The sequence below is a fragment of the Schistocerca nitens genome, chromosome 3 (genome assembly GCF_023898315.1).
Source record: "Schistocerca nitens isolate TAMUIC-IGC-003100 chromosome 3, iqSchNite1.1, whole genome shotgun sequence".
NCBI classification, from domain to species: Eukaryota; Metazoa; Arthropoda; class Insecta; order Orthoptera; family Acrididae; genus Schistocerca; species Schistocerca nitens.
The window spans coordinates 87936127-88512842 of NC_064616.1; the positions used below are offsets into that span (position 1 = coordinate 87936127).

Genomic DNA, 576716 nt, shown 5'->3' on the forward strand with positions numbered 1-576716 from the left:
ATTGGAAGATAGTTAAGTGCAAGAACTCTCATACTGTCAACTTAATAGCTCATGCATCCATGTTCCTAACATGATACCCAGAAAGATGGAAAAGAAACTGATGATCTGTTAGGCGACGTTCAGTTTGGCTTTAAAGACTTCTGAAAAATCAGGGCACACTCATAGGATTTATCGATCTAGAAAAAGCGATAGTCAATGTAAAATGGTGCAAGATGTTCGAAATTCTGGGACAAATAGGAGTAAGCTATAGGAAAAGTCACGTAATACACAATATGTACAAGGATGAAGCAGCACTAATATGAATGGAAAACGAAGAATAACTTGCTCGGATTAAAAAGAATGTACGACATGGATGCAGTCTTTCGCCCTACTGTTAAATCTATACATCGAAGACGCCATGAGAGAGTTAAAAGGAAGATTTAAGAGTGGGATTATATTTCAGGGTGAAAGAATATCGCCGGCCGGGATGGCCGAGCGGTTCTAGGCGCTGCAGTCTGGAACCGCGCGACCGCTACGGTCGCAGGTTCGAATCCTGCCTCGGGCATGGATATGTGTGATGTCCTTAGGTTAGTTAGGTTTAAGTAGTTCTAAGTTCTAGGGGACTGATGACCTCAGAAGTTAAGTCCCATAGTGTTCAGAACCATTTGAACCATTTTTTGAAAGAATATCACTGACAAGATTCGCAGACGACATTGCTACCCTCAGTGAAAGAGATGAAGAGTTACAAGATCTGCTGAATGAAATGAGCAGTCTAACGACCACATTCTGTGAACTGAGAGGAAACTGGATAAATACGAAAATTTAAGGAGCAGCAGTAATGAGATTAGCAATAAACTCAACATCGAAATTGGCGACCACGAAGTAGATGAAGTTAAGAAGTTCTGGTATCTTGGAAACAAAATAACGCACGATTGATCATGCAAGGAGGACGTAAAAAGAAGACTAGCACGGGCAAAGAGGGAATTCCTAGATAAAAAAAGTCTGTTAGTATCAAACATGGGCCTTAATTTGAGCAAGACATTTCTCAGAACGTACATTTGGTGTACAGCACTACAGGGAATATCAATAGTGGGAAAACTGGAAAAGAAGAGAATCAAAGCATTTCAGATATGGTGCTACAGAGGGGTGTTCAAAATCAGGCGGACTAATAAAATGAAGATTGAGAAGGTTCTCTGCAGAACTGACGAAGAAAAGAACATGTAAAAAAACACTGACAAGAAGAAGGAACAGGATGATAGGACATGTGTTATGACATCAGTTAATAACTTCCATGGTACTAGATGGAGCTGTAGAGCGTAATAAAACTGTTGGGGAAGAGAGAGATTGGAATACATCCAACAAATAATTGAGGACATAGGGTACAAGTTCTACTCTAGAATGAAAAGGTGAGCAGAAGGGAGAATTCGTCGCAGGCCACATCCAATCAATTTGAACACTGATGATTAAAACATGAGGATATCATACACTACACAATGAAAATCTTAACTAAATCACAAAATGTTCCAAATGCTAATAATTTATTATATGCTGAGTCACAAGTATAGTATGTCAAGATAAACATAATCTGTTCAGTGGACAGAACTTTTTGAAATAATAACTATCTACCACCAAGAACTTTTTCTGAATTAAATATTTGTAACTCTATTATGCAAATACGTATGACAATATTTAAAAAGTATGACAATAATGAAATGAACCAGTAATTCTTTACCAATAGTTATCTCCTTTTTTCACATGTGGCCTGACAACAATATATTTTAAGTTTGCCTGAAAAAATACTACTGGAAAGAGAGGCATTTCTTAAGTAACTTCATATATCACAAAGTTCAGATAGAGAAAATTTTCATTTGTTAATTTTGATTTCAGTGTGACTACTATAACATTTAGAACAAAGCTGAAAACATTTAAAAATCCTTTTTTGAGTGGGGATATAGATGAATTTTATTAAACTTGTTTTGGAAGCTTTATTAGAAGCTATTCACTGTACCCTAGGAAACTTTTCAAACACAAGGTACCTGCTAATGACAGAAAGAAGTCTTTAAAATAAGGCCATCCTTGATCAGTTGCTTATTTACTCTTAAAAATGTTCCTCATTTACGCAATTAAAAAAATTGCCTCTCTCATGTTGTACTATTGTTCCAATATTATCTTGTTAATAAAGGATAATATTATTCATTCTGAATGCTTTTATTTTCATAGTCTGATAACTATATAGATTTTTGTGAGATTCTTTGTAATGTGATTTATCTTATTATTATCCTTATTCCTTGATGTTAAGTGAGATTTTCTCTTTATTTTGCATAACTTTCTGATTCTGACCAATTTGTTGAGAAACACAGGTTAATTTCTTAGCAGAATATTATTTAAAATACTTCATGAATACATTGAATACATTACAGAAGATGGTTTATTTTAATTTATGGTGACATGCATGATTTTCCTATTTGAATTACAAAATACACTTTATATTCTTGTGTGTACAACTAGGACTGACTGCTTGTCAATCTTATCTGCATATAATACCATACAGATGTGTTTGAAAATTATGTTGCAGCCTAGAAGTCATCAACCAATGAAAAATTACTTTTACATAATTCCTATTACATTAGTGTTAACAGGAGTGAACTTAAAATTTTTCTGTTAATCCTTACCATTGGGTTGTTTAAGTTTAATCTGTCACTCTTCTGTTACAATTAATCTGTTACCTGTCTGCAGCAAATTATAGTGTATCAATTTTCTTTGGTTGTTTGAAACTAACTTGTGATTCCCAGGTCACCTATGACCCAAGGTAGTGTGATAATGAAGCCATTACTTATAAAACTAAACCATTTATTTCATTTGGTCACCTAGAAATATATTTTATTTTGCACAGTTCTGTTAAATAAATCAATGTAATTTCCTTTATTAATTTTATTTTTTTACACTTCGTTTCTGGCAGTGTATTTCAAATGTGTACATTAATATTGTTTGAACAGTTATTCGAAAGTACAAATAAATATATTCGATTGACAATGACAGGGATTTTCACTCTTTTCGTTATTTTGTATTGAGTTGTCATCTTTTGGACTCATTTTGAAAGCTTTCCACAGTACAGTAAATGTAAAAATGAAAATCTAATACAAACTGCTGATTTATGGCTAATTACGCTTCTTCATAATTTCTTTTGTTTTACCACTTGGCCACAAACCCTCTTAACTATATCAGTCTGTGACAAAATAGATATTCCTCTGTATTAATATATTTGATTCACCTCAAATTTAAGCAAAATATTTAAATGTTTTATGCACTGCAAAATTTTGTACATGTGTTGTGTGTTGGCTTAATTTGGAGAAATTTACTTTCTTCCACGATTGAAATTGAACTGCTTTCGACGAGATTTTGCATCCACAATTATTTGGGCCTGGCGTTTCAGATAACTTCTTGTTGGCACATCATCCTCTTCGTCAGTCTCTGAGGTTGGCAAAATAGAGGTCCGAGACTCTTGGTTGGATTTTTGTTGGTTCTGTTGAAACTTCCAGCTTTCTTCAGCAATCAGTCTGCCACTACTATATGCCTGTGAAGACTAAATAAACATTGTTCATTAGGTTTATACAGCTCAATGGCGCTGAAAGTGCTATAAGATAGGCCATAAATAATAATGTGTGTTCACTCCTTTTGGAAAATCTGTAATGCATTAGAAAACTTTGGAAAAACTTCCTCAGATACTGAAAATAGAAAATACAGTTAGTTTTATCTGATTTGTTTTGTTATTAATGGAGGAAATATAAAATATACAACTGATGCATATTACCTTAGAAAATTTTATGATGTTTGCTTGATACCACATATGTTTTTGACACAGTATTTTATGACTCCAATTACTCAGAATATTATAGAAACTGAAGCTAGATGAAGTTCTGTTGATTGCAGGAAGGAAGTTATTTAATGAGTAATGTTACTCCTATTTAAAGAGTTCAATGTAGTGAATGACAACTTCAGACAATTCCGAAATAAAGCTGGACTTAGACCCTCAAGAAGAGTAAGAATGAAGAGAAAAATTTGAAATTTCATAGCTGAAATGATATGAAGCTGGATAGTGAAGAACCCTCACATGCACTCATCGACTTCAGTTTTTGAGTTTAAGCATTTACAATGCTTTCAGCATTAAAGTCATATGCATTTGTGTCGCCAGAATATTTTAGATATGAACATCTTACTGATACAGTTTGTTGTGATCATAGGAGTTGGTTAAAAAACAAGTGACGAAGATAACGAAATCTGACGGAAAATGTCCAATTGTACGATCTTCTGCGCGAAATTGACGAATGAATGGCATGACTTAAGTGAGTGTCTTGTGATAGTATGTACCCATTTCTGTTGGCTCTTAATGACTAGAAACTGACATCACATAAACACCCAATCTGTTTTCTAGCCATCACAATCAATGCTTTAGTTACTTCACCACCAATTCTACTCCTAGCTTGTAGACTGTGTGCTTCGGTTACTTGTAAAACTAGTTGTTGATTCCATTTTTGCCTTCAGTTATTGCTGTTGTTATGCAGTCATTCTTAATCAGCTTTGTTATTACACTGTTGACGTTTAATTTATTTTTCTTAAATTTGAGTTCAGCATTCACAAGGGATGTATATGGAACGTCCTAAAGTGTAAGAAATTTAGTTCCCAAATTTTCATTGCCGAATGAGGAAGGTTCATGCAACTGATGTTAATCAGGTATTGAATACACAAAAATAATGACAGAAACTGGAAATCAATGTTATGAATGGTTCTAAATAGCTAATGTCTATATTTAATAGAAATGTTTTCTCCTCCCAGAAACACAAGGTACACTATCTGATGAAAAGTATGCAGACACCTATTAGTGGATATTAATATAGCTTATGACCACCCTTTGCCTTTACGGTGACTTTAAATCTTCTGGGGACACTTACAGTAATATGTCTCAATGTCTGTGGGGGAATGGCATTCCTCAATTGCAAAACCAGAGAAGATGGTTTTGTTGGAGGCTGGGGTCAAGAGAGAAATCTGTGTTTTAACTCATCTGAAAGGTGTTCCATCCAGTTAGATCACGATTCTAGGTAGTCCAGTCCTTTCCACGAACATTATTGCTGACAAACCATTGCTTCACAGGTGCTGCTTTATATGAGGGTGCACTGTCATGCTGATACAATGAGATGATCTCCAAACTGTTTCTCAAATTTACACACTACAGAATGCTGTAAAATGTGTTTATATCCTTCCACATTTAGCGAGTTCTTAAGTGCAATAAGGAGATGATAGTATGCAATGCTACCATGAAACACTCATTGTACTTAAATGATCAAGAAAAGTGCAAGAGTTAGTGTGGGTTGTCTACATGCAGCGGTAGGGAAAATGACTTTGAAAGTACAACATCAACAAGATGGCGCTGGTGGACAATTTAAAAATGTAAAAGGGTAGGTTGTGGGAAAATAAAATTTTCAAAATTGCATGCAATTAAAAAATAATTTCCAAAATGGAATATAAGATTTCAAAAAATCCTAGATAATGGATCTAGCTTAGTCGTGGTTTTATTAATTCGTCCTTCTCCCCTGTTCCCATCTCCTCTCCTCTGGATACAAGCAAGTATTAAAACGAAACACTCAGTTTCATCCACAATAATTGCAGAAACCTGTAAGTGCGTTATTTATGATTTAAAATAATGTGCTTGATAATTGAATAATTTAAATAATTATAACAATTTAATTAGTAATTAAATAATTATACACGTGCAAAATTTAAGTAAATCACAGCTTAGTATTTTAGTGGAAATTAGATGAAATCATATTATATGCCCCAAGAGGGCTTAAAGTGAAGTTTGTATCTTGCAGTATTTCCATATGTATGCAACACACACATATGCACACATCTGTCAAATGTATACGGAAAATAGTACTGTAAAGTCTAAAGTAAGAACCACAATGCTATTTTCATGGCTAAATATGTCCAAAGAACATGCTAAGCAGACAGTTAACTTTTCATGTTTGCCTTAAAAGAGTAACGTAGTAAAACTAACCTTACCAGGCATACATTACATGTTAGTTAAAATACTATACTAAAGAGGCAAACATACAAACAAATAGACAGTCTGAATTACAGAAAGAATCTGATTATATAGACCTACACTTGCTGTAAGGCACGATGCATTCACTAATTAATTATTTCCACATCTACGTTGTTCTGTAAGTGTTACAATGGTATAGCATGAAAGGATGATAACATTTCAGTCTGAATGCTGTGTTATAGTAGTGCTATCACCTAATGTTTTTACAAGTTGTACAGAGAAGTTTCACCGCCAATTTAGGAGGAAGATGAAAATCTATCACTAGAAAATGTAATCGATATTTTTAATAGCCTAATATTGTTTTTTATTTGTATTTAAATTGATCATAGAAGACGTTAAGCAAAAAGCATACAAATAGTCGATGATAGTTGCAAATTACCAGTACGAGTTGTGATGATATGCAACTACTAAATAACAGCCAATATCTAAGCAAATTCCATAATGTGAAAATATCACTCTCACATGAACACCATTTTAGAACGGAAGGAAGAAGGTGTTCTGACGATTTCACTGTGGTGTATAGCTCAAACTGCATATTTTTGCAGCACTCAGGCAGAATGTCTGCCTTGTTGGCACACAACACAAGATAATATGGTGACAGAGATGAAACATCACCAAAGACGATGGTGCAACAAGATGGAGTCGATAACTCGAAAGTAAAATTATTTATCAAAACACATGCATGTTCCACACAAGTGCAATTACAGGTCTCGAATATTTCAACTGTGCACCAAAATAGAATCATATTACATGCAAAATTTCGAGCACAAAACACACTTTACATGCACAATGGACCTTCAGATGAAATATTTCCACATTTTAATTGCCTGCATAACTAATTAATATACACACAGCTCACTTATTGACACTACTGAAATAAACTGTAGGTTAGTTCATGACCATAGATCGATATCTATTCCACACAGTAAACTTATCAGTACTCGGTGGCAAAACACACACCTGAGCACTACTGCTGATCTGACTTAAAGCCTAAACTGTACTTTTCAACAACAATTTTTAAGATAAGCAATGCTCGTAAAAGCAGTTTACCATTCACTGACATGTCTTGGAATAAATTTTGCGTTGCTATATGATCATAAAGTAATTTTTTTTGCTGACGACAGAAACCTCCAGGAAGGAGCAGCTGTTTTCTTAACCACCTTACCTAGTCTTGATTCAGCTGGCAAGGATATGGCACAGTGGAGTAAGTTCAGCATCATTTATCTAAGCACTTCATTTCTATAGGTAAAACATAATGTTCTTACCACTGAGTTAGTGTTGATATTTGGTTTGTAGGCATAATACCACGGTCTTAGGCCATATGCCCAGAAACAAATATCAACAATAACGCTAATACCAGCTGCAAAAGCCTTCGTAACTTGATTATCACTGAATGTTTCTTTTTATTTTCCGTAACTATGTATGGAATATTACCGAGCGTTACTACCGTTGCTCCTACCGAGTTTCTACTACTTTTCAAGGTCACCCCGGTACTTACTTTCCCCATCGAAAAACACATGTAGCTTATCGTTAATAGGAGATTCTTTTACTGGGATTTTGTGCAGGGTTGATAATATCAAAACAAATATTGTTCTACCAAATCTTTATTAATTTTTGGATGTGCATTTACTCACAGAAAACTACTCATTCATTATGTTTGTTTGGAGTAATTTTAATAACATCCAGCTTAATTTTTGAATGAACATTTAAATCAACATCTGAATTATCTAATTCTTTTTCCAACGAGTAATTTGACAAAAAGAAAGAAGGTCTGTTGCTGTATAGTAATGTATGTCAATAAACTATCTTTTGTAGCCCCTTAATGATTAGCGCTGATCATTTCTTTAACATTCTAGCTGACAGTGTTTGTGAATTCTAATTTTGCTTTTCGTTTCCTCTACTACACTACTGGTAAAGCATTCCACGACTTCTTGGGTGTATGGTGTCAAGTCTTTTCCTCCATATTCTTGCGGAATTTCAATAGATAAATTGAGGTTTACAACTTTTGCAAATGAATCACCATTAAATTCAGTTATTGTGTTGGTTTTAAACTCTGCAAATGGCCAAATTGTAATGGAGTTTTCATATATTCTTTAATATAGTAAACGTCCTTGGATGCATTGATGTAGACATGTACTCCATGATGTGTCCCCTTTCCATTGCTTTTTACAATAAAAGATTATATCTTGCATTCCCCACTCATATCCAGATTTTCACATGCACTGTTCTTAAAGTGATATGTTAGCCTTGCTTGCAATGGCTTCATCTTTTTCCAGTGACAGTTTGCACTAACACAAGCTATGGTGCATGCAGTCTTGTATATTTGCTAGCTTCGCTTGCTGATGTGATGTGGGTTGCCAAACCAAACTGCTGGCAACTATTTTTTATTTAGTACTTATCATTTCTTGAAGGTTCTAGAAATATCTTGTATTTGTAATATTTGTATATTCTGAAATATGTTTGTGTAAATAACAGCATTCTGGAATATTCAACGTTCGTATAAATAACTGTACTCTTTGTCCAGGAGTTGAGCTCTGCTCTGGATATATGTTGGTGTCACCAATATATGTGCTTTCAGTACTAAGTGTTGAGCTTCATTAATGACCCTGCTTTCAGATTTGGATTTGAGCGTGGCTTAGATGTGACAGTTTTCTTATGTTATGGCAACTGTTTTTCGCATATACTTAAGTTTTCGTTTTTCGACTTCAATCGCTTCCATTTTCGTTTTTTTTATATACATAATTTATTAATTGTCCTTAAAGGAGTAATTTCTTTAACATGGAAAGGTTGAAGTGTGTGTGAGGCACACAACCTTTTCAAAGCAGTGTATGGTAAACAGTTAAATGGTTAAACAGTTAAATGGTAAAAACTGTAAATAGCAACTTGTTAAATGGTTAAAAGTTAATTGGTAATGGTTAAATCATAAATGCTTAAATGGTGAATAGTTGGATGGTTAAATGGTTAAACAGAACTTTAAGATGAGATTCAATGATACCAGCAAGTCACATGATGATGATGATGATGATGACAATGATGAGGCAGATGTGGAAATACTGCATACAGCAGTATTTGGAACCAGGTGAGTCAGAATGTGGCAGGAATCTTATGTGAAATCCTGAGTTCCCAACAGTTTCAAGAGTGTTCCAGTGGGTGAAAAGACTATTGCTAGATGTGAGCATAGGTATAAACACAGATATTGGTTTGAAACTGGTTCAGATGTTGACTGAACATTGCAGTTCTCAATATCCCTCTCAATTTCATTGCACAAAATATTAGTTTCAAAAGTCAGGTGCTGAAATCTTGCAGAAATATATGAAGGAAACTGGCGTTGTTGCAAAAAGGCACACTGAATGTGTCGGAATGTACTGAAACCGATTTCTCAATTGCAACAGAGATTGGGAACAGCTATTCCTAAAGAATACTGACCAAGACAGAGAATATGAAGCCAAAGAATGCACTGTTTTTATGAAAAGGGTAGGATAGTATATGTAACATGAAAGCAGGAGCTGGAGGAGAAAAGTGATGAGTATGAATACGATGTCGAAGATGGTGACAGAGATGAAGAAGACTCACAAAACAAAATTATAGCACGGATAGGTGGTGAACCGAAGGTAAATTTCGCAACCTTATTGAACGAGGTGGCGCAGTGGATAGTACACTGGACTTGCATTCGGGAGGACGACGGTTCAAACCCGCGTCCGGCCACCCTGATTTAGGTTTTCCGTAATCTCCCTAAATCGTTTCAGGCAAATGCCAGGATGGTTCCTTTGAAAGGGCATGGCCGACTTCCTGCAACATTCTTCTCTAATCCAATGGAACCGGTGACCTCGCTGTTTGGTCCCCTCCCCCCAATCAACCAAACAATCAATTGCGTATTTTTTTTTAAGCCGACTGGTTTTATTCAGGATTTCAAAACGCCATGTTATTCTACACACTTTTGGCTACAAAAACCTATTTTGCGATATAATCTCCGTTCGCCAGTTTACTGGGAGGACCTATTACGCCCACATGGCACCACTCTGCTGGCGACGATACCATGTTTCATTGCCGCGACGATGTTAGACAAAACATTGTCACGATCAGCCTCACAACGAGCAAGCAATTCCGCACAGCTGGTCCTTCGTTGCTCTTTATGGTCTTCTGTTAGGCGGCGAGGAAACCAACACGAACAAGTCTTTGAGTGCCCCAACCGGCGGATGAGTGTTTCAGCACTACCAACAGAGACGTCCAGTTGATCAGCGCAGTGTTTGATTGCGATCCGTCGATCCTTTTGAATGAGACTGTCTGCACGTTCCAATATGCGGGAGGTCGGACAGGTTTGCGCGACATTGTTGCGATAGTGACAGACACCTAGCCCAACGACTCACTGTGCTTTTGTTAACTGCTATGTCACTGTAGACATTTAGCCAGCGCCTATGAATATCGCCGATGCTCTGGTTTTTTGCCGAAAGAAACTCAATGACAGCTGTCTGCTTGGAATGCACGTCCTGCAGAGACGCCATTTTAAAGGCTATGTACAGTGGCGCCACTGGAACTTCATGAAATTACAGGGACTGAAGCGCGTATATTCCACGATGTCCTGCAACAATTTCGGTATTTTTTTAATCGAAATTGGCGGAAAAAAAGCTGAGTTACTTACTGAATGCCTCTCGTACATTACTTTCTACACCTTATAAATTGGTGCTGAAACATTACTGAATAACATTAGGGGACACTAGTACATTCTATAACACAGCATTCGGACTGTGTTGTAGACTGTTTATTTGTATACCAGTGTAACACTTAGAGAACAATTTAAATGTGTAAATAATTAATTTGAGGGTGCACTGTGCTTTATACCAATAGCATACCTACGTAATTACGTTCTTTGAGCAATTCAGACTGCCTATTTGTTTGCTTGTTTGACTCTTTACTGTAGTATACTAGCTGACATGTAATATATGCTTGGTCAGGTTAGTTTTAATATGTTGCTCTTTTATGACAAACTTGAAATGTTAGCTTTCTGTTTAGAATATTATTTATTGCTATTTTCGATGGAATGTAGCATTGAGGTACTGACTTAACAGTTTCCACTTACATATATACAAATAACGTTATGATAATTGACATAAAGAATGTCATTTTTGTGTTGCCAACGTATTTTTGTTAAGAGAATAATGTGACACTTGACAAGCACCATAGTACAATTTGGATGTGAAAAATAATTTATTTGACGCTCCATTCTGTCTTAAATTATGTAAGGTACTCATATCGAAATTTGCACTGTCACTAGTACTGCTTAACCTGAAAGTTCATGGTATAAACAGTGTGTGTGTGTGTGTGTGTGTGTGTATGTGTGTGTGTGTTTTGCTGATGTATTATATATGTAGAAATCCTGCGAGATACAACCTCTACACAATGTTTGAATAAATCGTTTGGATACTATGGAGTGCTTCCAAGTGGTGATTATACTTTAATATTCACAAAAATTGAGTCATTTAAATTTTGCACATTTAAAATCATTTAATTATTAATTAAATTATTTAAATCATAAATGACAGTTGTAGGCTTCATCGATTATGATGAATGAAACTGATAGTTTGTTTTAATACTACACTGATATTCGCTAGAGAGGAAAGGGCGAGGGAAGTTACAGACAACAACTGGGATGGTTGCGCCATCTTGGAGTTTTTGGATTTTTAATAATTATTTTTGGGAAATTATTAATGTTTCATATCTCGCCATCTTCCATTTTTTAATTTCACTTAATCCGCCACCTTACATTTTTTAATTTCCCACCAGTGCCATCTAGATGACATCATGTGTTAAAGGTCATTGCCCCTGCTACTGCATGTGGACGACCCACAGTAGCATTTGACATTTTCAAGGTACCGAGCGAGGTGGCGCAGTGGCTAGCACACTGGACTCGCATTCGAGATGACGACGATTCAAACCCGCGTCCGCCCATCCTGATTTACGTTTTTTGTGCTTTCCCTAAATCGTTTCCAGCAAATGCAGGAATGATTCCTTTGTAAGGGAATGGCCGACTTCCTACCCTATCATTCCCTAGTCCGACGGTACCGATGACCTCACTGTTTGGTCCCCTCCCCCAAATCAACCAACCGAGCTTTCCAAGGTCGTTTAAATGCAAATGGTGCTGGGGACTGCACCTTAATCATAAAAAACACACCCGTACCGTGACAGTACCTACTCCGTACTTCATAGTTGGCAATACACATGATGGCAAGTGACGTGCCCCGGACATTCGTCAAACCCAAATCCTTCTGTTGAACTGCCACAGAATTTAGCACGATTAATCACACCAAAACACAAGTTTCCAGTCCTCCTCCATCCAGCACGTCGCTGTTTACGCCACTTCAATCATCACTTAGCACTGATCACAGAAATGTGTGGCCTGTGAGGAGTTACTCGAGCATTGTACTCCGTTCTTCTTAACTCCCTAAGCACAGTCATTGTGCTATCTGGATTCCTGGTAGCCCTTTGGAACTCACCACTGATTCCTTCCGCTGGTTTCATGAGATTTTCTACAGACACCCTCGATGGTCATACATGAGGTCTGTATTAGTTTAGCTGTGGTTGTTCCTTCGCGTTCCCACTTCACAGTCAAACACCAACAGATTTAGCAGGCTTAAATATCACTTTTGGATTGGTTACATCGAATAACTAGCCTGTGTGCTCTCCTGGCCGAAACAATCTGCTGTTACTGTTTTTGTTTCTCTAATCACCACGCAGTACTCTATATACTGGCGGGTCCACCTCTCATACACAGTCCGGACACTTTTGATCAGATAAGCTGATCCTTGTGTGAGTTCTTATCTCTACGAAGAGATGACGACTTGTTAATGAACAACCACACCAAACAGGACACCTCTTAACTTTTATTTACTCCCTCAACCTCTCCCTCCTTCTGTCTCTGTCTCTCTCTCTCTCTCTCTCTCTCTCTCTCTCTCTCTCTCTCTCTCTCCCCTCTTCCTGCTCTATTTTTTCATGTCGTATAACTGTCTGCATACGTTATTCTTCAGTTCAAGGGTGCGATGGGAGAAAGCGCTAACCCACGAGAGAGTTGTTATATACTACATGTTTGATTACACTCAAAGACGAGAACATTAATACAATAAGACAAAACATGTTACATAGCAGGCACCTCTTTCTAGCGGTAATATGGAAAAAGTTGTTACGAACATGGTGCGTCTGAAAACACTAGAGATACAGTAATGTGATAAGACCAGTCCTTACATACTTAAGGGTTAGCACTATCTTCCGCCGACTGCTTCAGTTATTAACTTGACTGACAAATTTGGATATCAGCTATAACACATTTTCTGCGTTAGTGGTTAACAATTAATATTTGGAAGTTCCACGTTAACCTCTTACACCAATGAAAAATTAATACCTAGGAAGAAACGTTTTGTTAATTACTTCACAAGGATAATATTTTGCTCTTACATATAAGCCTATATAGTCCATTGTTCATCGTACTGTGCAATGAAAAGAGCACCCGCTAACGTACGAAACGTAATCTAAATCAAGGAAGTGTTGTATGATGTAGGCGCTGTGAGACTTTATTGCATTTATGTAGGATCATTCCTAAAACAGCGATACAAATAAAATAAATGAATGACGTGTATTAATAACTAAATTAAATTAGTAAAATTATGACCAGTATTCTTGCTAATACTGTGGAATGGAAAATATGCGGAACATATAAAGCACAAGGAAGCCATAGTAAATATTTTTCTTGTCTCTTAGTTCCACAAAATTATTGCTTTGATTATGACTAAAGTAAACATACAGACGCAACTTTTACTACAAAATTCAACCTGACTACATTACTACATCGTCAGGTTCCTCTTTCTAAGGCACTTCATTTTCTAGGAGACGGAGATGTGTGCTAAGGATACTTACACCTTCCTCCATGGCCTCTTTTCTTGCTTCTTCCCTTTGGCACAAAATCTGCACAGCGCTCTGTATTTTGTGCTCTAAGATGTGAAGCACTTCTTTGACAGTACCGAAGTCGGACGTCTGTGCAGGCAAAGGTACATCGTCCACATCCTAGAACGATAATATCTTGATTATTCGCAAAACTTGTAGCCTGTAAGTTATCTGTCTAAAGGCAAAATAGCTGTCACTTGCTTTTACAGGTCTGCTTTTAATTCAGCCAAACACTAGCACTAATTGAACAGTGCGGAAAATATAACTTAAAAACAAATTTTATTATAGTGTGTCTGTATAGTTGTAACTATTTTCTTATGAGTGGGTGTGCGGTAAAAGGATGGTTTTGAAAATGGTCGCACTCAAAAACGGTCTAAAGTCTGAAAAGGGGAAAAAAAGTTATCATTGCACTTTCTCTGTTTCTTCTAACACAGACTTTCAATGTAACATTTGCTGTATCGGTGAGGATGCTTCGTTTATTTTTCAATTTAAATATTGTATTGTTTTCTGTTTTCTTCGTTAGCGTGATGTACTGCACTATTTCGTAATATAGATCATCAATTAACAAATTAATTAAATGATTTACTCTATGTTATATCCACTCATTATGTTTTGAAAACATTCCCTCCACATCTTCGAATGAATTTCGCTAATTATTGAGTATGAATTCTTGACTTTACCAACAAAGATAAATATTTACAGGCCCAACATCTGCAGACAATTACGCACTTCAATAATTCCAGATCAGTTTATATCTACTGTGCAAATCACTGTTAAGTGTGTGGTGGAGGGTAACTATCATTCTATCACACAGAGTGGTTTTTCCTGCAGACAGCTTGTGTGGAGACTGCTTTTACTTTCTAAACCTATGGGCACGTCGAAACTATGTACTGGACCGGGACTCGAACCTGGTACCTTTGCCTTTCATTGGCAAGTGCTCTATCAAGGCCTACGTGAGAGGAGGCCTGTGACTTCCTCCAATGACGTCACAGCCTGAGTACTACGCACAGGTAAAGGCGTGATGGCGCTAACAGTTCTTGGTGTGATTTACAGTAAGCTAGTTTGAAACGAAAGTATAATCCGACGTATAAGGGGTTTCACACAGATTACATTACGATATAGAGAAAGCGAAGATTTTTCAAAGGAATTTTACTAAATCGAATAAATGAAAAGATAGAAAAGGAGCTGAGTGAAGAACAGCGTGGGTCTAGGAAAGGAAGAAGCACGATCGATCTGATATTTTCTATCCATCAACTGATGGAAAAAAGTTGGGAGTATAACAAAATGGTGATAATGGTTTTTGTAGACATAGAAAAGGCATATGACTCAGTTAACAGGGAAAGACTCTGGGAAGAAATGAAGAAGATCGATATAGAAGATGGATACATTAATGTCATAAAGACAAAGTACAGAGGACACAATTGTAGAATTAGAACACCACTGGGGAACTCTGAATACTTCGAAATAAGACAAGGACTTAAGCTGGGAAGTGTTCTATCTCCTGCACTTTTTAATGTTGTGATGGAGGGAATGAATAGGGCAGTTAAAGATATAGTAAAAGAAAAAGACAGAAAGATGATTTTTGGAGATGATACAGGTGATAAAGAGGTAGATGTACAGTTACAACTTGATGCGTGGAAGGAAATAATGAAAAGGTATGGATTAAAAATAAATAAAGATAAGAGTGAAGTAATGGTATTTGGAAGAGAGAAAGGGATCAACGGAAATATTATCTTGAATTGAGAACCCCTCAAAGTGGTAGAAAGCTTCACTTATTTAGGGAGTGAAATATCTAGCGATGGAAGAATAACTAACGAAATTAATAGGAGGTTACAGAAGGGAGGCAATTTCTACCAGACAATAAAACACCTGATTTCGAATAAGGAAGTTTCAGAAAAAGCAAAACTCCTTATGTATAAGAATTATTACTTCCCTATTGTCACCTATGGTGGAGAAACATGGACAATGACAGAAAGGGACTGGAGCAGACTGCAAGCAGGGGAAATGAAATTTCTCAGAGCAGTTAAGGGAAAAACAAGAATGGACAGAGTAAGGAATGTAGACATTAGAAAGGACCTTAAATAAGAAAGTATGAGAGAAGAAATTGAAAAAAAAGAGATTAAGATAGTATGGGCATGTTAAGAGGATGCAAGGGCAGAGACTCCCCAAAATTATGGAAGAACTAAAGTTGGATGGGAAAAGACCTAGAGGGCGCCCAAGAACACGGTGGAAAATGGGAGTGAGAATATCTGTGGAAAGGAGAGGTGTGACCTGGCAGCAAGTGGAGGAAGAAAAGTGTTGAGAGGACCGAGCCAAATGGAGAGGACTCGTCAGCACCCAGACCCGGCAGTAGCTGGAGTGGGATCCGGATATAGATAGATAGAGAAACTGAGGACAACAGGTAAAAACGATAAACACTTTTCAGCAATATTACTTTAAAAACAACTAGCCCTCGATGTGATTATTTACTTAATTTTCGAACGTTTTTGAAATGTCAAAAATGCAGTTTATATCCCATGTTACAGATAAATAAATATTCAGGAGGGCGAGCTAGTAGGTCAAAGACACGCCTTACACAGAAATATGTATTTGTTTCGAAAATTTGAGTACAAGGCAGTTGTTCTGTACTTAAGAATAATTGTTTGTAAATTTATTTGTAAAAATAATTACGAGAATCACATGTCCCTAAAAAGTGAGCACAGTCAACTCTCCTTTCCAGAAACTGTTTAAACACTTGACTACGATTTGTATTGCTTAGGACTGAAGTGTTTGAAACAATTGGTACCTTTCAACGAATATTTGAAGTATTAAATGAGATGGTTATTCTACGAGGGTCACTCCAAAAGGACTGCACACTATTTTTGTAAAAACACAGTTTTCATTCTGCATGTGTGAAAGTTTTACAGTGTGTAGATACATCCTTCCTGCTTGTTTTCAAACTTAGTTCAACCTGTTCCCGTGAGTGGCGCCGTCACAGCATGTCTTCAAGATGGCTGCTACACTTGACGTTCGTCAGAAGGAACGTGCTGTCATAGAATTCCTGTGCTGTGAAAACGAGACAGTGGGAAACATCCACAAGAGGTTGAAAAAGGTGTATGGAGATGCTGCGGTCGATCGCAGTACAGTTAGTCGGTGGGCAAGCAGGTTACGTGATGAAAGCGGGCACGGCAATATTGAGGACTGTCCTCGCAGTGGCAGGCCTTGTACTGCACACGCTCCAGACAATGTGCAGATAGTTAACGAATTGGTGACTGCTGACAGACACCATAGTGAATGAATTATCACGCTACGTCAGGATAAAGGAAGGAAGTGTTTGCAGAACACTGATATGTTGGCATTAAAAAAGGTTTGTGCCAGTTGGGTTCCCAGGATGTTGACTGGCTCACAAAGAAACAAGAAAAATGGTATGCAGCGAACTTTTGGAACAGTACGAGAATGGTGGATATGAATTTCTTCGAAGAATTGTGACAGGTGATGAAACATGGCTCCATCATTTTTCACCAGAGATGAAAAGGCAATCAATGGAGTGGCATCATGCAAATTCACCCAAGAAAAAAAAATTCCAAACCACACCTTCTGCTGGAAAGGTTATGGCTGTGGTGTTTTTCGATTCCGAAGGACTCTTGCTTGTGTACATCATGTCAAACGGAACCACCATAAATTATGATGCATATGTGATGACACTGAAGAAACTTCAAGCTCGACTGAGTCGTGTTCAAGCACATCGGCAAAAGCAGGATGTTTTGCTGTTGTACAACAATGCATGGTCACATGTCAGTCAAAAAACCATGGAAGTGATCACAAATCTCGGATGGACAACAATGAAACACCCGCCTTATAGTCCTGACCTGGATCCATGTGACTATCAGCTCTTTGGGAAACTGAAAGACTCGCTTCGTGGAACAAGGTTTGAAGATGATAACTCCCTTGTGCACGCTGCCAAACAGTGGCTCCAACAAGTTGGTCCAGAATTTTACCGTGATGGTATACAGGCGCTGGTTGCAATATGGCGTAAGGCAGTTGAGAGGGATGGAAATTATGTGGAGAAATGAAAGTATTGTTCCTAAAGACTGTATCTACACACTGTAAAACTTTCAAATATGTAGAATAAAAGATGGATTTAAAAAAAAATAGTGTGCATTTCTTTTGGAGTGACCCTCATAATACGCCTCTCAGTAGATATAAGTTACTGTCACTGGCTATCCCACATGCAGAAAACTCATCACTACATTTTGTCTTTGAATATCTGAAGTATGTAATGCTGTCTTACATAATGATGAAGAGTTTTGAAATATTCTAAACTAGCTGTTAAGAGCCAACGGCCTTACCGCAGTGGTAACACCAGCTCCCATCAGATCCCCGAAGTTAAGCGTTGTCGGGCTGGGTTAGCACTCGGATGGGTGATCATTCGGTATGCCGAGCGCTGTTGGCAAGAGGGCTGCACTTAGCCCTTGTGAGGCAAACTGAGGATCTACTTGATTGAGAAGGAGGGGCTCTGGTCTTCGAAACTGACATACGGCCAGGAGAGCAGTGTGCTGACCACATGCCCCTCCATATCCACATCCAGCGATGCCTATTGTCTGAGGGTGACACAGCGGCCGGTCGGTACCGTTGAGCATTCGTGGCCTGTTCAGGAGCAGAGCTGTTAAGACTTTATATAATTCTTTAAAACAAAGAAATATAAAAATGCGTCTGTCATTACTTTGATTTAATCAGTTATTACACATAGCGCTGAACTAATGGCTAGTTTCAAAGAGCAAAACTATTTTTGCTGTTGGATTAAACTGATTAGGTATGAAATACTTTGCAGTATCTGTTGTGTCCTTGTGTGAGTTCACAACTCTAGATAAAATTCCCAGATAGTGACAAAACAAAAGATACTTTATTCCAACATATGTGAAATGAAATGTTTCACAGTCAATGTCCTGTAGCATCTCAGGGCAGGATGCTATAGTGGATGAGTTATAGAGGTCAAGTCGAGATCTGGATGAGGCTGACAACTGACCGTCCAAGAGACACATCTATGCTGACTCCGAGGGTAGATGCCCGTCTCATGCCCGAAGGCATCACTAAAACAATATTACAATATTAAACATTTATTGTATACAAAATAGAATAGCTGACGCTTCGATGTTCGTGTAGCTACAGCAGGCAATGCTGGTGGTAGCATACCATCTTGGAATGCATTGATCAGCACCTGGCACACGGTTGGCGGAGTGTTGGCTCAGAAGGAGCGACATCAAGAGGCTGGTCGCCTTGTCTACATTAACACTCAGCTGTGTCCACAGCAAGTGGCACATAGATTCTGGGAAATTATGGTCAGAGCAGCCACGACCCCACTGTAGACTGCAAACAGGGAAGGCAAATATCAGTTCCGTTATAAGTGCTTGAAGTTGTGCAGAGAAGTGCCATGGCCTCGAGTCAAGAGAGAGGACTGGCACTATCTAAGTCTGCACAGGGACAGAGGTGACTGGCAGCAGTGTGATGCTCACACGATGGTGGATGATGATTTGCTCCTAGGCACTGCTGGTTATATCTTCAGAAGGTCTGCTGGATGACGATGGCCACTGCTTCCATCAGTCTTGACCCAGCAGTTGTCTTCGCAGCTAACAGTGACTAAGTACCTCCATGCAGGACTTCCTGGCCCCTAGAAGATCAAAGGCGGCAACTAGACGTGCAAAGGTCGACTGACATAGGCCTTCCTTCTCGACAGGATGGCTGCAAACTTACTTGAACCTCACCAGAACAGAAACTGTATTTATACAGAATGACCTGATGTGCTCTGCTGTAGTGGAGTGGTAATGACATTATTCGTCCTGGTTTTTCCATTTAGTCAGCTCTCTTGCTAACTTTAGGATTTCACAACTTTATCTTTCAGACACACTTTCCGATAATGTCATTTTGCTACGTTGCTGTGTTGTGTCCTCATTTTGTTCAGGATGTTGCAATAGCTTTAGTGTTCACTGCTGCTCCATCAGCAGTCTTTTCTCTCTGCATTGCCAGGGCTGAACTTCAAGATTTTTCTGGCCACAGAAGTTATACTACTCTAATGTGCAACAGTCGACTAGGATATACACTCCTGGAAATGGAAAAAAGAACACATTGACACCGGTGTGTCAGACCCACCATACTTGCTCCGGACACTGCGAGAGGGCTGTACAAGCAATGATCACACACACGGCACAGCGGACACACCAGGAACCGCGGTGTTGGCCGTCGAATGGCGCTAGCTGCGCAGCATTTGTGCACCGCCGCCGTCAGTGTCAGCCAGTTTGCCGTGGCATACGGAGCTCCATCGCAGTCTTTAACACTGGTAGCATGCCGCGACAGCGTGGACGTGAACCGTATGTGCAGTTGACGGACTTTGAGCGAGGGCGTATAGTGGGCATGCGGGAGGCCGGGTGGACGTACCGCCGAATTGCTCAACACGTGGGGCGTGAGGTCTCCACAGTACATCGATGTTGTCGCCAGTGGTCGGCGGAAGGTGCACGTGCCCGTCGACCTGGGACCGGACCGCAGCGACGCACGGATGCACGCCAAGACCGTAGGATCCTACGCAGTGCCGTAGGGGACCGCACCGCCACTTCCCAGCAAATTAGGGACACTGTTGCTCCTGGAGTATCGGCGAGGACCATTCGCAACCGTCTCCATGAAGCTGGGCTACGGTCCCGCACACCGTTAGGCCGTCTTCCGCTCACGCCCCAACATCGTGCAGCCCGCCTCCAGTGGTGTCGCGACAGGCGTGAATGGAGGGACGAATGGAGACGTGTCGTCTTCAGCGATGAGAGTCGCTTCTGCCTTGGTGCCAATGATGGTCGTATGCGTGTTTGGCGCCGTGCAGGTGAGCGCCACAATCAGGACTGCATACGACCGAGGCACACAGGGCCAACACCCGGCATCATGGTGTGGGGAGCGATCTCCTACACTGGCCGTACACCACTGGTGATCGTCGAGGGGACACTGAATAGTGCACGGTACATCCAAACCGTCATCGAACCCATCGTTCTACCATTCCTAGACCGGCAAGGGAACTTGCTGTTCCAACAGGACAATGCACGTCCGCATGTATCCCGTGCCACCCAACGTGCTCTAGAAGGTGTAAGTCAACTACCCTGGCCAGCAAGATCTCCGGATCTGTCCCCCATTGAGCATGTTTGGGACTGGATGAAGCGTCGTCTCACGCGGTCTGCACGTCCAGCACGAACGCTGGTCCAACTGAGGCGCCAGGTGGAAATGGCATGGCAAGCCGTTCCACAGGACTACATCCAGCATCTCTACGATCGTCTCCATGGGAGAATAGCAGCCTGCATTGCTGCGAAAGGTGGATATACACTGTACTAGTGCCGACATTGTGCATGCTCTGTTGCCTGTGTCTATGTGCCTGTGGTTCTGTCAGTGTGATCATGTGATGTATCTGACCCCAGGAATGTGTCAATAAAGTTTCCCCTTCCTGGGACAATGAATTCACGGTGTTCTTATTTCAATTTCCAGGAGTGTAGAAACTGACAACACAGAAATTACTATCTTCTTGACCTGATACAGATGGTTTGTTGACAGAACAATAACACTTGAAATTACTATGTCCTTGTCAGATGTCAGACACTGCTGAGATTTTCTCGGTACAAGTCTAAGACCAGTCAGTCACCTATTCCTAGTGATAGATCATGGGAAAAATCATAATAGCCAAGTCACCTGCCATATACCAATACTGAAACATAGAGTCCACAGGACAGCAATGTCGAAGGAGGTGAAGGCTCTGGCAGCAGTGGCTGGCTGCTTGTTGAGGCTGCTGTGATGTGTCTCCAAGATTGGTGCTGTGGATGGAACAGGTATCGCTGTGAAATGGAGATCCACATTTGGCTCTTTGATGGAGCTGCTTGGTTCAGCGAACTGAACTGCATGCTAGTGGCTGGGTGCTGTCTTAAGAACAGGCCCGAATCTTTTCACTCCTTGGTGGACACATGATACCTAGATGTGAAGTAGAGCCCAAAAATGTAGCACGGAATGGACACAGCCTGTTTATGTAGAGTCTGTCAGTATTCCTCTTGGCAACAAACCAGCGTTTTTATGGTCAGCAGTAGATACTTTAATGCCTCAAGAGTAAGATTCATAAGCTTACCTGTATGAAATATCTTCATAGGTAAAAGTCCACCCATGTTTACCTGAATTTTAGTAGCAACTTTATTGCTTTCGAAGGTTCCATATAGACACTCACATCTGTACGTAACTTTTGGCAAAATATCTAAGACGATATTCAAAATTTTTCATGTCGTGTCATCTGATTAGCTTTTTCTGTTAATTATGCAACCTGACGAGCTTACACTTCAGCTTCACACTTCACTTGAAAGCTTTTTCTAATTCAACAGGTGCAGCAATGGGAGTACAAACAAATTCCTAATGTTATTGCAACCATCTGGGAACGGAAAAAAACATTGAAGAAGCTTTCTGATTTTCCAAGATGACAGGGCGATTTCATGCAGGACTCACCCTGGCCGAGCACCGGATTCATGACGTCGGAGGAACTAGTTGTCGCTTTTCGAAGACTTTATGTCCCACACGGTATGGTTCTACCGACTGAGCTATCCAAACCCCAAAGTATGCACGAGAACTTGTATTACGTTTTGAAGGTAAGTTATGAGGTACTGCAGGAAGAATAGCTGAGAAGGCGGGTCGTGTGCTATGCTTGTATAGCTTAGTCAGTAGAGCACCTGCCCATGGAAGGCAAAGGATCCAGGTTCGAGTCTTTGTCGAGCACACATGTTTTTATCTGCCAGGAAGTTTCATAGAGCTTTAGAGGTTTACAATTGTTCTCGATAATAGCCAGTGTAAAGGTTGATACTTTAGAGGACGGCAGAAGTTTCATGTCAGACTGTGGGACCTTCATTGTGATGGTGGTATATAACGGCATCGTGGTTGTATGCAGTATTTGTACATGCCCTCAGCTGTTACTAGTGTGTTGAACTTCATTTGTAGAGTTCTGGATGTCTGGAATGATAGTTACACTGACAGAAATAGAAATTATTACATCATGAAGTATCAGTCCAATATTTATCAAACTTTCTGGAGATGTTCATCACATAACGAGTGTTAAATGATTAAACTTCCATTCCATTTGGAACATATGTCCATCTTCAACATAAGTGTGAGGTGTGGTCTCTCACGACCATGATTACAGTCATAGATTCATTGTGGCATGGAAACTACCTCCATATGTTATCTTGACGAGTTTCCTACAATGCCTGAACACATGCTGCGTCAGTTCAAGAAATTGCTGGCTTGAGGCTTGTATGAAAGTATACGTCTTTCCACTGCTTTCCACACTTGCTCTATAGATGGGGAGTGAGCAAGCCAGTCAGTGATGCGCAAATTTATCAAGACATTTGTGGTGTCAGCTGCAGTGTGGGAATTGCATTATACTGCTGAAATATGCTATTTAGTGCCCTCGTTATGAAATGTGTATCTACAGGTTTTACCATTCTTGAAAAAAAGTGGTGAGAATTTCATCTCCCTTCAACAGCTACCAAATCAGTTTCGTTGCCTGCTGTATGGTGTCAGCGGTAAACGATGCATAACAGCATGAGATCTCAACCCAGATTCCAGCAATATGTTCTCCACGGTTCGTGAAGACACTCCGCCTGTTGCCTCTTGCCCGGATTTCTACTGTTTTTATGTGTCTATTCGTCAGAGTTAGTGGAAAGGTTGTAGGATCTTTTCGTGGTGTAGTCCTTCTGGGAGGACTACTCTTCTTGCAATATACCATCTCCTCATTGATTCTGCAGTCATTGTCCATGTGATATGTCGGTACGATGCTCCCATTTACCACATGCCAATGATTCGACCTTTCTCCAGTTCCCAAATACGGCGATAAGCTTGTTTCTGTAATGAAAATACAATGAGGTGACAAAAGTCGTGGGATACCTCGTAATATCGTGTCGAACCTCCTTTTGTCCAGCGTAGTTCAGAGACAATACGTGGCACGGACTCAACGGGTCGTCGAAAGACCCCTGCAGAAATACTCAGCCATGTTGCCATTACAGCCGTCCATAACTGCGAAAGTGCTGGTGCAGTAATTTGTGCACCAACTGACCTCTCGATTGTATCCCGTAAATGTTCGACGAGATTCATGTCGGGCAATCTGGATGGCCAAATCATTCACTCGAATTGTCCAGAATGTTCTTAAAATCAATCGCGAACAATTGTGGCCCGGAAACATGACGCATTGTCAACCACAAAAATTCCATCGCTGTTTGGGAACAGGAAATCCACGAATGGCTGCAAATAGTCTCCAAGTAGCGGAACACAACAGTTACAAACTGATCTGACAAGGCGACCGTTCTTACGTCGTCTACGGTCACGAGCCCAGGAGAGGCGCCGCTGGCGATGTCGTGCTGTTAGTAAAAGCACAAGGCACTCGCATCGGTCGCCTGCTGCCGTACCTCATCAACGTTCGTCGTACGTCCCACATTGATTTCCGCGGTTATTTCACGCAGTGCTGCTTGCCCCTTAGCACTGACAACAGTATGAAAACGCTGCTGCTCTCGGTGAACCGTTTGCAGAATATTTTAATTCCCGAAGTGCGACTGCAGTCACGTAGGAAATTTCTTCATAAGAATCACCTGAGTACATTTGACATGTCGGTCAATGCACTACTGCGCTTTTATAACTCGTGTACGCAATTCTACCGTCATCTGCACATGTGAACATCGCTATTCCATTACTTTTGTCACCTCAGTGTAAGTTCGCATAGTGAAGAAATTTTAATCAGCATAGCCCGCAAGCACATGAATATTGAAGTATCAGTTTAGTACTGTTCAGTCGAGGTGTCCGTGTATCAGACTTTCCATTTGCGTCAGTGTATGTTCTTGAATTCATATTCCTGGAGTGGACAGAGTTGAGGTTCGTGTGTTTTTATAATTATTTTTCACTTACTTCTGGACTAATGGGTATGAGCTGACAGCAACCACGTTACCACTTTCAGCTTTTCATAAAATGATTAAGGAAGAGTTAAAACTGTATCATTAAGGTAAAATAATGAAACTTCCTGGCAGATTAAAACTGTGTGCTTGACCGAGACTAGCACTCGGGACCTTTCGCAGGCAAGTGCTCTACCAACTGAGCTACCCAAGCACGACTCACGCTAAAGGCAAAGGTCCCGAGTTCGAGTCTCTGTCCGGCACACAGTTTTAATCTGCCAAGAAGTTTCATATCAGCGCACACTCGGCTGCAGAGTGAAAATCTCATTCCCCTAGGCTGTGGCTAAGCCATGTCTCCGCAATATCCTTTGTTTCAGGAGTGCTAGTTCTGCTTGGTTCGCAGGAGAGCTTCTGTAAAGTTTGGAAGGTAGGAGACGAGATACTGGCAGAAGTAAAGCTGTGAGGACGGGGCGTGAGTCGTTCTTGGGTAGCTCAGTTGGTAGAGCACTTGCCCGCGAAAGGCAAATGTCCCGATTTCGAGTCTCGGTCCGGCACACAGTTTTAATCTGCCAGGAAGTTTCATATCAGCACACACTCCGCTGCAGAGTGAAAATCTCATTCTGGAAGGTAAAATAATGATGATATGATGCTCGTACTGTGAATTACTTCCTATGCTCTGAAGATGGTAATGTTGTGAGCTCCTCGAAATACTGCATGGGAGAGAGGGGTTGGTGTGTAGTAAGTGGTTCCACGCAGTGCAGCCCAATCTGCAAGTGCTAGCAAGGATTTATGCAGTCTATCAAAATACAGTTACTGGTGAGAAAAGTGCATTAATTTTTTTGGCCATTCATTAATCCAGAACCAAGTGACTACAACACTATTACACAGCTTTACAAAACGCTGTCAACGACACACAGTATCTCTGAATCTGGCACGTGCCTTCTTCACGGTTAAATTTATGCGGCCTTTCTACTTTAAATCACACAGGACAACAATTCCTGGATGCTTGAAAGTTGTGACCAATTCTATTAACTGATCGTGCTCAAGCGGAATCTAATCATTTCGGCTGATTACGTGCATTACTTTACATTTACTAATACTACGGATCAGCTGCCACTCCTGCCTTGCGATATGTGCTGTCCATCCGCAAGTCTCTGTGCATTTCTCAACAAGTTGCTAATGATCTAACCACAACTGCACTGTGGTTTCTGATGTGAAGCAGTTCGGAAGTACTACGGCCTTCATTTTAGCATCTTCTATTTTGGTGCAGTCGTGGTCAAGGTGCATCTGGACAAACAAAGTTTTCCCATTGACGTATTCCTGTGCAGAACCAAAACGTTTTAGCATTTTTGACAACACAGCTTAAAAGATCTTGTTTTTGAGTTAACTGGACACTTCTGGTTTTTGTCTTGTACAGCTTCTGTTTGTCAGGAAAGGCTCTGCACCGTTTCATACTGCTATGTAGCTCTCTATGCTTTGGAAGTACTTCCCCAATATTGTTACTGGACCATGGTGGGTCTTTCAGATCCTCGCTATCTTCCATGCCACTGACTTATCCAACACATGGCCTGCAACACACCTCAATTTCTGTCGCAGAGTATTCGCTTTCTCTTCCCCAGAACTGAATGTTTTCTGCAGATTTCTCGGAGAGTTTCTAATGGTCTTACCATCGCACCTGTCAAGGAGAAATATCATCCTTCCATAAACTTTTCGTTAGACCCTTGTGATAATCACGTTCGCTGCATAGAAAAGTTTCGGAATGTTCGTTGCCTGCAGATCCAGTAAGTTTTGCTCGAAGGTGGGCTTGCTCACCTACTACTCTAAATAAGTTTCAGAAAATACCGTGGCTCTCGTTCTATACGTGTGAGCCTCTCTCAGTGGAAGATTGAAGTCTGCCGCTATTGCTACGAAATCAACAGGGCCCGCATCTCGTGGTCGTGTGGTAGCGTTCTCGCTTCCCACGCCCGGGTTCCCGGGTTCGATTCCCGGCGGGGTCAGGGATTTTCTCTGCCTCGTGATGGCTGGGTGTTGTGTGATGTCTTTAGGTTAGTTAGGTTTAAGCAGTTCTAAGTTCTAGGGGACTGATGACCATAGATGTTAAGTCCCATAGTGCTCAGAGCCATTTGAACCATTTTTTTTTTTTTTTGGATCAACGGGATTTTACTCGCAGTATTTTCTAAGCGTTGTCTGTGGAGTGTTGCTTCTCATAGAGGCGCAACAACAGACCAAGTTTCTCAATGGTTCGAGAGTTGGTGGATATATGACTGGCAGACGTTATTGCGTTATTGACATACGTATACAGAGAGACAGCGGGTGTGAGCGTCACTTCAGCCTCTGGAGGGAGCGGTCAAACTGTGGAAGAACCGACGACCACGCCAAAGTTTCCAGAAGTGAGGATGAGTCGGGTGTCAGTCTTCTATACAGGGTGTTACAAAAAGGTACGGCCAAACTTTCAGGAAACATTCCTCACACACAAATAAAGAAAAGATGTTACGTGGACATGTGTCCGGAAACGCTTAATTTCCATGTTAGAGCTCATTTTAGTTTCGTCAGTATGTACTGCACTTCCTCGATTCACCGCCAGTTGGCCCAATTGTAGGAAGGTAATGTTGACTTCGGTGCTTGTGTTGACATGCGACTCATTGCTCTACAGTACTAGCATCAAGCAAATCAGTACGTTCATCACGAACGTGGTTTTGCAGTCAGTGCAATGTTTACAAATGCGGAGTTGGCAGATGCCCATTTGATGTATGGATTAGCACGGGGCAATAGCCGTGGCGCGGTACTTTTGTATCGAGACACATTTCCAGAACGAAGGTGTCCCGACAGGAAGACGTTCGAAGCAATTGATCGGCGTCTTAGGGAGCACGGAACATTCCAGCCTATGACTCGCGACTGGGAAGACCTAGAACGACGAGGACATCTGCAATGGGCAATTCTCGTGCAGTTGACGATAACCCTAATGTCAGTGTCAGAGAAGTTGCTGCTGTACAAGGTAACGTTGACCACGTCACTGTATGAAGAGTGCTACGGGAGAACCAGTTGTTTCCGCACCATGTACAGTGTGTGCAGGCACTATTAGCAGCTGATTGGCGAATGGTTCATCCGACAATGTGTCAATCCTCATTTCAGTGCAAATGTTCTGTTTACGGATGAGGCTTCATTCCAACGTAATCAAATTGTAAATTTTCACAATCAACATGTGTGGGCTGACGAGAATCCGCACGCAATTGTGCAATCACGTCATCAACACAGATTTTCTGTGAACGTTTGGGCAGGCATTGTTGGTGATGTCTCGATTGGGCCCCATGTTCTTCCACCTACGCTCAATGAAGCACGTTATCACGGTTTCATAAGGGGTACTCTACCTGTGCTGCTAGAACATGAGCCTTTACAAGTACGACACAACATGTGGTTCATGCACGATGAAGCTCCTGCACATTTCAGTCGAAATGTTCGTACGCTTCTCAACAACAGATTCGGTGACCGATGGATTGGTAGAGGCGGACCAATTCCGTGGCCTCCACGCTCTCCTGACCTCAACCCTCTTGACTTTCATTTATGGGGGCATTTGAAAGCTCTTGTCTACGCAACCCCGGTACCAAATGTAGAGACTCTTCGTGCTCGTATCGTGGACGGCTGTGATACAATACGCCGTTCTCCAGGGCTGCATCAGCGCATCAGGGATTCCGTGCGACGGAGGGTGGATGCATGTATCCTCGCTAACGGAGGACATTTTGAACATTTCCTGTAAAAAAGTGTTTGAAGTCACGCTGGTACGTTCCGTTGCTGTGTGTTTCCATTCCATGATTAACGTGATTTGAAGAGAAGTAATAAAATGAGGTCTAACATGGAAAGTAAGCGTTTCCGGACACATGTCCACATAACATATTTTCTTTCTTTGTGTGTGAGGAATGTTTCCTGAAAGTTTGGCCGTACCTTTTTGTAACACCCTGTATACGGAACATGACTGTGCGATTTAGCCCGCATGTTCTGCGGTTTAGCAATTTTAGTAGATTTGTTCTACTATGGGCTCTTTTTTCGATGGTTTGTAGGAGAAAATTGCAGATTACTTTTAGATCAGGTATTTGTCATTGGTATTTCAGTCTTTTAGTATCAGAGATTCGAGTTTATATGCAAGCTTTCAAGCATTATGCACTGAGATGACAAAAATCATGGGATAGCTACATGAAAATATAGATATGGCTTTAGTATGACGTACACAAGGTATACAAGGGCAGTGCATTGGCGGAGCTACCTTTTGTACTCACGTGGAAAGGCTTCCGACGTGGTTATGGCAGCACGACGGGAGTGAACGGACTCTGGAAGCGGGATGGTAAATCGATCGGCCATTCAGTATTCCAAGATCCGCAGTGTCAAGAGTGTGCCGACAATACTATATTTCAGGCATTACCTCTCACCGCGGACAACGTGGTGGCCGACAGCCTTCTCTTAACGACGGAGGCGTATGCGTAGAGTTGTCACTGCTAACAGACAAGCAACACTGCGTGAAATAGCCTCAGAAATCAATGTGGGGCGTTCTACGAACAATCCGGCAGCATAGTGCGGTGAAATTAGGCGTTAATGAGCTATCAGTAGGAAACCGACGCGTCTTTGCTAACAGCGGGACACGGGCTGCAGAGAGGGCTCGTGACCATATCGGTTGCACCCTAGATGACTGGAAAAGCGTGGCTTAGTCAGATTCATTCGACGTTGTCCCTCTTAGTGTTTCACACACGAGACATCATTGGCAGCGCAGATCACGCCGTCAGGGCACGAAGTTACATTTGTCGGATAAGGCAGTAGATTTAGAATTCTCTCTGAAAGAAGTACATAACAAAGTCAACCAATCCAAAGACAAAAATATGTATTTCTACAAATGTCACACTGATTGATTAAATGTTGTAACAATGCAAGTCAGTAATACGAGGGGCGTCCAATAAGTAATGCGACACTTTTTTTTTTACTCGGCCACGAAGTCCACAAACGGCTGCAAATGGTCTCAAAGTAGCCGCACATAACCATTTGTAGTCAATGTATGGTTCGGCCGGCCGAAGTGGCCGTGCGGTTAAAGGCGCTGCAGTCTGGAACCGCGAGACCGCTACGGTCGCAGGTTCGAATCCTGCCTCGGGCATGGATGTTTGTGATGTCCTTAGGTTAGTTAGGTTTAACTAGTTCTAAGTTCTAGGGGACTAATGACCTCAGCAGTTGAGTCCCATAGTGCTCAGAGCCATTTGAACCATTTTTTTTCAATGTCTGGTTCGGTTGGACCATTGGACCCAGTCAATTCCGTGTAAACACAGGCCACACCACTATGGAACAGAATTTACTGTGAGACGTAGTGGAATATTTCCGCTTTAGCCCGTATGGTTTCTCGAAGTTCCGATAGTACATGGCGCTCTCATACCTTCAAAATGGCGTCTGTAACGGAGGTGCGTTCCAAGCAGAGAGCTGTCATTGGCGAAAAACCAGAGCGTCGCAGATATTCGTAAGCGACTGCATAATGTCTGCAGACACTTGGCAGTGTACAAAAGCACGGTGAGTCGTTAGGCGAGGCGTGTCATCATTGCAAAAAGGTCGCGCAAACCTGTCCAATCTCCCGCGCGCCGGCCGGCTGCTCACAGCTGTGACTGCTTGAATGTTGGTATGACTTCCACGCGTTAGTCGCCTCAAAAGTGCAAACGAACTTCTCAATGGCAAAGTCCGCGGACCCGAAAGCAGCTCACAAAACTTCTGTGGTCCGTTCTTCCACATCCACTCTACAGCCCAGATCACATATCCATCTGTTGCACTGCACGGGAAGCAGTAAATGAAAGATGACGAGGTTATTGATGCAGCAAGACGTTGGCTCCGACGTCGACCAGTTGAGTGGTACCGTGTGGGCATACAGGCCCTCCCACTAAGGTGGTGTAAGGCTGTCGTAATGAACGGAGATTACGTTGAAAAGTAGGATTTTGTAGCCCAAAGAGTGGGCAATAATGTGGTGTATTGGAGTCCTGAATAAAACCAAACTGCTTTCAGAAAAAAAAATGTGTTGCGTTACTTAATGAACGCCTGTCGTACAAACAAGTTTAATGCTTTGTCATAATAAAATGTACAGTATTTTAAAATGTCAAATTCTGTATCTCGCTCATCTCCCATCACATCAACTTATACAAGAAAATCCACAGTTCTTTTTTTTGTCCTTGACCTGGAGGAAGCCTAAAAACTTGCAAGGGCATTCTGGTTTCCTCTTCAGGCTCCACTTAACTGCATCCACTTTGTTGTATCTTTTTTGTTTGAACTCTTACCCTTTGTCACCATTATTGTTGGCAATCGCCATACCTTACAGCCTGCTACATTTGTACCTCAAGGCTCTGTTCTCTCACCTCTCCTGTATATCCTCTACAAGTACGCTTAAGCCATTTGTACTATTCCCTCTTACAGCCCATTGGTGGCATTAGTTTTCTAGCTCTCTACCCTATGCTACAAAGGTCCCAACAATCCCTCCTATCTCATATTAACCAACTAATCTACTTGTGCAATCTATGAATCCTCAAGATAAACTCTTCCAACATCCAGTCAATAATTATAGGACGAACCACCTGCAGGTTCTGTCTCCATGATTTCCGTAACTAACAATTCGTTATCGTCCTATCTAATTAACTAATACACTAAAATACCTCGAACTGATACTTGGCCATAAGCTAACGTGGAAACCCACTTCCTAACCATCCAATAGAAAGTCCAAAATAAACCATAGCTACAAACTGGCCACAAATGGGGATTGCATCCTTCCGCCATTTTGCACATCTACAAAACCTTGATCTGAGCTATTCTTTCTTATGTCAATGTCGTCTGGATAGCTACTTTACCCTGTTTGTATCAGACCCTCCATATCCTCGAATGGCTGGCTTAATGAATCCTCTTACCCTCCCTTACTCGAATCCTTCACAGACCCATCAAATTTCCTCTCACAGTTCATCCACACTGAAAATCTCTGTACATCCTGTTATCTTGACTCCAACAACCCTTTTCGTTCCAATCGTGGTATGCTACCAAGCCAGTCCCACTGATCCTACATTCGCACACTCTCCATATACTCTCCCAACGCAGAATCAAGAATCTCTCCTTCCAAGACAAAGGATCCACTCTGATATTTATCCTTAATTCATCACTATTTCTTCTTACATCGGGTTCCCTCCTCCTTTCCCACCTTATCCTGTTTTTTTTTCGCCTCATAATCATGGCCTGAAACCAGTCACAGTCACCCCTACCTTAAATTCACTGTCTTCTACCATTTAATCTCCTGATCTACACACGGCCACATACCAGTCCATCAACTCCATTACCACTACACTTAACCCTCCAACTCCCAATTTTCCTTCTCCTAGAGCAGGTCTCCAACTAAGTGCAGTGAAGTAAGATGATTCGTTTTCATTATAATGACACCATAATACTGATGCGTCATCTAAATCATTTGCTGTATCTGGAACCCATTTTTGGGACAATCTTCCTCAAAATATCCGAGAAATTAAATTCCTTCCAAACTTCAAAAGACAGCTAATGGTTCACCTTCTATCATAATAGCTATCTCTCCCACGTTCTGTGCAGCTCACTCTCGTCAGACCCCCTCCCCCACAACTTTCCCCTACCCCTAGTGGGCAGAGCTCTCTGTTTATATTCTGTTGTTTCCTAAAAGCCACTGTGATTGTCATTTCAATCTTCTCCTCTTCCCCTTACCCATCCTGCTTCTGGTAATACAAAACGTGGCTTCAAATATGCTAAGCTAATCTGTATCATTCTAAAAGACATTTACTACTACTATTATTATTATTGTTATTGGAAATGTTTTTTAATATCTTTGGTGTGTGTTGTTCCTAGTCAGATATAAGAGAGGCCTCAAGGCCCTAATTGCTTGGGCTAAATAAGCAACAAATAAATAATAATTGCTATATTAAAAGACAAAAATCATTTTTGAGAAGTTCAATGAACGGCCACCTTTTTAATAATTACAGAACGTGTATGTGTTTTATCATTATTTAAAGGTATTCTTGTATCTTTTTCTAAATGCTCTTAGCTGAAAAGTGGCAATATACTGTTTCCAGCGAAAATATAAAAAAGTTTGTAATTAAATTTAGTTGGTTGGTTACATGTCCCATAGATAACCTGAAACATATTTTTATTAAAATGATGTGGAACGAGTCAGTTTATAAGCTATGTATTCACAATTAGTTTTAACATTAATGAACATGTACGAGTAGTGTTCAACAAATAATGAAAAACTTTTTTTCTGAACGCAGGTTGGTTTTATTCAGGATTCCAATACACTACATTATTCCCCAGTCTTTTGGCTAGAAAACCCTATTTTTCATATAATCTGAGTGCAACGTGACCGCCTAAGGCCATTTTACTGGGAGGGCAGCTATGCCCGCATCGCACCATTGTACTGGTCGGCGGCGGGGCGAAACGTCTCGCTGTATCAGTTACGTCCACATCGTTCACGTACTGCTTCCCGTGGGTGAGCTCCTTTCGGGTGCGCATACTAATGTTGTTGTCATGAAGAAGGAGAAGTTCGTTTGAATTTTTGTTGCGACGAACACGCTGAAGTCGTTTCTTCAATTTCCTGAGCGTAACACAGTGCACTTTAGAGTTGATCGTTGCACCACGAGGGAGTATATCAAAGAAAGTAGCCTCTTCAGAGTCCCAGAAAACCACCGCCACGATTTTACTGGCTGAGGTTGTGATTTTCGACTTTTTCTTTGGAGGATAGATGGTGTGGCTCCACTTCACGGATTGCCGCTTTTTTCGGGTTCGAAGTGATGAACCCATATTTTATTGCCTGTGACGATTTTCGACAAAAAATTGTCACGATCATCCTCGTAGCGCACAAGCAATTCCGCACAGATGGTCCTCCGTTGCTATTTACGGTCTTACATTAGGCAGAGGGAAACAAACCTTCCACTACCCCAACTGATAGACGAGTGTATCAGCACTACCGACAGAGACGTCCAGCTGAGCAGCGAGGTGTTTGACTGTGATCCGTCGAGCACCTGGAATGAGAGTATCCGTACGTTCCAACATTGCAGGAGTCACAGCTATGTGCCGTCGGCCGGCACGCGGGAGATCGGACACGTTTGCGCCACGTAGCTGCGATGATGACAGACGAATCTCCCGACGACTCGCCGCGCTTTTGATCACGCCAGGTCTCCGTAGACATTCTGCGAACGCCTACGAATATGTGTAATGCTCTGGTTTTCCGCCACAAGAAACTCAATGACAGTTCTCTTCTTGGAACGCATCTCCGTTACAGACGCCGTTTTGAAGGCTGCGTATAGCGTCGCCACTTATGAAAACTTCATGAAATTATAGGGGCTGAAGCAAGAATATTCCACGATATTCCACAACAAATTTTACAATTTTTTCAGCCTAAATTGGCCGAGAAAAAAGAGTGTTGCATTATCCCTCGTAAATCTTTCAATCCTACTCGTGCAAACACACTTCAGAACTAGGTATTTTTTTTTACATGCTATCCGCTTTTAAATAAAAATTCGTCTATTGAATAGTAGGAGCTGTGCTTTTGTCCAATCAAGAATTTCATACTAATTGTATAGTTACCCCAGAAAATTATTCAATAATTATTGAGTGGAACAAGCATAAAGGACTGGCTCCACAACATCATTGTAATACTAGTACTTCCATACGTTAAACAATAAGCAAATTTTGTATTTGAATTCAGTTAATTAAAATAAGCTGTTTTGACATACCTGAAGCTTCAGACAAAACCCGAACAGTATTTCATTTATTTCAAGTAGTTGCTGAGTTATCCTTTTTATTTGCTCATCTAATTTTTCTTTTCTTTTGTTCTGCTTCTCTATTAACTGTTTGAGATTCTCAACTTCTTCCATATTCCTGTAACATTTGTTTCAGTTCGTCAGTTACAAAACGTTTACATATCGAAGACTCAACTTAAGCTTCAGTCTCAGTCTTCTGTACACTATAGCGTTTAATAAAAAAAAAAATAATGTTGAGAAGAAATGAAAAAGGTATTAATTCCCATAAACTCTCCTTATGTAATACATATGCTTGCTTTTTTGTGGCCAATAACTAGCACAAGTCTGTGGTCATAACAGCACTAATTAACTCTGCTCCTTTTTGAAAAAAAAAAACAATATACGTATGCTCTTTAAGGTTATAGTGACTCAACCGCTATTTAAGGACATAATAGTAATAAATTACTGAAAGTTATTATAATTTCAAATTTAAGTTCAGTGTGCAACAGAATTAATCCATTTTCAGGATTACAAGCAAACAATAAAGTACATCATGTATAAAAAGAGGCAAATACTTTTGTTACACACTTCATTGGAAGCCCCTGGCTGTAAATAGAATGTAACACTAATTAGTTTTCACCTAGTCTGAAGATGAACAAAATAGAAAATTGTCAACTGACTTACATTTAAAATTACAATAACAATAATTAGTAAATTCTCTGTTTTTGTGCTAAAATGAATAGGGTGTTTTTTGCCATAAAATAAATATTACAGTACTAAATGCTATAAATTATATTAATAAGGTGAAAAACTATTTTTATGCTCTTATTTTGAAACTGAACAAAACAGAAATTGTTAATAACAAGGAAAATGGTAATAGCCATAGTTTCTCAAGTGTTTGTTGCCTCAGCTAAATATCAATATAGACAATTTATTACACACCACAATTTCAGCAGTAGCATGTAACATGAGCTATGCAGACATGCTTGTTACAATTTGAGCACGTTATAGAGGTTTCTCTGTTACAACTTCGTGGACAGAATTTGCATCTGGCATGTTTGGAGTTTTCATTTTTGTACTGGAGCTCTATGTTGAAGAAATCCTTGTTTGTATTCTTTGAACAATGGTCGCTGGTTGTTCATTTTGTAGCAGCTTCTTCTTATGTTCAGTGTAAGGAAACATTAGGAGTCTTCCTATTTCGTAAAAATATATTCTTCTTTGTAAAGAATATTTGTTTGACACCCTGGATTACGTTCCTTCCATAGCATAAAAGCACTAAGAATATTGTAAAAGATGCTCACTGGCCAGCGGTTCATTTCCTTTTGAATGTGTAGATATCAGTAAGTTGTTTCAATGTGTATACTGTACCCTTAGTTGCATTTGTAATGCACCAACCATATTTGTTCATAAATGTGCTAAGTTGCAAGTGAATTGCAACAGCACCAGCAACAGGCAAGAACACATGTTTGCTTTATACAGTCTTCACAATGTTGCGAGGCCAGTTGGCATGGCGGGGTGTGGAAACAGTTGACACAGCGGTACCTAAACGATAGATGCCCTAAGCCTTTCCCCACCGGCGGCCGCTGAAGTGTTCAGCGTATGTGCAACAAGGCATAGCAAAGACCAAATAAGCGCAGCTCGGAAGAGTATAAATACCTTAGCCATTAAGGAGAGATCGGTATGGTACGGGCCACTTCAAGTTTAACAGTGTTTATAAAAGAAATAGCACAATAAAACACTTCTTAAAGTTATAAAAAATCACCTTGTTGTATAACCTAACATATCTCCGCTGAAAATCACTTAAAACTATGTGTGATCTGAGGTTTTCCCGGCGTACAGAAATCTTGAAATTTTCTCGGGTATTCAACCAGGTAGCGTCGTCCAAAAGGCGCGATATTTGGGCAAGCCGACTTCTTGCCATCTTCAGGCGTTCTTGGTGTCTTAAAACTACATGTTATGTATTTTGGCACTTTTCAAAGAAATGCTTGGAGATTTCCCATTCTTCCCCACCCACTGGGCAGAGTGGAATAAAGAGATTTTTTTCGAAATTATTGCATAAACAATGAAATTATTAGGAATATCATCTTAAAACTAAGACAATGACGAAGGAATCATTTAGACTCAGGAATACGTCATCTTTAAAAAAAGTGAACAATAAGAAAGTACTTTAATGTCATTTTCACAAATGTGCAATTGTTTTTAATGCTTACTACCAAGTTACTTTATTGAGTCGTATCGCTCTTGCACCAGATGTATTTTCTGGCTTGTGAACACACAACATAGGATGCCTAGTAATAAATCCTATAACGTAGCTGTGCCCAGCTAGATACGTTTCTTTGTCAAATCTGTGTGGTAAACCATATTTTCTTTTAGCTAGCTCATAGGTTAATGACCTGACAATGAGATGTTTCAAAGTTGGAGTAAATAGTTTGCTGTCCATTGCCTTCAGGTAAGTCATCAGCTTCACTTTTTGTTCTACAGTGAACACATTTTTAATTATTTGTCAATTCAGTAGTTTTTATTATTCTTAGCTTTACGAACGGATGTTTTTACCGTAGATTTCGGTACGTGAAACTCCTTAGATGCTATTAAATCTCCCATTTCAGAAGATAAAACGCCTGAAACTGCCATCTCCATTGACTTAATATCCAATTGCTGTCTGTCAGTCTTTCTAATATAAGTTCACACCATCTGGAAAAGCAAGGGAAGAAATAAATATATGCTCTGAAATCTACTGGCATAAATACGTGAAGGGGCTGAGCGGGACAGTATCCTATTCTGCCCTGTCCTGTTCCACCCAAAGAGCACATTTCAGGTTGACAACTCTCTTATGGAGGATAATAACTGATGGATTTAAACGTATCATTTAACTAACGTACTGCGAATGGCATGCCCTTTAAGATTACACGTTATTCAAGGGCGTACAATTAAGAATTAACCACTTATCTTGCGTTTAGATTCACTAAAAGATACGAAAACACAACTGTAAACGTCAATGGCAATCGTTGACTTACAAGCCGCACCCCAAACTAAGAAAAAGGGGCTGTCGCACCTTCCCTTCCATTTAGAGACATAGTTGCAAGTCACTAGAATAGGATGCAGATTTCTCCAGTCGAGAAAACAGTACAGTCCCGTTTGTGCCTCGCTATCCCATTCTGCCCCGCATTCTCCAATACTAAAGTCACTGTTAGTATAGCAACTCTATCACCATGAGGCTGTTCGCTTGGTCGCCATATGGAATGCTGTAATAAAGTATTTGGAATTAGAGACTGTTTAACTGGTGCGACATGGCGTCCCTCCCCCAACCCACCTCCACCAGCCGCTTACAGCTAGTGTCAGAGTACTGACCTCGCATTTTTAGCACAATGTCTGAATCTACAGCCTATGGTACAGTGAGTCAAGAAACTTAATTGTTGTCGTCAAAGTGTCTTTGTCACATCAAATAAGTTTGGTTACAGTGCTTTTTGTTAAAAGTAAGGAGCTGGTGTATTTGTCACCCTTCAGATGCAATGGGGGACATGCTTGGCTAGTACCTGTCAGATATACGCAGTGTGCCGTAGAAAGTCATTCAGCACCTTGTACAGAATCACTAGCCCGTAGTATATTTCACCTGTAAGCATTGCGGGCTCATGGCTAGACAGTGCCAGGAATCAAAATGGCTGATGATTAGACGCAAGAATTAAGTTGACATATTTTATTTTGTGTTTTGTAATTGCTGGTGATCTAAAATGAGTACCGAGACGCGCAGGACTTCGGCATTGTGAGAGATGCAAGGAGTATCAGAACCAGAGGCAGTACTATCCAGCAGAATTAAGAGCGGTTAATAGGGAGTTGAATGGTGTACTAGAAGCGTAGTCACCACAACAAAATACAAATTTATCACCCGCTCCTTTCTCTTGTAAGTCAACTGAGGAAATGCAAACATTTGTAGAGGATCTTAGGGATTTGGTAGAGATGAAAGGATGGGCTGATGAGGAAGTTTTGAGGGTAGAAAAATAAAAAAATTAACTGGGGAAGCAGAAGCTTATGGGGTTTATATGGAGGCCTCGAGGGAAATGAAACATTTGAAGAAATTGAAAGGGAGTTAGTTAAAAGGTGTCGCAAGCGGGAAAGTACCAAACATTTTCGAGAACAGCTGGACTTGGTAACAAAGACGAAAAGAGAATCGATGCAAGAATTTTGGGATGCGCTAAGGATAAGGGTTGAACGTACGAGGTGGGACAGAATGCTGTGGTCAATGAAGTAACTTTACAAAAGGCAGATTAACGCATTTTTAAGAGGGTCGCCTTCGTAAATGTCAAGGGAATACAGGCAGTGTTCCCAACTGATTTACGCAAAGTTGTCAGATTTTAATGTGAGGAAACTGACATGTCGACTGGACAACAAATTAGACAGACAGTGTTTTCAGTCAATATAAGGCGTTACAGGTGGCGACAGATGGGGCATGTGTGGAAGAAATGTCACCAGCCACGGGACAGTGGAATGGAGGCAGCTGTCAGCATAATGGTAGCGGTAGTTTCAGAAATAGGGAACCAGGAAAGAGGCAGGCGTTAAGTGCCAAAGGGAACCCAAGTTCCGCCTATAGGCATTCCCATTAAAATTAGTTGCTACGACGTCGTAAAGAGAGGTGAAGTGTGTGGTGGAAGGAAAGTGGGAAAGAAGAATTGCAGGATATTGTTGGACACAGAGGCTCATGTGTCGGTTGCCAGCAGGGATATGGTGGAACATAATCCATGGAACCCACCACAGTATAAATCGTGTGGAGAGGGGGATAAATATCAGTTCAGACAACGTGTAGAAATTGTGTCACGTGTAAGTAAGGGCTATGGCATGATTCTGGAGTTATATTTCTTACTAACTTAACAGTAGGAATCTTGTGTGTGGTGCAACTGTTGAAAGTAAATGAAGCATTGGTTCAGACACATCATTTAGTAGAAAGAAGTGCACACGTACAAGAGGTAAGTGGGGAAAAATGGTTCCTGTGCTTGTGGTTAATTTCAGAACCAAGGATTTAAGGTTAACAAAGGGGTTCTTAATCACCAATGTGGATATCCTGGAGGAGGAAGAGTGGGACACGAGAGGATTGGCCACGAACAATCCCAAACTTAATTGAAACTGCATTGCGAGGGAGAGTGAAGCACCTACAGGGGAGTGATAAGGAACAAGTGGAAGAATTACTGTTGGAATTCAAGAATTGGTTATTTCCAAAAGGGCTGTGGCGAGCAACACTTATTATGCTGCACTGAATACTGATTAAGAATAAATCACCGATTTACTGAAAACCATATAGAATACCGAAGTACTTCCAGCCGATTGTCGAGGAATTCGTCGATCACCAGCAGACGGATGGGATTACTGAGGAAAGTAATAGTCCCTGCAGGGCCAGGATTGTTGTTGTGCCCAAAAAGTCAGCAGATGAATCATGAAAATACAGGTTTTGTTGTGATTATTGACACCCGAATGCCAAAACTGCAACAAATGTCTAACCATTGGTGAACAGAATAGAAACCATTGATATTTTCCAACAGTGGACTTCAAGAGTGGCTACCCTCAGCTAAAAGTGGCACTTTCATCACCATGGGAGCACTATCAATTCAGGAGGATATCTTTTGGATTGAAAAATGCAGTTGTGACATTTCAGAGTGTTGGACAAGGTTCTCAGAGGTTTAAAACCACATCACTATATGGTGTATCTTGATGGTATAATCATCTTTGCGAGTGACAGGGAGCAGCATATACAACGCCTAAGGGAAATATTCCTGAAATTAAGGGCCACAAGTTTAACATTGAGTATAGAAAAGTGTAATTTTGTGTTAGGATATGTCACATAATTAGTAAGGATGGGGTTAAGATTGGCCCAATGTCGGTTACAGCTGTACATGAATTACCTGTACACGAATCGTCGAAGAAAATACAATCCTTCCTTAGAATTGGGGGTTATTGTAGAAGGTTTGAAAAAAGTTTGTGGATATTGCCAGACCATTAACGCGATTGCTGAAGAAAGGTTCAAAGTTTCAAAGATTGTCAGCTTATTTTTGAGAAACTGAAAGAAGCTTTGGTGGCGAGTCCAGTCTTTGTGTTTCAAATTCCAATAAGGAATTCATAATCACATTACAAATTCAAAACTCAAAAACCAATGAAATCCTCAATCTTTACATGAGAGACATGATTTTAAGATTTGGTTCAAATGGACTAAGTAGAAGAAAAGATAAATTTTCGGCTGAGCGTCCCATTAAGGCCTAGGAGACAGAAGATTCATGTTTTTGTGTTTCTCAGGTATATACACTCCTGGAAATTGAAATAAGAACACCGTGAATTCATTGTCCCAGGAAGGGGAAAATTTATTGACACATTCCTGGGGTCAGATACATCACATGATCACACTGACAGAACCACAGGCACATAGACACAGGCAACAGAGCATGCACAATGTCGGCACTAGTACAGTGTATATCCACCTTTCGCAGCAATGCAGGCTGCTATTCTCCCATGGAGACGATCGTAGAGATGCTGGATGTAGTCCTGTGGAACGGCTTGCCAGCCATTTCCACCTGGCGCCTCAGTTGGACCAGCGTTCGTGCCGGACGTGCAGACCGCGTGAGACGACGCTTCATCCAGTCCCAAACATGCTCAATGGGGGACAGATCCGGAGATCTTGCTGGCCAGGGTAGTTGACTTACACCTTCTAGAGCACGTTGGGTGGCACGGGATACATGCGGACGTGCATTGTCCTGTTGGAACAGCAAGTTCCCTTGCCGGTCTAGGAATGGTAGAACGATGGGTTCGATGACGGTTTGGATGTACCGTGCACTATTCAGTGTCCCCTCGACGATCACCAGTGGTGTACGGCCAGTGTAGGAGATCGCTCCCCACACCATGATGCCGGGTGTTGGCCCTGTGTGCCTCGGTCGTATGCAGTCCTGATTGTGGCGCTCACCTGCACGGCTCCAAACACGCATACGACCATCTTTGGCACCAAGGCAGAAGCGACTGTCATCGCTGAAGACGACACGTCTCCATTCGTCCCTCCATTCACGCCTGTCGCGACACCACTGGAGGCGGGCTGCACGATGTTGGGGCGTGAGCGGAAGACGGCCTAACGGTGTGCGGGACCGTAGCCCAGCTTCATGGAGACGGTTGCGAATGGTCCTCGCCGATACCCCAGGAGCAACAGTGTCCCTAATTTGCTGGGAAGTGGCGGTGCGGTCCCCTACGGCACTGCGTAGGATCCTACGGTCTTGGCGTGCATCCGTGCGTCGCTGCGGTCCGGTCCCAGGTCGACGGGCACGTGCACCTTCCGCCGACCACTGGCGACAACATCGATGTACTGTGGAGACCTCACGCCCCACGTGTTGAGCAATTCGGCGGTACGTCCACCCGGCCTCCCGCATGCCCACTATACGCCCTCGCTCAAAGTCCGTCAACTGCACATACGGTTCACGTCCACGCTGTCGCGGCATGCTACCAGTGTTAAAGACTGCGATGGAGCTCCGTATGCCACGGCAAACTGGCTGACACTGACGGCGGCGGTGCACAAATGCTGCGCAGCTAGCGCCATTCGACGGCCAACACCGCGGTTCCTGGTGTGTCCGCTGTGCCGTGCGTGTGATCATTGCTTGTACAGCCCTCTCGCAGTGTCCGGAGCAAGTATGGTGGGTCTGACACACCGGTGTCAATGTGTTCTTATTTCAATTTCCAGGAGTGTACATAGCACAGTGTGCGTATAATGTAGGCGAGATAAACTGCTGTGCGGCAACAGGGGACTTTTAGAGAGAGGAAAGGGTAATAGGAATACCAGACAAGATGGAGAAGGTGCACACCATAGGCAGTGTTGGAGTGGGGGGACGGGGAGTGCTGGTCGTGAAGCAACAAGCTGCTGGCTGGTACAGGTGGTATTTAACGGACGGAAAGAGCCACAAAGTACTCAGAGGAGTTACAGGGGAATGCATGAGGATAAATGGGACTTATGAGAAACTGAGAGGCGAGATGATGCAGGTTCAGGAGATTATGCCGTATACAAAGAGGCGGAAAGGTTGGACTAACGCGAGGGGTCGACTTCTGAAAATTGTGTTCGGGACAGCTAACGAGAAGGACATCAGGAGGATGAACGACACAGTGGGAGTGATGAAACAGTGGGTGAAAGGAAACAAGGCAGCAAGTGTGTGGCACGGAACACAGATCGCAAATTTAGATAAAGATGTTTTAAACGGTGCTCGGTTATTACACTAGCTGACTGGGGAAGTCACGAGCTATGCGAGAACTGTGGAAGAATCAGTGGACTGGCACGTAAAGATGTGGAGATATTGGATAGGAAAGTAGCAATAGGTAAGTGGCTGCAGCCCTTGGAAAACAGCATATGGGAAGCATGCAGAGAAGTAGCGGAATTGCGAGAAGCCATTCAGGAAGCTTTGCGAGGACAACGGGGGTGAACTTATTGACATTGGATCAGTACCTGTAGGGGCTATGGGAAGTGCAAAAACAAAATCTACACCCAAAGTAAGTAACCTAACCAAGCAAACTTACCTTTCTATTTCAACCTAGCCACAGTGGAAGCGAGGACTGATGGAGCAAAGGTAGCAGGAAAACAGTCACAGTACCGATGTTATGTAGTCCATGCATACCCCATCAAGTGGGGATGATGAAGAAGTTTGTCCGGATAGGACTGTAGTGGCTACTCCTAACTTCAGGGAACAAGAGTGGGCATGTGGAAATAGAGGAAGTGGAGTTACAAAAATGGTTCAAATGGCTCTGAGCACTATGGGACTCAACTGCTGTGGTCGTCAGTCCCCTAGAACTTAGAACTACTTAAACCTAACTAACCTAAGGACATCACACACACCCATGCCCGAGGTAGGATTCGAAACTGCGACCGTAGCAGCAGCGCGGCTCCGGACTGGAGCGCCTAGAACCGCACGGCCACCGCGGCCGGCGGTTCAAATGGCTCTGAGCACTGTGGGACTTAACGTCTCAGGTCATCAGTTCCCTCGAACTTAGAACTATTTAAACCTAACTAACCTAACGACTTCACACACATCCACGCCCAAGGCAGGATTCGAACCTGCGACCGTAGCAGGCGTGCGGTTCCAGACTGAAGTGCCTAGAACCGCTCGGCCCCCGATGCCGGCAAGCGGAGTTACAGAAGGGCTACAGGGGTGAAAATACGGTTTGTTCAAATAGGGTAATGAGAGAGGGTGAGAGCCCCTGTGTAATGAAGATACCTTCGATGAAGTGACTGTAGTAACCAGTTGCTACGAAGAGGGCAAGATCACACCATCAAAAAGGATGGAACTAGAGGGATCGGACTGCTAACAAATGGGACATCATGTGCAATATTGTGACCTACTTTCTATTTGCCGCTATTTCAGAAATAACACATCTGAGAATTACACGGCCTCGTTTGTATTGGCCAGAGAGCCTACAGAAGCGTTACGACCTCTGCCTTGAATAAAAGCGCTAAGTCCATAGACAAAATCGTTAACGAGCAGGAGGGGAGAATTTCCGTGGACACGCGAATGCAGCATGTGGATCGATACGAGGAGAACCAGTACTAGAAAGAAACAACATTGACGTTTGTCATACCAAGTACCAAGGCGACACTTTCTCTGCTAAGCACAGTCCTTTTTCACATGTACTAGAAGCAGAAGACGAGACGATGTTCGAACCCAGCCACTGTTGAAATCCTGGAGGACTGGATTCCCAGAACATATGAGGCAGCAGAGGGGACTATATATGTAAGTTAAGTTAAGCTAAAAAGTAACTTTCAGAGCTTAGGATAAGTAGATCATAAGAAAACGTAGTGGTGAGAACAATTTTCAGTAAAGAGCAGACTAGAGCCAGCTGTGCCAGCCGCCAGGAAACTTGTCATTCTAGTTTGTATAAGAATAATTTAGTTTAAGACACCCCAAGGGACTGGGTATTGTTAAAGGAGAGGGCAATGTACTGCACTGACCATATTTGGTCATAAATGCACACATATGGAAATGATTTGTAGCAGCACCGACTGGAAGCAAGTACGGGTATTAACCTTTACAAAATATAACACAGCCTTTGCAATGTTGCGACGCGAGTCAGCCTGAAACGGTATGAAAACATTTGAAACAGTAGTGCCAAGCAGTAGATACCCTAAGCCGATAGCCACTGATATGTTTAGTGTACATGCTGCAAGGTATAGCAAAGCCCAAACATGCACAGATCAGAAACAAACAACTATCTAATCATTTATACTAAAGTCAGATCTGCATTATCGCAGCTCCCATTACCACAGGGCTGTGTTGCTTGGCCACCCTCTGGAATGTTGCTCGTTGGCAACAGTTCGATTGTGCATCAGGGCAGTCCACATTGAGACTGTGGAACCTGGAGCCACTGCCACAACACGCCAACACCAACCCTGGGAAGTAGTTCGCCAGCCATCGACTTGGGGGCACTGGGTCACTGCCATTACGTCACTGGCCTGCCACCCTCTGGACAGCATGTGACGTGTGAGGTGCACCACAACATGCGCAGTTGCAGCTATCTGATGTCACGCAGAGCTGGAGTCGCTGCTGATGGAAGCAGTTGCGTCACGGGCCACTGCCCAGCTGGCACCGTGCTCTGTCAGCACTACTGGTCAACAACACGCAGAGGCCGCCGAATGCCACTGCCGAGCTACTGCTTCCTGTAGTGAACTAGGGCAGGGTGCCATAATAAAGGATTTGGAATTGCAGGCTGTTTAACTGGCACTGCATGGCATCCCTTCCCCAACTCCACACAATGTTTAGTACCTGAGAGAATTTTTAGAGTTTATTGAGCACCTCTGTAGAAGATGACTCTTGCTTTCTCCAGCAGTTGGCAGAACTGTATACTGCTGGCCTGCCATCCAGTCCTATTTTATTTCAAAGGGCGAGGAAGACTGGTCAAGATTGATTTGGCAGTTTCTGGCATCAAATGAGAAACATGATGTTGAAGAAACTGAACACTCAGTTCCAGAATGCTATCTATGTTTTCTGAGGCATGCTTTGCGCCTGTTTGAAACTGCTGTTAGAAAATTGGAAAACAGCTCTATTACTTCTGTTGAGTTGGACAGAATGATAAGGAACCTTAAAAGCAAGCTAGAGAGCACGGAAAAAGATAAGTTCTTAGAACAGAAAGTTCATGAAATCCTGGAAGAAATACCAAAATCACAGAGGCTGAATTTTGGAAATGATTCACCATCTTTCTTCTCATGTTGGATTGATTATTTTTCTAAAAAATATGATTTTTCTCAGAACAATGTGTTCAGTCTGCCTACAAGTTTTTCACTTAAGGGATAAGAATATTTTCGTTTGCAATGGCAGTTTTAAAGGTGACCAGCAAATTGAATCTCAATCTGGATGTAGATCAGTTATACAATGAATTTTTAGATTTCCAGAGTGCTTATGCTGGACTTGATAAAAATGAACTAAAAGATCAGATTTGGGTAGATTTATTTAAGCAGTAGATCACAAATGATGCCTTTCGTTCCCAGTTGCTTAGGCTTAGCCTATTTCGTACATATTTTCAATTTCTGTCAGTAACTAACTTCCTGAGAGAATCTTCAGTATGATGAAGAACCACTGGTCAGAAGAAAGAAAGCATCAAATAAAAGAGAACTTCTCTGGAAGTTGTGGTTAGTTGTTGAATTTTCTGAAAGAGGAAGGGGACAATGAATGACTACTGAAAGCAGCAAAGAGCAACACAAAATATGTATTCAAAAATACATAGCAGATAGCAGTGATCATGTTACTGATGGACATTTTCTTCAAGATTCCATATCTCCCTCTTTTACCTGAACTTTGAGTTGAGGTTACTACATTGCCTGTAAATGTTAATTTAAATTTTCATTTCATGTTTAAATAACAAATACACACATTAAAAATAAGAATGAAAGGGAGACAACTTCCTCTTTTATTTTTGTGTTAACACAATATTAAAACTAAATTTAGATAAGTTTAGAAATTATGAAGAGTAAATTGGTTATATTACTTACGATATTTATAGTAAACTATTAGCATTTTCTTCATTCCATATGATCGAGAAGTTATCCGTCCCAGGGTTTCTTGAAAGGTAATATCCCTAATATATATGCATATACAGATTCTGTATTTGTATATGTTATTATGTATGTATGTATATGTATAAAAAGTTTTGAAGGCTGTTGTACATTTATTTTGTATTTAATCTCTGTCCAGACAGTGTCTAAGAATTGAGTTGACATGCATACACTTTCGATATGTTACCGAAGTTACAGAATGGATGATAAGCTGCAAAATTCACTATTAGCCCATAAACGTAAGTTGCGACGACCAAAAGAATAACAAATAGTGCGCTTTATGGTTGCAGGGAAATAACAGTGACGTTATTCTGTGCCCAGATTTTGTTTGATCAGCACATTTCTTTTTTTCATTATAGAGGTGGGATAAATAAGAATAGAACTGTACTGTTTGCTTTCGACGAACTTTGGATGTCTTTCCTCTGAAGCATGAGTGATGCATCGAACTTTTTCCAGATACCACTGTTCCTCTAATGGAGCACATTTGCAGTTGTATACACTGCGTCACTTACTTTTCGCCTTACACGCTCCACAGTCTCACAAAGCCAGCTCGTCCCACGCATCCCCCGTTCGGACTACGGCTGTGGCTGCCCGGGATACTGCCCACATTGAGGCTGACCCCTCACCCGTGGTAGAGTGGGAGGTCATCTCGAGGTGTGGCAGGGGGCGAAAGACATTCCGGAGGGCTGAACGGAAGGCCTCTCCAGTTTGTCTGACGAAGCGGTTTCAGGCTCTGTCTCCGGCTGATACTGATCTTCGGCTGGACACGGCTGCTTGTCCTGTTCCAGAGGTTGCCCCTCAGTCTGCAAGATCCGGGCGGCCGCAGAGGGTGGGCTTACTGGTAGTTGGGAGCTCCAACGTCAGACGCGTAATGGGGCCCCTTACGGATATGGCAGCAAGAGAGGGGAAGAAAACTAATGTGCACTCCGTGTGCATACCAGGGGGAGACATTCCAGATGTGGAAAGGGTCCTTCCGGATGCCATGAAGGGTACAGGGTGCACCCATCTGCAGGTGGTCGCTCATGTCGGCACCAATGATGTGTGTCGCTATGGATCGGAGGAAATCCTCTCTGGCTTCCGGCGGCTATCTTATTTGGTGAAGAGTGCCAGTCTCGCTAGTGGGATGAAAGCAGAGCTCACCATCTGCAGCATCGTCGACAGGACTGACTGCGGACCTTCGGTACAGAGCCGAGTGGAGGGTCTGAATCAGAGGCTGAGACGGTTCTGCGACCGTGTGGGCTGCAGATTCCTCGACTTGCGCCATAGAGTGGTGGGGTTTCGGGTTCTGCTGGCTACGTCAGGAGTCCACTACACGCAGCAGGCGGCTACACCGGTAGCAGGGGTTGTGTGGCGTGGACTAGGCGGTTTTTTAGGTTAGATGGCCTCGGGCAAGTACAGAAAGGGCAACAGCCTCAAAGGTTGCGGGGTAAAGTCAGGACATGCGGGAACCAAGCAGCAATCGGTATTGTAATTGTAAACTGTCGAAGCTGCATTGGTAAAGTACCGGAACTTCAAGCGCTGATAGAAAGCACCGAAGCTGAAATCGTTACAGGTACGGAAAGCTGGCTGAAGCCAGAGATAAATTCTGCCGAAATTTTTACAAAGGCACAGACGGTGTTCAGAAAGGATAGATTGCATGCAACCGGTGGTGGCGTGTTTGTCGCTGTTAGTAGTAATTTATCCTGTAGTGAAGTAGAAGCGGATAGTTCCTGTGAATTATTATGGGTGGAGGTTACACTCAACAACCGAGCTAGGTTAATAATTGGCTCCTTTTGCCGACCTCCCGACTCAGCAGCATTAGTGGCAGAACAACTGAGAGAAAATCTGGAGTACATTTCACATAAATTTTCTCAGCATGTTATAGTCTTAGGTGGAGATTTCAATTTACCAGATATAGACTGGGACACTCAGATGTTTAGGACGGGTGGTAGGGACAGAGCATCGAGTGACATTATACTGAGTGCACTATCCGAAAATTACCTCGAGCAATTAAACAGAGAACCGACTCGTGGAGATAACATCTTGGACCTACTGATAACAAACAGACCCGAACTTTTCGACTCTGTAAGCGCAGAACAGGGAATCAGTGATCATAAGGTCGTTACAGCATCCCTGAATATGGAAGTAAATAGGAATATAAAAAAATGGAGAAAGGTTTATCTGTTTAGCAAGAGAAATAGAAGGCAGATTTCAGACTACCTAACAGATCAAAACGAAAATTTCTGTTCCGACACTGACAATATTGAGTGTTTATGGAAAAAGTTCAAGGCAATCGTAAAATGTGTTTTAGACAGGTACGTGCCGAGTAAAACTGTGAGGGACGGGAAAAACCCACCGTGGTTCAACAACAAAGTTAGGAAACTACTGCGAAAGCAAAGAGAGCTTCACCGCAAGTTTAAACGCAGCCAAAACCTCTCAGACAAACAGAAGCTAAACGATGTCAAAGTTAGCGTAAGGAGGGCTATGCGTGAAGCGTGCAGTGAATTCGAAAGTAAAATTCTATGTACCGACTTGACAGAAAATCCTAGGAAGTTCTGGACTTACATCATATCAGTAAGTGGCTCGAAACAGCATATCCAGACACTCCGGGATGATGATGGCATTGAAACAGAGGATGACACTCGTAAAGCTGAAATACTAAACGCCTTTTTCCAAAGCTGTTTCACAGAGGAAGACCGCACTGCAGTTCCTTCTCTAAATCCTCGCACATACGAAAAAAATGGCTGACTTCGAAATAAGTGTCCAAGGAATAGAAAAGCAACTGGAATCACTCAACAGAGGAAAGTCCACTGGACCTGACGGGATACCAATTCGATTCTACACAGAGTACGCGAAAGAACTTGCCCCCCTTCTAACAGCCGTGTACCGCAAGTCTCTAGAGGAACGGAAGGTTCCAAATGATTGGAAAAGAGCACAGGTAGTCCCAGTCTTCAAGAAGGGTCGTCCAGCAGATGCGCAAAACTATAGACCTATATCTCTGACGTCGATCTGTTGTAGAATTTTAGAACATGTTTTTTGCTCGCGTATCATGTCGTTTCTGGAAACCCAGAATCTACTGTGTAGCAATCAACATGGATTCCGGAAACCGCGATCGAGTGAGACCCAACTCGCTTTATTTGTTCATGAGACCCAGAAAATATTAGATACAGGCTCCCACGTAGATGCTATTTTCCTTGACTTCCGGAAGGCGCTAGATACAGTTCCGCACTGTCGCCTGATAAAGTAAGAGCCTACGGAATATCAGACCAGCTGTGTGGCTGGATTGAAGAGTTTTTAGCAAACAGAACACAGCATGTTGTTCTCAATGGAGAGACGTCTACAGACGTTAAAGTAACCTCTGGCGTGCCACAGGGGAGTGTTATGGGACCATTGCTTTTCACAATATATATAAATGACCTAGTAGATAGTGTCGGAAGTTCCATGCGGCTTTTCGCGGATGATGCTGTAGTATACAGAGAAGTTGCAGCATTAGAAAATTGTTGCGAAATGCAGGAAGATCTGCAGCGGATAGGCACTTGGTGCAGGAATTGGCAACTGACCCTTAACATAGACAAATGTAATGTATTGCGAATACATAGAAAGAAGGACCCTTTATTGTATGATTATATGATAGCGGAACAAACACTAGTAGCAGTTACTTCTGTAAAATATATGGGAGTATGTTTGCGGAACGATTTGAAGTGGAATGATCATATAAAATTAATTGTTGGTAAGGCGGGTACCAGATTGAGATTCATTGGGAGAGTCCTTAGAAAATGTAGTCCATCAACGAAGGAGGTGGCTTACAAAACACTCGTTCGACCTATACTTGAGTATTGCTCATCAGTGTGGGATCCGTGACAGATCGGGTTGACGGAGGAGATAGAGAAGATCCAAAGAAGAGCGGCACGTTTCGTCACAGGGTTATTTGGTAACCGTGATAGCGTTACGGAGATGTTTAGCAAACTTAAGTGGCAGACTCTGCAAGAGAGGCGCTGTGCATCGCGTTGTAGCTTGCTGTCCAGGTTTCGAGAGGGTGCGTTTCTGGATGAGGTATCGAATATATTGCTTCCCCCTACTTATACCTCCCGAGGAGATCACGAATGTAAAATTAGAGAGATTCGAGCGCGCACGGAGGCTTTCGGGCAGTCGTTCTTCCCGCGAACCATACGCGACTGGAACAGGAAAGGGAGGTAATGACAGTGGCACGTAAAGTGCCCTCCGCCACACACCGTTGGGTGGCTTGGGGAGTATAAATGTAGATGTAGATGTAAAAAGCACAGCTTCCTTAGAGTCCATCTGAAGCCAACAGTCGGTCATTTCGTCCTGTCAATGCTACTTTACAACAGCACGATTGTGTAGTGTCCGTGGCCAACGCGCAGTGACCAGGTTTCGTCCAAAGCGCTGGCCGAGTTCATTCGTTTGTTCGGAAGGGGAGGTCGACATCGGTTGTGTGCTTTCGGCCCGTCGGCGTCACACTACGAAGACAGAAATAAAGGCGCACCACGCCCTGCCACCTTTCTCAAACGATTGTACAGTACCAACACGGTAAAAAGAAAATCACTTTTGCGTTACTTACAGCTTTATGTGTTAGCGTCATGATGATGTGCTTTTTTATGGTCATATATATTTATTGTTTACAGTTACGTAAGACATTGCACGAAATAAGAAAAAGTTTGCAATTAAAAATGGGGGTCGCTATGATTTTGCGTTTGCATATTATGTAATATGTTGCAGTATATGAAATTTAGCTAACACATTAAATTTTTCCTTAGACTTGGGTGGGGGTCTCTAACTCTTACCAATCTCGAGAAATCTGATCTGTTGTAGCACACTCATTTTCGGTCGCCCATACCAGCGATAAAGTCAGAATGGAATGTCCACAACATTCCTCATACTTCATAAACGAGTTCAGAAATCGAAATTAGGTTTTGGTAAATGACAACTCAAAGAGGAGAGTATTTTGTCATGTGATTATTATGCAGTAGCAATCGCCGACTTAGTGTAACTGAGGCCGAATAAGGGGAACCAGCCCGCATTCGGCGAGGCAGATGGGAAACCGCCTTAAAAACCATTCACAGGCTGTCCGGCACGCCGGACCTCCACACTAATCCACCGGCGGATTCGTGCCGGGGACCGCTCGGGAAGCAGTGCGGCTAGCCGGGCGGGCCACAGCAACTTCATAGTTTGGTCCTCCACCATTCGCAAGTACGAAGACGAGTAAAACTAGAAAATTTCAGTCACAGTTAATGGGAGTTCACATAATAACTTAGCTGCTACAAATGATGAGATACTCAACTTTTGCCGGCCGCGGTGGCCGAGCGGTTCTAGGCGGTACAGTCTGGAGCCGCGCGACCGCTACGGTCGCAGGTTCGAATCCTGCCTCGGGCATGGATGTGTGTGATGTTCTTAGGTTAGTTAGGTTTAAGTGGTTATAAGTTCTAGGGGACTGGACCTCAGCAGTCATGTCCCATAGTGCTAAGAGCCATTTGAACCATTTTGAATACTCAGCTTTGATATCCTCGGGGGTTGTTGCTACAGGAAGTCCTCGAATTCTACGTTGCTACTGTACTAATTTTTAAATATAATACAGAGTATAACACTTTCCTTGTCTTATATTGTGACTGATTATCAAGTACATAGGTGGAATATATTGACAATCTGACATCCTGCGAAAGACTCACACAACGAGCTTCCAAAAGACAATAATGCAGGCTGACGTCGTGGCTCATGCGCCACTTTCTTGTATATAAAACTAAACAATAGAATACATTATTGAATGCAAGATTTACAAAATAACAGTTAAAAGTCATGAGACGATTTTAGTTACTTACATCGAAAAATGGCCACATATTGTCCTACATGTTCTGATATTCAGTTTGGAAAAGTTTACTTAATTTCATATACAATTTCAACGAAGTTTAGAGTACAACAATTTAAATTACATTTTAGTTAATTATGAACATATCACTTTCAATAAAATATTACCAGCAGTATTTCGGTTTGCTTTTCAGTAGAGCTATCATTTTAAATGATCATAATGAATAAACACGGTAGCTTTTCAGAAATAGGAGAAAGGTAAATTTTTAAGAATATGTGGTGCAACATGACTGCACAGTTCATAACGCGAACTTTCGAAGTTGGATTATTAGTAAACGACTTATTGCCCGTAGTTGCTAATATAAATCTGGTAGTATATTAACGTGAAATTTAATCTGAGATGTTAAACTCATTTGTACTAATTTTTAAAGGGCAGTTTACTACATGAATTGTGTATAGACATAACAGCGTAAAGTCCAGAAATTTAAAAAACTTGAGCTAAAATTACCTGTTCAGACAATTTTGACATGAGGAAGGAATTTCAAATAGGGATGGGAAGGTAGTTCCATTTCATACCCCATAATCGTCCCTTTAGTTTCTTAACTCATGTGTTATGTGATTTATTTATAACTTTCACTAATCTGTTACTGAATTCGTTTACTGTAATGGCTGCATCTTTACCAATACTCGTTCCTCTGCTTCCCAGAAACGAAGGTGATGAGTTACATAGACCTTTTTAATCCTGTGCAACAAAATTCATGGTCTGTAGAGACATTATCCTGTGAATTACTCCACAAACATTCCCATAGATTCTTACAACAAGGTTCATCTGATCCAAAAATAGCTCTTGGTAATCTGTTACAAAATCATGTGATCACTTCTTCACTATCTTCCTGTTCTATTACGTCTTCTCACTGATTTACTGTTCCCTTTATTGATTCCTGAAACTTGGTACCCATCTTTTCACACTTTCCTCCTATCACTTTATACTTAGCTTTGTTTTCTCATTATGAGCCTCTGAATTTTCTTCCCTACCTATCATAAAGAGCGTTCATATTCTCTCCTATCCTCTTATACGTGTCATCATACATCTTTCCTGCGCTATCACAGTCGCAGACCTGATCCCACAGGAAAGTATTTTCTTTAGAATATGTCTAAGTGGTAATGAACCACTGGCTTTGCAAAAGTAAAGAAACACTGATCCATCTTTGTTTTTTCTATCTGTGGTGCTGAAAATATTGGGGGGGGGGGAGGGGAGAGGGGATATGGAGGAGGGAGGTTCTTAACTGGTACTGTCACATAACTGAATCTTGTAGAGTTAACGCCAGAGTAGGTCAACTGAGCTTCATGTTCCCATTCGACTGCAAACCAAACAGGGCATTGACTTACTACTTAAGCACCAAGAACTATACTCCACAGTGTCTCTTTCCTTTGCAGAACAAATACTAGTAGGGAATATACGCCGAAGAGCCAAACTTGAACAATACCCAATGTGAGAGTGAATGCCACTTTGTGGTCTCACAGGCACACGATGCGGAGAGGAAAGGATATACCCCGTCACCCCAAAAAGTTCGAGACTGGATTAATAGAAGGTAGAGAAAAATTTAGATGCTGGTTTTAATACTTTCGCCTCACCACCCTCCCACCCCACTTGATCAAAACATACAGAACGTCGATTCAACCATATGGCACTCTGAGAAAATCCCTTCTTTGAGATGTTGTTAAGCTTGTGCATTACTACAGCATATTCTTCGAACTTGACGAACCACCAGAGGCGCATTCTCCACATTGTCATTTTGTGGTAGGTTTGTATTGATAACACGAAGTCTCATCGCCTGTGATGTTGTTTTCATTTCAATCAAGCCGTGTTGGTATCCACTAAAGATCAGGAACGGAGGAGTAAGAGTCTAATTTTGACTAGAAAGCAAGGCACCACTGGTATACCCTCTTCCTTCCATCCTGCCGTAGTTCCGCGAGTATGGCGAGTTTGAGAACGGTGGTGCTTATGTTGCCGAGTCGTTCTCTCTTGTTGGAGTGTGCTTCGATGAAGCTAGCAGTCACTTAGTATGGGAGTTGAGAAGAGTGCATGCTGCAGGGCACATGTGGAAAGAGCGGTTCAAAATGGTTCAAATGGCTCTGAGGTCATCAGTCCCCTAGACTTAGAACTACTTAAAGCTAACTAACCTAAGGACATCACACACATCCGTGCCCGAGGCAGGATTCGAACCTGCGAACGTAGCAGTCACGCGGTTCCAGACTGTAGCGCCTAGAACCGCTCGGCCACTCCGGCCGGCAAAGAGCGGTAGTGGTGGGGGTTACGGGGAGGCAATCTAACGAAAATACGGAGCGCTGGAGGGGAAGAGCCATTTTAAACTGTAGCCCACGCTCACAGTTTCTGTAAGTATTTAGTAGAGCCCCTCCACGCCCGCACTCGCATGGTGGCCATTCAAAAAGATCTGTTGTCACCAATGTTTTGGTCACTACCTAAAGGAATTCCACTGAAAATGCAGCTAAAGCAGCAATATATTTTTTCCTGTCTTGTTAACTATTTTTAACTTACAGAGAAGCGTCATGAGTGGCGAATTTTGAGTAAAACCTACATTTCTCTTGCTGCCATATTAAAATTTGCACATTCCTGGCCCTTCTACTATTTAACTTCATATGATGTTTCTGTACCAGCGAGGTCCACTTCGCTGTACGATTTTCAGAGATGGTACACACAAGTCCTCACCGACCTGGAGAGTGTCATCAGCAAATGAGTCTGACTCAAAAAGATCCATCAACTGCTATCGTCAGTCAGTCTTGGTACATATCTTGTTCTACAACCTCTCGGGAAGGTCCTTCTTGAAACACTCTGGCTACATTTGATGAATGTCTTATATATGTTGGGCTGCATTGGAATCTTGGCAGTTTCTGTATCGAGTTTGTTAGAAACATTTCCCAATCAGCCTTCTGAAAACTGAAGCTTCCCATGAAAGGTATCTCTTTTGGCACTAACATGGCATTCGCTCTGCAGATCACAGGCCTATGTTGGGTAAGGTGGATTAGGCTTACACATCATCTTCAAGTAACTCCCAGAAACTTTGGATGACACGAAAATGTGCTTTGGGTTGTAGCCTCTCTTCCACCAACCGCTGTCAAAGGATGCTGGCGACATGGGATCATGAATTACTTGCATATTACGAGTCTCTGCGCAGGTTTCCCTTTTTCACCATTGGTGTCAGAATCCAGGTATCCTCAAGATGTAGTTTGGCAGCTGTAATCATCAAGGATGAAGTCTACATCCTGGCAGTTGAAGTTTCCTGGTTTTTCAAACGTTAAGTCGACACTGGGAGGCTTGTAAAAGTTGGGCAAAAATTTCGATGTTATCCCTTCAGTCAGTGAGATTGATGTGGTAGGTTTGTTTAGGAAAAAATGGCGCTGCCATAGTTATCATTGATCGTCTCTAGAAGAAGCTCCAAGCCTGCGATATTAGGCTGATGGCTGTTGTAGCCCCAATGAGACTCTTGAACTAGAAGGGTGTCACATATACAGTCCTTACACGAATCAGCCAATAAGGTCCTGTTGGCATACAAAAGCCCCTCAATGTTTATCGAGACCATAATAAGTGGTCTTGAAAAAGACCCTATAGGGAGATTACTATTTCTGTGTTGACCTGTGGTTGAAGAATCAGCTGCTGGTAATAAGCAATGTTGCTCAGTGTGCACCCGATTGTACTTGGAGGAGGCTTCTTCCGCGCACCCATTCTCATTACCAATATCAGTTGCCTTTAATGCTATCAGCATCAACAAAAATATACTCAGAACATCAAAGTTGGGTACAGTCATACTTCTTTCAGCCACTGACAAATAACTAAAACATCAGTCAATACATACAGACACAGCCTTATTCTTTTAAGTCTACTGACCAACTCTAATATAAGCCTACAAGGACAAACATCTCTTTGTGACAATCTCCATTTGCATGGAACCAATGATCCCCATTACACCTCCTCTTACTCCTCGAGATAACGTAAAACCAATTTAGTTACACTATGCATCTTCTACATTTGGAGGGAATCTATCAATCCACAAAATCGGCTCAAATAATCTCTTCAGTGTCACTCAATATAGCCACAAAATCGTATCATCACGTCCTAAACTGGAGGGAGTCAATATACCGGGTGACCAAAATGTCAGTATAAATTTGAAAACTTAATAAATAACGGAATAATGTAGATAGCGAGGTACAAATTGACACACATGCTTGGAATGACATGGGGTTTTATTAGAACCAAAAAAATACGTACGTTCAAAAAATGTCGGACAGATGGTTTACTAAGTTTTCAAATTTATACTGACTTTTTGATCACCCGGTATATACACACATTCACTTTTAGAACCACCGTGTAAACAAATATTTACTACTACCAAAGCCTGGATAAGCCATTTACCAACTTTAAATATCCTTTGAACAACACCCACATCTAACAATTACTCTTTTCCGTCACACAACTCATCATAGCTCACATTTTGTTCCTACACTACATGTGCATACATACTCTCTCTCACACGATAACTTACTTATAACAAATGTCACAACAAGAATACTGATAATAAAGGAATTACATTCATACAGACACCGGACAGAACAATAGTAAGGAAACTGCATGGAAAATGAAGATGAAATATTCACTGTTTCACCTAGGGTGCCTTGGGCTTACCAAGCACATGACCTCTCTCGGTCACGGGCGACGTGCGTGCTTTTCCTGACACGACCGGACACTGTCGAGTCGTATTAATGTGACCACCTGTCGGAAGCCTGAATAACCACCTTTTGCAGTGTGGACCGCTGCAAGATTTGCAGGAAGACAGTCAGTGAGGTTCTGGAGGGCTGTGGAGGCAGTGCCGCGGACAGCTGCCAAGGATCCACGGAGTGAACAACCCGATGCCCGATCCAGATGGTCCCACAGAGTCTCGATTGCGTTTAAATTCGGGGAGTCTGGTGGCCAGAGGAGTGCGGTAAACCAATTCTAGTGCTATTCGAACCACGCACGCACATTGCGTGCTGTGTGACACGTTTCATTGTCCTGCTGGTAGATGCCATCGTGTTGAGGAAAAACAAAGTGAATGTAGGGGTGGACACGGTCTCCAGGGAGAACCGCATACCTGTGCTGATCCATTGTGCCTTTCAGAATGACGAAACCACCCAGGTAATACCCTCCGTCCTGGACTCTTCCGATGACTGTTGCAGGATATTCAATTTCAGATGCTTCACGCAATATACGCCAACGGCCATCTGTCCGCTGGAGCATAAGACATGATTCATCCACTCAGTTACGGTACTGAAGTGCAAATTCCAGCCTTCATCGCCAATGAACAGCAGGCAGCTGCGGAGGCCTTACGCAGCAACTTTCACTGGACCGTTGTTGAGGAGACACTGTTGGTAGCCCCCTGGTTGGTCTCAACAGCTGCACGTCTACTCGCCCGTACACATCTATGTAGCCGTCGTTCACCTATGTCATCTATTGCCTGTGACGCACAACAGTTACCTCAGCGGCATCGACGGTATACTTCAACCACAGCGGCACATTAAGTGTTGACCGACATAGCCGTTTCGGAAATGCTTCCACCTTTGGTCTAAAATCCAATGGTCATCCACTTTCGGACGTAAGATCAACCACTTTGTTTCCGCATTAATGTAACTGGAACGTGTAACACAGAGACGGAGTAACAGAGTATATCAATAGTAGTGTGGTACTGTTTTACTCAGTTTTCGAGTCTGCCGAATGTGTATGGACGTATGTTAAGGTGCCACATAATATCTGGTAATATAACATAAAATTATGGGCACATGTGTTATAAAATAGCTTTTGTCCAAACTGTTTTCTGCACATTCTTTCGAGAAAACTTGCACGGAGTGACATTTGCTCGAAGTGACACTTTCACGGAGCTCTTGCCGGGCTAACTGGCTTCTCACAGGTACAGGCACGCTAAGAAGTCTAGCAGTTGAGCACAGGTGCTTGTACGAACTGGCTTGCACCCACATGACAGCAAAGTGCAACTGTGTATCTCTTCAGGGTGACCCCTTTAACGTGTTTCGTGGAAAATTTATTTTTAAGACTGTTGTATTAACAAGAAGTGACAATGAAATTCAACATAATGATATCTGGCAACGAAATTCAGTATCTCTTTTAACATTTTGATGTTACAGGGAATGGAAAGGGGGGAGGGGTGCAGCAACGAAAGAAACATGGTATTTCTTACAACTGTTGCAGTCTTATGATGACTGCCGTTTTAGGACGAAATCTAAACTGACAAATTTGTATTTCGCTACCATTTTATTTAAACGGTAATCATAAAAATACAGTATGTCAATTGCTTTTCAGTAAAGGACCAATGTCTCGTAGCACTTTTCGACTAATGCTACTTGAAGGACAACCTGTTAAGTTGATGTCTACCAGTGACCTTCTGTGGGTGGATTTGGTTCTCCTCATTGCGAAAAAAGGCAGCATGTACATGTAAGTCTAACCATCGACATAATAGTAACTGCAGACTTGTAAAGTCGTGAAAATTTACACTGAGGAAACACAAGTCTACGAGACTAATTTTTCTATGAAAATAATCACGCAATCGTCACACAACAGATGTATAAGTTCTAACTGTAGCCGAGTTTCCACACTGTGAACATACTCTGGAAATCACTGAAACTACGCAACCCTTTGCAAGCTGAAAAGCAGTATGGTAACTCCAGCTAACTGCAGATTCATTCGCGTAGTGTTCCTCTTGAAAACAAATGTGTTTTCATAGTGAAAACGCTGGGAAAATTATTAAGACATTTATTTCTCTGCTCCCTTATGATGAATACTTTCTTCGGTCATATCGCTTAAAAGTTTTTTTTTTCCATATACGTTTCTCGATGTTCATCTTCCAAGTGACCATAATCTTTTGCATGAAATCTGTTGTAATATTGTTATAAACTGAGTGTTTTCGTTGTGTTCAAAATTTTGAAGCACCTTAATGGAACACTATGTGTATCAAGACACCATCACATATAATAAACATATCGATTAAGTATCCTGCACTGATACATTGATGTTGATGTGTCCGGCCACTTTGAAGTCCCTAAACCGACGTCATGCTACTTTTCATCCCTTTCAAGTCAGCTACATTTTAAAAGGAGACTCCACCCTAAAACTTCAATTTCAAAAAAAATTAATGGCTAGTTTGCATTTTAGCGTGTTTACTCTTAGATCCCAAAACGATTTGGCTGTATTCGAATTACAAATACATCTAAGAAATGTTTGAAATACGGACTGCGTAAGGGGCTGTGACACACCGAAAGACGCCATAGATAATTTTTAATTTCTGTCACCTTCAAACAGAACCATCTTTACTCCGAACTTGGCATAAACTCAAACTGGGAAAAACAAGTTGCAAGATCTGCAGGAAAACTGAAGCGAAACTATTGGCAGCTGGTCGTTGGAAATCAATTACTTTGCTTGTTGACTGTGTAAATATAAATTCAGGGAATACACTGAAGTCCTGTTCAGTAGCATCAATAACCTCCAAGGAAACAGCCATTGGCTTACAATCAGATATCACTACCACTGCACATTCTCAAGAATACTGAGAGTATATTTTTATTTAGAAAATTGGAGGAAAAGGCTAACCTGATCTTGAAATTACAAGAAGAAGCCTCATACAAGCAGGAAGGGAAAACGTTATGGTGCCAGTAAATTTTAATGGGTATGGGTTTTGTAGTAACTTTTTGTTAAATGTTAAAATCCATTTTACTGTAAGTTTTTTTTTCTAAGCCCAGTGTCAACTTTTTTACTGTGAATATTAACCAGTCTGAATGAAATTTTTGTAGGAAGTAGCCTTCATGTGTTTGCATGCTTCTATGCATTAATATTATCGAAAATGTTATTTGTTTATTTTATCTTCTTCAACGTAAACTGATGACACTAGCGTTTGTTCCTTTTGCCCGCTTCTATGCCTGACAAAATGTTTTTGCACTTCATTTGCTGCTTCATCTGGAATACAAACGTGGCTACGTTCCCCAAAAACTGTTATTTTTTATGGATGTCTTCCTTTGCATTTAAGCTTTTTAAAGTATACACAACGCCATTAAGTCACTTCTTGTTTGTTTGTATAATCTTCTATATACTGATGTCCGTTGTAAATCAGTAAAGCCTTCTCTTTTGTGGTCTTGGTGAACTCAGTTATCTCAGTACTAAAACACGGAACACTACTTGCCAGTCAGAGGTCAACTGGGAGAAAGCCACTGAAACTACGAACTGGTGTGGGTATAGGGAACTTATGCAGGAAATGGGCTGCGGTCTCCTCCAGAACAGGTCCCAGACAGCAGCAGACAGGCTGGTGTATCCTACTTCTGGGACACCCTGTCCACTACCTACAGTGTTCTGGGCTCCGTGCAGATGTCAACACATTCCGTCTCCGTGCAAGTGTCACTCCGTGCAAGTGTCACAAGCTCCATTCTTTCTCAGAAAAGAATGAGATAGTTGAAAATGGACGGCCAATACCAGAACTACCGAAATGGTTTCAAAAGACCAAAAAAATCCACTAGACATTTTTCAGTGTAATATGTATACCAAATGTTACAGGTTAACCGATAGCGGTGATGTAAATGCGGTTTCTTGTTGGTATTTTCTGTTGTTTGGGAAGGACAAAAATACTAGTTGGACCAAAACTGGGTACCCACATTTGGGAAATTTAGTGAAGTCAATAATCATCTACAATCGTCAGTAGCTATAGCTGCTTTTGGGGAAAAAAGGCCGCACTTGATGATCACTTCAAAATGAAATATCTCCACATAATCAAAAGGCTTATTAAAGCGGTGTATTTTCTGGGAAAACAAGGATTGGCATGTCGAAGACACGATGAAACAACAAATTCTTCATCAGGGAATTTATGTGCAACTGTTGAAGTACACTGCAAAGTATGATGCTCCTTTAGGGGAGCACGTAGAAATCTCTACAGTGTTTAGAGGCACATATAATCTAATTCAAAATAATCTAATACACGCCGGATGTTCCACCGTTTTATGGATCTCCTTTGGTAGCCCTCACGGTTGATGGAAACTTCAGATATGGAAAATGAAGCACAGTTTTCTATTTCCCTGCGTTATGTGTCGAAACAAGGCCCCAAGAGTAGACAACATTCCATTAGAACTACTGATGGCCTTGGGAGAGCCAGTCCTGACAAAACTCTACCATCTGGTGAGCAAGATGTATGAGACAGGCGGAATACCCTCAGACTTCAAGAAGAATATAATAATTCCAATCCCAAAGAAAGCAGGTGTTGACAAATGTGAAAATTACCGAACTATCAGTTTAATAAGACACAGCTGCAAAACACTAACGCGTATTCTTTACAGACGAATGGAAAAACTGGTAGAAGCCGACCTCGTGGAAGATCAGTTTGGATTCCGTAGAAATGTTGGAACACGTGGGGCAATACTGACCTTACGACTTATCTTAGAAAATAGATTAAGGAAAGGTAAACCTACGTTTCTAGCATTTGTAGACTTAGAGAAAGCTTTCGACAATGTTGATTGGAATACTCTCTTTCAAATTCTAAAGGTGGCAGGGCTAAAATACAGGGAGCGAAAGGCTATTTACAATTTGTACAGAAACCAGATGGCAGTTATAAGAGTCGAGGGACACGAAAGGGAAGCAGTGGTTGGGAAGGGAGTGAGACAGGGTTGTAGCCTTTCCCCGATGTTATTCAATCTGTATATTGAGCAAGCAGTGAAGGAAACAAAAGAAAATTCGGAGTAGGTATTAAAATCCATGGAGAAGAAATAAAAACTTCGAGGTTCGCCGTTGACATTGTAGTTCTGTCAGAGACAGCAAAGGACGTGGAAGAGCAGTTGAACGGAATGGACAGTGTCTTGAAAGGAGGATATAAGATGAACATCAACAAAAGCAAAACGAGGATGGTGGAATGTAGTCGAATGAAGTCGGGTGATGCTGAGGGAATTAGATTAGGAAATGAGACACTTAAAGTAGTAAAGGAGTTTTGCTATTTGGGGAGCAGAATAACTGATGATGGTCGAAGTAAAGAGGATATCAAATGTAGACCGGCAATGGCAAGAAAAGAGTTTCTGAAGAAGAGAAATTTGTTAACATCGAGGATAGATTTAAGTGTCAGGAAGTCGTTTCTGAAAGTATTTGTATGGAGTGTAGCCATGTATGGAAGTGAAACATGGACGATAAATGGTTTGGACAAGAAGAGAATAGAAGCTTTCGAAATGTGGTGCTACAGAAGAATGCTGAAGATTAGATGGGTAGATCACATAACTAATGAGGAGGTATTGAATAGAATTGGGGAGACGTTTGTGGTACAACTTAACTAGAAGAAGGGATCGATTGGTAGGACATGTTCTGAGACATCGAGGGATCACAAATTTAGCATTGGAGGGCAGCGTGGAGGGTAAAAATCGTAGAGGGAGACCAAGAGATGAATACACTAAACAGATTCAGAAGGATGTAGGTTGCACTAGGTACGGGGAGATGAAGAAGCTTGCACAGGATAGAATAGCATGGAGAGCTGCATCAAACCAGTCTCAGGACTGAAGACCGCAACAACATGTGTATGAAGGAGAGATATAGGAAAGATTGTTAGGGTTCTGTGATATAGGTAGTGACAAAGATGCCCAGGCTACTGCGGAACTTACATGGCACTTCTTATCAGAATTCCGATGAGATGAAAAATTGTTTGCAGAAACGTTTGATGGCGCGGTGACCGTGGTGGGAAATCTGGATGGGGTTCAAGCATTAACCAGAATCACACATCCAGAAGCCATATTTATTTACTGTTATGCCCATAAACTAAACCTCGTTTTGTCTCAAAGTACTAGTCAATTACCGGAGAGAAAAATATGTTTTAGTTCGCTTAATGGAATTGCAGCTTTCTTTTTAAAGATTTCCTAAATGTATGATAAATTTTCGCAACATCGTCTTCGACATGCCTGTCCAACGTGATGGAACTAATCAAGAATGGTAAGCATTACATGCAGGAACAGAATTAAACTTTGTGTTGTGTTTAGTGCTATGCCAGAAAATCCTGAAGAAATTGGTTCAGATATTTTAGCGGAAAGAGCCTTTTGGCACTTTTAGGAAATTTAAAGTTTGTTTTCTCTTGAGGACATTCGACGAAATATTTACCTTCACCAACGTGTTATACTACATCGTTCAGAACCAGGCAAGTGATATTTTGTAGTGTGAACAGAAAATCCAAGAAATTCGCCGCTCCGTAGACTGTCAACGAGTTGTCCAAGAAATCGTGTCTCGAGTGGGAGAACCATCGGAAACGAAAAAATATCAATTAGAAATGCATCTATTGCGAATTGTTTGATAACACCGATAGCCATTTGGATTTGAGGTTTCAAGGCTATTGTAAGGTGAAATATTTAAATTTATTCTCCCATGAAATCTGTGGGCAATATTCCAAACAGTTACCCGAAACCAACTTACAAAGTCTCTAATGCGCAGTTGGAACATTATTCGACGCCATTCCATTAATAAATGAACAGACTGCAATGTACAGTACTGAAGAGTTTAGAAATAAAAGCACCAGTGAACTTGCAAAACTAGTGCGTACTAATTCAATACTAAATACGACTTTTTAACAGTTTAATGTATTAGTGTCGTTACTGTACACAATTCCTGTTAGTATGTCTTCAGTAGAAACGTCGCATTCAGTGCTGATGAGAATCAAGAGCTATTCTCGAAATTCTACTGGAGAAGAAAGACTGTCTCATCTTTGAATTATTTCAATTGAAGCTCGGGTACTACAAGAATTCAGCAAGAAGGAACATTTTCTTGGGGGAGGGCGGGGGGGGGGGGGTTGGTTACCAAATTCTCTTCCCAGGAGAGAAAAATGGAATTTCAATTTTGTTGATCCTCCAGAGCGATGAGTTTACAGCAGGAAACTACTTATTTTCTATAAAGGTTAACATACAGTAATACAAATTGACATTATGTATAATCATTTCAACATCTGTTCTTTCAGTTTTTCTTTCAATTTAAACTGTTACCAGTTGTGATTTCAGTCTTCAGTATGTATTCTTTTAATTTAAAATATTATCAGTTGTGAGTGTTACCAAGATAAGCCTGTCACCTGATTTACTATTGTTTCCTTATAATTACAAAGTTAATATTCTTATTAATTAACTAACAATATAACAATAATTATGATAATACAAACATGTTGTATACACACATCAAAAAAGTTTTGAATCAGTTTGGTTCCCAGAACTCCTTAAGATAGACGTCGACTGTGGATATTCTACCACAGACACAGTCCCTCTGACTGTTCAGAGACGACACTAAACCCGCCCAAAGATGTAAACAACCATGCATGAGCAGCGCCTATTAGACGGAGAATGTCCGACAGCCGATCAGTTCCAGTCATTCCACCAGGAAGGAGGTACATGGCTCGTGTTGTCTGTCGTTAAACCATGTCTAGAGCGTCAATACCGCAGTTCGATAGCGTCTACATTGTCACTCTGTGCCAGGAAGGGTTCTCAACAAGGGAAGTGTCCAGGCGTCTCGGAGTGAACCAAAGCGATGTTGTTCGGACATGGAGGAGATACAGAGAGATAGGAACTGTCAATGACATGCCTTGCTCAGGCTGCCCAAGGGCTACTACTGCAGTGGATGACAGCTACCTACAGATTATGGCTCGGAGGAACTCTGACAGCAACGCCACCATGTTGAATAATGCTTTTCGTGCAGCCACAGGACGTCGTGTTAGACTCAAACTGTGCGCAGTGATGCGTAACTTCACTCCCGACGTCCATGGCGAGGTCCATCTTTGCAACCATGACACCACGAAGCGTGGTACAGATGGGCCCAACAACATGCAGAATGGACCGCTCAGGATTGGCATCACGTTCTCTTCACCGATGAGTGTCGGATATGCATTCAACCAGACAATCGTCGGAGACGTGTTTGGAGGCAACCCGGTTAGGCTGAACGCCTTAGACACACTGTCCAGCGAGTGCAGCAACCTGGAGGTACCCTGCTGTTTTGGTGTGGCGTTATGAGTGGCCGACGTACGCCGCTGGTGGTCATGGAAGATGCCGTAACGGCTGTACAACACGTGAATGCCATCCTGCGACCGATAGTGCAACCATATCGGCAGCATATTGTCGAGGCATTCGTCTTCATGGACTTCAATTCGTGCCCCCATCGTGCACATCTTGTGAATGACTTCCTTTGGGATAACGACGTCGCTCGACTAGAGTAGCCAGCATGTTCTCCAGACATGAACCCTATCGAACATGCCTGGGACAGTCTGAAAACGGCTGTTTATGGACGACGTGACCCACCAACCACTCTGAGGGATCTACGCCGAATCGCTGTTGAAGAGTGGGACAATCTGCAATGAACATGTGGATAGCATACCACGACGAATACAGGCATGCATCAATGCAAGAGGACATGCTACTGGGTATTAGAGGTATCGGTGTGTAGAGAAATCTGGACCACCACCTATGAAGGTCTCGCTGTATGGTGGTACAACATGCAATGTGTGGTTTTCATGAGCAGTAAAAAGGGCGGAAATGATGTTTATGTTGATCTCTATTCCAATTTTCTGTAGAGGTTCCGGAACTCTCGGAAACGAGGTGATGCAAAACTTTTTTGATGTGTGTATATAAGTATAATATCCATTGCTTCAGCTATATGAACGGTCACTGCATTCCACTGGGTGAACTTAATCGTTTGAGTAGCTCAGTAATATGCTTCTCTCAGTTCAACATTTTATCAGTATGTACACACAATAATTTGGAGCATTCTACCCTTTTTACTGAGTCGTATTCATGTGCATATCAATTACTAATATGAGTACCTCGTGTACAGAGCTGAATGTAGTGTGTTTTCTGTAAATTAAGAAGGATTCCACTTAATAATTCTTTGAAAAAACAACGTTAACACGCTCTTCTGTTGCTTTCTCTCTGATCGGATTTATTATAGCACTAATATCATCTGCAAAAAAGTGCAAATTCTGTTAGATGAATATATCAGGTGGAAGGTCACTGACATATTAAGAATACGAGCGGACCCAAAATCGAATGTTGTTGGAATCATTTCGCGATTTCCTCAAGTTATAAAAATTTTCCATCCATTCAACATTATCTGAATTATTCACCACAGACTTTAGCATTTCGATTGTTAATTATGATTTAAACTAGTTGTGCATAACGCCATCCGTTCCCTGGGACTAAAGTTTTTCTGAGAGAGTAACAGGATCTACACAATCAAACACTTTGGAAAGATCACAGAAAATACCAACTGGAAGTATTTTATTATTTAAAGCTTCTAATATTTGGTAATTGAGTATATAAATAGCATTTGCAGTGGAGAAACGTTTCTGGATTCCAAAATGTGATGTGGTTAGTAAATTGTTTCTTCTTAAATGTGAGGCTACTCTTGAGTACCTTACATTTTCGAATATTTTGGAAAACGATGCTAGTAAGGAATTTGGTTGATGATTATTCAAATCTTTCTTGTCAACTTTCTTATAGGGAAGTTCAACAATTCCATATCTTCATCTGACTATTTATTAAGTTAGAACGTTTTTCTGAATTCCATTCGAAATTCCACCAACAACAGAAGAGCTTTTGTTTTTTCACAATTTTTATAATTCTATTAATTTCAGTCGGGTAGTTTGTTTTACTTCTAACTTCTTGAAATTTTGTGGAATGAAATTTTTAATATAATTTCTTGCTTCTTTTACTGAACAATTAATCCTATTTTGCTGCAACATGTGGAAAGTGATGGTTAAAAATACACTCCTGGAAATGGAAAAAAGAACACATTGACACCGGTGTGTCAGACCCACCATACTTGCTCCGGACACTGCGAGAGGGCTGTACAAGCAATGATCACACGCACGGCACAGCGGACACACCAGGAACCGCGGTGTTGGCCGTCGAATGGCGCTAGCTGCGCAGCATTTGTGCACCGCCGCCGTCAGTGTCAGCCAGTTTGCCGTGGCATACGGAGCTCCATCGCAGTCTTTAACACTGGTAGCATGCCGCGACAGCGTGGACGTGAACCGTATGTGCAGTTGACGGACTTTGAGCGAGGGCGTATAGTGGGCATGTGGGAGGCCGGGTGGACGTACCGCCGAATTGCTCAACACGTGGGGCGTGAGGTCTCCACAGTACATCGATGTTGTCGCCAGTGGTCGGCGGAAGGTGCACGTGCCCGCCGACCTGGGACCGGACCGCAGCGACGCACGGATGCACGCCAAAACCGTAGGATCCTACGCAGTGCCGTAGGGGACCGCACCGCCACTTCCCAGCAAATTAGGGGCACTGTTGCTCCTGGGGTATCGGCGAGGACCATTCGCAACCGTCTCCATGAAGCTGGGCTACGGTCCCGCACACCGTTAGGCCGTCTTCCGCTCACGCCCCAACATCGTGCAGCCCGCCTCCAGTGGTGTCGCGACAGGCGTGAATGGAGGGACGAATGGAGACGTGTCGTCTTCAGCGATGAGAGTCGCTTCTGCCTTGGTGCCAATGATGGTCGTATGCGTGTTTGGCGCCGTGCAGGTGAGCGCCACAATCAGGACTGCATACGACCGAGGCACACAGGGCCAACACCCGGCATCATGGTGTGGGGAGCGATCTCCTACACTGGCCGTACACCACTGGTGATCGTCGAGGGGACACTGAATAGTGCACGGTACATCCAAAACGTCATCGAACCCATCGTTCTACCATTCCTAGACCGGCAAGGGAACTTGCTGTTCCAACAGGACAATGCACGTCCGCATGTATCCCGTGCCACCCAACGTGCTCTAGAAGGTGTAAGTCAACTACCCTGGCCAGCAAGATCTCCGGATCTGTCCCCCATTGAGCATGTTTGGGACTGGATGAAGCGTCGTCTCACGCGGTCTGCACGTCCAGCACGAACGCTGGTCCAATTGAGGCGACAGGTGGAAATGGCATGGCAAGCCGTTCCACAGGACTACATCCAGCATCTCTACGATCGTCTCCATGGGAGAATAGCAGCCTGCATTGCTGCGAAAGGTGGATATACACTGTACTAGTGCCGACATTGTGCATGCTCTGTTGCCTGTGTCTATGTGCCTGTGGTTCTGTCAGTGTGATCATGTGATGTATCTGACCCCAGGAATGTGTCAATAAAGTTTCCCCTTCCTGGGACAATGAATTCATGGTGTTCTTATTTCAATTTCCAGGAGTGTATGTTCGGCTCATGACTTATCAGTCACAACATTCTCAGCTCGGTTTGATGTACACTGAGCCTTTCACAGTAGCCTATATAGTTTTAATCTCATTACTGACATTATTAATGTCTGTCAGAAAGAGCATATTTCTGAACGATGTAAAGTCTTTCCTTAAAATGTGACAGTATTTTTTGTGGTATGCAAGTGATGTTGGGTCTTGACTTATTCTGGCCTCTATATAAATTTCCCTTTTATATGAAATTTTAATTCTTGTATTTGAAATTTTAATCCCTTTTGTTATCCATGGCTTACTTTTTTCAGTTGGCCATCTGGATAACTTTTTATGAAACCTGGTTTCGAAAATTGACAAAAATTTACAATTAAACGTATTGAATTTCACATCAGCACCTCCGTCTCACTGCTTTGATGAATACGCCTCAGGGCTGTAAGGTGCTACACTGTTTATTTCCATTAACTGTGCGTCATGACCAGATAGTCCATTAACAATTTGGTACACATTAATTGTTTCATTCTAAGCACTCTCTACAAAAATGTTATCATCCAAGATCTGCTTTCTTGTTTCACGTGAGTTGGAAAATTTACAATTGAAATCTCACTGAAACAGCTAGATAATGACTCTAGTACCTTTTTCCGCTGCCAGAATTTTTTGATAACTCCACACTGAAATCTGTACCAACTACTAGCTGTTTCTTCTTGTCTGACAGATAGCTCAATAACGCATCTAGATTTCTCGCAAATTGCTGAAAGTTTCCTAAAATGGATCTGTAGGCTGTTACGAGACAAGTTTTCAGCAGTAACAACTCACAAGCACATGCTTCTAGTTTTGATCTACGCAAAAACTGCTTATTCCAAGATTTTTGACTCAGTGTTGTAGAACTAACTTCCAGACATTGGTCAGACGTAAACATGAGAGTGTAAACATCACACAGACATTCATTGATCGTAAGTATTAGAACGCAGAAAAGACGAGACGAAAGAAACTAAAATAGCGTGAGATTTTTAACAACAGTATTGGACGGATGCTACTGGAAATAATGAGAAAGCCTTGTAATTACTCCAGAACGACACCAACACTCCGCACGGATGGTGCTGATGTCAGCGCACTTAGAGGATGCGACCGGCCAACACGGCTGCCAGCTGCTAAAATGATTAGAGCTGCAATTTTTTGTGACAGTTGGAATGGCTACGAGTTCATTATTGCTGTTAGTGTTGTAACCAAAAGGGCGAAGACAGCATCAGATATTGACTGATCACAGATGCTGCATACTCGTGTCAGTCAACATTACTACTACCTGACAGAGCTTGAAAAGCGCTTCATTGTAGGTCTCCATTTAGACAGCTGGTCGAATCGTGCACTATCCAAAATTATGGGGCATCCAGATGCGACATTGGCCCAGTGGTGGACTGCATGGGAACATGCAGGCAATCATACTGGACATCAATGTTCCGGTCTACTACGTCTGACCACCACAAAGGAGAATCGCCGTATGTGCATCGAGCACATTGTACCCCCTCCACATCTGTGCCTACCATTCTAGAATAAGCAATGAACTCCCTGCTGTATTCTGTGTCATGCCGGACCACTGGTCGGTGACAAAGAACCGCCAGAATAGGAAATTGCACTCCCATGTGTAGGCTGCTGTTAACACCACAGGACAAACGGCTATGTTTGGGTTGGTGCCGTAACCTGAAAGCATTTACTGCCGACCATTGGCGTCACACTGTGTTAAACGATGAAGCACAGTTCTGCATTAACCCTGGGACCATCGTCGATGACTATGGCCGCAACCAGGGGAGAGGTACCATTCTTCCATTGTTTTGGAGAGGCACAGAAGTGTTACTCCTGGCGACATGGTATGAGGATCCGAGGGTATGGCTTCAGGTCATGGCTGGTAACGATTGATGGAACTTTGACAGCACAATACTACGTCGTGCACATCCTGCGTCCTCACGTCTTACCTCTTATGCGGCAGTATCGTAGTGCTATTTTTCAACAAGACGATGCTCGTTGTCAACACATGGACGTGTTTCTGCCTGATATTAAGGTAGTGCCATAGCCAGCAAGATCCACAGGTCTATCCCAAATAGTACCTTTGTGGGACGAGCTAGGATGTCAACTTCGTCTCAGTGTCCAGCATATCAATGACCAGTTACAACAGTCTCTGTTGGTCCGTCATCGCCAGAGGACATCGGCTGGTTAAGTAATTGTCAATGTCAATAAAATTCTCCAACAGTCATTTACTTTAAGATATTATTTTATTATATCCTGAATGCTACCAGTTTCGGCATTTCATTATGCCATCTTCAGGCGCCATAAGCCTATATCCAAATAAACGACCTTGTCGTATAGGGCCATAAATCACTGGATATCGTGAATTCAATCGTTATACAATTGCTTCATTCGAAGCTGTCACGTCTTGGAATGAAGCAATTGTATGACGATTGAATTCACGATATCCAGTGACTTATGACGCTATATGGCAAGGTCGTTTATTTGGATACATGCGTATGGGACCTGAAAATGGCATAATGAAATGCCAAAACTGGCAGCATTCATAATATAATAAAATAATATCTTAAAGTACGTGGTTGTTGGTGAAGTTTATTGACATTGCGTTACAACAGTTGTGGGCCAGCTTGGCTCAGGATAGAATACAACGGGTTTATGACACGCATTCCAACCGATTCGGTGCATCCATCCATACCACAGTGGGTACAACAGAATCTTAATAAGTGGTTTCACACTGGCCTTCTTTTTCAGGCAGTGTATTACCGCTTCCCCACTTTGTTCTGCTAGTATTTCAGCCTCTCAAAACGTCGTAGCTATTACATGCGTGGAAGAAGCCACAATATTTGTACAGCATTAATTATTAACTACATAGGGAACCGACTTACTGTTCCTTGTCCTTGACTTCTGCGAACTTAAATGCTTCCAGTTCAGCCATCATAAAATCCTTTTTTATTTCCAAGTCTCTTTTCTCTTCTTCGGTGATGTTTTTCAGGTACGTGAGGCGAGACATTGTTTCTCTCTGCGACAGAAACCGGTGTAGAACTTCCTCAGTCTCCGATTCTCCTGTAACAAAGTATACTGAGCTTATTAACAAGTGTGAAGATCCGTATATAGTACAATTAAAGAGAGAGATCGTACCCGCCTGTCGACATCTGCCCATACTGACATGAATAACAGCACGAAACGTCATACCATTTCACAGAAATATTTCGCAAGTAGAATATCTTTTTAGCTGAGTGTGTATTTGCCTTTCTCTACATAACAACCCTTGCATCCTGCCTACGTCTCCCGAGAAGAAATCCAGAATTCATAGGTCCTTCCTCTTACTGCATGTTAGACCTTAGGATAACAGTTTCCTTGCCATTCTGACAAAGTAGTGGTATCTCTCTCGGTTTCCGCAGATAGAGTCTCTGATCCGGAACCAGTCTCTCTCCCGATTTGAAAAGATTCATAGTTTCACGTTCCATTACCATCTAGATCACTGAAGGCAGTATGGACTGGAAGTCACGCCTTATGTTAGCCTGGTGTCCATCTCAAGCGCGACTAAACTAGCGCTCAGAGCAAGTGCTTCGACATTTGTAGCTGAAAAAATGTTAAAGCCTGGCGAAGACAGACTTGAGCTCGACACACCATTAAAGAGTGGCAATTGTATAATTTTACCAGTCATTGTTTAATACTAATATCATATCGGGCCCGTCCAGTTCATGAAAAAATATCTTTAACCTTCCAGTTTCGCCGGCCGGAGTGGCCTAGCGGTTCTAGGCGCTTCAGTCTGGAACCGAGCGACCGCTACGGTCGCAGGTTTGAATCCTGTCTCGGGCATGGATGTGTGTAATGTCCTTAGGTTAGTTAGGTTTAAGTAGTTCTGAGTTATAGGGGACTGATGACCTCAGATGCTAAGTCCCATAGTGCTCAGAGCCGTTTTGAACCTTCCAATCTCTAATTTTTGTCACTTCGTTTACACTTCTGATAATGTTTTCACTGGAAACGAGATCAAAATAAGGAAACTAATATCTCAACAGCATGCAATAACAGGATAGATACTACTGTTACTACCACCTAAACAACGAATTTTGTTATTACGTGTGGAGAAATTGATTTTGTAAAATTTACGGTTTGGAAGGACTAGACCAATATCGAAATAAACAAGCAAAAGACAAGACCAATATCACAATGAATAAGCACTACATATTTATTTTTCATGCTCCGTAACATATTTTATTTACAACGAAATTTAAAATAATGAATGCACACAGTCGGTTTCGGGTATTAATCTTAAGATCCACAGTGTGCAATGAAATACAGAGTGCACAAAATAAAATTGACCTGGAAAGTACTTGCAATACGACTGACTCAGGTTTTCTGATGTTCGAACCCATCTCGGAGAGATGCGGTTTTCATTCTTTACCGAAACCGCTTCCCACATTTTTGTCACTAAATTTTTCACTGTAAACTTTTTTAGAGGCCTTCTGCGGACTGTTCTGCACACATTCACCACCAAATTGTGTTTCACATAAGACTCTACAATGAACAAGCTTCGTTTTATTGTAAGCACCACCTTGCGTTTCATCCAACTGGTCACTAGACACATCTGCTCCTCTCACTCTCTGACACGTAATGAAACAGGGAGCTGACTACCATGTTGTTTAGCGCCCTAACCTATAAACCGTCATCGTCATCATCATCATCATTATTATTATCATCATCATCATCATCGTAATGACACAACAAAGTGCTCGAGACAGAGCATGCAAGAGATGCGTATGCACAGATATGTGATAACAACAGTTTGATGCATCGAAATCACGATTTCCAGCATTTTCTATGTCAGCAGTTCTTCTAATCATAAACAAAGGTCACTATTGTTATAAATATTTTACAGGACAGTTTTATTTTGCCCACTCTTTATTAGGCTAAGAATTTTACACTGCCAGGTGCGCAGGTACAAGGTATGGCGGTTATCGCTGAAACAACCGACTTTCGGTCATACCGAATTTTTCCCACGCCAGTTTAACTTGACTCTTAAAACCGCTCATAATAACCGGTTTCTGAAACAACCAATTTTCGGTTTTTTATTCCAATCAATTCCTGCTATAAACATATAAATCGAACAAAGACTGAAAAATGTTGACGCTCTTAGTTTCAAAATACATAGAATCAAAATATTAAATTAAACAGGCAAATAAAAGAAAACTTAGCCAGTCCACCATTCGTTGTTTCTCTCAAAAAGTTATAAGTGGTTGCATACTACAAAAAATCACCAGCATTCTCCTACTGATTTTAATTTTTTTAAACTCTGGTTAGAAATCACGTTGTAATCAGAGATCATATCCCTATTTGGGCAAAACGAATAGTCGTTGCTAGAGGGTGAAAACTAACACTGAAGAGCTCTGTTTTTGGTGTCAATTTGTCCGTTTTAAAGGGCAACAAGCAGGTAAAGACATATTATGAAGACACAGGCAGCAGACCAGCTATTTTCTGTTATTGTTGTACTGTCGCAGGAGAAGCTGAGCAGCATAGTGTAGTGCAGTGGTTCCCAACAGGAGCTATGGCAGAGGGGTCCGCAAGATGCTATTACAACAAAAAGTATATTAAATATATTTCGTATGATAACAGATTTTTTGTTTTGGCCGCTTCCTGCATGAGCAGAGCTTCAGCGGACGATAACTTCTGCGTGTAGCGTCTTATTAGAGTGTGAAGAGATCGGCAGTGAGAATGAGCAACTTCTTATTCATACGGAAGTAAGATGGCTTTGTCGAGGTAGGACCTTGTCAAAATTTTTTGAACTTAGAGACGAGGTTTGTGTCTTCCTTCTTGATACAAAGTACACAGATTTTCTCACTAACTTCTCTTGGCTTTGCTCAGTTGCGTACTCAGCTGATGTGTTTGAACACTTGAGTGTGTTAAACTTGAGTTTACAAGGAAAAATGTAGACATGTTCAAAGTTGAGGATAAGATTATTGCTACGGTCAAAAAGTGTCAGATCTGGGCGTCAAGGATAGAAAACGAGTCATTAACTAACTTTTCTACTTTAAAACAATTCTTGGAGTCATCAGAGGAGAGTTTGCCTGACCAGATCGAGATCAATGTAGCCGAGTATCTACGCAGCCTAGCCACCACTTTTAGAAAGTATTTCCCTGAACTTGACCCTGACGAAAGATGGATTCGAAATCGCTTCAGCTGTGAAGAAATAGACAAACTCCGAGGCCTCACTGAAGAAGAGCAAGATCAGCTTGTGGATCTATCCAGCTGTGGTACGATGATAAACATTTTCATCGGTGACAAAATTACAGACTTCTGGGCATCAGCATGCAAAGACTACAAGAAACTTGGAGATATAGCAATGAAAAAGATCCTCCGATTTGCAACCACATATCGGCGTGAGCAAGCATTTTCGTGCATGTATTTCATGAAAAACAAATATAGGAATCGGCTCGACATGCGGTCGGGTTTCAGAGTGAAAGTTTCAAGTTTGGAACATAATATTTCAGAAATAATGGACTCAAAGGTCAGATTGTACTCATGTCATTAAGAACTGAAAATTAAAACTAACTGTATACTGATGGAGTACTCTGTTGTAACTATTTTTTCAAATAAATAATACCTTGTATGAAACTAGTGTTTTCTTATTTTTCATACATGCCTACTCAATGCAATTTCAAGTGTGGTACACTTGGCAGACCAATACACTCAGTTTTAATTTTTTCCTGTCATTTTCAGTTCATACTCAATTTTTATTTTTTTAAAGGAGTTTGTTATACTAAACACCCAGATTTGAAGACAAAGATTTTGAGCAATAATCAAAAATTTAACAATAACCATGGTGGCTAAATTGAAAAAGTTTTAACCTCAATATTTTGTCAATAATGAATATGTCACTGTTTTTTCTAAGTACCAAAAATAGAAAACGTAGGTACTTGATGCTGTGATATGACAAGGTACCAATCATGCTCGATAAGGGGGTCCTCGAGAAAATTTTGTTAGGAGCCCCTGGTGTAGTGGTTATGACACTAGACTATTGCAGCGAGGGTTGTGAATTCAAAACTCGCCTGAACTGTAAAATTTTAATTTCTATATTCGGTTCGAGTACATTCTAGAAGTATCGACAAATGTCAAGAATCATTGTACTGGAATGTTCTGTAACTGTATACAGGGTGTTACAAAAAGGTACGGCCAAACTTTCAGGAAACATTCCTCACACACAAAGAAAGAAAATATGTTATGTGGACATGTGTCCGGAAACGCTTACTTTCCATGTTAGACCTCATTTTATTACTTCTCTTCAAATCACATTAACCATGGAATGGAAAAACACAGCAACAGAACGTACCAGCGTGACTTCAAACACTTTGTTACAGGAAATGTTCAAAATGTCCTCCGTTAGCGAGGATACATGCATCCACCCTCCGTCGCATGGAACCCCTGATGCGCTGATGCAGCCCTGGAGAATGGCGTATTGTATCACAGCCGTCCACAATACGAGCACGAAGAGTCTCTACAATTGGTACCGGGATTGGGTAGACAAGAGCTTTCAAATGCCCCCATAAATGAAAGTCAAGAGGGTTGAGGTCAGGAGAGCGTGGAGGCCATGGAATTAGTCCGCCACTACCAATCCATCGGTCACCGAATCTGTTGTTGAGAAGCGTACGAACACTTCGACTGAAATGTGCAGGAGCTCCATTGTGCATGAACCACATGTTGTGTCGTACTTGTAAAGGCACATGTTCTAGCAGCACAGGTAGAGTATCTCGTATGAAATCATGATAACGTGCTCCACTGAGCGTAGGTGGAAGAACATGGGGCCCAATCAAGACATCACCAACAATGCCTGCCCAAACGTTCACAGAAAATCTGTGTTGATGACGTGATTGCACAATTGCGTGCGGATTCTCGTCAGCCCACACATGTTGATTGTGAAAATTTACAATTTGATAACGTTCGAATGAAGCCTCATCCGTAAAGAGAACATTTGCACTGAAATGAGGATTGACACATTGTTGGATGAACCATTCGCAGAAGTGTACCCGTGGAGGCCAATCAGCTGCTAATAGTGCCTGCACACACTGTACATGGTACGGAAACAACTGGTTCTCCCGTAGCACTCTCCATACAGTGTGTAACACCACAGCTCTTATGCTGTATGGATTTATTATTTTTTTATTTGCTTTATTTAATGTTACATTGTTGATCGTCTGTAAATGTGTTTGAATCGATAACATAAAATTGTGTACTCTTTTCTTTGTTAAAACTTTGATGTCGTAGTTTGTTTCAATGCAAAGTAGTGTATCTGTACTGTAAATACTTTGTCCCATTTGGAGGGAACAAAACTTACTGCATATAATTGTAATTTTGTATGAATAATTTTTTGTAGAGATGTCAATATGTGAAAATGTTCTGTCTTGTTTAATGTATTTGATTGCTGTTATGTAAACTGCTGATCCTCACTTAGGGCTCTTAGTTATTCTGTATGTAAACGGTGTAGTGGTTCCCCTCGGGAACGGAACTGTGTAGCGCGCGCAAATTGTGGTTGGCCTAGGTGGGAAAGGTGGAACTGAGAGTCAGTCGGGGACGAGCAGTCAGTCGAGGACGAGCCAGCAGTCAGAGATGAGCTACAAGTCCGTGCACTGCTGTATAAAAGTTGCATAGTGCTGGTTTCGAGAGAGGCTTTTCTGTTATTTTCCAATGCCTCGGATGGATGGATAAATAGCTGGGCTATTCTGGAGTTTGTATCTATCATCGCCACCAAGAAATGACAGATTCCAGCAATTCTGCCTGCAATTCCACCTACCATCATGCAGTTGCCACCACATTGCGCAATCATTGCAGCGTAACACTATAAAGATGTACAGTGAAGGATCAGCTTAATGGATGTGTTATTGTGCTGAAATATAAGGTACTTTATATCTGAATTTATGTACCTACCTTGATTTTTCTCCTCATCATAACACCTCTCAGGTTCCTCTCCGTTTGAACTAAAGTGATTACCGAGTGTCCTTATTGAAAGTACGTTAAAACTCAGTTTGCTAATTAATGCCTCTTGAACTTAGTAAAAAGAAAGTTAAAGTTAATGTGGCAAGAGAGTGAGTTAAAGTAAATGTTGTTTGCTGAAAATAATTTTTCTATTAAAACTGCTTATTAAAGTGCTGTTGCCAATTGCAAAATTAAAAGTTCTTAAGACTGAGGCTTCTAAAGTTTTGCTTAGCTAATGATCACCTTGATATCTGTAGTAAATTCAAAAAGGTGAGTCAGTTCCTTGCAAATTTTGTTAACATTGTGTTTCGATGTAGTAAAAGGGAGAAAGCTGCTGTTGTGAAACGTTATACACTCTTGTTTACTAATTGTTTGTCTCTCTTGTGTGCATATTAACAGTATAAAGACCACTCAGTTTGTGTAAGCCCTGAAAGTGATAGTGTTTTTCTGTATGTCTTATAATTTAGCAAATAGTTTGTGCTGATCCAGTTGTTAGCTTCAATCTTAAAACATATGTGTGTCAGAGTTCATTGCACTCGCGTGTGGCCAAGTCTAGGTTGTGTTTGTCCGTTATAGTTACTTATACCTACTTTCTTAAACGAGAATGTTAATCATTCTCTTGCCTAGGTAGGCTGGCGACCGGTTTCGTTATCCGTTAAACAGTGCAGATAGGCAATATTTTGTTTGTCACTGTTTAACTATTTAAGTAATTCTGACTTTCATTTCCGATAAGCCACCCCCGTTAGGGACAACACGGTCAACATAACAAAATTCCTCTCAGAGGGTAACACTGCTCTGTTGCTTTATACCATAATCGTTATAACAAAATAATTCTGTTTTGTAAACTGCCCCCAGTTTTGAGGTTAAGGTATAGCAGTAGCAGACAGGAGTGTTATAAGTGACGTGGTCAACGTTACCTTGTACAGTAGCAACTTCTCTGACGCTGACATTAAGGTTATCGTCAACTGCACGAAGAATTGCCTCGTCCATTGCAGGTGCCCTCGTCGGTCTAGGTCTTCCCCAGTCGCGAGTTATAGGCTGGAATGTTCCGTGCTCCCTAAGACGCCGATCAATTGCTTCGAACGTCTTCCTGTCGGGACACCTTCGTTCTAGAAATGTGTCTCGATACAAACGTACCGCGCCACGGCTATTGCCCCGTGCTAATCCATACATCAAATGGGCATCTGCCAACTCCGCATTTGTAAACATTGCACTGACTGCAAAACCACGTTCGTGATGAACACTAACCTGTTGATGCTACGTTCTGATGTGCTTGATGCTAGTACTGTAGAGCAATGAGTCGCATGTCAACACAAGCACCGAAGTCAACATTAGCTTCCTTCAACTTGGCCAACTGGCGGTGAATCGAGGAAGTACAGTACATACTGACGAAACTAAAATGAGCTATAACATGGAAATTAAGCGTTTCCGGACGCATGTCCACATAACATCTTTTCTTTATTTGTGTGTGAGGAATGTTTCCTGAAAGTTTGGCCGTACCTTTTTGTAACACCCTGTATATACCGTCTGTGTTCTGGCCGGGGGCAGTTCGCTCCGCACTCTTGTATGTGCAAGTGCTGAATAAACCTTCGTTAAGTGGAGTTAGTGTTCGTCATTCATCTAATTACACCTTCTTCTACGTGACATTATTCTGGTGGAGACGCTGTGTACTGGAACTTGTGATAGCGCACATTATCGACGACACAGTGGCTCCCATCAGTCCACGACAGAGCCGCCGTTTACTTGGCGAGAAACCCGAGTTCAAGCCATATTCATCAGATCGCAATCTATCGGAGACAGAAGAAGAAGAGGACGATACAATGACAGCAACTGTGTGCCACCACATGAGACATCCTTCCGGGTTCTCTGGTGACAATGGCCAAGATCCAAACAAGTGGCTGAAGGTATATGAGTATATAGCCAAATTTAACAAATAGGATGACACTGTGTGTTTGGCTAACGTATTTTTCTACTTGGAGGTCACTGCCAAACAATGGCATGCGAACAACGAGGAGAAGTTCACAAGCTGGGAAGTAGTCCAGGTGGAACTGCGCAAGTATTTCGGCAACACACAACAAAAGAAGTGCAAGGCTGAAGATAAATTAAAGTGCAGGGCTCAGCGTTCAGGAGAAACCTCAGCATCCTACATTTAAGACGTCTTGGAGCTGTGTAAAGTAGTGGATCCTAGAATGAAGGAGGAAGATAAGGTTGCACATCTCATGAAGGGTGTTGCTGAGGACATGTATCAAGCCCTACTCCTGAAGGACGTTTCGACAGCAGACGACTTCATAAAATGGTGCCAGTATATCGAGACAATGCATCAAAAAAGAATTACACGAAAGAAGTATGAACGGCTTTCAAACGTCGTATCGATGTCTGTGATGGAGGAAGGAACTGATTTCATAAGTGTTCTTTGTCAGATAGGAAGAGAAGAAGTTCAGAAGGCACTTGGATTGCACGGTGAGCAAAAAACCGAGACGCTTCAAGAGGTCATAAGGGAAGAAGTGGAATAGACACTGAACCCAATCTCTCGCCCTTCATTTCCCTTTAAATCGGTGAAAAAGTCGAGAGCCAGGCGAATTTACGTTCCTGCAATGCCGCATGAGGAACCTGTTTGGGCACCAAGGAAGACTGACGTCTGGAGGACCCACGATAACCAACCTGCGGACGAACGGGACATGTGGTCCGCTTTGTCGAGAAAGGCGGCGGATATTTGATGACGCCCGCGTCAGAAGACAGCAGACCTATCTTAGCCGACGCCAAGTCCGGGACGACGAAGATGAACAAGAAGATGTGGGTGCAGGATGACATAGGCCACCATCGCAGCAAGCTAGCCGCTGGAGAGGACGCTCCCCGACACGTCGATCAAGGTCTCCATCGCCGTTTAGAAGCTCCAGCCGATCACCTAGTAGTCGCGATCTTGAAAACTAAAGGGTACGGCTTTCCATGGAGGTGACGCTGCCGAAGAGAAAATCCTCCGCCGTCGATCACTACAAAAATGATAGGAAACTACGTCGATATCCTCATGGATGGCCGACCAGTCCAAGCTCTTGTGGACTCTGGAGCATCACATTCAGTCATTTCGGAGAAGTACCGCCGCCAGTTACAGAAAACCGTATTCGTCTCTGCTGAAGGTGGCTAATGGAAAATATGTAAAACATACAGGGAGGTGTGTCATTCGTGTCGGTATAAGAGGCCATACACAGCGTCTTAGAAGGGTGTAGTCATGACGTCATTCCCGGATGGGACTTTTTGAAAGCTTCTCAGGCAATTATAGACTGTGGTCGCTCGAAGATTATGCTAGACGAGATGAGACACTGCGGACAGGAAGATGCACATCCAAGTGTATGGAGACTATGTGTGCTGGATGAAGTGATCATTCCCGCAGTCAGCGCTAGAAAGGTAACTGTCGTGTGTCATGCCATGCATCAACCCATGGATCTTGTAGTGGAATGTAAGAGAAGCATACTTGGTCATCCAAGCCTCTGTCGTCTCGTTTAAGAACGAATTTGGTGAATTGTGGATAGTTAACTGTCGCCGAGAACCGCAGGTCGTTCCAAGACGCATGTGTGTAGCAAACTCTGAGCCGTTAATTGAAGAACAGCTGAGTGTCATAGAAACCTCCCAAGCCGAGTCTGTGGGCGAAATTAGCGCTACCACTACGAGACAAGATCTTCTAGCTCGACTGTCACCAGATCTCACTAAGGAACAACAGAAGAAGCTACTTGCCATTCTTCAAGAGTTCTCTGAATGCTTCAATCCACAGGTGAAGAGCAAATTAGACAAATCGACGGTGAAGCACCGGATTAGCACTGGAGACCATCGACCAATAAGCCAGAGAGCATACCGTGTGTCAGCAGCGGAACGTTGAATAATTCGCGACGAGGTAGAGAAAATGATGAAGAATGACATCATTCAGCCTTCGCAGAGCCCATGGTCGTCACCAGTGGTCCTCGTCAGGAAGAAGGATGGCAGTTGGCGCTTTTGTGTTGATTACAGGAAGCTTAAAAAGATAACTAAAAAGGACGTTTACCCTCTTCCACGAATTGACGATACACTAGATTGTCTGAAGGGCGGTAAGTTTTTCTCGACCGTGGACATGTACTCGGGATACTGGCAAATCGAAGTAGATGAGGCTGATCGTGAGAAAACTGCATTCATCACCCCTGAGGGCCCGTATGAGTTTAAGGTAATGCCGTTCGGTTTGTGTAATGCACCAGCAACACTGATGATGGGTAATCTTCTAAGTAACCTGAAGTGGACGATGTGTCTTTGTTATTTAGATGACATTATAGTGTTCTCAGAGACATTTGATGAACACGTAAAAAGACTGAGGGCCGTTCTTAAGTGTCTCCAACAAGGTGGACTAAAACTTAATCCAAGTAAGTGTCTCTTTGGAGCAAAAGAAATCAAAATACTTGGACACCTTGTGTCAAACGAAGGTGTGCGGACAGACCCAGAAAAGGTGAGATCTATAACGGAATTTCCTATTCCTAAAAGCATTAGAGATGTGAGAAGCTTCCTCGGATTATGGTCTTATTACCGTCGTTTTATCAAAGACTTTTGTATCAAAGCCAGGCCACTCCAAGAGCTGTTAAACGCTGATGCTAAATTTATCTGCGGTGGTGCTCAACAAGATTCTTTCGATATGTTGCGAAAAGTTCTGACGACTGACACTGTACTTGGTCTGTATGATGAGAGAGCACCTACAGAACTACACACAGATGCCAGTGGGTATGGGATCGGTGCTGTTCTGGTGCAGGTTTAGGATGGAAAAGTGCCTGTTTCTAGGACACTTACAAAAGCCGAGAAAAACTACTTAACTACAGAAAGAGAATGTCTTGCTGTGATCTGGGCCATGTGCAGATTTCGACAGTATCTCTATGGAAGGCCATTCACAGTTGTTACAGACCATCATTCACTTTGTTGGTTGACAGGTCTTAAGGATCATACAGGACGAATCGCCAGATGGGCACTACGTCTTCAAGTGTATGACATTACCATAGTGTACAAAAGTGGAAGAAAACACCAAGATGGCGACTGTCCCTCAAGAAACCCTGTGCAAGATCATCAAGACTTTGATGAAGATAGTGACTGTCTCGCTGCACTCCAGGATCTCTCTGCTGAGCAGAAGATGGACGCCAAGATATCTCAAATTATGCTTGCCTTAAATCGGCCAGAGGATGTGAAAGGACAAGTTAAGGTAGTTAATAGATTACTTTGCAAGAAAAACTTTGATCCGTTTGGAAAGAGGTGGCTACCAGTGGTTCCTGAACACATGCGCTTAGATGTTCTACAGAAATTCCATGACACAACTGAGGCTGGACATTTAGGATTTATTAAGACATACGATAGGATCCGCAAGAGATTTTTCTGGCCAAGTTTATTTAGGAGTGTCAATCACTATGTGTCGCACTGTCGAGAGTGCCAGAGGAGAAAGGCAGTTCCTCAGAACCACCTGGCCGACTCATTCCAATCCCACCAGCCGAAACGCCTTTCCAGCGTGTTGGGATTGACCTCCTCGGACGATTTCCAACATCTGCTAGTGGCAATAGATGGATTATTGTTTGCACTGATTATCTGAAACGCTATGCCATTACAAAAGCCGTGAAAACAGCCGAAGCATTCGAGGTAGCAAAATTCATCGTGAAAGACATTGTATTAAAACACCGTACCCCAAGGTAGAAGAGAATAGAAGCTTTCGAAATGTGGTGCTACAGAAGAATGCTGAAGATAAGGTGGGTAGATCACGTAACTAATGAGGAGGTATTGAATAGGATTGGGGAGAAAAGAAGTTTGTGGCACAACTTGACTAAAAGAAGGGATCGGTTGATAGGACATGTTTTGAGGCATCAAGGGATCACAACTTTAGCATTGGAGGGCAGCGTGGAGGGTAAAAATCGTAGAGGGAGACCAAGAGATCAATACACTAAGCAGATTCAGAAGGATGTAGGTTGCAGTAGGTACTGGGAGATGAAGAAGCTTGCACAGGATAGAGTAGCATGGAGAGCTGCATCAAACCAGTCTCAGGACTGAAGACCACAACAACAACCCCAAGGTTGTTAATTACGGATCGAGGGAAAGTTTTTCAATCGAATCTTGTGACAGAGATAAACCGCCGGTGCAACATTACCCATCACATGACGACTGCCTACCATCAGCAAACTAACGGGCTTACTGAACACCTTAATAAGACGTTGGCCGACTTGCTACCAATGTTCGTCAGTGTTGAGCAGAGCAACTGGGATGAGGTGCTACCTTTCGTGACGTTTGCCTACAACACCGCCAAACAAGACACCACAGGATTTACGCCATTTTTCCTGGTGCATGGGCGTGAGGCGACTACGACGATGGACACTTTGTTTCCGTTACAACCTGATGACGTGGACGACGACTACATCGGCCAGGTGTTAACCAGAGCTGAGGAAGCTCGGCAGTTAGCTCGACTCCGCACGCTGCAGGCTCAAGAAAGCGATCGCCGAAGGTATGACGCGAGCCCTGTTGTCTACCAGCCTGGTGACCTCGTCTGGATCTTCACTCCTGTTCGGAAGGTTGGTCTCTCTGAGAAGCTCCTCAGCCGCTACTTTGGACCTTATAAATTGTAAAACAGTTGTCGGATGTTACTTATGAAGTTGAAGATTTCGACCCCGACACAAGACTACGAAAGGGCAGAGATACGGTCCACGTCCTTCGAATGAAGCCCTATAAGGATCCTGCAACCCAGGGTAAATTCGAAGCTCCAGCGACAGGCAACAAGCGGAAAGGTGACGAAGAGTGTAGCGGCAAAAGAAGTTCTAAGAAGATCACCGCCAGGGCGGGCATCAGTCGTTGGGAGTCCGAGTATGCAGGACCGATTACTCGATCCCGGACTAGGACGACACACCGAGACGCGGTTCTCATAAGGAGGGAGCAATGTCGCAGAGGAGGCTGAGTAGCACAGTGGTTATGACACTAGACTGTTGCGTGGAGGTTCGTGAATTCAAAACTCATCTCAACTGTAGAATTTTAATTTCTATATAAGGTTCGAGTATATTCTAAAAGTATGCACAAGTGTCAAGAATCATTGTACTGGAATGTTCTGTAACTGTATATATACCGTATGTGTCCTGGTCGGAGGCAGTTCGCTACGCGGTCTCGTATGTGCAAGTGGTGAATAAACCTTCGTTACGTGAAGTTAGTGTTCGTCATTCACCTAATTACACCTTCTTCTACGTGACAGTATACTATGGAGAACTGTTGTTAAGTTTTGAATTTATTAATTCATAGGAATGGTAGACAAATCTCTAATTTTTTAAAGCAGAAGAAGCATTGTACTTCATTGCTACGTCACTTCACGGAAGTGTTTCCTGAGTAGGGTCGATGCAATTCTGCAATACAACGGATGTCCGGAGACGACAGCGAGAAACTACCGTAGACAAGAGGTGGGGCCAAGTCTTACCAGCTGCACGTGCACGTGTGCCATAACGGAAACAGAACATTATTGTCTCAGCAATGCTGTAACGATTCTAATGCATATGTTCGTCGCTCTTTTCTGTTGGCGTTGTTATTAAAATAGCACTAATCACTTTTCTCCATTTTATGTAATAACGCAACATTTCAAACCATTGCAAATTTTACGACTAAAAATTACTCCTTTTTTTTTAAAAAAAAAGCTCAATTTAAAAATGCTGCTGGTATGGTTAATTGATATTTCAGTTTTTCTTAGGTATTAGTAAAAAATAAAAAACACCTGTTATAACTGTGACCAAACAAATACCGAAAAATACCGGTTATTCTGAACGAAAATACTGGTATCGGTTTTAACCAGTCGATTTTTCTCGTCCCTAGCACGTACTTTCCTGGGTGCAAGTGCCTCTCCATTGACCATCATTCCCCACTGAGCACTCTCCACAGTGCATCATTCTTCCTATTAATCATACTTCTCTATTGACCATAATTCTCTCCACCTAATAGTACGAAGAGTGGTGAGATATTTTTTAGATCTTTCTCGTCTACTTTACCTTTTTGTCATTAATTTCATTACATACGTGTCCACACAATATCAAAAATAAGTACATACAATATTTCCACTTCTCCCTCATGATCATCTCTCTGATTTTAGCAACACAGTAAATTTCTTCTTTCCCTCTCTCCCTCCTTTAATGAGGCAACAATAGTGTAATAGACTGGGTGTATCTGAAATGAATGTAGAAACTGAGACGGCTAGTAGGGTGTGTCATTACAAGCATATTTCACATAGCGACCTATGTCCGCATAGACCCACAACATGCCATCCGAACGGTCATGGGAGCAGGTCTTTAGGCAAACGACTTCAATGTGTTCGTGACATCAAGGTAAAAGAGACGCTGGGTTGAAGTTTTATGACCTCGGCAACGCCTACATTAGACAACAAGTGTCTGGCGCAGTTGTTAGATCGGTTAAGGCCGCTGTTATGGGAGGTTATCAAGATTTAAGTGAGTTTGAACGTGGTGTTATAGTCGGCGCACGAGCGATGGCACACAGCGTCTCCGTGGTACCGATGAAGTGGGGATTTTCCCGTACGACTATTTCACGAAAGTACAGTGAATATCAGGAATCCGGTAAAATACCAAACCTCCGACATCGCCGAGGCCGGAAAAAGATCCTGCAAGAACGGGAGCAACGACGACTGAAGAGAATCGTTCAACGTGACGGAAGTGCACCCCTTCCTCAAATTGCTGTAGATTTCAATGCTGAGCCATCAACAAGTGTCAGCGTGCGAACCATTCAACGAAACACCATCGATATGGGCTTCCGAAGCCGAAGTCCCACTCGTGTACCCTTGATGACTGCACGACACACAACTTTACGCCTCGCCTGGGCTCGTCAACACCGACATTAGACTGTTGATGACTGGAAACATGTTGACTGGTCGGAGGAGTCTCGTTTCAAATTGTATCAAGCGGATGGACGTGTACGGGTCTGGAGACAATCTCATGAATCCATGGACCCTGCATGTCAGCAGGGGACTGTTCAAACTGACGGTGGTTCTGTAATGGTGTGGGGCGTGTGCAGTTGGAGTGATATGGGACCCTCGATACGTTTAGATACGACTCTAACAGGTGACACATACGTCGTGAGCATTCTGTCGGATCACTTGCATCTTTTCATGCCCAATGTGCGTTCCGATGGACTTGGGCAATTCCAGGAGGGCAATGTGACAGCCCACTCGTCCAGAATTGCTACAGAGTGGCTCGAGGACCACTCTTCTGAGTTTAAAAACTTCCTCTGGCCACCAAACTCCCCATACATGAACATTATTGAGCGTATCTGGGATGCCTTGCAACGTGCTGTTCAGAAGAGATCCGACCCCTCGTAGCCCTACGGATTTATGGACAGCCCTGGAGGATTCGTGGTGTCAGTTCCCTCCAGCACTACTTCAGACATTAGTCGAATCCATGCCACGTCATGTTGCGATACTTGTGCGTGCTTCCGGAAGCCCTACACAATATTAGGCAAGTGTACCAGTATTTTTTGCTCTTCAGTGTAGTTGCGGATATTCCGGGCTGGACAACACTACGGGTTTTCCGCCTCTTACTGGGACGTGAAAACGTTGCTTTTGGTTGTGCGAATGTTTATTTGATAGGTGTTGCATAGAGGGCAGCACCAGTGCCACAGCGGAGTCCGGTTCCACCTATGTCAATTTGTCACGAAACAGGGACACGTTCGGCGGCTTCCAAATCGTCAAGTGCCAGACCCACGGGCATTTACTGCCATTCAAAGGTCCGTACGCGAGAGACGTTCACTTGAGGTACGTTTTCCACGGGCACGTTCTCGCAATGGCACATGTGCATTTAAGGTGTACTTCGAAACTGGGTGTATTCATTTTGTGTTAGGTGCGAATGCCTGACGGACACGATCGTCAACGCACAGTGGTAGACCAGGGTGTGAAGAGAAGCGTTAGTACTGCTGGAAAACGCAGCTTCGACAAACGGGAAATGGGTGTAAGCCATTCCACAATTTGGCGTATGTAGCACGAAGATAATTTGCACCCTATGAGCCTTCAGAAGGTTCACGGCCTTAACCCAGACGATTTTTCACGTCGAACTGAATTCTGTCAGTGGTTTTTGGAAAGGTGGATAGCATCCTTTACACGAGGGGGTATGTTCAACAGTCACAATCGACACGCGTGGGCACGGGAAAATCCACACGACGCGTTTGTTCGTGGTCACCGAGATCGCTTCACTGTGAAGATTTGGATCAGTTTGGTAGACGATAAATGGTCGGTCCATACACGTTTCTCCGGTGTCTGAACGCAAACAGATACTTAATCTTTTTACGAGAATCTCTGCCAGAGTTGTTGGAACATATTCCGACGACGTGCGACACGGAACCGACACGACGGTGCACCTGCAATGCGAACGCACTTGGATGAAACGTTTGATAAGGACCGGATAGGGCGCGCTGGTACGGCCTGCACGTTCCCCCGACTTGACGCCTATTGATTTTTTTTTCTGGAGCCACCTGAAATCTGTTGCCTACGAAACACCCATTGACACTGATGAAAAGCTGACAGTACGCTTTATGGCAGCCTCCGACGCAACTTCAACTTTGCCGGGAATGTTTGAAAGAGTGCGACAGTGACTCCAGCGCCGTCGTACGGCGTGCATTCGAGCAGGAGGGCGTAATGTGGAGCACTTTTTGTAACTGTTTTCAAATAAGGATTGTAAAACTTCAGCCCAACTTCTCATCTACCTCGATGAGATCTGGTACCGTGACGGCTCGGATGGCATGTGGCGTGGCTGCCCTGGTGCGGCGCATGACGCTCTTCAACGACGCCTGCTGACGTACGCGCACAGGGCTTGCTGTGTGGAATATGCTTATACGACTCATTCTACCACATCTCTCATTTTCAACATTCATTTCAGATAGACCCTGTAGATTACACAGGGAATGAAAGGCTTCAATGCTTACTTTAATGAGGAAACCCGTTACAAAATACAGGGTGTTCCGGGAGGAACTGTCAGTATTCACGGATATGACGGGAACGAGCATTTGAAATAAAAAAGCTTCATATGGACATATGCCCTATTCTAAATGGTTTCCGAGACAGAATGCATTTAATGTTCATTATTATTTATTTTCTGTATTATTGAATATAGAGTCTGGTTTATACATGTACAACAATTATTAAACATTACAACAGGCGTGTTACAAAGTATAAATTGAAAAATGCACACCGTACAGCATAGAGGTTACATGAAGATCGAGGCCTCGCTGGAAACGCACCGCCAATGCCCCCTCGACCACCAGTATTTAGATAGCCGCCGCAGAGCGGACGGCCACTTAGTTCAGTTATTTCGAGTTTGTCACATCTAGTGAATTCCGGAATGTCATCGAGAGGGAGTCACAGTCTTAGCCTCTAGCGCAGAGACAAGCAGCACATAACAACCTTGTACTGAACACAGCGGTCTTCTCCTTCGACAGCAGTGAGGCTAACGTGGAATATACAGAGAGCTCGTACCACACAACTAGCTAAAGTTAAGTAGATTTCAAGTCTTATAAATAAAGAGACCAGTTAATAATTGCGTGCAGTTTTGTATTATAGAAAGAGGATACAGGCTACCAAACAACATCCTCTCCTTGTTCTGAGGGTACAGCTCTACAGAGAAAACGAGATGACAGAACTAACACATTCACCTCTGAGCATTATCGTACATGTCAGAATACGGCTGTTGTACGGTTCACAATAAATGTACGAATATCCGCCATTCAACTTCAGTGCATTTGTGCTCTCTCGGCAGAACATATTGCGTTGCTTCTCTGAGCGCCTCTGCTCGTTCCCTAATGACGGCAGCAGCGTCCACGGTGCGACCGACCAACTCCTCTCTTGTCTTCACCTTTCGTTTGTACGCCTCAACTTCATCCGACCCAATTATCAGGAGTCTAATGGCGCAACGTGTGGCGATCTCGGTGGCCAATTAATTGTACTACCACGATCAATCCAGCGATTAGGGTAAGTGCAGCTGAGATGTTACTCACACGTGTGGTCAAATATGTAGGGGCTATGTCATACTGAAAATACCTTGCAGTACGCATGCCCATACGAACGTTCTCGACGTCTTCGACAAACGAATTTTCCAAAAAATGCCAGTAATTCAGTCCCGCCATTCGCTATTCAAATGGTTCTGAGAACTATGCGACTTAACTTCTGAGGTCATCAGTCGCCTAGAACTTAGAACTACTTAAACCTAACTAACCTAAGGACATCACACACATCCATGCCCGAGGCAGGATTCGAACCTGCGACCGTAGCGGTCGCTCGGTTCCAGACTGTAGCGCCTAGAACCGCACGTCCAGTCCGGCCGGCCCATTCGCTATTCTAAAATGACTAGACCTATCGACATGTTACCGATCATGCAGCACCAATCACTGATCGAAAAACCAATTTGGAAATTGGTTTCCGCCGCAGCGCGTGGATTTTCCTACGATCATCGACGATTATTATGTCTACAGCTACATCTACATCGTTACTCTGCAATTCACACACTGGCAGAGGGTTCATCGAACCATTTTCATACTACTTCTCTACCATTCCACTCTCGAATGGCCCGTGGGAAAAAGGAACACCAAAATCTTTCCGTACGAGCTCTGATTTCTCTTATTTTATTATGATGATCATTCCTCCCTACGTAGGTAGGCGTCAACAAAATATTTTCGCATTCGGAAGAGAAAGTTAGTGATTGAAATTTCGTAAATAGATCTTTGTTTCGGAGACTGCCACCCCAACTCGCGTATCATATCAGTGACACTCTCACCCCTATTGCGCGATAACACGAAACGAGCTGCCCTTCTTTGCACTTTTTCGATGTCATCCGTCAGTCCTACCTGGTAAGGATCCCACACTGCGCAGCAATATTCCAGCAGAGGAGGGCAAGTGTAATGTAGGCTGTCTCTTTAGTGGGTTAGTCGTATCTTCTAAGTGTTCTGCCAACAAAGCGCAGTCTTTGTTTCGCCTTCCCCACAATATTATCTATGTGGTCTTACCAATTTAAGTTGCTCGTAATTGTAATTCCTATGTATTCAGCCAAACTGACAGCCCTTAGATTTGTGCGATTTACCATATACCCAAAATTTATGATATCTTTTAGTACCCATGTGGATGACCTCGCACTTTTCTTTGTTTAGTGCCAGTTGCTATTTTTCGTACCACACAGAAATTCTCTCTAGATCATTTAGTAATTGGAATTGATCATCTGATGTTTTTACTAGACGGTATATTACAGTGTCATCTGCAACTAGTCTAAGGGGGCTGCTTAGATTATCACCTAGATCATTTACGTAAATCAGGAACAGAGCGCCTATGACATTACCTTGCGGATCGCCAGACATCACTTTTGTTCTACTCGATGATTTGCCGTCTATCACTACGAACTGTGACCTCTCTGACAGGAAATCACGAATCCAGTCACACAACTGAGACGATACTCCATATGCACGCAATATGATTAATAGTCGCTTGTGAAGAACGGTATCAAAAGCCTTCTGGAAATCTAGGAATATGGAATCGATCTGAGATCCCTTGTCGACAGCACTCATTACTTCATGGGAATAAAGAGCTAGCTGTATTGCACAAGAACGATATTTTCTGAATCCGTGTTGCTTATGTATTAACAAGTCATTTTCTTCAGTGTGATTCATAATGTTCGAGTACAGTATATATTCCAAAATCCTACTGCAAATTGAGGGCAGTGATAAGGGTCAGTCTGGAACTGCGCGACCGCTACGGTCGTAGGTTCGAATCCTGCCTCGGGAATGGATGTGTGTGATGTCCTTAGGTTAGTTCGGTTTAAGTAGTTCTAAGTTCTAGGGGACTGATGACCTCAGAAGTTAAGTCCCATAGTGCTCAGAGCCATTTGAACCATTTGATATGGGTCTGTAATTCAATGGGTTACTCCTATTTCCTTTCTTGAATATTGGTGTGACCTGTGGTACTTTCCAGTCTTTAGGAACAGACCTTTCGTCAAGTGAGCGGTTGTATATGATTGCTAAGAAAGGCGCTATCTACTATTATGTCACTTATGCTAACAGCTGTTCTGGTTTCGAATTCTGGAATATTCACTTCGTCTTCTTTCGTGAAGGAATAACGGAAAACTGTATTTAGTAACTCCACTTTAGTGGCACCATCTCGGTAACATTTCCATCGCTGTCTCGCAGTGACGGTATTGGCTGCTGTTGGTACCATTCCGTGCAAACGTGACTTTATCAGCACACGGTGATTGTCATTCAACCAGTGACAAAATTAAAGTCGTGTGGCATTGTCCCCAGTGTAAAGATTGTAGGCACGCCGTATGTGAAGTGGGTACATGCTTTAGACATGTAATGTTTGCCATACACATGTCCGTGGGACACAGATACATACAGTCCGCAGCTCGTGGTCTCGCGGTAGCGTTCTCGCTTTTCGAGCACGGGGTCCCGGGTTCGATTCCCGGCGGGGTCAGGGATTTTCACCTTCCTCGAGGTGACTAGGTGTTTGTGTTGTCCTCATCATTTCGTCATCATTCATGAATGTGGCGAGTTTGGACTGAGTAAAGGTAGGGAATTTGTACGGGCGCTGATAAACGCGCAGTTGAGCGCCCCACAAACCAAACAACAACAACAACAACTGATACATACAGAAAGTTTCCGTGTGCTGGTACTCGGACTACGCTGTACCATTTAAACAACTTGTTGCTGTCCCTGCACGGGTTGTGGAACTACGTGTTTAGAAGAAAAATTGGATTTTGGAAGAATGCCCGTTTCACGCAATGTGCTGAAAACTCTGCTAAACAATCTGCGATCAGGAATTCGACTTGCCGGAAGGTGCCGACAGCAGCAGGAGCAAGACCGCTACAGAAGCCTTAAACATACATCACATCTGCATATTCCTCATTACCGCAGATGTATGGCAGCTTAGACAGTGCGTGTACAAACACAATTAAGCGATGCTTCTCTCTGATACATTCTCAGTCCCTCGCAATACTTCACTCACGACGCACCACGGACAACAGCACGTTTAATGGGCTAGTGTAATGGCAGAAAGACATCCCAAGCAAAGAAGTTGAAAGCAAAGAGGTAAGTTGGGCTCGAATAAATCGTCAAAGAGGTTGTCTGTGTTAAACAGTGCGCGCCTCTAGCCCAAAAGCAAATGTACATTAAACGTGGTCTACCCTGGAAACCATTCGAAGTTTTTTGCTTCAGATGAACGTTCCTGTCATATCCCTGAATACTGGCCATTCCTCCTGGGACACCTTGTATATAAGTCAAGGAATATAGTTTTCCACTGCGTAACAGCAGTAGATGATAACTTTTTGAACTGTGCTGGTGGTAGGCATTCTGATCATGTAGTTATGTATTCTTCGATATATGATGAACAGCTTTTTATGTTGTTGTCATTGTTTACTGTGTTAACTCTCAGCGTACTTAGGCTGTAAGTTAGATCTTTAGTAGTGGTTAGATGAATTTAATGTTGTCAGTAAGCGAGCTTTATTTTAATAAGTCGTACAGACAACTTAGTTGTTAAAATATTTAAACTGAAGTCCATTGTGCTTGCAAAGTATGGTACAGCAACCGAACTCTCATTGTTAAAAAGTGCTTCTTAACCTAAAAGTTTTGGTCAGTTGTGCATTTTAATAAGTAATGCAGGCAGTTAAGATGTCGAAATATTTAATTTGAAGGTTGATATTTTTCGCAAAGTGTTATAAATCTTACATACTTCGAGAAATAATACAAATTTATTTTGCTCGAATTTTCGTAGAGATCTGTGGTCTGGAATATGATTCACTCAGCCTCACAACAAAATCAATCGACGTCATTTTGCAGAAGTATAAACACAGTGGCTTGGGGCCATTACCATGAGGAAGTATCGAACGTTTATCGTCTTTTGCAGATAAAGCAAGTTTTTGGAGTCTAATAATAAAAACAGGATGTTGCTTGAATTGACTCATGTACTATACAGTCTTTCATACTTCTGAATCCAGAATGACCATATTAATCGCTGGTTAAGCTATTAACAGAAGACTGTTATATACCTTTTGCTTTGTGCATTATACGAGTGGTCCTATACTAAGATATTAACTTCATCTTCAGGTGTCATACAATAGAAACTACATGGCAATTCGATGGAATAGCATATTTCCCAATTTAAACATCAACTGCCGACTTTTTCCTACAAATAAAAGTACTTAGTCAGTGAGTCAATACTTTTAAAATCTCCAAACATGTTATGTATCACTGACTCTACAAACTGCATGTGCGATTTTCTCAAGACATGTTGAGGCTTGCGAAATCCATCATCGGCAAGTTGAGACTTGCTAATGCCTAACTGGCATGCGCGTCATACTGTGCCAAGCCGAGAGTCAAATGCAGTATTCCCCATCACCTGTGTGCGATCGATGTTGTGAAGCAGTTACATATTTTATACTACATTTTAATAACAACATTCACTTCATTTAAACAGGCATTATAAACTTCGGTGTGAAGTTGAAGTGGATGCTTCTTGTATCACATCTTCTCATGATACTCTTTGTAAGCTCTTGATGTCATGGATCGAGAAATATGTTATGAATTGTCGAATAACTGCATATGGTGAAATATAATAACCGTTACTAGTCGCTACAAATAATAGTAAAGTATGGTCCCGGCGGAGGTTCGAGTTCTCCCTCGAGCATGGGTGTGTGTGTTTCTCCTTAGGATAATTTAGGTTAAGTAGTGTGTAAGCTTAGGGACTGATGACCTTAGCAGTTAAGTCCCGTAACATTTCACACACACACACACACACACAAGTTGTAAAGTATTATAGTATTTAGAATAAGTTTCATCATGACACTCATAAACTGCAGTGAAACTTTCGATAGTATATGTACATTCTGTTTTTGCAACATCTACATCGATACCCCGCAACCCAGCTTACAGCGCGTGGCGAAGAGTACCGGGTGCCACTACCAGTCATTTCCTTTCCTGTTCCATTCACAAATAGGAGGGAAAAACGACTGTATGTGCCTCCGTATGAGACCTAATTTCTCGTATTTTATCTAAAGTATGTTGAAGGCAAGAGAATCGTTCTGCAGTCAGCATCAAATGCCGGTTCTCTACATTTTCTCAGTAGTGTTCCTCGAAAAGAACGTCGCCTTCCCTCCAGGGATTCCCATTCGAGTTCCCGAAGCATCTCCATAACACTTGCGTGTTATTCGAACCTACCAGTAACAAATCTCGCAGGCCACCTCTGAATTGCTTCGATGTCTTCCTTTAATCCGACCTAGTACGGATGCCCCTAGTAACTTATATCGTTTTCTAGAGAAAGTGCGAAAACCTGTGTTTTTAAGTATTTGAGGAGATCTAGTACCTCTTTGTAACACTGTCGGTTCTCGTGTACAATGTATTTTAGTCATCTTTATTGTTGTCAATTCTAGCTCTTGTAAGTGCTAAAGATGAAAATTTGCTGCGAAAATTCTGAATTAATAGCGAAAAAACTGCCCCATGAGGAGAGTTAGAGTGTTTAAGTCGTATATGAAGAAGTAACGAAATGATACAGACGGAGCAGTAGGAATATCTCTCAAGTGAGCTTAGGGCAGTGCACACGTTGCCAGCAGTGAACTACGAGTGTTACGTGTTGTCTGTTGTACTAATGGCTAAACTATGAAATTACATTGGTAAGAGACATGATGACAATAGGAGTACGTCGAAGTTACTTTCCATACATAACTGCCACAAATATCTAAATATTGTTGTCAAAGTAAAAAGATGCTTTATGTGTTTGTGAATATTGGTTGGTTTGTGGGATTGAAGGGACCAGACTGCTAGGGCCATCGGTCCCTTTTGTGAATATTGAGACAAGGGAATCTCATATTGTGACGCCTCACGAAACTGCACTATACATCTACATTAACGGATCGGAAGACGTCTTGAGAAACTCTCTGCCAAGCAAATAAATCGAGAAATAATCATCTAGATTCTAGGGGCTGAAGCTCTTTTCTTCCGTGTTTGCTTTGACAATACGTATGTTTTGGATAGGGTCCGCCTTTAGTAAAACACAATTTTGTTTTTTAACCCAAACATGTACCACTGCAGTTGCAGCATCTTCAGTGGGCTTTTATTTTTCATCTGTTAAAGATAAAGAGTGTTCTTTGCAGTTTGTATGCATGCAGCTATTAGTTTTTAAATCGTAATTACAGGTATTTGAAAAAACACATAAATTATGAATTCATACCTTTTTTACGACATGGTGTGGTTTTTCTGATGTTTTGTCTTTATGCAGTGACCGTTTTGTTCCACAGTTTGTCATCTGCAACCACTTATACCTTAAAGTAGATAAATTGTTTAAGCCAAAATTACGATTTGAAAACTTGTTATTTCTGTGCCAGAAATTATTTAATTCTATGTGTGTGTGTGTGTGTATTTACATAATGTTTCACTTACATTTTCCTTTTAATCATCTTCATCACTGTCAAACACCAGATATTGAGTTGCCACTGTCACTGTCACTGTAACTGTTTCACTGCTTTACCAGCTGTAAAAACAAACATGGCGGCCAGTGGAACAATTGAATATGTAAAAACAAGATGGCTGAAAAAAATTCTAAAACCTACTGTCGCACTCACTCTCTCTCTCTTCATCGCTCTCTCTCTCTCTCTCTCCCTTTTCACACACACACATAGAATTAAATAATTTCAGGCATAGAAATAACAAGTGTTCAAATCGTAATTTTGGTTTAAACAATTTATCTACTTTAAGGTATAAGTGGTTGCAGATGACAAACTGTGGAACAAAACGGTAACTGTAGAAACACAACACATCAGAAAAACCACACCATATGGTAAAAAGGTTTGAATTCGTAATTTATGTGTTTTTTCAAATATCTGTAATTACGATTTAGAAACTAATAGCTCCATGTATACAAACAGAAAAGAACACTCTTTATCTTTAACAGATATAAAATAAAAGCCTGCTGAAGATGCTGCAGCTGCAGTGAAACATGTTTGGGTTAAAAAACAAAATTGTGTTTTACTAAAGGCGGACCCTATCCAAAAACATACGAAATCGAGAAATATATTGCGAGTTACTGAATAACTACCTACTTGTAGTCTGTCATCATGACACTCATACACTGCATTCTATAATCTAGTACATTCTCTTTACGCACTAAGCTGGCAGATTCTGTCACTGATAATCTGTATCTGCTCCGCCATTTAAAATTTTGGCTCAGTTAAATATCGGCTACGTTCGCTGCTTTCCATCGTCAACGAGCAAGTTTTGTTACTTCAAATTAGTATAGCTGTGAACACTATAAATCTGATGGAGCAGTAATTATGTGCTGACATTTATTCACATATGCAACAAATAGTATTACATACGTTAACAGCTTCTTACTTCAAAATTGCCGTCCATAACTGCGAAAGCCTTGCCGGTGCAGGACGTTGTGCAGGAATTGACCTGACTATGTCCTATATATGTTCAACAGGATTCATGTCGGGCGATCTGGGTGGCCTAACCATTCTCTCCAACTGTCCACAATAGTCATCAAACCTATAGCGAACAGCTGTGGCTCGTTGGCATGACACCGTTGCTTAGGAACACGAAGTACACGAATGGCTGTAAATGGTCTCCAGGTAGACGAAGATGAACATTTTCAGCCAATAATCGGTTGCGCTGGAGCAGAGGATCCAGTATATTCGTTGTAAACGCAGCTCACACCGTTATGGTGGCACCACCTGCCTCGTGGGTCCACGGCTTCGTGGGGTCTGCGCCACACTCGGACCCTACCATCAGCTCTGGACACATTTGACCAGGTCACGGTTTTTCAGTCGTCTAGGGCCCAACCGATACGGACACTAGGTCCAAGAGAGGCGCTGCTGGCGATGTTGTGCTCTTAGTAAAGGCACCCTCATTGTTCGCCTGCTGCCGTACCTCATTAACGCCAAATTTGGCCGTACTGTCCTAACGGATACGTTCGTCGTACGTCGCACACTAATTTCTGCGGTTATTTCACGCAGTGTGCTTATCTGTTAGCTCTGGCAACTCGCCGCTGTCCTCGGTCTTAAAGTGAAGGCCGTCGGCCACTGTGTTGTACGTGGTGACAGGTATGCCTGAAATTTGGTATTCTCGGTACACTCTTGACGCTATAGATCTCGTAATACTGAATTCCCTAACGATTTCCGAAATGGAATATCCCCTCCAACTATCATTCCGCATTCAAAGTCTGTTAATTCCGGCGTGTAGCCTTAATGACATCGGAAAGCTGTTGACATGAATCACCTGACGGTTCCGCCAATGCACTGTCCTTTTTATACCGCGATCCTTCCGCTGTGCAAATCGCTATTCCAATACTTTTCTCACCTCAGTGTTAAAGCCCAGCCCCAGTGTGCGGTGTCTCCTGAGGCGTGACATTTTAAAAATACGGCTATCTGGAGAGTAACCTTCAAGGTAGCTTTCTACATATCAGTAACTCATACTACCTACATTGCACAAATAACCACTTAATTTTCGCTCTATAGAAGCCCAACATCACACTCTGAATGCATGATGGATTCTATTACAGAGAACGGAAATGACAAACAAATTATTTATCAAAACCGGTTAAAACTAGTTTACGGGATGAGAGACAATGATGATTTATTCACAAGGTGATACAAGAACTATACTTCTTACTAGACTTCATCGCTGAAATAAAATTCATCACATTCACAAACTAGAAAGTCATTTCGCAATATTGCTACTGCAAAATATATTGTCAAGAAAAGTCGAGACTACAATAAACTCTAGTACAACCCACAAGAAGATTTTTTCTTATACTGTAAGATAAAAATATTCGAACATCCTTGCGTAAATCAGTAAGTGATCGATCTGTTGAATGTGCTAATAACACTGCATTAACTTCATGTTTCTATAAACCTCTTCATGTTTTTGTAATACAGGTCACTCCTTTTCTTTTTTTGGACGCTGCATTTGAGTATCGGTTTGGCGTAATACGACTGACTGACTGACTGACTCACACACACACACACACACGTCGATGAAGCAGCAGCAAGACTGAAGTCACTGACAAAACGTTTTGCAAGCTCCAACTTGTCTGGAACTTCTCGAGTCAGTGAAATATAAAACTTATGCATTGACAATTCAGAACTCGCAGACTATGCATTTTGCAAGTCCCATCTTGCACTGACTTATAGAGCTTGTGAAATATGAAACTGCATCAATGCGCATGCCCAGACACTTTCCCTGTTGATTCAGCGAGAAGCTTCAGAACTATACGCCAGTATTCGGAACTGTTCAAGCTGGAAGGAGGGTTAGAAAATTAGGAAGGAGACACTTGTGGTAAATTATGTGATGTTGATTCATCATAGTCGTCATTTCAGTGCGTTCTTCTTCCTAGACACGCGAGAAACTCTCCAATAAATGTAAGTCTAACATATATATCACTATTAACAGTTTTATATATATTTCCATCTGTTGATTACTTGCTGTTACTAAGACTTTTTTATTCACTGTTGCAGAATCTGCACTTGATGGCGGCTATAGACTACTAGATTGGAACATTGATCGAGGAACTGCATCGGCTGTCATCAAAATTCTACAAGTGTAGGAATTCTTTACAAAGAAATGTAAGTCTGGCATCTTCCACCTACTGATTCTTCCTGAAATATTTCTGCTTATGCAGACCATTCGCAAAGTCTCTTCTAATCTCCTCTTTTTCCTGTTATGCATGTTTCTTGCCATATCTATGAATGCAATTAAGTTAGTTTTCCTAAGGCACGCTTTTCTTCTCATTCAGTGTGGTAGAATCTGCAAGCAGTTGTCTGTATTAAAATTACAGCTGATCAGTTGTTGACCAGCGGAGGGAGAATCTGCAGCAGCTGAAGGACTGTTGTGGCTAGAACTTGATCGACGAAAAAGAAGAAGATCGCTAACGGAGAAGTCGCTCAGTAGGCTGAACATCATCATAGTCGACTTTGAAACTTTATTGTGTTAGCAGTAATTGGTGAACCAGCACCAAAATACATTACATGATATGATATTTAGTGGGTTGTTGTTGGGTCTGCATTTCTAAGCTGAACATATACGGATGTGATAGAAAATAGACTTGGGGTTAAGGAGTCTAGGTATTTCTTAGATTCATATTCATATTTTGGAGAACATAGATCGTCAAATTAGCCAGTCACTTACAATATATTGTTCGCTGGACGGGAGCTTTCTCTTGCCCAAGTTAGGCCGGGAGAAACAGATGTACCGCAACACAAAAGATACGAGTTTAATACCATCTGAAATTAGTGATGATTGGTACTCGGCTAATATTATTGATAAACTTTTAAAGAAACATGAGATTTTTCAAATGAAAGATTCTAGTTGGGTGTTGAAGCAAACAGTTCAACTATGTGTTAATTATAATGAAAATAAAGGATTTTATGTAGGACTGTACGTGAAACATCCCAGAGTGGTAGCAAATAAACATACGGTAATAAACGTTAAGTCAAAGGACAATACCTGCTTCAAGTGGTCAATTTTAGCAGGATTGTATCTTGTAAGGGGGAAGTTGGGATGCAGACGGAGGGTCTAAATACTGGCCTCACGTAAACATAAAATAATTTGCCAATATACCATTTCCTGCAGAGCTGAATTATGTTCACATATTCGAAAAACAAAACAAAGCTGTCTTTGTTAACATCTATGACATCCAACATTCAGGTTATAATCTATGGTCGTAGAAAAATAAGAGAAATGAGAAAGAATTTAGAGTTGTAGCACTGAGAACACTGTCGAGAGAGACATGTGAATCTATTAATGTTGCAGATCAGTAATACAGATGCAAAACATTTCTGTTACACAAAAAACTTGTCGAGGTTAGCACGAAGTAGCATTACTACTCATCATGAATACATCATGATTTGTGAACAATGCCTGCGCTACTTTCGTTCTCAGGAAATAATAGATGGACATTTATTTATCTGCGCACAGTTTAAACCAGTCAGTCACCAGTGTCATGTCGAGTGAAAAAAAAGTTTATAAAATTTACGAAGTTCTGCAACAAATGAAACTGCCATTTGTGATTCATTCTAATACACAATACATATTACAACTAGTTGCAAGCTGCAGTCGTACTAGTGACTATGGTTTGCATTCCGATCACGTACATTTGCATAAACTATTCAGTATTGCTTACAACATAAACTGCCGCTATGACCAAAATATTCCGAGTTTAAATTGTATAGAAGCCGTGATTGCACGGATTGGCTCACTGAACAGCTTTATGCAACAACTGAAAATGTGAATGCCTTCTTATTTCAAAATAAAAAGATGATATTAAGCCCTGAGGAAGAATTAGCATTTCGCTCAGCAGAAGTATGTCATATTGAGTAAGTCAGAGTCAAACGCAGATATTATTGCCATTTGACTGGTGTGCAACGCATCCCACGTCTAATGTGAACTATACTCCTCACTATACAGCGTCCATCATATTCCACAATCCGAGCAGTTATGACGGGCATTTCTTGGTCACCAACATTTGTGCACTAAAGACGACAGATGGTGGTGAAGAAATTAAATTAAATCCAGTTTTCTATTCTGCCACCGAATATGGAAAAATATAAATCATTTGCCAAGAGTATTTCAGTGATGCATCAAGAGAAAAGATGCAATATAAAGTTCCGATTTATTAATTCGCTGAAGTTTTGGGCGCCATTACTCAGAAAGTATGAATCATACTAAAATCCCATGAACTCAAGATAACGAGAACATATTTTCCTGATGATCGAGAGCCTAATCTTGTTAATCGAAACGGAGTTTTTCTATAGAGTATGAGGACAAAAAATAGTTTCTGCTCTCAGTCGAAAAGTATAAAAAGTTCATTAACTGGGAAAATGATAAAGGCTGAATATCAGAGAGCTTGCATTGTGTGGAAATCATTTAAGTGCGAGACCCTAGAAGAATATGCATATTTATAATTGAAAATTAACGTGCTGTTCCTTGCTGATGTGTTCGAAAACTTTCACGCTCTTTGTATTAAGGTGCATGAATTTGATCCATTATATTACGTCATCTGGCTTGAAATGGGATGCTCTGCTGACAATTATTAAAGAGAAAATGCAGCTTGTTACCTGTATTGAATAGCTGCAAACATGCAGCTGCCAACAACAAACTCATGGTCAATAATGATGACAAAATTGAGGAATCTTACGCCATCTGACTTGAAGGGAATAATCTGTACAGGTGGGTTATGTTGCAGCATCATCCAGTGGGCAGTTCTGAATGGCTTCCTTCAGAGAGTGTCAAAACTTTTGATGCGAAAAACGTACCAGACGGTTCGAACATACAGTACACAACAGAAGGAATCCTGAATACGCTGAGAGTAACTGGGATTTGCCTTTACGTCCAGAAAAAATGTCACCACTATCTGACAGTAAAAAACCGAAGAAATTATTTTCGATAGTATATGATATAATTTCTTCGGTTTCGATAGTATATGATACTTCCCCCATGAACCATGGACCTCGCCGTTGGTGGGGAGGCTTGCGTGCCTCAGCGATACAGATGGCCGTACCGTAGGTGCAACCACAACGGAGGGGTATCTGTTGAGAGGCCAGACAAACATGTGGTTCCTGAAGAGGGGCAGCAGCCTTTTCAGTAGTTGCAGGGGCAACAGTCTGGATGATTGACTGATCTGGCCTTGTAACATTAACCAAAACGGCCTTGCTGTGCTGGTACTGCGAACGGCTGAAAGCAAGGGGAAACTACAGCCGTAATTTTTCCCGAGGACATGCAGCTTTACTGTATGATTAAATGATGATGGCGTCCTCTTGGGTAAAATATTCCGGAGGTAAAATAGTCCCCCATTCGGATCTCCGGGCGGGGACTACTCAAGAGGACGTCGTTATCAGGAGAAAGAAAACTGGCATTCTACGGATCGGAGCGTGGAATGTCAGATCCCTTAATCGGGCAGGTAGGTTAGAAAATTTAAAAAGGGAAATGGATAGGTTAAAGTTAGATATAGTGGGAATTAGTGAAGTTCGGTGGCAGGAGGAACAAGACTTTTGGTCAGGTGATTACAGGGTTATAAATACAAAATCAAATAGGGGTAATGCAGGAGTAGGTTTAATAATGAATAAAAAAATAGGAGTGCGGGTTAGCTACTACAAACAGCATAGTGAACGCATTATTGTGGCCAAGATAGACACAAAGCCCATGCCTACTACAGTAGTACAAGTTTATATGCCAACTAGCTCTGCAGATGATGAAGAAATTGGTGAAATGTATGACGAGATAAAAGAAATTATTCAGGTAGTGAAGGGAGACGAAAATTTAATAGTCATGGGTGACTGGAATTCGTCAGTAGGAAAAGGGAGAGAAGGAAACATAGTAGGTGAATATGGAGTGGGGGTAAGAAATGAAAGAGGAAGCCGCCTTGTAGAATTTTGCACAGAGCATAACTTAATCATAGCTGACACTTGGTTCAAGAAACATAAAAGAAGGTTGTATACCTGGAAGAATCCTGGAGATACTAATAGGTATCAGATAGATTATATAATGGTAAGACAGAGATTTAGGAACCAGGTTTTAAATTGTAAGACATTTCCAGGGGCAGATGTGGATTCTGACCACAATCTATTGGTTATGAACTGCAGATTGAAACTGAAGAAACTGCAAAAAGGTGGGAATTTAAGGAGATGGGACCTGGATAAACTGAAAGAACCAGAGGTTGTAGAGAGTTTCAGGGAGAGCATAAGGGAACGATTGACAGGAATGGGGGAAAGAAATACAGTAGAAGAAGACTGGGTAGCTCTGAGGGATGAAGTAGTGAAGGCAGCAGAGGATCAAGTAGGTAAAAAGACGAGGGCTAATAGAAATCCTTGGGTAACAGAAGAAATATTGAATTTAATTGATGTAAGGAGAAAATATAAAAATGCAGTAAATGAAGCAGGCAAAAGGGAATACAAACGTCTCAAAAATGAGATCGACAGGAAGCGCAAAATGGCTAAGCAGGGATGGCTAGAGGACAAATGTAAGGATGTAGAGGCTTGTCTCACTAGGGGTAAGATAGATACTGCCTACAGGAAAATTAAAGAGAACTTTGGAGAGAAGAGAACCATTTGTATGAATATCAAGAGCTCAGATGGAAACCCAGTTCTAAGCAAAGAAGGGAAGGCAGAAAGGTGGAAGGAGTATATAGAGGGTTTATACAAGGGCGATGTACTTGAGGACAGTATTATGGAAATGGAAGAGGATGTAGATGAAGATGAAATGGGAGATAAGATACTGCGTGAAGAGTTTGACAGCGCACTGAAAGACCTGAGTCGAAACAAGGCCCCGGGAGTAGACAACATTCCATTAGAACTACTGATGGCCTTGGGAGAGCCAGTCATGACAAAACTCTACCATCTGGTGAGCAAGATGTATGAGACAGGCGAAATACCCACAGACTTCAAGAAGAATATAATAATTCCAATACCAAAGAAAGCAGGTGTTGACAGATGTGAAAATTACCGAACTATCAGTTTAATAAGTCACAGCAGCAAAATACTAACGCGAATTCTTTACAGACGAATGGAAAAACTGGTAGAAGCGGACCTCGGGGAAGATCAGTTTGGATTCCGTAGAAATGTTGGAACACGTGAGGCAATACTAACCTTACGACTTATCTTAGAAGAACGATTAAGAAAAGGCAAACCTACGTTTCTAGCATTTGTAGACTTAGAGAAAGCTTTTGACAACGTTAACTGGAATACTCTCTTTCAAATTCTGAAGGTGGCAGGGGTAAAATACAGGGAGCGAAAGGCTATTTACAATTTGTACAGAAACCAGATGGCAGTTATAAGAGTCGAGGGGCATGAAAGGGAAACAGTAGTTGGGAAAGGAGTGAGACAGGGTTGTAGCCTCTCCCCGATATTATTCAATCTGTATATTGAGCAAGCAGTAAAGGAAACAAAAGAAAAATTCGGAGTAGGTATTAAAATTCATGGAAAAGAAGTAAAAACTTTGAGGTTCGCCGATGACATTGTAATTCTGTCAGAGACAGCAAAGGACTTGGAAGAGCAGTTGAACGGAATGGACAGTGTCTTGAAAGGAGGATATAAGATGAACATCAACAAAAGCAAAACGAGGATAATGGAATGTAGTCAGATTAAATCGGGTGATGCTGAGGGGATTAGATTAGGAAATGAGACACTTAAAGTAGTAAAGGAGTTTTGCTATTTAGGGAGTAAAATAACTGATGATGGTCGAAGTAGAGAGGATATAAAATGTAGACTGGTAAGGTGGGTAGATCACGTAACTAATGAGGAGGTATTGAATAGGATTGGGAAGAAGAGAAGTTTGTGGCACAACTTGACTAGAAGAAGGGATCGGTTGGTAGGACATGTTTTGAGGGATCAAGGGATCACAAATTTAGCATTGGAGGGCAGCGTGGAGGGTAAAAATCGTAGAGGGAGACCAAGAGATCAATACACTAAGCAGATTCAGAAGGATGTAGGTTGCAGTAGGTACTGGGAGATGAAGAAGCTTGCACAGGATAGAGTAGCATGGAGAGCTGCATCAAACCAGTCTCAGGACTGAAGACCACAACAACAACAACAGTATATGATAAGAAAAACTGTTATTTATTACTGGAATTTGAAACAATGTTTGCAACATAAACTAGTTTTTAAAAAGATTCATGTAACTTTATCATCTGGACAAGCTCCCTGGATGAAGACATACGTTAAGATCAACGGAAAAACCGCGTGACTGCAAACAGTCTGTTTGAGAACTTTTTCAAAGTCACGAATAATAATGCGTTTATAAAAGTCAGGTAAAATGAACTAAAGATGAAGGACATAAGTTTGGAAACATCTTGGAAAAGCAGATTTGGGGCAACTGCGTTAATTGCGAAACCGAATTTTCACAGCAGCGTTATTTTCCACAATTTAGTTGCTACTGAACTGATCAGGCTTAATGCAGTCTTTCACAAATCCACTGCAGTAGGAATGGCCATTTTGAATGCGTCGAAAACACTTGTGTTGGACTTCCTCTAAGGATATATATTAAACAAGTATCTAGTACATGATATAAAACAGTCCTCCAAAGATACAGATAGTTTAATCTGCCACGTTTAGGCTCCGGATATCTAACAGGATATCCTGTTATCTGCTATCTAGCAGGAATGATGCGCATACAGGGTTCCATACATCGAGTTTCCCAGATACAATATTCCACTGGTAAGCAAATAAGACATTGGCTTGATGAAAGACGAATTTAATGCTTACGGAATTCGTCAGCCTATGAGCAAAAATGTATGCTCTGTAGACCGAATCTGGGCACATAATGAGTAGAGCAAAAATTAAAGAACAATCTGCTGATAAAGGGTTAACCATGGGCAACTACAGGTAATGTGTGCTGGATTCGTAAGTGCCAACAACTTTGCTGAACACGATTCAGCTACGCAACATGTAGTTTCTACTATTAGACAACAAAAACTTGCTTTATCTGCAGAGAATGACAAACATTAGATACTTCCTGATAAGGCAGATGTGGTGACTTGGGATCTCTATTGCATGAAAAACGATAATTCATTTTCTTGTAAATTGTAGCTTGTGATTGTAATTTAGATTGTAGATTGAAATTTTTTGTCACTACTAACTTTGTAAGTAATGTGAATTCAATGTATATACACGTCTAGAGATTTTTTGTGTTCTCATTATCTTGATGTCTAATTTTGCGATGGAAACAGTGTGACGCATTGTATGTAAGATCACTGTATGAGAAAAATTTATTATAAATTTTATATCTAAAATATTTTTGTTTGAGTTTTTGTTCCCTTTGCCATTCCCTTTGTAATTTACTGACTGTGAAGTAGTACAGTATTTGGTGTAAACATTCCTGGAACATGACAATTACTGAGTCAAATATGAGATGAAATTTACTGCCAAGTCAGAATATTATTTAACATACATATTAATGCAGGTATGTGTTGTGAATGGATGAAAAAATTGCAACTCTTTTAAGCCAATTTTTCAAATGTGTGTATGTGTGTGTGCGTGTGCGTGTACGTGTACGTGTACGTGCACGCGCGGGCGCACGACACAGTCTCTTAAATTTACAGCCCACCACGAATTTCAGTTTGTTAAATTTCCTGCCAATTTTCAAATTTCCCGCCTCCATCTCTTGACGCCATCTTTGAAAAGAAGCGCTGTGATTTCTGAGGTCACAATTATGACACCACTGAATAAGAAATGCGGTTTATGACACCATCGGAATGTCACTGATTTAGATCAAGGTCTATAATGTAGGTCATCTGATTTCACAAACATGTAAAAAAAAAAAGTAAGCCAGAATGTACAGTCTTAGACATAAAAACTGACCGCCGACTGGCCGCCACAGAGACTGGTAATCGTCGTGCATTCTAAACTTACAGTCGCATGTTCGCGTCCAACTAATTTTTTTATTTTTTTAACCACATTTCGGTCTAAACGTATGAGTCTGATTGAACATCGAAGACAATTCGCTTAACATTCTACCCACCCGCAGTAACAAGTATTCCAGAAACAATTCCGCAGGACAGCTCGTGGCTGCGTCGCGATCAGAACAGCTTACGCTCGGGAGTTTCCTCGCGCTGCAGCGGCTACCGGCCACCGGCCAGACGCCACCCGCCGCCTGAAATCCGGCGCCGCCCATGTGAAAGCGGCGCCACGCTGTCAGTGTATGTATCAATGCCATTTTCGAATTTGAAGTTCTAGTTAGTATCTTGCAGTTAAGCATTGGATTTTGCATACCTGAAAATCATGAACTACGGTTAAGCATTGCAAAATTGAGTCGCAAGTGGAAAAAGGTGTAATATCTGCAACACAATATTTACTTTGGTATAACAGAGGGGTGAATATAGAAGAGGCGGCTAGAAAGCTTTGAACTGTGTTTGGAGTGAGTGCTTTTGGGAAAAATACGCCGGAAAAAGATACTCTTGTTTCAACGAAGATCGTTCTGGCATGAATGATTTTCCACATTAAGGAAGTCTCGACTACTGATATATGTGACAGATTACCATTTTACCATCATGCGACATTTGCATTCAACAGGCGAAGTTTCTGAAGTCTGGTGTAGGAGTTACTGCATGCTCAAATTCGAAACAACAAAAATCACCGGAGTGACTATTATTGAACGTCATCAAGTCGCTCATTGAGCATTCCTTTGCAGTACTGTTACTTGTGACGTGTTATGATGCCTTTATCGTTAACTTTCTAAGAAGAAATGAAAGTCTGAGCCCCACCAAAAGACGTAGACTAGAGCAAAGAGTAGTGTCAACATAATATTTTACATTTGATAGCTCCAAAAGTGTGTTTTGGACCACAAATTCTGTCCCAAGGGGTGTGTGCAACACAGCTGGAATTTGTTGTCAACAACTGAGACACCTTTCGTTCGCAGTGTACGAAAGTCGAGCAACAAAACTACATCACCTTTGCTACTGCATGATAACTCACTCTGTTGATTTGAAAAACAAAACTATCCAGGAGATTGATAGGAAAGTCGTCTCGCAGGCACTTGTATTGATAGGGAAGTCCTCTCTCAAGCACTTGTATCTCTCGTCATATATTCGTAAAATATTACCTTTCCCGTTCTTGATCGATCAATCGTCAAGGCAATTCATTTCTAGACGAAAATACTCTTAAAGCTACTTTGGTTTAATGACCTCGTTAAAACAAGTAGGTTTCTACGGGCGTAGAATTTGTAAACAACTGTAGCATTGTCAGATTTTTTTAGATATCGTGAATGAAAATTCAGCTGCTGATTAATTTCTCTTTGATGATTACTGTTGCGTTTAGTAAACTAATGGAAAATGCAAATAAAATATTCACTTTACTAATACAAATTAAATTCAGCTTACTGCAGAAACATCACGATGGCAGTCTATCTTAATGAAGCATTAAGTTCAAAAATGGTTCAAAGGGCTCTGAGCACTATGGGACTTAACTTCTGAGGTCATCAGTCCCCTAGAACTTAGAACTAGTTAAACCTAACTAACCTAAAGACATCACACACATCCATGCCCGAGGCATGATTCGAACCTGCAACTGTAGCGGTCGCGCTGTTCCAGACTGTAGCGATGCATTAAGTGTCAGTAAGACGATTGAACCTATTTTAACACGAATTAGTAGGATATTACCAACTTTTGACTTCGAAAAGATCTGTATTTACCTTATTTCCTGTATCATTCGCAAGTATTATGAAAATGTGGCATTTCATAGATAAAATTACGTATCAACAACAACAAAAAATATGTCGGCAGAAAACGAAAGTGGCATTATGAAGTTGGCAGTAACGTAGGTTTTCGCTCTGACACTAAGGGTTACCGTAAGTAGCAAGACGAATTTTGCTCGGGCGTTATCTTACGATCCCCTTATTGAGTTTGTATCTGCCAGCTTGTAAGTCTACTACAAAAGAATTGAAAATCTGGCTTTCAGCGAGTTTAGAAAGGCGAACGACAGCACCTTACACCTGGTAGCCAAGCATGTTACCTGAAAAATGGTATTTTCCTAAAGTGGGAAGACATCCTTTTGTGGTTGAATTGTTGGCAAATATCAGTCAGACGTGTGCCGTTGGTCTAAGCGTTTCGGTGTGTTGAATTTGTACCAATGATTTTTCTACAGGGTTTTTCTGTCCCAAATAGAGAGTTGGAGTCTCCCATTAGTATTTTCACGTCATCTTGGTGAATTTTGCTCATAGTATTTTCGAGTGTGTTCCAGAATTTTTCGACATTTTTGGTGTTTTTCTTATTTCCGATGTTGGTGGGGACATGTGCATTGATGAGTGTATATTTTTTACTGGGGCTCTGAATGAGCACAGTCATCAGTCGATTGTTGATGGCTGTGATTTCTTTGACAGAGTTGATGATAGACCTGTGTTCGAGAAAAGCAATGCCGAAGATTGGTTCCCCTTTCGCCACCTTTCGTTGAATTTTGCTCTTGAAGATGCAATGGTTTCCGTAATGCAAGTTTTCATTGTCAGTTAGTTGTGGTTCTTGAAGAGCAATGGTGAGAATTTTTTGTCGGTCGATTTATTATGTGAGATTATTAGTTTTCGTATTTGGATCAATGTATCGATGTTTAGTTATAAAAAAAGTTCTTATATGTGTGAAATCTTATGGGACTTAACTGCTAAGGTCATCAGTCTCTAAGGTTACACACTACTTAACCTAAATTATCCTAAGGACAAACACACACACACACACACACACCCATGCCCGAGGGAGGACTCGAACCTCCGCTGGGATCAGCCGAACAGTCCATGACTGCTGCGCCCGAGACCGCTCGGCTAATCCCGCGCGGCGGGTAGTTTTCAAATGCATGTTTTCTGCTTGTAGGGAAATTTACAGGAGATCTTCAATATTCTCTGCCGTGCTAACCTGGACTCCCCAGAATCCGAAATTCCAACTGCCGCCTGTCGACAGCCGGGTTGTGTACCACCTGGGGTAAAGTTGACTTTGCTTGCACAGTTCATGTTTGCTTGTGTTTCATTGGTTTGGCCTGGGTGATTCCAGGACCGGATAGGACCACAGGGTGTTGAAGCCTTTGGAAGCAAATATTTTCAGCCGAGCTCATTGAGCTAACAGACGGTGACCAGAGTAGCGGTGGTTTTCACTCAGACGTGTCTGGATTTTGAGTTCAACGGATTGAGTAGCCGTTGAATCTAGATCACTTATTTATGACAGTGCCTGAATTCTTAAACACTGTGGAAAATAATAATAAAATGTGGTTATTACTAATATGTTATTTAAATACAAATATATGAACGAACGAGATAACAGTTTATTTAGAGGAGCAGAGCCCCATCCATCATAGCAGAGTAGTGCGAGATTGGTTTCAGGGCCAAGAGAGGATAAAGCTGTTGCCGTTTGTTCCACGATCACCGAACATCAACCAGATAGAGAATATGTGGGCAGAGGTAACAAGGTCATTGCCATGTGGAACTACAAATGCAGGCGACCTTTGGACGAATATAGAAAACGTATGGTGGGAAGTAAACCATCACGCTACATTGTCGACGACTTGATGAAATCAGTGCCCTACGCCTTCGAGAAATCTTACGTAATGATCGTGGGTGGGTTGGTTACTAAAAGTATACTCGTCCACAAAACCCATGTGGACAATTATCTGATAGTCGGTCAAGCTTTACTTTGTCGCAGTTCTTTTGCTTTCAGTCTCCTCCTTACAATTCTTGCAATTCAAGGTAATTGACTGTAAAGCATTTTAATGCGATGGGAAGTGACAAACTGAATTTTTACCCAACCCACGACCTGCATATTACGTTAAGTAAGATGTATTAACTCCATAGTATCGTTAGCAGAGACAGTGCGCTCGTGTTTGGAGGCTCGCGACAAGTGCAGCGATCAGCAGTGCCCAATGCTGCCGCGATTTGTTTATGTTGGCTGAGCGTGGACACTGCAGCAGACGCTTCGCCGTAAACAGAAAGAAATCACCTTGGCTCTGACTGCAGTGAGCGGATATCACTGCCTGCGTGTTCTTATAGTAACCAACGTAAGACTCTACTCACAGGTGCCATGGAACAATTGCAACGGGTATCATGTCATTAGTCATCAGAATATTAGCCAGTGGTGATATGTCCACTCTGTTTGAATCCCAAGAAAATAGGAACCTTCTCACAAAGGAACGTGAGGTGTTATCAAAATTTATCCAACATACAAAAATTAACTGCAGGGCTTTCATGTATGCAGTAGTAGCACACAAGGAAATATTATGTCTTGGAAGGGTATATTTCATTTCCTCTTCTCATATAAACGCCCTTGTTTTAGTATGAAGTGAGAAAAACTAAAGTTCCTGAGAAGCATATCAGTCATTTACTCTTCTCTTATCATAACTTTTATTTTAATATGAAGTAAAAAAATAAACAGTTTGAGGTTGTGAAGCATAATATGACACCAGATTCTTATCGTAGGCGCTATCGGAAACGCAAAAAGCAGGGAGCTGTCCATTCTTTTGTCCAACAGTCTGCCTCCTTTCATGCATTACTCCCGCTAGGAGATTCTTATTTAAGGACTTGTGGACATCAAGTTCTTCAGCAGAACAAGCCTTATGTTATTGTGCTAATTACGGCATGGAAAAAATGCAACAAAGACGATTTCCCCTAAAGCAGTGGGGATATTTGCAAATGTCTGTACTCAGCAATGACTGCCAGCTGCCACAACACTTCACAGAATCCATGCGGCAGGCAACACAACTGTGCGTGCACTTCAGACTTCATTCAGTAAGACGTCAGGAGATGCATGGAAACGTCAAATTAACGTCGCTTTCCGAGTCGTATTCAATCCAGAATGAGGTGTTATTAAGGTAGTTGAGCGTTCTAACAATTACACTTTTTTAATTCACATATGAGTATTCCGATAGCCAAGGTGTAAGGCGGGCATGTCTAGCATAATATCCATTCCAAGAGTGGATGTCCTGCTAATTCCATCTGTTTGTGAAAGCAGGCCAGTCTCTGCACTTTGCCAGACTCCCTAGCAGCCACCTTCTGTTCGACTTTGTTCATATAATAGGCCAATAAATTGTCATTGGTCTTTTTGCAGGGATGTATATCCAGTACGTACTGGGTTTAGACCCCAGTTTACCCTACAGCAGCTTCTAGTGCTTATAAGATTATCTTTTGCAGTGGAAAATACTCTTTATGTGAGGTGTTCATAATTGTTTTCCATCCAGGGGTACCTCTAGATACACTACAACCCTCTCTAAAGTTTCATCGAGAAACATAATTTTTCAGTATGTGTGCTGGGCATGCTTCCCCATAAATAATACTACACCAATTTTCGTGGGGCTCGTCTTTAAATACTTTTTCACAATGTTCAGTGCACATAGGTTTAACAGTACTAGCAAATTTTCTAAGTTTTACTGTGAATAGATCGTCTACTTATTCTTTTCAAGAGTAGTCTCCCGCATTCAGCTCATCTATGAGTTCATTCACCACTAGGTTCTTCATCTCTAACCATTTACTCGAAGGTCGTATTACTCGACATCCAGGAAGATGCAGAGTGCATCCAGAAAGGGTAGTGCTTTTTCCACCTTCCCAACAAGTTGGTGAAGTGTTACTTCACATGATTTGCTTCGCAAGTAGTATGAAAATGTTGCAGTTCACCGATAAAATTATGTATTCACAACAACAAAAAATATGTCGTCAGAAAACAAAAACGTGGCATTATGAATTTGACAGTACCTCAAGGTTTTCGCTTTGACACTAAGGGTTACTAAAAGAAGCAAGACGAAATTTGCTAGAGCGTTGTCTTACGATTCCCTCGTTGAATTTGTATCTGCCTGCTTGTAGCTCTGCTACAAAACAATTAAAAATCTGGGACTGATGACCATAGCTGCTAAGTCCCATAGTGCTCAGAGCCAATTAAAAATCTGGCTTTCGGACAGGCTCGAAAGGCGAACAGAGGCAGCATGCACCTGACAGGCAAGCACGTTACCTTTTTTTTATTTTTATGTTTTTTAACGGTAAGGAACTGAAAAGTAGTAAGTGCACTCGTTGCGTCTAGTTGAGGACGCACATAACTAAAAGCATGCTAATGGTTGTAGAAAAAGGTTAAAGAAAGAGAGCAAATTGCGGGGCTAAGGAAACCATGAAACAAAACTGAAGGGTGGAATCCATACGACCATTAACCAGTGCTACATCTTGCACCAGATGGGAAACAAAAATTGCGAAGACCTTTTCGCAACGGGGACAAAAAGAGGAAATGGGGCAAATACTGCTACAGGGTGTGAGGGTTCACGACGAAACTCTGCATCTGCTGTATCATCCAGGTATGACTTCTCTTAATGACCAAGGTAGATCCCACGTTGTACCGTGTAGTGTTCTATGATCGTCTTGTAATTTTAGCTTCTCCTACCCGTGATGTTCCAGCTACGTCGAGGGTCGTGGAACGCACTCCACAAATAATTGGAAATATATTGTCGATACTTTGGGTTACGGAGGATCTTGCAATGTCGTTCCTGCAAATAGTTCCAAAAGTCTAAAGCGTCCTTACCTAGTAGCTAGCGAATAGGCGCGGTGTCTTCCACTTACTTATTGACCCAGTAAGCGCTATGGCAGATAAACCGCAACATAAGAGGCGACACTAGTTGTATTTCGCATGTGGAACGACTTTCGTGGACTCAAAAGGATTAACTGATATCTTTATGTCACATCTCAAGCGAAAATCACTCAGTATTAAATGGAAATGACACGATAATATCAAGTGAATTTAGTAGGATAGTTCTGTGCCATCAAGGAAGTAACTCGTCGGTCACAGAGTTGCCAAACATATTCTACGCTGTTGCCAAGTTTCAGTTATACCGCCAGGAAGGATACCAGCTGATGTGTTCTGTGAGTGACCTCGGAAGTGACTATAGCTTCGTTTCAAAGTTGCGGGTGGCGAGGGCCGCCAAGATCCTCATTATATGTCAATGAGTCTAATTCGCATTTCTGTAACTAGGTTTAGGGGCTAGAATGCAATTACTTGTAATACATCGATGCACTGAATGCAAACTAAATGTCATAAATTAATAACCGCGACAATGATTGGTGTTTTACTGACTTAATCCCATTCCCGGCGGGGTCAGGGATTTTCTCTGCCTCGTGATGACTGGGTGTTGTGTGATGTCCTTAGGTTAGTTAGGTTTAAGTAGTTCTAAGTCCTAGGGGACTGATGACCATAGATGTTAAGTCCCATAGTGCTCAGAGCCATTTGAACCACTTTGAACTTAATCGCACCGAAACCTTGAAAGCGTATTCACCAGACGCGATTCACTGTTTTGGAGCTTCTCCAGTGGTTGAGTTGGCAATGTATATTTGCTGTACAATATTGTTATTGAGATCACTGTCATTGGCACATCCACCAGAAGACAGGCATGGCCTGTCTTATTGTTGTCAGCTTTCCTGACGGATATTCTGCCTTTGTTCGAAACGTGAAGACTTAGAGTGAATTCGAATATTCCATATGGCGAAAATGTGATGTTTCTATTCTTCCAGCTCTAACATTCAAATAACAGTTACAATAAGCGGCAGGAAAGCGCCTGTGAATCAACAGTTAATAATGCAATCATAAGTAGTGGAATCTGACAAATTCCATCTGTCATCTGATAATTGTGAAAAACTACTTTTTTCATCTTCACGGCACCACAGTATGAACTCAAGGGTTTCATAGGATACCTATACTTAATTTCGTTGTGATCGTTTTCAATGACAGTACGGGAGGAACAAAACCATCTGACTTGAAACATGCTTTTCCAGCGGGATTTGAATCTATGGCTACAGTTGCACTAGCACGTCCAGTGAGGTATCAAGAATGTGAGAAATCACTCATTGCTATAGTATTGGCTAGGGCAGAGAGAAGCAGGTTTCCGACAAAGTAAACGATGAGACACACTGTCGCTATCACTTAAACAGGAATTGTTCAGAAAATTACAACTATATCTTGTGAAGTGAGTAGGTTGATGTAGCTCCAGACCGGCACTATCACTAAGTTGCCAAACATTTTCCGAATAGCACTTAAGATAAAAATGTGTATGTGTGTGTGTGTGTGTGTGTGTTCTTTCGGACATTTCCGAAAGAACAGACACTATGAATCGAAATAGACAGCCTTGTTAATTAATTAAAGATTGGACAGGTGTCCAGGCTGTCATGCGCATTAAAATAGAACAACGGCGTCAGATGAAAATTTGTGCCTGACCAGGTTCGAACCCGGATTCGTAGTGTCTTTTCTTTCGGACATTCCCGAAAGAACAGACACCACACATATAACTATATACATGGGGTTATATGGCATTTTTTCTGCAATTTGTCTATACCACCACCTCCTACAATATTTACTATTCCTCGTCAAACATCCTGTATAATTATTTGGGTCTCGACGGGTCATCGAAAGTTTTCAGTGCTAGACGCACAACATCGTCCGAACCCTAGCGGGAATACAGTGTGGCCGCAAGGGAGTGGAAGTGGAATAATGGTCGCGGGGGAGGGGGGGGGGTGGCGCTGGGGGTACCGCGCACGTGGTATGTGCGGCAAAGATTGGAATTTGCGTCTGACGAGGAGCGTGTGTAGACAGGTGCTGAAGAGAGGTTGGCTGCTGTATCCCGACAGTGCCCACCGTCGGAGGTTCGAGTCCTCCCTCCGGCATGGACGTATGTGTTGTCCATAGTGTAAGTTAGTTTATCCTGCTAAATTCACTAAAATGGAGGCAGCGGCAGGGACATAAAGGCTAAAAATTGGAAATAACTGGATATAATTAGAATATGCGGAATCCCAAATCAGTAAGGCGATGGCTGGGGAAATGCCAACTAACTACATAATAACTTCTAGCTGTTTCAATAAACTTTGCCACGTAGCATTTGGAAGCTGGGAGCAGTGGAAAAACGAACCACAACACCGTGCAGGAGACATAATATAGTGGTTTACTGACAGGTCGAAAACAAATGAAAGTACCAGGTCTGGTGTACAGCCTAGAATCTCTTTAGGGATGATGGCCACAGTATTACACGTTTTTTTTCTGTCAGCATGTGCACGGAGGAAAATTAGAGTAGACCCTACAAAAATCGTAGATTCTACTTTTATTCAGACAGCCAAGCAGCTCTGAAATCTCTGTCAGCCCCTGTAACTAGATCGAAGGTCGTTGCAGAATGCCATGAAGCATTTTCTTTCGGACATGTCCGAAAGAACAGACACCACACATATATCCATATACAGGGTGTTTCAGGAGGAATAGTACATATTTTAGCAAGTGGTAGTACAGACGTAAAAAATTCCATATAAATGCGTCCACTTTTTATTGAGTAAAGAGATACAGCTGTTAGTACGTAACGCTAACAAAGTCAAAGCAAAGGCAAATGAGGACATTCAAAGTTGATTTTCCAAAATTCACCAACCAACTTCAATGCACATTTGACTTCTCTTGATAACTCCACGTGTAGCTCTACTGAGGTCGTTTTTGCGTTCTTTAATGAGGGCTGCACTACTCATAACCCGAACGATCAAATCGGCTCTTGGGTTTACTTTCTATTTGTAGACTTCGCCTGTAACCATCCCCGCAGGCAAAAATCCAAAGAGATAAGGTCCGAGGACCTTGAAGGCCAAGAAAAGTGCCCATATCTAATGATCCACCTTCCGGGAAATGTTAGGTTTGGATAATGTGTGACCTGACGACTAGAATGTGCAGGAGACCCGTCATGCTGGAGGAACATACGCATTCTTGTAGCCAAATGAACCTGCAACTCGGTTCTTACAATAGTGCAACAGGTGCGCACTAGTTAGATGTAACTGAAAAGAGACTCCAACTCGGCTTGAGGTTAAGGGCGAATCCCAAGCGCATGGCCACGAACAATTGGGAGCGGAAACTTAATGTCATCGGAGCCATGTTGAAGGACCATGACATGCGATTGTTAGACCGACTGCAGAAAGTTCACTTTATAAATACATACATACTTAGCAAAATATATCATGTCGCAGCAGTCTTACGGATACTGTAGGTCACTGCACTTGAAATATTAGCTGTAGCCTCTTGGTATGAGTGGAAACAAAATATCTTTGCAGAGGCAAAACGGAGAACTTGGAATTAAAGACGTGCTTTTAAACTCTTACATGCCACTAAGACAGGCATCACGAAACTTCTGTTCCTCTCGTTAGATCCTGGGGATAGGAACGCTCCTGTTAATGTAGCATGCCAGACTAGATGACGTCCGAAAGTATTATGGCGATTGGAGCTGTATAAGACTTCCACCAGCACAAACCAACACTAGAACCGTCTATGATTATATTACCAGACATCGTCTTCACAAACCAATTCCGGTAAATTAACATACAAAAAACTGGAAGAACGTCTGGAAAAATATCAACAATAAAATTCTACCAACTATAGAGTCAGTGCCGTATGGTGCGACGTTGTAAACGAATCCACACCCTCAGCGGAACGATTATGGAAAATCAAATTGAGACCATCTCCATACTGCGACAAATGTCGGCTTGTAGAAACTGTAGCGCACATCTTCTTATGTGAAAATAGAATCAGAATTTGGAACTGGACTAGGAAGAAATTAGCACTATCAACAGAACCGCAGAAAGTCATATACCGATAACTGAAGCTTTCCAACCCTACTGGAAATGTTACCCGTTCGCAAAGAATAACAGTTATTCGTAGCTTCTGGGACAGTTTATGTTTTACGTCGTAACAAACAGAACTTAGAAGAGTACATGTTTTATATTGCAGAAGAACATTTTACGCTGAAGAAGAATAACAAATATAAGGAATGGTTTCAAATTTTTTTATCTATTGCTTTATGTGGGCTACGAAGAGGTGGACAGATTTTTTTATTAGAAGCAGAATACTATTCTTTCACTTTTTTTTATTCCTGGAATATTCTTTTACGTTGGTTCTAAAATCAGAACTGTTCTAATTTGGCAAAACTCCTCCGGCTCCGAATTTTTTTCATTTGTTGAAAAATATATGGCTTCCTTACAGACCTCATATGCATCCAGTGCAAAATTGTGAATATGTTTCTGAATGAATGTTTGTTATGTATTTTTCCGTCACCCTTTTCACTGTTATAAGTTATGTTCTACAAGGAACGCACGCCATTGCAGGCGGCAATCTGTAATTTATTTTACCTTAATTACTACTTCAATTTTGTTCCACAATTTAAAGGTGTATATGGGTGCAAACATGGAATACATGGGAATAATGCAGCTGCTCAGTGACAGGTATGGGGGAGGCATTGAGGCCAGGCCTCGGACCTTCGACCCCTGCCCTCTTTGCCTCCGCCTACCTGGTGCTGAAAGTCTTCTCAAACTTTTTTAAAAAAATAATAGTGCAGTGATCAGCATGTCTGTCTAGTAAGCAGGAGGTCCAGGTTCGAAGCCCAGTCGGTCACAAATATTCATCTGCCGTCTTCGCTGTATTTCAACGCGCTGTGACAGTGTGGACGTCGGTCCTTCGATATTTAAGATGCAATTGTTTTTTGAGGCAATAGAGATGATTTGCGAAAATTTGTCTTGACATCAGCGTAACGGGACTTCAACGGCATCCAACCCTTAGTCATTGCTTTGTGCCGGCGCTAACCCATGTCATATATATGCGAATCAGATTGTAGTTCATATTTAGTCAAACAACGAATGGTCAGTATACAAGTATGCCGGCCGGGGTGGCCGAGGGGTTCTAGGCACTACAGTCTGGAACCACGCGACCGCTAAGGTCGCAGGTTCGAATCCTGTCTCGGGCATGTATGTGTCTGATGTCATTAGGTTAGCTAGGTTTAAGTAGTACTATGTTCTAGGGCACTGAAGACCTCAGAAGTTAAGTCCCATAGTGCTAAGAGCCATTTGAACCATTTATGAAATATACAAGTATTTACAAACAGTAGAAGCTGTATTGCAGCGAACTGATCCCTTAACCAAGTGCAACATAGAGTACTTGTGTAATGAGTCATTCCAGCTGCATAGCTGAGGGCAATATTTGTTAAGCAATTCATTGCAGAATTAATGTAATATCCGCACGATGATCTCTGTAGTCATACTGTATCATTAGCAGCCCGCGAATGGAGTACTATGTTCGTTAAATCGGATTACTCAAGCTGAGGCCAAATAAAGAGAAGCGACGACGCCACAACACTATCTTTACTTAAGTAGGTAGTCAGCGCTAAATTATGTGGGCCACCATTAACGTTACTGTAAGCAGTTTGACAGCATAACACCACCACAACTACTGACAACCTGAGCCATAACATCACGCAGTTGTAACTCGCAGTGATTACAAGTTGCTGGTGTTTGTCAAGAATAGCGGAAAGCGCCTCTGAAGTTCCATTTGTATTACGTCTAGGACGGAGAGAATCCTAAATAACAGTAATAGGTCACCCAGCGAAGAGAAGAGTCCACGTATTGTCTCACGTTCTTGCAGTTTGATATTAATGCAGTTCCCGATAGTTTCACACTAACGGGTTCTTTTGGCTATCGGAATACTCATATGTGAATTAAAAAAGTGTAATTGCTAGAACGCTCAACTACCTTAATAACACCTCATTCTGGATTGAATACGACTCGGAAAGCGACGTTAATTTGACGTTTCCATCCATCTCCTGACGTCTTACTGAATGAAGTCTGCAGTGCACGCACAGTTTTGTTGCCTGCCGCATGGATTCTGTGAAGTGTTGTGGCAGCTGGCAGTCATTGCTGAATACAGACATGTGCAAATATCCCCACTGCTTTAGGGGAAATCGTCTTTGTTGCATTTTTTCAAAAAATGGTTCAAATGGCTCTGAGCACTACGGGACTTAACATCGATGGTCATCAGTCCCCTAGAACTTAGAACTACTTAAACCTAACTAACCTAAGGACAGCACACAACACCCAGTCATCACGAGGCAGAGAAAATCCCTGACCCCGCCGGGAATCGAACCCGGGCGTGGGAAGCGAGAACGCTACCGCTCGACCACGAGTGCATTTTTTCCATGCCGTAATTAGCACAATAACATAAGGCTTGTTCTGCTGAAGAACTTGATGTCCACAAGTCCTTAAATAAGAATCTCCTAGCGGGAGTAATGCATGAAAGGAGGCAGACTGTTGGACAAAAGAATGGACAGCTCCCTGCTTTTTGCGTTTCCGATAGCGCCTACGATAAGAATGTGGTGTCATATTATGCTTCACAACCTCAAACTGTTTATTTTTTTACTTCATATTAAAATAAAAGTTATGATAAGAGAAGAGTAAATGACTGATATGCTTCTCAGGAACTTTAGTTTTTCTCACTTCATACTAAAATAAGAGCGTTTATATGAGAAGAGGAAATGAAATATACCCTTCCAAGACATAATACACTCCTGGAAATTGAAATAAGAACACCGTGAATTCATTGTCCCCGGAAGGGGAAACTTTATTGACACATTCCTGGGGTCAGATACATCACATGATCACAATGACAGAACCACAGGCACATAGACACAGGCAACAGAGCATGCACAATGTCGCCACTAGTACAGTGTATATCTACCTTTCGCAGCAATGCAGGCTGCTATTCTCCCATGGAGACGATCGTAGAGATGCTGGATGTAGTCCTGTGGAACGGCTTGCCATGCCATTTCCACCTGGCGCCTCAGTTGGACCAGCGTTCGTGCTGGACGTGCAGACCGCGTGAGACGACGCTTCATCGCCGGCCGAAGTGGCCGTGCGGTTAAAGGCGCTGCAGTCTGGAACCGCAAGACCGCTACGGTCGCAGGTTCGAATCCTGCCTCGGGCATGGATGTTTGTGATGTCCTTAGGTTAGTTAGGTTTAACTAGTTCTAAGTTCTAGGGGACTAATAACCTCAGCAGTTGAGTCCCATAGTGCTCAGAGCCATTTGAACCATTTGAACGACGCTTCATCCAGTCCCAAACATGCTCAATGGGGGACAGATCCGGAGATCTTGCTGGCCAGGGTAGTTGACTTACACCTTCTAGAGCACGTTGGGTGGCACGGGATACATGCGGACGTGCATTGTCCTGTTGGAACAGCAAGTTCCCTTGCCGGTCTAGGAATGGTAGAACGATGGGTTCGATGACGTTTTGGATGTACCGTGCACTATTCAGTGTCCCCTCGACGATCACCAGTGGTGTACGGCCAGTGTAGGAGATCGCTCCCCACACCATGATGCCGGGTGTTGGCCCTGTGTGCCTCGGTCGTATGCAGTCCTGATTGTGGCGCTCACCTGCACGGCGCCAAACACGCATACGACCATCATTGGCACCAAGGCAGAAGCGACTCTCATCGCTGAAGACGACACGTCTCCATTCGTCCCTCCATTCACGCCTGTCGCGACACCACTGGAGGCGGGCTGCACGATGTTGGGGCGTGAGCGGAAGACGGCCTAACGGTGTGCGGGACCGTAGCCCAGCTTCATGGAGACGGTTGTGAATGGTCCTCGCCGATACCCCAGGAGCAACAGTGCCCCTAATTTGCTGGGAAGTGGCGGTGCGGTCCCCTACGGCACTGCGTAGGATCCTACGGTCTTGGCGTGCATCCGTGCGTCGCTGCGGTCCGGTCCCAGGTCGACGGGCACGTGCACCTTCCGCCGACCACTGGCGACAACGTCGATGTACTGTGGAGACCTCACGCCCCACGTGTCGAGCAATTCGGCGGTACGTCCACCCGGCCTCCCGCATGCCCACTATACGCCCTCGTTCAAAGTCCGTCAACTGCACATACGGTTCACGTCCACGCTGTCGCGGCATGCTACCAGTGTTAAAGACTGCGATGGAGCTCCGTATGCCACGGCAAACTGGCTGACACTGACGGCGGCGGTGCACAAATGCTGCGCAGCTAGCGCTATTCGACGGCCAACACCGCGGTTCCTGGTGTGTCCGCTGTGCCGTGCGTGTGGTCATTGCTTGTACAGCCCTCTCGCAGTGTCCGGAGCAAGTATTGTGGGTCTGACACACCGGTGTCAATGTGTTCTTTTTTCCATTTCCAGGAGTGTATTTCCTTGTGTGCTACTACTGCATACATGAAAGCCCTGCAGTTAATTTTTGTATGTTGGATAAATTTTGATAACACCTCACGTTCCTTTGTGAGAAGGTTCCTATTTTCTTGGGATTCAAATAGAGTGGACATATCACCACTGGTTAATATTCTGATGACTAATGACATGATACCCGTTGCAATTGTTCCATGGCACCTGTGAGTAGAGTCTTACGTTGGTTACTATAAGAACACGCAGGCAGTGATATCCGCTCACTGCAGTCAGAGCCAAGGTGATTTCTTTCTGTTTATGGCGAAGCGTCTGCTGCAGTGTCCAAGCTCAGCCAACATAAACAAATCGCGGCAGCATTGGGCACTGCTAATCGCTGCACTTGTCGCGAGCCTCCAAACACGAGCGCACTGTCTCTGCTAACGATACTATGGAGTTAATACATCTTACTTAACGTAATATGCAGGTCGTGGGTTGGGTAAAAAATCTGTTTGTCACTTCCCATCGCATTAAAATGCTTTACAGTCAATTACCTTGAATTGCAAGAATTGTAAGGAGGAGACTGAAAGCAAAATAACTGCGACAAAGCAAAGCTTGACCGACTATCAGATAATTGTCCACATGGGTTTTGTGGACGAGTATACTTTTAGTAACCAACCCACCCACGATCATTACGTAAGATTTCTCGAAGGCGTAGGGCATTGATTTCATCAAGTCGTCGACAGTGTAGCGTGATGGTTTACTTCCCACCATACGTTTTCTATATTCGTCCAAAGGTCGCCTGCATTTGTAGTTCCACATGGCAATGACCTTGTTACCTCTGCCCACATATTCTCTATCTGGTTGATGTTCGGTGATCGTGGAACAAACGGCAACAGCTTTATCCTCTCTTGGCCCTGAAACCAATCTCGCACTACTCTGCTATGATGGATGGGGCTCTGCTCCTGTAAATAAACTGTTATCTCGTTCGTTCAAATATTTATATTTAAATAACGTATTAGTAATAAGCACATTGTATTATTATTTTCCACAGTGTTTAAGAATTCAGGCACTGTCATAAATAAGTGATCTAGATTCAACCGTCCGATTAAGAATGTGGTTTACCAAGTCTATCAAAAGATGAGAGTCGTATTCGGATATCCACATTAAGCCTGACTGGCTGCATCCGATTACAACGATCTGGTATCGAAATGAAATTACAGAAATCGGATAATTTGAACGTCTGTATTGCAACAATGCTGCGCACATAAACTCCTATGATGGAGTAACAGGTAGCAACTGCCTAAGAAAAAGTGAGAAATATGTCTACTAGCAGCAATGTAACGTAATTATAACCCATATTTATGTGACGGAAATACAGAATCGAACAATGCACATCTATTTCAGTGGTGGGAAGATGCACCATATCAGATTTGCTGATGACATAATGACAATAATAACAATAAAAATCCCGTGGGGCCGATAGGGGAAACCCTCCCCCATAAGGGTGGTACCGAGGAAATCAAATACTTGGGGTGAACCAAATACTAACACAATCCTGAACGGCTACTCAATCCGTTGAACTCAAAATCCAGACACGTCTGAGTGAAAACCACCGCTACTCTGGTCACCGTCTGTTAGCTCAATGCCGGCCGAAGTGGCCGTGCGGTTCTAGGCGCTGCAGTCTGGAACCGCGAGACCGCTACGGTCGCAGGTTCGAATCCTGACTCGGGCATGGATGTGTGTGATGTCCTTAGGTTAGTTAGGTTTAACTAGTTCTAAGTTCTAGGGGACTAATGACCTCAGAAGTTGAGTCCCATAGTGCTCAGAGCCATTTGAACCATTTTTGTTAGCTCAATGAGCTCGGCTGAAAATATTTGCTTCCAAAGGCTTCAACACCCTGTGGTCCTATCCGGTCCTGGAATCACCCAGGCCAAACCAATGAAACACAAGCAAACATGAACTGTGCAAGCAAAGTCAACTTTACCCCAGGTGGTACACAACCCGGCTGTCGACAGGCGGCAGTTGGAATTTCGGATTCTGGGGAGTCCAGGTTAGCACGGCAGAGAATATTGAAGATCTCCTGTAAATTTCCCTACAAGCAGAAAACATACATTTGAAAACTACCCGCCGCGCGGGATTAGGCGAGCGGTCTCGGGCGCAGCAGTCATGGACTGTTCGGCTGATCCCAGCGGAGGTTCGAGTCCTCCCTCGGGCATGGGTGTGTGTGTGTGTTTGTCCTTAGGATAATTTAGGTTAAGTAGTGTGTAACCTTAGAGACTGATGACCTTAGCAGTTAAGTCCCATAAGATTTCACACATATAAGAACTTTTTTTTATAACTAAACATCGATACATTGATCCAAATACGAAAACTAATAATCTCACATAATAAATCGACCGACAAAAAATTCTCACCATTGCTCTTCAAGAACCACAACTAACTGACAATGAAAACTTGCATTACGGAAACCATTGCATCTTCAAGAGCAAAATTCAACGAAAGGTGGCGAAAGGGGAACCAATCTTCAGCATTGCTTTTCTCGAACACAGGTCTATCATCAACTCTGTCAAAGAAATCACAGCCATCAACAATCGACTGATGACTGTGCTCATTCATAGCCCCATTAAAAAATATACACTCATCAATGCACATGTCCCCACCAACATCGAAAATAAGAAAAACACCAAAAATGTCGAAAAATTCTGGAACACACTCGAAAATACTATGAGCAAAATTCACCAAGATGACGTGAAAATACTAATGGGAGACTCCAACTCTCTATTTGGGACAGAAAAACCCTGTAGAAAAATCATTGGTACAAATTCAACACACCGAAACGCTTAGACCAACGGCACACGTCTGACTGATATTTGCCAACAATTCAACCACAAAAGGATGGCCCGCATCTCGTGGTCGTGCGGTAGCGTTCTCGCTTCCCACGCCCGGGTTCCCGGGTTCGATTCCCCGGCGGGGTCAGGGATTTTCTCTGCCTCGTGATGGCTGGGTGTTGTGTGCTGTCCTTAGGTTAGTTAGGTTTAAGTAGTTCTAAGTTCTAGGGGACTTATGACCACAGCAGTTGAGTCCCATAGTGCTCAGAGCCATTTGAACCATTTTGAACAAAAGGATGTCTTCCCACTTTAGGAAAATACCATTTTTCAGGTAACATGCTTGGCTACCAGGTGTAAGGTGCTGTCGTTCGCCTTTCTAAACTCGCTGAAAGCCAGATTTTCAATTCTTTTGTAGTAGACTTACAAGCTGGCAGATACAAACTCAATAAGGGGATCGTAAGATAACGCCCGAGCAAAATTCGTCTTGCTACTTACGGTAACCCTTAGTGTCAGAGCGAAAACCTACGTTACTGCCAACTTCATAATGCCACTTTCGTTTTCTGCCGACATATTTTTTGTTGTTGTTGATACGTAATTTTATCTATGAAATGCCACATTTTCATAATACTTGCGAATGATACAGGAAATAAGGTAAATACAGATCTTTTCGAAGTCAAAAGTTGGTAATATCCTACTAATTCGTGTTAAAATAGGTTCAATCGTCTTACTGACACTTAATGCATCGCTACAGTCTGGAACAGCGCGACCGCTACAGTTGCAGGTTCGAATCATGCCTCGGGCATGGATGTGTGTGATGTCTTTAGGTTAGTTAGGTTTAACTAGTTCTAAGTTCTAGGGGACTGATGACCTCAGAAGTTAAGTCCCATAGTGCTCAGAGCCCTTTGAACCATTTTTGAACTTAATGCTTCATTAAGATAGACTGCCATCGTGATGTTTCTGCAGTAAGCTGAATTTAATTTGTATTAGTAAAGTGAATATTTTATTTGCATTTTCCATTAGTTTACTAAACGCAACAGTAATCATCAAAGAGAAATTAATCAGCAGCTGAATTTTCATTCACGATATCTAAAAAAATCTGACAATGCTACAGTTGTTTACAAATTCTACGCCCGTAGAAACCTACTTGTTTTAACGAGGTCATTAAACCAAAGTAGCTTTAAGAGTATTTTCGTCTAGAAATGAATTGCCTTGACGATTGATCGATCAAGAACGGGAAAGGTAATATTTTACGAATATATGACGAGAGATACAAGTGCTTGAGAGAGGACTTCCCTATCAATACAAGTGCCTGCGAGACGACTTTCCTATCAATCTCCTGGATAGTTTTGTTTTTCAAATCAACAGAGTGAGTTATCATGCAGTAGCAAAGGTGATGTAGTTTTGTTGCTCGACTTTCGTACACTGCGAACGAAAGGTGTCTCAGTTGTTGACAACAAATTCCAGCTGTGTTGCACACACCCCTTGAGACAGAATTTGTGGTCCAAAACACACTTTTGGAGCTATCAAATGTAAAATATTATGTTGACACTACTCTTTGCTCTAGTCTACGTCTTTTGGTGGGGCTCAGACTTTCATTTCTTCTTAGGAAGTTAACGATAAAGGCATCATAACACGTCACCAGTAACAGTACTGCAAAGGAATGCTCAATGAGCGACCTGATGACGTTCAATAATAGTCACTCCGGTGATTTTTGTTGTTTCGAATTTGAGCATGCAGTAACTCCTACACCAGACTTCAGAAACTTCGCCTGTTGAATGCAAATGTCGCATGATGGTAAAATGGTAATCTGTCACTTATATCAATAGTCGAGACTTCCTTAATGTGGAAAATCATTCATGCCAGAACGATCTTTGTTGAAACAAGAATATCTTTTTCTGGCGTATTTTTCCCAAAAGCACTCACTCCAAACACAGTTCAAAGCTTTCTAGCCGCCTCTTCTATATTCACCCCTCTGTTATACCAAAGTAAATATTGTGTTGCAGATATTACACCTTTTTCCACTTGCGACTCAATTTTGCAATGCTTAACCGTAGTTCATGATTTTCAGGTATGCAAAATCCAATGCTTAACTGCAAGATACTAACTAGAACTTCAAATTCGAAAATGGCATTGATACATACACTGACAGCGTGGCGCCGCTTTTACATGGGCGGCGCCGGATTTCAGGCGGCGGGTGGCGTCCGGCCGGTGGCCGGTAGCCGCTGCAGCGCGAGGAAACTCCCGAGCGTAAGCTGTTCTGATCGCGACGCAGCCACGAGCTGTCCTGCGGAATTGTTTCTGGAATACTTGTTACTGCGGGTGGGAAGAATGTTAAGCGAATTGTCTTCGATGTTCAATCAGACTCATAAGTTTAGACCGAAATGTGGTTAAAAAAATAAAAAAATAGTTGGACGCGAACATGCGACTGTAAGTTTAGAATGCACGACGATTACCGCAAGACCACGCGCTCACTCCAACCATTTCATCTCGGAAGTAGACAATACTTCCAACACTTCCTCGTAACACTTCCGCATCTTACAGTGTAGCCAGATTGTGCAGATGGCCGAGTTGTAAGGGGCGGTCAGTTTTATTGGCCACCTTAAGTGAACGACTCGGACTTTGTCTCTGTGGCGGCCGGCCGGCGGTCAGTTTTTTTGTCTAAGACTGTACATTCGATGGACTTTTCGTCACCATCTATGACCGATCTTTTCTTTAGGACTTCACACCATCTATTTTTTTTTTAATCTACATAAGGAGGAAAGAGAGAAGACCGGACAACTTTTCCTCATAGTAAGCACTGTTCTACACACATCAAAAAATGTTTTGTATCACCCTAGTTCTCGGAACTCCTGAAGATAGACGTTGACTGTGGACTTTGTATCACAGACGCAGTCCCTTTAACTGTTTAGAGATATCACTAAACTGGCCCAGAGATGTAAATAACCATGCATGAGCAGCACCTATTAGACAGAGGGGGTCCCACAGCCGATCAATTCCAGTCATTCTACCAGGAAGGGAGTACACGGCTCGTGTTGTCTGTAGGTCAACCATGCCTAGACGGTCAATACCGCAGTTCGATGGAATCTGCATTGTTACTTTGTGCCAGGAAGGGCTCTCAACAAGGGGAGTGTCCAGGCGTCTCGGAGTAAACCAAAGCGATGTTGTTCGGACATGGAGGAGATACAGAGAGATAGGAACTATCAATGACATGCCTCGCTCAGGCTACCCAAGGACTACTAATGCAGTGGATGACCGCTACCTACGGATTATGGCTCGGAGGAACCCTGACAGCAACGCCACCATGTTGAATAACGCTTTTCGTGCAGCCACAGGACGTTGTGTTACGTCTCAAACTGTGCGCAGTGGGCTGCATGACGCGCAACTTCACTCCCGACGTCCATGGTGAGGGCCATCATTGCAGCCACGACACCATGTAGCGCGGTGCAGATGGGCCCAACAACATGCCAAATGGACAGCTCAAGATTGGCATCACATTCTCTTCACCGATGAGTGTCGCATATGCCTTCAACCAGACAATCGTCAGAGAAGTGTTTGGAGGCAACCTGGTCAGGCTGAACGCATTAGACACACTGTCCAGTGAGTGCAGCAACGTGGAGATTCTCTGATATTTTGGGTGGCATTACGTGGGGCCGACGTAAGTCGCTGGTGGTCGTGGAAGGCGCCGTAACGGCTGTACGATACGTGAATACCATCCTTCGACCGATAGTGCAACCATATCGGCAGCATATTGGCGAGGCGTTCGTCTTCGTGGACGACCATTCGCGCCCCCATCGTGCACATCTTGTGAATGACTTCCTTTGGGATAACGACATCGCTCGACTAGGGTGGCCAGCATGTTCTCCAGACATGAACGCTATCGAAAATGCGTGGGATAGATTGAAAACGGCTGTTTATGGACGACGTGACCCACCAACCACTGTGAGGGATCTACGCCGAATCGCCGTTGAGGAGTGGGACAGTCTGGACCAACAGTGCCTTGATGAACTTGTGGATAGTTTGCCACGACGAATAAAGGCATGCATCAATGCAAGAGGACGTGCTACTGGGTATTAGAGGTACCGGTGTGTACAGAAATCTGGACCACCACCTCTGAAGGTCTCGCTGTATGATGGTACAACGTGCAATGTATGGTTTTCATGAGCAGTAAAAAGGGCGGAAATGATGGTTATGTTGATCTCTATTCCAATTTTCTGTACAGGTTCCTGAACTCTCGGAACCGAGGTGATGTAAAACTTTTTTTGATGTGTGTGTATAAAAGTTTATAAAAGTTTTGCGGGCCTCCTTATTCACCTTCTAACTCTTCCTTCGCTTACCAAATTTTCTTCGGCGATTTTACTGTTTTCTTACAAGCCTTTGTCATATCCTCATATTGCTTCTGTCTTCTCTTCCAGGAGTCTTAAAAAAGGAAAAATTAAAATCTGTAAACAGGTAAGGACAAGGAAATAAATTGTATTCTTTGTTGTAGTATCCATTCCTCGACAGTGGTATGCAGGGCTAAACATTCTAACTATCTCCAGCATGCAATTCTCGTCAGCTTGAGCTAGGCTACTAATATAAGTATGTAACATTTACACAAGTGAGTGTATTCATCTCTGCTGAATTTTCTGGGAAGTTGTCGTCTTTGCACGTTGTCCTCTGGATTTAATGAAAAAATTATGATTATAAGTAATAAAGAAATAAAGATTCGAATAAAACTTTTCAAGTTTGTCTATCTTACACCCGTCTAATGTTTGTGCTTGTCTTCATCTTAAAGGGCACTATGACGCACAAGCATGTCATGTGTTTGATTGTAATGTGTTTAGGAAATTTTGGAATCGTTTGGTCTACCTTACTTTGTACTTCCACTTGAGCTTGTGATGTTTTCTTCGAGGTAGCGTGAACTACTGCGTGATGAGGTTATTATTGATGACAAGCTTGTAGTAGGTGAAATGTGACATCAGGGAAGTGCATTACAATTTCCACATGTGCGTGATTTCCCCTTGTAAATCACGAGGGCTTTAAAGCGTTCACGTAGGTCGGCATGTGCTTCTTCACATATCTTTTTGCGGATCGCACTCTGATATATACTTTAAAGTGCTTTTACCGTTCCCATTTTTCGCCTTGCACATGTAAGATGGTACCATACGGCTCCAGGACCCGTTGGGTTTTGTGGAAGTAGAGGGACACATCGTAATTACGAACCGTCGCGAGCCCAACCAGGCTCAAGTAATTCTTAGTTTGTTGATTTCTCCATTCGGATACATTAAGCTGGCCATGCCCTTTGTGATTCTCATTGCTCGTAAGCATTCGTCGTCATTCATTAATTTGACATAAATCGCTTTGGCGAGGTAATCATAGTACATTCCCAGTACTTGGGAATCTCTTAAACCGATTACTTCAAATAACCAGCTAACGCTGTCACTTACTGTGGGTTGCTCTAGTTCATATGCAAAGCCAGAGCAGCTTGTAAAGTGTCTTACTGATGATGCCATAATTATTACTCGACAAAGCAGACAGTAGACCCGGTCGTAGCGGCAATTAATTTGTTTCCTTGACTAGATGCCTTGACAACGCAACAAGCGACCGCCCAAAATCGCAGCCAGAGTTACAGTCCAGCAAAGCAGTGACATGAATGAAATGCTACATGTCATACTTTTTTACCTACCTTGGGAACATGCAGATGAGCAAATATTATTTCAAAAATTAGAGAAACCTGGTCTCATCAGTATTCCACACCTGTACCATGAAGGCACAAAATCATTTCTGCAAGTAATAGGGTTGGACAAAAATATGGAAACACCACCAGAAATGCATGTTTGAACATGTGTAAGTGAGTAGTGGGGCCACAAGGAGACGATGATAATTTGCTAGTGTGGGTTGCCTACATTCAGGAGCAAACCTATTGTTCTCTTTTGATTGTCAGGTCCTTAACCTACTGTTCTGCCAATAGGATTATGACCCCGTGGGGATAATCCTTCCTTTTCATTGACAGGTCCTTAACCTATTGTTTCCTCACCCATGACCCTCCTGCTCCTCTTCTCCCTCCCACTCCCCCATCCCTGTGGTAACTATTCTTGCCATACAAGCACACTATTGATATCAACTTGATTGACTAATTAAATAGATCGATAAATTAATTAAACCTCACTTCTGGGACCCTCCCCCCCTCCCCACCTTTCCCCTCCCCTTCCCATCTGGAAATTGGAAGGACAAGGACTCAGTCTGCACTGGAGAGGAAGAACTTCATGACAGGAAATTCAATTATATAGCATAGTATCCACTGTTTGTTTATAAAATTCAATTTGCAGGGGCTGGATCTCACTTTTATTTGGCGGGAAAAGCTCACATCCAGCAACTATATGTCAAAATTATGTAATTAAGTTGCTGCAGATTGGAGGTGTGTTACTGCGAAATTTTCGTGCGTGTGCTCAGCTTGACATGCAGGGATCGACTGAGCTAGTGTACATTGCCACCACCAGAGATGTCCCCTTCCCCCCCCCCCACCACCTACCCCTCGCCCTTCCTCATAACCCTCCCAGAAAAAATTGGTAGCAAAAGACTCCCTCTGCGCTGGAGAGGAAGGACCTCACAACACGAAATTCAGATCAAATTCAATAACATATTTATACATATTCTCTATTTAACCAGTTTGTGGGAGACTTCGGTAGATGTCATGACTGAATCCCCCACCATTGCTCCCCATGACATAATATGACATAATAACCATAATCACGAGGGAATGCAATGAAGTGCAGTACAGTAGCCACCGTTTGGGGTCTCCTACGTGTGTTTGTATCGCCAGGGCGACGTCACGAAGGTCAGAACAGCCCAGTGTCCTAATTACGTATCACATTACTAAATACCACAGACCACAGAATGCATATACGCTTCCTTTGATCTCACGGCCCCCCAGAAAAAGCATCAAGGGGTGGCCTTCCGTTGATCAGTAAATTCCAGACTCGCTTCATGTCTCTGTTTCTCCCTGTTTCTGTGTGAACCAATATCTCCAAACAGGATGATGGAGGTTTTCATCTCTCCTCTGATACTGTATTCCTACTGCCTAATGCTGGAGACAAAGGAAATCTGACGCAATTTAGATATAAAAAATAGAGTGAAGTAATCCATATGCGCCGGCCGAAGTGGCCGTGCGGTTAAAGGCGCTGCAGTCTGGAACCGCAAGACCGCTACGGTCGCAGGTTCGAATCCTGCCTCGGGCATGGATGTTTGTGATGTCCTTAGGTTAGTTAGGTTTAACTAGTTCTGAGTTCTAGGGGACTAATGACCTCAGCAGTTGAGTCCCATAGTGCTCAGAGCCATTTTAATCCATATGCACTACTCTATCAAATGAACTGTATAACAATTTACAGGAGTCACATAGCACTCCGTCATCAGGCCACAGGTGGCCCATCGGGACCAACCGACCGCCGTGTCATCCTCAGCTGAGGATGCGGATAGGAGGGGCGTGTGGTCAGCACACCGCTCTGCCGGTCGTTACGGTGGTTTTCTTTGACCGAAGCCGCTACTATTCGGTCGAGTAGCTCCTCAATTGCCATCACGAGGCTGAGTGCACCCCGAAAAATGGCAACAGCACATGGCGTACCGGATGGTCACCCATCCAAGAGCCGGCCACGCCCGACAGCGCTTAACATCGGTGATCTGACGGGAACCGGTGTATCCACTGCGGCAAGGCCGTTGCCACAGGAGTCTCATAGATCGCTTAAAAAAACTCACCTCCACCTTACAATGGTGCTTCTTCATAATAAAACATATTTTCAACGTTTGATTATCACACACAAACATTTTGCAAATCAAGTAACGCAATATCCATCAGAAACTGATCGTAGTGCTAAATATATCTGAGGTCTTGTACACACCGACGTTTGAGAACACAAACACCCTTGTCAACCACAATGTTTCCACTAAACATATCTGGTGAAAAAAAATCCTGCCAAACACCCAAAATCGCGATAACGAAGCATTGCGTCTGCCAACTGCAGGATAGCGCCATCTGCGCTGGCCAGGAAAGAGAGACCCACTCCCTTGCTGGCCGTGCTCGTCCGGAATGTGACATCACGATTGGGGTTTTAAAGCGCTATAGAACTCCTAAATTGGTTCTCTACAATACATCCCAAGAAGGCAAGCTCTACTGTGTGATAGGATGCCTCCTCCTTCCACTATGTAGCATCAGTTTACTCTCCTCCTCCAGAACAAGCAATTTTGTTGATTTTGCTCAGTACTCTTTTCATGGTATTTGTCTCTAATTTTATATATTCTCAGTCAGTTTTTGTAATTTTACTAAGGTTTTGCGATTTTGCAAATTTTAGGTATTTCCCTCAATTTTTACGTATCTCACATCAATTTCTCGTGATTATACCAGGTTTTCCTCGAATTTTATCGATTTTATGTCATTTTCCACCCCAAAACAGGAACCCTCTGTTGTGACTGATACCTTGTGGGATATACCGTCCTGCAGTACAGGCGATGAAACTTTTCATTGGTCCGTGCAAGCGACTTCGATCATTGACCACCTGATCCAATGGATCAATACCTTTATATTTAATAGGATCGCCACATATGCTCGATGACAGCACAAAGACAGTATTTGTTTTCGACATTTCGGAAGAGAGAAATGTGGGAAAATCCTATTGACTTCTCTGTCGGATGAAGTTAGCCGAGCTTTTATAGTCTGTAGTTTTTTTCTCTGTTGGATGATAAAAACTAACGATGACCTATGAATGCGTGAGTGAGAGACGTGAATGTGCCCTGAGGGGTGCAGATCTCCTCACGTTGGCTTCGTTTGGCGCTGGCCTTACGCATTGTACACTGCTGGTGGAGCTATGACAGAACATCCCTATTTCCACCAAGTGGCTAAAAAGGATGATCCTGTCGCATTAACTCAGTTCAACCTGTTTCTCCATGGGGTGCAGAATTTGGTAGATATAGCGCTCTCTGACATCTGTTCAGTTCTGACTTAAATTAGGACGATCACATGGACGAAGCTGCAGGGAGGGTGGGACAGAGACTGAGGAACAGTTACAAGATGCAGAGGCACTTTCTAAAACCACGTTGAAGTTTTGCTATAGCAGCTAAGTTCGAAAAAGGTGACTCGTTTCGAGATATGAGCGTGACATGAATATGATTCACCAGTTCCTGTAATCATTAAAATATGTCTCCAGAGGATCCATTGCAAGTATGTGGTTGACTGGATAAACTTGATTCCAAATCGCAGACTGTCTTCCTACCAGAAAGCATAACGCTATCAGCGACTCTTGTGCGTGCCTGAAGAACCGAGACAGCTTTTTATGCAGGATGACGGTAACATAGTCGTTTTGATCGTGTTTTTAATAATGCGTTCCTTACGTAAAATGTATGTTGCTGGCGGTAGAGTCCTTCTGTGGTTAGCTTCAAATGTCAGTTCTCAATAGTGTTACTCGAAAAGAACATCGTCTTTCGTCCACAGACTCCCATTTGAACTACCCAGTGAGTGTAATCTGACTACTGAAAAAGAAAAATTACTCGCCATCCAAAGTAACTCTCACGATCAATTTAATTAATTAGCCTGTCAATTTTATATCAGTGACATCCCGCCTGGTGGGTGTAAACGATGGCTAGGGCCCACAGATATGATTCTTTACTTGATGTTTTTCTCTTAACCATAATTAAATCTCTCGCCTACACAGGGAGAGACGATGTCAGATGTATTATCGAATTTGTAAAGTGGTACGCAGTATAAACCTTATATTCACAACTTCTCTGTGGTGTTACCTTAAGAGATAGGAGGCATCCTGTGACAGTGGTAAATCTGAGCACTCCATGAGTTTAATATTCTAGTCCTGTGATGCAGGACATGACAAATAAAAGAAGACATTTTTCTACCTGTTGAAATAATACTTAGAGGGAATGTAGCCTATGCCATAGTAACGTACAGGATTTTCATAACAAGTAACGATACTTTAGCTACGTGGAAACGTGTGAATTTTCCCATTTCTTCTATCTTCAAAAATAACTCGTACAAACGGGAGGAATCTACATTTCGCGTGAGAAATTCGAAGTGTATGGTCAACAACATCGCTGCCTCGGATTGGGTAAAGTGGATTTTTTAAACTGCTGAATCTATTCAGTGTGGAATTGTTTAGAACTACTGTAGACGTCCAAGCTGCAGTTGCTTGTTTTGCAGTGTGCTGTGGCTGGCTGCAGCGGGGGTTGCGAGGAGTCGGCAACCCAGCCTGGGCTGAGTACGAAGAATGCGCCGACCTGTCTGATCTTGCCCACTGAAGTGACCAGTATGAGGTGAGCGCGACAGAAGCGGACGTGTGAGAGAAGATTCAAACTGATGGAAGTTTGCATTGGATGTATCAATAACATCTGAATTCCTACCACTCCGATCATCCACGGAAGCACTCCATGGCCGGGGGTGGTGCACTCTGACATAAACGCGCGTCCACGACTGTGGGAACTGTAATCACCAGGTTATGGAATAAAGTGCAGTATAGTAGCCACCGTTTGGGGTCTCCCACGTGTGTATCTACCATCAGGGCGACGCCACAAAGGTCAAAACAGGCGTCCGCGCCGGCCAGGAGAGAGAGACCCACTCCTGCGCCAGCTATGCTCGCCCGGAATGTGACCTCGCTATTGGGGTTTTAAAGCACTATAGAATTCCTAAATTGGTTCTCTCTGCTACCTCTGGAAGAAGGCAAGCTCTAATGTCCTGTAGACATTCAGCGATCTCCAACATCTACCCATCGCAACTACTGCTATGGACTGCGCCGTGGTTTAAGTGCGTCGTGTTTAGTGCTTCTCAGTAATCACAGTGGACTCTGTCTTGCAGCGTTATTTGCTGTTGACTCTATCCTATCATGCAGTAGAGCTTGCCGTCTTCCAGATGTAGCACAGAGAACCAATTTAGGATTTCTATAATGCTTTAAAACCCCAATAGCGAGGTCACACTCCGGGCGAGCATAGCTGGCGCAGGAGTGGGTCTCTCTCTCCTGGCCGGCGCGGACGCCTGTTTTGACCTTTGTGGCGTCGCTTTGATGGTAGATACACACGTTGGAGACCCCAAACGGTGGCTACTATACTGCACTTTATTTCATAACCTGGTGATTACAATTCTTATGTCATGAGGAGCAATGGTGGAGGGTGCATTCATGATGTCTACCCAAGTGGGGGAACCCTGTCTCCCATAAACTGATTAAATAAAGAATATGTATAAATATATTATTGACTGATTTGAATTTCACGTTGTGATGTCCTTCCTCTCCAGCACAGAGTGAGTCTTTTCCCTACCAATTTTTTTCTGGGAGGGGGGGGGGGGAGGGGGCAAGGGTTAGAGGTGGGATGGATGTCATCCGGCGGTGGCGCTATGCACTAGCTCAGTCGATCCCTGAATGTCAAGGTGAGAACACGTAAGAAAATTTTCCAACAAGACGACACCTCCGATCTGCAGCAGTGTAATTACGTAATTAGGGCATGTAATTGCTGGACGTGAGCTTTTCCCACCAAATAAAAGTGAGATCCAGCCCCTGGAAATTGAATTTTATAAATAAACAGTGTATACTACGCTACATAATTGAATTTCCTGCCGTAAGATCCTACCTCTCCAGCGCAGACTGAGTCCTTTTGCCGTCAGTTTCCAGATGGGGGGGGAGGGGATGGGCAGGGGGGGGGCGATTCCCAGAAGTGGGGTTTAATTAATTTATCGATCTGTTTAATTAGTCATTCAAGTTGATATCACTAGTGTGCTTGTATCGGCAGGGGGAATTCCTTCAGGGATAGGGGAGGGGGAGGAGGAGGGGGAGGGCCATGTGTGAGAGACCAGAAGGTTAAGGACCTGTCAATGAAAAGGAAGGATTATCCCCATGAGGTCATAATCCTATTGGCAGAACAATAGGTTAAGGACCTGTCAATCAAAAGAGAACAACAGGTTTGCCCCTGTATGTATAGTTGACGCTGAATGTAGGCAACCCGCACTAACAAATTTTCCTCATGTCCTTGTTGCCCCAATGTTGTAAGGGTTAGTCATGGTCGGAACAGTGTTCTGTACAGCTGTGAGTGCATTATGTCGGACCTAGGTGATGTGAACATGGGCAAACTGTCAGTACTCGTGTCGGGGTGTTTCCATAACCAAAGTACCCATATACATGGTATTCCATAGGTCCCATGATTACTCTGCTAGATCACATTGTTGCCAAGGATTACGAGACCATTTTGGTTTATCAGGTGCATCCCATGTCGTAACGACTGTTCCCCAGTGGTGATATTGTGTTCTAAGACGACAGGGCCGTTGTTCACATAGCTTGCATCATACAGGACTGGCTTCGTGAGTTTGAGGATGAATTTTTGTATCTCCGATAGCAACCATATCACCAGGTCTCAACATTACTCGGCCTTTGTGGTCTGCTTTGGAGAGAACTGTGCTGATCACAATTTGCCTCCGTCATTGTTACCTGAACTTGCCATTACTTTGCAGGACAAATGGTACAACATTCGTTTGAAAACTATACAGCACTTGTATGTATCCATTCCATGACGACTGGAAGCTGTTTTGGATGCCAACAGTTTTCCTACACCGTATTAGGCATAGTAATGTGTTGTGTTTGTGGTATTTCCATATTTTTGTCTAAAGTCCAGTATTAGATGTAGATTTAGTGCATGTTAACTGATAGATATAAATTCCTAAGTGGTTACTGTAGCTGAATAAACAATTTGCAGGCTTTATACGAGGGTTGCCCAGAAAGTAATGCACCACTTTTTTTTTCTTCAGCAATTCCTTATTGAACATAACGAGAATTACACACACGAAAGTATGGCGTTTCATCTACGCACCCTATTTTTCCACGTAATCTCCAACCCGTTCTATGGCCTTCCTCCAGCGCGAAACGAGGGCGTGTATGCCCTGTAGGTCCTGGTGGCAGAGCAGGTGCTTCACTGTGTGAATCACCTCCTCATCGTCCTCAAAATGTCTTCCACAAATGGCATCCTTTTATGGCCCAAAAAATAGAAGTCCGAGGGAGCTAGGTCAGGGCTGTAGGATGGATGGGGTAACACTGTCCAGCCCTGTTTTTCGATGTCTCCAGCAGTCCTTAGACTTGGGTGAGGCCGAGCGTTATCTATTGCAGCAAAAGATCTCCTGGGTTGCTGTGGCGCCGAAGCCGCCAGAAGCGCATCTTGAGTTTTGTTAATGTGTCGTCATATGTTTCTGAATTAATGGTACCGCCTCTTGGCATCACATCAATGAGAATCACACCGTCACAGTCCCAGAAAACGGTGAGCATGACCTTACTGGCAGAAGAAGTTGCTTTGATTTTTTTCTTCTGTGGGGAGTGGGAATGGCGCCATTCCGTCGACTGTCGTTTTGTTTCAAAATGGTGAAACCAGGTTTCGTCACCTGTCACAATCTGGGACAAGAAGGCCTCCCCCTCAGCTTCAAAACATTGCAACAAATCAAGACTAATGTTTTTCTCTGTGTGATTTGTGACCCACCATAGTTACATCCACACTTCCTTTGCTGATTGACAGATGCGGTGCCAACTGCCAACTGTCGAGTCGTAGTGCGTCTGTCCTCGCGAATGACATCAGCTCGCTGCAAGATGTCAGGTGTGACAGCCGTGTATGCTCTCCCCCAGCAGTTGCAAATCGTGGAGCTCTGCCGAACCGCCTTCTGATGATCTCACCCTCCGTGTCCAGTGACTAACTGTACTTCTGTCGACAGCAAATGCTCCATAGGATTTGCTTCTTTCTCTGCCGTGAGAAATTCAATGATGGCACGTTGCTTGTCACATACATCTCATACAGACGCCATTTTGAAACTTTCCTCCAGCTACGCTATCTGTCGGAAGTGACGGAAACTTGAGCCGCTCACACAGGAGACTTCAAATGATACATATGTAATGTTTCGCATTCTTAGAATTGTTTTCGGCTAAGAAAAAAAAATGAGGTGAATTACTTTCTGGGCAACCCTCGTATATAAAGTGTCTAACGTTCGAATCCATATGAATCTCTTTTCTTCTTTTTCGCCATAAAAGACACATTCTTCTGGTTCAACAATTCTAAGTCTATGAAGCCCTCAGTAGTATTATATGAAACACATTTCGATGATATGCGACAGCATTTCGGCTATAAATCAGTGAGAGTTACTTCTGGTGGATAATGACCCCCCTGGAGTCGAAACTTAAATTTTCTATCTCTATTTTACATAATACGTGAAAATTATTCACACAGTTGCATTGATATTAGAAGTTAAGAGATCGACAGTCTGTCGTGGCGAGTTAGGTATGCAAGCGCACCATTCGTTCTGTAATAGCCAATGGCAGTGCACGAGCGAGATCAAATACCTGCATCGTGTCGCTTTCAGTCGAGTCACATTGTTCACGCGGCATGCCTCATCGTCACCGGGCTATTCGTTACCGTGTCTGCTCTTGTGGAGGAAAGGAATTTGACGAAATCGGAGGGTGGGGCACGGTATGACGTTCCTGGGAGCACTGCGCGACTATGGATAAAACGTTATCAAGGTACTGGAGAATCCGGTAGGCGTGTGGTAACTAGATATTGGCGTTTAACAATGCCTGTTCAGGAAACTGGACTTGTCACCAAGCCACGGCAAAATCCCTTTCTAAACGCGACGCAGTTGAAACATATTACTGCATTTCCCGAGTTGATGGACACGGTTCGACTCCGGGTTCGGGAGGCCGGAATGGTTAGCAAACTAGCAGCCATCAAGGAGAGGCTCCGCAGTCATCGAGTCTACCAGTTAGCGTTTGCTGAGGACAGTGCCGATAATGACTGGCGGGACGTGACATTTCTTAGCGAGCGATGGTCCGGTACGAGTATACGCGCTTCCGGTTCGACCTCAGATACATCCATGAATCGTCTTGAAATGGTGGTGTGTCTGTGACAGTTTGGAGCTGCATGTGTTCCCGTGTACTTGGGATGCTTCACACGATGGCTGGTCAACTTGATGCTGCCCAGTATACACATATTATAAGCAATGTTGTGGTCCCATAAATGCGACGACTATATCCTGAGAGAGTAATCTGTTTCCAGCGGGACAGCCTCCTACACATGTCAGCGATGGTGCAGGAGTGGTTTGCAGAGTAGAATGAGCTTAATTGAATTTCTTCTGCACTAGACCTGAACTCTATTCAAAACGTAAATGCAATAACGTAACGAGGAAACTGGCCAGACCCCGCGCCAAGAACCCTTAATGATCTTCAGAACGTGACCCTAGCTACATACAAGGAGGTGGCACAAAATGAAAAATTTATTATTCGCCTCATAGACTCCCCCGAAAATGTCTTACTAACAACCGTGATACTTCTAACGCTCTTTATTCCACATCACGAAATGAAGCCTCTTAGCTAGGTAAGAAATGTTACGAATGGTAAGGCGCTTTCTCGCGTGTTTTTATAAGGTTTGTCCTTACGATACGTGTCTAAAAGTTGTTAATCCTTCTACTCCACACGCACTCACCCGTAATACACTGAACAGCCAGAGAAACTGATACACTTGCTTAATATCGTGTAGGGCCCCTCGAGCACACTGAAGTGGCGCAACACGACGTGGCTGGACTAGACTATGTCTGAAGTAGTGCTGGAGGGAACTGTCACCACGAATCCAGCGGGGCTGCCCATAATTCCGTAAGAGGACGAGCGGGTGGAGATCTTTTACATATTGCAAAGACGGCTTGCTGTTAAGCTGTATTGATGAGTAGAAGCAGAAAGGTGTGACAGTGCTCGTGGAAAAGATTACGGATTGCCCAAGGTCGAGTAAGTCAATGATGTGTAAGAGATGTAACGCTGAGTGGAGTGGGATTGAAGTACGTACACACAACAAGAAAGAGACAAGTGGCTACAATTTATATCGATTTACGACGTGGATAACTGTATCATTAGGCAGCCGTTCGTGCTATATTATGAAAAATACAAAGAATTACGAACTTTGAGAAAACTTCACAACTGCTGTTACACAAAACTGGACTTCAAGACTAGTGAGGAAGCTCGGAGCAGAATGATGCTGTCGAAGGGATTCGGTTTTAAAAGATTCCAAACTAAACAAGTCGTCAAGTGTGCGAATGAGAAGACAGTTTCAAAAAGGGCTTAATACACTGCATGACGAGAAAGGTGAAGCACCCTGGAGAGGAGGAAATGAAATGAAATTTCCCTGTTTGAGAGGGTAAAAAGTTAATTTTACAGTGAACCTGGTAGTATAAGCCCCCTGTGGGTGTCATAATGCCCTTGTATCCTTGTATAGTGGCTCGCCAACAACTGTGGTATCCTGGATACTGGCACTGCCACTGGGCCGGAGCTGGCCCCACATATGGGACAGATCTGGGGATCTTGCCGGCCACAAGAGTACCTCAAAATCATATAGACACGTGGACTTGCATTATCCTCTTGAAAAATGGCACCACGATACTAACGAATGAGAGGTAACGCATGAGAACGCAGATGACTCTGATGTACGGCTGTGCTGCCCACGTTCCCTTAATGACTACCAGCTTTGACTTGAAGCCTTAGCCGACAGCTTCCCTCACCACGACTCCAGCAGTAACACTGTGCTCCAATACCTTTTGTGTTGTGATGGTAACGACAACCCTCATGTGGGACGGTAATTCCGTAGCCCAGTTGCTGTTAATCTCTTATCGGTGGTGCAGGGAGACCATTACTTGTTCTCGGATGGCAACTGCAGGTGTGAAGGAATACGATGTGCTCGGTGCACAATGCAGCGATCCTCCCTTGTTGTGTTCTGACGTGGTCGATCGGAACCTTGAGGACGGGTATGGCTGGCTTGAAGTTTCCGTGCAGTTCAAATTCGGGCCACTGTCACATCTGGATGTTCCAAGTATTTGGACACTGCACGACCAGCTGGCCAAATCGAGAGCCATAATCGGGCCCCTTTCAAACTCCATTAAGTGATGACGACTGTCACACATGAGTGCACAGTATCTCTGTGTCCTTCACAGAAGATCACTCAACATCTGACACTTTTCATATCCCTTGTATACCCTACACAGCCTGGTCACAACACTAAACACAAGTAAGACAAACGCATGCTGGTGGCCATTGCACATGTCACAGAGAACTGCAGCTCCAATCATTTACATACCAACCCGAAGTTGTTTACACGTACAAAGTTTCGTCGACATTCGAACATGTCTTCTGGGTGCTTCACTTTTTTTGTCAGGCAGTGTATATTATACACTGAAGAGCCAAAACTGGTACATCTCGTATCGTGTAGGTCTCCTGCGAGCACGCAGAAGTGCCACAACACGACGCGGCATGGACTCGACTAATGTCTGAAGTAGGGCTGACACCGTGAATCCTGCAGGCCTGTACATAAATACGTAAGAGTACACTGGAGATCTCTTCTGAACGGCACGTTGCAGGGCATCCCAGATATGTTCAAATAATGTTCATGTCTGGGGAGTTTGGTGGCATGCGGAAGTGTTTCAATTCAGAAGAGTGTTCCTGTGTCCCATCGCTCGTGCGTCGACTACAACACCACGTTAAAACTCACTTAAATCCTGATAACCTGCCATTGTAGCTGCGCCAGACACTTGTTGTCTGCTGACCGCAGCGCCGTTTGCTGCCTGTTTACATATCTGTGCATTCGAATACGCATGCCTATACCAGTTTCTTTGGCGCTTCAGTGTATATTTAAGTAAGAGTGAAGCGTCAAAGTTAAACCTGCCAGTGGTTTCTTAAGAGCAAACGTACACTACTGGCCATTAAAATTGCTACACCACGAAGATGACGTGCTACAGACGCCACAGGTAGAAGATGCTGTGATGTGCAAATGATTAGCTTTTCAGAGCATTCACACAAGGTTGGCGCTGGTGGCGACACCTACAACGTGCTGACATGAGGAAAGTTTCCAACCGATTTCTCATACACAAACAGCAGTTGACCGGCGTTGCCTGGTGAAACATTGTTGTGATGCCTCGTGTAAGGAGGAGAAATGCGTACCATCACGTTTCCGACTTTGATAAAGGTCGGATTGTAGCCTATCGCGATTGCGGTTTATCGTATCGCGACATTACTGCTCGCGGTGGTCGAGATCCAATGACTGTTAGCAGAATATGGAATCGGTGGGTTCAGGAGGGTAATACGGAACGCCGTGCTGGATCCCAACGGCCTCGTATCACTAGCAGTCGAGATGACAGGCATCCGCATGGCTGTAGCGGATCGTGCAGCCACGTCTCGATCCCTGAGTCAACAGATGGGAACGTTTGCAAGGCAACAACCATCTGCACGAACAGTTCGACGACGCTTGCAGCAGCACGGACTATCAGCTCGGTGACCATGGCTGTGGTTACCCTTGACGCTGCATCACAGACAGGAGTGTCTGCGATGGAGTACTCAACGACGAACCTGGGTGCATGAATGGTAAAACGTCATTTTTTCGGATTAATCCAGGTTCTGTTTATAGCATCATGATAGTCGCATTCGTGTTTGGCGACATCGCAGTGATCGCACATTGGAAGCGTGTATTCGTCATCGCCATTCTGGCGTATCACCTGGTGTGATGGTATGGGGTGCCATTGGTTACACGTGTCGGTCACCTCTTGTTCGCATTTACGGCACTTTGTACAGTGGACGTTACGTTTCAGATGTGTTACGACCCGTGGCTCTACCCTTCATTCGATCCCTGCGAAACCCTACATTTCGGCAGGATAATGTACGACCGCATGTTGCACGCCCTGTACGGGCCTTTCTGGATACATAAAATGTTCGACTGCTGCCCTGGCCAGCACATTCTCCAGATCTCTCACCAATTGAAAACGTCTGGTCAATGGTGGCCGAGCAACTGGCTCGTCACAATACGCCAGTCACTAATCTTGATGAACTGTGGTATCGTGTTGAAGCTGCATGGGCAGCTGTACCTGTACACGCCATCCAAGCTCTGTTTGACTCAATGCCCAGGTGTATCAAGGCCGTTATTACGGCCAGAGATGGTTGTTCTGGGTACTGATTTCTCAGTATCTATGCACCCAAATTGCGTGAAAATGATCACATGTCAGTTCTAGTATAATATATTTGTCCAATGAATACCCGTTTATCATCTGCATTTCTTCTTGGTGTAGCAATGTTAATGGCCAGTAGTATGGATTCATTCACACTGCACTGTGAATATTTGTTTGAAAGTGTGAGAAGAGTTTTGTCAAATAGAAACGTTTCTGTGAAAGTGCTCCACTTGTAAGAATACGGGAGTGTACGCTGCCACCTCGACAAGTCTTCAGTGCACCTTGCCGGACAATATGTCGAAGGCGTGCACTGACGTCCAGGTAAACAGCTATTCTCCGGCCGGAAGAGACAGAGCGCGCTGTCGGCTGCAGAAAGCTCGGCGGCTAGCAGGCATTGCGCCGTCTCGACCGGTTGGACAATAGAAAAGCGGTGGTCAATTATTACAAGTCACGATATCGACTGTTCTGAACAATATTATTGTAACTACTATTTTATCGGAAAGTGAAGTTACGATGTCTTCTCATCTCCCAACCTCATATTTAGCTAACGGAAAAAGACTGTTTGTGGAATCTTTAGGAGTGCAGCTTGCAAACGTAGAGAACCAAACACGTACTATAAAGTAGATCAAATTTTGGTGATACATTGTCACAAGTGATGTTGCGGTACTTGGGCATTGGTACTGCCCAAGGCGTGCGTGATCTAAGATCGTAAGCATTTTACGGTTCACCTTCACTTAACTTCCAATCCGGAATTCGATTTACGAATCACAGTTACGAAGTAACACTGACTTCATTATTGCGACAATTATGCTGTCTGACAGAGTTTGTGATGCGCGAAGTTTCTTCTGTCTTTCTGAAGTTCTGATGAAGACCGTGTAGCTACTGTTGAACTACGAGGGGCACTCAAATGGAAATCGTACACTCGCCACAACGTGATGGTGGAATGGTCTCATTCAAAAGTAAACTACATCTACATCGATACTTTGCAAATCACCTTTAAGAGCCTGACAGAGGGTTCATCGAACCACCTTGACAATAATTCTCTGTTATTCCAATCTCGTACAGCGCGCAGGAGAAACGAACACTTGTATCTTTCCGAGCGAGATCTGATTTCTCTGATCATCACATGCGTTAAGACACCTATCCCACTGTGAGACGAGGCGATCAGTTCCCCTCTGACAGAAAGCGGATCCACAACCGCAGCCACTCTTACACTTCCTCTTCCGACTGAAACCGACGACCACGCATGTCTTACTTTAAAAGAAGTGAAATAATCGTATGGCGCAGGTGGCCTGCAGGCCCCAGCTGGGGAAGTTCGGCCTCCGTGTTGCAAGTTGAGGCCACATTGGGGAAACAAAATCCAGTCCCCGAGCGGAGAAAATCTGTGACCCCAACGGGAATCAAACCCGGGCACGCTAAATGGCAGTTAGATGCGCTCACCATTCGGCTAAGGGGGCGGACGTCTTCCTTTAGGTCGCCAAAGATATTAAAATCTGACCACCCTGTACAAAGGGTGATTTCGCGACGATGTTACAAACTTTCAGGGACGATGGAGATGGGTAAAGGCTTTGTCACACAGGGCGCGGCCTGTCGCGGCGGGCTGTGATATCTTCTCAGCGGTCGACGATATGGCACAGAGCGATATGTATGTCAGCCACCCAGTCAGTGTTGTAGTTTTCCGCAGAGCATGTTCACAGTAATGTTTTCCATTGGTTAAAATGTTTTTCAAGTTTTTCTTGGAAAGTAAGTAGTTCCCATGAGGAGCAACTCTTGCTTGTTTTAGCACTACAGTTCAGTAGAAGGAAAAGACGTTACTAGGTGCACCGAATTAATGAAAAAAACAGATCAACTCGGTTAATACCACTGTCTCTGTAGTGAACTGCAATCACATGAACTTAGATTCTTTTTATATTTCCGTGTGTCAAGACAAAGTGTAACATCCCACCCGCCACTTATCTGGTTTTGGCGTGTGTTCACCCCAGGTAATTGACTAACAGATCAACAGAGAGTGCAAAACTGCCGCAATATCGGATAACGCAAAGAAAGTAATAAGTCCCTGTGACTCCTGATTGAACTGCAGTGGCAGTGTTGACATTAACTGATTCAGAATTGATCCCTTTTCATTAAAAAGGGGTGCACATTGATGTTATATTCAGCTACTGAACACCAAATCCAAATGTTGAACATCAAATTAATTAAGAAAGTGACTTGGGATTTCAACTACTTGATTGAAAACAGATGCAGTCGATTAGCACAAATTTATTTTAACTCCCGACCTTCAGTCATCACATTACATGACTCTCCTAACAGGCAGTGGTAATAAATTGCGTTTACGTGGAGTAAAGCGCGATAAATCAAAAGTAATTCCTATCAACTGACCCAGGCGTAATGCGAAGTGCGAGAAGAATTCTACAATACACGGCCCATGAAACCCTCGTGGAAACTTTACCGACGTGATCCAACAAATTAATCCGTGGCCTAATTCAAGCCGGAGCGGGCGCAATATCACCGAATTCAGCGTGGCGGGGCGTCGTCGTCGTGTGGACGTCGGCCGACCTCGTGGTGCTGCAAGGCTGCGCTCGTCTATTCACTCCTAGCTATCTTGCTCAGTACATAGCTGAACCAAAACTTTCTATCTCCAAGCTCAATCTTTCCGTTTGCTAAGTCCTAAACTGCAGATATGCTCACTCTCTCACAGGCAAGCTCAGTAAAGAACGCCACCTCCACACTCTAGGCAAACTGGGAACGGAAGAACGCTACGGAGACTTCTCCCAGTCCGCTCTTCGCCTCGGTTTCCCCTCCAGCAAAATCACTTACGCCAATTGCAGTGCAAGTCGCATTAATGATGCGTCGCTTCCCAGTGCCGACCAATGCCTGCTCTGGGAAGTGAACAAATTCCCACAAAATTTCCCTTCTTCTCAACTTCTGCTATTTAGCTCCTCCCAGGCCATCCATCAAGGTTAGCGTCTGCAGCGTATTTCATTCTGTCACTCTTCACCTGATTTACTTCAGACTCTGCGGACCGTGAGTTCAGCGTGAAGTTGCTATAGTCACGAACACGCATATTTTGACCTCTGTTGACCGCTCCACCGTAACTTTGCGCGGATTTCTCGCATGTTTCACTGAAAATGGGACAACGGACATTTATCAACAGGCGTAAAAGTTCTCCATCTGCTTCCCGGTACACCAGCATGGGGGCAACCACCCCGCCCTCACTATTACTCATCTTAAGGCAGCTTGAGGCCGCGCCCGTTACCGCTTTCTCAGAGTTTGAGCCGTCCTAAGCTGCCTATTGTCGCTTCCCTTTGCCACTCCCCAGCCCGGTCACGGTCAACTCTGAATACTTCCTTGGGATAAACTAGGCTCCAGTAAATCTACGCGTTTCCACAAAGTTTTCATGTCGCGTGAATTACTTTAAAACCATCACCCAACATTAATTATTCCAATACGTCCATACTATACCCTCTACAAGATGCATTGTGCCTTGTCAGTCATTTTTGTTCAGCCCTACTGTTCACTCAACGTGAGTTCGGTGATCTTTAATGACTTCATGTAAGGGGCATAGTTCTTGCCATCTTACAAAAGTTGCTAGGAACTAGATGACCTACTGCAACAGAACATTGAGAAGATCACAACGAACTGGAGAAGATCTATTGGAACTAGGGAAATATTAGCAGTTTCTTTGAGGTAAGTTAATCAAAAATATACTCACATCTATCTTATATGAACAGTAAACTATTTCAATATGTCAGGTAACATTTCAAACATAATAATAAGTAATATACATTACAAACATTAGTTATTATTTGCAAATACAAATATCCAATATGATTGAGAATGGGACTCGTCATTGTCATAGAAGTGACGTGGATTTTCAAACGAATCATTGGCTGATGAGCCAATGGGATTCATACTGTTATAAACTGGGGCGTATCTACCGAGCCATATGCCGTATTATTATTCATTCAGAAATAGGGAGAATTATCAGACTGCAATGGAGAGTGGAGAGTGGATACTCCATATGAGTGAACTGGTGTACCAAGCTCTCTCATCTCTGTTCTTATGAAGAGTGTAGCCAGCTCTTTCTACAGCATTGCTTGTGTTGTTGCCTGGAATTTTCTGAACATGTCAACATAAGTGAGAAACAACTTATCTATGCAGGTATTTGGCTACAGGCGACAATTTTGCAGACCATCACTTTTTATTTCTGCTTGGGTCGTTCAACTGTTTGCAAGATAGTGTGTGAAGTTTATCGAGAAATGTGGAACATTTTTCAGCCAATCTGTTTGTGTCCTCCAACGCCACAATGTGGACCAAAGCTGAGGAAGATTTTTCAGCACTATGGGGTTTTCCGAATCGTGTTGGAAGCATAGATGGAAAACCCATCAAATTAAAATGTCCCAAGAATAGTGTACCTGACTACTATTGTTACAAAAATTAGTTTTCACTCGTTCTTTTAGCTTTGGTAGACCCACCCTAAAAGTTTGTGGCCGTTTATATAGAAAATTATGGACGACATAGTGGCACTACTAGTTTTGAGAATTCAGTATTCTACCGACAATATATTGCTGGAAATCAAATTCTACCTCCAATCCCACTACACACATATCCCCGTTTCTCACGTTATCGTTGGTGACGAAGGCTGTGCGCTTCAAACGTACCCAATCAGACCTTATCCAAAAGCTGAAAAAAAATCTCAGGAAAAAAATGTTTCAATGTACAGCTCTCTCGAGCATGTCGTGTCGTTGGAAGCGCATTCGGTATATTGGCTATGAAATGGCGTGTATTTCTGCGAGCCACAGATCCAGATGAGTTAGCTGCAGATTACATAGTTAAAGCAGCTTGCAGTTTGCATAACTTCATTGAAGAATGAGAGTGAATGTTCAGCTAATGATCAAAGTGAAGAAGTCATACGGCCTGTGCACGCGCTTTTGCCAACGTATGCTACCAATCGGAGATCAAACCATGTTGCAATTCGAGTCCTCGAAACTTTTGCTGATTATTTTGTCAATAGGACATAAATTCAATAAACATTGTTTGTTGTACTTGTCGGTGTACCTAATAATAAATAATAACTACATAGCAAAATAATTTTGCGAAATAAAAACGTATTCGTACTTACTAGTGACATTCAGCTCTCCTGCAATCATGGCTCATGTTCCTTCTTTTTTCACATTTTTGTAGAACTGATGTGAAGTGTGGTACAGATACGTGTACTTTCTCACGTTTTCTATCAGCCGTTCCGTTTCGCCTCCCACCTTGAAAAAACCTCTCGACAAACTGATGTAGATCTCCTGGACCGTGCGATACTTCTGTGATTTTGTACAAACTTATCGCCTGCCGCCGCTGTCAAAACTGTTTCGCTGCGACAGACCGCCTCGTGCGTGTCGGCGCCAATGCAGAGGTGCGTCGTAAAAACGTATAGCTGGATGGCGGTGGACAGACAACGTTGTCTGCCTCCACAGACCGCCTCCTGTGTGGCAAAGCCTTAAATGTACCAATGTGAGGTAAGGCACCCTGGTGTGAGAACGACCGAGACGATGGCTATAAGCGAAAATCGTTCTAATACCTCTAACAATGGACCTCTTCAACTGCAAGCTCTTTGCTCTCCATGTTGTGGTAGGAGGTAGTACGGGCCAAAACAAGAAAAACTGCCTACTAAATATGGGGTCCAAAGCTTAAGAGCTGTAGCCACTTGTTCACCTTTGCGGCTGTGAAACACGTCTATTGAACAAGTATCTCTTAAGGTAGGCAGTTTAGAGCCCATTTTTATGAAACAGTCCTTTCTTGTCTTGGTCCATATTAATTCCTCCCAAAACATGGAAAGCAAAGAGCTTGCAGTAGAAGAGGTCCACTGTGAGAAGTATCAGATCGATTTTCGCCAATAACTTTTCACTCGGTCGCTTCCGGATCAGGATCCCTTACCTCAAATTCATACGTTTACCATTCTCCACCATCCCTGAAAGCTTGTCACATCACCACGGAATCACCCTGTATATCCCTTGTAGCGAACACGACCCTCGGATTAAGACAACATCCACGCGGTGTGACTTCAACAAGTTTCCCACACTCGTCTGCGCAGATACTGGATGGTTCGCGCTGTCTGCTTCAGAAGCACGCTTTACAAATACATGAAACACGAGAACGAAGAAACAAAAGTTTACACAAATTAAGGGTAGATCGTGAACACGACCTCCTCCATTTGCCTTCGGGGAAATGAAGATATGACGGTGGGATGACGTCCAGCGAAAGAAATAAAGTAATTTACGACTGCCGGTCACAAAAAATGGGTGTTACCAGCAGGAAAAAGAGATATATAAGCAGGTGCTGAGCAGCTAAGTATTTATTTGCTGATAAAATCTACCAGAACCATTTTTCACGAATGAAACATGAACATCAATTCACTTCCAAGGTACCAGAGACTATCAGTTCCTTGCATAGATATTTAATCAACATTTCTGAACAGGCCGCTTCCTTATTGTCTAATTTCAGCTCCTATTCCGAAAAGCTCCTCGAGCATGAAATGTAATTATATGGTCATTTGGACAGTAAAGTCTGTTTCCTAAGACAAAGATGCTTACTAACAGTATTATGGAAATAGAACAAAAGTTGCTTTCGATATAAATAATCCACTTCGGTAGATAAACTGCTTCATTACTGAGGCATCAGTTTAAATACTCCTTCCTCATACCATACGGTAACATGACGGGTCAACTCGTGTGCACCTGTTCATCAAATCTTAAGTTTTCAGCAACGTTTCAGGATTCCTCCCGCATTCATCAAATCTTCACCATTAATTGCAAGAAGAGTTCGTTTAATGCCTTAATGTCTACGTTTGTCCGCATGTGAAAGCTGTATCACGGCTCCCACTTTTACGTTGACGGAAGTAACAACCACAGAGTCCATTGTTAAAAACTACACAATGTGAACCGCCCACGGCTCTCCACTGAACTAGAGATGGGTCGAACTCGTTCATTCCCGTGAAGTACTTCATTCATTTCACTCTTTGCCGTGAAGCGTTCAAACGAAGTAGTTCATTCATGAAGTACGGAGGCCTGGCGAAGTTGCCCAGTTCGCCGTTCAGCCGCGGCTACGCTCGCTTCGCCTCGCTCGTACAATAAAGCTTCGTAATACTTCATATTTTTACCAACAGATGGCCGAACTATGCAGTAACGTGCACGCAACGTTTTGCGTCTTACAGCGTCTGAGTTAACTTAAATACAGGATGGTCGAAGGGGACAAAGGAAAGATAAACAGAGAAGCCTGTCACATATAAAGAAGGTATTACGTTTAATCTTGTTCGACATTTTCTCATGAAGCGCCAAAAAGAGTCTTCATCTGCCAAGTGAAACCTTATTTGTTGTATTTATGGACTGAAAACTAGGGCTACCAACGAAATGCAGTCCAAGTTTATGTTCCTTTTAAAATTTAATCCAAAATAGAATGAGTCTGTTTACCACTGTCACAAAGTCTATATACCTACGTTAAGTAATTATTCATAAGTTTTCCTGGAGATTTTATTTTTATTGAGAATAATAACCCTCTAAATTCAAAATGTAAACTGTCACCTGTAGTCATTGGTACGATTTCAGGTAAAATCCCTCTTTATTTTATTCGAAAGCAGTTTTTGTGTCTGTTCACGTTTATACAATGGCTAGCAACACGCGATCGCGTAAAAGTAGTGAAATTTGGGGTTTCTTCGCCGATTTAGGTTATGTGAAAGCAAAGTGCAACTGTTGTTCTTGTAGTGGACTGTTAAGGCAGCCAGTCCACAGTGACGGGTAGCCGAAAGGGCACACGTACACACACGCCGTCTTGCGCGAAGTCTGGAACAGGATTCGTAATGAATGTGATAAAGAAAAGAACGTAGCTACTAGAACACTTAACTTTTATATCGTCCTTTGGTATACAGCATTCTTGATGATACAAGTGAGACTATCTTGAGGTACATGCAATGGTACAAATGGCGCCTTGCTAGGTCGTAGCCATTAACTTAGCTGAAGGCTATTCTAACTGTCTCTCGGCAAATGAGAGAAAGGCTTCGATCAGTATAGTCGCTAGCAATGTCGTCGTACAACTGGGGCGAGTGCTAGTACGTCTCTCGAGACCTGCCGTGTGGTGGCGCTCGGTCTGCGATCCTGACAGTGGCGACACGCGGGTCCGACATGTACTAATGGACCGCGGCCGATTTAAGCTACCACCTAGCAAGTGTGGTGTCTAGCGGTGACACCACATTCCTCCCCCGCAAATCGGCGAACGGTCGTGTGATAAGGCTTCCGCCCGCCGTGGGGAGGACCCCATGTTGACGTATGCGATGAGGTGGGGAGCCTAACAACAGGCGAGGCTGTGCCACCCGCACCCGGCCATTCGGTCCGAGGGGAGCTAGGAAACGCCTGAAAACCTAGTCCAGGGTGCACGTCAACATGCGGCGTATGCGCCCGTAGAGAGACAGGAGGGGCCGAAGGGTCGACCTCCATTGCGTCGGGGGATACGACGCGCGATGACGACATCTGGGCCGGAGCGGGCAAGAGTTCCATGGCGGAGGACAGCTGGTCACGGGAAGCGATCGGCGGCGCGTGACCCAGGGAGGCGCTGGGCGGCTGCAGCGAAGCGTCCACTGCGGCGAAGGTTCCCGAGCCTGTGTGTCCTTGATTCGATTCCGGCGCGAAGCAAAGGACCTGGAATGGTTGTGATTGTCTGATCTGAGCTTTTTCTGGCAAACACTTTGAACATGTCCTTTCTTATGACAGTAAAAGCAAACAGCTTGGCGTGACGGGCAATTCTCACGCGAATGTCTAGTTGCACACCGCGGGCATGATTTCACTGCATTTGCTGGCTTGCGCGGGACACGTGGCTGCGCGGACGTGCGCGAGGGCAGGTTAGCGTTCCGTGCAGCGGGCCCGGCAGGCCGGTTAATGTGACACACGGCTGGCGAAGTTGCAAATGATTCCTGAGCAAAGTCAAGTGTGTCTTGCCTATGCAATATGTCTATCACTTGTTGAAGGGAGGGATTAACTACACTCCTGGAAATGGAAAAAAGAACACATTGACACCGGTGTGTCAGACCCACCATACTTGCTCCGGACACTGCGAGAGGGCTGTACAAGCAATGATCACACGTACGGCACAGCGGACACACCAGGAACCGCGGTGTTGGCCGTCGAATGGCGCTAGCTGCGCAGCATTTGTGCACCGCCGCCGTCAGTGTCAGCCAGTTTGCCGTGGCATACGGAGCTCCATCGCAGTCTTTAACACTGGTAGCATGCCGCGACAGCGTGGACGTGAACCGTATGTGCAGTTGACGGACTTTGAGCGAGGGCGTATAGTGGGCATGCGGGAGGCCGGGTGGACGTACCGCCGAATTGCTCAACACGTGGGGCGTGAGGTCTCCACAGTACATCGATGTTGTCGCCAGTGGTCGGCGGAAGGTGCACGTGCCCGTCGACCTGGGACCGGACCGCAGCGACGCACGGATGCACGCCAAGACCGTAGGATCCTACGCAGTGCCGTAGGGGACCACACCGCCACTTCCCAGCAAATTAGGGACACTGTTGCTCCTGGGGTATCGGCGAGGACCATTCGCAACCGTCTCCATGAAGCTGGGCTACGGTCCCGCACACCGTTAGGCCGTCTTCCGCTCACGCCCCAACATCGTGCAGCCCGCCTCCAGTGGTGTCGCGACAGGCGTGAATGGAGGGACGAATGGAGACGTGTCGTCTTCAGCGATGAGAGTCGCTTCTGCCTTGGTGCCAATGATGGTCGTATGCGTGTTTGGCGCCGTGCAGGTGAGCGCCACAATCAGGACTGCATACGACCGAGGCACACAGGGCCAACACCCGGCATCATGGTGTGGGGAGCGATCTCCTACACTGGCCGTACACCACTGGTGATCGTCGAGGGGACACTGAATAGTGCACGGTACATCCAAACCGTCATCGAACCCATCGTTCTACCATTCCTAGACCGGCAAGGGAACTTGCTGTTCCAACAGGACAATGCACGTCCGCATGTATCCCGTGCCACCCAACGTGCTCTAGAAGGTGTAAGTCAACTACCCCGGCCAGCAAGATCTCCGGATCTGTCCCCCATTGAGCATGTTTGGGACTGGATGAAGCGTCGTCTCACGCGGTCTGCACGTCCAGCACGAACGCTGGTCCAACTGAGGCGCCAGGTGGAAATGGCATGGCAAGCCGTTCCACAGGACTACATCCAGCATCTCTACGGTCGTCTCCATGGGAGAATAGCAGCCTGCATTGCTGCGAAAGGTGGATATACACTGTACTAGTGCCGACATTGTGCGTGCTCTGTTGCCTGTGTCTATGTGCCTGTGGTTCTGTCAGTGTGATCATGTGATGTATCTGACCCCAGGAATGTGTCAATAAAGTTTCCCCTTCCTGGGACAATGAATTCACAGTGTTCTTATTTCAATTTCCAGGAGTGTAGTTTCAAAATCTGTTCCCTTATGCGAACATCTGAAACGTTCTGTGCTATTGCATCACGCACCATAGTATCGAAATAAGGGAGTCCACAGTCACATTCAAATGCACAATCCCTAGTAAGTCCTTGCAAAGTTGCAACCCACTCCCTATTAGTCTGACCGGCCGTACGTTTTGTACGAAAGAACACATACCTTTTTGCAACGACATTTACTGTTTCCTTGAAATAGGCATCTAAAGCAGACAAAATTTCTTCGTATGACAGAGTTGCTACGTCGCGCCGGGGAAACAATTTCACTATCACACGGTAGGTGGACACACCTACACACGAAAGCAAAAACGGCTGCCGCTCATTACCTTGAATTCTGTAGGCGGCGAGATGAAATCCAAATTGTCGAGACCATTCCGGCCATGTCTCGTTGGCCGCCTCGTAGGGCCTAAATTGAGGTGCAACAGCATGGTGTGGCTGCGGTAGCGATGAAGCGGCGGCGGCCGCATCGTTTTGCAGCGCACGTTGACCCTGGACGAGCTGTCCAAGGGCATCCAATAACGCCTGCGTCTGCTGATTCTGCAAGCGATAAAATTCGGACAGTACATCTGGAGATTGTGGCGAAGCCATGACACAAACAAATTAATACAATACGAACGCTTAAGTCCCTTTTGAGACTCGTCGCCAATGTAGTGGACTGTTAAGGCAGCCAGTCCACAGTGACGGGTAGCCGAAAGGGCACACGTACACACACGCCGTCTTGCGCGAAGTCTGGAACAGGATTCGTAATGAATGTGATAAAGAAAAGAACGTAGCTACTAGAACACTTAACTTTTATATCGTCCTTTGGTATACAGCATTCTTGATGATACAAGTGAGACTATCTTGAGGTACATGCAATGGTACAAATGGCGCCTTGCTAGGTCGTAGCCATTAACTTAGCTGAAGGCTATTCTAACTGTCTCTCGGCAAATGAGAGAAAGGCTTCGATCAGTATAGTCGCTAGCAATGTCGTCGTACAACTGGGGCGAGTGCTAGTACGTCTCTCGAGACCTGCCGTGTGGTGGCGCTCGGTCTGCGATCCTGACAGTGGCGACACGCGGGTCCGACATGTACTAATGGACCGCAGCCGATTTAAGCTACCACCTAGCAAGTGTGGTGTCTAGCGGTGACACCACAGTTCTAAGTGTATTTCACCGCGCGATTCGTCGACAGGCAGTACAGGGAGGATTGAAGTGAAGGGAGAATGAGTGACGTAGCGCCAATGTAGTGGGAGAGGGAGAGGGGAAGAGAGTGAGTGAACGAACTAGAAAAAAAGTGTGGAGTGTACTATCTGTGGAGAGTTTGAAGTACCAGTTCATTGAAATTGAGTGGTTAGTTCACACTTCACTGGAGTGAAGCGTTCATTTAAACGACTCATTCACGAGCTCCCCATCACTACACTGAACGCACAGAACGAGTAATATGCGGCGTTAAATACGTAGTTGCGCAAACGTTCCTCAATTTCCCAATGTCCCTTCTTTCTTCAAGTGTGTTCATAACAAACAATTACAAGGGTACTCCCAAAAGTAAGGCCTCCTTTTTTTTGTATAAGTACCGAACTCTGTTTAGAGTGCTTCACGCGCTGTGTGTAAACATGCGAATGCAGCGCTGAGGCGCTCAGTCTTGGCTTGGCAGCCGTTGGGAATGGAGCTCCCGTCGGATGTTACCGCCAAGTGCGAATTGCGCACAGTTATTCAGTTTTTGAACGAAAAGGGCACTGCGCCGATTGAAATCCATCGCCAATTGACGGAAGTGCATGGTGAATCGTGCATGGATGTCAAAAATGTTCGTAAGTGGTGTAGAGAGTTTGCAGCTGGTCGGACAGAAATTCACGACGAACAACATGGCGGCGAGTTGGTATGACATGGGCATACATAAACTGCCACAGCGTCTACAAAAATGCATCGACGGAAATGGTGATTATGTCGAAAAATAGCTGTAAACTGATGTAAACCACTGTAGAAATAAACAGGTCTATGTACTTATATAAAAAAGGAGGCCCTACTTTTCGGATTACCATCGTATTTAAAATTTATTTTGGCTCTTCATTTATGTCAGATTTTAGATATCATGCTCAATGAAATATTTATAGCACCTTTATTTATTGATGCACAATGTAGTACAAATGATTCTTTTTAACTGACCAGATCATGCGATTTGTTTAAACGTTGTAATAATTACATTGACAATATACTTTGCTGTAGCCAGTGCCGCACGAACTTTTATCTTAGGGTTACTATCCTATTTTCTCGTTCAATAACAATTACTGTGCAGAAACGAAGAGTCTACAGGCAGATCAGAGGCAAAGTGCTAAACGTTGTTATACATCTTTGCCGTGGTAGAAGTGCAGGAAACGTCGCTAGTACACTTACAAAGCCCACCGAAATGTTACCAAAGAAGACTAAAGCGATTTATGGCATTTGTTTTAGCGAACTTCAGTTGTAATGAGCAACCGAAATATTTCGTAGCAGCCCAAGAGAGTCTTTCGATTTTTTCTTAATTTCCAGCATTTCCAGTCCTGTCTGTTTTTCCGTTTCGGCCTGGATGTAAAATTTCTACATTTATTATATATTATGTGTTTGGCTTCCAAAAACTGTTACGTGAATGTGTAATAAGTTTTGAGAGATTTCCAATTTCTGTGCTGTGCCGGCAATATTTCACAGACTGATGTATATGTCTCAGCTATGAGACACGATTCACATTTTTTTCAGATGCTCGTGCATAAAGCTAGTGGACAGCAAGTGGTGTTAAGTAGATTTTTGTTAACTGTTTCAGTAGTGTAGTAGGCGACTTCGTTCCAAGAGAAGTAGTGTCCCGTGAACTAAACTGTTCTACGCGAAACTACCTGCGGAGAATGTGGTTCTTACTACGTTCGAAAGACATGAAAATCGGTCTGTACAATGTTAGATGTACAGTATAGAAGCTAGAAACAGGTGAAATTATTCCCATTCGCAGGACATTAGCGAAATATATATGTAAAGATGTAGAAATTTAACATTCAGCTCAAAATGACAAATTTACTGGGCTAGATATTACGAAAATAATAAAACGGCAAAAAACAAAAATGAGGATTCTCTTGGACTGACCCTAAATGATCAAAATCGTTTCGTTGCTTATCACTGCTGGATGCCAATAAAATACCAGGTTACAAATCTGTTTAATTTCCCACTCTTGTTCAAAAATGTTCAAATGTGTGTGAAATCTTATGGGACTTAACTGCTAAGGTCATCAGTCCCTAAGCTTACACAATACTTAACCTAAATTATCCTAAGAACAAACACACACACACCCATGCCCGAGGGAGGACTCGAACCTCCGCCGGGACCAGCCGCACAGTCCACGACTGCAGCGCCTGAGACCGCTCGGCTAATCCCGCGCGGCTCGCACCCTTGAATTATTATTGCTTCTTTAGCGTTTCAACAATGTTCACAATTGTTGTGCTGTATTAGTATGTGTAATTTTATGGATTAGTACTTAATATTTGTTTTGTATTTGTTTCTATACTCGCAAACGTGTCGTATTAACATTGTAAAGAAAAATACCGTTACACCTAGGGAATGAGAAAATAAAAAATTATGGAACAATAGAAAAGAGTGTGTCACTGCAATGCAGTGTAGGTTTATAGTGCTCGAGGTATCTACAAGCGAAATCACGCAGCAAGCAAGAGATAGCAGCGCTAGTATCAAGCAGCACGGCTTCACCTGTTGCTTCCTTCAGTTTGGCAAACGCATTTTCAAGGAAATCCGTCGCCGCTGCAGCTGCCGTCTCTTCGGCCATCGTCTGAGCAGCATCGTTTGAACTCGTTGAGTCTTGATGTACCATAGGGCGACTCGTAGGAAAAATTCGTCTTTCTAAGCGCTCTAGCTCCAAACGTCGTTCCTCTACCTGCACTCTGATAATTGAAGCCGACTTGTAGCTGACGTTCTTCCATAAGATACAAAACTTTATATCTCACTTTAGCAGTACACACTCGTTGGACTATGTGACCAAAATTATCTGGACAGACAAACGAAATCAAATTTTGGTATACAACGAATTTTATATGTAAACCGCTTATCTTTTCTGTGGTGTAGTCGTAGCCATCGACAACATTCTTCGTATTCACAGAATTTTTGAGGGCCCTGTCATCACCGTTTTAGCCTTATGTCAGTCTAAATATGTTTTACTGCTCGGAGTTGCTAGTTTGACAATAAACAATCCAGGAGTAGATAGTGTGGTAAATAGGCGTATTCTCATAAGAAAAAGTGCGACTGTGGTTCTTATTACACGTGGTTGAATTTGGCGAGTAATGCGTCAGAAAAGGTGTTCCCGTGAATTTGGTGGCACAAAGCTACTTCCAGACAAGAAATTTTGGCTCCGTTCGCCGCCTAGGTTGCCGTCAATGTAGGATCACCCACATTGCTCTTAAGGCAAGCTCCTAGTCATACGCCATTGATTACGTCCGGTCTGTGTATAGCGCTTTTCTGGGTAGTGTGGAAGACCGAAATCAGTGCTGGTGAAGTGTATCGTAGCGTCTGAGTGTTTGTGCAGAAATATGAAAAAGGAAAAAGATAGGGTGGAGATGAACTCCAATACTGGGACACAATCTACACCTGATCCAAAGAACCATAGGGACCAGAGAGTCTCTATCTGACGGAAGAACCACCTTCAGTCAACAACACATTGAGGAAAAGTCTGATCTATACGAGGGTATTGCCGCACATACCTCTGATTAATGGATGTATGCTACCACTTCACACGCCTAATCGTCAAAACCATTCGTTGACAATTTTTATTACATCGCTATTAATTTGCACGTTGTCTGCCATCGTGACCCCGCTGTTTGGCCCGTACCGCCAAAGAGAGTTTAATGAATTGTTTGAACTTGAGCTTTCAGTAGCAGTTAACGCCTCCCCAGAGAAATAAGTGGAACGGGTTTCAGGTGAAGATCTGTGGCTCTCTGGACACGGTCTCGTGCAGTACGACAGTGGAATCTGATACCAGCGTGCAACAGAGGAAATACAGGGCATCCACAATTAAAGTACCAGTTTCAAAACGCTGTAGAAAGAGAACCACTATTCAGAATGTCGTCAAATTTGAACAGAATATTTTTGACACAGGGGAAACATCATGGAACAAAAAAAAACGAAATTTTTACCAGTAGATGGTACTGTAAGAGTCTTCACGTAAATGGGGTTGGCTATAAATGACAGATGAAGCGCAATACGACGGCTATGGTTTAAGTTGCCCATTAAACCGTCAGTACTGTTCAATGTACGTGAATGCACTAGTTCGGCAGTCAACAGTTGTGGTACTGTTAGTTAGGTAATCCCATCCACCACGGTAAGGGCGTACCATATCGGATGGGAAAAATGGGTTTTTAATTATCCTGAGGCCAAAAATCGCACGAGAAACGAAATGAAATCGGTATTTAATTGTACTGGGGCCAAAAACAGCATAAAAAGCAAAAAGCAGTCGGGTTCAAATTGTCGAGAGACAGGCGCAAGACATGTTCAATATGCTGTCAACCGTTTTCAGCCACAAGTTGAAATCGAGAAACAGCATGTTTCACAACAGGTCGAGTGTCTTGGGGGTTACATTCAGAATGCATTGCGCAATACGTGCCTCCAATTGAGCTACGTTCGTAACTAGAAGACTGAAGAGAACTTCTTTCAAATAACCTCAGAGCCAGAAGTGACGCGTTTTATGATCAGGCTGTAGGGAAATGACGGATGGTAATTGTAGCGTCTGTGTCGGCGTCCGCACCTGCTGCGGACCACCATCTTACGTACAAATGGTCCTACCCATACATCCACGCTGTTCAACAGTTAGAATGGCGGTGCTGCGGAAAACACTCTCATAGCATTTACCAGTGACTATATGTAACAGGACCGGCAGGACTCATTCCTCGAAAAAATATGGCCGTATGATAAATGATGCCGTCAACTCGCACCATTTGCAGAATGAAGTGGTAGCTGCTGATGTGCCTGCGGATTTTCCATTGCTCGTGTTCTGCAGTTCTGTGTACTGACATGTTCTAGGAGATGGAAATGGGCTCGGCCTGTCCACAGAACGTTCCTTGACCATTCAGTGTCCTCTTCCATGCGAGCAAGAAATTCTAGAGCGAACATTGGTCTTGCTGGCAGGTCTGCAGGAAGCAACTCACGAGTATGGGTAACTTTGTACGGATAGCGATGTAGGATGTTTCGTAGGATTTTATGCAGCGTGCTCGCAGTCATGTCCGACGTTCGGTCAATTCCCCGTGCACTGCATTTTTATCCTGCAGTAAAATGAAATGAAATGATTGTACGGTATTGCTGGCCACGAGGCCCCATCCGGGGAAGATCGGCCGCCGAGTGCGAGTCATACTGCAGTCGACGCCATATTGGGCGACTCGCGTGGCGACGATGAGGATGAAATGATGATGAGTATAACACAACACCCACTCCACGAGCGGAGAAAATCTCCGACCTGGCCGGGAATCGGCACCGGGGCCCGCTGCACGGGATGCAAGCACGTTACCATTCAGCTAAGGAGGCGGACCGTCCTGGAGTATTGTGGCCGCATTTTCGACAGACATTGGATCAACTGCTTTTCTCCCTCTGCCTCATTCCACTTCAGAAGATACTGTCTTTTCGGATTTTGTAATCATTTTCTCCAGACCTTTAGCCAACATCGGACCAATGCCTTGTTTCATACTCTTCGACGTCCGGTATTTCTGCGGGGCTACTCTTGCACACTCCCCGTCCTTGTAAAAGAGCTTTACTAGTAGCGTGCGATCCTTCATGGAGACAATCGTGTTGTGCGTCTCGGACGCAAACTGACGAACAGCCGTATTCGCACGTCTGTTGATGTGCGTATTCTGAGGATTACAGTCGGATAATTTTTTGTGTTTGTTTGTTTGTTCAATGACGTTTCCCTCTGTATTAGTATTATACTATTCAAATCTGACGTCATTCTGAGCAGTTGGTCTCTTTCTACAGTGTTTTGAAACAAACTTCAATTATGGGCTGATAGCAACAGACACTTCGGTATAACACAGTGATGTACCAAAGTGGTGTACCAAAGTCATGGATAGTAGCCTGTATGTACGGAAGTGGTCAAAGCATCGCACGCGAGTTGAATTAAAAAGCAATTTATCAGCTGGATTCTTTGCGATATTTCCATTAACGCGCTTAGTCTAATGGCAACGATGCAACTTACGCGAGATCCAATGCAGAACTGCAGTTGAAGCAAAATTAATAGAAAATTCCATATCGGAAGTTATTCGATCTTTGAACAGTCTTCTAACAAAAATGTCAAATGTAGCGACAGTAACTACTAAAAGATAGCATCTCGTAGCTTGTACAGACTAACGATCTGCCACGCTTGTTTTACTGCCATTTGCTGCCGACATCTAAGAAAATTCGTCTGTGGTGACAAATAAGCGACATGCATCATTTCACTTCCACAACAAATGATTTCCGACAGAAGTGTCGCCTCGCGGATTGGCCGTGCTGTTTGAGGCGCCATGTCACGGATTGCGCGGCCCCTCCCGCCGGAGGTTCGAGTCGTCACTCGGGCATGGGTGTGTGTGTTGTTCCTAGCATAAGTCAGTTTAAGTAGAGTATAAGTAGGGGGACCGATGACCTCAGCAGCTTGGTCCCTTAGGAATTCACACACATTTGAACATTTGATAGAATTGTCCATGTGAGCGGTGTAATGACGTTTGACGTTGATGGGACATGACATCTTTCTGGACAAACGCAATACACAAACGAAAGGGCTTATTTTTCTTTTGTAGTCCAAAGTTCCACAATATTTGAGTAGTATTTACCAGATATTATTTTACCGTTTTAAGGTAATCTATAAGATGAACCTCTTTTGCACTCATAACATGCTGGTTCGATTCCCGGCCGGGTTGGGTATCTTCTCTGCCCGGGGACTTGGTGTTTGTGTTGTCCTCATCATTTCATCATCACCATCATCATTTGTGACAGTGGCTAGAGTGGACTGTGAAAAAATTGGACTGTGTAACAACTGGGACTTTGTACGGGCGCTGATGAGCGCCCAGTTGAGCGTCCCACACATCATTGTCTTTCCGGGAGATGAAATCCATTTCGCCGTTTTTTATGCAAGGCTACCAGTTTCCAGCGATTACTGTCGCCGTTGTTTCGTTTCCTGGGTGAGGTAGAGGATCCATGTCTCATCCACAATAACAAGCGATTGTGCGTAATTAGCTGGTTCTATTACGTAACCAACGAAACGTTCGTTTTTGCAATCGTTTGTAGACAGTATTTAACTACTGCGGCATCTGTAGTGTTCCCAATCTTAGTTGACTTTGAACGATAGTCTTTCTTCTGATATGCCTTTAATGTAAGTGATATCTTACGTATTTAGTCACCAACTGTCCGATACTATTTTGTAATTGTTTTCGTGCTTGGCTGCGATTTTAGAACACTTTTCACGTGGATCGTCTTCAAGTGATGCAGTGCACGTAGGAATTCACTCATGCCGGCCTCGTTGATCTAGCGGTTCTAGGCGCTCAGTCCGGAACCGCGCGACTGCTACGGTCGCAGGTTCGAATCCTGCCTCGGGCATGGATGTGTGTGATGTCCTTAGGTTAGTTAGGTTTAAGTAGTTCTAAGTTCTAGGGGGCTGATGACCACAGATGTTAAGTTCCATAGTGCTCAGAGCCATTTGAACCATTTTTTTTTTTAATTCACTCACACATTTGTGAGCTGTTGAAAATGATGAAAACTATTTATAAACCTTCACCGACATTGGATATACACTGAATCGCCAAGGAAACTGGTATACGAATGCGTATTCAAATACAGAGATACGTAAACAGATCGGCAACACCTGTGTCTGACGTAGTTGTTTGATCGGTTGCTGCTGCTACAACGGCAGGTTATGAAGATTTAAATGGGTATGAACGTCGTGTTACAGTCGGCCCGCGAGCAATGGGACACAGCATCTCCGAGGTAGCCGTGAAGTGGGGATTTTCCTGTACGACCATTTCAAAAGTGTACCGTTAGTATCACCCGTCCGGTAAAACATCAAGTACCCGACTTCGTTGCAGCCGGGAAAAGATCCTGCATGACCAACGACGACTGAAGAGAACCGTTCACCGTGACAGAAGTGCAAGCCTTCCGCAAATTGCTGCAGATTCCAATGCTGGGCCATCAACAACTGTCAGCGTGCGAACCATCAACGAAACATAATCGATATGGGCTTTTGGAGTCGAAGACCCACTCGTGTACCCTTGAAGACAGCACGATACAAAGCTTTACGCCTCACCTAGGTCCGTCGACACTGACATTGGACTGTTGATGACTGGAAACATGTTGCCTGCTCGAACGAGTCTTGTTTCAAATTGAATCGAGCGGACGGACGCGTACGGGTGTAGAGATAACCTCGTGAATCCATGGACCATGCATGTCAGCTGAGGATTGTTCAAGTTGGTGGAGACTCTGTAATGGTGTGGGGCGTGTGCAGTTGGAGTGATGGGACCCCTGATACGTCTAGATACGACTCTGATAGCTGACACATACGTAAGCAACCTGTCTGATCACCTGTATCCATTCATGTCCATTCTGTATTCCGAGGGACTTGGACAACTCCAGCAGGACAATGTGACAACCCATACGTCCAGAATTGCTACAGAGTGGCTCCAGGAACACTCTTCTGAGTTTAAAAACTTCCGCTGACCACCAAACTCCCCAGACATGAACATTATTGAGTGTGTCTGGGTTGCCTTGCAATGTGCTGTTCAGAACAGATCTCCACCCCCTCGTACTCTTACGGATTTATGGACAGCCCTGCAGGATTCGTGGTGTCAGTTCCCTCCAGCACTACTTCAGACATTAATTGAGTCGATGCCACGTCGTGTTGCGGCACTTCTGCGTGCTTGTGGGGGCCTACACGATGTTAGGCACGTGTACCAGTTTCTTCAGCTCTTCTGTGTATTTCCGTAGGCAATAAACTGCCGAAAATAAGAAATTTTATGTATAAAAAGTTTTCGGTTTGCTTCTCACGTCAATCTGGGTACAATTTCCATTTTTCGACGAGAACATCCTTCGTCTTCGGCAGCAACAGGTGACCATCGTGGCTGCCGCTATTGTAACCATATATAGCCCATAGACGGCTTGTGACTGATCGGCATACGTCAGTACATCTCGTCCATCTTGATTTTATTGATATGTTGACGACACATTTACGGAACACACACCGATTTATATCTTAGCTCTCGGAGTTAGCTCTTTTAAGCACGTTAACAATAGCGCTGCAACTGTTTGTGACAGCGGCAACTTAGATTCCGAGATTAATAATCTGGAGTACGTGTTCCGAAAGAACGGTTATGGGGCTCTACAAGAAACAAGGACACGAAAATGTTGGGTAAGCGCGTGACGATCTACCTATTGACTTCTTCCCTTCTATGGTGCTCCGTCCAGCAAAACAGGTAGACTGTTGGGAAGGAAGAGGCAAAAGACCTATTTTTCGACCGCCCAACAAGATAAAGGAGATACTGCGGTCGTTTAAGCACAGTCTCCGTTTGTAAGACTCCTCGTTTGTGAGGAAACAACTACATCGGCCAGTCAATCCCTACCGTTATCGATCGCTGTGCAGAACACCAAAGGCACACTAAAAAATCAAGGTCTCTGTAAATCAGCAGTTGATGAGCACAGTCTCAAAAATAAGTACAGGATTCAGCTGAATGAAACTACGTGATGGGATTCTGTTATCAAAGAAACGGTAGAAATTAGAATATGCGAGACCAGTTTCAACTGGGGCAGCGGCTATAATCTTAGTAGGGCGTTGATGCGAACTCTCGAGCTGAGCAGACACAGAGACACAGATGAATACCGTGAATTGTTTACGCGTGACTTGGCTTACATTATTTCGCAACCTGTATCAGCATAACAAACGCAAAATTTTATTCAGATCTTTGTACCTGGATGGAGAGTTTTCTCAATCATTCGTCCTTAGTTAACTATGTGGGTAAGAGATTTGCCCGCAGAAAGAAAATGTTCTGGGTTCGAGTCCTAGTCTATACAAAGTTTTGATCTACCAGGAATTTTCAAAATTACGCTCACTTGCAGAAGAGTGAACGATCCATTCTGGTTCTGAAAGCAGTTCGTCGCGCTATGTGGGTCATAAAAATGGTTCAAATGGCTCTGAGCACTATGGGACTCAACTGCTGAGGTCATTAGTCCCCTAGAACATAGAACTAGTTAAACCTAACTAACCTAAGGACATCACAAACTTCCATGCCCGAGGCAGGATTCGAACCTGCGACCGTAGCGGTCTTGCGGTTCCAGACTGCAGCGCCTGTAACCGCACGGCCACTTCGGCCGGCCTATGTGGGTCATACATGACGGGTCCCAGCACACCTCAGTTTGGATGTACACCGGGTTTTGAGCAAAACCTTGTCAAGGTGAAGGGTCGGGCGCACCAGCCTGCCAGCTCTCAGTACTTGTGCTTCAGGCAACATTTGAAAAGCGTAAAATACGCTACCCAGGTTGACAATATCAACGATCTGGAACTGTGCATCTATATCAGCAGCTTAAGCGAGTCCAGGTATCACAAACAGTCCGTGTCGAGGGGCCGCCAAGCACGCATTTTCAATAAAGACAAACTGTTTGAGCATCTCCTTGATGTGGCCAGTGCACATCACCTAAAGCAGCAGTGTTGTAGGACATAAAATCAGCGGACTTGTTTTGATTTAGGGATCAGTTGCCTCCCCCCCCCCCCCCCCCCCCGCCCCAACACTCACATCTAGAAGTTTGTTACGAATGTATACATACACATTGCGTAGGTAATGAACCAATATTGCATAGAAGCAACGTAGTATCAGACAACTAGCCTTATGGTGCTGTAAAAGTGCGCATGTAAGTACACAGCAACTGAAATAAGCTGAAGGATGAATGAGTCGTAAAATCGGAAAAGAAAATTAGTGTCAAGCAAAGTTCAATAGTGTAAACGAATTTCAGAAATAAAAAAAAACTGAAGCATCCAGAAGTCAAGGTCGGATGTCAATGTAGCTTGGTACACATTATAATATGATTGGTACATATCGCTTCACGATTTTGCTTCAGTTCAGTTACGCTTTATTTCATAAGTAAAAGCAGGCAATACTAGCTTTTTGGAATGGAGCGAATTCCGGTTTACTCTGAGTTTCCTGCCCAGTGTCAGAAAAAAAACTTAAAAACCTTGAAATAGCCTGAAGGCATGGCTGGCAGACACCTGGGTGGCTCCAAGGACAAGTGTGGTGGTCTGCCTGCGTTGGCGAGTTCCTGTGCGCAGCTGCGCCTAAGCCTTCAAATGCCTACTTGGGCTGTGACAAATGCCTGTTCATTGTGGAAGTTAAAAAGAACGCCGCCTTTCGTTTCCATTGCATCGTGAGAAAAATTCTTACCCTCTCAAACTTCGACCATGCAATCCAGTGCATTGCCCCTCCTAGTATACACTGCGTGTGCTATGTCCACAAGTAGAGGAAGACAACACAAACTCCTACCAACCTCATAAATAGTAAATCCGCATTTGTACACCACGTCAGAGAAATTTTAGCAGTGTTCCTCCATTCGTGTTTCGTCACATTGGCAACTAGCATTCTGTCGTCCCTCCAAGGGAGTTTGAGGAATGCGCTCAGCTCCGAACGGAGCACAGAGAATTTCTACCGCATTTGTCTCCTACCTCTCGCCTCGTCCTAACACCGGAGTTTGAAGATGTTAAGTGTCACCTTTGCAGACACGCAGATAGGAATTGTGTTAGTCATATTTCAGAGTCCATATTCTGAGCAGCTCGCATTCAGACTATCTAGTTGTGCAAATAGAACGCAAACCTCAAAAATGGTTCAAATGGCTCTAAGCACTATGGGACTTAACATCTGAGGTCATCAGTCCCCTAGACTTAAACCTGACTAACCTAAGGACATCACACACATCCTTTCCCGAGGCAGGATTCGAACCTGCGACCGTAGCAGCAGCGCGGTTTCAGACTGAAGGGCCTAGAACCGCTCGGCCACAGCTGCCGGCACGCAGACCTCAGTGTGTCAGTATATCCCTTGTTAATTTGAAAATGCGAGCTGTGTAGGTGAACACTTATTTTTTCTTCTTTCACTCTATCTCCCACCATATTTAACTTCAATTTTCATGTTAGTTTTCATTGCTTTTACGAGTGACATTTCAACAGGACTCGTATTGCTGATTTTAAGAAATAATACAGGTTTTGGAAATTGTAAACTCATTTTACATTTGTGAACACGATTTCCTACTACATTTCCCGCGGCTAGGCGACCCTCATTTAGTAAATATAACCAGGGCTATTTTAAGTTGAACAATACGATGGTGTTTCCTGTGTGCACAGTAGCCAAACAATAAGTGCAATGCTACATAATATACAAGGGTGTGAAACTGTGGTGTTCAGCTGGAGGCATTCACACACATCGTAACAGAGTTTAATATCAATTTAGTTACTAATCCTAAATTAGTTTCAACATACTCTCCATTCATAGGTAGCGAGCTAATAAGAGTTGCACTTCTCTGTGACAGGTAGAACAGCCACCAGAGTGCAGTTAGTACTGCGCGTGTTAATCGTTGTTTCAAGCCTCGAAGGGTATAAAAGGGAAGCGGACAGTGTCAGATGCTAAGAGATCAACGTCAAGGACACGAAGAGGGCACAACTGATAACCTCTGAAACAGGCCTCAATATGGGTCTCAATTTGGCCCACCGAGCAAGGTAGCGCTGTGGTTACCACACTGGACTCGCGTTCGGGAGGACGACGGTTCAAACCCGCGTTCGGCCACCCTCATTTAGGTTTTCCGTGATTTCCCTAAATCGCTTCAGCAAAATGCCGGGATGGAAAGAGCATAGGTGACTTTCTTCCCCATCCTTCCCTAATCTGTTGGGACCTATGACCTCGCTGTTTGGTCCCCTCTCCCAGATCAACCAATCGACCGACGGACCATCAATTTGGTCAGCTGGTCGAATCGGACAATATCCAGATATATGAGCATTTGGATGTGTCAGTGGCCCGATGTCGGTCAGCACGGAAACATGAGGGTAACCATACTCGTACTCAAGTTTCCGGTCGGCCCCGCGTGGCAACCACACTGCAGGAGCGCTGTATTGTGCACCGAGCACACTGTAATCTCTTCACATCTATGACTACCACCAGAGAACAAGTCACGGATTCCCTGCGACATTCTGTGCCATCCATTGCAGCAGCCACTCGCCGTGCGTAGGCCGCCATTAACAACACGATAGTAACGGCTGCGTTTGGAGTCGTGCCGTGAACGAGAGTCCCGAATTGCCAGTGTATGGCATCGTGTTGTGTTCAGCGACGAATCACGGTTCTGCTCTAGCCAGGATAATCGGCGACCTGGGGAGAGGTGGAGGCACATCGGTGTTACTCAGTGCGGTATCGGCCGCGGCGCTGCACTCACCGCTGCACCAGGACGCTGCCGGGAACGTTTACGCCGCTGCCAATAATATGCAAGAGTCACCTCTCTGGAACTCAAGCGGGGGTCTACGTAAGTTCAAACATCGACGCACAGACCCCACTTTGTACGATTGCCATTTCGTAACATTTACAGACTTTCATAGAGGTCAGGTGTCATCATCTACGGAATACTCATTCTATTGAAGACTGACTGAACTGTAAACCTTTGTATCTATATACACTGATGAACCAAAACATTATGACCATCTGCTTAATAGCTTGTTCTGGGCGCTGCAGTGTGGAACCGAGCGACCGCTACGGTCGCAGGTTCGAATCCTGCCTCGGGCACGGATGTGTGTGATGTCCTTAGGTTAGTTAGGTTTAATTAGTTCTAAGTTCTAGGCGACTGATGACCACAGAATTAAGTCGCATAGTGCTCAGAGCCATTTGAACCATTTAAGAGCTTGTTTGTACACTTTGGAAAAAAAATGGTTCAAATGGCTCTGAGCACTATGGGACTTAATTCTGAGGTCATCAGTCGCCTAGAACTAAGAACTACTTAAACCTAACTAACCTAAGGACATCACACACATCCATGCCCGAGGCAGGATTCGAACCTGCGACCGTAGCGGTCGCGCGGTTCCAGACTGAAGCGCCTGGAACCGCTCGGCCACACCGGCCGGCTGTGCACTTTGGAACGGAATACATAATTCATTCTGCATATCGAGGACCCGACACGTTGTTGGTAGATTTGTGAAAGTATGTGGCATTAGATGCCTACGCACACGTCAAGTCATTCGCGTAAATAACGGATCGCTCATTTGCGCACGCGGTGATGGCGCCCGATAGCGACCGAGATGGGTTCTATAAGACTTACTGCTACAGCGTAGAGTCCAGCGCCGGCACACCAGTCGGCAACGATAGAGAAGAGATGGCTACGAGAAGACGTCAGCCAATCGCACACTGACCGACCCCTCTCGAGGACGACAACGAGACAGCAGCGACCCCATATGTGAAGAGGATATAAGCGCCGCGACCGACTGCTGGCGCCACAGTTGAATAGCAGCTTGAAGATTAGGCTCTCGTATAGATGCAGCAACACTAGTGACTCCGCTTGTACTCTCTATGTAGCTCAGACTCGGATTATCTATACTGAGGAAGTTTGATTATATCGCCCTTGCTTGCGACACATCTGTGTAACAGCGAAGTGTTGTATCTTTACTTATTGTAATAAACTCATTAATGTGATTTGTTTGAATGTTGTCTAGCGATCCGAGTAAGCAGGCTTCCTAGACACCCCACATTTGACGACGAGCGTGGAGACATATTACTTACATAAGGCGAATTTGGTCGCCGAGACATCACCGTGAGTTCACTATAATACTCGTCAAACCACATTAGCATAATTCTGCCTCCGAGACACGGACACTTACACTGCTGAAAGATGACATCCCCGACGTGGAAGAAATCGAGCGTGAAGCGATGCACGTGGTTCGCATCTGTCTGCGTGTCCTATGGAAGCGCAGGAGAATGTCTCCCGTAGTATAATACTGCTCCCACCAGAATGCGTTTGTGCATCTGCAGCGCGCTACACGGCGTTTGTGGAGACAACCATCGATCTAGTGAAGCAGAAATGTGATTCGCCGACACGTTTCCATTGATCGACTGACGGATCGCGATAGTTCCGTGCCCACTACAATCGTAACCGACTATGTCGTTGGGTCTACATGTGAACACATAAGGGTGTGTTGTAACCGCGACCGGAACGGTCGCAGGGGTGCCGAGAAAGCGCGGCGGGACCAAACGGAGAGCGGCCCGCGAACAAAAGAAACAACGGAAAGGTCGGAAACGAAACAACGACGGACGATCGAGACAGACCTTACGACGACAACACGCAAGAAGCAACCGAGTAACAGAGACAACCAAACGAGTCCGAGACGTCCACCAGTAATGAAAACAAAAAAGGATAAACACGTTGTCTGTTACCGAGGCGATATGTCAAGACGCACGCAACGATTAGATTCGCTGGCTGAGCTTTTTTTTTTTTTTCTTTATTGTGATTTCATTCCCCTGCCCTGGCTGAGCGAGTGGCAGGCGCTTAAATACTGTATCGGGGGCGCCGCTATTGGCCGCTGGAACCACGGGTTCCCCTGTGGCGCCCTCATACTAAGAGCGGGCCAGGAGGCGCGCACCGCCACAGCTTACAGAGACCTCTAGGGGTGGTCTACTGAAGAGCTCCGTGTTGAAAAACGTACGATGAACGGTCTGCGCCGAAAGGCTTGTGCGTGCACCAGCATTGTGCTCTTTCGGCGTAGATACCACGGATCACCATATATCCTACTTTACAGAGCAGACAAGCCTACGAACCCCATGTTGTATGAAGAGTCGTGGACGTCCAACCATATAGCGCCTAGTGTCCTATCTCTTTCCGTAGATGCTCACGACAGTAGCACGTGAACATTCGACGAGCTTCGCCGTTATCGAGATACTCGTTCGTAAGTTGTGCGTTATAATAATCTGCCTTTTGTCAAAGTCGCTTATCTCAATGGATTTCCCCATTTGCAGCCCGTATCTGCGCTAGGGTGATTCTCCGTCCGTCTCTGCTTCACTTACAAACAATGAAGCGCCAAAGAAACTGGCATCGGCATGCGTATTCAAATATGGAGATATATAAACAGGCAGAATACGGCGGTGCGGTCGGCGACGCCTGTATAAGACAAGTGTCTGGCGCAGTTGTTAGATCGGTTACTGCTGCTACAATGGCAGGTTATCACGATTTAAGTGAGTTTGAATGTGATGTTACAGTCGGCGCACGAGGAAGAGATGAAGTGAGTATTTTCCCATACGACCATTTCACGAGTGTACCGTGAATATCAGGAATTCAGTGAAACATCAAATCTCTGACATCGCTGCGAGCGGACAAAGATCCTGCAGGAACAAGATCAACGACGACTGAACGTAATCGTTCAACGTGACAGAAGTGCAACCCTTCCGCAAATTGCTGTAGATTTCAGTGCTGGGCCATCAATAAGCGTCAGCATGCGAACCATACAACGAAACATCATCGATAAGGGCTTTCGGAGCTGAAGGCCCACTCGTGTACCCTTGATGACTGCACGACACAAAGCTTTACGACTCGCCTGGGATCAAAACACGGACATTGGGCTGGTGATGACTGGAAACATGTTACCTCGTCGGACGAGTCTCGTTTCAGATTGTATCGAGCGGATGGTCGTGAACTGTTATGGAGACAATCTTTTGAATCCATGGACCTTGCATGTCAGCAGGGGCTGTTCAAACTGACGGTGGCTCTGTAATAGTGTGGGACGTGTGCCGTTGGAGTGATATGGGACCCACGATACGTTTAGATACGACTCTGACAGGTGACACACACGTCGTGAGCATCCTGTCGGATCACTGGCATCCTTTCATGTCCAATGTGCATTCCATCGGACTTGTGCAATTCCAGCAGGACAATGCGACACCCTACACGTCCAGAATTGATACAGAGTGGCTCCTGGAACACTCTTCTGAGTTTAAACACTTACGCTGGCCACTACCAGACATGAACATTATTAAGCATATCTGGGATGCCTTCCAATGTGATGTTCAGAAGAGATCTCCACCCCCTCGTACTCTTACGGATTTATGGGATTTATGGACCGCTCTGCAGGATTCACGGTGTCATTTCCCTCCAGCACCACTTGAGACATTAGTCGAGTCGATGCCACGTCGTGTTGCGGCACTTCTGCGTGCTCGTATGGGCCCTACACGATATTAGGCAGGTGCGCCAGTGTCTTTCGCTCTTCAGTATACTTTTGTTTCCGCATCACACTCCCGCAACGCCACTTGGCGTACTCCAATGTCGCGGAGCAGTGGTTATAATGTTTTGGTTGATCAGAGCATATTTCAACACACAAATCTACTTTTATCAAATGGTTCAAATGGCTCTGAGCACTATGGGACTTAACTTCTGAGGTCATCAGTCCCCTAGAACTTAGAACTACTTAAACCTAACTAACCTAAGGACATCACACACATCCATGCCCGAAACAGGATTCGAACCTGCGCGGTTCCAGACTGTAGCGCCTAGAACCGCTCGGCCATCACGGCCGGCTCTACTGTTATCAACTGACGTTGCAGATACAGCAAAGGTCATGTATTACTTTGACTATTTCTTATTAGATGAAGAACAAGTTAATATCTGGATCCTCTGTTCGCGAACGGCATCTGTTCCTATTTCCTGTATCCGATAAAAAATCACAAAGCGTGCAAAGGAAGTTGTAGAGTGACGACTGGTAGTGACAGAGGGAAGTTTGGCAGCACAGCGGTACGTGGCGTGTCCTGCGGCAGGATGGTGGTGCCATTTCTCAACAAAACAATGCGCGCCCACACTTGACACGTGTCTCAACGACCTGACTGATACTGAGGTACTGTCGAGCCAGAGCTGTCTCCGATGGAGCCAGGCCAGACGTCATCTCCATTCCCTTGATACAACAGCTTATGACATGCTTCTCAAACGAATCAGTGCATGCATCCAGCTAGAGGAGGTGCAACTTCGTACTGACTCATACTACCAAGTTCTTTGTAAATTTGGCTCGATATTGTAATCGCTGAAATAACCTCACGTACACTCTCAAATTGTGAAGTTTCATTTCGTTTCTGCTTACCATTCCGAGTGCTTTACTTTTTTGTCAGGCAGTGTATAACAATAAAACAATGTTGAAAAGAATAATTACTGATTAGGATGCGTATGGAACAAGACTGTTGGCTATGAGTGTTACTGATACAAACATGAAGAAACATAAGTGAAGCTGGTTTGGTATATATTTATCATGCACCGAAAGAACGTAACAGCGGACAAATGAAGTGCTATCTGTCCAGATGATTTTAGTCAAATGAAAAAAAAAACACATAATAGATGTCACATAATGAGGAAGAACGTGGAAGATTACAGTTAAGTTTCCCTGAAAAAGTCACACCTGAATTCCTGGAGCTGTCTCTCCCTGAGTTTCCCAGCGTTCAGAGCTATCGTTTCTTGTTTCACCAGCGTCCCTTTTGTCATGTCTCGGAGATCCATTGCCTCTTTGTTTATCTCCTGCAAAAATATTAACAGAAAATTTTTATCATATCTCTTTTTAAAACTTGAGAATAAACATCATTTCATGAATTCAATGGTAATAGTAAATGACTTTCTGAAACAGTGAAAACCATTGACAACTTGGTCATTACCAAGAACAAAGTAAAATGTCAGCAATATTAATGAGTAGTGGATTTATCTTATGTATTATGAAGAAGAGAGACAGGAGCGGGACGATCTGAAATAAGTTTAAATGCCGAAAGGGAAAAATTTGCTGCTATATGACAAAAATTGTGGACGAAAAAATAACAGGATTTCAGAAACATTCTGGTGCAAAAACACTTAAGTCAAACAGACAATGAAAGGTTACTAAGAACAACAGAAAAAAACTGAGCTTCCTATTTCAGAGTCAGTTCTTCATGCTCTAAACGAAAAATTAAGATTCCCTTGAAAAACAGGATCACAAAAATTAAGAATAATTTTGTGACTGATTGAATGACTATCACTGTTTGTGGGGAAACATAATTTCAAGCTCCGTCTGCACAACAGCCGTGACTGCCGCCTACGCAAGAGTTTGCGAAAATTTGATGACTAAAATGGGTTTCAAAGTGTGGTAACATATGCTCCAAAGCAGCTTCTTTGTGACGTGAGAACAACGAACTTTTGTGTGCTGTGAATGGTATTGGTCATAGCAGTTACAGAATTAGTGTGCAGTGCATTAGGTTGTCTACCGGATACTCCTCCGTTAGAGACAGATGAAGATGGAGAACCCTACAGTTTTCCACAAGACACCAAGACACCAACTTTTGCGTGCTGTGAATGGTATTGGTCATAGCAGTTACAAAATTTGTGTGCAGTGCATTAGGTTGTCTACCGGATACTCCTCCGTCAGAGATAGATGAAGATGGAGAACCCTACAGTTTTCCACAAGACACCAAGTACAACAACGTTCAGGATGAAGATGTTATATGTTACTGGTATTAAGGAGTCACCAGCGAACGTTAACAGAGCACGAGAATAAACCCTCAGTGATCGGTAGCCTCCAAAATTGAAGGAGATAGGCACAAACAACAACGGATCAAATCTGGCGCATATGTCGTCAAAACTCAGCCACATATCGTAAAACCTGTTTCTGAAACCATATTCCAACGCAAGCTGAAGATATGTCATTGAGTGTCAGTTACCAGATATACTCACAACTTACCACAAAGCAAGTGATGCAAAGTCCATAGAACATAGCCTAACAATGACATCACCCTATTTCAGGTCAGATGTATGTACTGCGTGACCCTAAAACGCTTATGCATTAGTCTGTCTACTTTCCACCATCAAATATGAGTGTATCTATGTAATGGAACGAGCCACAGTGTCATATAATTCCGTTATTACTATGTAAGAACGAATTACGGTCTCATGTAATGTAGATATTGCAGGGGACCAAGCATATTCCATGGATCTGATGTTAGTCGGTACCACGGATGACGTTTCCCAAGATGAAACTGCCCCAGACCTCACTGCAGTCTACACAAACGTGGTTTAATAAACATAAAGATAAACTTCAACACTTCCCTGTGAGGAATTACGTGAAAGTTCCCAAATATGTTTATTATTTGTATATAGCTCCAAATGTGCTGATGACGTTACTTGCACTGAGAACTTGTTAATAATAATTTCAGTATCATTCTATTCATCAGGAAATTCTAATTACACATTTTAGTTGCTGTTAGTGCTTATTGGTAAAAAGGATGGGCCAGTCAAAAGTACGCCCTGAGAGGGCAGGCGTCAGAGAGCTAAGATAGCTCATTACTAGTCGACGATCGGTTTCCGGTGAGGTAATACATGAATCCATACACCGCATCTGATCACATGTAAAGGCGAACCAGTCTGTTGAAAAATTGCCTCGGGTGACGTTCTTGTGTGATGGTATGTTAATCCAACGCAGTCTACGGTCGCCGGCCGCAGTGGCCGAGCGGTTCTAGGCGTTTCAGTTCGGAACCGCGCGACTGCTACGGTTGCAGGTTCGAATCCTGCCTCGGGCATACATGTGTGTGATATCCTTAGGTTAGTTAGGTTTAAGTAGTTCTAAGTTCGAGGGGACTGATGATCTCAGATGTTAAGTCCCATAGTGCTCAGAGCCATTTGAACCAGTCTACGGTCGGTTTTCAAGGTAGCAACACGCTTACTAGTGTGTGAAGTGCATCTTCGCTTAAAGAGAGAATTAACTGTTAAATATGCTGCAGAAAAGATACTTGTGCGATCTCACGTGAATTCTAAGATCGTGCGAAGCATTTTCTGACTTTTGCGGTGGTCGAGAACTAATGATTAATGACCGGAAATCTTGTATGAACGACACACTGGCTCTAGAAACTGTTTTAATAATTTTGTTTGGCAATTAAACCTACCCACGTGCCACAGTATTATGCATTGTTTATCGCACAAGCGTTAGAGCTCGCGACCAACGAAGAAGAAACCAATTGGGGCAACGTCTATGAGACGCTAGGTAAGCAAGTTGACTACAGTTCAGTTACGAGAAGTGGGAGGCGCACACACTGGACTTTCATCTGCAAACCACACGTAGCATCGCTGTGCGTCCCCGTGTACATATTGTGGCAGACGATATTTCCAACATTCATTCCTTTAGCTGCCATAGTTCTACAAAAGCTGCTCAGATTATCTCCGAAGTCGTTTATATAAATCAGGAGGCAACAGAGGAACTCTAACATTTTCTAGGCGAATGCAAGCTATTACTTCTGATTTACTTGATCACTTTCCGTCAATTAATATGACCTGTGACCTTTCTGGTAGGAAATCATGAGTACCATCGGCAACTGAGACGATACGGCGTAGGCATTCAGTTTGATTAGAGGTGTTTTGTGAGGAACGATGTCAAAAGGCTTAGGTAAATCCGAAAATATGGAATCAATTTGACATCCCCCTGTCGATAGCACTCCTTATTTCATGAGAGTAAAGAGCTAGTTGTGTTTCACAGGACTATATTTTCTGAATCCGTATTGGCTATTTGTCGATAAATCGTTTACTTTGAGGTAATTCATAGTGTTCGAACACAGTATATGTTGCAAAATCCTATTGCAAATCGACGTTACTGATATGGATCTGAAATTCACCTTCCTTTTTTAAGCAATGAGCGCATTTCGTTTCTTGAGCACTGGTGTGATCTGTGCAATGGTGCAATCTTTAGATGCGGATCTGGAACAGTGGCTTTGCCTTTATTAAGTGATTTAAGCTGTTTCGCTACACCCAGCATATCTACGTCTAAGTTACCCATGTTGGAAGTTGTTCTCGATTAGAATTCTGGAACATTTACTTCATCTTCTTTGGTGAAGAACCGTGTTTAGTAACTCTGCTTTAGTGGCAGTATCATCAATAACGTTACCGTTGCTATCGCATATTGAAGGTATTGATTGCATCTTGCCGCTGTTATACTTTACATACGACCAGAATCTCTTTTGATTTTATGCCAGATACGAGGATAGTGTTTCGTTGTGGAAACTATTAAAATTCGCACTGAATTTCAAGTTTCTGCAAAACATTGCCAGCTTGGGGATTTTGAGTTCTTTTAAATTTGGTATGCGTTCTTGTTGCTTCTGCAACTGTGTTCTGACTTGTTTTGTGTACCATGGTTGATCAGTACCATCTCTTATTAATTATATGGTATATATCTCTCAATTTCCGTCGATAATATTTCTTTGAATTTAATCCACATGTGGTCTATGTTTACATAGTCGGACTGGAAGGAGTGGAGACTGTCTCTTAGGAAGGCGTAAAGCGAATTTTTATCTGCTTCTTTAATTAGATACATTTTGCGTTTATTTTTGGTGGATTTAGATGTAACGGTTTTTAGTCGACCTACGACGACTTTGTAGTAACTAATCCCTGTATCTGTCATGCTGCTCCCTATTTAGTCGGGATTATTTGTTGCTAAGAAGTCAAGTATGTTTTCGCAATCATTTACACTTCGAAAGGGCTCCTGAACTAACTGTTCAAAATAATTTGCGGAGAAAGCATTCAGTCTGATTTCTGACGATGTTTTACAGCTTTGAAATGTATTTACGCCAAAATATTGAGGGTAGATTTAAATCACCACCAGCTATTAGTGTATGAGTCGGACACGTATCCTCCTTTATGGTGGACAGATATGGTAGGCTAGAACTTTGACGACGAGTATGCCTGCCTTCACGTTTCCATGTTGGGACACTGTCACATACAAATGCCCATAATTCTAGATATTGCCAGATTCGACCGGTTGGTCAAATGAAGGCCTGCTGATAGCGCTGTCTCACACAAGTACGCGGAATCTCAGTGTTCTTCATAGTTATCACGCAACACTATGCAAGCCCTTTGTATACTCTACTATGCCTGGTAACAACATCAAACACGAACAACACTATTGCACTCTGGTAGACGTTATTTCACCCACAAATAATTGCTACTCAACTCATTTACATACCCGCGGATGGGGAGTACATGTACGAAGCTACACTGCATTTGACCATGTCTTTTAGTAGCTTTATTTTTTGGCAAACATTGTACGTATACTGGTTTGCATAAATTACAGAAAAATCACAAAATCAGCAATATCTGGATAAAACACAAAGCATTTAATTCTAATGCTGAGTGTGTTGTGGTCACAGTGGTGTTGCACAAAACAGCTGCACGCAAACTAGCGGTGCTGCAGTTTGGGATTTACGTAAATTAAGTTCAGAAGAAGTTAACAAGTGGTTAAATATTCGTCCCTCTGCTGTATTTAGACAGTAATAACAAACAATCAAGGACATGGTCAGATGTCAATGTAATTTCGTACACATACAGATAGGCTTGGGGTGGATCGAGACCTTGTTAAATAAAGTCTATTCCGCTCACTGTCTCCGCTGCTTTTACATCAGAGCGTTCTTTAAGTATTTTTGCTAACGCCACATTCCATGCGGAGCTCAGCAGGAAACCGTTGTTCCAACTGACAAGCTCGTCACGTACCTTTATTTTCAGTGCCTCTGTGATGACAGACTCTGAGAACCGTTGGCGGGGTATTCCTTGGTGGAAACCCCACAGTCGGCCGCAACATCCATTCCGTAGGCACGCGACTGGCCCATACATTGAGCCTTTGGCAGAAGAGTCTATAGTCCAGCGGCTATTAAGAAACCAACTGGAAATGAACCTGACACTTCGCCTGAAGATGACGGGTAGGAAATTCGTCGAAACGTTGCGACAATATGACGCCATGACTCGACCAATGACTAGATACGAGTTCATCAATAAAATTCGCTGAGAAGCGCTGCATTCATGTATACGGGCTGTATGAAAAAGAATCATCTGATTTAAAAAAAAAAAACCATAACACTTATATTAATTGAGATATGCGCGTGAACAACGTACTGTTCGAAAGAGGAAACTCTCGAGTTTTACGTGGTTCCCACTAGGTAGCAACAGTGTGCGACCATTTCAGTTCTAGTAAAAATCGTGTCGGGACAACAGAAAGCATTTTGTGTTCTACGTTTTGTGCAGTACGGGCCAATAATAACTGTTCAGCGTGACTTTGGTACTGGACATGGTGTGGATCCTCCTGCAGCACAGAGCATTAGACGACGGCATGAACAATTCCGAGAAACAGGTCGTTTGTGTAACGGGCAAATCGCCGGACCGTCCACGAGTGTCTGACACAGACGTCGAACGCATCCGCCATAGTTTCACAAGGAGTCCGCAGAAATCCGTTCGCCGTGCAGCTCGACAGCTGAAAATGCCTCCGATCCGTCGGGCGTGTGTTGCGTCGACTTTTACACACGAAACAATACAAAATTCAGCTAGCGCAAGCTCTTCATGAAGGTGACAAGCAACACTGTGTCGAGTTCTGTAATTTCGTTCTTGGCAAAAAAGAGCATTACAGTTTTCTTCCATGCATAGTGTTTAGTGACGAGGCAACATTCCATTCAAATGGAAAGGTGAACCGTCATAATGTGAGAATATGGGGTATGGAACAACCACATCAAGTTGTACAACATGAGAGGGACTCTCCAAAATTTAAAGTGGTTTGTACACTTTCACAAGAAAAGGTGAATGGTCCATTTTTATTTGTCGAGAACACCGTTACAGGAAGCACATATCTCGATATGCTTGTGAACTTCTCCCCCACAGTCGGAGACTGATTCAAAGACTTCATTTACCAACAGGATGGGAAACTGCCACTCTGGCATCTGGAAGTGCGGGAATTTTTAAATCAAAGGATTGCTGAATGGTGGATCGGTCACAGTGGATCAAATGATTAAACCTTACATTACTGGCCTCCGAGGTCACCGGACCTGACTGTATGTCATTATTTTTTGTGGGGGTTTATAAAAGACTCTGTTTATGTGCCCCTGTTACAAGCAACAATGAATGAGCTGAGACATCGCATAACAGCACCTGTGGAAGCTGTAACTTAAGACATGCTCGCTGCAGTGTGGGAACAATTTGAATACTTCAGTGACGTATGCTGTACATCTCAAGGGGGACATATTGAACACCTTGAAAAGGTACGAAAAAAACTTTTTGAGTTCCCTGTTCATCAAACACAAAATTCATTGTATAAGTTTATTACACAACTGGACATTAAAATTGCTACACCACGAAGATGACGAGCTACAGACGCGAAATTTAACCGACAGGAAGAAGATGCTGTGATATGCAAATGATTAGCTTTTCAGAGCATTCACACAAGGTTGGCGCTGACATAAGGAAAGTTTCCAACCGATTTCTCATACACAAAAAGCAGTTGACCGGCGTTGCCTGGTGAAACGTTGTTGTGATGCCTCGTGTAAGGAGGAGAAATGCGTACCATCACGTTTCCGACTTTGATAAAGGTCGGATTTTAGCCTATCGCGATTGCGGTTTGTCGTATCGCGACATTGCTGCTCGCGTTGGTCGAGATCCAATGACTGTTAGCAGAATATGGAATCGGTGGGTTCAGGAGGGTAATGCGGAACGCCGTGCTGGATCCCAACGGCCTCGTATAACTAACAGTCAGGATGACAGGCATCTTATCCGCATGGCTGTAACGGATCGTGCAGCCACGTCTCGATCCCTGAGCCAACAGATGGGGACGTTTGCAAGACAACAACCATCTGCACGAACAGTCGACGACGTTTGCAATAGCATGGACTATCAGCTCGGAGACCATGGCTGCGGTTACCCTTGGCCCTGCATCACAGACAGGAGCGTCTGCGATGGTGTATCAACGACGAACCTGGGTGCATGAATGGCAAAACGTCATTTTTTCGGATTAATCCAGGTTCAGCATCATGATGGTCGCATCCGTGTTTGGCGACATCGCGGTGAACGCAAATTGGAAGCGTGTATTCGTCACCGCCATACTCGGGTATCGCCTGGCGTGATGGTATGGGGTGCCATTGGTTACACGTCTCGGTCACCTCTTGTTCGCATTGACGGCACTTTGAACAGTGGGCGTTACATTTCTGATGTGTTACGACCCGTGGCTCTACCCTTCATTCGGTCCCTGCGAAACCCTACATTTCAGCAGGATAATGCAAGACCGCATGTTGCAGGTCCTGTACGGGTCTTTCTGGATACAGAAAATGTTCGACTGCTGCCCTGGCCAGCACATTCTACAAATCTCTCACCAATTTAAAACGCCTGGTCAATGGTGGCGGAGCAACTGGCTCGTCACAATACGCCAGTCACTACTCTTGATGATCTGTGGTATCGTGTTGAAGCTGCATGGGCAGCTGTACCTGTACACTCCATCCAAGCTCTGTTTGATTCAATGCCCAGGCGTATCAAGGCCGTTATTACGGCCAGAGATGGTTGTTCTGGGTAGTGATTTCTCAGGATCTATGCACCCAAATTGCGTGAAAATGTAATCACATGACAGTTCTAGTATAATATATTTGTCCAATGAATACCCGTTTATCATCTGCATTTCTTCTTAGTGTAGCAATTTTAATGGCCAGTATTGTAGTTTCAGAAATGTAGACGTTCCAAATCGGATGATTCTTTTTGATACACCCTGTACAACGAGGTGGAAAAAGTCATGAGATGCCTCCTAATATCGTGTTGGACCTCCATTTGCGCGGTATAGTGCAACAACTCTACGTGGCATGGACTCAACAACTCGCTGGAAGTCCCCTGAAGAATTACTGAGCCATGCTGCGTCTATAGTCGTCCATAACTGCTAAAGTGTTTTCAGTGCAGGAGTTTCTGCAGGAACTGACGTCTTGACTATGTATATAAATGTTCGATGGGATTAGTGTTGGGCGATCTGGATGGTCAAATCATTCGCTCGAATATTCCAAAACATTCTTCAAACCAATCATGAACAATTGTGGCCCAGCGACATGTCATAGTTGTTTGGAAAAATGAAGTCCATGAATGACTGCAAATTGCGTTCAAGTAGTCGAACATAACAATTTCCAGTCAATGATCAGCACCCACTCCATTCCATGTAGACACAGCCCATACCATTATGGAGCCACCACCAGCCGTACGGTGCCTTGTTGACAACTTGGGTCCATGGTTTCGTCGGATCTGCCACACTTGAACAGTATCAGCAGATCTTACGAACTGAAATCGGCACTCATCTGACCAGGCCACGGTTTTCCAATCGTCTAGGGTCCAACCGATATGGTCACAGGCCCAGAAGAGGCGCTGCAGGTAATGTCGTGCTGTTAGCAAAGGCACTCGCCTCAGTCACCTGCTGCTATAGCCCATTTACGCCAAATTTCGCCGCAGTGCCCTAACAGATAGGTTCGTCGTATGTTCCACATTGACTTCTGCGGTTATTTCACACAGTGTTGCTGGTATGTTAGCACTAATACCTCTACACAAACGCTGCTGCTCTCGCTTGTTAAGTGTAGGCCATCGACCACTGCGTTGCCCGTTATGAAAGGTAATGCCGGAAATTTGGTATTTTCGGCACAGTCATGACACTGGATCTCGGAATTTTGAATTCCCATTTCCGAAATGGAATGCCCTATGCGTGTTCAGAGTCTGTTAATTCCCGGCCATAGTCGCGTAGGAAACCTTTGCACTTGAGTTACCTGAGTACCAATAATTTTTGTCACGTCAGTGTATAAAATAACCATATAACTGACTACATAGCTGGGCAGCTAGATGTCAAAAAATACAAATAAAAAACTGGGAGCGCCAGAGTCAAAAATCTGAATTGCTGCCTTATGCCCTCCCGAATGCGAGCCGCCATTGGTTTGCCACTGCGCTACCTCGCTTAGGTTACGTCTTCTGAGGTTTCCCGATTTCGCTCACGACGAATGTCGAATGAGTTTCTTTGAACGCGATATGGCCGAATTGCTCCTCCATCCTTGTACATTCTGAGATTGTGCCTATTTCTAAACACCTCGTCGAGGGGACGTCAAACCATAATCTAAAGCTGGTGTTGTACACTTAGCCACAACAACCAGGGGAGGAAATACGACAAATATTTTATTCGCCCTTCTTTTAATCTACTCGGGCCATTCTTGCCTTCGACCATAAGAAATGTCGCAGCTCTGACGTGATATTTGTGCGAAGTGTAAGTAACGCAAGTAGCACGACGGTGTGGCGTGGGACGTAATGACAGAGAAAAGTTTCGTAAACATATGAGGTGAAATATGCAGGCAGCACATAGCGGACGACTGTCCTCTGTCACGTGCAGCACAGTCTGTGGATCAGCCTTGTGGTAATGTCAAGGAGGGCAGCGGTAGCCTCAATGCTTCCTGACGCCCCTCCTGCAGCATCACGTAATACCTCTTACTGTCATTTAAAATATTTAGCAACGAGCAAAAATTTTACTACCATTCAGATTTTCTAGTGATTGACGTCTAGTCCAAGAATTTACACAAATTTTTTTATTTCACTAAGGAACCTCAGCAATCGAAGAGCAGTATTATTCCCAATGGAGCCGTTCGATGATTTGACAGAGTCCTTCCAGTAGACCAGTGATTCCCAAAGTGGTCTTCATCGACCCCCTGTGGACGACTCAACCTGAAAGGGGTCCATTTGAGCGGAACAATAATAGAGGTCTACGAGAGTGAGTCCCATTTGGGCAGGTCGCCAACAAAATTCCGAATTCTTCTCACAGAGCTGAAGCTTGTTATTGTTTTCATCGGCCAAAAGACAGGGTGGAGCAACCATTTTTTTCGCTGTCCTGCCCTCGACATTCAGCGACATTATTAATTATTTTTAGCTCCACTCTGTAAAGTACCGCCCCTTACCCTTCTCCGAGGTATGGGAAGATTCTCTGGCGCTGCCTGAGACGGGCCAGGAACCGCTTCGTCACTCATCTAGAGGTATTTCATTTGCGACACAACACAGGACGTCACAATAATCACCATCTTCGTCAATCAATAGTCACGTGATCAAGGTTCTGTGTTACATCCCTGATGTTGGCAGCGGCCGTACACGAAACTTGAGCAGGCCGAAGTCAATCGACTTCTGCCGATCCACAATTACGGGGCCCTCGTTCATTACTTTCTGAACAGACTATAGTCAGGTGCTATACAAATTTAGGTGAATCTATGTCGTTGTTTGGGAGTGCCAATGTCTAAACCATATGGTGTAGTTACCTGCAAACGACCCATGTCTCCATACAGCTGGACAAGTCGACTTCACCTGGTAATGAATAGTTATTATTGGAATACATTCGTTTTGTTATGGATCAAGAAATCCATGAATAACTGTTTTCTCGAGAGCTATGACAACAAACACTAAAGGTGAATCAATATTAATGTTTTGAAAGATTATTTTATAAAAAAGCGATTCCTTTATCAAATTTAATAACAGCGGCAGCAAATGAAGTACCTGCCATATTTCTGCGCTGTCGTGTATTTATAAGCCATTTAAAACAAAATGTAACTGGGGTGTTTGCACTACACTGAGTAATCCATCAACAACACTTAGTTGCTAAAAATCTGAGTGGTGGATTACATCAATCCCTTCAGTTTGATATTAATACAGTAAATAAAATTCGAAGCCACGCCTTCAGTTCTTTTGCGCACTTATGTAAAGAAAATTACGAGAAACCTGCCTGATTATTCCTTCATACTAGAGCATGCAGGTTGTCAAAAGCTTAGTTCGGCAAGCTTTTTGTCATTTGTTGAGATAGTTTTAGGGATTTGGCATGATAAAGATCCAATTCTAAAAGAAAATTTAATCAAATGGAAACCAGACAGTGTTTACTTAAGAGATCTGTTTACTAAGTTTAATGACGTTAGCTTGTAGCTACAAGGTGACAGACGAAATCTGATAAAAGCGAAGTCCATCATTTCAGCTTTTCTTGTCAGAATAAACTAATGAAGCAAAACATTGGTGCGAATTTTCTCAGTTTCACAATTTGTCACAGATAAACTGCCAGAATGATGTTTCAACCCACGTTCAAAATTTAAATGTCCTTCACACAGACTTTGAAACTATGTTTGAGGATGTTTTGACTATGGAAATATCACAGTGAATTATCAATCCATACAGTGATATTGAAGACACGCCTGGCATATTACAAGAAGAACTGCCTGTTACATATCGTGTGTTATGGACTATCTTGAGAAAGTTTTTCAAGTCGACAGAAGCTGGGCACTCCATCGCCGACATTCTTCCGTTTGGCAACAGCTGGGCCTGGGAAATCGGACCCTATTCAGGAAACTTCCACGTGATATAGGAATACGGAAGCGCGATTTCCTCTGCATAGTCAGCTCCAGACAGCTATATTTAAACTCCCAGTTTGTCATCATTGGGACATCTGGGTTATGCTATAATGCTCAAACTGGGTCATTCGTCACCATACTTATGACACACCCTGGATCTGAAAAAACCAGGCCACTGGCAGCCTCCATTCTGCCTGTTGTCTCATGGTCTGAGATGCAGCCAGCTCTGCACCAGCCCAGTTCCGTGTTCATCAACCTGGGCAGTTCCACACAATAGGTCTGCCTGGCTCTGTCTACCGTCCCACCACCCTAACCGAGCAGCAGTTGTCTGCTGCAATGAAGCGATAGCAAGGCTGTACACTACCATTTACTTCCTTGAGAAACAGTTGTGGTGACTCATCTTAGACGTGCACCTCGCTCCAAGGTTCAACGAGCACTGCTTGCCGTCTACCTGCCGCAGACAACAATCTGCGTTTGTTTATGAATGGAAATAAAGAGCTTTGGCAACAAAGTGGCTGCCTACATTGTTTTCGCCACCACCCATCCTTCTCCACTTGCCCACACGTCCCAGTCGACACCGATTACAATAAAATTGTGCTCTCACATCTGATCTGCTACCCGATCTGTTATAGTCAAAGTGTTAGACACGGGAACTCCACCAGCTATTCATCAGAGTGCTACCCATAAAACGGAAAATAGGGTGAAGCACAAAAACGGGGTGACCACATATAAAAGCAATTAAAACTTGATAAAAGAAGAATGATAAAGGTAGATGGCAAAGAAGGTAGAGTTAATGATCCCCCAGACCCAGCACGCAGCGGGAGACACCCTACCCCTGAAAGTTGTTTAAAGCTTTATATCTGAAAATAAAATCCACTTTATCAGAGAAGACGAAGCACCAGTTCAAACGTCGTCTGCCAGTATGAGCGGCATAGAATCCAGAAGACCATACTTAGCATAGAGAGTCGGAAATAGGGGGCATTCCACCAAGCTATGAGCTACTGTCTGTTCAAATGGTTCAAATGGCTCTGAGCACTATGGGACTCAACTGCTGAGGTCATTAGTCCCCTAGAACTTAGAACTAGTTAAACCTAACTAACCTAAGGACATCACAAACATCCATGCCCGAGGCAGGATTCGAACCTGCGACCGTAGCGGTCTTGCGGTTCCAGACTGCAGCGCCTTTAACCGCACGGCCACTTCGGCCGGCAGCTACTGTCTGTAAAGCTAAGCAACCACGATATGGGGATGGCACAACACACAAGATAAAACCGTGGGTTAATGTAGTATGATCGATGTGGAGGTGATATAGGACGGTGGATTACTTCTAGGAGCAATGGACGGAGGACAACCATGAAACAGTAGTTTCCTTGATAGTGCAGAGTTTATTACGGGAAGCAGTAGCACACCAGATGATGTTCTATCTCTGAGTGAGAAGGGGCCTTATTTGTACCCTTACATCCGCACCTCGGGTCGTCAGTGCGAATGTTGGGCGAGTAATCGATTCCCTGGACAAACTCTTGGCCAGTTCGTTCCCCGGGTGACTCATGTTACTTGGGACCCAGAGAAATATAACTGAGCTGGCATTACGATTAGGACCAAAGAGACGATTATGAATAGCAGATACCATAGACTGAGAAGAGTAACATCGATCGATAACGTGGAGACAGCTCATTTTAACCACTGTTAATAAAAACGTGGTCGAGGGAGATCTGGTTAATAAAATGTAGAGGTCCGTTAATGGCCGTCAGCTCGATCACAAAAACGATCTACGTTCACAGCAAAAAAATCTTATTCCTGACTAGTGGGAAATGTAAAATGACATCCCGTCCTAGCCATGGTTTTAGAGCCATCAGTGTAAATGACAGTATCACATTGATACTCATGAAGAAATGAGACGAACAGATTGGCACCCGTTCATGCTCTGAGTATTAATCAAGGTGAAAGAGGATGTGGGAAAACACGAGTAGCACATTCTAATATAGTTAGGTAGAGACGTTCCAGTAGAGAGCTGGTAATCCCATCCGAGGGCAGGTATCAGGAGATGGACGCTCCTTGTATGGAAAAAGAGTTTGATAAGTTTGATGTGTAGGAAATTGCCGGGTGGTGACTGCGTAAGTGAGCAAGAATTGGTACCGCCAGAGGTGAACTGAGGAGGTAAGATTCCTGTTTCAGCAAGGAGACGGTTTATGGCCAGTCTTCCTCAATGATTATGGACTGAGTCCAGCGATTTCAAAGCTGAAGGTGCCGCTGAGAAATGATATAATAGTAATAATAATAATAATAATAATAATAATAATAGTAATAATAAACCCCGTGGAGGCCCGGGAAAAGAATAGGCCTCCGGTATGTTCTGCTAGCCGTAAAAGGCGACGAAAAGAGCAAACCACTAATAGGGCCAACCCCCCTTTTAGTGTGATTAGTTGGTTCAGGACAGAACTAATGAAGCCTCGGACAAGCGCTGTCATGGTCGGGGACGATGCTTGAACCCTATGCCCGTCCACAATGGTAACGACACTGCTAGCCACACGGAAAATGATTTAAATCCAAATAGAGGTGTTTTGCGGGATATGCTTCCGGCAACCACTCTAGAAGGAACATAAAGACAGAGGATGAGATGGTCAGATGTAGTTAACCGACAGCTCATGTTCTGTTATTACCAAGCAACGAACTTAGGAACCAACACAACTGGATACAGATCACAAGTATAAACAACATTTATTACCAGATACCCAGAATTAAAATTTTTAACAGAACAACGGCTAGCTGATCAGATCCGTGTAATAATCAAAAATAACAGGATACCCCAGTCAGAATTAGAAAACATCAAACAACAAGTACAACAAATACTGGAACAAAATAATGTGCAATAAGAAGAAGAAGAAAGTACAGTAATGGAATCAAACATCCCAGAGCAAACAAACAAAGAACAACACGCATCAATTAAACAATCAGAGAAATAATAAATCTTAAGACAGCCACCAGAACAAGCACAAATAGAACATGAAGTGACACACATGTTATATATAGAAGAAAAATTTCAGCTGACATATATAGAATACAAAGACACAAATACAGACATTAGACCATTCTTGCATAGACCACCAAATAACCCACAAGTCGAAACAACAATAACAACTATCAACACAATCATACACAACAAAATAAATGAAAATACAACTATGGAAGAGTTACAACTACTGGTTTATATAGGAGCACTCACTACACTAAATCTACACACTAGGCAGAGATCAGAACCAACCAACACACAGAAGAAACCCATAAAACCAGCATGGCAAAACAGGCTACAGATCAGAATAGAAAAACTGAGAAAAGACATCGGACAGCTAACACAATTTATAAGAAATGAAATATCAGACAAAAAACGAAAAAGGTTAGGTAAAATCTCACAACCAGAAGCGATAGAGCAATTAGATGAAAAGAAGCAGAAATTACAAGCTTTGGCCAAACGTCTTAGAAGATACAAAAAAAGTGAAAATAGAAGGAAACAAAACCAAACATTCAACACAAACCAAAAGAAATTTTACCAGACAATAGATAACACACACATTAAAATAGACAATCCACCAAACATAACAGACATGGAACACTTCTGGAGCAACATATGGTCAAACCCGGTACAACATAACAGACATGCACGGTGGATACAAGCAGAAACAGACACATACAAGATGATACCACAAATGCCTGAAGTGATAATTTTGCAAAATGAAGTCACCCAAGCAATTAATTCTGCGCACAATTGGAAAGCCCCTGGAAAAGATAAAATAGCAAATTTCTGGCTAAAGAAGTTCACCTCAACACGTTCACATCTAACTAAATTATTTAACAGTTACATTGCAGACCCATACACATTCCCTGATACACTTACACAAGGAATAACTTATCTGAAGCGTAAAGATCAAGCAGACACAGCAAACCCAGCAAAATATCACCCCATAACATGCCTACCAACAATATACAAAATATTAACTTCAGTCATTACACAGAAATTAATGACACACACAACACAGAACAAAATTATAAATGATGAACAAAAACGCTGCTGCATAGGAGCACGAGGATGTAAAGAGCAACTGATAATAGATGCAGAGGTGACATATCAAGCTAAAACTAAACAAAGGTCGCTACACTACGCATACATTGATTACCAAAAAGCTTTTGATAGTGTACCCCACTCATGGTTACTACAAATATTGGAAATATACAAAGTAGATCCTAAATTGATACAGTTCCTAAACATAGTAATGAAAAATTGGAAAACCACACTTAATATCCAAACAAATTCAAATAATATCACATCACTGCCAGTACAGATTAAGCGTGGAATATACCAAGGAGACTCATTAAGTCCTTTCTGGTTCTGCCTTACTCTGAACTCACTATCCAAGATGCTAGATAATACAAATTATGGATATAATATTACTGGAACATACCAACACAAAATCACAATTTGCTATACTTGGATGATCTAAAACTACTGGCAGCAACAAATCAACAACTCAACCAATGACTACAGATAACAGAAGTATTCAGCAATGATATAAATATGGCTTTTGGAACAGACAAGTGTAAGAAAAATAGCATAGTCAAGGGAAAACACACTAAACAAGGAGATTACATATTGGTTAACCACAGCGACTGCATAGAAGCGATGGAAAAAACAGATGCCTATATTAAAGAAGAACTAAAAGAAAAATATAGACAAAGACTAACAAAAATACTGAAAACAGAATTGACAGCAAGAAACAAGATAAGAGCTATAAATACTTGTGCTATACCGATATTGACCTACTCATTTGGAGTAGTGAAAGGGAGTAACACAGACCTAGAAGCACTCAATACACTTACACGATCACAATGCCACAAATATAGAATACATCACATACATTCAGCAACAGAAAGATTCACATTAAGCAGAAAGGAAGGAGGAAGGGGATTTATCGACATAAAAAACCTACATTATGGACAGGTAGACAATTTAAGAAAATTCTTTATAGAACGAGCAGAAACTAGCAAAATACACAAAGCAATCACTCATAAATACATCGGCTACACCATTGAAATTTCATAACCACTTCTACAACCCTTTAGATCACATAACATCAACAGATACGAAGAAAGTAAATTGGAAAAAGAAAATGCTACATGGCAAGCACCCGTATCATCTAACACAGCCACACATCGATCAAGACGCATCCAACACATGGCTAAGAAAAGGCAATATATACAGTGAGATGGAAGGATTCATGATTGTAATACAGGATCAAACAATAAACACCAGATATTACAGCAAGCATATTATTAAAGATCCAAATACCACAACAAATAAATGCAGACTTTGTAAACGACAAATAGAAACAGTAGATCATATCACAAGCGGATGTACAATACTAGCAAATACAGAAGACACCAGAGGACATGACAATGTAGCAAAAATAACACATCAACAACTTGCCATACAACATAAGCTAATAAAACAACACGTTCCCACATACAAGTATGCACCACAAAATGTACTGGAGAATGATGAATACAAATTATACTGGAACAAAACCATTATAACAGATAGAACAACACCACATAACAAACCTGACATCATACTCACCAATAAAAAGAAGAAATCAACAAAACTAATCGAAATATCCATACCCAATACAACATATATACAGAAGAAAACAGGAGAAAAAATTGAAAAATACATCCAACTGGCTGAGGAAGTCAAGGACATGTGGCATCAGGATAAAGTTGACATTATATCAATTATACTATCAACTACAGGAGTCATACCACACAATATCCACCAGTACAACGTAATACAGCTACATCCAAACGTGTATATACAACTACAGTAATCTGTAATTATTGATACATGTTCAATTACCCGAAAGTTCCTAAATGCAATGTAACATATACCGTGCAGTTAAAAGGAAGTCACACTTGATCAAGGTCCGCGTCACTTTCCATTTTTAACCAGACATAACGTCTGAGAAAGAAAAGAAAAGTAATAATAATAATAATAATAATAATAATAATAATGTATACATAGCCTGCAAACTGACTCGTTCCACATCATTTCGATAAAAGAATCGTTCAAATGATCTATGGAACATGTAAATAACTAAATAACTAAAACTGGTAGCCAGTAGTCCGATCTGGAAAAGACCAGGGCCTGGTAAATATGGAGTAGATTGGTATGATATGTACCCCATGAGGTATGGGCAAGGAAGCAGAGAGCATTAGACTTTATGTAGCTCTTCTTTAGTCGATGAATATGGGATCAGCCATGTCAGTTTTGTAAGGACTGAGCTGCAAAGTCCAAGCACTGGGAACCCAGTAGAATTCTGGATCAGTATTAATCATGGTACGATGACAGAAATGTATGACTCCCGTTTTTGCAGGAGAGAACTGGAGTCCATGGGAAAGAGCTAAGCAGAGGCCCTTCCTTAGGCGTGTTGGAGTTGACATTCAGCCAAGGCTATAGATTGGGAACCATCCCAAATGCAAAGGTTGTCGACACACAATACAGGGACGCTCGCTGGTCCGGCAGATATCACTAGGCCATTGATGGTGATGAACAAGAGTGTAATACTCAGCGTACAGCCCTAGGGGATACATTTCTCTTGGACCTGTGGGTACCTAAGTGATATACCCTCTCTGCCCTGAAACAACCTGCGGGATATAAAGTGACGAATAAAAATCGGTAGGGAGCATTGAAAGCCCCAGTCATGGAGGGTAAGTAAACTGTGATGGCGAGCAGTGTCGTATGCCTTACGTAGGTAAAAAAAGTGTAATGAGATGTTGGCGTTTAGAAAAAGCCTGTCGGTTGCACTCTACAACCTATCCACTTGGGCGATTGCGGATCGTCCCTCCTGGAAACCACATTGATAGGGGAAAAAAAGGCCAGAGAAGATAGAGCCTTTCAGTAATATTCAGATGGTGGAACATCTGATAATGAATTAAATCAGGGCCTGGGGCTGTATTGTGTGATGCATCAAGAGCCTAAAGCAGTTCCCACGTAGTAACAGGATCATTATATAATATGGTTTGCAGCTGGTAAAGGATAAGAGGATGTCTTCAACTTGTCTTTTATGTTTTCAAAAGGCAAGAAAGGGTGCTGTGTTGTTGCAAAGTGGGTCGCAAGGGGTCCAGCAAGAACCGCTGCCTCGGTAGAAATAGCACCATGAATGAGGAAACCCAGAACAGTTGTGGATCTTTTGCTGCCCTGCAGAGCTTGACGCACATCTGGGATGAGAGGGCGTATGTTCCAAAATATGAAATGCAGTGTTCCCAGAATTTCTTCTCACTGCATTTAATTACATAGGAAGTATGTAGCTAGAGACGCTGCAAGGCCTTTCGACGATCCTGAAGAGCTGTTGCAATGTCTTCGGTCCATCATGGCAACGCCCGGCGGCGGAAGGGGCTGTAGAAAGAGAAACAGCAGTTCCAGTGGCGTAGATGATCGCGATGGATGTGTCTCGCACAACCACGACGATGCAACTGGACAAAGAGGCATGTTGATGACAGCAGAAGAGTAGTATGAGGATGGCTGCATGGGTGCAATTTTGATATAATGTTGATATGGAAATTAATTGAACTGATCAAGTATTTAACCTCCTGACCACTTCCACAGCCTACCCGACCTCGACCACACCCACCCCAGGATGACGCTACGTGTTTTTCTCAGCATGCGCGTAGGTACCCTCACCACTCACCCTTGACCACGCCCTCTCCTCCCTCCCAAGCCTACCCTGTTGGTGGAAATTTCGAATTTTGGCGAGAATTACGAATTTTGGAGGGAGTTTAAAATTTTCATGCGAATTTCTTTGTCCCAAGCCCATTCTGACGTCCTACCCCACCCCCACCCGAGAACTGGCAGGGAATTAAAAATGGCGGTGCCCTTTCTGGGAATCGAACACTGGTCCTTCTGGATGGAAAGCCCAAGTGCACCCCCCAACCCCCCACATGCAAATTGTTCAGATGCAGGAAAGGGAGGTTAGGTTACTATACTTTATTTATTTTTGTCGGGAAAATGAAGTAAAGCTCCCGGTCCTAATTACGTAATTAATCATAAAGATCAGCCCTAATTACACAACTATATGCATAGCGCTGCACAAGGACTGCCTAAAACCAGAACACAGCTCAAAAATTGGCGATACCATACGACTGCCATTATCCTGCTGGGAAAAATTTCACAATAGCGCTCGAAACTTGTGACACACTCAAGTTCTACCCTTCACCTACAAGCTGGTGGGAAAAAGGCTGGGCTGTGAAATACTACCTTCATTCTTTTCGGCAGGAAACATGTTCAACTGACGAGATGCTGGTGTTGGACAGAGAGAAGTTTAATAAGTGAATTACCTGTAAGCATACAGCTGAGGACAATATTTATCGTTGTTTGACGTCAGAGTTCATTACAGATACATGCTACACAATCACCCTGCAGACCACGCAATCGAAGCCAATACACACTACCAGAACTGATTGGAAAATGCAACACTGTTCTCATTACATTTCGAAATTGTCGTGAGAGAATCAGCACTCATAATGAACAGGTCATATTGCAACACATATACTGGGGAAAATCGTTCTCCTCAAAAGACTGTCGAGGGGGTGGTTGTTAATCGTGCATTCTCCTCAATGGGCGTTCACGAACTAACCAACTTGCGGATAGACTTACCCCCTACCACCTCTCGTTCCTTCCTCCCTCCATCCCTCTCCTCTCCGTAGGTAGGTATAAAGGCCTGTTCAATCTTGCCGCTGGTGGTCCACAAAGAGATCCTTCTGCTGGCATTGATATACTGCCTCCAGACTGCAGAAATCAGTCACAAATAGAAAAACGGTAAGAAGAGAACGTTTCTTACAATCTGTTATGTGTATTTCTCGGAAAGACTGCACCCCTCAGGGACAACAACGAAATTCTGGGTAATGTTCCAGATCGCTTTATCACACAGCCAGCTGCTGCCGCCGCGCCACCCTTCTAGCGTGGCACGAGCTGGACGAGCTCCCTGGCCACCTTCAGTCGACCTTCCTTCCCCAACACAATAGTAAGTATAGTCAACTAAACAATAGGAGATAAAGGGACGGCCGTCCCAAGTGCAACTTGTTCGTCTAAAATATAGCGACACAGCCCCGCCCCCACACGCCACCCCACTGATTAGGGGGTGGCCTCACACAGACTAGGCATGCCCCGACTCTTCCAATAGGTCTGTCGTTCTGTGACGGAGAACATTTTTATTTAATGTCAACGCAACTCTTGTAATCAAGCATCTTTAAAGGAAAACTCAAACGCTACGATAGTAAATGTCCTCTTTACACGAAGATAGGCGCACTCCATTTTCTTTTAGATAATGAACAAAATAGGTATAGTTTTTACGTCCGACTGCAGGATACAACTTACATGTCATTATTTTGCGTCATCCAACGAAGTGCACCACCACTGATCACAAATGATAAGAGGCCTATACACGTCCATCATGTGTAAAATTGGGAAAAAATCTTCCAGTATTTTGCTGCGACAATTTCTATTACCGCAGAATGTCCTCATTATTTCGAAACCATCATCTAAGTGAAGAAAAAGCAAGAATTTAAACTCGAAAGAAAAAAAATCTATATTAAGGAATTTCTTCCAGCTTGATGTACAAATTACACGACCTGAGAGCGTCTCTCGCGTCCAGACTAGAGTCTGTAAATAAGCTGTCATGCACGGGTATATCACAAATATTTCAGACATTAGAGAATAAAAGCTTTCACACCATTTGCTTACATGTCGGAAAAAACACAATCATTTTACGGTCGACAACAGCAAGCCATAATTCGAGGGGACGTAGCTGTTTTGAACACTATGACAGGTCCCAGTTTAACAATGCGATGCTACATCATACTAGCGTTTGTGAAAAAAATCGTTGAGATCCTCTCTCTCCCTGTGTAGGTGGGAGATTGAAATTAGGTTAAAAGATACACTCCTGGAAATGGAAAAAAGAACACATTGACACCGGTGTGTCAGACCCACCATACTTGCTCCGGACACTGCGAGAGGGCTGTACAAGCAATGATCACACGCACGGCACAGCGGACACACCAGGAACCGCGGTGTTGGCCGTCGAATGGCGCTAGCTGCGCAGCATTTGTGCACCGCCGCCGTCAGTGTCAGCCAGTTTGCCGTGGCATACGGAGCTCCATCGCAGTCTTTAACACTGGTAGCATGCCGCGACAGCGTGGACGTGAACCGTATGTGCAGTTGACGGACTTTGAGCGAGGGCGTATAGTGGGCATGCGGGAGGCCGGGTGGACGTACCGCCGAATTGCTCAACACGTGGGGCGTGAGGTCTCCACAGTACATCGATGTTGTCGCCAGTGGTCGGCGGTAGGTGCACGTGCCCGTCGACCTGGGACCGGACCGCAGCGACGCACGGATGCACGCCAAGACCGTAGGATCCTACGCAGTGCCGTAGGGGACCGCACCGCCACTTCCCAGCAAATTAGGGACACTGTTGCTCCTGGGGTATCGGCGAGGACCATTCGCAACCGTCTCCATGAAGCTGGGCTACGGTCCCGCACACCGTTAGGCCGTCTTCCGCTCACGCCCCAACATCGTGCAGCCCGCCTCCAGTGGTGTCGCGACAGCCGTGAATGGAGGGACGAATGGAGACGTGTCGTCTTCAGCGATGAGAGTCGCTCCTGCCTTGGTGCCAATGATGGTCGTAAACGTGTTTGGCGCCGTGCAGGTGAGCGCCACAATCAGGACTGCATACGACCGAGGCACACAGGGCCAACACCCGGCATCATGGTGTGGGGAGCGATCTCCTACACTGGCCGTACACCACTGGTGATCGTCGAGGGGACACTGAATAGTGCACGGTACATCCAAACCGTCATCGAACCCATCGTTCTACCATTCCTAGACCGGCAAGGGAACTTGCTGTTCCAACAGGACAATGCACGTCCGCATGTATCCCGTGCCACCCAACGTGCTCTAGAAGGTGTAAGTCAACTACCCTGGCCAGCAAGATCTCCGGATCTGTCCCCCATTGAGCATGTTTGGGACTGGATGAAGCGTCGTCTCACGCGGTCTGCACGTCCAGCACGAACGCTGATCCAACTGAGGCGCCAGGTGGAAATGGCATGGCAAGCCGTTCCACAGGACTACATCCAGCATCTCTACGATCGTCTCCATGGGAGAATAGCAGCCTGCATTGCTGCGAATGGTGGATATACACTGTACTAGTGCCGACATTGTGCATGCTTTGTTGCCTGTGTCTATGTGCCTGTGGTTCTGTCAGTGTGATCATGTGATGTATCTGACCCCAGGAATGTGTCAATAAAGTTTCCCCTTCCTGGGACAATAAATTCACGGTGTTCTTATTTCAATTTCCAGGAGTGTATATCCACAACAACAACAACAAAAAAAAAAGACCGACTGTCCAGAATCAATCTGTGGTGCCATAGCCATCTCTTCCACCCACCAGGAAGCACATCATTGATATCAAATTGATAGGCTAATTGATTAAATTGACAATGACAGTCATTTTGCATGGAGAGTAATTTTTTTCAGCAATCGGATTACACTGACCAGGTAGTTCAAATGGGAGTCCCTGGAGGGAAGACGATGTTCTTTTCGTGGAACACTATTGAGAACTGACAATTAAAGCTGACCACAGTAGGACTCTACCGCCCACAACGTACTTTTCATGTAAAGACCATGCTATTAAAAACATGATCATACCTTCACCTTACATAAGAAGTTATCTTTGGTCTCCAGGCACACACAAGAATCTTTGATAGCGTTCACGTTCTGATAGAATGCTGTCTACTTAAACCTAACTAACCTAAGGACATCACACACATCCATGCCCGAGGCTGGATTCGAACCGGCGACCGTAGCTGTCACGCGGTTCCAGACTGACGCGCCTAGAACCGCACGGCCACATCGGCCGGCTGCAAAGTAGTGGAGGGGTGCTTTAGCGATGATCTAGAAACTGGGAAGCAAGTCTGCTGTGTCATTGGCTGGCGTTGAAATTACGGAACAACTAGTGGAATTGATCGCACTATCAACTGTGATGTTTATTACAATAAATTCACAGCATCTTTTCCATCCCATCCGTCCTCTGGTACGTTGTTGATTACCACATGATGATTGACTGACATCACTTATTTGAGATTGAGACAGTGTCTTAGTAGCAGCAACACCCTCTGGGGATGGCCTGCTCAGAAACAGTGATCGCACACATGACTACAATACAACGGATCGATCGAAATGGGACACCTAGACATCTGCTACTATGTCACCGTGACAGATGACTTTAAATGTAAACGTTATCAGTCACCCTTGAACAGCTGTTTGGAAACGCCTCGATAGCTTCCGCATCGTTTTTTTTATTTTTATTTTTATTTTTATTTTTTTTTATTCCAGCCATCCTGCGTGTATTGTGGAAGCAGCAGCATCATAATTTACACCGTGCGAAGTCTAGTTTCCTGTGAGAGGCAATGGATTGAGACGTGTTAATGTTGGTTTAGCGCCTGACACAGGCCTCGAAGTCATGGTGCAAAAAACAAAATGATGTGAATGATAGTCTGTGGGAAATTGTCCTCCTACAGTACAGGTGACGAAACTTTACACAGTGGACATGAGTATGTTGCAGTTAAGAAGACACGCGTAGTTTGTACATGATGGAGCTCTAGACAGAAGGAGTTTGAAACATTTCACGTAAACCAACCGTCCTATCATTTCTGAAGTATTATTCCACTGTCTGGAGTCAGTATCAGGAAGGTACCGACATGACAGAAATGATTGTAGAGCATAAACACACGCTCCTACGGTTACACAGCTCTGCACCTAAAAAATGGTGTATTGCTAATGCTATACGGTTTCCGAAGTGTTAGTCGTGCAGAATGCAATGCTCTTAATACTCTAATGCAGAATATATCTATCCAACCTCAGATGTACAACCACCTCGCCAGTTTCCTACCCCAATCACTACGGTGACACACTTTGAAATTATAAGACTGCTTCCTTCCACACTATGCTGGTGTCCTAGGATGGCATTGTCAGTGCATATCCATCGCTAGAACTGCTTATAAACAAACTACAACGAATTCCGGAGACTGCTGCTCTGTCTCTTAGGAAATTAATGGATGTTATACATCTTTTTAAGCCGGAAACACACATACCGCAATCACACTTCTCGCTTCAGTCGTGCTCATAATTAGTAGTTGAATTGGTTTTGATAGATGCTGCTGTATCTCACTAGGAAATATACCGAAGAATGACAAATATGAAACTTTTCTACAGCTGATACACTGAGGTACCACCCACACCCTGCTGAACGAAAATACACACGAAGAAGCAGCACGATCAGTAGCCACAGAGCGTTGATATATCACGACGTTTCGGGAACTGTCATACTTCCCATCTTCTGACGAAGTGACACTTCACCAGAAGTTGAGTAGTATACACTTCCCAAAACGTCACGATATGTCATCACTACCATCTGGCTGGAGACCCGAGAAACCTTCATCAGCAGTAAATGCCCGGAAAGCCTACAGTCACATATAGTCTTATTGCTTTTTACAGTAGCATCACCTCACCTCTGGTAGCATTCCTGTGCACAAAGAACTCGTGGTCTGCCAGTATGTAGCTTTGCTCATGTGTAAGATCCCCCTCCCCTCCTACCCCCCCCCCCCCCCCCCCCACGCAGCACACACACACAACGCACTGATTCTTCTCCTTAATACTTTAGGAATACCATTTTTTGTGAGAACAGCATATCTACATTCGACAGCATGTGTGAGAACACAGTTATGGATTGGATTACATATGTTTTGCACGCTCTAATATAGCATCTGTGTGTAATACTTATGTCGCCTTTGTTGAAGTACGTGTGACGAAAATCCATAGAGTTTACAGGAGAAGGTGTAGGGTTAAAACTGAATGCAGCCAGAGCATAATTTTTAAGCTTTTCTCGGCCTTGAGTGTCCAGGTACCCCAGCCCACATCACTTCCCCGCATTTCGTGGTACTTTTTCTCTAATTTTCTGTATTCTCAGTGAATTTACCCAATTTTGCAAGTTTTTTCGCGATTTCGTCGTATTTCCTTACGTATTTCCCATCAATTTGTCGTAATTATACGACGTTTTCCTCGATTGTTAACGATTTTATGTCATTTTTTCGTGTTTTTTGATATTTTTCCGTATTTATATGATCATATTGCTGGCATACCCATGCGTTCTTTGATTTTATACGAAGATATTTGAGTGTCCTATACAGCAGCCTACTAAAAAAGTCCTAAGAATTCCCCTTTTCCTGATGATCTACATGCTTGCATTTTGGATAGGGAGGTCATGAAAAGTATAGTTACACTCACCTCGTACCTGGATGAGTCTCAACGAGTGGTGCATATCGGAAACTCGTAATCTGGAGCCAAATCCGTGTACTGCTATGGCACATCAGAGAGCTTGTCTGCAGACACATGTAGTGATGCACTTGATGCAACCTCAAATTCTGGCACAGTTCTACATGCATACGCAATCTCGTATACGGAATTTGCAAAGCAGTGAAGGGGTGATTTAGCGATGGTGCATAAATTGGAAAGCAAGTCTGCAGTGTCATTGGCTGACGTTGAAATTACAGAACAACTGGTAAAATTGCTAAAACTGATCGCACTATCAACTGTGATGCTTACTACAGTAAACTGACAGTGTCTTTTCCATCCCATCCGTCCAGTGGTACGCTGTTGATTACCACATGATGATTGACTGACATCACTAGCTTGAGAAGGAGAGAGAGTCTTCCTAGGAGCGACATCCTCTGGCGATGGCGTGCACGGAAACAGTGATCGCGTACATGACTCAAATATCACGGACCAATCAAAATGGGACACCCAGACATCTGTTACATAATTTACATCGTGAGAAGTCTAGTTTCCTGTGAGACGCAATTGATTGAGACGTGTTAGTGTCGGTTTAGCACCTGACAGACCTCGAAGTCATGGTGCAAAAAAACAAATTGATGTGATTGATAGTCTGTGGGAAATGGTCCTCCTACGATACAGATGACGAAACTTTACACTGGTCTGTGGAAGCGACTTCGATCATGAGACATCTGCTCTACTGATATAAATGCGCCGGCCGGTGTGGCCGAGCGGTTCTAGGCGCTCCAGTCTGGAACCGCGCGACCGCTACGGTCGCAGGTTCGAATCCTGCCTTGGGCATGGATGTGTGTGATGTCCTTGGGTTAGTTAGGTTTAAGTAGTTCTAAGTTCTAGGGGACTGATGACCTCAGATGTTTAGTCCCTTAGAGCTCAGAGCCATTTGAACCATTTGAAATAAATGCCTGTATATTTAATAGAATCGCCACATAAGGTTAATGCTGGCACGCAGACGGTGTTTGTTTTAGATATATCGGAAGACAGGGCCGCGATAATATCTAATTGAGTTCTCTAACACATGACGTTGGCGGAGTTTTCTTAGTTCGTAGCATTTCTCTTTTGGATGGTCCTAAATAACGAGAGGAAGAGAATGTTTGGGTGACAGATATGAATGCAGCCGGAGAGACACAGATCTCACTCGCACTGCAGTACCTGTATGTAGTTTGGAGGCATACCGCAATACAGTAGCAAAACCCTCGTCCTTCTTCCATACCATGTATGATGTGGAGTCTTCCTAATTTTCCAGACAAGAAACACTGCTCGCACTATCTTTTCTACCACCAAGTGTTGCAGGAGAAAGCTTCTTTTGGAGCTGACGTTCCACATTGTACATGACTGGCGGAGCTACGACGTGTTCCCATGTCCCCAAGTGGTCAAAACACCGTCCTGTCTCATGAACTCAGCTCATCCTGTTTCTCTATGGGATGCAGATGGTCATAGAAATAGCGATCTCTGCCTTGTGTTCAGTTCTGATTTATACTGGGACGATCATGTGAACGAAGCTGCGGGGATGGTGGGCAGAGACTGAGCAGCAGTTACAAGATGCAGAGGGGAATGTCTAAAAAGCCGTGCTGGAGATTCTGTTGTATGGTTCCTTAGCTGATGAGTTCGAAAAGGTGACTCGTTTCGAGATATGAGAGTGGCTCGAATATGATTCACAAGCGGGTATAATCGTTAACAGACGTGCCTATAGGATCCGATCCAAAGTATGTGGTTCAATGGATTGACTTGATTCCAAATCTCAGACAGCATTTCTACCAGAATGTGCAACACTATTAGCGACTCGTGTAAAACAAAGAGCACATCTTATGCAGGTTGGAGGTAACATAGTGGTTATGATAGTGTTTGTAATAGTGTGGTCTTTCCGCGAAACGTACGTTGTGGGCGGCTTTTGTGGTCAGTTCTCAGTAGTGTTCCTCGATAAGAACATCGCCTTCCCTTCAGGGTTTACCATTTCAACTACCTGGTCAGTGTTATCCGAATGCCGAAAAAAAAATTACTCTCCATGCAAACTGACTCTCATGGCGAATTTAATTCATTAAATCAACCAACCGCCTGGTGGGTGGAAGAGATGGCTATGACACCACAGAATGATTCTGGACAGGCATTTTTTTTCTGTTGTGACTATATCTTTTAACGAAATTTGAATCTCCCACCTACACAGGGAAAGAGAGGCTCTCACGATTTTTTTCATAATCGCTAGTATGATGTAGCATCACATTGTTAAACTGGGACCTGTCATAGTGTTCAAAACAGCTACGTCCCCTCGAATTATAGGTTGTTGTTGTTTTTTCCGACATGTGAGCAAATGGCGTGAAAGCTTGTATTCTCTAATGTTATTACATGTGTCTAAAATATTTGTGATACACCCGTGCGTCACAGCTTATTTACAGACTCTGATTTGAACGCGAGAGACGCTTTCAGGTCGTGTAATTTGTACATCAAGTTGAAAGAAATTGCTTGATATAGATTTTTTTCCTTTCGAGTTTAAATTCTTACTTTTTCCTTACTCGGGTGATTGTTTCGAAATAATAAGGACATTCTGCGGAGATAGAAGATTGTTTCCCAATTTTACACAGGATGGACGTGTATAGGCCTCTTATCATTTGTGGTCAGTGGTGGTGCACTTCGTTGGATGTCGCAAAATAATGGCATGCGAATTGTATCCTGCAGTCGAACGTAAAAACTATACCTATTTTGTTCATTACCTCAAAGAAAATGGAGTGCGCCTATCTTCGTGGAAAGAGGACATTTATTATCGTCGCGTTTGAGTTTTCCTTTGAAAGATGCTTGATTAAAAGAGTTGCGTTGACATTAAATAAAAATGTTCTCCGTCACAGAACGACAGACCTATTGGAAGAGTCGGGGCATGCCTAGTCTGTGTGAGGCCACCCCCTAATCAGTGGGGTGGCGTGTGGGGGCGGGGCTGTGTCGCTATATTTTAGACGAACAAGTTGCACTTGGGACGGCCGTCCCTTTATCTCCTATTGTTTAGTTGACTATACTTACTATTGTGTTGGGGAAGGAAGGTCGACTGAAGGTGGCCAGGGAGCTCGTCCAGCTCGTGCCACGCTAGAAGGGTGGCACGGCGGCAGCAGCTGGCTGTGTGATAAAGCGATCTGGAACATTACCCAGAATTTCGTTGTTGTCCCTGAGGGGTGCAGTCTTTCCGAGAAATACACTTAACAGATTGTAAGAAACGTTCTCTTCCTACCGTTTGTCTATTTGTGACTGATTTCTGCAGTCTGGAGGCAGTATATCAATGCCAGCAGAAGGATCTCTTTGTGGACCACCAGCGGAAAGATTGAACAGGCCTTTAGGAGAACGATTTTCCCCAGTACATGTGTTGCATTATGACCTGTTCATTATGAGTGCTGATTCTCTCACGACAATTTCGAAATGTAATGAGAACAGTGTTGCATTTTCCAATCAGTTCTGGTAGTGTATATTGGCTTCGATTGCGTGGTCTGCAGGGTGATTGTGTAGCATGTATCTGTAGTGAACTCTGACGTCAAACAACGATAAATATTGTCCTCAGCTGTATGCTTACAGGTAATTCACTTATTAAACTTCTCTTTGTCCAACACCAGCATCTCGTCAGTTGAACATGTTTCCTGCCAAAAAGAATGAAGGTAGTATTTCACAGCCCAGCCTTTTTCCCACCAGCTTGTAGGTGAAGGGTAGAATTTGAGTGTGTCACAAGTTTCGAGCGCTATTGTGAAATTTTTCCCAGCAGGATAATGGCAGTCGTATGGTATCGTCAATTTTTGAGCTGTGTTCTGGTTTTAGGCAGTCCTTGTGCAGCGCTATGCATATAGTTGTGTAATTAGGGCTGATCTTTATGATTAATTACGTAATTAGGACTGAGAACCTTACTTCATTTTCCCGACAAAAATAAATAAAGTACACTAACCTAACCTTCCTCTTCTGCATCAGTACCGTTTCCTTGTGTGGGGGGGGTGCACTTGGTCTTTCCATCCAGAAGGATCAGGGTTCGAGTACCAGATAGGTAATTTTTAATTCCCAGCCAGTTCACAGGTGGGGGTGGGGTGGGATGTCAGCACAGCCTTGGGACAAAGAAATTCCCACCAGATTCGAAATTACACCCAAAATTCGAAATTCCCATGTAAAGGGTAGGCAGGGGAAGGGGGAGAGGGGATGTGGAGGCACGAGAGGCGAGATGACCCACGTACAGGCTGAGAAAAACACATGGGGTGGAGGTGGGTGTGGTCAGTGTGGGGGTGGGGGTGGTCCGGGGGAGTAATTAATTTATCAATTTAACTAATGTGCATATCAATTTGATGTCAAAATTGCACGCATGCTGCTATCTCCCTACTACTCAGAAGTATACAACTGTCTGTCGATTTTTCAAAGAGCCTTATGTGCTAATTAGTCTGTTGAGTGGTGCCAAAGAAGCGACAGAATCACTGGAAAGTAGTCACTGTCACAAAGATCGGAGTGTAGTGATCACTGTAGCCAAGCCACTTGCTTGGGGGAAGTGGTCGTAATCTCGATACCCGAAAAGGTGCCATGGGCGGCACTTAAGTGAGCAGGAGTAGCGTTATTGATAAGACACAGATCGTTTCAGAAAGAAGTTGGGCATTCAGAAGACTTTTATGAGACGACATGGTACTTCCCCACAGAGTGTGTGCACAGTGAATTCCCAAGTAAGAAAAGGGAGAGAGTTGTTGGATTAAGGTGGTCATCTCAAGATATGTAACTGTCCCGCCTGAAGGTAAGTAAACGTTACAAATGTAGTACAGGTTACACACAAAGATGACTGTCTGTCACGAGTGGCGGTGGAACAACATCAACGAACATCAGTTCAGAGTCTCAATGCAAGGGGAGATCTGGCGCCTCAAGGGTCACCAGTGTAGCGCTCTCCCAATATTTCTTCTTTCCGTCTCTCACTACTTTTGGCGATCGAGAATATTGTGAGGGATTATCTGCTGTGGGTGTAGGAATTGAAGAGGAGTGGGCAGCCCTGAGACTCACAGTCCTTCGCTTTTTTAGCCACCAGCTGGTGTCGAGCCACCAGTCTATAGGTTTCCAGGTAGAGGATTTCTGAAAGGAAGTCCTGTAACCAGTAGACATCAAAGGTGGATTTGCTTCTCTGGGTTTTGTTGTTGCGGTTTACACTGCAAAGATGTTTGTTGCAGCTCTCCAAGCTGGTTTAGGCTCTGCAAGCCTCTTCGTCTCCACGCAACTATTGAGATCTACATACTTACTGCAGTCTAGCATTGGAGACCCTGTACAGTTTTTGGCCACACGCTCTCCCCATGCTTCCTTCCACAACCAAATTGATTATTCCTTGATGCCTCAGGGTGTGTCTCATGAACTGACCCCTTCTCTTAGTCGAACTGTGTCAGACATTTCTTTTCTTCCCAGTTCTGTTCAGAACCTCTTCATTAGTTATCCGACACACCCATGTAATCTTCAACATTCTGTAGCTCCACTTTCAAAAATTTCTGTTCTCTTCATGTATTAAGTGTTTATCGTCCACCTTTCACTTCGGGACAAGGGTACATCCCATACAAATACATTCAATTCTTTTTTTTTATATTTCCAGTATGCATATTATATTGTCTCTACTCAGTCCATCGTCAGCTATTTTTCTGCGCAAATAACAAGGCGCATCGATAACTTTTAGTGTGCTATTTCCTAATCTATCATCGCCACATGATTTACTTCGACTTCGGTAAATTATATTTGTTTTGCTTTTGTTAATATTCGTCGTATAACCTTTTCAAGGCAATATCCATTCCGTTCAACTTCTTTACCGTCTCTGATAGTATTAGTGTCATTGTGAAAGCTCAAAGTTTTTATATCTTCTCCATGAACGATGTCTTTCCCAATGTCTCTTTAGATTTCTTTACTGCTTGCTCAATGTACAGACTGAACAACATCGCGATAGGCTACAGCATTGTCACACTTCCTCCTCAACCACTGCCTCTCTTTCATGTACACGAAACTGCAGTCTACTTCATGTACAACTTTTAGTTATCTTCAGAGTTTCGAAGAGAGTGTTCCAGGAAACTATGTGAAACGGTTTCTGCAAATTTACAGCTGCTACATTCTTAGGTTTGCCATTCTTCACTCTAACTTCTAAGATAAGTCGTAGGGTCAACATTGCCTCACATATTGCTAAATTTCTCTCGGAAACCAAGCTTATCTTCCCACTGGTCGGATTCTGCCTATCTTTCCATTTTCCTGCAAATGATTGAAGGCTGGAAGTGGGAAACACTGTGTCATAACTGGATATTTTCTTTTTTCCTTCCCACCGCTGAATGTGCTATGACTAATAACTTGAGATACGTTTGAAGTACTTGGGAAGCATCTTTGTACTTGAAAATACTTCCACTACATTTATCATTTCGTAAGTTTCTTTGTTCCTTTGTGACATGAAGACCACTGAATGTACCGAGCGTGTGTCACTGAGGTAGTAAATATGTTATAATAACCTGATCCTCGCTCGCTTTCCTACAATCAGTACTAAATTTTACCTCACTAAAGTAATTTTCGACGTGGTTCTTCTGTGTCCAGTGCTTTACGATGGAAGCGAAAGGCAAGATTAGCAACATAAAGGAGAAAACTGAGCTAAGGATTCAAGGCGAGCCATATGGAACAAAGGGACTCCTGTCACCCAGAAAGAAGCAGCACAACGTGGTGTAAATTTAAATCATTAGAATGTAATTGCGCATTGTGCAATATAATGAAATAAAACAATATATCGTGTAATTTTCGAGTTCAGACTGCACAATCTTCCCGTCCTGCAAAATATTCCTCACTTTCCATTAATCAACGAATAAATGCTGACAAAAAGAAGGACTTATCAGCTATGGTCTATTTTCTTGAAGGGAAGTCCAAGGAATTTCATTTCTTGTTGAGACAGTGATATCAATACCGTACTCTTCGTTATGTCTCAGAAATAAGTGAGGTTACGCTGCGCACAGTCAGTGATTCCTTAGAACTGAAGCGTGGCACTTACACTTTCATTTAGATATATTTTTTAATTCTAAAGTTATTACACTTTTGCTACACTTTTTATGTCAAGTGTTACAAATAACGTGAATCTACGATAATTTGCATTTCTTCGAAAAAAATTTTTAATGTAAATCTGTCACGGTTTTTTAATGTTTTCTTACATTTTGACATTTCACAATTTCATTGTTCCCCATTTCGGGTCTACAGTTCGTGTCAGTATTACCTTGCAATTAAGGACCAGAGATTTAAATACCGTCCATCCCTGAAGTTTATAAGTTAGCACTTGTACGTATGTACGTGTACACTCACGTGCATATGAGTTAGATATACTCTGAGGTGACAAAACTCATGGGATATCTCCTAATATCGTGGTGGCGTAGTGCAGCAGCTCGACATGGCATGTAAGTCTTTGGAAGTCCTCTGCAGAAATATTGAGACATGCTGCGTCTATAGCCGCCATAATTGCGAAAGTGTTGCCGGTACAGGATTTTTTGCACGAACTGGTTCTCGATTATGTCCTATAAATGTTCGATGGGATTCATGTCGGGGGATCTGGGTGTCCAAATCATTCACTCAAATCGTCCAGAATGTTCTTCAAACCAATCGCGAACATTGTAGACCAGTGACATCGTTGTATGGGGACATGCGTTCCGCGAATGCAGATGGTCTCCAACGAGCCAAATATAAACATTTCCAGCCAATGATCGGTTTACCTGAACCGGATGACCCATTCCATTCCATGTAAACACAGCCCACACCATTTGAAGCCACCACTAGCTTGCACAGTGCCTTGTTGACAACTTGGCTCCATGGCTTCGTGGGGTCTGCGCCAAACGCTGTCATTCTCTCTTAACAACTGAAATCGAGACTCATCTGACCAGGCCACGCTTTTCCAGTCGTCCAGGGTCCTTAGATGCGGTCACGAGCCCAGAAGAGGCACTGCAGGCGATGTCGTGCTGTTAGCAAAGGCACTCGAGTCGGTCGTTTGCTTCCGTACCCCTTTAACGCCCAGTTTCACCGCACTGCCCTAAAGGATACGTTTGCCGTACGTCCTGCACTGATTTCTGCAGTTACTTACTGTAGTATTGCTTGTCTTTTAGAGCTGGCAACTCTGCGCAAACCCGCTGCTCTCGATCGTTAATTCACTTAACAACCGAGAGCAGCGGGGTTTGCGTAGAGTTGTCCGCCACTGTGTTGTGCGTGGTGAGAGGTAATACCTGAAATTTGATATTCTCGGCACAGTCATGACACTGTGGGTCTCGGAATACTGAATTACCTAACGATTTCCGGAATGGAATGTCCCATGCTTCTAGCTCCAACTACCATTCCGCTTTCAAAGTCTTAATTCCCGTCGTGCGGCCACGATCACGTCGGAAACCGATTCACACGAATACATTACCCCCTGTGAGACAAGATGGTCAGTGCCTTCGTGGATAGATGTTTGCAGTTGCCTATGGAAACATGGTCGTACCCATGAGTGCAGATCTTCCTCCGAAGAAAATCGACTGCCACGAATATATTTCTTCAGGGCTACAAAAATATGGAAATCGCGTGGTTAGAGATCTGAACTGTGTGGAGACCGTTTACGTGTTTCCCAGCGAAACATCTACGGCGTAGTGTAAACAACTTTGGTAACATGTGGCGGGTATTATCCTGCGACAGAGTGATGCCTTCCGTCAACCAGCTGCTCATTGGCGTTCTGGGACACAGCGCCACAATTAAAGCACAGCGGTACGTGGACACTGCAAAAATCGAAGTGCACCATCAAGTCCAAACTCCTAAGTATGTTGACGGACGGTATTACTGTGTTGCAGGATAATGCCCGCCCACATGTTGCCAAAGTCGTTTCGAACACGCTGCAGAAGTTTCGCTGGGAAGCCCTTACACATCCTCCATACAGTTCACGCGATTTCCATATTTTTTGAGTCCTGAAGAAAGACATTCGTGGCGGACGATTTGCTTCAGACGAAGAGGTGGACGCCTGCGTACAATCGTTGTTCCACAGCCAACCGCAAACATTTTTCCACGAAGGCACCGACCGTCTCGTCTCACAGTGGTATAAACGTGTTAACTGTTCTGGCGATTACCATTGAAATAATAAAGAGTTTACTTACTTTTCTCCATCTGTCTCGTTTGACTGCCGCTTATACTAAAAGCGGCGGTCGACGATCCGTGCATGTGCACTGAGTTCCTGCACCTATTGGCTACCTACATACGTCAGAATGTGTGAAACAGGTGCAGTGATTCTGTTTCTGTAGGTGAAAGGCATGAAAGCGGTTGAAATCCACTGCAATATTTGCTCTGAAAAAAATATGTTATTATAAAAATAAGGCTTAGATGCGTTTAACGATCGCCATATAATGTTTATGACGGAGAGCAGAATGGGTGACCAACTGTCATCGCTAAAAAGTACGTAGATTGTCTGAAGAATTTCCTCAAGGTACAGAAAAAAAACATTATTTATTCATCAGTATTCAATGAGACGGGTGTTACGATTAATCAAGGAAAACTCCTAGTTGGGAAAAGGGGCCAAAATTAGTTGGTTACTGTCGAGTTGCAGCCGGCCGCGGTGGTCTCGCGGTTAAGGCGCTCAGTCCGGAACCGCGCGACTGCTACGGTCGCAGGTTCGAATCCTGGATGTGTGTGATGTCCTTAGGTTAGTTAGAGTTAAGTAGTTCTAAGTTCTAGAGGACTGATGACCTAAGATGTTAAGTCCCATAGTGCTCAGAGCCATTTGAACCATTTTTTTTTTTTGTCGAGTTGCAATTTACAATTTCTTTATTGATTACTTCAACCATTAAAAGTCATTTCTTTACCACTTGACCAGGAACAGATCCAAAACGCTAGCAGGCATGAGTGCCTTTTCAAAACAATTTACTTTACAGTTAACGGCCAAGCCATTTTACTTAAAACCGGCTTCGATAAAACATTTGATAACAAATCAAAATTTTCCAAGTAATGAAACTAAAAACTTTACCGTTAATAGCCAAGCCATTTTACTTAAAACAGACTTTGATAAAGCATTTAATAACAAAATTAAAACTTTCCAAGTAATGAAACAAAAACACCAATTTGCATACAATTTCGCTACCGAACATGCAGGGAGCCACTTCTTTTAGATTTTGGCAATACAAGATATTAAATTACAAGGGCTCGCTAACAGGGAGGCAGAACTAGCATTTTCAAAGGATGCCAAGTAGATTCAAACAATCAAAGTAAAGATACAGTCATTCACCTTTTCCAATAACTAACAATTTTAAAGCCATGTAATTTTAAAAAACCCACCAATGAAAGGCACACTTAACCTTTTTAAACAGTGGCCAAAAACAATCAGAGTAAAATACAACCATTTAACATTTTACAATAACTAACAACTTTAATACCATGTCCTACCACCAAAATGTCCTGGGATAGGAATAATTAACCGACCCGGTGTAAGGGCGGCCACAATAGTCTCCCGAAGGATGCTCAGGCTAGAAGCGGACTAACACACCCACAACGCTTCACATTGAGCAATCACTTCGACCTCACGCGAGGCCAGGGGAGGAGGAGGAATCAAATCAGGAACCATAATCCCTGCCAAAAAATACACTTCCTCCCAGCCAGTACTAATAAGAAGTCAAAAGATCACTGTCTATAATTACACCGGCGACAGGGACAGGAAATCCGAACGCAGGAGGCCACAAGGCAGAAAAAATGTAATCTAAAACAATAATCCCTACCCAAAAATACACTTCCTACCGGGCAGTACTAATAAGAAGCGGAAAAGATCACTGTCTATAAATACACCGGCGACAGGGGTAGGAAATCCGAACGCAGGAGGCCACAAGGCAGAAAAAATGTAATCTAAAACAATAATCCCTGCCCAAAAATACACTTCCTACCGGGCAGTACTAATAAGAAGAGGAAAAGATCACTGTCTATAAATACACCGGCGACAGGGGTAGGAAACCCGAACGCGGGAGGCCACAAGGCAGAAAAGACGCTGGTTGCACAAACCAAAATTCTTCAGTTAACGTCTAAACCTTTAACCAACTTCACTTGCAGTTTATCAGAGAAACAGCAGGTGAACTCCGGTGCAAAGTTTCCTCACACCCGACCGTGTCCACGTCACCAGCCTACCCAACTGGGCACAGTCACGCAGCCACGCGCTCTGTCAGCGGAGCCCTCGTCTTCTCTGCACCCACGGCGGCGAAATACCTCTCCTCAGGTTAGGCGAGTTACCAGTCCATCATTCCTGCCTCCAGACGGAAAATTTAAAGATATCCGTTGCCGCTCCCACCAAGTAGTGACTCGGAACCACAGCCGTGGCCCCCTGTGCTCACAGCAAGAGCTTACAGCCTCGTCCCGTCAACTCGTCCCACTCGCCTCGCACCGCCAGGATAGACCACGCGGCTTCTCGGAACAACAGCCAACTCTCCACCGCCACGCCGCGCCGCGGTCTCGTCGTATGACTTTCTCTAATTCCCGATTTTAAAAACCGACCGACCGGCTCGTCCCCGCAAGGCAACCAACCGGCCATCCCCCCAAAGATCTTACTCCCTTACACAAGGCTAACAGGAAGCAACGACTCTAAGATCGATAAGACCAGACCCGCCGCCACAGGGCAATCTCAACAGCATCGTACGCAGCATAATGATAAATATGAAAGAATCAATTAATGATGGAATGGAAGGACTCAGAAAATATTAACAGCGCGATATATGTTGAGAGCCGACACACGGCTCACTCATGTTGTCACCTTGAAAGTAATCCCCCACAGATACAATACACTTGTGCCAACGCTTCTTCCAATCGTCGAAGCATTTCTCATAAGCACTTTTTGGTACAGCTTTGAGTGCTTCCAGCGAGGCAGTTTTTATTTCCTCAGTCGTTGAAAATCTATGTCCTTTCATAGGTATCTTCAGTTTTGGGAACAGGAAAAAGTCGCAGAGGGCCAAATCCATTGAATATGGTGGCTGGGACTTGATTGTCGTGTTATTTTTGGCCAAAAAAATCTCTCACAAGCAACGAAGAATGAGCAGGTGCATTGTCGTGATGCAAAATCCGTGAATTGTTTTCCCCATTTCCGGGCGTTTTTTGCGTATTTCTTCTCGCAAACTGGGCACAACGTCAAGGCAATACTCCTTATTGACCGTACGACCTTGAGGCAAAAATTGGTGATGCACTACGCCACTGTAATTTAAAAAAAAAACAGTGAGTCCGGGATGCTTCCATTGGGTTGATTGGGCTTTGGTTTCGACGTCATAACCACCATAGTCACCAGTTGCGACCCTTTTGAGCAAATCAGTTTCATCATTGACGTCATTCAATAGCTCCTGAGCGATGCACAAGTTACGGTTTTTCTGATCAAAATTGAGAAGTTTTGGAACAAATTTCGCTGACACACGTCTCATGCACAAAACATCCGAAAAAATTGCATGATTCGAGCCGACCGATTGCCAACATCCTCAGCAACTTCTCTTACGGTAATTCGACGATTTTCCAAAACAATTTTCATCATAGCGGAAAGGTCGGGGAAGAAGGCCAGTGTTCACTCTGTCTGCTTGCCGGGGGGTCTCATCCGAGATGTGGAGGAGGCCCTGCCGGCGGCGATAGCACTGGGTGCACCCGACTGCAAATTGTTGCTCGTGTCGGCACCAATGACTCCTGCCGTCTGGGCTCAGAGGTCATCCTCAGTTCGTACAGGCGGTTGGCGGAATTGGTGAAGGCGGAAAGCCTCGCTCGCGGGGTGGAATCTGAGCTAACTATTTGTAGTATCGTTCCCAGAACCGATCGCGGTCCTCTGGTTTGGAGCCGAGTAGAAGGCTTAAACCAGAGGCTGCTGTCGAAGACGGGGATGCTGAGAAACAATGTGTCGTACGTATCTGTCAACTGCCCCTCGATGTACACTAATGAGCCGAAACATTATGACCACCTGCTTTTAGCTTGTTTGCCCGTCTTTGGAACGAAATACATCACTGGGTCTGCGTATCAGGGACCCGACAGTTTGTTCATAAGTTTGTGGAGGTATGTCGCATTATTATGTGTGACGCAGAGGTCATGTAATTCGCGTAAATAACGGGCCGCTGAATTGCGTACGCGACGATGGCGTCCGATAGCGACCACGATGGATTACATAGGATTTACATCACGCGAATTTGATCGCCGAGACATCAACGTGGGCTCACTATAATGCTCCTGAAACCACTGTAGGACAGTTGTGGCTCCGAGACACGGACATAACATCGCCGTCGGGGAAGACATCAAGCACGAAGAGATGCAGGTGGTTCGCAGCTGTCAGCGTGTCTTCGGTTACTGCCGCGGGTCCCATGCAAGCGCAGGAGAATGTCTCCCATAGCATAATACTGCGTCCGTGGAGCGCTGCACGTTTCGAACTGCCGTTCACTTCGATGACGGCGTTTATGGAGACGACCATCGACCAAGTGTAGCAAAAATATGATTCATCCGAAGAACCGACACGTTTCCATTGATTGGCAGTCGAATCCCGAAGGTCCCGTGCTCGCTGCAATCGTAACTGACGATGTCGTTGGGTCAATATTGTGAACATGTAAGCACGGTCTGTTGCGGAGCTCTATATTCGACACTGTACGATGAACGGTGTGCTCCGAAACACTTGTGCGTGCACCAGCATTGTGCTCTTCCGGCAGAGATGCCACAGATCACCATCTATCCTACTTTACAGAGCAGACGAGCCTCCAAACACGACGTTCTGTGAAGAGTCGTGGACGTCCAGCCATTTAGCGCCTAGTGGTAGTTTCACTGTCCTACTTCTTTGCGTAGATGATCACGACAGAAGCACGTGCACATTCGACAAGTTTCGCGGTTTCCGAGGTACCCATTCACAGGTTCTGCTGCCCTTTGTCAAAGTTGTTTATCTCAATGGATTTCACCATTTGCAGTCCATGTCTTCGCTAGGGTTATATCTCATCCATGTCTGCTCCGCTTGGCTAATTTTCTCACCACGTCACGTGCCCGCAATACAGCCACGCGGCATGCAACGTCGCGGTGGCAGTGGTCATAGTGTTTTGGCTGATCAGTGTATACGTCAGTTTGCTGCACGGCTTTCCCCAAGCTGGCCGCGCCCTCACCTTCGTATCTCACTATAAATTCTCAGTGTTCACTATCACTTTGAGGTCACTGTCAGCTTCTCTACCGAGATTAACACTCATAGACCCGTTTTTGGTTAAATGATATGTACTGGTGAACAGTACCATCGATTCAACAGCACTACAGTACATAATCGCTGTCTACCAATCCTGTGAGCCCATATCTGTTCGTGTTACGTGACTGATCTGCGAAGCAAAGGCGTCGTGTGGGCATGACTTAACTTTTAGCATTGTACTTGATAATGGCACAAAAGCCGAAATCTAGACAGTACAAAGGATAAATATAATAATGCACAGTCAATTGGCGGTTTATTCTTTTAAAAAGTATTGCGTGACTGTGGCTCAACGCCATCGAAAATTTGTCATCATGTCATCGAATAGGTTGACTTACTCCATTCGAATGCGTGACGGAAAAAAGGCTCTGGGAAAGACGACGTATTTCTCTCGGAAACGTAGGGTGGATTATGGTGTGTATGGAAGTATATACGAAATTTTTGACTCCATCAACGTGTGAGATTGCGATAAATGTGTAATCGACAATACTGGTACAATGTACCCTCCATCGTGCGCTATACAGCCGCCTGCAGAGAATTTGTTTTAGTTGTGGGATGTTCGTTGGTGATGGAGTTGTCTGCAAGCAGGTTGGAAGACCTGTGGGTGGAGTTGGTTGTTGACCTGAACGCAACTAAATCTATTGCTGATTAATAAGACTAGAAATCCCGTACGCTATGATCGGAAACGTTAACTGCCGCAAAATGTCTAGCAGTATGCAACTGGACCGAGCTGAAGTAGAATTCAGGTGTCTAGTGCGGATTCGTTTGCTGTAATCTTAAAGGAAGCAAATCCAGAAACTATGAACTGACCGGTCAATGAGCCAAGGCAGAAGAATATGTGAAGCTCAAATTCATCTACACGGATTCTTATCTGCGTTGTGAGGGTGTAGGAGACGAGTAACCGCAAATCCCGTTGGACAGCTTTAGAAGGGTTGAAGCGCCCCTGATGGATCTGTCACTACGGTGACATCCAAGGCTAGTCCACGTCGAAGTCACTGTGCTCTCCTTATCGAACCATTGCTTCTCTACTAACGACACGATACACCCCGCCTTCTTTTATACTGGCGGGTTCACCTGTCGTGACGTCTAGTGGTCAATTTTGCATCATATAGAGGTGTCAGCATACTTCTGTGAACAGAACGCTTCCCCATTACTCTGCTGTCTACAAGACGTGCTTCTTAAGTAAGCAACATTCTTATATTAAACACTAGCGTGATTTTAAAAGAATTTTACTGTGATTGTACGAGGGCTGTTTAAAAAGTAAGGTGACTGTCCAAATTGCGCGGGCAACGTGCATTCGATGATTGATCTTTTTTTGTTATGTTGGTACACATGTCCAGAAAATATGTTCACAGTTTCAAGCGTACAGTATACTTCGTTTGTTTTTGAGAGATAGAAAGGTTACACGTGTTTTAGTGTGCTCGGTGATTTTCGATTATTATAAAAAATGGAGCAAAGAATTTCCATCAAATTTTGTGTGAAAAATGGAATCAAGTTCTCTAAGCCACTCGAAATGTTGCCGTTGACATACGGTACGTCTGCTCTAAGTAAAAAAAAAATTCTACAAGTGGCACAAGCTCATCCAAGATGGCCGAGAAGATGGCAATGACGAACCTCTCTCTGGACGCCCCAGCAAAAAAAAAAAAAAAAAAAAAAAAAAAAAAAAAAAAAAAAAAAAAAAAAAAATTGGTTCAAATGGCTCTGAGCACTATGGGACTTAACTTCTAAGGTCATCAGTCCCCTAGAACTTAGAACTACTTAAACCTAACTAACCTACGGACATCACACACATCCATGCCCGAGGCAGGATTCGAACCTGCGAACGTAGCGGTCGCGCGGTTCCTGACTGTAGCGCCTTTAACCGCTTGGCCACCACGGCCGGCGACGCCCCAGCACATCAACAACAGATGATAACGTCTACATCTACATCTACATCCATACTCCGCAAGCCACCTGACGGTGTGTGGTGGAGGGTACCTTGAGTACCTCTATCGGTTCTCCCTTCTATTCCAGTCTCGTATTGTTCGTGGAAAGAAGGATTGTCGGTAGGCCTCTATGTGGGCTGTAATCTCTCTGATTTTATCCTCATGGTCTCTTCGCGAGATATACGTAGGAGGCAGCAATATACTGCTTGATTCTTCGGTGAAGATATGTTCTCGAAACTTTAACGAAAGTCCGTACCGAGCTACTGAGCGTCTCTCCTGCAGAGTCTTCCACTGGAGTTTATCTATCATCTCCGTAACGCTTTCGCGATTACTAAATGATCCTGTAACGAAGCGCGCTGCTCTCCGTTGGATCATCTCTATCTCTTCTATCAACCCTATCTGGTACGGATCCCACACTGCTGAGCAATATTCAAGCAGTGGGCGAACAAACGTACTGTAACCTACTTCCTTTGTTTTCGGATTGCATTTCCTTAGGATGCTTCCAATGAATCTCAGTCTGGCATCTGCTTTACCGACGACCAACTTTATATGATCATTCCATTTTAAATCACTCCTAATGCGTACTCCCAGATAATTAACGGAATTAACTGCTTCCAGTTGCTGACCTGCTATTTTGTAGCTAAATTATAAGGGATCTATCTTTCTATGTATTCGCAGCACATTACACTTGTCTACATTGAGATTCAATTGCCATTCCCTGCACCATTCGCTGCAGATTCTCCTGCATTTTAGTACAATTTTCCATTGTTACAACCTCTCGATACATCACAGCATCATCTGCAAAAAGCCTCAGTGAAATTCCGATGTCATCCACCAGGTCATTTATGTATATTGTGAATAGCAACGGTCCTATGACACTACCCTGCGGCACACCTGAAATCACTCTTACTTCGGAAGACTTCTCTCCATTGAGAATGACATGCTGCGTTCTGTTATCTAGGAACTCTTCAATCCAATCACACAACTGGTTTGATAGTCCATATGCTCTTACTTTGTTCATTAAACGACTGTGGTGAACTGTATCGAACGCCTTGCGGAAGTCAAGAAACACGGCATCTACCTGTGAACCCGTGTCTATGGCCCTCTGAGACTCGTGGACGAATAGCGCGAGCTGGGTTTCACACGACCGTCTTTTTCGAAACCCATGCTGATTCCTACAGAGTAGATTTCTAGTCTCCAGAAAAGTCATTATACTCGAACATAATACGTGTTCCAAAATTCTACAACTACGTTAGAGATATAGGTCTATAGTTCTGCACATCTGTTCGACGTCCCTTCTTGAAAACTGGGATGACCTGTGCCCTTTTCCAATCATTTGGAACGCTACGCTCTTCTAGAGACCTACGGTACACCGCTGCAAGAATGGGGGCAAGTTCCTTCGCGTACTCTGTGTAAAATAGAACTGGTATCCCATCTGGTCCAGCGGCCTTTCCTCTTTTGAGCGATTTTAATCGTTTCTCTATCCCTCTGTCGTCTATTTCGATATCTACCATTTTGTCATCTGTGCGACAATCTAGAGAAGGAACTACAGTGCAGTCTTCCTCTGTGAAACACCTTTGGAAAAAGACATTTAGTATTTCGGCCTTTAGTCTGTCAGCCTCTGTTTCAGTACCATTTTGGTCACATAGTGTCTGGACATTTTGTTTTGATCCACTTACCGCTTTGACATAAGACCAAAATTTCTTAGGATTTTCTGCCAAGTCAGTACATAGAACTTTACTTTCGAATTCATTGAACGCCTCTCACATAGCCCTCCTCACACTATATTTCGCTTCGCGTAATTTTTGCTTGTCTGCAAGGCTTTGGCCATGTTTATGTTTGCTGTGAAGTTCCCTTTGCTTCCACAGCAGTTTTCTAACTCGGTTGTTGTACCACGCTGGCTCTTTTCCATCTCTTACGATCTTACTTGGCACATACTCATCTAACGCATATTGTACGATGGTTTTGAACTTTGTCCACTGATCCTCAACACTATCTGTACTTGAGACAAAACTTTTGTGTTGAGCCGTCAGGTACTCTGTAATCTGCTTTTTATCACCTTTGCTAAACAGAAAAATCTTCCTACCTTTTTTAATATTTCTATTTACGGCTGAAATCATCGATGCAGTAACCGCTTTATGATCGCTGATTCCCTGCTCTGCGTTAACTGTTTCAAATAGTTCGGGTCTGTTTGTCACCAGAAGGTCTAATATGTTATCGCCACGAGTCGGTTCTCTGTTTAACTGCTCAAGGTAGTTTTCAGATAAAGCACTTAAAAAAATTTCACTGGATTCTTTGTCCCTGCCACTCGTTATGAACGTTTGAGTCTCCCAGTCTATATCCGGCAAATTAAAATCTCCACCCAAAACTATAACATGGTGGGGAAATCTACTCGAAATATTTTCCAAATTATCCTTCAGGTGCTCAGCCACAACAGCTGCTGAGCCAGGGGGCCTATAGAGACATCCAATTACCATGTCTGAGCCTGCTTTAACCGTGACCTTCACCCAAATTATTTCACATTTCGGATCTCCGTCCATTTCCTTCGATACTATTGCACTTCTTATCGCTATAAACACGCCTCCCCCTTCACTGTCCAGCCTGTCTCTGCGGTATACATTCCAATCTGAGTTTAGGATTTCATTACTGTTTACGTCTGGTTTCAGCCAACTTTCTGTCCCTAGTACTATATGGGCGTTGTGACCGTTTATTAATGAGAGCAGCTCTGGGACCTTTCTATAGACGCTCCTGCAGTGTACTATTAGCACATTAATATTGTTATTCCCTGTTGCATTTTGCCTACTCCTACCTTGCCGCGTCTCAGGAGGCGTCTTGTCGGGCCTAGGGAGGGAGTTCTCTAACCTAAAAAACCCACATGTGGACTCCACACGTACTCCGCTACCCTTGTAGCGGCTTCCGGTGTGTAGTGCACGCCTGACCTATTCAGGGGGACCCTACATTTCTCCACCCGATAGCTGAGGTCGAGAAATTTTCACCCCAGATCTCCGCAGAATCGTCTGAGCAACAGTGTTGGTGCGTCAATACTCACTGTGTTTGGTGTTGCTACGTTAAAATTAGCAGCTTGAGAGTCATCACAGGACGTATTTCTAAAGCAAAAAAGTGCCGTGCTCTGCAGGTAGTGGTATGTGCTACAATGGAGCGAGAGTAGATCTATGGTACTGTTTTGCTTCATATAGTGGGACAAGTGAGACGGAGATGTGCTGTTAGTGATTTCGGTCACTGATTCGTTCTAAGATCAACGGAAGTTCATTGCAAGATGGTATACCTACTCCAACCGGTTTTTCACGCAATAAATGTGGAAACAATACATACAAAAAAAACAACTATTTGCGAAACACTGTCGAATAGTTTCGAAACGTCAGTCCGAGGGCTGTTCGGAAAGTAAGGTCCGATCGGGTGCGAAATGGAAACCACAGTAAAAATGTGATGAAGCTTTGCGCGGATGTGTTGGGCAGTGCCTCTAGTACGTCCGCTGATCGCGTCATTGCACTCTTTTCAGTTCTGAGCGCACAGTGAATACTTAAAGATGCCTAGGACAAAAGTGTCTGCTGCCAAGCATGAAGGACTGGTCAGAGATTTCGCGTAATGCAATGCAATCCACATAAAATAACAGTAATGCGTTTCCTTCGTTATGACAATTCTCGGCCGCTCTCTGCAGGAGCAGTGAAGACGCTACTGCAGTGTTTGATTACCCACAATACAGTCCGTCATCGGCTCCCCCTGGGTTTCATACACGCTCACATGAACTGCTGGCTATAAAGACAGCATTTACGTACAGACAACGAGCTGTAGACCAGTGTAGAGAATTAGGGGAAAGAACAGGCGGCTGCCTTCTATGACAAGGATACTGGGAAGTTGGTACAACGCTACGACAGTTGTCTGAACCGGAGAGGTGACTATGTAGAGAAGTAGCAGGAAGGTGTAGCTAACTACTGGAAACAAAACATTTTTTATTTTCACAGTGGGTTCCATTTTGCGACCGATCGGACATTATTTTCCGAACAGCCCTCGTACAATGATATTGTGCGTGGTACTCCCTCCCACCATTAACAATTGTTCAATAAAAACTAGAGTTTTGCATGTCATATACTAGCATACAGATCCCCTTCTCATTTCGAAATGTAGTTTGCTTAGGGGGAAAAAAGCAGTTATCCAGTGGTGCAAAAGGAATGAGATGTGTGTAACTTAATCTCCAAACGTTTTTCAGGGCTACTTAAGTACAGTGATGCTATCTGTTGTACTCCCTCCCGTCATTGACAAATGTTCCATTAAAACTAGTGTCTTCCATGTCATATACGTGATTGTATACTCCGTTCTAATTTCGGAATGTAATTTGCATACGATGAAAAAAATACCCTGGAATCCTACGGTGCATTGACACCAGATGCGTGTGAATTGGTCCCAAACGACTGTAAGGGCTATTTAAGTGCAGTGATGTTGTGTAAGGTCCTCCCTTCCGTAATTAACAAATGTTCCATTAAAGCTATAGTCTTCCGCACCATATACGTTCCATATTGATGTTTGAAATGTACTTCCGTAACGCTAGCATTTAGACAAGATCAAATTCGAACAATCCATTTCCATAGATATAAATCAGCCCTACAGAAGCGGGAAGAGTCTGCAGCACAGCCAGTGCCAGGAAGATAGGTTCTGGATGAGGTGGTGACTAGAGGTTTGAAATTCTAAGAAAATCAGCATAAGCTACAGGAAAAATAATTTTAAGAACTGGTAGTTACTACGACATTCCAGACATCTGCTACATCAGAACAGCAAGTTTTACCGTCAGACATTTCGATCTGATATGATTTGATCACGGGTCTTTACGTGCTTTTTGCTGTTTTTACCTACGAGGGGTGCCCAGAAAGTAAGGCACCGCATTTTTTTCTTCAACAATTCTTTAGTGAACATAATGAGAATTACACACTTGAAAGAATGGTGTTTTATCTACACACCTGATTTTTCCACGTAATCTCCATCCCGTTCTATGGCCTTCCTCCAGCGCGTCAGCCCTGTCGTACCGATCCTTGTCCCGGTGGCGGAGCCAGTGCTTCACTGTGTCAATCACCTCCTCATTGACAGATGCAGCGTCTGTCTTCGCGAATGACAACATCAGCTCACTGCAATATGCCAGGTGTGACAGCCGTGGATGGTCTCACCGACCGTTGCAACACGTGGAGCTCCGCCGAACAACCTTCTGATGACCTCACCCTCCGTACCCAGCGACTAACAGTACTTCTGTCGACAGCAGATGCTCCACAGACTTTGCACCAGCGTTTGTGAATATTCCCCACAGTTTCTTTCTCTGCAGTGACGGCACGTTGCTTGTAACGTACATCACCTACAGACGCCATTTTGAAACTGTCCTGCAGCTACGCTACCTGCCGGAAGCGACGGAAACTTGGCGAGCCCACTCGGGAGACTTCAGATAATACATACATAACGTTTCGCATTCCGCGCATTGTTTTCGGCTGACAAAAAAAAAATGCGGCGAATTACTTTATGGGTAACCCTGGTGGTATTCCTACAGCCACCACATTGTCGTCCCCATGTAGGAGACGTGGTTTATCAGCAATGACAGAGCTGAACTTGAGAAATATACCACATACAGTACTGGCCATTAAAATTGCTACACCACGAAGATGACGTGCGACAGACGCGAAATTTAACCGACAGGAAGAAGATGCTGTGATATGCAAATGATTAGCTTTTCAGAGCATTCACACAAGGTTGGCGCCGGTGGCGACACCTATAACGTGCTGACATGAGGAAAATTTCCAACCAATTTCTCATACACAAACAGCAGTTGCCCGGCGTTGCCAGGTGAAACGTTGTTGTGATGCCTCGCGTAAGGAGGAGAAATGCGTACCATCACGTTTCCGACTTTGATAAAGGTCGAATTGTAGCATATCGCGATTGCGGTTTATCGTATCGCGACATTGCTGCTCGCGTTGGTCGAGATCCAATGACTGTTAGCAGAATATGCAATCGCTGGATTCAGGAGGGTAATACGGAACGCCGTGCTGGATCCCAACAGCCTCGTATCACTAGCAGTCGAGATGAGAGGCATCTTATCCGCATGGCTGTAATGGATCGTGCAGCCACGTCTCGATCCCTGAGTCAACAGATGGGCACGTTTGCAAGACAACAACCATCTGCACGAACAGTTCGACGACGTTTGCAGTAGCATGGACTATCAGCGCGGAGACCATGGTCCGCAGCTCGTGGTCGTGCGGTAGCGTACTCGCTTCCCGCGCCCGGGTTCCCGGGTTCGATTCCCAGCGGGGTCAGGGATTTTCTCTGCCTCGTGACGACTGGGTGTTCCGTGATGTCCTTAGGTTAGTTAGGTTTAAGTAGTTCTAAGTTCTAGGGGACTGATGACCATAGATGTTAAGTCCCATAGTGCTCAGAGCCATTTTTTGGAGACCATGGCTGCGGTTACCCTTGACGCTGCATCACAGACAGGAGCGTCTGCGATGGTGTACTCAATGACGAACCTGGGTGCACGAATGGTAAACCGTCATTTTTTCGGATGAATCCAGGTTCTGTTTACAGCATCATGATGACCGCATCCGTGTTTGGCGACATCGAGGTGAACGCACATTGGAAGCGTGTATTCGTCATCGCCATACTGGCGTATCACCCGGCGTGTGATGGTATGAAGTGCCATTGGTTACACGTCACGGTCACCTCTTGTTCGCATTGACGGCACTTTGAACAGTGGACGTTACATTTCAGATGTGTTACGAACCGTGGCTCTACCCTTCATTCGATCCCTGCGAAACCCTACATTTCAGCAGGATAATGCAAGACCGCATGTTGCAGGTGCTGTACGGGCCTTTCTGGATACAGAAAATGTTCGACTGCTGCCCTGGCCAGCACATTCTCCAGATCTCTCAACAATTGAAAACGTCTGGTCAATGGTGGCCGAGCAACTGGCTCGTCACAATACGCCAGTCACTACTCTTGATGAACTGTGGTATCGTGTTGAAACTGCATGGGCAGCTGTTCCTGTTCACGCCATCCAAACTCTGTTTGACTCAATTCCCAGGCGTATCAAGGCCGTTATTACGGCCGGAGGTGGTTGTTCTGGGTACTGATTTCTCAGGATCTATGCACCCAAATTGCGTGAAAATGTAATCACATGTCAGTTCTAGTATAATATATTTGTCCAATGAATACCCGTTTATCATCTGCATTTCTTCTTGGTGTAGCAATTTTAATGGCCAGTAGTGTAGATAACTGCTGAGGCCACCAGTTCGTCAGTCTGACAACTCCTTCAACCAAGAAGTTGAAGGCTGCTAGAAACTCCAGAGCAGACATGATGGATCACCTAACAGCCGGCCGCCGTGGCCGAGCGGTTCTGGGCACTTCGGTCCGGAACCACGCGGCTGCTACGGTCGCAGGTTCGAATCCTGCCTCTGGCAGTTAGGTTTACTTAGTTCTAAGTCTAGGGGACTCATGACCTCAGATGTTCAGTCCCATAGTGTTTAGAGCCATTTGAACCATTTAATCACCGAAAAAGCGAACCACACACACACACACACACACACACACACACACAAACACACACATTTCAAAAATCAATATGGGCTGTACGTATATGGTGCAGAAGACTGTAGTTTTAATGAAACATCTATTAATTGTGGAACTGAGGACCCTACACAGCATCACTGTACTTAAAAAACCCTGACAGTCGTTTTGTAACTGTGTTACATGCATCTGATACCAATGCACAATAGGACTACTGAGTATTTTTTTTCTTCATATGCAAATTACATTTCGAAACTAGAATGGGGTCCAAATGCATTTCCATTGGAATGCTCTAGTTTTAATGGAACATTTGTTAATGGTGAAAGGGAGTACCACGCACAACATCATTGTACTTAAATAGCACTGACTGACGTTTCGAAATTATGCGACAGTATTTCGCAAATAGTTTTTTATGCTTTTAATTCCACATTTATTGCATGAAAAACCTGTTGGAGTTAGTATACCATCTTGCAATGAATTTTCTTCGATTTTGGAATGACTGAGTGACCGAAATCACTGAAAGCACTTTTTCATCTTAATGCTTCACAATCTTAAGCAAAACAATACCACAGATCTATTCTCGCTGCACTGCAGCACTTACCACTTCCTGCAGACGACGTGTGTTCACTGCACTTTGTTGCTTTAGAAATACATCCTGTGACACTCGAGCTGTTAATTTTAAAGTAGCGACACCAAGCACAATGAGTATTGACGCACTAACACTGCTGCCGTCGAAGACGTGGATGCTGAGACAGAGTATGTCATACTTAGCCGTCAAATGCCCCTCGAGAAATATGTCAGTTTGCTGCTCAGCTTCCCCCACTCTATTTGAACGAGCCCCATCTTCGTACCTCACTAATTTCCACTATAGCTTTGAGGCCATTGTCAGCTGCTCTCCTTTCATTAATACGCTGTAAGATGGCAAGAACTATGCCCCTTACATGAAGTTATTAAAGATCACCTAACTCACGTTGAGCGAACAGTAGGGCTGAACAAAATGACTGACAAGGCACAATGCATCTTGTAGAGGGTATAGTATGGACGTATTGGAATAATTAATGTTGGGTGATGGTTTTAAAGTAATTGACACGACATGAAAACTGTGGAAACGAGTCGATTTAGTGGACGCTAGTTTACCCCAGGGAAGTATTTAGAGTTGACCATGGCCGGCTGGGGAATGGTGAAGGGAAGTGACAATAGGCAGCTTAGGGTGGCTCAAGCTCTGAGAAAGCGGTAACGCGGCGCAGCCTCCAGCTGCCTTAAGATGAGTGACAGCATGGGTGGTTGACCCCGGCCCCATGCTGCTTTACCGGGAAGCAGACGGAGAACTTGTACGCCTGTTGATAAATGTCCGTCGTCCTGTTTTCAGGGAGACATGCGAGAAAGACGCGCAAAGCTACGGTGGAGCGGTCAACAGAGGTCAAAATATGCGTGTTCGTGACTATAGCAACTTCACGCTGAATTCACAGTCTGCAGAGTCTGAGGTAAATCAGGTGAAGAGCGACAGAATGAAATACGCCGGCCTCTGATGGGAACGTAGGACCGAGGAATTTGAAGTACTCTCCTGGGAGTCGGAATTCCGGAAAAATTGGTGTTTGTGCAGACGCTAACCTTGATGGGTGGCCTGGGAGGAGCAAAATTGAAGACATTGAGAGGAAGGGAAATTTTGTGGGAATTTCTTCACTTACCAGAGCAGGCATTGATCGGCGCTGGGAAGCAACGCATAATTAACGCAACTTGCACTGCAATTGGCGTAAGTGATTTTGCTGGAGGGGAAATCGAGGCGAAGAGCGGACTGGGGGAAGTCCCCGTAGAGGTCTTCTGTTCCCAGCTTGCCTTGAGTGCGGACGTGGCGTTCTTTACTCAGCTTGTCTGAGAAAGAGTGAGCATCTCTGTAGTTTAGGACTTAGCAAATGGAACGATTGAGCTTGGAGATAGAAAGTTTTGGTTCAGCTATGTACTGAGCAAGATAGCTATGAGTGAAGAGACGAGCGCAGCCTTGCGGCACCACGAGGTTGGCCGACGTCCGCACAACGACAGCGCTCCGCCACGCTGAATTCGGTGATATTGCGCCCGCTCCAGCCGCTGATTAATTTGTTGGATCACGTCGGCAAAGTTTCCACGAGAGTTTCATGGGCCGTGTATTGTAGAATTCTTCTCGCACTTCGCATTACGCCTGGGTCAGTCGATAGGAATTACTTTTGATTTATCGCGCTTTACTCCACACAAACGCAATTTATTACCACTGCCTGTTAGGAGAGTCATGTAATGTGATGATTGAAGGTCGTGAGTTAAAAGTAAATCTGTGCTAATCGACTCCATCTGTTTTCAATCAAGTAGTTGAAATCCCAAGTCACTTTGTTAATTAATTTTATGTTCAACATTTGCATCTGGTGTTCAACAGCTGAATATAACATCAATGTGCACCCGTTTTTAATTAAAATGGATCAATTCTGAATCAATTAATGTCAACACTGCCACTGCAGTTCAATCAGGAGTCACAGGGCCTAATTACTTTCTTTGCGTTATCTGACACTGTGGCAGTTTTGCACTCTCTGTTGATCTGTTAGTGAGTTACCAGGAGTGAGCACACACCAAAACCAGATAAGTGACGGGTGGGGAGCTACATATGGCTGACCCATGCCAGGATACGATACTTCGGGATTTGCTAGGAAGAAGACTTAAAAAAGGAAATTTTTCCACGTGATCCATTGCTTAGCCATTTTTAATTGAAAAACGGGTAGCATTAGTTACAATAAGTTACATTGTCTTCTTCATGTGCTGTCCTTTGAAATTGACATTTATAGGTGCCTCTGCATTGTATTTGTGAGTTGTTGGAGTAGTTATGATGTGCAGTGCCGTAATCAGCCGATGCTGAGCACACAGAACACAATCATTGGTACTAGCCTTTTTGGGGGAATGCTTCATGAACTGTTTGTTGGGTCATTGCTCACACCTAGTGTATCAATTTGTGTCCTGATATATGTTTTGTGTTTTCCAATTATTGAGTGTAAGGGGTACCTGGGTTTTGAGTTTTCGTGTAACATAAAAGTGCAAATGATAACGAGGGGAAAAGCCAAGACAACTGCAGAATATAATCAGACTGTTACTCGGGAGATCATGGGTGACAGTAGGGAAAGCTCTACCGATGAGCGTGACGAACGCGAGTTGCAACTTCCTGAAACTTCTCACGACTGGTTTAGTCCCCTGAATAGCAAGGATGTTGATTCAGGCAGTGATACTGAGGGCTCAGGGGACGCAGGGAGTACACGATTAATCCATAAGGAGGGAAGATCCAGCCTAAGAAGCCAGAGTGTGTTGGAACAAAACGGTGTCCGACCATTATCAAACGATTCATTCACAAGTTATCCGACGGGGGCGCGGAGACGGTACTTTCTAGATATCGAAGGGTTCCTCAGAACAGAGGAGAAGAGTGGCATTTTCAATCACAAAAGGACGAGGATCAAAATGCGGCTACTCTCAAAAACATTACGAACCTGTTGCAACAGATGCAAACGGTGAACTTAGAGCAGAGCGCCAACCTTAGTGCCGAAATTAAAAAAAGCGAATTCGGAGCTGAAAGACAACCTTAATGCCCAAATTAAAAAGGCGAATTCGGAGCTGAAAGACAACCTTAATGCCGAAATTAAAAAGGCGAATTCGGAGCTGAACTATAGGCTCACAGAAGTTCATAGGGAAGTAAAACAGGAGGTAAAGAATCTCGGCGTCAAAATAGAGAAACAGATTGCCATCATCAAACGAACGGCAATTGTAGCCAAATTAATTGCGAAAGGTGCAAGGAAAATAGCGAGAGAAACTCGGGACTCCACGCAAAGCACGGCAAAAGTAGAAAAGGTCATGTTATCAAGGCTACAAAGCCGGATAAAACGTGTTGAAGAAAAGCAACAAGAGCAACCGGACATAGGGCCTAACGAGATGTTCAAAGAGGAGATGGCGATATTAAAAAGAAATTTAGAGGACGTGGTAAAACGTCTCATTACAGAGATATCAGGAAAGCAGAAGGGTGTAATTACTGCGTCGACTGAACCGTCACTTTCCGGAACATAGATAACCGCTTCACGGTGTGACAAAGTTGACACGATAAGCAACGGGAGCCACGCCTTCATTCACAGCTCTGAGGCAAAGACCGAGGTAAACACGGACAGCGCGCAGTAGTCCAGTGAGCACAATTGCTGTCAGGTGATAAGATGTACCGAACAACTGTCGAAAATACAGAGGGGGAGAGATGACGATAGCGTGTCGGAACGAATTAGTCCACGTCCCGAAGTTCATACGAATCGTAAGAACGGTCGAATTGATAACTGGAATGATGACCAGTTTGACCACAAGCATTTTGTATCGGTCCGAAAGTTCCATCACTACAAGGACGAACCAAAAACTTTTATGGGACAATTCGAGTTATCTTTGCCCCCACACTGGCCATTGATGTACCAGCTGGATTTTGTGTGCTCCCATATGGAGGGCGCGACCGCTGAGTACATGAGATATGTAGCGAAGACGGCGTCTCGTTCGAAGATTTCAAAAATGCCTTCTTGGGCAAGTATTGGTCTAAAAAAAAAAAACAAGAAAGGATCAAACAAGAGATTATGATGGCCAGAGATATGGAAGGGGCAGGGTACCGGAGTCCGGTTAAATTTTTTGAAAATATGACAAAAAGGAACTAGTACCTAGACAACCCATGTAGCGGTGCGGAAATCATCAGACTGTGCTACATGAAACTTCCCGTCTCGTATCAACAGTCACTTGCCGGTCGTTGTGGTAGCGCTACTGAGATACGGGCATTCTGCGCGAACTGGAATTCGCATTTCAAGAGGAACAGGCGCGGGAGAAACGCTGACAGCGTGAACAAAATAACAACCGTCGCAATAACGGACCCCAGTGGGATAGTAGGCCAGTACCGAACTACAACGGCCACAATCAAGATAAGAGTAATGGCAACTCGAAAAGAAGGTACACGGAAGAAGAGCAACACTCTCCGGTGCAACACAATAAATCACAAAGGACTTGGAGCGGTAATCAGTAATCGGGAAGGAACATGAATAATGGTTACCAAAATAACAACCAGGAAGAGGTCGAAGTCCGCCCTCCGAAGCCTGGTCCATCCCACCTTAACGGGCAGGATTACGAATGACTAGATCAGAGCGCGGACAGGAATTGCAAAACGTCCGTAACCTCGGAACTAGTCAGTAACATAAACATTATCGAATACGAGGATGTCACCGAGTTACTCCTCGAAGAAAAGGAAGGGCAACAAAATAAAGAAATATACCCACTAGTCAAAATCAAAATAGGTGACTTAACGATGGCCGCTATAATTGATAGTGGAAGCCAGCTTTCAGCGATCTCAGAAGAGGTATTTAAGACATGTAAGAATGTGCTGAACCCACCGACTCTTGCCACACAAAAGACGAAGGTCAGGGGTGCATTACTTGGAAAGAGTATAGAAATATCTCAACAGACACGTTTAGAATTCGAACGTCAGGGACATCAGTTGACTGCTAATCTTTTTGTCATTCCAAAACTGTCCACCGATATTATCATTGGTATGGATTTCCTATCACCGAACAAAGCCATAAACGATTTGGGTCGAGGAGAAGTCACATTAGGAGAGGGTGACAAAATCCATCTTCGTTTCGATGAACAGGCAATCCCAGGGCAGGTACAAAAGACTACAGTTTCCAAACCAGGAGGAGTCAACAGGTGAAGCCGACGGCGGACAGGACAATCGAGATAGTACTTCGAAAGAAGCACAGTTAGGAGAAATACATAAGGAAATAAGCGAGAAATTGCAGGGCATAAAGGTCATAAGAGACGCAGACAAAGAAGGGTTAGACAATGTGCTAAGAAGGAATATTGAAGTTTTTCTCCACAAGACGGGCTCCATAAAGGGCTATCAATATAAATTTGACGTAAAGAGGCACAAACCGTTTCGAGTACCGCCGTACCCGATTCCGTGGTCGTACCGAGATCGTGTTTTTATCGAACTCCAGCGGATGCAGAGGGAGGATGTGATAGAGCCAGCAAAGTCACAATACAACAGCCCACTCAGGATCGTAGACAAAAGGAACGGGGAATTTCGACTTGTGTTAGATTCCCGGCAGATCGATACGATCATAGTTCCGGAAACCGACAGACCCGAGAGGCTCGATGAGTTGCTGCAGAAATTCCATGGAGTTTCGGTGTTTCCCTCTCTGGATTTGAAATCCAGCTTCTCGCAAATCGAGTTGGATCCATAATGTAGAAGATACACGGCGTTCATCGTATTTGGTAGATGCTATCAATTTAAGAGACTCCCCTTGGGCCTGAATATTTCGTCTGCAGCATTTATAAGAGGATTAGGTACAATTTTGGATGAGGGGTTAAAGGAGAGAATAACATGTTACGTTGATGATATCCTCATTGCGGAAAAGACATGGGAATCTCACAACAATCTTCTAGGAGAAGTGACCTCCAAATTACGAAAACATGGGGTGACGGTAAATATAAAAAAGTCCTGTTTTGGAGGAAGACAAGTACATTTTTTGGGTCATGTCATCTCAGGGGAAGGAATTATGCCAGACCCAGAGCAGATGAGGGCAATCGCAGAATTTGTAACGCCTACCACAAGGAAACAGCTGAGAGGCTTTCTCGGTGTCCTGAATTTTTACAAAAAATTCATATATATAGAGGCATTGGCGACACCAAGACTGTGTCAATTAACCGGAAAGAATGCGACGTGGGTATGGGACAATGATGCAGAAAGCGAATTCAGTATGCTAAAATCAGCTCTGGTAAAGGCTCCGATTCTGCCACATCCCGATCTGGCGCATGACTTCTGTATGGCCACGGATAGCGCGAAAACCGGGCTAGGCGTAATGGTCTTCCAAGAATATGAAGAAGATGGAGTAAAGATACACAAAACGATTGCGTTCGGGAGTCGGGTGCTGAGTAAAAGCGAAAGGAACTACTCAGTAACCAAACTGGAGGCCCCCGCGATAGTGTGGGGGTTGCAGAAGTTCAAGCACTTTTTATTCGGGCGTAAGACACATGTCTATACCGATCACAGAGCTCTGGAGTTCTTACTTACGGCCAAATTAACGCATGGGAGGCTTGCGAGATGAGTTGCTGTCCTCCAGGAATTCAGTTTCACAATAGTCTACGTACCGAACCCACAAATGTAATAGCGGATGCACTATCCCGTTCCCCTCTGGGGATAAGCGATTGTCAGGCTGAAGAACTGGAACAAGAACATTTCTCATTGTTCTATCTACGAAAAGTGGCATTTGAAAATTATATCACAGTGACAATGCGTGATATTGGGTGAGAACAAGACAAAGATCCTGTGCTGAGAGGAATAAAAGAAAAGTGGATAGATAGAACGCAAGCCAGGCTTAGGCAGCATTATCTGTTATGAAAAGGGGTCCTGTTTTACAGAAGAAATCCGGGTGAGACGTTGTGGGTTGTGTGTGTGCTAGAGGAAGTAATAAACAAGCTCATCTGCTATACACGTCTCAGTTATGCTCACTTTGGACCCAGGAAATGCTTCTTGAAACTAAAATGCGTCTGTCACTTCAAAAACATGGAGAGACGAATACGCAAGGTTCTCGCGGTATGTAAGAAGTGTCAGAAGGCGAAAACAAGTACTGTAGCCATGCAGCCGCCGCTGTACCCCATTATTCCGGAGAAATTAAGACAAATAGCGGCGACGGACTTGATGGGTCCGTTACCAACCACACAAAGGGGCTATAGATACATCATGGTGGTCTTAGAATTAACGTCTAAGTACGTCACCCTGACACCACTGAAAAGAGCAACCGGGACAACGGTGAGCAGGGCGCTACGTAAAGATTTCCTGGCACAGGTAGGGCCAGTAGAGTATATTTTGTCAGACAATGGGCCACAGTACAGGTCGGAGGTATGGAAGAGAACACTTGCAAGTCATGGAATTAAACCAGTTTTCATATCCCACTTCCACCCCAGTTCTAATCCCTCTGAAAGAACAATGAAGGATTTACGAAACCTTTGCAGGTTGTACTGCAGTAAGAAGCACGCCACGTGGGACATCTTCATCAAAGATTTCCAGGAAGTAATTAATGAGATACCCCACAGCACCACACTGTTAGCGCCAATTACGGTACTAAAGAACCGGGACCCGCCGGACAGACTCCGTCAGTTAGTGGAGTTTCCTCCAAGAACACGTCAGCGACATGGGACCGTCGTGGAGGAAGCCCTACAAAATATCCGACGTGCAGGCGAGAAGCACAAAGCACGAGCGGATAAAAGGGCGCGAGTACGACAATTTGTGGTTGGGGAAAAGGTACTCATTAAGACACAGCGGCTGTCAAACAAGCAAAGGAAGTTGTGCCACAAATTCTTCGCCGCGTATAGTGGGCCTGTGCGCGTGCGGAGAATAGCGCATGCCAACGCATTCGAAGTAGAATCCATAAAAACAGGAAAATCACTGGGAGTGCATCCGATAGCACCTGTAAAGGCATTTGTGGAATGATGAACTGCAGACTTTGTACATGGAATTGTGGTAAATATAGGCTTAGAATAAGGATTTTTGTTAAAGTGTCTTGTTTGTTTGTGTATATACTGATCTTAGTGGTAGAATGTCTCGTTTATATGTGCCGATATTTTGCGTTTTTATTATTAATCATGATATCTCGCCTCTCGATGTTGCGAAAGTAAAGTGCACTAGAGTATTTTGTAAAGACACATGATTAAAGAATGGAAAACAAGTATTTCTGGGCGTACCTCTAGAAAAAGATTGATTAGGAACTCTGTAAATTACACAAAAGTTCCCCGTAATTGTATCTCCGTCATTGGAGAACATATTAAAGGTGGCCAGTCCCGTAGGTCGTTACGAGGACGCACCGACGCATCTCGTATGCCCCTGAACACGTAAGAGGTGGACAGCTACTCGCAATTGCGTGAATTAGCGCACCCAGTGTATGTTAAAATGAACCGGATATAATCATCTACAGAGCGAACAGCAGCATTGATACGCCAGAAATACTTGTTGATACCAAGATAGTGTAACAACTGCGAGTGTGAGCAGTGAGCTACACTCCTGGAAATGGAAAAAAGAACACATTGACACCGGTGTGTCAGACCCACCATACTTGCTCCGGACACTGCGAGAGGGCTGTACAAGCAATGATCACACGCACGGCACAGCGGACACACCAGGAACCGCGGTGTTGGCCGTCGAATGGCGCTAGCTGCGCAGCATTTGTGCACCGCCGCCGTCTGTGTCAGCCAGTTTGCCGTGGCATACGGAGCTCCATCGCAGTCTTTAACACTGGTAGCATGCCGCGACATCGTGGACGAGAACCGTATGTGCAGTTGACGGACTTTGAGCGAGGGCGTATAGTGGGCATGCGGGAGGCCGGGTGGACGTACCGCCGAATTGCTCAACACGTGGGGCGTGAGGTCTCCACAGTACATCGATGTTGTCGCCAGTGGTCGGCGGAAGGTGCACGTGCCCGTCGACCTGGGACCGGACCGCAGCGACGCACGGATGCACGCCAAGACCGTAGGATCCTAAGCAGTGCCGTAGGGGACCGCACCGCCACTTCCCAGCAAATTAGGGACACTGTTGCTCCTGGGGTATCGGCGAGGACCATTCGCAACCGTCTCCATGAAGCTGGGCTACGGTCCCGCACACCGTTAGGCCGTCTTCCGCTCACGCTCAACATCGTGCAGCCCGCCTCCAGTGGTGTCGCGACAGGCGTGAATGGAGGGACGAATGGAGACGTGTCGTCTTCAGCGATGAGAGTCGCTTCTGCCTTGGTGCCAATGATGGTCGTATGCGTGTTTGGCGCCGTGCAGGTGAGCGCCACAATCAGGACTGCATACGACCGAGGCACACAGGGCCATGGTGTGGGGAGCGATCTCCTACACTGGCCGTACACCACTAGTGATCGTCGAGGGGACACTGAATAGTGCACGGTACATCCAAACCGTCATCGAACCCATCGTTCTACCATTCCTAGACCGGCAAGGGAACTTGCTGTTCCAACAGGACAATGCACGTCCGCATGTATCCCGTGCCACCCAACGTGCTCTAGAAGGTGTAAGTCAACTACCCTGGCCAGCAAGATCTCCGGATCTGTCCCCCATTGAGCATGTTTGGGACTGGATGAAGCGTCGTCTCACGCGGTCTGCACGTCCAGCACGAACGCTGGTCCAACTGAGGCGCCAGGTGGAAATGGCATGGCAAGCCGTTCCACAGGACTACATCCAGCATCTCTACGATCGTCTCCATGGGAGAATAGCAGCGTGCATTGCTGCGAAAGGTGGATATACACTGTACTAGTGCCGACATTGTGCATGCTCTGTTGCCTGTGTCTATGTGCCTGTGGTTCTGTCAGTGTGATCATGTGATGTATCTGACCCCAGGAATGTGTCAATAAAGTTTCCCCTTCCTGGGACAATGAATTCACGGTGTTCTTATTTCAATTTCCAGGAGTGTATATTTGTGTTGTGCCATTGTGACATTGCTAATCCGAAACATGTTCACAGGCCTTATAAAACCATTCGTGACAAAAGGAGTAAACGGGAATAAAATAGAGGAGAGAAGAAGTGTCGCAATAGAACTCGATAAAGGACGCTATCCAAACTTCCAACAAAAATCTTGGTAAGACTGACACATGTCTAAGTTTGTTGTGTTTTATACATGTTCGCTGGCACAATAAGAGGGACGTCAGCCACATAGGGAACTCAGAAGAAAAAACAAGATTAGAGATAAAAAGTAGTAAATAGTAGATATGTAGTCGGGTTGGCCAACACCGTGTTAGTCGTAGGAATTGGTAGTTAGAAATGGTGATGGGATCCTGTCCAAATAATCTTGATTCCCTATTCCTTGATTGTGTGTGTTTTTGAACGACTATGTAGCAAGTTGTCTTGTACATTTTTATGTTTATGTATAAAAAAAAGTTCTGTTACATTTCTATTTTAATTGATCCTGAAGTTACTACGAAGGCTTTCCCGGCGTAATAATTGAAAATATTTTTCTCGGGTATGCAGCCGGATCATGACGTCTTCAAGACACAATATTTCTGCGGTCCAACTGGCCGCCATCATCAGGTGAGAGCGCTGGTGCACAATCTCGCCGGCGAGATTGTGCACCAGCGCTCTCACCTGATGATGGCGGCCAGTTGGACCGCAGAAATATTGTGTCTTGAAGACGTCATGATCCGGCTGCATACCCGAGAAGAATATTTTCGATCCTGAAGTTGATTTACAAACAAGTAAAATTATTCCTTTTGTAATGAAATTAGTTCATTGTCTTCAAGCAAATGAAAAAAAGTATGGTACCGATGGTTAAACATGAGCACTTTCCATGTGCTAAAATTAGTTGTCTTAGTGTGTTCAGGTGGCGTAACTGAGCAAGAGGGAGTTGAAGCTACGACACCTGGCACACCACACACGAGCTGACAAGGAACGAGGACGACAGCAATGAGGGGAGCACACAGCTGACGATGATGATGGCCTGCAGACCACGCCCTGAATCGACGGGGCCGGTGGTTAACTCAGCAGCCAAGGAGAGGTGAGATCCAGCACCTCTGTGTACGACAAAGAGGTCGGTCCTGGTCTCTGTACACGGTGCGGATCGGGGGCAGCAATGAAGAGGTCCAAGAAGGTTGCTATATTTGTTGCTCGCCACGTCAGGTGGAGCGACAGCACAGCTGACCTTTTGTGCCTAATGACACCAACTTTGAGGACCTGAGCTAAAAATAGGCTCTCGTCTGATCACGGTCCCTCCCTTGCCCTAAAGCGTCTATAGAAGGAGCAATGCCCTGTGGCTGAGCTGCGAGAGGTCACCGATCGTAGATGCACCGATGGGATCTTGGGCCTGTCGGACAAGATGTCAATAACGAGCTCTTAGGTGAGAGCCATCCTGCCTGAAGAAGATGCGGGTGCCTGTGGCGCCATCTCCGTAATCGACGTTGCTCTCTTCTCAGCCGTTAGCCATCCCTCAACTTGCTAGTCAGAACTAGTGTCACTTCCATTCCTGCAAGAAACTTGTGCCGTGTGTGTGAGTGTGTCAGTGTGGATTCAAATTAATAACATGCGCCTCAACGAACGTACTCATTTGTTCTGTTTATGAATTATGTTATAAGAAGGTTATGCTGTTATAAATGTGCCATTTGTTAAAACGTCATATATTTGTCATGCCACGTCTGTTTGTGTTAGAATAAGATTTCATACTTATACTTTGTTACAAATACACAACAGTGGTTGCTCAATACGCAATGATTCTTGCCATTTTGCTTATGTGTGTACACAATCCAGACACTGGACTGGGCCAGACCTTGTGAATTGTGTAAAGATGACACTTACACCATGCACAATATAAACGTCCAGAGACGGACACAAAAAAAAAACTTTATTTATAAAATGTCAAAGGGGGGTTCACATATAATTTAATGAGAGCAACTACTATCAACTTCACAAAATGTTACACGAATATTGTTCATGTATGTTTTTAGTAATTTAAGTCGAGTAGGGATGGATAACTGAGAGTGGATGGACCTTAAGTTATAATTGCGGATCTTGCCATTCAAATGACAAGCACAGAGGTGCTTAAACATGTGTATTTGCCCTTTGCGACGTGTGTCCTTGTAATATAATTGTAGTTTTCTTTTGAGTACTCTGACCAATAATTGTCTCAGGAATCGGCAGATATTAAAGTAAAATTAGACTAAATAATGACCACGTCTTTAACAGTAAATCCAGTCATTGAAGGCAGGTACCCTAGGAATGAGTGGGATTGTGCATCAGAGAGGAGGCAGTGGTGATCAATCGCCCGTAACTACTCATGTGAACGGATTAAAAATACCAGTTATGGAGATATTAATTTTGTACCACAGGTGGTAACACCATAGGAGTCATCACCTGTACTACAAAATTGATTTGAAGAGAGGGGCTATGTAAGATGGCAAGAACTATGCACCTTACATGAAGTCATTAAAGATCACCTAACTCACGTTGAGTGAACAGTAGGGCTGAACAAAATGACTGACAAGGCACAATGCATCTTGTAGAGGGTATAGTATGGACGTATTGGAATAATTAATGTTGGGTGATGGTTTTAAAGTAATTGACACGACATGAAAACTTTGTGGAAACGAATCGATTTAGTGGACGCTAGTTTACCCCAGGGAAGTATATAGAGTTGACCGTGGCCGGCTGGGGAACGGCGAACAGAAGCGACAATAGGCAGCTTAGGGTGGCTCAAGCTCTGAGAAAGCGGTAACGCGGCGCAGCCTCCAGCCGCCTTAAGATCAGTGACAGCGTGGGTGGTTGACCCCGACCCCATGCTGCTGTACCGGGAAGCAGACGGAGAACTTGTACGCCTGTTGATAAATGTCCGTCGTCTCGTTTTCAGGGAAACATGGTACGGTGGAGCAGTCAACAGAGGTCAAAATATGCGTGTTCGTGACTATAGCAACTTCACGCTGAATTCACGGTCCGCAGAGTCTGAAGTAAATCAGGTGAACAGCGACAGAATGAAATACGCCGGCCTCTGATGGGAATGTAGGACCGAGGAATTTGAAGTACTCTCCTGGGAGTCAGAATTCCGGAAAAATTGGTGTTTGTGCAGATGCTAACCTTGATGGGTGGCCTGGGAGGACCAGATAGAAGAAGTTGAGAGGAAGGGAAATTTTGTGGGAATTTGTTCACTTACCAGAGCAGGCACTGATCGGCGCTGGGAAGCAACGCATAATTAACGCGACTTGCGCTGCAATTGGCGTAAGTGATTTTGCTGGAGGGGAAACCGAGGAGAAGAGTGGACTGGGAGAAGTTCCTGTAGAGGTCTTCCGTTCCCAGCTTGCCTTGAGTGCGGACGTGGCGTTCTTTACTCAGCTTGTCTGAGAAAGAGTGAGCATCTCTGTAGTTTAGGACTTAGCAAATGGAACGATTGAGCTTGGAGATAGAAAGTTTTGGTTCAGCTATGTACTGAGCAAGATAGCTATGAGTAAAGAGACGAGCGCAGCCTTGCGGCACCACGAGGTCGGCCGACGTCCGCACAACGACAGCGCTCCGCCACGCTGAATTCGGTGATATTGCACCCGCTCCGGCCGCTGATTAATTTGTTGGATCACGTCGGTAAAGTTTCCACGAGGGTTTCATGGGCCGTGTATTGTAGAATTCTTCTCGCACTTCGCATTACGCCTGGGTCAGTCGATAGGAATTATTTTTGGTTTATCGCGCTTTACTCCACACAAACGCAATTTATTACCACTGCCTGTTAGGAGAGTCATGTAATGTGATGATTGAAGGTCGTGAGTTAAAAATAAATCTGTGCTAATCGACTATATCTGTTTTCAATCAAGTAGTTGAAATCCCAAGTCACTTTGTTAATTAATTTTATGTTCAACATTTGCATCTGGTGTGCAATAGCTGAATATAACATCAATGTGCACCCCTTTTTAATTAAAAGGGATCAATTCTGAATCAATTAATGTCAACACTGCCACCGCAGTTCAATCAGGAGTCACAGGTCCTTATTACTTTCTTTGCGTTATCTGACATTGTGGCAGTTTTGCACTCTCTGTTGATCTGTTAGTCAATTACCTGGGGTGAACACACACCAAAACCAGATAAGTGACGGGTGGGGTGCTACAACGCATAGGCCGGTTTGTGGTAAAATGATACGTACTGGTGAAAAGTAACATCGATTCAACAACACTACAGCACTGTCTACCAATCCTGTGAGTCCACATCTGTTCGTGTTGCGTGACTGATCTGCGAAGCAAAAGCATTATGTGAATGTTACCAGGAACGTAAATGTTGGCATACTCCATTCGAATATGTGATGTGAAAAAATCTCTGGGAAAGACCGCGTGTTTCTCCTAGAAACATTGGGTATTTTAGAGTATGTATGGAAGTATGTAGGAATTGTGTTACTCGATCAGAGTGTGAGATTGAGATAGATGTGTAATCGACAATACTATTGCGATGCAACCTCCACCGTGCACTGTACAGCCGTTGGTAGTGTATTTGTTCTAGATTTGGGATGTTCATAGGTGCTTGAGTTGGCTCCAAGCAGGTGGGAAGACCTGTGGTGGAGTTCGTAGTTGACCTGAACGCAAATAATCCTATTGCTCATTAATAGGACTAGAAATCCCGTACATGGTGCTCGAAAGTGTTAACTGCCGTAATTGCCTGGCAGTATCTTGTGCGAGCTGAAGTGGGATGCAAGTGTCTGGTTCGGATTCATTTGCTTCTATCTTAAGGGAAGTAATCCAGATGCTAAAAACTGACAGGTCGGTGAGCTAAATCAGATGAATAGATGAGGCTCAAGTTCATCTGCATGGATTTTTAAGATAGGTGTGATCCGCCCACTAAGATGTGACGGTGTAGGAGGCGAGTGACCGCAAATCCCGTCGGTATGTCACCTAGAGACTGTGGCAGTACAATCCGAATCGAGGTGTAAGAGGTTCTAAGATGACTGCTGTTGCTGGACTAAACAGTGACATTGATTTTTCCTGGCTTGTATTTATTGGTTAGTTGGCTCTCCAGGTACGATAGTTGGACGAGTGTGTAAGTGCTGGGTTTGCTTCTAAATAAACAACTAGCCCTATGAAACTTCCTGCAGATTAAAATTGTGTGCCGGACCGAGACTCGAACTTGGGACCTTTGCCATTCGCGGGCAAGTGCTCTACTAACTGCAGGAGAGCTTCTGTAAAGTTTGGAAGGTAGGAGACGAGGTACTGGCAGAAGTAAAGCTGTAAGGACGGGGCGTGAGTCGTGCTTGGGTAGCTCAGTTGGTAGAGCACTTGCCCGCGAAAGGCAAAGGTCCCGAGTTCGAGTCTCGGTCCGGCACACAGTTTTAATCAGCCAGGAAGTTTCATATCAGCGCACACTCCGCTGCAGAGTGAAAATCTCATTCTGGGAACTAGCACTATGCACATGCGTACTATCCGTGTGGATATGCTGTGCTCTAGACAGAATTCGGTATCATGGTCGGTCCAATATCGAACAGCGTGTGAAAGAAAAAGAATGAGCAATGCTGCGATTAAGTTCCGAATCTCCTCCTGCTCTTGCAATAGGTCTGAATTATACGTGGAGGTCTGAGGCTGTTGCTCTGACATAAATGATTCAGTGGATAGTTTACGGAAGCTATGTGATACTGTTAGATTCGTATTATCGAGGTATGCTCCATTTGAAAAAAAGGTGATATATTTCTTACGAAATGCTATGCTAACAACGAAGACTCTGGCAATCATTCGATATCGATGTTACACTTCTGAATTTCCTTGTACAGTCAACGTGTACTCTTTTCGGTTGTGACATTCCTCCAGCGCTATTGTTCTCGTTGTGATAGCTCTGTAACTCGTCAGTGACTGGACAGGTTTCTAACTCGTGGAACAGTGCTTTCGGAACTTGATGGAATTTCGAGAGAATTAGCATGGGTCTGTGACTTGCCGGGGGACATCTCTCAAGTGTATTCAAATGCTATATATCGAAGACTGGAAAATTCTTGAGAATGTGGCAGCTCTGACGAAAGGGAAATTGAGAGGTAGCTCCATACCGCTTCTTCTAAGTGTTTTGGGCGAACATATTACACCCTCTCACAAACGTCTCAAGCAGTGACTGCAGTCATAAAATTAGGGGTTAATACGAAATTTTTTACCGAGAGAATCGGCAACAGAAGTTACGCCTTTTGTTTTCTCGATAAGTAAGAGACAACATCGTTTTGTGTGGCTATAAATGGATGGAGTGACATCTTAATAGGTACACAAAATTTACATTTTATATTCAGGGTGAAAAGTATTTAAACCGACAAACTCTGGGAGGTTGTAGGGGCCATCAAAACAAATATTTTTCCCTCATGTCATTTTTTCCTTTGAGGAGTATTTAAACTGGTTGAGGAAGATTTATCTGGCGGCAAATTAATTAAACCGCAAACACTTTTCCATTTTTTATGACCAAGAGACAACAAATTAACACAACCCAATTTCAATGACAGTGGATTTTCGAAAATGCCTCCATTGACACGTAAACAATGGTTACACCGTCGGATCATGTTCTGTCTGACACGGGCAAAAACCCCAGGAGTATCCTGAATTATTCCTCCTGCTGCTACAATCCGGGCAACCAGATCCTCTTCTGATGCAACAGGAGTTGCGTAAATAAGGTTGCGCATATCTCCCCACACAAAAAAAAGTCCAGAGGGGACATATCTGGGGATCGAGCAGGCCATGGTACAGGACCACCTCTGCCAATCCACGTTTCTGGGAACCGTCGGTTCAGGAATCACGCACACGACGACTGAAATGTGCCGGCGACCCGTCATGTTGGAACCACATGCGTTGTCTTGTAGGGAGCGGGACGTCTTCCAGCAATTCTGGCAATGCTCTAGCGTGAAAATTGTAATAGTGCCTGCCATTTAATGGCCTCGGTAGCAGATACGGCCCAATTAAACAGTCCCTAACAACATCGACCCACACATTAACGAAGAACCGCACTTGATGAGCGCTAGTAACTGTGGAATGTGGGTTATCCTCACTCAAAACATGCTAATTGTGCATGCTGAAGACTACATCACGCCCGAACGTTGCTTCATCAGTAAACAACACAGAGGATGGAAATGTCGGATGCATTTCACACTGTTCCAGGTACCACTGTGAAAACTGTCCTCTGGGTGGATAATCAATTGGTTCCATGTTGTGGACACGCTGTGAGTGAAATGGACGTAACAATTGCTCTCGAAGGACTGTTCTTACATTCGTCTGATTCGTCCCCATATTACGTGCAATTGCACGAGTGCTGATTGAAGGATGCCGCCCCACATGCTGTAAGACAGCTTCCTCAAATTGCAGCGTTCTTACCGTGGGACGGCGTCCCTGTCCAGGTAATCTACTAAATGACCCGGTCTCACGCAGACGTTGGTACACAGCAGCAAATGTCGTATGATGCGGGATACGGAGATTAGGATATTGTTGTTGATAAACCCGCTGTGCAGCTCGTCCATTGTGGTGCGCTACGTAGTACGCACCAACCATATCAGTGTACTCACTCCAGGTGTATCGCTCCATTAGTAAACAGAGACAATGCACTACTACACTGGTGGACAGCAGTTTCCTACAACTGAAGAGCGTAATACGGCCTCTAACAACTGAAGATCGTAATACGGCCTCTAGCAACTGAAGAGCGTAATACGGACTCCACCGGTTTAAATAATCCTCATAGGAAAAAATGACATTAGGGAAAAATATTTGTTTTTATGTCCCCTACAACCTCCCAGAGTTTGTCGGTTTAAATACTTTTCACCCTGTATATGCTTACTTTGCAAGTCATCGCACGCTGTGTGGCAGAGAGTATATTGTACCACGACTAGTCATTTCCTTTCCTATTTCACTCTCAAACAGAGTGAGAGAAAAAGGACTATCTATATGCCTCCGTACGAATGCTGATTTCTCGTATATTATCTTCGTGGTTTTTAAGCGAAATATACGTAGGCTGAAGAATCCTTCTGCAGTCAGGTTAAATGGTGGTTCTCTAAACTTCCTCAATAGAATTCCTCGAGGGAAACGCCACCTTCCCTCCAGGGACTCACATTTGAGTTCTCGAAGCATCCAGCCACTAATTTGGTGGCAACCAAGAGGAATACTTCTACAGAGCAGTTAATGCAGGTGTACTGAAGGAAAGCCAGGTCCTCTGGCACATATACGTCTGGTGGTGGCTGCTGTTCACAAGCAAGGTCGGTGGTGGCGGCGGGACAGGGGCAGACGCGTCACAGGGCTGGGGAAGAGAGTGTAGCATCCTGCCATGTCTCAACAGAATTAGTTCGGGAGCAGTATACCGGATTTCTAAGTGACTCACTTCCACCAGCTTCACAAAGGAACCGACAGACAGAACGTAATTAGCGTTGGATATCTTCAGCTATCCAGGCTTCAGCTCTCAGCCGATACGCGTCTACAGAGTGGCAAGTTAAGTGTTTACCTCTTTCTGTGGTTTCCACGTAGTATATTTATTAAATTTCGTGCGTGGTTCTCTGTTTAAGACGTTTACTCTCTCATTTGTAAGTATAAATTCATTCGTGTGATCCCGTAGATTTTCCCGGCGTCTTATATGATTATGCTCTTCGCGGGTATGCTGCCGGATATGATCGTCTTCAATACGCGTTATTTCGGCATTCCGTCTGGCCGCGATCGCTGAGACACAGTCACGCCGGAACTGAATGAACATCATTTTTTTTTCTTTATTGTATTTCAATGCCCCATCTGGGGCTGGCTGGCAGCAGCATATGCGCTGCTCTTTAGCCAAAAGACAGGAGTTATACAAAGAAGACAAAAACCACACACTGGATCATAAAAGTATTGACGGACGGCGTAGCACGTAACAATCACTGACAGTAACACTATGTAGAAGTCCAGCACACAATTAAAATCACAGCTTTTGAAGTGCCTGAGAACAGTACCGAACGCAACACTGACAAAGGAGGTGAGAGGTCAACGTGAAGTGATGGTCAAGGGTGAGGCCAAGGTATCTCACGGTGGGGGTGAGCTGGATGGGACAACCATAAATGGTGAGGCAGAAATCGGGGAGACGGAAGGAGCGGGTTATGCGGCCTATGATGATTGCCTGGGTTTTCGAGGGTTTGAGACAAAGGAACCACTGGTTACACAAAGTGGTGAACTGATCAAGGTGGTTTTGGAAGGTGCATTGGGGCCCTTGAAAGGTAGAATAGAGAGACAGGAAAGTGGTGTCATTAGCATATTGGAGGAGGTGGACAGGTTGGGCTGGCCTGGACATATCAGTGGTGTGCATGAGATAGAGGAGAGGGAGAGGATGGAGCCCTGGGGGACACCAGAAGTGGGATAAAAGATACGGGAGTTGGTGTTGTGGAGGGTGACATAGGAAGGACGGCATGAGAGGAAGGAGGCTACCAGATGGACAAAATTGGTAGGCAGGGTATAGGCTTAGAATTTAAAGAGGAGATCAGGATGCCACACTCGGTAATAGGCATTTTGGAGGTTGAGGGAAACAAAAATGGCAGAGCGATGGGAGTTAAGCTGGAGGGAGAGAAGGTGCATGAGGTTAAGGAGTTGGTCTTCAGCAGAGAAGGAGGGTCGGAAGTCACACTGGATAAGGTGGAGTAGGTGTTGATTAAGGTACTGATGGATACAATGGGAGAGGATGGACTCGAAGACCTTACTGAAGATAGAGGTGAGGCAGAAAGGATGATAGGAAGAGGCGATGGAAGGGGGTTTGTTGGGTTTGAGGAATAAGAGGACACAGGAAGTCTTCCACAGGTTGTGGTAGAAGCCGGTAGAGAGGATGACGTAATATAAATTGGCAAGGACACTCATGAAGGAGAAGGTGCTTTCTCTAAGGTGGCAGTAGGTGACACAGTTGTGACCAGGGACCGTGTTGCGTTTTGACCAGAGTATAAGTTAAATGTCTTGTGCTGTGATCGGAGTGTTGATGTTGGAGGGGGGCAACTGCCCCAAGTACTGGAGACTAGGAGCAAGTGGAGCGACTAAGGTATCGGCGTGCTCCGTGACGGTGGGGAAAAGAGAATAATCAAAGTGGGGATCATAAGGGACGGAGAAGACCTCGGAAAGGTGGGAAACGAAGTGGTTGCCCTTACTGAAGTTGTCAGGAAGGGGGCGGTCGTTATGGAGAAGGGGGTAATGGGGTGCAGAATGGGAACCAGCAAGGCGATGGAAGGCAGACCAGTACTTGGAGGAGTTGATAGGGAGGGTGGCGTTGAATCGTGTACAGGTATGGCGCCATTCCCAGCCTTTCTTTGCTGTAATAAGTTTCCGTACGTGTCACTGTCTGTGCCGGTGGCGTTGGAGTGTATCTCTGTCACGAGTGCACATGAAGGAGTGATAGAGGTGGCGGGAGTTGCGGAGGAGGACAGCTCACGGAGGGAGAGTGGGATGGTGGGGGTGGGTGGTTTTAGTAGGAACATGGGCCTCCAAGGGGTCAGCAATGGCCTTCTGAAGGAAGGACAAGGCGTGGATGATATCATCAGGATGGTGATAGGTAAGAGGGTGGCTTTCGACCTGGGTGGCGATGAATTCCCGGTCGGCATCCCAGGTGGCGCGATGGTGGTCATGGACTACCTTGGGAGGGGGTGCTGCGCAGGGAACCGGTGGGGTCATTGAGGAGGGATTGTGGCCAGACAGGGATATGCTTAAGGTGGCCAGTGGCGACCCCACCGTGCGCTCGAGGACCAGGAGCATCAGTGCAGTGGAGGATATAGGGAGAGGTGTGGATAGCATCATGGTGCTGGAGAAAGGTTTTGTTCAGGAGGAACGTGTCGACCTGGTGGTGGGAGAGGGTGTTCATGAGGGTGCAGAAGGAATAGGATGCGACACTCGTGCCACTCCATGGTGAGAAGAGCAGGGGTGGGGGGTGAAGAGAATGGAGGGAAGAGGTTTAAACTAGGGTGTTGAGGCGGGTGAAGCTGAAGTGGGCTCGGTTGTGGCAGTAAGTGGCGAAGGTGTTCAGGTGAAAGACGGAGCGGGCGGCAAGGGAGACCTGTTGGAGGACGTGGGGGCGCTGAAAAGGGCGAATGTTTCGGACGACTATGTTCAGAACGCGTGGGGGCCAAACACAATGTGCGGGAGTTTACGGAGGAGGTGTGGAAACAGGAACTGGATCATCTTAAGGCTGTCTTCAAGCTCAACGGATATACCGATCATCAAATTAATCGTGCTTTTCAGTTGAGACCGTCACGTGAACCAGCACTGGATACTAGTAAATCAGCTGCTTTTCTACCCTTTGCTGGAAGCATTTCTTCAAAAATTTCTGTAATTCTCAGGATATATGATATTAAAAGTCCTTTTTGCCTTTGGCCAAGACTAGAGCCCTGTTTGGATCTGTTCAAGATGATTTGGGATTGAGAAAGCTCGGAGTTTATAAAATTCCCTGTCATTGTGGAAGACCTATATTGGACAGACTTCGCACTGTTCGTGACCGATGTGTGGAACATCAGCGTCACATACATTTGCTCTAGCCTGAAAAATCTGCCGTTGCCGAACATAGTCTCAACGAAGGGCATAACATGTCGTTTAAAGAGACGCAAATTGTTGCTCCAGCTTCTCGTTACTGGGATTGTGTACTCAAGGAATCCATTGAAGTACAATTATCCGAGGACATTATTAATAGAGACAGAGGTTTTCCTTTAAACAAGATATGTAACTCTATTTCATCTGATATAAAACAACAACGGTTAGGTTTTTGACCCGCTACATTTCAATTTGCGATTTATCACTTTCGCCAGTTTCTGCTGCCAGCGGCGCTGCAATCCTTCGCTTCACAGGGGGCAGCTCTTGGCTTCTCGCGCAGGCGCAGTGGCCTGGACCCGGGATATAAAGCAGCCGCCGTTTCTGATGTTCATTCAGTTCCGGCGTGGTCGAGTCTCGGCGTTCGCACCTGAAGATGGCGGCCAGATGGATCGCCGAAATGTCGTGTGTCGTGTATATCCGGCAGCATACCCGTGAAGAGCATAATCATAAATTCATTCAGTCGCACAGTAGTTCCTCGTGGTCGAGTCTCGGCGTTCGCACCTGAAGATGGCGGCCAGAGGGATCGCCGAAATGTCGTGTGTCGTGTATATCCGGCAGCATACCCGTGAAGAGCATAATCATAAATTCATTCAGTCGCACAGTAGTTCCTCGTGGTCGAGTCTCGGCGTTCGCACCTGAAGATGGCGGCCAGATGGATCGCCGAAATGTCGTGTGTCGTGTATATCCGGCAGCATACCCGTGAAGAGCATAATCATAAATTCATTCAGTCGCACAGTAGTTCCTCGTTTGTTTTGTTTTGAACGCAACCGTCCGTTCGTTTAGTAAGCCAGTCAGTAAGGCTCCAGCTCTCAGCTGATACACGTGCACGGAGCGATACGTCAAGTATAGGGTGATTCAAAAAGAATACCACAACTTTAAAAATGTGTATTTAATGAAAGAAACATAATATAACCTTCTGTTATACATCATTACAAAGAGTATTTAAAAAGGTTTTTTTCACTCAAAAACAAGTTCAGAGATGTTCAATATGGCCCCCTCCAGACACACGAGCAATATCAACCCGATACTACAACTCGTTCCACACTCTCTGTAGCATATCAGGCGTAACAGTTTGGATAGCTGCTGTTATTTCTCGTTTCAAATAATCAATGGTGGCTGGGAGAGGTGGCCGAAACACCATATCCTTAACATACCCCCATAAGAAAAAATCGCAGGGGGTAAGATCAGGGCTTCTTGGAGGCCAGTGATGAAGTGCTCTGTCACCGGCTGCCTGGCGGCCGATCCATCGCCTCGGGTAGTTGACGTTCAGACGATAAGGTTTCATAACTAACCTTTTTCGTAGGACTCTCCATACAGTTGATTGTGGAATTTGCAGCTCTCTGCTAGCTCTGCGAGTCGATTTTCCTGGGCTGCGAACAAATGCTTGCTGGATGCGTGCTACATTTTCATCACTCGTTCTCGGCCGTCCAGAACTTTTCCCTTCGCACAAACACCCATTCTCTGTAAACTGTTTATACCAACGTTTAATACACCACCTGTCAGGAGGTTTAACACCATACTTCGTTCGAAATGCACGCTGAACAACTGTCGTCGATTCACTTCTGCCGTACTCAATAACACAAAAAGCTTTCTATTGAGCGGTCGCCATCTTAGCATCAACTGACGCTGACGCCTAGTCAACAGCGCCTCAAGCGAACAAATGTACATCTAAATGAAACTTTATAGCTCCCTTAATTCGCCGACAGATAGTGCTTAGCTCTGCCTTTTGTCGTTGCAGAGTTTTAAATTCCTAAAGTTGTGGTATTCTTTTTGAATCACCATGTATTTATCTTTCTCTGTGTTTCCACGTAGTACATCTATTAAACTTCGTGCGTGTTTCTCTGTTTAAGAGGTTTAATCTCGAGTCTTTGCTAGCTTAAATTCATTCAGTCTGTAGCGCAAGAGGTTGATCGCCGAACAGCCAGCTACGTAGCTAATTAACGCATCGGCGTCCATTGGTGACTCATCAGGAGGGCAGCAAGTTGTGATCGAGGATTGTCTGCTTTCATAGTTCACTTCTTCAGTTAGTCTTCCTAGGATGACTAGGGTGTGTGCATGCTGTGTGCGCACACAGGAGGAGCTGGCCGCAGTTTGTGGACAGCTGAATGCGCTTTTGGTTATCACCTTCAGGCTGCTGACTCGGGGTGTAGCGGTGGCGGAGAATCTGGAGCGTCGCATGGGACACCTCAGGTGTCACTTGTTTTGCACACGGGCTCTGCTTCCGAGGCACCTCTTAGTGCACCCAACGCGGTGGATCCACCCTTACAGCAAGGTGAATGGCGCATGGTAACGCGTTCGCGTCACTCGAGGCAGAGGGCCAATTTGGTCGCCTGGCCTCGACCATTCACTTTGTGAATGGACAGGTGGCCGCTTCTTCAGCAGTGTCCGAGTAGGCACACTGTGGTAAGGGTTTACTAGTTATTGGGAGCTTCAATATTAGCCGCGTTATGGAGCCCCTTAGGCAGCGTTTAGGGCTCGAAAGAAAGCCAACGTGTGCTCGGTATGCCTGCTGCGAGGCCTCATCTGAGATGTGGAGGTGGCCTTGCCTGTGGCTATCGAGCGTGCAGAGTGCAGTTGTCTGCATGTTGTGGCTCACGTCGGCACCAATGACACGTGCCGCACGGGTTCTGAGGCCATCCTCAGGTCGTACAGGCGACTGGCGGAGGTGCTGAAGACTGCCGGCCTCGCGCGCGGGGTGCAAGCAGAGCTCGCTGCTCCCCCTCCCCCCTCACCCCCCCCCTCGGAGGTCTGAGTCATCCCTCGGACATGGGTGTGTGTGTGTTGTCCATAGTGTAAGTCTGTGATGCAGCGTCAAGGGTAACCGCAGCCATGGTCTCCAAGAAATGGCTCTGAGCACTATGGGACTTAACATCTAGGGTCATCAGTCCCCTAGAACTTAGAACTACTTAAACGTAACTAACCTAAGGGCATCACACAACACCCATTCATCACGAGGCAGAGAAAATCCCTGACCTCGCCGGGAATCGAACCCGGGCGCGGGAAGCGAGAACGCTACCGCACGACCACGAGCTGCGGACGTAAGTTAGTTTAAGTTAGATTAAGTAGTGTGTAAGCTTAGGGACCGATGACCTAAGCAGTTTGGTCCCATATGATCTTACCGCAAATTTACAATTTTTACAGAGCTCGCAGTTTGCAGCATCGTTCCCAGAGTTAATCGGAGTTCTTTGGCCAAAGGCTTCGACTCTGTGACGGTCTTGGCTGTAGATTTCTAGACCTGCGTTATCGTGTGCAGATTTGTAGGACTTCCCTTGATAGGTCAGGGATGGAGTACACAAAAGAAGCAGCTACTCCGATAGCAGTGTACTTGTGGAGTTCACATGAGGGTCTTTTAGGCTAGACAGTAGTTTGAGGTGCACTGATGAACATTCGACAGTCGTTATCCAGCAAGGGAAGTCAAACGGCGTTCAGAATAAAGGCACTTTGACTGTCACAATTTTATCAGTAAACTGTCGAAGTATTCGTAATAAAGTTCCCGAATTACTGACCTCCAGGAAAGTCCTCGCACTCAAATTATTATTGGGACAGAGAGCTGGCTGTAACCCAAAATGGAAAGATCTGAGATATTTAGCGAGTCGTAGAACGTATATCGGAAAGACAGATAAAGGCCATAGGAGGGGGAGTGTTCATTGCAGTTAACAAAAACATTGTCTCTATTGAGGTTGAAGTTGAGTGTGAGAGCGAAGTCATCTGGTCGCGTATAACAGGTGTAAGTGAAACCAAATTAATTGTTGGATGTTTTTACCGGCCACTCGATTCTGCTGTGACAGTTGTAGCGTCATTCAAAGGAAGTCTACGGTCAATAGCGCGTAAATACCCAGATCGTGCAATATTTGTTGGAGGCGACTTTAACCTGCGGAGTATAGACTGGAAAGTCTTTGGATTCACTGCGGGGGGTACAGACAAACAGTCATGCCAAATACTTTTGAACACGTTTGCTGAAAATTATCTTGAGCAGCTAGCTCGACAGCCCACATGCAATGGCCGGACCTTATCGACAGTGTCAGTATATAAACGGGGATTTGCGATCATGATATCGTTATAGCAACTATGATTAAGAAACTTAATAAACCAGTCAAGAGGGCTAGGAGAGTGTTTCTGCTATATAGAGCAGATAAGCAGTTATTAACATCGCAGTTAGTGAACTGGCATCACTTAGCTCCAGTAAGGTGGATGTAGAGGAAACATCGGCAGTTTAAACAGATTGTAAATCATGGTCCGGAGAGTCATGTGCCTAGTATGTGCATAAAGGATGGAAAAGACCCACCATGGTACAATAACGAAATTCGGCGGATGCTGAGGAAGCAGAGGCTGTTGCACTCTCGGTTCAAAAGGGAACGCATAAATGACGACAAGCGAAGGTTATTAGATATTCGTGCGTCTGTGAAAAGTTCTATGCGTGAAGCATACAATAACTACCACCGTCACACCTTAGCAAAAGATCTGACAGAGAACCCGAGAAAATTCTGGCCGTGTGTAAAATCGCTAAACCGGTCAGGCCCTTGTTAACCATTCTGGTGTGGCAGTTGAAGGTAGCAAAACGAAAGTCGAAGTTTTAAATTTCACGTTCAAGAAATCGTTCACACAGGAGAATCGTACAAACATACCGTCATTTTACAATGAAATAAATAACCCTAGCTGCATACAGACGTTGATATAAGTCAACGGGGACAGTTGAAAATGTGTGCCCCGACCAGAACTCTAACCTGGGAGCTCCTGCTTACATGGCAGACGTTCTATCCATCTGAGCCACCGAGGACACAGGGGATAGTGCGACTGCAGGGACTTATCTCTGGCACGACTCCCGTGAGACCCACATTCCCAACTTATTGTCCCGCACTACATTCATAGTGCCCCTGTCCATTATACTCATTACTCGCGGCGTGTTGCCGATTCCCGTAAGAGTTCGGGCACTGTTTGTGCATCTGCACAGAAGAAGATTGTCAAATGGCCGGTGAGCCTTATATATACACCGTCATTTGACCATCGGACAGACTCCCGTATGGACGACATAGTAATAAGCACACCTGACGTAGAGAAACAACCGAATGATTTGAAAGGAAATAAATCACCAGGTCCGAATGGAATCCCAGTTCGATTTTGTATAGAGTACTCTACGGCACGGGCCTCTTACTTAGCTTGCATTTATCGTGAATCTCTCGCTCAGCGCAAAGTGCCAAGCGAATGAAAAAAACCGCAGGTGACTCCAGTGTATTAGCAAGGTAAAAGAACGGACCCGCTATATTACAGACCAGTATCCTAACTTCTGTTTGCCGCAGATCCTTGAACATATTCTCAGTTCGAATATAATAAACTTTCTTGAGTCTGCGAAGGTTGTGTGTTAGAAAGCATCGCTCGTGTGAAACTCAGCTTGCCCTTTCTTCACATGATATACTGAGAACTATGGATGAAGAGCAACAGGCAGATTCCATATATCTAGATTTCCGGAAAGCATATACACGGTGCCAAGTTCATAGGTATGTGAGTGGCTCGAATTCTTAAATAATAGAACCCAGTATGTTGTCCTCGACGGCGAGTGTTCATCAGAGACAAGGTTATGGTGAGAAGTGCGCCAGGGAAGTGCGATAGGACCCCTGTGGTTCTCTATATACATAAATGATATGGTCCGCAGCTCGTGGTCTCGCGGTAGCGTTCTCGCTTCCCGAGCACGGGGTCCCGGGTTCGATTCCCGGCGGGGTCAGGGATTTTCTCTGCCTCGTGATGACTGGGTGTTGTGTGATGTCCTTAGGTTAGTTAGGTTTAAGTAGTTCTAGGGGACTGATGACCATAGATGTTAAGTCCCATAGTGCTCAGAGCCATTTAAATGATATGGCTGACAGGGTGAGCAGCAATCTGCGATTATTTGCTGATGATGCCGTGCTGTACGGTAAGGTGACGAAGTTGAGCGACTGTAGTAAGATAGAAGACGACTTAGGCAAAATTTCCAGTTGTGATGAATGGTAGCTAGTCCTAAATAAGGAAAAATGTAACTTAATGCGGATGAGTAGAAAGATCAAACCTGTAATGTTCGGATACAGTATTTCTAGTGTCCTTCTTGACACAGTCAAGTCGTTTGAATATCTGGGCGTACATTGAAAAGCAATATTAGGTGGAACGAGCATGTGAGAAATGTGATAGGGAAGGCGAATGATCGACTTCGGTTTATTGGGAGAATTTTAGGAAAGAGTGGTTCACCTGTATAGGAGATCGCAGATAGGACGCTGGTGCGAACTGTTCTTGAGAACTGTCCGAGTGTTTGGGATCCGCACCAGGTCGGATTGAAGGAAGACATCGAAGCAATTCAGGCGGGCTGCTAAATTTGTTACCGGTATGTTCGAACAACGGAGATGCTTCGGGAACTCAAACAGGAGTCTCTGGAGGGAAGCCGACGTTCTATTTGAGAAACACTATTGAGAAAATTTAGAGAACAGGCATTTGAAGCTGAATGACGAACGATGCTACTCCCGCCAACATACGGAGCACGTTAGGTTCAAATGGTTCAAATGGCTCTGAGCACTATGGGACTTAGTTCGATTCCCTGCGGGGTCAGGGATTTTCTCTGCCTCGTGATGACTGGGTGTTGTGTGATGTCCTTAGGTTAGTTAGGTTTAAGTAGTTCTAAGTTCTAGGGGACTGATGACCATAGATGTTAAGTCCCATAGTGCTCAGAGCCATTTGAACCATTTGAACCACTATGGGACTTAACATCTGTGGTCATCAGTCCCCTAGAACTTAGAACTACTTAAACCTAACTAACCTAAGGAAATCATACACATCCATGCCCGAGGCAGGATTCGAACCTACGACCGTAGCGGTCACGCGGTTCCAGACTGAAGCGCCTAGAACCGCACGGCCACACCGGCCGGCAGCACGTAAGGATAAGTAACGAGAAACTGGGCTCGTACGGAGGCATACAGATAGTCTTCTTTCGCTCGCTCTGTTTGCGAGTGGAAGAGGACAGGAAATAACAAGTAGTGGTATAGGTTACAATCCGCAACGCTTGTGGAGTGTCTATGTAGATGTGGATATTTGACGACTGTTACCACCCGGTTTGGTATCAGAGGAAGTGACTACCTAGCCTGTGGGCAGCTCCCACAGACGCCAAACAAACGCCTGTAAAGGTTACATGGCAAGTGTAATCCGACTGCAGGAAAAACAAAAATTGCTCACCGTGCAAAGGGACTCTGAAGACCAGTTTAATTAATTAGTCAATCAATTCGATACGAATGACGTGTCGCCGGGCGGGTGGAAGCGAGGGCAAGAGTACCGTGGAGCACTATTTCGTTGCAGCGAGATCTTTTAACGAAATTTCAATCTCCTGCATGCACAGGAAGAAATGACCATCTTGATAAAATCATCTATTTGTAAAGTGATACGTAGTACTAATCTGACATTTACAACTCATCTGTGCTTAGACTTCGTAGGTGACGAGGCATTTGGCTACTTTAAGAAAACTCACTCCATCATGAGCCAAAAAAGAGTTTAATATTCTAGTCCTGTGATGCAGGACATAACAGCTATTAAACTGATAAGAACAGATTTTTTTTTACCCGACTAAAGAATACTTAGAGGAAATATAACTCACGCCATACTGTTGTACAGGATTTTCACAACAAGTAACGATACTTTAGCGATGTGAAAATGCGTGTATGCTCAGATTTCTTCTGTCTTCGAAAATAACTCGTATAAAACGGAGGAATCTACATTTCGCTTGAGAAATTCGAGGTACACTACTGGCCATTAAAATTGCTACACCAAGAAGAAATGCAGATCATACACGGGTATTCATTGGACAAATATACTACACTAGAACTGACATGTGACTACATTTTCACGCAATTTGGGTGCATAGATCCTGAGAAATCAGTACCCAGAACAACCACCTCTGGCCGTTATAACGGCCTTGATACGCCTGGGCATTGAGTGAAACAGAGCTTGGATGGAGTGTACAGGTACAGCTGCCCATGCAGTTTCAACACGATACCACAGTTCATCAAGAGTAGTGACTGGCGTATTGTGACAAGCCAGTTGCTCGGCCACCATTGACCAGACGTTTTCAATTGGTGAGAGATCTGGAGAATGTGCTGGTCAGGGCAGCAGTCGAACATTTTATGTATCCAGAAAGGCCCGTACAGGACCTGCAACATGCGGTCGTGCATTATCCTGCTGAAATGTAGGGTTTCGCAGGGATGCGACCATCATGATGCTTTAAACAGAACCTGGATTAAACCGAAAAAATTACGTTTTGCCATTCGTGCACCCAGGTTCGTCGTTTAGTACACCATCGCAGGCGCTCATGTCTGTGATGCAGCGTCAAGGGTAACCGCAGCCATGGTTTCCGAGCTGATAGTCCGTGCTGCTGCAAACGTCGTCGAACTGTTCGTGCAGATGGTTGTTGTCTTGCAAACGTCCCCATCTGTTGACTCAGGGATCGAGACGTGGCTGCACGATCCGTTACAGCCATGCAGATAAGATACCTGTCATCTCGACTAGTGATACGAGGCCGTTGGGATCCAGCACGGCGTTCCGTATTACCCTCCTGAACCTTCCGATTCCATATTCTGCTAACAGTCATTGCATTTCGACCAACGCGAGCAGCAATGTCACGATATGATAAACCGCAATCGCGATAGGCTACTATCCGACCTTCATCAAAGTCGGAAACGTGATGGTACGCATTTCTCCTCCCTACACGAGGCACCAGAACAACGTTTGACCAGGCCACGCCGGTCAACTGCTGTTTGTGTATGAGAAATCGGTTGGAAACGTTCCTCATGTCAGCACGATGAAGGTGTCACCACCAGCGCCATCCTTGTGTGAATGCTCTGGAAAGCTAATCATTTGCATATCAGAGTATCTTCTTCCTGTCGGTTAAATTTCGCGTCTGTAGCACGTCATCTTCGTGGTGTAGCAATTTTAATGGCCAGTAGTGTATATGGAAACAACATCTCTGTTTAGAATTCGGTAAAGTGGATTTCTTAAACTGGGGAGTCTTTGTTAGAACTATATGTCAAAGTCGTTTCTGCCTGTCTCCCGGCCAGGCGCGAGGCATCGGCTGACCGGAAGCCGAAGCTTTTAATGCTGCTGGCAGGTACAAAGAATGCAGCTGTCCCGGCAACAGTGCTCACGGCGCCCTCTAGAAGTAACCGGTATGCTGGTTGTGTGGCGACAGAAGCGGACGTGTTGAGAAGATGTAGTTATTTGACGACGGCTACCACGCGTTTTGGTATCAGAGGAAGTGACTACCTAGCTGGACACTTATTCCCTCCATGTAAATTGATCGGTTGACTGCTTGGCGGTCACGGTGACAATCTCTGCGGCCTCTGAGCGTTTGGTGCGGCCGGCGGGCACACAACTGCTAGTGTGATCGGCGGGGGTGTGCAGCTCTTAACCTCTCGGCACGCCACGGTTCCCCAGCAGTCGGCCGACGGCGCGCGCTCCGTCATCGCGAATGTGTGCTGTTGGAAGGTATTTTTTACCAGATATGTTTCGTGTAAGGTGGAAACGTTGTGGTGGAGAAGGGTGCTTGTGTTCTCAAACGTCGATGCATACGAGACCTGAGACATATTTAGTGCTATGATCTATTGGTGGTGGAAATTTAATTACTTGCTTCGTAAAACGTTTGCGTGTGATTCGCAAAACGTTAAAAATGTATTTTATTATAAAGAAGAATCATCGTAAGGTAATGGTGAGTATATTAAGCCTGTAAATTGTTAAACAATTAATTAGATACGGTAGTACAAATAGATTATTTCCCACCATTTTTGATATCGAAATTGCACCAGCTCTTCCATTGTCCTCAGCATAAGCCAATTGGAACACAGTATTCTGAGAAGGGATCTGTATGTTTGGACGTGTTGGTTCAGACGTATTTCACACAAACAGGAAGTAACCACATGAAAGAGACAGAGGCAGGAAGTAAGTGTAGTATGTCCTGAGCAAAGGAATACCGCCACCTGACTCTTTGTTTGGGGGCTGTGAGAACAAATGGAAGTCTCTCGCGCAGGTAGGCGTATCACCTTGCTCTACAGGATTGAGGTGCAGGTGTTACAACAGGAAGTATCCACTTGAGAGAGACTGAGGTGGTTTCCCGGATATTGAATATCAAAGAACAGCAACTTCTGGTCTGTGGTCGGTGCTATTTAATAGTTATTACATCATAGAATGTGGGGAGATATGAGGGGAGAAGCCATGTCTCCTGCAAACCGATTAAATAAAGAATATGCACATTGAATTGAACAATATATTATTGACACTGATTTGAATTTCGTGTCGTGACATCATTCTACACCAGCATGGACTGAGTCTTTTTGACGCCAATTTGCATATGGGGTGGAGAGGTGTAAGTGGGCGAGGTGAGAGGAGGGCTGGGGGATTTCCCAGGAGAGGGAAAAGAGGCTCAGAACCGAACTGGGGAACGGGCCATAAAAAGGTGTCCCTATTTCCAGAGAGGTGGGGAGGAGGAGGGGGGAGGGGTGGTTGGGTGTCACGGAAGGACAAGTTATCCCCAGGGGGTCATAAATCAACCTCCAAGCGATCATAATCCACTTAACAAACGGTTCAAATTTCTCTGAGCACTATGGAACTTAACATCTTAGGTCATCAGTTCCCTACAACTTAGAACTACTTAAACCTAACTAACCTAATGACACCACACACATCCATGCCCGAAGCAGGATTCAAACCTAAGACCGTAGTGGTCTCGCGGTTCCAGACTCAGGAGCCTAGAACCGTTCGGCCACACCGGCCGGCTCCACTTAACAGAACAACAGGTTAAGGGAAGGGTGGTTTAACTGATCAATTTAATTAATTAGCATATGAATTTGATTTCAAAAGAGCCCCAGAGCCCGCTTGATACTAATACTATTGTTTCAGTGCGAAGTAAATCAAAAAGAAGAAGCTGAGAGCGGCGTCGACACCCAAGAGAGGTAATATTTCATCGCTTCCAATTTTTCAGTGATGCGGCATCAGTCTTATAGGTAATCAACATTTACCAGAGATCCATCAGCTGGAGAGCATGTATCGCAGTGCCGTTAACATTTTCATCTTCCTCCATGCACTGTTAGCCATCCACACCTTGCTCGAAAAGGACAACTGCCGAAATCTATAAATAAGAATTAGGTATTGGTGCGACATGATGCTTTAATCTGCAAACAATAATATCGTGTTCCACCTCTGATTAGATAAGACTTTGTCAGTTTACGCCACACAAAAAACTTCCTTTTCTTGTGTTTTTCAAAATACTGACACAGGTTACGTACAAAAAAATGGAAAGACTGGTAGAAGCGGACATCGGAGAAGTATACTATGGGTTCTGGAGAAATGTAGAAACATACGAGGTAGTTCTAACCCTACGACTTATCTTAGGATACCGGTCAAAGAATGGCAAACCTAAATTTATAGCATTTGTAGACCTGGAGAAAGCTTTTGACAGTGTAGACTGAAATACATAAATTATGAAGATAACAGGGGTCAAATGCAAGAAGTGAAAGGTTATTTACGATCTGGAAAAAAAACAGACTGCAGTTATAAGCTTCCCTGAAAAATATAAATTTGTTGACATACTATATAAATTTAACTTTTAGGAAGCTTTTTCTGAAGATACTTGTCTAGAATGTAGCCTTGTAAGTGAAACGTGGACGACACACTCTTCAGATAAGGAGGGAATAGAAGCTTTTGAAACGAGGTGCTACAGGAAAATGCTGGAGATTTAATGGGTAGATTGGATCATTAATGAAGATGTACTGAATTTAACTGGAAAGAAATTTACGGCATAACTCGATTAAAAGAAGGGACCAGTTGATAGGACATATCCCAAGGGATCGAGGATTTGTTAATTTGGAAAGGAGATAAGTGTGAGGGGTAAACATTGTAGAGGAGACATTGGCTTGACTATAGTAAGTAGTTCCAAATGGATGTAGTTTGCAGCAGTTATGGAGAGATGGAGAGGCTTCTACAGGATACAGTATTGTTGAGAGCCGTATCAAACTAGTCTTCGGACTAAGGACTACAAAAACAACAACACTGTTGTCGTATCCACAATGACAAGCCAAGTCCTTGAAACAATACTGAAAGTAACTCAAGTAAACAGAGAGATCAGCTGTGGCAGAACCGGTCACAGGGTGCCACACAGTCAGGGCAGAGATGTGAGCAAACAAGTGAACCTGTGAAGTAAGCAATGCTACAGAATTAATGGCGAAAGCTCCTTTAACGATAACGGAATAAGTAAGGCGACAAAACCAATTTGGCAAAGAAGTGATGTGACAGAATGAATGATGCACGGTCCTTGGGCAATAAAGGGGGGAAACTGAAACAGAGATTGGGACCTGCGAGAAAGGAAAAGAGAAATCTCGTGGTAGGAAATGCATTACGTCATGAGAAGCCAATGAGTGGGCTTAGGACACAGCTTAAGACCATAAACGGAAATGCTCTCCAGTCCCTCCAGTCAGCTTCTGAATAATACTTGAAGTACAATGTACCAGGGCAGCCAATAAGGCTATGAGAAGCCCTTCCACAACATGTCCTGTCAGGAAAAGGTGTAGTCTCTAGTCAGCCTCTTATCCTACACAGAGTATCCAGGAGGAATGGTCAGTATTCAGGGATATGACAGAAGCGATCATTCGAAGCAAAAAGGTCAAGTAAACATAGGCTCTAAAATGCTTAGCTTAATAGCAATGAGAACTTGTTCAGTAGAAAAGATGTGTTTGAGAGTAGCAAAGACGAACATGTGCTCATCTGACCATTCATCGTGGGACACCCTGTATATCCACCGAGGGAACTTCATCCAGACACGCACATCTCCATCTCACTTCCGTCAATAGGCTGAATTCGCTTTAGCAGGAACTCCCACTGCTCATTCCCTTGCAAATCTCACCTTCCGGATGTGACTGAATATTCATTTAGTGTGAAGCTGCCAGCAAGAAGGCAGCTATCTATAAGTCTCTGCATATGTTAACAGTGGTGCTGAACGGTACAATGAAGGAAGCCCACTTGTTCCTTGTTAAGACCAAAGTTCGAGCATGCTGCAAGAATATGGGAACCTTCGCAAACATACCGCTGAAAGCGGATAGGAAAGCAACACAAAGCAGTTAGGTACGTAACTGGAGGCTACAGGAGGACAATTAGTGTCAGAGAACTGATCAGGAAACTGAAATGAGAAAGCTAATAGAAGGGAAAGAATTAGACTGGCCCATATTTACCAAGATGCATGCGAAGACATAAGATGCAAACCATCTATAGATAGAGGTATAAGGGAAGGCAAGCCCATCATTATTGTTATTGTGTGTGTAATAGCCCGAAACTGATTCTATTGATGTTGGTATTAGAATTCCTTCAATGACAATAGATCGATATTGTAATTAATTTCATGTATTAATTTTACTGATGATGTGTTGTAATGAGTTATTGTGTTTCTAGTTATTTAAGGCAGATGTCAGTCTGTTGTACATACCCACTAGTTCTGGGATTCTCTCGTGCTCATTCGTGACTGTTGCTGCTCCCGTCTGGGGGTACATGTCGAGCCTGTATTGGAAACAGCTGAGTGGGCGGGCGTTCGATTTCTGAGCGTAGTTGTTGAATCTCACGAGCTTGTTTGCTCACACGAAATTTTATATTTTATATGCTAAATTATGTGGTGCCTACCATTTAAGTAACCTGTTGTGTGCCACGGTATCTGATTGTTGACTGAACTTTGAATTATTTTGATAATAACAATCACTGTCGCAATGAAAGAGTACATTAGTTAGATTTTAGTAAATTGTTCTTCAACTTGATTACAATTTAGAGTATATAAAATTTAACTCATTTCAGTAAATGTGTGATAGGCTACAAGTGCCGCATTTTTATGAATGTTTAAAACTGAAGTATTTATTTTCTCCCGAATGGTAAATTTTAAAGATGTGTGGTAGTTTTAAACATATGATGGTTTTATTTGTCAAGTTCTCTTGTTTAGAGGTACCAAATAAAATGATCGGTGCAACTGTCGGTGGTGATTGCCTGATGTGTTGCTCTGGTCCAGTCCTACCTCCCTACAGTCTATTGTGCTGAGCTTGTATCGTTGCGTAAAAGGTGGAATTACATGTTGTTTCGACACTTAATTGGTAGCAGAGCCTATTGTGCTGAGCTTGTGTCGTTGCGTAAAAGGTGGAATTACATGTTGTTTCGACAATTAATTGGTAGCAGAGCGTGGTTACGTTGCTGGGTCCCTGGGTCAGGCATCACCCTCCATTATTCTATCTGGTGATAAATTAGGTTATTTATCTTAACTTTTAGTTATCTTTGTGTGAGAAATCTCTGTTGGCTGTATTATGTTACAGGACGACGAAGCCAGTCACCCGCAGCCCCTGGGGTGTTCGGGATTTCCCCTGGGGTGTTCGGGATTGAGCCAGTTGAGGAGAGGGCAGCTAGTTTATGAGCTTAAGATACGTGGGGCGCCTACTGATGGGACGGTGACGGATCTGAGCGCACGATTGTGGGGAGTTTTGGACCGTCCGGTATGCCTTGCTGGGGAAGGCATTGGTGAGGTAGGGTCAGTGTGGTCCATGTGTGCTGCGTCGCTTTCCGGTGTGTGGGAGAATCTTGAGTTTATGAGGGGCAGTAACCCTTCCTGTACACAGAGTAGATGGATTCCATCCCAGTTCATTCACTGGATTAATAGATTGGGAGATTTAGAACAGTTGTAGTTTACCCCTGAACAGAAGGCCAATATTGGCGAGTTGCGTCAGAGACCTATGGCATTGCAGTTTGATCCTAATGCAGCAGGGTTGCAGGGGGAAGAGAGCGTAGGAGGGGGTACATTGGTACAAGAACCAGTGAATGAATCGGAGCTGGCAGGGAAATTAACGATGGTTGGGCAGCCATTGTTTGAGCCATTTGCTATCTTACCCAATCCTATATTTCTTTTAATTCAGGGATTGAGTGTTTTGGTGGTAGAGGAGCTGCCACATGTTGTCGAGGTTATGTGGTTATTGGTACGTTCGGAAACGCACACCGATGCACTAGGTGTTGACCACCTTCTTCAACTCATTTATCCTTTGGCAAAGGAGTTATTGAGTATTATTATTGGTGAAGTATTGTGAGTTAAGGGTAGCCTTTCCGATTTGCGGCGGAAGATCATTGAACGTAAATTCACTCCACGCATTAAACATGATTTGGCAGGCCAATATTTTTATCGTGTCCAGCGTCAAACCGAGACCCTCGAACAGTATATTGATGAAATTTGTGCCGCCATTAAAGCGCTGGATTTAAATATAACTAAGAGGGAGGCTGTAGAGAGTTTATTGCTGGGCATCAGACCAAAGGACAGGTCGCGGGTTACGTTTTCCCCTAAGCCAACTACCTTCAGTGAACTTGAGACTTCGGTTTATCAGATCGAGGGGCCTCGTTTTACTGAAAGTAAGAGAGCCAGGGTGCGAGAGGCAGATCCTATAACTACGTCGGTGCAACCTGATCGTTTTGAAGGGAAGATACATGATGTTGGCAATAGGAGCTGTTTTCGGTGTGGCAGTTTCGAGCATTTGGTGCGTGCTTGTCCAGAGAGACGGAAACCGCACCCGTGTAGCTAACGGTTAAAGAATATGGACACCTTTAGTCAGGAGCGTCCGATGAAGCGATGTAATCGCCTAAGAACAGTTGGTAGCCATCCGCTGCCGTTCATTTGTGGTACCTTGAACCATAAACCAGTCTGTGTGTTAGTAGATTTTGGGAGTAGTGTGTCCTTGTTAGACCTCAATGCTACCAGAAGTATCGTTCGGTATGTAAACTACCCCCATTGCAACCGACCTCAGAGGGATGTCGCGCAGTTAATGAGCAAGGGTTGGCATTCATGGGCTGTTGCCAGGGAAGTACATCGATACAGGGGTTTTCGTGGCCGATTCATTTGTTCGTGGTGGAAAACCTGTCTGTTAATTTGTTATTGGGCTGTGATTCGATACAACGGATGGATTTGGTGTTAGATTACGCGAGTAGGATGTCTTATTTTCGGTTTGCACCTGTGAAGAAGTTTAGCTTGTGTTCATGTCAGGGGCAGACCGAGGTAAACAATATATCTGTTCAGGATTCTGAATTTGGGCTCAGTCATTTGCCAGGTAGTCAGGCAGAGCAATTATTGGCGCTTCTGAGTCGTTTTCCTGATGTGCTGACTAATAAGCTCGGTGTGATCAGGAAGTCAGCCTCTCCTTATGCTTCTCCGATGTTTTTGGTGCCTAAGGCAGAGGCTGGGTATCGCCCGGTAGTGGACTACAGACGATTAAACCAGAAGGTTGTTTTGGAGTCGGTGCCGTTGCCTGACTTGCACCATTGTTTTACCTGGTTTGTGGGGGCAAGGGTCTTTACCATCCTGGATCTCAACCAGGCTTACTACCAAATTCCGTTATCTGAAGAGTCTAAACCAGTCACTGCATTTAGCACGGACTGGAACCTTTATGAGTTTAATCGAGTGCCATTTGGGTTGTCCACAGGCGCGGCAATCCTATCTCGGCTGCTAGCTAGCATCTTGGGGGGATGTCAAGAACAAGTTTGTTATAATTACCTGGACGATATGGTAGTATATAGTCCTACGTTTGAGGAGCATCTTCAGCATTTGGATCAAGTCCTACTCCGCTTGGGGGAAGCCGGGCTCGTGGTCGAGCCTTCTAACATAAGTTTGGCACGCAACGAAATTTCGTTTTTGGGTCATTTGGTCTCAGCAAGGGGCGTGAGGATTGACCAGGGGAGAACGAGGGATCTACATAAGTTTCCGTCTCCTAAGACTAAGAAGGGAGTCGCCCGATTTATAGGGATGGCAAACTTTTTTCGTAAATTTGTGCCCCATTTTGCGCAATTAGCTGCTCCCCTAAACCAACTTCGGAAGAAGAACGTGGATTTTCAGTGGGGCGAATCCCAGCAATCTGCATTCGATGTCATTAATTAGGCCTTAGCCAATCCACCTGTGTTGGCTCTACCAGATTTTGGTAAGCATTTTATTGTTCAGACGGACGCGTCTAATTCTGGGGTGGCAGTAGTGCTGCTCTAGGAGGATGAAGGTGAACGTCGTCTGACAGCGTATGCGTCCAGGACACTCTCACCTACCGACTTAAAATATTCTGCGTACGAATGGGAAGCGTTGGCAGTACTCTTCGCTTTAGAAAGTTTTTGTTTCTACCTAGAATATAGACATTTTGACTTGGATACCGACAACCAGCTGGGTACTCGCCTGTCACAGGAAAACCGGACGTATCGCCCAGTGGGCAGTCCGCATATCAGCCTTCAGATTCAGAGTTAAACATATAAGGGGAACGGAAAATTCTATAGTGGACGCGCTGAGTCGGATGTTTGAGGAGGGACAGGGAAGAGACCAGTATACTACTGGCGTAGGGAATGTAAGTCTGGTTATGGGTGTTCTAACTGAAGTTCTGGAGTTGTCTGGCAGTTTGAGAGAAAAGCAAGTCATAGATCCTACCTTGAGTTCCATAAAACAGCAGTTCCTAGAAGGGAAGCAGGTGCCGGGCTATACCATAGAAAAGGGCATCGTATGCTACCAAACTAAGAGCGATGGAAGGGCTGAGATATGTCTGCCGTGTGAACTAATCCCTGCGATTTTCCATTATTTCAATAATTCTGTTGTGGGAGGCCATTTGGGAGTCGCCAAGACTATTGCTAACATTCGGGAGCACCTATCCTGCGCGACATTGTATAAGGACATTCGTAGGTTAGTAGAGCAATGCCACATCTGTAAGGAGTCCAAGCCCAACGCTAATGGGAGGAGAGGGTTGCTGCAATCTACCAGGGAGAGTGCATCAATGGACAAGGTATTCATTGATTATATTGGACCATTACCGAGAAAGCGGAATGGCAATAGGTATATATTGGTAGTGGTGGATGCGTTCACACGCTTTGTACGGCTCATCCCTAGCAGTGGAATAACAACAGGTTTAACTATTCGCCATCTGACTAACATTTTTTGATCCACTAAGGTCGCTTGTTAGTGATAAGGCCCGTGCTTTCGTGCCGCACCAGTTTAAGAGATTTTGATGCGAAAGTGCTAGTTGATTCACGTCATTACTATTCCCTACTATCCGCAACCTTCATTTGCGGAAAGAGTGAATCGCAATCTTAAGGCTGCTCTCATAGCATTCCACCGGAAGTCGCAGCGAAGATGGTACGAGACGATCCCTTGGTTGAACTTAGCCTTCAACTCTTTTAGTTATCCTGTGAACTCCTCATTCGCCAATTTGTAGTCCATAAATGATTTACTGCCCGAGGAGGTGACCAGCGAGCGCATTCAGCAGAATTGGAAATGTGCCAGGAAAAACATCGAGCTTGCACACCGGAAATTAGCCCAGCGCTACAATGATGGGTGCCACCCATTTAAGGTCCAGACAAGGGCGACAGTTTTTATTCGTAATTTTTCAGCAGGGGGCAAGGCAAAGACAAAATCTCGAGCAAGTTACCACCACAAATAGTTCAAATGGCTCTGAGCACTATGGGACTCAACTGCTGAGGTCATTAGTCCCCTAGAACTTAGAACTAGTTAAACCTAACTAACCTAAGGACATCACAAACATCCATGCCCGAGGCAGGATTCGAACCTGCGACCGTAGCGGTCTCGCGGTTCCAGACTGCAGCGCCTTTAACCGCACGGCCACTGCGGCCAAGTTACCACCACGTTTCGTGGGACCCTGCCAGATGTTACAGGTATTGAACCAGTTAGTTTACTGGTTCGGAATAGTCGGACGGGGAAACCCTCACGGGTCCACATCTCTCAGGTCAAAGGAGGGAGCTAGCTCTTGTATTTTGTCTTGGACGAATGGGGGGTGCGGGATGGTTTCCATTTTCAGAGGAGGAGGATAAGCCGTGTGGCTCGATCAGCGATATTTCCGACGCCGGTATGGGTCATCTTTCCGGCGGTGTGCGCAGAGCACGCGCTGGCGCCACCTATTGGGTCGATAGGGAACGGGAGGAAAAGCTGAGGTAGAGGGCGGTGAGTTTGCTTTAGGATACCGAGCAGTAACCGCGTTTTGCGAACTATGGCGGACAGCTAAGGTCTGGTGTCAGCCAGCAAGCAGGGCACGTCTAAAGGAGGCTGTTGCCCGGGTGACGGCGCCGTGGCAAATATCGCCGGCGTGGAAAGAGACGTTACTGGGAAGCTGTTGGCGTTTTCCGCTTGCTTCATGTCACCTGAACATCGGGATCTGCGGTGGCTGGTATCGTCTAACAGGCAAGAGGGTAAGGGCCGTGCTTGTCCTGTAAATTGTGGTCGGAAATTACTACTGGCTTCTGTGTGGTTGACTGTATGTTCTTGGGCAGCCGTCGCTACTCCTACTGAGTCTGGCCTTCAATGTGTTGATTTTAATTGGTTTAATACGTTATGTTTTAAGGTGTATGTGGTGTGATCATTAACATTTACGAGGACCTGGCGTGCTGAGACATTCCGTTGTATATCCCAACTGTCAAGGTTTAACCGCCACTGAAAGCTGTTTGCTGGCCCTTATTTGAGTACCATCTGGTTATTGTATTTATATCACACCATGGAGTTAAGATGGCCAGTCGCTATTGATATAAATAGCCAAAATATTTCCCTGGATATATTTATCTCTCAATTGTAATAACATTACTGTTACATTTCTGTTTGAACTAATAATGTGTCTGTCAGACACATGTATAATTTTGAAATCAGTAGTCTCCTAAATTCTTACCAGTTATTGAGAGGCCTGTTTAATAGCCTGAAACGGATGTTTAATAGCACGAAACGGATTCTACTGATGATGGTATTAGGATTCCTTCAATGACAGTAGATCGATATTGTAATTAATTTCATGTATTAAATTTACTGATGGAAATAGAAATGAGCGTTTGGCATCATTGGCCGGGAGGCCCCTTATGGGGCAGGTCTGGCCGCCTTGGTGCAGGTCTTATTACATTCGACGCCACATTGGACGACCCATCTGGGAATCGAACCCGGGCCTGTAGGACGGCAATCCGTCATGCTGACCACTCCGCTATCGGGGCAGACAATTGATGTGTTGTAATGAGTTATTGTGTTTCTAGTTATTTAAGGCAGATGTCAGTCTGTTGTACATACCCACTAATTCTGGGATTCTCTCGTGCTCATTCATGACCGTTGCTGCTCCGGTCTGGGGGTACATGTCGAGCCTGTGTTGGAAACAGCTGAGTGGGCGGGCGTTCGATTTCTGAGCGTAGTTGTTGAATCTCACGAGCTTGTCTACTCACATGAAATTTTATATTTTATATGCTAAATTATGTGGTGTCTAACATTTAAGCAACCTGTCGTGTGCCATGGTATCTGATTGTTGTCTGAACTCCTATATTATTTTAATAATAACAATCAATGTCGTAATGAAAGAGTACATTAGTTAGATTTCAGTAAATTGTTCTTCAGCTTGATTACAATTTAGAGTATATAAAATTTAACTCATTTCAGTAAATGTGTGGTAGGCTACAAGTGCCGCATTTTTATGAATGTTTAAAACTGAAGTATTTATTTTCTCCCGAATGGTAAATTTTAAAGATGTGTGGTAGTTTTAAACATATGATGGTTTTATTTGTCAAGTTCTCTTGTTTAGAGGTACCAAATAAAATGTTCGGTGCAGCTGTCGATGGTGATTGCCTGATGTGTAACTTTGGTCCAGTCCTACCACCCTACAGTCTATTGTGCTGAGTTTGTTTCGACACTTACCTCTCTCTCGCCATCGGCCCAGTAGGTGGCGACCCATACCGGCGGCGGGAATATCGCTCATCGAATCACACGGCTTAATTATAAAGTAAATATTTAGTGCTGGAACAATAACGGTGGTGGTAGAGGAGTAAAATATTAGAATAATTTACCAGGGTATATTATCATCCCTTTCCCAGAAAGCATCAACAGATTTAAATATTTGGTTGACAAATGGGAAAATGTCAAGGAAAATAAAGATAAATGTGAATTTAATAGTAACTTTATATGAAATAGAGAGTGGGGAAAGAAAGGGAAGGGCCGGGTGGGAATTCGTGACTCTCAGCCGCATATGGCATTGTGATAATACAGTGGCGAAATTTGAATATTTGTGCCAGATCAGGACTCGAACCCAGATTTACTGCTTCTCATGAGCAGTTGCTTTAACTGCTTTGGGCATCCGGACAGTCCCCAAGCGACTCGAATTTCCAATTTATTGCATGCTACAGTGCACCATCCTTCGTCTATTAACCTCTTACCCACAAATTATTGATTCCCATGGTAGTTCGGACAGATGCACTGAAACAAAAGTCAAGGAGCCGTCGCGCTTTTCCAGAAATGTGCGTATTTGAAAGGTGTCTGTTCTGTCACGCAGATTAGGTGAGTAACTCGTCTCAGCGATAATTATTCCGAAACTATTCCACCATTTTCTCACATCTGACGATAAATTATAACCACTTAAATGTATATGTAAGTAATATGTGAAAAAACTAAGTTATAAAGCGTAGTTTGAAATGTAAATTACTGTAAAACAATATGAAGTGTACCTTTGTGACATACTGTGGGATATGTTAATATTACTGTTTGTCCACAATAAGTTGACGATCGGCGCGATAACTGTCGGGAACGGCCGTGCCCCCGCATTACGGCTGCTGGAGGGGGAAAGAGGGGGGGTGGGGGAGGAGCTGCAAGAGGAAGGCAGCGTCGACTGCTACCCGCGTTTTGTGCTTAACACGAAATCACAGACGGCACTCGCGGAATTATTGGCCGCTTAAGTGACATCTGTGTGGGATCGGGAGACGCCTAATTCGTTGACATATTCATGCCCGAAAGTTTTACCTATAACTTACGGATTATTTGTGTATCGAAAACAATGAGAAATGAATGGAGATGAATGTGCGACTTACGACAATATGACCCTAATGAAAAAAACTGATATTTGGAATCTGTTTGCACATAGCATTTATTAAACGCAGACAGCAGTAATGTTCAGAAAGTGCTATTACGAGGATCGTTCAATAAGTAATGACTCACATTAAAAAAAAAAAAAAAAAGCCACAGACAAACGTCCTTGTTGGTGCTTCACATTTGATGTTTGTTCTGTGCGCCGGTGAAGTTTCGAACCATTCTGACAGATGGTAGAGCTGTAGTACAGCGCCAAATTCGCGTCTACATATGGCTCACGTTGCAAGCAGCGTGCTGTTATTGAATTCTTGTGCGCAGAAAAAGAAACCGTGGTAGACATCCATAAACGTTTGTGTGAAGTGTATGGCTGAAGTTGATAGGAGTACATTTGGGCGATGGATAAAGAAAGTTACAGCCTCAGGAAATGCACAAAAAGAGTTCCAGGATCAGCCACGCTCGGGTCGTCCTGTCACAGCCACTGCTCCAGACATGCTGAATCGTGCGGATGCCATTATTCGTGCCGACCGGCCCATCACAACTCTACAGTTGGCTCTACAGTTGTCGGTCAGCATTGGAAGCGCGTCTGCAATGATCGAGACTCTCGGATATTCAAAGAGGTGCTCACGATGGTTTCCACGAATGCTCACAGCGGACCACAAGATTCAAAGAAAGGCAATTTCATCTGAATTGCTGTAGCATTTTGAGACCGATAGAAAGGCCTTCCGGTCACGGATCGTTACGGGGGAAGAAATCTGGGTGCACCACTTTACACCAGAAACAAAAAGGCAATCCATGGAGTGACATCATCCTCATTCACCACAAACGAAGAAATTCAAGACAACCCCCTCTGCCAGAAACGTCATGGTGACAGTCTTCTAGGAATGTGATGGCGTCATTCTGACTTCCATCTCTTTGGGCCAGTTAAAGATTCTCTACAGCGAACGCGCTTTGAAGATGACGGGAGGTTCAGTTATGCAGTGAAAACATGGCTACTACGCCTACAGGACAAGAGCTTTTGCCAGCGGGGAGTACATGCTCTTCCACAACGTTGCCGTACGGCCATAGAACGTGATGGAGACTACGTAGAAAAATAGGACATGGACAAGACATGTTGATGTATATTGTTACCGAATTCTGACTCTTAACAATAAATATGTTCTGAGAAAAAAATGTGGGGCATTACTTATTGAACGACCCTCGTAATTGTGCCTAAAGGTACTGTCAAAATTATGTTCACTAAAAATCGCTGTCATTTACGTTTGTTTCAATATCATCATCAGCATCATCGCTTGAAGGCATGGTATTGATGATAACTTCATCGCTGGCCGCCAACATTATTCTATCTCGTGTCCAATACTCTTGCTGCAGCTGCTGCACTTTCCTGCAGTGACTTTTCCAGTCCAGTGCACTAATTGAAAGGAAAGCAGTATTAACAAGACACTGCAATCTTTCCTTCGACATGTCACCAGCGACATTATTCTCCCTGAAACTGTGTTTTATTTTGGCCTATGCCAGTTCTTTCGGATGTAGATCGCAGCTGTAAGGCGGCCATTGTGGCCTCTGTTCTCAGCGATTTTATCCCCGACTCACACTTTCATGGCTGATTTGTTTTCCTTTATTGGAGATAACAGTTCAACCTTCCTCACAGAGTGTCGTTGCAGTTTATTTGCCCATCTTGCAACCAGTTTAACATCGTAATCCTGAAATCATACTATTGTCAACCTTCCTGCTGCGGTATGGCGCATTATCCAGACAATCACAGAACTGGGTGGAATATGAGTTTATCAATCAATTTGTTTCACCAGAAGGCAAAGTAGAACGGCAGTATAGACGTTTTTAAATTTTAGCTGATATTTTATTTGTTACTGTAAACGTATTTGTTGTTGTGGTCTTCAGTCCAAAGACTGGTTTGATGCAGCTCTCCATGCTACTCTATCCTGTGCAAGGTTCTTCATCTCCCAGCACCTACTACAACCTACATCCTTCTGAATATGCTTAGTGTATTCATCTCTTGGTCTCCCTCTACGATTTTTACCCTCCACGCTGCCCTCCAGTACTAAATTGGTGATCTCTTGATGCCTCGGAACATGTCCTACCAACCGATCCCTTCTTCTAGTCAAGTTGTGCCACAAATTTCTCTTCTTCTTTGTTGATGTTCATCTTATATCCTCCTTTCAAGACACTGTCCATTCCGTTCAGCTGTTCTTCCAAGTCCTATGCTGTCTCTGACATAACTACAACGTCATTGGTGAACCTCAAAGTTTTTATTTCTTCTCCATGGATTTTAATACCTACTCTGAATTTTTCTTTTGTTTCCTTTACTGCTTGCTCAATATACAGATTGAATAACATTGGGGAGAGGCTACAACCCTGTCTCACTCCCTTCCCAACCACTGCTTCCCTTTCACGCCCCTCGACTCTTATAACCGCCATCTGGTTTCTGTATAAATTGTAAATAGCCTTTCGCTCCCTGTATTTTACCCCTGCCACCTTCAGAATTTGAAACAGAGTATTCCAGTCAACATTGTCAAAGACTTTCTCTAAGTCTACAAATGCTAGAAACGTAGGTTTGCCTTTCCTTAATCTTTCTTCTAAGATAAGTCGTAAGGTCAGTATTGCGTCACCTGTTCCAACATTTCTACGGAATCGAAACTGATCTTCCCTGAGGTTGGCTTCTACCAGTTTTTTCATTCGTCTGTAAAGAATTCACCTTAGTATTTTGCAGCTGTGACTTATTAAACTGATAGTTCGGTAATTTTCACATCTGTCAACACCTGCTTTCTTTGGGATTGGAATTATTATATTCTTCTTGAATTCCGAGGGTATTTCGCCTGTCTCATACATCTTGCTCACCAGATGGTACAGTTTTGTCAGGACTGGCTCTCCCAAGGCCATCAGTAGTTCTAATGGAATGTTGTCTACTCCCGGAGCTTTGTTGCGACTCAGGTCTTTCAGTGCTCTGTCAAACTCTTCATGCAGCATCATATCTCCCATTTCATCTTCATCTACATCCTCTTCCATTTCCATAATACTGTCCTCAAGAACATCGCCCTTGTATAGACCCTCTATATACTCCTTCCACCTTTCTGCTTTCCCTTCTTTGCTTAGAACTGGGTTTCCATCTTAGCTCTTGATCTTCATGCATGTAGATCTCTTTTCTCCAAAGGTCTCTTTAATTTTCCTGTAGGCAGTAAACATATATGCGTCAAATTTGTGATAGAAGTAGTAAATACTGCTAGCAAAAATCGAAGTGTAATTAAAAGGCAGTATCTTGGCGAGATACCGCACCCCATTTTTGTTTCCTATTATCGAATACTTGATTATACAATAGACAAGAGACGTTTGAAATTTGCATACGACATCCTCAAAGTTCTTAATCTAAGTGAGGTCCTCTGATTTTAGTTAACTGAATAGTGTTTCTTGGTAACATCAATATGCGCTCCTCTAACTTTTCTTCTGTTTTTTTTTTTTATTTTAGTGTTTCGTCACGATCTTTATTCATTAATAATAATGCAACAACAGTGGCGATTGCTCTGGTTTTTGAGAATAACCGCTCTTTTGTAACATCTACTTGCAGCGAGTTCCTAAAATAAACTTGCCCCAGTGACTTGAAGAAGTAAGCTTGAGTAAGTTTTTGTTCTAATCTAAGCACCTCCCAAATGCTTACGGAATTGTTTACTATGGTTCGCATCTAGGGGCAGCTAGACGTTGGTAGCGCTCGGAGACAAATGAATAACTTTCACGTAGTGCCGATTTTCAAATGGCTCTGAGCACTATGGGACTCAACTGCTGAGGTCATTAGTCCCCTAGAACTTAGAACTAGTTAAACCTAACTAACCTAAGGACATCACAAACATCCATGCCCGAGGCAGGATTCGAACCTGCGACCGTAGCGGTCTTGCGGTTCCAGACTGCAGCGCCTTTAACCGCACGGCCACTTCGGCCGGCAGTGCCGATTTTCTCCGCTTCTGGCAGCACCAGCGACATCGTCAAGTTACCGTGACCAAACAGTACATTCACCAAAATGGCAACAGCCGTAGTTGGAGCTAATAAAGAAATAAAATGAAAAACCGTAACCTTTTTCCATTTTAGTAAGTTGGAATGTCTTTCTCACAGTCTTAACTAAATGTCTCAATTGTAAAGTAGTAACCTGTAGATGATTTATTTCCGCTTGTTGCTTCTGTATCATGTTTTCCAGTCTTTTCAGTGTGCTCTCAAACTCAACGCTGTCATCAAGGAGACTCGTTCGAATAGAACGGTACTTCTTTTTCACATGCTCTGCTTCCATCATGTTCATCTCCACACGATGTATCTGGTTCTCTAGCGAGCATACTTGCTGTTGAAACACAAGTTAAGTGAGTAACTCGTTGCGGCGATTATTATTCCGAAACCATTCCACCATTTGCTCACCTTTGACGACAAATTATCACCCAAATCTTTTCTTTGCGTAGAAAAAACACTCTGAAGTAGCTCTTGGTACTCACTTGCGAGTTTTTTCATTCGTCTTTGTGCCTGAAAAAAAGTGAAAACGTGAAAACATTTAACACCAAACCGAGGTAACGAGTTCTGGTTAAACTGGTGCAAACACCGTACTTACCATCCTCGATTGGTGTCGTAGCACGTCCAGCTTCTTCTTCAGGCCGCATATTCTGTCATCAAGTATTCCAGCAACTTCATAATTCTTCTTTCTCCTTAAGACGTACACTCCCTTGGCATTTCTATAGTTAGACTTCACAGGAAGTTCATCACACTGAAAACAAATTTGACATTCATGGTGACAAGATATGTTGTGTATATTTAAATATTGTAAAAAATTAACACAAACAAAAAACTAAGAAACAAATCTGTACTAAGTAATACAGAGACCATCATTAACACTCAGGCATTGTTTTCAGTTATTTCTGAATTTAACTGAGTTGCATCAAACTTAACACAATTTTTTTTGGATCAGTAAAGAGGTAGCTGTTAAATAAAAGTAGTGTTTTAATAACTTAAAATGTTAGTAAATATACTTTAGAAAGTACTTGTGTTTCCTTGTATAAATGCGTATTGTGTGTGGTGTGATATGGCCAGGTTCTCGCTGCACTCTCACAGGTCCATCCTGGAATATGGTCTACAAGATCTCAACTGGAAGTAAGAAGAACAACACGACATTCCAACAGCGACACCTTGTCATCTCATTGAAGTGATGTGGGCCTGTAGGAGGCTGGGATCATAACCCAATACATTGGATTCAAGCTGGTGCCAGTAGTCAATGGAAGGCGCACATGCTGGTTCCGAAAGGCGGCATCATAAACACATTCATATCTGCACTATTGCTTCTGGCAAGTAGTCATTGTTGAACATAATGTGAAGTCCAGAGTGTACTCAAGATCTTGGCCAGAGAAGCATGTTAGTTTCTCAATGAATGTGGGAGGGACAACCCTAGCACCGCAACTATTGATGTGCGGTGTTGGTCTGGTGTATTTTCATATCATCATACAGCTACAGGGTGACAATTATTAAACTATATCAAAAAACGTAAATTAGTTACGGACTACGGCGTGCACACACTTTATCCAACATGAAAACGTCGCTACAGATATTCAGATTCAGGTTATAGGTTATAACATGCTCCATATGCCTGCCGTCATTGATGATGACGTGACGCAGACGAATAGCGAAATCCTGCATGACTCACTGAAGTGTCGGAACATCGATGCTGTCGATGACCTCCTGTATGGCTTTTTTCAGCTCAGCAGTGGTTTTGGGTTATCGCTGTACACCTCATCTTTAATATAGCCCCACAAAAAGAAGCCGCATGTGTTCAGATCCAGAGAATATGGCGGCCAATTGAGGCCCATGCCAGTGTCCTCTGGGTGCCCCAAAGCCAGAATCTGGTCCCCAAATTGCTCCTAAAGGACGTCAAATACTCTCCTATTTCGGTGGCGTCGAGCTGCGTCTTGCACGTATCACATCTTGTCGAAATCTGAGTCACTTTGGATAATGAGGATGAAATCATCTTCCAAAACCTTCACGTACTGTCCGGTAGTCACCGTGCCATCTCAGTGATTATTCTTTGATTGAACATTGCACTCCGTAGAGTCACCTGTTGAGGGCGAAGAGGCTTTTCGATCGCGAAATGCGGATTCTCAGTCCCCCGTATGCGCCAGTTGTGCTTATTGACGAACCCATCCAGATGAAAGTGGGGTTCGTCAGCAAACCAAACCATACAGTACTCATCATGCCCCATGGCCAACTGTGCAGTTTGAACGCCCTAACGCAAACCGTACAGAAGTTATGACGATTTTATTTCATATAGCTCACTAATTGTCATCCTGTACATGCTACCTATTGAAAGAAGGTCTCGGGCAATTTTTATGAAATGGTTCCCATAAGAGGGGGTCAAAATAAGAAAATCCACAGATATTCCTTTGGTCAGAAAATCAAACAGCATACCCTCGTGGACTCAAAAGGATATGTTCATGAGATTTTTCGTCGATGGAGCTGGTTTCAGTTTCTTGGATGGTGGGAACGATGATGTGTACTTCATACCATGCACGCTTGCTTTGTTTTTACCTGATCCGTCTCTATAACTACGTGGCACAGGAATGACAGTTCTCATGAAACAGTATCAAGTGCGTGGGACAGGTTCAGTCTTCTGATTTTGCGACCTTTTTCATGCCTTGACCTCCAGTATGAACAAGTCTCATAGTATGGTAGTATGGTCGCTCATGACAAGAAATGTGCATATTGCCCACAGATACACTGAGCTCATTAGCAATATTAGGGGTTATATTATATTCCTAGAGTCATCATTTAAAGCCAGTTCTTGATGCTTTGTAAGTAGGCTTCCTAACGATAGTTTACTCCTATCTTCAGGAGTCTGCCAGTTCAGTTTCTTCAGCATCTTTGTCACTCTCTCGCAAGGGTCAAACAAATCTGTGACCATTGACGCTTCCCTTCTCTGTATACGTTCAGTATCCCCTGTTAGTCCTATTTGGTGCTAGTCCCACACACTTTAGCAATATCCTAGGACAGGTCACAGGAGTGATTTGTAAGCAATCTCCTTTGTAGACTGATTACATTTCGCTAGTGTTCTACCAATAGACCGAAGTCTGCCACCTGCTTTATCCGCTACTGAGCCATCGTGATCATTCCATTTCATATCCCTACAAAGTGTTACATCCAAGTATATGTGTGGGTTGATAGATTCCAACTGTAACCTATTGATGTATTGTCACAGGATATTACTTTTTTTTTTTTTTTGCTTTTGTGAAATGCACAATTTTACATTTCTGAACATTTAAAGTGAGTTACAAATCTTTGCACCACTTTGATACCTTATCAAGATCTGATTGAATACTTGTGCATCCTCTCTCACAGCACTTCATTATGGATCAACTTGTTATTATAGATATGCCCTCAAGGTCATTAATCCTTTCAGACCCTCTGGCTATAATTGGGTACTTTAACTTTTATTGTGTCTTAGTTGCAGCAGAAGTATTTTTCCCACTGGAAACCTGAGGTACACATTTGTGAATGTTCAACCTTTTCATCGTGCGCAAGTGCTGCCAACTGTTGGGCATCACTATGAAAATATCAACAAGGCAATATAGCAGTGCGCAGCAGCTCGTGACTGCCAGAATACATGGATGAGGTTGGTTCGCTGTATTCCACTGAATAATTGAATATTTTTATTTTGCATGGAAATTAATGACTGATCATATGTTATTTATTACAACAGAGAATAATTCGTAATTAGTTATTTTAACCCATAAAATGAATCCAAGTGTACAAAGTATGTTTTGAAAACGGGTACGTATTTTTGTATCAATCTTGCATCTAAAATCATCAAAAAATCACAAAAGAGCATTACCACTTAAAGAAAAATTTTCCTTCCTCCAGAAAAAATTTACGTCAGGAAGGGTTAATATACAAAATGAACAGCAAGGGTTCCAACATACTTCCATGGCGCGCACACCCAAAGTCACTTTTTCAACTGCTGGTGACTCACTACCTTCGTGCTAAAAAAACCTCTATCTAGTCACAAATGTTGTTTGATACCCAATACGATCCTACATGGGATAAAGACGTGATATTGAGTCCAACGCTTTTCGGGAATCGAGAAATACTGCAGCAACTTAACCTCGCCTTGCTTTCAATACTTCATGGGAGTAAAGTGCAATTTGGGTTTCACATGATGAATGTATTTGGAATCCGTGCTGGTGGGCGTGAAGCAGGTCTCTTGTAGATTGGTGTGACCTGTGCTTTCTACCAACTACTGGGCACGGTCTTTTGTTCAAGAGACCTATGATAGATTATAGATAAAAGACGGGCTAACTCATCAGCAAATTCAGTATAGAAACTGGTAGGGATTCCACCGGTTCCTGAAGGTTGTTCAATTTAATGGTTTTGGTTCTTTCTCAACATCACTGACTCTAATATCTAGATCACTCATCTTTGCAGTGGTGCGAGAATTAAATTTGCACAATGCCCTTGGATTTTCGGGTGTAAAGAACCATTTAAAAACGGAGTAGGTCAGGGTACTAAAGCCTTCACTTGGTTCATAAAAAGCTAAATCAAATTAACTAATTTTTCCTATACATTTGTGACCATAATTTCCATTTGTATCACCGTATTAACATGCTAGAATAATGTTGCTTCTGCGTAGCCTAATAACTTTTCTGAGATCATATAGGAGGAGTGTTTGCAAAGTAATGACTCAGAGGAGAAGACCAATCAGATGCTCACTCACGTGATCAGACTTATTCCAATGGACTACTTTCTATGTACTTTGAGCTACTTAGATCTTCATTGCTATGACTTTCAAAATTGTCATCCACGTACCAAGAATCCCATGAAATGTCCTACAGTTTTCGTGATAGAATTGTATTAACAACAAAAGTTCTCGTAATGAATGTAATTATATACTTTTCTTGTAACACACAGATACAGGGTGACAATTATTGAACCATATGAAAAAAAAACGTAAATTCGTTACAAACTACTGCGTACACACACTTTATTCAACATGTAAACGTCACTACAGATATTCGGATTTAGGTTATGACATGTTCGATTTGCCTGCCGCCATTGGTGATGATGTCGCGCAGGCGAATAGCGATATTCTGCAAGACCCGCTGACGTGTCGGAAAATCGATGCTGTCGATGACCTCCTGAATGGCTTTTTTCAGCTCAGCAATGATTTTGCTGTTCACCTTGCCTTTAATGTAGCCCCACAAAAAGGATCGCATGTATTCACATCCGGATGATATGGCGGCCAATCGAGGCCCATGCAAGTGACCTCTGGGTGCCCAGAGCCAGAATTCCATCCCCAAAGTGCTCTACCAGGACGTCGAATACTCTCGTGCTTCGATGTGATCAAGCTACGTTTTGCATGAACCGCACCTTATCGAAATCAGGGCCACTTTGGATAATGGGGATGAAATCATCTTCCAAAAGCTTCACATACCGTTCGGGAGTCACCGTGCCATCAAAGAATATCGCACCGATTATTCCGTGACTGGACATTGCACACCACACTGTCACCCGTTGAGGGTGAAGGCCCTTCTCAGTAGCGAAATGCAGATTCCCAGTCCCCCAAACGCGCCAATTTTGCTTGTTGACGAACCCATCCAAATGAAAGTGGGCTTCGTCGCTAAACCAAAACATACAGTGCATACTAATTCCCATCATACGCCGCGGCCAACCGTGCAGTTTGAACGTCCTAGCGCAAACTGTTCGGAAGTTATGACAGTTTTATTTCATATAGTTCAATTATTGTCACTCTGTATTTGAATGACTAGAAAGTAGAGGAGCAGAGGTATAACCGAAATTGGTGTTATAAAATACAGAGCATTGGCTATGATAAAATGGGGAGTACCCACTGCCATGTACTTCACTGTGGTTTGCGGAGTATAGATTAGATCACTTGGGCAAGAATCGGGAAAAGAAATTTACGTGGCCTTACTGAAGAAATCATCCTGCAATTTTCCTTAAGTGATGTAGGGAAATGACAGAAAAATTCAATCAGAACGGGTAGGGAGTAGTTGAATTCTAGTCCTCCCAAATACGAGCTGATTGTCTTAGCTACTTTGGCCCTCACTTGATATTCGGTAACTACAGAATTAACTAGCAATTTATTACTCTTCTTTTCTAAAATGATTTGTTTTGATATACTGTGCACTATAATTTCTCTAAATCTCTAAACAGAGTTCTGCAGTTATATAGGCAAGCTACTGCAGTGTCAGCTACTTCTACGTTTGGTTTAGAGATTGTTTAACTCATAACCTGTGTTTGGTTGAGGATCCCTTTACAGATTATGACTATGTGATTTCTTCTATTAAACAATAAAAGTCATGAAGACTATCGAAAGGACAGGAGGAAAAGCTACTACTGCTACAGCAACATGGAAAATGCAGAAATACGCGTCAAAAACAAACTTATCGAATGTAATATTTTGGGCAGCGTTGGCAACTCCATCTAGAGAAAGAGAATTTAATACGAGGAAGGAAACAAGAGTGTACAGTCCAGAAGACACTGGCAGAGCGACAGCCTTTAGCATAACTGCTGTTCTCATATTGTAGGATTTAGAGCAGCTACAGCGGCCACGAGAAACTACAAGACGTAACAGTAGATTTGTGAGTAGAGACTGAGACAACACAGACTCTTACACTCTTCCTACCATAATTTTAACAAATCACAAAATATAATTTCCTAGTCACGACTTACTGAGAACCTCTCAACTGATTCCCTGTGGCTACTGCCTTTACATCAAATTTTTATTTTACATTTTTATTTATTTATTGTCCGCATTTAAGCATATACATGCAACTGATGTCGTTTTGCTTTCATACACAAATACATGTATACATTATGAGAAATATGCGGTGAGATACAAAGGGTCATTACAATCACAATATAATTTCTTCAGAAAACAAACATTACATATTGTCACATCGTAACCACACTCAGGTCCAAATCCGAAAGCAGGTCGTCAGTGAAAGATACTTATCCCTGAATGCATGTTTATTACGAACACCAAAGTACAACCAGAACGGAAATGACCACCTGGACAGAGAGTACAGATATTTATACACACTTAGAATATTCCAGAATGGTGGCATTTGTACGCACATCGAATATCCCAGAATATACAAACATCAAAAACATAAGCTGTTTCAAGAACGTTCCAGACCTGATAAATACTAAATAACAAAGGATTGCCGTTAGTAATATTTGTAATAGCGACCCACAGCTGGCCTGCCAGTGACGGTAACCGCTGCACCACCCTGCATATGCCATGACTCGCGGCGCTGCTCCCTCTCCTGGATGACAACAGCACCCTTGAACAAGATCTTGTCAGTTGTCCTCTACATGACGGCGCTGGTGGATCCCCATATTCTGGTCATGTTGTTTCAGCCTCTTCGCTGTGACGAGTATTTAAGAGGAAGCCCCTTTCGTCGAAGTTTCATGATCGTGAAGTGGGTCTTCAGTATCCTTGAACCTCCCATTGTCAATCTGCACCTCTGGACTGTAGTAGGGTTTCATACGGAGGACCTGGACGACGTCTCTGCACTTCTATGTCCTTGATGAAGAGTATTAATCCTCCACTTCATATACAACGTCTGACAAGCGACAAAGGATACGTTACAGCACAAAGTAGCGCTTCAGTATATTTTCTGTGAGTCCCACTTACTGCACAGGCATAAAAATCCATACCAAACTCCTGGACTGTATCTCACTGGTTGGCGCTTGACATTACAACGCTCACGGTCTGTTTCCTCCGCATCCAGGGGGTACGTAGGCGAGTCAGCAACCTTGCTTCTTTGGTCCTGGTGATGAGGTGTTTCACGTAGTTGTCCTGAGTATCGTCTGGTTGAAATGGGAACAGCGGATCCGTTGTTGTTTTTGCCTCGCGACCGTGGAGTAGAAAGAATGGTGTCCTGCTGCACGGTGTTGCATGCAAATGTTACAACGGACAATTTTTTTCGCAACATCTCAGTCCAACATCAATGTATAGAGGCAGAATATCTGTCAACGTCTTATTAAATCGTTCTCTTAGGCCATTCGTCTGTGTGTGGCAAACACTTATCCTGGGAGTGACATCACAACGTGAAATCACTCCTGATTCAAGTCTAGAATGGAAAACTTATCCATGAACAGGGATCATCACACAGCGTGCTCCATGCTTCAAAGTGATATATTCTACAAGAAACATTATAATTTCCAGAGGTCCAACAGGCGGCACAACTTTGGTGACAGCATAGCAAGTGAGAAAGTTAGTGGAGACTATTATCCATCCATTCCCACTTGTCAACTTCGGGAACGCCCCCAAAAGGTCGATTCTAGTTCTGCTGCAGGCAGGATTGTAACCAGATGCCCCATAGGTAACAGCTGTACGTGCTTCCATCTTTGGCGTTCATTACAATGGCTCACATAGTGTATAATGGATCAGTAGGTACCTGGCCAGTGATACCTGTGTCCGTTTCTGCCTACATCTTCACAAATCCCAGCTAACTAGACATTGCAGCTTACCAGTAATACTCAGGGGCGCTGTCTGTAGATGACTTGGGATGAAGAGCAACCATTTACACCCTACTGGATCGTAATTCCTCTTATACAATGCTTCATTTATTAATTGAAATTATCCTTTGATCGGTTCCTCCTTCTTCAAGGTTTCTGTGGCTATCAATAGTGCTGGATCTTCCTTATGCTCAGCAGCAACGTCATTTAAGCAGAAAACTGAGATTTCATCCACTCTGCTGTGTTCTGCTAAAGGATTCCTTGAAAGATTGTAAGCGTCCTTGGGTTTGCTTCCACTTTTTTATACCACTGTGACATCGTACTTCTGAAGCCTCAGTGCCTCAAGCCTCTTGGCAGTTGATTCGACAGACCCCTCAGGCTAGTCAGCCGACACAGACAATGGTGATCCGTTACAACAGTGAATGGTTTGCCAAATAAATGCATACCAAACAACTACAGAACTCTCTTTCATGGTAGTGGAGTAGTTTATCTCGGACTTGGAGAGTACGCTGACACATATCCTATAACCTTTTCAACACTTCCCTGAATTTGTACTAGAACTGCACCTACCTCATAACCGCTAGCATTGGTGCGAAATTCTGTCTCGGCATTATTGTCATGGTGATGATGCCGTGTGGCTAGGGCCTCCTGGCGGGCAGACCGTTCACCTGGTGCAAGTCTGTCGAGTTGACGCCACTTCGGCGACTTGCGTGTCGATTGGGAAGAAATGATGATGATAAGGACACTACAGCACCCAGTTCCTGAGCGGAGAAAATCTCCGACCCAGCCGGGAATCGAAACCGGGCCGTTAGGTATAACATTCCATCGCGCTGACCATTCATCTACCAGGGGGAAACATTATTGTCATACAATGCTTGGAATGGAGAAGATGTTAGCGCCTCCTTACGGACAAAGAAAGATCTTTCTTGTACCTCGTTTCAGGAAAGTTTAACATCTCCCTGCAGTAGTTCTGGCAAGTGGTATGCTTGTTACAGAAGTCCATCATGAATCGCCAGTAGTATGAGCACATTCCAAAGAAACTTCTCATATCATGAATGTGCCGAGGAGTCGGAAAAATCTGTAACTGGTATTTTCTCTGGATTTGGACTCCGCTATCGCCATTCACTAGATGCCCCAAGTTTTTTTTATTTCTTGGGCGGTGAAGTGGCACATTTTCGAAGTCAGGCAGAAGCCAGCAGTCTGAACACACTTCATCACAGCTGTTAGGTTGCTTAGATGTTCTTCAACTGTTTCTGAAAGAGCAAGTGAGAATATCATCAAGATTGCAAAAACGCGTCGTCCATTTAAGGTCTCGAAGTACGTTGTTCATCAAACGTTTGAAGGTGACTGAAGGTGAGTTTATCTATCATCTCCGTAACGCTTTCGCGATTACTAAATGATCCTGTAACGAAGCGCGCTGCTCTCCGTTGGATCTTCTCTATCTCTTCTATCAACCCTATCTGGTACGGATCCCACACCGCTGAGCAGTATTCAAGCAGTGGGCGAACAAGCGTACTGTAACCTACTTCCTTTGTTTTCGGATTGCATTTTCTTAGGATTCTTCCAATGAATCTCAGTCTGGCATCTGCTTTACCGACGATCAACTTTATATGATCATTCCATTTTAAATCACTCCTAATGCGTACTCCCAGATAATTTATGGAATTAACTGCTTCCAGTTGCTGACCTGCTATTTTGTAGCTAAGTGATAAGGGATCTATCTTTCTATGTATTCGCAGCACATTACACTTGTCTACATCGAGATTCAATTTCCATTCCCTGCACCATGCGTCAATTCGCTGCAGATCCTCCTGCATTTCAGTAAGATTTTCCATTGTTACAACCTCTCGATACACCACAGCATCGTCTGCAAAAAGCCTCAGTGAACTTCCGATGTCATCCACCAGCTCATTTATGTACACTCCTGGAAATTGAAATAAGAACACCGTGAATTCATTGTCCCAGGAAGGGGAAACTTTATTGACACATTCCTGGGGTCAGATACATCACATGATCACACTGACAGAACCACAGGCACATAGACACAGGCAACAGAGCATGCACAATGTCGGCACTAGTACAGTGTATATCCACCTTTCGCAGCAATGCAGGCTGCTATTCTCCCATGGAGACGATCGTAGAGATGCTGGATGTAGTCCTGTGGAACGGCTTGCCATGCCATTTCCACCTGGCGCCTCAGTTGGACCAGTGTTCGTGCTGGACGTGCAGACCGCGTGAGACGACGCTTCATCCAGTCCCAAACATGCTCAATGGGGGACAGATCCGGAGATCTTGCTGGCCAGGGTAGTTGACTTACACCTTCTAGAGCACGTTAGGTGGCACGGGATACATGCGGACGTGCATTGTCCTGTTGGAACAGCAAGTTCCCTTGCCGGTCTAGGAATGGTAGAACGATGGGTTCGATGACGGTTTGGATGTACCGTGCACTATTCAGTGTCCCCTCGACGATCACCAGTGGTGTACGGCCAGTGTAGGAGATCGCTCCCCACACCATGATGCCGGGTGTTGGCCCTGTGTGCCTCGGTCGTATGCAGTCCTGATTGTGGCGCTCACCTGCACGGCGCCAAACACGCATACGACCATCATTGGCACCAAGGCAGAAGCGACTCTCATCGCTGAAGACGACACGTCTCCATTCGTCCCTCCATTCACGCCTGTCGCGACACCACTGGAGGCGGGCTGCACGATGTTGGGGCGTGAGCGGAAGACGGCCTAACGGTGTGCGGGACCGTAGCCCAGCTTCATGGAGACGGTTGCGAATGGACCTCGCCGATACCCCAGGAGCAACAGTGTCCCTAATTTGCTGGGAAGTGGCGGTGCGGTCCCCTACGGCACTGCGTAGGATCCTACGGTCTTGGCGTGCATCCGTGCGTCGCTGCGGTCCGGTCCCAGGTCGACGGGCACGTGCACCTTCCGCCGACCACTGGCGACAACATCGATGTACTGTGGAGACCTCACGCCCCACGTGTTGAGCAATTCGGCGGTACGTCCACCCGGCCTCCCGCATGCCCACTATACGCCCTCGCTCAAAGTCCGTCAACTGCACACACGGTTCACGTCCACGCTGTCGCGGCATGCTACCAGTGTTAAAGACTGGGATGGAGCTCCGTATGCCACGGCAAACTGGCTGAAACTGACGGCGGCGGTGCACAAATGCTGCGCAGCTAGCGCCATTCGACGGCCAACACCGCGGTTCCTGGTGTGTCCGCTGTGCTGTGCGTGTGATCATTGCTTGTACAGCCCTCTCGCAGTGTCCGGAGCAAGTATGGTGGGTCTGACACACCGGTGTCAATGTGTTCTTTTTTCCATTTCCAGGAGTGTATATTGTGAACAGCAACGGTCCCATGACACTCCCCTGTGGCACACCTGTAATCACTTACTTCGGAAGACTTCTCTCCATTGAGAATGACATGCTGCGTTCTGTTATCTAGGAACTCATCAATCCAATCACACAATGGGCCTGATAGTCCATATGTTCTTACTTTGTTTATTAAACGACTGTGGTGAACTGTATCGAACGCCTTGCGGAAGTCAAGAAACACGGCATCTACCTGTGAACCCGTGTCTATGGCCCTCTGAGTCTCGTGGACGAATAGCGCGAGCTGGGTTTCACACGACCGTCTTTTTCGAAACCCATGCTGATTCCTACAGAGTCTCCAGAAAAGTCATTATACTTGAACATAATACGTGTTCCAAAATTCTACAAGTGATCGACGTTAGAGATATAGGTCTATAGTTCTGCACATCTGTTCGACGTCCCTCCTTGAAAACGGGGATGACCTGTGCCCTTTTCCAATCCTTTGGAACGCTACGCTCTTCTAGAGACCTACGGTACACCGCTGCAAGAAGGGGGGCAAGTTCCTTCGCGTACTCTGTGTAAAATAGAACTGGTATCCCATCAGGTCCAGCGGCCTTTCCTCTTTTGAGCGATTTTTATTGTTTCTCTATCCCTCTGTCGTCTATTTCGGTATCTACCATTTTGTCATCTGTGCGACAATCTAGAGAAGGAACTAGTGCAGTCTTCCTCTGTGAAACTGCTTTGGAAAAAGACATTTAGTATTTCGGCCTTTAGTCTGTCATCCTCTGTTTCAGTACCATTTTGGTCACAGAGTGACTGGACATTTTGTTTTGATCCACCAACCGCTTTGACATAAGACCAGAATTTCTTAGGATTTTCTGCCAAGTCAGTACATAGAACTTTACTTTCGAATTCATTGAACGCCTCTCGCATAGCCCTCCTCACACTACATTTCGCTTCGCGTAATTTTTGTTTGTCTGCAAGGCTTTGGCTATGTTTATTTTTGCTGTGAAATTCCCTTTGCTTCCGCAGCAGTTTTCTAACTCGGTTGTTGTACCACGCTGGCTCTTTTCCATCTCTTACGATCTTACTTGGCACATACTCATCTAACGCATATTGTACGATGGTTTTGAACTTTGTCCACTGATCCTCAACACTATCTGTACTTGTGTTGAGCCGTCAGGTACTCTGTAATCTGCTTTTTATCACTTCTGCTAAACAGAAAAATCTTCCTACCTTTTTTAATATTTCTATTTACGGCTGAAATCATCGATGCCGTAACCGCTTTATGATCGCTGATTCCCTGTTCTGCGTTAACTGTTTCAAATAGTTCGGGTCTGTTTGTCACCAGAAGGTCTAATATGTTATCGCTACGAGTCGGTTCTCTGTTTAACTTCAAATGGTTCAAATGGCTCTGAGCACTATGGGACTTAACAGCTGTGGTCATCAGTCCCCTAGAACTTAGAACTACTTAAACCTAACTAACCTAAGGACATCACACACATCCATGCCTGAGGCAGGATTCGAACCTGCGACCGTAGCAGTCGCGCGGTTCCGGACTGCGCGCCTAGAACCGCGAGACCACCGCGGCCGGCCTCTCTGTTTAACTGCTCAAGGTAGTTTTCAGATAAAGCACTTAAAAAAATTTCACTGGATTCTTTGTCCCTGCCACCCGTTATGAACGTTTGAGTCTCCCAGTCTATATCCGGCAAATTAAAATCTCCACCCAGAACTATAACATGGTGGGGAAATCTACTCGAAATATTTTCCAAATTATCCTTCAGGTGCTCAGCCACAACAGCTGCTGAGCCAGGGGGCCTATAAAGACATCCAATTACCATGTCTGAGCCTACTTTATCCATGACCTTCGCCCAAACCATTTCATATTTCGGATTTCCGTCAATTTCCTTCGATACTATTGCACTTCTTATCGCTATAAACACGCTTCCCCCTTCACTGTCCAGCCTGTCTCTGCGGTATACATTCCAATCTGAGTTTAGGATTTCATTACTGTTTACGTCTGGTTTCAGCCAACTTTCTGTCCCTAGTACTATATGGGCGTTGTGACCGTTTATTAATGAGAGCAGTTCTGGGACCTTTCTATAGACGCTCCTGCAGTTTACTATTAGCACATTAATATTGTTATTCCCTGTTGCATTTTGCCTACTCCTACCTTGCCGCGTCTCAGGAGGCGTCTTGTCGGGCCTAGGGAGGGAATTCTCTAACCTAAAAAACCCCCATGTGCACTCCACACGTACTCCGCTACCCTTGTAGCCGCTTCCGGCGTGTAGTGCACGCCTGACCTATTCAGGGGGACCCTACATTTCTCCACCTGATAGCTCGATCTGTGTTCAGTTTTTGACGTGCTGCCCACTGGGCTCTCTTCCCAGTAAATCTGAGGGGGATGCAATTATGAGGTTCCCCGTGGGTCCATGCTGATTTGTTAACAGAAGCTTATCTGTCTCAAGGGAATTAATTATATCCGAACTTAGAATATGTCAAGAATTTTGCAACACAACGGTGTTAAGGATATGGGTATGTACTTTTGCAGGTTCATTCTCTTTACGCTTCATATATACAAGCGTCGCCTGCGCTTCTTACCAGCTGCTTAGGACCTTGCGCTCGGCGAGAGATCAGCGATAAACGTGAGCTAGGTAAGGGCCAATGCCACTGCGTACTGTGTCGTAAACCTGAACTGGGGTTCCTCCGACCCAGGTCACTCGTTTGTTTTCAACTCTGTCAGTTGCTTCTCGACGCCTGGGATACCTATTCCTATGTCCTTCATTCCGGAGTTTGTCGATGATCAAACGATGGTATACCTGTATGATCTTCGTAGGTGAATGGTTTTTATAAACGCGAAATTTGAAACTTCAGATTTCATTTTGTTACTTTCAGTTGCCACAGCAGACTGGTACACGAGTGACTGGATAGAAACATTCGACTCACTTAGTGATTTTACATAGGAGCAGAACTTTCTCGTGTTCTGAGTAAGTTCCTTCGCTATGATATGACGGTGTAAGTTGCATGCTTCACTCATCAATCTCTTCATATACGCATGGATTTCTAGCAACTTTTACTTGTCGACATTTCCACATTCTTTTTAGATCCGAGAGTGCAACAAAGTCTGTTTCCTCAGGCGTTTCTGAATTTTGTTACAAAACCATCGCGGCGCTTTTCCGTCCTTAACTCACTTACTCGGCCCATTTTTCTCCAATTTAAACTTTTCCCATAATTCCTCTATGTCCATCCTATTGTAACTAAATCATGTCCACGCACTGCCTAATGAGGTTGCTATCAACTGCTTATTTGCTCTTTCCAGCATAAATACTCCTCTAGCCTTCTCGATGGATTTATTAAATCTAGTAACTATCGTCCCTACGATCGCATAGCACTCCGTCTTCAGGCCACAAGTGACCCATCGGGACCATCCGACCGCCGTGTCATCCTCAGCTGAGGATGCGGATAGGAGTAGTGTGTGGTCAGCACACCGTTCTCCCAGTCGTTATGATGGTTTTCATTGACCGAAGCCGCTACTATTCGGTCGAGTAGCTCCTCAATTGGCATCACGAGGCTAAGTGCACCCCGAAAAATGGCAGCAGCGCGAGGCGGCCCAGATGCTCACCCATCCAAGTGTCGGCCACGCCCGACACCGCTTAACTTCGGTGAACTGACGGGAACCGGTGAATCCACTACGGCAAGGCCGTTGCCCCTATGATCGCATCGTGATCACTAATTCCTGTCACTATAGTTTGTAGATATGAGGTCTAAAGCATTGCCGGTATGCATGGGTTGTCGAACTAGCTGCTCAGGTCCGTTTTCTGAAAACATGTGCAGAACTACTTCACAAGATTTTCTGTCTCGTACCACATGCAATTAATCGATCTCTGCCCCAATCTATACTCGGTAGACAATCTTGTAGGTAGGGAAACCGCAGCTGCGAGTAGTCATCTTGGTTATTAATAAACCACTTCAGCTGTATTTAGTCCTTTATTATTGGTTTTTCAATCTGACCCAAAATTAGCTCTTAATAGTTTTCATTTATTTTCCCCTTAGCAATGGATCACTATGGAAAGATTTGTTTAGGACCCATCCAATATATTGGAATCTGGCTATTTTATTCTATGACACACCACCATTTAGTGGTGTTTTGTTCTGACGGACAATGAATGTTGAGTGAAAATGTTCTGTGCTTTCCCGCTCTAATAGTTTAGTTATGTGAGTACTAACATTTTGATATACTCATGTATAAGTTTTCAATATTTTTTAAAAAAAATTTAAAATCTTGAAACAATTTACCATAGCAGTGTGTACCACAGGGTTTTTATTCTTTCTGAATTTATTGTTATACAGATGTTCACTTGAAGATGTGGTTTTTAGTGCCAGAAAACCCGGTACTGATCTAATAATGAAGGCCTAACTACATCTGAAGTAGTTTAACACCCAAGATGTAACTTGGTAGGTTAATGTCTTCCCCAAGTAATATTGCATGATCAGGGTATTCCCGTGCTACTAAGCATATCCTTTCATTGAATTATTCTACAACTGTTACGGCGGAATAGGGTGGCCAGTAAAACTGTGTGATGAGTTCATCTAAGCCGGTTACTCATGTCCAGATAACTACACAATTAGAGTGGATTAAATACTCAGTAGACACAATACTTTTGTCAACTGCATTGAACACTCCCTCCGGTGACATCTAACTTGCTGTTCCCCCTGCTGGTCCAGGGATTAGAATAGGCCCGAGGTATTCCTGCCTTTCGTAAGAGGCGACTAAAAGGAGTCTCACACATTTCAGCCTTTGTAATGGTCCCCTGTAGGGTTTGACCTCCATTTTTCAAAACTTTCCCGAAGAGCGAGCCAAGTGGGGTAGGGCGCCTTACATGGTGCATCGTGTCCATCATGCACTGAGACCTATCGCATTCTTTCTTGATGTGGATCTGCACTTCTGCTCATTCTCCAACTGTTGGGCGAGATCACCCTCCTGGGTGCGTATTTTTCCATCTGCTGTGCAGTATCGTTTTCTACGCAGATAATGATAATGAACTTGTTTTCTTGGTTGCGCCTGATATCCAACACGGGAGCCAGTCTGTTGTGGTGAGGGCGCCACGTACCCTGTTGGTTGTAGCCCCCTGACCACACAGGGATCATTCTGTCGATGCCTGCGCCGTTAACTCCCCATGTATGCAAGGGGTAGATGCCCATCCCCCTGGGGCACTGGGACCTCCAGCAATGGCCATCCTGCCAGGTGGCCGTTGCTGCAGCGGGGTGGCGCCTGTGGGGAGGGGCCTGGTCAGAGTGGGTGGCATCATGGTCAAACACCAGCAGTCTCTAAGCATACACAGGCTCAATTCAATGCACAGAAGTTTGACCCCAAATCGTTCCCCTTCCTGGCCACACCATGAGAGGAATGCCAGGCTAAGGATGGCAGCAGCTCTTTTTCGCCCCAGTACCTTGTATGTTCAAGAGCGGATGGAGAATCTTACATGATGATGAAGCCTAAGTTTTTTTGTTGAGCATTTATAGGACAAATTTGGGGAGGTGGAGGGCTTCTCCAAAATGAGATCTGTGTCAGTCTTGATCAAAATACCATCCTCTGCCCAGTCACAGGCGTTACTAGCTTGTGCAAGCTGGGGGATGTTCCTGTAACCATCATGCCCCATAAGAGCTTAAATATGGTCCAGGGTATAATATTTCACAGGGACCTTCTTTTGCAGTCCGATGATGAGCTGCACGCCAATTTAGAACAGCGAGGTGTACATTTTGTTCAGCATATCCACTGGGGTCTGAGGGATAATCAGGTTGCCACCAGTGTCATCATCTTGGCCTTCGAGGATGATACATTACCCATGAAGGTCAAGGTGATGGTCTACCGCTGTGACGTGAAACCCTATATCCCTCCCCCAATGCTGTGCTTTAAATGTTGGAAGTTTGATCGTATGTCTTCCTGCTGTACTTCCAGTGTCACATGTCGAGATTGCAGACGTTCATCACATCACAATACTCCATGTGCCCCGCCTCCCATCTGTGTCAACTGTGAAGAGCACCATTCGCCTGGCTCGCCCGACTACAGGATTCTCCAGAAAGACCGACTTACCTACACTGAGGCTAAGAGGAAATCTGAACGTCTACATCCTGTACGCATGACATCTTATGCTGCCGCTACAACAGTTTTAGCCCCATCAGCTTCGCCAACCCCAGTCACCTCTCAGAGCCAGAAGACTACACCTGCCCCCTTGATGATGGGGGGCACTTCCCTCCCTGCTGCTCCTGCACCACCTACTTCAGGAGCAACAATCCCCTCCCCCCAACCATCAGGGACGTCTGTCCTCACTTCTCCATAAACATAGCCTAAGCCTTGCAGACAAACAAAAATTACGCGAAGCGAAATGTAGTGTGAGGAGGGCTATGCGAGAGGCGTTCAATGAATTCGAAAGTAAAGTTCTATGTACTGACTTGGCAGAAAATCCTAAGAAATTTTGGTCTTATGTCAAAGCGGTAGGTGGATCAAAACAAAATGTCCAGACACTCTGTGACCAAAATGGTACTGAAACAGAGGATGACAGACTAAAGGCCGAAATACTAAATGTCTTTTTCCAAAGCTGTTTCACAGAGGAAGACTGCTCTGTAGTTCCTTCTCTAGATTGTCGCACAGATGACAAAATGGTAGATATCGAAATAGACGACAGAGGGATAGAGAAACGATTAAAATCGCTCAAAAGAGGAAAGGCCGCTGGACCTGATGGGATACCAGTTCTATTTTACACAGAGTACGCGAAGGAACTTGCCCCCCTTCTTGCAGCGGTGTACCGTAGGTCTCTAGAAGAGCGTAGCGTTCCAAAGGATTGGAAAAGGGCACAGGTCATCCCCGTTTTCAAGAAGGGACGTCGAACAGATGTGCAGAACTATAGACCTATATCTCTAACGTCGATCACTTGTAGAATTTTGGAACACGTATTATGTTCAAGTATAATGACTTTTCTGGAGACTCTGTAGGAATCAGCATGGGTTTCGAAAAAGACGGTCGTGTGAAACCCAGCTCGCGCTATTCGTCCACGAGACTCAGAGGGCCATAGACACGGGTTCACAGGTAGATGCCGTGTTTCTTGACTTCCGCAAGGCGTTCGATACAGTTCACCACAGTCGTTTAATAAACAAAGTAAGAACATATGGACTATCAGGCCCATTGTGTGATTGGATTGATGAGTTCCTAGATAACAGAACGCAGCATGTCATTCTCAATGGAGAGAAGTCTTCCGAAGTAAGTGATTACAGGTGTGCCGCAGAGTAGTGTCATAGGACAGTTGCTATTCACAATATACATAAATGACCTGGTGGATGACATCGGAAGTTCACTGAGGCTTTTTGCAGATGATGCTGTGGTGTATCGAGAGGTTGTAACAATGGAAAATTGTACTGAAATGCAGGAGGATCTGTAGCGAATCGACGCATGATGCAGGGAATGGAATTTGAATCTCAATGTAGACAAGTGTAATGTGCTGCGAATACATAGAAAGATAGATCCCTTATCATTTAGCTACAAAATAGCAGGTCAGCAACTGGAAGCAGTTAATTCCATAAATTATCTGGGAGTACGCATTAGGAGTGATTTAAAATGGAATGACCATATAAAGTTGATCGTCGGTAAAGCAGATGCCAGACTGAGATTCATTGGAAGAATCCTAAGGAAATGCAATCCGAAAACAAAGGAAGTAGGTTACAGTACGCTTGTTCGCCCACTGCTTGAATACTGCTCAGCAGTGTGGGATCCGTACCAGATAGGGTTGATAGAAGAGATAGAGAAGATCCAACGGAGAGCAGCGCGCTTCGTTACAGGATCATTTAGTAATCGCGAAAGCGTTACGGAGATGATAGATAAACTCCAGTGGAATACTCTGCGGGTGAGACGCTCAGTAGCTCGGTACGGGCTTTTGTTAAAGTTTCGAGAACATACCTTCACCGAAGAGTCAAGCAGTATATTGCTCCCTCCTACGTATATCTCGTGAAGAGACCATGAGGATAAAATCAGAGAGATTAGAGCCCACACAGAAGCATACCGACAATCCTTCTTTCCACGAACGATACGAGACTGGAATAGAAGGGAGAACCGATAGAGGTACTCAGGGTACCCTCCGCCACACACCGTCAGGTGGCTTGCGGAGTATGGATGTAGATGTAGATGTAAGCTGGAGAAGCGTACAACTTCTTCGGCTGCTCTCGCTAAGAAGGGGTCCCTTTGGTCACTCCCTTCCCAGGTTTCTGCTAGTGGGAAAGATGACACCCACCAGTGGCTGAAGAGCCCAAAATCAGGGCTCCACGCTTCTCCTCAGTCCTGGAGACTGAATCAGTGAAGTCCTCCTAGCCAGGGAAACCTAAGGAACAGCGAGAGAAATCCAAAAAGAAGGTCCTCAAGAACAAGGGAATTGCGGTGGCTCCCACGCCACTGCTACCTCCAAGCTCTGCGTCTGTGAATGAGGTGGAGATTCTGGGGTCTGCTGAGGACTTAGATCTCGCTGGACCCTCAGACAAAATGGATATAGATTCCTCAGACAAAAAGTCGGTGGCAGCAGTTGACCCTGAGGCGTAAACTACTTTATTGAATGTTCCATGCCTTCCCAGTCTCACGATGACGTCATCCTCCAGTGGAATTGCGGCGGTTTCTTCCACCATCTGGCTGAGCTACGGCAACTGTTCAGCTTTACACCTGCTTTCTCCATTGCCCTCCAGGAAGCCTGGTTCCAGGCAATGCGGACCCCTTTCCCTCGTGGCTGTGAGGGATACTACAGGAACAGTAGCGACTTTAATCGAGTGTAAGGTGGAGTTTGCGTTTATGTCCTAAACTCAGTGTGTTTTGAACCTGTGCCCCTTAAAATTCCACTTGTAGCTGCGGCTGTCAGAATACGGATGACGCAGGAAATAACTGTCTGCAATGTACATCTTCATCCAGATGGTGTAGTATCCCTGAATGTATTAACTGCACTGATTGATCAACTCGCAAGAACTTTCCTACTTTTGAGAGATTTTAATGCCCATAACCCCTTGTGCGGTGGCACTGTGCTTATTGGCCAAGGCGGAGGTGTCAAAACTTTACTGTCTCAGTTCGACCTCTGCCTCTTAAATACTGGGGCCGCTACACATTTCAGTGTGGCTCGAGGTATTTACTCGGCCATTGATTTATCAATCTGCTTCCCAGGACTTATCCCATCTATCCACAGGAGAACACATGACGACCTGTGTGGTAGTGACCACTTCGCCATCTTCCTGTCACTGCCCCAGCTTCAAGCACATGGATGCCTGCCCAGATGGGCTTTAAACAAGGCGGACTGGGAAACTTTCACCTCTGTGGTCACCATTGAATCTCCCCCACACGGGAACATCGATATGATGGTTGAGCAGGTGACTACAACAATCGTGTGGTTTTCTTTTCCTGTTTTTGTCCATATTAGTGTTGGTTGTCCTTCTGTCGTTCTTCTGGTTCTTCCTTTCTCTTGTTATTGTGCTGTACATCTCCTTTCTTTTCTTCTTTCCATTGTGTAATTATTTTACTGGGAACAAGGGACCAATATTTCGGATCTTTCTACTTTGCATTTCACGCAGCTCTCAGTTCTGACAATAATCTGAGTGCGACGGCTTTTCTGAAGGGCAGTAAATTCAGGAACTTTGTTACATATGCTATGACAATTTACTGTTAAAATTATTTGGCAGCCAAAGTGGCTTCACTTTGTACATGTTTTGATTTTGCTCTCGTGCAGTCCACAAGTACTCTGCTATCCAAGTAGCTGCTTCCTATGTTTAGCACAACCCTGATGATCAAGAGGAATGCTATGATTCTCCAACCCCCAGTCAGCGCTGAAAGACATATTTGGTCCTTCCTCTTCACGAGGACCACAGGAGAGGCCCAATTACTCTCTGAAGGTTTAGTGATGTCACTTGCAGCAGCTTCTCCATTTCCTCCCAGATAACCTATCATTCAGCTGGCAACACTATGTGAGCTCAATTAATAGGCGAGTGAGTCGCAGTACTCATATGTTATTTTACTGAGGGCTGCTTTATCTGTATTTTCTCTGCTCTGGATTTTAAAGCATCTGAATACTGATGCAAATGGCTGTCACTCACCAATGTTTTTCCTCGGTCAGCCCAGATCCCACTGGGATTCTGATAGTAGCTTCCTTCCCTGCGTTGTCTATAGTGGTAGCAGAGCACAATTCTTCATCATGACAATAATTTACTTATGCACATATCTTTATAGATGAGCTATGGCTGCTCACAGCAATTACTGATCCGAGGTTCTCATTGACCACCTACAGTGCTTGCGATTGTCGACGGCATGTAGATTTCTTTTGTGAGCCTGAGTAGCATTATGTAGTTGACAAAAGCTTCACAGTTTAACTGAGCATATCAATTGATGATAGGAACTCGTTTCATTGACGATGGTGGGACAATGACTTCAACTGCAAATGACTGGCCTGAGCTACCTTCACTGTGTGTGCTTGTTGAAATAGCTTTGTCAATCTGGATCTCTGATATTCCACAGTCTAAAACTGCTTGCGATGCCTGCAAGAAGTTTCACCTAAAAATAAAATCGAGACTACATTCTGTTAAAATGACAGACCAAATTGGCTGTGTTCTGTCTTTGATAGTTGTTCATACAATACATGTTCCTTTCAGTCACAGAACACAGCTGGCAACAATAAGCGTTCAACATTATAGAAAAGTTGACTAGTGCCCAGACAGATTGGCCAATGATGATGATGTAAATGGGTTTTCCTGACATCTGGGTAGCTGTCACCCATGAAGGATTTTCATCTGTGGTGATCTCATCACGATAGATGGTTGCCTCACTTAGTTTTCCCGAATTTGGGTGCTAGACAGTAGGCTGATACCTCTATTACAGTGAGAGGGAGAGACTGCAGCATGTTGTGGAGCGACCTCTTCCAGGATACTGCGATGCTTTTTGTCCCACAGGTTGACTGTAATCGACTGCAGTCGAGTGGTGCGAATGGGACTGTCATGATGGTTGACGTCTTGCAGTGTCATAGTTGACTAGCAGTTATCTTCTATCTCTGCCATAGGTTGTAAAATATACAGGGTGTCTGCAGTGAAAACTTGCATGTTGTCTTCTGTCTGCCAAATGTCTGTTCTTCTGTGGAGCACTGTACTTGGCAGACGAGTTGGTTGTACCTGCGCTACTTGGGTGCTGGATTGTCATTTGACAATGGTGGCTTAAGTCCTAGTTGGCCAAGTCTATTCTTCATGGTTCATTTGAGTGGTCACATGTGTTGATACATCTCTTCTTCAACATTTTCTATTACCTCTTGACTTATGAGATGATATTTCTTGTGTACTAGATCCAAGAGTTCTGTCTGCTGTATCTTTTCTCTTAAGACCTGGCACATGAGAAACGTGAGGACATGGTGGTTTTCCACCACTTCCTTAGGGACGACATTTGGGTGTTGGTCATACTTCTTTCCTTGGACTCTTTCTCTGTTGTCTTTCCTTCATACACTGATACCACATGATGAATTCTTCTCTTTTTGTGACTTACTTTCCCAGAAGAGCTGGGTACATGTCTTCTGTGACTCCATCCATCAAATGTGACATTTAGTGAACTTCTGTGACTCCATCCATCAAATGTGACATTTAGTGAACTTCTGTCGAATTAGACCTCACAATGATGCAAAGGGCCAAAACATTCTGTATGGAATGCCGTGTCATTTCGCCATGATGTTAGGCCCTGCTCCTTAGTTGTCCTTCCTCTAAGCAGATTTGCCATTGATTGTCACCAAATGTTTTCTCCAATTTGGTGTGGAATTTGTTCCAGATCTTTAGCTTATCTTCCTTGTTCTCAAACCATAGCTGGGTTTGCCATTCAAGTAAATGTATACAGTTGCCAACCACACCATGTTGTCCCACCTGTTGTATTTGGTGACTGTTAAAACCTTTCAGCCATTTCATCAGGTCCTAACCAGAGTCTCCACAAAACGCTAACGAATGCCTGATGTGCAGCTGACTTACTCCTAGCTCAGAATCCATTGATCTCCTGAATATATGGGCCACTGGAATGAAGTGCTGCTCGTATCTAGATTGGTATCTGTATAGGTGACAGCTTTTATGTTGCCTAACTAGAACCACATAGATGTAGATGTTTTGAAGTGCCCAATATCTCCACCGAACAATGCCACATTATAACCGCACTCAACTTCGAATGTGAATCGTCGTCAATGAAATACAACATGTATCACTGAAAGGGTGCAGCTATTTACACAAATTTTGAATATTCCAGAATGATGCTATTTATACATACTGTACACTGAATATTGAAGAATACTCAAACAATAAAAAATATATCAAAACCCTTGCAGATTTGATAAATACTAAGTAATAAATACCTGCGGGTGGTAGGGTTTGAACTGGTGACCTGTAGCATGCCTGCCAGGAACACTAACCACTACACCACACTGTCTACAGCACAGCTTGTGGCAATGTTCATTACATATACATACACAACATAAATGAATCAACATTAGTATTCAAGACCATCTTTGGGGCATATTTTAAATAAAATGCCTTTATTTAAGCTAGTTTCATGTGGTGTTCGTGAATGAACCATCACACCATAAATCTGTGCTGACACCATTTTAAAGTACTGTAAACCCAGATCTTTGTGACTGTTTTGGGTTTTCTTGTGTTTGACAGCTGGGATATCAGTCTGCTATTTTGGCATATTTAATGTTGATGAACAGATTGTCAATATGCATAATCTAGTTCATTTTCATTTGTGTGCAGCAAACAGTTCAGAATAGAGAGGAATATAACAATTGGTATTTTTAGTTTCTTGAAATGCAGTCTACAAGACTGTTTACTTTTGACTCATCATATGCTTTTGATTGTCTTTTTACCAAATATGATTATTATTATTATTATTATTATTTCTTTCTTTTCTCAGACATTATGTCTGGTCAAAAATGGAAAGTGACGCAGACCTTGATCAAGCGTGACTTCCTTTTAACTGTACGGTATATGTTATATTGCATTTAGGAACTTTCGGGTAATTGAACATGTATCAATAATTATGGATTTCTGTAGTTGTATATATAAGTTTGGATGTAGCTGTATTGCACTGATGTACTGGTGGATATTGTGTGGTATGACTCCTGTAGTTGATAGTATAATTGGTATAATGTCAACTTTATCCTGATGCCACATGTCCTTGACTTCCTCAGCCAGTTGGATGTATTTTTCAATTTTTTCTCCTGTTTTCTTTTGTATATTCGTTGTATTTGGTATGGATATTTAGCTTAGTTGTGTTAATTTCATCTTTTTATTGGTGAGTATGATGTCAGGTTTGTTATGTGGTGTTGTTTTATCTGTTATAATGGTTCTGTTCCAGTATAATTTGTATTCATCATTCTCCAGTACATTTTGTGGTGCATACTTGTATGTGGGAACGTGTTGTTTTATTAGCTTATGTTGAATGGCAAGTTGTTGATGTATTATTTTTGCTACATTGTCGTGTCCTCTGGTGTCTTCTGTATTTGCTAGTATTGTACATCCGCTTGTGATATGATCTACTGTTTCTATTTGTCGTTTGCAAAGTCTGCATTTATTTGTTGTGGTATTTGGATCTTTAATAATATGCTTGCTGTAATATCTGGTGTTTGTTTGATCCTGTATTGCAATCATGAATCCTTCCATCTCACTGTATATATTGCCTTTTCTTAGCCATGTGTTGGATGCGTCTTGATCGATGTGTGGCTGTGTTAGATGATACGGGTGCTTGCCATGTAGCATTTTCTTTTTCCAATTTACTTTCTTCGTATCTGTTGATGTTATGTGATCTAAAGGGTTGTAGAAGTGGTTATGAAATTTCAATGGTGTAGCCGATGTATTTATATGAGTGATTGCTTTGTGTATTTTGCTAGTTTCTGCTCGTTCTATAAAGAATTTTCTTAAATTGTCTACCTGTCCATAATGTAGGTTTTTTATGTCGATAAATCCCCTTCCTCCTTCCTTTCTGCTTAATGTGAATCTTTCTGTTGCTGAATGTATTTGATGTATTCTATATTTGTGGCATTGTGATCGTGTAAGTGTATTGAGTGCTTCTAGGTCTGTGTTACTCCATTTCACTACTCCAAATGAGTAGGTCAATATTGGTATAGCATAAGTATTTATAGCTCTTGTCTTGTTTCTTGCTGTCAATTCTGTTTTCAGTATTTTTGTTAGTCTTTGTCTATATTTTTCTTTTAGTTCTTCTTTAATATAAGCATGTTTTTTCCATCGCTTCTATGCAGTCGCTGTGGTTAACCAATATGTAATCTTCTTGTTTAGTGTGTTTTCCCTTGACTATGCTATTTTTCTTACATTTGTCTATTCCAAAAGCCATATTTATATCATTGCTGAATACTTCTGTTATCTTTAGTAATTGGTTGAGATGTTGATTTGTTGCTGCCAGTAGTTTTAGATCATCCATGTATAGCAAATGTGCGATTTTGTGTGGGTATATTCCAGTAATATTGTATCCATAATTTGTATTATTTAGCATGTTGGATAGTGGGTTCAGAGCAAGGCAGAACCAGAAAGGACTTAATGAGTCTCCTTGATATATTCCACGCTTAATCTGTATTGGCTGTGATGTGATATTATTTGAATTTGTTTGGAAATTAAGTGTGGTTTTCCAGTTTTTCATTACTATGTTTAGGAACTGTATCAATTTAGGGTCTACTTTATATATTTCCAATATTTGTAGTAACCATGAGTGGGGTACACTATCAAAAGCTTTTTGGTAATCAATGTATGCATAGTGTAGCGACCTTTGTTTAGTTTTAGCTTGATATGTCACCTCTGCATCTATTATCAGTTGTTCTTTACATCCTCGTGCTCCTTTGCAACAGACTTTTTTTCTTCATTTATAATTTTGTTCTGTGTTGTATGTGTCATTAATTTCTGTGTAATGACTGAAGTTAATATTTTGTATATTGTTGGTAGGCATGTTATGGGGCGATATTTTGCTGGGTTTGCTGTGTCTGCTTGATCTTTAGGTTTCAGATAAGTTATTCCATGTGTAAGGGTATCAGGGAATGTGTATGGGTCTGCAATGTAACTGTTAAATAATTTAGTTAGATGTGAATGTGTTGAGGTGAACTTCTTTAGCCAGAAATTTGCTATTTTATCTTTTCCAGGGGCTTTCCAATTGTGAGTAGAATTAATTGCTTGGGTGACTTCATGTTGCAAAATTATCACTTCAGGCATTTGTGGTATCATCTTGTATATGTCTGTTTCTGCTTGTATCCACCGTGCATGCCTGTTATGTTGTACCGAGTTTGACCATATGTTGCTCCAGAAGTGTTCCATGTCTGTTATGTTTGGTGGATTGTCTATTTTAATGTGTGTGTTATCTATTGTCTGGTAAAATTTCTTTTGGTTTGTGTTGAATGTTTGGGTTTGTTTCCTTCTATTTTCACTTTTCTTTGTATCTTCTAAGTTGTTTGGCCAATGCTTGTAATTTCTGCTTCTTTTCATCTAATTGCTCTATCGCTTCTTGTTGTGAGACTTTACCTAACCTTTTTCGTTTTTTTTCTGACATTTCATTTCTTATAAATTGTGTTAGCTGTCCGATGTCTTTTCTCAGTTTTTCTATTCTGATCTGTAGCCTGTGTTGCCATGCTGGTTTTGTGGGTTTCTTCTGTGTGTTGGTTGGTTCTGATCTCTGCCTAGTGTGTATATTTAGTGTAGTGAGTGCTCCTATATAAACCAGTAGTTGTAACTCTTCCATAGTTGTGTTTTCATTTATTTTGTTGTGTATGATTGTGTTGATAGTTGTTATTGTTGTCTCGACTTGTGGGTTATTTGGTGGTCTATGCAAGAATGTTCTAATGTCTGTATTTGTGTCTTTGTATTCTATATATGTCAGCTGAAATTTTTCTTCTATATCTAACATGTGTGTCACTTCGTGTTCTTTATTTGTGCTTGCTCTGGTGGCTGTCTTAAGATTTCATTTTCCTCTGATTGTTTAATTGATGCGTGTTGTTCTTTGTTTGTTTGCTCTGGGATGTTTGAGTCCATTATTGTATTTTCTTCTTCTTCTGATTGCACATTATTTTGTTCCAGTATTTGTTGTACTTGTTGTTTGATGTTTTCTAATTCTGACTGGGGTAATCATTTTCCAGTTGGCTAGCAGTGTCGTTACCATTGTGGACGGGCGTAGGGTTCAAGCGTCATCCCCGACCATGACAGCGCTTGTCCGAGGCTTCTTTAGTTCTGTCCTGAACCAACTAATCACACTAAAAGGGGGGTTAGCCCTATTAGTGGTTTGTTCTTTTCGTCGCCTTTTACGACTGGCAGAACATACTGGAGGCCTATTCTTTTCCCGGGCCTCCACGGGGTTTATTATTATTATTATTATTTCTTTCTTTTCTCAGACATTATGTCTGGTCAAAAATGGAAAGTGACGCAGACCTTGATCAAGCGTGACTTCCTTTTAACTGTACGGTATATGTTATATTGCATTTAGGAACTTTCGAGTAATTGAACATGTATCAATAATTATGGATTTCTGTAGTTGTATATATAAGTTTGGATGTAGCTGTATTGCACTGATGTACTGGTGGATATTGTGTGGTATGACTCCTGTAGTTGATAGTATAATTGGTATAATGTCAACTTTATCCTGATGCCACATGTCTTTGACTTCCTCAGCCAGTTGGATGTATTTTTCAATTTTTTCTCCTGTTTTCTTTTGTATATTTGTTGTATTGGGTATAGATATTTAGCTTAGTTGTGTTAATTTCATCTTTTTATTGGTGAGTATGATGTCAGGTTTGTTATGTGGTGTTGTTTTATCTGTTATAATGGTTCTGTTCCAGTATAATTTGTATTCATCATTCTCCAGTACATTTTGTGGTGCATACTTGTATGTAGGAACTTGTTGTTTTAAAAGTTTCTGTTGTAAGGCAAGCTGTTGATGTATTATTTTTGCGACATTGTCATGTCTTCTGGGGTATTCTGTATTTGCTAGTATTGTACATCCGCTTGTGATGTGATCTACTGTTTCTATTTGTTGTTTACAAAGTCTGCATTTATCTGTTGTGGTATTGGGATCTTTAATAATATGCTTGCTGTAATACCTGGTGTTTATTGTTTGATCCTGTATTGCAGTCATGAATCCTTCTGTCTCACTGTATATATTGCCTTTTCTTAGCCATGTGTTGGATGCGTCTTGATCGATGTGTGGCTGTGTTAGATGATACGGGTGCTTGCCACGAAGTGTTTTCTTTTTCCAATTTACTTTCTTCGTATCTGTTGATGTTATGTGGTCTAAAGGGTTGTAGAGGTGGTTATGAAATTGTAGTGGTGTAGCCGATGTATTTATATGAGTGATTGCTTTGTGTATTTTGCTAGTTTCTGCTCGTTCTATAAAGAATTTTCTTAAATTGTCTACCTGTCCATAATGTAGGTTTTTTATATCGATAAATCCCCTTCCTCCTTCCTTTCTGCTTAATGTGAATCTTTCTGTTGCTGAATGTATGTGATGTATTCTATATTTGTGGCATTGTGATCGTGTAAGTGTATTGAGTGCTTCTAGGTCTGTGTTACTCCATTTCACTACTCCAAATGAGTAGGTCAATATTGGTATGGCATAAGTATTTATAGCTTTTGTCTTGTTTCTTGCTGTCAATTCTGTTTTCAGTATTTTTGTTAGTCTTTGTCTATATTTTTCTTTTAGTTCTTCTTTAATATTTGTATTATCTATTCCTATTTTTTGTCTGTATCCTAGATATTTATAGGCATCCGTTTTTTCCATCGCTTCTATGCAATCGCTGTGGTTATCCAATATGTAATCTTCTTGTTTAGTGTGTTTTCCCTTGACTATGCTATTTTTCTTACATTTGTCTGTTCCAAAAGCCATACTTATATCATTGCTGAATACTTCTGTTATCTTTAGTAATTGGTTGAGTTGTTGATTTGTTGCTGCCAGTAGTTTTAGATCATCCATGTATAGCAAATGTGTGATTTTGTGTGGGTATGTTCCAGTAATATTGTATCCATAATTTGTATTATTTAGCATGTTGGATAGTGGGTTCAGAGCAAGGCAGAACCAGAAAGGACTTAATGAGTCTCCTTGGTATATTCCACGCTTAATCTGTATTGGCTGTGATGTGATATTATTTGAATTTGTTTGGATATTAAGTGTGGTTTTCCAATTCTTCATTACTATGTTTAGGAACTGTATCAATTTAGGATCTATTTTGTATATTTCCAATATTTGTAGTAACCATGAGTGGGGTACACTATCAAAAGCTTTTTGGTAATCAATGTATGCGTAGTGTAGCGACCTTTGTTTAGTTTTAGCTTGATATGTCACCTCTGCATCTATTATCAGTTGCTCTTTACATCCTCGTGCTCCTTTGCAACAGCCTTTTTGCTCTTCATTTATATTATTATTATTATTATTATTATTATTATTTCAACAGAGGGGTTACCCCATAGCAGGAACTCCATATGTCAAGTAATTGTGGAATAATGCATGGTAGGCATTGAACAATAGCTTGTCAGGAACACATGACTTAAGTTTACTTAACTCTTTCAAGTCTGGTGGTACAATTTGTGTACCACGTTATGTTGCACCAAGGTTGTATGGTGGTACATTATTTGTACCACCAATTTGGATGCGTAGAGCAGCGCATTCTCGTGGTAGATTACTTGAACTACTAGTAGTGCATGTTCTTTGTAGTTCTTAGATGTATGCACCAGATGGCAGTTGTTACTGGGTTCTTGTAGCAGCACCAGTACTCCATATTTCTACGTCAGGTGAGCTCAAGTACACTGTGGAGACATTGTTTGTGCAACATTGTTATTTGTTACCTGCTAGCGGAAGTTTCCAACAAAATTTCTATTGGAATATGTAAGTACATTTGTTTATTGTAGTTTTTTGTGTTGTTCAGACTATTTCTATGAGAAATTATTAAAATGTATCTAATTATTCATTGGTTCAAAATATGTACCACTGTACCACAACAGTCAGTCTACTTCAAACATAGGTAAATCGTACTCTTTACTTTTCAGTAATAATGAGGGGTCAGAGAAAGCTGACTGAGTCTGAAATTTTGAACACCCTTGAAGAGGATATTCCATCTGACATATTATTTGATAGTGGGGACAGTGATGACACCAATGACAATTCTTATTGTCTGGAACCAACTACATCAAAAAATATTCTATTTGATTCTGATACGTCACGTGATTCTGAGGATGAGTGCCCAGCTACCGTTTCAGTGATTAGGTCACCAGAGACTGAGCTAAGTCAAACCGTCACAGTGTATCAGACTCCATCTGAGATTGCTGATCATCAGTCGAAAACTTAACATAAGTGGAGCAAAACTGAACGCCCTGCTGATGCCCCTGCATTTTCTTCCCAGTGTGGTCCCAGTGTATTTATTGTGGAGTTAGGCACACCAACACCATATCAGTTATTTGGAGTTCTGCTTTCAGATGATATTATGGATTTAATTTTGTTTCAGATGAACTTACATGCATAACAGCCATCTCTGACTACTGGTACTTATGTGCCAGCATCCATGGCAGAATTAAAAACTTTCTTAGGGATAAATATCTTGATGGGCATAAAACCACTTCCTAGTTACAGAGACTACTGGAGTTCAGGTGCTGATCTACATGATAGATATGCGAGTCAGCTGATGTCAAGGAGGCTTTTCGAATGGTTTCTCACCAACGTACATTTGAATGACAATAGTAAAATGCCACAACGAGGAGACACCAACTATGATAAACTTTATCAGTTGCATCCTTTCCTAGAAAGAATTTCACATAACTTTCAGAAAGCACTTAATCCAAATGAATGTATGGCAGTGGATGAATCTATGATTAAATTTAAAGGAAGATCTTCTCTAAAACAGTACTTGCCAAAAAAGCCTATCAAGAGAGGCTACAAGGTGTGGGTACTAGCATACAAATCTGGCTATGCGTGGGAATTGGATATTTACACTGGAAAGAAAGATAATGCTGTGGTAAAGAAACTGGGAGAAAGAGTTGTGAAAGACTTCACTGAATATATTAAAGGTAAGGATCACAGAGTTTACTTTGATAATTATTTCAGTAGCCCAGATCCCTCCCATGAATCATGGACCTTGCCGTTGTTGGGGAGGCTTGCGTGCAACCACAACGGAGAGGTATCTGTTGAGAGGCCAGACAAACGTGTGGTTCCTGAAGAGGGGCAGCAGCCATTTCAGTAGTTTCATGGGCAACAGTCTGGATGATTGACTGATCTGGTCTTGTAACACTAACCAAAATAGCTTTGCTGTGATGGTACTGTGAATGGATGAAAGCAAGGGGAAACTACAGCCGAAATTTTTCCCGAGGGAATGCAGCTTTACGTTATGGTTAAATGATGGTGGCATCCTCTTGGGTAAAATATTCTGGAGGTAAAATAGTCCCCCATTTGGATCTCCGGGCTGGGACTGCTCAAGAGGACATCATTACCAGGAGAAAGAAAACTGGCGTTCTACGGATCGGAGTGTGGAATGTCAGATCCCTTAATCGGGCAGGTAGATTAGAAAATTTAAAAAGGGAGATGGATAGGTTAAAGTTAGATATAGGGGGAATTAGTGAAGTTCGGTGGCAGGAGGAACAAGACTTTCGGTCAGGTGAATACAGGGTTATAAATACAAAATCAAATAGGGGTAATGCAGAAGTAGGTTTAATGATGAATAAAAAAAATAGGAGTGCGGGTAAGCTACTACAAACAGCATAGTGAACACATTATTGTGGCCAAGATAGACACAAAGCCCATGCCTACTACAGTAGTAAAAGTTTATATGCCAACTAGCTCAGCAGATGATGAAGAAATTGATGAAATGTATGACGAGATAAAAGAAATTATTCAGGTAGTGAAGGGAGATGAAAATTTAATAGTCATGGGTGACTGGAATTCGAGAGTAGGAAAAGGGAGAGAAGGAAACATAGTAGGTGAATATGGATTGGGGGTAAGAAATGAAAGAGGAAGCCGTCTGGTAGAATTTTGCACAAAGCATAACTTAATCATAGCTAACACTTGGTTCAAGAATCATAACAGAAGGTTGTATACATGGAAGAATCCTGGAGATACTAAAAGGTATCAGATAGATTATATAATGGTAAGACATAGATTTAGGAACCTGGTTTTAAACTGTAAGACATTTGCAGGGGCAGATGTGGACTCTGACCACAATCTATTGGTTATGAACTGTAGATTAAAACTGAAGAAACTGCAAAAAGGTGGGAATTTAAGGAGATGGGACCTGGGTAAACTGACTAAACCAAAGGTTGTACAAAGTTTCAGGGAACAATTGACAGGAATGGGGGCAAGAAATACAGTAGAAGAAGAATGGGTAGCTGAGGGATGAAGTAGTGAAGGCAGCAGAGGATCAAGTAAGTAAAAAGACGAGGGCTAGTAGAAATCCTTGGGTGACAAAAGAAATATTGAATTTAATTGATGAAAGGAGCAAATATAAAAATGCAGTAAATGAAGCAGGCAAAAAGGAATACAAATGTCTCAAAAATGAGATCGACAGGAAGTGCAAAATGGCTAAGCAGGCATGGCTAGAGGACAAATGTAAGGATGTAGAGGCTTATCTCACTAGGGGCAAGATAGATACTGCCTACAGGAAAATTAAAGAGACCTTTGGAGAAAAGAGAGCCACTTGTATGAATATCAAGAGCTCAGATGGAAACCCAGTTCTAAGCAAAGAAGGGAAAGCAAAAAGGTGGAAGGAGTATATAGAGGGTCTATACAAGGGTGATGTACTTGAGGACAATATTATGGAAATGGAAGAGGATGTAGATGAAGATGAAATGGGGGATATGATACTGCATGAAGAGTTTGACAGAGCACTGAAAGATCTGAGTTGAAACAAGGCCCCAGGAGTAGACAACATTCCATTAGAACTACTGATGGCCTTGGGAGAGCCAGTCATGACAAAACTCTACCATCTGGTGAGCAAGATGTATGAGACATGCGAAATACCCTCAGACTTCAAGAAGAATATAATAATTCCAATCCCAAAGAAAGCAGGTGTTGACAGATGTGAAAATTACCGAACTATCAGTTTAATAAGTCACAGCTACAAAATACTAAGGTGAATTCTTTATAGACGAATGAAAAAACTTGGAGAAGCCAACCTCAGGGAAGATCAGTTTGGATTCAGTAGAAATGTTGGAACAAGTGAGGCAATACTGACCTTACAACTTATCTTAGAAGAAAGATTAAGGAAAGGCAAACCTACGTTTCTAGCATTTGTAGACTTAGAGAAAGCTTTTGACAATGTTGACTGGAATACTCTCTTTCAAATTCTAAAGGTGGCAGCAGTAAAATAAGGGAGCAAAAGGCTATTTACAATTTATACAGAAACCAGATGGCAGTTATAAGAGCCGAGGGGCATGAAAGGGAAGCAGTGGTTGGGAAGGGAGTGAGACAGGGTTGTAGCCTCTCCCCAATGTTATTCAATCTGTATATTGAGCAAGCAGTAAAGGAAACAAAAGAAAAATTCAGAATAGGTGTTAAAATCCATGGAGAAGAAATAAAAACTTTGAGGTTCGCGATGACATTGTAATTCTGTCAGAGACAGCAAAGGACTTGGAAGAGCAGTTGAACGGAATGGACAGTGTCTTGAAAGGAGAATATAAGATGAACATCAACAAAAGCAAAATGAGGATAATGGAATGTAGTTGAATTAAGTCTGGTGATGCTGAGGGAATTAGATTAGGAAATGAGACACTTAAAGTAGTAAAGGAGTTTTGCTATTTGGGGAGCAAAATAACTGATAATGATAGAAGTAGAGAGGATATAAAATGTAGACTGGCAATGGCAAGGAAAGTGTTTCTGAAGAAGAGAAATTTGTTAACATCGAGTATAGATTTAAGTGTCAGGAAGTCCTTTCTGAAAGTATTTGTACGGAGTGTAGCCATGTATGGAAGTGAAACGTGGACAATAAATAGTTTGGACAAGAAGAGAATAGAAGCTTTCGAAATGTGGTGCTATAGAAGAATGCTAAAGATTAGAGGGGTAGATCACATAACTAATGAGGGGGTATTGAATAGAATTGGGGAGAAGAGGAGTTTGTGGCACAACTTGACAAGAAGAAGGGACCGGTTGGTAGGACATGTTCTGAGGCATCAGGGGATACAAATTTAGCATTGGAGGGCAGCGTGGGGTTAAAAATCGTAGAGGGAGAGCAAGAGATGAATACACTAAGCAGATTCAGAAGGATGTAGGTTGCAGTAAGTACTGGGAGATGAAGAAGCTCGCACAGGATAGAGTAGCATGGAGAGCTGCAGTGAACCCAAGTAGAAAATCTTTACCTATGCTGAAAAGTGACAAGGAAATGATAAGGGGTGACTATGATTGGGCTACTAACAATATAGACTTTAGTGTGATGAAGTGGAAAGGTAAGAGATCCGTCCATCTGCTTTCAAATTTCCATGATCCAACCCAAACAACAGAGGTTACAAGAAAGGAAAAAGATGGAAATGAAATAAAAGTTTCTTGTCCCATTGCTCTCTCCGATTACAATGCCAACATGAATTGTGTAGATAAATTTGATCAGCTGAAGGACGTATATGCAACTGACAGAAAAAGCAGAAAGTGGTGGCACAGAATATTTTGGTACTTTATTGATGCCACTGTGGTGAATGCTTTCATCATCCATACAGAAATGAAGTTGCCTAAGATGACTCTGAAGGACTTCAGAAGAGAAATCACAAGGGATTTAGTGGCACCTGCCTTGGTAGCTTCAAGAGGTAAAAAGTGAAGTCTGAGAAGCCATCTCCAGTTCAACAAGAAGAAACCCAATGCTCCGAAATCTGTGCACCTTGAAAGTTCATCTCATCAGCCAGAAAGATGTACAAGTGTGTGTAAGGTTCCTCTATTCTTAGGGAAAAGGAAGACATGCTTCCAAGACTATCATGCATCTTGATGCACAGTGGTACAAAAAATGAACCACCTCCCTTGTGACCAACAATGATTACAAAAATTGAATTTTTGTGTACAATGGTAATAATTATGTTCATTCTATTATAAATATGTTGCTTGTATGAATTTTTGACAGTAAAAATAAGTCGTGTACTTCTAGAGCAGCTTTTTGTCAAATTAGTTGTACATGAAAGAGTTAATAAGTATGGAACATGTGCTAACAAAGATATTCAGTATGACTTTTCCATTATCATTCTGAATGAAGATGATTCTTAAGACATTTTACAGAAACCCAATCATTGCCATCATCTTTAACACATAAACTAAATTTACAATTTTATCGTGATTATCACACAATTCAATAATTCGAAACCATACGCTGGATGCTCCAAGATTATCCTAGCTTTGATGCTTTAATGCTGCTAAGACTTTTCCATCTATAACAAATTTTGTGTCATCTGCATATAGTGTGGATTTATACAACCTAGTACTAGGCAAATCTTTAAAGTGGATTATGAATAGTAAAGAGGCCAATACAAAACTTTGTAGCATCCCCATGTGACATCAAGTACATGTAATCTTCTGTTGTTGAACTATACTATTTGTTTGCTACCAGTCAGGCAGGATCTGATCAAAGAGAGTCCTAAACCTTGCAACCCATAGTCTAGAGCTTTTTAATCAGAATCATGTGGCTGCCAGAGTCAAATGCCTTGCTGAGATAAAAAACGATTCAAATGAGGATTAGTAAAAATGAAACAATATCTTTAACTGCTTTTGCCATTGACAAACCAAATGTGAAACTATACTGAGAGTCACTTGGAATCTTATTTGTAGATAGATGTCCACAGACTTGGAGCTGCATTCAGTACTCTGTTACTTTTGAAAGGATGGGTACAAGATAAATTGGGTGGTAATCATTGTCATGTGACTTATCACCTTTTTTGAGCAGATGCATAAAAACTGTCATTTTTAAGGCTGAAGGGAAACAGCCACTACTGAATAGCCAAGTAATCAGTTGACATAGTGGGCATGCAATTATATCCATAATTTTTTACCACAAATTGGAGAGATCATAAATGTCCTTTGGTTCTGAGTGATTCAACTTTCCTACTGTTGTGGTAATATCACTCAGTTTAACCTTCTTCCATTGAAAGGCAGAAACAATATGTTCAGTGTGCTTCAGGAAGTTGTTAGCATAATTAAATTTCAGGATGTTGTCAAATTTATGGCTTTGTCCATTTGTGGCAGTATTATTTCAATCATAGGCATTGATGAAGAAAGTATTGAAGTTATCTGGAGTGGTGCTAACACCAGAGGAAGTATTTTTGCTATTCTTATTTCTACTTTCTCGATAACATCTAATGTGATTTTTCATTTGTTTCAAGAGCTGTTAATGTTGCTTTATATTTTTTACTACTTTTGGGGAACAGATTTTAAGCATATCTGAGAGTGCATTGATAAATAAATACTGTAAATGCACCCTCTAAGTGAGAAGAATTTTAGTTTTTAACTTTAATCAGATAATTTTGTGGTCTGATAAAAATAAATATTGAACAATGCAAATTCCTACTGGTTTTCATGAACATTGGTAATTACATTAAGACAGTAAAATTACCTAGCTGAATTGCCATTAAAGCAAATAAGGTCATGTGAACTTAGCATATTACAAAAATAAGTTGTTTGGATGCCCTTAGCCTTATGTCAATATTTATGCCTATGAAAATTAGTTGTATTTTTCAAAATATAACATTATTTTCTCTCATGACTCTGCAAATGGTTCATCTGTCTAGTATACAGTATACAGATACAATTATAATTTTTAATTCAGGGAGAACAGCAGCTGTTTCTAGTGTATTTCTTATGCAGTAATCATTGTAATTGAGAACAATACATTGTAGATCTGTGCCATTACTGTTATATGTTGGAAGCCCCTCTGTAGTTTTTTATCATCACTAGTCAAGTGAGAGCAGAGGGAAAACCTCTGACTGGCTGTTCAAGAATGTCTTTTTAGATTAAAAAGTCGCTTTTTATGCTGTCCCACTTTTAGGTCAACACACTTTGTCCAACGTATAAGAAAGTTATACTGTGAGTAGATTCTATCCCTGAACCCAAGTGATGTGGTACATTGGTTACGGTTATGGATTCATCTTTAGGGATTGATTACTAGCTCCCCATATCATTATGTGACAGTATTGTGCTCTCGAATCATATGTCTTACAAGCATTTTGACAAAATTTATTGTTGAGCATGAATACCTGCTGCTAATTTGCAAATGAATGTATGCACTTATGAAAAGGATATCCTTTGATTTAATAACACTAATACACATTTCAGCGCTCTCAGGGGATGTCACCTCGTCGGAGGCACCTTGAGTGCCGGGCAGGAAGGCTTGCGTGCTCTGTCGAAGTCAAGAGGTGTGTCAGCAGTAGCATAGCTACTGGTAGGGTCACCCAAGCCGGAATGGTCTTGATGGAGGAACCAGGCAAGGTGTGTCCCATAACATAGGGCAGAGAGGGCTCTATAGGCGTGGTGAAGCCAACTTCCCTAAAGGAGTAAACCCAACACAAATCCTGGTCCTCCAAGTTGGGGATTGGGCAAGCAGCTAACAACATCTTCATATAAAAAAAAATACCTATTCAGAAACCTCAAAGAAAAGACTGATACATGGACAGCAACACAGCACCATTAAAGAGAAATGCAAAGGCAAACAAAAAAGGAAAAGTGATGTTGTTTATTGGAACCTAGAATGTATGATCATTATACAAGGGTGGGAGACCTGAGGTCACTGCTAGACCAGCTCGATAAAGCCAAGGCAGGCATAACTGCCCTACAGGAAATGCGACGGAATGGACATGGAGCGCTTGATATGGGAAGCTGGATGATTTTCTACTATGGTCCATAGAGCAACCACAAATTTGGTACAGGCTTCACAGTAAGTCAAAAATTTAAACATATAGTGGGTGAATTTGCTGGAATAACATCTATAATCTCACAAATGAGATGGAAGACCCAATCCACAATTATCAACGTACATGCAGCTACAGAAATAGCAGATGACCAAGATAAAGATGCCTTCTATGAGAACCTCAAGGGAGCCTATGATTGGATGCCCTGTGCAAGATGTTAAATAATTATTGAAGACCTCAATGCATAGACTGGAAAAGAAGATCATAACCATCCAGCAGTTGGAAATAATAGCCTCCATGAATACACAAATGATAATGGACACAGATTTGTTCAGTTTGCACTAGCACATAATATTGCTGTAGGGAGTACTATATTCCCACACGAAAGGATCCATAAAGCAACATGGTGTAGACCTGAGCAGCATATCTTCAACCAAAACTATTATTTAATTATTGACAGCAGGCATTTCTCAAACTTACTTGATTTGCATACCTACAGAGGTGTTAATGTGGATTCAGACCACCACCTTGTAACTGCAAAACTAAGAGCCTGAATGTCTAACACAAGAAAAGAGGAACATCTCAAAGAAATTATATGGTATCAAAGCTAAAAAATGAAGATATTGTTAAAACATACTCTGAGAAGATTACTGAAAATCTTGCACTATACATCCCTAGTGTAAATGGTACTCTGGATCAGGAATGGAGTGCTTGCAGGGATGCAGTCATTAATGCAGCAGAAGAAGTGCTAGAGAACGAAGGAAAACAATCAAGGAATTCAAGGTTTGATGAAGATTGTAAGAGAATAAGTTATGAGAAAAACCAGATTTACTGGAAAATGCTTGAGAAGAAACTGCATTGGAAGAAGAAAAGGGAATGGGAAAGAAAGCAGATTGAAGAATTGGAGACAGTTGGAGAAACAAATGATTTATTTATTTATTTATTTATGTCAGAAAATTCTATTAGAAAATTAACAGTGGAAGAAGAACATTCAAGTTGTGTATTAGTATGTGTAACAGTAAAAATTAGGAATTACAAACTGATGACCAAGAGATGTTGGACGTTGGGTAGAGTATTTTAGTGAATTGCTGGATGCTCCAGAGCCCCCTATTGAAGGGATCCTGATTCACCCAGAAGAAGATGGTGAGGCCATAGTCCTTCCTCTCTCTCAAGGAGAAGTAGGCAAAACAATTGCCCAACTGAAGAACAATAAAGCACCAGATACTGATAATATAAGATCATAACTACTGAAAGCCACAGGAGTTGAGTTAAATTGCAGGGTATACAGGATTTTGTGCCTCATCTGGAATCTGTTGTGTTCAACACACAAAAAAGGAGATATATATAAATGTGGCAATTTCAAAGGCAGAACACTTCTAAATATTGCATATAAAGTATTATCAAATACCTTTTTTAGTAGACTCTGACCCATGGCAGAAAACATTATTGGAAGTTATCAGTGTGGATTCAGATGAGGAAAGTCAACTGTGAATGAGGTATTTACTCTCTGGCAAACAGTGGAAAAGGCCAGTGAATTTAATGTTTGTATGCACCATCTTTTCATTGATTTCAAATTTGCATATGATGCAATAAACTGGGCTAAGCTTTAGGGCAATGGAGGAATTTTGGGTGCCTGGGAAGTTGGTGCGTTTGATAGGGGTCACCATAAGGCACCCCCAAGTGTGCTTTGCGAATGCAGTCTAGGCTGTCACCCCAGTTTCCCACACGAACTGGCCTAAGACAAGGGGATTGGCATTCCTACCTACTCTTCAATTTGGCATTCGAAAAAGTGGTGCATGAATCGGGTATGCAGACAAGGGGTACTATCTACTAGAAGTCTATACAATTGTTGGGATATGCAGATGATTTCGACCTAATGGGTAGAACATTGAGAGCTCTACAATGCGCATTCTCAGCTCTAAAACTGAGTGCAGAGGAGATGAGCCTGAAAATTAATGAAGGAAAGACCATGTATAATGGTACAAATCAACCCTTAAAGCCCACAGTAACACTTGATGGATTGACTTTTGAGCGAGTGGAATATTTCACTCACCTGGGCACAAAGACAGAAGTAAATGGCAGCACTTCAACTGAAATTATGGCCTGCATAAGTGCTTCTAATCGATGTTATTTTGGAATGCTGCAACATTTTAAATCCAAGCTTCTGTCATGAGAGACTAAGTGCTGACTCTATAAAATGCTGATATGCCCAGTACTTACGAATGGCTCAGAAACATGGATAATTACAAGGCAGGGTGAAAGAAGACAGAGATCACATGAAAGAAGTATTCTGAAGAGAATCTTTGGACCTGTGTATGAAAATGGTAGTTGGAGAAAGTGAAAAAATGATGATCTTTATGACTGCTATAAGGATTATGATGCAGTCAAGCTCAAAATGTCATGTAGATTGAGATGGACTGGACATGTAATATGACTCTATCCGACAGATCCTGCAATGAAAGCCAGCTGCAATGAACTTGGAGGAAGAAGAGCAAGAGGATGACCAAGGTTGACATGGAGTGGTGAGGTTGGAGAGGGCGCTGCCAAAGTTGGTTGCTGTTACGGGAGGTCTAAAGTGAAGTCCAGAGAGGAATGGTATGAAATTATCAAGGAGGCCAAGTCCCATCCTGGGATGTAGTGCCAATGGAAGAAGAAGAAGAAGAAGAAGAAGAAGAAGAAGAATACACATTTCATTCTTTTGCCCTGCAGAACCTACAACATAAATAAAAATTTGTTTATTGAATACAAGGGGTTATTAAGAAAATGCATTTTACATTACTGGCTAAGACATCAATGAATACTTTAACTGTAACATAATTTGCCTCTATATCTACATCTACATCTACATCATACTCTGCAACCTACCTAATGGTGTGTGGCAGAGGGTAATTTTGGTACCACTATCAGATCGCTCCAACCCTGTTCCACTCGCGAATAGTGTGTGGGAAGAATGATTGTCAGTAAGCCTCTGTATTGGCTCTAATTTCTCAAATTTTCTCCTCATGGTCAATACGCAAGATGTATGTGGAGAGAAGTAATATGTTTTCTGACTCCTCCTGAAAAGTGCTGTCCCAAAATTTCAATAGTAAATATCTCCATGATGCATAATGCCTCTCGTGTAATGCCTGCCAGTGGAGTTTGAGCCAAAATTAATTGGTGACTAACGAAAACCATTTCTGGATCTAATACTGTATACTATGGTTCTGTACTTACCAATTCTTTTAAACTGTGATGAGTTATTTACAATAAATTTCATTAGAGGATATATGTACTGTGAAGCTACAATTTAAAAGCAATATTCTTCACAGTGTGTCCACAAGATCATCGATCAGTGCCCAAGCAGAATTCTCATATCATGCTTTTATGCAATGGAAACTTATTTATAAAAGATGAGACTGTATAAATGAAATGCAGGATATCTCACCTGTCCTGGTTTTCCTCGTTCAAGATACATTTCTTTGATCTCCTTCTTAAGCTGAACAATCTTCTCTATGTTTTGTTTCTTTTCTGCATCACATTCTTCAAAATGAGCCTTACGTTGTCCCTCTGAAATTGCATTTTTTTTTTAAGGGCGGAAGAAAATGCTCGAAAGTTATTCAATGAATTTACTGATATTCAGACAACAGCAGTAAAACATTGTGTGAAGTAGTGGTAATGAAATGAACAATAAAATATCAGTTGTTACAGATGTCATGTGACTGGCGATATCTTTTTAGGCTAGATGGGCTGAAGGCAGAAAGTAACCAAGTTCAGAGTGAGGCTAGTACTGAAACAAACACTCAGTTTCAGATAATGACTATATGGCAAAATTCTAGCATAAAGGATTCATGCAAATATCTGTTAGCTGTAAAGTGCTGATCCAATTTTAATCCTGTTATTGTAAAATGTCAGCCATCCTCATTGTATCAGAGAATATGTAAACTAAAGAGTAATATTAATTAACTAGATTTCCATCAGTGAATTAAAGTAATTAAATGAATGACATAATCTGACTCTCTGACCATTCTGTGGCCAGTTCCATAGCTATGTCAAGTGTTATGGGGTTAGGGCTAATATTTACTTCTGCAAAGCATATATGGAAAAGATGTTTGAGAATAGTGATGTTAACAAAAGTTACTCAGAGCAGTATCTGGAAGTATGTGAACACATTTATGAATAATTCATCATCTACTTTAATCCTAAATATTTATATTGCTTTTAACTCCAACACCTAACTCTGATTTAACAATGGACCACACTGCCTTTGTTGTACTTTTATGTTATAAAATGAACTTATTGTTTGCCATTTGTGTGGCTACCTTCACAGCTGCTTTAAATACAACTTTATAACATCTAATTTACTTAATAAAAATTCCTATTTTAGTTATACCATTGTTCATTGTGGAGTTGCCTTTTCCTGGCATTGGGAATTCTTATATCATGAGTTGTCCATTTAAGTTTAGTAGTTACTTTATTACCTGTGGTTCCAAGTGGAAAGGCTATGCTGAACATTTCAAGAAAACTACATAAAAATTTCACAAAGTTAGCAGGTATGTTACTGGAACTACAGCTGTCAAAAGGTCATGTAACCTCTCTTAACTTACTGCTCAATATAACCGATTTTTTTTCACGCGAGTTCCTTTTCATATGGTTTTTGCTGTACAAAACTTCTCTAATGATCTTTAGTAGCTTAGTAAATATTGTGGAGTGGTCAGAGATCCTGAAATCTAAGCAGTATTTATAAACATCTTTAAATATACAATGACTTACAGCATTATTAATACAAGTCACTGATTGTGCATTTACTCCAGTTGCTTGATTTAAGTTGACTTTGAAGCCATAGTTTTCTATTATGTCAATGAATTTTGAAATATTATTGCTTTCAGTTATGATATAAATACTGAAGTCAGTAGCTGTTACTATCTTTTTCCTCTTATTTTATTGAGTTTTTCAAGTAGGAACTGAAATTGGCCAAAAAGCTTCAGCTGTTGTTTCTCTGGTACTCTGTAAATAGAATCAACTGGCGTTTACATCCCTTAATTTGACACGGGAGATCTCAGATAGACACTTTTCATTCAAATAAGTAAAATAATTTCTTACTTAATCTCAAAATTATGAAGTGAGCTTGAGCCTCCATGTGATTTCTCTTTACGAAAGCTATTAGCTACTTTGAAATTTTCAATTGTATTAAGAATTTTAATAATCTCTAAATCAATATTCACTAAGAAAAATAACTTAGATATTTCTACATTGAGAAAGATTAATTTGAAAATTCATGGACTTCATAAGTTTTGTTTGGAAAATCAGCACTTAGACCATTGATATTTCAGTGCATAAAATTATGGACTTCCTATCTTATTTATTGTTTAAAGCATGATTTTTCTTAGGTGGGATTTTGATGTTACCTATTTTGATAATAAACAATGATCATTCCCATCTTTCATTATAACTTACTATTATTTAGAATTTTACATGGTTGGGTGGAATATGTTTGGCCTGCACCATTTTAAAATTTTGAAAGAACAGAGATGAAAGCTGGAAGAAGAATCAAACATGAGTCATCCAAAATGACTAAGGAAATAGCAAGTCTGGGGAAAGCAACATGATTACCTATGATCAGTGTCCTGTACAAGGTCATGTTCACAAGGATGCAGTCCTACAGACCAATCTGCGAAAAGGTGTAGTTGGAGAGTAGAATTCCAGCATGGGAAAGGAAGGTGTACTGCAACTGCTTGGAGCCCCATTCTCACAACACACTTACTCACAAAAGAGTTGTAAACCCTATTTTGAAACTTCCTGTCAGATTAAAACTGTGTGCCGCACCGAGACTCGAACTCGGGACCTTTGCCTTTCGCGGGCAAGTGCTCTACCATCTGAGCTACCCAAGCACGACTCATGCCCCGTCCTCACAGCTTTACTTCTGCCAGTACCTCATCTCCTACCTTCCAAACTTTACAGAAGCTCTCCTGCGAACCTTGCAGAACTAGCACTCGAGAAAGAAAGGATATTGCGGAGACATGGCTTAGCCACAGCCTTGGGGATGTTCCCAGAATGAGATTTTCACTCTGCAGCATAGTGTGCACTGATATGAAACTTCCTGGCAGATTAAAACTGTGTGCCGAATTGAGACTGAGACAGTTTCATACTGTGTGCCGGACTGAGTCTCGATACAGCACACAGTTTTAATCTGCCAGGAAGTTTCATATCAGCGCACACTCCGCTGCAGAGTGAAAATCTCATTCTGGAAACCCTATTTTGTTCATGCCCATGTCATAACCTCACTTGTGTTTGACTGATCCTCCAAGTACTTTGCTGCCTCTGCCAAAATTAAAATGTGATTGACATACATTAGTGTTTTTATTTCTTCTCCGTGAACTTAAAATTCTCTTCCAAATTTCTTATTGGTTTCCTTTACTGCTTGCTCTGTGTACAGACTGAATGATTTGACAGTTAAGTTATAACACTACCTCACTCCCTTCTCAATTACTACATATTTTTCATACTTATCAATTGCTATAATTACAGTCTGGAGAAATTGTGGAATCCATTTTGCTTCCTGCACTTTATCCCTGAAAACGCCAGAATTTTAAAGTTTAGATTCCAGAGTTTAGATTCCAGCCAACGTTGTCAAAAGCTTTTTCTAAATCTACAGTTGCTATGTGTCTTTCTTCAATCTATCTTCTAAAATAAGTTGTACAATCAGTATTGCATAACAAGTTCATACATCTGTTCAGAATCCAAATTGATCTACCTCACATTGGTTTCTACTGGTCATTACATTCTTTTGTAAATAATTTGTGTTGTTATTTTGCACCCATATCTGACTAAACAATATTTCAGTAGTATACCTGTGAGCACATGGCTGCTATGGTACTGTGATTATCACATTCTTCTTGAAATCTGAGGGTCTTTCATCTGTCTCATATATTCTGCACATGAGGTGGAACAGTTTTGTCATGGTCAGTTTTCCCAAGAATCTTAATAATTCTGAGGGAATGTCATCTACTACAGGTGCCTTGTTTCAACACAAGTCTTTCAGTCCTCTGTCAAATTCTTCTCATAGCATCACATCACCCACCTTATCTTTGTACAATTCCACGGGTTTTGATATGTATACAACAACAAAATTTTACAATAAAAATTAAGCACTACATTTATATTTTACATTGAAAATTAAATGTTTGCATTAGCATCCCACACTATTATAGAATTCTTCTGTTTCATAAACACAGCTGTCAATTAGTAGATTCTGTACATGCCACTCAAATGAATTGTATGGTAGATCTCTCACTGCCAGGGGTAGTTTATCATACAGCTCTCTGCCAGTATATTTGAAGCTATTTTGGGACTTATTTAAACTAGTATATTCTAAGCCTATATTGTTCCTGTTTCTTGTTCCATGATTGTGAACAAAACTTCTATAAATTAAACTCTCTGGCTGTTCTTTTATTGAGAGGAGACAGGCTTTAATGTAGAAGGAAGCTACAGTTAATATTTTTTTGTTCTTTGAAATTTGGCCTGCACAAATCTCTGTTTGGAATACCTGTAATTGTTCTCACTTTTTTTTTCTTTCCACAGTAGCACTGTTTTCACATCAGAAGAGTTTCCATATAGGAACTGCAACTGGAAGATAGGTTAATATGAAGACTGAAGCTATTCCTTACTGACACAGGGTTTTAATTTGGATAGTCAGTAAATTACACATGATAGTTTAATACACAATTGGTCAGTGTGTGAATCTCATTTCAGTTGTGGGTCAAAATAAATACCTAGTGCTCTGAAAGATTCACACTCACTTTCTTTTTCACATAGTTTGTGGAGATAGAAGTATATTGTCTCAGTTTTGTTTAATTTTTCTGTAGCCACAGTGGAAACATAAAAGCCATTCTAAGTGTTTTCCTTATATATTTGAAATGGTCATCATGAGGATTGTATCATCAGGGCATATTACTGTCTTGTAGGGTAAAGAACTAGGTAAATCATCAAGCCCAGGACTGACCCATGTGACATTCCTATAGTGACAGGTAGGGTGTTTGAACTACAGTTATTTCCAGTGAAAACTTGTCTCCTAAGAGATATGGTTTGACCAATAAAAGTTCAATATCTTTGATTCCATTTCTTTTTAAATCTAGACATTAGGTTAGTGTGTGATACAGTGTTAAAGACCTTGCTCAGATCAAGAAGCATAGCGCAAGCAAAAGAATGGCTTGCAAAGAATCCCAGAACATCTATAACTAGAGATTTTACAGCTTCAGTCATGGGTAGATCAGGCTAAAGCTATATGGTGAAGAAGAGAGATTAGCTTATTGTTCTCAAAGTAGCTACATAGTTGCTCTTTCATGCAATTTTCTATGAGCTTGAATGTTATGTGGATGAGGGAGTCTGTAACTGTCAGGACTGTTTCTATCTCCCTTCTTATAGACTGGGGCGACACTTGTGGATTTCATAACATCAGGTAATTTCCAAGCATGCTGTTTATAATACAGCTCAGAGGAGACAGTTTAATAGCAATATGTTTTAGGATGTAATTTGAAAGCCATGGATATCTTTCCTACGTGAGTTACCCAGTTTAGATACAGTTCAGTGTACAATCTGGAAACTAACCCGAGTCCACTTGAAAGTAATGTGTCTCAAATCAGGTAGGCCTATATGGTCCAGACTACCTTCAGAATTATTTTCATCTATTTCTGAGGCAGCAGAATTTCCATGATTTTCACAGTTTATGAAGAAGTTATTTAGCACCTTAGGTGAGACTACAGTCACTTGCTTGGTTCTGAGTTTCTCTGCTATAGAGTTTACTACCTTTTAAGCTGCTTTTCATTTGTTGTAAGACTTTTCAATAAGGATATCACTGGATCCCCTCTTTGCTACTTATATTTCTATCTTGTATGTAATTTTGTTGTCCATTGTGCTGCAGAGGCCACTTTTGTATGGTTTCCATGGCGACTTCCCCGTGGGAACGAACTATTTCTCAATGACCAGGAACAGGACCCATCATGGCAATGTCACATCAAGCCTCAACCTTATCACCACCAACACAAGATACTTCAAAAGATTGAGCAATATTCAACACTTTGGCTAAAGATGTATTCTCACACTGTGGTGCACACTGATGCACCCCCTCATCAGAAGCCCACCAAATGATGGCATCACAGACCATAGAATCAGCATAAGAATCATGATGAGCATTGATAACAAACTGACATTTGTGACTGAGGCCACGGAGTTCGGCCGCTCGAGCTTGGTAGAACTGGTATGGCTATTTAAGACAATGATAGAACTTGACACAGGCTGCAATGACAAGAGTGTGCTTACAGTGATACCTGGACAACAGCTTACACATATTTTTGAACAAAAGTGACGCAGGTTCCAAGAGCAGGGCTAACAGGCACAACAGTTGGTAAATCCAAGGAAAAATCCAAGATAGGAACAAAGCCTTACACATGTTTGTATCAGTGACACCATAGGCAAGGAATTGTTGCCTAAGCTGCTTCTCATAAGCCTCCCAGCCTTCAGCCACTTTGTCATAACAGAGAAAAGGTACACCACTGATGTAGAAGCCTGCATAATCAAAATGGCTGACAAATTCATGATAGCAACCATAAGAGCCTGTTGCTCTGTGAGGACAGATTAGAGCGTAGTCTCAATGGACATGAGGACCAATGGAACAAACAAATAGGCTGAGCCCATGGAAGTGAACATCACGTTCATCACCAATTGTGTCATAATGCTAGACACAACCAATAGTGCAGCCACTAAGAACAAATGTTTATTTATCCACATGCCCCAACATCAGATTTGTTTCTCCTGATTACAACATTTTCCTGTTTAGTCCTTGACTAGATATGAATGAGAGACTGTTTTACCTCCATAATATTTTACTTTAAATGATTCAATCTTCATTAAATCATACAGTAGAACTGCAGGATCTCAGGAAATATAATGGCTGTAGTTTGTCCTTGCTTTCAGCAGTTCACAGTGCCAACATAGCAAAAGCTATGATGATTGATATTGGTCTATACTCTAGATAGTGGCAGCTGCATGTTACATATGACCAGAATGTCTTTGTATTTTTGCTAGATTTTGAGACAGGGCTTTAGTTGCGAAAATTGTTCAACAAATCCAATATTGAAGCCTACAAATGTCATAATTTATCAGCTTCCTGAACATCCTCCCAACAGCGAGAAAAACAAAATAAACAAGAAAGAAGAACGAAAATACAACACTGCTGACATTCCCAATTTAAACTAGAGGTATGTGATGCTGTAAATATGATTCCCAATTACCAAATCGTGAATACGCCCAAACTAAAAATTTATCACCATAATGTGCAATCCCTGCGTAATAAGATAGATGAAATTAACGTTCTATTAACACATGAACTTAATGCATTTCTGAGCACTGGCTTAACCCAGAATTAATCCAGAATACGAAAATAAACAAATTTGTCTTGGCTGCTTACTACTGCAGGAAAAACAGCAAGCAGGGTGTGGTAGCAATTTACACAAAGGAAAATGTAGATTTTATTACACTACCTGACTTAACTAGGGCAAATGTCGAAAAGGATTATGAAATTGCAGCTATAAAAATTACTCAGTTCAACCTGGTTATTGCTACAGTTTACCGATCACCATCCGGGAATTTTGAACTTTTCTTAAACAAAATGGAATCATTGCTAAATAAAGTAAATAAAATGGATTGTGAATTGATAATCTGTGGTGACTTCAATATTGACTTCCTCACGAATAGTGGCAATAGGGAGACCATTTTGAACCTTGCAACGTCCTACAATTTAAAGTCTGAAGTAAAAGCAGCTACCCGAGTATCAGGAACTTGCCAAACAGCTCTTGATCAGTTTCTAGTCAAGAAGAGTTTACACAACATCTCACTAAAAATTTTCAATGCAGGTATTAGTGATCATCTTGCTCAAATATTAAGCATAAAAGTACAAGGCAGTATTATTAGCAACATGTCTTTCAGAACAGCATATCGAAGTTATAATCAGCATAAAGTGAACTTATTACAGAAAGAAAAATGGCTAGGAGTGTACAAAATGAACGATATAAATGAAAAATTCAACACTTTCATTGATACATTAACCCATTTCTTTGAACTTGCATTCCCACTGAAAACATTAACCATATGGGGAAACTCTAGAACAAACAGCTGGATCACAAAGGGAATAAGGGTTTCATGCCAGAAGAAAAGACTGCTTCACCTGTACTCACCTGTAGTACGTGCATACTATAAAAAATACTCCAAAATATTAAGAAAAGTAATAAGAGCAGCAAAGTAATGCATAATGATGAAGTCATTTATAATTCAGCTAATAAATCAAAGGCTATGTGGAGTGTTATAAAAAAAGAATGTGGAGAATACAGACAATCTTGCAAAAATATAACACTATCACGTAAAAATAAAAAAGTAACAAACCCCTTAGAAGTAGCCAACACATTTAACAACTTTTTCACAGGTGTTGCTGAAAATATGTTATAATCAAACTTTAAGAGCACTCAGGCAAATGACTATAAAATAAGTGCATGTAGAGGATCAATGTACATCAGTTCTGTTTCACAAGATGAAGTAGCTAAAGCAATAAAAGGACGAAAAAATTCCAAATCGGCAGGTATTGATGGTATACCTGCAACAATGTTAAAGAAGAGCGCATCAAACCTAATTGAAGTACTCACACATTTATGCGACTGCTCACTTCAGGCAGACACTTTCCCCGATGTGTTGAAAACATCAAAAGGTATTCCTGTATATAAAAAATGGGATAAAGACAATGTAAATAACTACAGACCCATCACAATTTCCTCCTGCATCTCTAAAGTACTGGAAAAAGTTATGTATGAGAAACTTATGAAATTTATAAATAAAAACAGCATCCTATGTAATGAACAACATGGATTCAGAAATAAGAGGTCAACGACAACTGCAGTCTATGAGTGCATCACTTCCATCCTAAACCTGATGGACAAAAAACAGGAAACAATAGGAGTCTTTATTGACTTGTCAAAAGCTTTGGACATGGTGGACCATAAAATTCTGCTATCAAAGCTAGAAAGATATGGTATTCAAGGTCTGTCCAACAAGTGGATTAGTTCCTTCCTGACTAATCGTATGCAGGCAGTGTGCGTCAAGCACACAAATATTGAACTAAAAACTGTATCTAATCACTTATCTGACTATAAACAAATAAAATGTGGTGTACCCCAAGGATCAGTATTGGGGCCCCTTCTGTTTCTTCTGTACGTAAATGATCTAAGCTTAAATACTGATGCACACAAAACAATCATATTTGCAGATGACACCACGATTCTACTAAAAGGAGACAATGATGAACAGTTACAGCAGACAGTAAACACGGTCACGAAACAACTTAGCAGCTGGGCATGGAGTAATCAGCTTGTAATAAACAGTAAGAAAACCGTTGCTCTAAAATTCCACAATGTTCCTAACAAGGACATATTATCCCATCAGTCTCTATCAATGACGAACCAGTTCGTAACAGTACTGAAACCAAATTCTTAAGACTTTGGCTGCAGAGTAACATCAGATGGAATAAGCATATTGAATATCTCAGTGCAGAACTGAGCAAAACATGTTACCTTCTTTGTTCATTAAAATCATGCTGTAGTGAGAAAACAGTATTGAATGTGCATATCATGCGTACTTTCATTCTTGTCTTAGATATGGGGTCACCTTCTGGGGAAACTCTAAAACAGCTAATAGCACTTTTAAACTACAAAAAAGGGGTCATTAGAATCTTGTTTGGGTGCAAGCCTAGAGACTCTTGTAAACCCCTTTTAAGAAATCTGGTATTCCTCCATTACCATGTGTATACATTATGGAAACCCTTTTGTTCTTTAAATTAAATGTAATAGGCAAGGACCGGAGACTGCAAAAAAAACTGTGATATACATGAGCACTTTACCAGACAAAACAGAAAATTACATATGACTCAAATCAGCACAGCACTGTGCCAAAAAGTTACTTTTCACAAACTTCCTGAAAACATAAAAGCTATCACTGAGGTCAAAAGCATCACCGCTTTTACTCCATTGAAGAATATTTAAATTTATGAAATGTGTTATGTAAATACTTATGTGTAAAGTGTATTATTGTAAGCTTAAATATGTATGCCTTGAAATTACTTTCAGCCTGTATATTTATAACTTGACTTGTCCAATGTCTTATGCATAAGCTGCTATGTAGACAACAGGACCAATAAAATAGAATCTACAATCATGTATGATATGATTTACAGTAAATCAAACTATTTATTGGTTCTTCTTAAAACTGTGGTATTACCACACAGCTTAATGATTAGGGAATAGCAGATTCACTGGGCAGGCCAGTGAAAGTTGTATGCCTCTGTATAAGGAACAATGTACCTGCTATTGTGAATCGAAGTGAGGTCATGTATCTAGATTATGAATTCCACTTGAATCAGGGAACTAACACTACTGTAATCATAGAAGCAATAGCAACAAGAGACAAAAAGGCAACATCAAAGTAAAGTATACATATTGCCTGACCCATAATAATGGGAAACTGTTGAGGAGCTGCATGAATAATCTGAGTGGTTCCTTAACTGGATGACTTCCTTCCTCTGTCATTGTCTTAATGATACTGATTATTATGATGTGTACCAACCAAGTCTAATTTTCAAATCCTTGTTCATCACATAGCTAAAATACAATGAATAATTCAGAAATGAAAGAAAATTGATCCACATTTGTAAATATTTTTCTTATAGTTTTGTTACCTTCTATTTGCTAGTATACAATAAAATGCCCTGTTTATTGTGCATTCACCTGATGAAACACTGTGGGGACATATGAAATGTAAAACAGGATATTGATGCACAGCGCATTGATTAAAATTGTGTACCATCACATATTTTAGACTGCACAGCAAATATCCAAGTCTGAAGTGCTCTACACCACGTAATACCAAGTGACAACCTCTTAGGCGGAACTAACATGAATTTACAGTTTAGTAACATCAGCTGCAAAGCCAGATAAAGACCTAACAATCACATTAGGAATATATAGGAAGGCATGCGACCAATGAATTATGATGGAAGGTAGCAATTTAACATCTCATAATAGTCAGTATCATGAGGGGCAGAACAAGAGGTCAGTTGGACAAAGACAAAGCAAGGTAGTGGCCCAGTTCAGGAACCACTCTAGTATTTGTATGCCTTAATTTAGAGATACCAGTTTAAACCTATACAAGAATAAAACTTCGGTAGGACTTGATGAAATCCCAGTCTGCGTAATTAAAGATTGTATAGACTCCATAAAGGGCCCATTAACAGACATAATTAATGAATCCTTCGAATCTGGATACTTTCCGGAGTACCTAAAACAAGCAAAAGTTATACCTATCCTTAAAAACAGAGATGTGGAAAATGTAGAGAACTACAGGCCAATCTCTATACTGTCTATCATTTCTAAAATAATAGAAATACTAGTCAAAAAGAGACTGCTAAATTACCTGAATAAATATAATCTTCTTTCCAATGACCAATTTGGTTTTAGGCCCGGAAAAGGCACACAATATGCTATAGCACAGTTCACTAAAGTAATTTTAGAAGCACTGGACAAAGGTGAAAATGTAAGTGGTATCTTTTTAGACTTGTCCAAGGCCTTTGATACAGTTGACCACAAAATCTTACTTCATAAATTAGGGCAAATAGGAATAAGAGGTGTGACAAAGAAGTGGTTCAAATCATACTTGGAAAACAGAGTTCAACGAGTTGAGATATCACAAGTTTCAAACAATTCCCTTATAAAACACCTGTCTGACCCAGAAAGTGTGAATATAGGCGTCCCACAGGGAAATGTATTAGGCCCAATATTGTTTCTTATATACATTAATGACTTCCCACAAAGTATCAGACATGGCGAAAAAATACTTTTTGCTGATGACAGCAACATAGTAATAACAGGTGAAAATCCAACACAACTGTCAGAAAGAGCAAACGAGGCTCTCAATGATGTCCACAACTGGTCATTAAAAAATAAAGTAACCCTAAATGTAAAGAAAACTAACTATATTAACTTCCAATTGAACAAAAAACATAATGCCACTAGAATAAAAGTTAATAATAATGAATTAGAATGTGTAACAAGTACCAAATTCTTAGGGATGAATGTAGACAGCCAACTGAAATGGACAAACCATGTCAACATTTTGGCAAAGAAATTATCCACAGCATGCTATGCTCTTAGAATCCTGGCACCAGTATGCAACAATACCTGTCTTAAAATAACATATTACGGATATCTACACTCAGTCCTCAGCTATGGGATCATGTTTTGGGGAACAAGTGCCAGTAACATACAAACGGTGTTCAAAGTACAAAAAAGAGCCATAAGGATAATAACAAATAGCAACAACAGGGCCCACTGTCTAGAATTATTTAGAAAGCTAGGAATTCTAACTGTTTCTTGTGAGTATATCTTTCAGAACATAATGTTCATTAAGAAAAATCGCAACATGTACAACACAAACAGCCTAATACATGACCATGAAACAAGAGCTTGTCACCACCTCCATCTAGATAGAAAGAACAAGGCAAAGACGCAAAAAAGTATATTTTATAATGGGATAAAACTGTATAACAAATTACCACAAGAAATTAAAGAAATAAATGAGCCCCTCACTTTCAGACAAAAGCTTAAAACCTTTTTAGTAAGTAAAAGTTGTTATACAGTAAAAGAATATTTAACATAGATGTAGATTATTAGCAACATATGACATTATCACCAAAATATTATGTAATTAGAAACCTGTTTAATTGTAAATGTATGTGTGCTCATGTGTTGTAATCTGACGACATCCATACAATATTTATTGTTCCACGGATGAATAAATAAATAAATAAATAAATAAATAAAAAGAATGGCCTGATTAAGATTTAAACTACTGACTGTCAGTTCATTGTCACTAAGCTTATGTACTTCAAAATATGTTTCAGTCAGGGCAGAGAGACAAATAAAGGTGGCAGAGAAAGAAGAAAGAATTGGTTGTTATTACCTTTATTACCAGTTCTTTGTCATTCACCAGTCATGGCTGGATAGAAGGTATCAGTTTTACAGTAATATTACCACATTTAAATTAATAAAAATTTCAGTGTAAACTATGATACTAAAGTGGGTACTACAAAATAGATATTTAAGAAATAGATTACAATATACATTAAAATAATAAGACATTCATGTAGTAAAATAGCAGAGTTGCTGCTGTTGCCTTTGGTACTGAGTTGCAGCTGAGACAGACACTGTTCTGTCACCAAAGAAGTATTCTTCTATACTGTACAAAGATTGCTCTTTTAGTGTACACATAATTTTAGTCTTAAGTTGTTTGATTGGTAGTGACTGTATATCCTCAGGTAGAGCATTAAATAATTGTAGGGCCACAATTGGGAAGCTGTTTTGCATCTTAGTTAATCAACATCTTGGCCTGTCTATACTGTCTTTATGGTGAGTGTTAGAAGCTATACTGTAAAAGTAATTGTTTACATTACAGTCTAGAATTTTAACCTGAAGTACCTGCAAGGTAAAATCAGAATAGTATAAGTATCCCAAGTTACATTATTTGGTTTCACAAACCATCCCAGCTCAGAATCGGGTAGTTTTTCAGCAAGACTATCAATAGATGTTTCCCTAATGTACATCATGGACTGTACTATTATTCAGTTTTTGTAAGGTTTAAATTATCATTGAGAGTAAATTTGGTACCATTGACATTTTTTCCAGATAAAACAATCATAAAGGAAGAAAGAACTGGTGCAGTGAATAAGGAATTGCATATACAGACAATTGTTCTGAACTAGAGAAAGTGAAGGATACTTAAGCACTGTATATAGTAGGGTGTTATATTTATGAGCCACATGACTTAGTCTGTTTTACTTGTAAGTTGATGACTAGTCTTAGATAAAATCTTAAGATAAGTAAATAAACTACCAGCAGCAACAGATTCTTGTAAGAACTATTGAAAAGTGGTAAAAACATCAAGGAGCTCAGTGGTAACATTTTATTCAGCAATCCTGTGTTTGATTACCAGTGCTGAGCACCAACTTCTACAGCCAGAGAAAGCTAGTGACAAACATTTTTAATTAATGTATGATTCATGATTTCAACATATTAGAGGAATAGTACACACAAAGCAGTGAAAATACACTATAAGAAATATTGTAAAATCTTAAACTTTGTAAGGAGTTATCCAGGCTAGAATAATAATTTACAGAAAGCTTCTACTGAATATGAAAAAGGACATTGAAAAACGTCACGTATTCAAGAGGAAAGTGAAACAATTTCTCATAATAATTTCTCTGTGTATAATTTAAATGAATTTATACTGCTATAAGATTTGTAAAAGATGTATTGTATTATAAATGATGCAGTTTTTCTGCCAATGTATGTAATAGTATATATCTTCTATGTATATTATTTGCAGTACTGTAGTTTTTCTCAAACCCTTGAATGTAATACTGTATATCTTGTATTTATATGGTTTACAGCGTTGTTTCTTCTCTTCTCTTTCTTTATTACTTTATTACTAGATCTGTGTCATTTACCAGTCATGACTGGACAGACTGTGTCAAGATTATTACATATATACATTTAAAAAAATATTCACAAAATTAAGACATTTATACTTAATAGAAACAATATTTGTTTGTCCATTCACTTTGGTCACTATTAAAGAATTCACCAATGGAGTACAATGGGCATTCTTTCAGGTCCTGTGCTACTCTCCTTCTGAATGTTCCTAGTGGCAGGGATTGCACTTCTTGAGGCAGTGAGTTGAATGTCTTTAGGGCAATCACTGGAAAGCTGACTTGCGTTCCCGTCAATCGACACCTGGGTATTTCGATGCTCCTCCTGTTACGGGTATTGTGATTGTGTATATCTTGCCTCAAGCTGAAGACTCCTCGGTTTTCTTTCACGCTGATGAGACATAAAAACACATACTGACTGAAGACTGTCATAATTCCTAACTGCTTGAATATAGCCATGCAGTACTCCTGTCTTTTGCTTGATGTGATTATTCTGAGAGCTTTTTTCTGTAGAATTAGCACATCCTTACAACCTGCAGAATGTCCCCATAACAGTAGGCCATAACTGATGTGGCTATGGAATAGGGCATAATATACTGTTATGAGATATTGGTCACTCAATACACCTTGTAACCTCCTCAGAAGGTATATTACATGGGAGAGCTTGGAGCAGACATACACTGCGTGTTCATTCGTTGTTAGTTTCCTTTCTACATGAAGCCCAGCAGTTTGATAGCCTCCCTATTATCATGGCATCTGATGTTGTTAACGGTGCATATCTTCATTTATTTTCATTTTATTTTTGATGAACCATTCTTTAATGTTTTGGAAGAGTACATTTGTTTCTTGGAATGATTCTGCAGCAGTTCTCCCTTTGGCAAAAAGGGTGGTGTCATCAGCAAACTGTAACATATTGTTGTTATAACCCATATCATTGGCATAAATAAGGAACAGGAGAGGCCCTATGATGGACCCTTGGGGTACTCCATATTCCAGCTTTTGTTCTTGTGATGTTACTCCATGAATTGATACCACTTGTCTCCGGTTTTCCAGATAAGACTGAAAAGTTGCCAGAACAACACCTCTGACACTTCAATTTATTGTGCAGTATCTTGTGGGAAATGTAGTCAAATGCCTTGCTAAGATCACAGAGTGTCAGTGCCACACTTTCTCTGTCTTCAAATCCTTGCCTCATTTTTATGGTTAAGTCCAGTGCTGCCATAAATGTTGACTTTCCCTTGTATTCATTGATTTGTTCTATATGGTAGTACAATCTTTGTACAAAATGTAATTTTGCAGGACTAAATAAAAATCAATCAGTCATACCCTTCCCCCTTTCAAGTTGCTCCTATACTTCAAAATTAAAGTATGGAATCCAGAGAGGGTGATAAAAATAGAGGACTGTATTTCATGTGTAATACTTATCAAATGTACTAGTTATTTTTTGCTATGGCTATAAAATGTATGTTAGTTACATTTCAAATTACTTTGCCTAACGTGTGTATGCCATTCCTTGTATCATAAAAACACATAATTAAAAAAAGTGAGACTACAATAAAATACTTATTTATTTATGAAAAGAAAATAATAAAAAAAAGGAGACAGTGAGTCGCAGACGAGAACAACAAAAAGACTGCTATATATCTGAGCTTTCAGCCAAAAGGCCTTCTGCTAAAGTAGCAAACACACGCACATTCATGCAAGCACAACTTACACATGCATGACCACTGTTCCTGGCCACTGAGGCTGCTGAGGTGCTATGTGGTGTGTAGCAATTTATCCTTTTCATAATATTGTTGTTATTCCATCCTGGATTTTCCATTGTTTGAAATAATCAAAAAAGCTTGTTATGTTACAGAATATTGTTTTTTCATGAAGCAAAGCAAAACTTTTGACATATGGTAGATCTGGCTGAAGACTGGTTTGGTGAGGCTCTCCACACTAGCCTGTCACTAATCTGTGTTCTTCAGCACTGTATAACTACTGCAATCTACAGCCATTTGAACTTGCTTACTGTATTTAAGCTTCAGTCTTCCTCCACAATTTTTACACCCTCCCCCTCCCTGCCAGTTTCTTCCATCACCAAACTGACAATTCCTTTATGTCCCAGGATGCACCCCGTTAACCAGTTGCTTCCTTTAGTCACATTGTGCCACAAATTTCTTTATTCTTAAATTTGATTGAGTGTCTCTTCATTTTTACTTTGATCTATCCATATAATCTTCAAAATTCTTCTGTAGTACCACAGTTCAAAAGTGTCTACTCTTGTGTTGTCTGAACTGTTTATTATCCATATTTCACTTCTGTACAATACTACAATCCAGACAAATACCTTCAGAAATGACTTCCTAACAATTAAATTTGTATTAAATGTTTAAAAATGTCTCTTTTTTCTGAAATTCTTTTCTTGCTATAGTCAGTCTGCATTTTGTATGCTCTCTACTTAATCCTTCATCAAGTTCACTTTATAACTTCTCTTCATGATGTTACCCATTCTATTCAACTGTTCTTCCATGTCGTTTGGAGTCTCTGACAAAATTACAATGATATAGGCTAACCTCAAAATTTGCATCTCTTCTCCCTGAAATTTAATCCCTTTCTGAATTTCTCCATGGTTCCCTTTGCTGCGTGCTCAATGCACAGATTAAAAAATATTGAAGGCTACGTATGTCACTCCCTTCTCAACCACTGCTTCTATTTCAAGTCACTCAACTCTCACAGCTGTAGTCTGGTTTCTATGCAAGCTGTAAATAATGTTTCACTCACTGTATTTTATTCCTGCTATGTTCACAATTTCAAAGAGTGTAATCTACATACCGTTAATACTGTAAAAAGCTTTCTCTAAATCTATGAATGTTATAAATGTAGGTTTGCTTTTTCTCAAACTATCTTCTAGTAAAGTTGTAGAGTGAATATTACCTCATGTGTTCCTGCATTTCTCCAGAACCCAAACTGCTCTTCCCCAAAGTTCATGTCTACCCATTTTCTTCTGAAGATAATTCATGGCATTATTTTGAAACCATGATTTATTAAACTTATGGTATTCACACATGAGACATTTGCTTTTCTTCTGAGCTCTTTATATTCACACAGATGCTTCTCTTTTCTCCAAAGGTCTATTCAGTTTTCTTGTAGGTAACCTCTACATATTCTCTTGCCATGCATGCATCTACATCCTCACATTTGTCTTCTAGCCATTCCTGCTTTGCTGTTTTGTATATTCAATCAATTTTTTGTATATTCTATCAATCTCCTTTTTTTTAGAGGACTATACTCTCTTTTGCCTGCATCTCTTTATGCATTTTTGTATGCTCATTTTTCACCAATTAAATACAACATCTCCTGTGTTAGCCAAAGATTTCTACTAGGCCTTGTCTTTTAAATATTTGATTCTCTGTTGCATTAACTATTTCATCTTTCCAATCCATCCATTCACCTTCTATTGTATTCCTTTCCCCTTGCAATCAAACACTGCCTAATGCTTCCTCTGAAATTCTCAACAATCTCTGGCTCCCTCAGTTTATCGAGGTTCCATCTCCTTAATTTCCTAACCATGTGCAACTTCTTCAGTTTCAATCTGCATTTCATACCCAATAAGTTATGGTCAGAGTTCACATCTGACCCAGGAAACATCTTACAGTTTAAAATCTAGCTTTGAAATTTTTGTCTTCGCATTATGTAAACAGTCTCAAACATTCCAGTGTCTTCTACATCTTCTTATATGATTCTTAAACTAACTGTTTTTGATGACTAAATTATGCTCTGTGCAGTTTCCTTTTTCCATTCCTTTTCCCCAGTCTATAATATTCTGCTATTTTTCCTTTTCTTCTTTTTCCTACTATCAAATTCCAGTCCCCCATAACAAAAAATCTTCACCTCCTTAACTATCTAAATAACTTTTTTTTTTATCTCATCATACATTCTTTCAAGCTCTTCATTATCTGCAGAGCTAGTTGGCATGTAAACTTGTGCTACTATGGTGGATGTTGGTTTGTTGTCTGTCTTGGCCATCATAATGCATTCACTTTGCTGTTTGTAGTAACTTATCAGAACTTCTATTTTCTTATCATATTACACCTATTCCTACATTACCATTATTTTATTTTTTTATTTATAACTCTGTACTCACCCAACCAGAAGTCCTGTCCTTCTCGCCACTGCACTACACTTCACTACATCTACATTCATCCTATCCATTTTCCTTTTCAAATTCTATAACCTAGCTTACCAGTTAAACAACCTAACATTCCGCACTCCAACCTACAGAATGCTATTTTATTTTTGGGGGACTATTTTACTTCCAGAATATTTTTTTTTAATCAAGAAACTAGATGGCATCATCATTAAGTCACACAGTTGAGCTGTGTCCCTCCAGGAAAATGACAACTATAGGTTCTCCTTGCTTTCAGTCATTACAGTTTCAACACACCAAGGCCACTTGGGGTGATATCAGAAGACCAGATCAGTCTTTCCTTCAGACTGATGCCCCTGCAACTACTGAAAAGGCTGCTTTACCTCTTTAGGAACCACAGATTTGTTTGGCCTCTCCACACTCACCTCTTCATTGGGGTTACACTTACATTATGGGTATCTATATCACTGAGAAATACAAGCCATCCCACCTTGGCAAGGTCCACGGCTCATGGAGAGATTTTACAAGCACGATTAACTGGTGGTTCAGCAGAATTCACACTTGCGAGCACCTGCCTTCATTTGAACTAGAATTATTACACTTTTCTTGAAGTCTGTTGGTATATCTTGTATACGAGGTGGAAAAGTCTTGCCATGGCTGGCTCTCTCATGGATCTCAGTAACTCTGAGGGAATATTGTCTGCTCCAGGGATGTTGTTCTGACTAGGTATTTCAGTGCTCTGTGAAATTCTTCTCATAGTATCATATCTTTCATATTACTTTCATTTACTTTCTCTTCCTTTTATACAAAATTGTCCTCAAGTTCATTTCTGTGGTACAGTCTTTCTATGCATTCCTTCCACTAGGGTACTTGTTTTTCTGGCTCTGCCTGACATGCAGAGGACCCAGGTTCAATTACTGGTAATGCCAGGAATTTTTCCTTGGTGGGAGGACTGGAAAAAGGTCAACTCAGCTTCATTATGCTAACTGCGGAGCTACTTGAGTTTGATGTAGTGGCTCTAAGGTCTGCAAAGACAACAATGGCTAAGAGATCAGTGTGGTGACCCCACACCCTTTCATACTGCATCCAAATGGTGCCATTGGCTGAGGATAACACAACAGTTGATCAGTCCCACCTGCTGCATCTGAGGTTAGAAAGGCAGAGAATATTATATCCCTTAACTATTTGAATAATTTCTTTTTTCTCATCATATATTCTTTTGAGTTCATCATCATCTGCAGAATTTGTATATTCTTGTTCATTTTAAAACCTACTCCTGCTTAGATTTTTTGTTGATAACACTGTACTGACCTGTTCAGAAGTCCCGTTCTCGTTGCCACTGCACTTCACTCATTCTCACGATATATAACTTCAACCTATTCTTTTCCCTTTTTAAATTCCCTAACCTACTCACCCAGTTAAGGGCTCCAACATTCCACACGCTGATTCTTAGAATATCAGTTTTGTTTCTCCTGATGAAAACATCCCTGAGAGTTATCCCTGCCTAGAGATCCCAATGGAGAACTATTTTACCTCCAGAATATTTTACCCAGGTGGATGCTATCACTGTTAAACCACACAGTAGAGCAACATGTCATTGGGAAATACAACAGCTGTAGTTTCACCTTGCTTTTAGATTTTTGCAGTACCAACATAGCAAGGCCATGTTAGCTAATATTACAACACCAGATCAGTTAGTAACCAAACTGGTGGCTGCTGTAACTTGGATGCACAACACAACCAAGAATGTTGGTACATCTTTATTAGACTGTGGCATGTATGCCAATCACCATAACACACACTGAACACAATAAGATAAGACAAATGCATGCAAGCTCTATAACATGGTAACTGAGTGTGAGCATAGTGCAGCAGGGTTTAAATAGGCACTCACTCACGGCAGCCTCTGTTGGAAGTTCACAGTATTGCTCTTTCACGGTGCACTCTCAGGGATGACAACACACTGCTAATGCATGCGGCTTTCAAGTGTCCACATGTTACATTATTTCTCTTCCCTTGAGGAACAGCTTGGGTTCTTGCGGTGTCATGGCATCTTCCTCCACAAGGCTCTGACTGAGATGACATGCTGATGCTGGTGTGTATGGTCAGAAGTACTTGGGGCATGGGCAGTGTAGCAATTCGCCTTCTTGTGTCAACCCATACGGTAGGGTGGGTGATGTCGGTGCACACTGCATGTCCATATCAGGTGCAGGGCCAGGTGGTGGTGGTGCCCCTGCAGTCATAGGGCCCCCTCGTATGTCACAGCAGGGACTCACCTGCATCAGGTGATCCATCGAGCGATACAGACTGGTGTGGCAATGTTGGTGTCCCATCCGGGGTTGTCCAGTTGTCCACATGCAGGAACAACTGGTCATAATGACATAAATAGAGGCCCTCCTCCATACGGACATCACAGAGATGGTGGCTGCAGCTTTTGGAGATGACTGTGGGAATCGATTTTGGGTGATGACCAAACTTATTTGCCCAGACAGCCACCCCAGGCCAGAAACTTGATGACAGCTGCATGGTTTATCATCCCTGGCTGGGCCACAGGAGATGCAGGAGCATCTGAGGTTGATCCCCCTGGAGCAGTTCGGCGAGACTTGTCACTGGATGGCGTAAACCAATAGGAAGACAGAAATTGATCCAAGGCAACATTGTATGGGGACTGACTCGTGCACTTTTCATTTGTGTTTCGGATGTTCTAACTGAACTTTCGGCCTCACCATTGGACTGCAGGTGTAAGAGCAAGGCAAAAATGTGGTGAATCCCATGGATGCTGCAGAAGGAGGCAAACTCCTGTGACACACTCAGGTCTGTTATCAGAAACCAACACTGGTGGAAGTCCTTTGATGGAAAAAATTTTCGACAGGCTGCCATGGTGGCAGAGGCTGATGTTGACAGGAAATGAACAACATTTGGGAATCAAGAGAATGCATCAATTACTACTAGCCAGAATGCATTAAGGAAAGGGCTGGTGAAATCAATGTGGAGATGGTCCCAGGCCTGCAAAGCTTGCAGCCATGGAGACAATGTTGCCTGTAGAACAGCTTGCTGTGATGCGCACTGAGAATATGCTGCAACCAAACAAGTGATGTCACCATCAAAACCAGAACAAAAAACTTGACGGAGGGCTAATGCCTTGATGCATAACACCCCCCAGTGATTAGTGTGCAGCAATTGCAGGATCTCCAAGCAGAGAACCAAGGAATCACTACATGAGGAGCTGAATAGTCCGTATCAAGGAGTGCAACACCATCAACAACAAAGAAATGATGCCAAAACACACAGTAGTTATGGAGGGGGTCAGATGCTGATTATTGGATCAGTAGCATTAGCATGCACAACCCAAGCTCTTGTGTTTGGAAAGCCATAGACAGATTGTTAAGCGCATTCATGAACATGGAAATGGTAATTCCTCCGAATCAAAAACAGGGGCCAGTTCAGACCAGCTGGAAGATGGGAACGCATGTCAGCATTCCTATGTTTAGCTGTGGAGTAGAAGTGAATCTCATAGCTGTACCAAAAGAGAAACAGTGCCCAACGTTGAAGTAAATTTGCTGCCTTGTCTGGCAATGACACTGAAGGGTTAAACAGTGAAACTAACAGCTTGTGATCCATGACAAGATGGAATTTTACACCATACAGCAAAACATGAAACTTCTTTAAGGCATAAACAATGGTGAGGGCTTCTTTCTCTATTTGTGAATATCTAGTCTGAACTCAATTAAGCATCTTCAATGCATATGCAACAGACCGCTTGGAGCCATCAGAATGTTCATGAGCTAATACCACCCCCAGCCCATGCTGGAACGCATCTGCTTCTGACACTAAATGTTGACCTTGTTGGTAGGTTACAAGGCTAGGTGCAGATTGTAACATAGACTTCAGTTTGGAAAACACCATTTCACATGCCTGCAATCAGTGGAAATATGTCCCCTTATACAGCAAGGCATGCAAAAGTTGTGCAACTGATGCTGCCCCCAGCAAAAACTGATGATAACAAGCAATATTACAAAAAATGCACCTTGAGTTCCTTGACTGACATAGGATGTGGAAGAGCCACAAATGCAGAGACATTCGGATGAATGGGTTTGATACCAGCACAAGAGACCTCAAACTGAAGATATGTAGAAAGCTGAAAGAAGAAAAGAGTGTACATAAGACATAAGTTGTTGAGATGTTCAGCAGTGTAGGAGCCGGAGACCACAATATCATCAAGATAGTTGGCACAGTCAGGCACAGACTCTTGAGTTGTTCAAGAAATGGTTGAAAAATCTCCAGGGCACTCGCCACATCAAATGGTAACTGCAAGTACTGGTACAAGTCAAAATGTGTATTCATGACCAAGAGCCCTTGAGAGTCGGCATCAATGGGAGACTGCAAATATGCATCAGGGAGATCAATCTTGGAAAAATACTGACCACCAGCAAGCTTAGCAAAAAGTTAATCAGGGAGTGGCAAGGAATACATGTCAATGATAGATTGAACATGGAAAGAAATTGCCACTAAGTTGTAACCATCATGATGGCTTCTTGACAATGACTAAAGCGGTAGCCCATCTGCTGGAATCAGATGGATGACCCTGGAGACCATGAGCAGTCGAGCTCTGTCTTGACTCGGTCACAGAGTGCCATTGACACCAGGTGAGGTCAAAAGAAACACGGTCTGGTTGAGAAACCAGGTGGAAAATTCAGAGCATAAAGAGTCGCATTGTGTATAAGGCACTTCATCAGAGATGAGATTAACTTCATTGGAAAAAGTAGGTTAAAGGTGTCCAAACCAAAAATACTTTTAGTGTGTGTATTTCTCATCACCAGAAAAGTGACCAGACAAACCACAGATTTATATGTGAGTGGCGCCAAGAAACTACCTAATATCAGAATTCTTTTATTGTAGGTGACAAATGTATGTGACACTGGCACTAAAGAGGGAGAGCCCAAGTCCACGTATGTTTGAAAGTTGAGTAATGACACAGCAGCACCAGTATCAACTTGCATGTACAAAACCATCTGTTAAACTTTGATATCAATAAAAAGTTTATTGTGTGCATTGGAGATTGCCAATACACAACTGACATCCCTGTCAGTGTCTACAACAGGCTGTTGGAGTTTTGCATTACAAACAGGAGCAATGTGGCCCATTTTATTGCACTGGTGGCAAAAGGCCCACCACTTAGGACAATCCGGCCTATCATGAGTGACAAAACACAATGGATGAAAGGGAAGCATGTATTGCTTGCGTTGTTATTCACTACCAGGCTTGCTGTGCTGTTGCTTTGGCCAAGGCTGATGCAGGGACGTGGGCTGGCCACCATGATGTTTTGCTCATGCACAGACTGATCCCTGTGAACCATCCAACAAATGGTGGGAGGAAGCGGGTTGAACTTCTGCAACCTCACATCATGATTCAATTTGAGTACTTGCAGCCCTCAAAACCTCAAATGATTGTGCAATAGTCAGAATGTTGGAAAGAGGGTGGTTTTCACATTGAAGGGCCCACTCACGAACCTCACAAATGGGGGTCAACTGAATGATTGCATCATAAATCAGTTGGTCAGCCTATGGCTCCTTATGGATGTCAGTGACAAAGTGACAACAATGACTTAAACTGTGAAACTCAGCTGCCCAAGGCTTAATATTAATGTTCACATTTCTTGTGACACATACAGAACTCAACTCGAGCAGCAATGAAGTGCATCCATTTACTGTAGTATTTCAACAGAGGCTCGCACATGTTATCAAAAGGGACTGAAGAGGGATCCTGCAGTGGGGCCAGTTGGCAAAGGAGTTGATACATATTAGGCGATAACCAAGACAAAAAGAAAGCACACCATAAGGTAACGCCAGTCAGTCCAAATGCATGAAAGCTCTACAACCATTTTTTGTAGGCTCCCAATTCTTTGACAGACTCATTGTAAGCCAGAAGCTGGAAACAGTGGGGTATAAATGACCATGTGACCAAAACAGAGGCAAGCATTTGCAATACCTGGGTTTGACTATGTAGCGCTGTTGACATGCTGTTGACTGATATGGTGCAATGCTGCAGTAAGAACCCCTTGCTGATCAAACAGCTGGTGTAAAACTGATCGGTAGCATCATCAGACACTGTAGATACAACAGAAGACCAGCCAGAGACTGAAAACTGCACGGAGAACAATCCCATCCTCATTGCCACCTGTGTTGTAACTTGGACACACAACACAACCAAGAATGTTAGTACAACTTTATTAGACTGTGGCATGTATGACAATCACCATGACATAGACTCAACACAACAAGATAAGGCAAATGTATGCAAGCAGTATAACATGATAACTGAGTGAGAGCATAATGCAGCTGGTTTTAAATAGGCACTTGTCCATGGTGGGCTGTATTGGAAGTTCATAGTACTGCTCTTTCACAGTACACTCCTGCAGATGACAACACACTGCTAATGTGCATGGCTTTCAAGTGTGCCACATTACTTCAGTGGCCCTGCAGCTACTGAAAAGGCTGCTACCCTTTTCAGGAACTACATTTTATCTGGCCTCTCCACAGATACCCTTTCAATGTAGTTGCACTAGCACATCAGTATTTATCGTAGAGCGATGCAAGCCATCCCACCTTGGCAAGAAGGACATAAAAGATATATACTGCAAAAACCTAAACCAATTCTTCAGAATCATCAAGCAGTGGGGTAAGAAACATTTTCACGGTTCCTGTAACCTCTTCTGCTTACAAAGTGAAGTTGTCTTTTATACATACTAAGAACACTGTCCGGAGTGTATATATATCCCCAACACATAGAACTGACTTCTGAATTTATCTCTACAAAAGTTAATTTGTAGTGTATATCTTTTATCTATAAAATAATCGCCGGCCGAGCTGTGTGGTTAAAGGCGCTGCAGTCTGGAACCGCAAGACCGCTACGGTCGCAGGTTTGAATCCTGCCTCGGGCATGGATGTTTGTGATGTCCTTAGGTTAGTTAGGTTTAACTAGTTCTAAGTTCTAGGGGACTAATGACCTCAGCAGTTGAGTCCCATAGTGCTCAGAGCCATTTGACCCATTTTATAAAATAACTGTTGTAAAGACAATGTCAGAGATCAACCTCATGTCTTTGGTCCATCTACGCACTATGACCAAACTGCTGTTATTTTTTATGAAAGAAAACTTCACTTACATAAACAGAAAATGTTAGGGGGACTATGAAAATATTTCTTATCCCAGCTGACTGCTTGCAGGTATGGAAGAATTGAGTTAGATGAGTGAGACAAAGATGCAGTAGAAATAAATACAAAGGAAAGGTTGATACATGCAGCAGATTGGATAACATCAGGAGAAACATCTGCATGATTACTCTCAATACACAATTAAGTGCCCAGCAGAGGGGTCATCAAACCAACACGTAGCTATTTCTCTACCATTCCGATCTTGAACAGTGTGCATGAAAACGAAAACTTAAATCTTTTCATATGAGCTCTGATTACTCTTATTTTATTATTAGGCAAACCTACTTTTCTAGCATTTGTAGACTTAGAAAACGCTTTTGACAATGTTGACTGGAATACTCTCTTTCAAATTCTGAAGGTGGCAGGGGTAAAATACAGGGAGCGAGGGGCTATTTACAATTTGTACAGAAACCAGATCGCAGTTGTAAGAGTCGAGGGACATGAAAGGGAAGCAGTGGTTGGGAAGGGAGTGAGACAGGGTTGTAGCCTCTCCCTGATGTTATTCAATCTGTATATTGAGCAAACAGAAAAGGAAACAAAAGAAAAATTCGGAGTAGGTATTAAAATCCACGGAGAAGAAATAATAACTTTGAGGTTCGCCAATGACATTGTCATTCTGTCAGAGACAGCAAAGGACTTGGAAGAGCAGTTGAACAGAATGGACAGTGTCTTGAAAAGAGAATATAAGATGAACATCAACAAAAGCAAAATGAGGATAATGGAATGTAGTTGAATTAAGTCGGGTGATGCTGAGGGAATTAGATTAGGAAATGAGACACTTAAATTAGTAAAGGAGTTTTGCTTTTGGGGAGCAAAATAACTGATGATGGTCGAAGTGGAGAGGATATAAAATGTAGACTGGCAATGGCAAGGAAAGCGTTTCTGAAGAAGAGAAATTTGTTAATATCAAGTATAGATTTAAGTGTCAGAAAGTCGTTTCTGAAAATATTTGTATGGAGTGTAGCCATGTATGGAAGTGAAACGTGGACGATAAATAGTTTGGACAAGAAGAGAATAGAAGCTTTCGAAATGTGGTGGTACAGAAGAATGCTGAAGATTAGATGGGTAGATCACATGACTAATGAGGAGGTATTGAATAGAATTGGGGAGAAGAGGAGTTTGTGGCACAACTTGACAAGAAGAAGGGATAAGTTGGTAGGACATGTTCTGAGGCATCAAGGGATCACCAGTTTAGTATTGGAGGGCAGTGTACAGGTTAAAAATCGTAGAGGGAGACCAAGAGATGAATACACTAAAAAGATTCAGAAGGACGTAGGTTGCAGTAGATACCGGGAGATGAATAAGTTTGATAAGATAGAGTAGCATGGAGAGCTGCATCAAACCAGTCTCAGGACCGAAGACCACAACAACAACAATGACCATTTCTCCCTATGTAGGTTGGTGCCAACAAAATATTTTCACATTTGAAGGAGAAAGTTGGTGATTGAAATTTCATGAGACGATTCTGCCACGATGAAAAAGGCATTTGTTTTAATGACTGCCTTTTCAATTTGTGTATCATGTCTGTGGCACTCTCTCCCCTATTTCATGATGATACAAAATGAGCTGCCCTTCTTTGAACCTTTTAATATCCTCTGTCAATCCTACCTGATGCAGATCCCACATTGCGTAGGAGTACTCTAGAAGAGGAGGGACAAGCATAGTGAAAGCAGTCTCTTTAGTAGACGTGCTGCAATTTGCAAGTGTTCTGCCAATAAATCACAGCCTCTGATTTGCTTTCTCCACAACATTATCAACATGATCATTCCAGTTTAAGTTATTCTTAACTGTAATAATTAAGTATTTAGTTGAATTAGTGATTTGCCATATAACTGAAATTTTTCAGATTCCTTTTAGTACTCACATGGATTTCTTCACACTTTTCATTATTTAGAGTCAATTTCAACTTTTTGAACCATACTAATATCTGTCTAAATCATTTTTTGCAATTGGTTTTGATCATCTAATGAATTTATAGGATGGCAAATGACAGCATCATATGAAAAAAATCTAAGAGGGCTGCTCAGAGTGTCTCGTAAATCATTTATATGAATCAGGAACAGTAGAGGACCCATAACACTTTTTTGGGGAACATCAAATATTACTTCTGTTTTACTTGACAATTTTCTAGATTAGATTAGGTTAGACTAGACTAGATTCTGTCAATTGCTAAAAACTGTGACTTTCTGACAGGAAAGGAGGAAACATGCCAAATTATGAAGGAAGAAAAATATAAGAAAACCTGGTGATGATACAAGAATTGTATGGAAGTGGAGAACAGGAGAAACACTTGGAGAAACTGGGGCAGCAACAAAAATATGGAAAACTGATAGTTATTCATACAAGTGATGAATGAAACATTCAAAAAATAAGATGGATGAGAAGCTAATGGATGAAGTAAGAACTGGAGAGAGCAAGAATAGCTTTAAAATGAACAACAACAGAGACTTTTTCAGAAAATTTAGAGAGAGACCAATGAGATACATGGTGACAAACTTTCTGTAGGAAACAAGAAAGGAGGGAGACATGGTCATACACAAAAAGAAAAACAGTATGGCACTGGCAGAGTACTTACGTAACCTTCTGGACTGTAAACCTTCCAAAGAGACTATGGAACCTGGGACAGAAGTAGAAGTTAGACATTCGTATCTTTGAATGGGCCCAATTCAAAGTGACCTAAAGAACAACAAGGCAGCCATAGAGAATGGGATAGCAGTTAAGATGACGAAGTGGAAAGGCAGAAAGGCATTAGACCATATTACAAAGGTCAAAAGGATGAAGAAAGCACCTGAAGGATTGAAGAATGCAGTCATAGTATCAGCATATAGAAAACAAGTAAATAAGGATGAAAATAATAAAAAAAATGGGATATCCCTGCTGCTAGATATTGTTTCCAGAAGAGAGTAGAAGAACAGGTAGAATGCACAACAGGAGGCTACAAAGCAGGCTTTAGGAGAGGATAAGGAGGCAGAGAACAGATGTTTATTCTGTCTGAAGTGCCAGAATACAGATCCTTGAAGAACAAGATGATGATAGTAACCTTCACGGACAGCAAGAAGTTATCTGACTCAACTGATAGGCAGACACAGGTGAATCCTAGAGAACAGAGGAGTAAATAATATATGACAGCTGAGATTGTCAGTTAGATAGTAAGTTATCTGCATGTTCTGTGGATCATAATTCAGAAGTCTTTCTATTATATCGATTGAGTCGATGTTACAATTATATTACATTCAAATTTAAAGAAGAGCAACAGTCAGTCACAAAAATCCATAATTTATTGCAGATCTAGATTCTGACTACAACATAGTCATCATTGATGCATTATCAGAAGAGTTGTGTGGATACCAACTTGTCAGAACATAAACTTGTGACAAATGACACTATCCAGAATGAGATTTTCACTCTGCGGTGGAGTGTGCACTGATATGAAACTTCCTGGCAGATTAAAACTGTGTGCCGGACCGAGACACTTGCCCGTGAAAGGCAAAGGTCCCGAGTTTGAGTCTCAGTCCAGCACACAGTTTTAATCTGCCAGGAAGTTTCAAATCCTTTACATGGCAGAAACAACATGCCACATGTTGTTTCTGGTATGTAAATTCTGGTGTTAGTTGTCACAAGTTTATGGTCTGACATGTTGGAACATGTGTGACTCTACTGGTAATGAACTAACGATGACTACACTACAGTCAAAATCTGGATATGCAGTAAATTATGGACTTTAGTAACTGATTGCTGACTGTAGAAGCAACAGTTTTTGTGACTGATTGCTGTCCTCCTTTAAATTTGAATATTCAGTACATGTAGGCTTCCAATGGATTCTAATTTAGCTAATTATACCAAATCATCTTAGCAGAAAATATGGGGGCATGCTGACCATTTACATGATTTCATAAGATTTCATTTATCATTTACTCATTTAACACACAAGCTCTTAACTATGCTCACTGTCTTTCTCTCCCTCTCTTAAACACACACACACACACACACACACACACACACACACACACACACACACACAACACACACACACACACACACACACACACCACACTACTACAGTACACATTCTGAAACTCCTCTGTGGAGTAGGAGTTGTCAAGCAGATATGACTTGATTTGAAGTTAATTTTATTATTGACTAAATTCTTTAAATCACTCAGTAAGTGGCCGAAGATTGTTATGGTTGAATACCTCAGTCATTTCTGATAGACACTGGTGCAAGTGTGACATACCAAGGAGCATTGTAGTAAGAGTATGATACTGAGACACGGGTCAAACCAGGAGATGGTTCATCACCAGAGTTGTTTGATTTAGCACTGGATGAAGCGGTCAGACAGTGAAAAGTAACAAACAACAAAATGGACATAAAAACAATTGTATGGTGTTGGGGGTTAAGCCAGAAGGACAACAGTACACAGACAAACAGTGAACTGCCTGGTCGTTAAAGACAATGTAGTCATAGGAACCAAAAGAACAAGTCAACAACCTGAACAAAACATCAATAATAGTATGACTAAGAAACGCCTACAGCACAAAAAAGACACTGAATACCACTGTGAGCTGAAATACACCAAGGCGCTGTGGAAAAGGATAACTGAGAGGATATATAAAAAGAAATAACAGAATTACTGATGAAGAAGATGAGAATGACAGACAGTTGACCAGAGAAGTTTTATTATAAAAGCAATGAACCAGTGAATTCCAAACTTTGATATGATAAGGCAATGCCAGGTGGATATGTTGGAGAGTAAATAGAAAAAAGAAGCAACAAAAATCTTTAAAGAGGTAATGTGCCCAAAAAGAGATGGTAAAAAATGGGAGCAGTCGATGCAAATGTTGAAACATAAGCACTGTTGAAATTTTGCATGCAGAGCATTTTAAAACATCACTAACAAACTTTGGGGAATGATGGCTCACACACAGTGAATCATTTAGTGTCAAGAAACATATTATCTTTAATCTGTAATTTATGAATTATGTGTGTGAGATATCTGAAAGGTTCTGAGAATGAATAAAAACCACTTCACACAAATTACATTTTATTAAAGATATCGCCAAATAAATTTATAAAGAAGTGTTTGAACAATTTTCCTTAAAGCTCATTATACATGGTCATCTGAAAAGTCTCAGAAAATGAAGGAAAAAACTGTTATGAACAAAATACCTTTACTTGTCTCCAAAGTAATCACCATTAGGTACAATATACTTCCAACGTTGACTGTAAAGCTATTGGAAACTCTCAGCAAATGCTCCTTATGGAATTGCTCAAAGCACCATGGTCACATGTTGTTGGATACCTGCATCATTACAGGAGATGGGACCTGTTGCTACCAATATGATCCAGAGACTAAGCAACAGTCAGTGGCATAGTATTCATCATCTTCCCCATGTTCCTCAGGGAGCAATGCATGAAGGATCAAGCCCTTGCTGTCAAAAAATGTAACCAACATCATCTTAATATTGGATTTTGTCAGTCAACTTTTTTGGGAGGTGGGGAAGACCATGAAAAACATTTCATTGACTGCCATTTGGTCTCTGTATCATATTGATAGCACCAGTTCTCATCTCTTGTACTGATGAGGATATCTAACAACACATGACACTTCCATAAGAGGTATTTGCTGACATTTTCTAACAGCTTTACAACTGGTGTCAGAAGTGTGTTATAGCTGATGATGATAACTTTGGATGCCAGTAAAGGTATTCTGATTTCTTTATTTTATGAGACAATTCACTGAACTTTTCAGATGGACATTGTAAGCTCTATAGCTTTTACTCTAATTACGATCCGACTCAGCCAAGCATGACAGGATACTATTTCCTATCATGAAACTATATCACACTGATTTGGGCAAACTATTCCACTCTGGTGACAACTGAAGTAATGTTCATAATTTTCTTGACATGTTCCAAAAATATGTAAATCAGGGAAATATGCCAGCTATTCAACAGCTCTTCCTCAACCTCTCCTGTGTTCCCAAAAGTAAACAGTTAGCTGCACTCATGAATTCAACACTGAAATGTGCTGGGGCTTCATCATGCTGTGGAGAGCCTACAGCTAACAGTGCTGGGCACACTATTTATGTAAGTATGGTATGCAGAACTGGTGGTAAGCTGCTCCAGTTACACATGCTGGCAGAAGACTAGATATTAGAAGGTAATTAGTAACCATTCTAACTTAAATTTTCACAGAAAACGTTTGATGATGAGATGTAACAGGAACTGAAAGTCAGTGCCCAGAGTCCCAAAAATGACTATTATGACTGTTAAAATGAGTGGTACATGTAATACTGATATCTGCAAATAACAGGTGTCATTGAAGACAGAATCACTGACATTTTCATGAAGAAATCATTTCACAAATTCAGTATGAGGTATAAAATTAGATAGTGTTGATGCCTACACCTTCTGAGGGTGGTACATGAGTGTGTAGTATTCTGCTATACCCTCCAAACAGATAACTGTCTTGTGCCCTTAGCATGTCTCACAGCATGCTTACTGGTTGAATGTGTGATGCGCTACTTCCCTATCGTGGCATCACAAAAATTTTGTGTTCTCACATGACACGTTTCACTAACAACATGGTAAGGACAAAGAGTTCTAATTTTTTTAAGTATTAAGTGCACCAAAGGTACATTGATGAGATTATCATGGAAATTAATGTTCATAGAGTCAACAAGCATAACTTTCAGTTCTTCTCACCTCATAGTGATGTATAATCGTGTGAGTGAGGCCGAGCAATTAATAATCCATGGTGCATCCAAAAACTCACACATAAATATCAGCTACTAGTAAGCCATCCTTAAGTTTCAGAAGCTAAACAATTAACTAATTGTGAGTTGACTACAGTATACTGGATAGTACCATAAACAATGCATTCCACTCATATACCTGTCACAAATGAATTAAAATGTGTATATCCCTAACAAGAAGATATTGACCTTTCAGATCATTATTGTCAGATAATAAAGCTAAAGACTGGCTTGGTAGAATGTGCAAAACTGTGGGCCAACAAATGGCTGTTCTCAGAATATAAGATACATACTTTTTCTTGGACACTGGAAAATCAAACCTGGGATTAACTGTGTACAGAAAACAATGTAGGAGCTAAATTCTCTAAATTTTGCACATTGTTTAAATCAATTTTTGATGGCACATTTCCAAAAGTAGCCATTTCTACAGCAGCAGCTGAGGAAAATACATGGATAACTGCAGGTATTAGAAAATTGTCCAAGACACAAAAATTTCTCATTTATTTGCAAAATCACTACAGTAATACATAGTTTCTAGATTACTTTAACAGGTATAAAAAATATATGTGTGTGTGTGTGTGTGTGTGTGTGTGTGTGTGTGTGTGTGTGTGTGTGTGTGTGTGTGTGTGTGTGTGTGTGTGGTGGGGGGGGGGGGGTTACTGATTGCTGCAAAAAAATGTTCAATGGCAAAATAATATACACTGCCAGAAAAAATTGCAACACCAAGGAGGAGTTGTATGACACAAACAAAAGTTGGTAGGTGACCTGAAAGGTGATGTCTATTCAAATGTCTTGCCAGTCACATAAAAGTGGTGCTAATAGTACCACTATGAGCATGAAGATCAGGTTAGCTTTAATACACACTGTAACAGTCATGAGTGTCAGTTAACTTTGAGATTGGAAGTGGTGAGCTGATGTTAGTCAAGAATGCCTTTAAGGCAACAAAGATACCACTATCAGCACCTCAGTAAGTTTGAACAAGGTCATGTAATAGGGCTACGAGAAGACAGATATTCCTTCTATGCTACTGCAGAAAGACTTGGCAGGAATGTAGCCACTAAACATAATTGCTGGCAGCCGTGGTCATGAGAATGTATGGTTGCAAGAAGGCCAGGCCCCAAACAGTCACATAACACTACTGAGAGGAACAACCACTGCGTTTGGTATGGCTCTTAGTGCATCATGCTGCATCTCCAGCAGCAATTTGAGCAGCAGTTGGCACCACAGTGACACAATGAACTCTTACAAATTGGCGATTTCAAGGAAAGCTCTGAACGCGACACCCTGTAGTGTGCATCCATTGACCCCAAACCGCCGTCATTTGTCACTTAAGTGGTGTCAACCGAGAGCTCATTGGAGGGCAGGGTGGAGGTCTGTTGTATTTTCTGCCTCAGTGCCAGTGATGATGCTGATTAGAAGGAGACCAGCTGAGGGCCTGCAAACACTGACCAACATCTAGAATATTGGTCTGGGGTGTGATTTTGTACAAGAGAAGGAGCACTCTCACAGTTATGCTATGCACTGTGACTGCAAATTTGTATGTCAGTCTGCTGATTAGACCTGTTGTACTGCTGTTCATGATCGGGATCTCAGGGGATGTTTCCCAACAGGATAACACTCACCCACATACTGTTGTTGTACCCCAACTTGTTCTACAGAGTGTTGACATGTTGCCTTGGCCTTCTTGATCACTGAACCTGTCTCCAATTGAGGACATATGGGACATCTTCAGATAACAACTCCAACATCATCCACAAACAGAATTAACCATCCCTCTATTGACTGACCAGGAGCAACAAGCATGGAACCCCATCCCACAAACTGATGTCCACCACCTGTACAACACAATGCATGCATGTTTGCATGCTTCCATTCAACATTTTGTGGTTACACCAGTTATTAGTGTACCAGCATTTGACATTTGCAATGGCTTATCTGGCACTTACATTAAACTGTGATCTTGCAATGTTAATCTCTTAAGTATGTTACCTAGACAAATTTGTTCCTGAAATTTCATTACTCTGCATTAATTATTTTTTGGTGTTGTGATTTTTTCCATAATAACACAGTAAAGAAAAGAAAATTAGTGTGAGATGTAATAAAACAACAAACTGTCAGACACAGGTATAATTACATACAAATCAAAGATGGGGGTAGAATAATAGAAAGTCCTCAGAAATTAGCAAATTTTGTAAATGATTATTTCCCTGTATTGTTAAGAAGCTCCAGCAAAAGCACATGCAGTACCCACAATGATTTCCACAGTAAGTACAATGATGATATCCCAAAACAGAGCCAAAAGTCAGGAAGACAATACAAAAATTAAAAAATAAGAAGCCAGCAGCCATAGATGAGGTTCCCATTTCTGTGCTGAATGCATGCATAGATAGCAAACAAGCCCCATTAACAAATGTAATAAATGAGACCTTTAGTTCATGTATTTTTCCACATTATGTGAAGCATGCACGAGTTGTGCCCTTACTAAAGAAGCTTAAAGCAGAAAGCATTCAAACCTACAGGCCAGTTCCATTTCTGTCTTCACTCTCAAAAGGAATTGAATTAATCATGAAAGAAATAATAGTGAGTTACATGAATAAATACAACCATTTTAATGAAGCATAGTTTGGTTTCCAAAGTGGGTGAAATACAATTTTGGACATTAAAGAGTTCAAAAAATTGGTACTTGAAGGATGGCTGTGTTACAGACATATTCTCACATATATCCAATGCTTTTGATGCTGTGGATTATAAAATACTGCTAAACAAACTGGGTATAAGAGGGACAGAGAATGAGTGGTTTCAGACTTACCCAGGGAACATGGTGCAAAAAATACAGTTAGTTCACATGCCTGATGATAATAAATTTTAAGTGAAACAACTGTCAGACAAGAAACATATAAAGATAGGTATGAGACATGGGGAAAAAGTTCTCTTTGCTGATGACAGTAACTTCATAGTCACTGATAGAACACCAGAACTCCTAGTAGAGAAAGCAAATAAAATCCTCTAGGATTTTTAAGACTGGGCAGTAGTTAATAAATTAATGTTGAACATTAAGGAAAATAGTATGCACTTCAGCATGATGAGATGAAACAACTGTCATGTTAGGCATAGATAGTTCAAATGGCTCTAAGCACTATGGGACTTAACATCTGAGGTCATCAGTCTCCTAGACTTAAAACTACATAAACCTAACTAACCTAAGGACATCACACACATCCATGCCCGAGGCAGGATTTGAACCTGAGACCGTAGCAGCAGCGCGGTTCCGGACTGAAGTGCCTAGAACTGCTCAGCCACAGTGGCCAGCAGGCAAAGATGATTGTTTAACAAACACAAATTTTTTAGGGATGAACACTGATTGTCAGCTAACATGAAATGAAGATACTGACAAAAATAATGCCATCAGTATGTTATGCTCTTAAGGTTTTAGCATCAGTTTGTAGCAGCCAATGTCTTTTCATGACATACAATGCCTAGGTGCACTCAATTCTTAGCCATGGAATTCTTTTCTGGGGTTCAAAGGCACAGTTTTTAACAGCAGGAAAGGGCTGTAAGACTAATAAGCAGGAGTGGCAGTCAGGTTTGTTGTAATGACCTATTTACAAAATAGGACATCCTTACTGCACCAAGTGAGTACATCTACCAATATGAGGTGAATAACAGGGAAAACATTACTAGGCATTTCACTAATAGTTCTGTACATAAACATGGGACAAGAGCATGTTTAGACTTATATTTAACAAGGAAAAAACAAACAAAAACTAAAAAAATGTATCAGGGACTAAAATTGTATAATAATTGTGAAAGGAAATGAAAATGTTTACTTTAAAATAATAAAAAAAATAAAATAAAATAAAATAAAGGAATGGTTCAAATGGCTCTGAGCACTATGGGACTTCTGAAGTCATCAGTCCCCCCAGAACTTTGAACTACTTAAACCTAACTAACCTAAGGACATCACACACATCCATGCCCGAGGCAGGATTCAAACCTGTGACCGTATTGGTCTCGCGATTTACCGCTCAGCCACCCCGGCCGGCTTACTTTTTAAAGAGGCAGCTGAAACATTCTTCATAAGTAATACATACTACACAATTAAAGATTACTTAGAGGATTCAGAGCAGGGGCTAGTAACAAAAGGGGATAACTATAACACCCTGTTCCACTTCAATACATGGTCATGGGTTACTGCTCTCACAAGGAAATTATGTGTCAAGATGTATAATGCACGATATTAATGTCATGTCTTTCTCTTGAGTTCAACATCTCACTCTTCATGGGGGGGATGCCAACTCTGTTTTTCAGCTCGACTATATGTAGGCATGGAGTCAGCTCTGTACAGACTGGTGTCTGTGCAAGGGGCACAGCAGCATGTTCACAGTCAATGAGTCACCAGCGGGTGTCCTCAGTGTGTGCAGGGATGAAATATGAAATTATGTTTTATAGTATGAGTTACCTGAAGCAAATTATGTGTAAATAAATGAACTTTGTACAATAGGGACCAAGCACATGAGGCAGTGGAGCTATTAAAAACAATGACCTCACATTCTATAGGATGGAGTTGCTCTGATTTAGATTTTCCATGGTTTTGCTAAACCAATTAGGCAGATGCTGAGATTAATCCTCGATCAAGGTCATGGCCCGACCACCTGTGCTACATTCATAAAGTATATTATGTATTCTATGTATTGTATGTTTTGAGCTATTGATTTGCACTGTATTGCCTTGGCAGTTCCTATATCATTATGAGATGATCCTTGCATGGATAAAGATAAATGAAATAAATGATGACAGATTGCAGCCCTAGTACTACTTCACATGTAAATAAACTGAATCGATTGTAACTGACAATGAAGTAGTAGCCAGCCTGACTGTAATTTTAATAATTAACACTGGCTTGGAATTAGAAACTTCTTTCTTCTACATGGTGACAATTATTGAACTATACGAAATAAAATCATCATAACTTCTGAACAGTTTGCATTAGGATGTTCAAATTGCATGGTTGGCTGCAAGGCATGATGGGAATCAGCATGCACATTATGGTTTGGTTTAGTGAGGAAGCCCACTTTCATTTGGACGGGTTTGTCAATAAGTAGAATTGTGCATTTGGGGGACTGAAAATCTGCATTTCACAATCAAGAAGTCTCTTCACCCTCAGCAGGTGACTGTGTGGTGTGCAGTGTACAGTCACAAAATAATCGTGTGATATTCCTTGATGGCACGGTGACTACCGAACAGTATGTGAAGGTTTTGGAAGATTATTTCATCCCCATTAACCAAAGTGACCCTGATTTCGACAAGGTGTGGTTCATGCAAGATGGAGCTGGACACTTTCAAAGCAGGAGAGTGTTTGATGTCCTGTAGGATCACTTTGGGGATAGTGTTCTGGCTCTGGGGCACACAGAGGCCACTGCATGGCATAGGCCTCAACTGGCCACCATAGTCTTCTTATCTGAACACATATGACTCCTTTTTGTGGGGCTATATTAAAGACAAGGTGTACAGAAATAACCCCAAAACCACTGCTGACCTGAATACAGCCATTCAGCAGGTCATCCGACAGCATCAATGTTGCAACACTTCAATGGGTCATGCAGAATTTCACTATTTATCTGTGCCACATTATCACAAATAATGACAGGCATATCAAACACATCATAACGTAAATCTGAATATCTGTAGTGGCATTTATATGTCGAATAAAGTGTGTGCACACCATAGTTTGTAACTAATTTAATTTTTCGGAAATACGGAAGCGTCCGATCCCGCCCGTCTGCTTTGACCCATCACGTCACAAATATGGCGGAAACAAAAACAAACACACACACTTTCCACAAGAAGCCTAATTACACTAACGGGACAAGCGCAGGAAATGGGGTGTTTTGGGTGGGGGGTGGGGGGGGGCAAACTAAATATAAACAAATTTAGACGCCTTGCGTAGCTACAACGTGTAAGTGAAGACAGCCATGCATGAATACCAACCCACCTCCCCAGGGGTCGTAACCCGTGCAACCCATAGAAGATAAAGATGCTTCAGTAGCTGATTCGTGTTTTTTGTCTTAAAAAAAAAAAAACTCACGGGATAGAACGAACAGATCCGAAAGATAAATATAATAAACTGAAACAGAAATTGGAGAAAACAGATAATTAAAATAAGTAATAAGTGTTTTTAAATTTAAAAAAAATCTCACGAGATAGAACGAACAGATCAGAAAAGTAAATAAAATAAGATAAAACAGAACTGGAGACAGCCACACTCAAACCAAACTCCGCGCCGTCATGACGTCACACACGACGACACCCTTACGTCACGGGTCGAAGCCGACGCGTGGGATCGGACGCTTCTGTCGACCCAATTTTTCTTTTCATATAATTGAATAATTGTCACTCTTTAAATTATCCTACTGCATCTTAAACACTGTGTCCCATCACTCACTTCTTATAAAAATAATTAAATATGCTACATTCTATGAACAGATAAGGAAATTGCATAAGGGAATTATGTAAGAGAACAATAGTAAACCAAAAACGACGTGCGTTTGTTCATCAAGAGCAAGAGTTACATTATATTTATTTATTTATTTGTCAATATAAGTATCTTTTCCACTACATTACTTTACACGCAATATTGGTCAAAAGTATGTTTATGTGTTCATTTTACAACTTATAAGTATGCCATTAAAATTTTATTACGAATTACAGCTGTATATTGAATAATTACAAATTGGAGTACATACTGTACACTTACAAGTTGTTTCTAAAATTAAAAATATTAATTATGGTACATGCCTTCATGCATGAGATTCAGAGAGATTGAGTAAAACCATTTTTGCAGTTGGTATGAGGTCACTGATTTTTATGCAGTTCAGAAAAAGGTTTTCATATGTCTGGATAACTATTGTATAGTTTTGTTTATCCGTGTTATTTACGCCTTTCTAGCACAATGTTGTGTTATAATGACTAACATGTATGCCACTCTTTGAACAGGTGCTGTAATCATGAACAATTTTGTTTTGAGTATAAAATGTGATATGTAATCAATTCTGTGGATGTGTAAATTGAATGATGAAAAGGTTGGGCAGATGGACAAGCAAGAGCAGACAGACAAGCAAGATTCGATACAAGAAATAAAGAGACATGTGTTGTGCTTGATGTAGTATGTGTGTGTAGTAATGAAACCATCAGTTTGCTTTCATGTGAATAACACATGTTTAAACATTATATGTATTGGAGAAAAATGTAGCACAGTGCAATAGTAAGATTGCAATCATTATATGTGATAAGAAATTTAATTTTTCGATTTATCAGAGAGCCGTCCATTGAAAATTATGATAATATCGGTATATTTTGCATTCATTTAATTTGAGTGATCAGTATGATCATTAGAAATCACTTCTAGTAAGCTACTACACAGCAATGTGAAAGTGGATATGACTTGTGGTGGAAATGTATCTGAAAGAAAGATGCAGAAAGACAGGTAAAAAAATTTTCACCTGAATCAGGCAGAAAAGGACTTTTCTCTGTGACAAAATCATTAGATAATTACTGGACAAGCAAGGGGAAAATAGTTTAACTCAGAGCACACACTAATGATAGTGAGAACGCAAACGATCCAAAAATTTCGCAGTAGATACTTACTGATTGGGATCAATGGTAACTGAGTCTACGCGTTGCCTGTTTCGCATTAAAGGCGAGAAAAGGGGACAGCATAAAAAATAGCTCAGTTTGAGGAATGACAGTGTCTTCTGGTCTCAGTTTCATCTGCTTCAATACATCCGCTTAGTAAGTAGCGAAAAAAGATCTCTGCATCGAAGTTAAATCCAAAGTATCAAAATTGGAACGGCCTTTTAAATCGAGAAGACAACAAATTTATACGATACAATCGCTAGAAATAATCCATGGGTCACGATTGTCTCAATTCAATAAACATTTGCTGCCTGTCATCTGAAACTACTTGAGTTATATAGTTTGCTGTTCTAATTCCGAGCACAGGTGTGAGGATTTAGCTAAAGAGAGCACATACACAAACACTGTTGTGGTGGGTGCGTCAGGCGCCGTGCTGAGGCAGTGCAACAACTAGAAGCGTTATCGCCAAACATTTGCGCAAGCGAATTTCAAGTTGGTTTGTACCTGATAACTGGATCTTCTTTTTCATCTCAGCAATTTTTCTGTTAATAACTGCCAAGTCTTTCTCGTTGTTTTTACTGAAAAGCGGCATTCTTCCCAATACAATTTCACTCGAGTCGTAGCAAAGCGTGGGACGAAACCATGGCAACGCATCGTAGTACACAATAGGGACAGCGAACGGGAAGCCCGACTCGTTTCGTCGCTTTCACGAGGACGATTGTATTCTGTATGTGGTATGACTAACGTACGTTTGCACTTATCAGTGATGGGGGAATCAGCTACGATTGTTTAGTACTGGAGTACGTTAGATGTCCGTAGGACGCTACCTACCGCACAAAAAAAAAAAAAAAACTGTTGTAACGCACAGACACATTAGGTGTGTATCATATCAAAATTCACATAGATTTATTAGACTGTAAACAACTTCGATATTGCATAAGACACCGCCAACACTGTCAGAACCATAGAAATAGTTTACATATGTACATTGCTACTTAGATATTACTTTTCTTACACCTATCACGTGGTTTATCTGCTACTGGTACTTTACACAAATTACATGCAGCAGACTACAAATTAAATGATATGCCGTAAGATAGAAAATATATTGTTTACAGTCCTATTGTTTACAGTCACCTTTTCAATTAAATATCACACTCTTTTCATTATCTATAAACTCATTTGTGTTATAGAACGCTTTTCCTTTCTACCATGTCTCTGCCAACATTTCAAATTTATTTTCATACAGTTCGATTGTGTCATGTGGTATGTTCCTTAGGGTGTTGTATGTGTAGTCCAATGGATGAAACTGTGGAATTAGTGATACCACGAATTGAAAAGAAATAGGTAGTTGAAATGGTTGAAATCCCTGTCTGGTCCTCCTTGTTATATCTTTTCCGCACCTTAAGTTGATCACTTGAGATGACTGCAGGGGCAGTTCTTTAAAATGAGCCCATCCTTTTCCTGGTCTACTGTCACTGATGATCTTTATCTCGTCCCTTCCTTACTAATTTTCAGCATTGTTGTTCCTTTACAGGTATTGTTTCGAGTGTAGACCGAAGTGCATACAACACGTTGTGCAGCGATACACTCGGAACTACCGTAAATAAGTTGGGAGAATTACTTGAACATGCAGAAATTCCAGGGAAAACAGGTCAGATATTGTGGGGAAAAAACCTAACTTTTCTTAACAACTTATTAGGTCTACAACTTTGCTTCCGCCGTTTTCCAATAAAGAGCAGTAGCGGCAAGTGGGGTTCGGGTGGTTGGTCATATGTGTAATACAATAAGCTTAGGCATCTGTAAACATAATGCCATAAAAATATTAGTCGATTTGTGATTGCATCATAAGGTTCTTCTCGATTAAGTACGTCAGCTTACATTCCCATTTCTCGCCATTTGCAGGAAGTTTTAATTTTCTGCTTTAACATGAAGAAATCTGTGGCTGTGGCTCTTAAAATGCTGGGTAAGACCAATGGTGAGGGAAGTATTAGTGGAAGAACGTGCAGAGAATGTTTTCAACGCCTTAAGAACGGTGATCTTGATGTCGAAGACCGGCATGGCGGTGGAAGACAGAACGTTCTCGTAGCTACTGAAACAGGCGAAGACAGTCACAGGACATCATTATCGAAAGCAATTAATGCCTTCGAGCCCAGCACTGAAACACAAACGGCCGCAATACAGCTATAGGCACGTAAAGGTAAGGTCAGTGCTCGACCCCATGTCGAAAACCCGTCAAAATATATATGGAAGTGTTGAAATGAGAAGTCCTATCCCTCCCGCCGTATTCTCCGTACGTTGCTCTCTCTGACTACCACCTTTTTCGATCAGTGGCATACAGTCTGGCTGACCAGCACTTCCGATCATATGAACAAGTGCAAAATTGAATCGATTCGTGGATCCCCACAAAAGACGCCCAGTTCTTCCGCCACGGGATTCGTATGCTATCCGTAAGATGGGAGAATGTAGTGGCCAGCGATAGGGAATACTATGAATCATAATTTTTTGTAATTTTTTGACAATAAAGCCCCGAACTTCGAGAAAAACGGCGGAAGGAAAGTTGTTGACCTAGCAGTATGAACGCAAGAACAACGGAATACACTTGCCAGAATGAGTCCCGCGCGGTCTTGCGCGCCTTGTCACGGTACGCGCGGCTCCCCCGGTCGGATGTTCGAGTCCTCCTTCGGGCATTGGTGTGTGTGTGTGTCGTCTTTAGCGTAAGCTAGTTGAAGTTAAAGTCGTATGTAAGGCTAGGGATCGATGACCTCAGCAGTTTGGTCCCGTAGTACCCTACCACAAATTTACAAAATTCCAGAATGAGTAAAATAACCTAAGACGTTTGGCAATACAGATTAAACAAATACCTACAAGCGATACTCTGGGGTATGCTCTGCACCAGTTTCAGGACGAAACCAGCTGACAGCTTTGGACCACTGCACGGTCACCGCGGTAGTTTGCCAAGTGAAAGGGCCCGGTTTCGATTTCCGTCCGGGTCGGAGATTTTCTCCGCTCAGGGACTGGGTGTTGTGCTGTTCTTACATTCGTATCGTCATAACTGACATTCTTATTGAGATGGTTGAATGGGCATCAATTGAAAAAAGCCTTAACGCAACTTTCCTGAAGTCTCTTTCCACGAATTGATAGTTCGCTCCTGCAGGCGGAAGAGGTATTGTCAGCGATGTAAACACCTCCTGTTCGGCCGGTGTTCACTATATGGTAACAATCGTCTTGGTAGTACTCTAGTAATAAACCACTGGTAACCTATTAGAACACTTACGTTGCTGTCATCATCATGTCCGGTGGCGATTAAAGCACAAATGCTGCATAAAATTTGTATAACCGGCCTGTCCAGGGTAGCTGTCAACGAGGTCAAATCATCTGAGAGGGAGGAGTACCACAGGGGTAGTATCTCCTCACCACACGTCAGACAACCCTCGACAGACGACACAGCGTACTGTTGCCACGCACCAACTACAGGGTGTTACAAAAAGGTACGGCCAAACTTTCAGGAAACATTCCTCACACACAAAGAAAGAAAATATGTTATGTGGACATGTGTCCGGAAACGCTTACTTTCCATGTTAGAGCTCATTTTATTACTTCTCTTCAAATCACATTAACCATGGAATGGAAACACACAGCAACAGAACGTACCAGCGTGACTTCAAACACTTTGTTACAGGAAATGTCCAAAATATCCTCCGTTAGCGAGGATACGTGCACCCACCCTCCGTCGCATGGAATCCCTGATGAGCTGATGCAACCCTGGAGAATGGCGTATTGTATCACAGCCGTCCACAATACGAGCACGAAGAGTCTCTACATTTGGTACCGGGGTTGCGTAGGCAAGAGCTTTCAAATGCCCCCATAAATGAAAGTCGAGAGGGTTGACGACAGGAGAGCGTGGAGACCATGGAATTGGTCCGCCTCTACCAATCCATCGGTCACCGAATCTGTTGTTGAGAAGCGTACGAACACTTCGAATGAAATGTGCAGGAGCTCCATCGTGCATGAACCAAATGTTGTGTCGTACTTGTAAAGGCACATGTTCTAGCATCACAGGTAGAGTATCCCGTATGAAATCGTGATAACGTGCTCCATTGAGCGTAGGTGGAAGAACACACAGTACATACTGACGAAACTAAATGAGCTCTAACATGGAAATTAAGCGTTTCCGGACACATGTCCACATAACATCTTTTCTTTATTTGTGTGCGAGGTATGTTTCCTGAAAGTTTGGCCGTACCTTTTTGTAACACCCTGTAGTTGGTGCGTGGCAACAGTACGCTGTGTCGTCTGTCGAGGGTTGTCTGACGTATGGTGAGGAGATACTACCCCTGAGCAAACCGCAAACTCACAACTACTTAAACCAATTCGAAGACAGCTTCATAATTGGAAAATAAAGCCTAACAACATAAACACACAATTAATTATCTTCAGATCTAACGAAACAACACGATTTATGAAGCAAAAACCAGAAGACGTAGCGCAAAGCAAAGCCTATTGGAGCACACCGTCCTCTCAAAAGACACCGCGAAATATCAAGGAATCATCCTAGATAAACACGCGTTGTGGAATCAGCACACCAAAGACATCGCAACCAGAGCTAAAGTAAGACTCAAAGTACAACTAATATTAAGAGGCAGAACAAATGAGGCAAAGAAAGACAATTGTGTGCGGTTGCAAAGGCTTTTCTGCTCAAACCTTAGAGTCTGTTTCCCCAAATGTGGATGGTAGATGAATCAACACACACAAAATTATAGCGACAGAAAGTAAAATACTAAGAACAGCCACGAAAACGAAACCCAGTACCACCAACGAAATGGTCCACAGTGACACAAAAATAAAAACCAGTAGGGAAAAGATGGATAGAACGAACAGCGAAAATAGACGCCAACAGATACACTAAATAGACGTCCACAACTACACTACACGAATACAGTATATGCTAAAGCACTTAGATACCTCAGAACGAAATACACCTTACCCATATCACCCGAAGATCGTCAGATCCTGTTTTAAAACAACTGATACACAGACAACAGACACGATAAACACTGGAGACATAGACGCAAAGAGAAGAAAACACCTACTAGAAAATGAAATCCAACGGAAGAACGTAACTGAAAGTAATAAAAAATATAAAACAAGACGAAACAATACAAAACAAAAGATGAAGAAGGTAACTAAAAGTAAGAAAGAAAACAAGGACAGAAGTAAGAGATCCTTGCTGAGGTTTTAGGGAGGTTTCTCTGGGCACTATGCTAAATACCAGGATCAACAGTCACCCTTCTACACGAAAAGAAGCGATAACTAGAGAGTAAGTGCTCAGAAAAACAATAGGAAAACTCCACTGAAGAAATCAAACGTGTCCACACAGTATAACATTACACAACACAGCAATAAGCTCTCCATCTTTCCGCCTCCTTGGCCCGTCCCTTCTGGTTAAGGAATGAAAGATGAAAACATTGGGTACCTACATGTTACAGGAACACTTCAGGAAATGCAATAATCGTGTCATGTAACGGACAGAAGTATTCAGCACAGAAACACACCGACAGCAGCAGACTCGAATGGACCGCAGAGGGCTTCACGACAAACGAGGTGAAACACAGAAAATACTTTGCACCGCTGCCGCCCTAGAACAAGCCAAACGTCTCAACAATGTGTAAGTATTCGCAGCGCCACTGTGTCTACAGCTAACTACAGAAGTACTTTTATTTTATTTGTTGAGAACCGTGTGAAGAACATAGGTGGGGCGCATCTTGACAAGCTTCTTAGGTGGGAATATGAATCAGTTCTCGAACAAATAGTTAATATTACAGCAGCAAGGAGCACCCAAATGAAAATCGAGACTGTATCAGGGACAACCACAAATGTCCTTACAAAACATATGATCAAGTGAAAATCCGCAACTGAGGAACATATCTATACTGGCAACTGAAGCGAATTTTTATTCTGTAAACAAATGTCCTTGTCCAAAATTCTTCAAAAGCAAAGAAAATAAAAGCCATGTAGAATTTTTTAAAGGGCATCATATTTGCCGTTGACTGCAATTTAAGCCTTAAGAGCATTATCGAGTGATACTACAAAAAATAAAGTACAGAGTGTACATATAGAATTACAGAAACATGCCTTGTATGCAACAGTACATTATTAAAATGGTAAAAAAAAACACATCACTTGCTTCAGAACATGTCAAACTTTAAAATCATTCAACATGTATGCATGTCATCGTCAGAACCGAGCCTTTTCACTATCAGAACACAGCAAGATTAAACGAGCGTGAAGTTCCGTACATCATGAAATGATGTATATTACATGAACTGTTTTAAATGGTAACATCCTTATTTCTATTCCACTCTGTTACAAATAAATGGACGGCCGCTGTGACCGAGCTGTTCTAGGCGCCTCAGTCCCGAACCACGCTGCTGCTACGGTCGCAGGTTCGAATCCTGCCTCGGGCATGGATGTGTGTGATGTCCTTAGGTTAGTTAGGTTTAAGTAGTTCTAAGTCTAGGGGACTGATGACCTCAGATGTTAAGTCCCATAGTGCTCAGAGCCATTTGAATTTTGTAATGTACTACTGTATATATGACACGTTTGTGCAAGTCCAAGTACACACTCTGTACTTTGTTTTTTGCAGAATCACTTGATAATGGCCTTAACGCAGAAATTGCAATTGTGAAACAAACATTTTCCACGCTCAAAGGCGAATGGGATGTGCTTGAACAGAAACATGGCGTTACGACCCTCCATCTACATGCATAGTCTGCAAACCATGGAAGGCGGTACTTGTTACTGTACCATATCTTAGTGTTTCTTCACGTACGAAGCGCTTGTGTCATGTTCTCATTCAAATGAGCAAAAAATAAGCAAAGTTTGGATTTTTTTGAGACAATGAAAAGAAATACGAAGGATCTGTTTGGGGAATACGAGTGGTCATATTTTGAACTTTATTTTAGATTTTCAATGCAAAAAAAAAGGTACCCCGTAATTATGGTTTCATCAAGGGCCTGCGAGCTTAAATATACAGTCTCTATGCAGTGTCACCCCTCAGGAGTTGTCTGAAATAAAAAATGGATAACATCAGTCGATGCTACGTTAATTTTATGGGAGCTTATACCTAACCACAATGAAATAACCTTAAATTTAACTATATGGCTTGAGTTCGATGTTGGGGGGCATTTTTCACTCTTTATGGCTTTACAAAAAAACAATTAATATTAACAAATTTCATATATTACTGGTATAATCTCCCAAGAAAAGTGTTTACTTTTCGGTGGTCAAAGGTGGAAGTTAATAAGGTTTTACACACAGAAAAAAAAGTTTTGCATCACCACGGTTCCGAGAGTTCCGGAACTTGTACAGAAAACTGGAATAGAGATCAACATAAACATCATTTCCGCCCTTTTTATTGCTCATGAAAACCACACATTGCATGTTGTACCACCATACAGCGAGACCTTCAGAGGTGGTGGTCCATATTTCTGTACACACCGGTACCTCTAATACCCAGTAGCACGTCCTCTTGCATTGATGCATGCCTTTATTCGTTGTGGCATACTATCCACAAGTTCATCAAGGCACTGTTGGTCCAGATTGTCCCACTCCTCGACTCGACGGCGATTCGGCATAGATCCCTCAGAGTGTTTGGTGGGTTACGTCGTCCATCCCAGGCATGTACGATAGGGTTCATGTCTGGAGAACATGCTGGCCACTCTAGTCGAGCGATGTTGTTTTCCTGAAGGAAGTTATTCAGAAGATGTGCACGATGGGGGCGCGAATTGTCGTCCATGAAGACGAATGCCTCGACAATATGCTGCCGATATCGTTGCTCTATTGGTCAGAGGATGGCATTCACGTATCGTACAGCCGTTACGGCTCCTTCCATGACCACCAGCGGTGTACGTCGGCCCCACATAATGCCACCCCAAAACAACAGGGAACCTCCACCTTGCTACACTCGCTGGACTGTGTGTCTAAGGCGTTCAGCCTGACCAGGTTGCCACCAAACACGTCTCAGACGATTGTCTGGTTGAAGGCATATGCGACACTCATCATGAAGAGAACGTGATGCCAATCAAAAAATGGTTCAAATGGCTCTGAGCACTATGGGACTTAACTTCTGAGGTCATCAGTCCCCTAGAACTTAGAACTACTTAAACCTAACTAACCTAAGGACATCACACACATCCATGCCCGAGGCAGGATTCGAACCTGCGACCGTAGCGGTGGCGCGGTTCCAGACTGTAGCGCCTAGAACCGCTCGGCCACCCCGGCCGGCGTGATGCCAATCCTGAGCGGTCCATTCTGCATGTTGTTGGGCCCATCTATACCGCGCTGCATGGTGTCGTGGTTCCAAAAATGGACCTCGCCATGGATGTCGAGAGTGAAGTTGCGCATCATGCAGCATATTGCGCACAATTTGAGCCGTAACACGACGTCCTGTGGCTGCACGAAAAGCATTATTTAACATGGTGGAGTTGCTGTCAGGGTTCCTCCGAGCCATAATCCGTTGGTAGCGGTCATCCACTGAAGTAGTAGCCCTTGGTCGGCCTGAATGAGGCATATCATCGACGGTTCCTGTCTCTCTGTATCTCCTCCATGTCCGAACAACATCGCTTTGGTTCACTCCGAGACACCTGGACACTTCCCTTCCTGGCACAAAGTAACAATGCGGATTCCATCGAACAGCGGTCGGTATTGACCGTCTAGGCACGGTTGAACTTCAGAGGCAACACGAGCCGTGTACTTCCTTCCTGGTAGAATGACTGGAACTGATCGGCTGTCGGACCCCCTCCGACTAATAGGCGCTGCTCGTGCATGGTTGTTTACATCTTTGGGCGGGCTTAGTGACATCTCTGAACAGTCAAAGGAACAGCGTCTGTGATACAATATCCACAGTCGACGTCTATCTTCAGGAGTTCTGGGAACCGGGGTGATGCAAAACATTTTTGGTGTGTGTATTTTATGCGGTACCCAGTTTTGAAAAATCATTTCTCGAGTAAAACCTGTTTAAAGTTTATGGATAGCTTTTATATGTATTATTAGTTCAAGTTGCATAAAAACTAGATGTTATTTTATATTTTTGATGTCGCTGAACACAAATCTGAAGTTCGATTTTCAAAATTCAAAATGGCTAATCCAATATGGCGGACGAAAAATTATGTGTTAATCAATTTCGACCAAAAAAAGTGTTTTCGTTTCATGCATTTAGTCTGCAATTCCAGTACCGAACATCAGCGTTTACTCCAACACGAGTTGACCCTGGAGAAAACCCGATCTGGCTGAGCTGGGTATGCTGTGTTCGGCAGCCTGCACGCGTTGTTCGCCATCTTTTCGGCGAATACGTTTGCTTGCATATTGCAACATAAATCATTTGTGAACGTCCTAGAGCCGGGCGTCTCGAGCCGAGAGCGTCCCACGCTTCGAACAATGGGCTGTGGTTAAAAAACCTTTTCGTCTCATCATTCTAGACACACATGCCTATAAAAGAATGCAATAAAATCTAATTTTCGACCATTTTAAATGAGAATCTAACTTTAAATGCCTTTGTACGGCCTGCAATTAATCTAATATTGCCGTCGAGATCCCGGCGGGAGGCATACGAGGTGCGGCTAGAAAAAAACCGGACTGATGCTGGAAAAAACATTTATTTACAATTATTTACAATTTCATGTTATCTCCTTCAATGTACTCTCCTCCTCGGTCTCTACACCGCTCCATACGAATTTTCCACTGTTCATAGCAATGCTGCAGATCATTTTCGGTAAGTCCGTACATTACTTCCGTCGCTTTTTCTTTTACTGCTTCAACAGTCTCAAATCTAGTTCCTTTCAAAGCTGACTTGACTTTAGGGAAAAGAAAAAAGTCACAGGGGGCCAAATCAGGTGAGTAGGGTGGATGATCTAAGATGGGAATGTTGTGTTTTGCCAAAAACGTCTTCACTGACAACGCACTGTGAGCTGGGGCATTGTCTTGGTGAAGGATCCATGACTTTTTTCTCCACAAATCGTTCCGTTTTCTCCGTACTCGTTCACGTAGCGTAGCCAGGACGCTAATGTAGTAATGCTGATTCACTGTTTGTCCCTCTGGTACCCAATCAATGTGCACAATCCCTTTGATGTCAAAAAAAAACAATCATCATTGCCTTGAATTTCGATTTTGACATTCGTGCTTTTTTTTGTCGTGGAGAACCAGGAGTTTTCCAATGCATCGATTGGCGTTTAGTTTCGGGATCGTAAGTAAAAAACCACGATTCATCGCAAGTAATAACATTTTGTAAGAAGGTGGGATCACTTTCAGTGTTCTCCAGGATGTCAGAACAAATCATTCTTCGGCGTTCCTTCTGTTCAATTGTGAGACACTTTGGAACCATTTTTGAACACACTTTGTTCATGTTGAAACTTTCATGAAGAATCTGCCTAACACTTTCCTTGTCAACTCCTGTTAACTCAGACACTGCTCTGATTGTTAAACGGCGATCTTGTCGAACAAGTTTACCGATTTTTTCAATGTTTGCATCAGTTTTTGCTGACAATGGTCTGCCAGTGCGAGTGTCATCACTGGTGTCTTCGCGGCCATCTTTAAATCGTTTAAACCACTCAAACACTTGTGTTCGCGATAAACAATCATCGCCGTACACTTGTTTTAACATTACAAACGTTTCACTTGCAGATTTTCCTAGTTTGAAACAAAATTTGATGTTAACACGCTGTTCTTTCTGTACACTCAACATTTTCCGACGCACAGACAAAACGTCAACTACTTAAAACAGACGCCACGGGCAGACTGAGTGCAGGAGGCAGATGAAACTCGAGCAGTAGGCGGAGCGAGAGTCACGTGACAGGCCACGCGACTTTCAGCCTTATTGCATTCGTTTTATTGTTTCACCAGTACTAGTCCGGTTTTTTTCTAGCGACACCTCGTATGTAAGGGGCTGCAGTACATTCATAGATTCATTGCATGATACTGCTTCTCGAAACTCGGTACATAAACTTTCATCTACATCTACATCTATACTCCGCGAGCCACCTTACGGTGTGTGGCGGAGGGTACTTATTGTACCACTATCCGATCCCCCCTTCCCTGTTCCATTCACGAATTGTGCGTGGGAAGAACGACTGCTTGTAAGTCTCCGTATTTGCTCTAATTTCTCGGATCTTTTCGTTGTGATCATTACGCGAGATATATGTGGGCGGTAGTAATATGTTGCCCATCTCTTCCCGGAATGTGCTCTCTCGTAATTTCGATAATAAACCTCTCCGTATTGCGTAACGCCTTTCTTGAAGTGTCCGCCACTGGAGCTTGTTCAGCATCTCCGTAACGCTCTCGCGCTGACTAAATGTCCCCATGACGAATCGCGCTGCTTTTCGCTGGATCATGTCTATCTCTTCTATTAATCCAACCTGGTAAGGGTCCCATACTGATGAGCAATACTCAAGAATCGGACGAACAAGCGTTTTGTAAGCTACTTCTTTCGTCGATGAGTCACATTTTCTTAGAATTCTTCCTATGAATCTCAACCTGGCGCCTGCTTTTCCCACTATTTGTTTTATGTGATCATTCCACTTCAGATCGCTCCGGATAGTAACTCCTAAGTATTTTACGGTCGTTACCGCTTCCAATGATTTACCACCTATGGCATAATCGTACTGGAATGGATTTCTGCCCCTATGTATGCGCATTATATTACATTTATCTACGTTTAGGGAAAGCTGCCAGCTGTCGCACCATTCATTAATCCTCTGCAGGTCTTCCTGGAGTACGTACGAGTCTTCTGATGTTGCTACCTTCTTGTAGACAACCGTGTCATCTGCAAATAGCCTCACGGAGCTACCGATGTTGTCAACTAAGTCATTTATGTATATTGTAAACAATAAAGGTCCTATCACGCTTCCTTGCGGTACTCCCGAAATTACCTCTACATCTGCAGATTTTGAACCGTTAAGAATGACATGTTGTGTTCTTTCTTCTAGGAAATCCTGAATCCAATCACAAACCTGGTCCGATATTCCGTAAGCTCGTATTTTTTTCACTAAACGTAAGTGCGGAACCGTATCAAATGCCTTCCTGAAGTCCAGGAATACGGCATCAATCTGCTCGCCAGTGTCTACGGCACTGTGAATTTCTTGGACAAATAGGGCGAGCTGAGTTTCACATGATCTCTGTTTGCGGAATCCATGTTGGTTATGATGAAGGAGATTTGTATTATCTAAGAACGTCATAATACGAGAACATAAAACATGTTCCATTATTCTACAACAGATTGACGTAAGCGAAATAGGCCTATAATTATTCGCATCTGATTTATGACCCTTCTTGAAAATGGGAACGACCCGCGCTTTCTTCCAGTCGCTAGGTACTTTACGTTCTTCCAGAGATCTACAATAAATTGCTGATAGAAAGGGGGCAAGTTCTTTAGCATAATCACTTTGGCGGAGTAATTGAGGTCATTCTTGAAGTGGCTGCCTGTTCAGGTTTTTCAGTATCTCCGTGACGCTCTCACGTGGATCAAACAAATCTGTGATCATTCGCGCTGCCATTCTTTCAGTATCCGCTGTTAGTCCCATTTTGTATGGATTCCACACACTGGAGTAATATTATAGGATGGGCGTCTTTCGTATGCAATCTCTTTTGCGGACTAACTTCTTTTTCTCATTGTAGTACCAGTCAATCGAAGTCTGCACATGCTACAACGTCAGCTGAATATATGTGATCATTATATTTCACCCAGGTATTTGTACGAGTTGACTAATTCTTATTGTACGGTAGTGCAGTGCTCGTGTTGTTAAGAAGTCTTATTTCAGGTGACGCGACATTGGGCGACTTGCGCGTCGGTGATGATGAGAGGCCGATGAGAACAGCACAACACACAGTCCACGATTGGAGATAATCTCCAACACGGCCGGGAATCGAACCCGGGCCTGCTGCGTGGGAGGCAAACACGTTACCACTCAGTTAAGCAGGCGCCATTCACAATGTTTATATTTCTGTACATTTAAAGCAAATCACCTATCGTTACACAACTTTGAAACCCTGTCACGTTCTGACTGAATTGTTGTACAACTACACAAGTAATTCAGTGAAATTACAAAACTGTCGAAGTTTGTTTTTATTTAAATGGTTCAAATGGTTAAAATGGCTCTGAGCACTATGGGACTTAACATCTATGGTCATCAGTCCCCTAGAACGTAGAACTACTTAAACCTAACTAACCTAAGGACATCACACAACACCCAGCCATCACGAGGCAGAGAAAATTCCTGACCCCGCCGGGAATCGAATCCGGGAACCCGGGCGTGGGAAGCGAGAACGCTACCGCACGACCACGAGATGCGGGCTTTATTTAAATGGCGACCAGTTTCGGACTTTTGTCGATTATCAAGCCAACCTGTAGAACAGAGTGTACCGTGTTACAAATTACCTATACAGTACATAAGGTCAACCAAAGTATGTCTCCGGCCATCCTGATTTAGGTTTTCCGTGATTTCCCTAAATCGTTTCAGGCAAATGCCGGGATGGTTCCTTTGAAAGGGCACGGCCGATTTCCTTCCCAATCCTTCCCTAACCCGAGCTTGCGCTCCGTCTCTAATGACCTCGTTGTCGACGGGACGTTAAACACTAACCACCACCACCACCACCACCACCACCACCACCACCAAAGTACAAGTACGTTTGACAAGGTTACATACCATATAAGTTCTGCCATAACACCATAATGTGAGTATGCTGGCCACTTTGTTTGTATGAACGGATAAGTGCAAGGTACTACTTGCGTAGGGCAGTGCAGTGCTGCGTGGAGTAAAACAACGTTACGTGAGCGTTGAACATCGTTACGTAAACGGATATAGGGGGCGCGAAAGGAGTGCGCCACGGGCAGGTTGTTTGTTTTATTTTACAGAACTACAAAATAGTGGTTACACGTGACCGTACTAATATCCATTCAACTTGACGTTAAAACACTCACGCTGTGAAAGATATATGTACAAAAGAGATCTTGCGAACGTATACTCGTAACGCCGCGTAGCACCGCCAGTGAGCAGTCAATGTAACACTAAAATGACCGTAGCCTACATTATGGTAAGCAACTAATGTTTCTTTATAACAGTGTTTTGTTGCATTGTACGTGAAATCGTTTTCTACATGCAGCACTGGACTGTCGTACGCAAATACACTCCTGGAAATGGAAAAAAAGAACACATTGACACCGGTGTGTCAGACCCACCATACTTGCTCCGGACACTGCGAGAGGACTGTACAAGCAATGATCACACGCACGGCACAGCGGACACACCAGGAACCGCGGTGTTGGCCGTCGAATGGCGCTAGCTGCGCAGCATTTGTGCACCGCCGCCGTCAGTGTCAGCCAGTTTGCCGTGGCATACGGAGCTCCATCGCAGTTTTAACACTGGTAGCATGCCGCGACAGCGTGGACGTGAACCGTATGTGCAGTTGACGGACTTTGAGCGAGGGCATATAGTGGGCATGCGGGAGGCCGGGTGGACGTACCGCCGAATTGCTCAACACGTGGGGCGTGAGGTCTCCACAGTACATCGATGTTGTCGCCAGTGGTCGGCGGAAGGTGCACGTGCCCGTCGACCTGGGACCGGACCGCAGCGACGCACGGATGCACGCCAAGACCGTAGGATCCTACGCAGTGCCGTAGGGGACCGCACCGCCACTTCCCAGCAAATTAGGGACACTGTTGCTCCTGGGGTATCGGCGAGGACCATTCGCAACCGTCTCCATGAAGCTGGGCTACGGTCCCGCACACCGTTAGGCCGTCTTCCGCTCACGCCCCAACATCGTGCAGCCCGCCTCCAGTGGTGTCGCGACAGGCGTGAATGGAGGGACGAATGGAGACGTGTCGTCTTCAGCGATGAGAGTCGCTTCTGCCTTGGTGCCAATGATGGTCGTATGCGTGTTTGGCGCCGTGCAGGTGAGCGCCACAATCAGGACTGCATACGACCGAGGCACACAGGGCCAACACCCGGCATCATGGTGTGGGGAGCGATCTCCTACACTGGCCGTACACCACTGGTGATCGTCGAGGGGACACTGAATAGTGCACGGTACATCCAAACCGTCATCGAACCCATCGTTCTACCATTCCTAGACCGGCAAGGGAACTTGCTGTTCCAACAGGACAATGCACGTCCGCATGTATCCCGTGCCACCCAACGTGCTCTAGAAGGTGTAAGTCAACTACCCTGGCCAGCAAGATCTCCGGATCTGTCCCCCATTGAGCATGTTTGGGACTGGATGAAGCGTCGTCTCACGCGGTGTGCACGTCCAGCACGAACGCTGGTCCAACTGAGGCGCCAGGTGGAAATGGCATGGCAAGCCGTTCCACAGGACTACATCCAGCATCTCTACGATCGTCTCCATGGGAGAATAGCAGCCTGCATTGCTGCGAAAGGTGGATATACACTGTACTAGTGCCGACATTGTGCATGCTCCGTTGCCTGTGTCTATGTGCCTGTGGTTCTGTCAGTGTGATCATGTGATGTATCTGACCCCAGGAATGTGTCAATAAAGTTTCCCCTTCCTGGGACGATGAATTCACGGTGTTCTTATTTCAATTTCCAGGAGTGTAGTATCTTGCAATTACGCAATCATAGAGCAACGTGGCCAGCGTACACACGTTAGGGTGTTATGGTAGGACTTACGTGGTATGTAATCTTGTCAAACGTACTTCTACATCTACATCTACATACATACTCCGCATTCCACCATACCGTGCGTGGCGGAGGGTACCTCATACCACAACTAGCATCTTCTCTCCCTGTTCCAATCCCAAACAGAACGAGGGAAAAATGACTGCCTATATGCCTCTGTATGAGCCCTAATCTCTCTTATCTTATCTTTGTGGTCTTTCCGGAAATGTAAGTTGGCGGCAGTAAAATTGTACTGCAGACAGCCTCAAATGCTGGTTCTCTAAATTTCATCATTAGGGATTCACGAAAAGAACGCCTCCTTTCCTCTAGAGACTCCCACCCGAGTTTCTGAAGCATTTCCGTAATACTCTCGTGATGATCAAACCTACCAGTAACAAATCTAGCAGACCGCCTCTGAATTTCTTCTATGTCCTCCCTCAATCCGACCTGATATGGATCCCAAACGCTCGAGCAGTACTCAAGAATAGGTCGTATTAGTGTTTTATAAGCAGTCTCCTTTACAGATGAACCACATCTTCCCAAAATTCTACCAATGAAACGAAGACGACTATCCGCCTTCCCCACAACTGCCATTACATGCTTGTCCCACTTCATAACGCTGTGCAATGTTACGCCCAAATGTTTAATCGACGTGACTGTGTCAAGCGCTACACTACTAATGGAGTAGTCAAACATCACGGGATTCTTTTCCCTATTCATCTGCATTAATTTACACTTATCTATATTTAAGGTTAGCTGCCATTCTTCACACCAATCACAAATCCTGTCCAAGTCATCTTGTATCCTCCTACAGTCATCCAACGACGACAGCTTCCCGTACACCACAGCAAACAGCCGCACATTGCTTCCCACCCTATCCAAAAGATCATTTATGTAGATAGAAAACAACAGCGTACCTACCACACTTCCCTGGGGCACTCCAGATGATACCCTCACCTCCGATGAACACTCACACTTTGATTGACCTTATGTACTGTGCATGTTATTTGTAACACGGTACACTCTGTTCTACAGGACGGTTCGATAATGGACAAAAGTCCTAACCTGGCCGCCATTTAAATAAAAACAAACATCAGAGCAACTTTGACGGGTTTGAAATTTCATTGAATCATAGTAAGTTGCTGCCTATTGCCATCGATCACGGTGGAAGTGAGTATACATGAGTAATGTTGAAACCTCAATAGCAGTGGTTGAATTGTTAAGTGAAGAGCGTGTTGCTGCCAGTTTACTGCAGTTCGGCGATTTAGAAAAGTTTAGATGAGGACTGAGTTCGCGGCCTAATGTAATTAGGCCGTTGAAAAATATTTATTGCGATTGTAATTTTGTATTTTGTCATTCTCAAGTATACTGAACTCAAACATTGGCACCAACTGAAATACGCCGGCATTAAAAATAAAATAACAGAGCGATAAAACAGTAAAGCTAGGTAGTAATTACGTAGGATGTTCAAGTTCACTCTGTAGTGTTAAGTCGTAACGTGCTGGAACTTCGTTTGAAGCAGTCTGACTGTAGATACCTGTACTGGTATAACTGCACTTCCACGCACAATTTGGGCACGAGTCATGTTTCCTTTTTTCTTTTCTTTTTTTTAAATACTGCTACTGTACCAGTTTGCGCTTTTAGGTTCAGATTGCAATGACTTCTATCTCAATACAAACGTTAGTGTTATAAACCTAGCCTAGCATGTACCATGAAGCCGAAGAGACAGACATCAAGAAAGCGACTTCCGGCGGCTACAGCAGCACAACTACCTGCAACAGCAGCATTCTGTAACATATTAATATCACAGAGACCCACATAAGAATCTGGAGCAAATATACCAACCGAGCTTCCTTTTGTTCCAGTGCGTACTGACTTTTATTTACCACAATATCGCAGACTAAATTAACTGAATGATATTGGTAATTCAGCAGGTTAACAACAGCTTAAATTAAATGGTGCCTGTAATGAGTGGTGTATCGTCCCAAAAAACTCAGCGACTACAAATATATGGTGTAACAAAAATGTATGGCACGAATTGCAGGACACATTCCTCACATGTAGACGAAGAAATTATGTTATATGAACATGGGTCTGGAAACGCTTTATTTCTATGTTACAACTCATTTTCTCCAACTCATTGACCGTGGTAAACGCACACAAACAGAACGAACCAGCATACCACATGCAACTCTTTCTCTCAGGAGATGTCAATATGGCCACCGTGGGCAATGATACATGCATCAATCCGCCGTTGTAGTGAATCGCGGATGCGCTGATGTATCCCTGGAGTATTTTGTATGGTTTGGCACGCTTCCATAATATGGGCACGGAGACTCTCAACATCTTGCACGCGGGTTCCAGACACAAAAGCGTTCAAATGCCCCCACAAATAAAGGTCCAGTGGCTTTAGGCCTGGAGAGCATGGAGGCGATTCAATTCGTCCTTCTCTACATATCCATCCTTCACCAAATCTGTTATTTAGAAGCCGACAGACATTAACACTAAAATGAGGAGGTGCTCCAACGTACATGAAGTACATGCTTTGTGGCACAGATGAAGGCACGTCTGCTAACATATCAGGTAGAACATTCTCTGCGAAATTATGATAACTTTGCCCTGTATGAGAAAGTGAGGCTCTACCAAACAGTCACCAGCAACGAAGGCCCAAACATTGACAGAAAATCCTTTTTAATGATTTCCTTCAACAGTTGCGTGAGGATTGATGTCTGTCCATACATGCCGATTGTGTGTTTCCCATGATTAATGAGTAGGAGAAAATGAGTTGTAACATGAAAACAAAGCTTTTCCAGACACATGTTCATATAACATGTGAGGAATGTGTCCTGCAATTTGTGCCGTACATTTTTGTTACACCCTGAATATTCCATTCGGATTCTGGAATGCGAGGCCAGGCAAAGCAAATAACGACAACCTACAACAATTTTTGCTACAAAGTAACCTAGACATTTATTCTACCTCCGAATGATTGTTGAAGCTGGATGAAACTTTCGAATTTCCGGATGATTAAGTAGTCCGACAAGATTGGGGTGATGGCTTCGTTGGAGCAGAGTTATTAACAAAACAAATTATTCATTTTCCATGCCGGATACTGATCGCAAAAGTGACACGATAAAAATGGTAGGGAGTCGTCTAAGGATCAAGGAACTCAGCCTTAATTTTAATTCCGCACATGACAGATGTAACTACAAAGTTTCTGAGTTAGCAGAAGTAATCGGTAGCTCAGAGAAGTGCATCCTACCTGTTGGATGACTTCAAGGACTACCATGTTCTGTGAGGCTTCAGAAACGGGCAAAATAATAGCGATTACATTACTTTCGGCAAACATAATGGTCCTAAATGGACCTGAACGTTGCGCTCTGTTGAATCAACGTGGAAACTGATTACGGATACATTAAGTTTAAATCATATAATAGCAAAATGAAAACACGACCCAGTGCAACTATTAAGAAAACGAAATAGTATAATGAAACACAAAGAAATCTAACTGTAATAAATTGAAAACATCGTTGGAAGGGAAACTGAAACAAATAAACGAAGCAAGAGTTGCCAACAGAGCTTACAGAAACTTGGTACTGCATATAAATTAGATAACCGCATCATCGACACCGTATGTTGGAAACACAGGTGGGATGAAGAACAGTAGTAATAGAACGAAGGACCCTTTAAGATAATACAGAACTGCCTCTAATTACGTTAATTTTCGAGACTTCAAGGATCCAAAAGCAAAGCAAAACAAAAAAAGGAGAACACCAACTCTGGCAGAACCTTCGTCCTGAAGTGAGAAAAAAAATCTTGTCAATAAAAGAACTCCATATTGCGTTACCAAAAGGGAAGAGTGCAGCTCCTTACCCCGATTAGACTGACTACCAAATGCCAAATTACATCCCACACAAAGTTCGTCATAATCGACAGCAATGTATGGACACAAAGAGTCAATATTGATTTCATGGATGCTTGCTATGTGATTCCCATTTATATAACGGGAAAAGAGAAAGTAAATGAGTTATATCAGTCCATCATATTGTAACCATACTCGACGACTGGATTCCAGAAAGGAAATGTGCTACTGAATTTCTGTTACGGCTTGTACCAGCAGACAGCTGAAGCAATAGTTGTGCTCATAGACTGAAGCAAACCACACAATAACGTTCTCAGGAGTCTTAGGGCAAATGTGGAAAATCTTACATTTCCAGACATGGTCGTGAACGGCATTCTGATCTTTCTGAGCAACAGGAAAGAATTCATTCTCTAAAACAAAATTTCAGTAGTATCGAGGGAAACTAGCAAGGAAGATCCACAGGGATCATTCTTAGTTCCTTTGCTGTTTAACCTGTATGTTGCGGATCTCCCTGAATATTTTCACAGTGTTATCCAAATACTGAGATACACAGATGAAGTATGTAAATATACTGCTGACATAACTCTCCAGCTTCACCAACAAAAATGGGCACAGCTATTAGACGCGTACACATAATAATGATGTATGGTTCCCAGCCTGGTGCGAGACTTTCGATTTGACGATACGTCAGTAGCTTGTGAGCAAAATTCGCTACTTATTTTATCAAGCAGCTTCTCATTTGGCTTCATGATGGTGGGTGCAACTTGTTCCAGATGATCCACAACAGAAAAAATCCTGGGTGATCACAGGAAATTGAGCGAGGTAACACCGCGTCTGTAGTCGCTAGACGGCGGAGGCGGCTGAACGATAGCGTGAGTGTTATATTGAAAATGTCCACGAAATATCTGATAGTGAATCTACTATAATAATATTCACTGGACACAGAATTCTAATGAACCAATCAGTGCGACTGGTGCAATACAGTTGCGACGTTTATAGATGATGACTCCAATGGGTACATCATATCAGACATACGAGGGTAAGTCAACTATTATCCGCAAAGTAGTTCTATATGGAGGATGATCCAGTACTTCAAATTTGAGTTCTAGAGCGTTTCAGCAGTGTGGGCCATTGTCGTGCAACAACACAACACCTTTTGACAGCAATCCTCGGCGTTTGCTTCGAATTGCAGGCGTTAGCCTGGCAGTAAGCATCTCACTGTAACGTATACTGTTTATTGTTGTGCCCCTTTCCCCATAATGTTCCAGTACTGGACCTTGTGCGTCCAAAAACACAGTAAGCGTCAGTTTTCCTGCTGACGGTTGGATCTTGAACTTTTTCTTGCACGGTGAATTTGGATGTTTCCATTCCATTCTCTGCCGTTTACTCTCCGGCTCGTAGTGATGGATCCATGTTTCGTCACCAGTAATGATCCTGTCTAAGAAGTTGTCCCCTTCGTTACCACAGCGATTCAAACGTTTTTTGCAGATGTCCAAGAACGTCTGTTTATGCAACTGTGTGAGTTGTTTTGGGACCCATCTTGCACAAATCTTATGAAACCCAAGCCTGTTGTGGATGATTTCGTAGGCAGAGCCGTGACTAATTTGCAGACGATGTGCCACTTCGTCAATAGTTAATCGTCTGTCTAAGATAATCATTTCAAGTGAACGCTCAATGGGTTCTTCATTTATGGCGGTAAACGGTCGTCCGGCTCCTTCATCGTGCGTAACACTTGTGCCACCATTTCGGAAGTTTTCAATCCATTCGTAGACACTCCGTTGTGGCAAAACACTGTTCCCGTACTGCACCGAAAGTCTTCGATGAATTTCGGCTCCTGATACGCCTTCCGACTCAAAAAACGGACCACTAAATGCTGCTCTTCTTTGGTGCAAATAGACAGCGGAGCAGCCATGATTAACAGCGCAGCAGCGATAACGAAACTAACCTAGCAGCTTGAAAATTTCAAAGATATAACAACAAATATACAAAGCATGCGCTTCAACGTAAACGACAGTACTACCAAAATAAACAAAAATATAACTAAATTGCGGATAATAATTGACTTACCCTCGTATTATTACAAGATGTGATAAGCAAATACTACAAATTGAATACTGTGGATTTCTGGTCGGTGAAAAGAACTCTTCAATTAGTGTCATTTGTGCTATGTATCGGTACCCAGAATCGAACCCTAAACTCGACATTATGCCTTGCCTACGGTTATAGGTGCTATTATGAACACATTACCGGTTGAACCAAGCGACGCACTATTAAGATAACGAAGATCATTTCTTTGCGAGAATTTTTTTTTTCAGTGCCTATGTTCCGATACGATATGACGAAAAAATTCATTAATTAACATCGTACTGTAAATTCAGAAGACCTTGGGTGAATAACCATCTTCCACCTGTGTATTCTGTGTGTATACGGACGTTCAAAATTTAAGGCACAAGGTGAGGAAAGCTCTAAAACGAAACATCTACTCGATAGGTTGACACTAGGACAGGCTTTGAATTTAAAAAGCACATCTCAGCAACACAATAATGAAAACTTTGCTCCTCGAGACATGAATGATGGATGAGTCCAAGTGGCGAAACTGGTGTTACCTGTTGGGCCTCCAAAACCAAGCGATAAGCAGGACCGTCGTGACTGCCAAGCAGATTTTCGCGCTGGAAGCTTTACGCAGAAAGTCACAGATGAAACAATGCTCGTAATATCTGACAACTTGCCAGCCTTGATATTGACTTGAAATCTCAATAACAGTTGTATACAGTACATCCAATAGAGAACACAGTCATTGTTACCATTTTGGAAATGAAGAGAATACTTTGTAAAAATGTAAAGTAGACGAAAGCTTAATGATTTCCCTGTAAATGAAAAAGAAAAGTTCTAGAAAAGTAAGTACAAACAAGTTTTTAAATATGAGAAAATTCCAGCAACAAGTGTGATATCCATAACCAGAAAGAGATGATAGCGAACTGGCAAGAAGAATAGTCAAGAACATTTCACATCAAATTCACACAGTAATTCCAACATTAACGTGGTTTCGTAGTGCAAAAACGACAAGCAGTTTTACGACATCTGTGGTAAGATTAAGTTTTAATCACAGAAACATCTCAGGATTAACCTAAAGTGACATACTTCCATGTGTCCACGGGAAAAAGGAAGACACAAATCACATTTTTTTCTGCGCTGTGCTAGAAACGGGAAGAACACGAGAATATTTGAAAATTGTCTGCTTCTGTGAAGTGTGGAAGATAGTAGATGAGGTACTGGCGGAATGAAAGCTGTGAGGACGGGCCGTGACTCGTGCTCGGGAAGCTCAGTCAGTCCGGCTTTCGCAGCCGTGCAGTGCGGACGTGCTGTTGTTTCCGCCTGCGGAGTGCGCGCACTCGCTGCTGTTCACTTTTCAGCGGCCGTCACCTAGGTGTCGCTTACGTGTAGTAGAACCACGGCCAACCGTTTTAGAAAGTCAACACTATGATTCACCTTCTGTAACGACTACACGCGACCAAAGGCCTCGGAAGTGGAGTGCTTCCTACGTGCCGTTGCTAAGATCCCAGTTTCCGACGTTTTGGGCATCCATTTGTCCATATTAACCAGTACGGTGTACGAAAGAATACTTCGTGACACCAAACACGGACTATGGTTTTGCAACGCCGACGGAAATGTCGGTGCGGTCACTGTCAAGCACGCAGGTTTCGGAATGCGCACCATACGAGTTTTCGAACTTCCGTTCGAGCTCTCGGCGGAAGAGGTTATCGTGGCTTCCCGCCCCTATGGCACTGTACGTGGTCACACTGCCGAACGCTGGGCGCGATTCCAAACGTATCCCGTTCTTAACGATGTGCGACAAATCACCATCGATCTCCATCGCCACGTGCCATCTTACCTGCAAATTAGCCGGTGACGCGGTTCGTCATATACGGCGTCCAACCCAAGACCTGTTCCGGCTGGACTCCACCGTTGCGACTGCCGCCGAGACGTCCTCCGCTCCTACGAACGAAGTGGAACGTAAGAACATCACAATGACAGCGCCTTCAATGCCGTGGAGTAACGACGGCGACGAAGGCCCGAGCCACACGCTGGGGACGGAGTTACCCCAGACGGAAGCCTAGTTACGACGGCGATAACGCAGTCAGGTGGCGCACGGCACGACTCGCCGTTGCCTCGCCCCTCTTCACCCTCCGCTGATGGAGTTCCCCTCCACGGCGGGGTACGACAGCAAACCTACCGAGTAGCGACGATCAACACTAACACCATTAGCTCCCCCGTGAAAATTCAACTGCTGCGAGAGATGATATGGGCGTCGGACGTCGAAATCGTACTTCTACAGGAAGTACACTTGGCCACACTTCCAGACGTCGCGGGATATAACACTTATCCTTCTCCTGGTGACCACCTGGGACGTGGCGTAACCATCCACGCCCGAGAAGGCATTCCGGTGGCTGATATCACATACCTTCCATCCGCCAGAGGCATGGCCTGATGGACGAGTATTGTCAACTTTTACACTCCGTCAGGCTCCACCCGCAGACGAGACAGAAATCGGCCCTTTGTTTCCTGGACGCTGTGACCATTACTTGCTTGGGGGTGATTTTAGTTGTGTCTTGCACCCTAAGGATCAAATGCCCCACTAAAACACCTGTTAAGAACTGCACCTTGTCGTCCGTGATCTGTCGCTCTGCGACACTTGGGAAGTTTGGCACGGCGATGCACCTGGACATACTTACCAGACGAGTCACTCCGCTAGCCAATTTGATAGGATTTACGTCTCTCGGGAACTCATATCTGCAGTCCAAGGTGCAGAACTTTGGCCCTTGACCTTTTGTGACCGTTGCGCCTACACCTGCAACATTCTCCTCCCGCAACAAGTAGTCTGACAAAGTCGTGCGCCGTGGAAGCTAAACACCTCCCATCTTCGTCATCCCGAATGTCTTCAACGTGTTACCGAGACATGGACCACCTGTGAACGTCACTTACCTAAGTACTGCACAACCTTGACTTGGTGGCTGGGATGTGCCAAACCTGCCATTCGATGTACCTCGATTCAGTATGGCAAGGAAGTAGCTGCGTGGCGCCGGCACACCACTATTTCTACGCCGTTCTTAGCGGCCTGCACGCCCAGCCGCCCACCCCTGAAACCCAGAGTGAACGCAGCAGGATTAAGGCACAAATTGTAACGTTGACACGTCGTAGACTGCATGGGGCAATGGTGCGGACCCGACTTCAAGATTCGGCGGAACAAGAACATTCCACCATACAACTTATCACCTCCGATAAGAAACACCGACGACAACGACTCGTCACACAGATCTACACCTGCCGCACCGAGCAAGTCACTTGCCAGGCCGAAATCGTCAGTGCCTTTATAGACCACTACCGCACAATGTACCAGGAGGAGACTACCAACAACTGCGCTGAGGAGTTTGTGTCACCACACGTAACCTGCACCCTCGCCAGCGACGAAGCGGACGAGCTAATGGAACTAGTTACACGCGATGAAGTCCACGGTGCAGTCAACAAAGGTGCTGTGAGTAAGTCACCTGGTGTCGACGGATTGCAGATAGAATTTCATCGCGCTTTCCTCGCACTAATGGCGTCACGGTGGACGACGACGGGTCATGAACTGATGACGATGGGGAACGCCGTACCGCCGTCCTTCGTCACGGGAATTATCATACCCATCCACAAACCGACACCGGGAGTGACGACAGCAATTTACCGTCTCCTCACTCTCCTTAACGCAGACTATAAAATTTTTGCACGACACCAGGTGACGCGATGCCGCAAGATCCTGCCTAGCATCCTCTTCCCGGAACAGACAACTCCGGGTGGCTCAGTTAATACACAAACGGCCCCAGGAGAATGTAGTGATTTAATTGCACTGGCAGCGGTGTGCAGACTCCGCACCGCCGTGGATGCCATTGATTTTGACAGCACATTCGACAAGGCGCGGCATCGTTTTTTGTTCTCAGTAATGAGCCGAATGGTTTTCCACCCGCCTTTATCGATGTCATCCGGCGCCTGTACGGCACCGCCGAATCGCTGATTCAGGTCAATGGCCGTGTGGCAGGACCAGTCACGATCCGGCGTTCTATAAGGCAAGGTTGCCCACTTTCGACCTTGCCGAGTGCGATAAACCTGGAGGCACTCATCGGGAGTTGGACGAGCCATCTTTCTGGTCTCACTTTGCGACAGCACAGTTTTTGGTGTCGAGCGTATGGGGACGACCTCCTCCTCTCGGTCCGCTCACTGAATGAAACACAAACGGTGCTCGATTTGATATCAACGTACGGAAAAAAGTAGCACGAATGTGGCTAAATCCACGACGCGGCCTCTCTCACATCATTTTCACCTCCACCGTGCACCACTCCGATGCCATCAATTTTCGGCGTACACTCCGAGTTATCCGCGACAAAAGTTCCTCCGCCGACTCGATTCTTTACAACGGGTCCAATACCTCAATCCACAGCGCACAGGTACTCCCACTGCCATCAACCACTGGACGCAGCTTCCAGGCTGCTTTCGGATACTTTCTTAAGGAAGGTACGCTCTTTAAGGTCCGTTAAGAAACGCTCACCCTCCCCTCGCGAGCGGGAGGCCTCGGCCTTGTCGGTGTGCGACTACGAGCGGCGTCCTTGCACATGTCCACTGTGCACAAACAGTGGAGCGGGGGCCCTCCCTTACGCGCAGCTTGCTGGAAATTCTCGTGCCCGCGATCATAACGGCACCAGTACCAGTCGAACACATCGAGCACCATCTGACGCACATTTCTGATTTCACCGTCGACTTCAGTTATGCTCACACACACTTACCGATCACGCGTTCTCCTCGACCTAAAGAGTTTTACACTCCACTGCTTCGCTACATATCCAGCAACAACATCGAACTCAGACATCCCACGGTTTGGCGTCATATCCACCAGCTATTCCTTCCCTTCAACGTCCGGGCAACATGGTAACACGTCGCATGTGGGAAATTGGCTACAAATCAACGTTTTCACTCCATCGGATTAACAGACTCTCCTCTTTGTTGAATTGCCACCTCATGGATGACGATGTCTACCAACCGACTTGTGCTGCCACCAGCGACGCCTGGAAATTTGGTCGACAATTCGTTGTCTGCTACCTCCACGTTCCGCCGGATTCGATTGACCCGTGGACTTTTATCCATCCTGAGGATACTTACATCCCCGCCACCAAAAATCATGCGATTGTATGGGTCAACGGGTGGACGATCACCTACATGTATAATGATGGCGACAGATCACACGCCTTGACTTCTGGCAGTACTTACAAACCGCCCACAGTGAAGCCGAGTACCTACCGCGCCTTCTTCGCCAATTACTTACACGCGATCTTTACGTGACCCCCACTCAGCTGGATGGTGCCACACGCCCCCCCCCCCCCCCCCCCCTGCTGACATCTGAGACTCTCCGCGCTACTTTCTACATCGTAGCCCACAGTGGAGTAGGCACATGGACACGTGCCTCCTTTCTTTTATGCATTCTACCAGAGTGCGCTGGTAATTCCCCCAACTCTACCGTCCCCTCTTCTTTGGCTTCTACCCCCCTTTCGGGCGCTTCTTCCCGGTAGTGGTGCCGGGGAAACCGTGGCCAGGCCTCGCATGTTGACCCCTGCCCACTCTGCCTCCACGCTCCATCTGCCGGGCAGTTGCCTGCAGGTCTTATCATACCCACGCACTTTCTTCCCCTTTTGTCTATTGCCTCAAACCTCTTAGCTTACTTCAGTATTATCGTTATTACTTTTTTTCCGACACCTTGTTAATAAAGACTTTTGCTCGCCTTGTTCGATTGTAATGTCTCTTTGTCTCTTGTTGATTCCGCCGAAAGAATGGCATTTCTGTTGTATCTATGCTTGTACAAATAAAGATGTTTTGTTTTCCTTACCCTGTTCCCGGTAATAAAAAAAACAAAAAAAAAACGGTAGAGCACTTGCCCGCGAAAGGCAAAGGTCTCGAGTTGGAGTCTCGCTCCGGCACACAGTTTTAATCTGCCAGGAAGTTTCACAAGAGCGCACACTCCGCTGCAGAATGAAAATCTCATTCTGGTTATTTGAAAATAGTCTTACGTAACTTAACTCGGAGTGTGAAGTTACGGTTCCCATTCAGCCTCCAAATAATGTAACATAGACGATCGCAAGAATTCGTAATTAAAGACAAAAATATTGGACAATATTTGTTTCATGATCAATTAAATGGTGAACGGTATTATGAATTTCTACATCTCCCGCAGAGTTGCTAGAAGATGTTAATGTGATTGCAGGAAGATGGTTGGTTTGGAGGGTAAAGGGATTAAACTGTAGGGTCATCAGTCCTTTTTTCCTCATTCCAACAGGTCTCGGATTAAAACCATTCCCCACAAGAGTCTGGGAAAGTAGAAAAAGTTTAAAACTATCGGGGAACCACACTTAAAGATAAGACGGAGGAAGCAAGCCAAAAGGGGAAAACCAGCATTAAAAGTGGAAAAAAGCGGTAGAAGGTATTAAAATAATATAACAGATCACCTGGGCTGGCTGATCACAAAAATAAGAAAAAAAGGATGAGCTAGCCACTTTGCAACACACTAAAATCTCCAACCTAAAAACCCAAGGCTAGAGAAACATAGATAGTGGAAAGACAAACAGCAAGACGAACAAACAGCAAAGAAAGAGCGAGGAAGAGTTAAAATGGAGGAAGGGTGTAGGCCTGGGAAAGAAGACCACACGTCCACGCTAAGATTGAGTGATAACCCCCCCCCCCCCCCCCTCGAATAAAACGTAAGACTAGATCAGCCGTTGAGGCTTTCTCGCCTAACACCGTAGGGAATGAAATAGGAAGGGTAACTGACCGCCTCTAGGCGGCTAGATTGGAACAGTACGAAATGATGTGGGCTACTGTCGATCAAGAACCGCACTGACACGGGTGGGTCCTTGCGACGGAGGAGATGACCGTGAGTCAGCCAAGTATGGCCGATGCGGAGCCAGCAAAGGACAACAGAGCCCCGTGAGTAGCTCGCGTGAGATGACCTCCATACATTCGTTGTCTCCTTTATAGCACGTAATTTATTTGGCGTACGTACAGTGTGCCATTCGGAATCCCAGATCCCAAAAACTTTATGGTGTAGGACTGATCGGTGATCAGTCTCCCGTGTGCCAATCTGCAGAGTCGGTTTACCAGCTGTTGGCCAGCCTATCAGCAAGTTCATTTCCCAGGATTCCGACATGTCCTGGAGTCCAAATGAAGGCCACTGAACGTCCATGGTTTTTGAGGGCATAAACAAGCTCCTGGATAGTAATTACCAAAGGATGGCGAGGGAAGCACCAGTCGAGAGCTTGTAGGCTGCTTAAGGAGTCACTACAGATGATGAAGGACTCACTTGTGCAGGAGCAGACATGTTCAAGAGCGCGAGAGATGGTTACCATCTCTGCAGTGAAAACACTGCAGCCATCTGGCAAGGAGCGCTGTTCAGTATGTCCAGCGTGACCATAAGCGAAGCCAACGTGACCATCGACCATCAAGCCATCGGTGTAGACTATTTCCGAGCTCTGAAACTATCCAAGAATAGAGCAAAACTGGCGGCAGGGAGCCTCAGGAGGAACTGAACCTTTTGGAATTCGCAATAGGTCCAGACGCAGCTGTGGTCGAGGCACGGACCGTGGACTTGTACGTGAGTGAACTGGAGGGAAGGTGGTAGAGGGAAAGATTCGAGTTCAGTGAGAAGGGAACGGACACGGACGGAAATCATAATCCCCCATCTTGGCCGCCGATGCGGGAGATGAATCGCCTCGTTAGGTAAAAGGAGACTGTAATTTGGATGTTGAGGTGAGCTGCGAATGTGCGCGACTTAATTTGCAAGCAGTTGTTGTCGCCTGATCCGCAATGGAGGAATCCCAGCTTCCACGAGTAGGCTGTTCACCAGACTCCCATCGCAAGTCGATCTCCACAGTGGTGTATAGGGTCCAGCAGCGACAATGAACCATACGCCAGGCTCCCATAGTTAAGACGGGATTGTACAAGGGCTTTGAACAGCTGCAACAGTGTAGGGCGATCTGCACCCCAGTCTGTGTGACTCTGGCATCGAAGAATGTTAAGATGCCGCCAGCACTTTTCGTTAAACTGACGAAGGGGGGACGCCAAGTTAAGCGGGCGTCGAAGAACAGTTCTAAAATACGATAAGTCTCCACTACATTAAGCAGTTGGTCATCGAGATAAAATTTTGGATGTGGGTGGACAGTACGACGACGACAGAAGTGCATGACGTAAGTCTTGGGAGCTGAAAGCCGTGTGTGAAGGCTCACGATTGCACCTTTTGTGTGGCTCCCTGCAGTCGACGTGCAGCCACACCAACTGTATATCAGCAAAAGGAAATACAAAAGTCGTCAGCATATAAGAAGGGCGATACTGAGGACCCCACTGCTTGGAGACCATTAATGACAGTTAAAAAGAGTGGGACACTCGCTACAGAGCCCTGCGGGATCCCATTCTCTTGGATATGGGGGGAACTGTGTGAATCACCGACTCGAACTCTGAATGTCCGGAGCAACAAAAGGTTCCACATAAAAATCGAGAGCAGGCCCCAGAGACCCCACTTGTGCAGAGTAGCGAGAATGTGGTGTCGCCAAGGGGTATCACAGGCATTCGTCAGATCAAAAATATGGCAATAAGGTGATGACGACGGGTAAAGGCAATTCGGATAACATACTCCAGGTAAACCAAGTTAACAGTCGCAGAGCGACCTTGGCGAAAACTGCCCTGGAACGGAGCCAGAAGGCCCCGACACTCGAGAAGCCAACACAACTACTGGCTTACCATACATTCGAGCAGTTTCCACAGAACGTTGGTACGGTTAACGGGACGATAGCTATCCGTATGTAGCGGGTTCTTACCAGGGTTTAACACCGGAAGGATGGTACTCTCTCGCCATTACGACGGGAATTCGCCATCATCCCAGATGCGGCTGAAGACGGCAAGGAGGTGGATTTGACAGGTGTTTAATCATTTGGTGATGGATGCAATCTGGCCTAGGGGATGTGCCAGGACAATCTGCAAGGACACTGAGAAATTCCCACACACTGAATGGAGCATTATACAGCTCAGGATTTCATGTAGCAAAAGATAGTTGTTGTCGATCCACCCCCTGTTTTAGGCTACGAAGGTCAGGATGGTAATTGTCAGATGCAAAGGTTCGAGCATAATGCTCGGCAAAACTCTCCGCGATTGCATCTGAGTCAGTATAAACAGCACCATGTGTGGAAATCCCAGGTATACCAGCAGGGGTGTGATATCCACAAAGGCATCTGTGCTTGGTCCAGACCTGCGAAGGAGGGGGTTCGTGTACCAATGGTGGAGACATATCGTTCCCATCACTCCCGTTTCGCCGGCCGCGGTGGTCTCGCGGTTCTAGGCGCGCAGTCCGGAACCGCGCGACTGCTACGGTCGAAGGTTCGAATCCTGCCTCGGGCATGGATGTGTGTGATGTCCTTAGTTTAGTTAGGTTTAACTAGTTCTAAGTTCTAGGGGACTGATGACCTAAGATGTTAAGTCCCATAGTGCTCAGAGCCATTTGAACCATTTTTGAACTCCCGTTTCCGTTGCTCGATTAGTTGACGGACCCGGGCACAGAGTCGTTTGAAGGAAATGAGGTGCTCCATTGATGGATGCCGCTTATGATGTTGCAGGGCCCGCCGACGATCTCTGACGGCCGCTGCGATTTTCGGCGACCACCAAGGCACTGTCTTCCACCGGGGGGCAACCTGAGGAACAAGGAACTGCCGATTCAGTTGCAGACACAATAGTAAGAGCCCACCAGGGCAAGTGTCCAGGTGAGTGACAGAAAGAGCGAAAAGTGGTCGCTACCACACAGTTCCTCGTGAGCTCTCCAGTGGATAGACAGTAGAAGGCGAGAGATCAATGGCCGAGTATGTGCCATGTGCCACACTGAAATGAGTGGGGGCACCTGTATTTAGGAGGAAAAGGTCGAGTCGAGTTAGTAGATCCTCGTCATTTTTACCACGGCCAGAATCTTGGTTCCACCTCACAAAGAGTTATGGGCATTGAAATCATCCAAAAGCAGGAAATGTAGGGGGGGTCGAGAAGTTAGTGCACTCAATACATACAGTGGTACGTCAACATCTGGAGGAAAGTAGATATTGCAGATGGCAATTTCCTGCATTGTCCTTAAGCTGACAGCCACAGCTTCTAAAGGTGTTTGAAGGGGTACAGGGTCGCTATACAGAGAGGTAAGGACATAGATAATACTCCTCCTGACAGTGTTACAGTCATTACGTTTTTTGTAATACCTCCGATATCCGAGAAGGGTGGGGGTCCGCATTGCAGGAAACCAAGTTTTCTGAACGGCAACGCTAAAAGCAGGTGTAATGCTTAAGAGTGGTCGTAACTCAGCCAGGTGGGGGAAAAACTGCCGCAATTCCACTGGAGGATGACGCGGTCTGTGGTCGGGGAAGGCATGAAGTAACCAAAGACGCAGTTTACGCCTCAGGGTCCCTGCTGCCACCACTTGAGTAGTTGTATCCATCTCCATTGCGGCTGAGGCGTCGGTGAGAGCTAAGTCCTCAAATCCCCACCTCATCCTCAGATGCGTAACTGGTACGGAGTGTTGGTGTGGGGGCCACCGGAATCACACGTTTCTTAACAGTCTTCTTCTTGGACTCTCTGCCCTCTCACCGCTCCTTAGGAGCTTGCTCTGAGAGGGCTTCTCTGGAGTGGCTTCAGGTACGGACGAAGACTGCAGGAAGATGAGTGGGTCTTTCCTGATCGATTTACTGGCAGAGGAGAGTCAGTGACTTGGCCACCTTCGTCGATGTATTTAGCTGCCATTCACTACTAGTTTTCATCTACATCTACATTTATACTCCGCAAGCCACCCAACGGTGTGTGGCGGAGGGCACTTTACGTGCCACTGTCATTACCTCCCTTTTCTGTTCCAGTCGCATATGGTTCGCGGGAAGAACGACTGTCTGAAAGCCTCCGTGCGCGCTCGAATCTCTCTAATTTTACATTCGTGATCTCCTCGGGAGGTATAAGTAGGGGGAAGCAATATATTCGATACCTCATCCAGAAACGCACCCTCTCGAATCCTGGACAGCAAGCTACACCGCGATGCACAGCGCCTCTCTTGCAGAGTCTGCCACTTAAGTTTGCTAAACATCTCCGTAACGCTATCACGGTTACCAAATAACCCTGTGACGAAACGCGCCGCTCTTCTTTGTATCTTCTCTATCTCCTCCGTCAACCCGACCTGGTACGGATCCCACACTGATGAGCAATACTCAAGTATAGGTCGAACGAGTGTTTTGTAAGCCACCTCCTTTGTTGATGGACTACATTTTCTAAGGACTCTCCCAATGAATCTCAACCTGGTACCCGCCTTACCAACAATTAATTTTATATGATCATTCCACTTCAAATCGTTCCGCACGCATACTCCCAGATATTTTACAGAAGTAACTGCTACTAGTGTTTGTTCCGCTATCATATAATCATACAATAAAGGGTCCTTCTTTCTATATATTCGCAATACATTACATTTGTCTATGTTAAGGGTCAGTTGCCACTCCCTGCACCAAGTGCCTATCCGCTGCAGATCTTCCTGCATTTCGCTACAATTTTCTAATGCTGCAACTTCTCTGTATACTACAGCATCATCCGCGAAAAGCCGCATGTAACTTCCGACACTATCTACTAGGTCATTTATATATATTGCGAAAAGCAATGGTCCCATAACACTCCCCTGTGGCACGCCAGAGGTTACTTTAACGTCTGTAGACGTCTCTCCATTGATAACAACATGCTGTGTTCTGTTTGCTAAAAACTCTTGAATCCAGCCACACAGCTGGTCTGATATTCCGTAGGCTCTTACTTTGTTTATCAGGCGACAGTGCGGAACTGTATCGAACGCCTTCCGGAAGTCAAGGAAAATAGCATCTACCTGGGAGCCTGTATCTAATATTTTCTGGGTCTCATGAACAAATAAAGCGAGTTGGGTCTCACACGATCGCTGTTTCCGGAATCCATGTTGATTCCTACAGAATAGATTCTGGGTTTCCAAAAACGACATGATACTCGAGCAAAAAACATGTTCCAAAATTCTACAACAGATCGACGTCAGAGATATAGGTCTATAGTTTGGCGCATCTGCTCGACGACCCTTCTTGAAGACTGGGACTACCTGTGCTCTTTTCCAATCATTTGGAACCTTCCGTTCCTCTAGAGACTTGCGGTACATGGCTGTTAGAAGGGGGGCAAGTTCTTTCGCGTACTCTGTGTAGAATCGAATTGGTATCCCGTCAGGTCCAGTGGACTTCCCTCTGTTGAGTGATTCCAGTTGCTTTTCTATTCCTTGGACACTTATTTCGATGTCAGCCATTTTTTTGTTTGTGCGAGGATTTAGAGAAGGAACTGCAGTGCAGTCTTCCTCTGTGAAACAGCTTTGGAAAAAGGTGTTCAGTATTTCAGCTTTACGCGTGTCATCCTCTGTTTCAATGCCATCATCATCCCGGAGTGTCTGGATATGATGTTTCGAACCACTTACTGATTTAACGTAAGTCCAGAACTTCCTAGGATTTTCTGTCAAGTCGGTACATAGAATTTTACTTTCGAATTCACTGAACGCTTCACGCATAGCCCTCCTTACGCTAACTTTGACATCGTTTAGCTTCTGTTTGTCTGAGAGGTTTTGGCTGCGTTTAAACTTGCAGTGAAGCTCTCTTTGCTTTCGCAGTAGTTTCCTAACTTTGTTGTTGAACCACGGTGGGTTTCTCCCGTCCCTCACAGTTTTACTCGGCACGTACCTGTCTAAAACGCATTTTACGATTGCCTTGAACTTTTTCCATTGTCAGTGTCAGAACATAAATTTTCGTTTTGATCTGTTAGGTAGTCAAAAATCTGCCTTCTATTACTCTTGCTAAACAGATAAACCTTCCTCCCTTTTTTTATATTCCTATTAACTTCCATATTCAGGGATGCTGCAACGGCCTTATGATCACTGATTCCCTGTTCTGCACTTACAGAGTCGAAGAGTTCGGGTCTGTTTGTTATCAGTAGGTCGAAGATGTTATCTCCACGAGTCGGTTCTCTGTTTAATTGCTCGAGGTAATTTTCGGATAGTGCACTCAGTATAATGTCACTCGATGCTCTGTCCCCACCACCCGTGCTAAACATCTGAGTGTCCCAGTCTATATCTGGTAAATTGAAATCTCCACCTAAGACTATAACATGCTGAGAAAATTTATGTGAAATGTATTCCAAATTTTCTCTCAATTGTTCTGCCACTAATGCTGCTGAGTGGGGAGGTCGGTAAAAGGAGCCAAATATTAACCTAGCTCGGTTGTTGAGTGTAACCTCCACCCATAATAATTCACAGGAACTATCCACTTCTACTTCACTACAGGATAAACTACTACTAACAGCGACAAACACGCCACCACCGGTTGCATGCAATCTATCCTTTCTTAACACCGTCTGTGCCTTTGTAAAAATTTCGGCTGAATTTATCTCTGGCTTCAGCCAGCTTTCTGTACCTGTAACGATTTCAGCTTCGGTGCTTTCTATCAGCGCTTGAAGTTCCGGTACTTTACCAATGCAGCTTCGACAGTTTACAATTACAATACCGATTGCTGCTTGGTTCCCGCATGTCCTGACTTTGTCCCGCACCCTTTGAGGCTGTTGCCCTTTCTGTACTTGCCCGAGGCCATCTAACCTAAAAAAACCGCCCAGTCCACGCCACACAACCCCTGCTACCCGTGTAGCCGCTTGTTGCGTGTAGTGGACTCCTGACCTATCCAGCGGAACCCGAAACCCCACCACCCTATGGCGCAAGTCGAGGAATCTGAAATGTCAAAGATATTGTTTATGAAGAGCGTCCTTCAAAGCGAGATGATATGAAAGACAGATATCGCGAAGCATGCTGATCACTCCAGATACAGAGATACTTGGTCATACTGAAAGTGCGTAAAGGCGAGCACTACACTGTTTAGAACAAGCCGGAAAGCGTTTTGAACGCAGTTACCGTAAATCTAAACAGAAAAAAGTTATATTTTCTAATGAGTTATAATAAATGTTAAGACTACAACTAAATTTTATTAACAGTAAAAACATGAAGGAAAAAGAATTCCGTGGCTGCAACATTAAGAACACCCATTATTACTAATTTATCCATTTTGTTGTTGTTGAGGTCCATGGCTGTAGATCATATTACTTCATGAAATATATAAACCAGCTACAAATCTTTATTTCTTTCCTTAAGCTTCGCTCAAAACGTCAGCTTCGGGAAGAATTTCTTGATAATATTACCGAAAGGCTATAAAATACAAAATAAAAAAACCTCAGACAAAAAATATTCATTTTTAACAGCTCTCCGCAATGATACTAATTTTTTTCCCTTATTATCAGTAGAAATACTGACGCTGTTTTCGGTTTCTCCGTTTTCCAAGTTTCCAAGCAACGTAAGGTTCACCATTCTATTTGTCCTTATCGATTTGCTTGTAACTCAATGTAAATAAAAATCGGATGCAACAGTTCTGAGAAAATAGTGCTACTACTGTAAGTCTGAAGCAGGCTGATTATGAGATGTGTGAGTTTCGTGAAATGCTGATCTTGCAGTACCAATTCCGTTTCATATTTCCTATCATTGTCATACTTTTTCTGTGAGACTGCGTCCTACGTATCTAAGTTTCGTTTCTCTGTCAAGTAAGATCCAGTCCAAGAGTAAAATCACATTATTGCCTTATGCTTGCTGAAAAATATATTTTTTTTTTGTTTTCGGAGACTGGTATTAAGAGTGAACTCTTTATTGGCTGTGTTAGTTCTATCTAGAACAGTTATTCCTATCATTGGGGTAATACCCCATGTGGGTTACAATGAAATTTTCTGCGGGATGAAAACGAAAGGATTCAATTGTGTTTTTGTCATGAAACTAAATTATTTTTAAAAGATCAGTGCAGTTAACACTGTATTTCGTGAGACTGTAATACTAATTATTCACTGCCGGAAAAAAATTAGTGCACCTGAGAGACGACGTCGATTTTGATCAAATAATGGGATGCGCCACCTGGGGGATAGCAGATGTTCAAAAAATGGTTCAAATGGCTCTGAGCACTATGGGACTTAACATCTTAGGTCATCAGTCCCCTAGAACTTAGAATTACTTAAACCTAACTAACCTAAGGACACCACACACAGCCATGCCCGAGGCAGGATTCGAACCTGCGACCGTAGCAGCCCCGCGGTTCCGGACTGCAGCGCTAGAACCGCACAGCCACCGCGGCCGGCAATAGCAGATGTGCTGATAATGGTTTCAACGTCGTCCGCCAACGGATAGCGTAGTGACACAGCTTCCTGAGCTCCATCTGTGTCTACTAGGGAATTCTCACAGCCAGAAGGCTCTGTGTGAAGCACACGTGTGTAGCAAGCAGGCGACCATGACACGGAGACGCATTCGTGCTTCCAACAACCAAGTGAGCGAGTTTTAAAGGGTCAAAGTGTGGTCTTCCGAGTGGCGGGATGGTCCTTTCGGAAAATTGCTCCACACGTTGGTCAGTTTCGCAACGATGCTGATATCAGTGGCCGTGTGAACATTCTCACACCTGTGGACGAGGTTCTGGACGTCCACGCAGCATAGACACCCGCCACGATCGTCGAGTTGTAGAGGCAGCAGTGGCAAGTTGTACAGCTGCCACAGGGCTTGTGATTTCAGACGGGTCAACGCGAACTGTTGCGGACCGGTTATTCACACACACTTGTAGCCCGCCTTCCGCTCGTGCCACAGCATCGGCGTGCACGGTTCGACTGGTGCCGTCAGAGGATCACTTAGAAAATGGAGTGGTGCTCCGTGGTCTTCAGTGATGGAAGCAGATTCTGCTTGCACCCAAGTGACGGTCGTTTGCGCGTACGACGTAGACTCGGTAAGCGCAGTCTCGTAGAGTGCACGTGTCCGAGACACATTGGCTGCACCGCAGGCCTTATTATCTCGGGTGCGATAAGCTACAACTCTCACTCACCTTTAGTGTTTCTGGAAGGGACGCTAACCAGAGCTCGGTACGAGCAGAATGTTGTTAGACCCATACTTTTGCCGTTCGTGCAACAGGAAGGTTACGTGTAGTTCCGACACGATAATGCTCGCCCACACACAGCCCGTGGAACTCGACGTGTTCTGCAAGACGTGCAGCATCTTCCCCGGTCAGCACGCTCTCCGGACTCGTCTCCAATCGAGTATGTAAGGGATGTGATGGACGAGATGTGACTCGTATGACTCAGCAACTAACAACTACGTGAACAGTGGAGCAGGCGTGGAATAACGTATCCCAAATTAGTATTCGGCATGTATACGATCGACTGGCTGCCACAGTTAGCGCCTGCACTGCTGTCCGTTCCAGCACGGGCCGATATCTGCTACCTCAGACCCACTTTGCTATTCATCTGTAAATGTAATCATTTCACGTACTCTATATGCACTGTTGCAACAATAAATCTTGAGTGAATTAGAAACTTTTAAAAAAGTGTACTATTTTTTTCCGGCAGTGTATTGTTTACCAATACTTATATTAATATCTGCGTATTACTAGACACAGTTCGTGCGTTTCTGTCAGGGTCTACAGTAGAGTTACGCAGCACATGCCGATAGTCCGTTTATCTGCAAAGTTCAGTTTTCCACGGTCTTTAGTATGGACAGGGACTGCTGTTGTTGTGTGCGGATGCGAGCCGAGTTGGTGAGACTTCGCTCGCAGCTTCAGGCTGTGATGGCTTCGGTTACACAGCTTGAGGCTGCAGTGGATGGGCACCACTGTTGTGGACTGCCTGTAGGGATCCGACGGACGTCCAGCGCGTCAGAGTCCTCCGATCGGTCCTCACCGGTGGCCAACCCAGTTACTGCTCGCACTGAGGCTGACCCCTCACCTGTGGTCGAGTGGGTCGAAGCAGGCGGCTAAAGACTTCCCAGGCGGCAGCACGTAAGGCCTCCCCGATTTGTCTGACAAACAGGTTCCAGGTGCTGTCTGTGGCTGACACTGTCGCTGAGCCGGATGCTGTCGCCTGTCCTGTTTCAGAGGAAACCACTCAGCCTGCAAGATCCGGGCAATCGCAGAGGGTGGACTATTGGTAGTTGGGAGCTCCAACGTTAGGCGCATTATGGGGCACCTTAGGGACTTGGCTGACAAGGAGGGTAAGGAAACCGATGTGCACTCCGTGTGCATACCGGGTGGAGTCATTCCAGATGTGGAAAGGGTCTTCCCGGATGCCATGAAGAGCACTGCAGGTGGTTGGTCACGTCGGTACCAATGATGTTTGTCGATTTTGATCAGAAGAGATTCTCTCTGGTTTCGAGCGGCTAACAGAAGTGGTAAAGGCTGCCAGTCTTACTCGCAAGATGAAAGCAGAGCTGACCATTTGCAGCATAGTCGACAGGACCGATTGCGGACCTCTGGTACAGAGCCGAGTGGAGGGTCTGAATCAGAGGCTCAGACGGTTCTGCAACCGTGTAGGCTGCAGATTCCTCGACTTGCGCCAAAGGGGGGTTGGGTTTCGGGTTCCGTGAATAGGTCAGGTGTCCACTACACGCAGGAGGTGGCTACACGGGTAGCAGGGGCTGTGTGGCGTGGACTGGGCGGTTTTTTAGGTTAGAGGGTCTCGGGAAAACGCAAAAAGGGCTTCAGTCACAAAGGGTGCAGGCTGAACACAGAAAGAACATAGATACAGGAACCATTGGTATAACAGTTGTAAATTGTCGTAGCTGTGTTGGGAAAGTACCAGAGCTCCAAACGCTAATAGAAATCACTGATGCTCAAATCGTTATAGGCACTGAAAGCTGGCTAAAGTCGGATATAAGCTCAGCCGAAATTTTTGCGAAGAACCTAGCGGTGTTCCGAAAAGATAGGCTAAACACGGTTGGCGGTGGCGTGTTTGTTGCTGCCAGAAGTAGTTTAACTTGTCGTGAAATTGAAGTAGATACTTCCTGTGAGTTAGTATGGGCAGAGGTCATTGTTGGCAACCGGAATAAAATAATAATTGGATCCTTTTACCGACCTCCCAGTTCAGATGATACAGTTGCTGAAAGGTTCAAAGAAAACTTGAGTTTGATTTCAAACACGTACCCGACCCATACGATAATAGTTGGTGGTGATTTTAATTTACCCTCGATATGTTAGCGAAAATACATGTTTAATTCCGGAGGTACGCATAAAATATCATCCGAAATTGTGCTAAACGCGTTCTCTGAAAATTATTTCGAGCAGTTAGTTCATGAGGCTACGCGAATAGTAAACGGTTGTGAAAACACACTTGACCTCTTTGCAACAAATAATCCTGAGTTAATAACCAGCATCAAAACCGATATAGGAATTAGTGAACACAGGGTTGTCGTAGCGAGACTGAATATTGTAATCCCCAAATCCTCGAAAAATAAGCGAAAAATATACGTTTTCAAAAAAGCAAATAAAAATTCACTTGACGCCTTCCTGAGAGACAATCTCCACTCATTCCAAATTAATAATATAAGTGTAGACCAGATGTGGCTTACATTCAAAGAAATAGTATCGGCAGAAATTGAGAGGTTTATACCAAACAAACTAACAAACGACGGAGCTGAGCCTCCTTGGTACACAAAACAGGTTAGAACACTGTTGCAGAAACAATGAAACAAACATGCGAAATTTAAACAGACACAAAATCCCCAAGATTGGCGATCCTTTACAGAAGCTCGAAATTTAGTGCGGAGTTCAGTGCGAGACGCCTATAACAGTTTCCATAACAAAACTTTGTCTCGAAACCTGGGAGAAAATCCAAAGAGATTCTGATCGTATGTGAAGTAAGTTAGCGGCAAGAAACAATCAATACCTTCTCTGCGCAATAACAATGGAGATACTATCGAAGACAGTGCTGCCAAAGTAGATTTACTAAACACAGCCTTCCGAAATGTCTTCACAAAAGAAGACGAAGTAAATATTCCAGAATTCGAATCGAGAACAGCTGCCAACATGAGTAACGTAGAAGTAAATATCCTCGGAGTAGTGAAGCAACTCAAATCACTTAATAAAAGCAAGTCTTCTGGTCCAGACTGTATACCAATTAGGTTCCTTTCGGAGTATGCTGATGTATTAGCTCCATACTTAACAATCATATACAACCGTTCGCTCGACGAAAGATCCGTGCCCTAAGACTGGAAGTAGCACAGGTCACACCAACATTCAAGAAAGGTAGTAGGAGTAAGCCACTAAATTACAGGCCCATATCGTTAACGTCGATATGCAGCAGGATTTTAGAACATATATTGTGTTCGAACATTATTAATTACCTCGAAGGAAACGATCTATTGACACACAGTCAACATGGGTTTAGAAGACATCGTTCCTGTGAAACACAACTAGCTCTTTATTCGCATGAAGTGCTGAGTGCTATTGACCAGGGATTTCAGATCGATTCCGTATTCCTGGATTTCCGGAAGGTTTTTGACACTGTACCACACAAGCGGCTCGTGGTGAAATTGCGTGCTTATGGAATATCGTCTCATTTATGTGACTGGATTTGCGATTTCCTGTCAGAGAGGTCACAGTTCGTAGTAATTGACGGAAAGTCATCGACCAAAACAGAAGTGATTTCAGGCCTTCCCCAAAGTAGTGTTATGGGCCCTTTGCTGTTCCTTATCTATATAAACGATTTGGGAGAGAATCTGAGCAGCCGTCTTCGGTTATTTGCAGTTGACGCTGTCATTTATCGACTAATAAAGTCATCATAAGATCAAAACAAACTGCAAAACGATTTAGAAAAAATATCTGAATGGTGCGAAAAGTGGCAGTTGACCTTAAATAACGAAAAGTGTGAGGTCATCCACCTGAGTGCTAAAAGGAACTCGTTAAACTTCGGTTACACGATAAGTCAATCTAATCTAAAAGCCGTAAATTCAACTGAATACCTAGGTATTACAATTACGAACAACCTAAATTGGAAAGAAGACATAGAAAATTTTGTGGGGAAGGCTAACCAAAGGCTGTGTTTTATTGGCAGGATACTTAGAAAACGTAACAGACCTGCTAAGGAGAGTGCCTACACTACGCTTGTCCGCCCTCTTTTAGAAAACTGCTACGCGGTGTGGGATCCTTACCAGGCAGGACTGACGGAGTACATCGAAAAAGTTCAAAGAAAGGCAGCACGTTTTGTATTATCGCGAAATATGGGAGAGAGTGTCACAGAAATGATACAGGATTTAGGCTGGAAATCATTAAAAGAAAGGCGTTTTTCGTTGCGACGGAATCTTCTCACGAAATTACAATCACCAACTTTCTCCTCCGAATGCGAAAATATTTTGTTGATACCGACCTACATAGGGCGGAACGATCACCACGATAAAATAAGGGAAATCAGAGCTCGTACGGAAAGATATGTGTTTACTCCTTCCGCGCGCTGTACGAGATTGGAATAATAGAGAACTGTGAAGGTGGTTCAGTGAACCCTTTGCCGGGCACATAAATGTGATTTGCCGAGTATCCATGTAGATGTAGTTGTAGATGTTTTTAAATACTAGCATAACATGTCACACAATGTGAGACATACATATGAGCATCATCTTTGTCACACATTCCACCCGCTACACACATACTTTGTTCAGTGCATCTATGGCATTCAAATTGAAGCATATACGTCACATACGTTAAACATCTCATCAAAACGAAATGGATCAGAAATTGTTTCATTACTAACTTCACGAAAAATAAACTAATTAAGAGTACAATACAACAGTAACTATGTAATGGTTACTACACTGCTATAGGGCCTGCAGAGTATTATTATTGTTATTATTATTATTATTGCTATTATTAGTGTTAGTGGCCAGACACAAGGCATTGCCAGCCTGAAGTCTTCCAATTTCTGTCGTTTCAGAATAGGAGTCCAGCAATCAAGTCATTTACATACGGTAAGTGTAGTGCACACATTTTAACTTGGTTGTTTTTAAACTGGGTGCAGGTTGTGGCTGAAGCAAGCGTCGCATAGGGAGAGGACTGGTGCAGTGAACCTTTAGCGCGGATGGTTAGCTTTTTTTCTAATAAGTAGTTGTAGATAGCACTCGCGATGCATGAAATTACTTCATCTTATACAGGGTGTTACAAAAAGGTACGGCCAAACTTTCAGGAAACATTCCTCACACACAAATAAAGAAAAGATGTTATGCGGACATGTGTCCGGAAACGCTTAATTTCCATGTTAGAGCTCATTTTAGTTTCGTCAGTATGTACTGTACTTCCTCGATTCACCGCCAGTTGCCCAATTGAAGGAAGGTAATGTTGACTTCGGTGCTTGTGTTGACATGCGACTCACTGCTCTACAGTTCTAGCATCAAGCACATCAGTACGTAGCATCAACAGGTTAGTGTTCATCACGAACGTGGTTTTGCAGTCAGTGCAATGTTTACAAATGCGGAGTTGGCAGATGCCCATTTGATGTATGGATTAGCACGGGGCAATAGCCGTGGCGCGGTGCGTTTGTATCGAGACAGATTTCCAGAACGAAGGTGTCCTGACAGGAAGACGTTCGAAGCAATTGATCGGCGTCTTAGGGAGCACGGAACATTCCAGCCTATGACTCTAGACTGGGGAAGACCTAGAACGACGAGGACACCTGCAATAGACGAGGCAATTCTTCGTGCAGTTGACGATAACCCTAATGTCAGCGGCAGAGAAGTTGCTGCTGTACAAGGTAACGTTGACCACGGCACTGTATGGAGAGTGCTACGGGAGAACCAGTTGTTTCCGTACCATGTACAGCGTGTGCAGGCACTATCAACAGCTGATTGGCCTCCACGGGTACACTTCTGCGAATGGTTAATCCAACAATGTGTCAATCCTCGTTTCAGTGCAAATGTTCTCTTTACGGATGAGGCTTCATTCCAACGTGATCAAATTGTAAATTTTCACAATCAACATGTGTGGGCTGACGAGAATCCGCACGCAATTGTGCAATCACGTCATCAACACAGATTTTCTGTGAACGTTTGGTCAGGCATTGTTGGTGATGTCTCGATTGGGCCCCATGTTCTTCCACCTACGCTCAATGGAGCACGTTATCATGATTTCATACGGGATACTCTACCTGTGCTGCTAGAACATGTGCCTTTACAAGTACGACACAACATGTGGTTCATGCACGACGGAGCTCCTGCACATTTCATTCGAAGTGTTCGTACGCTTCTCAACAACAAATTCGGTGAACGATGGATTGGTAGAGGCGGACCAATTCCATGGCCTCCACGCTCTCCTGGCCTCAACCCTCCCGACTTTTATTTATGGGGGCATTTGAAAGCTCTTTTCTACGCAACCCTGGTACCAAATGTAGAGACTCTTCGAGCTCGTATTGTGGACGGCTGTGATACAATACGCCATTCTCCAGGGCTGCATCAGCGCATCAGGGATGCCATGCGACGGAGGACATTTTGAACATTTCCTGTAACAAAGTGTTTGAAGTCACGCTGGTACGTTCTGTTGCTGTGTGTTTCCATTCCATGATTAACGTGATTTGAAGAGAAGTAATAAAATGAGGTCTAACGTGGAAAGTAAGCGTTTCCGGACACATGTCCACATAACATATTTTCTTTCTTTGTGTGTGAGGAATGTTTCCTGAAAGTTTGGTCGTACCTTTTTGTAACACCCTGTATACAAACAAGTGGTTAGAAGTCAGCAGTAACATTTGTCTCATTGATTCATTAGTTCTTGGTTTAATGAAACATCTACAAAAACTAAATATAATTTTTCCTTAATAATTTTGCAAGTAAAAGATTTCAAAGAAAATCTTTTGCATTCTATAGTTTAGTTAGGTGCTAATATTGATGATTGTGGGGTGAAAAGGGGGGGGGGGGTACTAGCTAATATATGATGTTACCAGGGTGTCACAGAAAGTTTGGGAACCGCTGATAGAGAATGACGTGGAGATTGCGTGTGTTGTTAGTAAGTGTCAAAGTGTGATCCACGTGGCGTTAGTTGCTCCACCGTTATAAAATCAGCGTTTTCACTAACCTGTACGTGCCACCAATGGAAATGTTTTACCTGTTTATCTATCGCCATCCGAATCATTTCGTTGACGCTCATGTTTTCATATCTGGACGCCAGAACACTTACATTTATATTTGATTAACGGTTGCAATGACACTTTTATATGTTTGTTGTTAGGTACAGAAAATGCCGCACGACCCTCTCGGAGATGGCTTGCGAAACAGGCAGGTAAGCCACATACAGATGGAATCCGCTGAGCGCGTTGGCGGCCGTGGGCTGGTGCACCTTCAGTGTGACTGATTTTTAGGCTGTTTTCCACGTTCATTTAAGTAAAGAGCGTAGGAGCCGAGCCTCCCGCGGTCAGTGAAGGAACCCAGGTCTCCTGTTCAAAGCAGCTTCTAGCCGACCCTGAAATCCATGTTTCTGTCGCAAGTAATAAGGAAAGACGACTGTGATTATATTATCCTGCATCCCGATATCAAAAGAAAAAGAGCCGCAGTTGCTTAAATATGTATTAGTGGTTTTTGTGTCAGTTCATTTAGCGTTACCGAGGATGCATCAGGAGGAGGCGAACTATCTCACATCCCGAAAGTATTTACAAATTTACATATTTATTTTTAAATGAGAGAGGCATTCAATAAATAATGCACCCCTTTTTTTCTGAAAGTGTGTTTGATTTATTCAGGATTCTAGAACACCATATTATTCCCCACTCTTTTGGATACAAAACCCTATTTTTCAGGATAATCGCCGTTCAATGCGACGGCCTTACGTCACGTAACTTGGAGGCCCTGTATGCCCGCACTGTCGACGCCGGAACCGACGTCTTGCTGGATCAATAACCTCCCCATCGTCCACGTGGATTGGGCCAGGCAGATGGAAGTTGAAAGGTGCCAGATCCAGGCTGCAGTTTTGTAAGCTTCTCTCGGGTGCCCAGACTTGTGTGAGGCCTCGGGTTGTCACGGAGAAGGAGAAGTTCGTTTGCATTTTTGTGGCTGAAGTCGTTTCTTCAATTTCCTGAGGGTATCACAATACACTTCAGAGTTGATCGTTGCACCACGAGGGAGGACATCGAACAGAATAATCCGTTCAGAGTCCCAGAAGACAGTCGCCGTGACTATACCGGCTTCAGAGGAGAGGTGGCGTGGCGGCACTCCGTGGATTGCCGTTTTGTTTCCAGTTCGAAGTGAAGAAGCCACGTTTCATCACCTGTGACAATGTTCGACAAAACATTGTTACGATCGACCACGTAACGCGCAAGCAATTCCGTACAGCTGGTCCTTCGTTACTCTTTACGGTCTTCTGTTAGGCGGCGATGAACCCGACGGGCACACAACTTTGAGTACCCGAGCTGGTGGACGAGTGCGTCAACTATCAGCACCACCGACAAGGACGCCAAGTTGTGCAGCGAGGTGTTTGACTGTGGTAAGTGGATCTCTTCGATTGAGAATGTCCGCACGTTCCAACAGCTGTGTGCGGCCGGCCGGCACGTTTGCGCGACCTTGTTGCGATGACGATAGATGCCTCGCCCAACGACTCACTGTGCTTTTGTGCAGTGCCGGGTCTCCGTAGACATCTTGCATGCGTCTAAGAATATAGTATCTGCAATGCTCTAGTTTTACACCAAAAGAAACCCAATGACAGCTTTCTGCCCGGTACGCACCTCCGTTACAGACGCCATTTTGAAGGCTACGATAGTGCCGCCACCTATCGGAATTTCATGAAACAAAAGGGGCTCAAGCGGGAATATTCTAAGATGTCCCACAACAAATTTCACATTTTTTCAACCGAAAAGGACCGAGAAAGAAAAGTGTTGCATTACTTGTTGAACGCCCGTCGTGTATTTACAAACTTACATTCTGCCCCACATGTATGCCCGCCATTAAAGTTGGCAATATTTGTCACTTTAGTTTGTTCTCCCAGCTTTTTTGAAGTTTCACATCTGTTGCTTCATTAATTTTAAATCCAGACAAGTTCTTCCCATCTTTATGTTTGTGGAAGAATTGATTTCAACTTTGGGTCGAGTTGAATTTGCCTCAGTTCCTCAAGAAAACTGCAGAAGTAGAACTGACTATTGTGCTTTCTGTGGAAACTTTCCCAAGCACCGGTGGTTCTGTGTCTATTGCAACGTCGTCGTGCGCACACGGATAGAGGAAAGACCGTGTTTTCGTCTGTATAAGCAGTTGCAGAACGTTCGTAGTTTTTCACACACGGGCATCGCTGACATTAAGTCCTCAGCAAAACAGTCACCAACCACATCAGGATCCACCATTACCAAAGCAAATATATAAGACAGAAACTTCCACATTTCATTTCTGGAATAGTAGGCATGTGCAAGTCCCAACATTTGTACGAGTATATTTCGCTACCCGCTGTGAGTTGGATGAAATTTACAACCTCGGATTCTTAGACGATTCCACACTTCACTTCCAGATTTCAGAACTCTTTCTTCAAAGTCTGAAAACATTGCTGACGGAGATAATTTCAGACCTAGATATTCACATTTATGTACGACTATTGAAAAGACATTCAGATATGATGAAGTTTTCTTATCGTACAACAAAGAAAAGTCCGCTGGAATATAATGTCCACGAACAAGCCCACGGATCTCAAACACGGGACAAAAAAACTTTGTGCAATACTTGAAAGTTCCATCAACATATAGTGTGTCATATTAAGCATTTTGAGGTTTTCAGCTTCACTGAATATTGCAACGTTTTTCGCAGCATCATTAAGTAACAACAAATACGCCCCATCTGTAGTTTTCACACGTAGTGTGTTAAGAACAGTGTGAACCTCCTGAACACTTGGAGGTAATTTCGGCAGAAATTTCTGCCTAGCTTTGTAGATGGATTTACGAAAGCTGTCGACATCTTCAGTGGTTATGTCTTCCGTGTGTTCTCCATTCAACTGATCATATATAAATTCTGATGGTCTCTCTAGTACATCCTCTGTAGCTGTCGTCTTCAGATAATAAATTATTTCTGCCTTAATGGAGGCAGTTTTGCACTTCTTAATCTTGCACATCCGTCGCGCTGCGCCATCTTTTAACAATTTTTGGAATCCGATAGCGTAACTTTTCTGAAGTAGCATTTTCTATCCTTTTCTACAAACAGCCACTGCAACAGCGTTGGAGGAAATGCTCACTAATGAAGCGATCTGTGAAACCTGAGTCCACAAAGTACGACTCCGAGGAGGCACGGAGAGCTCTTGGCTACTACCTCCCGCCACCTGCTAAGCCTATCTGCTTAAAGGAGGCTCGGCTCCTGCGCCCTAAGCAAATTCTGGGCTCTTCTACAAATTCCGCTTCAGAGAATACGACATTGAAACTCCCGTCCAGGCCATGAAGATCCAAGGGATGTCGTCCACTGCCTTGCGGCGTCATGTGGATGCAAGTGTTTAGCATACTGCTCTCCCAGCCGCTTTACCCACTGACCAGACCGTGAGGCCGCTACTCCTCATTCGAGTATCTCCTCATTTGGCATTACGAGGCTGAGTGCACCCCACATCCGTTCTCCCACCGAGGAAAAATTCTTGGCAGTACTGGGAATCGAACACGTATCCTCCGCACGGCAGTCATTTGTGCTGACTACTCAGCTATGGAGGTGGACTATAATACAATAACAAACAGGAAAAAGTTTACACGAGTCACAGACTTTCCTCCCTTACGTTTGCTTGAGGACTGTGGCCCCAGGGAGGACACCCGGCCAAATAAGTTAAACGAAAACTCAAAGCAGTCCCATATTCAGGAAACGAGCATAGGAGAACGGATGCAGGAATCCTGTATCGCCATTCTAGGCAAGTTCCATGAGGAGGTGGTTTGTCGTAGCCTTCCTCCGACAGTAATGATGTAGGCTGAACAATGAATTAAAATTTGTACCAGCTCCAGGAATCGAACCTAGGTCTCTACCTTCTGCGCCACAGTAGCAGCAGAGCCAGGTTCGAATCCCGGCGCTGGTACAAATTTTAATTCACTGCTTCAGCCTACATTATTATTGCAGAAACTCAATATGACTCAGGAACATCAACTATAAATTATTAATTCCTTGGACCATTTATGAGGTGTTAAGAGTATATCGTTTCGTGTGGATGACTATGACGAGTGCTTCTACAGCGTAGTGTTCGTGGGGTGTTGTTATGGGTGAAGGGAAGGAAGAGTGTGGAACCTGGTGTCGGCACATATCCTACCCCTTTCGAAAAGCACAGAGAGGCTGCCGAGCTCAACGTCTCCATACGCGGGACGGATCACTGTCAACAGTGTCACACGCCCTTGCTTCGTGAGACAGTAAGAAGAGGCTTGGAATTTAATGCAGGACATAGGCCCAGGGACCAGTGATCAGGAACTGTGCGCCACCACCGCTCCTTCCCTTGTCGTCCAAATAATAGCAGTGAAAATTTTCCACCACCAGGATTCGAACCGGTTTAGCTCCTAGTCGAGCGCGACCGCACAGATGTACGTTGGGTCCTCGGCCACGGAGGCGCCGTAGAGTTGAGCAGTTAAATAAAGCTTGCTACATCCTGGAAAGAGTGCCTCGCCATACTCGACGGGATAAACGCTAGCGAAAAGGAGAAGACAGAATATGCCATATACCAGGAAATTGCTACGAGTCCAAATAATTTCACGACACTGAGAACCTGCTCTAGGATCCTAGATTGCTTCATATCATCAGTAGAGGTAACTAGTTTGTACTGTACAGTACACTCATATGCTGCCGAAGACACATAAGCCGAAGCAGTTTTGTTTGAAAAAGAAATAAGCTTCTTGCAAACTAACCGAACAGTAACGGAGTTTTATAAGAAGGCAGGTATCCCTGAGCCTTAGTTGTTACACAACGCCTTACTTGAAGGGGAAATTGGGTGATTTCCGTCGGCTGTTTACGACAGTCTGGCCGCTATTCTCGTGTGCATGTGTCACGCAGAAACGTATGTGAAAGAAAATGATGTCGACTCTCGAATCATTTCTTGTGTAGCAATTTGTGAAGAATTTTGAGAACGAAGGTAGTTGCTTGTACAGACAGTCTCTCCGTTTCCAAAATGTTGTTGCAAACTACCATGTACCTCATTTCTTGTGTGTATAAAAACCTGCAGCTGACGTTTTTGTACATTACATCACCAGCATTTGGCTGGCAAGGAGATATGAGATGATGGCGCAATTTTCCCGATCAACAGAGCTCGTACTAACGTTCAAGATTTCAAGATTAAATCCGAAACCCTTGCGTAGAGGCTCATGGAATGAGGGAATGTCCATCTGTTCACGGAGACCTGTTCATCGGATGGAGACATTAAGTTCTTTTTGTTATAACCAGGAATAACACAATAACCTCTTCAGTCTGGTTTATTAAATCGCAAATCACTTTTTAACAATTAGTTAGCCAAGCGTCTACCCAGGTTCACACTCAGAAGTAATGCATAATTAAAGTTTGGTTATACCAATGTCCAAATGTGCATGGTGGGGTGCACATCCCGTAATTATTCCCCAGTCCAGTGAAGTTCAGTCTCTCCAAGTGAAGTCGCAAGATTTTCCGCCGAGCAGCCAGGTAACCTCGAGTGGTGCGGGGAGTCATCCACAAGCAGCTGGAACACGGCGTACTGCACTTCCCGATGAGAACTGTCGTTTGCGGCGGCGGCCGGGTTTATATAAGGCTTGCTAGTTAATGGAGCCGTCGGCTGGGGTCGCTGTTTTCCAGGGAAAACCAATCGCAATGTTTCCTGGCGTAGCCAACTGCTGGGTGCTGACAAACGCGCGCGCGAAGGCGGCCAGCGGTGGTAGCCGCGAGCCGCCCGGAGAAGTGCGGCCAGCGATGTATTTCTCGGCCACGTAAGGGAGCGTGCGTGTGAAGACGGCCAGCGATGGAAGCAGCGGGCCGCCCAGAGAAGTGCGGCCAGCGATGTACAGTATTTGGGGGCCGCGTACTGGAGCGCGTTGTTCGGTGTTTGTTAGAAGTGGTGTATACCACACTTTTCATTCGATATTTATCCATAGTAACAGAAAGACAACACGGCACTCCACAACCAGTGGTGTCACTAGTCTGTAGTATACGAATACACACTCGAAACTTCGTAACAGATCGAAAGCAAGCAACGGCAAACCATCTTTGCCGTGTCACCAATGCGGCATTTCGCGCTCATTGCCGCATCATGGGACTGACTTTGACTTTTCCTGTTTAGCATAAACCACTCTTTGTCTGTTGCCTCACTTAATCGCCTTTAATCTATCCTGATTTCATATGTAAGCATATATACTTCAAGGGATAGTAGGAAGTATATAGTGTAGAGATAGTATAGAGATAGTATGAATGCTGATCTTCACAGTAGTGGAGTAATTAAGAAACACGTGAAATAGCCACATTTCTTATTACGTAATGCGACGTCTTCGCCGTGAACAATAAACACTTTGCCAACAGTGGATTCAATGAGATTATGGAAGAGTTGGCAATGGACATTTTCCGACTTATCAACGCCACCAGCTCTGGAAAAAGTGTTGGAGGCGCTGGCCTAGATACAATAAGTCTTAATAGTTAGTCTCACGCATATTTATTAAGATTAATGTTTGCAAAACAGTCATACTATAAAATTTGAGCGATATCTTTGTCTTACAACATGTCGTATACTATATAAACCTTATGAGAGCGAGCATTCTTGTCAATGAATCGGAAGCAGTGGCACCAACATACGACAGAATAAAAAGTATTGACGATATCGTCACCAGATCTTGCCTTTAGGCCTTCAAACGTGGGGCCTGTATGTCTGTCGGGGCTAATATCTGTCCACAATATGAGTGAGCTATTTCGTCCTAAAACGTGGACTTGTTTCGCATTCCCGGCTCTCTCGAAATGTAATCGGGTTGGATCTCAATATCGACACTAAATCACACATCAGAGAACAAAACGAAGCTCTATTTAGTGTTCTCCGACCGTTATATCATTCGTTCATTACTCTCGACCGTAATAGTACTGGTTTGTTAATGGGGCATCCAACATGGACCTACGTGATTAAAGGTAACCACCACGAAAACAACTGGGGATTTTTGAGACAGGATAACATTCTGCGACCCGACGCTTCCTGCCGAATTTCATTCTGCCGACAATTTGAACAGGCTGACAGCAAGAGAAAACGATCATCTCCGGATATAGGTGCTGAAATGTAGCTTCTCCTCATCTTCGATTACCTTCCATTGTGTGAAATCGAGTACACAATCATATATCACATTCTGAACGCTCGAGCGACAGTTGGTATTGTGTGTGCTGTCCTTAGGTTAGTTAGGTTTAAGTAGTTCTAAGTTCTAGGGGACTTATGACCACAGCAGTTGAGTCCCATAGTGCTCAGAGCCATTTTTTTGACAGTTGGTATACCAATCAGTGATTATCCAATTACCATTTTCCTAGAGTCTCGCCATGATACATTTTCAATCTACACTCATGCTCATGTTTTTGTTGTGGTCTTCAGTCCAGAGACTGGTTTGATGCAGCTCTTCATGCTACTCCATCCTGTACAAGCTTCTTCATCTCCCAGTACCTACTGCAACCTACATCCTTCCGAATCTGTTTAGTGTATTCTTCTCTTGATCCCTCTCTACGATTTTTACCCTCCACTCTGCCCTCCAAAACTAAATTGGTGATCCCTTGATGCCTCAGAATATGCCCTACCAACCTATCCCTTCTTCTAGTCAAGTTGTGCCACAAATTTCTCTTCTGTCCAATTCTATTTAATACCTCCTCGTTAGTTATGTGATCTACCCATCTAATCTTCAGCTTTCTTCTGTAGCACCACATTTCGAAAGCTTCTATTCTCTTCTTCTTATCGTCCACGTTTCACTTACATACATGGCTACACTCTGTACAAATACATTCAGAAACGACTTCCTGACACTTAAATCTATTCTCGTTGTTAACAAACTTCTTCAGAAACGCTTTCCTTGCCATTGCCAGTCTACATTTTATATCCTCTCTACTTCGACAATCATCAGTTATTTTGCTCCCCAAATAGAAAAACTCCTTTACTACTTTAAGCGTCTCATTTCCTAATCTAATTCTTGCACCATCGCCCGATTTAATTCAACTACATTCCATTATCCTCGTTTTGCTTTTGTTGATGTTCATCTTATATCCTCCTTTCAAGACGCTGTCCATTCCGTTCTGCTGCTCTTCCAGGTCCTTTGCTGTCTCTGACAGAATTACAATGTCATCGGCGAACCTCAAAGTTTTTATTTCTTCTGCATGGATTTTAATTTCTTCTCCGAATCTTTTTTTTATTTTTATTTTTTTTATTGCTGCTTGCTCAATATACAGATTGAATAACATCGGGGAGAGGCTACAACTCTGTCTCACTCCCTTCCCAACCACTACTTCCCTTTCATGTCCCTCGATTCTTATAACTGCCATCTGGTTTCTGTACAAATTGTAAATAGCCTTTCGCTCCCTGTATTTTACCCCTGCCACCTTCAGAATTTGAAAGAGAGTATTCCAGTCAACATTGTCAAAAGCTTTCTCTAAGTCTACAAATGCTAGAAACGTAGGTTTGCCTTTCCTTAATCTATTTTCTAACATACGTCGTAGGGTCAGTATTTCCTCACGTGTTCCAACATTTCTACGGAATCCAAACTGATATTCCCCGAGGTCGGCTTCTACCAGTTTTTCTATTCGTCTGTAAAGAATTCGTGTTAGTATTTTGCAGCTGTGGCTTATTAAGCTGATAGTTCGGTAATTTTCACATCTGTCAACACCTGCTTTCTTTGGGATTGGAATTATTATATTCTTCATGCTCATAAATTAAGGATAATGCAGGTACATGGTGAAACAACGCTGTGGTGGGTGGTTTGCGGGTTTAAAGCACCTCGGGGTATGATCTTGCGTGCATTTGACCTGCGTTCGTCGCACGGTAGGGCTGGCAGCAGTCCACATACACAGAGGTGTGTTGGAGCATGTCAAAGTACGGTGCAGCGAGTAAGTGTGCAGACGTGATAATGGTGACTGTGTGTTGAAAATGGCTCAAATAACACATATTGATGGCGTTATGAGCGGTAGAATACTAGGGCGACTGGAGGCTGGTCAAAGACAGCAGGTCGTAGCGCGGGCCCTCCGTGTGCCACAAAATGTGATCTCAAGATTATGGCAACGATTCCAGCAGACAGGAAACGTGTCCAGGCGCTACAGTACGGGACGTCCACAGTGTACAATACCACAAGAAGACCGATATCTCACCATCAGTGCCCGCAGACGGCCACGGAGTACTGCAGGGAGCCTTGCTCGGGACCTTACCGCAGCTACTGGAGCAGTTGTCTCCTGACACACAGTCTACAGACGACTGAACAGACACTGTTTATTCTCCCGGAGACCTGCAAGGTACATGGTGCATTCCACTGTGCCCTAGTCACAGGAGAGCCCCTAAAGCCTGGTGTCATTGGAACAGTGGTCCCAGGTTATGTTCACGGACGAGTCCAGGTATAGTCTGAACAGTGATTCCCGCCGGGTTTTCATCTGGCGTGAACCAGAAACCAGATACCAACCCCTTAATATCCTTGAAAGGGACCTGTATGGAGGTCGTGGTTTGATAGCATGGGGTGGGATTGTGACTGGTGCACGTACACCCCTGCATGTCTTTGACGGAGGAGCTGTAACAGGTCAGGTGTATCGTGATGTCATTTTACACCAGTCCGCCTTTTCAGGGGTGTAGTGGGTCCCACCATCCTCCTGGCGGATGATAATGCACGGCCCCACCGAGCTACCATCGTGGATGAGTACCTTGAAATAGAAGATATCAGGCGAATAGTGTGGCCTGCCTGTTCTCGAGACCTAAACCCCATCGAGCACGTCTGGGATTCTCTCGGTCGACGTATCGCTGCACGTCTTCAAACCCTTAGGACACCTCAGGAGCTCCGACAGGCACTGGTGCAAGAATGGGAGGCTATACCCCAGCAGCTGCTCGACCACCTGATCCAGAGTATGCCAACCCGTTGTGCGGCCTGTGTACGTGTGCATGGTGATCATATCCCATATTGATGTCGGGGTACATGCGCGGGAAACAGTGGCGTTTTGTAGCAAATGTGTTTCGTGACGGTTTTCTCAACTTATCACCAATACCGTGGACTTACAGATCTGTGTCGTGTGTGTTCCCTATGTGCCTATGCTATTAGCTCCAGTTTTGTGTAGTGCCACGTTGTGTGTCACTACATTCTGTAATTATCCTTAATTTATGAGCATGAGTTTATTTACTGAGACATTGCATCACTATTACTCATATCGAAATTCACTCACGCACCGAGCTTTAGCGGCCACTGGTGCATCGGTGAATGACAAATTCTGTTCTAATCGGCCACGTGCTGGGTCGATGTGTCCATGTTAGTGGAAAGATGTTTTTATTTTCTTCGTTGTTTTACAGTTGGGTTGTACTTCAGGCAGCCTCTGACACGACATTCTCCTCCAAAGATGTCCTGGACATCCTGACAACCTCTCATGAACCATGGACCAGCGTGCGGTGGGGTAAGTTGCGTGACTCAACGATACGGAACGCCAAACTGTAGGCGCAACCACAACGGTGACATATCTTTGGAGACCCCCTAACCTACAGCTTCTGAAGAGGGGTAGCAGTCATTTCAATAGTTGCAGGAAGAACAGTCTCGGTGACTAATCTGACCCTGTAACAGTAGCCAACATGGGCTTGCTGTGCTGTGTCGTGAACGGCTAAAAGTTAGGGGAAACAGCAGCAGTTGTTTTTCCTGAGTGCATGCTGCTGTACTGTATGGTGATGGCAGTCTCTTGAAAAATATTCCAGAGGTAAAATACTCTCCAATTCGAATCTCCGGGTGGGGCCTTCTCAGGAGGATGTCTTAATCAGTAACAGCAAAACTGTCATTCTGCGGGTCGGAGCATGGAGAGACATTGTTTTTAAATGACTAAAGGAGAAAATTATAGAACTGCAGCAAATGAAGCGGCCTAAAGGGAATGCAGACAGCTATAAATGAGATTCGCAAAAAATGCAAAATAGGCACGTAGGAATGTCTAGAGGACAAATACAAGCCATTAGGAGCATGTATAACTAGGGGGAAAGATGAATGTCACCTATAGAAAAATTGAAGAAACCTTTACAGTAAAGAGAAGCGCCTATATTCAAACCAAGAGCTCAGGTGGCAAGCACAGCAGAGACAGCAGAAACGTGGAAGAAATATAGACAAATGCTATATGAGGGAAATGAACTTGAGGGCAATGTCATAGAAAGGGAAAGGGAAGAGGAAGTAGATGAAGATGAAATGGAGGAAACTATAGCGCAAGAAGACTCTGACAGAGCGCTGAGTGGAAACAACGCTCCTGCAGTGGGCGACATTACCTGCGGATTACTGAGATCCCTGGGAGAGTCATCCGTGACAAAACTATCCCACCGGTTGTGCAAGGCACATGAGACAGGTGAAATACCCTCATTCTTCGATAAAAACGTTACGATTCTAATTCCAAAGAAGACAGATGCTGAGAGGAATGAATATTACCGAAGTATCGGTTCAACAAGTCACGATTGCAAAATAACTGCTCGAATTACGTACAGAAGATTGTAAAAACTAGTAGAAGCTGACCTCGAGGAAGATCAGTTTGGACTCCGGATAAATGTAGGAACAGACGAGGCAATACTGATCCTACGACTTATCTTAGAAGATAGATTAAACAAAGGCAAAAATACGTTTACAGCATTTGTAAGTTTAGAGGAAAGCTTTGAGAATGTTGACTGGAATACACTCTTTGAAATACTGAAGGTGGCAGGGATAAAATATAGGGACTGAAATGTTATTTACAACTTGTACAGAAATTAGACTGCAGTTATAAGCATCGAAAGACCTGAAAGAGAAACATTAGTTGACAAGGGAGTGAGACAGATTTTTAGCCTGTCACCGATGTTATTCAGTCTGTACACTGAGGAAGCAGTAAAGAGACCACGAAAAAATTTGTAAAGGGAATTTAAGTTCAGGGTTAAGAAATAAAAACTATGCAGTTTTTTGACGACGCAATTGTGTCAAAGACGGCAAAGGATTTGGAAGAGCAGATGAACGGAATGGACAGGGTCTTGAAAAGGGATAAGAAAAACAAGGGTAATGGAATGTAGTCGAATTATGGTAAGCGATGCTGGGGGTGTCACATTAGGAAATGAGACAATAAAAGTAGTCTGTGAGTTTTGCTATTTGGGTAGTAAAGTACCCGCTGATGTCCGAAGCAGAGAGGATATAAAATGTAGACTGACTATAGCAAGAAATTCATTTCTGGAAAGGAGGATTTTGTTAACATCGAATTTAAATTTAACTGTTAGGAAGTCTTTTCTGAATGTATTTACCAAAAGAGCAGCCTTGTACAGAAGTAAAATGCAGACGATAAGGAGTACGGACAAGAAGAGAATAGCAACTTTTGAAATGTGGTGCTGCAGAAGAATGCTGGAGATTAAATGGATAGATCGGATAACTAATGAGAAGGTACGAAGTGGAATTCGCGAAAAAAAGAAATTTTAGCTCAACTTGTCTAAACGAACGACTCAGTTGATAAGACACATCCTGAGGCACCGAGAAACAGTCACTTTGTTAATTAATGGAAGTGTGGGGGGTAAAAATTGAACTGGGAAACCAAAGGACGAATACAGCAAGCAGTTTCAAATGGATGTAGGCTTCCACAGGGTGGAGTAGTGTGGAGAGCAGCATCAAACCTGTCTTCAGAACGAGGACCACAGCAACATAATACCCGTACACAAAGGACCGCTTCATGTGCAGTGTAGAGAGCCTGTATAGGGAGAGAGTGGCCATCCGGACGATACGGCGGCCATTTTTCTGCCAAACTGCGGGCGGGACTTTTGAATGGCCAGTAGTGGAGTACACACTCACCGAATCAAAAGCACAAGACAATATGGCGAAATCATTCCTTAAATGCCTTTCTTTACACCTATAATATACTCATAGTGGCCTACTACGTACAGCACAGGAAAATTTGATACAGTGGCTGTAAAAATTATTCGTTACTTGCATTTATCTCCTTTAAGGTTTGTTTACTAGACATATTGCAATGAAAGTAACGTAAATAAAAAAATATAGTGTATAGCATATGTTTTGTATCGGAAGTGCATAACGCTCAAGATTTAACGTACCTGTATTACGTCAGATGAATAAAAGTCGTAAGCAGTTGTTTATTTGTGACATGCAAAAAGTGTGAGACGTATTAGTACTTCTTGTCACGTCTTCAAACTTTTTGCTTGTCACAAGTAAACAACTGCTTACGACTTTCTTTTGTATATATACTTTGAATACCTCCCGTAGATAACAAAAGAAAAAGATTACAAAAATCAGGTAATGTTAAATGTAGGCTACTGTAATAACGACCAAATATAACAAGAAAACTACCGTATCCCTTCTAGCCCACAGTAAGTAGGCCTATTAAAAACTGTCTTCAAGAGTACTTACAATTATTTACTACGAATAATGTTTCAGCAACCACAACTGCGGGAAACGTGCTTACAACTTGCCTGCTTCAACAGTCAGGCAATACGTTTACGAACGTCTGCAGAACGAATTACAGATGTCAAAAACAATACTGTACAATTACTAACGTGTTTACTTCAAACATGTAGGCCTACCGACTTCATCACAAAACGCTTCATTATTTCAACTCGTATTTAAGTTCGCAAACGCTAATTACGTACTAAAACGATATACAACTAAATCGAAGATTTATCCTGATGCACAACGCATAACAAGTCTCTCAATAATTCAAATACCTTTTAATCGTTTCCAAAAGTCCTCTGAATTTCAATTCAACTAAAAACCACGGCGAACATAGGAAGATCGAGAGACGTTTGGCAGAAAAATGGTGCCAAAGCTAATCAACCAATCACGGGTAACTTCACCTAAGGCCACTCACTCTGTATACAGGCTCTCTAGTGCAGTGCGGTATCGGCCGCCATGTGGTCGGCCGCACTTCAATACATGCGCGCCGCAGCGTTTCCTACAGCCGCCACCGCGCCACGAGGGCGCTGCCTGCCACGAACGCATACACCGCTGCCAATGATATGCCAGCATCCCCTCTCCGGAGATCCAGCAGCGGGTCTTCTTAAGTTCAAACATCGATGCACAGAGCCCATTTTCGTGTGTTTGCCATTTCATCACATTTATAGGTTTTCGTAGCGGTCAGGGCTCGTCATCCACGGAATTGTCATTGTATTGAAGAATGACTGAACTGTAAACCTTTGTATCTGTATACAGGGTGTTACAAAAAGGTACGGCCAAACTTTCAGGAAACATTCCTCACACACAAAGAAAGAAAATATGTTATGTGGACATGTGTCCGGAAACGCTTACTTTCCATGTTAGAGCTCATTTTATTACTTCTCTTCAAATCACATTAATCATGGAATGGAAACACACGGCAACAGAACGTACCAGCGTGGCTTCAAACACTTTGTAACAGGAAATGTTCAAAATGTCCTCCGTTAGCGAGGATACATGCATACACCCTCCGTCGCATGGAATCCCTGATGAGCTGATGCAGCCCTGGAGAACGGCGTATTGTATCACAGCCGTCCTCAATACGAGCACGAAGAGTCTCTACATTTGGTACTGGGGTTGCGTAGACAAGAGCTTTCAAATGCCCCCATAAATAAAAGTCGGGAGGGTTGAGGCCAGGAGAGCGTGGAGGCCATGGAATTGGTCCGCCTCTACCAATCCATCGCTCACCGAATCTGTTGTTGAGAAGCGTACGAACACTTCGAATGAAATGTGCAGGAGCTCCATCGTGCATGAACAACATGTTGTGTCGTACGTGTAAAGGCACATGTTCTAGCAGCACAGGTAGAGTATCCCGTATGAAATCATGATAACGTGCTCCATTGAGCGTAGGTGGAAGAACATGGGGCCCAATCGAGACATCACCAACAATGCCTGACCAAACGTTCACAGAAAATCTGTGTTGATGACGTGATTGCACAATTGCGTGCGGATTCTCGTCAGCCCACACATGCTGATAGTGAAAATTTACAATTTGATCACGTTGGAATGAAGCCTCATCCGTAAAGAGAACATTTGCACTGAAATGAGGATTGACACATTGTTGGATTAACCATTCGCAGAAGTGTACCCGTGGAGGCCAATCAGCTGTTGATAGTGCCTGCACACGCTGTACATGGTACGGAAACAACTGGTTCTCCCGTAGCACTCTCCATACAGTGCCGTGGTCAACGTTACCTTGTACAGCAGCAACTTCTCTGCCGCTGACATTAGGGTTATCGTCAACTGCACGAAGAATTGCCTCGTCTATTGCAGGTGTCCTCGTCGTTCTAGGTCTTCCCCAGTCTAGAGTCATAGGCTGGAATGTTCCGTGCTCCCTAAGACGCCGATCAATTGCTTCGAACGTCTTCCTGTCGGGACACCTTCGTTCTGGAAATGTGTCTCGATACAAACGTACCGCGGTACGGCTATTGCCCCGTGCTAATCCATACATCAAATGGGCATCTGCCAACTCCGCATTTGTAAACATTGCACTGAGTGCAAAACCACGTTCGTGATGAAGACTAACCTGTTGATGCTACGTACTGATGTGGTTGATGCTAGTACTGTAGAGCAATGAGTCACATGTCAACACGAACACCGAAGTCAACATTACCTTCCTTCAATTGGGCAACTGGCGGTGAATCGAGGAAGTACAGTACATACTGACGAAACTAAAATGAGCTCTAACATGGAAATTAAGCGTTTCCGGACACATGTCCGCATAACATCTTTTCTTTATTTGTGTGTGAGGAGTGATTCCTGAAAGTTTGGCCGTACCTTTTTGTAACACGCTGTATATTTCAACATTCAAATCTACTGTTAGCAACTGACGCAGCAACTACAACAAAAAAGTTACGAATTACTTTTACTATTTGATATTATATGTGGAATAAATTAATATCTGAATTCTCTGTCCACGAACTGCATTTGTTCCTCACTCCTGTATCCACTGAAGAACGACACAGTGCGCAGAGGATGTTACAACATGTAGAACTATTAGGGATCTGTCGCCACGTTTCTCCTTTGTTTAGTCTGTAGCCCAGCATCGCTTCAAATTGTATTTTCTAAGTCTTTGATTGATTACTGGGAATTTGCGTTCAGATTACACTTGTTGAGAACAGACTCAACACGGTACGGTACTATCTGTCCCATACACTTTTCGTTCCGTAGATCCATAACAGGGTGATACTTAAGGATCCACGCACTGCATTCCCCACCCACAGAAAATCCTCTTTTTTCGAAACATAGATGCTAGCGGAGCAGTCCGAGATCATTTTCTCCACTGGAATCCTTTTTGTTCAAGAAAATCCATACGAGCTGTGCCGAGTTCGGCACTGTAATTACACAGGTGCCCAAAATTAAAGGAGCAATCGGAAATTTTACAAGGTTGTGTTTATTTTGCCACGAAACAGAGTAACAGGTGATAGTAAAGTAGAAACAATGTAAAGAACACAGAACATACACAAATGCAACATGCATAACGGTAGACAACTTAATGGATTTGCTCATACATTCCGACAACTGGTGAATGTGCTGACAATGGGGTGTTAGCACCTCTGGTAGCAATACAGGCCCGACAACGACGGGCATGCTGTGAGTGACGTCATGAGTCTTATATTGAGGCAATAACGCCCATTCTTCCTGCACAGCTGCTCGCAAGTCTTGGAGAGTGGTTGGTGGATGCTGACGGGATGCAACCTGTCTTCCTAGGAGTCCCGGGCGTGCTTTATGGATTCAAATCGGGAGAGCGAACAGGCCATGCCATGCTTGTAGTATCTTCCGTTTCCAAGGAAACACTAACCACCCGTACTGTATGAGGTCGAGCATTATCGTCCATCAATACGAAATGTGGGCCCACACCGTCTCTCAACGATCGCACAGGAGGTCCCGAGATCTCGTCTCGATACTTGAGAGCAGTTAAACCTTGCCGATTCACCAGTACAATTTCATGAAGAGGTGTTCGAGTGGTCACACAATCCCTGCTCACACCATTAAGGATCCTCCTCGATATCGGTGTCTTTCCACAATGTTTGGATTTCGAAACCGTGTTCCATGTTCCGTCCAGTTACGAATGCGTCGAGAATCACCCTCGAGACCAACTCGGGACTCATCCGCAAAAAGAACATTGGCCCACTGTTCGACCATCCAGGTGGCATGTTAACGACTTCACTCTAGACGTTCCCTTCTGTTTAGACTCGTCAGAGGTACACATACAGAAGGTCTCCGACGATAAACGATATTCTGCCGAAGCCTTCTGTACACCATTTGTCTCGATACAACACGTCCAGTGGCTGTTGCGCGGTCAGATGCCAGTTGCCATGCAGTAGTAAGGCGCTACCGTTCTACTCATACAGCCAAATAATGGGTCCGCAAACGAAACGCTCTCGATATAAGTCATCAACTAATTGGGCTTCAATTCCACTCGTGGCCTACCTGAACATTAATTATAATACTGATTCAGCACGTTACATGTTACAAATTACTGTAGACTCGTACCTGTTAAAGGAGCCGTTCCATGTGCTGTCCACGCGTTAGTATGCAGTACTGCATTCGTCTCTGCACAGAGATCTTCCAAACACGTCCGGATTACCGGGTAAATCTTGACAAGTCTGTAGAATTCGCTTCTCCAATTCCTCAGTCTTATTGATAGTACTGTACACTTCACGTTTTACATAAAGCAAACAGGAAAATCCAGAGGACTGAGGTCAGGTAATCCTGGAAGCCAAGATACAGGCCCTACTTGACCTATTCATCTCGGACCATATTGGCATGTTAGATGTCTTACATCAGTAGTGAGATGCACTGGTGCCCCATAATTGATCTGACTCATTCCCCATGGGAAAAACAATTTTACTGACTCGGACAATATTTCGTGCTGAAATCAGTGACAACTCGTAACCCACATTCGAAGTTATGTCGTTTGCGTACGCATATATACTGGAACTTTTTTGGTCGTATCAGCGTACACTTTCACCCGACTCAGTTTTCGCTATTAGGATACATCATACACGTAGGGCGCAGCAGCTAAGACAGGCCACCCCAAATACAACATCTGATCAAAAGTCTCCAGACAAGTATTAGCGGACATTAATATATGGTGCGTCCATCGGTCGCTTTTGTGACTGCTCGAACTGTTGGGGACACTTATGATGAGGGTCAATGTCTGTGGAGGAATGGCAGACCAATCTTCCTCAACAGCAACGTCGACGTATTAACTCATCCCAAAGGTGTTTCAGTGGCTTCAGGTGGGGACTCTGGGAAGGCCTGTCCATTTCAGCACTGATATGGTCCACAAACGGCAGAGTACACTGTCATCCTCATATAACCAATCATCGTCTCACAAATATTTCTCTACTGTACACAGCGCACAGTGCTGTAAAATTTGTTCATGTCCTTCCATACTTAGCATTTCTTAATAGCAATAACTCATCAACCAGGAAAAATACCCCACCTCCTCTGCACTTCACTGTCAACACTACACACGATGGCAAGCATTCGTCAAACCCAGACTCTTTCATCGGACTGTTGCAGCATATACCGCGGTTCATCACTCCAAATCACTTGTTTCCAGCCATCCATCATGGAGTGGCATCGCTCTTTACACCATCTTAAAAGCCGTTCGGCAATGGCTTCAGAAATGCGTGGCTTATGAGGACCTACTCGGCTATTGTACCCCGTTTCCTTTTAGCTCCCTACGCACAGTCATTGTGGTAACTGGACTGCTGGTACAACTTTGGAATTCACGAGTGATTCCCTCCTTCGATTTTTACGACTGCCTTCAGCAACTCTCGACCGTCCCTGTTCATCAGTAGATGAGGTGTGCCACGTCTTAGTTTAGCAATAGTCGTTTCCACTTCGCGGTCATATTACCAACAGTCGACTTAGGCAGCTTTAGCCAAGGCTCGAAATGTGTTTGGTTAATATGTTACTCAGGCTCCATCCAATGACTAGTCTACATTCGAAGTCACTAATCCCTCCTGACCGACCCATTCGGCTAGTACTGCCTCTCCACTGACAATGCGATGCTCCCCGTCTCCTTTTATACTGGCGGCTCTGCCTCTCGTCACATCTAGTGGTCTATTCCGCATTATTTACGGGTGTCTGGATATTTTTCATCAGACAGAGTATATCGAAAAGGAGTAAATAGTCGAGTCCGCTAACACACTCTGAGTTGTTGGCGCTCGACTAGGAGGTAAGCCGTTTCGTATCCTGCTGCTGGACGAAATTTTCGCTGCGAGCATTTGGCCGACAAGAGAGTGAGAAGTGGTAGCGTAAAGTTTACGATCACCATTATTTGCACCAACGGTCTGGATTAAATTCCAAACTTCTCCGAAGTGACTCTCCGAGTGAGGGCATGTGAAATTGTTGATAGCGATCCTTCCGTTGGATGGGGACGTTAAACTCGGTGGCTCCCTGGGAGCTATTCGGAAGGAGGAGGCTCTGTGCTGGTACCGATTTATACCCTCTCCCTTCTCTCACCGTCATCGTACAACACGTGCATAACGCTAGTCTCCACACGTATCCATTACACGTACACTTCACAGACATGGCACATCTCATACCCGAGGAAAGAGGCCAGTGTACGCGAAGGAATAACACCCTTTCCTACAGGTGGATAAACCAGTTCCGTGGGATTTCCGAGCCAACAATGCTATACGAAATTTACATTTTTATATTTGCCTAAAACCCCTCACAGTGTCCATTGCGTGTCTTGTTGTTCCATTTTCTCGACGTACTTGCTGACGACGACGGTACAGCTCACTTCGCCCTCAATCCTTCATTCACTATTGATAGGATCTGTGTCGCGTTTATTTTCCCGACAGTGTTAGTTGTACGTTAATAGCGACACACAACTGAACTGACGAAGAGTTGGCTGATTTGCAATGGAAGAATGCACGAGGGCGCTATGCTGAGCTGTTCCCGAACCGACGGCAGCCACGTCACAGTACAGTGGGTGGAGAAAAACGTGGAAACACCAAAACACAACACATTACAGTGCCTAACACGGTGTAGAAAAGCTGTTGGCATTCAAAACAGTTTCGAGTCGGCTCGGAATGGATTAATACAGAGCCAGTATGATTTACGAGGGAATATTATACCATTCTTCTTGCAAAATACATTTCTGTCCAAAATTAAAGCAACAAACCGCTAGTTCCCCGTCCTGTGTCTAATTCAAACTGTCGACAGATGTCCGTACGATCGTGTTCTCCACGGAAGATGGCATTTCGGCCAACGGAAAACCCCGCCAATGATGACGTCAGGGCAGTTAGCAAACGGAGTAGAGTTTGCCGCGTAGGCTCACATCCACAATCACTGTATACACAGTCACAGACGGTGTAGTGTGGTATAGAGAAGACGCCTACCAGCCTCTCTGCGGTGGAGGGATGTTGGAAAAATACAATCAGGATAGTCGCAAACCCAAGTGGCCTGATGGCTTAACGAGAATGGTCGGGTGTGGCGACACTTTATAGAGACCGAAGACCAGGGCACGTGTGACACGAGGACCGTTATTTGGCTGTAAGGGCACGACGATACCGCCTTAGTAGTGCGCAGCAGCTGACATCGGACCTCGCAGTATCCGCTGGACGCGTTGTATCGAGGCAAGCGGTGTAGAGAAGGCTCCGACAGAATGGTATTCGTCGTCGGAGACCTGCTGTATGTGTCCTCTGACGCGTCTTCACAGAAGGGAACGTCTAGAATGGAGTCGTCAACATGCCACTTGGACAGCCGAAAAGTGGGCCTATATTATTTCACAGATGATTCGCGATTTGGTGTGGAGAGTGATTCTCGACGGATTCATATCTGAAGGAAATGTGGAACACGATTTCGAGACCCAAACACCTCGACAGATTCATATCTGAAGGAAATGTGGAACACGATTTGGAGACCCAAACACTGTGGAAAGAGACAGATATCTAGAAGGATCACTAATGGTGTGGGCAGGGATTATGTTAACCACTCGAACACCTCTTCATCAAACTGTACGGGTGAATCTGAATTGTTTAATTGCTGTCAGGTGTCGTGGCGAGGTCTCGGGACCTAATGTACGGTTGTTGCGAGGTGCCGTGCGCCTAGACTTCGTACTGACGGACGATAGCGCTCGACCTCATAGAGAACGAGTGGTCGGTGGATACCGCAACACGGCTTTGCCTGCTCGCTCTCCCTGTTTGAATCCCACACAGCATGTTTGCGATGCACTCGGGAGACGGGTTGCATCACGTCAACAACTACCAACCGCTCTCCAGACTCGTGAGCAGCCCCACAGGGAGAGCTGGCGTTATTGCAACTTGACACTGATGACGTTATTCACAGCACAATCCGTCGCTGTCAGTCCCGTATTGCTGCCAGAGGTGGTCACACCCCATAGTGAGCACATTAACCAATTGTCGCCATGTGTGCGCCAATCTGATAAGATGGAAAAAACGAAGAACATTTTCGTCTACTGTTATGCATGTTGCAGTTGTTAACGTTCTGTATTCTTTACACTGTTTCTACTTTACTATCAGCTGTTTATACTGTGTTGTGGCAAAATAACTGCAACCTTGCAAAATTTCCGTCAGTTGCTTTAATTCTGGACACCAGTGCAGTGGCAACAGTAATGGAGGTACATAGTGATCAGGCACCGTTCTCTCTAAAGTAGACTACAAAGGCTCAATAGTACTGAGACCTGGTGACTGTGGTGAGCAGGGAAATGCGTCAGTTCGTCCTCGTGCTCACAAAACCAGTCCCGGACGATGCAGGCTGTGTGAACAGGGCCCTCTCGTCTTGAAACACAGAGTCACCGTGACGGAACAAACACTGTACCGTGGGATTTAGCTGATCAGCCTAAATTGGCCACATAACCCTTGGCAGTACTGCGTCCTTGCAGAGTAAATCGTCGCCATACCCCCGATATGTTTCACTCTTGGGACGTAGACTCGGCCAGAAGCCAGAGACAGCGTGAATCGACACTCATCGGACCAATTGACATTCTTCCTTTGGACCATACTCCAGGTTTTGTGGAATCGGCACCGCGTTTTCCAGTTACGGGCATTTGCATCACTGCCGAGTGAATTTGGAATTTGGAAATTAGATTTCTTTGTAGTTGAGAATTAACATAATAAAATTGTTAAAATCAGGCACCACACACTTTCGTCCGCGTTGTAACTTAGCGGATGATGTTTCTTCGCTTTTACTGAATGTGGTATAAATCTTCGATACAGTGTCTCTTGAAACACCAAATATTTTGTATATCGTGTTTCAGAAGCACCAACCATACGACCATCAACTATTTGCCCACGTTAGAATACACTAGTTTCCGACATAATGCACTCACATGCACATAGAACGCTTTTCTGAACACGAATGGAACTTGAAACATGTTGAGGACAGAGCACATTTTTGACCACGAGTGACACGTTGTAACTTAGCGGATGATGTTTCTTCGCTTTCACTGAATGTGGTATAAATCTTCGATACAGTGCCTCTTGAAACACCAAATATTTTGGATATCGTGTTTCAGAAGCACCAACCATACGACCATCAACTATTTGCCCACGTTAGAATTCACTAGTTTCCGACACAATGCACTCACATGCACATAGAACGCTTTTCTGAACACGAATGGAACTTGAAACATGTTGAGGACAGAGCACATTTTTGACCACGAGTGACACGTTGTAACTTAGCGGATGATGTTTCTTCGCTTTCACTGAATGTGGTATAAATCTTCGATACAGTGGCTCTTGAAACACCAAATATTTTGGATATCGTGTTTCAGAAGCACCAACCACACGACCATCAACTATTTGCCCACGTTAGAATTCACTAGTTTCCGACATAATGCACTCACATGCACATAGAACGCTTTTCTGAACACGAATGGAACTTGAAACATGTTGAGGACAGAGCACATTTTTGACCACGAGTGACACTTGAAGTGTGCTGAGGTGAAGTGTACTGAGGACTGTGCACAGCCATCGTACGTGGTCAAATACAGCAGCGCAACCTGCAGGTTTCAATAGCATCTGAATTTATTTTCAGGCAAGTATTTATCGTGGTGTTTCCATATTTGTCGTTCAAGCCCTGTACTTTGGCATCTGAGGATTGTCTCATGCCGGCCGGAGTGGCCGAGCGGTTCCAGGCGCTACAGTCTGGAACCGCACGACCGCTACGGTCGCTAGTTCGAATCCTGCCTCGGGCACGGATGTGTGTGATGTCCTTAGGTTAGTTAGGTTTAAGTAGTTCTAAGTTCTAGGGGATTGATGACCTGAGAAGTTAAGTCCCATAGTGCTCAGAGCCATTTGAACCATTTTTTTTTTTTTTTTACTATCTCATTATTGTGTGTTTACGTTTTAGTGATTGTTCGTTACTAGATATTTCACTAGTGTCAAGCTAGGTTAACAGAAACAGAAGTAACTGTAGTTATAAACCGAATCCATACAAATTACAAATCGAAGTCCCTGGCCGCGTTTTTCCGTCTGGATGTGAAGGCCAGTCTCAGGAAATACTGTAGGGATTTTGATACGGTTTTCACTAATAGGGAGACGTATTCACGAGGAAGGTTTGAGCATATAGTTTACTACCACTACGTCAGACAAGTCGTCCGGCTGTAGAAACTCAGTGCTACCCTTGCGTCGCTTGAAAATCGTAATGACGTTATTACTTTAGAACTAGCTACAGGAGACCGTGCGTCAGTTACGTGCAAAAACGTGATGGGGTATAGGCCTCATAAAGTAATTTTAGTGTAGTAGGGGCTTTTTCCACCACCAGAAATATTGGGTAGAAGGAGATAGCGAAAGTACTGATCTTACTATTTCAGAATTAGCATAATAAGCATTTAAGAACCAAATTTGACATTGCAACATGGTTTTATTTGGAAACAAATAGTGTTACGAAACTGATTTATTTCCATTAGACACGAGTTCTGCTTTGCATCTAAATAGATGAAGGAACATCGGTCAAGTCAAACTTTATCAGCAAATGCAGCTGCAGGCAGCAAGCGAGAAGCAGTCATCGGAAGAGTAAGAAGGAACATTACGACTTCACTTCCCGTCGACTGCGATCTGTTTACAGAGAAAGAACAAACGCTGATAAAGTAAACCAAACGCGTCCTCTTCATCAACACGGGATCACTCGAATCTACTTAGGGGAACCACGGAACTCCTTATTCTGTCCATTGCTGTACCCACTACGCAACTTTGCACAATTACTACAGAAGTAAGCCTCGATCTTTCGATGTCAATTTCAACATTTCTTTCCTCATCTGACGCTCCTTTCTGGTACCGATCTGAAACGTACGAAAAATCTGTGTTAGTATCTGTGTTACAAAAATATGTTATTGCGCCAGTTATGGCCACCTGCAGATGTATCGATTCTGTGACGTTCTGTGTTTCTCGTAGAATTCACCGGCCCTAAAAGAGTAGGCAGCTCTGGTGATAAGATGAGGTGAAGCGGCAGTTAAAGTGCCGTGTTACACACCAACCAGATAAGGACAGGTCAGGGAGAATGTCGGAACTCCATTCGTGACCAATAGTAATCAGGTAATGTTGCATTTGCTTAAGGGGGAACGACAGCGTGACGATCGAAAAAACTCGAAATCTTTTTTTTATTACGGAATTCGAATGTATATACATTGAAGAATTATTTCCCAAAATATTATGCGCGGACTCCAAAAAGTAACGGTTCTGTGTGCATTTGAAGCCGAGCATGCACGGAACGCGTCGGCGTTAGAGAACCGGTTCCGCGCACGTGCTCCCTACTTATACCGACTTGAGTAAACCTAATTTGGTGGAGCGTTGTTTGGGCGGTTTTACTCAAAATGTGAACGAAAGTTTCAATAGTCTCGTTTGGAAATATGCTCCAAAAATAACATCCAGCCGAAGCGAAATTGTCAACACTGCTTCTAATTTGGCCGTATGTCTATTCAATTTTGGTCATACTACATTAATGCGCGTGTCACAGCCCTTCATATCAAAATCGGCGGTGAAATGCGCCGATTCTGTGAAGATAGAGACGCCAGCGGCGATGCCCTCATAGACGAAAAGGGCTTTAAGGACGAAAATGAGCCCTTATTAGGTCAACGTAGCAGAAAGCGGCCATCCACTAGTCGGAGCGATAGCTATTATGGACCAGGCATCAATGATATCCCATAAGTTTCAAGATTTGTCCCTTTTTAAATGATAAATACTTGTCAAACTTTATACGCGTTTTTCTCAAAACCATGTTTTTCGGCATGGTTGTCGTCGCCCACGCTACAATTTTGATCCGATTGTAATGATTTTTGGTCTCCCTTGAAGCAAACTGAATTCTCTTCTGTTCATCGTAGCCGATTTTTTTATGTTGATATTTAGTATTTTTCGGCTAAAAAAGAGGGTTCAAAAAATGGCCTTTTTTCAAACATCTATAATTTCACCTTTTTTTTTTTTCAAATCCTTACGGTGAACTAATATAACATCTGTGAGGATGACGGTGATATGTTAATTTCATGTTTCAGATAACCACAACTGTCGATCTACCTTCTTTCAGCGCTGCCTCACGAAAATCCCAATTACACAGTGAAGATATTAATATTTTTCAATAGAAAAATACAAATAAAAACTTCAGTGTATGCTTTATTCATTACAGCAAACTCAGTTTGTCTACGACGTTCCAATACGAAGTAAAAAATCCAGAATTTGAGCAGTATTTTCGTCCGTCACTCTGTCGTTCCCACTTAAGTGACTATACAGCCAGAATGCTGACACGTCCACGTTAGTGTGTCACCTGCTGGGAAGCAAGGTGCGCCAAATGTTAGCCGTAGCAGTACTAGTAGCTACGAGAAGACTTGCAAAAGTAAGCTACACATTTACACATTATTATGGCAGACCAAGTAATTGAATGCTTCACTACACTCCAAAGTGACACAAATATGACACTGTTTTTCAGTATAGTTACCAAGTCCGTGTAAACAGCTTTCGGAAAGTTCTACGAATCACTGAGAGAGGTCGGTCGGCGATTCAAATCCGCGTCCGGCCATCCTGGTTTAGTTTTATCGCGATTTTCCTAAATCATCTAACCCTTTGAGTCCCAGCAACATGACAAAAATATAATTTTGAAATTTTCACAAAATTCACCTTTATTATATCGTAAGCAGCGAATACTAGAAGACAACCAACTGTTTTATTGAGGATGTTTCCTTTTGGAACCACTGGCACATACCGTTATCAACCTCCCGTCATTTCCTGTTGATACAAGCTTAGAAGCACTTCCACTGGAGATTCACAGCCTACATCAACTTTTGGTCCGACCCCCTCAGAGAAGTCGTGCACAGCTGATAATTTGTACGACGTAAACCATCTTATTTGTGAGTGTATCTTGACAGGCTCATCTTCACTGTCACCATCATGTACTGCATTTTCAACGCGTAGTTAAGGATCTGGCAAAGGCGTTGAAGGTCTTGATGCACTTGCCTGTTGTAGAACATTCACAGAAGCACCCTCAGGGTCCATTTTTGCCTCGGATATCTCTGAATCCATATCACACGGAATTTATTCTTCTAAATGACGGACGTTTAGATCATAGGTGACATCTCGAAACTTCCATGAACATATAACGCCTTAAACAAATTATAGTCCTGAATAACAATCAAATAACGGGCCTATAAAAGTACATACAGCCCTAGAGATTTCCTGTCGAAAACACTCATAAAATCTGTAGATATACTTACTATCACAGTTAATAATCTCCTCAATATGATCACTGTGCAAAAACCACACGTCATGTAAATAATTTAACTGACAACTACAGACAAAAATTTTCTACAAACACTTAGCAAAAACTCCACGCCGACTGCGTAGCACTACGTTCGTAGAAGTACCTCGGTGTACCACTTTTAGTCTGTGTGTTGCGGTAACATAGTTGGTTTTACGTCGAAGTCATTGGTACTTAAATAAAATTAATAAAATTTATGGAATCTGATTATAGTAGAATAAAAAATCAAATGCTCTACACCAAAAGAACTAACCTAACAAGGGCCAGGAAAATGGAGATGGCTTTTCAACTAACAAAAAAACCTGTACAACAAGAAATCTATCTCCATAAATGCGAAACTTCGGCACTGCAATACTATCATTAAACCAGAATGCCTTTATGCATCAGAATGCCTTTCGTTAAATACAGCCAAACAATAAGGTGAAATAGAAAAGAAGGAAAGGAAAATAATAAGGAAAATATTAGGACCAAAATATGAGAATAGGGAACGGAAATTAAGAAGTAATAAAGAAGTTTATGAAAAAATAGAGTGAATATCAGACACGATGAGGAAGAGAAGAGTTGAATTCTATGGACACCTAGAAAGGCTAGATGAAAACCAGATATCAAAAAGAATTTTTAATTTCTTTGACGCAAACTACAAAACATTAATGACGTGGAGAAAAGAAGTTAAAGTAGATCTGAAGGAACTGGAAATAATGGAGGAAGAAATAGGAGAAAGAGAAAGGTTCAGAGCAAAAGTAAAAGGTTTCAGGGGCTTCAAGGAGAAAACAAAGAAAAAGTCAGGTGCAATATGGACAGAAGAAAGAAGAGAAAAACATAGGGAAAGAATGAAAAATATCTGGAAAGAAAGAAAGGAGAAAAGAAAGAATACATAAGTTATTTTATGTAGTACTTAGCTGGCTAAACCAATTTTTTAAAAAATTGTGGTTTGAGGCAGAAACCTCTGGGGCTCACAGGATTGAGGAAAATGCCGGGATGGTTCCCCGGCCGATTTCCTTCCGCATTCTTCCTTAATCCGAGGTAGAGTTCCGTTTCTAATGACGCCGTTATCGATGGGACGTTAAACACTAATCTTTCTTTCTTCTTTATTCCTTTCGTTCTGCCAGTCGTTCAAATCCTCGACAGCAGAAACGTGTCTTTGGTCACAGAGCCACTCGAGAACCGCTGTGTGAACGTCCTCACCTCGGAAAGTCTGCAGTTGCTGTGGATCCGTTCCTCACTTGCCTAGACATTGTCATCTGTCGTCGATGTCGATGCCCTCCTTCCTGATTAGCATCAACTGCGTCGTGCGGTCTTGGACCAATTCTTGGCACCATTTCACTACTGGTGGAAGCGAAATTGGATTTGGTCCATGTACGGCCAAAATTTCAAGTTGATTCTGTGTGCAATTGAGAAGTTTTGCCCACTAGAATCGTTCTGTTCAGAGGATTTCAGCTTTGGTTTATGTCTGCAGTTGACGCGCCATTTCCCTCACACACACAGTGGTACACCTGTTATCAGCGCAGCAGCAGAACTGTCTCTGCAAGAAACCCGGAATACTGAGCTCGTAGTGCACAGAAGATGATATGAGGTATGTGGTAGCCGTTCTTAAGATAGCCTTATTTTGGATATCTATGTAATGTAATAAAAGAAATTTGATAAACGTTTCACGATAATTTCTATAAAACAACATACACTATGACTAGATCGTATTGCACGTTTGTCATGCAGTACCGGCAACCCGATTGACTATCAGCCAGAAGTAATTTTGAGACACAGGGTGTTTCAGCTGCCCCTACCGATCGGTTTTATGCAACCCGCAATATCTTCATAAATCAATGTACGCTCTGCTGACAATGGGCCGAGAAGAAGTCGTAAAGGAGGACTCCGTTTTATAGCCTTGACGAAAAACACCCGCGGTTGGCTGTAGGCACCAAATTTTGCTTATAACGTTTGATTTGGCTATGTCTGGACCATGGTTCCTGATCTTATTTGGTTACCTTCTTGCTTCTCCATCGTCCGTGAAAGTTCGTTCCACCCTCACGGAAATAAATAGTACTTTCTTCTAGGTACTGCCGATCCATACCTGGAACCTATGCACTGACAAACTATTTTACTTAGATACTTTGAAGCCATATTGACTATTAATCGACCGTGACTGTTTCAAAAATGTGAAAAGGTTTTCAAATATCGCAACCAATTACAAAATTTGAGAAATAAACTATTTATTTAGCGACATGTTTCGAGGTGATACCTCATCAACAGACTGTATTGGCATTACATTCTTTACATGACTGCTGTTGTCATCTGTGTTCTTGTGGCGAGGCAGTTTTCCTGTGATGTATTGAGGCATCGCTATTTCCACGGCTCTTCTGGACTTCTTCACCATTATTCACAGACTTCACAACGGTGTCTTTAAAGCACATACACTAAACAAATCAGCAGCGCAGAATCTGATGATGAGGTATCATCTCGAAACATGTCGCTAAATAAACAGTTTAGTTGTCAACAAATTTTATGACTGGTAGCGGTATTTGAAAAGCTTTTCATATATTACTCAGCTGCTTCAAACTTTAAGTGCACATTAACAACACGTCTACCTAAAACGTCATGTCATTTCAGCCACAAGTTTTTATTCTAGAAATGTTTACAGCTGACAATCAAAATTAAGGTTACTTATTTACAATTATTCTGTATATATTTTTTCCTGTTGGTAGCACTTTATTGTCTGTAGTCTACTTTCCTTCGAATAGCACCCTGAAATATACCAAAAATTACAGACCTCCAGCACAAACAGATTTTTTGTGCATAAAATAAACGGCCAGAAAACATAATTCTCGGTAAATTCAATTCAAAGCAATATTTGATCAACGACTCCTCTCTGTTGTTCATAATACATTCTAGTTGCATAATCTTCTTGGTTTACATGTTCCTCACCTTCTCTCTTCCTTTGCTTGTTTCTCTTCGTTATTCTGGCGTCTTTAGTTGCCTCCAGTTCCCATTTTTCAGCTTCAGTCACTCTCATGGAATCAGTTTCCAACGATGATTGTCTCATATTAAACTCAAAACATAGCCCTAGCAATTATAGAACTTCACACCTGCTAACTGTCCCACATCAAAACAAATTACAGGCATAATAAATTTCGAGAATGACAAAATAGCAGCAATTTGAACAACAAAAAAGTTTATAAGGAAAATTGTGCTCGAGATCCAAAAATATACGTGGGAAACATAAGAGCATCGCAAAACATATCTTCTAACAGGGGCATAAACTTGAAAAACAGTTGTATAGTATATGTTTCTCGAACAGGAGTCTAATGCCAACATTGAAGTGTGAAAGCAGCAGAAACATGGATGTGAACGCACACCAAGAGATCTTTAAGTTGTTTTTCAAACAACTTTCTATGGTCCAATTCAGTTCTTTTAACTATAATTTTGTTCAAGAAACTCTAAATATCGGTGTAATATGAAAGACAAAAAGTCGATTTTTTAAAGTGGATTATCAGGCAAGTTACCTTAAAGCTTTCCCACGATTTGGAAAACTAGAACCACCTGGTGTTTATTGAGATGAGTAGCGATACTATTTTCAGTGGGATGAGAGATAGCAAAAGGCCTTGAAAACTACCGGAGTTCGCACTGAGTGATTTGGGAAAAATAAAGAAAACATAGATCAAGATGGTGCCACTAAGATTTGAAGCACCTCGTATGTTAAATACATTTCGAATTTATTCGATCTTAGTCTTTTACCTTGCAGAATTACGAAAAACTGACGCATCGAAGAATGACACAATCGTCAAGAATGATCTGTCGTCCCTGTTTGGCCTACCCTTACTTTAAAGACAATTCTCTGATCTGTCCATGTGGTTGACATGTTGCCCAAAGTGAAAAAGTCTGATACAATGAAAGTAAAGACCCGTTAATCTGCATCAAACTTTCAGCAGTCTCATCTCGACCATTTATGCGAACTTTGTCACAATACGTACCGAACTTCATCTCGCCATGTTTATAATGAAACTTAGTTCGTTCTATGATCGAGAATAAGTGCTAACATTAGCTACAGTTTACAGTTCAGGGTTGGGAAAGTGAATTTCGTCAGTACTTCGAAATGACAATTCCGAAGCAGGAATATTGCGCCCTATAGAATGTTGGAGTCCTCTTGTAAGTTGAACCCGCGGAGCTTTCTACAGACGGAGAGTTAGTGTTCTCGGCAACAACGAGAACCACATTAAGATTCATCTCGTGCACCTCATTTCAGAACGAAGGACACAAACCACCACAGTCCACTCGCCTGTACGGTTTGCCAAACTTGTCGACTGCATTATGCAAGATGGATTCTGCATTTTAAGGTGCACGACCACACGGTCATTACCAATACGAACTTTTTCTTTAAAGAATATGTACCAACCCTTCTTTTCTGTCTTTCTTCTTTTGTGCATTTCAAATTAGCAATTTCTGCTTTACAAATTCTCTCCTTATCTATCTGCACCAAGGATTTTGCTGTATTTCCATTAGATGTTATACCCAATGCTTCCGAAACATCCTGTGTCATTGATGCTCAATCACTGAAGCATAAAATTCCATCATAAACAACAAATGCGAGATCTGTAACTGAACAAATACAGTTTTTGGTAACTGGGACCAAATGACGGAATTTAAACAGTCATTTAAATTTTATGTATCTCCATTAAGACACCTCTTCAAGAAAGTATCTTTCCAAAGGTATCTAAATATAGGTTTAATTTTGTTCATTACTGCAGCAAGTAAAGAATGTTTGTGGTTATTTGTTGCACTTCTCCTGTTCTTGCACGAAGTGTCTGGATCATTCGAGTAAAGAAAGTGCTGAGGATTTTCATTTGTGAAAAGATTATGAAAAAAGATAGCCCATACAGTTTTCTTCGTCTTTTCTAAATTACCAACATTTCTTCTTTCGCCAAGCCATAATTCTAAAATCTACTTCAACTTTTGTCAGACGACCTTTACCACCTATCTTCTTACCATTAATCAATACTGCTTTTGACTTTTCTTTTAACAATCTCCTCAGTATGGCCCTAGTTATCTTCTGCACATGCCCAATGCATTCTAATCTGGAAATTGTGACATTAGGACCATTAGGGTTCTTCTTCACATATCAGGTCATAAGACATGGTGTCACTGTCTCCTAGATACTGTGTGTATCTAACACCTCTATTTGCCAATGAACGTTTAACAATCCTGAGAACTCCTGCTACTTCCATCCCACAGCTTGAACCACTATAACTCTTCTCACAATAATGTTCATCCTCTTTCTCAGTTTCACTACCACAAATTATGCGCCACTTGCTTAGAATCCCTACATGAAGTACCTTGCTGGTATCATGTAGCCGTCACAACACAATTTAGTGAGGTATGGCCACGTTTCAGCCAGGTGCCATTGAAACATGCACAAGTATCACCACTTTCACTGTCATCACTCTCCTTCAGTGCTTCTTCAGCTGCTTCCTTCATTGAAAGGTTAAAGACTTCAGCGACAGCAGTTCCAGTATTTAATTATAAGTAAAAAATTTTGCAGATGCATGTGGAATTTCAAAGATTGCACAAAAGAATTTGCCTGCCTCCGTCCCCTTACCAACCGATCTGAGATCATAGACTAGCCTTATGTTATTCTCACACAGATTATTATTTGCCATTTGTTATGTAATTGTTGTAGCAACTGCTACAAACTTTTCACAATTCAGTGTCAGTTTTGACAAAAGCCTGTAAGGTGTCAGGCAAATCCAACACCTTCCACGAAAACCCTGACATGATAAGCAAATCCAGCAGTATGTCGCATAGCTCCGAATAAATCGTGACATTAAATTAACCAAAGTAATACGAGTAACGAGTGAGGAAATGGAATACCACAGACTAACACAAGAATGCCTAAATGCACCTTCCCACCGTGAGACAGACGCAGTTCCGAGGGGAGAAACGAGAACAGAAGCCGAGAGCAGAACCGTGATAAGCTAGAAGGCCCTTCGATAAGGGACGGACACCCACGTCGCCAGCCAACCGCCAGGACCACCCCCCAGCCCATGTTAAAAGATAGAGCCCTCCAGAAGAACAGTATAGATCTTACGATAACACTAAAAGGGCCACACCAGCTGCAAGTTTTAGCGTGAGACTTTTTCGCGTCTCTGTTACGTTGCAAACGTTAAAAACATTGCCCCACCACGAAAAGTAACCGCCAGGACCACCCCCCCAGCCCATGTTAAAAGATAGAGCCCTCCAGAAGAACAGTATAGATCTTACGATAACACTAAAAGGGCCACACCAGCTGCAAGTTTTAGCGTGAGACTTTTTCGCGTCTCTGTTACGTTGCAAACGTTAAAAACATTGCCCCACCACGAAAAGTATAACGTTTCTCATTGGATAGACAGAATTTTTGTAGGCGGAGCTTAAGGTTAACATTGAGACCCTGATTGGTCAGATGAAAACACAGCCAGATAGTTTTTTTTAAACCAACTTCGGTAAATTGTAGTAAGGAGAAGTTAGGAGAGAGTTGCTTCTGAGACGGCGAGCTGTATGGAGCTGCGCCGCCCGCCGCCCCCTGACACAGCCTAATCAACGACAAGGTAATGAACGCACGTGATGCTGCATAACAGCGCATAAAGCTTCACTCAGAACTGCAGAAGTCTCATCTGTTACACCCCCTTTTTGCGTAATACTAGTGTCGATCGTCAATTAAAGCTCATGATATTCACATTTGCTACGTAAGTTAAAATCTGAAACGCGATGATTTTTCTGTTATATAATTATTGAGAAGCCACATCAGCCACTGTAATTTACGACAAGTTAGATAAGTAATTAAAGATAATTGAGGGTCACTGTAGACCATTTTCATAGTTTTCTCTTTCGTGAAACTTAATTTAAACCTAGATTATAGATGTGATATGGCATAGGTCATCCTTCGATGCATTGTAGAACTTGGAAACCCACTCAGGGAATATTCGTTCACATTTTTGTTGAATGCAGTTGGTTTTTATCATCCTGTATTAAAATATTTCCTTTTATCAATAGTGCAATTTATAAACAATGTTTTGTGAGTAGAATAAAATTTCCAATGGTAAACTTAACTGCTTTTTCGACGTTATTTTACCAGCTAACTAAAAATAGGAAAGCCTTGAACCCCTTCCACTAAATTTAGTTAGTATTAAGATTCTTTTACAGGGAGTGCAGTGGAGCTGACGCTGAAATCATTAAGTATTTGGTTATATCATCGCTAGTCTCACTGAACTCTTCTGAACTCTACATGTCACGTGTGGTCTGGCGTCTCCTTACCAGCAACAGGTCCCAGGTTCAAACTAGTCAGTTCCCTAAAAAACACGCTCAGAGCGTCGTTGCGCGAAAGTGGTAGGGAGACATGACTTAGAACAAACAGACACCACGCAGAATGTTAGAAGCCCTTTGTGAAGACACTGATTCTCTCCCAAAGGTACGCTATGTGATCAAAAGTATCCCGACACCCCCAAAAACATACGTTTTTCATATTAGGTGATTGTACTGCCACCTACTGCCAGGTACTCCACAACAGCGACCCCAGTAGTCATTAGACATCGTGAGGCAGAAGAATGGGGCGCTTCGCAGAACTCACGGACTTTGAACGTGGTCAGGTGATTGGGTGTCACTTGTGTCATACGTCTGTGCGCGAGATTTCCAAACTCCTAAACATCCCTGGGTCCAGAGTTTCCAATGTGCTAGTGAAGTGGAAACGTGAAGGGACACGTGCAGCACACAAGCGTACAGGCAGACCTCGTCTGTTGACTGACAGAGACCGCCGACAGTTGAAGAGGGTCGTAATGTGTAATAGGCAGACATCTATCCAGACCATCATACAGAAATTCCAAACTGCATAAGGATCCACTGCAAGCACTACGACAGTAAGGTGGGAGGTGAGAAAACTTGGATTTCATGGTCGAGCGGCAACTCATAAGCCACACATCACGCCGGTAAATGCCTAACGACGCCTCCCTTGGTGTAAAGAGCCTAAACACTGGACGATTGAACAGTGGAAAAAACGTTGTGCGGAGTGACGAATCACGGTATACAGTGTGGCGATCCGATGGCGAATCCCCAGTGAACGTCATCTGCCAATGTGTGTAGTGCCAACAGTAAAATTCGGAGGCGGTGGTGTTATGGTGTGGTCGTGTTTTTCATGGAGGGGGATTGCACCCCTTGTTATTTTAACTGGCACTATCACAGCGCAGGCCTACATTGATGTTTTAAGCACCTTGCTTCCCACTGTTGAAGAGCAATTCGGGGATTGCATCTTTCAAGACGGTCGAGCACCTGATCATAATGCACGGCCTGTGGCGGAATGGTTACACGACAATAACATCCCTGTAATGGACTGGCCTGCATAGAGTCCTGACCTGAATCCTATAGAACACCTCTGGGATGTTTTGGAACGCCGATTTCGTACCAGGCCTCACCGACCGACATTGATACATCTCCTCAGTGCAGAACTCCGTGAAGAATGTGCTGCCATTCCCCAAGAAACCTTCCAGCACCTGACTGAACCTATACCAGCGAGAGTGGAAGCTGTCATCAAGGCTAAGGGTGGGCCAACACCATATTGAAATCTAGTATTACCGATGGAGTGGGCCACGAACTTGTAAGTCATTTTCAGCCAGGTGTCCGTATACTTTTGATCACAAAGTGTATGTCACCACCATATATTCTGCACACAGTATTTCTGGAAATAAAATCATGGAGCACGGTGAAGTTCATAACAATATTTTCAAATGAGTGTTCATCTTCGCAAGCTGACTGCGAAGTAATGGCTTGAAAATGCTGCAGTTTCTTTCTTGAGGTACTGATTTTCCTTACATCTTACATTCGTGGTTCCTTTGACCCACTATCGTCAATTGTCTATACTATTTGTTTGCTCTGAATTTTGCTGTAAGTGAGAATTTATTTATTTTCATAAAGACGTGCGAAACCAGAGAAAATATAAACCAGCGCTTACTTCACTCGCTACTAATGTCACTGAGTACAAACAATAGCGCTCGGAAACAATAACAAACACGATCGGAACGAAGGGACTCGATTGTAGACACGATAAAACAATGGAATCAGCAAATTGTGTACAAGGAATATCAAAATCGGTGCAATTTTCTCTGCATGGCGCCGAAAAGAAGGCGTAGCATTTAAATGCCAGATCGAACAGAGCATCGCGAACACAATCATAGCTCACGAACACATTTTGGTATTTATATGAAGCAAACTGTTTTACGCACGGAATAGCGGGCCTTTCAAATACGCAAACATTTAAGAATCGATTTTTTGAGCCCATTTGTCTTCCATCTCCTGACCTTTATAAAGGAACTGCGCTGCTCCTCAACATCCACTCACACGTCTAGGTATATTACCGTCTGATCCTCCAAACCTAATCATAATAAACAGAACAGCAGCGTGGAAGGAGATAACGACGCTTTGTTTGTTTTGCTTGCTATCTACAACAGGCTCAGTGTTCGTACGCATTCGGTTGCCGGACACGGGCTTTATGCAGACGGAGCAGCGTTCTCTGTTTGTCAGCTATGTCTTTCCTTACACCTACATATGAGCTCACCGGTCAATATATTAGTCAGCCCTTTAAAAGAGCAGACTGGTCGCTTTGGAGCACTGTAGGTATGTAGAACTGGTAGCAGGCTCTCATGTAACATCCATAATGGCAGTGAAATGGTGTCCACAGGGGGTGGACAAATACGAGGGTTGAATGAAAACTAGTGCCTCCACCTTCGTTAATTGGGTTTGGATGGGAATATTTTAATAAATTAAACGCAGAAATAATAAAAAAAAATGGTTCAAATGGCTCTGAGCACTATGGGACTCAACTTCTGAGGTCATTAGTCCCCTAGAACTTAGAACTAGTTAAACCTAACTAACCTAAGGACATCACACACATCCATGCCCGAGGCAGGATTCGAACCTGCGAGCGTGGCGGCCTCGCGGTTCCAGACTGCAGCGCCTAGAACAGCACGGCCACTTCGGCCGGCTCAGAAATAATCCTTAGGATATGATCTTTAATTACCAATATTCACTTTTCCACATAATCACCAGCCAATTGGATACATTTGTGCCAACGATGAACAAGTTTTATGAAGCCGTCACGGAAGAAGTCGTCGCTCTGTTTCTGCAACCACAGTCTCACAGTTCTCTCTTCATCAAAAGCGTAGTGATGTTCCCGCAGCTCGTCTTTCATTATCGGGAAGATGAAGTCAGACGGTGCTAAATCTGGACTGTATGGTGGATGCCGTATGGTGGTGAGATTCAGTCTTTAAAGTCCTGCTGTGGTGGCACGTGAAGTGTGTGGTTTGGCATTGCCATGCTGCAGAAAAACATTTCGCTTTTCCTTTCGGACCCTTGTTAAACCGTCGTTTCAGAGTTCGCAGCGTTGTAAAGGAAATCGACATGGATAACACCATCTGAGTCACAGAACACTGTGTCCATGATTTTTCCAGCTGAGGGCTGCGTCTCGAATTTCTTTTTCTGGAGCGAGTCTTTGTGTCGATATTCCATAGGCTGACGTTTCGTCTCCGGGTCGTAACGGTGTACCCACGTTTCGTTTCCTGTCACAATTGAATGGGGATAGGCGTCACCTTCATTCTCGTAACGCGAGAGGAGTTCCTGGCTTTCATTTCAGGAGTCAGCATCCGGGGTACCCATTGCGCACAAATCTTCCGATAGCCAAGCAAAGCAATAATGTGGCCCACACGTTCTTGTGAAATGCCGATTACGCTTGCAATTTCTCTCTCAGTGATACGACGATCGTCCTGAATTAATCTGTCAACATTTTGCTTGTGAAACTCGGTGGTTGCTGTCACAGGCCGTCCAACTCTTAGTTTGTCACGCAGATCAGATGTTCCTGCCTCAACATCTTTAATGTTACTCGTCCAACGACGCATAGTACTCACATCAACACAATCACCATAAACTGCTTTCATTCTCTGATGAATCTTCTTTGGGGTGACACCTTCTGCTGTCAAGAGTTCAATGACTGCACGTTGCTTAAATCGCAATGACCCACCGTCTGCGCAGGGTTCCGTACTTTACACTGTAACAACACAACCGTTCAATTCTAAGGCTTCCCGTCAACTGAAGCTCTAGAGAAGAGACTACGGAACAAGCCAGTACCTGCCGCATACCAATGCTGCCAACTGTTGAAGAGTTACGAAGGTGGAGGCATTACTTTTCAGTCAACCGTCGTATATGGAAACACCAAATACACAACACGTTATCATTCCTAATACGGTGTACGAAAGCTGTTGGCATTGAAAACAGCTTGCAGTTTTCTCGGACTGGTCCTGCATGGTTTTCGAGGTTATCTTATACCATTCTTCCTGCAAAATGGTGGCAAGTTCAGGCAACGATATTGGAGGAGGATAGCGAAACGCACAATATTGAGATATTGTGTGATGCCTGAGGCAGGTGTGCCAATTCATAATCGTGTTCACAAACCATTCCTGTGTGAATAGGGGCTCTACAGAGCATCACTATTACGAAGCAAGAACTATATCATGGGATCGACGTGATCAAGGTTTTTTTCGAATGTAAAAAACTGTTGCCATCTACAACATGACAGCTACCTAAGAACAAATATTCTACTCCAATTTCAAAGTGTTATAATCGAGAGAATATTATCAACGATGTGTTTAATAGTCTACGCGTTACCTTATTATCCTGCTATTCACCAATAATCAGTACGTGAAATCAAATTAAGAAGAAGTGTTACCAAAAACAGTTAGAAGTCAACAACATTTGTAAATACAAGCTATTGGCAGCTAACACAAATTTCCATTTTCAAGATAGTGTTGACACATTAAAGAAATTCAGTTCATTTGCAAATATCCCGTGTTCCATAGTAGAAGAACTTCTTCCGTTTCACTGTACAAGATGGTGTAGTATAGCATAACTGTCCAGAAGTTATGTAACTAGTTTTAAAAATAAACATAATTTTACATAATATAAAACTCCCTAACTGAACAATTACCAATGTCCTCCAAATAGCTTTAACATATTACGCACTGCTTACATGCGTAGAATATTTCGAAACGCTGCATAAAACGCAGCTTCATGTAGCACAACAACAAAAACAGCATAAAATACCGGAAACCACTTACGGCGGTCTCTGTTGCAGATTCCTTTATGTTGTTATACAATCAGTCACTAGATCGATACATTGACCAGGAAACATGATGTGTTCCTAGGTACATTGTCCTGCAGGTACAATACTCTTCCCTACTGTATGTGGCTGGTACTACCGAGTTTTAGGAGGCTTATTGCATGTTAATCACTTGAAAATGTCCCAGGAACAGAAATCAGTTATGACAGCAAATAAGTATGCGACTGGATTTTCTATTAAAAAAAAAAAAAAAAGATTACTCAAGCACACTTCAGGATCGCTCTACAAACGACTACTTCCACTCCCGAGAGTCTGTTGAGATCGTGGCTGAACGGAGTAGAGTTCTCTGGGAGAGATCATTTGCTGTTGATACGACAGCACCGCCATACAAGTGCGTCGCTGTGTTCCAGGAACTGTAAACCGTGTAGAGTTTCACGAGTGTGAGAGGAGAACGGCTCTCAGTGACCCTTCGTGGGAAACGCCGCAAGGCTTTCTTCTCGAGAAAAGCATGTGACCAAATTTCGGAAGACAAGGTTCATTTCAATTTGTGTGACACTCCACTGGGCACCGCACGCGTTTAGGAAATGCTATTATTTCTGCCGCTCTGTCGAAAATTCCCTATGCGCTACCACACAAGGCGATCAGCAGGTAATTCAGTTTTGTGATTACGACTGTGTTTAGGAACGCTGACCTTGCCATTCCATTACTCACCAGTATTACTTCCTTGTTGTACTTCCGTGTCTCACTCGAGTTAGGATGCCGTCTCATATTATTACGGGCTACGAGTAGCAGACGCTTTCCACTCCCGAAATGGGACGAGAGAATGTCCTCTCAGATTTATTAATACGGTCTGCTGCACATCTCACGATTCCTGTGCCACTAGCTATGCGCAGTTTGTGATGGACCTTTTGTTTTTGCCAGATTGGGAGAGACAGTTCCAATGCGAATGAACAAAGCAATCCATTTCCACCGTCGATGCACCACGTCGCTGCCAATGCACTGTCGTATCTGTGACAAACGTGGGACAGATACGTAACAGACGTCGCCAAGTAGCACCAGTGTCGCTATCACACATGCCAATTGGGCCATGCACAGAACTTCACCGTTTTTATAGACCTTCCATGACTTCATACTATTTCTCTTGTAATTGTAGCTTTCTACGTTCGTGAAATCGTTGTAGATCTGATCTCGGACAGACAACAAGAATGTCAGCTGAATAAATTCACTTCTTCTTTGCAAGAAACTTGTTCACAAGGTAGTGGAAGCAGCTGAAAAGTACCCAGATTATTGAATGTGACGCTGTACACTGAACAGATAACTAAGGTAAACACAGTAAGTGAACTGTTTGCATATCACACTTCATCTGAGACGCTAATCCAGGAATATTAACAAATCAGTCGTTGCTTTGTTGCTAAGTGATAAACTGAAGATTTAGATATGAAGTCGTTATACGATTTCCTGAATTATTTGTTGGGTATATTTCATTCCTGTCTTCCCCTACAATTTTTATCCGCTACATTTCTCTGAATTCATCTATATCTACAAACATACTCCGCAAGCCACCTTATGGGGTATGGCAGAGGGTACCACGTACCACTTCCTCTTCACTTAAAACTTCCGGGCTGATAGGCCGTGGTAGAAGTATAAAACTGTCTCCTGACGTTTCGTCTCCGACTGCGGGAGACATCCTTGGAGGTAAAGCGGCGAACTGCGAAGAGAACTCGGGGACGCGCTGATTATATAGGCAGTACAGAGAGCGCCACAGTCGATCACGTGGCGTCGGCTATGAGATTGTCTCTGGTAATGCCAACATTCTCGATTGAAAGTAATCGATCGTCACGCTTGCGGTGCAACGTTTAAATCCAAATTTTATCCAGTTTAACACCTTCGTCTTTCCTGTTAAAATTATTACGATGCTTATCAATCTCGATAGCCTCTCTATACAAACGTGCATAATAATGCGAGGTTTTTGATATGACGCTCGTCTCGCTGAATTTTATTTCATGATCACCTTCCTGGTAAACATGTTCCGCTACGGCCGATTTATCCGTGTGACCCAGGCGGCAATTCCTCTTATGTTCGACAAGACGGGCGTTCACACTTTTTATGGTACCGATGTAAACCTGTCCACAACTACAAGGAATTTTATATACCCCCGGTGTAACCAAAGGGTGCCGTGCATCTTTTGCCGACCTTAAAAATTCTTTTATTTTCCTAGTAGGTCTGAAAATAGTTTCCATCCCATACGTGCCTAAAACTTTCCCAATGCGATCTGTGACCTTGCTAATGAACGGAAGAAGAACTTTGCCCATGGACGACTGTTGTTCGTCGTTACTCCTGATTCTCTGCCTAGAGCGAAGTGCTCGATCTATATCCTTGCTAGAATAGCCATTCTTCACGAAAGTTGACCGTAGATGTTCAATCTCATCATTTAAATAAACAGGTTCACAAAGTTTGTGCGCCCTGTCTACCAAAGTTTTCATTACACCTCTTTTTTGTCTAGGGTGGTGGTTTGAATCTTTGTGTAGATAACGATCAGTATGTGTGGGCTTTCTATACACCTTATGGCCCAACGTTCCGTCCGGTCGTTTAATCACAGACACAGCCAGGAAGTTCAATTGCCCATCCCTTCTGTCTCCATAGTGAATTGGATTTTCGGATTAATGCTGTTTAAATGTGTCAGGAAGGCATCCAACTCCTCTGCTCCGTGTGTCCATACTGCGAACGTGTCATCGACATAGCGATACCATCTGGCTGGTCTCTTACTGGCAGTCTGCAACGCCCGTTGTTCAAAAGTCTCCATAAATACGTTAGCCACAGCAGGACTGAGAGGACTGCCCATAGCCACCCCGTCAATCTGTTCATAAAAGTCACTATTGTATTGAAAGTAGGTTGTGGTGAGGCAGTGTCGGAACAATGCCACAATATCGGTGGGAAAAATATCCGATATGCATAAGATAGCTTCGTTTACCGGAATCATGGTAAATAACGACACAACGTCAAAACTGACGAGGATATCATCCGGGCCCACGCTCGTTTCCTTTAACTTGTCAATGAAATGAGCTGAATTTTTAATATGACTGTCCGTCCTACCAACATAAGGCTGCAGCATTGAGGCAAGGTGTCTAGCTAACTCGTGTGTTGGTCCGCCTATAGCGCTGACAATTGACCTCAACGGAATCCTAGGTTTATGAACTTTGGGTAAGCCATAAAGTCTAGGTGGGTACGCTTCTGTTTTACAAAGCAGCTTCGTATCGTCGGAACCAAATGAAGACGCTTTCACCAGTCGATTTGTCATTCTTAAAATCTTCATAGTTGGATCTTTCTGGAGCTTTTTGTAGTTGGAGGGAACCAAAATATCATTGATTTTTTCATGATAGTCCTCACTGTTCAGTATGACGGTGGCATTACCCTTATCTGCATTAAGAACAATAGTATTTTTATCTCCATTTATATCCCTCAGCGCCTTCCTTTGAGCCTGCGACAAATTACTTTTAGGTGGCTTACATGTACGTAAAATCCTAGCCGTTTCCATCCTAATTACGTCAGCGGACTGCTGTGGAAGCTGACGGATACCGGCCTCAATATTTGCTACAATATCCTCTGTGGGTACGTTTTGGGGCGTCACAGCAAAATTGCCTCCTTTCGCTAGTACAGAAATTTCAACTTTTGACAAATCTTTATCAGACAGGTTAATAACAGTTCGAGAATTGTCCTCAACTGAACCCCCAGAAATGTTGTTCTGTAAGTTATTGAACTTCTTCTTCTGCCTGTTTGCTGATATTTCTGCACTAACTTCCATAGTTTTGAATGTTAGACCGTCAATCTTATTCCAATCACCACACTGCATAGTATTACTAAGAAACAAGTGGAGATGAAATAGTTTACTGCTGGTTACCGCCAGCGCTCGCCGCGTCTGATGAATCCTCTCACGTAGCATTGCAGACTCCATACGGTTGTAAATCCGATGTGCCTGGGCCGAGCGAAACATCCTCTTCACGTTCAGAAATTTCGGAACCGTCGAAGTGTCCCTGCAGCGTAACAGGAACGTGATGGTGCACAGTTGTTGTGCTTTCTTCTTGCGCATTCCTACAAATCGTCGAACCGATGCTGACATATCCTCCCCGTAAAGGCGTTTGATCATACAATGTAAACTTTCACGGCCGGTATTGTCTTCACTTAAAACTTCCGGGCTGATAGGCCGTGGTAGAAGTATAAAACTGTCTCCTGACGTTTCGTCTCCGACTGCGGGAGACATCCTCGGAGGTAAAGCGGCTTTACCTCCTTTTGAACAACGGGCGTTGCAGACTGCCAGTAAGAGACCAGCCAGATGGTATCGCTATGTCGATGACACGTTCGCAGTATGGACACACGGAGCAGAGGAGTTGGATGCCTTCCTGACACATTTAAACAGCATTAATCCGAAAATCCAATTCACTATGGAGACAGAAGGGATGGGCAATTGAACTTCCTGGCTGTGTCTGTGATTAAACGACCGGACGGAACGTTGGGCCATAAGGTGTATAGAAAGCCCACACATACTGATCGTTATCTACACAAAGCTTCAAACCACCACCCTAGACAAAAAAGAGGTGTAATGAAAACTTTGGTAGACAGGGCGCACAAACTTTGTGAACCTGTTTATTTAAATGATGAGATTGAACATCTACGGTCAACTTTCGTGAAGAATGGCTATTCTAGCAAGGATATAGATCGAGCACTTCGCTCTAGGCAGAGAATCAGGAGTAACGACGAACAACAGTCGTCCATGGGCAAAGTTCTTCTTCCGTTCATTAGCAAGGTCACAGATCGCATTGGGAAAGTTTTAGGCACGTATGGGATGGAAACTATTTTCAGACCTACTAGGAAAATAAAAGAATTTTTAAGGTCGGCAAAAGATGCACGGCACCCTTTGGTTACACCGGGGGTATATAAAATTCCTTGTAGTTGTGGACAGGTTTACATCGGTACCATAAAAAGTGTGAACGCCCGTCTTGTCGAACATAAGAGGAATTGCCGCCTGGGTCACACGGATAAATCGGCCGTAGCGGAACATGTTTACCAGGAAGGTGATCATGAAATAAAATTCAGCGAGACGAGCGTCATATCAAAAACCTCGCATTATTATGCACGTTTGTATAGAGAGGCTATCGAGATTGATAAGCATCGTAATAATTTTAACAGGAAAGACGAAGGTGTTAAACTGGATAAAATTTGGATTTAAACGTTGCACCGCAAGCGTGACGATCGATTACTTTCAATCGAGAATGTTGGCATTACCAGAGACAATCTCATAGCCGACGCCACGTGATCGACTGTGGCGCTCTCTGTACTGCCTATATAATCAGCGCGTCCCCGAGTTCTCTTCGCAGTTCGCCGCTTTACCTCCAAGGATGTCTCCCGCAGTCGGAGACGAAACGTCAGGAGACAGTTTTATACTTCTACCACGGCCTATCAGCCCGGAAGTTTTAAGTGAAGCCAATACCGGCCGTGAAAGTTTACATTGTATGAATGTACCACTTCCTTTCCTGTTCCACTCTCAGATGGAGCGCGGGGGAAACGACTGTCTAGTGCCTCCGTACTAAGCCGAATTTGTTTTCTCTTCGGGGTCCTTACGCGAAAAATGCGTTGGCGGTAGTAGAATCCTTCTGCCATCAGTTCAAATGCCTGTTCTATAAATTTTCTAAATACTGTTTCGCGAAAAGAACACAGTCTTCCCTCCAGGGATTCAGATTTGAGTTCCCGAAGTACCTCCGCAACACTCGCGTATTAATCAGACCTACCTGTAACAAATCTAGCATTGTGCTTCTGAATTGCTTTGATGCCTTCTGTGGTGTCACCGCCAGACACCACACTTGCTAGGTGGTAGCTTTAAATCGGCCGCGGTCCATTAGTACATGTCGGACCCGCGTGTCGCCACTGTCAGTAATTGCAGACCGAGCGCCACCACACGGCAGGTCTAGAGAGACTTACTAGCACTCGCCCCAGTTGTACAGCCGACGTTGCTAGGAAAGGTTCACTGAGAATTACGCTCTCATTTGCCGAGACGATAGTTAGCATAGCCTTCAGCTAAGTCAATTGCTACGACCTAGCAAGGCGCCATTTATCCTTTGCTATGTATCTAATGAAGCATGTACAGTAACAAGACCAATGTTCACCAATTGTGGATTAAAGTTAAGTATTCCAGCAGCTACGTACTTTTCTTTATAGCATTAATTACGTATCCTGTTTCAGACCTCACGCCAGCCTGCGTGAGCTTATAGCGTGCATTTCGGCTTCCTCAAACAACACGGTGTTGGCACTTCTGCCGACACATCATATTGGCGACGATGCTTAAAAGAGGATTTCGCGTTCGTTTTGCTCTAATTTATTTGTGTCATGGCTTCGCCACAATCTCCAGATGTACTGTCCGAATTTTATCGCTTGCAGAATCAGCAGACGCAGGCGTTATTGGATGCCCTTGGACAGCTCGTCCAGGGTCAACGTGCAATGCAAAACGATGCGGCAGCCGCCGCTTCACAGCTACCGCACCCACAACATGCAGTTGCACCATCTTTTAGACGCTTCGATGCGGCCCTGGAAAGCTGGACGGAGTGGTCACGCCAATTTGGATTTCATCTCGCCGCCTACAGAATTCAAGGTAACGAGCGGCAGCCTCATTTATTGGCGTGTGTAGGGGTGCAAACGTACCGTGTGATAGTGAAATTATTTCCCCGACGCGACGTAGCGACTCTGTCCTACGAAGAAATTATGTCTGCTTTAGATGCCTATTTCAAAGAAACAGTCAATGTAGTTGCAAAAACGGTATACGTTCTTTCGTACAAAACGTACGGCCGGGCGAGCTGCACGGAACTGTAAACAGCCCTCGCGCACGTCCGCGCAGCCACGTGTCCCGCGCAAGCAGGCAAATGCAGTGAAATCATGCCCGCGGGGTGCAACTAGACATTCGCGTGACAATTGCCCATCATGCCAAGCTATTTGCTTTTACTGTCATAAGAAAGGACATGTTCAAATTGTTTGCCAGAAAAAGCTCAGATCAGACAATCACTACCATTCCAGGCCCTTTGCTTCGCGCCGGAATCGAACCAAGGACAATCAGGCTCGTGGACCTTCACCCATGGACACTCATGTAGTTAATTCCACCCCGTCCAGTGCCACTTTCTCTAACAGTGACTGTGTTCGTCCCACAAAAAGTGTGCGTCGACGTCGCCGGAAATCCCGTCAAGTCGCAAGTGCTTCTGTACCGGTATCAGTTCAAATTGCACGAGAAAGTCGCTCTTGTCGTCAGCAGGACAATAAACTTTTTGTAGGCTTGGACTTTGAAGGCAAAGTGATAACATTCCAGCTCGATACCGGAGCTGCGGTTTCATTGATCATTCACGACACGTACAAACAACTGGGCAAACCGCCATTGCGTGCCGCAAATGTTCAGCTCACTAGTTATTCAGGACAGCAGATCCCTGTGTTAGGACAGTGCACTCTTCTTGCAACGTACAAGGGACAAACAAAACTTGTGTCATTTTACGTCCTTCGTTCTTCTTCTGCAGTGAACTTGTTTGGTTTAGATTTATTTCAGTTGTTTAACTTGTCAATAGTAAATCAGGTCCTGTCAGTGAACCAGACTGTGCCTTCCGCCAGTGTTTCTTGTCTATGTGAAGAATTTGCAGACATTTTTGCACCGGGCCTTGGTTGCGCTAAGAACTATGAAGCATATTTGGAACTGAAAGTAAACGCGCAACCGAAATTTTTCAGAGCGCGCAATGTTCCCCACGCATTGCGTGATGAGGTCGCAAGAACTTTACACGATTTAGAATCACAAGGTGTAATTGAACGTGTGCAGGCTTCTCTCTGGGCCTCACCCTTAGTAATTTTGCCAAAACCTTCCGGAAAACTGAGACTTTGTGTGGACTTCAAGGCAACTGTGAATCCACAACTTGTGACTGCAACTTTTCCTTTGCCCCACCCGGAAGATCTTTTTGCAAACTGTGCCCGGGTAAATACTTTTCGAAGTTGGACCTAGCAGATGCGTACTTGCAAATACCTGTGGACGAAGACTCCCAGCGCGTCTTGGTGGTTAACACGCATCTTGGTTTGTACCGATTCAAAAGACTGCCATTCGGGTGTGCCTCCGCCCCTGCATTGTTTCAGCAATATTTACAAACTGTTTGTGCGTCGGTCCCTACTGCTGCAAACTATCTGGACGATATTGTGATCTCCGGAAGGACAGCAGCCGAACATTTAGCCAATCTCAGAACATTATTTCAGGTCTTGCGACAAAATGGTCTTCGCTTGCGGAAGGACAAATGTGTGTTTTTTGCTCGTGACTTACCATATTTGGGACATGTAATCAATGCACAAGGCATACATCCGAGTCCAGAGCACCTCCGTGCCATACAGGACTTGCCTTCGCCGCAGAATTTGAAGCAGCTACAGAGTGTTTTGGGTAAAATTAACTATTATCATCGCTCTGTTCCCCATGCCTCTTCCATTTCAGCTCCGCTTCGTCGCTTACGCCGTAAAGGTGTTCCGTTCGTCTGGACGACGGAATGCGAACGCGCCTTTCGCCAGTTGAAATCGGCTTTGCTTTCAAATACTTGCCTTACGCCATTCGATCCCCAGAAACCCCTTTTGTTGATGGTAGATGGATCGGATTTCGGGATCGGTGCTGTGCTTGCGCACAAAGATGGATCGCATGATCGCCCTATTGCCTTTGCGTCCAAATTGCTCTTGTCTGCGCAAAGAAATTATTCACAGATCGAGGAGGAAGCTTTGGCTCTCGTCATTGGTGTTACAAAGTTTCATGATTTCTTGTATGGTCGTCACTTTACCATCATCACGGACCACAAACCATTGACATCGCTTTTTCATCCGAATAAGCCTGTACCTCCACGTACAGCGCAGAAATTCATCCGCTGGTCTATTTTCCTCTCGCAGTACCGCTACGATATCCTGTATCGGTCCACTGCTAAGCGCGGAAACGCTGATGCGTTGTCCAGTTTGCCTGTTGCTGAGGATAGAGCATTCGATTCTTCCGAACTTGCTTGCATGTTCATTGATGCGGAAACCGATGACGTTGTCGAATCGTTTCCGATTGATTTTCGTCGTGTAGCTACAGCCACAGCTGCTGACCCTGTCCTTGCCACAGTTTTGCGTTTTGTTGCTACGCAATGGCCCTTGTCAAAGTCGCTGATCGCGGATCCGTTGGTTTGCAGATTTTTTGCTCACAAGGAGAGGCTTTTTGTTCGACGTGGTGTTTTGTTGTTGCGTTCTGATAATGATCAGTCCAGAGTCGTGGTCCCACGTTCGTTACAGTCCTCTGTCTTACGGCTTCTCCACCAAGGACATTGGGGTATAGTGCGAACGAAACAACTTGCTCGTCATCACTGTACTTGGTTCGGAATCGATGCTGGGATTACGAATATGTGCTCTTCTTGCATGGCGTGTGCCGAACAACAATCCGCACCGCCGTGGAAATTCTTTGCATGGCCGAAAGCCACTTCCCCTTGGCAACGCTTGCACATCGATTTTGCTGGTCCATTCTGGAATGCTCGATGGTTGGTTCTGGTCGATTCATTCAGTAATTTTCCTTTTGTTGTCAAGATGTCTTCCACGACGTCATCTGCCACCATCCAAGCGTTATCTGCTATCTTTTGCATAGAAGGTTTTCCACAGACTATTGTTTCCGACAATGGCCCACAATTCATGTCCGCAGAATTTCAGTCATTCTGCAAGGCCAATGGAATTCAACATCTGACATAGGCGCCGTTTTCGCCACAGTCAAACGGTGCCGCTGAACGATTGGTCCGGACTTTCAAGTCACGGATGTTGAAGTTGAAAGAGTCGCATTCTAGGGAGGACGCGTTATTGCTCTTTTTGTCTTCGTATCGCTCTCAGCCCCGAGATGGTCGCTCGCCGGCTGAGTTGCTCCACGGTCGTCCTCATCGAACCTTGATGCCTTTGCTGCATCCGCCGCATTAGATTCCTGTGCAGCGGCAGCCACCTGCTTTAGCTCCAGGCGACGTTGTATTCTATCGCAACTATCGCGGTTCACGGCGTTGGCTCGCAGGGCGCATTCTTCGCTGCCTCGGCCGCGCGATGTATTTGGTTTTGGGGGCCTCTGGTGAGGTGCGTCGGCATCTCAATCAGCTGCGCCTCTGTCGTCGCCTGGGTTCTGCCGCTCCCCATCTGCTTTCAGCGACGGTGCCGTCCGGTCAGCGCCCTGGGGACCCATCTACTGGCTCGCCTCATCCCCAGGTGTTACCGACGCTGCCTTCCATTTTGCCTCATGGCGACGCGCCGCCGCCGCCGCATGTTCTCCCGCTGGCGCCGCCCGCAGTGGACGCGTAGCTGCAACCGCCTGGCGCCTCCCTGGGTCACGCGCCGCCGATCGCTTCCCGTGACCAGATGTCCTCCGCCATGGGACTTTTGCCCGCTCCGGACCAGATGTCGTCTTCGCCCGTCGGGTGCCCTGACGCAATGGAGGTCGACCCTTCGGCCGCTCCTGTCTCTCTACGGGCGCATACACCGCATGTTGACGTGCACCCTGGACTAGGTTTTCAGGCGTTTCCTAGCTCCCCTCGGACCGAATGGCAGGGTGCGGGTGGCACAGCCTTGCCTGTTGTTAGGCTCCCCACCTCATCGCATACGTCAACATGGGGTCCTCCTCACGGCGGGCGGAAGCCTTATAACACGGCCGTTCGCCGATTTGCGGGGGAGGAATGTGGTGTCACCGCCAGACACCACACTTGCTAGGTGGTAGCTTTAAATCGGCCGCGGTCCATTAGTACATGTCGGACCCGCGTGTCGCCACTGTCAGTAATTGCAGACCGAGCGCCACCACACGGCAGGTCTAGAGAGACTTACTAGCACTCGCCCCAGTTGTACAGCCGACGTTGCTAGGAAAGGTTCACTGAGAATTACGCTCTCATTTGCCGAGACGATAGTTAGCATAGCCTTCAGCTAAGTCAATTGCTACGACCTAGCAAGGCGCCATTTATCCTTTGCTATGTATCTAATGAAGCATGTACAGTAACAAGACCAATGTTCACCAATTGTGGATTAAAGTTAAGTATTCCAGCAGCTACGTACTTTTCTTTATAGCATTAATTACGTATCCTGTTTCAGACCTCACGCCAGCCTGCGTGAGCTTATAGCGTGCATTTCGGCTTCCTCAAACAACACGGTGTTGGCACTTCTGCCGACACATCACCTTCCTTTAATCCGAGCTGGTGAAGAGCCCATATTCTCGAGAATTACTCAAGAATGGGTCGCACAAATATTCTGTACTCGGTCTCTGTTGTAGAAGAGCTACACTTCCCTAAAACTCTCCCAATACACCGTCATTAGGTACTAGTTTCATTTCATATGTTACATTTTTCTACATGTAGGACAAGCTGCCATTCATCGCACCAAACGGAATTTCTGTCTAAGTCATCCTATTTTCTTCTAAGTCGCTCAACGACGATACTTTCCCGTGTCATCAGCAAGACGCCGCAGACTGATACTCACCCTGTCCTTCATATCACTTACGTATAATGAAAACGGAGTAGATGGAAAAAAGTAATCGCTGTAAGTGTTAATCCGTTTAACACACTGTGAGACAAGACGGTCAATGCCTTCATGAAAAACGTTTGTGGTTTCCAACAAAGCCGCTATTGTACCAAGGCATGGACCTTCTCATTCGAAAAAAATCGAAGGCCGCCAATGTCTTCCTGCAGGTCACCAAAAATACGGAAGACGCGTGGGGAGGGATCGGAAACAGCCTGCCAGCAGAGTGCCCACACTAGGGTTGTGTCAAATACACTGAGAATCCCTTACACATTCTCCATACAGTCCTCATCTCTCCCCATGCGATTTCCATATTTTTGGATCCCTAAAGATACACACGTGGCCGTCCATTTGATGGGTACAATCGTGGTTCCTTAGGCAACTGCAAACATTTTTCCACGAAGGCATTGACCGACTTGGTGGAAGTGGAATATGTGTATTAATGGTAATAATACCCGAGTAGCTGCTTCCTGTGTATAGTACGCACCTGACCTATCGATGGGAATCCTACGATTCGCCGCCCGCATCTCGTGGTCGTGCGGTAGCGTTCTCGCTTCCCACGCCCGGGGTCCCGGGTTCGATTCCCGGCGTGGTCAGGGATTTTCTCTGCCTCGTGATGGCTGGGTGTTGTGTGCTGTCCTTAGATTAGTTAGGTTTAAGTAGTTCTAAGTTCTAGGGGACTGATGACCATAGATGTTAAGTTCCATAGTGCTCAGAGCCATTTGAACCATTTGAGCCTACAATTCGCCAACCCACAATGCACGTCCAAAAACTGGGGCCGAGCCCGACACACAATAGATGGAGTCTCTGGTTGAAACCCTACAATACGAGGACCCCGATCAATTATGGGTACGATATTTCAGATGGTGAGCTCTGCTTGCACCACTTCTAGATCCTAAGCGACGGGAGTCATCGGTGCCGATACGAGCCACTACCGGCAGGTGACTGCACCCTGCATTCATATCTCGGCAGACACATTGAACGCACATTGGTTTTCGTTCCTTCTCACCTCCCATTAACACATGTAGAATAATCGTGACCCTTCTTCTTGATAGTATTTTCTACGTGTTTCTTTCCTCGACGATTCTGCAGAGAACCTCTTCATTTCTTATCAGTCCACTTATTTTTCAGTATCCTTTGACATTTCGAACGCTTGTATTGTTTTCTTTTCTGGTTTCCCCCCTGTCCACGAATCTCTTACATAGAATGTTGTGCTACAGGCGTGTATTCTCAGATATTTCTTCCTCATATTAGGGACAACGTTTGATAGTAGCAGACTTTTTTTAGCCAGGAATGCCTTATTGGCCTGTGTCAGTCTGCTTTTTGTGTCCCATTTGCTTCGTCCATTATTTTGTTTCCACGGTAGCAGAATTCCTTCACTTCCTATGCTTCGTAGTCCCCGATTTTGATTTTGAGTGTCTCGCTAATTTCATTTCTGTATCTCCTCATTGTTTTCGTCTTTGTTTTGTTTACTTCGAATCCATATTCTGTGTTCAGAAGATTGTTCGTTCCATTCAGCATGTCCTGTAATTCTCCCTCGCTTTCACTGAGGATAGCAATGTCATCAGCAAATGTTACCATTGATTTTTTTCGCCCTGTCACACTCCTTAACCAATCTTTTTTCCTTGCTTCTTCGATGTACACATTGAACAGTAGGGGGAATGACTGCATCCCTGTCTTACACCATTTTTAGTCCGAAAACAATCGTTCTTGGCCTTCCATTCTTCTTGTTCCTTCTTGGTTCTTATATATATTGTATATTACCCGTCTTTACATGTAGCTTACATCTATATTTCCGAGAATTTCGAACTTATTGCACCATCTATTAAAATTACCATTTTAGTTGGTCGAATGCTTTTTCTAAGTCGACAAATAAGATTTCCTGATCTTTCTTAAGTCTTTCATCCGTTATCAAGCGCAACACCAGAACCGTCTCTCTGATGACTTTACCTTTCATAAAGCCAAACTGATCGTCAACTTAAGAGATCCTCAATTTTCTTTTCCATTCTTCTGCACATTATTCTCATCTGTTACTTGGAACCATAAGTTGTTAGGCTGCTTGTGGGATAATTCTTACAATTATCTGGTCTCGATCTCTACAGAATTGTCTTCCATAGCTCTATCAAACTTCGACTGTAATAGCAGAACTCCTACGTCTTCTTAATCGACTTCCATTTCTGCTTTTATCACTCCAGGAGACTGTCCCCTAGCAGAGGCCTTTAATGATTCTTTCCACCCATTTGCTCTCTCCTTTACGTATAACAGCGGAATTCCCCCCGCACTCTTTTAATGTTGACACCTTTGCTTTAATTTCACCGAAGGTTGTTGTGACATTTCTATATGCTGAATCTGTCTTTCCGATCACCGTTTAGTTTTTGATTCCTTCGCATTTATCCTGCAGCCATTTCACCTTAGCTCTCCTGCACTTATTTTAGTTCTAAGTGACATATTGATTGTTCCTGTTTTTTCTTGATCGTTATTGTAATTTCTTTCTTCGTCTATCAGTTGAAGTATTTCTTCTGTTATGCAGTGTTTCTTCGCAGTTAGCTTCCTTGCATCTTTATTTGTCTGTCCGAGTTCTGTGATTGCCCTTTTAGAGATTTCCGTTCCTCTCCAAGTAAACTGCCTATTGTGGTTTTCATTATCACAGTACCTGAAGCTTTGGAGAACTTCAAGAGCGTATCATTATTTCTCAGCAGTTCCGCATTCTACTTCTTTCCAAGAAGATTCTTCCTGACGATTTTCTTACACTTCAGCCTATTCTTCATCATTGCTAAATTGGGATCTGAGTCTATATTTGCTCCTGGGAACGCCTTACAACCTAATATCTGATTTCGGGATCTCTATCTGACCATTGTGTACTCCAGCTAGTATCTTCTCGTGCCTCCAGACCTTTTCCAAGTTCACCCCCTCCTTCTGTGATTTCTGAACAGCATTTTCGCTATTACTAGGTGAAAATTATTGCACAGCTCAACTAGTCTTTCACCTCTCTCATGCCACTGCCCACTCAGCACATATTCTCTTGTAACACCATCTGTAGTTCCTTTCCCTACCACGGCGTTCCAATCCCCCGTAACAATTAGCTGATTATCTGCTTTTATAAACGAGTAAGTTATCCGTTCAACGCCCTCATATACTCTACCTCTTCGTCTTCTGTTTGTGACCTTGGCGTGTGCACTTGGTTCAAATGGCTCTAAGCACTATGGGACTTAACATCGGAGGTCATCAGTCCCCTAGGCTTAGAACTACTTAAACCGAACTAACCTAAGGAGATCACGCACATCCATGCCCGAGGCAGGATTCGAACCTGCGACCGTAGCAACCGCGTGGTGCCGGACTGAAGCGCCTATAACCGGTCGTTCACAGCGGCCGGTGTGCACTTGAATTATTGTTGTAGACGTTAGTTTTCGATCTGTTCTAATGAGAACAGTTCTAGCACTGAACTGCTGAAAGTTACACGCTCTCTGACTTACCGTCCTATATGTAACGAATCGCTCTCCCATTGTCCTATTTTCTGCTGCTGCCGATGTTACCCTTTGTTCGTCTGCCCAGAAATTTTTACCTCCTTTCCATTTCACTTTACTGATCCCCACTATATCTAAATTGTGCCTTCGCATTTCCATTTTAAGATTATCTAGATTCCCTACTACATTCAAACTTCTGACATTGCGTGCTCCGATTCGTAGAATTCTCTTTACCATGGCTACCTCCCCCTTGGCAGTCTTCTCCCGGAGATATGAAATCTTATGTCTATGGAGAGACCATCATGACACTTTATCAATAAAAGGTAATGCAATTATTTCCATTGCCTTCTGCATTCTCGTGCCGTTGATCACTGCTGATTCTTCCACCTTTCAGGAACGGTTTCCGACTCAAAGGGCAAGAGGGTGTCCTGAACTTCTTTCCATTCCTCCACCCTCTTTGACAAGACCGTTGGCAGAACGAGGATGCCGCCTTATGCTGGAAGTCTTCGGCTACCATTGCTGATGATTTTTATTCAAAATTTACGCACTGGCTAGGCTCTACATCTAAATTTATACTCCCCCAGCCACCGTGCGATGCATGGCAGATGGTACAACGTACCACTTCTAGTCATTTCCTTTCCTGTTCCACTCGGAAGTAAGGGAAAGACGACTGTCTAAAAGCCTCTGTACCAGCTGTATTTTCTTGTATTTTGTCTTTGTGGTTCTTACGCGAAATATACGTCGATGGCATTAGGATCGTGCTGCAGTCGTTCTCAAATGCCGGTTCTCTAAATTGCCACAATAATGCCTTGCGAAAAGATCGTCGTCTGCCCTAGACGGATTCTCATTTCAGTTTACGAAGCATCTCGAACCCGGGACCCAAGATGGTTACATTGCTAGTTTCATATGGAGCGTGGGAGTAATGCGTGATTGCTTCTACGCCTGCATATGAAATGGTATTAGTCAATTTGTTTTCCAAACCTCTACGAGATCTATATGTAGAGCGTTGAAAATATTTCGAATACTGAAGCCCACTAGTTAAGTGATGTTCGACATTCACGAAACAACACGCTTCACAGAGGTAAAGTATGCAATAAAAGGTTCCTGGCAATTCAGTGCCTGCAGACATCGTGAAATGCGCACGACGCATACCGAACAATTGCCCATGGAATCTGTGTAATGTCCCTCCGCCGGTGACTTACAGAACGCCGATATGCTTTGTGCAGCAATACCAAGTGGAAACGGCTCCGAGCACTGAGGATCAGGCGCAGATTGTTGTGACGTCTCTCATTTATGGACAAGACCTCTCTCTGTCTCTGTCTCTCTTTCTTTCCTAGCGTTTCTCACCCCGCTGTGTGCATGAATTGGTAAATCCATTTGTACTTAACTTTGTGGCCGGATTGGCCGGATGCTCTCCCTGTCGCCACATTCTTCAGTTAAGTTAAGGAGGCAAATTCATGTTCTTCATCTGTCTGTGAATTGTGCAAACTTTGATCTGTGTGTTGTCGTATTTTAATTGTCTCTCTATCATTTTCGCGGACAGCGACTGGGGAATAGCGCTGCGTTTGCCTGACGAGAGTGGAAAAAAAACAGCTAAAAGGCACAATCAGCCGGTTTAGTGTACATCCATATGCACCGTGAGAAAGGCGCACATACTGTACGAGCCACCATCCATATAGACTGGTACGTTACAGTATCTCTGCAAACGACATTCAGCGGAGTGCATGTTAGTGACATCCACCCCAGGCAACACTGGTGCCAGTATTGGAGCAAAGGGGGTCCTGGGGCACTCTGCATTATTGCCAGATGTATCCAAGATGGCGGCGATGACGTCATAGATGATGACAGCTGTGACGTCATTCAAGATGGCGGATTTTGGCGGGAAGATAGGTCGATTGGGCTACTTTCACTAACCTAACCCCCTCCCCTCCCCCATAAAAATGTCGGGAAGTTTAAATTCCAACAGGATAATGCAACACACCTAAGAAAATGGTGGTAAGATAGTTCAGTTGGGCTACCTCCACTAACCTAAGTCATCCGACCGCCACTTCTTCCTCGGAACTGGTGCCAAGTTTGAATTTTCGCAGTAAAGATAGGCCAATTCGCGTATCTCTACTAAGCTAAGAAAATGGCGTGAAAGAGAGGACACTTGCACTAACATCAGTCACCCGACCGCCACCTCCTCATAAGGATTTGTGGGAAAAGGACACAACGGGTGCTGGATATAAGTCTTTATTTAAACAATTTCATGCCGTACAGCCATCCAGTGTGTTCACCCTGAGATCCAGACTCCAATTGACTTAGTACACAGTACCACCACCAGAGGGCGCTGACGTCCAAGATGGCGGTCATGACATTAGCTGGTGATGCAAATACCTTTACCCAAGATGGAGGCAAACTGTGTGTTTACCGCATGGTTTGGTATACAGCACCAGCACCAGAGGTCGCTGTTGTCTGTAACATCATCCAGGATATTGGCAAGCATTGTGCTCGCCATGTAGTCTAGGACACAGCCAGAGCACGCTCCCATTACATAATCCAAGATCGTCGCTCACAGTACGTGAAACACACGTTACCTCTTGCCCTACCTGTAGTCAAGCACTGTGAGAGAGATGCTGCAATGATTTCTCTCTCATGTGTTTCTAACAGTGCATGCACCACATGTATAGCCCGCGAGCACGTGAATGCTGACGTCATGGCCTCTAGCCTGCACACTCATACTGATGCCACAGATTGTCTTCCAGAAATATGCTAACGATTGTAATAGAGCACATCTAACGTATGAATTACCTAAGTACGTTAATGGGCTGTTTGTGTGTTATATCTGTTTTGGACCGCAGTCTATGCAGACTACTGCGTCCTTTAACTGATTCTGTGTGTTTTATATCTGTTTTGGACTGCAGTCTACACAGACTGCTGCGTCCTTTACGGAATGTGTGTGTGTTCTATCTGTTTTGCACTGTATTCTACACAGACTGCTGCATCCTTTAATAGATTGGGTGTACGTATGTGTATGTGCGTGTTACAGAGATTTTTTTTTCCAAACTGCATATTATACTCAGTCTTTTCCATCTTTCTAGAATTCATCCCTCACATTTTGACTGTGCTAGCCCATCAGCTAGAGGTCGAGAGGGCTGGAGCATAGCGAGAATGTAAGTACATTGGTAAAATGTAATTCTTAGATAAAATAATTTCGTGTAATATATATTGTTTTTCCAAGAGCCTAGATTAAGCTGTCTGATACATATTCTTTTCTTTTCTTTCTAGATGATTCTATGCATAGGGAGAGGGATGCCGAGGGTGTCGTGCAAGGTGGGGGTGAAATCTGTGATTGGTTTCACAAGATGGCGGCCACTGCGGATGAAGAAGAAGAATCCGAAAGGCGCAATCTCATGGCCCTTTTAGATGAGGTAGCGGATATACCTGAGTGGGTGGGACACCTCACTGAATGTGCTGATGAGTTGCTCAAGCCATGGAGCAAGAGTGGAGAAAGTGAATATTTTTGAACCATCATTACAGCAAATAATTACCATTATTTAGTCTTATTATTTATTGTTTTAAATCTAGATCATTAAACTAATTTTTTCTTATTTATGTTACAGGCATATCACATGAAGTACATCATGTGTCTAGAGCAGTGGAGTGGGGGTGGGAATTGGCTGCACACCACAGAGACACACTGCGTCATGCATAGCGCCGATCACAGCTGTGCGAGAGGCGGCAGTAGCACCAGCCCCCACACCGTCGCAAGCCCTCCGGCGCCCATGTGCAACTCAGCCGGCAGAAGAAGACGAGCAGGGGGATCTGCCTCCCACCTCACCGATCAGTAATGGGGACATCAGATCCTGGGGGCCATCGCCGCAGCCCGGCTGTTCCCTTGGAGCGTCTTCAGACAGCTTGACCCTGCCATCAATGAAAGGTGTGTGTACCAAGACGCATACCCCTCCGTACAGCTGACGCACCCTCACCAGCCCCGTCATCAACGGGATGGACTCCTAACTGTAGTAGTAGTACGATTATCCTGTGGCTAGTGGTAGTGCTCTCCCCCATCCTATTGATAGTGAAGGACATCAGAATAACGTCAAAATGACCCCTCTAGAATACTCACCACTTGCTAGGGCTTTTGAGGGGCGCATCTCATTCACAAGGGTTGAGAATCCGGGAGAGAGGTATTGCGGCCCGGTCGGGTTTTTAGAGGCATGGCTCCCTGTCTTGGAGACCGAGCTCGTCAGAGTCCTAGATGATCCGAGATTTAACGTCATTAAATGCAGTGCAGTACTAGGCTGCTAGTTGAATCACCCACCTAAACATCCAGGTGATGTAGAGGCTACAACTTTGCACTACATGTTGGGTGATAATGGCGTTATTTCCCAGAGCACATCTATTGCTGAGTGGTATCGAATACACATTGAGCGCTATTATGGCCTGATTTTCCGAGACAGAAGTACATGGGTCCAGTAAAACGCTCAGCTTTATTCCACACCTTGACATCCATATGCATGTCTATGATCCAGTAAATGGAGGGTCTGGTTATATTAAGCTCCCTGAGGATATAGCTAACAAGGAGGCATGCATTAATGTCCAAAATACAAAGGATCAGGCTTGTTTTGCATGGTCAATCCTGGCTTGTGAGAGAAATTACAAGAAAGATCCACAGCATCCGAACAGTTACAAAGTCAGTGATATTAAGACGTATTATAAATTTAATGGTATAGAGTTTCCTGTAAAGTTGCAGGACATACCTAAATTTGAGGCGCAGAATACTGGAATATCAGTTCATATTTATGGCCTGGATAAGAATAATGACAAGTGATATGAGCAAGACAAGCACACTGTCGTCAGCACACTCCATTTATTCCCAGTTAAGTAACAACCAGTGTAAAAAGCATATTTGTTTAAGGTGTCTGAATTATTTTTCATCAGAAGAGTTATTAGCGATATATCTATTAGATTGTGCTTCCAAGGACCCAGTACATGTTATAATGGCCACAGAGGAAAATAACTTCATTAAATTTCAAAATGCTCACCACCAGCAGCGATGTCCTTTTGTAGTGTATGCCGACTTTGAAACCCTGCTGGCTCCTATTACTCCTTGTGAATGGAATGCCTTAGTCTCACATACAACCTTCACACAAAAACACGTACCTTATGCGGCAGCGTTCCAAGTTGTATGTGGATATAATTCTAAACTTAACCGCTACACCGGCCGAAGTGGCCGAGCGGTTCTAGGTGATACAGTCAGGAACCACGCGACCGCTATGGTCGCAGGTTCGAATCCTGCCTCGGGCATGGATGTGAGTGATGTCCTTAGGTTAGTTAGGTTTAAGTAGTTCTAAGTTCTAGGGGACTGATGACCTCAGAAGTTAAGTCCCGTAGTGCTCAGAGCCATTTAACCGCTACGAGTCTTATGTTGGGGACGATCCTGCAGTTTAGCTCCTCACTGAGATTCAAAAACTTTCATGGGAAATTGATAAGCTCTACAGCACCAACATTCCCATGACCAAAAAAAGGGAATATGATGAATTGCATGAAAAGGTGGTTAATTGTCCTATTTGTGGGCTATTGTTAGATAGAACAGCGGAAACTCCCCATTGAGATCATTGCCATCTTAACGGGAAAGTTCCATAGTGCAGCTCATAACGCATGCAACGTGAAGTTTAAGTTACCACGGCACATACCTGTCTTTTTTCATAATTTGAGTGGGTATGAAGCTCATTTTCTCGTTGAGCACTTGGCTAATTTCGGTATGAAGAACGACCAGGTCAGTATCCTCCATGAAAGTATCGAGAAGTACATTTCATTCTCAACACGAATGACGCCAAAAATTACACTTCGCTTCCTTGACTTTTTACGCTTTACGCAGACTTCACTCCAGAAACTCTCTTAATTTTTACCTCGGAATGATATGCATATCACTCGATCTGCATTTCCTGATGACGATAAGTTCCAACTTGTGACTAGGAAAGGAGTTTTCCCGTACGAGTATGTTGAAAGTATGGGAAAACTCAATGAAACCAGTCTTCCCGACCTATCTGCATTTACCAGTACTCTCACAGGCGTTGCCGTAACTACGGCAGATAATGTGCATGCCATGAATCTCTGGCGGGGAATTCAACATCCCCAATTTGGGAGAATATGCAAGACTATACATGGACACAGACGTGCATTTTCTTGCAGATGTTTTCCAAAAGTTCCGGAGTGCATGTATGGCCACATTCTCTCTGGACTCCGCTTTTTATTACACGGCACCTGGGTTGTCCTGGGATGCTATGCTCAAAAAAACGGGGCGCAGAATCGAACTTTTGACTGATGCTGCAATGCTTCTATTTTTTGAGCACGGGATCCGAGGGGGGGGGGGGGGGGGACTTTGTCAATGCGTTCACAGGCATGTCAAGGCAAATAACCTGCGGATGGATGTCAGGTTTAATACATCCCTTGATTTGAGTTACATTTTGTACTCAGATGCGAACAACTTATACAGACATGCCATGATGCAGCCACTGCCAGTTGGTGGGTTTTGATGGGTGCCCGAAAACGAATTGAAGGGATTAGGTGGAAAAATAATGGGTCTTGCGGCCGATTCTGATGTAGGGTATGCGCTTGGGGCAGGCATCATATATCCTAATAATTTGCATGGAGAGACAAGCGATTTGCCGTTATGTCCAGAGCAACAAATTCCGTGAGGAAGCACCATCCCTAAACTGCTGGCTGCTGTTGGAGAAAAGCAGAGGTATATTATCCATTATGATAACCTCCAGCAGTGCCTCAGCTTACGGATGAAGCTTGTTAGAATCACCCGGGCTATCTCCTTCAAGCAGTCCCCCAGGTTGAAGAAGTATATTGAACTAAATACCGAAAAAAAGGCGGTTGCAAGTAAAGATTTTGAAAAAGACTTTTATAAATCAATGAACAATTCCATTTTCGGGAAAACTATGCAGAATGTATGAAATGAACGCGATATTTGTATTAGAACCGCATGGGAAGGACGTTATGGCGTGAGAAAGTGTATCGCCAGGCCATATTTTAAGCGTGCCACCATCTTCAATGAAACCTTTGTTGCTGTGGAGATGTCAAAGACTGCAGTAGAGTTTATGAAGCCTACTTATTTGGGGATGCGCATACTGGATATCTCCAAATTCATGTACCGCTTCCACTACAAGTTTGCAAAACCTCATTTTGTAGAAGCAAAGTTGCTTTATATGGATACAGACAGCTTTATCTACTGGATCAAGAACTGTGATCCATATGAAGTAATTAGGTGCCACTGTAAAGAATTCGACACATCTTCTTATGAGGTCGATAATCCTTACGGTATTGTTCCTAAGAACAAGAAGGTTAGCGGTCTCATGAAAGATGAAGTGAATGGTGTGGTGTCACCGCCAGACACCACACTTGCTAGATGGTAGCCTTTAAATCGGCCGCGGTCCGTTAGTATACGTCGGACCCGCGTGTCGCCACTGTCAGTGATTGCAGACCGAGCGCCACCACACGGCAGGTCTAGAGAGACTTACTAGCACTCGCCCCAGTTGTACAGCCGACTTTGCTAGCGAAGCTACACTGACCAATACGCTCTCATTTGCCGAGACGATAGTTAGCTTAGCCTTCAGCTACGTCATTTGCTACGACCTAGCAAGGCGCCATTACCAGTTTATATTCAGTGTAATAATGTCTAAACAAGAGCGATCTTCTCCAATTGTGGATTAAAGTTAAGTATTCCAAGAACTACGTTCTTTTCTTTATAGGATAATTACTTTACCTTGTTCCAGACCTCACGCCAATCTGCGTGAGGTTAACGCGTGCCTTTCGGCTACCTCCGAGTGGCTTGGCTGTCTTGCTAAGTCACTACAAATGGTTTATCGATTGTAGAGTTTGTGGGATTGAGGTCCAAAGTGTATGCATATTGTACAATAGACGGGGGCACCCAGAGGCGGACAAAGGGTGTTAGATGTGCCATCTTGAGCTCTCACGGTTGAAGACTATTTGCAGTGCCTATATGGCTGCAGTGTTCAAGGTGCTCCTCCACACATCGTTCAGAAAACTAGTATTCGATCGCGAGGCCACGAAGTGTACACTGTGCTGCAATCTAAAGTCGGATTGTCTCCCCATGACGATAAAAGAGTCATTTGTGAGGATAGGGTGGAAACCCTCCCATACTCACACTATTTACTTGAAGCGAAAGTAGGTGTGGGTACTCTGATTGAGAGATAGAGAATGAGTGTGTGAATAGTGTGAGGGGGTTTATGCATCAAATAGTATGGCTCTTTTATCATAGTGTAATTATCATTTGTGTGTGTGATGTGTGGCGTGAGTGTGTGTGCGTATGTGTGGTTCTAAAAATATTAATTGTTTATATAATATATATATATATATATATATATATATATATATATATATATATATATGTGTGTGTGTGTGTGTGTGTGTGTGTGTGTGTGCTGGAAAATAAAAAAAAATTACTGCAACTTTATTTATATATAAGCACAATGTGCTAAAAAAATTAATATTATTGTCTCTCTTTCTTTATCTATATGTGTGTGTCTGTGTAAATATAGTTGTGTTTAGGCTTCATCTACCGCTAGCCATCCAGTCAAAGTAGTTTTACTTCCATCGAGATATTTTTTTCTTTAGTACAACTGTTTGTGTTGGACGCTTTAGAGCCAACTATTAATTGTTATTATTAAAGTATTTCAGCTGTCTGTGGTGGAAAATGTCTAGAGCCACCCAGTTCAAAAAATATTTAGAGCTGCTCAGTTAAGTTGGAACTATATATATATATATATATATATATATATATATATATATATATATATATATATATAATTCAATCATTAGATGATGTAGCCTCTTCGAGTCGTGGATTCAGGTAGGCTTTCAGCAGTCTTCTCCAAGTGGGACGGTCTTGGGCAGTTCTCTGCCAAGTGTTACCAGCGATCTTCTTGATGTCTTTGTACCACCTGTCTGGTGGTCTTCCTCTAGGCTTCCGGTGCTCTCTCGGACTCCACTCCAGTACTAGCTTCGTCCATCTGTTGTCTTTTCTACTTGCAACGTGGCCAGCCCACTGCCATTTCAAGGAACCTACTCTCTATAAGATGTCATTAACCTTCGTCACAGACCGGATGTTATCTGCCCTTTTCCTGGACTCCTGGAAATGGAAAAAAGAACACATTGACACCGGTGTGTCAGACCCACCATACTTGCTCCGGACACTGCGAGAGGGCTGTACAAGCAATGATCACACGCACGGCACAGCGGACACACCAGGAACCGCGGTGTTGGCCGTCGAATGGCGCTAGCTGCGCAGCATTTGTGCACCGCCGCCGTCAGTGTCAGCAAGTTTGCCGTGGCATACGGAGCTCCATCGCAGTCTTTAACACTGGTAGCATGCCGCGACAGCGTGGACGTGAACCGTATGTTCAGTTGACGGACTTTGAGCGAGGGTGTATAGTGGGCATGCGGGAGGCCGGGTGGACGTACCGCCGAATTGCTCAACATGTGGGGCGTGAGGTCTCCACAGTACATCGATGTTGTCGCCAGTGGTCGGCGGAAGGTGCACGTGCCCGTCGACCTGGGACCGGACCGCAGCGACGCACGGATGCACGCCAAGACCGTAGGATCCTACGCAGTGCCGTAGGGGACCGCACCGCCACTTCCCAGCAAATTAGGGACACTGTTGCTCCTGGGGTATCGGCGAGGACCATTCGCAACCGTCTCCATGAAGCTGGGCTACGGTCCCGCACACCGTTAGGCCGTCTTCCGCTCACGCCCCAACATCGTGCAGCCCGCCTCCAGTGGTGTCGCGACAGGCGTGAATGGAGGGACGAATGGAGACGTGTCGTCTTCAGCGATGAGAGTCGCTTCTGCCTTGGTGCCAATGATGGTCGTATGCGGGTTTGGCGCCGTGCAGGTGAGCGCCACAATCAGGACTGCATACGACCGAGGCACACAGGGCCAACACCCGGCATCATGGTGTGTGGAGCGATCTCCTACACTGGCCGTACACCACTGGTGATCGTCGAGGGGACACTGAATAGTGCACGGTACATCCAAACCGTCATCGAACCCATCGTTCTACCATTCCTAGACCGGCAAGGGAACTTGCTGTTCCAACAGGACAATGCACGTCCGCATGTATCCCGTGCCACCCAACGTGCTCTAGAAGGTGTAAGTCAACTACCCTGGCCAGCAAGATCTCCGGATCTGTTCCCCATTGAGCATGTTTGGGACTGGATGAAGCGTCGTCTCACGCGGTGTGCACGTCCAGGACGAACGCTGGTCCAACTGAGGCGCCAGGTGGAAATGGCATGGCAAGCCGTTCCACAGGACTACATCCAGCATCTCTACGATCGTCTCCATGGGAGAATAGCAGCCTGCATTGATGCGAAAGGTGGATATACACTGTACTAGTGCCGACATTGTGCATGCTCTGTTGCCTGTGTCTATGTGCCTGTGGTTCTGTCAGTGTGATCATGTGATGTATCTGACCCCAGGAATGTGTCAATAAAGTTTCCCCTTCCTGGGACAATGAATTCACGGTGTTCTTATTTCAATTTCCGGGAGTATATATATATATATATATATATATATATATATATATATATATATATATATATATATAACTTCTCTCAATAAGTCGCAGCCACTCAATTAATTATTTAATTGAAAATAATTACAGCCATCTAGTTAAGTAGGAGAACATTAATTCACAGAGGAGCTCGGTTCAATATAGCCTGTTTTGATGGAATTTCTTTAGTAATAGTATTTAGTGCGTAAGTAAGTTAGTCAGTACCTCTGCTTTAGTTTTAAGTATGGGTCAATAAGGAAAAAAAAAATATTATGTCCGACAATCTCCAACATGTGTTGTATTCTAGTTGTTGTTGTTGTGGTCCTCAGTCCTGAGACTGGTTTGATGCAGCTCTCCATGCTACTCTATCCTGTGCAAGCTTCTTCATCTCCCAGTACGTACTGCAACCTACATCCTTCTGAATCTGCTTAGTGTATTGATCTCTTGGTCTCCCTCTACGATTTTTACCCTCCACGCTGCCCTCCAATGCTAAATTTGTGATCCCTTGATGCCTCAAAACATGTCCTACCAACCGATCCCTTCTTTTAGTCAAGTTGTGCCACAAACTTCTCTTCTCCCCAATCCTATTCAATACCTCCTCATTAGTTACGTGATCTACCCACCTTATCTTCAGCATTCTGTATTCTAGTAATAATAATAAATTAAGGGTATCACTGCACTGAACTGAAAATGCATCTCAAGATATATATATATTGCACATCACGAACTAAATTGTAGGCTCAAGAACTGAATTAAAATGAATAAAGGATGAAAAATTTGTTATGCTACATCACTGTTCTTATTTAAAAAACCGTAATCATCATGTTTTTGTTAAAAAATATATATGTTTGAAAATTCTGCAGTTACATCTACATTGCACCGTGCAAGTCTACAAGACTTGGCGCATTTAACACACACACGCACGCACACACACACACACACACACACACACACACACACACACACACATAATTTAAGAGAAATTATTGCATTCAGAACTGCAGCGCACGCGTCTAGAAGACGTGGTGCCTTTAAGACACAATTTCAGAGAATTCACTGCAGGCGATGGGCGAGGAATTGTGAAAGTGTACCTATTAATAGCACAGATAGCGCTACTAGTCTGGTGACAGCGTGCAGAGGCTGTGGTAAGAGAGTCAGACAGCTCCAGTCGAATGCAGGTATAGTATCATCTTTAAAAACCTAGATGAAAAGACGCTGGTGTCAAAAAGAAAAAGTATACAAGGATTGTTAGAAAAGAAAAATTATTTATTTCTCATCAAACTTTTAAGTAATTTTACATTTTCATAAGCAGATACCGTAGCACTTTTTTGATACATGTTATTGAGTCGATGGATAGATGGACAGCCGTAGAATTCCATGTCTTGAATGGAAGGAAATTTAAAGATTCGACGGATCCATGAGATCTTGTCCTTCCCCTTCACATAGATGATGGTGTCCGTGTGATCGAATACATTAAGCGCAGTCACCATATCTTTGTAGGGTATGCCAGGATCATCCCAGTGAAATCCGTGGTAGAAATGTGTTAACCACTTTGCGCTCTTCCTTGTCTTAGCACACTTCGCTTGCTTGAAAGATCCTGGTGATGCAATGTTTGCGGAGAATATCTCTACTATTCCAGCATGTTGTGTGTACGCCACAAATCCAACATCTTTAAATACTACGCTGACCATCATAGAAACGCTGAGCATCCATAATGATGTTCATAGCATGACATATCATCTTGAAATGCTCTAGGTACAGAGCAGTGCCTATTCATTTATACAGCTCGTTGCACAACACCTGCGAGTGAGCAGTAGTTAATCACACGGTCATGCGGAACTAGAGCATACGTAGCAGTGTGTCCTGGGAAATTTGTCGATGATTCAAATTCAGTTCGCACATATATAGGTCCAGACTTAATTATCTCATTCTGCTTCGAGCAGTCTGTTACGATGATCGGTGAAAGCTGATTGAACTTAAGCGGACGGAGTAGACACCCTCCTCCCTCTCCTTCAGCAATCTCATAGTAAGAAGTGCGAAAACTTGCATACATGTCGTACGCTAGACTGATACATTTTGATTCCACTGCAGATGTATATTGTCATATGGGTAGAATTCTGAATTGAGGTAGACTTTGGCATTAGTTAACTTGAAGTTATCGAACACGGTGGAATCATTTGCTGTATTACCTCTTCTATCAGTCTGAAACGCAAGTATGATGAATCTGGGTGTCTCTAGATGGCTGGAGGTTTTAATAACCCATGTTTGTCTGCTCGCAATCAGTAACACTGGGTACTCGAAAATCTCCCACGAGCGAAATGTCAGTGACAGAAATGTGAGTCAATTCAGGACTTCTAAATGCTTCAAACGCTCCTCGTCTGATACACTGATGTGAGGCATTTTCCATTTATCTTGCTGAATGTGATCATATTCTCCTCTTGATCTCCTTGAACAAATGAGGTATTGTCTGTTGCACACCGCACCAGAATGAGTTCCTGTTTAGTGTTCATAATAATCTGTCTCGTGTCCTCAAAGTACCCCATAAGCGTTTTTAGAGATATGCAGCCTGTAAATCGCTTTTACTCTGCAACTGTCCTATTCTCTGAATCATCTATAAACCATCCTGCAGTTTCTAAACTATGGAAACCTACTGGTGATGCCGAGACATATGTTTTAAGGGTTGTCGTTATGCCGACATTGTGTGAATGGTCGATCTCAGACCCGTTGAGTTCATAGCGCATCTCTTGGAACAGGAATGCTAAAGCATTACGTGCCAGCTTGGATCCCACTGTATTGCTGCCGTCGGTTTTCTCGAATGACCCCTCTAGATATTTGAAGCTCTTGCATGGAAGCGTGAGTGCGTCTTGGTGCTGGATGACAATCCTGACTTCATCGTTCGTGTTAAATGTGGTTGAAGAATAAGGTTTATGAGAGAAGTATTCCTGACGTATAATTCTCTCATCATAGTCTACCGGACTGATTATACTGAGTGAGGACGTCATTGCGTGGTTTCAGGCCAGTTGATTTAAGAAACTTGTAGATGACACTTATTACCATTTTGCTGTTTGGTAACGAAGTGGCATGCTGTGGACTGCGTGCACCTGTTTTATACCGCACGCCCATCCTGCCTTACATGTAATCGTGCAATGATTTCCTCACCACGAAAGTCAACAAGTTGATTATTCTGGTCTACAATATGCAGCTCCAAATAGTCCAATGTCTGAGCTGTCACTCTAAGGTGTATTCAGTTTTCAGGGGTTTCAACAATCTTATACCCCATTGCAACTGAGGGTAAGAACCGTAAATAGTGTGAATCAGACTATCGTTGAGACAGGAGTTCGCCGCAATGTTACACTCGATACGGATTGCGCTGACGGGGAGAATGTCGACCGTCTGATCTGACTTGTAAAATTCACTAGGATCCTTCGTCAAAATCTGCCCTTTTGTGAAACCTAGCGGGCGTCCTATTGAACCTTTCTCGTTAAAGTCACTCATTGCATTTACAGTCCTTATTTCAGATTTAAGTGTATTGATGTTTGCATGTAGTTCAATACCTTTTCCAGAATGTTTTAAGACTTCGTTTAAATCGTCGATATCGTATGCACCTGGATCTATTTCCTCAATATCTTTTTCACCATTAATATCCAGATGGAGTTTATTGTTAGTCTCTGTGATATTTGGGATACTGTTGTATGTCTCTAGTCCACTCGATGCAATACTCCGTTCACCAACGCTGAAATCAATTCCAGGGAAGTAATTTGCATGCAATACAGATGATGGTTCTTTTAACGTCAAAATGTACGAGACTGCATCTGAATCTCAACTGATGAATGAATGTTTAAACCTCCTCCTGATATAGCATGCTTCTTCTTCTTCTTCATCTTCTTTGTGAACGTCAAGAGAAACATGATGTAAAGATGTCCACAGAGGTGTGTTTTAAAGTCCTGATAGCGTCGATAATTGTAAAGCAAACGTCTTCTGAGGGTGAAGTATTGTTGTAATTCTTCTGGTGGTTGTAGGTCGCAAATGAGTCGAAATAGTGCACGGTATCCGCAGTTTTCCTAATATACGACACCCAGTGGGTGCAGGGGCCTCCGACAACATCTAAATTCACAATGCCGAATTCACCAGTTTTCTACATAGTCTTCGGTAATGTATCCTGCATAAACAGACCACGAAAGCTTGGTATCTTTAATTTGTCCCTAACAAACTTAAGAAGATCGGTATTTCTGAGTGGTCGATCTGGTAGGACCGCTAATGGACTTTTTGTAAATTTATAAAAAGACAAAGCCCTTTCCTGTACGGTTTCAAGTATAGTTCTTTTCCGATGGCTGTGGCTTCCATCATGCGGTTATGTCTTCTTGCCTCTTCTAACTGTGCTAGGGAGTATCGCGCGTTCTTGAGCTTTCGAGCAATAGCTGCAGCTCCACCAGCGAATGAACCTACCGCCGAGAGCGTGGAGAGAGCCGGGATGAGAAATGGAATAAAACCGCCAGATGTCTTAGGTAATGGTATTAGTCAAGATGCTTTAACCGATCCTCTTCTTCTCCTTCTTCCAGCATCTTTCTGCTTCAGTCCGTTTTTAGCTGCATACATCGCTGTCTGGATACAGTTCTTCAAACGGCCCTTCTCGTTCTTCTTCTTGTTTAGCGCACAACGTGCAGCATTCATTACTCGCTTGAAATTCATCACTCCTAAACTCAACTTAATTTTTCCACGCATGGTTTTATCATTGAAAATGCCGCGATGCGTTGACCTACACCAAAATCCTTTCTTCTCCGTATCGTCTCAGCCTTATCAGCTAAAATCCTATCTGCAATGTGACGACTTGATTTTCTGAAGCTTTGTCCCAGGTCCACAGTAGTTATACCCAGGTATGTGTAATTCCACTGGCAGTTTGTCTAGAAGACCACCACCTACATCTACATCTACATACATACTCCGCAATCCACCATACGGTGCGTGGAGGAGAGTACCTCGTACCACAACTAGCATCTTCTTTCCCTGTTCCACTCCCAAACAGAACGAGGGAAAAATGACTGCCTATATGCCTCTGTACGAGCCCTAATCTCTCTTATCTTATCTTTGTGGTCTTTCCGCGAAATGTAAGTTGGCGGCAGTAAAATTGTACTGCAGTCAGCCTCAAATGCTGGTTCTCTAAATTTCCTCAGTAGCGATTCACGAAAAGAACGCCTCCTTTCCTCTAGAGACTCCCACCCGAGTTCCTGAAGCATTTCCGTAACACTCGCGTGATGATCAAACCAACCAGTAACAAATCTAGCAGCCTGCCTCTGAATTGCTTCTATGTCCTCCCTCAATCCGACCTGATAGGGATCCCAAACGCTCGAGCAGTACTCAAGAATAGATCGTATTAATGTTTTATAAGCGGTCTCCTTTACAGATGAATCACATCTTCCCAAAATTCTACCAATGAACCGAAGACGACTATCTGCCTTCCCCACAACTGACATTACATGCTTGTCCCACTTCATATCGCTCTGCAATGTTACGCCCAAATATGTAATCGACGTGACTGTGCCAAGTGCTACACTACTAATGGAGTATTCAGACATTACAGGATTCTTTTTCCTATTCATCTGCATTAATTTACATTTATCTATATTTAGAGTTAGCTGCCATTCTTTACACCAATCACAAATCCTGTCCAAGTCATCTTGTATCCTCCTATAGTCACTTAACGACGACACCTTCCCGTACATCACAGCATCATCAGCAAACAGCCGCACATTACTATCCACCCTATCCAATAGATCATTTATGTAGATAGAAAACAACAGCGGACCTACCACACTTCCCTGGGGCACTCCAGATGATACCCTCACCTCCGATGAACACTCACCATCGAGGACAACGTACTGGGTTCTATTACTTAAGAAGTCTTCGAGCCACTCACATATTTGGGAACCAATCCCATATGCTCGTACCTTAGTTAGGAGTCTGTAGCGGGGCACCGAGTCAAACGCTTTCCGGAAGTCAAGAAATATGGCATCCGTCTGATAGCCTTCACCCATGGTTCGCAAGATATCATGTGAAAAAAGGACGAGTTGCGTTTCGCAGGAGCGATGCTTTCTAAAGCCGTGCTGATGCATGGACAGCAACTTCTCTGTCTCAAGGAAATTCATTATATTCGAACTTAGAATATGTTCGAGAATCCTGCAACAAATCGATGTTAAGAATATTGGTCTGTAATTTTGAGGATCCGTCCTTCTACCCTTCTTATATATAGGCGTCACCTGCTCTTTTTTCCAGTCGCTCGGGACTAAACGTTGGGCAAGAGATTCGCGATAAATGCAAGCTAAGTAAGGAGCCAATGCAGTAGGATACTCTCTGTAAAACCGAATTGGAATCCCATCAGGACCTGGCGATTTATTTATTTTCAACCCATTCAGCTGCTTCACAACCCCAGGGATGTCTATCACTATGTCCTCCATACGGGAATCTGTACGAGACTCAAACGGCGGTATGTTTGTACGATCCTCCTGTGTGAAAGATTTCTCAAATGCTAAATTTAAAATTTCAGTTTTCGTTTTGCTGTCTTCCGTTGCCAGGCCAGACTGATCAGTGAGTTACTGGATGGAAGCCATCGACCCGCTTACCGATTTTACGTAAGACTAGAATTTCCTTGGGTTTTCAGCAAGATCTTTTGCTAAGGTATGACGGTGGTAGTGGTTGAATGCTTCGCGCATCGCTCTTTTTACAGCAGCACGAATTTCTACTAACTTTTGCCTGTCCTCATTCTCCCGATCTTTCTTGTACCGCGAGTGCAACTGCCTTTGCTTCCTGAGCATTCTCCGAATTGCGCTGTTAAACCACGGTGGGTCTTTTCCGTCCGTAACCCACTTTTTCGGCACATACTTGTCCAATGCGTGATTTACAATGTGTTTAAAATTTGCCCATAATTCTTCCACGTCCATCGTACCGGAAGTAAATGAAGTCTATTCATTTACTAAGTGGGATGCTAACAACTGCTTATCTGCTCTTTCTAGTAAGAATACTCTCCTAGCCTTCTTGACCGACTTTTTAACTTTCGTAACCGTAGTCGTAATGACAACATCATGATCACTAATCCCTGTCTCAACACTGACACCGTCGATGAGGTCTGGTCTGTTCGTGGCTACCAGATCTAAAATATTTCCATTACGCGTTGGCTGTCGATTTAGCTGCTCAAGACAGTTTTCGGATAATGTGTTCAAAAGTAATTCACATGACGGCTTGTCTGTACCACCTGTAATGAATCCATAGACATCCCAGTCTATACTAGGTAGGTTGAATTCACCTCCGACTAATCTAGCATGATCCGGGTACTTCTGCGATACAGAATGTAGACTCCCTTTGTATGATTCTAAAACTGTCACAGTGGAACCTGGTGGCCGGTAATAACACCCTACAATTAACTTCAGTTCCCCTATCCCTGTTAAACGTGTCCAGATAACTTCACAATCACACTCTACTTCGACCTCAGTAAACTCAATATTTTTGTCAACTGCAATGAAGACACCACCTCCTACGGTGTCTAATCCGTCTTTCCGATACACGTTCCAACCCTCACTAAATATTTCAGAACTTCCTGTCTCAGGGTTCAGCCAGGTCTCAGTCCCGAGAATAATTTGTACGCCACACGCTTCCTGGAAGGCAGTAAATTCAGGAACTTTATTCCAAACACTCTGAAAATTTACTGCTAATATCTTGATAGCTGAAGTGTCTTTATACTGAGCGCGTCCTGATTTCCCTGCCTGCACGTCGACTGGTGAGTGTTCATCAGGACACCTCGCACTACTGCCTAGCCTAAAAAACTCCCATGTGCACGCCAGAAGTACTCTGCTACCCGAGTAGCCGCTTCCTTTGTGTAGTGCACCCCTGACCTATTTAGGGGCGTCCTACAATTCCCACCCAATAGCGCAAGTCTAGAAATCTGCAACCAAGACCGTCAAGGAGTCGACGAAGCCTCTGGCTGAGACCCTCCACTCGGCTCCAAACCAAAGGACCACGATCCACTCTGGGAACAATGCTGCAAATAGAGAGCTCCGCTTGCACCCCGCGTGCGAGGCCAGCGGTCTTCACCAAATCCGCCAGCCGCCTGTACGAACTGAGGATCGCCTCAGAACTCAAGTGACAGGCATCATTGGTGCCGACGTGAGCAGCTACTTGCAGACGACTGCACCCCGTACGCTCGATAGCCCCAGGCAAGGCCGCCTCCACATCTCGGATGAAGCGCCCCGGCAGACAAACCGAGTGCACGTTGGATTTCTTTCCAGCCCTGTACGCTATTTCCCTAAGGGGCTCAATCACCCGCATAACGTTGTGCCTGCTCGGGGCCTGCTGAAGGAGCGGCCACCTGCCCACTGACGAGATGAACGGGCGAGGCCAGCCGGCCAGCATCCACATTGGCCCTCCGCCTCGAGCGACGCGAACGCGTTGCAGTCCGCCACTCACCCTGAGGTGAGGGCGGCCTGAACGCGCCGGGTACACTAGAAGGTGCCTCGGCGGCGGAGTCGCTACTGCACTGCTACTGCAGTGCTGCTGCACTGATACTTCACCAGCGGCTGCTCAAGACTCACTCCTCAAATGCGTCTCCTAGCACGCATGTTACGCTACTGTGGTGGTTTTGGACTATGCACGCCCATTATATAGCAAGTCGCCGGCATCTATCCAGCTGTTTTGTGTAGCCGGAAAACCTAGCCATTTGACTAGTGCTTTATTTCCCCGATGTCTTATGAGTCTCTCCACGATGAATCATGCGGTTCTGAGCTTTTCTGCAACTCCTCAGTGTAGAAACAGCCTGCAATTTCTTCGCCTTTACTATCCTTCGATATATGAGTTCTAGGATTCGTTCGTTGCACCTTTGAAACTGTAAATATCTCCGTTGACCAGTTCGATAGGTATGATTTCTCAAATTCCGTCTTGCGTTTTCAGATACGTACCAATTTCTGCCTGCGTGAATCCAGCATCTTAATGCGATATTACACTGTAACCATGAGTCCATTATCACGAACATCGATTGGTCTCATTTTTATTGTGGTATGTTTGACTAGAAGAAGGGATCGGTTGGTAGGACATGTTCTGAGGCATCAAGGGATCACCAGTTTAGTATTGGAGGGCAGCGTGGAGGGTAAAAATCGTAGAGGGAGACCAAGAGATGATTACACTAAGCAGATTCAGAAGGATGTAGGTTGCAGTAGTTAGTGGGAGATGAAGAAGATTGCACAGGATAGAGTAGCATGGAGAGCTGCATCAAACCAGTCTCAGGACTGAAGAGCACAACAACAACAAGTTTGGTTCGATTATACTGAGCAATTATTTCTGAGACGATATCTGTCATCCGCATTCGACCTTTTACTGTTCTCTTCAGGCGCTCCACGATAATTGCCTTCAGGTGAATGAATGTCGTGTAGTGATGTATTCCGTACGGCTGCATCAGTGTCTTGAAATACTTATTGTAAAACTGCCCCCGTGCTCGGTTTGGAGTTTGTCTGGGCATCGATTCATTCCTGTTTGTAGCAAACGCTCAAAGACAACCGCGACATTTCTACCTGTTTTTGTTTTGACAGGCAAATTTGGGGCATGTATCAATAACCATTAAAATATATTTGAATCCATTATTCACATGTGAATATTCCCTCATATCTACAAGATCAGCTTGCCACAGGTCATCCAAATGCCTGCGAGGATATGTTTTACGTGCTGGTTTATGCAGTTGTCGAACTACTGTCTCGATACTTATTCGATGATACCTCTCTCTCTAAGCTCCGAGATTATTAAAACGACCTCATTCGAATGAGCTGTATTACCTGCAGCAGCTGATGCCACGAGCAGCTGTAGCGGACCTATTAGTTCGTTGGGGTCGTCATAATATATATATACTGCACGATTCTATTGTTCACTGCTTTATGCTCAACATCAGTACCATCACCGCTGCTAGTGCTGCTGTTGTTGTTGTTTCTGCCTTCAAGTATTGGTTTAATATTTCTTGTTGGTCAGGCTTTTCGTGATCTTATGCACACCAGTCATGTGCAGTATTTCACGGTACGTTTCCCCATCATTAACCGAATAATTTATAGGTTTTTCGGTAGGCCTTAGGAAAATAAGATTCATTAAGCCAGGTGTTCTCTCAACCCGGGTTCCCGGGTTCGATTCCCGGCGGGGTCAGGGATTTTCTCTGCCTCGTGATGACTGGGTGTTGTGTGATGTCCTTAGGTTAGTTAGGTTTAAGTAGTTCTAAGTTCTAGGGGAGTGATGACCATAGCTGTTAAGTCCCATAGTGCTCAGAGCCATTTGAACAATTTGTTCTCTCAAACCGCCTATCACCAGTCTGTATTGTGTCGTCAGTGGATAAATACCCAACATGTATGGTCTTCCCCTGCTAACGCCGAATGTGCTATCTATCTGACCGGGGGTGTGACGAATAACGAATTCATCAACACCCTCGTTATCGTGTGTTTTTGTTTTTGCTGAGAGTTGTCAGAGAGATTCAGTAACCGGCTTAAAGGTCTCTCTTAGTGTTTGCTGTCGATCCATACGCCCTAACCTCAGCTGCTATAATTTATCACGTTCTGCATTACGCGCCTGAGTCACTTTCTGCTTCGTTGGCATCTCGGTGTATACTACTCAGACATCTCCGCAGCGTGAGGCTTTATATATCCGGTCATTTTCTTCTTCCTCTTACTATGTATCTGCTCCCCCTTCTCAACAACAAGGAACTCTACATCTATTTTCCCCTCAATAGCCTAGACCTTTTCAGTTAAGTCGGCTACTTTCTTACTGACTTAATTAACTAATTCATTTAACGCATTTACCATTCCGAAAGGAGTCTACTAATACGTCTCTAGTTCCCTGCACATACGTGCAACTTTATGCGCAATAGACTGAATTTTCGCATCCATATACAGGCGAATGTTCTGTCTGTGTACACCCATCCTCTCGGGTTGAGAGGTAGACATACGCGCGAATGTGTCCATGGTGTAGCGTAGACTGATGTACCAACCTCTCTTACCGTGCTATATATGCAAAAACTATTTAAAGTTTCGCCTGTCTCTACTATCATCACTCACTCAGTTTTCATGTTTTATGAATAACGAGAAACCCACACTGCGAATGAAAAAAATGGCTCTGAGCACTATGGGACTTAACATCTGTGGTCATCAGTCCCCTAGAACTTAGAACTACTTAAACGTAACTAACCTAAGGACATCACACACATCCATGCCTGAGGCAGGATTCGAACCTGCGACTGTACCACTCGCACAGTTCCAGACTGAAGCGCCTAGAACCGCTCGGCCACACCGGGCGGCTACTGCAGATGATTCCAGCAATCTGCACATATCTTTACAAAACCATTGAGCGACATGTCCGTTCCGACATGTGCCTGGTAAATCTGTTTTAAGTTCAGGTTGTCTTGTTTGAAGGCTATAATGAGGTTTGCGTTATCCTTAACCAACTGTTTGGGGATTCTGGAATGTGTTTGACTTAGATAAAATACATCGACACCCATATGACGACCGAAACAGAAATATTTTTGAATTTGGTTTTGGTTTTCCACAGCAACATCGTCAAATATGAAGACGGTGTTTTTCTTTGCTTTTTCAGGTGGAGGGATATCACCGCTCTCACTGAATGTCGTGTATTTAACACCATCTACACCGTGCAATATCTCCTGCAATAGCTGATACTTGGGTTGGAAGAGTGTTTTTGGGAATACACAAAGTTGTTCAAATCGGACTCCATCTACATGTGTTAGCAGAATCATGAGGACATCAGTCTTCCCACAATTGGATCGACCTACAATAATTGCTCATATATTATCGGGAAGGAGAATTCCGTTCTTCTTGTTCTTCTTTTTCAGGTCCTCGTTTGCATCTTCACAGGACCTGTCACCGACAACAAAGTCCTTGTGGCAGGGGTGCTTCACCCAGCCTGCCACGATGCCTACTGTGCTAGGTACTGGCGTACAATAGGCTTTTATATGATAAACAATATGTGTGTAGCCATTATAGCGCAGTCACCTTACAAACTGAGCTACAACGGCTACACGATACAATGAACTCCAAGTGGTATATTTCAAACGAAGAGTGTCACATACATTTAACGTGTGCTAACGTGTAATAACGTGCACTAACGTGTACTAACATGCATTAACGTATGTGAAATTTTGTTTAGAGAAATAAAAACACAAACACAAATTTAAGATTGTAAATATACACTCCTGGAAATGGAAAAAAGAACACATTGACACCGGTGTGTCAGACCCGGACACTGCGAGAGGGCTGTACAAGCAATGATCACACGCACGGCACAGCGGACACACCAGGAACCGCGGTGTTGGCCGTCGAATGGCGCTAGCTGCGCAGCATTTGTGCACCGCCGCCGTCAGTGTCAGCCAGTTTGCCGTGGCATACGGAGCTCCATCGCAGTCTTTAACACTGGTAGCATGCCGCGACAGCGTGGACGTGAACCGTATGTTCAGTTGACGGACTTTGAGCGAGGGTGTATAGTGGGCATGCGGGAGGCCGGGTGGACGTACCGCCGAATTGCTCAACACGTGGGGCGTGAGGTCTCCACAGTACATCGATGTTGTCGCCAGTGGTCGGCGGAAGGTGCACGTGCCCGTCGACCTGGGACCGGACCGCAGCGACGCACGGATGCACGCCAAGACCGTAGGATCCTACGCAGTGCCGTAGGGGACCGCACCGCCACTTCCCAGCAAATTAGGGACACTGTTGCTCCTGGGGTATCGGCGAGGACCATTCGCAACCGTCTCCATGAAGCTGGGCTACGGTCCCGCACACCGTTAGGCCGTCTTCCGCTCACGCCCCAACATCGTGCAGCCCGCCTCCAGTGGTGTCGCGACAGGCGTGAATGGAGGGACGAATGGAGACGTGTCGTCTTCAGCGATGAGAGTCGCTTCTGCCTTGGTGCCAATGATGGTCGTATGCGTGTTTGGCGCCGTGCAGGTGAGCGCCACAATCAGGACTGCATACGACCGAGGCACACAGGGCCAACACCCGGCATCATGGTGTGGGGAGCGATCTCCTACACTGGCCGTACACCACTGGTGATCGTCGAGGGGACACTGAATAGTGCACGGTACATCCAAACCGTCATCGAACCCATCGTTCTACCATTCCTAGACCGGCAAGGGAACTTGCTGTTCCAACAGGACAATGCACGTCCGCATGTATCCCGTGCCACCCAACGTGCTCTAGAAGGTGTAAGTCAACTACCCTGGCCAGCAAGATCTCCGGATCTGTCCCCCATTGAGCATGTTTGGGACTGGATGAAGCGTCGTCTCACGCGGTCTGCACGTCCAGCACGAACGCTGGTCCAACTGAGGCGCCAGGTGGAAATGGCATGGCAAGCCGTTCCACAGGACTACATCCAGCATCTCTACGATCGTCTCCATGGGAGAATAGCAGCCTGCATTGCTGCGAAAGGTGGATATACACTGTACTAGTGCCGACATTGTGCATGCTCTGTTGCCTGTGTCTATGTGCCTGTGGTTCTGTCAGTGTGATCATGTGATGTATCTGACCCCAGGAATGTGTCAATAAAGTTTCCCCTTCCTGGGACAATGAATTCACGGTGTTCTTATTTCAATTTCCAGGAGTGTATTTACTTATTCACCACCTACAATTACAATCACCGAAAAAAAATAATTTGATTCTTTTTTAATCGGCGCAGTATTTGGAAAACAGTTGATTTCTGTATCCCTCAAACTCAGCACGTATATCTCGTAATGTTATCGGCGCTTTGCAATAATCTGGTATTTCATCAGTAAATTTAAGTTCAACATTTTCAACATCTATTCGAGGAGTCGCACATGATTTCGGCACTGCAGTTATACAGGTGCTAAACCAACAATCTATATCTTCTGTGTAAATGCTCAAGTGCGAAGTCAGTTAATGATGTCACTGTATACAGCTCGAACATATGGGCGCCATCTATTTAGTCTCGCTATCGTACTAGTTACCACCATGTCTAGATTGAACAAGTTATCACAGTCGGGTGCTGCATGAAAATACTCTGACCCTCAGCACTTTTAGTTCTTAGTGTAGCATCGTCATACAGTGATAGAATACTCACAGTTAGACTGCCGCAGTCCATTCCCGGTAGGAGTGGGACGGAGCGTATTCGGTAGTCATATGCTTCTTGATGTATGTTTTTACGAGACAGAGTTCATCCCACTCGTAGTCTGAAAACCGCAGTTGAATATTTTTCGGCACATTTTCGAGCACTGACACAGTTGACAGGCTACCGTCTTGTGAAACTTCAAGTCCTACATGAAGACTTTTGAACCACTAACCACATAGCATGAGGCGAATAGTAAAGGTTGCGGTGCACTGAGGGTCGGTATCTTCTCACCCACAACATCCACATCAGCGCGATTAGCCGCATGTTCTTGCAGTGATGGTTGTACATCTCTTGTGTGACGATCAATGGACAGCGCGTACGAAGGAGTCCAATACTGTGAAGTCCCTTCAAGCGCAGTCTCTGGCACTGACATTAGCACCTCGCTATCCTGCTCCAGCATGCTGAGAAGCTGCACCACAGGATACTGCGTGGAAGAGTCCGAGGCCACCATGTGTGCGGACCCCGACAGGTTGGAGCCTGCTGATGCTGACGTCACGGGTGCAGCTACCAGACAAAGAAGCATCATTTGCTGCTGCTACAGAAATAATAATAATATAGCGAAATAGATACTTACTTTTTTGCTAGTTCCTCCTCCTATTCTGTTGTTGCTGCTGCTGCTGCTGCTGGGGTGACTGACGCTTCATCTTGACTGACTGACCGGAACAGAGATCGAGATCCTTATATACCATCCACCTACATCATCATGATGCCGTGTTCCTATTGGCTGAATCGCATGATCATGTGACCTATCGAAGTGCCCTCTAGCAGAGAGATCGTGAACTATCTCAGTTCTTCAGTCTGCCGGACTGGAGGCAGTCGTCTCTTGTGGACTGGGAGCTTATATGTCGGCTTTAGAAAAGGTAGACAGTTCCAACAGTAGCTGATGTTTCCATGAGTTGGGTAATGCATCTTTAAAGCATTTATTTGCAGGACTCTATTCTTCCTCTTAATGCTCGCTTCCATTCTACATGTAGGAGGCTATGGGGCAGTCCTCAGCTGTATGCTTACAAACAACATAGCTGTTAAACTCGTCACTGTCAAACACCAATAACTCAGTGATAGAACACATGGATGGGGGTGACCAGATGCTCTTCAATGCTATATATCGCGCATCACCAAATCATCTCACATTAGCAAGATATTACGCACCAGAAACCGTCTCTGTCTACGTGGAATCCATGGTCATACTCAAGTAGCGTTACAGGACTACTACAAAGGCATGGAAATGTAATAGTGGGTGCAGATGTATAACGAAATCAAGTTAATAACTTATTCAGTGCCATTATTAAGTCAATACAATAGTTTCTTCATAAACGACTAAAAATTATCTCGGCAGAAGCAGAAAGTACGGCGCTTAATAAGTGCGCAAATCTACAAGTCTTAGATCGACCGCAGTACCAAATCAAGATAGCAAGAAAGCTTATGGGTGAGAATTTTGTAAGGATTTTCTTACAGATTGTCGGTCTGTCTATACGTAGCTTTGTCACAGAAGATATAAAACAGTTACCACAGCCTTCCTTTTCAAGGGCGAACGTTTTACCACTAAGCTAGCGTGTAACTTGAACAGACCCAGCTCCCTCTTTGCCCCAGTGATGGCTAAGACAGATAATTCGCAGCGTAAAAGACGAGAGTGGTTACAGTTTCATTTCGGAGCGAGCTCATTGGACTCAAAAACATAAATTTGTTAATTCTATGTCATCCCTTAAGTAAGAATCATTCAGAATATTTATTCTAAATGATACAAAAATATCAAGTGAAGATAATAGACAAATTCTCAGCCACTCCAAGAAGTAAGTCAATGCTGTCATACATATTCTGGGAAGTTATCATGTCCCAGCAAGCGGCAGGAGAAATACATTTCCACAGTTGAGCTGTTTCTTGAGCATCTCCTATTTGCGTTTGAAAGATATGGGGCAGATAGCGGCCGAATTGGCCAAACGAATAGCACAATGAATCTGATTCACATTTCTGTAACTGAGGGTCAGAGTTAATGCTTTCTTACGAATAATTTTCAGATTCACCAACTCCAATATGAACACAATAAATAATATCGTGGGGAAGTATTTGGGTGGCTCTACTCTTCAGCAGCCTGTGTAATTCCTTTCTGCCTTATGCATACTGCAAACTTTAAAACTCATTGCCGGACGCAGTTCAACAGCAGCCGTTCATTGTATCATTATAAACCGTACTTAATTTCTGACGGAGAAGACTTCAAGAAGAACGTAATAATTCCTATTTCAAAGGTGGCGGTTGCGGACAGGTGGGAATATTACCACGCTGTCGGTCTAGTAAGTCATGGTTGCAAAGCACTGACAAAAATTATTTATAGAAGTATGGAAAAATTAGTCTTTTCCGAGCTCATGGAAGATCATTTTTCATTCTGGACGATTGCAGGAACACGTGAGGCAGTATTGGCCCTTTCTTAGAAAACAGGTTAAAGAATGGAAACTTATGCTTCTAGTATTCGCCGATTTTCAGAAAACATTTGACGGTGTTGGTTGGAAGGCACACTGAAAATCTAAAAGTAGCAGTTAAAATACAGGCAACGAAAGATAATTAACAACTTGTATAAAAACCAAACCATAGCCGAGGGACATGAAGGACAGCAGTAACTGAAAAGAGTGAGTGAGTATTGTAGCCTATCCCTGATGTTACTCAATCTGTACATTGAGCAACCAGTAAAGGGTAAAAAGGAGAAATTTTGAAACGAAATTAAAGTTCAGAGAAAAGAAATAACAACTTTGAGGTTTGACGATGACTTGTTAATTATAACGGCAACGGAGAAAGACTTGGAAGAGCAGTTGAACGGAATGGATAGTGTAATAAAAAGAGGTAGAAAAATACGTAGAGAGCCAAGAAAGAGCAGGAAGCAATAGCGAAGGAAAGCATTTCAGAAAAGGAAAAAATGGCTTACATGCAATATAAATTTAAATGTTAGAAAGTCTTTTTGGAAGGTATTTGTGTGGAGTGTAACCTAGAACACAGTTGAAACATGTACCATAAATAGTTGAGCCAAGTAGAAAATAGAAGCTTTTTAAATGTAGTACTTCAGAAGAATTCTAAAGAGTAGAAGAACATAATGTCTAAGGAGGAGGTACGGAATCGAGTAGGGAAAAAAAGAAATTTCTTCCTCAACTTGACTATCAGTAGGGAGCCCACCCGGTTAGCCGTGCGGTGTAACGCACGGCTTTCCGGATTGGGAAGGAGCGCCTGGTCCCCGGCACCAATCCGCCCGGCGGACTTGTGTCGAGGTCCGGTGAGCCGGCCACTCTGTGGGTGGTTTTTAGGCGGTTTTCCATCTGCCTCGGCGAATTCGATCTGGTTCCCCTCATTCCGCCTCAGCTACACTATGTCGCCGATTGCTGCGCAAACAAGTTCTCCACGTACGCGTACGCCACCATTACTCTACCACGCAAACATAGGGATTACACTCGTCTGGCATGAGACGTTCACTAAGAGGGGGGGGGGGGGGTCCACCAGGGGTCTAACCGCACAATAACCCTGAAAGAGTGGTTCGGTGTGGGGCGGTGGAGGGGTGAAGTGCACTGCGGTAGTCGTCGTGTGGTTGTGGACCACTACGGCTGCGGCGGGGACGGAGCCCCTCCGTCGTTCCTACGCCCCTGGTTAACATAGAATACAACACAATGAGTAGGGATCGTTTCATAGACAATTCCTGGGGCATCAACGGATCGTCGATTTGGTAAAGGGTGAGTTGTACGGATGGGGAGGGGGGGGGGGGGCGGTCGGTAAGGGCAGTTGAGGAAAACCAAGTTTTGAATACAGTAAGCAGCCGCGTCAAATTACTCTTCGTACTGAAGACTATAACAACAGCAACACCACACAGTATGCATGTTCTCCAATGAATGTTTTTCCCCCAGTCTTCTGAATGATTTATTGCAGTTCGACACGACTTCCTCTTCTGTGCCCGCCGCTTCACATGAACTAAACGTTTTCATTTGTATAGTGCATGTATTCCAATGTATGTCTTCCCCTACAGCTTTTATCCTCTACGGCTCTCTATAGTGCAGGGTGTATCAAAAATAATTTTATAAAAATCATAACTATTATGTTATTTGAAATATGTGAGTGAACAACCTACTGTTGGAAAGAGTAAACTCTCGAGTTTTACACGGTTCCCGTTAGGCAGCAGTAGTGTGTGCCCAGTTCAGTTCTAGTAAAAACGGTGTCGGGACAATAGAAAGCGTTTTGTGGTCTACGTTTACGCAGTGCGGGTCAGTAATAACTGTTCAGCGTGACTTTCGTACTAGGTAGGGTGTGGATCCTCCTGCAGCATTAGACGATGGGGTGAAGGATTCCGAGCAACAGGTTGTTTGTGTAAAGGCAAATCCCCGAGCCGTCCCTGACACAGACGTGGAACGCTTCCACCATAGTTCCACAAGGAGTCCGGCGTGCAGCTCGACAGCTCGACATGCCCCCGATCTCCGTCTGGCGTGTGTTGCGTCGACGTTCTACGCATCACACAATACAAAATTCAGCTACTGCAAGCATTTCGGGAAGGTGACAAACAACAACCTGTCGAGTTCTGTAATTTCATTCTTGGCAAGATGGACGATGAAAGTTTTCTTCCAAGCTTAGTGTTTAGTGACGAGGCAACATTCCATTTAAATGGAAAGGTGAACCGTCATAATGTGAGAATATAGGATACGGAACAACCACATGAAGTTGTACAAAACGAGAGGGTCTCTCCAAAATTTAATGTGGTTTGTACACTTTCAAGAGAAAAGGTGAATGGTCCATTTTTATTTGTCGAGAACACCGTTACAGGAAGCACATATCTCGACATGCTTGAGAACTTTCTTTTCCCACAGTTGGAGACTGATTCGAACGACTTCATCTACCAACAGGTTGGAGTACCGCCACACTGGCATCTGGTAGTGCGGGAATTTTTAAATCAAAGTATTACTGAACAATGGATCGATCGCATTGAACCAAATGATTAAGCCTTACATTACTGTCGTCCAAGGTCACCGGACCTTACTGTGTGTGATTATTTCTTGTGGGGTTTATAAAAGACTCTGTTTATGTGCCTTCGTTACCAGCAACAATGAATGGAATGAGACATTGCTTAACAGCAGCTGTCGAAGCCGTAACTCAAGACATACTCGCTGCAGTGTGGGAACAATTTGAATACCACATTGACATTTGTCGTGCATCTCAAAAGTGGCATATTGGACCCCTATGAAAAGGTATAAAAAAAAGCTTTTTGCGTTTCCCGTTCATCCGAGAACAAAATTCAGAGTATATGTTTAATGCTTTTTTATTCCAGTCTCTGGAAACAGGTGATTAAAATTTCATGAGAAGATCCCGTCGCAACGAAAAACGCCTTTGTTTTAATAATTGCCACTCCAATTCACGTATCATGTCTGTGGCACTATCTCCCCTATTTCGGGATAATTACGAAACGAGCCGCCCTTCTTTGAACTTTTTCAGTATCATCCGTCAGTCCCACCTGATACGGATTCCACGCCGCACACCAATACTCCAAAATAGGGCGGACAAGTGTAATGTAAGGAGTCTCTTTAGTAGGTCTGTTGCACCTTCTAAGTGTTCTGCCAGTGAATCGCAGTCTTTGGTTTGCTCTACACACAACATTATCTATGTGAGCGTTCCAATTTAGGTTATTTGTAATTGTAATCCCTAAGCATTAAGTTGAATTTACAGCCTTCAGATTTCTGTGACTTAATGCATAATCGAAATTTAGCGGATTTCTTTTAGTACTCGTGTGAATAACTTCACAATTTTCTTTATTCAGGGTCAATTTCCACTTTTCGCACCATACAGATATCTTATCTAAATCACTTTGCAATTCGTTTTGGTCATCTACTGACTTTACAAGACGGTAAATGACAGAATCATATGCAAATAATCTAAGAGGGCTACTCAGATTGTCTCCTATGTCGTTAATATAGATCAGGAACAATAGAGGGCCTATAACACTTCCTTGGGGAACGCCGGATATTACTTCTGTTTTACTCTATGACTTTCCGTCTATTACTAACAAGGGAACCTCCCCATCGCACCCCCCTCAGATTTAGTTATAAGTTGGCACAGTGGATAGGCCTTGATAAGCTGAACACAGATCAATTGAGAAAACAGGGAGAAGTTGTGTGGAACTGTGAAAAAATAAGCAAAATATACAAACTAAGTAGTCCATGGGTCACATAGGCAACATCATGGACAAACTGAGCTCAGGAGCGCCGTGGACCCGTGGTAGCGTGAGCAGCTGCAGAACGAGAAGTCCTTGGTTCAAGTCTTCCCTCGAGTGAAAATTTTACTTTCTTTATTTTTGCATAGTTATTATCTGTCCGTTCGTTCATTGACGTCTCTGTTCACTGTAATAAGTTTAGTGTCTGTGTTTTGCGACCGCATCGCAAAACCGTGCGATTAGTAGACGAAAGGACGTGCCTCTCCAATGGGAACCGAAAACATTTGATCGCAAGGTCATAGGTCAACCGATTCCTCCACAGGAAAACACATCTGATATATTCTATACGACACTGGTGACGGCATGTGCGTCACATGACAGGAATATGTTGTCGACCCACCTAACTTGTACACTTGGCGAATGGGTAAAAAGATTCCTCTACCTTGCCCGATTTAGGTTTTCTTGTGGGTGTGATAATCACTCCCAAAAAAGTGATGAAAACATAAGAGTTTGTCACATATACTGAAAATAAAAAATTAAGCTTTTCACTCGATGGAAGATTTGAACCAAGTACCTTTCGTTCCACAGCTGCTCACGTTACCACGAGACCACGGCGCTCTTACGTTCCCAGTGTCCTTGATGTTGCATATCTTCCCATGAACTACTCAGTTTGTATATTTTGCTTATTTTTTCACAGTTCCACACAACTTCTTCCTGTTTTCTCAATTGATCTGTGTTCAGTTTTTCAAGGCCTATACACTGTGCCAACTTATAACTAAATCTGAGGGGGGTGCGATGGGGAGGTTCCCTTGTAAGAACTGTGACCTTTCTGACAGGAAATTACTAATCCAGTCGCACAACTGAGGCGATATCCCATAGGCACACAGTTTGGTTAGAAGACGCTTGTGAGGAATGGTGTCGCAAGCCTTTTGTAAATCTAAAAATATGGAGTCAATTTTACATCCCCTGTCGATAGCACTCATTACTTCATGAGTATCGAGAGCTAGTTGTGTTCCGCAAGAACGATGTTTTCTGAATTCGTGTTATGTGTCAGTAAATCATTTTCTTCGAGGTACTTCCTAATGTTCGAATATAGTACATGTTCCAAAACCCTACTGCAAATCGACGTTAGTGATGTGGGCCTGTGATTCAGTGGATTACTCCTCTATTCCTTTGTGGCTATTGGTGTGACTTGAGCAACTTTCCAGTCTTTACGTACGGAACTTTCTGTGAGCGAGCGGTTGTATATACCTGCTAAATATGGAGCTATTGAATCTGCATATTCTGAAAGGAACCTGGCTGGTATGCCATCTGGACCGGAAGCCTTGCCTTTATTAAGTGACATTAGCTGCTTTGCTACACCGAGGATATCTACTTCTATGTTTCTCATATTCGCAGTTGTTCTTGATTGGAATTCGGGAATATTTACTTCGTCTTCTTTGGTGAAGGAGCTTCGAAAAACCGTGTTTAATGACTCTGCTTTGGTGGCACTGTCGTCAGTGACTTCACTGTTGTTACGTGCAGTGAAGGTATTGAGTGCGTTTTGCCACTGGTGTGCTTTACATATGACCAGAATCTCTTTGGGTTTTCTGCCAGATTCCGAGATAGCGTTTCGTTGTGGAAATTATTAAAAGCATCTCTCATTGAAACACACGCTATATTTCGAACTTCTGCAAAACTTTGCCAATCATAGGGATTTTGCTTTCTTTTAAATTTTTCATGCTTTTTTAGTTGCTTCTGCAACAGCGATCTGACCCGTTTTGTGTACCATGGGGGATCAGTACCACTGAGTCGGGGGATCGGTAAAACGATCCAATTAATAGTTTAGTCCGATTGTTAAGTATAACCTCTACCCATACTATTTCGCAGGAACTATCTACTTCAATTTCACTACAAGGCAAACTACTTCTGACAGCAATAAATACTCCACCACCAACTGTATTTAATCTATCCTTTCTGAACACTATTAGATCTTCGAAAAAATTTCAGCTGAACTTATTTCCGGCTTTAGCCAGCTTTCTGTACCTATAACTATTTGAGCTTCAGTGCTTTCTATTAGGGCTTGGAGCTCTGGTTCTTTCCCAACACAGGTACGACAATTTACAACTACAATACCGATCGTTTCTACAACTACCTTATTGTGTTTTACCTGCCCACTTTCTGACGGACGCCCCTTCTGTCGTTCTCTGAGACCCTCTAACCTAAAAAACCGCCCAGTCCCTTCCACACAGCCCCGCTACCCGTGTAGCCGCCTCCTGTGTGTAGTGGACTCCTGACCTATTAAGCGGAACCCGGAAACCCACCACCCGATGGCGCAAGTCAAGGAATCTGCAGCCTACACGGTCACAGAACCGCCTGAGCCTCTGATTCAGACCCTCCACTCGGCTCTGCACCAAAGGACCACAGTCGGTTCTGTCGACGATGCTGCAGATGGTGAGCTCCACCTTAATCTCGGAGGCAAGAGTGGCAGTCTTTATCTTTTCCGCTAGCCGCCCGAAACCAGAGAGAATCTCCTCCGATCCAAAGCGACACACGTCATTGGTACCGAAATGGGCCACCACCTGCAGTTGGCTGCACTCTGTATTCTTCAGGACATCCGGAAGCATCCTTTCCACATCCGGAATGACTCCCCCCCGGTATGCAGACGGAGTGCACACTAGCTTCCTTCCCCTCCTTGGCAGCGATGTTCCTAAGGGGACCCATTACACGCCTAACGTCGGAGTTCCCAGTTACCAGAAAACCCACTCTCTGTGAATGACCAGATCTTGTGGGCCGAGAAGCTTCCTCTGGAACAGGGTGGACGACTGCATCCGGCTCAGAGACTTCGTCAGCCACAGATGACGCCCAAATCCTGTTCGTCAAACGAACCGGGGAGGCCCCACGATCGGCACTACGGAAAGTCTTTCGTTGCCTGCCAGACTTTGGAATGATCTCCCACTCGACCACAGGCAAGGGGTCAACCTCAGTGCAGGCAGTACCCAGGGCGGCCACAGCAGTGGCTCGATCGGGGGACACGTGGGTCGTGCTCGACGTCCCTAGCTTCCCCGCATCCGACCCCCCACAGTGATGCCCCTTGGCACCAGCCTCAGCCTGTGCGACGGAAGCCAACACTGCCTGGGGCTGTGAGCGAAGGCTCACCAACTCAGCTCGCATCTCTACACAGCAATCACAGTGCCTATCCATTTCTGAACTCGCTCCTGTTTCAAACTCGTAAAGATATGTAATAAACAAACAGTGTACTCCTCATATTAGCAGCAGGAACTCGCGGTGCTCTCTCACTGACGGTCTAACCGACACTGAGCTGTTCTAAGCAAAACAAACGAAAGCCTATATGATACGAAGGTCGATACAACAGTCGATAGCAACGGCGCTACTGTACGCTACACTGTTTTTAAAATGAAAGGTTGATCCTAGTGAGCACTCAAACACGCAAAAAATTACAAAATTATATTAGTATATGTAATAAACATTCGGTTTACTCGCCTTATTAGCGGCAGGAACTCGCGGTGCTCTCTCACTGACGGTCCAACCGACACTGATCCATTGGGCTCGCATTCGAGAGAACAACAGTTCAATCCCGCGTCCAGCCATCCTGATTTAGGTTTTCGGTGATTTCGCTAAATCACTTCAGGCAAATGCCGGGATGGTTCCTCTGAAAGGGCACAGCCGATGTCCTTCCCTAACGCGATGGGACCGATGACCTTGCTGTTTCGTCCCTCCCCCAGATCAACCAACCAACCAACCAACCAACCAACCACAATATATTGACAGAGCCTTTACTGATATTTTGGTCGCTCACCCCTTTCATCATCTAAAGTGTACTGCAGGTTAACACGTCCATTTGTCAGACACATCTCGCGTCCTTAAACAGTATCAGCGTTCTGTCGTAATCATTACCACTCGTTCTTTTGATTATTGCAGACTGAATGGCACTTTCGCTTAATAAAGATACTGAAAGAGGTCTATTATTAAAAGTAATAGTATCCTGGCAGGATGAGCTAAATGGATCCTACCTGCTGTTAATAGTACGTGGGGTGAAAGTAGGTTCCTGGCAGGGTGACCTAAATGAAGCCCACCTGTTAAAAGAAATTTTAGGCTTGCAGTTGGTCTTCGTTTGATACTTCCCACGATATTTCAACTGGGTACCTGTCAGTCATCTTCAGGTGAGCCATAGAAGGCTGACTAAGACGTCCTCCGTTTCACAATATATAGTGCGCATGCTTCAAAATCAGGTTAACAGACGGACCACACTTACCGCTGCAGTGCCCTCGCTGTTAGAACAATAAACTCAGCTGGCCTCTACATTACCGCTCGCTGTCGGTTCCATCTCCACGATTTGTTCCAAACGAACAACCGGCCGCTTTGGCCGAGCCGTTCTAGGCGCTTCAGTCCGGACCCGCGCTGCTGCTACGGTCGCAGGTTAGAATCCTGCCTCGGGCATGGATGTGTGTGATGTCCTTAGGTTAGTTAGGTTTAAGCAGTTGTAAGTCTAGGGGACTGATGACCTCAGATGTTAAGTCCCATAGTGTTGACAGCCATTTGAACCATTTGAATCTAAACGAACATCAACTGCCGTCCATCGATTCCGGAACCAGTAAGCCGCTGTTCTCCACCGATTTCCGACACTGAATGTTCTCTCCACCGCGCTCCACAGAATGTTCTCGGTATCTTTCGTTTCTCTAACTCTGGCGTCTCACGAAAAATAATTCCACTAAAAACACGCGTTAGCCAGACAGGGCTTGTACTTGTTTGTTGACCTATCAGAAAAGAGAAAATTTTCCACGTGAGTCATCACCTCTCGTCTTATAAACCTCAGAAAGTTTCACGCCACTTATTAGCAGCCAATGAAAACTCTAGCCTTGGCGTTCGCCTACGAGACCTGAGCAGATTATCGTTTCTCCGCCTACCATTCGGCTTATTTTTCCAATGTCTTAACTCTTCCCACGGTTTTGGTAACCACCTTGGAGGCGGTACGTCTGCCGGGGACATAACTTCATACTTAATAAGCAGGCTGTGAACTCTCGACTGGCGCCAGCATGTCACTTGGGAGCGTAAACGATCGTCAATTTCTAAGCTGTGTCTTCTGGACTGGTGCCATGGCGTCTGCAAGAGATGTGTCTCCACCATTAATCAGTGAAGTATCCTCCCCAGTGCATACCAGTGAGAATAAACCATGACTGATCCCTAAAAGGCTGTCACTGTAGAGACTCTGCTATAGGCATTACGTGAGCTCTCTTTCGTCCAAAGGGTACACCGTCCACCTTGCTGGAAGAGGCTCATGACCCACTTGCGAAACTCGGCCATCCGAACACTACCTCATACGAATGACAACTATTATTCCAAAAAAAAAAAGGTTAAAATGGCTCTGAGCACTATGGGACTTAACTTCTGAGGTCATCAGTCCCCTATAACTTAGAACTACTTAAACCTAACTAACCTAAGGACATCACACACATCCATGCCCGAGGCAGGATTCGAACCTGCGACCGTAGCGGTCCAATATGATCTGACTTGATTGTTAAGAAGAGTATTAAATTGTCTGTCTAGATCAGTGGTCGTCAAAATATGCCCCACAAGTCGTACGGGGACCCAATCAATTTTTGGTGCGACCCGCGGTTCTCAGCTGGATTTTATAATAATATGCATCCACTAACAGTCCGTTCCCGGTAGCTGAGTGATCAGAGCGACAGGCTGCCAATCCTAAGGGCCCGGGTTCGATTCCCGGCTGGGTCGGAGATTTTCTCCGGTCAGGGACTGGATGTTGTGTTGTCCTAATCTTCATCATTTCATCCCCATCGACGCGCAAGTCGCCGAAGTGGCGTCAAATCGAAAGACTTGCACCAGGCGAGCGGTCTACCCGATGGGAATTAGGTGACTTGTGTGTGCAGATGTGGCGCCTACTTCCTCTATCGACCTACCGAGGCCTCACTGCTTCCGTGCTACGACGTGTCGTCACTGTTATCCGTGCCAAAACTCGACATATCGGCGATTAGGTAGGTGGTCATCAGTGTAGGTTACCAATTAATAATAAGATCACTACATATGAGGCCCGAGTTACCACATCACACTTTCAGTATTGGCTCTTGAGCAAAAAAGACTGACGACCGCTAGTTTAGATTCTATCAAAAGGAGCCAGTTAGTGCGATTGCAATTGTTCTACTCTATTTAGGCTCACAATGAAATTAATCGTGGAAACCAGTTTTAACCGACTTTCTGTCATAGCAGGCGGTTGTCCCGGTCAAAGTGCAAATAGTGAGACACACGCCAGCATCTTCCCTTGTTCCTTTTATTAATCTCCCTCTTTGCGTCTGTTATCAGATTCGATTTTCATATTAGCTGATTAACAAAAGGAGTGCAGACGCAGATTATCACTTATCACTCAAGTAGACCTTAAGAGTGCAATGGCACGCCTCTTCCTGAGAGGTTGGTTATGTCCACAACAATTTAGCAAATGAACAGATTAAAAAAATTTAAAAAATGAAAGGCTCTGACAGATCCCTATCAATATATTCCAAACTGCCACCGTTTTGTGTTCCTTTTCACGTGTTCTGAAAATAAATGCTTTTCCCTTCCTGTCAGCAGATGCACGAATCGAATTTGCACAGCACACACTCTCTGGGTTCATTTCTTTGCGAGTTTTTGAGCCCACTTCACTATCTGGGTTTGGAATTTCATGTTACTTGTACGTTTCAGGATAGTACAAATTAAAAGTATTCTTAAGAAAAACTGTGTTTTAGCTAATAATGATCAAAAGGGAAAAAGTGTTATTTCTCCATGATGTTTACGGTATAACAATTGTCGATGCTTGCAAAGTTGGTATATTGATGTGAGCCTACATGTTTCTCCCAGCTTATGAATTTCTTTGTTGTTGTTAGCATTTATGTGTTATTTTGTCTTTTCATTTGTGTTATTATATGTCAGAGGGGGTGCCAATCAAAGCAGTCTTAAGGAAATTGTTTTTAAATGCATAATATTCAAAAGAACGGTATTTACTCATAATGATAATAGTGTCTGGTGCTCCTACAAAAGCGAGTCACTTTCGGTGAATGAGCTTTTTCGTTAGCAGTATGCATAAGACAGAAAACAAAATCACCAATGACAGCTACTGAAGAGGAGGGCCACCCAAATGATTCCCCGTGTTCTATATTTACTATGTTCGGGTTGCAGTCAGTGCATCTGGATAGTATTCCTAACCACACTTTATAACCAAATCATCGTTACTGAAATGAGCGTGAAGCTCAGTGGGCTGTACGTTATGTAATTTGGACTCGAGTCAACGACACGGTGGCCAGTGCCGTTGCATCTTCTCAAGTGCTAGCCACCAGCTCAGAACATCAGCTAAGCAAATGTGTTCTTCCTGTTGCTAGACTAATGGAGAATTGGCAACGTTCCAGAACACGTTTGGCAATTATGTGACCATCAATTTACTTTCTGGAGTGGTTCCGCATTATCATGCTAAATTCACTCGACATTTTATTGTCATTTCCAGTAAATAATCTGGATCGTCCTCACTTATGGGATAACATTGGGGCAAAATTTGATATTTGATTATGGAAAGGTCGTTCCAGTCATAATCTACAACTAATATGATATTTTATGTTGTGAATTATCTGTGCTATCAATGACTGCGGTCACGAACACACTGCAGACAGTATTGGCTCTTGGTTCTAATCTCGCTGGAGACCTGGCCGGTTTGTCAGCTTTTTACTCCTCGTCTTACCGAGATACACGCTGCCAGATCAAAGGTAATGAGCAAATTTTAACTCCTCCATCTTGACTTAGTAACCCCTGGATCGAAATGTGAAAAATTTAAGAAATTGTGACACTCTACCCTTGTTAAAAACTTGTTTTCTCAACATAATTTTTAGTTTATTTAATTCGATTTATTACATAAGGCACTGAATGATTTGCTAATGGCTTTTTCTTTTTGGGTATAATATCACTGCTAGGTTTACACAGGGCTGTGAGAAACAGTCTGAAAATCTTGCAAGGGTGCTGTAAGGTAGGTTATGCTCAGAAATAATTGTTAAGAAAAAATTCGATACGTTGCTCCGTTTGCGAGTTAATTAACCACTCAGCCCACTGTGTGCTCAAATTCAAGAGGCCTGCTAGATACAATTACTGTCAGTCGTTTCCACAGCATATATAATAGCGCACAAGGCTGCTCAGCATTTGGTTCAGGTTCGATCCTTACCGACGTCTCGTGTCCAATTTTTGCATCGCTCTCTTGTTCGGTTTTAGAAAATCGAACATAGAAGTTGTTTGGTGGCACCGTCTATGGTGGGCGCCTTCAATTGGCACCAGCCTGATTGGCTAACTTCAATGCCGGTTAACTCGGCGCAACATATCGAATGTTTTTCTTGACACTTCCTCAGCACAACCTACCCTGCTACATCCTTACGAGCTTTTCAGACTGTTTCAGACCACTCTGTATATTTTGATGGTAATCCCAAAATGTTTCTTCGGTAGGACGCAAGACGCCACGCAGACACGTGGAGTCAAAAGTGCGTAATGCCTTGCTGATGCTTGATGTTTTGGGAAGGCTCGTAATAAGGATACTATTTATCTTAATAAATTATACTTTCGCTGTAAAGGTATCACGGTAAGTTGTTGTTCTGGCGCAATCACAAGCGCCGGAGCGAAGATGCGGGACGCAAGACCAGAGAAGGCGGTGAGGAAACATCGGCCAATGGTGCGCGAAACTGGACCGCGCCGCGCCAAGAGCGACACCTGGAAGAAGTGAATATAAACGCCGCTCCTGCCAGCCTCGGTGGCTCAAATCGCCTTAGTGTACTCACAATAGTGGAATGTATTTGCGGAGCGTGCTACGAGAACAACTACTTGTGATTCTTATCAGTTACTTCTCTGGACTTTGCACGATACTTGCGATACCGATGGAATTCGAAAGTTAAGTATTGTCAAATCTGTTTTATAGAATTTTTTTGTTCTTTATTGTTATTTTAAACACCTTGTACAAAGGTGGGCTGTCAGCAGCATAGTACGCTGCTCTTCAGCCGCGAGTGCTACAATATATGACATAAAGGAGGGACAGATAATACAATACAAATGGCGGGCTAAAACTGTAGACACGGAAAACAATATACACGAAGCCGTTCACGCTGGACGAGAAAAAACACTAAAACCTGTTGACACGGCGCACAAAACACGGACGACGGCGACGGCACAGGTGAACGGTGGTGGCGTGATGGCGAAAGAACACTAAACACAAACACGAAGGCACACACACGAGACACGCGACGATCTCCGGCGCGCGAATGTCCACTGAGCGTGTACGAGTCCGGGAACCTGCCGAGAGAGGAGGACGGGGGTGGGGGGAGGGAGAGGGGAGAGCAGAGATGCCAAGGGCAGGGGATATAGGGGGAAGGAAGGAAGGGAGGAAGGGGGAGGGGAAGCCCAGGAGAAGAGGGGTGGAGGAAGGGGAGATGGGGGGAAAAGGAGAGAGAAGGGAGGGAGGGTGCCCAAAGGAAAATACACAGGAAGTGGGAGGGGAGGATCAAAGTTGATAGGAGGGGTAGATGGAGGGGAGGAGGGCATCATCAGGGAGGGGGAGCTGGCGGAAGCCACCTCAGGAGAGGGTAAGGAGGGTGGAGAGACGGAGACCAGGTGGGACGTGGGAATACAGGCGCGGCAGCGGGCGGGGGTGGGTGAGGACGGGTGAGACGAGCGGGTGAGGAGGATCGAGTTTACGGGAGGTGTAGAGGATCTGTATCCGTTCGAGGAAAAGAAGGAGGTAGGGGAACGGAATTAGGTCGTACAGGATCCGCTTGGGGGAGGGGAGACAGATGCGATAGACGAGGCGGAGAGCGTGGCGTTCGAGGATCTGAAGGGATTTGTAAAAGGTAGGGGGGGGGGGGGCGGAGATCCGGGCCAGATGGGCGTAACAGAGGATAGGGCGGATGAGGGATTTATAGGTGCTGAGTACGGTGGAGGGGTCCAGACCCCACGTACGGCCGGAAAGGAGCTCGAGGAGACGGAGTCGGGAGCGTGCCTCGGCTTGGATTGTCCGGAAATGGGGGGTCCGGGAGAGGCGACGGTCGAGGGTGACGCTGATGTACTTAAGGGTGGGGGTGAGGGCGCTAGGATGGCCGTAGATGGTTAGATAGAAATCGAGGAGGCGGAAGGAATGGGTGGTTTTGCCTACAATGATCACCTGGGTTTTGGAGGGATTGACCTTAAGCAACCACTGGTTGCACCAAGCGGTGAACCGGTCAAGATGGGATTGGAGAAGGTGTTGGGAACGTTGCAGGGTGGGGGCGAGGGCAAGGAAGGCGGTGTCATCGGCAAACTGGAGTAGGTGGACGGGGGGTGACGGCGGCGGCATGTCCGCCATATACAAAAGGTACAGAAGAGGGGAGAGGACGGAGCCTCGGGGCACACCGGCGGAGGGAAGAAAGGTGTAGGAATCCGTGTTATGGATGGTGACGTAGGAAGGACGGTGGGAGAGAAAGGAGCCGATCAGACGGACGTAGTTAATAGGAAGGGTGAAGGTTTGGAGACCGGAATGCCAGACGCGGTCATAGGCACGTTCGAGGTCCAGGGAGAGGAAGATAGCGGGGCGACGGGAATTAAGCTGTTCGGAAAGGAGATGAGTGAGGTGAAGGAGAAGGTCATCGGAAGAGAAGGACGGACGAAAGCCACACTGGGTAACGGGAAGGAGGCGGTGCTGGCGGAGATGCTGGTGGATGCGTCGGGTGAGGATGGATTCCAGGTCTTATAGAAATAAAACTACTAATGTTATTTGTTTGAACTGTTGTATAGCATTCCGAGAACGCAGCATCCTTTAGGCACCCTATAAGCAACGAGTGGACAAGATCCCACAACTGGCGAGCCGGCCGCGGTGGTCTAGTGGTTCTGGCGCTGCAGTCCGGAACCGCGGGACTGCTACGGTCGCAGGTTCGAATCCTGCCTCGGGCATGGGTGTGTGTGATGTCCTTAGGTTAGTTAGGTTTAAGTAGTTCTAAGTTCTAGGGGACTTATGACCTAAGATGTTGTCCCATAGTGCTCAGAGCCATTTGAACCATTTGAACAACTGGCGACGAGGTGTTAGAAACAAACTATGTGCTTGCTGGCCACGGACTTTTTCTTTTCTTTTTTTTTTCTGGCGCATTAATTCTGTCTTGTCTTTACTTTACAGGGGCGCATATCGCTTTAACAGTTTCCTATCGTTTTTGCTACCGCTCACTGCTCAGGAGCCGCAGCCGCAAGCGTTCAATGCCACACAGCTAATGCAGATGTTTCAGTTTTCAAGTATGTAGCCTGTTCAACACGGTGCAGTAGCTACTTGCCGACGCTGCGCGCCCCACAGAATAAGCAGCCGCCTACTACAGCTGCTATACCACCTTTTCAGCAGTTTAGTGAACAAGAAGAGGCACGGTTCGAGTGGTTAGCACGGTCAGACGCACATTTACGAGCCCAGAATGTTGCAGGTACTGTGAAACTTCATTATCTATTATCCACGATAGACAGTGCAGTGTTCAGATTAATTCAAAAACTCTTTACTAACGCCCCTCCGAGTGAACTTGCGTATGACAGTGTCTACAGTCTGTAACAAACCATTATGATCAACAAGTGAATGTGGTAGCAGCTAGGTATCAATTCTTAAATTGCAAAAAAACGGTCACAACAAACTTATCACGAGTGGGTAACAGATTTGCAAGGTATGACAAGGAAATGCAAATTTAAATGTGCTTGCGGTGCTTTTTATTCAGATGTTATGTTGCGTGATGGGATTGTGTACAGTGCACCTGATGTCAGAATCGGAGAACAAATTTTGAAACAGTCCGATCCATCGTTTCAGGACGTAGTGCAAATACGAGATCAGTAAGATTCCGGTGCTTTGTCGGCTCGTACATTTGAGCAACCAGCTATTGGTCGGGTTGGGTCCGTCAGTTGTGATCGCCCCATCCGCACAAACTACGTAATCTAAAACTAACATACGCTAAGGGAAAACACACACACACGCCCGAGGGAGGACTCGAACCTCCGGCGTGGGGAGCAGCGCCGACCGTGTCAAGACCGCGCGGCTATCTCGCGCAGCTAGCCACGCCGCGTATGCAGTTCGCTAAACAGGCGGCTACATAGGCGAACAAAATTCAGTCCTTCTCTCGCTGTTATACACGGCACAAACGCCAAGATTGCCCCTCCCGACAAGCTCTGTATTACGCATGTGGTAGGAAAGGACATGTGCAGTCCATATGTTTGCAACGGAACGAACATAAGAATTCAGCCCACTCAGAAAACTCTCGTCACAAGATCGAAGTTATTAATGCAGTGCATTCAAAGTCTGCAACTAGCAAGCGTGCAGTTTAGTCAGTGATACGTCAGTCAAACGAACTTTTTGTTCATTTACTTATTTGCGGGAAACGTCTGAAATTTCAGTTGGACACGGGTGCCTCTGTCACATTGCTAAATCGTTACGCATATGAACTGTCTAAAACAAGCACTCAACTGACGGCTTATAATAAAATAGAGATTTCCATTTTCGGAACATGTACTTTGCCTGCCGTGTATCACTCGCATACGCGAACAGTGACATTTACAGTGCTCAAATCAAGCGGGAGTGAGAACATATTTGGACTTGACTCTTTTGATTTGTTTGGCTTTAACATTCAGGACAACATGTTGTCAGTGTCCGCATTCAATGAAAAAGAATTCTCAGAAGTCCTTTCTGACGGTTTCAGCAACGCTAACAATTTTGTTGTACATATTACGCTGAAAGACAATGCTCAGCCGAAATTTTTCCGAGCCAGAACTGTTGCCATTGCATTACGAGAGAACGTCGCTGCTCAACTTGGAGAATAGCAAGATAGCGGAGTTATTGCGCCCATATCAGCTAGTCAATGGGAGAGTCCGCTGGGTTTGCTCCCCTAACCTTCAGGTCGCATTCGCCTCTGTGTAGACTTTGTCTACAGTCAACCCGCAAACTGTGATTGATACTCACCCATTCCACGCCCAGAAGATCGCATGGAAAAATTAAGCGCTGGACGCTACTTTTCTAAGACTGATTTGCGTGACGCATATCTTCGAATACCGCTCGATAAAAAAATCTCAAAGTGTGTGTAGTAAATACTCATTTGGGTTTGTTCAAATATTTGCGTTTGCCTTTTGGCAGTACTTCCGCACCCGCCATTTTCCGGTGGTATTTGGCCCAGCTAACTGCTCAAGTAACAAACTGTTCAAACTATTTGGACGACATTGTAGCAGTACACTGAAGCACATATTGCGAATTTACGTGCTGCAGTATCTCGGTCATGTCCTAAATCAAGATGTACATCCTCTACAGTCGCATTTGTTAACCATACCAGACTTGCTAGTTCCTCGCAATATCACAGAATTGCAGTCAGTTTTGGGGTAAATGAACTACTGCATTCTGTTCGTACCGAATACTGCACAAATCGCAGCTCCATTGTATCGCTTGCGACGCAAGAATGTCCCCTTTATTTAGACAGACGAATGCTAGGAAGCTTTTCAAGAACTTAAATATGCATTGCTCAGTGGTCGTTGCTTAGTTCACTTTGATTCCGAAAAACAACTTGCATTGCAAGCTGACACTTCCTCTTACAAAATCGGTGCAGTACTTTCACGCAGAATTGGTGATAAAGACAGACCTACTGCTTTCTCATCAAAACTGTTGTCCAAAGCACAGTGTAACTATTCACAAATTGGAAAAGAGGCTTTGGCTATTGTGTACGATGTCACCAAATTCCGTCACTATTTGTGTGGTAGAAAATTCTTAGTAACGGATCACAAGCCTTTGCCGTCCTTGTTTAATGCGACGAAAACGGTTCTTTTACGAACCGCCCAAAAATTGCAAAGATGGCCTTTGTTGTCGCAATACCAGTACTGGATTGTGTATCGTCCGACAGCTCGACACAGTAATGCGGACGTACTTTCACGTCTTCCGACTGGCCCTGGTACAGACTTTGACACTTACGTTGCATCTTGTTGTCACATCGATGCTCAGGATTCTGAATTGCTTTAGTCTTTTCCGCTGAACTATAAGAAAATTGCACAAGCCACGGAAACTGATCAAGATTCGAACATTTGATAGTTATATTCTCACACCTTGGGCTCGTTCCTCGAATAGCATAAAAAACTCTGTAGTGCGCTGATACTTTGCCCGTCGGCATAGCCACGCTGAACAGAAAGGTGTGATTCTTGTTCAGAATGAAAGTGGATAGTAAAGTGTGTTCATCCCTAAAGCTTTGCAAAAAGAAGTGTTGCAGTTACTTTCTCAAGGACACTGGCGGATTGTTCGTACGAAACAGTTAGCGTGTCGAAACTGAGCTTGGCAGGGCACGGACTTTCAAATAGAACAGATGACGTCACAGTGTCCCGCGTCCGCTCTGGCACAAAAATTCTGTGCTTGGCCTAAGTCGGCAGCGCTTTGCGGGGCCGTTTTGGTTGATTGTGGTTGACTGTGCCAATGAACGTAGCACAGATCAGTTGTTATCATCGATTTTTTTGCCTACAAGGTTTACCTGCAGTAATAGTGTCAGACAACGGATCTCAGTTCACGTCAAATGAATTTGAAACATTCTGTGAACGCAATGGCATACAGCATCCAACTATTGGACCGTTCCATCCACAGTCAAACGGCGAAGCGGAACGTTTTGTCTGAACATTCGAGCAGCAGACGGCCAAACTTCGCTCCGCACACACCGGGGATCGAGCCTCGCAACCGTTTCTCGCCTCGTACCCACGAGAGGGACCGTCGCCGGCGGAATTGCTTCACGGCCGCTGCCGTCGCACACTGCTCTACCTGCTCCAGCCTCCTCAGGAAGGCAGCAAGTATCGCTTGGCGCCGCACGGTTTTGTCTTTTACAGCGTTTTTAGGTGCAGCAGACGGTGGGCGGGAGGCGAAATCGTCCGTCAACTTGCCGCTTGCCTGTATCTTATTTCAGGTCCCGACGGTATGCAGTGCCGCCATCAAAATGAACTTCGCCTCTGTTACGTACACGATGATCTTTCAGTCTCTCTTCCCTCAGATTGGCGGGTCCAGAGGACAGCGCGGCCGCAGCAGCGGCCAGACACCGTGGGACGACCCTATGGAGACGGAACCTTCGCCTCCTCCTCCTCTTCACGTTCCCTGCAGCCATAGCTTCCGGCCCGTCGAGGAGCCCACACTCCTGCATCGCCCGCCGTGGTCGCACTCCATACACGACGGTCCGTCGCTCTGGGGGGGGGGGGGGGGGGGAGGAGGAGGAGCAGGAGGAATGTTCTGGCGTAACGACAAGCGCCGGAACGAAGATGCGGAATGTAAGACCAGAAAAGGCGGCGAGGAAACGCCAACAGTGACACCTGGTATAGGCCGGTCGGTGTGGCCGAGCGGTTCTAGGCGCTTCAGTCTGGAACCGCGCGACCGCTACGGTCGCAGGTTCGAATCCTGCCTCGGGCATGGGTGTGTGTGATGTCCTTAGGTTAGTTAGGTTTAAGTAGTTCTAAGCTCTAGGGACTTATGACCTCAGATGTTAAGTCCCATAGTGCTCAGAGCCATTTTTGACACCTGGAATAAGGGAAGTCAAGCGCAGCTCCTGCCAGCTTCGGCGGCTCAGGTCGCCTCAGAATAGTAAAACGTATTTGCGGAGCGTACTACAAGAACAACTAGTTATGATTCTTTTCAGTTACTTGTCTGGACCTTGCCTATAGCAATGACTATTACTGTTTGCATGATACTTCTGCCACCGGTGTAATCCCAAAGTAAAGTATTGTCAGATCTGTTTTATAGAAATAAAACTACTAATGTTATTCGTTTGAACTGTTGTATAGCATTCCGAGAGCGCAGCATACTTTAGGCATCCTATAAGCAACGAGTGGGAAAGATCCCACAGTTCTAATTCATTTGTATTAGAACAGTGCATATTTTTATAGCTCACCTAGTTGCTTTATTTGATATAATAGAAAACCATAAGACTGAGATTAATCATCTGCAGTATATTCCCTCACATTAAACAATGCTCAGGCAGTTTTACGGTTTCACACCTTTAGATAGTAGGCAGCTACTGGATGTTGTCAGTCCAAGTTTAAAGCGCATTTTCCTCCACAAAGAAACTTTCTCGATGTTTGTTCGATAAGGAGCGACGAAGGTAGAGACTGCTTTAGTCAGGCCCCTGGATAGATCTTCTGTGAAGTTAGCAAAGTTGAGATAAGCGTTCTCGTTCCGTATCAACTGCTCATGCAGTTTACTTCGATGTTTTTCTGATATTGCGACCACAAGACTTGTTGCCATCAACTAAGAGATGCAAACTGCAATGAACCCACCCCTGGAAAACCTTTGTGCCAACGCTACATTTTAAGGACTCACACTGGCGTTTGCTTTTTTTTTTTTTTTTCTAAGGGCCAAGTATTATTCTCTTTTTATGAAGTTAACGCACGGAATTTAGGCTTTCCACTATTTCCTTAAATCGATTAAGGCAAGTTCTAAGCTCTTTCCTTCGGAAGGACATAGTAGAATTACTTCGCCATCCTTTCCAATCGTAGCTTCTTCATCTCTTATGACTTCGATTGCACATTTAACCCTTAAGGTCCCTTTCTGTATATTTCGCCAACATTGTGCACTGAATGCAAGTGTCACACGAAGCTTAAATGCTCGCAGTTCATTATATTTGTCAGTTATCGGGTGGACCCTATCGGTAGACTGTAAAAATATTATCCAACGAAGCCTGTTTGTCTTCTTGTGTTGAAACCGTCCTACTTGAACGAGAAATCTACAAGGGGTGGACAAAAATATAGAAACACAACACATTACCATGCCTAATGCGGTGTAGGAAAACATACGTACAAAATCAATTCCAGCCTTTTATGAATGGACTAATACATGTCCGGTATGGTTTTCAAGGGAATCGTATGCTATTTATTCTTCCTGCAACATAGTGGCTAGATCAGGTAAGGATGATGGAGGTTGACAGCGATAACGGACCTTCATTTCTAAAGTAGACCACCATGGCTCAATAATACTGATGCCTGGCTTCAGTACCACGTTTCTTGTTGCGGGCATTTTCAGCACTAATGAGTAGCTTTGGAATTCCTGCTCGCCCTATAATTCGCTGCTTGTAGACTTCCTATCTTGTTCTTTTGATGCTGACGGTATTTGAGAGTCCGACATTCAGTTCTGCAGTGTCTTTTGCAGCCATAGCCCCTTTATTTTTCGTCAGATTCTCGTCAATGGCTGTCTGTCACAATTACGCAATACACACTTTCATCCGTGGATTATATTTTTCAACTTTCCCTGTAAACGGTATAAATCTGTGACACGGTGCCTCTTGAAAACACCAAACACTTCGGCTAGCTCGGTTACGGAAGTCCCCACGATCCGAGCACCAGCAATTTGCTGAATTCCCATTGCAATGACCTCAGACATAAAGCATAGAACACGGTTCTGACTACAAGCGACATTTGCAACGTGTTGAGGACATTTCCGCTCAGTGCAACCAGCAGACTTGGCTAACATCTGCATTTATGTTCAAGCACGTTTTTCTAGCTGTTTTTCTACATTTTTGTCCACCTATCTTTTTTCTGACTTGATTTCTTCGACGAACTTACGCCATACACAGCGCAACTGTTTCCACCTGCCATCGATGCCTGCAAGCCTCTATAAAGTCCGAAGAAGAATTTCGCAAAAGTTAAGATTTCTTCCCCTTTGACATTCCGGTATCCTAGTGCTAAAACAATCCTCATAACCTTGGAATGTGCAATACTCAATAAGTCACCGCAAGAACAATTCAGAACCTGAGTGAAAAAGTGACTGGTGTACCGTAGTAACTAAAGTACTTGAGCACGAGATCGAGCAGATACAACAACGCACACACAAATTATTAGTAATTTATTAAAACTTGAGCATGGTAAACACTTTGGAAACAAGTATTGTCCACACACATGACATATACAGGGCAATTCAGGAGGAAAGGTACATGCTTTGAGACGCGATAGTATTAGTGATTCTGAACAAAAAACTTCATATGGACATTTGCCCTATTGCGAACGGTTTCCGAGCTGAACACGTTTAATATCACTTTTGCAGGTTTTTCTTTCAAAATTCGCAAACCGCACACTCAGACGAAAGTGTATCTCAGTACACAAAAAAGTCCTACTTATTTTTTGTCTAGGACTAACAGTTTGCGCGGAGAGATCGCGAGAATATTGAAAATATCGCGCGACGCGAGTGCGCTGTAGCTTAAGTACTTTTTGTGGGCCAGTTTTCCGACTTGATAGATCACAAGCGTCCTGTATCAAAATGTTCGTCTTAACTTCGTCTATCTTACTGTGGTACGTTGTAAACAATGACAATGAATAGCACAGAAAATAAATAGAAATATACATTAAAGGTGTTCTATCTCGAAAACCATTCGGAATAGGGCATATGTCATCATCAAGTTTTTTGTTCAGAATCAGTAATGCTATCACCCATCAAAACACGTACCTTTCGTCCTGACTCACCCTGTATCTGTTAGTGACGCTGACACTTAGAACAAGTAGCACTTGGTTTATTTCAGAACGATACTTTCTCATCAGAGTCTAATTGTCTTTAATTGATACAAGTTCAAAATAACTGTTCTATTCGCACGCAGCCGGATCTGCGTTATGATGATACTGTTTCCGTTAGGGCTGATTACGTAAGGACTGGGCGATTAAATGCAGACTGACCTGATTACATGCAGACTGGCGGGAGCAGCACTGTGCTCGGACAAAACTTCCCGCTTGCTGCGGCATAAGTAGACTCTGAAAGTCACTAAGATTCGTCTTCTTAATTATGAGGAAAAAAGCGGTTTAAAAAGATAGAGAGAAGTGTGTGCTCGGTATCTGGACTTTGCGTTTACACTACCCCAGGTATACTTCTCCATCATAAACACATGCAGCACCACAACAGCTCAAATGGAAAGTAAAACTTTCTGTAGAAATTTTTGCATCCTACCATCTTGCCATTTCGGGCAGCTGGCCGTTATAAGATTAAATTTCAGTGATTTGCAAAGCAAAATCGAAAGTATTTATTGCGTAGCCGAGACAGCTAGTGTATACTGATGAGGAAGAACAAGTGAATGTTTTGAATAGGCTGTAATCAACCCCCAAGAAATCAAACTATTTATTCAGTATGAAGCAAACTTCTTTACGACAAAATCATGAACTAGCCATGTGTGTAGTTCGGTGGTGTGCTGCAATGATTAAATCTTCGTATGCTTGAGATCGTTTCACATTTCAGACAAGTACGGACGGACCCTCCTCACCTCGAGTGTAAGTCTAGGGACCGATGACCTCAGCAGTTTGGTCCGTTAGGAAATGGCTGGTTCAAATGGCTCTGAGCACTATGGGACTTAAAATCTGTGGTCATCAGTCCCCTAGAACTTAGAACTACTTAAACCTAACTAACCTAAGGACATCACACACATGCATGCCCGAGGCAGCATTCGAACCTGCGACCGTAGCAGTCGCGCGGTTCCGGAGGTCCGTTAGGAACACACACACACACACACACAGCAGAAATTTTATGTTATTAATGAACCAATCTTCATGTAAGGCCACTGGGCATTATTTCTTACTCTATTTGAACTTAAGATTTGGATGCTACCCCTTTGGAACGATATTCAAACATCAAAAAGAGTTTCGCATGACCTCGGTTCCGAGAGTTCCGAAACCTGCACAGAAAATTGGAATAGAGATCAACATAAAAATCTTTTCTGCCCTTTTTATTGTTCATGAAAACCACACATTGCATGTTGTACTACCATACAGCGAGACCTTCAGAGATGGTGGTCCAGATTTCTGTACACACCGATACCTCTAATACCCAGTAGCACGTCCTCTTGCACTGATGCATGCCTGTATTCGTCATGGCATGCTACCCACAAATTCATCAAGCCACTGTTGGTCAACATTGTCTCACTCCCCAACAGCGATTCGGCGTATATCCCTCAGAGTGGTTGGTGGGTCACGTCGTCCATGAACCGCGCTTTTCAATCCATCCCAGGCATGTTCGATAGGGTTCATTCCTGGAGAACATGCTGGACACTCCAGTAGAGCGATGTCGTTATGCTGAAGGAAGTCATTCACAAGATGTGCACGCTGGGGGCGCGAATTCTCGTCCACGATGACGGATTCCTCGCCAATATGCTGCTGATATGGCTGCACTATCGGTCGGAGGATGGCATTCACGTATCGTACAGCCGTTACTGCGCCTCCCATGACCACCAGCGGCGTACGTCGGCCCCACATAATGGCACCCCAAAACAGCAGGGAACCTCCACCTTGTTGCACTCGCTGGACAGTGTGTCTAAGGCGTTCAGCCTGACCGGGTTGCCTCCAAACACGTCTCCGACGATTAACTGGTTGAAGGCATATGCGACACTCATCGGTGAAGAGAACGTGATGCCAATCCTTAGCGGCCCATTCGGCATGTTGTTGAGTCCATCTGTACCGCGCTGCATGGTGTCATGGTTGCAAAGATGGACCTCGCCGTGGACGTCGAGAGTGAAGTTGAGCATGGAGCCTATTGTGCACAGTTTGAGTCATAACACGACGTCCTGTGACCGTACGAAAAGCGTTATTCAACATGGTGGCGATGCTGTCAGGGTTCCTCTGAGCCATAATCCGTAGGTAGCGGCCATCCACTGCCCTTGGGCGGCCTGAGTGAGACATTTCACCGACACTTCCTATCTCTCTGTATCTCCTCCATGTCCGAACAACATCGCTTTGGTTCACTCCGAGAGGCCTGGACACTTCCCTTGTTGAGAGCCCTTCCTGGCACAAAGTAACAATGCGGACGCAACGAGCCGCTGTGGCTCTGAGCACTATGGGACTTAACAGCTATGGTCATCAGTCCCCTAGAACTTAGAACTACTTAAACCTAACTAACCTAAGGACAACACACAACACCCAGTCATCACGAGGCAGAGAAAATCCCTGACCCCGCCGGGAATCGAACCCGGGACCCCGTGCTCGGGAAGCGAGAACGCTACCGCGAGACCACGAGCTGCGGACCGAGCCGCTGTATTGACCGTCTAGGCATGGTAAAACTACAGAAAACACGAGCCATGTACCTCCATCCAGGTGGAACGTCTATCTTCAGGAGTTCCGGGAACCGGGGTGATGCAAAACTTTTTTTTTTTGATATGTGTAGTTCGATCGTTTCATTCTTTCCCCAAGATTCCAAACTCCTCAATGTCCACGCGAAAGTTGCATGTCTAGGTTCGAATCCTGGACGGGCACAAAAATTTTTGTCGTGTCAGTTTAACTTGTAGCATACGCAAAACAAACTGCAGATTAAGAACAATCGTGATCTGTAATGGTGCTGGTGCCGGTTTCGACTCCTAGTCAGACCCAGAACTTTTCATCATATCATTTCTGGTTCAAACATGCCTCTGTTGTTGCTGGAGTAAAAGGATTCGATAGTTAACGTCTCTGCGTGCATTGTCATCAATGTTCAGCTCCTACTCAGCACAGAAATTTTCATCACGTCATTTCCAGTTCAGGGATGTGCACATCTCGTTACTCTTAAAATAAAAACCGACATTTAAAGTCTACTTGTAGCTAGAATTCAATAACGATAGGTGCCGCGTTCGAATCTCGGCAAGGCAAAAACATTTTCTTCTCGTAATTTCACAGTTTGTCATAACGCTACTGGTGAAAAATATCGATTTCTAGCATTCGTGGGTTCAAATCCTCATCGAATACAAAACTTTACTCTGTCATTTCACGTTAAACACAGGCACAATTTGTTACTTTTGACTGAAACCGTCTTTAAGATCTGGCTCTGAGCACTATGCGACTTAACTTCTGACGTCATTAGTCCCCTAGAACTTAGAACTACTTAAACCTAACTAACCTAAGGACATCACACACATCCATGCCCGAGGCAGGATTCGAACCTGCGACCGTAGCCGTCGCGCGGTTCCAGACCGTAGCGCCTAGAACCGCTCGGCCACCCCGGCCGGCGTAGTTGACAGGGACAACAGTTCCTGGATTGGAAAAAATTGGAAATTTGTGGTAAGGCCTTATGGGACCAAACTGCTGAGGTCATCGGTACCTATGCCTACACACTATTTAATCTAACTTAAACTAATTTGCGCTATGGACAACACACACACACACACACCCATGCACGAGGGAGGATTCGAACCTACATCTACATCTACATGATTACTCTGCAATTCACATTTAAGTGCTTGGCAGAGGGTTCATCGAACCACAATCATACTATCTCTCTACCATTCCACTCCCGAACAGCGCGCGGGAAAAACGAACACCTAAACCTTTCTGTTCGAGCTCTGATTTCTCTTATTTTATTTTGATTATCATTCCTACCTATGTAGGTTGGGCTCAACAAAATATTTGCGCATTCGGAAGAGAAAGTTGGTGACTGAAATTTCGTAAATAGATCTCGCCGCGACGAAAAACGTCTTTGCTTTAATGACTTCCATCCCAACTCGCGTATCATATCTGCCACACTCTCTCCCCTATTACGTGATAATACAAAATGAGCTGCCCTTTTTTTTGCACCCTTTCGATGTCCTCCGTCAATCCCTCCTGGTAAGTATCCCACAACGCGCAGCAATATTCTAACAGAAGACGAACGAGTGTAGTGTAAGCTGTCTCTTTAGTGGACTTGTTGCATCTTCCAAGTGTCCTTCCAATGAAATGCAACCTTTTGCTCGCCTTTCCCACAATATTTTCTATGTGGTCTTTCCAACTGAAGTTGTTCGTAATTTTAACACCCAGGTACTTAGTTGAATTGACAGCCTTGAGAATTGTACTATTTATCGAGTAATCGAATTCCAACGGATTTCTTTTGGAACTCATGTGGATCACCTCACACTTTTCGTTATTTAGCGTCAACTGCCACCTGCCACACCATACAGCAATCTTTTCTAAATCGCTTTGCAACTGATACTGGTCTTCGGATAACCATACTAGACGGTAAATTACAGCATTATCTACGAACAACCTAAGAGAACTGCTCAGATTGTCACCCAGGTCATTTATATAGATCAAAAGCAGCAGAGGTCCCAGGACGCTTCCCTGGGGAACACCTGATATCACTTCAGTTTTACTCGATGATTTGCCGTCTATTACTACGAACTGCGGCGTTCCTAAAAGGAAATCACGAATCCAGTCGCACAACTGAGATGATACCCCATAGGTCCGCAGCTTGATCAGAAGTCGCTCGTGAGAAACGGTGTCAAAAGCTTTCCGGAAATCTAGAAATACAGAATCAACTTGAGATCCCCTGTCGATAGGGGCCATTACTTCGTGCGAACTAGAACGATGTTTTCTGAAACCATGCTGGTTACGTATCAGTAGATCGTTCCCTTCGAGGTGATTCATAATGTTTGAATACAGTATATGCTCCAAAACCCCACTGCAAACCGACGTCAATGATACAGGTCTGTAGTTCGATGGATTTCTCCTACTACCCTTCTTAAACACTGGTGCGACCTGCGCAATTTTCCAATCTGTAGGTACAGATCCATCGGTGAGCGAGCGGTTGTATATGATTGCTAAGTAGGGAGCTATTGTATCAGCGTAATCTGAAAGGAACCTAATCGGTATACAATCTGGACCTGAAGACTTGCCTGTATCAAGCGATTTGAGTTGCTTCCTAACGTATTTACTTCTAAGAAACTCATGCTAGCAGCTGTTCGTGTTTCAAATTCTGGAATATTCCATTCGTCTTCCCTGGTAAAGGAATTACGGAAAACTGCGTTCAATAACTCCGCTTTAGCGGCACAGTTGTCGATAACAGTACCATCGGCACTGCGCAGCGAAGGTATTGACTGCGTCTTGCCGCTTGTGTACTTTACATACGACCAGAATTTCTTCGGATTTTATACCATATTTCGAGACAATGTTTCGTTGTGGAACCTATTAAAGGCATCTCGCATTCAAGTCCGTGCCAAATTTCGCGCGTCTGTAAATTTTAGCCAATCTTAGGGATTTCGCGTTCTTCTGAACTTGGCATGCTTTTTCCGTTGCCTCTGCAACAGCGTTCGGACCTTTTTTGTGTACCATGGGGGATCAGTTCCATCTCTTACCAATTTATGAGGTATGAATCTCTCAGTTGCTGTTGCTACTATATCTTTGACTTTGAGCCACATCTCGTCTACATTTGCATAATCAGTTCGGAAGGAATGGAGAGTGTCTCTTAGGAAGGCTTCTAGTGACACTTTATCCGCTTTTTTAAATAAAATTATTTTGCGTTTGTTTCTGGTGGATTTGGAAGAAACGGTATTGAGCTTAGCTACAACGACCTTGTGATCACTAATTCCTGTATCAGTCATGATGCTCTCTATTAGCTCTGGATTGTTTGTGGCTAAGAGGTCAAGTGTGTTTTCGCAACCATTTACAATTCGCGTGGGTTCGTGGACTAACTGCTCGAAATAATTTTCGGAGAAAGCATTTAGGACAATCTCGGAAGATGTTTTATGCCTACCACCGGTTTTGAACAAGTATTTTTGCCAACATATCGAGGGAAGGTTGAAGTCCCCACCAACTATAACCCTATGAGTGGGGTATTTATTTGTTACGAGACTCAAATTTTCTCTGAACAGTTCAGCAACTATATCATCGGAGTCTGGGGGTCGGTAGAAGGAGCCAATTATTAACTTAGTTCGGCTGTTAAGTATAACCTCCACCCATACCAATTCGCACGGAGCATCTACTTCGACTTCACTACAAGATAAACCACTACTGACAGACACAAACACTCCACCACCAATTCTGCCTAATCTATCTTTCCTGAACACCGTCTGAGACTTCGTAAAAATTTCTGCAGAACTTATTTCAGGCTTTAGCCAGCTTTCTGTACCTATGAAGATTTCAGCTTCTGTGCTTTCTATTAGCGCTTGAAGCTCAGGGACTTTCCCCAGCACAACTACAATTCCGACTGTTCCTTGATCCAAGCACGTCCTGTATTTGCCATGCACCCTTTGAGATTGCAGCCCACCCCGTATTTTCCCGAGGCCTTCTAACCTAAAAAACCGCCCAGTCCCCGCCACACAGCCTGCGCTACCCGTGTAGCCGCCAGATGAGTGTAGTGAACTCCTGACCTATTCAGCGGAACCCGAAACCCCACCACCCTACGGCGCAAGTCAAGGAATCTGCAGCCAACACGGTCGCAAAACCGTCTGAGCCTCTGATTCAGACCCTCCACCCGGCTCTGCACCAAAGGTCCGCAGTCGGTTCTGTCAACGATGCTGCAGATGGTGAGCTCTGCCTTCATCTCGTAAGCAAGACCGGCAGCCTTCACCAAATCAGATAGCCGCTGGAATCCAGAGAGAATTTCCTCAGATCCAAAGCGACACACGTCATTAGTGCCGACATGTGCCACCACCTGCAGCTGGCTGCACCCTGTGCTCTTCATGGCATCCGGAAGGACCCTTTCCACATCAGGAATGACTCCACCCGGAATGCACACAGAGTGCAAACTGGATTTCTTCCCCTCCCTAGCCGCCATATCCCTAAGGGGCCCCATTACGCGCCTAACATTGGAGCTCCCAACTACCAATAAGCCCACCTTCTACAATTGCCCAGACCTTGAAGGCTGAGAATCATCCTCTGAAACATGGCAGGCAGCTGCATCTGGCTCAGCCAGAGACAGTACCTGAAACCCGTTTGTCAGACGCACCGGGGAGGCTTTCTGATCAGCCTCCGGGGATGTCTTTCGCTGCCTGCCACGCCTCGGAACGACCTTCCAGTCAACCAGAAGCGAGGGCTCAGCCCCACTGCGGGCAGCAACCGGGGCAACCACAGTGGCAGACCGATCTGGGGACAGACGGGACGAGGTTGACATCCCCGTGATACCCAAGTCCGGCTCCCCACAGTGGTGCCCGTTGGCAACAGCCTCCAGCTGCGCGACCGAAGTCAGCGCCGCCTGCAGCTGTGAGCGAAGGGATGCCAACTCAGCCCTCATCCGAACACAGCAATAACAGTCCCTGTCCATTCTAATCGATGTCGAACAACAGTTAGTGAAACGAGAGTCCGTGCCTAGATAACGCAAGGGAAACACGCAAAGAATGTATGAACTAACCTGTTCAAATGCCTAACGACTGCGCTACAATCTTCCTGAATTTACGATTACAGTGACTAAAACTGGAAATTACCCGTCCTATACGAAACTCAGACGCAATGTAAGTAAGAATCTACGAAGTAAACACAGAAAAGAAGCGATATACGTATCTTTCTGCGCTGTCGACGTGCACCAACTGGGAGCTCAGGCCAGCCGGGGGACAGCCGCACGGACCGTGACAAGGCGCCCGAGACCACGCGGCTACCCCGCGCGGCCCTGGACTGGAGCCCTGGATCCCAGTCCACTAGAAAACTTTTCATCATGTAACTGCAAGTTGAAACATGATTTTTGAAATGTCCTTTATTGTAATAACTTTGAGTTTACAAGCGTTAAAGACTGTGTCATCTTTGGTAAGGTGTTTCTGGATATTTGCATTTTCGTAGCATTAATTTGCGTCTCCACTGATAGCCACACAGACCAGTTTTCTCTAGTGGTCTCATGTAGTAACGATGTCAACGGCAACCCCTCGGTAAAGATCAGCTGCCGCGTCATTCGTCTTGCGCAGAGCTTGCCACTCTCGTCGACCGTCTCCAACTTGTGGCCACTGGCAACACGTTCTTAGCGATCTGCCCAGTTTTACGCACTACACCGAACATTCTTCCAGTCCCCTCGATCGATTTTTTATCTCACGTCGGCTGAGATTTGGCCTGTCACTTTTTCGTATCATGTGGCTTACGGATTGACAGCCATACTCGATGCGCCGAGGGTGTGGTATAGAAGGGGTGTTTGGAAGCTGAATGTGGTCCTACTGGCGTCTACCGACTGTCAGTAATTTATCGAGGTGACTCGGGATTCACGTCCTGTCACTGTGATGCTTACCTATCTACGGTGTCGTGGTAGCTGTCCTGTGCAAAACATACCCTCCGCCGGGCCACGATGCCCTATGGCAGAGACTTGGCAGGTCGGAGGATGCAATACCTGGACTTCTATTATCGAGTGTCGAAGGGCTGCTCTACAGTGCATTTTTTCGGCCGAACGATGTACGATAGTGAACCGTGCCAAAGCACAGATCACAGCCCTCACGCGCCGCCACCTCGAAGGGACGGCGGTATTAGCCGGCACTTGTAACCGTACGGCCTCGGAAGCTCCGTCGACGTACCATCTTCTAGCTGACAAGCGACGACGGCGCCGGGCCCTCATTCGAACCATCATTGATGACGAAGGCAGACGACATGACACCCATTGCGGCACCGAACACGCCTTCACGCCCGTTATGCTAGGTTGTACGCTACCCAACCCCCTTAACCGGCTGTTATTGAAGAAGTGTCTCGCCTCACGTTCACCACGATACCGGAGGACGTGGCATTGCCATTGGAGGCACCAGAAACAGAAGACGAAGCTCTCGATACTGTTCAACAAGTCACCTGGCCCTGACTGCATCCCCCTCGAATCTTATCGTCCTTTCCGACGTCTCTGTTAGTGACTGATGTCCCCCACAGTGAAGATCTGCGATGCATTTTTATAGGGCCTGATCACAAACTCCATGAGGGTATACACCAGAGAATTCACCCCCTGACCCTGCTAAATAGCGACACTAAGCTCCTTACACCCCTTTTGGCAGTGCGACATAAGTGGGCGGCCCGTCATGTTGTGTCCCACGATCAGGCGTCGGTAGGTGGAGCGTACAACATTCGGGTAGCACTCTGCTGCTACAGGAATGTGATTGACCTCGCTCGAGCTCAACATTTGCCCGTGGATTTGGCATCCTTAGACTTCAGCCAGGCATTTGATTGGGTCGATCATTCTTTTCTTGCCACTGTCCTCCGTCATAGGGGATATGTAGAAACTATTGTCAAGGTGCCACATCGCGACATCCCAGGTGCCGTATAATGGTAGGCTCACACAACCGATCCTGATCAGGCATTTGGTGTGACAGGGGTGCTCGCTGTCGGCGCTGCTGTATGCCTTCGCCCTAGAACAATTGTTACGTGGCATGCTAGACTACTACAACGACGACAACTAACGGGGTTGTCGCTAGGTGGACATGGATTTTGCTGCACCGCCTATGCAGCCAGTTTGGTCCTCTGCCTTCGAAGAACTGACGATTCCCACGTGGTGGCGGTTGCGTGGATAGCGAGGTGTCGGGCAGCTCCCTCAGTGTACGCAAGTAGCAATACAGAGCCAATTCGCGCACAGATAACGATCTTATCGCGTCCAGTGTCGCGTTACACGTCTGGTGTCGAGTTACACACTTTAGGGATCGTTGCTTGCCCCATCCACTCTCCGCCGGGGAACCACCAGGAATTGATCGAGGTCACCCAGGCAATTATGCTATTCATAGTCAAGATCGTCACGTGTCATAAAAATGGTGGCGACCCCCGCCCCTCCCCTCCCCTTCACTCTGGACCAATAAGAATCATGCACCCCCTCCACACCTTGTCCCTGGGGTCCTTGAGTGGGTGGGATCTCTCTGCAGCTGGAGAGCATAGGGAGAGTCTTTTTATTAATAAATTACGTAAGTTAATAAATTACTTAAGTCATGGCAGTTGAGTTTATTTTTTAATGACAATATTTCATGTTACCAGCAGAGGCTACACTCAAAAAAAAAAAAATGTAAGTATTGCCAGTTTTACGCATTTTTCCCAATTTTACATATATTTCACAGTTTTCCTATTTTATAGCTGAAGGCAGTCTGGAGCATAGGGAGAGATTGTATCTATATTTTTATAACAAGTTACGTCACTCTAGGTCTGTGTTAACAATAGTACGTGGCACCAACAGAGATCTCAGCTAGGCAGATATGTAAACACTCTCAGGTTTGCGTATTTTCCTACACTTTACGTATTTTTTGTGGTTTTCTACAATTTTGCGTATTTTGGCCAATAAAGCAAGACTGTTCCGACGTGTCGACGTCATGATGTCCTCAGGCAATCATAACGGAGAATTATAACCACAGATACTGAGGTACATCTCCCCTAATCAATCTTTTAAAATTGGGACACATTGGAGCAGGGCACCATAGGGATAGGCCGAGTATGTTTCTTGATGACACATTTCATCACATGAGATTTGTTTCTTTGATATTTCCAGGCACCAGCAGAAGCCTCACGCAGACACAGATGTAAGTACTTTCAGTTTTATGTAGTTTCCGCAATTTTGAGCATTATGTGAGTTGTGTCGTGTCACGACGTCATATCTCTCTCCACTACCCTTTCATTCTGGCCTAACCAGAAACGTACTCCCCCACTCCTCCTGCCAACAATCGTGCTTTTCAACTAGCGTCGGTGACACTGTTTTCAGCTGGGTGGCCTCCCAGACGGAATGAAGACCCGTAACAAAATAAAACCGGCAAGTATATGAGATACTACTTTAAGCCTCATGTACTAACCGCGGGAAAATCTGCGTATAGTACGTAATTTCGACTGATTCATTGAGTTCCAAAGACACAGTCAGCACACAGTCAGCACACTGCTGTATTTGCTACGAAAACTTATCTGTGCATTAATAATGAGTATCCAATAATGGTGCAAGGGACATACAACGCCCACTACACGTGACCCATAGCTGCCATATCAGTGAAAAAATCTGTCGACCAAATACAATGATAAGACATATCGATGGTAGGGTAGATCTGCCAGACATGTAACTCCAGCAATATTACGTCACAATCTGATTCGTAAACAGATGTGAAAATAATCATACACGACATCGCCACACGTAAATGAGGCAGAGAAATGGTCACAGTGTAGCAGAGAAAAAAAAATGCTTCCTACTCGAACATACAAAGTCACAGACTCGCAGAGGTCACGACACTATAAAAGGCGACCTTAGAGAACGAGCGCTATATACCGATAAACAGATTCTCCAAAGATCAATTACCAACGTGATGCAAAAGTACGAACAACACGCGCGCAATGATAGATGGAAGAAAATAGGTAGCACGTACCTTTTAACAAAAATGTCAGCACCGTATTTATGAGGAGAAGATGTATATTTGCTACCGAGCCAGGACGACGACTCCTGTAGAAACCACTGTAGGCCTGCAGACAGCCCTGGGAAAACTGACCGCACTTGGGCCGTGCAACGCATCCCTGTACATGTTCCCGCTAGTTACGGGGAAGTGCGATCTCATTGGCCCCAAGTAAGCGTGGCAAAAACCAAAATCAGTTCAATCGGAGCTATCATTACTCACTCCAGCAGCCCATCTTAGCTATACATACGCAGTAATTTTAATAGGTCTGCTCGATAAACAACGACTCCTATACGTATCACGAAGGCATAATTTATTCTATATTGCAACCGGCCGGACTCTCTAGAGCAGATGCGTAGTTGTTCATTGCAGTCTCATATTTACTCTCACTAAAATTTTCTATACTGCTTTACTTACGACGAATCGACAGTCATCTGGAGGTGCAGCATGGGATTCTACGTATACAGCACATTGTTTTATGTCATTATAAGTCCTAATTGTCTTTTTTTAAGTAGAGTACCGAGGTGTTACATCCTACCATTACCGAATAATCCATTAAAACTACAGTCTTTCACAGCATGTACACATCCAGCTCAAAATGTAACACTAATGTATTCTAATTTTAGAAGTCATAACCAGAAAAGACGTCCTGATCAATACCATATCATTACTGTCCCTTCCCTTCAATGAACAAGTTCCAGAATGATCTTAGGGATACACATACGAAAACTTTTGCTGGTAATTGTCTACGTCTGCTCGACAAATAACGTATCCTATACCTACCAGAAGCCTTAAAAATTGACCTCATACTAAATGAAAACAAAACAAAATACATCGTTATGTCACACACTGAGGCCAGAAGAACCGCTAAGACCTAAATATCAATGAGACATGCTTCAAAGGAGTGTCCTCTTTTAACTACTAACTACTAACAAATGATAACAGTATTGGAAAGTCTATAAGGGAAAGAATACAAGCAGGAAACAGAGCTTACTTTGCAAATATGCAACTTTTCAGAAATAGTCTTGTCACAGGAAAAACAAAACTGCTAATATATAACTCCCTAATCCACCAAGTAGGTATGGATGTTGCCAGGGTATGACAAAAATGCACTAAGAACCTTTGAGCGTAAAATACTACGAAAAATCTATTTTCCAATAAGGTAGGAAGAAGGCTGGATAATACGCAACAATGCCGAATAACAAGAGTTAATACAGGGTAGGGACATAGTAAAATTTGTGAAATCACAGCGAATTCGATGGCTAGGATACGTGGAGAGAATGGCAGAGGATGGAATTACAAAGAAAATGAGAGACGTAGAAGAAGATAGATTGGCGACGTAATAGTCGATCTCACCAGTATGAGAGTCCGGGGATGGAGAAAGCAGCAAATAACTGAGATGTGTGGAGGAAGATCGTTGAAGAAACCAAGGCTCACCCAGGGCTGTAGTGCTACTGAAGAAGAAGATAGCTATCAGGAAGGCATAATTTATTCTGTATCAAAACCAACCAGACCCTCTACAGCTGATACGTAGTTCACGATTTAAATAATAAAAACTGCACCACTTACTTCTTTTTTGAAGGTTAGCAAAACGCGTTTCGAGAATGTATTCTCATTTTCAAGTGCAATCGTGCATTTGTTTAGATGAATATGTCAGGTGATGTTTTCAAGCGTGATTTTCTGCCTCTACTGCGTCTTTTTGAAGTTAGACTGCAATCGGAAAATCGGACAAAATGAATCTTTGAGTACTTTTAAGTGCTAATATTAGAAATGTTATTTTATTTGTATACTTACAGGTGTTGTGCCTCCTCCATTATGCAGTTGTTAGTGTTTCTGGATTACATTATGTATATAAATAAGGTTGTAAATCATAAAATGTGTTGTTACCACTACTAACCACTAAATCAACATTATTCTCACGTCACACCTCTTTGCAAAAAATAAGAGCCAAGTCAACTTCTCGGGGGTTGTATAGTGTCCCAGAAATAAAAACGCTTGCTTTCTTCATGCCTCAGCTCGTATGCACGGAAATTCCTCCCATAACAAAACCTGTTTACCAAAATATCGCCTAATCCAGTCTTCCTCCCGGACATAACGTGACAGCCTACCTGCTCGCAACATACGCAAATGTTCTCTCGCGGACAATTCCCAGGACTCGCAGGAGACCAGAGTTAGCGTTCGACTGTGGATCGTGCAATGTACGAAGCGTTGTTGGGATTCAGATCCACAATCTATCACACGCGAGTTAGTGTTCGGGTGTGGATCTGCTGCAGACTGTGTATACGGAGCTACGTTCGGAGACGGATCCACCACTCGCCGCGTCTACAATACGGTTCGCGTGTGGACTAACCGAGTGTTACGTCTGGATACGTATTCTATGTTCCAAGTTTGGTTCATCAGCTGATGGGACTGGGTCCTGTGAGCCGTCCGCGAGGCGTGCATGTACAGTGACATACAGGAAGCAGAGCAAATGCTCTCTGAATGTGGAGGTGACTGGATACAGACGAGTGCAGTGTTATATTACACGTCCCGATCAATGCATTTAGGCTAGGTGGTGCCATCTGTGCTACATTTAGAATCTATTTTAGAACACAGAACGAAATGTTATGTCATGATCGCATATATAGATCTGACCTCAAATTGATAGAATTGCGAAAAGTGACCAGGGAATAGGTATATATCGATCGAATATCGAGCCTAATGCGGTGAACTTGAGGAAGTACTTTGCTATCTTCTGGTTCACACCGAACAATTTGTATATTGGACCAAGTATGCTGCAACAGGAGGAATCCCAGAAAAACGTGAACATCGAAACGAAGGGGGGCATTCAATTTTTTCCCCATTGAGGTTGCATTATACTGTATGTCTATTGATGTACCAGTGATTCCGAATGCATCAGTCTCGTGACATAGCCTGCGTTCTACTCGTATACAGCTACATGTCCCGTATGTGTTTTAAAGCACTGTCTACTTGCAATCGTTAACGGTAAACCTGTCGGTCTTCAGAGGACTTCCATCTCATGTGTGAAGAAACTTGACACACTCCTGTAGAGGAGCTTTCATTTATGCGATTACCCCTGTCGCATCTTGTGTGTAAAATCGAGACTTCGGGGTCATAACTAACTTAGTGGCTAGAGCCTGTGACGCGCTGCAATCGCTGTGTACGCATTGCCCGACTGATGCGCTGTTTACAGAGTTAGTGACGGAACGAGTTGTAGTTTTCACATGTCGCACGCTGCTGCTCCTTATAGGATGTATACCCCACTAGTAAGTATCATTTTATGTAGATCTTATGCAGACATCGTATAATTTCTGAACTGTGATCGGATGTGAACAGTAGACAGCCGGCTGGGGTGGCTGAGCGGTTCTAGGCGCTACAGTCTGGAACCGCGCGACCGCTACGGTCGCAGGTTCGAATCCTGGTTCGGGCATGGGTGTGTGTGATGTCCTTAGGTTAGTTAGGTTTAAGTAGTTCTAAGTTCTAGGGGACTGATGACCTCAGATGTTAAGTCCCATAGTGCTCAGAGACATTTGAACCATAATCTTGTAACTAGTACACGTCTGGAGTGTTTTTGATACGAAATGATTTTTATTTTAATATGACTATATGCAGCAGGTCAGACGCGTAATTAAAAATAATATTAGTACGTTTCTTATTCCTCTCGCAGTTACTGATCTTCGGCAGGTGACACACACTGTCAATGTCGTCAATCGCTTCTATGCCCGGCGATGTTGTGTTTGTGTTGTCCTCATAATTTCATCATCATCATCATCATCATCATTCATGACAGTGACTAGATTTGACTTGAAAAAAATGGGCAGTGAAAAAGTTGCGACTTTGTACGGGCGCTGATGACCGCGCAGTTGAGCGCAAACCACGAAACATTATCGCCAATCACAGGCTTCCTCTGATACCGGCAGCAAGTGGTCGATCGTCGGCTCCTGTTTCCTTTCAACGGTGAGTGGAGCCGACACTAGTTATCACATGCTGCTAACTGTTAGACTAGCGCCGGCCGAAGTGGCCGTGCGGTTAAAGGCGCTGCAGTCTGGAACTGCAAGACCGCTACGGTCGCAGGTTCGAATCCTGCCTCGGGCATGGATGTTTGTGATGTCCTTAGGTTAGTTAGGTTTAACTAGTTCTAAGTTCTAGGGGACTAATGACCTCAGCAGTTGAGTCCCATAGTGCTCAGAACCATTTGAACCATTTTTTTGTTAGACTAGCCACAGATAGGTGATTCGCCCCCCACCCCGCCAAGGCAACATCACGCAATTTGCATATAATTTTTCCCACGGTTACTTGGGACCAATGAGATGCCCTTCCCCATGACTGGCGGACACATGTACGGGTATGTGTTGCGAGGCCGAAGTTTGGTCAGTATTCCCAGGGCTGTCTGCAGACTCACAGTGCTTTCTGCAGGAGTTGCGGTTCTGGGATGACGGAGACACACGTCTTCTCGTCACAAATACGGTGCTGACTGCACAGTTAATAGATACACGAGACCCGTTTTTTCCATCTATCATTGTGCGTGTGTGGTTCGTATTTTTTAATCACGTCGGTAATTGGTCTCTGGAGAATCGACTTATCGGTATATAGCGCTCGTTTTCTAAGGTCGCGTTTTATTGTGTCGTGACCTCTGGGAGTCTATGACTGTATGTAGGAAGCATTTATTTTTTCTGCTGCACTGTGACCATTTCTCTGCGTCGTTTGCGTGTGGAAATGTCGTATATGATTATTTCCACATCTATTTACGAATATTATAGTGACGTAATATTGCTAGAGTTATAGGGTCTATGTCTGGTAGGTCTACCCTACCGTCGATATTGTCCTAGCACTGTATTAGGTCGCTAAATTTCTCCGCTGATATAGCAGTTATGGATCACGTGTAGTGGGGGGAGGTGTATGTCTGTTGCACCAGTCCTGCTCTCGTTTAGGGGATACTCATTATTAATGCACAGATAAGTTTTCATAGCAAATACAGCAGTGTGCTCACTGTGAAGCGTGTGTCTTTGGAATTCTATGGATCAAGCGAAATTACATGCTATACTCGGATTTTTCGGTGGTTAGTATACGAGGCTTATAGTAATACCGCATATACTTGCAGATTTTATTTTGTAACGGGTCTTCATTGCACTCCGGAGGCCGCCTACCTGAAAATAGCGTCACCCACGCTAGTTTGGAAAGCATGGCAGTTGGAGGGAGGAGGAAAGGAGTGTGTTACTGATTGGCCCAGAAAAAAAAGGATAGTAGGGAGAGACGCGCTTGGCGTTTAAACTGTTGGCAGCGGTTATCCGCAAAGGAGTCCACAGATTTCCTCTGGCGAGCTTGTAGGTGCCTACGAGTTAAGACTGGTTTGTCTAGGTGTTCCATAGAAACATTATGGAGGAGTGCTTGGCGCTTAAACTGGTACCAGTGTTTGTCGGCAAAAGCGTCGACAAGTTACGACAGATTTTTTTCTGTGGTGCGATGTCCTCTCCCTGGACGATTACATACCGTTTGTGACAGCTACTAGGTCGGAGCCGGTTACACATACATTGTGCAAATTTCTCTACCACTTCTGGGGAGATGTACTAACGTAGTGTTAGACACATATGGCTCTCTCCCGTTCGCGGCCTGATGACCATGATCTTGTTAAGAGCTCCATACCGTATCGTATCGGCATTATCCGGTGAATACAAGGGAGGAGATCCTCACAATCTAGATGTGTAGCAGCCTCTGATGTCTGATCTGATTGCCGTTACTACTGCGGGCACCACCCGCAACTTTCTCAGTAATTGCAGAGCTCTGCGTTCGCAAGTGTCGGCGTTCGCGGCTGCGCCCAATTACATGGGGAGGGAGGGGAGGGGAGGGGATCTACCCTCGGCTGGTAACATGATTTACGCTGCGGTTGGCGCAAATAATGGACGACTCTCTCTAGAGGTGTGCTACAAACGCAGTATCTTTGGTTGGAGGCCTCAGAATTTTACTATGAGGTCACATAATCTTGTATGTAGTTTGGTATTTCTTGTAAAATATATTTGACTTATAGGATTATCTATGACGTCACTATTTTTCCCAACGTGTTCGTTTCTAACATGATGACCTCACACACTAGTAACTAGTAATGGAGCTATGGTTTAGTAGTGATACATAAATTGGGACCAATGCTGAAAGTAAGAAAGTATCATAACGTCGACACAACGCGATGTGACGTGTCGCGACGCGACGTGACAGAGTGACGTGACGTCGTGGCACGACGCGACGCGATGACTCACGTAACTGGATACAATGTACAAAATTGTGGAAAATACGCAAAACTGAAAGTACTTACAATCTGTCTGGATGAGGTCTCTGCTGGTGCCTCGACATATTAAACAAACAAATCTCAAGTGACGTAACTTGATATTAACAACCAGACGCGGCCTGACCCTATGGTGCCCAACTCCAGACTGTCCCAGTTTTAAAAGATGGACGTGCTTCAGTATGAGTGGTTCTAATTCTGCATTATGATTACCTGAGAGTGTCATGTCGTCGACACGACGTCGGGAACAATCTTCCTATATTGGCCAAAATACTTAAAATTGTGGAAAACGGGTAAAAATACGTAAAATTTAGGAAAATACGTAAAACTGATACTGCTCACATATCTGACTAGGTTAGGTCTTTGCTGGTGCCATGTAATATTGTTATTAACAAATAGACCTAGAGTGAAGTAACTTGTTAAAAAAATATAGATACAACCCCTCGCTATATTCTAGACTGCATCTAGTTATAAAATGGAAAAACTGTAAAAAATATGAAAAATTGGGGAAAATATGGAAAAATATGTAAATATAGGTAATACTGAGAGTACTTACATATATTTATGGATGTGGCCTCCGCTGTTGTCAAGTAATACAGTTATTAAGTAATAGAACTCAAGTGGCGTGACTAAAGTAATTTCTTATTAACAAAAATGTACATCCTCTCCCTATGCTCTCCAGTTGCAGAATGATTCCATCCATTCGAGCACCCTAGATATAAAAGGTGAAGGTGTGGAGGGAGTGCACGATCCTCATTGGTCCTGTACGGAAGGGAGGGGATTGCCGCCGTTTTATGACATTTGGCCTCGACTATGTAGCACAGTTGCCCGGGTGATTCCCCGGGTTACCTCGATCAATTTCCAGTTGTTCCCCCGGGGGAGAGGGAGTTGGGGAAGCAAGGGGCCACGTGTGTAACTCAACACCGGATGTGTAACATGACACTGGATGCGGTGAGGTCGTTACCTGTCCGTGAACCGGCTCTGTATTCCTACTTACGTAAATTGCGAGCTATGTACAGGCCTAGCTGAGGGGAGCATTGATCTATTCAGCGTGACCGATACCTTAAGCTACCTCGGCATCGATTTTACGGCCGACCTGCGGCGCGCTGTGGCTCTCAGCTACAGACGGCTGCTGCAACGGATCAGGTTTGGACTCGTCGAACATGGTCTTCTTTCTCCTGCAACGAACGCACTACGTCAACACCTACATAGTCTCCTGGATCCCTCACGCGGCCACCTCGGCTTGCTGCATGTTATGGGAGTGTGGGTCTTTCCCGTGTTCTGGATGGAGCTCAGGCTCTTTTTGTCAGCTCACTGTCGACGATGCGGTGGCGTTGCCCGACGTGCCTCACTAGCTTACTGCTTGATGCATATGCCCCGGCCTCGTCGGCTACTCGGACATCCCAGCGCCTTTCTATAATATCTGACTCTCGTGTTCTGGAGCACAACTACCTTTCTCCCTCGATGCCGCATGTGCACTTGTTGTCTACAAAAACAGTCTACACTGATATGCAGCTGGTTCGCGCACCAGTTGTGACAGAACGGAAGTGCCCACAGTACAGGTGTCGGGCGGTGAACGCCTCTTTTCTTGACACTGCTGCATACTCCGCGTGGTATGTCACAGTCGTGGGGAAACAACCAAATGATTCTCATCTCCGCCGACTTCCCGCTTTGTGTTACCTGCGGGGTGCCGGGCACCAACGATCATCGCTTCGTTTGTGGCCCAGCAGTAGACGTTTGGCGTTCCGTCCACGATCTCTGACGTTCCTCACACGTGCCACTCCTAACAGAATAACAGTGCAAACCGTGTTGTGTACTACCCGCAGACGAGTACTCACTCACTGAATTAAATCCGTGGTGTTGCAGATCGGTGCTTTTTGCCACTGGTGAGAAGAGTATTCTCGATGTTTGGACTTACGTGAACGAACGACATTGAACTATAACCGTAATCCGAACTATGGGTAATACTTTTCCAACGGCCTTTAAAAAATCTCTGTTACATACATTTGTTATCCTCCTCCACCTCTCCTTTCCTCTTTTCTTAGTTTAGGTAGAATTGTTGGAATGGGCATAGTTAGGGGTCAAAGCCTGATGTGGTGCAGATATTTTTGTTTTTAGAATCAAAGTGGCGATGGCAAATAGACCCGTTTTTTACTGGTTCCTTTATAATCAGGAAAGCGAGGGAGATAAGTAAAAAAAAAAAGAAAATATATAAACTAAAAAAACAAAAGGTAGATATACTGGTTCACCAAAGTTAAGCACCGTCGGATTAGCCAGTACTTGAGTGGGTGACTATCCCAGTACGCTGAGCGTTGTTGACAGAAGGGGAGGGTGGCGTGGTGGCTTATAGTCCCTGATCACCAGTCCTTGAGCTGATGTTCTGGATTCAGTTCCAAACCTCTACGCAGTGTCTCGTGAAGCATGCGACTGCGACACTGTTCGAGGGGAGCAGGCTATGTGCCGACACCCTCTCCCTTCTCTCATCATCCCCAGGACTACAATACACACACACCCATTGGAGTCACTACTCACGCTTACGCCACAGCTCCTATACTTCGCCAGGGAAAGGTGTCTGCGGGCACAAAGATATTTTTACATGTAGTAACGATGGTGTAAAGTCAAACGACTGTACCAAAAATAGAGCAGAGGACTTGCAAGACTGTTATGTGGATTGCATACAAATCAGGTGAAACACAATTCAGACTGTTAGTATCTTTACGAGCGGTAGAATACGAGTTTGTGAGCTCTGCTTTGTTCTTCAAGCATTCTACCAGATAGTTCATTCCAGGGTGTAGACTTCCAATAATATTATTTATTTTGTTATATCAGTCTCCAACAGCATATTTTGTTTGGTGCCATTTTCCATAGCAGTTCTACGTCGTGATGTATTCTCATTCTGTAGCCAAGTATCCACATAGTAGTTAAAAAATAGAGAGCGTCTTTCATTATCAGGAGCTTGTGCATGATTGCAGCCTATCCGATAATTACGTCCTCTTGTTTTACAAATGCCAGCACCGCACACGTGCTGTTTTGAAGTCTTAAATTTTCGTTCTGACAATGCTCCTCAGTTAGTCCAAGATCTATAACTTTTCTCCACAAACTCTTCTTCGTACGGAAATACCTACCATCCACTTATTTCACTTGAGGGAAAAACTAGACGATGGTCGATATCACAAATGTCTCAAAATCATCATTCATTTTTCTTGGACATCACACAAGAACTGCTTCTTTAATCAGTTGAAACATGCGATCTTTCTTTTTGCTAGGAAGCAGGACAATTACAGAAGAAGAGTGTTTGTTTCGTCACATGGGCCTCCTAAGTCTGCGTGTATGGCGTAGCTTTGTGCAAACTGCTTGCTGCAGCTCTTAAATTTTCCGTGGGAAGACGTTTTTCACCATTCTTTTCCTTTGCTTCCACTAAAATATACTATCGTCTCATCTACACTATCGTCTTCCAGAAGAAAGCTGCTACCGTCAACCATTACTAAGAGATCTTCCTGATGATCAGTGACAAAAGAGTTCCACCGCACTTGACTTCATATTTTCTGAGGCATTACCGTAACAAAATCATAACTTTTATTATGAGGATTCCTGATTGCCGGCCGGGGTGGCACGGCGGTCCTAGGCGCTTCACTCTGGAACCGCGCGACCTCAGATGTCAAGTCCTACAGTGCTCAGAGCCATTTGAACCACTTTTTGATTCCTGATTACAGCCACGTATATTTCAGAAAAATGAGTAATTTCTTCAAGAGTCCTCTCTTTCGTCTAGTCCATTTACTTCCTCACTTCTAAAGCTGCACCGTCAAGCTGGCCAGAGAGATACTCGCACTCATCAAACACTTCTGCATTCTTCGCCTTGCAATAAACGGCGTTTTCGCGTAAGCATACTGTGATATGACATACTATGGGGACACATATATGAAGTATTCGATACCACACTGTTACGTATTATACGATACACATTTCACAAAGTAGTAAATGTTTAAATACAACTTTTGGCGCTCTGTATTGTATCAAGTAGCATTGTACACGAGATATATAAAATGTAACTTTTAAATTTAGTCAACTAAAGATCATTTAAATACAATTAACAGGATCTTTGGTTCAAATGACTCTGAGCCCTATGGGACTTAACATCTGAGGTCATCAGTCCCCTAGAACTTAGAACTACTTAAACCTAACTAACCTAAGGACATCACACACATCCATGCCCGAGGCAGGATTCGAACCTGCGACCGTAGCAGTCGCGCGGTTCCGGAAAGAAGCGCCTAGAACCGCTCGGCCACCGCGGCCGGCTAACAGGATCTTTAATTAGTGGAAAAGTATCTTATTCTAATACTGAATTTTAGGAAATTTACAGAAAACTAATTATTTCATTTGTGTAACTATTAAACAGTAATCACGTATAAATGTCAGTGTTAAAATCAGTTGAGTCATTAAATGGGAAATTAGTTGTCAAAACTCGATATATCACAAAATGTGAAAACTAATGTTCTCCGGCATTTCACTGAACTTAACACAGACTCGTAATCCAAGAGTATGTTAATCGAACACTTTTAGCTAGAATCTGCTAAAAAGAGTGTGTTACAACATTCACGTAACAACAGCTTCTTTAGATTCCCTAAATTTACGATACGCGTAACCAACGTAATAGGCAGAAGGGCTGTCCTTGGTCATCGTGATAACTTTCATACTGGAAGTCACACTAGGAACTTCGACAGCCAGGTAAGCACAAGAACTTGTGTTTCGACCAGCGCTTGAGGGGTGGGAAGGGTACAGGGTACCCACCCCTTTGGACCAGGTAAACCCTTCCGCGAACCGATTGTGTCCGTAAATATGCGGCGTCCTCAAGTCGCGATTATTACGGAAATGCTCAGTAATCTCAAATGGGAATCCGTGGAGAAGAATAGGTTCTTTTCTTTAAATGCTGCTGACACGGGAACTCCTCCTCAGATTTAGTGCTAAAATGGCCCAGTGGATAGCCCGTCAAAAACTGAACACAGATCTAACATGAAAACAGAAGAAGGGGTACTGAGCTGTGGTGGCCACAGGGTTGGGCTCCAAAGCGCGAGACCCGTGTTCAAACCTCCCGCGTGCAATTTTTTTTCCCACAAAATTATGAAGTTTCCGTCCGGTCATTGACGTGTTGTACTCCTTCTGCAGTCTTGACAACTGTCGTACTACACATCGATTAAAGAATGTGAGTCATGTGGTAAGAATATATTACCGTCGTAAGTGAATATGGTGAACAGTGAGGGCGATCGAGAGGCCGCATAGACATCTCACATATGTGAAAACAACAAATAAACGGGTGTGAACTATGTTACAACAGAATTCGAGAGTCAAAACTTTCAAAACGGAACACAGTAGTCATAACATGTGGTACTTGTGTAGAACAAATAGGAGGTACGTCTGAAGGTCGCTTCCTTACACCTCACGGTTACAAGCGGATCTTACACCACGACACAGACACATATCTGAATGCAGCGAACAGACACGTCAAGGACCGGACGGACACATCGTAATTTTGTGAAAAAAAAAGTATGTGGCAATAGGGAGATTTGAACACGTATCTCCCATTTCGTAATCCAACACCGTGACCACATAACCACTACGGTGTTGCTGCTATAACTCCATCGGTGTTACACATCTTGAATCTGAACCGTTCACTGTTTCGATTGTGCTTCTTTTTTCACAATTCAGTACACCATCTGAACACTAAACCTGATGGGGAGTTTCCCTCGTCAAAAATGGTCCAGCAAATGTCGACCGAACTGCCAGAAGTTAGTAATTTGCTGCTACGATATTTTGGTGCAGAGTCTTCTGACCATCTTCAGATATTTACTGCCGAAAGTACACTGAGATCCCCTGTTTCTGCATTGTGTAGCTGAAGTCAGCCCAAACAAATACTATTTGCCACATCTTTCTATCAGCATACAGTATTGACGGAAAGCGTCGGTTTGTTTCCCGTTACAAACAAAATGATTTTTAAAGCGGAATTTTCCGTGTGTCGCATGGGCTGACTTCAGCTACAAAATGCAAAAACCAATTTGGAAATATCTCGCGAAGCACCAGAGAAAATTCACCTGATGACTCTTAGGAGAGATATCATTCATCATGTGCAACACTCACGTGGAATCTTACAGACACCCTCCGTGCGCAGACTAACTCGTCTTTGACTGGTCCCAAAAGCGCCGAGATTTCTGATGGAGGACGGAAGATCACTACTTTAGCCTTATGTCTTCCTAGTACTCTACCTATTTTCGGGTAAAAGTTCCCAATGTATTGGAGGTAGGAAGCCGTCTTCAACACCTCATCTTCATCCTTGTTGTGCAGTATGTATGTATGTAACGCTCTCTATATCTGCTGAGATGAATATCCATTTTGGAGGAACACAGTTTGGAGGTGTTCCAATTCCGCTTGCAGTTCATCGATATCTGAGATAGTGTGGGCTCGGCTAATCAAAGTCTACCCGACGCCCATTGTCTGTGCAAATAGCTGCCTGTAAATACAAGTCGGTATGAGTGTGCTTTCGAAATATCGCATGACCAAGTGTAGCAAGTTACTGATATCCGACGGTTTCCCAGAAATTTCATCGAAAAAATTTTACACGGGGAAAGTTTTCAATTTCACACTACTGAGAAAGTTTAGAGAACCGGCATTTGTGAAAGACCCCAGAACGATTCTGCTGGCACCAACGTACATCTCGCGTAAGGTCTGCGAAGACAAGATAAGGGAAATAAGGAAGCATATTGTTGTTGTTGTTGTGGTTTTCAATCCTGAGACTGGTTTGATGCAGCTCTCCATGCTACTCTATCTTGTGCACGCTGCTTCATCTCCCAGTACCTACTGCAACTTACATCCTTCTGAATCTGCTTAGTGTATTCATCTCTTGGTCTCCCTCTATAATTCTTACCCTCCACGCTGCCCTCCAATACTAAATTAGTGATCCCTCGATGCCTCAGAGCATTTCCGACCAACCGATCCCTTCTTCTAGTCAAGCTGTGCCACAAACTCTATTCAATATCTCCTCATTACTTATGTGATATCCATCTAACCTTCAGCAGTCTTCTGTAGCACCACATTTCGAAAGCTTCTATTCTCTTCTTGTCAAAACTATTTATCGTCCATGTTTCACTTCCATACATGGCTACACTCCATACAAATACTTTCAGAAACGACTTCCTGACACTTAAATCTATACTCGATGTTAACAAATTTCTCTTCTTCAGAAACGCTTTCCTTGCCATTGCCAGTCTACATTTTATATCCTCTCTACTTCGACCATTATCAGTTATTTTGCTCCCCAAATAGCAAAACTCCTTTACTACTTTAAGTGTCTCATTTCCTAATCTAATTCCCTCAGCATCACCTGACTTAATTCGACTACATTCCAGTATCCTCGTTTTGCTTTTGTTGATGTTCATCTTATATCCTCCTTTCAAGACACTATCCATTTCGTTCAGCTGCTCTTCCAAGTCCTTTACTGTCTCTGACAGATTTACAAGGTCTTGAAATTTTTATTTCTTCTCCATGGATTTTAAAACCTACTCCGAACTTTCTTTTGTTTCCTTTACTGCTTGCTCAATATACAGATTGAATAACATCTGGAGAGGCTACAACCCCGTCTTACTCCCTTTCCAACCACTGCTTCCCTTTCATATTCCTCGACTCTTAAAACTGCCATCTGGTTTCTGTACAGATTGTAAATAGCCTTTCGCTCCCTGTATTTTACCCCTGCCACCTTCAGAATCTGAAAGAGAGTATTCCAGTCAACATTGTCAAAAGCTTTCTCTACGTCTACAAATGCTAGAAACGTAGGTTTGCCTTTTCTTAATCTAGCTTCTAAGATACGTCGTAGGGTCAGTATTGCCTCACGTGTACCAATATTTCTACAGAATCCAAACTGATCTTCCCTGAGGTCAGCTTCTACCAGTTTTTCCATTCGTCTGTAAATAATTCGCGTTAGTATTTTGCAGCTGTGGCTTATTAAACTGATAGTTCTGCAATTTTCACATCTGTCAACACCTGCTTTCTTTGGGATTGGAATTATTATATTCTTCTTGAAGTCTGAGGGTATTTAGCCTGTCTCATACATCTTGCTCACCAGATGGTAGAGTTTTGTCAGGACTGGCTCTCCCAAGGCTGTCAGTAGTTCTAATGGAATGTTATCTACTCCCGGGGCTTGTTTCGACTTAGGTCTTTCAGTGCTCTGTCAAACTCTTCACGCAGTATCATATCTCCCATTTCATCTTCATCTACATCCTCTTCCCTTTCCATAATATTGCCCTCAAGTACATCGCCGTTGTATAGACCCTCTATATACTCCTTCCACCTTTCTGGTTCCCTTCTTTGCTTAGAACTGGGTTTCCATCTGAGCTCTTGATATTCATACAAGCCGAGCCGTTCTAGGCGCTTCAGTCTGGAACCGCGCGAACGCTACGGTTGCAGGTTCGAATCCTGCCTCGGGCATGGATGTGTGTGGTGTCCTTATGTTACTTAGGTTTAAGTAGTTCTAAGTTCTAGGAGATTGATGACCGCAGATGTTAAGTCCCATAGTGCTCAGAGCCATTTGAACCATATTAATACAAGTGGTTCTCTTTTCTCCAAAGATCTCTTTAATTTTCCTGTAGGCAATATCTATCTTACCCCTAGTGAGATAAGCCTCTACATCCTTAAATTTGTCCTCTAGCCATGCCTGCTTAGCCATTTTGCACTTCCTGTCGATCTAATTTTTGGGACGTTTGTATTCCTTTTTGCCTGCTTCATTTACTGCATTTTTATATTTTCTCGTTTCACCAATTAAATTCAATATTTCTTCTGTTACCCAAGGGTTTCTACTAGCCCTCGTTTTTTTACCTATTTGATCCTCTGCTGCCTTCACAATTTTATCCCTCAAAGTTACCCATTCTTCTTCTACTGCATTTCTTTCCCCCATTCCTGTCAGTTGTTCCCTTATGCTCTCCCTGAAGCTCTGTACAGCCTCTGGTTCTTTCAGTTTATCCAGGTCCCATCTCCTTAAATTCCCACCTTTTTGCAGTTTCTTCAGTTTTAATCTACAATAGATTGTGGTCAGAGTCCACATCTGCCCCTGGAAATGTCTTACAGTTTAAAACCTGGTTCCTAAATCTCTGTCTTACCATTATATAATCTATCAGAAACCTGTCGGTATCTCCAGGCTTCTTACATGTATACAGCCTTCTTTTATGATTCTTGAACCAAGTGTTAGCTATGATTAAGTTATGCTGTGTGCAAAATTCTACCAGGCGGCTTCCTCTTTCATTTCTTAATCCCAATCCATATTCACCTACTACGTTTTCTTTTCTTCCTTTTGCTACTATCGAATTCCAGTTACCCATGACTATTAAATTTTCGTCTCCCTTCACTATCTGAATAATTTCTTTTATCTCATCATACATTTCTTCAATTTCTTCGTCATCTGCAGAGCTAGTTGGCATATAAACTTGTACTACTGTGGTAGACGTGGGCTTCGTGCCTATCTTGGCCACAATAATGCATTCACTATGCTGTTTGTAGTAGCTTACCCGCACTCCTATTTTTTTATTCATTATTGAACCTACTCCTGCATTACCCCTATTTGATTTTGTATTTATAACCCTGTGTTCACCTGATCAAAAGTCTTGTTCCTCCTGCCACCGAACTTCGCTAATTCCCACTATATCTAACTTTAATCTATCCGTTTCCCTTTTGAAATTTTCTAACCTACCAGCCCGATTAAGGGATCTGACATTCCACGCTCCGATCCGTAGAACGCCAGTTTTCTTTCTCCTGAATATTTTACCCAAGAGGACGCCATCATCATTTAAGCATACAGTAAAGCTGGATGCCCTCGGGAAAAATTACGGCTACAGTTTCCCCTTGCTTTCAGCCGTTCTCAGTACTAGCACAGCAAGGCCGTTTTGGTTAGTGTTACAAGGCCGGATCAGTCAATCATCCAGACTGTTCCCATGCAATTACTGAAAAGGCTGCTGCCCCTCTTCAGGACCCACACGTTTGTCTGGCCTCTCAACAGATACCCCTCCGTTGTGGTTGCACCTACGGTACGGCCACCTGTATCGCTGAGGCACGCAAGCATCCCCACCATGGTTCATGGGGGGGAAGGAAGCATATAGATAGTCAAATTTTCCCTCGTTCCATTTACGAGTGGAACAGGAAAGGGAACAACTAACAGTAGTACAAGGTCCCCTCGCCATGCACTGCATGGTGTCTTACGGAGTATGTACGTAGATGTGGAATACTGTAGCTCTTGTGCCCGCTAAAATTCAACCACGTACCACTTCGCTGGAACCCCCTTGGAAACGAGCTCATTTATTCCGCGACTCTTTGTGATTTGTAAGTTGCTCTTCGCTTTCGGTAAGAAAGTAGCACTCAGAAACTCAGCAGCCCGGCATTTGCCTTAAATGATTTAACATGACAGCCTTTTATTCAATCACAAACACGCGACTGCGAACGCACAGCCGGTGTCTAAGATTGGGTCATATTCGTTTTGACACCTTCAAATCAGCTTGACAGGAGTCCGTGGAGGGAATGTTTCACACTATGCTCCACAGACGAGGTTGTTTCTGGATTTCCACCGATCGCTACGTAGAGCGCGCGATCGGGAAAACCCGTCATTTGGACTTCTCGTTTCTCATGGCCGCTTTTCGCGTACAGTGCCAAATTAATGAATATTGAGCCATATGTGTCACTGAAGAGCCAGTACGCTCATTTGAAGCGGAAAATATGGACGATTACGCTTTGGATATCCGCATTCGTTTATAAGTTACAGTAAATTAAATATTATAAAATAATTGATCAACTGTAAAAGTGAATATCTCGGCAACGCATTAGGCGACTGCAACAAACGAGGTATCTACGGATACATCTCGCAGAAATGTGTCGGACTGTGGTAGTAGATTTACTTGATTATTCGCATATTGCAATGAGTAGGAAATTATTTAATGTGTAACTTAAATTTTTTTGTTAATACTTACACTTATAAATACGGCGGAATGCCAAACGGTTTTGTGAAGATAAATCACGCAATCAATTGTGGTTTATTCAGCCGCTTCCAAGATCTAAAGAAACTGAGTAAGGCTCTGAAATTAATTTATTGTGAACTGTGGCTTTAGATTTTTCTACGTTCTTATTGGAAATAAATTCGAATTTGCGAAACTTTAAAAAAATACTTGACTGTGTACGTGACTTTTGCATAGCAAATCCTGCCTACATTTATATTAAATACTTTTGTGGAACATTGGGTACATTGCGACGAATGTGAGTTGGCACACTGTAGACGAAACGTAGCCAAACTTGTCACATTTACGGGGGCCAATTGAAGTGTTTGTGCTGTGTACTGTGTGAGTATATCACTTCGTGCAGCAGCACGTGGGGGCTCCGAGCTGATATACAATTTGTGAACAGTTTGGAACTTTGATTTTCGGCGAGTTGTCGAGAGAGATTGTATTTTGTTTTGTCGTCCACACCACACGCATATTCCCCTACAACCCGTACGGTCGCGGCGAGTGACGGAAACAGTGTTAAATCTGGATGGTCGAGCGATGACTGTAATCACTGTCCTCTGTAATACGAGACGAGGCTCCAATCTCTGCGCCATCTCCTTAGGTCGCTATTAGCAGGGTTGGATACGCGACACGAACAAACTGAGATAATCACTCTCCAGGCAAAACTGCGACTCCTGCGCTACAGGGGCACTATCGCACTGCTCGTGAGTCTACTCAGGATGGGCGAGACGCCACGCTCGCCGAGGCATGCACTGCGTGCGGGACGCGTTCGGCGTTCGCTAAGCAACCTCGCCAAACCGGCGCTACAGTTTGACGAGTGGTTGCCGCAAAATTTTTAGCCGCGACGGGAGCTGTACCGGTTTGACTTCAGGTAAGATAACGTTGTTGGCCCTAGATTCTAGCACACGATCGACCTTGGCCGTGCTGTTGTCGAATATTTCATACTCTCTGGAATATTCTCCACAGCCGTGAAATAACGCCATGGGCTCGCGATCCACGTCTAACTTCTGACACTCGCTTCTAATCTGTCAGCGATCCTGCCACCCAAATGTGTCGGTATTTTCATCCTGCTTAGCCGATCGCCATGCGAACCCCAGCCAGAGCACGATAGATAGTTTTAAAAGGATCACTTCACTGACGCTCTTATTTCTACATTTACTAAGCACATAATGAACTCTTTTAATGAAAACATATAACCAGTTGTTTCTTCTGTGACTTACCAAAGGCATTTGATTGTGTTAGTTGACGAGGCATGGGAAGGAATTACAGTGGGAGTGACAGACCGTTCGGCCCACTACTCTTCTTACTGTATGTTGGTGATCTGCAATTTTATTTGAATGAGGAGCTCGATTTAGCCCTGTTTGCAGGTGAAAACACTCCACCTCCTGTTAACCCAGTATACCATACAATAGGCCCGCTAAAACGCTTAGGTTCGGCTACTTTTACCATAAGAATATTTGACAACTTAGCATATGAAACTTCCTGGCAGATTAAAACTGTGTGCCCGACCGAGACTCGAACTCGGACCTTTGCCTTTCGCGAAAGGCAAAGGTCCGAGTTCGAGTCTCGGTCGGGCACACAGTTTTAATCTGCCAGGAAGTTTCATATCAGCGCACACTCCGCTGCAGAGTGAAAATCTCATTCTGGAAACGTCCCCCAGGCTGTGGCTAAGCCATGTCTCCGCTATATCCTTTCTTTCAGGAGTGCTAGTTCTGCAAGGTTCGCAGGAGAGCTTCTGTAAAGTTTGGAAGGTAGGAGAAGAGATACTGGCAGAAGTAAAGCTGTGAGTACCGGGCGTGAGTCGTGCTTCGGTAGCTCAGTTGGTAGAGCACTTGCCCGCGAAAGGCAAAGGTCCGAGTTCGAGTCTCGGTCGGGCACACAGTTTTAATCTGCCAGGAAGTTTCATATCAGCGCACACTCCGCTGCAGAGTGAAAATCTCATTCTGGAAACGTCCCCCAGGCTGTGGCTAAGCCATGTCTCCGCTATATCCTTTCTTTCAGGAGTGCTAGTTCTGCAAGGTTCGCAGGAGAGCTTCTGTAAAGTTTGGAAGGTAGGAGAAGAGATACTGGCAGAAGTAAAGCTGTGAGTACCGGGCATGAGTCGTGCTTCGGTAGCTCAGATGGTAGAGCACTTGCCCGCGAAAGGCAAAGGTCCGAGTTGGAGTCTCGGACCGGGCACACAGTTTTAATCTGCCAGGAAGTTTCATATCAGCGCACACTCCGCTGCAGAGTGAAAATCTCATTCTGGAACTTAGCATATATTGACGTCAGTAAGTTAACACTCGTATTTTGTGTATTTTTATTCACTGATGTCTTATAGGATAGTATTCTGAGTCTGCTACTCACTTAGGCAAAAAGTATTCATTGCACAAAAGAAAACAATTAAAACTGCGCGTGGCTTTCACACACGTAGATCTTCCAGACATCTCTTTTAAGCAGCTGAGAGTGTTAATCACAGCCCCACAGTACACTTATTCACTTATGAAATATTGTGATCAACAGTCCAACTGAGTTTGAGAGTAACAGTGGCCAAGCGGTTCTAGGCGCTTCAGTCTGGAACCGCGTGACCGCTACGGTCCCAGATTCGAATCCTGCCTCGGGCATGGATGTGTGTGATGTCCTTAGGTTAGTTAGGTTTAAGTAGCTCTAAGTTCTAAGGGACTGATGACCAAAAATGTTAAGTCCCATAGTGCTCAGAGCCTCTTTTTTTTTTCTTTCAGGGTAACAGATGTATTCACTAGGACAACACTAGAAGGAAAAATTATCTGCATCACGCTTTAACGAACCTAACTTTTGTACAGAACGTTGTGAAATACGCTGCTATAGCACTCTTTGACAGTAACGCACGTAGAAAAAGGTCTGACAGACAGCAGACTTGTCTTTAAATGTAGATTAAATAAGTCTATCCTTACCAACTACTTCTATACAATACAGAAATCCAACAATAGAAATAATTAGTCATTCATGGAGAAAAAATCTATAAACTGCCAGTTGCAGCATTATAAATATTTTTTAAAGGAATAGGTTGAGAGGTGGCATGAGCCCCCTCTCATATTTCTATCTTACGACTCTCCTCTCTATTTGCATGCGGTGGAGGGTTGCTATTCCTTCACACGCGGACTTCCCATGCAGCGTCTCTCGTCACCCGGGTGGTCCAGTGACAGGCGGGCTCTTCTGACTTTGAAAGGGTAGGCCGACAGGTGTGGGGGGTCGAGTGAATGCTTTCCGAACGCCGACATTGTCAGGAGACGCGCCCGTTTGAGGCTGGAAGTGGCGGCTGGGCTGGAGGTTCCGTTGCTTCGCAGAAGCTTAGCGAAAACACTTTCTGGCGGGCTACCAGCGAGGCGTGGGAATGACTTATGTACCCAGGCAGCTGTGGCGGGAAAATTCCCACGCTTTCTGCAAAATGGTAACTGTGATTGGCTTGCTCAGGGCATAGCTCCGTGACGTAGCAAAATCAGCACAGAAATTGGCGCCAAGAATCTCCATTGGTGGAATGGTAGTGCTCCAGCAATGGAGTGGAATTTCCGCCGGTTTTCGAGTTGCTGATTGGAACGTAACCACGGCCACTGTCGTGCGGGCGGGAAGGTTGTGAGTTCGGCCTGTACGGGTGCTCTAAGTAGTCGGCTCTCGCCTTTTGGTCGAGGACGTCGAAGCAACCAGCCAACGGCTCCGGTACGCCAGATCGTGTCCTGGCAGTCAAGAAGACAGTTTGGTAATGTATGTCCGCAGCACCGGCAGACAGGGATTTTCCTAGGTGATAATCAGAGCTCAGGAGAGCGCGCCTGTTCGTCTTTTTCTAACTTTGTTCTGTCTTGAGTAGCAGCAATTACTGTTGGGTTAGCTGTGTGTCTCTCTTGAGATTTGAGTGCAAGGAATTGGCTCCACATACCACTTCGTCTTAAACCTCACGATCTAGTTTAGGGACAACTTCACCTTTACAGTGTTTGTATGAATCTCCAATTTGAGCCAATTTGATGTATTATAAAAATTTCCTGTGTTTCTTTTACTATTTGGTGTTTAGTCTTAATAAATCATATTGTTAATTTGGACAGAACTTTCATTCTGTTAATCGATAGAGCAACCCTATCATTCCTCACTATGCTAATGACACCTTTGTTTATTTAACTTATTTATCAAATTAAATTATTGCAGGTGCCAAACTCTCTTCTACTCCACTGGCAGGGTTGATTAGAGTCAGTTCGCGTATTTTTTTTTTTATCCTTGTGCAACAGCAAAAGTCGGAGTTAGAATAGGGGGGGCTTAGAGCATGATTTACATATGTGGATTCTAGTAGAATTTAGTGATAAATACACTGCTAGCCCCGGCACCTCGCAAGGTATTCTGTTTGTTCAATTGACACTTTCCACATCATAAAGTTTATCGTGAATATAATTTACGGAATACGTAACAAAAAACTAATTAATATATTTATTTGTGTTAATTTATATCCAATTTACTTGTCCAGGATCAACAGGAAAGTCAAGGTTATCAGTCAGTGAGGTCATACGAGAACATACGACCACATCATCTTTAACGGTGACACCTATAGTGCCCCTCAGGTAAACGACTAACATTATTTGCATTATTCGCATTATTTGCATTATTCGTCATCACCAATTCCTTTCAAGTTTATGGTATGTCCGGAGCTTGGCCAGAAATGAAAATTACAGAAATGGGAACTCCAGATGGCTAACTGTTTAGAAAAAAATGTTTTTGCCCCGATTCGGGTGTGGCGTGAGCCATTTACCTTAGAGTCGTTTCCAGAGACCGGTTGGCGCAGGGCCGGTGCGCACGGCTAGGACGCGCGGCGCGCTCAGCACCGCTCGGCACCTCTTTGTTTACTCGCTGTGCGACATCTCACTAGATATGGCGTTCTCTTACCGCCAGGCGACGGTGAAACTCACGTTCGACGATTCCTACGCGCTTCAAAAGGCTTATGAAATCGAACGGTTTCTGAGAGATCTCCACGAGCCGATGGACATACACCTGTCTATCACTTCCAGTACAGTCTATCTCAAGATGAAGAACGAAGAGGCATGTGACAACCTAGTCCGACGTTCCACCAACGGCTACCGCTTTCGCCGCACTGACGGTAACGTAAGCACGGTAACCGTGGACAACGCGGGTACGGGTGTGCGCACGGTACGCATATTCGAACTGCCGTTCGAAGTCCCAGCAGAGCTCCTTACTTACGCGTTGCGGCCATATGGAACGGTCCTAAGCCACACGGAAGAGAAGTGGAACGAACACCTTTGAAACGTATCGCGTGCTCAGTAGTGTCAGACAGGTACGCATCGAACCCCGCAAACACGTGCCGTCGTACGTGTTCATCGGAGGTTGCCGAGCCATCATTTTTTATTTATGACGGACAACCGCGGCTGTGGACAGGAGGCCACGTCCGATCCAACTGTCTCCACCGCCGCCTCTTCCAGGTGCCACGTGCAGAACCAGTACAGACAGCGGCGCCGATCGCATTACCGCTTACGTACGTGGAAGCGGTGCGTCCGCTACGCACAGATGCCGCGCGCATGCTGCAGTCCGATGCGCCCGTGAGCTCAGCCGCCGACGACGCCGTGACTGCTTCGCCGCACGACGAGACGGCCTCGAAAGACACGACGCGCGCGACCACCACCACCGTCACCACCGTCGTCGTACCAGAGGCGTCGGTTCCTGACCCAGCCCTTCGACGGGAGCAGACACACGGACGCGAAAACGACAGTCGCCGAAGCGTCGACGGAAGACGACCGACAGGGCGGAGACAGGGAACACGCTGCCGACGCCGTGTCCGACGCGTCGTTGCCGACGGAATCTACCAGCACCGCCCCGAGGCAATCATCTGACACCGTCGGCAGGACGGTGGCCTCAGCCGGCCCAGACGTTCCCGTGACTGAAGCTCCTCAGGACAAAGACCAGGTGACGGAACCCAATCGACGTGACGGCGCGCCGTCGCCGACCCCTTCCCCGCTCGGTGACTGGGCTGCTCAAATGGAGGCACAAGACGCACCAGTCACCCTCGACATTCCGTCACGCGGGACCGGCGCCCCACGTGGGGAGAGCCTAACGCCCGCAGAAGGGCTGCGTTAAAGATACCTGCCGCTAGGATGTGTAGCCGAGCGGCCCCATTATCTACACACTCCGCATTAAGATGTCAAATCCTACGGTTTGGGCACAGTCAGCGTTAACAGTATACGCTCTGTCATCAAAACGAGCACGATCCGTGATATGCTCCGGGTGGTGGACCTGCATATTACCCTCCTTCGAGAAGTCCGTCCAGAGCTGCAATTGAACATTTACGGATACACAGCCTAGAGTGTCCCATCGAGCGACGGTGCCGGCGGAACCGCCATCCTATTACGTGACAGCATAGAGGCATTGTAAGTTACGTATCTACGGTCTGCACGAGGTGTTGCCGTCACGGTGGGAGCAGTCCGCGTTGTCGACGTTTACACGCCCTCCAGGTCATCTCGTCGGAGAGAAAGGGTCACCTTTTATTTCGACGAAATAGCTCCTCTCCTGGATAGGAATACGGAACACTACATCGTAGGCTGCGATTTTAATAGCGTCTCGGATCCGGCAGACCAAACACCGCACTGCTCTACATGCCCAGTACTGTGGGCACTCGTGCGAGATCTGGCGCTACACGACACGTAGCATCTCCTTCGCGGGAACTGCCGTAGCTGTACGTATTTCACAGACCACTCTGCCAGCCGCCTCGACCAGATGCACGTCTCACGAGGACTCGGCACTGTGACGAGAGACACGGAACTGTGTCCGACAGCTTTCACCGACCGTTTGGCATACGTCTGCTCGTTCGTTCTCCCCCGACAGCTTGTATACCGCGGACACTGAACGTTTCCTACCTGTACGAGGACGCGTGTCAGGAGGAGATCGCTGCTACGTGGGAACGCTGCCTCTGGAATTTGCGTGCTCGTCCTTCCACTTTACACTGCCGGCTCGACCGCCGAGCCGGCCCTCCGACGAGCATTTGTGGGATACGGCTGTGACAGATCTTACTGGCGTCGGGTGATATTGGAATTGTATTACACTGCACTGGGGGAACTAATGACCAGTATTGGGGCGAGGCCAGTTCTGGCACAAAGTACTGTTATCCAAGATGGCGGCGATGACGTTATCCAAGATGACGGCCATGATGTCATCCAAGATGGTAGCTTTTATTGGGAAAGTGCCATGCCCCCCTCCCCTCCACTCCCCCAGAAAAATGGCGGGAAGTTCAAATTCCAACAGTATAATGCATCACACCATGGTTTTCTCTACTAACCTAAGAAAATCGCTTGAAGATAGGCCACTTGGGCTACCTCCACTAACCTAAGTCACCGGACTGCCACCTCCTCCTATGAACTGGTGCCAACTTTGAATTTTGGTGGTAAAGAAAGGTCAATTCACGTATCTCGACTAAGCTAAGAAAATGGCGTGAAAGAAAGGCTACCTCCACTAACCTAAGTCACCCAACCGCCACCTCCTCCTAAGGATTCATGGAAAAAGGACTTGACCAGTGTTGGACATAAGTCTTTATTTTGCTTGCACCAGTCCTTATTTAAACGATTTCATGCAGTACAGCCATCCAGTGTGTTCACCACGAGGTACAGACTCCAGCTGACTAAGTACACAGTACCACCACCAGAGGGTGCTCTGATCTGTGATGTAATCCAAGATGGTGGGGGGAAATGGCAGGAAACAGTCTGTTCACCACGAGGTCCAGACTCAAACTGACCTAGTTCACAGAACCATGACCAAAGGGCGCTGTCATCCATCCCATTACGTAATCCAATATGGCGGTCATGATGTCAGGTGATGACACGAGTACCATTACCCAAGATGGCGGCAAACAGTGTGTTCACTACAAGGCCTAGTACACAGCACCACCACGAGAGGGCACTCGCGTGACTTAATCCAAGATTGGCGTTAGCAGTATGTGAAAGGCCCGTCACCCCTTTCCTACTTGCAGTCAAGTGCTGAGAGAGGTATGCTGCACTGCTTTCCCTCTCATGTGTTTCTAACAGGGCATGCACGACGTGTATAGCCCGTGAGCGCGCGAATGCTGACGTCATAGCCTCTAGCCTGCATGCTCACAGAGGCAGTACAAATCGTCTTCTAGAAATATGCTAACGATTGTAATGGAACACATGTTTCACATAGTGTATGTAACGTATGAATTACCTAAGTACTTAATTCCAATCCAATTTTAATGATTTTCATTAATTGAATGTATCACTTGGAGATTCAATGATCAAATGAGATGTTCGAGGTTTTCCCACTGGGAGCACAGTCATCATTCATCCATGACTAGTATGCTGCACTCCCATTGGCTACTGCATCAGTGACGTGATTTGATGTCATAGAAGCTATATAAGCCAAACCACAACCGAACTCGCCCTCAGTCTGCTTCTGTAGTTCTACGTGTTTGTCAGAGGTAAATAATTGTAATTTCATAATTGTAATGAAGTGTACCAGCAGTGACAGCAGCAGCAGTGGCAAGCACTGCCAGGGAGATGAAGATCAATTACCTGGTAAGTAATTTTTTGGTGTTCAAATATCTGTTTGAGCCACAGTCCACAGGCCGCTTCACAATTTAACAGATTCTGTGTTTGTATTCAATGTTTGTTTGGGTTATATCTGGTTTTGACCACGGTCTACACAGACTGCTGCGTCTTTTAATGAATTGTTTTAGTGTGTGTGTGTGTGTGTGTGTGTGTGTGTGTGTGTGTGTGTGTGTGTGTGTGTGTGTGTGAGTGTGTGTGTGTGTTCAATGATCTGTGTTATATCTGTTTTGGACCGCAGTCTACACAGACTGCTGCATTGTTTAACAGCTTCTATGTCTGTGTTATGTGTTATATCTGTTTCGGCCACAGTCCACAAACTGCTGCACCCTTTAACGGATTCTATGTCTGTGTTATGTGTTTGTTTGTCAAATATCCGTTTGGGCCACAGTCCACAGACTGCTGCGCCGTTTAACAGATTGCGTGTGCAGATGTGTGTGCGTGTACGTGTGCGTGTGCATGTGCGTGTGCATGTGCGTGTGCGTGTGCGTGTGCATGTGCATGTGCGTGTGCATGTGCCTGTGCGTGTGCATGTGTGTGCGCGTGTACGTGTGCATGTGCGTGTGCGTGTGCGTGTGCGTGTGCGTGTGCATGTGCGTGTGCATGTGCGTGTGCGTGTGCATGTATGTGTGCATGTACTTGTGCGTGTGCTACATGTTAGCTGAGCTAGCACCTCAGCTAGATGTCGAGAGGGCTGGAGCACAGCACGAATGTAAGTAAATTGGTAAAACTTAGTTCTTAGATAAAATAATTTCCTGTAATATACACTCCTGGAAATGGAAAAAAGAACACATTGACACCGGTGTGTCAGACCCACCATACTTGCTCCGGACACTGCGAGAGGGCTGTACAAGCAATGATCACACGCACGGCACAGCGGACACACCAGGAACCGCGGTGTTGGCCGTCGAATGGCGCTAGCTGCGCAGCATCTGTGCACCGCCGCCGTCAGTGTCAGCCAGTTTGCCGTGACATACGGAGCTCCATCGCAGTCTTTAACACTGGTAGCATGCCGCGACAGCGTGGACGTGAACCGTATGTGCAGTTGACGGACTCTGAGCGAGGGCGTATAGTGGGCATGCGGGAGGCCGGGTGGACGTACCGCCGAATTGCTCAACACGTGGGGCGTGAGGTCTCCACAGTACATCGATGTTGTCGCCAGTGGTCGGCGGAAGGTGCACGTGCCCGTCGACCTGGGACCGGACCGCAGCGACGCACGGATGCACGCCAAGACCGTAGGATCCTACGCAGTGCCGTAGGGGACCGCACCGCCACTTCCCAGCAAATTAGGGACACTGTTGCTCCTGGGGTATCGGCGAGGACCATTCGCAACCGTCTCCATGAAGCTGGGCTACGGTCCTGCACACCGTTAGGCCGTCTTCCGCTCACGCCCCAACATCGTGCAGCCCGCCCCCAGTGGTGTCGCGACAGGCGTGAATGGAGGGACGAATGGAGACGTGTCGTCTTCAGCGATGAGAGTCGCTTCTGCCTTGGTGCCAATGATGGTCGTATGCGTGTTTGGCGCCGTGCAGGTGAGCGCCACAATCAGGACTGCATACGACCGAGGCACACAGGGCCAACACCCGGCATCATGGTGTGGGGAGCGATCTCCTACACTGGCCGTACACCACTGGTGATCGTCGAGGGGACACTGAATAGTGCACGGTACATCCAAACCATCATCGAACCCATCGTTCTACCATTCCTAGACCGGCAAGGGAACTTGCTGTTCCAACAGGACAATGCACGTCCGCATGTATCCCGTGCCACCCAACGTGCTCTAGAAGGTGTAAGTCAACTACCCTGGCCAGCAAGATCTCCGGATCTGTCCCCCATTGAGCATGTTTGGGACTGGATGAAGCGTCGTCTCACGCGGTCTGCACGTCCAGCACGAACGCTGGTCCAACTGAGGCGCCAGGTGGAAATGGCATGGCAAGCCGTTCCACAGGACTACATCCAGCATCTCTACGATCGTCTCCATGGGAGAATAGCAGCCTGCATTGCGGCGAAAGGTGGATATACACTGTACTAGTGCCGACATTGTGCATGCTCTGTTGCCTGTGTCTATGTGCCTGTGGTTCTGTCAGTGTGATCATGTGATGTATCGGACCCCAGGAATGTGTCAATAAAGTTTCCCCTTCCTGGGACAATGAATTCACGGTGTTCTTATTTCAATTTCCAGGAGTGTATATTGGTTTTCCACGTGCCTAGATTGAGATGTCTGACACATATTCTTTTCTTTCCTTTCTAGATGTTTCTATGCATACGGAGGCGGCCGCTGAGGGTGTCATGAAAGTAGAGCAATGTGGGGGTGAAATCCCTGATTGGGTTCACGAGGTGGCGGCTACTGTGGATGAAGAAGAAGAATCTGAAAGGCGTAAGCGTAGGGCCCTTTTAGATGAGGCAGTGGATGTACCTGAGTAGGTAGCACTGAATGTGCTGATGAGTTGCTCAAGCCATGGAGCCAGAGTGGAGAAGGTAAATATTTTTGTACTTTATCATTACAGCAAATAATTACCATTATTTAGTCTTACTATTTATTGTTTTACATCTAGATCATTAAACTTATTTTTTCTTATTTATGTTACAAGCATATCACACAAAGTACATTATGTGTCTAGAGTGATGGTTGCGGGGGCAGGAATTGCCGCACACCACAGAGACACACTTCGCCGTGTATAGTACCAAACACAGCTGTGCAAGAGGTGGCAACAGCACCTGCACCTGCACCACCACATACCCCTGGGCATCTCAGTGGGCAGAAGAAAACGAATAAGTGCATCTGTCTCCCATCTCATCAGTCGGTAATGGGACATCAGACCCCGGGAGACATCGCCACAGCCCGGCTGTTCCCACCGAGCCTCACCACCTGCGCCTCCTCAGACAGGTCGCCACCACTGTCAATGAAAGGTGTGTGTACCAGGACGCATACTCCTCCCTACAGCTGATGTACCCTCACCAGCCCCGTCATCGACTGGATGGACTCGTAACTGTAGTAGTACTAGAAATATTGATTATCCTGTGGCTAGTGGTAGTGCTCTCGCCCATCCTATTGATAGTGAAGGACATCAGAATAATGGTATAATGACCCCTCTAGAATACTCAGCACATGCTACAGCTTTTGAGGGGCGCATCTCATTCACAAGGACTGAGAATATGGGAGGGAGGTACCACGACTCTGTTGGGTTTTTCGGAAGTGTGCCTCCCTGTCTTGGAGACCAAGCTCCTCAAAGTCCTAGACGATCAGAGATTTAACACCATTAAATGCAGCACAGTACTATGCTGTGAGTTGAATCACCTGCCTGAACATCCAAGTGATGCAGAGGCTACAACTCTGCACTATATATGGGGTGATAATAGCGTTATTTCTTGCAGCACATCCATTGCTGAGTGGTATCATGAATCCACCTTGAGCGCTATTATGGCCCGATTTTCCGAGGTGGAAGTATGTGGGTCTGCTAAGGTGCTCAGCCATATACCACACCTTGGCATCCATATACATGTATATGATCCAGTAAATGGAGGGTCTAGCTATATCAAGCACCCTAAAGATATAGCAAACAGGAAAGCATGCATTATGTCCAAAATCAGTATGATAATGCTTATTTTGCATAGTCAATCCTGGCTTGTGAGAGAAATGACAGGACAAATCCGCAGTGTCTGAACAGTTACAAAGTCTGTGACATTAAGATATCTTATTACTTTGACGGTGTAGAATTCCCCATCAAGACCCAGGACGTATCTAAATTTGAAGTGCAGAATACTGGCATATCGGTTCATGTTTATGGCTGGATAAGAATAACAACAAGTCAGATGTGCAAGACAAGCACACTGTAGTAGGCCCCTGCATTTCTCAAAATTTGAAGGTGAGCGAGAGCTGGTTGTAAACATGCTGCTCTTCTCTGAAGGTGATAATTATCACTATGTTTGGATCAAAGACATACGCCACCTCCTTTATTCCCAGTGAAGTAACAACCAGTGTAAAAAACATATTTGTTTAAGGTGTCTGAATTATTTTTCATCAGAAGAGATATTAGCGATACTTCTATTAGATTGTGCTTCCAAGGACACTGTACATGTCATTATGCCCACAGAGGAAAATAACTTCATCAAATTTCAAAATGCTGACTTTGAATGCCTGCTGGCTCCTTGTTGTGAAGGGAACCCCTTGGCCTCACATACAACCTTCACACAAAAACACATACCTTATGTGGCAGCATTGCAAGTTGTATGTGGATGTGATTCTAAGCTTAACTGCTACGAGTCTTATGTTGTGGCCAATCCTGCAGTTTGGCTCCTCACTGAGCTTGAAAAACTTTCATGACAAGTTGATAAGCTCTACAGCACCAACATTCCTATGACCAAATCAATGGAAGATGATGAACTTTATGAAATGGCGGTTAATTGACATATTTGTGGGCTACCATTAGATAGAAAAGCGGAAACTCCCCGTAGAGATAATTGCCATCTTATGGAAAAGGTCCACATTGCAGCTCATAATGCATGCAATTTGAAGTATAAGTTACCATGGCACATACCTGTTTTTTTTTTCATAATTTGAGTGAGCACTTGGCTAATTTCGGTATGAAGAATGATCAGGTCAGTGTCCTCCCTGAAAGTGTTGAGAAGTACATTTCTTTCTCAAAACGAATGATGCCAAAAATTACGCTCCGCTTCCTTGACTTTACGCTTTATGCAGACTTCACTCCAGAAACTCGTTAAACCTTTACCTCGGAACAATATGCATATTACTCGATCTGCATTTCCTGATGAGGAAAAGTTCCAACTTGCGACTAGGTAAGGAGTTTTCCCATAAAAGTATGTTGATTGTATGGCAAAACTCAATGAAACCAGGCTTCCTGACATATCTGCATTTACCAGTGCTCTCACAGGCGATGCTGTAACTACAGCAGATTATGAGCATGTCGTGAATGTCTGGCGGGAATGAACATAGACATGCGTTTGCTTGCAGATGTTTTCGAAAAGTTCCAGAATGTATGTATGGTCACGTTCTGCACAGCATTGAACTTTTGACTGATGCTGCAATGCTTCTATTTTTTGAGTGCAGGATCCGGGGGGGACTTGTCAATGCGTTCACAGGCATGCCAAGGCAAATAACCTGCGGATGGGAGTCAGGTTTAACACAGCCCTTGATTCGAGTTACATTTTGTACTTAGATGTGAACAACTTATACAGGCACGCCATGACGCAACCACTACCAGTTGGTGGGTTTTGATGGGTGCCCGAAAACGAAATGAAGGGATTATGTGGAAAAATAATGGGTCTTGCAGTCGATTCTGATGTAGGGTATGTGCTTAAGGCAGACATCACATATCCTAATAATTTGCATGGAAAGACAAGCGACTTGCCGTTACATCCAGAGCAACAAATTCCGTGAGGAAGCACCATCCCTAAACTTTTGCCTACTGTTGGAGATAAGCAGAGGTATATTATTCATTATGATAACCTCCAGCAGAGCCTCAGCTTAGAGATGAAGCTTGTTAGAATCACCCGGGCTATCTCCTTCAAGCAATGCCCCTGGTTGAAGAAGTATATTGAAGTAAATACCGTACTAGATATTGATTTTGCAAATCCTGGAATTAATTGTAATATGTGTAAATTCATCATATATATCATACTGTCAACAAATAACACAACTTCACCTCTTGGTCTTTGATATATTCCATCTACTTTTCGAAATTTTGAGGTAAGAATTTTAACCAATTGTTTATCAATTGCGGCTTATTATCACCTATTGAAACCCAGTTCTTATGAAAAATACATAAAACCCCATTTACTAACAGTAAGTGATCGAACTTTTTCATTTGACATAATGACTGAATTGGTTCATTTCGTATAGAAGGTTGCGTTGGTGATGGCTGAACCGGTATAGTTGGTTGTGTTATTATTTTTTTTTCCATACAAACTTTGAATAGCATCATTGTCATTTTGAAATAATTCTAAATGTGAACCATTATAATATGGATACATTATTGATTCATTAACAACTGAATGGTATAAACCTAATGAGAGACCAATTTTGTGAACTAAAACTACAAGTAAATTTTTCAGATGTTTTGGTGTACTTTTGTCAGTACTAATTACCATAACTCATCATTATCCATATGTATTTCTATTGGATTATTATTCTTATTTGGAAAAAATAATCTAGATCCTTGGACAACGATGACCGTATATTTCATTTTTATGTAATCGTCTTTTATTTGAAATTAAAGCATCAGGGTTTTGTTATTGAAGTGAAATCTAATATTTTTCCAATAGATGAAATCTAATATTTTTCCCATAGATGAAATGCTTTTTCTGTTATTTCCAATGCTTCCTTAGTTGTCCCTATATAGAAGCATTATATGTTCATTTTCTTCCATTATACATACTAGTTCTATAACTACTAAAGGAATTTTTACAACAAATCCAGTTTTTTTCATGAAATTTAATGTTTTGTCACCCAGTTCGCCAGTTGTCTTGAGATAGTGTGTTAGTTGGAATAACATTAATGATTCTCATAACACATCTTCACTAGCTTCAGTATTTTCAGTTGTTTATGGAATATCAAAGTATCCATAATCAGATAAATATTTAGCTCCTTTGCTCTTTTCATCAGCAACCACCGTTTTCGCAAACAACAATAAAAGAAGCATCTTTATTTATATATAATTAAAATATTATAAAACATTTTTTTCCCAAGAAGAACTTGTTAATGCTCAAAATCAAAATCCATTTCAATTTCATCTGTTTCACATGGAACATTTATTTTAATACATTTTCTACAATTTGGACAAGTCTCTTGTTCTTTTAGCTATTCATCAATACACTCTTTATGAAAAACGTGATTACAGTTGGTATCACAAATAGGTGATTTTCATTAGTTAGTCATACAACACATTCCATACCTTGACAGTGTTCAGTTAGTTCGTAAGGTTTAAATACTTTGTCTAAGAATGCTTTTGATAGATATTTATATTCTAAAATTAATCCCTAATTAATATTATCTTTAAATTCCATTAAAACATCTTCACTCAATTTTTGAGCAGCTGATATACGATCCAAGTTCAATTTATCTTGAAAGTCTCTTACAAAATTTCCAGATAATATCTGATTATATGATGTTCTTTCCCAATCTAATTTATCTTGAAATTCTCTCATAAAATCTCCACTCAGATCTTGATACCTTGATATATCATTCCTATCTAAATTATCTTGAAATACTCTCATTAAATTTTCAGAAAGTTTTTGAACTTTCATATACCTTTACAATATAATTGATCTTGAAATTCTCTCATAAAATCTTCTGATAGTGTTTCTTCATACAATATTTTTTCCCAGTTTAATTTTTCTTGAAATTCTCGTACAAAATCTTCAGATAATTTCTCGGATGTTGATATATCAAACGAATACAATTTATCTTGAAATTCTCTTCAGATAATTTAGGGTTAATGCTACACAATCCCATTTCACATTACCTTGAAATTTTCTTGTAAAATCTTCAAATAATTTTTGGCATGATGATACATGAATCCAATTTTTCTTGAAATTCTCTCATACAATTTTCCGATAAATTCTGATACATCGATATTCCAATCTAACTGATCTTGAAATTCTCTTATAAAATCTTCAGATATCTTCTGGCTATAATCCAAATCCAATTTATCCCAGGTTCCCGTGTTCGATTCCCGGCAGAGTCAGGGATTTTCTCTGCCTCGTGATGACTGGGTGTTGTGTGATGTCCTTAGGTTAGTTAGGTTTAAGTAGTTATAAGTTCTAGGGGACTGATGACCATAGATGTTAAGCCCATAGTGCTCAGAGCCATTTTTTTCCAATTTATCATGAAATTCTCTTATAAATTTTTCAGTTAATTTATACAAGCTTGGAATTACATATTTCCAGGAATGTTCACTAAATGGTTTTTCCTTTTTAATATATTCAACAACTATGTTTCTGTACATTTCATTTCTGAAGTACAAGGCATATAATTGTTCAAAATGTAAAATTTTTACACATAAGATAAACCGTCTCTATTAGTTGTTGTTTTTCATTCAGCTCATTGTTAATGACTCAATAAGTTGTTGTTTTGCCAAGTTATTCAGACTCGACATTTGTTAGAAATAAATTTTAATAGTTTAACAAAAATATGAAAATGAACTATGAATAAAATTTTATGCTTTATTTATTATGGGATTTCAGAGGTGCAGACCAGCACCACTAAAAAGTATAGTTAATTATTTAAATAATTTATGGGATTTCTTGAAAAAAGTCGACCTCTAACTCTTACAGATGCTGAAATGGGAAAGAGGAAAGACATGTTTTGATTACAAACGACATATTATGCTTCATTCTCTATGGAATTTTAGAGTCTGCAATCCTGGACCCTTGATAACTGAAAAGAATTAAAAGCCATTATGCTCTATTTCTGTTTGACTACAAACGACACTTGGTGCTTTATTCATTTTTGGAGTTTCAAGTGTATGAACATTCTCTCTGAAAATCCAGTTATGCACTTCCACAGAGCTGAAAAAACTAAACAGAATTAAATTTAGGAAGTTGGTTTACTGGTATCTGACACAGTCTAGACTGTTTTAGCTGTTGCTGAAATAAAAACTTTAAAACGAAATAATTTACATAAAAAGTCAGCAGTCGAATATTATGACAGATGAAAAAAATGGTTCAAATGGCTCTGAGCACTATGGAACTTAACATCTGTGGTCATCGGTCCTGTAGAACTTAGAACTACTTAAACCTAACTAACCTAAGGACATCACACACATCCATGCCTGAGGCAGGATTCGAACCTGCGACAGTAGCGGTCACGCAGTTCCAGACTGAAGCGCCTAGAAATGCACGGCCACACCGGCCGGCCAAGGCAGATGAAAATAAGAATGAGAAAAGCCATTTTTGAGGGAGTGGCAACATTTTCAAGTGTGAACGCAGTCAAAGACTGCTATAGCTGTTGCTGATAACCCATTAGCGTTAGTAACATTCGATTGCTGTTTTATGTTTTTGGTATAAAATTTCGGGATGTATGAGCATACACCCTGCAAAGTTGAAAAAATGAAAATGATTATGCCCAATTTCTATTTCATTATGAATGACATTTGATGCTTTATTCACTATGGAATTTCAGTGGGTCTGAGCATATCCTCTGAATATGTTAATGACAGTAAAAGGAATTATAGATTAGTGACAGCTAAAGCAGTCATTGACTGTGTTAGACGGCAATAATGTAAGTCTGCCTTTTAATGTATTCATATACAATACAAATTTCATCTCCATTGAGATTGTATAAATGATTTACACTTTCATCAGTTAACTGATTTATGAATTTCTTAACTTTACATTCCTCATCAGGAAAATATATGGTTAAAAAGAATGAAAGTGATTATTTTCACATTCTTACTGTTTGATGCATTTATATGGAAATAATTTTGATAGTTTTGTAAAAAATCATGTTAGAGTAAAACACCACAAACTATATGAAAATATTAAAAGTAATGAACGTTACTCTTGAGAGGTAACGAAAAATCAGCTACTTTTTATTTTTTTGCAAAACTTATAAACATTTCTCTTTAATGGAGTGGATTGTAGATCTCACGAACAACAAGCTTATGTACAACAATAAGCAAGTGTTCATGTTTATTAATTAAGAGAACAATCCTTGGTTTAATGCAATGCATTGCTGAAATTTTACAATAAAAGGGTACAAAATAAGCAATAAGTGAAACTGTAGATGTTGATGACACAAATAATTATGAAAATTTAAAGAATCTTCAATATTCATTAATGAATCTGGATTATATTCTTTAATTTTAATCTTCCAGCTGCAAAATAATTTAAAAGATGGGTTACCCACGAAGTTTTACATTTAATTCGAAAATACAGAGAATATAAAATGAAAGAGAGAATAACTCACTTGGAAAATTTAAATAAAATCAAAGATGGAACTATAGAAGGTTCCAGAGAAGTAACTCATGGTGCAGTTGGAATAATAACCGAAAGAAACAGAGAAATTGATGCACTCTTACCCCATGTTGTTCCTCAAACATTTAATGAAAATTTAAGACCTACTTTTATTTCTTTGAAGCAATTTGACAATGAATATGATTATATTTACTGTGTCACTAGAATACAACGAAAAAATTTACGGAAGCAGCTATACAGAATCGCAGATCGACATCCTAATTGTGAAGAACTGTTAAGACTGAATTATAATCCTAACTCAATAAATTCGTACCAAGGAATGAAAGAAACCTTAAGAATTATTTGTTGACACAATTACTTTAATATTTTGAATAATTACACTCAAGAACGGTTGATTAATGATATTAATATGCTTCACGCAGTCTAACACAGCTTTAGCTGCCTCTCATCAGACTGACACAGTCTAAGACTGCTTCAGCTGTCACTGAATTAATATAATTTTTTAATTCCCATTTGGGTCATAATATTTTATTCATCATGCAATTTCAGTTATCGATTTTTCCATCCATTGAATTAATATACAGGGCTGGAAATATTCATTGCATCACATCTTACAATTAACAATTTTAGTTACAATCATTGAATCACTGACCTAAATTGCGTGATTTCTCTTGATTTCTATTAGAAATGAATATACACAATAAGTTTTGTCAATTTGTTTTATTCTTAATTTTTATTTGTATAAAAATGTTTGTTTTTTATAATTTAACACTTCCTTGAAAAATGAGTGTAAGTGGATATGTCAGCTATTCTGTTTGCTATTCTGAAATATGAATACTAATGTTGAAAGAAACTCTTCATATTAATGTTGTAACAAAACACTCATGGATTTTAGTGTTTGTATGGCCTCATATGAACACACTGTTGCATTTACTCCACCACGCGCTTTAATCACCACTTGGCATCATGAAGGCATTGAAAGAATTAACTTTTTACTGTACTCCTCACTCAGTTCATGAAAATACACACGCACAAGGGTCTCCAACAGCTTCTGTTTACTCTGTGGCTTCTTTTTGGTGATAGCATTTCCCACAACCTTCCAACAGTTCTCAATAGGACTGAGAACAGTGCCATTTCCAGGCCACTCTAATACGTGAACCCCATTTTGTCGAAGGAAAGATTTTACCTGAAATGTAGAAGTACGTCATAATTAACCAAGAAAGTAATCTGCTCCGTGTTTGGTACAAACACTAGTCATAGGACTCACCTTCAAAGCTCTATGGCATGGAGCGGAGTCACCCTGAAAAATTAAATTAGAAACATCTCCAAACTCGTCTCTAATGCTTGGCATAAACTTCCTTTCAAGGATGCTTATGTAGGCATCTGCGTTGACAGTGCCATTGATGAAGTCCAGACGAAATTCTCCGTGACTGGAAATGCACCCCCAGACCATCTGTTCTTGTTGGTGTTTGACTGTATGTGTTATGCATAATGGCAATAATTCTTCACCTTTTCTTCGATGCATGAGTACTTTTCCATCTACCCCCATGCAGGTTAAATCTGGACTCATCTGAAAAGGTTACATATCTCTGTGTCCATGTCGCCTTTGCCCATTGTATTCACTGTTGTCGCATGATCTTGGTCAATACAGGCCTCCTTCTAGGACGATGGACTGAGAGTCCAGTTCCAGCAGTCTATTTTTTTTTACAGTTCTACTCGTTACTGAGATGTCGCACATTTCTTCCCAGTCTCGCTTTAGTACAGTTGATGACAGGCGACGAGCGTTGAACGAAAGCCTTTTCAATACCCTGTCCTGTTTCGCAGTAGACGCCCTTTTCCAACATCTTCCTTTCTCACAAACAACGTACCCTTTTTCCCTGCATTTTTTCAGTAACCTCTAAATCATAGACTGATTAAATCCTGTCTTGGAAGCCATCTAAAGAATGGTTCAAATGGCTCTGAGCACTATGGGCTTAACATCTATGGTCATCAGTCCCCTAGATCTTAGAACTACTTAAACCTAACCAACCTAAGGACAGCACACAACACCCAGTCATCACGAGGCAGAGAAAATCCCTGACCCCGCCGGGAATCGAACCCGGGACCCCGGGCGTGGGAAGTGAGAACGCTACCGCACAACCACGAGCTGTGGACTAGAAGCTATCTCTCTGGTGCTGAGACCAACAGACGAATAAGCAAGTATAGAAGCTTTCTATTCTGGCGTCAATTCAACTGACCTGCTCATCTTGTCACTGCAAAGTCTCAACTGAAAATAGCAGTATAAACACGGGTTTCATTATACAACCAAACGACAGCAAAAAAGAGTTGTGTATTGTTGGAAAAGATGGGTGAAGAAGTCAGATTCCAAGGCAAGAATATGTCAACAATGTTTAACAACAATGGCACTGGTATAACCTGAAGCAAACTGCTGCAAAAGACAAAAAGACAAAGTAATTCATGGTGATGCAATATTTACACCACTGTAAATTTTTGTTCACCCCCCCCCCCCGCCCCCCCACCCCCGAATGGGTCTTATTCATTATAGGAATCTAATTAATCCCATGACGATTTTCATAGAACTAGTGTCAGCTGAAGCAGACTTTAGCATCAGCTGAAGCAAATTCAAGTCTGCGACTTAGTCTATGACTACATTATCTTTATTTAGCCAACTATTGTTTGAATTATCAAATCACGCTACTCAACATAAACTTAATCTCCTTTCCTTCTCAAAACTTTTTCAACTTGATACACATCTGGATATTTTATCTTCCGTAGTTCACACTCATAAAAATTTCCTTTTACATCTTCATCATCTAAATCTTTTAATTTATATGTGATTGGATTGGAATGAATAACAGATTCAATTTCGAAAAATTCTGTTGACCAATTGGCAGTATATCATTTCTCAAAAAGTCCTTTAAGTTTATTAAACCTAACTTTATCTCCTGTTTTAAATTTCAACTCTTCATTAGACACAATGGTGCCTATCTTTAAATTCTTCTCATTAACTTCTATTGGTTTCATTTCTTAAGTTCAATGTCTTGTGTTATTTTATTCATTTACTAATTTCGAAACTAAGTAGGTGTCAGTTGAAACAGACTTCAGAATATGTCCTACCCATTTGTAATTTCCTTGAAGAGCAAATTTCTTCCACATCGTTTCTTTCAGTGTTTTTTTAAATCTTTCGACAACAGATGCTTTTAATTCTGTAAAAGTTGAAGAGTGATTAATGTTGTATTTTTTCATCAATTCATTAAAGTCTTTTTTGTAGAATTCTTTTCCATTATCTGTTAGCAAATTTTTTGGCTTATATCCATCTGTAAATATTTTATCAAATGCATCAACTACATTCGTACCTGTTTCACCTTTAACCAAATAGTCCAAGCAAATTTTGAAAAAATCGATAACAGTTAATAGATATTTATATCCATTATTTATTTTTCAAATTCCTTTCAGATTACCTCAATCCATTTCGACTAAGTCAGCTTGCCATAAATCATCTATACCAAAACAGACTAGATTTCTTTATTTAAAATTTTTTCTCATAGGTTTATGTAACTCATTAATGATTTCTTCCCGATTATTTTTTAGACCTTAGCTGACTGCTGCAAGACTCATAGAACTATGTTTGCCAACAAAATTTTCTCAACGAATTTATTCTTTTTAGTTTTACAAATTGAACAAAGACCTTCAATTCTTTGTCTATTATTTTCAGTTGTTACTCTGTCTTTATGTGTTTCAATAATTTTTTTACAATTTAAACAATAGATGTGGTTGTGATCGTCCATTTCTTTAGGTTAAAAATTTAATAATGTAATTTATTGTCCTTGCATTCTCTCATCATTATATTCTGAAAGTGATTCATCAAACATGATTAATTCTTCACAAACAGGTACAGTTTCAACAGATTCATTTAGAGAGATAAATATTTTATCTTTCCTTTTCATTTCAAGTGATGCATTATTGAATTATGTAGGATAAAAAATATACAGTTTATTGACTTTGAATTTTTTATCTCTATTTTAAAATCGGTTGATGACCAGTCATGATTTACAGTGGCTCCAAATAAAATAATACCCAAAAGTGTATTTCAATATTTCTGTCCCAGTATTAAAATCAAATTTCAGTTTATGTTTGTCACACATTCTTTTCTGAAGATCACTAATTTGACTTAGATATGGTGTTAAATCTGCCTTTGAAAAATAATCTCTAAAGACTTTTCTGCTTCCTTTTTTCTAAAAAAAAGTCTTATAGTGTTTTAGGTTTCTTGATGAATCTGATTCAGTTTTTTCATTAAGCTGTATAGCAGTGACATAGTTATTCAACTGTGTTAAAATACTTGAGTATTGTAGTTTTGTAACATATTCTTTTTTCAGAATGAGATTTTCACTCTGCAGCGGAGTGTGTGCTGATATGAAACTTCCTGGCAGATTAAAACTGTGTGCCCGACCGGGACTCGAACTCAGGACGTTTGCCTTCGCGGGCAAGTGCTCTACCAACTGAGCTACCGAAGCACGACTCACGCCCGGTACTCACAGCTTTACTTCTGCCAGTACCTCGTCTCCTACCTTCCAAACTTTACAGAAGCTCTCCTGCGAATCTTGCAGAACTAGCACTCCTGAAAGAAAGGATATTGCGGAGACATGGCTTAGCCACAGCCTGGGGGACGTTTCCAGAATGAGATTTTCACTCTGCAGCGGAGTGTGCGCTGATATGAAACTTCCTGGCAGATTAAAACTGTGTGCCCGACCGAGACTCAAACTCGGGACCTTTGCCTTTTGCGGGCAAGTGCTCTACCAACTGAGCTACCGAAGCACGACTCACGCCCGGTACTCACAGCTTTACTTCTGCCAGTACCTCGTCTCCTACCTTCCAAACTTTACAGAAGCTCTCCTGCGAATCTTGCAGAACTAGCACTCCTGAAAGAAAGGATATTGCGGAGACATGGCTTAGCCACAGCCTGGGGGATGTTTCCAGAATGATATTTTCACTCTGCAGCGGAGTGTGCGCTGATATGAAACTTCCTGGCAGATTAAAACTGTGTGCCCGACCGAGACTCGAACTCGGGACCTTTGCCTTTCCCGGGCAAGTGCTCTACCAGCTGAGCTACCGAAGCACGACTCACGCCCGGTACTCACAGCTTTACTTCTGCCAGTACCTCGTCTCCTACCTTCCAAACTTTACAGAAGCTCTCCTGCGAATCTTGCAGAACTAGCACTCCTGAAAGAAAGGATATTGCGGAGACATGGCTTAGCCACAGCCTGGGGGATGTTTCCAGAATGAGATTTTCACTCTGCAGCGGAGTGTGCGCTGATATGAAACTTCCTGGCAGATTAAAACTGTGTGCCCGACCGAGACTCGAACTCGGGACCTTTGCCTTTCGCGGGCAAGTGCTCTACCAACTGAGCTACCGAAGCACGACTCACGCCCGGTACTCACAGCTTTACTTCTGCCAGTACCTCGTCTCCTACCTTCCAAACTTTACAGAAGCTCTCCTGCGAATCTTGCTTTAAAAATGGTGCAAAGTTCTTCATGAAACTGTTTGATTAAACTTTCTATTTTTGGATAAATCTCACTTTTGATTTTTCTAGATCTAAATTCTTTAATCCAACTTCAGGCAGAAGTTTATTTCCAAAAATGTTCATTTATTAGATCAAAATAAAATTAAAATTATAATTTTCACACAATAGGTTTAAAACAAATAGACACAAATGATTGCAAGTTACTTCATCAAAATTTTGTATTATCTCAATGTTGAAGTATAAATCATTTTTTCCCAAATAGTCAACTAGTTGTTTTCATATATTACCCTAAAATCAATCAAAAACGAATTTTATATCTCACTTGTTCTTATAATAACAAATCCAGTGAGTAACAATATGATCAGATGTAATTAAATTAACGTTTTGACATTCGTTATTGATTGGTTCATTAAGTAATTCATCAGCCATAAAAATGCCACAATAGTGATTGATTTTTAATGGATTAACTGAATTTTCTATGTCAAAACTAGATAAAGGTTTATTATGGTTTTTGATTATTTTTCGAAACTTTTTTTGCTTTTTTGAGTCCAGTACCAGCTTTCCTTTCCATTTACAAATTATGTCTTTTCTATTCTTCCAATTCTTGACCTGCTTTCTTTTTATTTATAACTGCATTTGCGATTGCTGCAGATCCACCAGCAAGTGAACCAACTGTTGCAAGATATGGCAAAGCTGCTAATAATAGAGGAAGAAATCCACCTTCATGTTTGTGAATGCTTGCACACTCTTCAGATTGCATCTTGGTTAGTCCAGCGCCTTCTTTCCTTTTTGTTAGTTACTCAACAACTTTTTTCGCGACAGGAATAGTTAAAGAAACAAGCAAATTCCGTCTGTTTATTTCTCTTTCTTTCTTTTTTTAAACATCAGAAAAAATGGTTCAATCGCATTTGATTGATCTTTATTTGTTTTTAATCAAAGTGTTTACTAATCCTTTTCTATGTTTCTCAATTTTCCAAAATGTATGTGCTAATTATTCAAAAATCTAATCAAATATACGATTCCTTTTCAATTTTTGATTTAAAAAATCACTAAATTTGTTTGTCAACACCTGCATTATTCCATCTTTTTCAAAGTGATAATTTTTATTTTCTGCTAATTCTTAACCATGAATTTATCCAAACATATTGAACCGTTTTTTCTCTGTATATTTTTTAATTAAACCTTTACCCTTTTCCACAGTGAAAGCTGAAGCAATCTTACAACTGCATTCAGGTGAACGTATTCCTGAAGAATTGGAAGAATCTGAATCTCGTGGTACTTGATACACTTTTCGAAAATTGACTTCACCATCTTTTTATAAGTTGGTGTAATTTTTACGTCTACTTGATTTTATTTTATTTTGATAACTTTCAGAATAAAGTGCACCTGAATGGAACAATATATCTGCATAGTTTGATAAATCTTCACCACCAGATATATCATTAAAGTCATCAATAGTAATTTGTTCTTTAGTTAAAACATTCATTAATACATCTGTGTCTTTGTGTTCTTTTCCTCCCATTGTTAATTTATCAACAATAAATTTAAATCATCAACATGTCTTAATCCAAAGTTGGATGTTCACAGAATTTACACACTTTAACATTCTTTCACTTACATTTATTTTTTAACATCATGAGACTGTGTTTTTTATTGAACCAAATCTCTTTTGATCTTCTAACATATTGGTTTTTTTGTTTTTTTTCATATTTATTCAATGCATCTTGAATTTCTGATTCACTTAATGTATAGTAATATTTTCCTGGAATATCATCAGACCAATCATGTAATTGGCTAATTGGTGATAAATCTTCAGAACCTTCATGTAGGCAATATGGAATCATTTGTGTTTCAACCTCTCTGTCTTCTTCAATAGCTTTCTAAATGTTATCACCTATTCCTTCGATTCCTAGTTTAACTTGTTCAATAGCATCGTTAACTTATTTATCTTCTTTTTTATATTTTCATACTCGGTTCTTCATTGTTTTTTCCAAAGCTTGAACTGTTCTTTCACTTATTCAGCTTGCTTTCTATTTCATTTGGCTTTTTTAACAACTTCCTCATTGTACAATTACATTCATGATCAAATTTAATTAGCTGACGTATTCTAAATATAAATCTATCAAAATATCAACAACAATATGTGTCTGGTCCACATTCAGCATCATTATCAGACCATACACAATTGCTATATTGTTCACCAAATCTTGATTCAAACTTATCTATTTTTTCATGTTCTTCTAAATAATCAAGAGCTTCTTAAAATTCACTTATATGTTCTGCTAAAACATCATGGCTATGGTCTGGTAGATATGCAATTTTATCTCAGATTTAATAAGGAAAATATACATTAATATTTAATAACACATAGTATTTTATTTCTAAACTTGCCTTCATTTGGTTTTCTAGTCATGTCTATCTTAAAAAATCCAAACTGTTTATTCCAACATTTATTACACCTCCAACAAATTCGTGATGGATATGATTTAAATTTACCATCCTGTCTGAAAATATTTATAAGGTTTAGATTATCTCTGACTAACTGTTTAGGTATTTTTGAGTTAGTCTGAGCTAAATAAAAACAATCCATTCCTTTATGCCTGCCTCTAGTAAATATTCTCTGACAATATCCCGATTTTCAAGAATGAAATAATCAAATACAACAACTGAATTATCTAGACACTGATGTCATGGAATAATTTCATCATCAGTTTCAATAAATGTAGTAATTTTTTCATTATGCTTATCTTCTATTTCGTCACATCTTTTTAGAAATTCTGAGTATTTTGGCTGATCTAAGCTTTTTGAATAAATACACAAATTATTAATTTTTTCCAGTTCAGCCATCCTTTAGCTAAAATATAATTATCGATCAATAATGTCGTTTTTCCACAATAAAAAAATGGCTCTGAGCACTATGGGACTCAACTGCTGTGGTCATCAGTCCCCCAGAACTTAGACCTACTTAAACCTAACTAACCTAAGGACATCACACACATCCATGCCCGAGGCAGGATTCGAACCTGCGACGGTAGCAGTCGCACGGTTCCGGACTGCGCGCCTAGAACCGCGAGACCACCGCGGCCGGCTTTTCCACAGTCACTTGGACCTATGATTGCATATTGAATAGAGTTTGGTAAAAGTAACCATGTATATTTTTTGGTTTCTTTTCTACAGTTCTCATTTTTGGTTCCCAGTCAGATTTTTTCGTTTATTTAAAAATTATTAATAAATGGTTCAACTGTTTCAATTATGTGGCAATTCATCTGTTCTAAAAAAAATATTCACTGTACCAGTACGAGAAAGTTATAAAGTGTATCACATGTAGGTTTTTATTCAACTTTTCTAACTCCCAATGTAACATAAAAAATAATGAAATATATATCGATGGAGAAATGATAGAAATTCCAACTGGTCAATGCACTTTGAAATATTTAGAAAAATTTATTCATTTGAAGAAGCCAAATATTCAGATTAAAGCAGAATTTTAAACAGAATTAATTTTGAGAGAGATGTTAAATTATATATGTATATAAAAGAAGATAATATCGCAAGTATGCTAGGAGTTAATAATCAATTATTGAAGCTAATGAAAAAGAGTGTTGCTAAAGCTGTTCCTAAAATCATTCCATTCAAATTAATAAATATAAATTTTAATTTGGCTGATGGAATATTTGTGAAACATAATGAGCATTTTCGCAGAGAAACTAATATTACTGCTTCATTCAGACCTAACACAGAATTTGATGGACGAATAATTCATGAACCACATTTTCCTGTTCATATTCCAATTTTTGATCCAATTCAGGATTCAGAAATTACTATAACTGACAAAAATGATAATTTGATTGACTTCAATAGAGCTACTGTGACAGTTATTTTTGAAATATCTTCATCTTCATAAATTTTGTCCTTAATAAATTATAGACAGCTGAAGCAGTTTTTGACTGCATCATTAATAAAATTGAGAGTTATCAATTCTACTCCCCATATGTTGACTCAGGGATCGAGACGTGGCTGCACGATCCGTTACAGCCATACGGATAAGATGCCTGTCATCTCGACTGCTAGTGATACGATGCCGTTGGGATCCAGCACGGCGTTCCGTATTTCCCTCCTGAACCCACCGATTCCATATTCTGCTAACAGTCATTGGATCTCGACCAACGCGAGCAGCAATGTCGCTATACGATAAACCGCAACCGCGGTAGGCTACAATCCGACCTTTATCAAAGTCGAAAACGTGATGGTACGCATTTCTCCTCCTTACACGAGGCATCACAACAACGTTTCACCAGGCAACGCCGGTCAACTGCTGTTTGTGTATGAGAAATCGGTTGGAAACTTTCCTCGTGTCAGCACGTTGTAGGTGTCGCCACCCTCGCCAACCTTGTGTGAATGCTCTGAAAAGCTAATCATTTGCATATCACAGCATCTTCTTCCTGTCGGTTAAATTTCGCGTCTGTAGCACGTCATCTTCGTGGTGTAGCAATTTTAATGGCCAGTTGTGTATGTATGTTCTGGTTTAACGTTTGGCGAAGTGAGTGAACTAGTGAGCCAAAAGTGATAAATATATATTTTAGTAGTAATATCCTGTATGTTCTGGTAAACGTTTGGCAAACTAGCGAAAAAAGTGGTGAGTGAGCTAGTGAGCCAGAACATACAGAATATTTCTACTTCTAAGTAAAGGATAGACTGTGCTCCTCATCACTCATGTGCAGGTTATTTTCCTAGGCGATCCTATGCACACACTGGCAAAGCTCCCAGAGAATTCTGCGTTTGATGAAGAGCAGGATGTCAGCATGAGCCCACAGTTCAGCAATGACACATGTTGTTCTTAACACTGCACACCACAAAAGCCCTGATGTGGTGTAATGGAAGGCAATATTGAGAGAGTATATAGCACTCCGCCTTCAGGCCACAAGTGGCCCATCGGGACCATCCGACCGCTATATCATCCTCAGTTGAGGATGCCGCTACTATCCGGTCGAGTAGCTCCTCAATTGGCATAACGAGGCTGAGTGCACCCCGAAAAATGGCAACAGCACATGGCGGCTGGATGGTCACCCATCCAAGTGCCGACCACGCCCGACAGCGCTTAACTTCGGTGATCTCACGGGAACCGGTGTATCCAGAGCGGCAAGGCCGTTGCGAGAGAGTATATGCCTAGGCATAAATGCGATCAACTCTCCATGCTAGTTTTTCGAGCTGACAGAGCAACCACCTTACAGGATTATGTATGAAGATAGTAACGGTTCCCGAAACAACAGATACCATTGATGACCGTTCAGCTTCTCTAGAATAAATCATAATTAATTGAAACCTTCAGCTGCCGACAGGTGTTGTTGATATACCTCGATGGGACAGCTGAAAATGTGTGCCCCGACCCGGACTCGAACTCGAACCCGGGATCTCCTGCTTACATAGCAGACGCTGTATCCATCTGAGCCACCGAGGACTCAGATGAATAGCTCTGCCATGTAAGTAGGAAATCCTGGGTTCGAGTTCCGGTGGGGGCACACATTTTCAGCTGTCCCCATCGAGGTATATCTACAACACCTGTCGGCAGCTGAGGGTTTCAATTAATAGTCATTTACAGGATTAGTCCTGATGTATGATTCAAATTTGTTGAAATTGGAGTCATATGAGCATGAAAGTTGACACGCTACTGCATATACGATACATGCTGTTCTGTATAGGTAGTATGGCAGACATTGGGCTGGCCTCCGCAACGTGCCACTGTAGCTACGACACATTCGAAGTCAGGGTGTACAATGAAAGACAGCACTCCAGACGGTGATTTTTGAATCCTCTGTAGGAATTTCCACACATACTAGTCTCTGGTTGAAGCAGTCATTGATGTGTCTTTCAAGATACTCTCTCTTAGTAAAAGAGGGGACGCATCGGCAGTAAACATACTTTATCCATTCATTTTTTGACAGTTGGGATGAAAGCAAGCGGGGCATGTTTTTGATCCAGGCGTAGTATTGCTTCTCGCCCTCAGAGAATGGCATAAATGTACGTGTTCGGGAACCTGAATGGCTAATTATGAAAAGTAGATGGTTAGAACTACTTTATATTGAACTTCTTTCTATACAGCGTGCACCTGGTCATTTTCTGGCTTGCGATCATCTACATCCAATCAATTAATGTGAGATGAATATTGCGGGTTCTGGCACTCGAATTGTAGTAAATCCTAGAGTTTTATGGGGAATAATATGCCATTGTAGTTAAAATGTTCACAGACATTTGATGTTTGGTATATAGCTCCCCTGTTATCAGGGCTCAGTTCGAAACGGGACTCATCACTGAAGACAATTTTACTCCAGTCAATGAGATAGCAGGCAGGCTGGAAACGTGTCTGGAGACGATCCGAACAGCGATGGTATACAAATCTGTCTCTCACCCGCCAGGAGTGAGGGTCTGGGGTGTCATTTCTTTTCATAGCAGAATCCCTTTGGTTGTAGCCGCGGCAACCTTACAACACAGCGATACGACAAAGATATTCTACGCCCCGTTTTGTTAGCCTTCATGACAGGCCATCCTGTGGCTACGCTTCAGCAAAGATAACGCAAACCTGCACACTGCGAGAGTTTTTACTGCTTGCCTCCGTGCTTGCTAAACCCTACCTCGGCCAGCAACATCGCAGATCACTCCCCAACTGAGAACGTTCGGAGCATTATGAGCAGGGCCCTCCAACCAGCTCTGATTTTTGACGTTCTAACACGCCAATTGGGCAGAGTTCGGCACAATATCGCTCAGGAGGACATCCTACACCTCTATAAGTCAATGTAAAGTCCAATAACTGCTTCCATAAGGGCCAGAGGTGGACTAAAGGGTTGTTCACTTGCTCAATTTGTGAAGCTCTTTATCTTGAACAAACCATAAAATTTTTCGGAAACTGTAATCATTTTTCAATTCGGATAATCCGTTCGTGAACTGTCGTGCATATTTCCCCCCTGAGAGTATATATAAACTAAGACACACACGTGTGCATATATTTTTTTACGCAAGATACTTATCGATATTTTTTCTTTCTTTGCATATGTGATGGGTCACGTAAGCGGGTGCTCCTCGAAGAACTACTGAGCCATATGACCCGACGATGTGGATGATGAGTCTGTCAGACCGCAGCAGCTGGCTCGTAGTCTGCTTATGCAGGCACCATCTCAGCAACCTGCAGTCTTCGCCATCAGAAACCACCTGAGTCTAACAGCTGCAACCGCACAGACTGCACTGTTGTGGATTATTAGGTAAATCAAACAGCTGCATTGAACTCTGTGGTTGCTGACGCTTTTCGGACAGGATCTCAAAAGCTCGCACTGACAAAAATACATTCCTGGAAATTGAAATAAGAACACCGTGAATTCATTGTTCCAGGAAGGGGAAACTTTATTGACACATTCCTGGGGTCAGATACATCACATGATCACACTGACAGAACCACAGGCACATAGACACAGGCAACAGAGCATGCACAATGTCGGCACTAGTACAGTGTATATCCACCTTTCGCAGCAATGCAGGCTGCTATTCTCCCATGGAGACGATCGTAGAGATGCTGGATGTAGTCCTGTGGAACGGCTTGCCATGCCATTTCCACCTGGCGCATCAGTTGGACCAGCGTTCGTGCTGGACGTGCAGACTGCGTGAGACGACGCTTCATCCAGTCCCAAACATGCTCAATGGGGGACAGATCCGGAGATCTTGCTGGCCAGGGTAGTTGACTTACACCTTCTAGAGCACGTTGGGTGGCACGGGATACATGCGGACGTGCATTGTCCTGTTGGAACAGCAAGTTCCCTTGCCGGTCTAGGAATGGTAGAACGATGGGTTCGATGACGGTTTGGATGTACCGTGCACTATTCAGTGTCCCCTCGACGATCACCAGTGGTGTACGGCCAGTGTAGGAGATCGCTCCCCACACCATGATGCCGGGTGTTGGCCCTGTGTGCCTCGGTCGTATGCAGTCCTGATTGTGGCGCTCACCTGCACGGCGCCAAACACGCATACGACCATCATTGGCACCAAGGCAGAAGCGACTCTCATCGCTGAAGACGACACGTCTCCATTCGTCCCTCCATTCACGCCTGTCGCGACACCACTGGAGGCGGGCTGCACGATGTTGGGGCGTGAGCGGAAGACGGCCTAACGGTGTGCGGGACCGTAGCCCAGCTTCATGGAGACGGTTGCGAATGGTCCTCGCCGATACCCCAGGAGCAACAGTGTCCCTAATTTGCTGGGAAGTGGCGGTGCGGTCCCCTACGGCACTGCGTAGGATCCTACGGTCTTGGCGTGCATCCGTGCGTCGCTGCGGTCCGGTCCCAGGTCGACGGGCACGTGCACCTTCCGCCGACCACTGGCGACAACATCGATGTACTGTGGAGACCTCACGCCCCACGTGTTGAGCAATTCGGCGGTACGTCCACCCGGCCTCCCGCATGCCCACTATACGCCCTCGCTCAAAGTCCGTCAACTGCACATACGGTTCACGTCCACGCTGTCGCGGCATGCTACCAGTGTTAAAGACTGCGATGGAGCTCCGTATGCCACGGCAAACTGGCTGACACTGACGGCGGCGGTGCACAAATGCTGCGCAGCTAGCGCCATTCGACGGCCAACACCGCGGTTCCTGGTGTGTCCGCTGTGCCGTGCGTGTGATCATTGCTTGTACAGCCCTCTCGCAGTGTCCGGAGCAAGTATGGTGGGTCTGACACACCGGTGTCAATGTGTTCTTTTTTCCATTTCCAGGAGTGTAATATGCAGTACCGAGATACTGCCACTCTCCTCAATGCTTGTCAAGTCTGTTTGGAAATGGAGCCCCCAGGTTCGATAATCACCTGCCGTATTCGCCCATTATGAGCAAGGCAGTTCTGTACTGTGAAGTCGCGCAGCCCCCCTTCCCCCCCCCCCCCCCCCCTAAAGAAAGCAGTGATGCTAGTCAAGAAAGAAATGTCATACAAATTTGGAAGGGCTAACGGCGTGATTTTGCGAGTTGATTCAATCACAGAATAGTTTGAAACTTTCATCAAGAGTGTCATACTGGGCCACTTTTCCGAAATGCAGGAAAGACGATCTGGGAAGACGCTCAGCCATGTACTCCACCCCGATGTACACTCTCGCGGTTTTGATCCACTTAATGGAGGACGAGTTTCATCCTTCTTCCACAAGAGATCGCCACTAACAAGGCACGTTTTAACGTCCAGAATACTCATGAGGATGGCAAATTTTGTTCTACATGATCGCTTGTGGCTTGTAGTGGAACTTATAGTGTTCATCCTGAGTGTACGACTATATACCATACATCAAATGTCTTTAAACATTATAACTTCAAAAGGTGATGCTGGCAATAGTGACCAGATATTTTCGCTGCCGTAGACCGTCGGCGCTCTTGTGATTAGTGACCTACACTGCCGATTTGCTGCGGCATTCCCGTAAAACTCTAGGATGTACCAAAATTCGATTTGTTGCTATTTTCCGAGGGCGAGAACACACACTGCATCTGGACAGAAAATATGTCCCTCCGACTTTCCTCCCAACTGTCAAAAAATAGAGGGACAATATATGTTTGATGTAGGTGCTTCCGCTCTTTTACTAAGAAAGAGTATATTGAAAGACACCTCATTAGCTGCTCGAGCTGTGAACCGGTATTTGTGGAATGCCTGCAGAGAATAAAATGTTTGTGAAGTTCAAGAACGCCCACTCCCAGGAGCGATGTCCCTTCATTGTGTACGCTGACTTCGGATGCGCCCTACCTCCCGTGGAGCGTTGTGAGGGCCAGCCCAATGCCTCTCATACTACCTTCACGGTATGCCACGTATTGTATGTGGCTACATATCAGTTTCTATACTCACATTATACCAAATTCAACAAATCTGAATCATCCGTTGAGGATAATCCCACGAAATAGTTCCTCCCTGAGCTCGAAAATCTTGCACTGGAAGTTGATCGCATTCATCACAAAAACACTCCCATGGGCGACTTGTAGGAGAACGATGCATTGTAAAAGAAAGCAACTGACTGTCATAACTGTGGGTTGCTGCTGGATAGAAAAGCAGAAACTCCGCGTACAGATCGCTGTCATCTAATGGGGAAGTGCCGCAGTGCAGCTCATAACGTATGCAACTTAAAGAACCAATTCACTCGACACACACATGCCTAATGGCACACTATGCAAGCAAACGTGCCATTTGGAGGTTCCAATAGCTGTCCAAAAAGAAAATCGCCACATGGGAGAAAAAGTTTCATGATGTGGCTGCAGATTCTGGTGAGGTATATGTCATGGAGGCAGAACTGACACATCCCACCCATTCGCATGACGAGCATAGCGACTTGCAACTGCCTCCAGAATGCCTAGTACGATACAACGGTTCCATACCCAAGTTGATGACAACGGTTGGGAATAAACACACACACACACACACACACACACACACACACACACACACACACACACATATATATATATATATATATATATATATATATATATATACTACAGTACACAAACCTCCATCAGTGTCTCAGTTTGTGAATAGAACGTGTTAGAATCGCCCATGGCATCCCCTTCAAACAGTGTCACTGGTTGAAGGAGTGTATTGATGTAAACATCGGACAGAGGTCTCTCGCGATTGTGTCGCTTTGGAAAAGACTTTTATAAAGAAATGAATGATTAGATTTTCGGGAAAATTGCTGCCTATGAGCGCAGAACAGGGAGTTCTGGCAGCACACCGCACCTGGTACACGCGGCGCTCGGGGACCACAGCACAGCTGCGACACCTGAGGATATGCTTATAACAGTCCGAAACCGGTCGTGTGAAAATAAAGTAATTTTCAACTGAAGCGGTATTTTCAACCTATGCTATAATGCTCAGTTGCGGATGTTCTTCCAACATGACTGTCTGTATGGTTATTATTGTGTCTCTCACATTTTTCTTTTCAATATTTTTGTGCAAAACATTTACCAAAGACTTACTTCATTAGCAGGTACACTTTTGCCTTACTAGCAAAAAAAAAGTTTTATAGTGTCGCAAAGCAAAAATCACTGCGTATTTGGAGATCCATTCCCGCCCTTGCGGTGTGCCTGTCTGGTCCCTCCATAACCCTATGTCACCCGGCAAGGCAGGCAACACAGAGACAGCTGTGATTGGCTAACACGTGGCCCCCACGACTCCACTCACTGAGACGTCAATCACACAGTGATTCTTGTCGGAGTACAGCACCCAAAACCCCTAGACTTATTGTTCTTCTCCAAGAATGAGAAACAATACTACATCCGGATCAAAAACTTATTCCACCTACTCTCTTCACAACTGAGTAAAACAGAACATAAATGACAGAAATTCCTCACCTCATTAACTAACAGTGATATTTAGAAAAGCACCTGATTAATTGCTCAAGCCAGGAACCTGTGCATGTGGAAATACCTACCAAAGCTAACAAGCTCTTAAAGCTTAAGAACACTCAACACTATGAGCCCTGCCCCTTTGTCGTATATGCGGATTTCGAGTGCCTCCTAAATCCAATGGCGTGTTGTGAATGTGACCCCACTGTCTTCACAGAACGGCATGTACCATATATGGTGACATATCAAGTTGTATGCTTGTATGACTCTAACCTCTGTAAGTTCGATTCATACATTGGCAATAATCCTGTGATATGGTAGCTTACTGACCTGAAACAAACTTGCATGACATGTTTATTGCATTCATAGCAACAAAATTCCCACATTCAACTAGCAGCAGAATGATGTCTTATAAGAGTAGGCAGTTGACCTTCGTATTTGCAGACTGCCATTGGAGAGAAAAGCGGAAACTCCACATAGATGCCACTGTCACATAAAGGGAAAATTCATGTCTCAGTACACAATACATGAAACTTGAAATATCATCTACCATAACACACATCTGTTTTGTTCTGTAATTTGAGTGGGTATGATGCTCATTTCCTTGTTGAGCAGAGCCTTTTTGGGAGGCTATAAAATCAGTGTCATACATGATATCGTCAAATTATATACACTCCTGGAAATTGAAATAAGAACACCGTGAATTCATTGTTCCAGGAAGGGGAAACTTTATTGACACATTCCTGGGGTCCGATACATCACATGATCACACTGACAGAACCACAGGCACGTAGACACAGGCAACAGAGCATGCACAATGTCGGCACTAGTACAGTGTATATCCACCTTTCGCAGCAATGCAGGCTGCTATTCTCCCATGGAGACGATCGTAGAGATGCTGGATGTAGTCCTGTGGAACGGCTTGCCATGTCATTTCCACCTGGCGCCTCAGTTGGACCAGCGTTCGTGCTGGACGTGCAGACCGCGTGAGACGACGCTTCATCCAGTCCCAAACATGCTCAATGGGGGACAGATCCGGAGATCTTGCTGGCCAGGGTAGTTGACTTACACCTTCTAGAGCACGTTGGGTGGCACGGGATACATGCGGACGTGCATTGTCCTGTTGGAACAGCAAGTTCCCTTGCCGGTCTAGGAATGGTAGAACGATGGGTTCGATGACGGTTTGGATGTACCGTGCACTATTCAGTGTCCCCTCGACGATCACCGGTGGTGTACGGCCAGTGTAGGAGATCGCTCCCCACACCATGATGCCGGGTGTTGGCCCTGTGTGCCTCGGTCGTATGCAGTCCTGATTGTGGCGCTCACCTGCACGGCGCCAAACACACATACGACCATCATTGGCACCAAGGCAGAAGCGACTCTCATCGCTGAAGACGACACGTCTCCATTCGTCCCTCCATTCACGCCTGTCGCGACACCACTGGAGGCGGGCTGCACGATGTTGGGGCGTGAGCGGAAGACGGCCTAACGGTGTGCGGGACCGTAGCCCAGCTTCATGGAGACGGTTGCGAATGGTCCTCGCCGATATCCCAGGAGCAACAGTGTCCCTAATTTGCTGGGAAGTGGCGGTGCGGTCCCCTACGGCACTGCGTAGGATCCTACGGTCTTGGCGTGCATCCGTGCGTCGCTGCGGTCCGGTCCCAGGTCGACGGGCACGTGCACCTTCCGCCGACCACTGGCGACAACATCGATGTACTGTGGAGACCTCACGCCCCACGTGTTGAGCAATTCGGCGGTACGTCCACCCGGCCTCCCGCATGCCCACTATACGCCCTCGCTCAAAGTCCGTCAACTGCACATACGGTTCACGTCCACGCTGTCGCGGCATGCTACCAGTGTTAAAGACTGCGATGGAGCTCCGTATGCCACGGCAAACTGGCTGACACTGACGGCGGCGGTGCACAAATGCTGCGCAGCTAGCGCCATTCGACGGCCAACACCGCGGTTCCTGGTGTGTCCGCTGTGCCGTGCGTGTGATCATTGCTTGTACAGCCCTCTCGCAGTGTCCGGAGCAAGTATGGTGGGTCTGACACACCGGTGTCAATGTGTTCTTTTTTCCATTTCCAGGAGTGTAGTTCTTTCTCTAAGCGAATCACATGTAGAATAACTCTCTGCTTCCTGGATTTGCTTCGTTTTATGCATTCAGAAACGTGCTGAGACGATGCATTAGGAGGATATACGTATCAACAGAGCTGCATAACCCCATGATGTAAAGTTTCAGCTTCTGATGACGAGGGGAATGTTTCCTCACGAATATCTGGATTTGAAGAAGAGACTCAACAAAATCACATTGCTCTGCATAACTGAGTTCACCAGTAAACTCCAATAGTACAGAATGTATCTCTGTTTATTTCTCAGCGTCGTCATCAGCATGAGGACGGAACAGTTGTACTGGAATAGGCGCTCTCGACACAGCGGCAAGTCGTGGCAAGTCGCTATTATGGATGCAGAGTATGGGAATGAGGTGAATGTTTCGCAGGAGTTCATCTTTCCTAATTTAGAGGTATGCAAGATTAAAAATGACACGTGTCAGCATCAAACTCTTAGTCAGAGTTGACCTATTGCTCTTCTTTAAATATGGGATTCGTGGCTGACTTTGCTGGTGTGTGTGTGTGTGTAGGTAACTCAAGGTAAATAACTGACAAATGGGTGAAGAGGAGTACAAGGGATCAGACGATTTGAGTGAGACTCTGTTCTTGGGTGTAAACACTTTGTATGGGCATGTCATACGACAATCTCTGCCAGTTGGAGAAATCCGACGGCTGCCCAACAAGGACAAGTCAGTATGGGTGAGACCCAAAATGCCGCTGCGGATTATGGTGAAGGGCATATCATGGAGGCAGACCTGGCGTATTTTACTGATTTGCATGACGTGCACAGCGACTTACCGCTGTGTCGAGAGCGCCTATTCCAGTAGAACTGTTCCACCTTCACGCTGATGACGACGCTGACGAGCAAACAGAGATACATTCTGCACTACAGAAACCTCTAGAAGTGCCTCAGCTTGGGGATGAATTTTATTACTATCCCCCCACGCCATCTCCTTCAACTAGTCACACTGGCTAAAGGAGTATAATATAGACATTAATACCAAAAGGAGGACTATTGCGATGTGTGATTTACAAAGAAATTTTTAGATTCATGAATAATTCAGCCATGGAAAATATAAGAAACTACCGTCAAATTCATTTAGTTTATCTCTGGGAGCGGCGATATGCTGCAAAAGATTATACCACCAAGCCAAGTTTTAAGCGAGTCACTATCTTCAATCAAGGACACTCTGTCAGTGGCTAAGATTTTGATACAGTTCACAAAACCTGTATGTGTATATTGAACTTTTCCAGACTCTACTGCTGTCGCTTTCAGTATGAGTTTGCGAAACAGACCTTCGCTGATCCTTAGCTACTTTATATGGGTACAGACTATTTCATCTACTGTGTGAAAGGCTGCAGACCATATGAAGTAATCAGGAACCATCCCTACACATTCGACATGTCTGGATGTATGGCCGATAATCCCTGCGATATAACAACCCATGAAAGACAGTGCGAATGAGTTGCAGATTGTGGAGTTCATGAGACACAGATCGAAAATGTACGCATACCATACAGACAAGATGCTACACAAAGATTGGCTAAGAATGTGCATCGTGCAACCTCAGTGGCTCACAAAATTTAAGATTACAAGGAACTTTTCCTATTTTTAGAATTTTGGGTAGGTTAACGAATAAACAAACAAATATTCTTGTACAAAATATTAATTTTTGCACATACATTTCCATGCACAACTCTTTTTTTATGTTTTTGGTGTAGTTTTAATAATATCTAGATTAATTTTTGTTTATAATATAAATCTACATCCAAATTTTAAGTTCACAACTTTTGCAAATGAAATATAATTATTCCATCAGATTTAATATCTGCAAGTAGTTTTTCTGTAACTAGATGGACAATGTCCAAGCCACCAAATTTAGATACATTGTAACAATACTTTTTAAGCAGATCCAAATGGGACTGAAGGTTTATAAATAGATTTTTTGTGCCTCCTTCAACGCAGGAAACATTTTCAATCCCATCATTTCTGCCAGTACTTCGATATATGGCCAGTTTCCATTGCTGTTTACATCAAATGCTCAGATTTTCTATGCCCCATACCTACCCAGATTTTCCTATACACTCTGTTTAAATTAATACGTAAGCCCTCTTGCACATGTACAATAGCGTCTTGGTTTTCCAACAACAGTTGTTTCTTTGTAGCACTTTTTTCAGCTATCTACTCTAGTTTTTGTCATTTGACTTCAACCTCTTCGATTTCCAGTTTCCTTTTGCGTTCACATGGCACATTAACTGTACATAAAGGAGTAATTACTTTAATAGAGACTAGTTTTTTTCGATACATACGTTCTTTCTTTAAGACATGTGGAATAATATTGGGAGCAATCTTAATTTGCCAATATCTATATTCGATGGTATTGTGGAGAGAAAAGTCCTAGATTGAGAAAAATGTGTTTATCCAGCTTCAATATAACACGTATATATAATACTTACGTCATCTTTTTTAAAGTCTGTAATAACAATTCCCACATACTTTATAGCTAAATAATTAATGCTGTTGGCAGACAGAACATAGTTTACAATCTTTTCTTGACTGTATGAAGCAGCTGTATTCGAGCATTACAGGATTATTTTGCCTGTATATCTGCATTAGCTTACTTTTCTACATTTGGAACAAGTTGCCAGTTTTCACAATAAATAGAAATTCTGTCTGAGTTATCCGGTATCCTTCTACAGGCACGCAACGACAACACTCTCTCGTACACAACAGTCGCAGATGGGTGATCCCCCTATCCGTCAGATTATTTATGTACGTAGAGATCAAGAGCGCTCCTATCACACTTCCCTGGGGCACTCCTGACGATACCCTTGTTTCCAATGAACACTCGCCGTCCGTGACAACTGACAGGATTCTGTTATCCAAGCAGACTTCGAACCTCTCACATATCTCGTTACCTATTCCGTATGCTCAGACCTCCATTAACAGTCTGCAGTGGTGCACTATGTCAACTGCTTTCCGGAAATTTGGAATATGAAATCTGCCTGTTGTGCTTGTGCTTCATCCATGTTTCGCAGGAGAAAATGACAAGCTGAGTTTCGCACGAGCGATGCATTCTTAATTCGTGCTGATTTGTGGACAGAAGCTTTTCTGCGTCAAGGAAATATATTATATTCGAACTCAGTATGTTTTCATGAATGCTGCAGCAAACCGAAGTTAAGGAAATTGATCTGTAATTTTATGGTTCCTTTCTTTTACTCTTCTTCTATACAGGAGTCACCTACACTATTTTCCAGTCCAGATTCTGCGCTGGACGAGAGATTCGCGATAACTGCAAGATAAGTAAGAGGCCAGTGTCGAACAATACTATCTGTAGAGATTCCATCCGAACCTAACGATTTCTCTGATTTCAACTCTATTAGTCCTCCATACGGGAACCTGTGCGATAGTGAAACAATGCTATGTCTGCACGATATTCCTACAGGAATAATTTGTTAAACACGAAATTTAAAACTTCAGCTTCCCTTTTACTGTGTCCTATTACTAAACCAGATCGGTCTAAGAGAGACTGGAGAGGAGCCTTAGACCCCCTTAGCTGCAGGAAAAGGAAATAAGAAAGTTCGTATCGACATTTGACCAGAAATGGACTGCTAGTCTGCAACAAAGCATTTAGTAGTGAGTAATTACATGGTTTTAATTTGTTTCATATTAAGAAAATGTTCAGAGTGGCAGCCATGAGGAGCAATGCAGAAGTTCCCACGTTCCATCATAGTCTGCTTCATTCTTTTAATTATCGCATGTTGTAGCCGAATAGCGTGATAGGCTACATGGGCAAACTGTTTAAGAGTTTACACGTCAGCAACTGCTTCAGCACACTTGTGGAAACATCTGAAAAATGTTGCGTATGTCGAACCAGTTGCTGACGTGTACGCCTTTGGACAGCATTTCCTCATAGACAGTGACGCTATTGCTACAACCTAGAACATTCGAAAGAGTTGGGCAGTCCACGATGCTATGTGTGAAAGCTTGTATTGCATCCCATGGTGGGCAATTTGAACATCTTTTGTAACATGGAAGAATTTAATACCGCGTAATGTGTAATGTAATGTACTCGTATCAGTACTAATACTGGTTTTTTGCAGACCCGCTGTCCATTTACGGACATATACTGATACGAATTTTTTTCGTTCTTTTTCCTGACAGGAATTGCCTCATGAAATTTGTCCCCTTCTTAATATTCATCCTACATGTACCGTATATTGTCACTGTGTTTGTTCTCTAACGCTTCCGAGTTCCTGTATAAGAAATGTGCTCTCATTTCTCCTTCGTGACTAAGTTTTACACACAAGTGTATATTCTGACCTTAATAAGATCCAGTTTTGGAGATTCATAAGAACAGCGAATAAATAAGTAATGCTTACTCGATAACGTTGTGATTTTCATAAAACTGGATTTTTACGTACTTTGAGGAGTTTACGTTGTCAACAGTTGTGTCTGAAGAGATGCGTATCATCTTTTGGGAGAAAAAAAATAGATCATAGTATAATGTTGCAGACGCCTCTCGTATTGTATCAATATATTGGTACTATTTTTCTTACGACATTTGACCGTGTTCGCCATACCTGTGCGTGGCGGGTTACGAAATAAAACTTGCGTTGTAAATTTTTCTTTTCATTAACGTCCAGTCGGAGCATGACACAGTTTACACCAGTCACTCACATTCCTACGATACGTACCGGTAGGCTTGCAGCCGCTCACTGTCCACTCCGCAACAGATCGTTATTGAAAGTGCTTAACTACGTATGTAGCAACGCGAGTTCCGAATAACGTGCTAAAAAACCCGAAAAAACACTCAAGTATCCTTCAATGCAAGGATCCCTCAATGCAAAACAAAAAAAAAAAAGACTGTCTATTCGGTAAAGGTTAATCACACGTCTTTGGCCAGAGCTATTCCTCGGTTGTTCGTTATTATGCCAGCAAGTTTGGGATATTTTTCCGACCCCTTATTTTCGGTGAACACGTTTACACGCTAGAACCACAGTTCAGTTTACTATTGTTACTGAAGTTTTGTAATGGTACAGTCACAAATATCTTGCAATAATTAATGTTCATGAGTACATAAACACCATGAGGAAACAACACTCTCCATGCGGTAGCAAATACAGTGCATGTCTATAAAAATACTCCACAACATTCAAAACACATTGCAACAAAGCATTAATAGAAACGTCACCACTTTACGTGTAAGGCGATTTAGTTTACGATACAGTGACAGTGCTTCAACTCAATTTACAAGCGGCAGCGCGCTGGTTAAATGTTCAAATATTGCGTAATGTGGGATGACAACACGGTCACAACGTCTCGTCAACTCAACTCGATCGGCTGGGAGAGACAGGTAGAAATACAAGAATTTTGCTGGCATTTGTTTGCCGCCGGTGCTTGTAAATGACGTCAACATAGCAGCAAGGCTGCACTGAAGTGCGCTGCAAGCCAGGAAGACGGAGCAGGTGAAAGGCCCGGCTGACCACACAAAGGTCAGCCCAGTTCCCTGAGCTGCCCACTAGCTGCGCTCGATGACGAATATCCTGCTTGGAAACGGCGTACTGGGCATTCTGGTAAGTGTACAGTATATTCAGAGAAGATTGGTAAAATAAAATTAATAACCTACAAGAAGGAAATTCTGGTTTTATGTAAAATCGCTAAGCGGGTCTAAGGCTTCCATTCAGTCCCTTGTCGACCGCTCTGGTGCGGCAGTTGAAGATAGCAAAATGAAAGCCGAAGTTTTAAATTTCGTGTTCAAAAAATCGTTCACACAGGAGAATCGTACAAACGTACCGTCATTTGACCATCGGACAGACTCCCGTATGGACGACATAGTAATAAGCATCCCTGGCGTAGGTAAACAACTGAAAGATTTGAAAGTAAATAAATCACCAGTCCCGTATGGAGTCCAAGTTCGATTTTACAAAGAGTACTCTAAGGCACTGGACTCTTACCTAGCTTGTATTTATCTTGAACCTCTCCCCCAGCACAAAGACCCACGCGACTAGAAAAAGGCGCACGTGACTCCAGTGTACAAGAAGAGTATAGGAACGGATCTGCAAACCTACAGACCAATATCACTAGCAAGGGTTTGCTGCAGAGTCCTTGAACATATTCACAGTTCAAATATAAGAAATTTTCTTGACACTGAGAAGTTTATGTCCACGAATCAGCATGGTTTTAGAAAGCAACCCTCGTGCGAAACTCAGCTTGCCCTTTTCTCGCATGATATACTGCGAACTATGGCTGAAGAAGCAGTATTTGATCAATGTATTCTTCCTGTGATGACGTATGGCTGCGAGGCATGGACACTGAACTCATTTACAAAAGGGAAGCTTAGGACAGCACAGAGAGCCATGGAGAGACCAGTGCTGGGCTATACAAGAAAGGATAGAAAAAGGGCATATGACATCCGGTCTGTGACGAAGGTTAACGACATCTTAGAGACAGTAGGTTCCTTGGAATGGCAGTGGGCTGGCCACGTCGCAAGAAAAGACAACAGATGGACGAAGCTAGTACTGGAGTGGAGTCCGAGAGAGCACCGGAAGCCTAGAGGAAGACCACCAGACAGGTGGTACAAAGACATCAAGAAGATCGCTGGTAACACTTGGCAGAGAACTGCCCAAGACCGTCCCACTTGGAGAAGACTGCTGAAAGCCTACCTGAATCCACGACTCGAAGAGGCTACATCATTTAATGATTGAATTGGCTGATGTTGATGATGATGATGATGATGATGATGATGATGATGGATGAAGGGCAACCGGCAGGTTCCATATTTCTAGATTTCCAGAAAGCATTTGACACGGTGCCCCATTGCAGGCTATTAAAGAAGGTACGGGCATATGGAATATGCTCACAGATATGTGAATGGCTCGAACACTTCTTAAAACAATAGAACCTAGTAAGTCGTCCTCGACGGCAAGAGTTCATGGGAGACAAGGGTATCGTCAGGAGTGCCCCAGGAAAGTGCGATACGATCGCTGTTGTTCTCTATATACGTAAATGATTAGGCGGACATGGTGTGTAGCAGTCTGCGGTTGTTTGCTGATGATGCCGAGGTGTACGGTAAGGTGTCGAAGTTGACGAAGATACAAGACGACTCAGACAAAATTTCCGGTTGGTGTGATGAGTGGCAGCTAGCCCTAAATGTGGAAAAATGTAAGTTAAAGCAGATGCGTAAGAAGATCAAGTCTGTAACATTCTGATACAGTATTACTAGAGTCTGCTTGACAGTTTCAAGCCGTTTAAATATCTGGACGGGACGTTGCAAAGCGATATGAGATGGAACTAGCACGTGAGAACTGTTATAGGGAAGGCGAGTGGTCGATGTCGGTTTATTGGGAGAAGTTTAGGAAAGAGTGGTTCATCTTTAAAGGAAACCGCATATAGGACACCAGTGCGACCTATTCTTGAGTACTGCTCATGTGTTTGGGATCTGTATCATGTCGGATTGTAGGAAGACATCGAAGTAATTCAGCGGCGGGCTGATAGATTTGTTACCGGTAGGTTCGAACATACGTGTTATGGAGATGCTACAGGAACTCAAATGGGACTCCCTGGAGGGAAGGCGACGTTCTTTTCTAGAAACTCTATTGAGAACATTCAGAGAACCGGCATTTGAAGCTGACAGCCGAACGTTTCTACTGCCACCAACATACATTGCGCGTAAGATACGAGAAATAAGGGCTCATACGAGGGTATATAGACAATCATTTTTCCCTCACTGTATATGCGAGTGGAACAGGAAAGGAAGTGATCAGTAATAGTACAGAGTAACCTCCGCCACACACTGTACGGTGGCTTGCGGAGTATCTGTGTGGATGTAGATCGTCATCCCGCCAGGTGTATTCCTCGAATCAGTACTTTGGATATGGAATGAGTCATGCACATCGATGAGTCACTAGAGCTGAAAGAAAAATATTTAAAAATTATTTCGAAAACGAATCGCTACATAGGCAAAATACAGATGCACATCGACCGCAACGCAGCGCTTCTTATGGATTAGAGCCTAGCCGGCCGTTGTGGCCGAGCGGTTCTAGGCGCTACAGTCTGGAACCGGGCGTCCGCTACGGTCGCAGGTTCGAATCCTGTCTCGGTCATGGGTGTGTGTGATTCCCTTAGATTAGTTTGGTTTAAGTAGTTCAAGTTCTAGGGGACTGATGACCTCAGAAGTTAAGTCCCATAGTGCTCAGAGACATTTGAACCATTTTTTGATTAGAGCCTCAGCCTTTCTCCGCTCGTGTATGACACACGGCAGTTTTAGATCATTAGAAGCACGCTGAATTTCTTTTCTGTTGTTTCCATTGGAAACTTTGAGACACATTTGACACATATATTTTCAGAAATTATCACGTATATGTGACATGATGAAGGCCAGAAGTTCTCAAAAAGTGAGACAGAAGTTCGAGCAGGGGTAACGTAGGGCACCTATACATACAGTCTAAGACTAAAAGGCGACGTACCGCGAAGGAATTATCCGAATGGGGCGGAAATTGGTGATGTGGTATACATGAACGTACAGACAAATGATTACAATGCCACAAAAACTGGATGATTTATTCAAGAGAAAGAGCTTCACAAACTGAGCAAATTAATAACGCATTGGCCCACCTCTGACTCGTATGATGGCAGTTATTCGATTTGGCATTGATTCATAGAGTTGTATCTATTTTGTAGAAGTTGTAAAGAAATTGTTTCCAGTTTTAAAGTTCCAACCCTCGTACGAGCCTTTCCGCAACAGAGAAAGAAGTCGGAATTTGTCGGGAAAATCAATAAACAACCGCTGCAACTTCAGAAAACAGCGAAGCTTAACAAAAATCCATTCATCAGTGCATATCTTCCATAAATATTGTAAATACAAGTCTTCAGCCGCATTTTTCTGTCTATGTGCGAAGGTTAATCACAGAAAGTACTGTAGGGATCTTGATATTGTTTTCTGTAATAGACAGACTGATCCAAATGGTTCAAATGGCTCTGAGCACTATGGGACTTAACATCTGAGGTCATCAGTCCCCTAGAACTTAGAACTACAGAAACCTAACTAACCTAAGGAGATCACACACATCCATGTCCGAGGCAGGATTCGAACCTGCGACCGTAGCGGTCGCGTGGTTCCAGACTGAAGCGCCTAGATGCCAGACTGATCCACGAGGAAGACTTGTGTGCATAATTTATCACCACTACTCCAGACCAGTAGACCTATTAATCACGGATTTTTCTGAGTCTTAAGTATACTGTAGAGGGACTTGTCCTG

At 43.4% G+C, this 576716-nt stretch overlaps 1 protein-coding gene and 3 pseudogenes across 1 annotated transcript; 1 reads left to right on the top strand and 3 right to left on the bottom strand.

The window, feature by feature from the left end:
- Positions 1 to 3199: 3199 nt before the first annotated feature.
- Positions 3200 to 354068, bottom strand: LOC126249093 (outer dynein arm-docking complex subunit 3). Its single transcript, XM_049950744.1, has 12 exons — positions 353951 to 354068; positions 313588 to 313709; positions 272070 to 272222; positions 271883 to 271984; positions 271623 to 271808; positions 173773 to 173890; positions 158090 to 158278; positions 71643 to 71820; positions 34671 to 34815; positions 13985 to 14131; positions 6459 to 6629; positions 3200 to 3562 (listed from the first exon to the last, which is right to left on the bottom strand). The coding sequence occupies exons 1-12, from the start codon at positions 354036 to 354038 to the stop codon at positions 3335 to 3337; spliced, it is 1827 nt and encodes a 608-aa protein (XP_049806701.1). The 5' UTR covers positions 354039 to 354068; the 3' UTR covers positions 3200 to 3334.
- Positions 18326 to 18443, top strand: LOC126250095 (5S ribosomal RNA; annotated as a pseudogene).
- LOC126250192 (5S ribosomal RNA) lies at positions 132540 to 132657 on the bottom strand (annotated as a pseudogene).
- Positions 253005 to 253215, bottom strand: LOC126250436 (U2 spliceosomal RNA; annotated as a pseudogene).
- Positions 354069 to 576716: the final 222648 nt, after the last annotated feature.

Excerpts from the sequence above, each read along its gene's own strand:
- LOC126249093 (XM_049950744.1), bottom strand. The coding sequence starts at position 354,038 with ATGCCGCTTTTCAGTAAAAACAACGAGAAAGACTTGGCAGTTATTAAC. Across the intron at positions 313,710-353,950 it reads AAAGAAGATCCAGTTATCAG|AGGGACAACGTAAGGCTCAT; the intron begins GTACAAACCAAC and ends ATGCAATTTCAG. Across the intron at positions 14,132-34,670 it reads GGTTTTGTCTGAAGCTTCAG|GATGTGGACGATGTACCTTT; the intron begins GTATGTCAAAAC and ends TTATCGTTCTAG.